The sequence below is a fragment of the Jaculus jaculus genome, chromosome 16 (assembly GCF_020740685.1).
Source record: "Jaculus jaculus isolate mJacJac1 chromosome 16, mJacJac1.mat.Y.cur, whole genome shotgun sequence".
Classification (NCBI taxonomy): Eukaryota; Metazoa; Chordata; class Mammalia; order Rodentia; family Dipodidae; genus Jaculus; species Jaculus jaculus.
The window spans coordinates 4,590,079-5,166,794 of record NC_059117.1 but is presented as its reverse complement, the minus strand read 5'-3'; the positions used below and the strand labels follow the sequence as shown (position 1 = coordinate 5,166,794).

Sequence of the window (576,716 nt, the reverse complement as noted above, 5' to 3'; positions counted from 1 at the left end):
TCATGAGTGGGTATTACCCCCCTAGGTCATTAGATGCAAAGTCCCAAGGTGGTATAGGCTACTGAGCAGGAAAGCTTTCTCACCCAGGCTTTCCTCAGTGGGCTTACATGTGGTCCCTCTTCACCATCCTGCTCTTTCCGCTGTTTGTGGTTATGAGTTGTTTGTTGTTTGGTTTAGTTGAAAATTTCCCTTTGTTTTATTCATACCACTATAATACCAAGAATTTGACACTGAAGATTTGGACCTGTATCACTTAGCACAGAGTAATTTAAATATAGATATTGACAAACTGACACTATCATTTTCAAACTTTTTACCCATTTGCTATAGAGAGTTTTTAGGCATTTAAAGAGATTACATTCAGCAAGGACTGGTGCCGCACACCTTTAATCCCAGCACTCAGGAGGCAGAGGTATGAGGACCACTGTGACTTCAAGGCAAGCCTGAGACTACATAGTGAGTTCCAGGTCAGCCTGGGCTACAGTCACATTCTACCTTAAATAGATAAATTAATTAATATGAGATCACATTATTGTACATCATTCATTACCTTGTCTTTTGTTCAAAAATTCCTAGCTGGGTTTTTTGGGAGCCTTACTGGTAAAGGTTAGTGGAACCCTGGGGTGCATTGTTATGGGTATCCTTGTCATTATTTAGAAAATCTTTTGAGGGGAAACCTCTATTTTTAGGTGTTCTGCGATATCCAAATAATAATTACAGCAACTTTCACACTGAAGAGCAGGATGATCAGCATGCATTAACACTATGATTTATAATCTCAACCATTATCAAATTAAGTTTAATTGTAACCATGGTAAATCATATTTTCAGGTATTTTAGAATGCAAGGAATTTCAGAACTCCAAGGGGAAAAGCAGAAACAAGACATAAAATTTGACAAGGCTTTTTTTCTTATAAATCTCCAAAAGAGTAATTGGAAAATAAAGCTAAAAGCTCAAAGCTTTTACTCATGTTCATTGGCTTGACCCCCAGAGCGATGACATTTACAAATTGTTGAAAGCCTCCCTATATGAATGACTTCTTCTAGATTTCCAGCAAAAAAAAAAAAAAGTTTTATGCATAACTCCACAATAGCAGCTATCAGGAACTGTTGTGACAGGTAGATTCTCTTGACTTTTGAATCTACAACAGAGCAGTGTCCAGTCCATCTATCTACCCTAGGGCACATCACAGGAGGACAGGGGAAGGCTGGCTGCTTGGTGCGGCCAGCAGCGGGCAGAGTGTACTGAAGGGTCCTTGTCTGTGAAGAAAATGAAGTACATTGGTCTATATTCTTAGATGCTGCAAGTCCTCTCGCCTTGGCACTAAAGGCATAATTATGCAAATACGATTGCATTACTAAATATGCACTTATGTTATATATGTATCGTGTTTTACTTATATTACATATGGAGAAATTAAAGAATCTGAATAATGAATATAGCATCCTTACTTCCAACTCAGCCCCTGCTGCTGATGCTTTGTCCTACAGAATTACCACAAGCCACACCCAACGTTAAATGTGACTTCAGGTTACTGAGAAGCTCGCCCAGTCCTAGCCCTGAGGGAACTCAACTCTTATCAGCCATAAGAATCCTTCAAGAGAAGCCACCAAACTGGGGTGGGGAAGGAAAGCAAATAACTCAAAGAAGGAAGCTAATGGATTAGAGAGTTCAGGGAAAAGAGGCAAGCACAGTCACAGCGTTCTCAGGAGTCCCTGGAAGACCTCATCATAGCTCTGCCCTAAGAGGAGGAAACGTCCAAAGCATCTGAAGTGTCTGAAAGGTGTGCAGTTTTAGCTGCAGTGCAGAACAAAGCAGAGATGTCCAAACTTGGCAGCATTACTACATTCTGGAGGAAAAGTAACTAGAACTTGGCATTCACGTGTCTTATTTTGTTTCAGTTGCTGGGTTTTCAGGACCCATGAACAAAGGAAAAGAAACTGCTAGAGCTGGAGGGATGGCTTAGCGGTGAAGGCATTTGCCTGCAAAGCCAAAGGACCCAGGTTCGACTCCCCAGGACCCACACAAGCCAGATGCACAAGGGGGCTGGAGTTTGTTTGCAGTGGCTGGAGGCCCTGGTGCACCCATTCTCCATCTCTTTCTCTGCCTGCCTATTTCTGTATCTTTCTCTCAAATAAATAAATAATTTTTTAAAAATTTAAAAACCTGGTAATGTTTTGTATCACTGATTCTCAAACTATGGAAGTTTTCACGGAACCCAGTCATAAATTATTTTCATTAAAAAAGTAATACGGCCTTTTAAAAAACTTTTTGTTTGGTTTTGTTGCAGTGTTAGAGATTAAGCTCAGAGCCTCACTCATGAGAGATAAATGCTCTGCCTTTTGTGTATTGTTTAATTAGCTTTGCTCTGAGAATGGAAAAGCAATGAGTAAGGCTGCTGCTAGGCCAGAGGGAGCTCACACCTCGCCTCACTAGCTCACAGAAAACATGTATCCATTCCACATAAGAATGTCCTTGATGGGACAGACTCACTTCAATCATCGCAGGCGCTTGGACCTGGTCAGTCCAGCTCCATCAAGAAATGCTCAGGAGGGAGGAGCGCACAAGAAGATCTCTGATGACTACAGTGGCAGGAAACAGTCCTTCAGGAAAAGTTCATTCCGATTGCTGTGGTTATGTGCTGAGCTAGTCATTTCCTATATTTCAAAGAACTCAAAAGCTGTAATTACTCAGACTTTGGCATTTGTCAGACATTTTCTTGAAAATGAATGAGTTTTTTTAGCTGAAGAAAAAGAATATTTGTGAAAGATTACATTAATTTTTTGCAAAAAAATTTTAATTGGGAAAAATTATATGCATTGCACTAATCTTAGAGACATCTTAACAATTTAAGACTTTTCATACTTAAGCAATTGGTTTTAAACAAATATCCTCCTGTTAGTATATAATGAACTATGTCAATACTTGAAATATCTGCAAAGCTCAGAGAATCACTATTGTCCAAATGACGAATATATGACTGATAAAAGTGCACATGGTTATATCTTTTGATCTAACAGAAGAATAAGATAAGCCAGATAGATTTTGTTAATTTGTTTTCATTTCTAAGGCAAGTTCACACTCTAGCAAAGACTTACCTGGAACTCACTATGTGGCCCAGGCTGGTCTTGAACTCAGAGATTCTCCTACCTCAGCTTCCCAAATGCTAGGATCATAGACATGAGCCACTATACCTGGTTCATCCAAATGGATTTCGGTGTAAATGAGTACAACAACAAAAGCAATCATTGATAAAAGTATATGTTTTACATTACCTTTAATAAAAATACTCATTAAGTTTTGGTATTATAGCAAAGAAAATGTCCATTTATATGAAAACACTGAAATACTCCCTTTATCAATTTCATCTCTGTGTGGCTTGAGTTTTTTCCAATATTTGAACTAAAACAATGTATCATGAAATCTGATTATTAAATCCATGTGCATCTATATGATGCTCAGCTATCATTTGCCTGACCAGATATCAAAATGTTAGGAAAAATGCCAAATAGTATCTCATTCTTACAAGTTTTTTGCACTATGTTAGAAATATAGCTTTTTCATCAAATGATGTTTATATTGTTTATATAGGATTGATGCTACATTTAAATGGATTTATAAACAAATGTAAAAACTTAAATTTTTCATTTCTAATATAAGTATTAATAGATATAACCAACATTAAGGAGTTCTTTGATTTGCCTGGCTTCTGCTGTGCATGTTTTACTGAGTCCTGTGCATGTTTTTACTGAGTCCTGTGCATGTTTTACTGAGTCACCCTGACTCTCTCTGTTCCACTGGGTTGCTTCTGGATGGCCTTCAGCAAGCTTATATATCAGCTTTTCTCCCCCACTCTCTCTGTTCCCCAAAGCTACCACCAAGCAGCCTCCAATAAGTTCAGGTAACAGCTCCCTCTGCCTGCCCCCACACATGCCTACCTCGCACACTGTGTTACCCCTGGACTGCCACCTAGGTCTCATCATTGAATTTAGAAACCGGTTTGTCTCCTGCACCCTCTTTGTTCCCCAGGGCTGGCATCAAGCAGCCATTTGTACCAGCTTCATGTACCAGCTTCTCCTCTGCACCCAGTTGCCCCAGGCCACAAGCAAATGAACTGTGGGGAAGTTTAGGTGCAAGATTCCCCCCCAATTTGGGAACATTCCAGGTCCCCCAAGATGCCACTGAATGACCACTAGAGAGTTCAGCCTAAGTATCTCCAAGTCTGAAGTCCAGTTAGTACAAAGAAGAGCAAAGAAAGATGAAGTCACAAAAACCACCAAGCAAGACTTATCCGGTGAAACTAGTACATGGGTCAGGTCTTCTTGGCACACCTGTGTTAAGGGAGTATTTGGCCCCACAAAGCCCCATAGAAAGCTAAGCCAAATGCATGGAACAGGGAGAACACAGAGCTTCTGCCTTGAAGACAAGGGGAAGGAATTGGATCAAAAGCCAGAAACATTCAAAAAAAAGTGAAATAAACATGAGAGATATTTGCACCACTCTGGGAAGACCCAGAGTTCAAACAGTAGGCATAGTCAGAGAATGATGGAGGGCAATGGCATAGAAAATACTTTTAATGAAATCATGGAAGAAAACTTTCCAAATATGTGGAAAGAGAGGCCCATCCAGGTACAAGAGGCATACAGAGCACCAAATAGACAGGACAGGAAAGAAACTCCCTACATCATATTATAGTGAAAATACTGATTTTTCAGGACAAAGGAAGGGCCCAGAAATCTGCAAGAGAAAAGTACCCAGACGTGTCTGAAGGCAGGCTGATCAGAACAGCAGCGTTTCCCCATGGAATCTCTAAAAGTGAGAAGGGTTAGAAAAGATGTATTTCTAGTGCTGAAAGACCACAGCAACGAACCTGAACTACTCTGCCCAGCAACTTTGTCTCTCATAGTAAAACGTCAAAGAAAAACCTTCCAAGATAAAATTAGGATGAAGGAATTTATGAACACTAAGTCAGCTCTAGAGAGGATAGCAGAAAAAAAAAGAAAGAAAAATTCACACAGAGGATACAGATAAACCCACTCAAGAGGCCACAGGAGGGACAAATTATAAGTAAGGCTGGAACAACTGTCAAACCAATGAAGACTAAGACAACATCAAACCCCAATACCACAAAAGCATCAACATGACAGACACTAACTTACACTCTGGATATCAAATGATCTCAGCCTCCCAATCCCAGCACTCGAGAGTCAGAGGTGGAAGGATCATGGTGAGTTTGAGGCCAATCTGAGGCTACACAGTGAATTCCAGGTCAGACTGTGCAAGAACGAGACCCTAACTAAAAAAATAAAAATAAATAAATAAGGACACAAACTAACAAGATGGATCAGAAAACAGGATGTATTCTTTTTCAGCCTTTAAGAAATTTATGTCACAATCAAAGAAAGATATCACCTTAGGGTTAAGAGATGGGAAAAGAACATGGAGCCAGAAAACAAGGAGGTGTTGCAATTCTAATATGTCACAAAATAGTCTTCAAACCAAAATTAATCAGAAAAGATAAATGTTACTTCACACTGAATAAGAGACCATTTCACCAAGAGGCCATTATGATTCTAAATATATGTGCAGTGAATTTTATTACAGTGAAAGATAAATCCCAACACTGTAACAGTAGATGAATTCAACACCCTATTCTCACCAATAAGTCATCAGACAACATTGTGGAGAAACATTGTAGTTACATGACGCTATAGATTAAAAAGACCTTGCAAACCATGTGACCCAAACACTACAGGATACACTTTTTTCTCTGAAGCCCATGGAAGTTTCTTTAAATATAACATAAAGCAAGGCTCAACAAATTTAGGAAAATTGAAAAACCTTTTCATATTTTATCTAACCACAATATAGTAAAACTAGAAGTTAACAACATAATAAAACAACAGAATATATAGGTATGATTTCTATGTATATTTATAAACCATATATTTTGAAAGTAATTAGATATATATTCATATATATTTATATGTATGAATATATGTATATAAATATATTCCTGGATATTAAACAACAGACTCTTGAATAATGAATGGATCATTAAAGAAACCAAGAAGAAAATCACAAAGTTCCTAGAACTGAATGAAAATGAAAACAAATATGCTAAAACAAATAAATCACAATGAAGGTAGCTCTAATGGAGAAGTTTATAACTCTAAGTGCCTTTATTACAAAAATAGTGAAAACAAAAATAAATAGCTTCATGATGCATCTAAAGTCCTTCAAAAAAAGAACAAAACAAACCCAAAAGTATTAGGCAAAAAGAAATAATTAAGAATAGGGCAGAAATCAAAGACACCAAAATAAAAAAAAATAAAGAAAAGAATCAATGAAACAGAGATGTTTAGCTTTGAAAAGATTCAAAATCAGCATACTTTTAGCCAAATTAACCAAAAGAAAGAGAAGACCCTAAACAATATGATTAGAGATGAGAATGGAGACACTGCAACAGATGCCAAAGAAATTGAGAGAATTATAAGGGCATATTTCAAAAACCCACATCTTACCAATTTGGAGAATCTAAAAGAAATGGATGATTTTCTAGATGTATATCATCTGCCAAAGTAAAGCCAAATTTAAAAAAAAATTAAAATAGGCTTGTAAAAAGCAACAATATTGAAGCTGTACTCAAAAAATTTCTGCCGACCAAAAAGAACCAAAGTCCAGACAGGTTCATGGGGGAATTCTATCAAAGCTTTGAAGAAGAAAACCACAGCTTCTCAAATTATTCCATAAAGTAGAAAATAAGAGTACATTACCTAACTCCTACAAAGCCAGAATTATAGTAATACCAAAACCAAGAAACACAACAAAAGAGAAAGCTATCGACCAACATCTTTGTTGAAGACAGAAAAATTCTCAACAAAATACTTAAAACTGGATTCAAGAACATGTCTAAATCATTATATACCTGATCTTTGGCTTTATTCCAGAGAGGCAAGGATGGTTCTGTATATGAACAACAATAAATGTAATTTATCACATAGATAGAATTGAGGACCTAAATCACATAAATCAATCGCATATCTCAATAGGTAGGAAAAGGCCTTTGAAAAGCATTCAATAACTGGTGGTTTGAATCAGATGTTCCCGATAAACACATGTGTTCTATAAGCTTGGTCCCCAGCTGGTAGCAACTTGGGAGGTGGCTTCTTGCTGGAGGAGGTGTGTTGCTGGGGATGGACTTAGGGGTGTTATAGACATCTCTCCTTTGTCAGTACCCACTTCACTCTCTTATTGCTGTTTTTCCATCTGCTGTAGCAGAAGTGATGCCCAGCCTCCACGCATGCCATGCTTCTCCTGCCATCACGAAGCTGCTTTCCCTCGAGTCTATCAACTAAACAAAAACCTCCCTCCACCAGCCAGCGTAGGTGGGTGTTTTGTTTCAACAATGAGAGGGCAACTACAGCAACACTCTTTCATGATAAAAGGACAATGGAGAGACCACTGGTGGAGGGAACATATCTCACCATAATAAAGGCTATATACAACACATCTTTAGCCAAAATCATGCTAAATGGATAAAAACTTGAAGTGTTCCCACTAAGATCTGGACCAAGACAAAGGTGTCTGCTCTTTCCATGGCTATTTAATATAGTGCTTGAATCCTTAGCTAGAGAAATGACACAAGAGAAACAAATAAAAAGAATACAGGGCTGGAGGGATGGCTTAGAAGCTAAGGCATTTGCCTACAAAGCCAAAGGACCCACGTTCAATTCCCCAGGACCCACATTAGCCAGATGCACAAGGGGGTGCACACATCTGGAGTTTGTTTGCAGTGGCTGGAGGCCCTGGCATGCCCATTCTCTCTCTTCTCTCTCTCTGTCTCCCTCTTTCTCTGTCAAATAAATAAGAATACAAATGGAAAGGGAAGAAGTCAAACTATCTTTATTTTCAGATTATATGATTCTATATATGAGAGAACCTAAATACTCCTCCAGAAAACTCCTATAGCTGGTAAACACTTTTGGCGAAATGGCAAGATGCAAAGTTAACATTCACGACACAGAAAGCAGTGGAGTGGGTAGCATGCTGGTCATGTGCACCATTCGCATCTTAGATGGAAACATTCTGCCTCTTTAAAAAATATTTTATTTATTTGAGAGAGAGAGAAAACTGGTCCTCCAGGGCCTCTAGACACTGCAGACACATAATCCTTCTTGTGCATCTGGCTTATGGTGCTGGGGAACTGAACCTGAATCTTTGGGCTATGCAGGCAAACACCTTAACCACTGAACAATTTCACCAGTCCAAGTTCTATCTTTTAATTTAAAGGCAACCAACTAGCCAGTCAAGAAGCGCCCACTGATATGAGATGCAAAAGTGGCATGACTGGCATATGGGTAAGCAACTGCTTTCTGATTGTATTTGAAAACCAACTGCTCCACGAGAAGAGACTACACTGCTGGTACTGAAAACCTCATCAAAGCCTTGTGTTTGGTAATGTCATAGACACTAGAGGGGAAGCCACTACTTTTGATTGATTAAATATATATGGGGTGCCCATCAAATAGCTTCTACATATTTATATCTTGTTTCTCACCATAGATTAGTGCTGATCACAACTTTGGTCAGAATAGCATTGTTGTAGATGGTAGTGGCTACCAGGGAGACTCAAAACTTTTCAAAAGTACCGAGAATAAAATGAGGCTGGGTGCACGGTGCTAAATGAGACACTTTTGAGTGAGACATTGCAGAAGAGAGGGTAGAATGGATGCAAGAGTCACAGAAAGTCAAATGCCATTCGTTCTCTCTCCCACGTGGATCCTAGCTTCAAGTGTGTACACTTGTAAGTTGGAATAAGTCAGTAGTAGAGACCAGGAAACTAGGAAGGGGCCATGAAGGAGGGAGGAGAGAGGAGAGATTAAGAGGGGTTATAGTAGAAATACAAACGGAGAGGCCAAATACTGGGAGTAAAGTGATCTAAGCAAGGTCAGAGGAGGGGCTGGAGCAGAGGAGGGTAGGAACAGGATTAATGAAACTTAAAGACATTATGAATGAAACCTGCTTTTTCACTAGCTAAACCACATATATGTAACAAAAGAGATGTAGGGGTGGATAATGTTATACTCAGAAGTCATAGATTGTTACAGGAAAATTTCAGTGCCAGGGGTAGAATACCTTCTACCAAGGTGTTGGTCAGGAAATCCCTGTTACTGTCTTTAAAATTTTCCAATTTAATAAAATATGTGGTGTTTTTTTTTAAGGTTTATTCTAATGATTTCGTGAATTTTGTTGTTGTCCATCATAATGGCTCCCTTTTCAGCGCTAATTTTATTAATTTGGGTCTTTTCTTTTGTAGTAGTTTATTCGGTATTTTATTACTTTGTAGTTTGCGTTTGTAGCCACCAAGCTGGAGGCAGTGTCACTGGGCAGATCTTAAGGTGTGGTGATGGGTTGGGATTTCAATCTAAAGATCTGCAGTGTGCCTAGCTGGAGTTCCTGAAGTGTGCTGTGCTGTGTGGCTTTTGGCTTTTGGCTTGTGCTTCTCTCTGTCTGCTTGGGCCTGTGAAGGCAGGCCAGCTTCTTCTGCCATTATAGAACTTCCCTTGGATCTGTAAGCTTCAATAACTCTCTTCTTCCATGACTGTGTCTGGTCTGGAAGTCCATCTCAGTGACCTGAAGCTGTCTGCTGCAGCTTTCTTTTGGTTAGCTTGGCTACGGATTTGCTGTTGCCTTGATTATTCATGTTATTTTTGTTTGGGGGCATGGACTTACATACCTGGGGTTATGCTACTGTTGATTTCATTTCATTTCATTTATTTGTTTAAAAATCCCTCTTATTCCTTAATAAGGACTTTCTGTACTATGCAAGAGTTTTTATAGGGTTTCTGTCAACTAGACTTGTGGTCAGGATGCCAGGCATGATTCCCAGTAGTCCCACTGCTATTAGAATTTGTCTCTAATCACTGTGGAAGAGCAAACTCAGGCTGGAGAGATGGCTTAGTGGTTAAGGCACTTGTCTGCAAAGCCTAGGAACCCAGCCTAGATTCCACAGGACTCAAGTAAGCCAGATACACAAAGTGGCACATGCTTGTGGAGTATGTTTACAGAGGCTAGAGGCTCTGGCACACCCATTCTGTCTCTCTCTCTCTCTTTCATCTATCTGCCTCTTTCTCTTTCTTAAATAAATAGTAAACTCAAAATGAAAATGCAACAGTAGACAAATAAAAATTAAACACCACTTAGGTGCCAATCATTTGAGAAAGTAAAATGTTAGTGATAGTTACGTGTGTTAATATATTAGTTGTTTTGGGTGTTTGTGGAAAGGCAAAATGAAACAATATCATCAACAACAAAACAATACAAAACTTAAACAAACAAACAAATAAACCCTGCAAGATATGAGTAGCAATTAGTTCTGGGTTTATGAAGGAAAACTTCGAGGAGAGAAATGTATATAGTAGAGGCAAAGTAAAGGTAAAGGAGTGGGAGGTGAGGTCAGCTACCTGAAGGCTGACTGAAAATTAAAGAGGTGAAAATATAGTCAAATGACTTCAGTCATTCCCAGATCATGGGAGGCTGAGATTCAGGTATCTGGAAAACCTCCCCAGCATATGTCCTTTGGGAAAGGGAAATGGAAAACAAATAGGCGGGCAGGAAAGAGAGCTAGGATGGGGTGGCAGAGTTTGAGAAAGGTGCAGTCTGTTTGTTCCATTTGCTGGATTCTGCTGCAAGTGGCATGGTTCTCTTGTTTCTGATTCAGTATGTAGCCCAATGTTACTTGCTCAGTTTCCAACTCAGAGATTCCCAGAAGCCACAAAGCCAACTCAGCGGGGACCCTTTTGAAAAAGCACCCAGCTTCTTCTGCTCCAGTGGCCGCCCGTGTGGCTCTGCCGGAATCACGCGGTCTCTCTCAGACACCCCCGGGCTCTCAGACCCTCCGCTTCACTCTCGGGTCTCCTGGCTGCCATGTGCATTGCCCTGCTGATTCCCCAAGCCCCTAGGTCTCTGGGCTGCCAAGCATTGCCAGATTTCCTCATTTCCACATCTCTGAGCCACCATGTGGCCCCAATATATGATTTGTTTAAATTAATGAAAATACTAACATGTAAAAGAAAATAGAAAACTACAAATAAGGTAGGATTCTTCAGTAAACCTCCTATATCCATGCTGATAAAGAAACCAGAGATATAATATCAATTGAAATAGTATCAAAAATAAAATACTTTAGATTGTATCTAGCCAAGGAAGTGAAAGCCATCTACAATGAAAATTTCAAAACGCTAAAGAAAGAACGTGAAGCCACTAGAAGAGGCTACGTCCTCCCGGGCTCTTGGATCAGAATTTGTACTGTGAAAGTAGCTACACTGCCGAAAGCAACTGATAGGTTCTATGCAATTCCATCAAAATTCCCATTTAATTCTTCACAGATATAGAAACAAAAGATAATCTACAATTTCATATGGAGGTACAGAAGGCTACAGATAGCTAAAACAATTATGAGAAAAAGAATATTGATAGCAGTGTTGCCATACCTGATTTCAAGTTATGGAACTTTCTATATATTATAGAGCCATTAATATTAATAACAATAATAAAGCATGGAATTGACCCCAAAACAGATACATACATCACTGGAAGCATAAACTCACACAACTAGAACCACCTGACTTCTGACAGCAATGTCGAAAACATACATTGGAGGGCTGGAGAGATGGCTTAGTGGTAAAGTGCTTGCCTATGAAGCCTAAGGACTCTGGTTCAAGGCTTCATTCCCCAGGAACCACGTTAGGCAGATGCACAAGGGGGTGCATGTGTCTGGAGTTCCTTTGCAGTGGATGGAGGCCCTGGTGTACCCATTCTCTCTCTCCCTATCTGCCTCTTTCTCACTCTGTCTGTTGCTCTCAAATAAATAAATAAAAATAAACATATATATATATGTATGTATATAAAATCTTTGGTTGGTACACATCTGACACCTGGGAAACTAAATAATATGAACCCAATTGGATTAATGAATGTTTTTCATCACTATCCATGACAGAAATAAAAATTAAAATTATATTAAGATTACATCACACCCAAGTCAGAATGTCAGTTCTTAAGAAAACAAGAAACAAGCCAAGCATGGTAGAACAGGCCTTCAATCCTAGTATCAGGTGGTATTGTTAGGAGGATTGCTGTGAGTTCCGGGTCAGCCTAGGATTACCAATTATGTTCCGGGTCAGGGGTCAGACTGGGCTATAGCAAGACGCTATCTCAAAAACAAAACAGCAAACAAAAAGAAGTGAAGGTGAAAACAATAAATAGGTGCTGGTGAGGGAGTGGAGGAAAAGAGCTTCAATACACTGCTATGAGACTGTAACTAGTCTAGCCACTGTGGAAATCAGTATTTTACCTATCTGGGCAGAGGGAAAATATTTTAAAGAGAGATCGTTGTGCCCTTTCCTTTAGCTACCTGACTATTAAAACAAGGAATTGCTGTTTCCCCAGAACTCTCACGCTGGGAGAAGGCTGAAGCCTGGTGCCAGTCAGAGGAGAAACTTCCCTCCCAGGAAGAGTCTGTCAACAGAGGAATAGATAATGAAAAAGTGGTGTATATATACATGATGGGATTTTATTCTGACATAATAATGAAATTATGTTTTTCTTGGAGGGGAAATAAATGCAACTGGAGATTGTTATATTAAGTGAAGTAAGTCCATCTCAGAAAAACAAATATATTTTCACTCATGGGTACATCTTAATCTTGTATAAGTACATACATTCATGTGTGTATAAGACATGAGGTAGGCGAATCAAGGGGGTCAACAGAAAAGGGTGAGGTGAAAACGCATGATGCGTGGTATAGGGGAGAATATGATCAAACCCCGTTGAGCACTTTATGAAATACAAATACCATGTACAAAGGCAATATGTGAAGGAAAAAACATGAAATTTGAGAGGAGGGTACCGAGTAAATGTCTTTATTATGTGGCAAATGGCATGACTTTATATAGATCTGCCTATCTATATAGGAAGGTTAAGAGTGTATTACACACAAAACTATTATAGTTGAATTGGCTTTTTTTAACTTTTCTGGTTATGGGCAGCAAACCACACATCAGTAACATTTTTATAGTTCAGAAATCATCAGTAAAAATGTAGACAATTTAACTATCCTATTCATAATAGGATACAAAATTCAAAACATAGCTAGGAAAAATTTTAATTGTATTCAAGAACTGAGTGGGGGTATTCTAAAATATTAATGAAAGACAGAAATGAACAGTCATAGGTGGAGTGAATCATGGCTGCATGATGTTAATACCCTCAAGTTACTCTGAATTTATATAGTTCCAATCAAGATTCCAGAAATATAGCATTAGATATTCAGAAAACATTCTAAAATTAATGTTGAAGAGGAAAGGACAAAGTCACTCCAAACCAGGTGCTCCTTTAAGCCTCTTTGCCATTTTCCCTTCTCCTCTCAAGCTCTCCACAGCCCCACAAACTTTGCTATTCTATGCTCAGGTTAGGCCAATCTGCCTTTGTCACTAATGGTGTGTTTCATTGTCTGGTATGTTTTATAAAATGAATCACAATCCATGAATATGTATATATACATATATATATATATATATATATATATATATATGTATATATACATATATATATATATCACACACACACACATATATATATATTTATATAGTAGTTATGGCTATAGATGTGCATGCTATTTTGATTTGATGTGCATATGCTAAAATTTATTAAATATACACTTCAAATATGTGACGCTCATAAATCAATAGAGCCAAACATAAGCAAAGAATTAGACCAGTTCATTATGTGGAGAAAAACGTCCCACGGTCAATAAACCTAGGTAACGCCTCATGAAATCAAGGAAAAACACAGTAAAACACTAATCTACTATCTCACACACTTTAATGAGCAAATACTAAGCTTTGGGCATGATTCAGAAAATAAGTAGCATTCATTACTTGTGTGCAACACCGCTCTTCGTTAGGAGAAGGATTTAGCATTATGCACTGATGAAAGGGTTATACCTTGTTCTCAATATTGCATACTTACAGCTAAATGCTATAGAATCTTTTCATAAAATTACTCAAGAGGAGAAATACAATGGTGTATAGCACTTCATAGTGGTAAAAATGATTAATGATCTAAAGGCAATGGATACATGTATCATTTTCATAGACTGATCTTTATACAGAAGTTAACACTAATGAACGAAAACTACATATATTTACTACCACTACATATCGCCCCTTATTTTTATCTAAATTTAGAATATTAAGATGGCTCCATTGAAATGACAAGCAGCTATTTAAACAATTAACCTTTTGTTTGTGTTTCTGGTCACCAAAATGAAAAAATATATATATATAACTAACCACCACACACAAAAACAAATTACAAATGGACTTTTAGGCTAAATACATAAGATTTTGTATGCATCAATAAAGTCATTTTATGGCATCATTTGTTACATGGAATTAAAATATAAGTGCCCAAAAAATATGTATACACACAATTTATGCCAATTGAATTTTTATCTTTAGTGTATAAAAGACATACATGCAAATGTGGAAGACAAAATATAAAATCAGTCCATTCTGGGCTTTGTTTGTTTGTTTTAATGTTTTACTTATTTTTAAGCATAGAGAGATGGAGAGTAGAGAGAGGGGGAGAAAGAGAGAGAGTGGCCATGCCAGGACCTCCACCCACTGCAAATGAACTCCAAATGCAAAGACCACTGTGCAGCTGGCTTTACACGGGTACCGGGGAATTGAACCCCGGATGTTATGTTTTCAGGCAAGCATCTTCACTGCTGAGCCATCTCTCCAGCTCCTGCTGATTTGTTTGTTTTAGAAATTTTTAGTATTTATTTTGATTTTTTTTTATTTGCAAGGAGAAAGAAAGCATATATGGGCATGCCACTGCAGAGGCACTCCAGATGTATGTGCTGCATTGTGCATCTAGCTTTACATCAGTACTAAGGAATAAACCCAGGCCATCAGGCTTTCCAAGCAAGCCCTTTAACTTCTGAGCCATCTCTTCAGGCCTCATTTGGTTTTCATGGAAAACATATGAATAAAAGCTAAAAAGATGAAATGGAAATGATCAACAAAGTTATGAAAATATATATAGTCAAGCTTACCACAAATGAAAACATATCACTTGTCGCAGTATGACAAATATTTAAACCTGGGCACTATTCCATGGGGAGAAGATAAGGGGAATGATGAAGGTGCCCTGTTATCTGCTCTACTTGAGAAAACTGGACAAACTGTAGAAGATAGTTTAGCAGTATCTCTCAAAATTTGAAGTTTTAATTCCTTTTGCCATGTTAAAAATACAATGATTTTTTAAAATTTGATTATAAAAATGCTACAGAAGTTCCTGTGCCACGCTGAATCCACACCAAGCACACGGATTCCAGTGAGTGTGTGTCGTGTCAGGGTATACGCATAGGCATGCAGGTCCTTTGGGTTCGCTTTGAGGTTAATAACATGCTTCAAGTGAGGCTGGACAGTAAGAAATTGTTTCAGGACTGATGTTTTCATTCTGTTAAAACAAATGTTATTTTTCTGCTTGTTCACCATTGTCCACAAACGAAGCTCAGGTATGTTCTCAAGCAGCTGGAAACTCAGCCAGATAAGACAAAAGTAAGACTGAGGGCAAAAGGAAAAAGGGGTGACATATGAAATGGAAGCAGGAATTCATTCACTGAAAAACAAAATGTATCATATTTATTATTTTATATTATGTTGATTTTATATCCTTGAAAAAGTCAACACCTATGGCTTCGAGCCAAGATTCTAAACACCTGGGAAGAAGTGGAATTGCTCCATCCCTGTACTGCGCCCAGCAGTGCAGATCTTTGCCGTCACTGCCAGGACTCGGAAAGGAGCGGCGAAGGGAAGGATGCTCCCGCGGGGCCCCGCAGGGGACACTGCCTTATCTTGGTGAGGTGCTGCTGTGACTTAAGAATCAGGCATGACCCTATGAAAACCATTAAAATGTAACCAAGTTCCCTTTTGTTGAAATTCTTATTTATGTATGTGGATGGGCTGTGTGTGTGTGTAGGTCAGAGGACAACTCTGAGGTGTCCGGGTTCCACCTTCTTTGAGAGGGGGTCTCTCTTGCTGCTGCAAACAAACTGCCAAACTGCAAGTGAGAGTTGGACTAACGAACCTCTGAGTGTTGGATTCTCCTGACTCTGCTCCCATCCTCGCAGGGCAGTGGGGTCAAAGACGCTTGCATCTGGCTTTACGTGGGTGCTGGAGAGTAGAACCCAGCCCAGAAAGTATGTCACACAAGTGGCATTGAGTGCTGAGCTGTCCCCCCAGGCCCAAGTGAGCAAACAAGAAACAAGTGCCGGGTACACGGAAAGTGAGGCTGCCCGTGCTCTGCTCTGGCTGGAAAAGAGAGGAATTTCCAAACATCGCAAACGGGCTGTTCAAAGGTTGCATTTTGGCCACGCTCTATGCCCTGTGTTTTGTAAGGATATAAAAATGGGTTTTCTTTAGCAATAATATCTCCCCCTCCGAGCGGGCAGCTGTACAGGACCGCACAGACAATGCTGGGGCTCGCCTGGCCGCAGGGAGTTGGCGCTGAGTTGTAGCTGTTCTTCCTGAGCACAAGGCAATGGTGCGTGTTCCAGTCGTTATTGCTCACTTAACTCATTCACGCTGCCTACTAGAAACGTCTTGAGCACTTTAGCTTGTGATCAATTTTTAGACTATTTTGTAGTCATTCTCAACATTGGCCCTGCAATGAAGAATCCATGGAGACTTTTAGCAACACAGATATCCAGGTCCTATTCTAGACCTGTAGGATTAGACTCTCAATGAAAATCTTAACAGAAAATACATCTAAAAGACCAGGGGACTGTATGTTTACTAATCACCTGGTGACCCAATACCTGATCACTGTAGAGGACCAAAAGTCTAGAGAAATGTTTTCCTATGGCTGCCTTCCCCACACAGTTTCTTTCAAGCATAAATATCATATCCAAATGAGGCCTGGTTGACATCTGTTACAATACCAGAGAGAAGTGTTCCAAGGGGGAAGGATTTGTTTATTCAGAGTTTAAAAGGATCAGCACTTAGTTGTTTGGCTCTAAGCTCTTGGACAGGGCACGATGGAGGCAGGAGCATGAAAGAAGTAGTTCTTCACTGTGTAGCAGAATGGAAGCAATGATGGGGACACAAGCAGAGGCCTGGGTATTTCACAGCCTCAAGGGCACTCCCACCAGTGACCCACTTTCTTTAGCCAGACCCATCCTCTTCCCTTTTTCCACCTCCAAAAAAATTCCACAATGTTATGAATCCATCAAGGGATAAACTCACTCATTAGGTCAGAGTTCTCAGTTCTAATCACCTCTGGAAACTCCTTCAGAAACATACCTAGAAGTGTGCTTTCCTAATTTCTAAGTGTTTCTTAATTCAATCAAGTTTGATGATCAAAAGTAATCATGAAAAATCTACTGTCACCTCTGTAAAAATACCAGGTGTGATGATTGTATCATTCCAACTGCAAAGTGAGATGAATCATTAAAAATAAAATGGGGCGGATGTTAGAGAATTCATCCTAAATGTGTACCTTTTTAAGGTACTCAGAAGAACAGACCAGTCTTATAAGCAGGTGAGTCAGCCTTATTGCAAGCACCAACAAACTCGAGCTACCTTAAAGACAGGAAGTTCATTGGAAGCATATTTGATATTAATAGAATTGGCACAAGGCTGAGGAGCCATGCTTGGAAAATGCATCTGTCTAGAGGCACAATATACCATCATCCTTTTGAGAAAAGGAGGGAATAATACAGGACTCTATCAGATGTGGAAAATAAGAAGGCTTTATCAGATCCAAGGCCAGGTAATGACACAGGAGAAAATTCAGAAGGGATTTTCCTACACCTTAACCGGCTAATGATTTCATTTGTTCTTTAGTGAGAGATTCTACATTAACACTGACTGCACTGAGTTCATTCCATAGAAAAGTTAAATTTTCCTAACCCCTTTCTTTCTGATGTTTAGAGCAATCCAACTTAATATGTGTCCTTTGGGAATTATTTTTTTAAATGTACTACTTCATATTAAATATTACATGATAATAGCTATTTTATAACCAGTTGTATCAGACTTATCAAGAATAGAGAGATAATGGGAAAATTGGGGTTCTGGGGTGTTTCCTGGAACCCCAAGCCCTGAGAGTTCATATCTGTAAACTAACCAAAGAATTGGCAATTTCAGATTCAAGAGAATGATTTTTAAAATACCACATTTTATTCAGATTGTACAAAGGAGTGTGGAAAGGGGAAGGCTGGGAGGTAAGGGGAGATAAAGTGGAGAGAAGAGAGGTACACGTGGAGCCTAAAAGCCCATGTGGGCCACATGTAGCTCAGGAGTCCATGTGACCAGATGTGGTTCTGGGGTATATAAAAAAAAGCATGGAATGACAGCCAGGCATGGTGGCGCACGCCTGTAATCCCAGCACTCAGGATGTGGAGGTAGGAGGATCACCGTGAGTTTGAGGCCACCTTGAGACTACATAGTGAATTCCAGGTCAGCCTGAGCTAGAGTAAGACCCGGTCTTGAAAAACAAAACAAAACAAAAAGCATGGAAAGAAAAGAGAAAAGAAATTTCAAGGAGCTCTTGTCATGTGCAGAGCTGGAGAGGATAAACAGCCCACACGAAGAGTAAAGGCTAGGAGGCTCTCTGGGCTGGACCTGGGCTAGGGCCTAGGCCAAGCCCCTCCCAGCTGGGCCTGGGCTAAGCCAAGGCCCAGCCAAGGGAAAACCTCACCCACAGCTGGAAGTTCCCAAGTGAGCAGAGAGCAAGAGAGTGCCCTCCCCTTGCGAAGGTATTTATAACCTTAGGTTGGTTGGCTCTTTTGGCCCAGGTGAACCAAAGGGCCAGCTGGCTGATTAGGGCTGGGGGGCTGTCTCAGAAAAAGATTAGCTCTGGCAATGAGTTCTGGGGCTGAACTTGACCAACCACAATGTTTAAATCCTATGAAAGACCTCCCTCCTAGGAGGGGTCCTGACTGTGGGAAAATGGGTCTGGGGCACTAGGCAAGAGGTAAGAAGCCATATCATCTTTGATTTCTAACAAGTACACTTTCCTGTCCTTTTTACCTTCAGGGGTCCAGTCACCCTAACTCTGCCCGTCCCTCTCAGAGAGGCTGAGAGGGCAAAGCTCAGTAGACAATGTGTGATGAGCATGATCAAATCCTGGGTTCAGTCCCCAGCACCAAAATAAAACACATCAGATAGATACAATGAGTGACGTGTGCGTGCGTGTGTGTGTGTGTGTGTGTGTGTGTGTGTGTGTGTGTGTGTGTAATGAAAGCCTTTCTTTTTTGTTGTTTTTGCTTTTGGGTTTTTTGTTGTTGTTTTTGTCTTTCAAGGTAGGGTCTCACTCTAGCTCAGGCTGACCTGGAATTCACTATGGAGTCTCAGGGTGGCCTCCAGCTCACAGTGATCTTCCTACCTCTGCCTCCCAAGTGCTGGGATTAAAGGTGTTCACCTGGCTGAAAGCCTTTCTTTTACTGTGCAGTTTGGTCTTGCCATTGTCTTAGATGATAGCTGTAACAAAAAGGAATGTTTTTCTATTGACGACCATTCGTAGGAAAACAATGACAGCACAGGTATGAATTGTAAGTCTCAATTTGGCACCAAATGACTTCAGTTTTAGGTTTCATTGTTACAACAGTTCAGTTCTTAACACTCAGCCTGCTTCAATGTCAAATGTTCACCAGCCAAGCAAAAGCCCAAAGCAGTAAGCGAGACACAGAAGCTGACCAGAGTGCGCGCAGGTGGAGAGGACTTTGTAGACAAGCCTGGCATCTGCAAGGGGACCTGGCTCAGGAGCCATTCCAGACCTTTCACGGCAGAATGAAGACAGGGTTGGAGACCACAAGGAGAGCCCCCCTACAGATTTCTGATGTGACCCTCCTCAGCATATCAGAAGGTTCTTCTGCTCAGACCTGCTTCCAGGACTTGAGATCTCTGGCGGCGCCGCCTCTGAGAAGCTGTCCTGAAAGGTGAATGTTGTTTTCTGGAGCAGACGCTGTAGCTCCCAGCACCTTTCACGTTCATTTCTGTGGCTCTTGGTCCTACAGCAAACGGTTCACGTCCCTCTCCTACATTGCTTTGTCTCGAAGACCCTTTTGTGAGCAGAAGATGTACTAACTGGCCAAGGGGACATTTCCTGACGTTCTTGGAACATGATCCTACACCGGCTTTACGGTCTGCAGCTCTGCATGGAAACTTTCCTCATAAGCCTTTCCATAATGCATCTGTAAGTCCTCCTGGATAGAAATATTAACCCTTAAAATCATCTCCCAGCTTGGACAGCTTTGTGGACAAGCTTTGGCCATGTTTCTTTCACTGTGTGCGAAGGTTCCTTCTGGCTTTGAAACACAGTTACCTGACAGAGGCTCTCCAGTCACTGTGAATCCTAATCCCAATGTCATTCACTTCCCCAGGGGTCATCAGGCAAGTGAAGACACACTGTCAATCAGTTCGCAGCATGCTGAATCCCTTTGTAGCAAACATTGCCCTATCTAGGTACACTTAGCCAAATTGGGTCTCTTGTTGAATGTAAATTGGAAAGAAACAAGAAGTAACTTTAGTGTAGGTGAACTGCAAATGTTGACCCACGTCATAGTTACCTGGGAATCCTGTGTTTTACCTCTCAGCACATTCACAGCACGATGAACACTATGATTAAGCTTGTGCATTAGTATTTAAGATCTGTCTTCTTCCCACAGCTTCTGCTCCATCTCTCTTGGTCTGAATCATAATTATTTTCTTGGCTTTGATTACAAGGTAGTCCCATGATAAAAGTTCTCAGGGAATCTGTGGAGTAAACGTCCATTATGAAATGCATGGCCATTTCACAACATTGCAAGCCTGCTTTAGAAGCTTGGCTAGTGATGGCTAAATTTATTACCTGAAAATTCAAGCCGAGTCACAGATTGTTTTGCCAAAACCCACCATTGCCCACCTAGGTCATTATTATGCTGTTGCTGCCTTCAGATAAAAGCAAAGGGTGTGTGTCTTTCTACCCTCGCCCGCAGTACACCACGGAAGAGCCGGCGGTAGTTGGTGGCACTGGGACTCACAGGACAAGCACACGTAACGTACAACGTGTGACTGGTGCTAATAAGCAGTGAAGCCAAGAGGTATCACCCACTTGCTGAGGTAGTCATGAGCCATGTGATGGGACCCCACCCAGCTTATAGGAAAGTCAGCTTTTGTTTGTCACAAGCAAGCACCGGGTGAAATTCAGCTTCCTGCCATTCCCCTAAGAGAAGCCCTGGTCTGTCCTGAGCATGGGCACTGGAGAAGAGCCAATTCATTAAAAATCTGATTTTTGGATGTTAATGTTGTATCTTGACTCTTGGCCGATAATGTTTATCTGTTCTAGGAGGGTTTTTATTGCCAGTCTTTAAGATCTGGTGTGTATAGAATCTTATCACTGCCAAATAAGGATATTTCAACTTCTTCCTTTCCTACCTGTATCCCTTGAATTTGCTACTCTTGCCTTATTGCTCGAGCTAAATCACCCAGTACTGTATTAAATATGGCTGCAGAAAGTGGACACCCTAGTCTTTTGTTCCTGATTTTCATGAAAATGCTTTGATTTTGTCCCTTTTATATAACGTTGGGTATAGGCTTCTTGTATATGGCTTTTATTCCCAGTTTCATCAAGACTTATAAAGAAGAGATGTTGGATTTTGTCAAAAGTCCTCTCTGCATGAATTGAGGTGATCACGTTACTTCTATCCTTGAGTCTATTTATGTAATATATTATACTTTTTGATTTGTGTATGCTAAAGCATCCCTGCCTCTCTGGAATAAATCTGACTTGATCGTGATGGATGATATTTTTTATGCATTTTTGCATTCTATTTGCTAGTATTTTGTTGAGAATTTTTGAATCATCAGTGAGACGTCTATAATATTCTTTCTTGTTGAGTCTTTATCCAGTGGTGGTATCAGGATAGCACTGGCTTCATAAAAGAAGTCTGGCATTGTTCCTTCCTTTCCCATTTCACACAATGCTATTGGGTCTTTTTTGAAGATGTGGGAGATCTCACCAATGAGTCCATTCAAGCTTGGGTATTTCTAGTCAGGAGGTCATTTGTTAGTGCTTCAGCCTCACCAAAACCCACCATTGCCCACCTATGTCATTATTATGCTATTTCTGCCTTCAGATAAAAGCAAAGAGTGTGTGTCTTTCTACCCTCACCTGCAGCACGCCACGGGAGCAGGAATAGCCTGCGGTAGTTGGTTAAGGGTCTGTTGAACTAATTCATTTATTCTTGGTTTAATTTGAAGAGGTCATAGGTATCTACAAATTGCTCCACTTCTTTCAGATATGTTAAGGCATATCTAATAATTTTCTGAATTACATTAGTATCTGTCATAAAACTCTCCTTTTCAGTTCCAGTGTTATTAATTTTGGTATTATGCCTTTCTTTTGGTTAGCTTAGCTAAGTATTTGTCAATTTTTTGTACTCTCAAAGAACCAACTCTTCATTTTATTGATTCGTTCTTTTTTCTTAATTTCCATTTTATTAATTTCTGCCCTGATCTTGTTCCCTTTCACTTATGGATTTTGAATTTGTCGTACTTTTGTTTTCTAAGGCCCTAAGGTGGGTCATTAAGTTATTCATTTGTGATAACTAATATTTCTTAATGTAGGTGTTTAGGGCTTTATGAACTTCCCTTAGAACTGTCTTCATTGACTAAGATGGTTTATAGGAATTCATTGATTTCCTCTTTGATGTCTTGAATGAGTTGTTCAGCATTCAGTTGTGTGTTGTTAAACTCCCCAACAGGAACTTCTTGTCTCCTCCTCAGATCAGCACATCTACACTGTCTGGCCTCTCCTGAGTCAGTCCCTTTAGCCCACGAGTTAATCAGGTATCTCCTTACACACCTGAGTCTGATAACAAGGCTCGCCCTCATTGGATGTTTCAAATAAAGGTGTCTAACCACGTGTGTGAGCTCACTCTTCCTTCTGTAGTTTTGCCTAAACACTGGTGAGTAAGCCTGTCTCTCCCCTTCTGGCTTTCACAGCCTTCCACCCTGGTTGGCAAAGGTGGGGGAGTACTTCTTTCAGCCTGGGTATTTTCCTACCTGCCTTCCACATGTGTCTTGCTTTGGGGTGCTTTCTCACTTTGCTACATGTATGATTTTTCTTTGATCTCTGAATCCTTCACTCTTTCTTAATACTCGCTGGTCTTTTATGTGACAGGGATCTTTTGGTTCTTATGCTTTGCCCTCATGTGTGGGTGTATGTACCTCCTCCAGAGCCCTTTTACCCCTGAGATTTCTCTGTGATGGAGATTCATTCCAACTCTCCTTTCCCTTTCCAGCCAGGCAAGGAAGAGAATTCCCTTCTGACTTGAGTCTTTTCCTGGATATTATTTCCCCCTAAACAAACCTCATAGTTCATAATTTTAACATAGTGTGTTGTTTTATCGCTATGATCTTTCATGTGCTGCATAGTTTCTCTTGGGGTTATGTCATAGTTTTCTCATGTTATTTCAGTTTTCCTATACTGATTGAGACATGCTTTGTGTCCTAATACATGTGATCTATTTTATAGGAATTTCCATGAGCTGCTGAGAAGAATGTGCATTCGCAGTGTTGAATGGAACGTTCTGTAGATGTCTGTTAAGTCCAGCAGATCTAGGATAACATTCAATTAAGATGTTTCTCTGTCGACTTTTTGCCTAGATTATCTTTCAATTAGTGAGGGGGGGGTGACATTGAAGTCACTCACGTTTATTGTGATAAAGTGAATCTGTAACTTTACCTGGGATAGTATTTCATTTATACAATTGGGTTACCCATGTTTGCTATGCATATGTTTAGAATGATAATGTCCTTTTGATGGACTATAGCCTTAAGCACTAGAAAGCGATTGTCCTTATCTTTGCTGACTAGTTTTGGTATAAAGTTGACTTTGTCAAATATTAGAATAGCAACACTAGCCTGCTTCCTAATCCCATTTGCTTAAAAGATGTTTTCAATCCTTTCACCCAAAGGAAGCATCTGCCTTTTGTGGCGAGGTGGGTTTTGGGAGACAACAGACAGTGGGTCTTACTTTTAAGCCAATCACAAGTCTGTACATTATGAATGGGGATTTAGGACATTGCTATTCAGGATTATGATTGAGAGATGCTTCCTGGCATGTTGATTTCACAGGGTTTGGGATTTTCCTCTTCCTCTCTTACTCAGCTATCCAACTGTGGTTTGTTTCTCCCTGTGGGCTCGTGGTATGTCTGTCTTTCTCTTTAGTCTGGAGAATTCTTTTGAGTGTCCTCGGTGCAGCTGTTCTATGGTCATGAATTCCTTGAGGCTTGTATTTTTCAGCCATGGAAAATTTTCCTTTCTCCTTCAATTATAACATAGCTTTTCTAGATATAGAAGTCTGGGTTGGTAGTTGTTGTCCCTCAGAACTCGAAATATATCGTTCCAAGACCTCCTGGCTTTTAAAATTTCTTTTGAGGAATTACCCTTTTTGATGGATTTGATTTTGTACATGCTTTAATGTTTATGCTGCTTTCAAAGTAGTTTCTTTCTTCTGCATATTCCCTGGCCTAACTATGGCAAGTGGAAACCCTTTTCTCCCCTGTTTGGTTTCTAAATGCCTCCTGGGTCTGGATTGGCATCTCTTTGCCTAATCCAGGGAAGTTTTCGTTATGATTTTGTTGAAAATTTTTTCTATACCTTTAGAAAGTAGCTCTTCTTCTTTTATAGCCCCAATTCTTAAGTTTGGTCATTTCATAGTGCTCCTAATATCTGGAAAGTCCTGCTCTTTCTTATCAGTTCAGCTCTGCTCACACTGGCATGTTTCAGTTCTTCTACTTTCTCTTTTACTTCAGACAGCCTATTATCCCCTTGATCCATTCTATTGGTAAGGCTGTCCATTGAGCTTGATATTTGATGTATTATATTTTTCATTTCCACTATTTCAGTATGGCTTTTCTTCAATATTTCTATATTTTTATAGATTGCCTCTTTCATCTTTTATCTTATTCCCCATTTTAATCTGCTTTTTAATCTGCTTACAGGGCTCACTAGGGGTTTGTTGTCTTCTTTGATTTCTTTTCACTACTTATAATCAGTATTCTGAATTGTTTCTCTAGCATTTCCTCAACCTCATCATTAATGGAGACCGTTAACTTTTGGAGAAGTTACATGACCTTGCTTCCTCATGTTACTTTGTTCTTGTTTTGTGGCTTACATATCTGGAGCTGGGATGTTGGTTGAATTTATTTCTTTAAAATTTATTTAGGTATTACTTTAACTCACACTTACTACTTCAGAGTGAAGGCTTGCAGTTATTGGGAGACACTACACTGTCGTAAGGTCAGAGTCGTTTCTTTCTGCTGCCTTACTGTTCATGACATCACAGTTCACTCCCGCTATCTTTCATGTTTACTTTAATCAGCCCCACGAACAGGCCAAAGGCTGTCAGGGACACCGGCTCCCAAGGATGCAGGGTGTCCTGAAGGCTCTTTGGTGAGCCCAGAAATGAAGGGCAGGCTGAAGGCTCTTGGGTGTGCAGAGTCCCCTGGAGATGGCAGACAGGCCAAAGTTTCCCCAGTGTACTCAGCTCCCCAGCAAAAGAGAAAGAGCTGAGGGCGCTCGGATGAGCAGCTTTCCCCAGAAATGAGGATTGTACCAAAGGTCCTCCCATGCATCTTCCCAGAGATGAAGGGCAGGCTAAAGGCCTTTTTTACTTTTTTAGACCTACAGGGACTAACCCAATTTCATGGTTCAGCACCAAGGGTCCCTATCACAGCCCAAGAAGGTGCTCTTATTGGACCAAACTTCAAAATAGTGGTAGGAAGCCATTTAAAGCCCACACATTGTCTCTTGAATATGAATTTGTTCACAGTTCTGCCAAGGAATATTACGTGGCAAAGATGTGTCTCTTTATACATGGTTCCTTTCTATCTGCAGAGAAACAAAACATTTTAACAAACTGCTCCTAAGGACAGATGAGACCTGCAGGTTCTCAGATGTGTGGATGTGTGCTGGCCTCCATTAGTTATAAAGGGAGGAAGATACACAGAGAGGAACCAAAAACGCCTCAAAAGATAAGCACTCCAAATAAAATTTTACATTTGTCCGTATAAAACGTACATTGACTTTTATATTGATCTGCTCTCCACGGAACTTACCGAAGCTGGCAACATGAGTGGAACGAGAAATTTCCATGGCTTGTACTTAGAAGCCACGGCCAGAACACAATGAATCGTTTCATAACGCTCGCACTCCATCAGGTCTTAGGCTGCCCATAGAATAATTACAGCTTGAGAACAAACTGATTTATAACATTCACACAATGAGTCGTTTCAGGCACACAAGAAATTGGGAAATGTGTCCTTGATCTAGGACAAAATAGCCTTGACCTCAAAGATCACAAACTGTGACCTGGCTCCATCAGAGAGCAATGGTGACACAGGCTTACACAAGCACAGTGCTATGCCAGGAAGCATCACTTCATAGTTACATTTTTAGAAAGCAGGCGAATAATTGTATCCTCTGTGTGTAAGGACAGCCCGTGGCAAAGAGCCTGAAGGGCCTAAAGAATGTCACGGAATCTTTGTGTGGCAGTTTGACTGTGTGTCCCCTAGACACAGGTGTTTCAGCAAAGCTCGTAACTTGGTCCTCCAGCCAGGTGGAGTCATGAAGGGCATATTCTGAAGTCCAGCGATAAGGTGCCACTGGGGGCAGACCTACATTCCAGCAAACAGGTGTAACAGAGCTCTGGTGGGGGTCACTGCTACTTGCTGCATGCTTATGCTTATTGTTTTTGGTTTCCATGAGCTCTTTGGTTGCTTCTCTCTCTTGTATGTATGCAAGAAGCTTCTTCCACCATTGATGAGCCCCCCCACCCCACCCCCAAGCTGTAAGCTTGAAGTAGACCCTCTCTCTCATAAACTGTGTCTGGTTTGGATATCCAACCCATCAACATAGACCTGTCTACAACACTTTGGAATAACAAAATTGTGACATTCTGGTAACTTAGCTTTTAATTATCATTTCCATAACCCCTCTCCTGCACAACTCAACTAACTGTTGTATGAAAAAGAAAGGAATGAAAATTTTTATAGAAAAAAAATCACAATAGCAATGCCCAGATAGGGTTTTGAATCACTCAGAAATATCTGAATTACTGAATAAAGTCCTCCAATTTGTATCACATATTATCATTTTTTGTTATTTAAATCCAATAAAACACTTTTAGAGATGAATTTATATGATCACTCAATCATGTATTTTAAAGACTGAATGAACTAAATTCTTCTAATAGTCCTACCAATGCTGATATTGTAGATACAGTTTTGATTTTAAAGTCATTAATGGATTCACATTACTTCATCACATTTATTTAAAAGGACATGCACCATATAAGAATCAATAAGACATCCAACTTCCTAAGAAAACTGTCATGTCAAAAGGCATGGAAAACATAGAAGTTACCATGGATTCTATGATTAAGCAAACGGAAAACATCCCTGTACCTGAAAGGTCTACATCACCAAAACTCTGGGAAGTAGAGGGAAAATAGGAAGTCTACAAGCCTATGTGTACATAGAGAAGTAGTTAGGTATGGACCTTATCTGAACAGGATTCAGGGAAGGGAAGAATGGGCACATGCCTGGGGCAGTCAGGCTGGCGGGCATGCATAGAGGCCACTGACAACTCCTGGGTTTAGAGGAGTGATGGTCCATCCACCGAAGGTGCAGGAAGTAAAGGCTCCACCATTGGAAAAGTACCCTTCCCGGGCTAATAGTCGTTTTTGATGACAGGTCAGAGAAACCAAGCAGTGTTTATTTCCATCTTTAACCTTTTGTCCTTTTTCTTCCTTATTTTACACTAAGCATGCATTATTTGGATAATAAATTCAATACCTCCATTTTAATTTTGAAGAATAATAGTCTCTGTAGTGGGTGGGTAGGAAAAGACCCATAGGCCTATGGGGGATGTGCTGACCCACAGACATCTAAAATAAGGAGAAAAAATTAAATGTATCACCAGGCATGGGGATAAAAGGCTTTGATCCCAACACTTGGAAGGTGGAGGCAGGAGGATAATGAGTTCAAGGTCATCCTCAGGTGAACAATGAGTTTGAGGCCAACCTGAACTACATGAAACCAACCTCAAACTAAGCAACTAAGCTAACGTAAAATAAAATAAAAAGTAAAACAATACTGCCTTAAATTTCAAGGTTTCTGAGATTTCAAGAAAAATTAGATTCATATTATTTCTAACTTGTATGAGATCTTCCAATTGGCATTTTCTTTGTCTTCTCTGTTATCTTTGAAATCTTTTGAACATTTTTCTCTTTTAAAATATTTGATTTATTTATTCATTTGAGAGAGAAAGAGAGAAAATTGGCATGCCAGGACTGCTAGCCACTGAAACTCAACTCCAGACACATGCACCACCTTGTACATCTGGCTTATGTGCGTACTAGGGAACCGAACCTGGGTCCTTAGGCTTCTCAGGCAAGCACCTTAACTACTAAGCCATCTCTCTAGCCAATGGATATTTTTCGTAAAATAGCCTTTGTATTTCCATTGAAAACAGATTAATAAGTCTCTTCCCATACACTGTCAGCAACAAGAGGTTTTTATTTTTGTTCTCCTTATTGGCTGTAAATTGCAAGAGCCTCTCCTTTCTTGCTTTGTAATATACAATTGCAATATGAACAATCATCTACTTCATATATCACAAAGAACAGAGATTTAGAATGAACTGCAAGTCTTCAGTTTTGATCCCTCTCTACAAGTATGTCAGCTGAGCTTTGGTCTCTTCAGATATGAAAGTTAATGTGGGTACTGAGGATATCAAAAGTATTGTGGGCAAAAACTCTGTGGACAAAAGTTAATCTCCACTCTGGTGAAGATTGTCAGCTGCAAGTACCAAAAGTCAACTCAAATGGACTGAGAAAAACAAAGGAGCTCTGTGTGGTAGTATACAACTTTAATCTCAGCAATTGGGAGGCAGATGTAGGAAGATCGCTGTGAGTTCCAGGCCAGGCTGAGACTACATAGTGAATTCCAGGTCATCCTGGGCTACAGCAAGGCCCTGCCTTGAAAGCCAAAAAACAAACATAAAATAAAATAAAAAGATGTGTATTAGAAAATGATGGCTTAGAAACTGGAAGTGCCTCATTGAAAATTACTCTATTTTTCCAATTTTTAGCAGTTTCATGTCATGGTAGTCCATGGTATTTTCAAATTTAGATATCACGACCATAGTGAATCCACCTTTCAAAAAGCTCCATGAACGAAGTTCTATCTTTGGCTCTTGTTGGCCTGGATAGAGTCGTGTAAGAGTTACTTTCGCTTTTATTTTCCCTCATTTCATTTTTTTTTAATTAAGTTGAAACTTTGTATGGATACCTCAGGCATTGGTACCATCTTTTCCATCCTTCCTGGCCCCTCTCCACTGAGGGCCCCACTTAGTGGGATTCCAGGTACTCACCATGGAGTTGGGGGCTATGAGTGCTGACAGCAGCAGTCAGTCACTGTGGGGCAGGGCAATGCCTCTGGATAGTCCCTCCCATCCTGTGACTCCCTGCCCCCTCTTCCACCAAACTCCCCGAGCCTTGGTGGGTATGCTTTACGTCTAGGTCAGTGTTGAGCTCTCAGTAGCCTCTGGATCTCGGCTTTGGTGCGTTCTGAGTGTCCTCAGTGTCTCCATCGCCCTGGCACAGGTTGTCAGGCTTGCTGCGGCAGCAGTGCTCATGTTCAGCTCACCAAGCCCTGGAGTTCTCACCTGGGCCCTGGCTGCTATGCGAGGGCCATTCATCTGCTGACATGGAGTCAGCTATCTGCTCTGGCATTGTTCACAGATTTTCACTGTCCTCAATTATCACTGCTTTCTGAAGAAGAAAAACAGATTCTCCAGTGGAAAGTGAGGTCAGGATAGGATAAAGGGGATAAGCATTATTCACTTAGATTTTGATGGGAGTAGCTTCACTTTTGGCCAAAGTCTAATGGGAGCTTCTCACTGGAGTGTATAATCTTGGTTTCCAGTGGATTCTGACCTGGTTCCCAGTTCCAGCTATGGGTTCCTTTCCACTGAGAGGATCTAGTAGCGAATCAGAAAGCCACTGGCTACCTACCTAGGGTGGGTGTCACTCGTGCATGGGTGTGTGCATCTTGTCAGGATGGTTGCTTGCATATAGCAGAGTGCCCTGCTTGCTCACAGCGTTGTTGGCCATTTTATCCCATCATCCCATGTCACAATTTTCAGCACTAACCGTCTGGGAGCTGACTTCTTTTCAGACTCAGCCAGATGTCTAGATATTCTGTGTCGACAGCATGTGTTGTCTGCAGCAATAGGGTCTTACCTTTCCCCAGGTAATAAGTGTTTTGACAGAAGTCTGTCTTGTTTTGGGGACCTCATAGGTCTGTCTGATCAGCAGATCAATGTGGGTTGTAACACATTTCTGGTACTGGGATTTACCAGCCAGGGCCAAATATTTTAAGGTAAGGCTTCATCCCACCCTCTCCAGGGCCTTTCTTACCAGATGATCCCTCCATGCTCCTATTGAGGGTTATATCTTTTAGTCTGCTATCCAGGAGGTAGCTTTCTATGGCACCAATTCATTGTGGGTTTGGTTTTGTATATATCTCCCCCTCCCAATCCTCCCTTTCTCCTCCCCTCAAACCTTTCCATCCTTATCTGGCCCTTGAATTGCTTGTCATGTATGAGAACAATTCAAGCTGTTTCAGTTTAGGAAGCACAGATGAGAAAGACCATGCAGATTTGGCCTTGTTGTATAAATTCACTTAGTATGATCTGTTCCAAGTTCATGCATTTTCCTACAAATTTCATTATATCATTTTTCTTTACTGACGAGTAGAATTCCACTGTATTTATGTACCATATCTTCATTGTCCATTCATCCAATGATGGGCACCTGGGCTGATTCCAGCTCTTAGTGATTGTGAAAGGAGAAGCTATAAACATGGTTGAGCAAATATGACTGTAGTGAAGAGTAGAGCCTTAATGGTAGATGCCCAGCACAGGAATAGCTGGTTCAGTTGGTAGCTCTGTGTCTCCATATTGATTTCCATAGTGGTTGTATAAGTTTGTAATGCCACCAGCAGTGAACGAGTGTTCCTCTTTCCCTGCAGCCTCACCAGCATTTACTATCGTTGAATTTTTTTTTTTTTATGATTGTCATCCTTTCTGGAGTAAGGTGAAATATCATGATTCTTTTGATTTGCATTTCCCTGGTGGTTAAGGATGTTTTACATTTTCTTAGTGACTTTCTTGCTGCTAGGACAAACCACCTGACCAGAAGTAGTTTATGGGAGGAAAGAGTTTATTTCAGCTTACAATTTCTTTCTTAAAATATTATTTATTTATTATTATTTGATGTGAGTGGGGGGTATAGTCATACCAGGGTCTCTATGTCCACATTTATGTGAGTGCTAGGGATTAGAAACCAGGCTGACAGGACTTGCAAGCAAGTTTCTTTACGCACTGAACCATCTCCCCAGCCCTAGCGTACAGTTTCAATGGCAAAGCGCCAGCTTGGCAGGCAAAGCAAGGCAGCACATGCAGTGGGTGCACACCTGCACACATCATCACAGGGAGGAGGCAGCAAGAAGGAACCAGCTCTGAGCACCCACAGACACGAGTGAACCCCAAGCTCTGCCTGAAGAGACAAGACTGCTAGAGCAAGGACAGACCTCACAGAAGCCACGCCGCCTTCCTTCCCTGTCACCACCTGAGGACCTAGTATTTTAAAAACATGAGGCTGCAGGGGACGTTTCTCATTCAAACTATGACAGGTTATGTACCCATCCTGATGCCTGGAGGTGTGAAGGGATATGATGCTGAAATTACCCAGCCTGGGTATGTGCCATCAATGTGTCGGGGGTGGTTAACATGTCTGCGGGTGTGGGGATGCTCAAGAGAAAAATCACGTATTATATTAGGGAAAAAATTAATGTCAGGGCTGGAGGGATGGCTTAGTGCTTAAGACACTTACCTGGAAAGCCAAAGGACCCGGGTTCAAATCCCCAGGATCCACATAAGCCAGATGCACAAGATGGTGCATGCATGTGGAGTTTCTTTGCAGAGGCTTGATGCCCTGGCCCCCCACTCATTCTCTCTCTCCCTCCCTCTTTCTCTCTCTCAAATAAATAAAAAAAAAATTTAAATCAATGTTAGCCAGATCAGGGAACCAAATGCGCTTCAGTTACATAGTAATTACACAATAAGCACTGCTTTGTTTTGTCATTATTGAATTAGCTTAACAGAGTTGATAAAAGCTTTTAAATCCCCAATACATATTGTGGTGAGATGTGCAAGATTATGAAATATAGTATTTTACCTTTGAGAAACTCAGTAACCAAGTATTATACCTGGAAAGAGGCTGGAATAAAGCAAAGGCTGGCAACCTTTTCTACAGGGGCCTGGTAGTAAATGCTGTTGGCTTCATGGGTGAAATGGTTTCTTAGACAGCTAATCAGCCTTGCTGCACAATGCTTAGCTCACAAGCAGCCACGTGCCATGAATAGTCACTGGGTTGGGCTGAAAATTTCTCTTATAGACACTGACATTGATTCTCAGAGTTTTTAGATGCCACAAAAGATCGTTACCTTTTATTCTAATAATTTTAAAATGTAAAAAATAAAAACTATTTTGCACCCAGACCATGCGAAAATGGGCAGCAAGCCAGTGGGCTCCCCGCTGCTGATGGTGGGTTTTGGAGTTTGCACAGGAGTCAGAAGCAGCACAACCTCTGCCTGTTTCGTGAAAGCCAGAGAAGCAGAACGGCTGGAGTCTAGGGTAAGATACCCCGAAAGACAGACTTCCGTGCCAGGCAACATAGGAAAGAGGAGTTCACTTGGTTCTTATCAGCACTGGTCGGGAACCAAAGAGGGACTTGACTGAGAGTTGCCACCTGTAATCCCTTAGCAACAGGAGTAGATGGACACACTCATGACATCCCAGTGACTGAGCCCTTGAATCCTGCCTCTGCAGGATGGCTACGTCTGATGGCGAGCTCATTCCAGAATTATTTTAAGCATGCAGTCCTAGGATGCTCAAAGGAAGCTCAATTGTCCATAGAAGACTAAAAACTGAAACCAGGCCTTGGGCAGAGCCGGTAAGCGTGTGTTGCTCCTGAACACCAAGTCTCCCTTCCCGCGCCACCTCGTTAACACGGGCGCTCACGTGTGCCAGGGACAGCGGTAGTTTTCACATATTCTGAGAAAACAGACTGGATGTGTGAGTCTACTTCTCAGAAGAGGTATCGAAGAGTCAACTCTGAAACTATTTTCTTTCTTTTAAAAATTGATCTATTTCTCAGATGACCATTTCATAATCTCTTTTAAAAGCTACATTGCTTATCCAGCCACTTTCAGCCATTTGAACAATATTCAGTTTTGGAACTCTGTATTCTGTCCCCTTCTTTTAATCAAGGCTGAGGCAAAGGTAAGGGTAGCGGCAGGACCAGACTATGAGAAGCAGACAATGGAGAGAGTTAAGGGCAGATGATCCTAACGTGCTCTGTAAGAGGCAAGCAGCAACCCTGACAGGCCTCGGTGGCGGAGGCATCATTCCTACACGCGAGTTACCCCGGAGCCTGAACTGGACTCACGTACACCCCTGGAAAATCCCTTGGAAACCCAAACTTCTCCTATCTACTGCTGCTCATTTTAGTAGGATCCACCTCCTAGAACCCAACAAAACTAGGTTTGTTCTGGCTTTTCCTGCAGCTAGAAGTCCATCAAAATGATATCTATCTCTCCTTAGTTTTTTGAAGTATATATTTAGTTCTATTGTTTTGTTATGTTTTAGATATTGTGCTAAATAATGTGCTTCATTATGCTATATATATCATTTGATATATATATATATTTATAATTTGCCCATGCTTACCCCACCACCCATTCTTCCCTTCACCCTCCGGACTCCCTCATACTAATTGCTTTCTTCTCCTCAAATACAAGGCCTTCTGTTCCTCTCTGTCTACTTCCCTCCCTCCTGCTCATAAATTCTAATAACCACATGACAGGAGACATGATTTCTTCCTTCTCTGCCTCTCTTTTCCCCTTTCCACCTCCTTGAGATCCCCTTTCCTCCCACATAGTCCTCCTTCTAATTTCAAGTAATATATAAAGAGGGGTTTGTATATAATTATAGATTCCACACGCCACACATGTAATATTTGCTTTTCCGTGTCTGGCTTATATTGATTCCCGTGATCTCCAGTTCCATCCATTTTTCTACAAATGGCATAATTCCATTCTTTTTTTTTTTTAGTGGCTGAGTCAAAGTCAGTTGTGCATGCGTGCCACATTGTTTTACCTGGCATGTCTGTGCATGAGCACTTGGCTGCTGCGAGGAAGGCGGTGATATCGTGGATGCTGACCCGTGCTCTGCTGGCTGCGCACCGGGAGCACTGTGGCTGGGTCCCGCAGCAGCCCTGCCCGCAGTTCTGTGCTGATGCCTCTCTGGTCTCCACGTGGCTGCATGGTGGACACTCGTCTCCCCCGCCCCTCGCCAGCCTCTGCCCTTCGTGTCCTTGATGACAGCCTTTCTGACCCGGGTGACATGGCATCTCAATGTAGTTTTAACTTAGATTTTCCTCATGCCCAAAGATGCTAAACAACTTTTTCTCACATTTATTGGCCATTTGTATTTCTTCTTTAGACAATAGTCTGTTCAATTCCATGTCTATTTGGGATGTTGTGACTGAGTTTTTAACTTTATTGTTAGTTGGTACCTACAGATTTAGGAATCACTCATCCTCTTATCTCTTCCCCTCCTAATTCCTCTCTTCCCTATTTCACAAGTATCCTGTTTGTCCTTCCCTCCCACATCTCTAAATTCACTTTGGTCATAGTTCTACCTTTATATGCTTCATTCACATTTGCCCCAAATATATACATAATTACAGCTATTAGAAGCTAAGACCATCATATCAGAGAACAAGTGATTTTGTTTTGGGTGACATTGAGTCTTTTCACTTAATCCACTTTCCTGCAAATTTCAAATTTCATTTCTCTGCACTGCTAAATAAAATTTCATTGTGTATATGTTCCATATTTTAATCATCCATCGGTCTGTTAATGAGCATCTGAGCTAACTTCAGTTCTTAGTTGTTGTAAATAGAGTTGCAATATTCACAAATGTACAAGTATTTCTGTTTAAGAATGTGGAGTCCTTGAGTATGCCCAAGAATTATATAGCTGTGTCACATACGGTCAGCCTCCATCTAACTTTTTAAAATATATCCATACTGGTTTCCGTATTGGCTTACTAGTTCATGCTCCCACCAACAGTGAATGAAAGTTCCTCTTGTCACTACATCCTCACCAGCATTTATTGTCTGTTTTACTAAAGTTAGCCTTTATGAGTGGGTTAAGATGGCATCTCACCATTGTTTGGTTTTATATTTCTCTGATGGGTAGGGATGCTGAACATTTTTTTACAAGTACATACTGACCATTTGTGTTTCTTCCTTTGTGAATGTTCTGTTCATTTCATTAGTGCATTTTAGTAGTTGGCAGGTGTGTGTGTGTGTGTGTGTGACTTTTTTCAGTTGTTTATATACTTTGATTATTAGCCCCCTGTCTGAAGTATTGGTGGCAAAGATTTTCTCTCATTTTGTAGGCTGTCTTTGGGGTTTAATAATGGTTTCTTTTGCTATTCAGTAACTTTTTTTTTTTTAATTTGAGAGAGTGAGAAAGAGGCAGACAGAGAGTGGGTGTGACATAGCCTCCAAACACTGCAAATGAACTCCAGATGCATGCACCACCTTGTGCATCTGGCTTATGAGGGCATGGGGGATTGAACCTAGATCATTAGGCTTTGCAGGCAAGAGCCCTAAACAGTAAGCCATCTCTCCAGGCCTGCTGTTCAGAAACTTTTGATTTCATGTACTTTCTTTTTGGTTCTTGTTGTTTCTTGGAGTTATTTCCTGTGTTACTGGGGTCCTGCTCAGAAAGTTCGTGACTAAAAAGTTTTTGATTTTCAATTGATACTTGTACAAGCAGAGAAAGATGAATCTACTTTCATTCTTTAGCAGGTTTTTCCATAATCATATGTTGAATAGGCTTTTTTTTTCTTATAGAACTTTTTGGGTTTTTTGCTTATTTGTCAAAGATTCAATGGCAAAAAGCAGTGGGTTTAGTTCTGCGTCCTCTCTTCTGTTCCACTGGTCTGCATGTTTGTTGAGGTGTCGCTGCTGTGCTCTCTTTATCACTGATACCCTGTTGGGTTTAGAAATCCTGTGATACGTCCATCTGTGGTCCATTTAGGAGTTCTTTGGCTATTCGTGGTCATTTGTGATTCCATATGAATTCTGGGATTATTATTTTCTAGCTCTGTGAGGAGCATCATTGGAATTTAAATGTGAAGTTCAATGAATCTATAGATTATTTTTGGTAGGATGGTCATTTTCACAATGTTAATTCTGCCAATCCAACAGCATGGGAGGCCATTCCATTGTGTAGTGTCCTCTTCCATTTCTTTTACAAATGTCTTTTGAAGTTTTCATTGTAGATATCTTTTTACATTTTTGTTAGGTTTATTCCTAGGCATTTAATATTTTGGTAACTACTGTGAATAGGATGCTTTCTTTGATTTCTTTCTCTGTGAATTTATTATTGCTATATATGAATGTAACTGACTTTTGTGTGTTGATTTTGTATCTGAAACTTTATTGAAAGTATTTATTAACACGGGTTTTTTTTTTAATATAGATTCCACTGGGTCTTTGAAGTACAGAATCATATGATCTGCAAACAGGCACATCTGCCCTTATTTCTCTATTTCTATTCCTTTTATATCTTCTTGGCTCTTTGCTCTTGCTTTGACTTTGAGCACAATATTGAACAGAAGTGTCAAGAGTGGATACACTTTTCTTCTTCTGGTTTTGTTAGTTTGGCTATGGATTTATCACACCTTATTTATTTTCCCAAAGAACAAATTCTTCGTTTGATTAATTTTGTATTGTTGTTTCAGTGTCAGTTTCATTAGTTTCTATCTGATTTTTACTATGTCTGGCTCCCTGCTTGTTTAGGGGTTAGCTTTTGCTGTTTTCTATAACCTGAGGGTGGATCGTTAGATTGTTTATTTGAGATCTCTCTAATTTCTTTATTTTTCTTTTTTTAACATTTTATTTTTATTTATTTATTTGAGAGAGAGAGAAAGAGATACAGAAATAGGCAGGTAGAGAGGAAGAGAGAGAATAAGTATGGGTGTACCAGGGCCTCCAGCCACTGCAAGCAAACTACAGATGCATGCGCCCCCTTGTGCATCTGGCTTACGTGAGTCCTGGTGAATCAAACATGAATCCTTTGGCTTTGCAGGCAAGTGCTTTAACTGTTAAGCCATCCCTCCAGTCCCTGTCAGATACATTCTTGGTCAAGATTTTCTCCCATTCTATAGACTGCCTCTTTAATCTGCTGGCTTCCTTTGCTATGCAAAAGCTTTTCAACTTCTCACATTTGTCAATTACTACTACTATCCCTGAGCAGCTGGAGTCCTTCTAAGACAGTCTTTACCTAGGTCTGCATCCTGAAATGTTTTCATTTAGCAGCTTAGAGCTTCACGTTTTAAAGAACTCTGACTCATTAAAGACACTATCTTTTCTCCAATGCATGTGAGTAGCTAAATTGTATATATTGATTTTTTTTGCTCCTCTGTTCTATTTAATTACATTGATGTACATGTCTGCTTTTGTACTAATACCATGCTGTTTTCATTCCATGGCTCTGTAATATAATTGGGAGATCAATTGTTATTCTTAAAAATATTTTTATTTTTTTAATTTCAGGGAGACAGAGAGAATAGGTATGCCAGGGGCTCTAAGTGCTGCAAATGAGCCTCTGATGAAAATGCCACTTGTGCATCTGGCTTTACGTGAGGACTAGGGAATCAAACGAGGGCAGTTAGGTTTTACAAGTCAGCCCTTAACCACTGAGCCATGTCTCCAGCCTGGAAGTCAATTATTTTGATACCTTCAACATTGCCCTTATTGCATCAGATTGCTTTGGTCTTTCAGGGACTTTTATGCTTACATATGAATTTGAGGATTTTTTTTTTTTCAGGTTCTCTGAAAAAAGATCATTGAAAGCTTGATGAGGATTGCTTGGAATCTGTAGATAGCCTTCCTTAACGTAGCCAACCACCTGAATGTCTCTAGTGGAAGTGGCTTACCACACTACTGGTAATAACGATCTTTAGACTCTATGAGCTTAGTGCCATGGGGGCTTTACCAGCAATGCCAACCAGAAGGGAGATCCCATCTGACAATCCAGGTTTGTTGTTTGTTTGGTTTGGGTTGGGTTAAGATGGGATGGGTTGCTTTTGTTGTTGCTGTTACAGTTTTATTTGCTTTATGAAATCACAGTGTATAGAAATCAAACTAAAATGAAACTGAAGGTCTCCTGCAACACCTGAAAAGTCCACCTCTATATGGAGTCCATTTTGGCAACTTCTCTAGCTGTATCTGTCTGCTGCGCTTCAGGAGGACCAGGAACCACAATGTCATATTCGTGTAGCTCAAGGCCATCTTTCAAGGTTTTTATTTTTTTATTTCATGATCAACCTCAAGGTAGTTGAACCTAGGAAGATAGAGCTCTCATTTTCCTATCCAGCTTCCTTGAATTTCTGTACCATCTATCTACTTCAGAAACTGGACCTTGCAAGAAGGCTGGGACACCCACTTAGGGGATCACTCTCATTTGTAGACAATTCGCCAAAGTATGGATGACACACACATCTGTGTGCATGGATGTATGCATACATGAGTTCCCTGTGCATGTTCCTACCCTTACACATTCCTGCGTGTAGTAAGCTTGAGGAGGAAAAGAGCTTTCAGTGAATCCTTAACACTTGCAGGACAATAGCAAGGAAATGACCAGTCTCCATACATCATGCTAGAGGCTAGCTTTCTCAGAAGCAATCAGTAGATTCAAACACTCAAGACTGAACTGCCTTGAGAATGCAGATAGGTTTCACAAGCGCTTAGATACAAGGTGGATCTAGCCACGTATTAGCAGGGAGCTCTGAGATCTCCCTGTGGCTTGTTATAAATCATCAAAGTCAAACCACAGAACTTCTACGTCATCAGTCTGACTAAAAAGAGACACCATCCTTTTCATATTACATCTCCTCATGGGCCTTTGTTTCTTGTGAAAGAAATGTTGTGTCTATGTTGAACGTTTTTGAAAAATTATTACATCATCTTCTTGTTTGCAAGATTTTTTTCGGTGGGGGGAAGTTTGAGGTAGGGTCTCACTCTGGCCCAGGCTGGCCTGGAATTCACTATGTAGTCTCAGGGTGGCCTCGAACTCATGGTGATCCTCCTACCTCTGCCTTCCGAGTGCTGGGATTAAAGGCGTGCACCACCACGCCCAGCTTGTTTTCTATTTTTAAGAAAGCAAAACTCCACTTGATTCTGTCAAAACCCCACTACAGGCAGAAAACACAATGGCATGAGAGTTGTCTGAGGATAGGCTTTTGCCAACAGCTCTTGAGGCCTCTCCCAAGAGTTCTCTGCTTTCTTGCCTGATGCCTGCCTCAGAAAATTCTAGTTGAGCGGGGAGATCTAAGAAGCTGAGACCAACCCAGTAAAGCAGGCAGGGGGCATGTTAATAAGTCACATACATCCCCTGCTCTTTTGTTTCTGGCACCATACAGACTTGCTTCAACCCCTGGAGAGAAGGCTGCTGCTCTTGTCCTGTAACTGTGGGGATCTTATGCCTATTAGAGGTTTCATTTATACACAAGCATGGAAGGGCTATGTGTGCAATGTTTTGGCACTCTAGAGTTTGAATACAGTGAGTTTGGTGTAGCTATAATAAGATACCTGATGTAAGTCACTATAAAGACAAATACTTGAGCTGTGGAGCCTCTGGTCCAAGATCAAGTGGCTCCATTTCTCTGGGCTTCTGACAAGGCTGCCCATCATGGCCAGAGTGCATGCAGGGCAAATGGCTGAGACAAGAGGAAGAGCCTGGATTCCTCGATCCCCTCCAAGCATAGTATCCTATAACCTATGTTCTCCCACAAGGATGTACCTCTGAATGTTCCATTATTTCCCAACAACACCACCTGGCACCAATCTTGTAATGCACAGTGGGCCTTTAGGAAACATTCAAGATCTATACCAAACACATGGCTAGCTATACCGTTACTGACGTATAACTGCAGTTACACTTAAGTTTAAGCAAGGTATCAGTTGTCTTGGCAAAGACTTTGTTTGGGTCCCACCAAGCACCTCCACTGTCTTTATTTGAAGCAACTAAAAGAAGGATGTTTCAGTTTGCAGTTTCCCAGAGAAGTTTCCTGGTGGAAAAAAAGTATGGAATTAAAGGACAAACAGGAAGACAGGCTAAGCTATAAAACTTAAGGCCTTCCCCTGGTCTTCCCATCCCTCCAAGACTCCAGCTCTTAAAGGTCCAGTAACCTTCCCAAAGAGGACACCTCTCAGCTGTGGGCTGAGAATTCATATAGGGGAGTTTTACATTTAAACCACAACATGCTTATAGTTTGATTTTCTTGGATGACTTGTTTCTTTGGTTAAGAAAAAGATTTTTCTTTTCATTATCTCATTCCAGTCTCCTCATTAAGTCTTGACCTTGCAAATAAAAGAAAAACTGACATGACAGTGTCTGAAAACACTATTTGGGCATTTGAGGTACTTACAGGACGCCTTAATGAGCCCAGAGAAATCCTGAATAGCAATTGTTAGTACATTCATTGCTACCTCATCAGAAGATCCAAACTATACAAGCCAAGTTTTCCAATTATTACTCAATGGTTTCAGTTGATTGTTTTTCCAAATATCTAATATCAGTCTTCAAAAGAATGATATCAAGTCGGGAGCAGTGGTGCACGCCTTTTATCCCAGCACTCGGGAGGCAGAGGTAGGAGGATCACCATGAGTTCGAGGCCACTGCGAGACTACACAGTGAATTCAAGGTCAGCCTGGGCTAGCGTGAGACCTGCCTCGAAAAACCAAAAACAAAGAAAAAGAATGATGTCACTGCTTGCTTAGAAGAAACCTGAAGCTAACCATAGCCGTTGTCAGAAAAAATGATTTAAGATGTTACGAAAACCCATGCTGCCCCTTTCTGTGTTGACTTGGAATTCTGAAATTAATCTTGTTGCAGTGCTTCCTTGAATAAGTTATGGAAATTCAGAGAAGGGGTGCCAGCAACCAGAAGGAAAGTTAGAAAACCTCTGACCAAACTTCCCAGTTGACACTTAAAAAGTGACATTCGCAGATAAGAGTAACTTGTTCAAAGACTGGGACAAAATTTCATCAAAGCCTTGGTCTAAGTCTCTTTGAATGATAGTATCCAGTTCTATGTTTTAATAAAATCAAATTAAGTGTAAAGAAAAATCTCACACGTTTGAATATATTCAGAATTTATGCTCAATAGTCACTACAGTGTAGAATTTCCAGAGATGAGCGTGAAGATTCTGAAATTCACAGAGCCAAAGCACGATTTCTACACCGTCACCCACCTCACGGGCCCTGTGTGGCTGCTGTGTTCAAACCATGTAGGATTACGCAGGAGCACATGCATCGTGCGCTAGGGACTGGCACACAGCGGCTGCTCAGGCAACTTCGAACCCCATGTGCCCAGCATAGGCAGAATGCCCTGTCAAGTCCATAGCATGAGCAAAACCTACCTTTGTGGTTTAAGCCATGGGTTTGGGGGATTACTGAAAACATGCTCTCATCTTTTACTGTGTTGTGCTCTTTATACATAGTTTAATGTACCATTTTCAGTTCTAATGTCATCAAAATATTCTCCTATTCTTTCGAGAGTTTTGTTTTGCTTAATATCAATTTAGTTTTGCTTATGGCATGAAGGAGTGCTTTACTCGACGTGGACAGGCCTGTCTCACTAGCTAGCCAGCTTTTTTCTCACTGATTTACGCTGCCTTTCCACATGTACTCCTTAAGAACGCAGCTGGGGTTTTTGACCTGCTTCTTGATTTCTTTCCCCTTGCTTATAAATCTAACCTAGAACTGATACTGCATTGTTTCAATTACCTTTGCTTTCTAAATCTTCAGATCTAGTATCATCTATCCCTCTTTACTGACTATACTAGTGTAATTTATATAAATTTCAAAAACTATACAAGTGTAATTTATCTAAATTTCAGCATCAACTTGTGAAACGAAAACTCATGCTTGGGTATTATTTGTAATTACATTGAATTTGCAAATAAATCATCATTTTCTTCTTTGAAAAGTAAAACATGATATAGGTTTGTACCTATTCAGGTTTTCTTTTATTCTTCTTAAAGTTTTTTTTTTTTAACTTATTCCTTTACTATGATTGATTCTATGGTAAATTGTATTATTTTATTTTTTATTATAGCTTAGTAGACAGGTATATTTCATTTTTTTGCATACAGTTACTACATTTAGAGATCTTGTTGAATGAACTCCCTTAGGATTTAAAATAATTTGGGGTGAGAAAAAGTGACATTTGTTTCTTTCCTTTTCTTTGTTCCTACAGGGTCCTATTGTGCATCTCTGGACCCCGAATTCAGAGGAGGAAAAGAAGCAGTGGAGCTGGGCATTTTGCCCTTTCTGGCTATTGAAAAAATTACCTCTATGCTTTCATCTCGATACACGTTTATGATAGATGTTTGCGTTGTGGCTCTTTTGGTGTGGGCATGCGCAACATGTGGGGTGTGTGGTGTGGATGTGTGTGCAGGGGCATGCCCCAAGCACATGCGTGGAGCAGCCAGAGGAGGGTCTGGGGCGTCCTCCTCTACCCTCTTCAACCTTGTTTCCTGGAGAGACGATTCCCTTCCCGAACTTCAGCTTGGCGTTTTGCATCTACACAGGCTGACCAGCCGAGCCTCAGCCACCGCCTGTCCCAACCCCTTGGTGCTGTAGGGACAGGCGGGTGCTGCCGTGCGGTGGGGGTGTCAGGGGTCAAATTCAGGTCCCTTTCCTTGCTCATCAAGCACTTTTGTCTACTGAGATATCTCCTCAGCCCCCACTTGTGGGTTGTTGATTTTTTAAAACCTATATCAGCTCAGAAAGTTTTCTTCTCATCATACTTCTTAGGAAAAGAGAGAAACTCTTTTGTAAACATCTGATTCATTTTAAGTTACCAAACCCCAGATTGCCGGAGGCTATTTTTATTTTTATTTATTTGCTTGAGAGAGAGAGAGAGAGGCAGAGAGAAGGAGAGAGGTAGATTGAGGAAGAGAGAAAGAGAGAGAATGGGCACTCCAGGGCATCCAGCTGCTGGTAACAAACTCCAGACACATGTACCACCTTGTGCATCTGCCGTATGTGGGTCCTGGGGGATCAAACATGGGTCCTTTGGCTTTGCAGGCAAATGTCTTCACTGTTAAGCCATCTCTCCAGTGCAGCCAGAGGCTGTTTTAAGCCTTGCAGACACTGAGCACTGAAGACCTTCATGTAAGCTTCTGGTGCCCATGGGGGGCACAGCCCTCCTCTATTCTCATGTGAAAGCTTTGGCTGTGGGCTTTCTCCCTGTGAGTGAGGGCCCAAAACTCAGGCATGGGCTCACATTTAGTCCTCATTACAATTTCCTTCTGTGTCCAATTCATGGCATGAATGGGTTTTCTTTTCATTCCCCCCAAACCTGCTAGAGGAGTTTCTTAGACCCTGTTCTTCAGAGCTGCAGGTTGTTTTATACAAAAATCCATACCCCAATACTCATATATGGAGGAACGGGAAACAAAGTCTCTATAAAGGCATTAGAACAGAGACCTGCATCCCTTTCTGGGTCACTAGCTCCCTAGGACTGTTTCTCTCCAGGGCAAGGCTTCGCTGCCCGGTGATCAGCACTTCTCTGCTTCAGGCTCATTTTAAGACAGCAATCCTCAAGGTTTTAATTTCGAGAACCCTTCAAATGTAGGACATTTGCTGAAGATACCAAATAACTTTTATCTTGGTATGTCCACTAATAGTTATTGTATCCAAAATTCAAATTCAAATTGACTTATTTGATTATTCATTTTAAAATACCAGCTTGGGGCTGGAGAGATGGCACAGCACTTAAAGGCACTTGATTGCGGAGCCTGACGGGCTGGGTTTCATGCTCCCATGCGCACATGAAGCAAGATGCCTAAAGTGGTGCATGCATCTGGAGTTTGTCTGCAGTGGCAAGAGGCCCTGGCATGCCCATTGGCTATCTTTCTCTCTCATGCACTCTCTCTCTCTTTCTAATTGCAAATATATATATATATAAATCCCAGTAAAGGGGCCTCTTCCTGCATCCTGGTAAGAATTATCTCCAGGGCCAATATTGTGGTTGCCTGCACTTACAAAGCCACGGCTTTTGTCCAGGACTCGTGCAACTGTCCTAACGACTGCTTAAAAACGGTATTCAGAAGCCAAAGCCAGTTGGAGACAACACAGCTGAAAGGCCACCAGTATTTTGGTCCCCGCTTTCTCAGCTCACGTTGGCTCGGGAGATGATGGGACACTTCTAGGAGGATCTTCATCTCTGGTAGTCACCTATCTTCTTGATCAGGGAAGACAAAGAGACCCAGAAATTGGACAGATGAAGATCAGAACAGAGGGGAGGATCCTCAATGCATCCAAGGGAAGCTCCACGCTCAGCACAGCCCTGAATCATGTGCTGAGCCACATAGCTCCTCCCAGCTCCCTGAGTCTCTCCCAAAGGGTGCAACTGACCTTAATAATGCAACATCTGCAGAGCTAAATCCTGGCTACCTGTTTGGTCCTAGCCCTCAGAAAAAAAGTGTTGCCAGGGTGTTAAGTCGTTATTCAGAGTGACATCTGTACCATTACCAAGGTCATGCATTATTGAAAATTCCAAAGCCGGGTGTGGTGGCGCATGCCTTTAATCCCAGCACTCGGGAGGCAGAGGTAGGAGGATTTCTGTGAGTTCAAGGCCAGCCTAAGACTACAGAGTGAATTCCAGGTCAGCCTGGGCTAGAGTGAGACCCTACCTTGAAAAATAAAAACAAAAACAAAACAAAAAACGAAAATTCCAATAATATCTCATCTGCTTTACAAGATCTACAAGAACAGGTATAGATCATGCCAGACACCACCATGACATTTGGTGACCAATTTTAGAGATGGATTTCTGGATCTTCATGGTAAAGGAGAATTATGCCTATCTTTTCTGGTTAATAGCAACTGCTAACTTTTAGATCTTGTGTACTCAGCTGCTGTTATAACTTTATATCCTCTTGATTATAGTCAGTTGAAACCCAGATGGTCCTGCAGAAATCTTAAGTCCATCTACCTGTGTTACCCCGATAACCTCCAAGGCCTGAGAGTCTACAAGAATGGAAGCCTTGAAGAGCCTCAATGGACTCAATGCCCACTTGCCCCTACTGCCAGCTTTCATTTTTACCCCCGTGTTTTCTCCAGGACTCTCATCCCACACTCCACCATGTCTTCTTTGGAGTCTCTTACACAGACCCACTAGAGGAGTTTCCCAACTGCCACACCCGAGGAACCCACTCAGCTCAAAGCCAGATTGGTCATCACCCCAATTTCCAATTGCCGTTTAAGGTTGCTTCTTCAGAGGGGGAATGGTTGCGGGTTAGGTGACTGAGATGAACACATTTGTAGTGTGGTGATCAGTAGAGGTTGGCAAGGGTGGTGGGGAGAAGGGATAAATTGAGGTTGTCAAATGGATATCCACATATAGGCAGATAAAATTAATAAGTATTAAGCCATACTTCACAATAACTTAAATATTTTATAAACAGCAAAGAGAAACTAATATTCCAACAAAGGAAAAGAGATGAAAATGTTGCAGTGATTTGACCACTGTAAATTGTATACAAGTATTGAAATGCCAAGCTCTACAAAATATGTCCAATGTTACTCAAAAAAATAAAATTCAGGGTGTCAGAAACATTACTCTGATTTGATCGTTACACATACATGGAGTTATCACACTATTACATAAATAATATAATTAATATATTCTGAAAAACACATTTCAGAGTCTCACACGTAGAATGCCAGTTGACACCCACGTGGAATAGGAACCACCCAGTGCTGGTATGACTGGCACCCAGCCCACACCCATGGGGAGACTGTCCATACACACGATCCTGACCACGTTGGAGAAGGCCTCTCGGATCCCAGGTAAGCACTTCCCCTGTGCCCTAGTCAGACCTGCCTGTGGACTTTCAGCCTCTGCCAGCCAGAATGGGGTCTAAACCCACTCGGTGGTGGTCCAGTTCCTCTGCTGTTCGCTCTACACGGGGCAGCCATACCTAGTCAATGTTGGCAGTGGTCCCGCTTACAAGTGAATCTGCTCCAGTCCAGTGGCAGACCAGAGGTCTTGCCTGGAGCGAGACAGGGTGGACCACTCCAGTTCAAGGCGGCACTTCCCCTGTGCCCAATCAGTCCTGCGGTCAGACTAGCGGTGGCATCGCACTGAGCAGGATCTAGGCCCACTTGGTGCCGTCCCAGCACCTCCACCTGGGTGCGCCTGCCCACTGTAGGGACCACTAGGGCCACTGGGAGCTTGTCATTCCCTTGGTGTGCCAGCCCTGACTTGCAGATAGACACCAGTGCTAGCCCACCCACAGCAAGATGGACAAGGCCCTTCAACACGGTCCCCATCGGAGCTGCTGTTGCTGAACTCCCAGCAAGACAACAGGATTATCTACAGCTGAACAACTCCCAAAGCAAAACAAATAACACAAGCCTAGGCAAGATATCCTCAACAAGAATGCTTAGTCCTGTAGTTGAAGACCCCAGTGGAAGCTACTTAGAGGAAGCTCAAGACAAAGAACTCCAAAACACAATTATGCTAAGAATATTCAACACACATAATGGAGCTCTAAACAAATAAATGGCTGAATTAAGTGGAAGAGAATCAATAACAAAAAAATACAATAAACAGCTGAATAAACTCAAAGAGGACTTAATGAGACTCCTAAGTGGATACCAATGGGGCACAGACAGTAACACAGACAGTCAGCTAAATGCCACGAGAAAGTCAATCCAAGAAAAAAAGAAAAAGGAACACAATAAAAAGATAGAGATTCTGAAGCAAAGCTATAACAAAAGAACAGGTCACGTGGAAGAGAGAAAGAGTGTCAGGAGGACTTAATGCCAAGGCAGAGGAAATAGATGAAGAGGCCAAATTCAATGATAACTTGAAAAACAAACCAGCATGAAAGAAATTTGGGCTCCTTTAAAAAGACCCAACATTTGAATCATGGAAATGAAAGAATCACAGGCCAAAGACATAGATAACAAAATCATAGAGGAAACATTTCCAGATTTTAGAAAAGAGAGGCCCATCCAGGTACAGGAGGCACATATAACACCAAGCAGACAAGGCCAGAGAAAGAAATTGCCCGTGTCACATTGTCCTTAGAACACTGAACATGAAAAGAAAGAAAGAGTGATACAATCTGCAAGAGAGCAACAGTCCTGCACTTACAAAGTTAAGCCCATCAGAATAAAATCCATGCTTTTCAATGTAAGCTCTAAAATCCAGAAAGGCTTGGAATGGAATTTTCCAATATTGAAAGATCATGGCTTCCAGTCCAAAATACTTTACCCAGCAATGCAGTTCCTGGGAAGGAGAAAGCAAACCTTACCGTGATAGAAGCCGGCTACACGAATCTGTGCACACTAAGGACACTGGACGGAGTTCTTCACCGTGAAGAGGTGGATAAAGGTGCCCCAGGAGCTATGGGAGGGAAAACATGCTAGTCAAAGTTGCTATAGCAAATGGAGGTCAAGGAAACACCAAATTCCACAAAATCTTCAATATAACAGGAATTAACTGACAACCTTTAATTATAGCTGTGAATATCAATGGACTCAAATCCCCAATTAAAAGACACAGTTTCATTGGTTGGATCACAAAATTGGACCCTTTTGCTGAATTCAAGAAACTAGCCTTACCATTAAAGACAGACATAGCTTAGGGTGTAAAGATGGGAAAAGACAATCTATGCAAATGGGAATAGGAAGCAAGCAGGTGAAGCTATACTAATATCTGACAAAATAGACTAAACCCATAGTAATCAAACAAGATAAAGAAGACCACTATGCCCATCAAGGAATAATTCAACATGAGGGGATTACACCACCAAACATACATGTGTCAAACACAGGTGCACCAAATTTTACAAAGCAAAATTTTCTTGATTGTAAATCAGACATAAATCCCAACACAATAATAGAGGTTTAATACCCCATTGTCATCATATAAACAGAAAATAAATAAATAATGGAGGTAAATAACACCATATACAAAATGAAGTTTTCCAGGACTGTGAGTAGCCTAGCTGGAGAGGGTAATTGAAACACCAGAGACTTGTTGCTGGTTGGAATTGCCAGACTTGGAGATTTGTCACTTACTAGAGTTGTTGGACTTGGAGCTAGAGAGTTTGATATTTGCCCTGTTTAAACCTTGTATTGGTTGAATATTTCTTTGCTATGCCTGATTCCATCTTTTGCAGTGTGGGTGTTTATTCTGTGGCATTATGGAGTTTTGGTTTATTTTTGGCATTATGGCTCAGTTAAAAGACTTTCGACTGTGGGGATGTTTGAACATCACTGGGAGTGTTAAAACCTATAGGGACTCTTAAAGTTGGACTGAATGCATTGAATTTTACATCATGTATGGTTATCAGTTTATGGGGGCAAGGGGGGGAACTTAGGTATTCTGAATGCTAGGTTCCCAGCTGATGGGCATGTGGGAAATAACACCTCCTAGAGGCAGTGTATTGTTGGGGGTGGGTTTATGGGTGTTATACAGGCAGTTTCTCCTTGCCAGTATTTGGCACCCTCTTCTGTTGCTGTTGTCCATTTTATATTGGCCAGGGGGTGATGTCCACCCTCTGCTCAGGCCATCCTTTTTCCCTGCCATCACGGAGCTTCCCCTCAAGTCTGTCAGCCCAACAAACTCCTTTTCCCACAAGCTGCTCTTGGTCAGGTGATTGTTGCCAGCAGTGCGAGCCTGACTGCAACACAGCAGCAGCAGCCTTGGGGCGCCCGTTCATAGTCTCCCCCCTCTCCCCTTCTCTCCCTCCCTCCCTCACTCTCTCTCTCTCACTCTCATAAATAAACAAAAAATAAAAATGGATTACTTTTCAAAAAGAGAGTTTGAAGTCAGAAATTGCAGTTCATGTCTTGAATCTCTACTCAGGTAGCTGACACAGAAAGATCATCATGAGCCTGATGCTAGCCTGGGCCACAGAGCAAGTTCCAGGTCAGCCTGGTCTACAGTGGGATCCTGCTTTAAAACCTAAAAATTAAAAAGATTGAACACAGATGCCTGTATCAATGGGTAATGCTGTTTCCATAGCCATATAGGCTGTCAAACAAAAGTCTTAGTAGAAATAATACTGAGTTGTTGCTCGGAGAGGCCACGGTTGCCTCCAAAGCAATACAGCCTATTACCACTGCTCTTGGTTGCCTACCAGAATTACATAGTAGGACATTATTGCTAAAGACATCACATTCTTTAGTTGCATGGCACAGAGACATCAAGCCGGAAATGAGCTGGAATTTTCCTTCCAGCCAGTTAGCTTTCACTGTGATCAAAGGTGCTATGCAGTTGGTTTGGGGGAGAAAAACCACCAGTCACTTTACCCAGTGGTGGACTCTGTTACCACACAACTAACTTCCCAGAAAAGAGTACCCACTGGCGTAACAGGGACATAATTGCTAGTAGGGGTAACCAACCACTTCCTGACAGGATTTGAGGCAGCACCACAAATGGGAATTCATGCCTGGAATTACGCAGCTGCTCAAAAGCCTATGGCTGTGGAAGACATAGAGCCTGGGCCAGGGATGGAGGCTACTAGTATCGTTTTATGAAACAGACATGCTGTCCCCATCACAGAATTTTGTAAGTATTTGGTTTGTACAAAAAGATTACTCTGCTGTCAGCTGTGGTCAGAGAAACTTCTTCTTGCACTAGGAGGCAGTTAAGATAGACATTCTTGGTCAAAGTGCTAAGAATAAGCGACTGTTGGGTGCTGAGCCTGAAAGGGCAAGCTCTGTCTCCCCCACCCCAAACACGCATGAGGAACTTCATGAAGAGGAGACAGAATATAAGAACCGGATGATCAGGTGGGAGGAGCAAATTGGAATGTCGCTTGTTAGACTTGACTCATAAAGTCGCAGGAGCTGTAACTAAAAGACGTGTCCACGACTGGGCCAACTAACCCTACCCCCAAACCTAACCCTAACCCTGACCCTGACCATAACCCCTAACCTCTAACCCTAACCCTAACCCTAACCCTAACCCTAACCCTAACCCTAACCCAACCCAACCCTACCCGTACCCCTAACCCTGACCCTGGGGTTACTGGCCTTAGTGGTTGCTGAGGGAAGGGGAGACGTGATTTAGCCAACTGGCGAATTGCCTGGGTTCTAGAAAGGCCCCCACCCCCATGCCCATGCAAACACCCCTAGCTAAGCTCACTGGTCCCCACAAATGAAAATAAATTAAAGTAGGAAGGTACAGAAGGGGTTCAGCAGAAGTGGGAGGTAGATAAGAGAGGGTAATGGAGCAGCAAATGTAAACAAAACAAGTACAAATTTGTCAAAAAGTAACTAATCTAAAAACACGCGTTCCGAAGCGCTGCAGGTTATAGGACAGACAGCCGCACAGGACGGCATGCCCCTCGCTGCAGGCCCCACCCTGGGCCACTTCCCCCAGCGGCTGCGGCCTCCCGCCCTGACTCTCCGCAGGTCACAGAGCCAGCGGGGTCCCTCTGGATCCCGAGCCCCGCTTGCAGCTGCTGGCTGTCGGGCTCTGCTGATGTGATTTCCAGAAATGGAAAATTTCAGTCACGAGGCCGCCGCGGTGAACAGAGAGCTACTTTCATTACTGTTGGAGTCAGTCCGAATTCCATACTAACTTCACCCTTGAGCCGGTTACAAGGATGGGGCTGAGGTCTGCGTGGAGAGCACAGACCCAAACTCAGTGTCTCAGACACGCATTGTGCCCAGAAATCCAAATCAGAGAAAGGACGCGTAAAGCATGTCCCCAGCAGAAGGGAAGTTAAACAAGATGCATTACCATAATGAACGCTTAGGTCTGCTTACTCACTGTCTTATCAACTTAGTAAGCACTTTATTTTGGAGATTTTGAAACACACTCAAAAGCTAATGTGTCATGCACTTTTTAGAAGTAGCAGAATTTTATCTTCTAATTTAAAAAAAGACTCAAGTTTAAAAACTGATTGTTTTGAATTATGACTTGAAGAAAAAGCTAGAATTTGATTCATTACACATAATTTTTTTAAAAAGTGGCTTTGTTTCTTAAAAAAAAAAAAAAAAAGCAGAGAGGGGCTGGATGGATGGCTTAGCTGTCAGGCACTTGCCTACAAAGCCAAAGGACCCAGGTTCGATCCCCGGGACCCGCATTAGCCAGATGCACAAGGGGGCGCACACGTCTGGAGTTTGTTTGCAGTGGCTGGAGGCCCTGGTGTGCCCATTTTCTCTCTCTTTCTCTCTGTCTCTGTCTGCTTCTTTCCCTCTGTAGCTCTCTCAAATAAATAAAATTATTTTTTGAAAAAAGGGGAATATGAAAGTAAACCCTAATCAACTAGTTTATGCTATTCAAATTCTGACAGTGCTGTCCTATATTTTGCCCACACATTTTTTAGGAGATAACAAGAATATTTCAAATAATACCACATTTCATATCATTTCACCCATAAATACTTTGTATCATTCTTCAGTGGAAGCAATCTCATTTAACAAAATGAAGCATTCCTTACCATCTGACATTCTGTTTATATATTTCTTTCTCGTGATTGTGCCAAAAACATTTGAAGTTTAGTTTATTTAGATCGGATCTAAATAACTTCCATATAATGTATTTAGCTGATATATCTTTAAGGTTTCTTTTAGTCCTATCAGCCTTTCCTCACTCGTCTTCTTTTAAGACATGTCTCCAATTTTATTGCTTAAAATAACTTGGTAATTTATGCTATTGCATTTTCTGCATTCCAGATTTTGTTGGTCATATCCTTGGTCATTTAATATAGTCTTTACTTCCCATATTTCCTCTAAACTGATGACTAGAGGAAATGTGATTAGATGCTGCATTATTATTATTTTTTTGCCAAGAATATAGAATAGCTATTTCCTTCTCTGTGACGCTAGATGTGGGGACTGAGTTGTAGATTGCAGCATAGTTATCCTGGCTCAGTTGTTACAAAGTTCCCCACAGACATGCACTTAATAGCAGGCAATTAATGGTCATTTAAATACAGTTTCTCATGGAGACTACAAAATGATTGTCTAAGTCTGCCATTCCTTCTGCAATTATTAGCTGTAATTCTTTAACACATGACACTTCAAAATATACTGTGTATCCTGCACAAGAGGACTAACTTTATTTATCAGTTTTTCAAAATAGTGACTCAATACCCAATACATTTCCAAAAGTCACCAACTGTGGTGTCATTTGAGATCACATATGTTTATATAATTAAGATGTTTCAAGCTATTCTAGTCATTGTTTTGTTTTGTTTTGCTTTTCTTTTTTTTATTAGTTTTCTATTCTGCAAGTACAGGCAGTTTGGTACCATTATTAGGCTCATCCGTGACCTACCCCCTCCCCATTGACCCCTCCTTGTTGAGGTATATGGGTCGTGCATTGTGGAGTTAGCCCACAGTTATTAGTACGATAAATGTCTCTGCATATCCTGACCCAACATGTGGCTCTGACATTCTTTCCACCCCCCTCTTCCACAAGATTTCCCTGAGCCATGTTGGGTTCATATTTGGTCTGCTTCAGTGATGAGCTGTTGGGGGCCTCTGAGGCTCTGGCTCTCTGATTTGGTAGGAGTTGATTTTTCTCTATGTTGGTCTCCTTGCCCCTTGTGCTGGTATCCGGTTCATCAGGAAAACAGCACTCTTGCTTGTTTCGCCAATTTTCCTTAGTTTCAGCCAGGGCCCTTTTGAGGTATGATGGTGTGGCTCTCTCCTTAGGATCTACATCTATCTGAAAAAGAGAAGCAGATTCTCCAATGGAGAGTAAATTAGCACCAGGACAAATGAGATAACCCTTACTTTTTTATAGAGTTTAATAGGTGTAGGCCCTCTTGTAGCCCGTGATTGATGGTAGCTTGATATTGGAGAGTGGGCTTATGTTTGGATATGGTTCTGACTTGTTTCCCAGCTCCAGCTATGGGTCTCATACTACTGAGGGGATCAGTTAGCCGAATCAAGAGCAATTGGTTCCCCACCATGGCTGTGTTCCACTATTGCACTTGTGTGGGCATCACAACAGGTTATTTGCTGCTAAGTAGGTTGGACCATGAGTTGCTTGGACACATATTGGTCGTTTCCCCCAGTCGCTGATGTAGCACCTTCTGGCACTAGACACGCTGACTGTCTGGGAACTGACTCTCTCCTGGCTTCCAGCCATGCTGTTCCATTTTATGTGTCAGCTGCATATGGTGTCTTCAGCAATAGGGACTTACCACTAACCTTTGGTGGGTCATCAAGTACTCTGACAGAAATCTGTCATTCTTTTAGGAAACCTTGTAGGTTTCTCTGATCAAAAGCTCATTGTGGGTGATAGCCCCATGCTGGAAAATGAGGAAAAAGATAACTAATATACAAGAGTTAGAGAAGAGAGAGAGAGAGGGAGAGGGAGGAAGGGAAGATGTAGGAGATTTAAGTTAGACTTGATTCTACCCTCTCTCTTGTCTTGTGGCTCAGGTGTTTCCTGTAAGGGCCTGGTGAAGGTTCAGCCATTTGGTCTGCCTTTTAGGAAGTAGAATTTTATGGTACCATTGCCTTTTGGGTCTAGATTAGTGTTTTCCACCCCTTCGATGCCCTCCCCCCTCCCCATCCCTTCTAGTGTCTAGTCCATGAGATGCTTGCTGGGTATGTAAAGCATCTTGGGTAGATTCAGGTTAGGTACTGTAAATGAGTGAGACTATGTGGCGAGTTTTTTTTCTGTGATTGGATAATTTCACTGAGAATGATCTGTTCCAGGTTCAACCATTTTTCCTCAAATTTCTTTGTGTCATTTTTTCTTACTGCTGTATAGAATTCCATTGTGTAGATATACCATATCTTAGTTATCCATTCTTCTAGTGATGGACATCTGGGTTGATTCAGCTCTTAGCTATTATGAATTAAGCCACTACAAACATGGTTAAGCAAATCTCTCTGGCCTGTGGTTTGAAGGTTTTAGGGTACATGCCCAGTAAGGGAATAACTGGGTCTGTTGGTATCTCTATAGTCAGCTTTTTCAGTAGTCTCCATAATGCTTTCCAAAGTGGTTGTACAATCCTACATTCCCAGCAACAGTGGATGAGTGTTCCTGCTTCTCCACATCCTCGCCAGCATTTATTTTTGTTTGATTTTTTGATGTTTGCTATCCTTATTGGGGTAAGGTGGAATCTCATAGTTGTTTTAATTTGCATTTCTCTGATGATTAGGGATGATGAACATTTTCTTAAGTGTGTGTTTGTCATTTGTATTTCTTCCTCTGCAAACTGCCTGTTCATCTCTTTGCCCCATTTTGTGAGTAGGGTGTTTGACTTGTTACTATTTAGATTTTTGAGTTCTTTGTAGATTCTAGACATTAGGCCTCTATCAGTTGGATAACCCACAAATATTTTCTCCCATTCTGCGGGTAATCTATTGGCTTTGCTTATTGTATGCTTGTTGGTAAAGAAACTCTTCAGCTTCATGTGATCCCATTGGTTGAGTGACTGTTTAAGATTGTGAGCTACTGGGATTTTGTTCAGGAAGTCTTTTTCCATTCCTATATCATGGAAAGTACTTCCTAAATTTTATTCCAGTAGTATTCGAGTTTCTGGTCTTATATTGAGGTCTTTGATCCATTTGTATTTGAGTGTAGTGTATGGTGAAATGTGTGGATCAAGTTTCAGTTTCCTGCATGTGGTTATCCAGTTTGTCCAGCACCATTTGTTGAAGATGCTGTCGTTTTTCCAGTCTATATTGTTCAGGCCTTTGTCGAATATCAAGTAGCTATAGTTGCTTGACCCAAAGTCCAGGTCCTCAAGTCTATTCCATTGGTCTATACTCCTGTTTTTATGCCAGTACCAGGCTGTTTTTATTACTATGGCTTTGTAATATAGCTTTAGATCAGGTATGGGATGCCACCGGAGGTATTTCTTTTGCTGAAGATATGTTTGGATATGTGAAGCCTTCTGCCTTTCCATATGAAATTTGAGATCATTTTCTCTATCTCTTTGAAGAACACTGTAGGGATTTTAATTGGAATTGCATTAAATCTATATATTGCCTTTGGTAGGATTGCCATCTTCACAATGTTAATTCTGCCTATCCAGGAGCATGGGAGGTCTTTCCATTTCTCAAGTCCTCCTCAATTTCTTTTTTGAGTGTTTTTATGTTTTTGTTGTATAGATCTTTCACTTCCTTGGTTAACATTATTCCAAGGTTTTTTTTGTTGTTGTTGTTGCTATTGAAAATGGGACTATGTCCCTTATTTCTTTCTCTGTATCTTTGTCATTTGCATATAGAAATGCTACTGATTTTTGTGCATTGATTTTATACCCTGCTACATTGCTATAGGAGTTAATCACCTTCGGGAGTTTTGGGATGGAGTCTCTCGGGTCTCTTACATATATAATAATGTCATCAGCAAATAGAGCTAACTTAACTTCTTCCTTTCCAAATTGTATCCCTTTTATTTCCTTCTCCTGTCTTATTGCTTGAGCTAGGACTTCCAGTACTATATTGAAAAGCAGAGGTGAGAGAGGACAGCCCCATCTTGTTCCTGATCTTAATGGTAATTCCTCCAGTCTCTCTCCATTAAGTATTATTTGGGCCTTCGGAGCTTTGTATATTGCCTTTATTATGTTAAGATATGTACCAACTATGCCAATTCCCTCCAATGTTTTGATCATGAAGTGATGTTGTATCTTGTCAAAGACATTTTCTGCATCTATTGAAATGATCATGTGGTTTTTACGTTTAACCTTGTTTATGTGGTGTATTACATTGACAGAGTTCCATTTGTTGAGCCAGCCTTGTGTTCCTGGGATGAATCCCACTTGGTCAAGGTGGATGATGCTTTTGATGTGTTGTTGGATTTGGTTTGCGAGGATTTTGTTCAAGATCTTTGCAACTAAGTTCATTAGGGAAATAGGCTGGTAGTTTTCTTTTCTTGTGGCATCTCTGCCAGGTTGTGGAATTAGGATGATACTAGCTTCATAAAAGGAGTTAGGTAGCTTTCCCTGTTCTTCAATTGTGTGGCACAGTTTAAGGAAGATTAGTTTGAGTTCTTCCATGAAGGTTTGATAGAATTCAGTTGAGAAGCCATCTGGTCCTGGACTCTTCTTCTGGGGGAGGTTTTTTATTACTTTTTCAATCTCCATGAGTATGATGGGTTCATTGAGGTGATTAATCTGCTCTGAGTTTAACTTTGATAGATGGTATGTGTCCAGGAATTTATCCATCCCCTCCACATTATCCAGTTTTGTGGAGTAGAGGTTTTTGAAATAAGTCCTGATGATTCTCCCAATTTCACTTATGTCTGTTGTGATCTCTCCTTTTTCATTTTGAATTATGTTAATTTGAAGCCTGTCCTTTTTTGCTTGATCAAATTGGCCAGGGGTTTGTCAATCTTGTTTATTTTTTTAAAAAAACAGTTCTTTGTTTTGTCAATTGCCTTAATTATTTCCTTGGTTTCCAATTCATTAATTTCTTCTCTGATTTTAATTATTTCCTTCCTTCTGGAGCTCTTTGGGTTGGATTTTTCTTGTTTTACCAGTGTCTTTAGGTGGATGGTTAGGTTATTTAATTGGGATCTTTCTGTCTTTTTTATGAAGGCATTGAGTGCTATGAATTTTCCCCTGAGGACCACCTTCATTGTGTCCCATAAGTTTTGGTATGATGTGTTCTCATTGTCATTCAATTCCAGGTATTTTGCAATTTCATTTTTTATTTCATCCACTATCCATTTATTATTTAAGAGTATGCTGTATATGGTCTATTTTAGAGAATGTTCCATGGGCTGCTGAGAAGAATGTGTACTCTGTGGATTTGGGGTGGAAAGTTCTATAGATGTCTGTGAGGTCTAAGTGATCTATGGTTTTGTTGAGCTCTCTTACTTCCCTGTTGAGTTTCTGTTTGGATGATCTCTCTATTACTGATAATGGTGTATTGAAGTCTCCAGCTATGATGGTGTTGGTGGTTATTTCTGTTTTATTGTCAAGTAGGCTTTGTTTTATGAACTGTGGTGCCCCTGTGTTTGGTGCATACATATTTATGATTGTAATATCCTCTTGATAGACCATCCCCTTGATAAGTAGGAAGTGGCCTTCTTTGTCTTTTTTGATTATTTTTGGTTTGAAGTCTACTTTATATGATATTAATATAGCTACACCTGCTTGTTTCTTATTCCCATTTGCTTGGAATATTGTTTTCTACCCTTTCACCCTGAGGAGGTGTGTGTCTTTAGTGGTGAGGTGGGTTTCTTGAAGGCAACAGATTATGGGATCTAATTTTTTGATCCATCCTGTTAGCTTGTGTCTCTTGATGGGTGAATTAAGGCCATTAATATTTAGGGTAATGACTGAGATTTGATTTGATCCCTGCCATATTGTGATGGTAGATTTGTGTTGGTGTTTTCATGGGCTTTGATGTTTTTTGTGCCTACTCTGAGTTTGGTTATTGTGATCTGCTTCTTGTAGGCATATGAGTTTGGTTATTTGTTTCTTCTCTGTGGAGAATTTCCTGAAATACTCTCTGTAGGTTTGGTTTTGTGTTCATATAATTGTAAAACTGAGTTTTGTCATGAAAAGTTTTTCTTTCACCATCTATTATGAGGGATACTTTTGCTGGGTAGAGTAGTTTGGGTTGGAAGCCATAGGTTCTTAGACTTTGGAGTGTTTCATTCCAGGCCCTTCTAGCTTTCAGGGTTTCCATTGAGAAGTCTGAAGTAATTCTGATGGGCTTACCTTTGAAAGTGGTGTGCTGTTTTTCCCTAGCTGCTTTTAGGATTTTCTCTTTGGTGTCAATGTTTAGAGTCTTAATGATAATATGTCTTGGGGAGTTCTCCTTTGGTCCAATCTGTTTGGAGTTCTGTTGGCTTCTTGTATTTTGATGGGCCTTTCTTTTAAGAGACTGGGGAAGTTTTCTTCAATTATTTTGTTAAATAAGTTCTCCATGACTTTGGTCTGAAATTCTTCTCCTTCTGGTATTCCAATGATTCTGATATTAGGACACTTAAGTGTATCCCACAATTCCCTCATGTTCTGTTCACAGAAACTTTTGAACTTACTGAAGTCTTTGAACTCTCAAACTGTTTCTTCCATCTTGTCTTCCAGATCAGTTTCTATCCTCCACTTCGCTGACTCTATTCTTGAGAGCCTCTAGAGAGTTTTGGACTTGTTCAGTTAAGTTTGCATTTTCTGCTACTTTTCTATGTATCATTTCCATTGCTCTGTCAATCTCCCTTTTTACATCATTTTCTGATTTTCTTGATGATTCTTGGAATTCATCCTTGCATTTCTTTATGTCTTCATTTAGTATGGCCAGCTGATTTTTAAGGTCCTTTTTTTTTTCACTCTCCCTCAAACTATTAACTCTCTTTGCACTCCTTCAAATATCTTATCAATTTATTCTAGCTTAGTGATGGTAGCATCCACATGATTATTGGTCCTTTGTTGCTTTTCTGCAAGTTCTACCAGTAGGTTAGTCAGGGTTGCATTGCTCATAGCTTCAATTTGATGTTCTGATCCTAACCACTCTTCTATGTTTTGGTTAGATGTATTTTTCATTGTAGGACTGGGTGATCTAACTGGATTCTCTTGCATTTGATTTTTCATGCTATTTCTTTTGAGCTGTGGTCTGCCCATGACAGTGTATGGGCATGTAGGTGTAGATGGGTGGATCAGCCTGGGCCTGAATTCTCAAGCGGTAATGCACCAAAGCTGTCTGCATTTGAGCTTGGAGGGGAACTGAGGTACCAAGCCCTGAAGCAGCCCAAACTCTGGCTGGGAACACTGGGTCCCAGAAACAGTCTCGGGGATGGCACTGCGACAGGGCACAGGACAGGTCCCAGCCGCGACGGGGTGCAGGACAGGTGTGGCACAGGGTGTGGCAGTGGGGCGCCCAGCTATTGGTGGAATTGGTGTTCTACCCACCCAGGAGGGGATTCATGATTCCCTGTTTTCCCCCCTTCTGAGCCCTCTCACTGACAAGAAGACCCAGAAAAAACCTTAATGTCTTGCCTATCATTCAGGGATTTGCAGCACAGCTAGTTGGTCACCATCTTTGCTGGAAGTGCCTCTAGTCATTGGTTTTGATGCTGCAATGGTTCCTCTCTCAGCTCAGAAACTCTGTGCACATCCCATGAGTGCTTTTGACAGCACTTCCAGGTGATCCAGGTTTATGTTGGGCATTTCTAGATGTAGAATTCCAAGCAATGAGAGAGACAGTCTCTCCAGAAGTGCATAGTTCTGTTAGATGTGATCCGGGACTTAGTGAAAGACACTTAGGCAGACCCTAATAGTAATGGCTTTACAAACTTAACAGGGAGATGGGGATGTGCCTAGGAGTTATGCACCAGAGCTAGACATCATTCCAGGGTAGCTGCCTATGAGGAGACAAGCAGGCAAAAGGCCAGCTGTAAGCAGAGCTGCTAGAGAAAACGGAGGAGAGCCATGATCCATCAATTAGACAAGAAGTTATCCAACTGCACACTACGAGATGTGCCACCTCTACCACATCTGCCAAGGCCTGGGAGAAATTACACACTAAGCAGCGACATGAGTACTGCTCTTACTATCAGCCTGGCAACCAGCTCCAGGGTGATGGGGACAGACACAGTGATCAATCAAATCCTTTTGAAGCAGAAACCCAGATGCTACAAAGAATTCAATACTAAATCAGACTGCCGGCAGATCTACCATGACTCAAGGGACATTGCAGAAGAGGGGAAGGAAGAGTGTAAGAACCACAAAGTGGATAGGAATATTCTGAAGCACAGTTCCCACGCTATCCGATAAGGGTTGACTGATGCCTTCCTGACCCCACAGGGCATATTATAACCACATTGAGGAGGGCCCCCAGGGTAATAGGCGATTGGGTGAGGGGATAGAAAAGTATAATCTGTTATAATATATAGCAATGATAATAATAAAGCAAGATAAAAAAGCAGAAAGTATTTTCTGAATTGAGAACCTTTCTTAGTCAGCTGCTAGCTATTTTTCCACTATGAATCTCTATGGGCTCTAGTTTCATGAGGAATAAAATTGTTTTAACACCTCTTTAGAAATACCTCACCTTGTCCACTTTAAATATATATAATTTTCATATTAAAAAGGAAAATATTCTATAATGAATAGGGAAGGGACTTATGAGGCTCCATCCCTCCCTGATTGTTATTGGCTGTCAGTACTGGCTGGAGGTGGAGGAGTCATTTTTTTTTTTCAGTTGCATTGCCATTGATAAGTTCCCCATACTCCAGTAAATACCTGCACATCCCTGATTGTCCAAGAACTCCTAATTAAACTCACTGGATCACTCACGCACAATAAAAAGACATAAGAAGTAAGAGCAGTGAGTAGAAGTGGGGCTAGTTGGAAAGAAGTAAGGAGTTTAATCAGAGGGAGAGGAAAGAGGGAAATGGGTATGAATATGATCAAAATTCATTGTATGAATGTATGAAATTGTCAAAATAAATTTATAAATAAAATAAACAAAAGAAAACCTTAACAGGTTCTTTGACTAAACTGTGTTGGGAAATTGTCCTAACCTAACCTGAGATGTTAAAAGCAAATAAATATGTAGATAGAAATGGCTGTGGGGGGCCGACTGAATCTTGACTCTTTTGTGACATTGCTTTCAGTACGTGGGAGAGTGTTTTGAATGTTTGACAAAAGAAAACAGAAAAAAGTACATAGCTATTTTATAGAATGTGAAATAGCTGACTTATTATAGAAACTGATCAAACTGAGTATTAAACACAAGTGATCAAACTAGGGGATGTGCTTGAGACTTGGGAGCCATATCTGCAATGTACACACATACGAACCCCACCATCACTGGACCCAGGCTCCAGGACTAGGTCTTGTTTGTTTCTCCATCATTTACCAAATCGGCCATGTGCTGAATACTGTATGATTGACTAAATGTAAAGACTAAGCTAGAGTTTCATCTCTTTTATGTTGTTGTTGGCCAAGTAACTAGATATGCTTAAAGGAAATATATAATTATCTCATATTAATGTCTAAACTTTTTCAATTTTGTATAGTTAAAATTTGTCTAGTTCAAGAAATATTTTCATGGGTGACTTAGAAAAGCCAAAAAGCAGAATACATAGCATAAATTCAGATCATATTCAGCTGTCACATTAAATATTAAAATTATTTAAGAGATAAATTACTTGAAACAATGATTGCTCCTCAGGAAATTCATCACAAATAAAAAGGAACAGTAGGGAAAGCACTTTTAATATATTATCTTCCTTTCTTCTTTAATTCTCCAAGTCTTTGTTCTGAAGGCAGTACACTCTGTTTCACTTCCCTGAAGCCACTGATAAAACCATGCAAGAACATCAGAGAAAAAAACGAATCCAAGATAGGTACCAACCCCAAGGGAATGGAGCACTCCTTTGTTTTAAACTTCCGTTGGAAATCTGGAGGTTTTGCATGCAAACATCTTATTTCATGGCACTGCTTCTCAAATTGAGAGATTAAATCTAACTCCACATAGGGGCTTTTTCAATAAGGTAGGTTGCACAGTCTCCTGCTTATGGAAAATTGATGCATCATCTGATATGCTTTCAATTGCTAACTTTTGTTTCACAAAGCTGGAAGGAATTTCAACCAGCCATTATCTAATCAAGAAAATATTTCCTACCTATCTTGTCTTCAACATAACTTGCTGCCAAATGTAGTTTTGACTATAGTAAATCACTATGCATTTTAACAAGCAAAACAGACTTTCTAGTTGTGTTCAAAAAAAAAGAGTAAAATTTGTAGAACTATCCATCAGTACGAGCAGAAAGCCCCAGCATCAAGAGAGCTGCAGAATGGATTCTATGTGACACAACTTAATATGTCCTCAGATTAAAGTGGTTATTATAAGAATTTCACTAAGTCTTTCTATGTTTATACCCAACTCTCACTACATGGTAAAGCATGTAATTTAGGTATTTAGCTAACTGTGAAGTTTATAATGACTTGTAGCTTCAATACTCCATCCAAGTTACACACAATATAAAGTGCAGGAAGAAACAGACCAAAGAGGTGTTTCGTGTGGATTTCAAACGAAAAGAGTTACCTCCATTTATCCAACAACCATTTCCTATGGGCACAGGCATGCTTCAGAAGGCCTGCCTTAGCCTGTAGGGTGGCTTCATGTCCAACATTGTACAGCCAGTCTCCTTGGGCTCAGTTCAAGAGAGCAGAGGCATATGCTCATGAAATAGGGCCTGTTCTGAGTAACTTTCAGAAATACATTCTCAACCTCGAAGAGCCAAGAAGGTATCTCAGCACTAGGGCTCTGGAGCTGCCTGTCAGGGTTCACATCCTGCTTCAGTCACCTGGAGGGTCATGTAGAGTGAGATGCTTGATCTTTTGCCTGACTCGCTTGGGAAAGGGGATTTTTTTTTTAAGTCAGGAGTTTAATGGTTGGGACAGGCAAAGCCTGGCAATGAAAAGCATCACATACATGATAGCAAGTATGTGCCACTGGAACCATAAACTCCCGTTTACACCATTCGTTCAATAACCCCCACTTTTTTTGGTGCAGGTGTGTAACAGGACATCTTAACTTCGATGACAGCGACTCAGTGTGGAGAGCACAGCCCAGTGGTTCGCTCCCCGAGCAGCTGCTGCGAAGAACTGACTGGAAAGCCAGAAAGTGACGATGCCTGCCATTCCTGTAAGTCCCTGAAGGCTTGGAAACTTGGTCATAGGCTATGGTGACCACCGTCTAAGCAAAACCAAGGGAACGCCTCTGCCAACACTGGAGAAAATTCAGGCCCTGTGGAAAGGAGGCGGCATGTGCGCACACACTGGGCCTTCCTAGGGAGCTGCAAACACCCTATTATCTTGTTCCTGCACCTGTGACTCTATCCTCACCCCCTTGCCCTGGGACTCAACCGCTAGTACAGTGATTCCCGTATGTTGTGTGGCAGATGGTGGAGGTATGCTTGTCACCCACACACAACTATCCTCAGGAGCGGATCATCTAGCATTGATGTCCCCAACGTGACATGGAAAAAAAAACTACACAGGAGGAAGGTTGGTCCCAGTGGCGCATGCCTTTGATCCCAGAACTTGGGAGGCTGACATAGGATGATTGCCATCAATTCTCGACCAGCCTGGGACCTCAAAGTGACTTCCAGGTCAGCCTGGACTATAGTCTGCCTCAAAAAGAGATCAAAAATATTTTTTAAGAATATGGATTACCAAGACTGTCTACTAAATGCCTGGGTCCTGTCCTGTGAGTCTCTGACTCAGTAGTTCTGAGGCGTAGCTGGGCAGACTGGTGCTCACCAGCACCTCCAGCATTGTGCACGCCCCAGTACACTGCTGGTCTGACGAAGGGAGGGTGCTGAGCGCAAGAGGTGGCACACAGGGAAGGAGATCGGGATGTGTCACAGAGCCCGCCAGCCAGAGCAGAACCAGGACCAGTGAGAGAGCTGACGCAGAAGGGGGAGCCAGGTCTTGGCACGGGGTAGCAGTGACAGCGGAGCCCCACCTCGGGCACCAGCAAACCTCGCCAAAGGCGGCTCCTCAGCTCCCACATCTTGCCGGCAGTGCATGTTTTCATTCCTTTGCTCCGTGAACCAAAGCCCATCAAACGTTGAGGCAGATGTTGGATGACTGGCTGACCCCTGCCATGTATTCACAGCTGTGGAGGAGCCTGTCATGCAGGGGACAGGGCAGAGCTGGCAGGGTAGCGTGTCCTCATCAGGCCAAAGAGGCCCTGACTTGGAGCCCCTCGTCCTCATGGCTGCAATGGAAGCATGAGCGCCTGGAGGCCAGCCATGGGCCCGTGACACTGGAGTCCAGCCGTGTGTGTAGACAGAGCACAGGCTGATGCCAACCAAGGCTGCCAGGTGATCAGCAGCTCTGGGTGAGGCCTGAAGTCCACAGCCCTTGTGCAGCTCCTACAGACATAGGCACCAGACGACAGCAAAATAGGCTGAGTTGGGTACAGGGCACAAACCCAGGAGCCCGAGGACCTGAGAGGGTGGGGATCTCCCTTCCCAGGAATCCCATCTTCCACAGGAGAGAAGGACCCAGAAGAAGGAACGCTTTTCCTCCCAGTGAGTACATTCACCTCAAGAGCATGTTTAAGTTGTATGAGATCCCAGTCCAGTAGCGTCAGCATCACCTGAGAACTTGCCCGAAATGCAGTCTCCTGAGCCCTACCCCAGACCTCCTTTACTAGAAAATCCGGGTATTGGAGCCTGAAGCTCTCAGGGGGATTAGAATGAAGCCAAGCTTTGAGAAGCCAAGTCACACTAGACAGTCTCAAAGTAGGGCACACACTGCGGTCGCCTGCACCTGGATCTGTGAGCCATCTTCGGGGGCTCTGCTCTCATCAGCCACATGTGTGGCGTAGGCTCTGCAGGGTTTTAGGGTCTCAGACACAAGTGTTCAGACACGTGGAAGCAACAAGCCAGGGGGAGCTGAGCTTTATCTTGTCTTGGCAGAACATGTCTCGAGGGTTCCAGAGCCCAGAGCCTCTGTGCCTGCATCCCAAGGGACTGAGTGGCTGTCACCTCCTGCTTCTTCCAGTCCCCTGTCTGGGTTGTCTTTGGGTATTTCTTCAGCCCAGTCCGTACTTCTTGGGCTGCAGTATGTTCTGGGGAGCTGTCCTATGAGCAGAGTGTGAGTGGAGCCCTGGATTCTCCCCAGGCTGCCATTGATCTTCAGTCTTCTAGGGCCCTTCAGCTCCAGACACAAAGCTGAGAGCTGATTTCATCAAGATGGCACATACCCCCACCTCTCCTCACTCTGTCCACCCCATTTCCTCAGGAAGACGTAAAGGGCTGGATGATTTGCAGAGTTGTATCGGCATGGTGGTCTGGAGAATCCATCACCTTGTGTTCCGCCACCTCTGCTGGCCCTGGCAGCACAGAGGAGACGTTGAGACGGATGGGGTCTCGCACAATGGATGGCCGTCTATAGATAACAGAGTGTCACATGCAAAAACGAATCACCGATGACCTAATGGTCACCCTCAGTAACTACTATGTTCTGGGAACAGAGAAGCACGTAAGAACTGGCTCTGGCCCGTAACAAGCCTTGGGTTCTGGCAAATGAGATAGCACAGATAACTGTAATCCATTCAGCTACAAATCTCTCTCGCTCACTCGCTCTCTCCGGCTCTTCTCTCTCTCTCTCTTTCTCATGTGTGTGTGGGAGGGGGTTATGCATGCTCACAATTGAAATCTTGGATCAAGTTACTATGAAGCTATAATCCTATTCAGGGATAGGAGGCTGTTCTGTGGCATAAAGTGAAATTTATTTTGTATATAAAACTAACCTTCAGGGCTAAAAAGATTGTAAGAGCCACATGTTGAGACATCATACCCAAAGGCGTTCGAACACCACACCAATAACTGACTACTACTCTCATGAAGCGTGACCCACAACCCCGGGGGGAACACTCGCAGCCCCACAGAGGAGGGCCCTCAGTGGGATGGGGCCAGGGAGGAGGGAAAAGATGGCACCAACACATGATGCGTCCACACAAAGTATGTTCTTAATTAAAAAATTAATTAATTAATTAATTAATTTTTAACAATAACCTCCAGGAGCTCTTTCTTACATATTATAGGACCTTGACTTTGGGATACTAAGCAGTTGTTCGTGGAGCTCCAGAGTTGAGACCCGGAGAGCACAGAAAATGCCCTTCTTGTTCTAGAGTGACTAAAGATGTCTTTTCGTCTTCCCCCACATTCATTGCTACTGACCATTGAAAGGCCTAATATAGAGCTCGATTATCTACCCAAGGCTTAGGATAAAACTCTGCCTGAGTGTGCAATAGCTTGGGCACCCCCTACCCGGTCAGTGGATTAGACTTTCCTTCCAACAGTCATCCTGGAATGAAGAGACCCCTGGTTTGGGAACTCCAGGACGGGACAAGGTACATTCTTTCTCCAGGGCTGGCATTTCCTGCCCCGCAGAAGTGGTCACTGTGCTCTTCCAGGCCTGCCCACCCCTCCATCTCTCTGGATCTTACAGGTGAGGCACCAGCCAGAGCTCTCACCTTGAGGAAGTGACCTCCGTTCTGTACTCAGTGCTAGGAACTCGCTCGCTGCAGACAGAAGCCATAGCTAAAAATTGTTGCCATTCATTTTGTGATACCATCTGTAATCATAAAGTTTTGTTTCTTTGAGACAAATTTTTACTGTGCAATTCATGCTAACCTTAACTACCAATCCTCCTGCCTTTGTCTCCTAAATGCCGAGAATACAAGAATGTACCACCACATCTGGCTTAGCCAGGAAATTCATTGATTTTTCATGTAAAATTAGAGTTTTCCTATCAAGCTGGGGAGAGGATAAAGGATGTAGCTCTAGGTACAATAGGGCTGAAATATGAACATGAGGCAAATAAGTGGTCTTGACTGTGGAAGGAGATGTGTCAGAGAATCATCGCTGTCCAAGAACCATAGAATTGTGTGGAAACCCCAGTCACTGGCTGAGGTCAGCCACTAGAAGTTTCCAGAAATACTGGCAAGAAGACCCTAAGAGTGGACTGAAATTTCTGCAGTGGAAGGAATCATGAGAATTTGAGCCAGGGCTATATTATATGAGCATGAAAAGAAAGGATCCTCTTAGCTTTTATTCATATGCTGGTGAAATCATGTTATTTATAAGATAAATTTTATTCATAATCACATTTACTTTTTTACAATTTACATGTTCCCACAGTTTCAGATTATATAGTCTATCAATTGGCTTTCTGTTGCATATCCATGTTGCTAACTTAAAAGAACGTTGTGTTTTGGTCCACGCTCTCAGACATCTCCATCCATGGTCACCTAGTCTGTGACTCTCAGCACCGCACTGTGAGGAGCATGTGGTGGAGAACATTTATTTCATGGTTGCTGAGAAGCAAGAGAGTGACAGGAAAGCCCTGGTTTTCCAATATCCCCTTCAAGAGCACGCCCCCAGTGATCTAACTTCCTTCCTTCCTTCCTTCCTTCCTTCCATTTCTTAGAAATTCTAGCTCCTTTCAAGAGCATCACATGCTGGGGAGCGAGCGTTTAACGCATTTAACACACAGGTCTTTGGAGAGACATTTAAGATCCACCCTGTAGCATAGAATAAATTAATCTCTTGGTTATTATTTATTCACCTCTATCACGATTCAAATGGTCATGTATTTTTTGTGTGCGATTACTGTATACACTGAGAGACCTATCACATGAAAAGCATTACCCTCCCTCTGTTGCAGATTGTATTGTAATCACTTTGAGCTGAGGAACTGGAGTCTGGTGAGGTTAAGAAATTGGCCCAAGGTGAATAGAATCCATGCAGTCTATGGAGCAAGTGTTCTTAACTTCTCAGTGATATAGTCTACCTAGTCGATGTGTCTTAACTTGACATTCTGAGAAGAATAATCAATAGGATTTGCTTTATCTTTATTAGGATAAAGTGATTAACTGTACATGAGTGTCTGAGCTGAGGTACATGTCTGTGCCGTTTCTTCATAATTTTCTAATTTTACTAAACAACAAGTGTTATTGCATTGAAAAGGAAAATAAGCTCACAATTATTTTTTGGTTAGGTGTTCCACAAATTTGAGAGCAGCTATTTTCAGTTATGAAATAAGAGACAACACAGAACAGAGATCATGACCAGCTAAAGAACCCAAGGCAGCATCCTGTCCTGCCCATGCAGATGCAGCCTAAAACTTGACACTGACATACTGATATAAAATGTGCCATTTCTCTTAGGCTTAAATTAGCATCCTTAACTGAAAAAATATTGTAGAATTGTTTGGACAGCAATTTGTAGTTTTCTGTTTCAAAGCCAAAATATGAATTTCAGTATTACTTACTTAAACCAAAAATCCAATAAAATACTTACATCCCCTTCCTAGTGGCTTATTTTCTTTCATTCATTTTTGTTATGTGATGGTGATATAAGCACCTGAACTGTGTCCCCAGTTACAGACTAATGTGGTTCATTGATTCAATGGCAACGTTACTAAATTCTCAGTAATTCTTATTTCTTTTCAGTGAGTTTTTGGGGATAATACAGGTATACAGCTTGATAGCTTTTCACATAAACGTTTAATAATATTGAAATATATTGGTGGTGAATGCCCTGACATTTTTGGTATAGTGTTATGCAGTGAAATGCAGACATCTCAAATGAACAATTTATTGAGTTGGCTAAATACGTGTACCCCGCAAAACACATGCCAATCAACAAAGAGAGTATTATGAGGAATGATTTAGATTCTGCCCCTGACTCTTGGGGTTGAATGGAAAGTTGCGGTAGGATGTACTGGCACTGGTCACTCTACATTCAAGGGAAAATAGCAGAGCTTTATGAAAGTCTCGCAGATCCGAGGAAATCTGGTGTAACAACCAACGGTTTTGACAGGCACCATGCTATACCCTTTGCCCCCCAGTACTGGAGCTGGTGAGGTATCTCTTTTAATGAGTTCTTCGATGACTTCCTGGCCTGAGTAGCAGGTACAGTGGAACAATAAGGTGAAGTCCATCTGAACCCCATGGATTTACCTTCTAATCTCCCCTAAACTAACCAGTAAGATAGGAAGTAGAATGGGAAATTTGGTCCTTCTCCAATGCACATTGCAGGACAAGGTGGCTGATGTTCTTAATGTCTTAGAAGCTTAATGTTCCTAGCTGATGAAATTCTGTCATGGGCAAAAAGAAAATTAAATCACTTAAAAAACAAATGAAAAAACACATATTTGGTGAAGGGAGAATTATTAGATCACTCAGCAATGACTGTAATATCGGCATAATAATTTCTCTAAGTCACAAAGGGGCAAATTACTAATATGAAGCATAAAGAAGTCATAAAAGAACAAAATAAAATATATAAAATATAGACATTGAGTAACAAACATAATTTAATGTAACATCAATTGAATTTTAGTGAGGGGTTTTATATAGAAATTGTTAATTTTTTTCTAAAAGTTTATTGAAGAATAAAGACATACAACCAGCTGTGGCAATTTTGAATTTCAAAGACCACTTTGAGAGAGACCTGACATTGCTGTGGGGTTGAGAACCTGGACTCTGGATGGGCTTAGAACTCCCCAAGCCCAAATCTCACAAAGAACTCCCCAACACAGTGGCTTTCAAGTTCTTGTCTAGGATTTGCAAAGAAATGTAGACACAGAGAATGGTAAATTATGAAAGATTTATTTTAAAAGAGAGTAAAAGCGAGAGAAGAAAAGCAGAATAGTTCCCAAGGCAAGAGGGGTACACCCCTTCAGGATTAGAGAGGCTTCATGAGGGAAAAACCCATTTAAACTCCTGTGGCAACTTGGATCGGATCTGTTTATAAACCAGGCAACCACTAGGGATGAGCTTTATTGCCAAATTCAAGTGTACATGAAGGACTTTGGTTGGTGGGACAGGAGGAAAACACAGACTGGTAAAGGACCTCCACATGGTGGTGGAAAGACCACGAAGAGTTAAGGAGGAGAACAAGCCACTGCTCCTTGGATCAGACGTGAGTTCAAGTGTCACCAGGGCAGAATGATGTCCATGTTCCTGTGGGCCTGTGTCCCTAGCTGACTGCCTTCAAAAGAAAGCGACCTTAGTCCTGTCCTCTATTGATAGTAAGACGCACAGAGAGTCCCAGAACACCCTCAGTATCAGGATGACATGTAGACAAAGTGGAATTAGAGACTCATAGACAAGTTCATGTAGAAATGGAATCCAGTTGATTATAATGGAGAAAATTCAGGGAACAAAGAAGAAAATGACCACTACGCTGAAAAATAAAACGAGATTGATCCTAATTTAAGATCATATACAAATGTAGCCTCCAGATGGTAAGACCCAACTGCTGAAGATACCACGGAATATGGTCACAGGACGTTGAGAAATCAAGCTGGAGTTCTGATGGAAGCCACCTCCCTGCTGGCTGGCATTTGTTGGGTTGGAAAGAGCTCTGCAAACTTCTGGAGGCAAAGACGTCATCAACAGTGTAAACAATCAGCCAGGCAAGATGCACTCAAGGGCGCAATAGTGGCACCCTTCTTTTGGGGTAACCAACTGCTCTCTGATTAGCTATGAGGTCTACTTAGTGGGAGAGAATTTATGCCTGGTTACTGAGAACCAAGTCAAAAGCCTATGGCTTGGAAGGTCATAGATGCTAGTGGGGAGCTTCCACTGCTCTTTGACTAAGTGATGACATTATGCCCATTGAAAACTCTAAACATATATGTTTGTTCCCTTTGATTAATGATGCTCTCACTTTTGGTTAAAAAACCTGCTTTTTTATTATTTAATTATTTGACAGAGAAAGAGAGAGAGAGAATGGGCACACCAGGGCCTCCAGCCACTACAAACAAACTCTAAACACTTGTGCCCCCTTGTGCTTCTGGATAACGTGGGTCCTGGAGAATTGAACCTGGGTCCTCTGGCTTTGCAGGCAAACACCTTAACCACAAAGCCATCCCTCCAGGCCAGAAAACCTGCTTTTTATAGATGTTGGTGGATACTAGGGAGACCCAAGACTCACCAAAATGATAAGAGAAAGCCAAGTGCTCATCAGTGGATGAGTCATGTCTCTAACACCCACCAGAGCCCCAAGAATCCTGCAGAGAAAGTGACTAAATGAACGCAAGTGTTGCTCTCACTGCTAGCTGCTCTGTGGACATGGCGGAAGACACTGAGGAGACTCAAAATCATGGTGCAGAAAAGAATGGCTGCTGAGAGCTCAACACTAGTGGAAATTTTCAACAGACCCTCTAAGGCACAGGGAGTACTGTGGAAGACAGGAAAGAAAGAGTGCAAGAGACACAGAGTGGAAAGGGTACTCTGGGGCATTGTCCTCTGACACGAACCAACTGATGCATTCACGACCCCACAGTGACTACCCGTACCCCATAAGTCCTGCGCTGTTCTGAGCCCATAAACGTTTGACATAGAGGATGGAGGAAGACAAAAAGGAATGTGACAGCAAATCAGAGGAAAAACTGTCTTGAAGGAGCAGGGAGATTGGGTATGATGATGGGAGTCACACGCAAAGTACAGTGTGTTCACATGCTAAATTCCAATAAAAGTTTTTAATTGTAGCACAAAAAGAATGGAAGAGAATGGATAAAGAAGTAAATGTGTGAAACAAGACGGGCTCACTTGGACGGCCACGTGAGCACGCCATGACGCAGCCCTCAGCACCTGCTTTCCAGTGACACACAAAGGACAGCTTCTGGGGACCATAGAAAGGTGACCATATAAGGTGGGGTGGCAGTAACAGATTGTGGGGTAGATGCTGCACCATGTGGCACTCGAGCATTAGGAATGAATGGTTGCTGGTGGTTTGGTTAAGTACGTACATTAGCAAAGGTAAGAGAGACTGGGAAAGAAGCAGTGGAGTAGACAGCTTGCTGGTCACATGCATCATCATCATCTTAGCATGAACAAAATCCCAGCTTCTAAAATATTTTTATTTATTAATTTTTGAGAGAGAGAGAATTGACTTTCCAGGGCCTCTAGCCACTGCAAATCAACTCTAGCATACAAGCCACTTTATACATGTGGCTTTATGTGGGAACTGCAGGATTGAACCTGGGTCCTTTAGCTTTGCAGACAGGTGCCTTAGCCACTAATCCATCTATCTCTCCAGCCCCCACTTTTTAAATGGTTTATTTATTTATTTTAGAGAAAGAGAGGTAATGGAAATGCAAACAAACTTCAGATGCATGCACTACCATGTGCATCTGGTTTACGTGAGTACTGAGGAATTGAACCTAGGTCCTCAGTCGTCACAGGCAAGTGCCTTAATTGCTAAGCCATCTCTCTAGCCCTTACTTTTTAATTTTAAGGCAGGGAAAGTCGTAAATCCTTGCCTCTCAGTACGCGTATTGGTTAGGACACACAACAGCTCCTGTTTTCTTAGACCCCTCCTGCTTGTCAAGAAAAGCCCAGGTATCAACAAGCTAGGCTGTTCTGTCTTGTGTCATCTGACATGAAATTGCTGTCAATTTCCCTCAGAATCTAACATTAGGTCAGCTGCCTGTCTTCGCTTGTGCTTTTGTTTTATGTTTTCAACCTTTCCCGTGTCCTCATAGATATTTTAGAGAAACATCAAGGGAGAATACACTGGGGACGCTAGCCAGTTGCCCTATTCAAACAGATGTCTTATCAGAATCATTTATGACAATTTCAAAGGATAATCACTTTTGGAATTCTCCCTAACCCTTCTGTGTCTCATTTTCTCTTGTAGCCTCATAATATACAATCACTCATACCTTTTTCTTTAAAATTTTTCTTAAATTTGAAGTTTATTGAAATATACTTTAAAGAGTAAAGAGATATGATTTATAATGACAACCTGAATAAAATATGTAAGAGTAGCTCTAATAAGAAATATAAAGAAAAAAATGAATAAAAATAAATGAGGCCTGAATACAGAATAGTCTAATTACATTATCCTTGTTCCCAAAGGCTAAATATTTCTAACTGTGTCTAAATTAGTGTGCATTCTATGAATAATGCTATTCTAATCAAAATCCTAGTGAAGTTTGAAATGTTATTCTAAAATTATCTGAAATAGCACAGTAGAATTTCTCATACTTTTACAAAAGATGATATAAGAGCAAAGAGGAAGTATCTATCTTACCAAACTTAAAATATTAAAAATTTATAGTGCTAGTTTTCTTACTAAATCATAGTAAGCTGCTATAATAATTAATGAAAAAGGAAAAGATGATTGAGTAAATACTATTCAGGAATTTCTGGATGTTTTCAGAATAAGTAGAGCAACTTTTCACCTCACATCTTATATAAGAAAAATGAGTTCTAAATGAGTAAATAAACAAAGGCTAAAATATATATGTTTATACATACTATCAGGGAAGTACATGTTTTAATGAAATGCAAATCAGAATTTAAATTTTAATAGAAATTATATGATAATAGTAATCATAAATTAATGTGAAATAGTAAAGTTAAAAGTTAATCTCCTTATTATGAAAGGAATTCGTATAATAATAATGAATAGAATTTAAGTTAAAAATTGATATTTTGGTGGCAGAATGCTTGTGTACAATGCATAAACCCTTGAGCTCAAATCCCATCACCACAGGAACAAAACAGGAAAGACATATGAACAGAAACTCCATAGACTATATTCAAATAAAGCAAGCAATCCAAATATAAATCCAGTACAGATGAAGATACTGTCCATCTCCCTCCCAATAAAAGGCATCAGAGTAAAACTCGGTAACCTAAAATAATCATATTGGGATAAGTGTGCGCATGTGTGTCAACTGTGTGGAGGAAAGCACGTTCACTCATTGTGTTGGAAGTGCACATTGCAAACAGAAAAGGGCCGTGGCCTTTGACTTAGCATTTGTCCCCTGGGGGTCTATTCAGGAAACATATGCATGGATACAGAGAACACCACAGGGCAGAGACACTGCAGAGATGCCTGTAATGATAAAGCCTCAGAAAGAGGGTACGATAAAGTTTGGAGTGTCAGAAAAATGGAATCTTGTGCAACCAATAAAAATAACAAAGGAGCCCTTTTTCAGTTAAGTTCCAGGTAAGGCGCAGGAAGGGGTTCCAATGGGAGTGGCTGAAGTTAGAGGACTCTCAGCATGGGAAAACACTAGGAAGTTGCAAATGGAAAAAGGGCAGCCCAAGGAAGAGTCGTATTTCTTCCATTCATCAAGCCTTGAGCCTGGGTGAGGCTGTAAGACAAGCGGGAAAGACCATCGGGGGAGGGGGAGGTGAGTTCAATCTCCAGTACATTTATTAAGCTTAACTCAGAACGGGCTGCGTGGAGGAACTGCAGCTGGAAGGGATGGCCGAAGCGGATTGTGTGGCTTAAACCGTTCCATCCTGTGTGTGGGATCAGGGCTGGCTGCTGCTGGGGAGGCTGGCCCCCGAGAGGGTTGGGGAGAGCACTGGATAGCAGACGTCTTCAGACGCAGGTATGCTTTACTTGGAGTCGTAGGGTACAATATTGCACACACTCCGCACCCATATTCCTGCCTCGCTAGGAAGGCTGGCGATGGACGTGCGGAGCGGTCACCCAGTCCACCCCACTCCTTGTCCTCCCTGCTGCAGCCACGACGTGACTGGGCGTGACTCTACCACGCGCGTGAGGAAGAGCTCCGTTGTTTCAACCGGGTTTGGGCAATTGTTTTTTTCTACAAAGCAATGAGAGGTGAGGAGCTCTGGACTAATGTCGCCATGCCAGTGGAATCATCTGGAATACAAGGTTAACACTAACGCGCTGCTTTAAAGGTAAAAGGAAAGCAGTTCCCTAAAATCGTGTTGTAAATGCAGTGAGTATAGGTTGTATTTAAGTATCAATCTTGCAAGAAATACGTCAACTGAGAGGGGAAAATCATAGAATGGATCAAACTTTGAATTGTTAAGATTATCATGAGTATTGAAGACTTCCAGCTGAACCGATTCATTAAGCATATTTTAGATACATAACCATCCTTTATTTTTGAATGAGAACATGGGACTGAGAAAGCATTGCGCAACATGTATATTATATTTGTAGAAATGGAAATATATTTAGTAAGTCCATAGGATAGATAGCCTGTATCAAAGGAGGGTAGCTGCATCCTACATTCACCAAGGAAGAGGAGCAATATAAGCATAAACTGGAAAGTAGGCAGACCAGGACTAATGATTCTGAACTTAAAACTCTCCGGATGTTTATGAAAGTTTCAGGTTCAAAGCTTCAGAGTACTACAGCACAGAGAATGGTAAAGGCACCGTGATTTCTGCCCTTCTCGTAAGAGGGCTGCTTCCTTAACCTCAATCCTTGTGAGAAAACAGTGAGGAGAGGGAGAGGCACCATCCCATGAGCTGTGGTCAGAGAGATGCTCCCAAAACAATACAGGCAATTGTCAAAGTGCTTGGTTACTTAGAAGAACAAAATGGGAAAAGCTGACTACTGTGATCACCAGACATGGAGAAATCAAGCTGGAACTGATGTGTGTGTGTGTGTGTGTGTGTGTGTGTGTGTGTGTGTGTGTGTGTTTTATGCTTGCATGGATGATATCATGTGTGTGGTCTGTGTGCGCACTCCTACAGAGGCCAGGGAAGACACCGAGTGTCCCCTCCATCGCTCCTCTGCCTAATTCACCTGAGACGGGGTCTCTTACTGGAGCAGAGCCTCCTGTGCGTGACTTTCCAACCTCCTCAGTGCTGGGGTTACAGGTATGTGCTGCCATGCAAGGGTGTGTACACAGGTGCTGGGGATCAACCTCGGGTCCCCAAGCTTCACCTGCTAAGCCCATCATCTCCAGTCCCCAGAAAAGCTTCTTTTAGAGAAGAAAAAAGTGATTGGTGATGGACTATAGTGTGTGAGAAAGAGCGGCCCGAGGACATCCCAAGTGGTCCCAAAATGGAGTGTTCATACATTTCAACACTGGAGTGAGAACTAAGACAGTCAAGGCGACACTTAGCAATTTCATGGGACAACAGACATACTTCAGTATTATTGTCTATAAGCATGGGCACAAACCCCTCTTCTGAAGACATGAGAGAAAGCGGTAGCCTGTGTGCTTTAAAACACACACATGATAAGATGGCTAACTTTCAAATGACTGGCCATGCCAAGTATTGATAAGGGCTTATAGCAATTAAAGTTTGTCCGCTACTGGAGAGAGAGTGGACTGTATAACTACTGTGGCATGAAAATTAAAATAAGATTTGGAAGGTAAACAGAAATTGATGCCTTAGACCCTGAACCCTTGGTACTTTTAGAGCAACCCTGAGTTCCATGGTGAATGAGTTCATGTAGGCTGCTGAGAGAGAAAAATAAACATTTGTACTTTCGGCCAATGTGATCATGATAAGGCAATGTCTCCTCTGACTGGGACCTCAACAGAGATTTCTTTCTCTACTAAAGTAGGCTCCGTGTGAGTCAAACTGATGAAAATCCAGGCATTGGCAATTCTCATGAACAATCTATAAGAGACCCTAACTCACTGTGGATAATGACATGATGTGGCAGATAATGACCAATGATAAGACACATGGGCAGTGGCATGCCGTATCTATTTAGCCAGACATCAGTAGTCATTACTGCCCTAGGGCTTATGCCCTCCCCAACCACAGGCTTTTGACTAGGTTTGCAGTTCCAAGCATGCATCCCCTCCTGTACAGTAAACCTCCAGTCCAACGAGGTAGCAGTTAGTTTCCCCCATAATGCATATGCCGCTACTGTACTCCTTGGCACATTAGACCTGGCTGGCTAGCTGTAAGGCTTGCAGTGTCCAGTGCTGGTTAACAGTGTTGGTAATTTCTCTCTCCCCAAAGACTATATGCTGCACAGCTCTTTCCAGCATTCTGACAGCTAGTCAACAGGGAAGAGGTTTCAAGTTCAGCTCCACATTGATTGCTTGGTGAGCTGCAGCCCAAGTTATGTGGTATCTTCAGCAATAGGGTCTACTTGTAGACCAATATTTTTATGCTATTGTACCTGGCAGAAGATATCAGTAGGCCATAGAGGCCATAGACTCCATCTGAAGTCAGATAACTTGCCAATTTTAATTCTACAATTGACAATTGGAATTTGTCTTTACAAGGCCAAAAGTCAGTCTGTTCTTCTGATCTATGAAGTATTTCCCATTCTACAGACGGCTTCCTCCAGGGGGAATGACAGACTTCCATCCTCGCCACAGTACCTACGCAGGTCTCTCGCCCAGAAGTGTGCTTCCTAAGTACAGCTGGCTTTCCTACTCAGCCTGTCCCCCATGTGTTCAATGAGTGCAATGAATGCTGATGCACCCATTCATTCTCCCCTCTCTCTCTTTCTCTCTCATAAATAAATAAGCATTTTAAAAACATGTAAAGGTAGTTTATATGATATCTAAATGACTAGCAGAGGTAGGAACTAGAGTCAATATCATTCTTATCAACGATATCCAGATGAATGGCCAGTGACGGAGCACTACAGACCTACCAGGGAAGCTAAAATTAAGATTTTAATGGTTGATTTCTAAAGACTGAAAACACCAACTGCTGGCAAACATGGTAGTGAATAGCTGGAATTAGCTCACATGGTTTTTGGGATGATGTGGCAATTACAACCACCTCGGGGGTGGGGTCGGGGAAGGGACAGACGCTACCAAGCAGACACCTAGGCGGTAATAGCAATTCCTATGCATCAATTGAATGAAGTCAAATTCCAAATGACTCAAGAGCATATATCCACAAATCATTTTCTGATTATGAGTTAGTTTTCTGTCACTATAACAAACATCAAAGCTAATCAGATTTTAAAAGTGGGAATTTAATAACTCACAGTTCTGTAGACTTCACTCCATATTGACAACAATTCAGGGTCTCTAAAGAGGCAACACATCCTGGCAGAGTGCATGCTGGTACAAAACCACACACCTCCTGACCAGGAAGTAAAAAAGCAAGAGAAAAGAGCAGAGTCACTCCATCATGGTCTAGGACATGCATTCAGTTGCCTAAGAACCTCCCACAAGACCCCAGCTCCTAAAGTTTCCATCTCATCACAGTAGCACATGCTGGGGAGCAAAGATTTCTCTCAACAACCTCCTTGGGATACCTATTATCTTAAGTACAGCACTGACTTTTTATGGGGTTATATGTAAAATAGCAAATAACTGGTTGTTTTGTTCTTAAGTGATTCAGTAAAAGAGGGAACAAATTAATTATAATCTCCCTGCTGCCAAGCACTGCAGAGGTATACACTTGACTATGAGAAAATATTCTTACATATTAGTCTGTAAAGTCAGATTTATTGAGGAACAAGTTGAATGCAGTGAATGTTTTGCTCTTGTTCAGTCCCATGACTTGACAAATGAAGACACTACACATTTTCATCACCTCAAAATTTGTCCTCCTGGTTCTGAGAGGTCCGTCTACTTCTGCATCCACTGATTTATTTCTGTTCTTACCACTTTCTCTTTTCCAGAATGTCATATAAGCAGAATCACACTTTCTGTCGACTTTTGTGCCTGGCCTCATTTACTTGTTATCATGTTTTTCAGATTCCTTCACAGTGCACATATCACATCTATGTCATGTTCTTCTCATTGCCGTGTGATACACCTTTGAGTATGTTTGGCTCACTGTGCGTATCTACTCACCCTGTGAAGAGTCGTGGAGCTGTGTCCAAGCTGAGAGAACTATGAATAAAGCTGCTATGAACACTTATGTACAAATATTTTTGTGGACATATGTTTTTATTCTGCTTGTATAAATTCTTAGGTATAAAACAGATGGGTTGGAAGTTACAAGGGATGTTTGCCTTTATAAGAATTTGAGGAATCATTTTCCGAAGTGGCAGAGCAGCATTTTCACAGCCAGCAGCTCTGTCTGGGTCCTCTTGATCCTCGCCTAGTCTTTGGTCTATTACTGCCTATTTAATCTTACTGGGTGTAAGAGATGTGCAGTAACTTTGTGATTTTAATTTGCTTTAACCTAAAATTAATACCCCATTTTATGTGTTATCTGCAAGGGTTTTTGGTTAAGCAGCTTCAAATTCTTTGCCTGTTATTCATTAGGCAGTTTGATTTCTAACAAGCAGTAAGTGGATATTCTTAAATATTCCATAAATAAGCACTTACATTTTCTCATAGAAGTGATCAACTATTAGGTCCATAGCATTTGTCATTTGCCACCTTCATCCTCTGTCTGCTCTATGAGAAGATCTGTATCCTTTACCTGTTTTTCCCTTGCCTGTAACCACCAAAGCCTTGTCAGCAACAACAGCAGTCAGATACCGCAGCAGGGAAGGGTTTGCTCCCGGGTCATGGCGAGCTTGCTCCACTGTCTCTCCGCTTGGAAGCTCTTTCGCCACCGGCTGCTCAGGCGCTCATCACACAGAGCCTCCAGTAGCCAGCAGCACCTCCTGGCACCCTCCCGTATGCAACTACCTAGGACGTGGCCACCACAAATTCCCAGGACAGATTTCCAACATGTCCCCCATCAGTACTGCAGTCACTTCCTGTCCCCTCAGGAGCCCATGCGTGTTCTGTGTAACCGCCTGAGGCCTTGCCCTGGGACCTGGGTTTGTGCACACTGCTTCAGCCTTGAGGACTCTAGTAGTTGTGATATCTCTTTGTATAGTTTATTGCTTACAAGCCAACCCACTGTCACTTTTCTTCACTGATATCAATAATTATTTATGTTGCATTTACTCCATACATCAGGCAGGGTTTTCTATAGGCACGGAACCAATAGCATGCATACAGACAGGAACACACATACACTCTGTGTGTGTGTGTGTGTGTGTGTGTGTGTGTGTGTGTGTGTGTGTATACATGGATTCACTAGATGGGCTTACATGATAGGAACTGGCTAAGACAACAATGGTTATTTGCACACTGGAGAGGCTAAGAACCCAGTCACAATTCAGTGCACAAGGCTGGCTGCCTCTATGGTACCAAGGCCTGGAGGATTCCTGGGCAGCTGCTTGGAAGGCTGAAGAAGCTGGGGAAAAGGAGGTGGCTCAGGTGGCCACGTGCTTGTCTAGCAAGCACGAGGAGCTGAGCTTGATCTCCAGTGCCTACATGATATGTCGGGTGTGGTGGCGCCCACCAGCCCTCAGTGCTGGGGAGGCAAAAATACACAAGTCTAGAGAGGTCACTGCACAGCCAGCCTAACCTAACCAATGAGCTCCAGACAGAAGAGAGAGCCTGTCCCAAAAAAAGTGAAAGGTATAATTGAGGATTATACCTCAGATTGTTCTCTGGCTTCCATGCATGTGTGTACACACACACACACACACACACACACACACACTGCACTCATACATGCCCACCACACACAGGCAGAAGGTAATCTTAGACCTACTAGTTTATACTTATATAACCTCCAAAGCTTCATTTTTTAAAAACATTTTCTGTTCATTTTTTATTTATTTATTTGAGAGCGACAGACACAGAGAGAAAGACAGATAGAGGGAGAGAGAGAGAATGGGCACGCCAGAGCTTCCAGCCACTGCAAATGAACTCCAGACGCGTGCGCCCCCTTGTGCATCTGGCTAACGTGGGTCCTGGGGAACCAAGCCTTGAACCAGGGTCCTTACACTTCACAGGCAAGCACTTAACCGCTAAGCCATCTCTGCAGCCCAAAGCCTCATTTTTAAACATATATTATTTATTTATTTATTTGAGAGAGAGAGAAAGGCAGATAAAGAGAGAAAGAGAGAGAGAATGGGCACACCAGGATCTCAGATACATGTGCCACCTTGTGCAGCTGACTTACGTGAGTCCTGGGGAATCGAACCTGGGTCCTTTGGCTTTGTAGACAAGTGCCTTAACCATCAAGCAATCTCTCCACACAAAGCCTCATTGTGAAGCCATAATTCAGAAGCTATTATTGCATTTGCATTGGCCTACATGTCCACCGGTTCTGTCCCTTGCTTCTTTAGAGTCTCCTCTCTGATCGAGGCTTTCCCTCACCACTCAGAACATTGCGGCCTTCCTGTCACCCCTTTGTCTTCTGTGCTTGTTGCTCAGTTTTTCTCTACAACATTTGGATGCAGTATGAATTTCTTTTTAATGTTTTTCAAATTTTATTTACAAGCAATGCAAGAGAGTGAGAGAGAAAATGGGTGCACCATGGCCTCTTGCCACTGCCAATGAACTCCAGATGTATGCACCACTTTGTGCATTTGGCTTTACGTGGCTACTGAGGAATTGAGTCCAGGCTATCAGGCTTGGCAAGCAAGTGCCTTTAATCACTGAGCCATCTCTCCAGCCGCAGAGTCCACTTTCCGATCTCTGCCAATTCCATTGTGAGTGTTTGATTTACAGAGTTTCAGCTTTGAAGCTGTGAAAGCATTACATATTCAGGAGAAAGTGTACTCAGAATTTCAACCTTTGACTTTTCTTGGGACAGCATGTGACCCGATCTTTTCTTCGACAGTAGCCACACCACAATCCCAGTACAGAGTTGAGCAGCGAGCATTCTACAGAGCAGTGTTGCTAAGATGTAAGGAGGTTAGATATATGAAACACACGGCTGACGGAGGAGATTCTGGGCTTCAGATAGCTCTACGAGTGACACCAAGGTAAGTTGAGAAATGTTCTGTAAGCTAAGCTCCATGAGTTCAAAGCCATCTTCTGCCTTGAACACTAGGTTTTCAAGGCCTAGAAATACACCTGATAGTAAAGTCAACCCAAGTGTATGTTCAGTGAAAAAAGTAAAAGAGTAAGATTGAACATGTAAAGCACGGAGACATTGTGTGGCCCAAGGTACATGTGCACCCCAAAACATCCATTCACATGAATACTGACTCTCCATGATGCTTTCCCATGCATGTTCTCACCAGGAAACCACAGCTTCCCCTATAGCATGTCAGAAAGTGCTTGACAGATTCTTTACAAAAGTTGACTTGGCTTTTGGAAGGGCAGGGGAGACATTAAAGACAGATGACGCCCTGGGATTAGTCACGTTGCAGAGGTTTTGTCCTTGCTGCTTCTAAGAGGTAAGAAGGAACCTAGGCAGTAAAGAGAGAGCAGCCGTGGCCAGGAGCCCAGTGCTGCTCACAGCTTCGGTGGAGGAACACGACCACAGGGGAACGAAACACCACCGTGCCACTGCACGCTGGGCCCAGAGCCGGAGTACAGAAGGCCCTGGTGATGCATCCCACTGAGTCAGCTTCTCTCAGCTAGAGCAGACAAGAAGGTGTGGAAAAGTGCACAATGGAACTATAGCTCAGTACAGCTGAGCCTCTCTTTCACATTGTTTCTCTCATACTGAATTCTGCCTCTCCCACTGCTTCCACAGTGCAGTGTGTCTGAGTCGCTCTCTCCCACTGCTTCCACAGTGCAGCATGTCTGAGTCGCTGTCTCCCACTGCTTCCACAGTGCGGCGTGTCTGAGTCGCTGTCTCCCACTGCTTCCACAGTGCAGTGTGTCTGAGTCGCTCTCTCCACTGCTTCCACAGTGCAGTGTGTCTGAGTCGCTCTCTCCCATTGCTTCCACAGTGCAGCGTGTCTGAGTCGCTGTCTCCCACTGCTTCCACAGTGCAGTGTGTCTGAGTCGCCGTCTCCCACTGCTTCCACAGTGCAGTGTGTCTGAGTCGCCGTCTCCCACTGCTTCCACAGTGCAGTGTGTCTGAGTCGCCGTCTCCCACTGCTTCCACAGTGCGGCGTGTCTGAGTCGCTCTCTCCCACTGCTTCCACAGTGCAGTGTGTCTGAGTCGCCGTCTCCCACTGCTTCCACAGTGCAGTGTGTCTGAGTCGCCGTCTCCCACTGCTTCCACAGTGCAGCGTGTCTGAGTCGCTCTCTCCCACTGCTTCCACAGTGCAGCGTGTCTGAGTCGCCCTCTCCCACTGCTTCCACAGTGCAGCGTGTCTGAGTCGCTCTCTCCCACTGCTTCCACAGTGCAGCGTGTCTGAGTCGCTCTCTCCACTGCTTCCACAGGGCGGCGTGTCTGAGTCGCTCTCTCCACTGCTTCCACAGTGCGGCGTGTCTGAGCCGCTCTCTCCCACTGCTTCCACAGTGCGGCGTGTCTGAGTCGCTCTCTCCACTGCTTCCACAGAGCGGCGTGTCTGAGTCGCTCTCTCCCACTGCTTCCACAGAGCGGCGTGTCTGAGCCGCTCTCTCCACTGCTTCCACAGAGCGGCGTGTCTGAGTCGCTCTCTCCCACTGCTTCCACAGTGCGGCGTGTCTGAGTCGCTCTCTCCCACTGCTTCCACAGTGCGGCGTGTCTGAGTCGCTCTCTCCCACTGCTTCCACAGTGCGGCGTGTCTGAGTCGCTCTCTCCCACTGCTTCCACAGTGCGGCGTGTCTGAGTCGCTCTCTCCCACTGCTTCCACAGTGCGGCGTGTCTGAGTCGCTCTCTCCCACTGCTTCCACAGTGCGGCGTGTCTGAGTCGCTCTCTCCACTGCTTCCACAGTGCGGCGTGTCTGAGTCGCTCTCTCCACTGCTTCCACAGTGCAGCGTGTCTGAGCCGCTCTCTCCCACTGCTTCCACAGGGCAGTGTGTCTGAGTCGCTCTCTCCCACTGCTTCCACAGTGCGGCGTGTCTGAGTCGCTCTCTCCACTGCTTCCACAGTGCGGCGTGTCTGAGTCGCTCTCTCCACTGCTTCCACAGTGCAGCGTGTCTGAGCCGCTCTCTCCCACTGCTTCCACAGGGCAGTGTGTCTGAGTCGCTCTCTCCCACTGCTTCCACAGTGCGGCGTGTCTGAGTCGCTCTCTCCCACTGCTTCCACAGTGCGGCGTGTCTGAGTCGCTCTCTCCCACTGCTTCCACAGGGCAGTGTGTCTGAGCCGCTCTCTCCCACTGCTTCCACAGTGCGGCGTGTCTGAGTCGCTCTCTCCCACTGCTTCCACAGTGCAGCGTGTCTGAGTCGCTCTCTCCCACTGCTTCCACAGTGCAGTGTGTCTGAGTCGCTCTCTCCCACTGCTTCCACAGTGCAGCGTGTCTGAGTCGCCGTCTCCCACTGCTTCCACAGGGCAGCGTGTCTGAGCCGCTCTCTCCCACTGCTTCCACAGTGCAGTGTGTCTGAGTCGCTCTCTCCCACTGCTTCCACAGTGCAGCGTGTCTGAGTCGCTCTCTCCCACTGCTTCCACAGGGCAGCGTGTCTGAGCCGCTCTCTCCCACTGCTTCCACAGTGCAGTGTGTCTGAGTCGCTCTCTCCACTGCTTCCACAGTGCAGTGTGTCTGAGTCACCGTCTCCCACTGCTTCCACAGTGCAGCGTGTCTGAGCCGCTCTCTCCCACTGCTTCCACAGTGCGGCGTGTCTGAGCCGCTCTCTCCCACTGCTTCCACAGTGCGGCGTGTCTGAGTCGCTCTCTCCCACTGCTTCCACAGTGCGGCGTGTCTGAGCCGCTCTCTCCCACTGCTTCCACAGTGCGGCGTGTCTGAGTCGCTCTCTCCCACTGCTTCCACAGGGCAGCGTGTCTGAGCCGCTCTCTCCCACTGCTTCCACAGGGCAGCGTGTCTGAGCCGCTCTCTCCCACTGCTTCCACAGGGCAGTGTGTCTGAGTCGCTCTCTCCCACTGCTTCCACAGTGCGGCGTGTCTGAGTCGCTCTCTCCACTGCTTCCACAGTGCGGCGTGTCTGAGTCGCTCTCTCCACTGCTTCCACAGTGCAGCGTGTCTGAGCCGCTCTCTCCCACTGCTTCCACAGGGCAGTGTGTCTGAGCCGCTCTCTCCCACTGCTTCCACAGTGCGGCGTGTCTGAGTCGCTCTCTCCCACTGCTTCCACAGTGCAGCGTGTCTGAGTCGCTCTCTCCACTGCTTCCACAGTGCAGTGTGTCTGAGTCGCTCTCTCCCACTGCTTCCACAGTGCAGCGTGTCTGAGTCGCCGTCTCCCACTGCTTCCACAGGGCAGCGTGTCTGAGCCGCTCTCTCCCACTGCTTCCACAGTGCAGTGTGTCTGAGTCGCTCTCTCCACTGCTTCCACAGTGCAGCGTGTCTGAGTCGCTCTCTCCCACTGCTTCCACAGGGCAGCGTGTCTGAGCCGCTCTCTCCCACTGCTTCCACAGTGCAGTGTGTCTGAGTCGCTCTCTCCACTGCTTCCACAGTGCAGTGTGTCTGAGTCACCGTCTCCCACTGCTTCCACAGTGCAGCGTGTCTGAGCCGCTCTCTCCCACTGCTTCCACAGTGCGGCGTGTCTGAGCCGCTCTCTCCCACTGCTTCCACAGTGCGGCGTGTCTGAGTCGCTCTCTCCCACTGCTTCCACAGTGCGGCGTGTCTGAGCCGCTCTCTCCCACTGCTTCCACAGTGCGGCGTGTCTGAGTCGCTCTCTCCCACTGCTTCCACAGGGCAGCGTGTCTGAGCCGCTCTCTCCCACTGCTTCCACAGTGCAGTGTGTCTGAGTCACCGTCTCCCACTGCTTCCACAGTGCAGCGTGTCTGAGCCGCTCTCTCCCACTGCTTCCACAGTGCGGCGTGTCTGAGCCGCTCTCTCCCACTGCTTCCACAGTGCGGCGTGTCTGAGTCGCTCTCTCCCACTGCTTCCACAGTGCGGCGTGTCTGAGCCGCTCTCTCCCACTGCTTCCACAGTGCGGCGTGTCTGAGTCGCTCTCTCCACTGCTTCCACAGTGCGGCGTGTCTGAGTCGCTCTCTCCACTGCTTCCACAGTGCAGCGTGTCTGAGCCGCTCTCTCCCACTGCTTCCACAGGGCAGTGTGTCTGAGCCGCTCTCTCCCACTGCTTCCACAGTGCGGCGTGTCTGAGTCGCTCTCTCCCACTGCTTCCACAGTGCAGCGTGTCTGAGTCGCTCTCTCCACTGCTTCCACAGTGCAGTGTGTCTGAGTCGCTCTCTCCCACTGCTTCCACAGTGCAGCGTGTCTGAGTCGCCGTCTCCCACTGCTTCCACAGGGCAGCGTGTCTGAGCCGCTCTCTCCCACTGCTTCCACAGTGCAGTGTGTCTGAGTCGCTCTCTCCACTGCTTCCACAGTGCAGCGTGTCTGAGTCGCTCTCTCCCACTGCTTCCACAGGGCAGCGTGTCTGAGCCGCTCTCTCCCACTGCTTCCACAGTGCAGTGTGTCTGAGTCGCTCTCTCCACTGCTTCCACAGTGCAGTGTGTCTGAGTCACCGTCTCCCACTGCTTCCACAGTGCAGCGTGTCTGAGCCGCTCTCTCCCACTGCTTCCACAGTGCGGCGTGTCTGAGCCGCTCTCTCCCACTGCTTCCACAGTGCGGCGTGTCTGAGTCGCTCTCTCCCACTGCTTCCACAGTGCGGCGTGTCTGAGCCGCTCTCTCCCACTGCTTCCACAGTGCGGCGTGTCTGAGTCGCTCTCTCCCACTGCTTCCACAGGGCAGCGTGTCTGAGCCGCTCTCTCCCACTGCTTCCACAGGGCAGCGTGTCTGAGTCGCTCTCTCCCACTGCTTCCACAGTGCAGTGTGTCTGAGTCGCTCTCTCCCACTGCTTCCACAGGGCAGCGTGTCTGAGTCGCTCTCTCCCACTGCTTCCACAGGGCAGCGTGTCTGAGTCGCTCTCTCCCACTGCTTCCACAGGGCAGCGTGTCTGAGTCGCTCTCTCCCACTGCTTCCACAGTGTGTAGTGTGTCTGAGTCGCTCTCTCCCACTGCTTCCACAGTGTGTAGTGTGTCTGAGTCACTCTCTCCCACTGCTTCCACAGTGTGGCGTGTCTGAGCCGCTCTCTCCCACTGCTTCCACAGTGCAGTGTGTCTGAGTCGCTCTCTCCCACTGCTTCCACAGTGCAGTGTGTCTGAGTCGCTCTCTCCCACTGCTTCCACAGTGCAGCGTGTCTGAGTCGCTCTCTCCCACTGCTTCCACAGTGCAGCGTGTCTGAGTCGCTCTCTCCCACTGCTTCCACAGTAATAGTGTGCCTCAGTCTCGGGCTTGCACTGATCGTACAGCACAGTATTTATTGGCACCATTAAGCAGCTGCTATATTTTCCCCAGAGATTGCCACATTTCAGTACTCAATGATGTAATGAGGATATTTAGCTCAACTTAAGCTTGTAAAAGTGCTTTGGGAATCCTTGCAATGAAAAGAATTGTACATATGCAAAAATTTTGTTATTAATTACACAACGTATGCCCACAGGTGGAAAGAGGGGCTATTTGGTTGTCTTTCACCTAATTAAGAATACCTTCTTCTTTGCATGGACAAGATTAATCTAAGAACTGAAACATGTCCAAACACACTTGATGACGAGTGGAGAAATGTTTTAGACTATTTCCACACCTATATGTAGCTATGGATTACTTCAGCATTAAGACTGGAGGAGGGAAAAAAAGGTTTCAAAAAAATTAAAAGGAAAAAGAAAGCCCACAAAGGGCATAATGGCAGTGACATGATTGAATTCATTGATGCATTCTTTCGAGGAGTCAGAGAGCCTCCTGGAATGGCGCTTAGAGCTTTAAAGAGGCCTGGAAGTCCAAGGCTGGGCATGAAACCATCTCCTGCAAACTGAGTGCAACTTCCCAGTCTCTCTGGTTTCTCTCCTGGAACAAAGCCAGGCATGATTCAGTTAACTGAGGAGACTGAGGAGCTTGAAGACAATGGGATAAGGGAAGGACCTTAACACCAGTCGGTCCCCATCCAGAGGAACAGGTGGTAGGCAGCTTGGCCCAGCTGCTGATGCTTAGACAAAATCCAGCTCAGCCGTCAAAGTTTAGCACTTAAGAGTGATGTGAGATGGGGTCAACTGCTGGTTTCAGCGCATCTGACGAGAAGTGTCCTCATGGAGTCGTACAGTTACAGTACAGGCATTAACATCTAGGCTAGCAATAGCTGACATGTGTATCCTTCCGCATGGACCAGAGCTACCAACATGGGACTGAAGGTCCTATGTAAAAAATATGTATTTATTTGAGAGAGAACCAGAGACAGAGATAGACAGAGAGAATCAGTACCCCAGGGCCTGCTGCCTCACATGCACTACTTTGTGCATCTGGCTTTACATGGGTGCTGAGGACTCAAACTCAGGCCATCAGGCTTTGCAGACAAGCACCTTTAACTGCTGAGCCATCTCTCTAGTCCTATTTTTCATCTGTGGAAGACTAACAATTATGTGGCCTTAACTAAAAGGCAGAAGTCCACCTAAGCTCAGGGAGCAAACAAGCAGTGATTCTGAAGTGTCTGTATAAACTTTATTTGGAAAGTCACCGTGGTTGAAACGTGCTCACACAGAACTTTATATAATATAGAATATAATAGTCTCTAATATTTTAAAAAGGCAAAACAGTCATAAAAGAAAGGACTAGGCTCTTTCTCTCACACATGCTATCTTCATGCAAGCTACCTATCCAAATTAAGATGAACAAGCAGGCAGCGAGACGGTCCCATGCTGTCCACATATCAGGACAGTGGGCTCAACTAAGCACCAGGAGGCCTTACTAACAGACCACCTAGTTCATTCCTGAGTGGGAGCCTGTGGGTGACCTTCCCTCTTGGAGACTTCTCATCTTAGCAGCATTCTGGGAGACACGGAATCATGCATTCTATAACACATAGCACATGCATACTGTAAATAATCAATAAATGTCTAAATTTCCATTTGAGAGTGAGCCACTGAAGACTGCCCACACCCTCCACAGCTCGCCGCCATTCTCCCTCTCTCTCTCTCCCGATGCCAGGAATACCGTTTGGGCCTGAGGCTGTCTCCTGAATCTTACTGAGTTTAAGGCTGACCTACTTTTTTGAAGGGGGTTTTTATTTTTAATTCTTATTTTGTTGTTGTTGTTTCTATACACCTAAGCAAACATGTTTTGCCTCTGTTTTATCCCAGGGTAGTTAGATTTCCTGGATAAGCATTTTGAGTAAGAATTGCAACATTGCGTCTGAAGAAAGTTAGAAAACACGAGCTCCACCTTAGACTTTGGCAGTTGCAGAGTTATCTTCAAGAGAATCTGCCTGGGCTCTCGCTCCCCGATGCTCCTGGGGACTGAGCCGCCTGAGCCGCAGGGAAGATGGGATTCTGCGAGTTTGGGCAGGCAGCTGGGTGCTGGAAGCGATTCTTGTAAACTAGAAGCCCAGGTGCTGGCTTACTCTGGGTGATGACCATTAGAAAAGAAAACAGTTTCAGGAAGGTCAGTGAAATATACTTTCCCCACGAAACAGTGAAATTTCAAATCCAGAGGCAGCGCGTCTCTCACTACATCACATTGCACTTCAAATCTGTGCAGTGCTCCAGTCCTCACATGTTCTCCGGGCTTTTCCCATTGTTCTCGAAAACTCAGCGTTGGGGTGTGAGTAACTCCCTCGGGCAGCTTCTAGTGCTCCCGCTGCACTGGGTAAGGCGCCCTGAACGAGGCGCTCTGGCCCCGTGGTGGCCGCATTTCAGGGACCTAACCTGAGTGTCAGCTAAATTAATCTTGACCTCCAAACAGATGTTTCCACTTAATTTCTCAGAGCCATAGATGGTAATCAACTTAAAGCAAATCTTCGTCCCAACTACAGCCACCTGACTTTCCAGAACAAAACCAACACCATTTCAGCAAATCTCTGGGCAGAAAAACTTTAAGAAAGCAGAGAAATTGTAAATGCCAGTCACTGTAGGTGTTCAGAAAGGAAAATTGATTTAGATCAGAAAGATTGTAAGAAACATTCTGTAATCAAGGACTTTAAAGGCCAGACAGGATTTGTGCATCAGGATCCCTCAGGAGATAAAGCGCAGACTCCGAGCAAGGGCTCATCAGACGTCAGTGGGCAGGAGCGAGCTGCAGTCTGGCTCTGTGCAGGGCCCTGAGACGGCATGGCTGCTGGAGTCCAGAGCAGAGCTCGCGGAGCGGGCACAAAGGCAGGGCAGCAAGTTGCTGAGCTGCCCAGGCATCTGAGCTGAGGCTTCACAGGTGAACTGTCCGCTCTGGAGGGTCACTGCCCCAGAGGCCACAGGGGCTGACATTAAGGCTGAGGAAAACATGACTGTCATCAGGTCATTCAGGGGACACTGACCTCTTTTTCCATGGTTCACTGTTGTAACTAACTGATGGAGGTACTGGGTGATTTCAGATGTGGAATATAAAGTGTTTGTTTCTTAAGAAAGGTTTCATTCATTCTCTCAGTTTATGGGTTCAGGAGAGAATTTTGAACTCAATGATCACTGTCATAATTTTTTTTCTTTGTTTTTCACTTTAAAAAAATATTTGTCTATTTATTTGCAAGAAGAGAGAGAATGGAGCCAGGCGTGATGGCTTATGCCTTTAATCCCAGCACTTGGGAGGCAGAGGTAAGAGGGTCGCTGTGAGTTCAAGGCCAGCCTGTGACTACATCATGAATTCCAGGTCAGCCTGAGCTAGAGTGAGACCCTACCTCAAAAAACCAAAAAAAAAAAAAAAAAAAGAAGAAGAAGAGAGAAAATGGGTACACCAGGGCCTCTTGCTACTACATACAAATTCCAGATGCATGCTCCACTTTTGTATCTGGCTTTACATGGGTACTGGGGAATCGAACCCAGGCTGTTGGGCTTTACAAACAAGTGCCTTTAACCACTGAGCCATCTCTCCAGCACACTGTCACGCTTTTCCTATTGAAATAAATCACTGGGTCTTGGTAGAAACTGAGTTACCATTGAGTCATGCTCAGTCCTCTGATGGCTTCGACAAAGGATGTGTGCTCTGACTCTAGTTATTCTAGATAGATAGGATAGGATAGATAGGATTTAGAATCACCATGAAAGCAAATCTCTGGGCGTGGCTGAGAGAGAGTTATTGAAATGAGGTTACCTGAGGTGGGAAGACCCATCTCAAATGTGGGTGACTTCATTCAACAGGTTGGGGTCCCAAGCTGAATAAAAAGAGAAAGCAAGCTGAGCACCACTCTCTGCTTCCTGACTGAGGGTGCAATGGGACCAGTGGCCTCACACATTTCTGCTCCCAGACCTTCCCCACCATAAGGGAATTTTACCTCAAACTCTGAGCCAAAATAAACCCTTCTTCCATAAGTTTCTTCTTTTCAGGTATTAAGAGGAAAGTAAATAATACAGAATTCATTAGAAGCAGAAGCTAGTAGAATTACCAATTGGCATGACTAATATTTAATCCATATTTTTAAGACTTTCCATGCCATCCTAATAAGCATTAGAAAAAAGAATTAAAGAATTCTATAACTGTCCTAAATAATATCACATACAGCTAAAACTATTCACATAGTAAGGAAATTCTGTCATTCGACTATTTCTTTGTGTTAATCCTTTTAAAAGGGAACAAAAAGTCACGGCCAAATTACTGTGAGTCTTACTTTCAATGTCACACTTGTTCATGCACTTCTTCCAGAGTATTTTCCCTGTGGTCTTACAGCAAAATGATAAAACCATTACTGAGTACCACAAACAAACCCTAGATAGTTAAACTAGCAAGCATCTTCCTGGTACTAAGAGTTTCCAGGCATTCCTTTCCAACCAACATAAATAAAACATACTGTTTAAAAAAAAAAAACAAAACTCTATTTGTTGGCTTAATGGTTAAGGCATTTGCCTGCAAAGCCAAAGGATCCAGGTTCAATTCCCCAGGACCCACGTAAGCCAGATGCACAAGGGGCACATGCATCTGGAGTTCATTTGCAGTGGCTGGAGGCCCTGGTGTGCCCATTCTCTTTCTGTCTCTCTTCTCTTCTCTTCTCTTCTCTTCTCTTCTCTTCTCTTCTCTTCTCTTCTCTTCTCTTCTCTTCTTCTCTCTCTCTCTCTCTCTCTCTCTCTCTCTGCTTGCAAATAAATAAATTTTTTAAAGTTTTTTAATTCTATTTGTTTATGTTGAACATATAGGCTTGCACATTCAGACAAAAGATGTAGACCCTTGCTGTTCAATATTTGTCTACATATAAGTTATTAAAATTAAATTATATTAACAGATTATTTCTTCAACACATAGGCAATAGTCCAAGTGTTCAGTAGCTATGAATGGCTAGTAGGTGTCGTATGTTAGACTGCACAGCTCCATCGCAGTTCCATCAGCACAGAATATTCTACTGGACAGCAGTCCAAAAGGACACATACCAGGGTAATAATAGTTATTTCTAGAAATTGTGTTGGAGGGAAATAAAAAAGGCATTACTATCTTTTTAAAATTTTTTTTGTTTATTTTTATTTATTTATTCGAGAGCATCAGAGAGAGATAGATAAAGAGAGAGAATGGGTGTGCCAGGGCTTCCAGCCACTGAAAACAAACTCCAGATGCATGAGCCCCCTTGTGTATCTGGTTTACGTGGGTCCTGGGGAATTGAGCCTCGAACCAGAGCCCTTCGGCTTCACAGGCAAGTGCTTAACCACTAAGTCAACTCTCCAGCCCTACTATCTTTTTAATTTATGTTTCTTAATTTGTTTTCAGAGTATGATGTATTTTCTTAAAGACAAAAATTTTTGAAAATTTGAAATGTTGACTGAATATCTCACTTTTACTTAAATATATTTTAGGGCCATAATCATATAATGGGCTCCCTTTCTTGACATAAATTTAAGAACAAAGCCCAGAAGTAAATATGAAGTATTTTGCATAAACAAAGAAAAATTATTCTCAAATTCTCCATTTCTGTATTTTTATAGAAAAGGGGACAAAAGAATGTGACCTTTGAAACGGTGTCTCTCACAGCTGAGTCATGCTAACCTTCATTCACAGGCTCTTCTGAGCTTCCTTGGCAGCAGGGCTTATGTTAGGAACGTAGTGGATGAATACGGCCCCCAGGGGCCTGGAGTAGCAAGATGATGATGGCTCTGCAAGAAGATGACCCCAAGTCCTAGGCGATGGAGAGAGGTGCATTCTGAGACTATTTCAAGATGATGATGGCTCTGCAGGAAGATGACTCCAAGTCCAAGGCGATGGAGAGAGGTGCATTCTGAGAATATTTCAAGATGATGATGGCTCTGCAAGAAGATTACCCCAAGTCCGAGGTGATGGAGAGAGGTGCATTCTGAGACTATTTCAAGATGATGATGGCTCTGCAAGAAGATTACCCCAAGTCCGAGGCGATGGAGAGAGGTGCATTCTGAGACTATTTCAAGATGATGATGGCTCTGCAAGAAGATTACCCCAAGTCCGAGGCGATGGAGAGAGGTGCATTCTGAGACTATTTCAAGATGATGATGGCTCTGCAAGAAGATTACCCCAAGTCCGAGGCGATGGAGAGAGGTGCATTCTGAGACTATTTCAAGATGATGATGGCTCTGCAAGAAGATTACCCCAAGTCCGAGGCAATGGAGAGAGGTTCATTCTGACAAGATGATGATGGCTCTGCAGGAAGATGACTCCAAGTCCAAGGCGATGGAGAGAGGTGCATTTTGAGACTATTTCAAGATGATGATGGCTCTGCAAGAAGATTACCCCAAGTCCGAGGCGATGGAGAGAGGTGCATTCTGAGACTATTTCAAGATGATGATGGCTCTGCAGGAAGATGACTCCAAGTCCAAGGCGATGGAGAGAGGTGCATTTTGAGACTATTTCAAGATGATGATGGCTCTGCAAGAAGTTTACTCCAAGTCCGAGGCAATGGAGAGAGGTTCATTCTGAGACTATTTCAAGATGATGATGGCTCTGCAAGAAGATTATTACCCAAGTCCGAGGCGATGGAGAGAGGTGCATTCTGAGACTATTTCAAGATGATGATGGCTCTGCAAGAAGATGACTCCAAGTCCGAGGCGATGGAGAGAGGTGCATTCTGAGACTATTTCAAGATGATGATGGCTCTGCAAGAAGATTACCCCAAGTCCGAGGCGATGGAGAGAGGTGCATTCTGAGACTATTTCAAGATGATGATGGCTCTGCAAGAAGATTACCCCAAGTCCGAGGTGATGGAGAGAGGTGCATTCTGAGAATATTTCCAGAAGGTCAGTTCCAGTCGCAACCCACAACGTAAACAAGTGCTACTTCAATTTCTTAGCTTTTTTCACTAAAAGATAGGTTTGGGGTGCCTGTCCCTAGTTTACTTAGATTAATCCTCAGAAAACACAGGAAAAAGCTAGGTGTAGTGGTGACATTGGTAATCCCAGAGCTGGGGGGCTGAGACAAGGGGCTCCTTGGCCAGCAGTCCAGCATCGTTGACAAACTTCAGGCCAATGAAACACTCTGTCTCAAAAACATGCGATGGCATTCCTAAGAAACTACACCGGAGGTTTCCTTTGGCCTCCCACACACACACTCTCTCACACACACAGAGCACTTATGTACATATTTGCCACTTGAACACTCACACATGAAAAAGATAATTATAAATCCAGTTATAAACCAGGCATGAGGTTGTATTTCTGTAATCTGAGCATTTGTAAGGTGAAGGCAGGAGGATTTCGAGTTTGAAACTAGCCCAGATAGCATCATAGACTATCAGGAGACAAAGGGAGGGAGGGAGAAAGGAGAGAAAGATAAAAAGAAAAGAAAAGGCTTGAGAAATCGCTCAACAGTTAAAGGTACTTGCTTGCAAAGGCTGCAAGTCTGGATCTGATTCAATAGTACCTGGTAAATCCAAACACATAAAGTGATGCAGGCATCTGGAATTTGTTTGCAGCAGCAAGAGGCCCCAGTGTGGCCGTTATTACTTCATTCTCTATTTCTCTCTCTCCAAATAAATAAATCAAAAAATTTTAATATTATTTTTTTAGAGAGAGAACTGGCACACCAGGGCCTTAGCCACTGAAATTGGACTCCAGATGCTTGCGCCACCTAGTGCACATGGGTAACCTTGTGCTGTGTCATCTTTGTGTGGGTGGCTTACGTGGGATCTGGAAGAGATCAAACCTGGGTCCTTAGGCTTCACAGGCAAGTGCCTTAACTGCTAAGCCATCTCTCCAGGCCTAAAAATATTATTTTTTAAAAAGGGGGGAGAAGAGGACAGGAAAGGGGAAGGAGAGAGGAAGAGGGGGGAAAGCATGAAAACTTATCTGTCAGGTAAATAAGAAATTTGGTGTGAGGGAACATGCTTGAAAAATAGCTTGTACAATGTGCGGCAAGGACTCCAGCTAGAAGGAAGTTTGTGTAGTCCTGTGTGCCCTTCCCTCCAGGGCCACCCACTGGCTGAAGGGTGTGTACTTCATGTGCCTTCAGAGGGGAATGCTGGCGACACTCTCTTGGAAGCAGCATGGACTGTTGAAGTTCTTGGATCTGAGTCTTTGTTTCCCAGCTACTTGTATACGTGAGAGTCCCATCTCAACTACACCTACTTTTTCCCTTCACAGAACACCCAGTGGTATATACCCATGGTGGACGAAATGTAAAAGCTATCCCCCATAAGTGCTGGACACCCGCCCCCAGCTAGTGGTGCAATTTGGGAAAGTTGTGGAGGTAAAGCCTTGCTGGGGAGTAGGTCACTAGGGGCAGACCTTTAGGTTTTATAGCCCAGCACTACATCCTGTAATCTCCTCTCTCTCTCACTCTCTCTCTCTCTCTCTCTCTCTCTCTCTCTCTCTCTCTCTCTCTCCTTCCTGGTTGAGTACGCAGGGCATCCAGCTCTGCTCACACTCTGCCACCATGCCACCATGCCTTGCCCACGATGACACGTCACATGGCCTCCAAACTGTAGGCCTGAATAAGCCCTTTCCTTCCTGCACAGGCTTCTGGAAGTGGTTTGTGGAAGGAAGGTAGACAAGTCTGGAGCTACAAGCAGAGCTGCGTGTCACTCCGGTGGGGGCTTGGAAGGCCAGGTCCTGAGTGACACGCAGACTGGAGGCTTGCAGCAGGAGGATTCCAAGGCCACTCCTGGGAACTGGCCTAGAGGCAGTTCCTGTTATTTTCTGGCAAAGAATCTAGCTGCATGGCACCCATGTCCTGAGAACCTGAGGAAAGGTAGTGAAGGACGCTGGTGAAGGAGAGTTCAGGATAGCCCAGCAGCCCAGGTGTGGCGTGGCTTCTGAAGATTGCTTTACTCCCACCTACAGTGAAAGAGAGCAGCACGGAGAGCCAGAAGATGGAAAACTGGGAAGTCTGCCAAGGAAGAAACGTCAGCAAGTTTAAAGTTCTGGACAAGTGGACAGAGGGACACTCTGTTGTTAGGAGCTCTGAGTATGAAGGAGATCAGAGCCATTAAGGAAAAGCCCACTGCTGTGCACTGGGACAATAGTAAAGATGTCCTGAGGGCAAGACTCCACACACTGACAGCCAGAGCTTAGGAGGATGCAAATTCTTTTGAAGGGACAAGACTTGTAAGGAAAATGCCAAGAAAATAGTTCTTTTCCCACATCAGCATTCTGGGTCTTGCTACAACTGTCTTCCGATGCCAGGCCTCATCCTGAGCTGGAAGCCCGACTTGGCAGTGTAGTCCATATAGTGCTTGTTTGATAGGCATGAAAAATGCAAAATCGAGGGAGTCATGGGATATTGCATCACAGTTTCAGATAACCAATGAAGAAAGGCAATGTTTTAGGTTAGCCCCAAGTTGCAATGGAGAACCAAGGATATTCAATGACAGGACGGTGCAACGTCTACTGGGAAGATTTCCCGGCTCTGAATGGGTTGGCCTGAGAGAGACTGTGAGAGCCGGGGGCAGCGGAGCTCAGGGCAAGCGCTGCCCGAGCTTGCGGAGCCCACATGAGTCCATCAAGGGTCCTACGTAGCAGATGTGGAGCTGCAGGGTCTGGTGCTCGCCCTCCGGGTTTGGGCCTTGCTTTGGTTCAGTCTTGCTATGTCTCCAATCCTCCCTTTGGAACGGCAACGTTTACCCTTTGCCAGCATGTTATGTCATTTGTTGACTTTACAGAGGTAACAGTTGAGACACTGGACTTTGGGTTGTTGAAGTGTTGGGGCCATGAAAGACTGTGGGACTTAAGAAGTTGGACTCAATGCATATTATGTTACAAAACTGGCCTAAGCCAGAATGGAGAGGCAGAATGCTGTGGTTTGAATGCAAAATGCCTTTCTGAGGATGGAGTGTGACTGTGTGGTTCCCAGCTGGCAACCCTTTCAGGAAAAGCTGTGGAACCTTTGGGAGGTGGACTCTTGCTGGAGGAGAGACCCCTGCAGTCAAGCCTTGAGGTTTTCCAGCCCAGCCCTGCTCCCCACTTCCCCACTTCTCTCTCTCTCTCTCTCTCTCTCTCTCTCTCTCTCTCTCTCTCTCTCTCTCCCTCTCCTGATGACAAACACAGGTGTTCAGCTAAGCTCCTGCCACCACGCCTTCTTTCCCACCATGAAATTGTGCCTTGAAACCATCAGTGGAATTAAAATTCTTCCTTAAGTAGCTTTTGGTCAGGAGTTTTTTCATAGCAAAAAGAAGATAACCAACACAGTACCCAGCTAGCAGGAGTGTGCGGGATCAAGCGAGGGGAGGGGAGGTGCCTGAAGAGCCAGCACCACAGGCTCTGATGCCTTCCGAGGCTCTGCCATTCACCATCTCAAAGGGGAAGAGGGAGTTTATTCTGGAGCCAAGGGTGAGTGACCATGGCCTGGGCACACAGACTTGGGTTACCCTAAATTCCATGTTCCAATGTGTTAACAATTTCATGAAGGTTTTATAGTTACAGAACAACAGAAAGTCATAAATCAAGAAACTTTTCAAATACATTGGCTGGCCATCAGGTAGGTGGGTTATAGCCAAGGGGGGGGGGGGCGGGGCGGATCTCTACCATAGGCCTCAGATGCTGTCTGATGACATTCTTAGCCCTTGGGTTTGTGGAAGCCTGGGTCTGTTCTTGCATTTCGAAAAGGATTATACCTGATCCACTGATAGTCACATAGATGTTAGTTAAGGCACAGAGGTGGGCAATAATTGGCTATTAAGGAGTTAAAGGTAGCCCAAGGTAATTTGGTGCTGACTTGCAACATTCCATCTCTCTGTGATCAGTCCATGCAGCCTTGCTGGAAGTGGGTACAACAGACAGAGCTGTTTGCTGGGAACTTTAGTTCACAGTTCCCTCTGTTGGCCAAGCATCACATTTTGTGCATGCAGAGGCCAAATAAAATACTGAATATGTCCCACGAAGCTCGAAGCTCAGAAGGCTCATTGCAAGGCCTAGTACAGATGAGGCTGAGTAAAAGGCAGGGAAACCATCTTCAGGAGAGAGGAGTCGCTGCTAAAGCCATTAAGGAACAAACACCTGGGTCATGTTAAATCTAGTAGCCATCATGATCCAGGTGTATTTAGCTTTTGGTCCTCTGCATCTGATATAACATGTACATGTGAAATATAATACAATGTTATATTTAAAGTTAAATATAATAAAGAATAAGTCTGACCTAACAAACTTTAGGCAGCAGATGAGGGAAGTAGACATTTTAAACTAACTAGACATGATATATTTAAAAGTAGATTGATCATATTCCTGCAGTGTTTATAGTTATTTGTATTTTGTGAGATACTTTTTGATTTGAAGTTTATCATGCTTAAAATAATGTATTATCTTTTAATTCTAATTTTTTTGGCCAGCTTGTTTTTATATCTATGAATTTTTGTGAAGTATCTATATCTAATTTTAGGAGAAATTAGTTTTTAACATACAAATTATTACAATTCTTATTTGTAGATAATAACTTAATCTGTTCTATTATCTTAGTATTGTACTAGGTCCCCATATGGGGAATCAAATGGACAATCAAGCCACAGAAGAATTCAGATAATAATACAGTATCTTACAACAATTTATTTTGGATCAAATATTTTAGTGACGGGAATAGAAATGAAAACTCAGATCTGTTACAAATTAGGATTTGTAGGTTTTGTGGACATAGCTAGATCTTATTTATTATTTTAGAGCCAGAAAAGGATATGGAACTCTAATAGGAGTTACTGTTGATCTCAATTAACTGTATTATAGGACACCTTAAATATTGACTTAACAAATATCAGTTCAAGTTATAAAACACCATTAATGTTATTATTCATGATTGATGTCTTTTGTAAAATTTGGATATGAAGAGTTAACCCAAATCTCTGGGTATCTCTAATAGTAAAAAGAAATTTAAATTACATTAACATTGTCAGAGTTTGAATATATCATAGGGCCCCTGACAGTCTTTAATTAGTTTTTTTGTTTGTTTGTTTGTTTGTTTTTGTTTTTTTGTTGTTGTTTTTTGTTTTTCACGATAGGGTCTCACTCTAGTCCAGGCTGATCTGGAACTCACTATGTAGTCTCAGGGTGGCCTTGAACTTATGGCAATCCACCCACCTCTGCCTCCCAAGTGCTGGGATTAAAAACGTGCGCCACCATGCCTGGCTTAGTTATTACTTAACATTTGTAAACATAGTAATCTAATTGGCTAGATCATATATATATATGCATATATATACCTACATACATATATCTAGATATACATATACATATATATGTTCTAAGAACTTGGACTGAAAAAAGAGTTGTACCCCAGAATGGGGTTCTTTTAGAAGATTAAAGTAAAACTTTGTTAATTTAAAAGTAGGAGCTTGTTTTGTATCCAAATTATACTGAATAATGATACTAACTTGAAACCCTTTAAACATAAAATCTTGGTTAAGTAAGGTAGCAGTCTGGATAAGCAAATATTCATAACAAAAGCAATGAATGAAAGAACATAATGACATCCTCATTTGTACCTGTACAAAAAACAACATTGCTTTATCTTCTTCACTTAAAATATACCAGAGGACTAGATAAATGGCTTAGTGGTTTAGGCACTTGTCTACAAAGCCAAATGGCCCAGGTTCAATTCCCCAGGACCCATGTAAGCCAGATGTACAAGAGGGCACATGCATCTGGAGTTCGTTTGCAGTGGTTGGAGGGTCTGGAGGGCCATTTTCTTTCTCTCTTGCTCTTTATCTTTCTCAAATAAATAAAGAAAACATTTTTAAAAACATATATACCAAAGAAAAATTTAAATATCTTAGACATTTTTTAAATGTTTAAATGTAAAGGAAAATGTAATATATATATAAAAGAGTTAGAGAAGTTTATTACTTGGAGTACTTAATTGTTGATGCAATTAAAGATCAGTGTCACCCAGTGTTTCTGAAGTCCATGTGGATGTTTAGATGCTTGAAGAGGGAAATATAAATCTGAGAGTCCATTTCTTGAAATTTTGTAGCACAGGAGTTAGTTAGAAGTACTTGATAGAGTCCTGATGCTATAAGCAGAAGTCTTTGATGTCATCTACATTTCCCAATAGCTCATTGTGGAAAACCAGTAATTCTCAATTATTACCTATTACTTTAAAATTGCTTTAAAACTATTTCTTATAGATGACATATACATAGAAAATATATTCATGCATATATATACTTAATGGTTATAGGGCATTTAGTACTTTAGAAAGCCAAATATTTTGCTAAGTTTGACAAGCTATCAACATCTCTTAAAAAAAAAAAGTACTCTACAGGATGATTTTTTTAAGCATAATAAGCCGTGCGTAGTGTTATGCACCTTTACTCCCAGCACTTGAGAAGCATAAGGAGGAGGATTGCCATGAGTTCTAGACCACCCTGAGACTACATATTGAATTCCAGGTCACCCTGGGCAAGAGCAAAACCCTACCTCAAAAAAAATTTTTAAAAAAAGCATAATACAGTTAATAATAGTTCAAATTTCATAAACAAATTTACATTTATATTTATTAAAATAAGTTTGTAATCTCATAAATGAAGGCTTTTCTAAGTGGGAAAGCATATAAACTTAGAATTTAGATGTAATTTAACTATAAGTTATTAGAGCCTTTGTTAGTAAAAGAATGAAACATCAAATCCATGTAAGCTACGTTTATAAACACTGGTAAATAAATAAATAAGTAAACCAGAATATTTAAGAAACCTTGTTGTAAGTATACAAGTAGATATTATTTAGAAAAGAAAATAAAAGCTTACTCTACTGGAAAACATAAATTTAAAACTTTTGTTTATAAACCATTTAGTGTGCATTAGTAAAAGCATGGTAATACCTAAGAAATTTGTTGTTGCAAACAGAATTAGACATAAACATTACTAAGAGCAAAATAATTTCAACAAAATTTGAAGTTTGGATTTCCCAATTTAATAACCTTTGTTTCTTTAAACATATCATAAGGAACTTAATAACTTTTGATCTCAACACTGTATTTAACATCTTAAATCTAGAAATATATTTATCATTTCCTTTCTTTCTCTAAGACCAGCTCTCTGGATATGAGGGAGTGGCTTTTTCCTTTCCAGTTTTACTATATAAACAGCTTTGGCATCTGTTTTAAAATCTTTGTTATTTAATTCATTTATTTGCTAGCAGAGAGACAGAGAGAGAAGAGAGACAGACAGATGCTGTCCAAATGAACTCACCACCCTGCACTTAAGGAGACAACATCAGATTATTGGGCAATGGGCCCACACCCATACCTGGCTGTGTCTGGACGCATCCTGAGTGGAAGTGGCTTGTCCTTGGGGCCCCATATTGGGCGCCAAAACTGTCAATGGCTCTCACCTCAAAGGGGATAAGAGAGTTTAGTCTGGAGCCAAATATGAGTGATCACAGCCTGGGAACACAGACTTGGGTTACCCCAAATTCCATGTTCCGTGTTAACAATTTCATGAAGGTTTTATAGCTACAGAACAAAAGAAAGTCATAAATCAAGGTATTTTTCAAATCCATTGGCTGACCCTAAGGTAGACAGGCTACAGTGAAGCATGGAAATCTCCACCATAGGCCTCAGATGCTGTCTGATGACATCTTAGCCCTTGGGTTGGAGGAAGCCAGGGCCTGTTCTTGCATTTTGAAAAGGATCATACCTGATCAACTGACAGTCACCAGGATGTTAATTCAGATGTGGGCAATAATTGGCTATTAAGTGGCTAAAGGTAGCCCAAGGTAATTTGGCACTGACTTGCAACATGCCATCTCTGTGATCATGGGAGCTCATCAGTCCATGCAGCCTTGCTGGAAGCAGGTGCAGCAGGTAGAGCTGTTTTCTGGGAACTTCAGTCCACAACCGCTGCACTAAGTCGGTTAAAGTGTCAGCACTGACATCATCAACCACTGCGCCACTCCCACGCAGCCTACGCCTCGCTCACCGACCTGTCAGGGACGAGCGCTGGGCGCTTTCCACCGACCTAAGGATGGTTGTTGCGCTCTCTCTACCACACTGCTAACCACCAGAATAAGCGCTGTCAGTGCGTCTTGTGGAAGAGAAGGCATCTTTCCTAAGACCCCACAGCCCTCCTCCCCCGGGCAAGGTGCACACCTGCAGCGCTTCTGGTAACCTGTCCCGGGGCCACCCCACCCTGTGTCCTTATGCTGTGGCTGCCAATCCACTTTGCAGAGAGTTTTAAGGAATGACTTGAATAAAGAATTAGCTTTCCCAAGTTTGGTCTCGTGAAAGGGGAGGCAGGACTTTGCTTTGACAGAGCATAAAATTTCTCTTCATAGCATGCCTGCAAGGCTTGGCTTCCTTCTTCCCTGACTCCAGAAGGGTAGCCTGCCTGCAGCAGGGCCCTGGCTGCAATGCTCTTGCAAGCCTGGTTAGGCCTCTGCTCACCCCTTCCAGCCCCCAGGGGCTCCCTGGCACTGTAAAGTGACTCCAGTATATGGGCTACAGGCTCAAGACTCCAGCTACTCACCTTCTGAAGTAATTTAAATAATAGTCATTTGAGTGGCAGCCATAAGCAAGCTCTCCATCCGACAGTAGGGCATCTTCTTACCCCGCCCTACCTCTGAGCCATGCAATGCACACATGCCGCCTGCCCCACGCCAGTGCCTCCGGGATCCTTCCGCCTCTGACCAGTGGCTTATTTAGAGAGAGAACAGAAGGAACCCCAAACTGGGAAAGACATTTTTAATCAGTTACCAGACTCCTTTGAACTTCAACATGACTTCCCTGAAGGTGTGCTTCAAATTTAGAGGGGAAGTTGTGGGGAGGACGGGAGGTAATGCAAACCAGAGCAGAAGCGGCCGAGTGGCGTGCGCGGGTCAGCGGAGCCCACAGCCGGCCTGGCTGCTGCAGACACCGTGCACAGCCAGGCCTGCCTGCACTTCGGGTTGGCCCTGTGACCTGGCTAGTGTGCAGCCCAGGAACATGACGGACACCCCAAGACCTATGAGTGTCTCATCTGCAAGCATGGAATTCTGATTATCTGCCTTCGTATTGCATTCTGTGCTAAAAACTACTTGGAACCCCCAAACACTTTACCAATACTAGCACCCTAAATCTATACACACACACACACACACACACACATACACACACACACACACGTACATGCATACAACTTGTAAGGAAGGTACAAGTTGAGCATTCCCAGTCCAAAATCCTCGTCCCTGAAATTCTCCAAAATCAAAACCTTTTGAGTGTCAGCATGATGTCACATGTGAAAAATTCACACCTGACCTCACGTGTCAGGTCACAGTCAAACACGCACAAACCACAGGTGCATGAAAATTAGATGCAGACTGTGCATAAGGTGCATAGAAAAAAAATGAGTTTTCAAGATAAAGTTGGGGACTATTCCCAAGATATCTCATCATATACTTGCAAATGTTCAAAAAAAATTTTTAATCATTAACTCCAAAACACATGTGGTCATTTTGAATTAGGGGTACTCAATCTGCCACTGTGAAAATTAGGGAACAGAGACTTGGGGTAGTGAAGTTGCTAGAACACCACAGTGCGAGGTGGGCTAGAGAGAACAGGGTTACAGTCCAGAAACCTGCATTCAGAGTAGAGGATGTTAATTGCCTTCAAGGCCTCTGGGCAATTACCCCCTCCTGTTGAACTGTTGTTAATTTCCTCTGGGCCACAAATCTCCTTCAGGAAAATGGGACTCAAGACTGTGCCCAATAAAGACCACCTCCCTAATTGACTCATCTATACCCTGTGGCTGCAAGGTGGGACCCTTAAATCTATGTGCTCCAGATTTTAAAGGATACGGAACACTAGACATGCAGGCTGTGTGGGTGTGCATGCAGAGGAGTTAAAATGGACCACTTATTTACCGAGTGCTCACCAGCTCAGGTAGAGCTTGGGACACTCTAGAAATCAAAATTAAATGAGAGGGGAGCTACAGAAAACACATCTCTTTAGAAAAAGAAGAAAACACAGTGAGGCCTTTGTCAGATAATGATCACAGATTTTTATCTCAGTCTGCCAAGGAGAAGGGAAAGGCGGTAACTGATTTAAGCACAGTCCTCGGCATGCCCGGCCACGTGTGCTTCTAACGAAGCCGGCACTTTCTGCTAACCACGCGCTCTATCACCTTCGCTAATTGAAAAGTAATAAAAAACATCACAAGCAGTGTCAAGTAGGCAGGGAAGGCCTCTTTCCTCCTTTTAAGACAGAGTGGTCTGGAAAAGCCTCTGACCTGTCTTCCCCCAACCCAAACCTGTTACGTTTCTTTCAAAAGCCAGAGAAAGAATCCCTGATTACCCCAGTGTCAGACCACTGAGGATCTGCTAGAATCTCCAACATAGATTGGGCCCAGACATAAAAGCACAGAATGGGAAAAAGTCAAAATAACTGCAAAAGAAAAAAAAAAAAAGTGTTGGCTAATTATGGTCTGAAAGTCAGGAAAGCCCATCTGATGGCAGATTTAGGGGCTCATGGTTAATTGTGGTCTGAAAGTCAGTAAAGCCCATCTGATGGCAGATTTGGGGGCTCATTAGAAGGTGTGATTCAGTTGCAAGACTGCACGCTGCCACAGCTCCAAGGCCAGCCATTGTCGTTAGGGTGTTCAAGTGGATGAGGGAAATCTCTCGGGCATTGCCCCCTACAGCCTCCCCACAACGGATGGGAGGATCATACCGAAAAAGCTGCAGCTCTAATGGGTCAAGAAAAGAATGCACAGGTAACCTCTACATACCAACTTTTCTTTCCGTTTCTCAGAAAGAAATCACAGAAACACCACTAACTCACCTTTCGTAATGCCAGCTAAGCTTAGGGGCCATGGCCTCCCACTGGAGGTGGCTCCGGCAGCGTCAGGATTTTCCGGGCCCCGGTCGGCAGGGAATGAACGCGTTGCCTGAGTGTGACAGGAAGGTGTGTGTGCTGATGGCAAAGCCAGAGTGCCCGGCTGCTCTAGGAGACCGAAATGCTTTGTGGACTCATCTGCTCAGGTACAGAATTAGCTCGACAGGTCCTGGAACTTCAGGCTTCTGAAGCAGTTATAAAACAGGTGATGTTGGCCTTTACTTTCTGGCTGCCAGGATACCCTCTCTGGGGAACCCCTTAGCTTCTTGCTCTTTGGTTCTCATAGTTCAGGGCTAGGTTCCTCAGCATAAGACACTTCCCCAAAAAGCTTACACCTCAAGTCTCCACCTGTGACACTTTGCTAGGCCTGTGCAGGTAAAATCTGTCTGCCTGCCTACCTACCTTCCTTCCTTCCTTTCTCTCTCATAAATAAATAAAAATTAATTTAAAAAATTAAAAAGGGGATGGAGAGATGGACTAGTGATTGAAGCACTTGCCTGCAAAGCCAAAGGACCAAGGTTCGATTCCCCAGGACCCACGTAAGCCAGATGCACAAGTATCAGTACATGTGTCTGGAATTCGTTTGCAGTGGCTAGAGGCCCTGTTACCTCATTCTTTGCCTAGCTACACCTCCCTCCCTCCCTCTGTCTCTCTATTGCACACACACACACACACACACACACACACACACACACAAATAAATAAAATATATTTTTTAATTAAAAGAACAACTTGTTAGATAAATAAGAACTGAATAGATTAAGAGCATCATCTAAGCCAGGTGTGGTGGTGCACACTTTTAATCCCAGCATTCGGGAGGCAGAGGTAGGAGGATCACCAAGAGTTCGAGGCCACTTTGAGACTAAATAGTGAATTCCAGGTCAGCCTGGACTAGAGTGAGACCCTACCTCAAAAAACAAAAAAAAAACAAACAAACAAAAAATGAGCATCATCTACTCCTGCTTAGCTTTTGCGTAAAGATGTCCTGTTTCTCCTTTTACTATCAAGGTGATCTGCTTCAAAGGCTGGAGAGATGGTTCAGCAGTTATGATGCTTTAGATGCTTTTTACAAAGACTAAGGACCTGGCTTCAATTCGCCAGTACCCACATAAGGGCAGATGCACGTGGTAGCACAAATATCTGGAGTTTGTTTGCAGTGGCTAGAGACCCTGGCAAACCCATTCTCTCTCTCTCTCTCTCTCTCTCTCTCTCTCAAATGAATAAATAACATTTTTAAATTTAAGCCAGGCATGGTGGTGCACACCTTTAATCCTAGCACTTGGGAGCAGAGGTCAGAGAACCATTGTGTGATCGAGGCCAGCCTGAGAATACATAGCAACTTCCAGGCCAGCCTAGGCTACAGTGAGACCCTACCTTGAATCACAGAATTTGGACACCACATATACACTCAGCTTGTCAAAAATCACAACAGTTAACAATAATAACAAAAATAATTAAAAATAATAACAAAAGGCTAAACACAAAACTTCATGAAACTGAACCATCTTCTAAAGCAATCAGATCAAGAGATTCAAAGGGAAGGGAGCCATCACAATGGGGACTTTGCATCTGGGCCTCAGCTCCTGCAGGAGAGCTGTTTCCGCACTTGAAACCAGGCTGTCTCTGCCTCAAACAAGGAAGAAAAGAAAGAGAATTACATCCACAATAGTTGCCTTCCCTCATCAGAAATAGAACAAGTCAAACAAAAATATGCCTTCGCCCCCCCTTAGGCAAAGGTAATTGAGTAAATGCCCAGGACATATTAAAGAAGAAATAAATTCAATTGATGAACACACAGTTCTGAATACTATTTTCCATCTATTGCTAATCTTCAACACTGGGTACGTAAAATGAGCAGTTCACTAAGGTGGTATAAACTGCTTAAATCTTCATGAAACATGTTTTTTTAATCTAGTAATCATAAAATGCCTATTGCTTTGAGCTTGATAATTCTTCCAAGGGAAGAAATGATAGAAAATAAACTGAGATTCATCTGAAATTGAGCCCCCAAAATATACATTACTGCATCCTAAACACAGACACACAGACACACATACTCACTATCCCTGTCCTTCCTGGGATGGCTGCCCCACTCTGGCTAGACAGTGGGTGAACCCCCATGTTTTAAATTTGCTACCTGCGCTCTAGTAGCACATTTTTCAACCACCCTGTAGGAATCCCGAAGTCCTCCTGACCACCTGGATCTGACCTCATGCCCAGCCCTTGCTCCTTTATCTTAAGGGCTCCTAGCTGGTTTCTGGATGTGTTTCTGTCACTCAGTGTTCCTGTGCGCATTTCCTCTCCCACTCCAGGTTAGTTTCTTTCAATCCTTTCTCATCCAACAGAAATTCTTGGAGATTTCAGCCTTCCCAAGAGTCAGCACTGATACGATTTTTTTTCCCTCTTATTTTTATGTCTATCGGTCACTTTAACAGGATCTGGAAGGAGAGAAACTAGACACTTGTGCTGACATCACATTCTTACCCAGGCGTCCCGGGTATTTTTTTCTAAAAAGAAGAGGAAATCAGAAGCAGGGAGAGGCAAGGAGAAAGAAGGGAGGGAGAATGGGGGCTCAGTGGGGAGCTCCATCGGCATAGCCCTTTATGCGTGCAAGGTGCTCACAGTGCATATTGTTTTAAACACGCTGCCCTGAGTCCAGATGCTAATGAACAAGGACAGAAGCAAGAGCAGAAAGCAAAATAACTGTGAAATTGCACAATTCTGGGAGAGAGACCGATTAGGTGTCATAGGTGGGATGTGTTTGCACTTCAAGAGGTCTAGAACCTGGAATCAAGATTGCTAGCATTCAAAAAAAAAAAAAAAAGCCAGGGCATGGTGGTGCACATCTTTAATCCCAGCACTCAGGAGGCAGAAGTAAGAGGACCTCCATGAGTTCGAGGCCACCTGAGACTACATAGTGAATTCCAGGTCAGCCTGGACCAGAGAGAGACCCTACCTTGAAAAACCAAAATAATAATAATAATAAATTGCAGGCATGCAAAATAGCCATAAAGGGAGGGAAATGAGGAAAGCACACCCAAGGTAGAAAAACGCGATGGAGGTGTACTCCAAGGTAGAAAGAGGTGAGGTAGGTCTGCCTCAGGGAACAACGGGACAAGTAGAGCTGTTGCAGTCAGCTTCGCAATGCGACACAAAGCATCCAACCGAAAGCAGCTTATGTGGAGAAAGGAAGGGCTTATTTGGGCTCACAGACCCGAAGAGGAAGTCCATGAAGACAGGAGAGGACAGCATGAGGAGCAACTGGACCTCACTTCCTAGTCAATATGAGGTGGACAACTGCAGGAGGAGGGTGCCAGACCACCGGGAAAGGAAGCTAGATTCAAGACCCATAAGCCCACCCCGCCAGCACACCTCCCCCAGGCTCCTATCTGAAACTGTCACCCATCATCTAACTTGGTCTTCCTTGCACAGCTGCCTCCAGTGTGGAGCAGCAGTAGCCCCATTTGCAATCCCTCATACGACTGTCCCCTAGATGCACAGCAGTGGAACCTTGAGCTCCATGAACACCATTTTCTCCTAAGGGGAATTTTATAATTAATTTTCATTTTATATTAACTATAACAAGTTACTTTTATTTTCTTTTATCCACTCACCCCAGCTTCCATTACCCTGGAGACACTCCTTGATGGGTTATGGTATTCAGTGTGGGGTCTTGCAGGCCTCAGTCACTCCCTGTGGGGTAGCTGGGGACTGTGCGTATGGATAGTCCTACCCACTCCATGGCTCTTACAATCTTTCCACCCACTCTTCCACAATGTTCCCTGAAGAATGGTAATAGTCTTGGCAGTCTAATTTAGTGTTGAATTCTCTGTAGCCTCTGGATTTCTGTTGTAATAGGTTGTGATTGATTACCATGTTTGTCACCATCAACCTGGGGCTGGTTGTCAGCTGAGTAGTAAGAGCAGTGCTCATATCATCACTTCCCCTGTGATTTCTCCTGGGCCGTGGCAGATGTGGTAGAGGTGGCACATCTCATGGTGGGCAGTCATCTAACTTCTTGTCTAATCAATGGATCTTGGTTCTCCTCCTCCTTTATCTCTGCCATCTGGAAAATAAAGTAGATTCTCCAAATGAGAGTAAGAGAAGCTTGAGTTAATGGGGTGTATGAAAATTTGAGAGGTTATTTTTTTGTTTGCTTGTTTGGTTTTTTTTGGGGTTTTTTTTTTTTTTTTTTTTTTTTGGTTTGCAAGTCCACTTTTCTTCTCCAGAGAACAGAGGGGGCTTCTCTCTGAAGTCTATGAGCTTCCTGACAACAGGATTCTGACTTGGTTTCAAGCACCAGATGTAAATCCTCTCCCACTGAGCAGGTCTCATGTCAAATCAAACAACAGCTGGTTCCCTGCAGAGGCTGTGTGCCTCTGTTGTGCAAGGGTGCACTTCTTGACTGGCTGGCTGATTTCATAGTCGGGTCTCCAGCTTATTCATGCTGCTGGTGACCATCTTCCTCTAATGGATCCCACAGCGCTTTCCAACACCATGAGGGACAGCAAGGTGGGGAGCGAGTTTCCCTTTCAATTCTAGCGTAGTATTCCAGTGTTCTGTGACTGCAGCCAGTGATGTCTTCAGCAACAGGATCTTCCTTTGAGAATTTTCTACCCCATTTTTTGGTTGGATTGTTTAAATTTTTATTATTTAATTCTTTGAGTTCTTTAGAGATTCTAGATGTTAGACCTTTGTTGGAGGTATAGCTGGCAAAAATTTTCTCCCATTCTGTGAGATGTATGTATATTGACTCTGTTGATGGTTTGCTTGTCTGTACAATAGCTTTTGAGTTTCATGAGGTTCCAGTGATTGGAGTGTTATTCAGGAAGTCTTTCCCTATGTCTATATCATGGAGTGTTCTCCTTGCTTTTTCTTGTAGTTGTTTTAGAGTTTCAGGTCTTATATTGAGGTCATCAACCCTTTTAGAGTTGACTTTTGTGCAGGGTGAAAGACGTAGGTCTACTTCATTCTACATGTGGCTGTCTAATTCATCCAGCACCATTTGTTGAAAATGCTGTCGTTTCCTGGAAGGCATATTTGACAGAGCAAAAGCACTCAGCACACACAAGCACAAACACACACACAGAGCTAGAGAGAGAACCTGAAGATCTCTGGGACATCTTACTCTTTGAATGATGTTCAGCAAGACACACCATGAAGGCACGGACAATCCAGTGTTCATTTGCTATTTTCAATTCATTAACAATGCTCATAAAACTTCTGTTTAGTTCCAGAAAATTTATTGTCCTAACGTTGATGACATATATATATATATGTGTGTGTGTATGTGTGTGTGTGTGTGTATAAAATACTTTTAAACAGGGCTGATTATAACTGGAAAATGTTTGAGACAAAAAAAAGTTGATCAAGGAAATTTTGGTGATGTTTAACAGCTGTTTCATGGGTATGTATCTGTTATACTTTTCAGACCACAATTAAATGTGATTTTAATAATCATTTGGTATTTAAATAATACACTGATTGTCATATGGAATTTTAATTAAATGCACACGTTCTTCTAAAATATGAAGCGTTACCACTGTGAAAAGACCTTTTTTCTCCTAGGAACAATTTCTAAAAGTAACACTCCCCGTGATTCAGTAAAGAAACATTCCTCTACAATATTCTTTACCCTTCTACATTCCTCTAACATTTGATGAGTCTTGAGGGAATGAAAGACAAGAATTTTTAACTAAATAAGTGTTCTCATAATTGCTAATGAGGATAATGAAAACAGCACACAGAGCGATAGGTCTCAGATAAATACAAGCTTGAAGTAAACAGCTTGTAGGGGCAGACGTTTTCAGTTCTGCTCATGTCAGGGTACTTCCTGCATGCCATGCCTGTCCAGCAGGCACATGCCATCCTCTGCCTTTGTTCTGGGTTTCTTTAGGAAGCCTTATATCTTGTGTTTCCCGATTCCCTTCCCCCAGCTCTCAAAGGCTGAGATCTTAGATCTTAGTTAACTGCTCAACTTACCGCACAGGCTCCAAGGCATTTCAAAGTGTTGTTTTGCTGGTGTTTCTCCTTTTATAGATTCTGCTGCCTATCCACTTCTCTTCACACCTCTGCCCTCAAAGCATCTACTTTATGTGGACAATGTTCCAGAATCTAAGGATTAATGAGTCTACATCAAAAATATCAGAAATTAAATGGTTTTTTTGTCTTAAAATTTTTAATTAGCATATGCAGTATTGGGTTTCATTATGGCCATTTCAAACAATTTTGTTTTTGTTGATTCTTCTCCCGCCCCCATTTTCTGAACCCCCTTGTATGTTTCCTCTCCCCAAAGCCTTTCACCTTCAGGCACATAGGCGCCTCTAGAACCCCGCCCCTGCTCGACATCTCTTATTCCCTCTCATGGTCGGTCTCCTTTCTAGTCTCACAGTCACCCACTCACCCACACAGACGCACACAACGGCATAAGCTAAGACCCGTATATGAGGAGAAACATATCAGCGGTTTCAAGTCCGGGTTACTTCAATATCATACTTTCTAGCTCCTTCTGCTTTTATACAAAGTTTATGATTTAATTTATCTTCACAACTGAATAAAACTTCGCTGTGAGGCCTGGGGAGATTTCTCAGTGGTTAAGGCACTTGTCTACAAAGCCAAGCAACCTGGGCTCAATTCCCTAGTACCTGTACAAAGCCAGATGCACAAAGTGCTACATGCATCTCGATTTATCTGCAGTGGTTAGAAGCCCTGGTGCCCTCATATTTATTCTCTCTCTGTTTCTTTCTCTCTCTGCTAATATTTCACTGTGAATCTACCATTGCCATGTTGCTGAGCAGATGCTCTGTCAAACTGTCTCCTGAACACTTACCTTTATGACCACAGATCAACTCTGAGGTCAGGCCTGGTCAGAAAAGCTTTTTCTTTTCCAGTAGTGGGAGGCGGTTAGTTCAGAGAATCATAACTGGTCAAGTGCTGAAAATGAGTGGCTGATGAGCTCTCAGTCTTACATAGGACATATACATCACCCCTCCATAGCTTTGGGAACATCACAAAAGATGGGTAGATTTAATCTAAGAGCCGGATCTGTGAGGAGAAGCACTGCACAGCTGTCTCCTGGACGCTGCAAGACCACTGCATTCACCAACGCACTGCGACTGTGCTGTCTACACAAGACCTGCAGTTGATGGGCCAGACTGCATTGTGGAAGGGATCTAGGAGGGCAGGAGGGACCACGCCCCTCCTTGATAAACTGACAGAGATGAAAAGAAGGAGGAGAGGGCTGGAGAGATGGCTTAGCGGTTAAACACTTGCCTGTGAAGCCTGAAGTCTTAAGGATCTCGGTTCGAGGTTTGATTCTCCAGGACCCACATAAGCCAGATGCACAAGGTGGCACATGTATCTGGAATTCATTTTCAGTGGCTGGAGGCCTTGGTGTGTCCATTTTCTCTATCTCTCTGCCTCTTTCTCTCTCTGTCTGTCTGCCTCTTTCTCTCTGTCTGTCACTCTCAAATAAATAAATAAATAAATTATATTTTTAAAAATAATAGAGAAAATGGAAAAGAAGGAAATTTAAAACAAACTAACCAAGACTAAAAGAATGTCTACAGCTACTGAACACACAAGATAGAGATTAAAAAGAAGAAAAGAAGGAGTAGAGCAGGACTGGGGAGATAGATGGAGAGGGTAAAGTGACGTTCATATGGTCAAGTTACAATACATATGCTACAGTTGTCTTCTTGTTGCTGGGACAAAGCCTGTGACCAAAAGCATCTTATGGGAGGGAAGGGTTTATTTGGCTTGCAGTCTCAAGGGGAAGCTCCGGGAAAGTGTGGCGTGAGCAGAAGCTGGACATTACCTATGTCACAGCAGGGGACAAACGGCAGCAGGAGAAAGAGCCGAGTTGTAGCCAGGACATGGCTCTGAAACTGATCAGCCTGCGCCTCAGCACACACCTCCTCCAATGAGGCACCGCCTCCCCAACTGCCATCAGCAGGGAGCCAAGTGCGCATGACACATGAGCTTGTGGACACCTAATTCAAACCATCACAATATATGTCTGAAAAATTGTGATATAATTTTTTTAATTCTTTCCTCAGGCAAATTCCTCTGGCTGGCACCAAGCTTCAGGCTTTTTCTCTTCCTAACATAAGATGCCTGGGGAAATTCTAATTCCTTGTGGGTCCATTGTTTCAATAATCTGAATAATATAAGTGTCTCTAAAGAACATGGTTTTGGGGCTGGAGAGATGGCTTAGTGGTTAAGGTGCTTGCCTGCAAAGCCAAAAGACCCAGGTTCAACTCCCCAGGACTCACATAAGCCAGATGCACAAGGGGGCACTCGCATCTGGACTTTGTTTGCAGCAGCTAGAGGCCCTGGTGCACCCATTCTCTCTCTCTCTCCCTGCCTATTTCTGTATGCGTTTTTTTTTAAAAGAAAAGAATGTTTTCTTCTGATGTGAGAGGAAGAGGATGGGGAATATGCCTGTATCTTCTGGATATGCCGTGCCTGTTACACTTATGAACTCACAACAGCTATGGTTATCTTACAAGATTGAGCCTGTCAATTCTTCACCATGGATGATGGAAGAGCTCACAGGACTCAAAGCAATACTTACTGAGGGGACAAGTGGAGAGTCCTGTTCGTCACTGTTTAAGTTGCCCATTCTGCAGTAAATAACCTCCCATCTGGGCTCATCTAACTTGGGATGGGGTGAAACAAAAAATATTTAAAAATCATGAAAGTAGGATGAGGATTATTCGGGAAGAAGAAAGGTTGTAGTGGAAGCAGGAAGGGAATAAGAGAATGTAATTATCAAAATACATTACATGCATATATAAAAGTGTCAAAAATTAAAATAAAATGAATATTATTTTTTCCTGCCAGGATGGTTAAAAGATCATGCTGCCCTGCGTCAGTTGGCATCCTACATGACACCCTCTAAGAGTGTCAGTCATGAGCTCCAGAGCACAGGCCCAGGAGCAGACATGGAGGACAGGGTCAATGACACAGCAGATAACACCTAGAGGTGGGTCAAGGCAGTGGTTCTGATGTCTAGGGAGAACACAGGACCATATGTGGGCATGAGCAACTGGAACATAAAGCTGAGGATAGAGGAAAACCTGACCCTTATTTCTATGTGCTCTCTATTGCTTAGGTGGGGGAAAAACACTTACAAAGAACAAAACATTCAGAATAAAATCTACCATGCTTTCTGTGGCAGCTTGAATGTAAAGTGTTCCCCATAGCATCTAGGGTTTGGGATTAAGCTTCCTTTACCCCCATCTCCTAGAGTCTTTGGGAGGTGGAGCCTTGCTGGAGGAGATGTATCACTGAGGGTGGGTCGTGAGGTTTGTAAGCCCAGCCCCACAGGGTATAGGTAGTTTACTCTTGTGCGTATTCCCAGCTGATGTGACAAGATGTGATGACTTGGCTGTCTGCTCTGCCAGGCCTCCCCTGTCAAAGCTGAAGTAAACTGATTTCTTCCCTAAGCTGTTTCTGGCTGGGTGTTTTGTCCCAGCAAGGACATGGTAACTTCTACATCTTCCCTTTAGAGTTTTTATTAAGTATGTATTTGTTGTAAAAAAAAATAATAATAATAATGTTTCATAATGTTTAAAATATATCATATACTTTGACACTATTTAGTCACCATTATCTATTCTTGATGCCCCCACTAGTCTTTTCCTCTTCCCAAATTAGTCCATTTTATTCTTTCACACACGCATCAAAATTACCAAGAGACTGAAGTGTTCTCCACAAAACAAAACTTCCACCTTCCTTTCAGCACAGCCCCCTGAGCTTCTAAGCATGCAAAGAGCCGGCCTCCCAGCGGAAGAGGCTTCCGTCTCTCCTGAGACGCGCAGGAGAAAGAGCCCTGCTGTGTTAACAACCTCCAGCAGGACCAAGGTTGCATTTGTGGGAACCCTGTGAGCTGGCTGTTAAAGACAGCCATTATTAAGAGTTCCATTCCGTAAACTTATAGGTAAGTAAATTATATTAAAAGCAAATAAGTCCTCCAAATTCATTTGATCCTAACGGGCTGACTGCTGCTTGCGCTCCTGGCGCTGCTGCTTCTTCCGTGTGTGCGCAGCTGCCATGCCATACTCTTGGAGCTCTCTCCTTACCATGTTCCGGGACAGCACCGGAACTCTAAACTTGATTGGGATATAAAAGTTGTGAAACAGCCAAGCACTATAAATAAGGACTCTTGCCCCAGGAAAAGTAGTTACTGACCATATTTTCTAGCATGAACTGAAGACAACAGATCTTGGAGGTGAGGAAAACGGCAGTGAAAGCCACACATGTGAAGCGGTGACACGCAGTCAGGAGAGTCCTGTGAGACCTGAGGTGGGGTCGGCGCGTGAGCGCACAGCGCGCTCCGGGGGAGGGTCAGCAATGCTCACACGGCCAGTGACAGGTAAATGGCTCTTGCTTTTAAAACGGCATTCATCTTCCCAGATGAAAATGTGCATGTGAAATGATGGAGTTTGCTGTAAAGTGTCATGGAGAACTCTTTAGGCAATTCTCACAGGAGAAATGATGATCATACAGGAAGCCAGCAAAGGAATGAATGGAAAGTTACATAAATCAACACGAAGGAACTTCACAGGAAAAAAGTAGACTGGAGATAGGATCAGCAGTGTAAGAAAATGGATATGTGGAAGAATTCAAAAATAAGTATTTTAGACTCAATATTAGTGCAAGTGGGAAAATTCAACATATGACATTGCTCTTTTACTTTTAATGCTATTACTGTAAACCAGTGGGTTTCAATACCGTTCCCTAAATGACTTAGATTCTGGGTCAGAAACAAGACGGCGATGAAGTGCACACAAGACCACGTCTCACCAGACCCCTCCTCTTTCAAATTCCTGTTGAAATCTGATTCTCAACGTGCTGGTCATTTCAGTGGTTGAGAGGTTATGGTGGCTTTTTAGAGGTAAAGGAGTTTTCTGTTTTCATATCGAATTTCCAAAAAGATTTCATTTGAAAAAAAAAGGATTTTATTTGCTTTGAAAAAATGAGAAAGAAATGAAAGAAAAAGACTAGATTTTATCTTTGAAGTTGAAACATGAACTTGCAATCAAGGATTATAATGAGAATATTATATAACATTACCATTGAAAATGTCACTGAAAATCTATTTTAAACACAAGCCCTCTACCTATTCAGAAATCCCAAACAGTGTTGTTTCACACATATTTTGTATCATTACAACATGCAATCTGATTGATGAATGCTTTGCAATTTGCTTCAAAACATGTGTTGATGTGTTTTTAAGTAGAAATAAGGCTAAATGAGCAAAACATGGTGAGAAGATATAGGTCTTACACATATTGCAGACTCAGGTGAGGGTGAAAGGACTGAAGTAGCAGTTTGCAATGCATCTGGCTTCAACACTGGAAGCTGTCTGAAGGATGAAGCATGGGTCTGGGGACATTCAACTACTTCGATGGCTCAGTTTTACCAGGGTCATGATGCAGGCCTACAGTAGAGCAGATAAAAACAACCCCGTGCTGAGGCTTGAGGTGGTTTTTCCTCTCCTGCAGACTCAGGGTAAGGTGATGAATGAGGCCTCTCAGAAACTATTTGATTGGTGAAGGGGCCTGGGTTAGTTCTCCTTGAATGAACGGGTGCTCTCACTTCAAGACTAAAGCCCAGACAGTGGATTGTTAGGAAGCAAGCATGCCCTTCTGTTTTGTCCACGTGCACACTCCCACTTGCCTTTCTATTCCCTGCCCTCACCCGACACCTGTCAGAAAGATGCCGGTATCATACTCTTGGAGTTCCAAGCCTCCATAACCAACCATGGCCCCAAAATGCATCTCTGTTCTCTATGTATTACACAATATCATGTATTCTGCATGGCAACAAAAATTTCATAAACAGCCACAAAATGTAATGGGAAAGCTGTAGTTAAAAAGAGGGCAGTTTGGGACTAGAAAATGGTTCATCAGGGATAAGCACTTCCCATGCCTGATAGAGCCTAGATTCTCAGAATCTCCAGCACCCATGGAAAAAGCTGGCCTGCAAGCCAACAGTGACAGCTGGTGCAATAGTGGCATGTCTGTTGTGGGGGGAAAACCAACTGCGCTCTGAATATCTGAGGCCATTCCACAGGAGGGAATTCATGCCTAGCACTGAAAACCTAATCAAAAGCCTATGGCTGGGGAGATCACAGCCCTGTAGGGAGACTACTACTGTTGTCTAGCTAAGTGGTATCTCCTGCTCACTGCACTGCCCTCTGAATTCTCACTTATATGCTTACATACTTATGTCACTCTCACATTTGGTTGGAGAAGCTTCTCTTTTCAGATGGTGGAGACCACTGGGGAGACTCAAAACTCATAGAGTGCGGAGAAGAAGAGACAGTGGAGTGTTCAGTGCTGGAATATCTCCATCACACCCTTCAAGACCCAGGGACCACTGGCACAAGAGGTGGTAGGAAGAATGCAGGAGCCAAAGGAAGGGTTGGAGTGCTCTGCAATACTGTCTTTCAGTAACAAAGTGGCCATGACCCCCGTGATCTCCCAGGGGCTGATGCTACCTACACAAGACCTGCATAAGAGGAGGGAAAAAATAATGACATCAAAATAGAGACTAGTTGCAAAAAATAAGGGATTCAGTGGACAGGAATTTGGGGAGGGGGGAAAGGAGGTGGTGGGATTATGGTATATTGTGTATATCTAAGGAGGTGGTTAACTAAAAAATTAGATTAAAAAGCTGGGCATGGCCACACACACTGTAACCTCAGTCCTGCTGGAGACACAGGGATTGCTGGGGCTCACTGATCAGCCTATCTGAGTGTATAAACCAAACACCAGCTCCACGTTCCGCGACAGGCTGTGTCAAGGAAATGAAAAGGAAGTGAAGTGGAGGTGGGTACCACATTGTCTCCCCTGGTCCCCTCGGTTCTGCACACAGGACATGCACAACCCATGCACACACCATACCAAACACGTGCCACACACATGCCAAAGTAAACAGAGAGGGAAGTATGAAGAATGGCTCCAGTTTCTGCACTAAGCCAATGATTAGTACAAGTGAGACAGACGGTCCTAAAGAGAAAAAGGGTGGGGGCAGGAGACTCTACTTTGAATATGCTGTCCTTGAGACACCTTTGAGGTACTTGGGAAATTCCAGGTGGATAACTGAATAGTATGCCTCTGATACTCATAGAAAGAACTTTCATATCAAATTTATATTCACATATAATAATTTATCCATTTAAGATATACATTCACTATTATCATTTATTTTATAATTCTTTCATTCCCCACAGAAAAATAAGTTTTACCTACTGAAAGCCAATTTTTCCTTCACCTAAACCATAGGCAGTCAGTATTCTAATATCTCTTTGGTTTTCAAGTGTTGAACATTAAACTTAAATGGAATACAAAAAAAAAAAAAATGTGGATTTTTAGCCTTTTTTCAAGATTCTTTCCAACATTCATTCCTGTTTAGTCCCTCATTGTTTTCTTATAGCCACAGGACTGATCCCAGTAATTCACACTCTAGAGGTTATCCAACCCTTTCACACATGACCTTAGAGGGCATCTTTCCAGACAACACACTATTGGGTGAATAGCTGCAATGCTCTGAGCTCACAGAACTCAACCCTTCTCTGACCCCTCCACTGGCTTCTTTGCTCTGATTTTATCATGTTCCTATGTTCTTAAAAGTGAATTTTGGTAAATTTTAACAATGTTCTCAATGCTTCAGTGGAAAAGAAAATTTTGAGAGTTTCTCATTCTAATATATTTTAATAGATACTCAGGGTCATTTTTCATAAAAGATTTTTAAATGTGTGTGAGTGCAGGCATGTCAGGGCCATTGTGCCCTCTGTTTCCATTGTGTTTGAGGCAGGGTCTCGCCTTAGTAATGATAAATTCATAAAAATTCACAAATTCAAAAAATAATGAACTTCTAGGTACGAAGACAGAGTAGAAGTCCTATCGATGCAAGTTGGTGAAAGAAATATGTTGTAGTTTGAATGCATGTGTCCCATAGAATCAGGTGTTTCATGAAAGCTAGTACCTTGAATCTCTAGCAGCCAGGCTAGAAAAAGTGTCAATGGCGCAGCCTGGGGTCCCGGCCTAAGCTGTGTTTGGCGGAGGATCTGTTTTCCAGATGAAAGGCATAAGACATCAGTATGAGTTCTGGGGTCTGCTGGATGCCTGTTTGTGGTTGCTGCTTTTGGTATTTGCTGGCTGTTTGGTTGCCTCCCTCTGCTCCAGAAGCAGCTTATTCTGTCACTGATTGACCTTCCCCTGGATCTGTGAGCTTGAAATAAATCCCATCCTCCCCTAAACTCTGTTTGGAAGTTCACATCAGTGGCATGAAGCTGTCTACAGCAGATACTTGGTGCCGAGAAATGGGGTGGTACTACCGCAGTGGGTCTGACCACATGGATTTTGGTCCTTGGAACTTGTGTGCTGGAAGAGGAATATGTATGGACTCGGCACTTTAGACTGCAGACGCAAAATTTATGGGCTATTTTGGTGGCAGTTTGAAAATGCTCAGTGAAAAGAGTATTGTATTTGGAGGCTTTGCTTATGAATTTTTAAAGGGGAAAGAAAGGAAGAAGAAAGAAAGAAAACTTTGTTGCAACTGGGATCCTAGAATAAGGGCTCGCTATGTTCTTTTGCCTAAGCCCTAAGAATTTGATCAAGGTTGAATTTGAAAGTAATGGACTGATGAGATTTGTAGAAGATCTAAAACTGAGAGATATAAGAATTAAAATTGTTAAAATTTAAGGAACTTTAAGGTTACTGGCATGAAAACTAGTTGCTAAAGCTGCAATTTTTAAGGCAATTATCTCTTACATTGAAATAATGGAAATAAGCCTGAGGTCAATCCCCCCATGAATGAATGTGAATGCAAACTCTTCTTTTTTTGTTTGTTTGTTTCTTTGTTTTTTAGGGTAGGGTCTCACTCTAGCCCAGACTGACCTGGAATTCACTATGTAGTCTCAGCAGAGAGACAAAACAAACAGCCAGTAACACTCTGACCCTGCCCCCTATACGCACGATCATTTCATAAGGCATATTGCATTCAGTCCAACTTTATCAACTTTAACACTATTCAAAAGTCCCAAGTCTCATCTGAGGTTTAAGACTACCTCTTAGCTGTGAATCCTACAAAATCAAAATAAGTTACATATTTCTAACATACAATGGCACAGAATAAACATTTCCATTATAGGAAGAGACTGGGCTAATTCAAAATCAATAACCAGTAGATAAACATCACAGACCTGCAGTTCAAGCCCAATATCCATAACTAGTGACAAAAGTATGGGTTTTCAATTCTGTCCCTGCATCGGGACAGAGCAGCTAAGGGAGGACTCCATCCTGGGCCAGCAGAACTCCACAGCAGCTTTTCCATAGTCCTAGTACATCAAAATTATCTTTGGGTCTTCACTGCAAACCACAGTTTATCTTCATTGCTTCATACAATGGCCTTACTTTTCTTTCATATGGGCATCTCAGCCCTATTTCTTATTGCCATATCTCTGTCACTCCCGTAACAGTTCATCTTCAAACAGTGGCCTTGTTGGGTCTCCACACAGGGATTCCAAACCTGCTTTGCTTGGCCACTGTGTAGTAGCTTCCTGAACCATATGCACTTCATAATTCATTTCCCGATATTTTTTACGATTCTAAAACCTGTGTCAGGTAACTGGCATACCCACATTTGCAGATCCAGAAGGGAATAAACCTTTACCTTATAGAGTAGGTTACTTCCTTAGAATTCTTCCTTTAAGCCTCCTCCTTGCTAAAGAGTTAGTAGTCTTACTCATTTGATCATTCCTCAGTAGGGAGTTTAGCCTCTGGCATGTTTTCCATTGTCTCAATGCAAAGCAGTTGGCCCATACTTAATGGTGGTCATTAACATAACAGTCACAGTTTCAGTAATCAATCTCTCTGCCTTCAATATCAAACTTGCTTGAATTTTTTTCATTGATAAGCCACATATCTTTCATGTATTTCTGTTCTACACCTTCTATCAGTCACACCAGTCCAATACTTTTAAATTCAACCTGGCTCAAATTTTTTGGACATTGGCAGAAAAATGCAGCCAGCCTTCCTGGCAGTAGCTCAGTTCCAATAAAGTCCTCTCTTTCCACTTTACAAGTTCATAAGCCAAGTCTTCACAGTCCACAGTTCTCTCTGTCTTGAGGATTTTTAAACTTTCACCAGAATAGCCATCAAACTCAGCTTCAACACTGCAAGTCTACACCAGTTCAAAGCCCCAGATCCTTCCACATTCCCCTCATAAACAAGCTCCAATAGGCAAAACTCACACAGTCAGATTCAGCACAGCTACAATCCCATTCTCAGCACAAATTTTCTCTGTTGAGGTTACTTTTATGTTGCTGGATAAACATCTGACCAGAAGCAGTTTATGGGAGCAAAGGGTTTATTTTAGGCTTACAGAATCCGGGGTGACACCATCCATGGTGGAAAAATCTGGCTCACTCCCATAGATCATAGCAGAGAGATAACAACCTACAGCCAGCAAGAATGAATAGCCAGAGCCAACAAGGGCTCTCTTCACACTTTAGTAGAGCTTGACTGCAGGTGCAGCCCCCAGTGATGTACCATTTACCCACCAGGGCTCTGCCCACTGGAGACATAAGTTGCAAGATCCATCTTAATCAAAAATCTATGAAACTATAAGGGCAATGTATTTACATTCAAAACATCCCTGTGACTATTAAGACGTTTGCATCAGAAGTTCTTACTGGTTTTTGCACGTAATATTCTACTATTATAGTAATATTATTAGAGTAAGGATAGCACCTAGAGACTTGAGCATGTATGTAGAGGATTTAGGCACCATAATTCTAGTATACCCTCATCCAAATAGAACACTGCAAGTACTTAAGCTGAAAGTATATAGATAACTTAAAAAATCTAATCAATGATATAGCCTCAGATGTATACATCTCAACAGAGAAATATCATAAATATAAAAAACCAATGCAGGGCTGGAGAGATGGCTTAGCGGTTAAGCGCTTGCCTGTGAAGCCTAAGGACCCCGGTTCGAGGCTCGGTTCCCCAGGTCCCACGTTAGCCAGATGCACAAGGGGACGTACGTGTCTGGAGTTCGTTTGCAGAGGTTGGAAGCCCTGGCGCGCCCATTCTCTCTCTCCCTCTATCTGTCTTTCTCTCTGTGTCTGTCGCTCTCAAATAAATAAATTTAAAAAAATATTCTTTAAAAAAAAAAACCAATGCAGTAGGATCTATTCAAAAACTACCAATTTCACAATAATGAATTCCAATGAACATTAACTGGACAAAGTTTCAGATAAGAAAATTTTTTAAATAATAAAATTCTTCAACAAAATCAGAAGGATACAAATAACTCCTAATTGAATTCAAAGAAAATACAAAGAAAGAGCCAACTGAAATAAGAAATTCAATGCCGGATATGAAAGATAACTTCAACAAAGGGAAACAAACAAAAAACCTCTAATTGAAATTTTAGAAATTAGAAGATAAATATAAGTCAATTACACTCAGAAGAAAGCATCAGCATTACGGTAGGTCAAGCGGCAAGTGCACTCCTGTACTGCATGCTGAAGATCAGGAATGTAAGACAGGACGGATGAGCTGAGCATTCCAACATGAATGATGAAGACAAAGAAAGCACACAGTGTATGAGATGGGACATGATTAAAAGACATGCAAATCATCGGCATAGAAGGAGGAGAACTTCAGACAGAGGCCCAAGTAATATACTCAGTGAAATCACAGCCAAATCTAGGCAAAGCAGTGGCCATCCCAATTCAGGAGGCATTTAGATCACTGAAGATGAAAGGCCAGAGAGCAGTCTCCTGGTGTTACATTATAGTTAAAACATTAAACTTAAAAAGAAAAGTGTCATTAAAGGATGGATAGTAGAGCACATGAGATATGAAAGTAGATGTACGGAATACTGGGAATGGAAAGGTCAAAGTGGGGTGGAAGTGGGGCCCTGGGGGATAGAAATGGGTAGTGGAGGTTAAAAATACTAAGAAGGCATGAAAAATTCATATGGAATCCGAATACTTTATAATGTAAATATATACTTAAAAGATTTTGAATGAAAATAACCTGTGTGCCTGGATAGTATTGCTCCCAGAAGCCACGGGTTATTAAAATCCTAGTGCAGGATTGGGATTCTTGTAGTTGCTTCACAGCGGTGAGCCAAAACACCCAACCAAAACAAGGTAATGGGAGCAAAGGGTTTATCATGGCTTAGCCTCAAAGGGAAGCTTCGTGATGGCAAGGAAAGGATGTCACAGAAGAGGCTGGACATCCCCTCTGCCAGAGCAGGGCTAAACAGCAGTAAGAGAGTGACCTAGGCTCCAGAACCTCGACTTCCTGCCAAGTATCCCTCCCTGCCTACCTGGCTTTCTCTCTATCTTTATTCTAGCACCATGTCCATACTGAGGCTACTGATTACGACATGCAGTTAATGGAAGCCAATCCAGGTTAGAGCCACAGAGGGCAGAGGACATGCAGCATTTGTTTTTCTCAGCCTGGGTGACCTCGCTTAGCATATTTTTTGAGTCCAGATTGGGAATGAGATGCCAATGCAGATACAGAAAGCTTTTAGAACACCAAGCAGACAAAACCTGGAAAGAACCTCTCCTTGTCTACTTATAATTAAACTACTAAACTCACAGACAAAAGAAAATACATTCAAAGCAGTTAGAGAGAAAAAGAAAATCACTTATAAAGGCAAGTCCATCAGGATAACAGCAGATTACTCAACACAAACTTTAAAAGCCAGAAGGGCTTGGAATGATGTATTCCAAGTCCTGAAAGATAACAACTGTCAACCAAGATTACTTTATTCAGGAAAGCTGAATAGGATCGAGATTGATAGTAAAATAAGGACATTCTACAACAAAAATAGGCTAAAGGAATATATGACCACTAAGCCAGCTCGACAAAAAATACTTGAAGGAGTCCTCCATGCTGAAGAGAAAGAAAAGCACACACATGATGAAATAAGAAGAAATAAACTCAGATAACAGTTAAAACAAGAGAGCAAAGGGAAATCAGGAAGTAGTACAAAACAAGAAGAGTGGTAAGAATAAATGCATACCCTTCAATAGTAACTCTTAATATCAATGGCCTCAATGCCCCAACCAAAACACACAGGCTCGCAGAACGCATGAATGCATTAAAAGGCAGTATCCTTCTAGGTGCTGCCTCCAAGAAACTCATCTGTCCATGAAAGACAGAAACTACCTTAGGGTGAAAGGATGGGAAATTGTATTTCAAGCAAATGGACCAAGAAAACAAGCAGGAGTTGCTATCCTAATATCTGACAGGATAGACTTCAAACCAACATTAGAGAGGACCAATAAAGAAGGTCACTTTATATTGATTAAGGAAGCGACATTTCAACAGGAAGACATTACAATTCTAAACATACATGCACCTAACATGGATGCTCCTAATTTCATCCAAAAAACACTGAGATTTAAGGTCACAGATAGCACCAAACACAATTGTGGTGGGTGACTTCAATAGCCCAATCATGTCAAGTGACAGGTCATCCTGGCAAAAAATAAACAGAGAGACATCTGGGTTAAATGATGTCATAGAACAAATGGACCTAACGGATATCTACAGAACATTCCATCCAAATGCTACAGAATACATATTCTTCTCAGCAGCATATGGAACATTCTGTGAAATAGCCCATATATTAGGATACAAAGGAAATCTTAACAAATACAGGAAAATTGAAATAATCCCTTGTACTCGCATGTTCTCTCTTATATGTGAATCGTAGCTACAAGTATTTATACTTGTATGTGAGGTGGAGTAAAAATCAGAGCAGAAGGCAGTAATCTGGAAAAGGGCTGTAAAGGAGGGAGGACAGGGAAAGACACAAGGGATGGTACTGTATGTATGAAAGCAGATGAACCAATTGCTGCAGATGGAATGGCCTAAGTGAGTTCATGTGAAGAGACTGAGTAAAAGAAAGATAGGGGAGAGTTCACCAAAATTCAAGATGTTGTGAACAAGCCATTTGGAAACCTACTTTTTTGGATAATGGCATAACCAGAAGCCATATGCCATTACTAGAAAAATGTTACTGCCAGGGATGGGATACCTTCCAGTGAGTTGTTGGCCAGGGAGGTCCCTGATACCCCCAAAACATCACAGGTCATTGCCAATGCTCTTGGTTTCTCACCACAAATTGATGGTAAGACCCTATTGCTGAAAAGTCCACATGCCTGGGCTACAAAGTCATTGAGAAATCAAGCTAGACCTGAGTTGAAAACTTCTTCCCTGTAGACCAGGTGATGAAAAACTGGAAAACCTTGCACTGCATATAGCCCTATGGGAGAGAAGTCATCAGCAGTGAAACAGTGGACACTGCAAGCATTAAGTTTGGCCAGCCATGCCAAATGACCAAACAGGTACAATAGTGGCATGCATGTTATGAGGTAAACAAACTACTCTCTACTTGGACTGGAGGCCTGCTACATGGAAGGAATGAATGTCTGGTACTGAAAACCTAATCAGAATCCTTTGGCAGGGGAAGTCATAGCCCTAAGAGTGTAACACCAGCTCTTGTGTGGCTAAATGCAAATATTATGCTCACAAAACAGCTCTGTAAGCCCTTTACTTAATGTTCATACCCATACATTATCACTACTCTCATTTTTGGTTAGAGAAGCTTCTCTTTACAGTTGGCGGTGACCTCTGGGATGACCCAAAAGGCACCATAGTGCTGAGAAAAAGTGACAGAGGAGTGTTCATCACTGAAACATCTCTATCATGTCTTGTTAGACTCAAGGTCCATTGCAGAAGAGGTGGCAGAAAGAATGTAAAAGCCGAAGAAAGGGTAGGTCTGCTTACAATGCAATCATTCAGACAGAAATTGGCCTCAATATTGATGACTCACAGTGCCTAGTACTATCTTCATAAGACCCTCATAGTAGGAGGAAAAGATAGTGACAACAAAATAAAAGAGAGACTGCTGCAGAGAGGGAGGGGATACAACAGAGAGTGGATTTGTGAAGGGGGGTGTGGGGGAGGGGAGGGAGTTATCATGGTTTAATGTCTGTAATTATGGAAGTTGTCGATAAAAAAAGTTTTAAAAAATTCATCAAAGCTGAAAATAAGAAGGCATTGAGAGCCTAACACCAAAGGTGACTTCTACCATGCAATCCAAAGCTCAGACCTAAGGCCCATCAAGACCCTATTGCTGAAGGCTCCACATACTTGGGCTGCAAGGCCACTGAGAAATCCTGCTGGAACTGAGCTGATAACCTCCTCCATGTAGACCAGCTGACAGAAAGCTGGAAGAAGCCATTCTACATGTAGTTCAATGGGAGAAAGAGATATCACCAGTGAAGATACTCAACAGTGGACACTGCAAGCCTTATAATTGGCCAGCCAGGCCAAATGAGCCAACAGGTGCAATAGTAGCACGTCTGTCATGGTGGAAACCAACTGCCCTCCAACTGGACTGGAGGCCCCCTCCATGTGGGGGAATACATCCCTGATACTGAAAACTTAAAACAGGGGTAGTCATGAGCCCTAGGGGTGTACTGTCTGCTGATGTCTGCAAAATGTATATACTATACTTATCAAACTGCCCAGTAAGCACTTCTCTTAATATTTATACCCTCATATTAACGCTACTCTCATTTTGGGTAGAGAATCTTCTCTTTTTAGAGGGCAGTGACCTTAGGATGACTCAAAAGGTATCATAGTGCTGGAAAGAAGTGACTGGAGTACTGAGTAACATCTCGATCACACCTTCCAAGGCTCAAGGTCTAATGTGGAAGAGGTGGCAGAAAGAATGTAAGAACCAAAGGAAGGGTAGGACTCCTTACAACATGCTCCTCCAGACACAAAATGGCCTGGATATCCATGACCTCACAGTGCCTGACACTACCTACACAAGACCATCATAAGAGGAGCAAAAGACCTTGACATCAAAATAAAAGACAGAGTGATTGAGATGGGGAGGGGATATGATGGAGAATGGAATTTCAAAGGGTAAGTGTGGGGAGGAGGGAGGGTATTACCATGGGATATTTATTTATAATCATGAAAAATGTTAATAAAAATTGAGAAAAAAAATTTTAAAAAAGAGAAATCTGAAAGCCTAGAATGCGACGGGGCACAGGAAACATTGCACAGTTACATAACATCACTGCTGGCCTGAGAACCTTCTTCCCCAGGGAGATGGCTGTAGACAACTGAGGAGACGCAAAACCCATAAAAGCAGCAGCCCAGAGGCTTCTGGGAGCTCGTCACTAAAGGAGACTTACACCACGTCCTCCAAGACTCAGGAACATTAAGGCAGAGGGAGTGCAAGGAATGTAGGAGCCGCAGGGTGACTGGGCCACTGTCCTGCCGGCAGGAGTCCACTGGTGCATTCGTGACTTCGCAGTGGTCACCCAAACCCCCCCAAGACCTTCTCCTTTCTGAGTTCATCAGCATTTTGACATGGAGGAGGTTGAGGGCAAAAGGAAGAAGACAACAAATCTGAAACAGGGCTGCTTGGAAAGAGGAGGGAGCTGGGAGCGGATGAGAGTGGGGGTGGAGTTACGCAGAGGATGTGACAGCGCGTATCTGTAAGGGCAGAGGGAGGAGGGTCACCGTGAGTCTGAGGCCACGCTGACACTGCACAGTAAATTCCAGGTCAGCCTGGGCCAGAGTGAATCACTACCTCAAAAAAAGGGGGCGGGTAATGAGACAGGAATATGGTCACATTCTAGTATGCTCATGTACTAAAGGCCTCAATAAAAATGTCAAAAATTATTGAAAGTAAATTTTTTTTTTTTACTGAACCAGCTACTAAATGATCAACAGATAGGTGTTATATGTAGATAGCATGGTTCTGTTGAATAAAGGAATGAGTTCTTTCCCCAGTGGGCTATAGCAAGACTGTGTGAAATTGAACTGGGCTCATGGAAATGATGTGCAACTTAAAATCGTTGAGTTGTTTGATTCTGAAACATGCTGGGCAGTAGTTTTGCACAGTGTTGACTGAAGCATTTGGACAGGTAACTAAAACTGTGAAGGCAATGCCGTAGGTGAGTGGGGAACCACTGTGTGCTATAATGTAATGACGCAGCAGGGCCTCATGAGGTTGATGTTGAACAAATCAATCATACACAAAGTAATACACACTGTAAGATTCTAACAGCAGAAAAAGCTGGCCAGCTTTCACAGGTCCAAGCCGAGAGAAATAGCCACAAGTCAAAACCCAGAAGCCACACCTCACAGCACACGTAGGAATTCCAGACAAAGCTCAGACACTTTGCATATCTTAGAATGGAATTCCACACCCAGCCCCCAAACCTCAGGGCTGGACCCCAAGATCCACCCAGTGACACCTCCTCCAGCCAAGTGGCTAGAGATCTAAACTACAAACTTTAATAAAATCCTGAATATATTCAGGGCCATCTATTTAAAGCATCACAGTAATTAATGCCTGTCACATAAACGGTGATCAATATCTATTTACTGAGGGGCATGAATGAAGGTAGGAGAAACTGGTACTAACACAGACGTCACACTTTTACGTCTGCCTTCCTAGGTACAAGGTGGCTAGGCTGAGTCCTCAAAGACTTTTCTTTTTTGTTTGGTTTTGCTTTGATTGTTTGTTTGTTGATTGTGGAAATGAACACTGAAAGAATCAGACTCTTGCTTTGGTGGGAAGTGAGGGAAGGACAGGCAGGGTATTGCAGTGCCCACAGCATAAAGCCCATAGCATAGTGCCCACAGCATAGTGCCCATGGCATGGTGCCCACAGCATAAAGCCCATAGCACAGTGACCACAACAATAAGCCAGGAAGAGAGCCTGCAAAACCCTAGGAAGCAACACAGAGAGCAGAGCCTCCAAAAATCCTCTCTTCTGCTAGTCCTAAATTCAACTGATATATCACAATAATCTGCTCTACTTTCATGATCTCAAAAGATGAAAGATTCCAGCAGAGATGGGCGGAGAACGGCAGAAGTACACCACACAATACGTGAATCAAGTGAATATTATTTTCCTGGCACTGAAAAACTAAAATGTAAATGATAGGGCATGGTAGTTTACAGAGCTCGTCACTGATGGGCAGTTCTTTAAATGGTACAGACAGAAACAAGGAGCATTTCTGAAGGTTTAAATCCATGTGTCTAAAACCAGTGCTCTGTTGTGTGAGCGGAACCTTCTCAGATGTGTTAATGAGGGGCTCAGAGTCAATGCAGAAGGGCACTGCCGCAAACATTTCTGTAATGACCCTTTGCCTTCCTCCAACCTCCCTCCTGCTCTTCAGCTCCTACATGGAGAATGCTCAAGCACATTCTCCTCACTTCTTGTGAGAGCAACCTGGAGGACAGGGTCAGGCTTTCAAACAACTGGCTTGGGAAAGCAGTGAGTAAGTAAAACGACTGAGCAAGATAGCAAATACAGGGCTCAAAGGAGGAGCAAGCAACAGAGGATCAAGACAAGGCCTCCAAAGCTGGCCCCAGGTACCTCTGGGAAACAACCCAGGCTTACAGGTTTCCCATCTCCTGTGGTCATCCAAGCCAGTGACAGTAGCTATGAAATGATGCCTGTTCACACAAAGTCCCCTCTGGAACTAAAACATGAAATTATCTTCAGTTTACCATATCTAATTTGTGCTCCCATGTCCCCCTCCAAGAACCTTCTGTTCCCCAAACTGAAATGTTTTTGTCTCCCCTACCTTGTGTCTTTGTAGATGTTTCCACCTCTGCTCTGGCCTTAGCACACCTGCTCATGCACGCCTGACCCAGTACTCTCTTCTCGCTGGACAGGCCTGTCGGAAGTTATCGATCTCCAAGGACACATGTGGAGCATTCTCCATCCCACTGGTATAACCCCTTCAGACCACTTTTATTCAATTTTATTATGACTGCACAAACACAATCCTATCTACTCTTGTGTTGGCTCTTCTAGGAACTTATGATAACTTTGTGTGATTTGAGAACTCAAGGCTCTATCATTCCAAGCCACATGTCTCAGAATAATGGACAAAGAACTCATGTTTAGTAACATAGTGCTGGTACTTTGAACTGTGAGCTCAGGCTACAGAATGCTCCTCACAGGCACAGGACTGGAATCCGAGCATCAGGGGAGATGAAAACTGGGGAAAACACGCAGACAACTTTACAGACACTCTCATACACAGGAAAAGACAGCAGACATTTGAAGATGACCAAGTACAACAGAAAGATAACCAGATGCTATAATTGATTCTGGGAGAAATGCATATTTACTGCCAAAAAAAAGAATCAAACATTTTGTAAAATATAATTAATAGGATCAGAAATATTAAAAGATGATGAACCTGTAGATCCAAAGATTTCATTTTTAAAAGTAATCATGAAGGTATATACAAGGCTATGGTTCCCTCAAAAAAATAAAAATAAAAAAATAAACACCTTACATCTTAGCTGAGGCTCTAAAAATTGAAGCTAAAGTAAGTATCCTGAGTCCAGAATAGAAATATTACAAACAGGCTGGGTGTGCTGAGACATGGGACATACCTTTAAGCCCAGTACTCCGGAGGCAGAGGTAGGAGGGTCACTGTGAGTTTAAGGCCAGCCTAAGAATTCATAGTGATTTCCAGGTCAGCCTGGGCTACAGCAAAATCCTACCTCAAAAGCCCGTGTGTGTGTGTGTGTGTGTGTGTGTGTGTGTGTGTGTGTGTGTGTGTAATAGTAAGCATAAAGAATAGTGAAGAAATTTTTAAAAACCAAAGTTTCAATATCTGTCCAATGGGATGTCCAGAATAGGAAAAACAGAACAGAGGGACTATAAAGAAGGCGAAGTGTGGGTAGGAAGAAGAGGAAAAGGAGAATTCCCAAAGCTCAAGGAAAGCCGACGTGGGGACGCATCAGCACAGTGATGGAAACGAGGTCCATCCCACCACTAAAACATCACACGTTTGTGATGTCTATCCACTCCAGGTAGACCTTGTTATCAGACCCAGGTGTGTGTGAAGAGAGACCTAACTGGGTCAGGTATGACTGGTTTGTGGAGGAGGCTCCTGCTGGGTGCATCAGTGGCAGCCATCTTGGAGAGACAGAATCAGACACAAGTTTCAGTGTTGCCAAGATGGACAGAATGGCATTTCCTTGTTCCATCTCCGGGCTTCTGACCCTTACTACCTGGGGAAAAAGAATACCCATCTTACTACTGTTTCTCTTTCACTGCTCTGTCAGGGTATAAGGGCAGTCTTGCCACCACATGGGAACTTGTGATACCAAAGAGCATCGTGGCCCCTGGGCACCCATAGGAACAGGCACAGTGGCCTTGGAACTGAATTTGTTCCTGTGTTCCCTGCAGTGGAACTTGACTCCAGCCCCACTGTACACAAATGACAAAAATAGTGGTGGTGGTGACTGGGGCAAGGGGAGGGAGACGCAAACACCACCACAGAAGGTGGATTTAACAAAACTCCAGTTAGCAGATCCTAAGAGAATGCATATCCATGAGCTGCTTGAAAAATTCAAAGGGGAAGGGGAGAGTGGGGAAAGGAACACAAAACTAAACCCAAAATGAACTGGTCCCATAGAAACGAAGCCTTTGTCCTTGAAGATAGACTAAAAGACTGAAATATGGGGGATTGCCTGAAAAAAAGGGTCCTTGAGAGGGTGGGGTGAAGCCTAATCTTAATTTTTTTTTTGGCTCTGGCATGTAACTCCCAGTGGTTGCTACCCACAATGAGCTGCTGACTGGAGAGATCTATGAGGTTCCCCCAAAACAAAACAGGCTTCTGTCAAAGCACTTGATTGCCCACCTGAGGTAAAAGGTAAGTCCCTATAGCTGAAGACATCATATGCTGCCAGCACAGAACACGGAGGGCCACACCCTGACAGACAGGCCATCTAGTGCTGGAAGGCACTACATGAGTCTCTGGGGGAAAGAGGCCAAGAACGGTCAAGCAACCAGGGGTCTAAGCTACGCGCAAGCAAACACCCTGACAAGATGTACACACAGGTGCAACAGTGGCACACAGCCTCGGTGCATAACCAATGGCTTGCTGATTGGCTAAGAGACCTGCTCAGTGGAAAAGGACTCGTATCTGGAATTGGGAACCAGGTCAGAATCCTACGGAGACAAAGATTCTGTTCTCCAGTGTCAAGCTCCCGTAGTCTTGGGCTCGAAGGGGCTACCGCCATCAACTTGTCCCTAAATTAATAACACTATCCCATTTCACCTCTACTGTCACCACTCTCCATTGCAGAGTCTGTTCTTCATCTTCAGAAGGCAGTGAGGCTGGAAGAGATAAACCACCCCTGGCCCTTCAGCCAAGCCACAGCTGAAACCACAGAGGAATGGGGAGACGAGGAAGAGAGCTGCTTCCATGCGGAACCTGCCAATCAGTGCCAGCGTGAAGGAGACAGAATGAGGATTCAGCACCTACCAAAGCAGAGATCCAGACACTCCTAAGCACTCATCCCCAAAGTAGACTTAAGACTCGCCCACCACAGTGCAGGGAATTTTGCCGAAGAGGGGGCAGAAAGATGATAAGAACCACAGGTTGGGACGTGAAACCCAGAAGCATTGCCTCCCCGCAACAACTGACTACTGCGCCCACAAGGTATAACTCACAACACCATGGGGAATACCTGGAACCCCACTGAGGGGGGTCCCCAATGGAATGGGGGCAGGGGCGAGGGAAAGGATGGTACTAACACATCACGTATCCATACTAAGTGTGTCCGTAATTGTTTTTAAAAAGTTAAAAAAAAAGAAAGAGACCAGTCTTCAAACTATAATAAAATCCCATTCTTTGAGCTTCTTAGACTTGAAAGAAAAATGATAACATACCTTAAACACATAAATTCTTGTTAACTTTATACAATTAAGACAATCCCACTCAAAACACCAACAAACTAATTTTGTGGATATCAACAAGCTGACTATAAAGTCGATGTGAAGAAGTAAAAGACCCAGAAAACCCAACGCATAGTGAAGTACAGAGCCGGGGCGATGCTGATTTCAAGACACCATCAAGTCAGAGGAGTCAGACAATGGAGAAGACATGAAAGGTAGGCAAATAAATAATGGAATAAACATGGTTCATAAGTATACTCACATAGGTATGCTCAATGCTCTTTAACAGAAGCGTAAAGGTGATATTTTCAACAAATAATGCAGAAGCAACTTGACAACATACATAAAAAAGAAGTCTAAGGCTGAAGAGATGGCTTAGCGGTTAAGGCGTTTGCCTGTGAAGCCTAAGGATCCATGTTCTTCTACTCTCCAGATCCCCTGTAAGCAAGACACATAAAGGTGAGGAAGCTCAAGGTTGCACAAGCCCCACTAAGTGGTGCAAACATCTGGAGTTTGAGGCCCTGGGGCGCCAACTGTCTCTTGCCCCTCTCTCTCTCTCTCTCTCTCTCTCTCAAATAAAAAATATATGTATTTTAAAAAACCTTTTTAAAATGGCCACAATATGGAAGCAGCCCAGTAACCCTACCTCAAAAAAAAAAAAAAAAAAAATTCCAGTGTCCTCATCAGTCTGTTATAAATCTTATACTGTTTTACACTGTGTTACATTACTTTATAGTTAGCATACATTACATACATATATCAAAATACGTACCATAAACACATATGTCATATTTATTTGTCATTTTATATAAATAAAGTGAATCCCGGCACAGCCCTTACACCTTTTACACACACACACACACACAAAAAAAAAAAAAAAAAAAAAAAAAACTAATTCGAAATGCATCACAAGGAATAAATCTAAATCAAAAAAAAAAAAACCACAAAACTCCTAGAAGGTAACAGAACAGTCTACATGACCTTGGGTTTGGCAGTCACTTTCTAGATATGATGCCTAAAGCACCATCCATAAAAGAATTCGCAGGCTCTGTTAAAATTAAATGTTCTTCCCTGTAAAAGACTACCAAAAACTAAAAAGACAAGTCAAAGGCTGGCAGAAAACACTTGCAAGGGCCTGACAGCTCTGAAAGTCCCGGCAAGCAGTCTTGCAGCACAATGAGCCCTGCCGCGCGTGCGGAACAAAGGCCACACGTCCACGGCCTGCACTCCGCACACAGCCAAAACAAAACTCCCACGAACACATGCCAAAGAAAAATGTTATGTGGCTGGAAAAAAAATCAGCTGGTAAGAGATTTTGTAAGAAATCATCACACTGTGATTTCATTAAGGGTGGAAGATGGTGAGCACTCGTCTGTTCATGAAGATTTAAGTAGCTCGGTTGACGGAGTCCCCGCACAGAGCGTCTCATGTGTTCCGCGCAGCTGGAAGTCAAAGCGCTCACAAAGGAGAAGAAATGAGCAAGCCCAGAGCTGCTAAGCTGAGACCGAGGAGTAGCAATGAAAGCAGTCTGGATTTCCTTCCCCTCTTTTCCACATAAAGATACCATGGGCTTAATAAGCAGTGCATTCCTTGCATTTAAGTAAACTTAATTTTTAAGCAGCAGAAGAGGGAAATTAAACCAAATCAAACATAAAACAAAACCAGAGATCACTAAGAAAGGAACTTCAAACCAAATTCTTATTTTAATTAAGACAACACCAGGCAGCAGAAATCTGAGGAGAATGTTGATGCATCCAAAAAAAAAAAAAAACTTTTTTTTTGTGCTCTCTAACCTAACCTACCCCCTCAGTGTATGAGGTGAGCACCCAACTGCTGCACAGAGGCAAAGGCTTCCGCATGGGATGATGGGACCTGGGAATGATGCTTAGGAGGTGAGCTGTTTTCTTACACAAAGTCCAAAAACAACGTGCGCTTCCTGCCGAACTCTTAACTAGAACCAGGGAGGTTAAAACAAACAAACATTCCTCCAAGTCCAAATAAGCTCCTTTGAAGTGTCTCCTGTTCCAAGAAATGCGCAGAGGTCACAGGGTGACTGGAAGACGCATGGAGACACTTGGCCTTTGTTGAGAACCCGGCTGTCTGGAGGGATGTGCATTTATCTGAACAAAGCCTGCCCTGCCGCCGAGCTCTGCCCGGCGTGCCCTCCTTACCTGTGAGCCTTTGTGCCCTCCATACTTGTGGCCTTAACACTTCCTGGAGCAGGAGAGGCCAAAACTCATGGGAACAGTACTAGCACAGCATGCCTCTCCTGCATTACACAGAGCTCTCAGAAGCTGGACGCCATGAACAATTAGGAAACGTGACCGCCTTCAAGCTGGAGGCTGATGGGCTTCCAAGGAGAGGCCAAGATTTTCCTGATGGCCCCAGCCACCACGGCAATGGCACACTACAGGGGAAGACGTGCTCGCCCAGGAAAAGCCACTCTGATCTCTGTCTGACTTGTGGCTTCAGAACTGCCTAGACTTCCAGGGAAGCTGGCAGAGACCAGATGCAGCTTCCGGGCATCCTGGATGGGGAGAAGAATCAAAATATGAGAAAGAAGCGGGGCTGGGGAGAGGGCTCAGCTGTGAAAGGTGCTTGCTTGCAAAGCGGGATGGGCTGGGTTCGATTCCCCAGTACCCACATAAAGCCAGATGCACAAAGGAGCACGTGGGTCTAGCGTTTGTGGCGAGAGGCCCTGGCGTGCCCAGTCTCAGTCTCCCTCTCTTCTTACAAGTACTTAAATTTAAAAATAATAACAATAATAATAATAATTGATTCCAAAGAAAGAAAGAAAAGAGGAACTTCAGAAATGTAGAAAGGCAGTGATAGGATTGCAAAAACACCGTGGGCCTGGCCTGGGAGAAGGGAGGGGTAGCACACTGGAGGTGAAGTGAGCAGAGCCCAAAACAGTGCCAGCTGCAAAAGACAACAGTGAGGATATCAGCAGAGAATCAGAATTACGAGAACATTCTATAGGCAATAATAATAATAATAAATCAAAAACTCAGCTTCCTTCCTTTGAACATTTGATATAGTAAATATAAAAATACTAAAATAGGTGAGAAGGAAAAACACAAAAGAGGCAAAAGAGGAGGGGAGTAGAAATACGCAAACAAGAAATACAGAGAGCAGACGAAATTACATGTAACTTGAGCTCCAAAAGAGGAACTGAGAGAAGGTGGCTTGTTATTAACATTTATATTTTAATGGCTATGATACATTTCAAAACAGATTGAAGGCATTAAGCCCTCAATCAACAAGCACCAAAAGCAAGATGAAATTGCGGGACCATCATAACAAAACCGAACAATACGTAAATGAGGAAGCTTAGATGGGAAAGGGAGAGTCTCATTGTCCATAGAGAGACACTGGTATTAAACTTCTAAGCAGAAACAGTAAGATCTGAAACCAATGGAAATATCTCCCTGAAGGGGCTGAGGAGAAGGCCTCGTGGTTAAAGGTGCTTTCTGGCGGGCCCATTGACCCAGGTTCGATTCTTCAGCACCCACTCAAGCCAACACACAAAGCAGCAGGTGCATTTGGAGCTTGTCTGCAGTGGTTAGAGGCCCTGGTGTGCTTACACGCTCGCTCTTTCTCTCTCCAAATCAATAAATAATATAAAAAATGAATAGTGTGCATTGTGACGTAACTATGGTATGTCAGGCTTGAATCACAAGCGTTCCTCTCAGAAGTTTTAACTGGGATTTTTTTTTTTTTTTCCTACGGTAGGGTCTTACCCTAGTCCAGGCTGACCCGGAATTTACTACGTAGTTTCAAGGTGGCCTCAAACTTCCAGCAACCCTCCTATCTCTGCCTCTCAAAGTGCTGGGTTAAAAGATGTGTGCCAACATGCCTGAATTAGTTGAGAATTTTAAAAAACAGAACTCAGGAAACATATAAAACACAACTATGTGAAATGAGAATTTACAGGATTCAGAAACGCTTTTTAATTCTCTGAAATATAATATGATTAGAAGATATAAAAACTTCAATTAAAAATATGATGAACTTGATAGAAATGAAAATAACCAAGCAAAAAGTAATAAAAATAATCTCAGATATAAATAGGATCATGGTGAAAGAATATAAAAAGCTGATAGATACGATGGAGCATATATACCATTTGAGTCCCTAGGTTGAATACAGACAAAGAACAAAATAAATCTTTGAATCTACCAAAATATTTTAGTAACAGAATCATATGATTGAAAGAACTGGGCTGGAGAGATGGCTCAACAATTAAGGCACTTGCCTGCAAAGCCTAAGGACCCAAGTTTGATTCCTCAGATCCCACGTAAGACAGATGCATAAGGTGGCACATGCATCTGGAGTTTGTTTGCAGTGGTTAGAGGTCCTGGCATGCCCATTATCTCTCCCAATCAGTCTCTCTAACAAATAAATAATAATAAAATGTTTTTTAAAAAAGAAAGAAAGAAAGAAAGAAAGAAAGAAAGAAAGAAAGAAAGAAGGAAGGAAGCAACCACATCTTTGGAAAATTTTATTTGGAATAGTTATCTTCAAAATCTAGCAGAATTGTAGTATTAAGTTTAAAGGAAAAGGTGGCTCTGCACCTGTAGACCAAAGACCCAGGGACTTGCAAAGGGGAGATGTCCGGGTCTCTGTCCGCTGATGGGCAAGCAAGGCTGCCAGCAGGGCTCGGTGACTCTCGGGAAGGAGGCACGGACGAGCGAGGGAAGAAGTGTGTGCCAGCCACCCTGTCCTGACAGGGCTAATGCCGTTCCACATGTGCGCAGTCTCAGAAATGTGCTACTCACAGATCATTTCAAAAGAAGCTACTAGAGCCAGGCGTGGTGGCGCATGCCTTTAGTCCCAGCACTCGGGAGGCAGAGGTAGAGGATCACCGTGAGTTCGAGGCCACCCTGGGAATACAGAGTGAATTCCAGGTCAGCCTGGACCAGAAACCCTACCTTGAGAAACCAAAAATAAATAAATAAATAAAATCAAATAAAGAAACTACTAGAGAATCAGAATCAGTTTTATGTAAGTTTATGTAACAGCTAGATAAAACAACAAAGGATTGTGAGAAACAAGTAAACATATATATCCTCAAACCTAAAAACAGAATAAAAGAAAAAATATGAAAGTCTTATATTATAAAGATGATTAGAGAAAAATTAATAGCCCTAACTCATAGTCTAAAAATTAAAGAATAAAATTTTAAAAGAATAAAATCACAAATTTTACAAAGCTGGAAAAGATTTTAAAGCATACATGGATGTTAATGGAAATGACATAGAGTAAAAATAAAAAGAATGATAATGAGTGACAAATGAATAGAAAAATAATATACAAGTAAAAGAATAATAAAAATGTGATGCTGGGCGTGGTGGCGCACTCCTTTAATCCCAGAACTCGGGAGGCAGAGGTAGGAGGATCGCCATGAGTTCAAGGCCACCCTGAGAATACAGAGTTAAGTCCAGGTCAGCCTGGTCCAGAGTGAGACCCTGCCTCGAAAAACCAAAAATAAATAAATAAATAATAAAAATGTGGAAAAGAAGAAATAATAACAATGAATATACAAAAATTAATTAAGATGAGGGAAGGTCAATAGAGAAACTACTGGGATATTTATTTCAGAAAAGAGGGGTAGATATACAAAATAATAATTTTTAAAATGTTTATTTTTTTATTTATTTGACAGAAAAAGAGGAAGAAGAGCTGGAGAGATGGCTTAGAGGTTAAGGCATTTGCCTGCGAAGCCAAAGGACCCAGGTTCAATTCCCCAGGACCCACGTAATCCAGATGCACAAGGGGCGCATGTGTCTGGAGTTTGTTTGCAGTGCCTGGAGGTCCTGGAGTGCACATTCTTTCTCTATCTATCTCCCTTCTCTCTATCTCTCTCTATGTACTTGCAAACAAATGAATAAAAATTTTAAAAAAAAGAAAAGAAAAAGAGGAAGAGAGAATGGGCACACCAGGGCCTTCAGCCACTGCAAACAAACTCCAGACACATGCACCCCCTTGTGCATCTGGCTAACATGGGTCCTGGGGAATTGAACCTGGCTCCTTTGGCTTTGCAGGCAAATGTCTTAATCTCTAATCCATTCCTCCATCCCCAAAATAATAATTAAAATCAGATAAAATTATCAAAATAATGGTCAATACTTTGTACATTTCTATGTAAATGAATTTGAGAACCAAGACAGATGATTAGCAACTTTCTAGGAGGATACAATTATAAACATTTACCCCACAGATGTACAAAGTGTGAACCAGCCAATTTCCACAGAAGATACTGAGATGTTATGAAATAACTGTCACATAAAAACATCCCAAGACAGATATTTTTGCAGAATTCTACCAAAAATCTAAAGACCAAATCCTTAAAATGGGCACATTTTATTCTAGAAAATAGGGGGGGCCAAAAATAAAAACCTCAATAACTTTGATAGAGCTACAATAAAATTATACATAAAAATGAGAAAGAGAGCATAAACAAAGAGTCCACATACTTATTTTAGGAATACTGGTGAGATTCTCAATCAACTGGGAATGGTGGGTTAGACCTGTAACTTGGCCAAATGAGGCAGGTGATTCAGAAACTCAAGGCCAACCTTGGCTGAAGTTCATGTATAAAGTCAGCATAGGCAACATGAGACTCTCTCAAAAAAAAAAAAAAAAGAAAAAGAAAAAAGAAAAAAATTCTAAATGAAATATTAGTAAATAATACACAATTTTTAAAAAATGGAAATAAGAATGTAAGATTATAAGTATGGCTCAATATAAGGGAATTTATTCACGTAATGTATTTATATTGAAAACTTATGATGGAGCTGAGGAAACTGCTCAGTGGATAAAACATTTGCTTCACAAGTATAAGGACCAGAGTTTAGACCACAGCGGCCATGTAAGTGTCAGGCAGGCATCATGGCCTGGCCGTGCATTGAGCCCAGTATTCAGTTTTTGAAACCCCAAAACCAGTTACTCCAATGCTACTCATCTTTTGCCTTTATTCATTACAACTGGACTTCATGGTATTAAAAATCGTGTGTGTGTGTGGCCAGGCGTGGTGGCGCACGCCTTTAATCCCAGAACTCGGGAGGCAAAGGTAGGAGAATCGCCATGAGTTCGAGGCCACCCTGAGAATACATAGTGAATTCCAGGTCAGCCTAGGCCAGAGTGAGACCCTACCTCAAAAAAAAAAAAAAAATTGTGTGTGTATGTGTGTTCTATGTGCACACGTGTGTGCTGATGAATGTGCCCCATGTCCACGTGCAGGGCCAGAGGAGAATGCGGGAAATCTTCCACTATTGCTCCTGTCTCTGTTTCTTTAAGACAGAGCTTCTCACTGAACCAAGATCTGCAGCTATTAACTGTATAAATCCTAGCAAGAGGGAGAGGCCCCTCCCACAGCCACTGTTAGCTATCTATGAATCTTTGCCGAGGGGCAGGGCCGCATGCACCCCACCACACACACACAGGACTGAAAGCTAATGCGCTCAATCGTGTGCAGGTTCCCCATGAATAATCACAGCCAAAGACAGTCCAAGCGTTACAGGGTCCAGAGAATAACATTCTATAATATTATTTCTTCCTACTCAAAAGAAAATAATACATTTTTACAGCTTATTTATTTTCAGTTTTTATTCACATTCTTACTTATATTTCTCTTGTTGTTTTCCTAATTCTTACATTACTGGGAAATCTTTGTTTTATCTTTTTACTTTTTTTCCCCTTAATCTCTTCATCCTTTCTCTTTTCCCCATAATAATTCTTTCCTCTTCTTTTTCCTGTCTTTTATATGAACCCATTTCTTTTCGATTTTTCCCATTTCCCTTTACACTTCCTTTATCTCATTCATTTACTAATTAGTGTTTGCCCTAAATAACTTTCATCTATATAGCATGTGCTACATTAATTTTAGCCTTCTCTGCTTTATGGCGATTGATGAGCTTTAACTGATGTTAAGTGTATTTCTGTATCTTATGGTGTGGTATTGTTACTAATACAGTTTGTTTTCTCCTTTCCTAAAGTGGTACTGAAGATTGATCTCTCAAGAACAGTAGAAGGTTGGGGAGATGGTCCAGAGGTCAAAGACAGTTGCTTGCAAAGCCTGCCAGCCCAGGTTTAATTCCCCCAGCACTCATGTAAAAGTCAGTGCAAAATGTGGAACCAGTATGTGGCAGCAAGAGACATTAGCATGCCCATGTACACACACACACACACACACACACACACACACACACACACACACGGACACACACTTGTAAAGAAATGAAGTAATAATAATAGTTTTGTAAAAAGACTGGGCTACTAATAAAGCTTCCCTTTGCAGTGGATGATGACTCCTGAGAAAGCTCAAAACTCATCTAAGTGCTGTAAAATAAATAAATAAATAAAGTGACTGAAAGCCACGTGTGGGGGCTCAAGCCTTTAATCCCAGCCCTCAGGAGGCAGAGGTAGGAGGTTCGCAGGGAGTTGGAGGCCACCCTGAGACTCCATAGTAAATTCCAGGTCAGCCTGGGCTAGAGTGAGACCCTACCTCGAAAAAAAAAAAAAAGTGACTGAGTTTTCAGCACTAGATGGTACACTCCCTCACCTGGACCCAGGACAGCTCAGGAAACACTGAGGAAGAGGGAGCAGAATGAATGGAAGGCCAGAGGACAGGGAGGAGTGACGTTACACACATGATACGGCTGTTGCATGTCTGAGAACACGGAGCTGTCATTGCCTGTGCAAAACCCGCTGGTCGGCCGGTGAGTGTTCCGTCACGGATGGTGGAGGACTTAACTCTTGAGTCTGCCCCCACTCCCTGGGGCAGGGAAGGGGGACTGAGTGAGGGGCAGGCATTTTCTTCACGGTGCAGCTCATACAAGCAACTCTAACTGAACTCAGTGAGTCACAAGAAAAGACACCAAAGCAGACATGGAAGAAGAAGGGGTTCAGTGTGAGGCGAAGGCAGCAAGGAAAGGTGATGGGAGGGAGTGTGACCAAAATATATTACTTACATGCATAAAGTTGTCAGTAATCAAAGTCTTTCCTTAAAAAAAAGAGCAGGGCTGCTAGCTGGGAAGATACCCAGCTAAACCTGGGAAAGATCCAGCATCTGCACAGATCCCAGCAGAGAAGGAAGATAACATGATGCTTCCAATGGACCACAACTCCTTAAGTGGGCTGGATCTTGGAGAAGGCTCCATGGTCGGCTGAGAAGAATTTAAGTTCTGTGTCTCTTGTTGAATGGAATATTCTGTATATATTTGTTAAATCGTTGATGCATTATAGAAACCAGGGAGAGAATTAAAATATTTCTAGAATCCAAAAAATATGAAAACACAACTTAGTAGACCATTTGGGATATAGCAAAGGCAGTTCCAAGATAAATGTTTATAACTATGAATGCCTGGAAAAGTCAGAAAGATCTCAACAAATAACTCAATGGTATACCTCAAGGTCTTAGAAAAATAAGAACAATCCAAACCCAAAAGCACAAAACAGCAAGGAAGAAAAGGATCAAGGCTGAAATTAATAAAATGGAAACAAATAGAACCATGTACAGAATCAAAGAGATTGACTTTTTTAAAAAAATAAACAATGTTGACAAACCACAACCCAATCTAATCAAGAGACAAAGAAGATTCAAATCAATAAAATTACAGGTGAAAATTGGCTTGTGACTCGGAATCCCAATGAAATACAGAAGATAATAATAGAATACTTTGAAAGTTTACATTGAAAAAGTGACTGAAAATCTAGAGAAAAATAAATTTCTAGTCCTCTATGACCTACCAAAATTAAATCACGAGGATAAAAACATGAAAGAAGCCAAAACATACCAAGGAGTCAACAGTAATAAAAAGTCTCCCAACAAAGAAAAGGCCGAGAAAGTCTTTAAAGATGACTCCTCTTAACCAGTGTGATGCTCAAAGTCACAGCAAGACTAATAAGACAAGAGAAAAAAATAAAGGGTATAAATGAGAAAGGAGGTAGTTAAATTACACCAATTTGCAGTGGTGTGATCCTGTACTGAAAATCCTCCACCAGCAAACTCTTAGGTTGGATACTTTCATCAAAGTAGGAAGACAGAAAATGACAAACAAAAGTCCGTTGCTTTTGTGTATACCAGTAACAAACTTGCTGAGGAATTAGAAAAATTGTGAAATTCACAATAGCATCAAAGAAATAAACATAAAACACCTAAGTATAAACTGAATCACAGAAGTTAAAGACTTCTACAAGGAAAACTTTAAGACACTGGAGACACCAGTGACGGAAAGACCTTCCACGCTAAAGGGAAGGGTTAGAAGAGTCAATATGATGAAGATGGGTGCATTACCAAACAGCAATTTGTAGAGTTACATAATCCAGTCACATTATTCATACAACCAGATAAAGTAATCCTAAACGCCAAAGGGCCCAAGCAGTCCAAGCAACCCTTAACAGAAAGAGCACCACTGAAAGTGGAGCTGGCAAACAGGGGGAAGCAGCTTAGTAACCCACCCGGACCACCACTTGGCTTGGTCCGTGCAATGGCTTGAATGTGAAAATGCTGCCCCCCAGGCCCGGATCTGCAGGACCGTAGTGCTGTGGGGAAAGGTTATGACACGTTAGGAGGAAGTGGATCGTGGGGTGGGGCGTGTTGAGGTTTTGTAGCCTATTTCCTGTTCTTTCTCTGCTTCCTGATTGCTGTCACAGTGTGATCGCCTCTGCTCCCAACTCCTGCTGCTGAACCTCCTCTGCCACAAAACTCCCTTTTGAAACTACAAGCTGAAAATAAGCTCTTCCCTTCCACAGGTCGCTGCTGGTCAGGTCTGTAGCCATGGAAACAAGAAATGAAGTGAATACTAGTACACATACCCCATTCCTAATGCTGTGCGTACAACTTGTTACCAACCAGGGATCTCCACCTACGGTAAGTTGCTTGTTTACCCACTTGAAACACGTGAAACAAGTTATTCCTTCAAGTATGTTCCAGGATATACCTAGGGTCAGGAGACAGAGGACGGGACTGATTTGGGGTGTACAAGCAGTAAGGCAAACTGTGTCTTCTGAGTGACTCCAAGCTTCCCTCCATCTCCTGTTTACTTACTGCTCCCAATAATGATGGGCATTGCTAGAAGGGATGCAGGCAGTAGAGAAAAGTTTATTTATTCCAAACCCATCAATCAAAGAAGAGAATTGTCTAAACAATGCCTCCTTGTAACCAGCTTCTCTTTCTCCTATACTCCATAAAAAGAAGCCTCAGGCAATCACACAGAGCCCTTGAGTATGCTTGCTCTCTCTCTCTCTCTCTCTCTCTTATGGTTCACTGCCTCTCTTGACAGTGTATTCAAAACTTGTACTTTCACTTTACCCTCTAACAAAAATCAATGCCACTTTGCTGTCTGTGCATGACTTTTTCAATCCTTTGAGTGAGAACCTAGAAACAGCCAGACAGAGATCACCAGTAAAAGAGGTATCACCACACCACAATAACAAAAACATCAGGGTACTTGTACAAAACAGACATGTGTACCAATGGAATGGAATAGAAAACTCAGACATAAACCCACACAGCTATTGCCACATCTCTTTGACAATTGTGTCAAAAACATACCCTGAGCCTCCAAAACATTAGAGGCTTTTGCCAAGGCCCTTGGTTTCCCAGAAATAACAGATGGTAAGACTATTGCTGAAGACTTCACATGCATGGGCAACAAGATCACTGAAAAATCAAGCTGGTGCTGAGATGAAAACCTTCTCCCTGCAGACCAGCCAACTGTAAGCTGGAAACAGCTGCACTGCAGGCAGCCCCATGGGAGACAGAAGTCATTAGCAGAGGAAACAGTGGACACTGGAAGCCTTAAGTTTGGCCAGACAGGCCAAATGACCAAACAGGTGCAATAATGGCATGTCTGCTCTGGGAGAAACCAACTGCTCTCTAATTGGACTGGAGGCCCTCTCTATGGGAGAGAATACATGCCTGGCACTGAAAACCTAATTAAAAGCCTATGGCAGGGGAGGACATGAGCCTTAGGGGTACAAAGCCTGCTCTTGTCTGGCTAAATACTATAATATTCTCACCAAACTGCCCTGAAAGCAATTCTCTTAATGTTCATATCTATATATTAATGCTACTCTCACTTTTGGTTAGAGAAGCTTCTCTTTTCAGATGGCAGTGACCACTGGGATGACCCAAAAGGCAATATAGTGCTGAGAAGAAGAGACAGAGGAGTGCTCGGTACTGTAACATCACTATCACACCCTCCAAGGCTCAGGGACCATTGCAGAGGAGGTGTCAGAAAAAATGTTAAGAGCCAAAGGAAGGACACCGCTTCTTACAATGCAACTGCCCAGACATAAATTGGCCTCTATATCCATGACCTTGCAGTGCCTAGCAATACCTTCACAAGACCCTCATAATAGGAGAAAAGGATGATGACATCAAAATAAAAGAGAGACTAACAGAGAGAGGGAGAAGATATGATGAAGAGTGGGGTTGTGATGGGGAAAATGGAGGAGGGGGGAAATAACATGGGTTATTGTCTGTAAGTGTAGAAGTTGTCAATATGTTTTTGAAAAAAAAACTACTTCAATAATATTTCCCATGCATAAAATAATGAAATTTGATCCATATCACTCACCATGTACAAAAATCAATTTTAAATGGATCTTATTATAAGGTCTTAAACTTCAAACCTGCTAGAGGAAAATTAGACAAAACATTTCAAGAGACAGGCATAGGGAAAGACTTTCTGAAAAGGATTTCAGTTGTGTAGTAAATAATTCCAAACATTGCCAAATGGAATTAAAAAGTTTCTTAATAACAAAGGGAGCAGCAGAATGAAGAGACAGCATAACAGCAGGAGAGGATCTCTGCCAGTCACACAGGGAATTGCTATCCAGACTCCACAAAGAACTTCAAACATTGGGGCTGGAGTGATGACTTAGGGGACATTTACAAGACAAGTGGCCTGGGCCTTTCTGCAGCGTTGGTGTCATTGATCAGGAAAGCGGCTTTGAGTGAAGAGATGGGTGAGCACACAGCATATGCTGCCTGAGACTAGACGTGGACTAGACCTCAGAACACACATAAGCACAGCAGTGAATATCTCTGAGAAAACTGAGAAATACAGAATACTAGACCACATTAATGAATAATAGTAAAATGTGGGGAATGCTAATGCCATTATGTTTTATGCAGGAAAAGGCATTTTTTCTTAGAAAAATGTTGATGTAAGAGCACGTATGGATATGTGTTATACTGCTCTTGATACAGGCTTAAAATTCCTCAAACTGTAAGGTTGAGGCTAATTTACACATTAGAGGTTTTTGCCTTGTATCCGGAATCTTTAAGAATAAATGTGGGCTGGAGGGATGGCTTCACAGTTAAGGCATTTTACTGCAAAGCCAATAGACCCAGGTTCAATTCCCTAGGACCCACAGTAGCCAGATACACAAGGGGGCACATGGGTCTGGAGTTCATTTGCAGTAGCTGGAGGCCCTGGCATGCCCATTCTCTCTCTCTCTCCCTCATTCTCTGCCAAATAAATAAATTAAAATAAGAAATAAATATTTTTAAAAAGAAAAAATGCCACATTTAGACATAAGTCATGAGAACTTTTAAGTTGGAAGAATTGATGCTCAAGTAAATACTAAACTGCTGTTTAGAAAGAAAATAAGCCCAAATGGAAAGTTGCATGTGACAGAATAAAGCTGAAAATATGAAATAGGTAGAAACATCTAAATAATTACTGTATAAAATGATATCTTACTTGATTTAAACATAGTTTAAACTCACACATACCAAATAAGTAATTATGATACATGTGAATGCACTAAACATTGTAATCTTGATAAAGACTATAGTGTTGGCTGGGTTTGAAGATGCATATGTATATTCCCATCACTTAAAAGGCTGACGGAGAATGATCATAAGTGGGAGGCCTACATAGAGAGACCCTGCCTCAAAAAAAAAAAAAATATATATATATATGTATATATATATATATTATCTCCATATATATATATGGAGAGAGAAAGAGAGAGAGAGAGAGAGAGCTGCTGTTTTCCAGAAATCTAAAACACTGAGGACACAAGAGTGATTGAAGGTAAAAATGTGGCATGTTAGTATGACACTATTGCTATATCATTCATAGAGCTATTCAGCGTTATGAAGCAAGTTACAACCAATTCCAAGAGATGCAAAAGCAAAGGGTTTGTTTTCTGGCTGCATTGCGTTAAGCAAGAAAGTGTTTTGTTTTTTTTTTTTTAAAAAAAAAAAAAAGAAAGAAAGAAAAGCCACCATATGTTTCCACATGCAGCACACTTTAGAAATGGCAAAAGCGTCTGAGAATCATGCTGAGTAAGAAACTGAATTTACGTAGCAGAAATTAAAACACAGCAGAGCTTCCAGAGCACAGCTGTGCTCAAAGGAGTACTAATGGCCTGAAATGAACAACTTGAAATAAGATAAATATTTGTAATCAACAGAGTAGAAAACTGAAAAATATATCAAATTAATTGAAAATGAAGTAGAGTGACGTCAATAATCAACAAAAGAACAGAATTCAATAATGGAAAACCAGCAAACATGACATCTAAAGGATCAGCAAGGCACTGGAGAGTCTAATCAAATGTCTAGCAAGGTTGTCCAAGAGAAAGAGCAGGAAACTAAAAACCCATGTCAGTGATAAAATATGACGGGGCAAGAAAACAGCCCCAAAATTCTTGAAAATATTGATGGAAACTTTCAAAGCAATGCCTAGGCATATCAAAACATCATGTTGTGGGCTGCAGAAATTACTCAGTGGTTAAGGCATTTAACCACTGCCAAACCTAATGACCTGGGTTTCATTCCTCAGTATCCACATAAAGCCAGATGCACACAGTAGTGCATGTATTTGGAGTTCGTTTGCACTGGCAAGAGACCCAGTGTGCCCATTCCCTCACTCTCTCCATTCTTTCTCTGCACGCCAATAAATAAACAAATAAATATTTTTTTAAATCTTGTTGTATATCTTAAGCATATATATTTAATCAATCAACATAAATATATAGGCTGATTGATTGCCAGTTGTATTTCAATAAAACAGAGGAGGAAGCTAATAAAAACATATCATGACCAACATTTTACTGATAAATTTGAAACTTTACTTAAACAAATTCCTAGAAAGTACTGCCAATTAATACTGACACAAGAATATAAATTAATCTAGCTTTGCTAAAACTAGTGAAGAAGTTAAGTTTTAAATAAAAATTGAAAATCTTTTTATACAACAAAACTTATGGTCTTAATGGCATCGTTGATGAATTCTTTCAAACATTTCAGGGAGAAATAACCTCATTTTTAAAAATATTCATCTAGAATCTAGAAAAAGAGGGAACATTTCACATTTATTTTATTTATTGATACCAAAACTTGACACATAAAAGAACATTACAGACCAATTTCACTTGTCAGTGTAATGCAAAAATTCTGAACAAAATGTCTCCATATGAAATTCAGCAGTATATAAAGAAGACAACAGTTTACAACTTACTTCAGTTAAACCAAGAAAAGCACACTTAATTTAATTTTTGCATTAGTAAGCTTTCCCTTACTATAACAAAGAATACATGTGATAAATCAGCTTAAAAAGATGGAAGGTGTCTTTCGGCTTGGGGTTTGACTTGGGCCTGTGGCAGCAAAGCACATAGACAGCAGCTTGTTTGGAAAGAGTGTTTCACCTCATGCTGGCCAGAAAGCAAAGAGAAGGCCAGGAAGTGCTGCCTGCGCCTGCTGCCCTCGGCTCCAAACTCCCTCCAACTAGGTCCCCTCCTGAAGATGTCTCTGTGTTCGGACTTCTGACCAATATTTTAACACATGTTCCTTTGGGGAGCACTGACTCAGACAGTGGCAAGGTCGAAAATCAATTCATGTAATTCACTACTCATAAAAGAAAGAAAAAAATTATGCTGATTTCTACATATGAAGAAAAAATTGGATGGAAATACCACTTATCTTGACATTTTTTAAATAATATAAAAGTTTTTAAGTACATTCACAGAACTGTGCAACTATAATCACAATTCTGAATATTTTATTATTTACTTATTTATTTTAAAGAGAGAGAGAATGGTATGCCAGGGCCTCCTGCCACTGCAAACAAATTTCAGGTGCATGTACCGCCTTATGGATCTGGTCTACATGGGTCCTAGGGAATTGAACCTGAGTCATTTGGGTTTGCAGGCAAGCGCCTTAACAGCTAAGCCACCTCTCCAGCCCTATCTTGACTTTTTTTGTTTTTTTTGAAGTTTTAAATTATTTATTTATTTATTTATTTGAGAGCGACAGACACAGAGAGAAAGACAGATAGAGGGAGAGAGAGGGAATGGGCGTGCCAGGGCTTCCAGCCTCTGCAAATGAACTACAGATGCGTGCGCCCCCTTATGCATCTGGCTAACGTGGGACCTGGGGAACCGAGCCTCGAACCAGGGTCCTTAGGCTTCACAGGCAAGCGCTTACCCGCTAAGCCATCTCTCCAGCCCCTATCTTGATTTTTTAAGCAAACTTGTAAACAAGGAGAGTCCCTTAATTTTATAATTAAAATAATTTAATAATTAAATTATTAAACTAATTGAATTATTATGATGTCTTAATTTAAAAGTATCATCAGCATAACTGCCACACATCCATTTTGCTACATGAGTTTGCTGCATAAATAACGACCCCAAAACCCCACAATCAAAACAAAACAGTTTTATCTGCTGCAGATCCTGTGGTTCAAATGCTTGTGTTTGGGGTCACTGCCTTCTTTCTTTTGCTGGAGACTTGCTCAGATTCAGCTCAGATTATACAGAGCTTTACCTGGTGTCTCATCAAGGTAGCCTGGTCACACACAACCTCATATCCAAGCCTTGCTGTACATGATGTGTGTATCTCCCATGGTACAGAATTAAAGACCAGACCGACAAAGGTACCCACCAGCACTCTCTTAAATGTTATACATGAGATCCTAAACGTCTTTTGCACAGGGTAAGTTTTGAAAAGAAAAGTAATGTTTGTAAAGGAAAAATTATCTTTTACATAGAACATGCATAAAATAACCTGAAGCATTTATAAACAAATTATGGAAAATAATCCTTTAGTTGAACTTATAAAATATAATATTTCTATGTGTCAGCAACAAACAGTAATCAAACTTATAGCCTCATTTGTGACATCGTTTGAAATATTTTATAAAACCACCACTTGTGGTGATATCAAAATGATAAAGGCACTGAGAATATACCTAACAAAATAGCCACAAACTTCTTGGCAAAATAGAAAGCTAAAAAATTATTGAGAATTTAGGAAATAAAAGACATTCCAAAGTTGTTAAGAGAAATATTTGCCAAACACTTATCAGACATGTATATGAAGAATATGAAGAGTTCAAACTCAATAAGAAAACAAGCAACCAAACAGAACAACGGGCAAAAGATCTGGAAAGAGGGCACCACAGAAGGCGTGCCAGTGGCAATGGGGCAAAGAGGAGGCAGAAGAGCATTACCTGGCACTGGCTTGCAGACTGCAGTTAGATATTACCACATGCTATTAAGAACTGTGGGGAGCCTGGAAACAAAAGAAAACAATGAAATGAACGCAGAGCAAGGAGCTCCCCTTGATTGCTGGTTTAGGGCAAAATGGTGTGACCAGTTTGGAAGATCATTTTTCAAAGAAGCACCCTTTAACCTCTGAGCCATCTCTGTAAACTATAGAGTTCTTATGTTTAGTTTGTACAAAGGCATAGTTTTAGCATATGATGCAGTTATTATACTCTTAATTGAGTTGAACTTTTACGTTAACCTACAAACGTGCATGGGCTGTTTGTTGCATTGTTCATCACCACAGTCTGGAGGCAAATAAGATCTATTTGAATAGGTGCATAAGCAAGCTTAGGTTGATACTCAGCAACTGAAAAAACAAGGTCGGCCTGGAGAAATGACTCAGAGTTTAAGGCACTTGCCTGCAAAACCTAACTACCTGGGTTCAATTCTCCAGTTCCCATGTGAAGCCAGATGCACAAAATGGTGTGTGCATCTGGAGTTTGTTTGCAGTGGCTAGAGGCCCTGGTGCAGCCATTTCCTCTCTCTTTCTCTCCCTCCCCCTTTCTTTGCAAATAAAAAATTAATTAATTAAAAAATAACTGATATTTAAAAAAACAAGCTATGAAGCCAAAAAATGGAAAATCTTTAAATGCATATTTCTGAATAAAAGAAACCAGTCTCATACAGCTACTTTATGATTTCAAAGGGGTGGCATCTGGAAAACACAAAATCATCAAGGAGGCAAACTCTCAGTGTTGCCTGGATACAGGGTGAAGGGAGGGGCAGGGGTGAAACGCCTAGATGAGACGCTTAGAGCAATGATCCTCTCTCTGTGACAGTGAGTGGTGGACATGAGCCCACAGAAGAGGGCAACACCAAAGGCGAGGGTATGGAAACTCTGGACTTTGGCTAATAATAATGTATTAATGGTGGCCAATTTATTATAAAAAGCAGTCAATGCACCATACAGCTCCAACCTGGCAATGACAGGAACATGTGACTTTGCATGCTGGGGAGATGGTGTAGCCATTTTCTACTACCAGTTCAATTCTTGTTAGTCTAAAACTGTTGCACAAATGAGATCTGTGGTTTTAAAAATTATTAATGAAATATTAAGGTGAGCTAAGTATTTATGAATTTAGAATGAATTACAGAGCCGGGCATGGTGGTGCATGCCTTTAATCCCAGCCCTTGGGAGGCAGAGGTAAGAAGATCACCCTGTGTTCAAGGCCACCCAGAGACTACGTAGTGAATTCCAGGTCAACCTGGGCTAGAGTGAGACCCTACCTCAGAGGAAAAAAAGCGAATGAATTACAGAATTGCTTCAATGCTAATAAAACCCAGCAGTTGTTATTGTTTTAGGGAGAGTGTGGTGTTGTGGTTTAATCTGATCTAGTGTCAACACTTTACAACTCTAGATTGTGAGTAGAAATGCAAATGGTCAAAAGCAGTTAAGACTACCTTCATGTATGAGGACAGATTAGATTTGTTCTACCAGATATCAATCTGACATCTGTCATAATGAAGACAGTAGGAATTTTTGCTTAGACAAGTACATCAATGGAATAAAAGAGTCCCTCAACAGATCTACATATATGTGCCCAGGACAGAAGCCAGGGTAGCGCTGTGGAGTGTTAGAACACAGGGTTCCTGTTAGCCAGTGTTAGAAAAAGTCATCGAAAGATGTGTGCAGTCACATGAAACTTAGCCCTACCTTCACAGCGAAGGAAACACAGGCTCCAAATGGAGTTTGCAACCATGTAACTGCCTCACTGACAAGCAAGAGATCGTAGGAAAAGTGTATAGCTTAATGCCTATAGACCCACACAGAATTAATATCCAGATTTCAGAAAGATCATAAATTTGTTAAGACAAAACTGTCAATTTTTTTGCTAACTCTTAACCTAAACTCATTATCTCTTCCCATTGTAAATGTGGGCAAGCCACTGGTAGTATTGCCAATGCGTGTCAGTTGGTATGAACAACAACCACAATATTTCCACAGCATGTTACAGACACTGCAGGTCTCTTTATCACTTATGCTCATCCTCACTCAAAATCAATACTTATTTAAATGCTTTGCAATTACTAAAGTTGAATACATTTTTGCATAATGAAGACATTTGACTCTATATTAAGATTCAACAGAAATATTGCTCCAAGACACATGTACCAAAATGTGTATAGCAGTATTATTTATAGTGGCCCCAAACTTTTAGCTCAATGGTAGATAGGTAAAATATAATATATTCATAGGCTGTCATTCTGTACGGCAATGAAAAGAACCAAAGTACATGGTTCACTGTACACTGATGAATTTCACACATGTAATGCGGAGGAACCAAAGCTGTACACAGGAGCCTAAGTCTACTAGTCCCTTTACGGAGAGCCCTAACGGCGTGCACAGGAACCAAGCTATGGTGCTTCCCCGGGAAGGAATGGCAGCCAGTGACTCTCCCAGCCAAGTCGACCCTGGTACGGCAGGAAGGACGAAGGGTAGTGAGTGCTTAGGTGTTCAGAGGGGCTTCCAAAGCGCAGGCAGGGTTCTGTCCTCTCCCCACAGTGATTAACTGCACTACTTCTCAGTGTGGGATGATCATTGGCCTTTATTTGTTTTGTGCAAGTTAGACTTGGAAAAGAAAACAGTAGATGGGGCTGGAAAGATAGCTTAGTGGTTAAGCACTTGCCTGTGAAGCCTAAGAACCCAAAATCAAGGCTTGAGTCCCCATTACCACTTAAGCCAGATGCATAAGGTGGTGCATGCATCTGGAGTTTGTTTGCAGTGGCTGCAGGCCCTGATGTACCCAGCCCATTCTCTCTCTCTCTCTCTCCCCCTCTTACTCTGTCTGTCATTCTCAAATTAATAAAAATAAACAAAAAAATTAAAAAAACAGTAGATGGACAGAATAATTTATTTTACAATAAAAATATGGTAATAAAAAGCCACATAACTTTTTAGTAAGATAAAGTTTACTAGTGTATGTATATATGTAAAGTATAGTGAAAACAAAAATATCTGTCATGCCAGGCATGGTGGCTCACACCTTTAATCCCAGCACTCGGGAGGCACAGGAAGGAGGATCGCCGTGAGTTAGAGGCCAACCTGAGAATAGAGTGAATTCCAGGTCAGCCTGGGTAGAGTGAGACCCTACCTTAAAAAAAACAAAAAAATTATATATATATCTGTATGTATGTATGTATATGTGTGTGTGTATGTATGTATGTATATATATCTGTCATTACAAACAACCACTTGGAATATTTTTTGATTATCTTTCCAAAGTTTTCCTAAGCATGATCAGATAGAGTGATATATGCACAATAACAGATAATGATGATCATTGACAAACATAGGACATGTGATTGATAAATAGATAATAGATTAGATAGATAGATTAGATAAGTGATGATAAATAATAGAAAGATAGATGACAGGTAGATAGATGATAGATTAGATAGATAAATGATAGATTAGATAGATAGATGATAGATTAGATACATAGATGATAGATTAGATAGATAGATGATAGATTAGATAGATAGATGATAGATTAGATGGATAGATGATAGGTAGATGGATAGATGATTGACAGATGGAGGCATGAATGGAGGGAGGAAGGGAAAAAGGGAAGGAAAGGAGGATGGAAGGAGGGAAGATTCTAAAGGAGAAACATACAGAAATAAACTTGCTATTCATAGTACTCTGCATTAAACCTTTTGCAATGGATTAAATATCACAGACAAATTCCATGCAAGCTGAGCACATGTGAAGAGCACATTCTTGTTAAAGACGGTGTTGAGGCTGAGTACCCACACCATGATTTTTCGTCACTGGTGAGGATTAGTTGCGCGCAGTCGCTGGTCACCATGAGTAGTTCTGCAGTAAACATATTGTGTGATTGGCACTTCCATGAAAGCAGTCACAGGGGAGGCTCCAGAGAGATGCTGGGTCATCACGCTTGTTGGGGCTTCTGCTCGCTAAGAAGTGGCATTTATTCACACACTGCTAATAGTATTTGAAAGAATTTCCTTCCCAACTTTCATATTCATACTCCATATTATGTCATATTTGATCTTTGTAAATTAAATATATACAAAAAAATCTCCCTATAACGTACTTTTACCTCCTGTTAGAAGTGAATTTTGCATCTTTTCATACGTTTATAAACATTACAATTTTTTCTGTGAATTGTTCATTTTAGTTTTTCCCCTTTATATTTAGAATATATGCTTCGTTTTCTGGGCTCAGAAGTCAAAAGTTCCAAATGGTAAAATCTGACATTTCTCTGCCCCCACTGCCAGGACCCCTCACTCATAAGCACCCCGATTCCACTGTGTCTGAATACATCTTCCCAAAGGGTCTGTGCGACAGCGTGGTTCCTGTCGTTTCCTTCCAGCTCATGACGTACTGCATCCTTCGCTTCTTAAGTCCAGTATTTCCAAAGACTTTTGAAGCTTTCCCCAAACCCTCCTGACAGGACAGAAGCGAGTGGCTGGCACGACAGTTCCTGCGAGCAGATGCAGCCGGGAAGGCTCCGGGGTGGAGGGCAGAAAAAACGGGAGAGAGAGGGCTGCTCCCAAGACAAGCTTTCCGTAGACTCTGCCCTCAAGCGATTGCTTCCCACCAGCAGCCGCAGGACCGATGACCAGCCCTTCCCAGAGGGCCGAGGACAGCGAACAGCAGATGCCGTGCCCGGTCCTGAACACGCAGGGCCACAGCGCAGACGGCAGGGCCCAAGCAGAGTCCAGCTGGGGCCACGCAGGGGAGGCCTAGCCAGGGGGGCTGCAAAGCACCAGCATTCTGACTGCTAGCCTTCTGCCCAGGTGCCAGGCGACAAAGTGCCAATCACACCGAGGCCAGAGAAGCAGGGAACACCTCTGGGAGAGAGGCAAGGCCTTCCACTGAACAATGAGGGCAGGGCTGAGTCCCACCAGGATCCCAATGCAGATGTCGCCTCTGGGCACTGTGATTAACCAGGAGGGATTAGCTATTAAACAAGATCTTACCTGCACTCTGCATATTGTAATTAGCCATGTGCATGCTTAATTAGAGGCAGATTTGTATGCATCACGCCCGTAGGATTATTTGATTCTGCTCAACTTAACTCCCTATTTTTCAATATCTCCAATCCAAAACCTTACACCTTATTGGAGAATGGAAACTTCTGGATGGTTCAACTGGACAGCTGTGGCCATGAATGTGGCCTGGGGGTGGGGGAAGGGACTAGCTTTACTTGACTTCCTTCCCTGGCCTGGATCAGCATTAAGCTCCTACTGTGTTTTGTGTAGAGAGGTCAGAGTGGGAAGGCCTGACACATGATAGGGACACAGCAGATGTGTAAAATCCAATACAAAAAAATAAATAAATAAACAAAAAGGAATAACTGAGTGCCTTAGAAGTTCAGAAGGAGGAGGGAGCCCCCTGACGCGAGTGAAGTGGTCAGGGAAAGACTCACTATTCAGGGCACGGAAGGTGTTGTCTGGGTGAAAAGGTGAAGGGGAGGCACGGATGGCATGTGTAGATGCAAAGCCAAGAGGAAGCACAGCAACTCCAGGGCAGACTGGCACTGAGGCAAAACGTTTGGTGGGAAGAGACAGCAAGAGAAAAGAGATGACCAAGGCTCAAACTGCTAAAGCATTTAGGAGGCCTAGAACACTCAGCCCTGAGAGGCGATACCAATGACCAGGTGTCCATCCAGGAAGGTAATACATTCAACTGAGGAGAACATGGGGACCGCTAGTAATAGAAACACATGAAGTGTACAATCCACGGAGACTTAAGTGAAACAGGATTTCGCACGTCATCCAATTTACACATCACAGTGCCAACAAGGAATTTCCTTTGCCATCCTTACCATACTTTAGTTGAAAGCTTCTTTTTTCTCTTTTTCTTTATCTTTTTTTAGTTTTTTTCAAGGTATGGTCTCACTAGCTCAGGCTGACCTGGAATTCACTATGTAGTTTCAGGGTGGCCTCAAACTCAACCTCTGCCTCCCGAGTGCTGGGATTAAAGGTGTGTTCCACCACGCCCTGCTGAAAGCTTCTTTTAAACAAGGCAGGGGAGGGCAAAGTTATCCTAGTAGAAGGACGCCATAGGCACCTAGGAGGCAGAGGCCAGGGAAGCTGACAAACATCCTCCCATGTCCAAGAAAGTATCCCAACAGTTACCCAGTGTGATGCAATGGCACCAAGATTAGGAAGTCCTAACCAGCCCGGCAAGGTGTAGACACCTATACTATCGTGGCATGGGCTAGGGGGTAATCAACTGCTCTCTGATCGGTCGTTTGGCTCACTCAGAGGAAGGGAATTCTACTGAGAACTTATTCAGAAACCCATGGATAAGTCATAGACCATAGAGGGAACCTCCCACTATTCTTTGGCCAAAAATGAGAAGTCATGCCTGTCAAAAATTCTCCTGAAAGCTGGGCATGTTGGCACATGCCTTTAATCTCAGCACTCAGGAGGCAGAGGTAGGAGGATCACTGGGAGGAGGAGGTCACCCTGAGACTATGAGACTACATAGTGAATTCCAGGTCAGCCTCAGCCAGAGTGAGAAACTAAAAAAAAAAAAAAAATCTCCCGAACGTATATACTTATCCCCTTTGACCACTGCTGCTCTCACTCTTGGATAGAGAGTTTGTTTTTGCAGAAGGCAGTGAATACTGGGGAGTCCCAAGATCCATCAGTACAGAAAGCCGACTGACTGCCTAGCACAAGGGATGTCATCTCTATCACATTTTCCAGGACCCAGGAGACATTACAGAGGAAGTGGAAGATTAAATATGAACACTGTTCTTATGGTTCGTCTGAGAACCTCCTCCAGGGGGATGGCCATAGACACTGAGGAGACTCAAATATCATCAAGGCAGAAAATTAGAGGCTGCAGAAAGCTCAACACTGAAGGAGACTTATAACACATCCTCCAATGCTCAGTGGAAGAGGGGGTAAAAAGCTGTAATACTAGAGGGTGGGAAGGAGTATCCTGAGGCCTTGCCCCTTCCACAGAGGCTGATTGATGCATTCATGACCCCACAGTGAGCACCAATAATGTCACTGAGTAAATAGGGCCTCAGGGGAATGAGGGTGGATCTCAAACTGCAAGCACTACTACGCAATGATTACATCCCTCTTAAGACCCAGTCTCCTTCCCTCCTCCTGTCTTTCAGGTGCTTCTCCACCCCCTTTAACTTCCTGAACTCTCATTTCCCACCTACTTATTTCCACAACACAAAAGCCTCTCTTAAGCTCTGGGCTTCGTGTCCCTTAGCTTCTATTATGTCCGGTGTTTGAGCTCTTCATGGCCTTACTGCATTTGTAATCTTAGTTTCATAGCAATGCTGTGAAGTAAATAAATTAACCACACTTTATATGCTCAGAACAGGTCCAGCAAGAGCTGCATTCAAGTCCACCATGTGCACTGACCTGGAATCAGTGTCCCGCTTCCATCTGGGTCCTGACATTATGGCATGTTGCCTCAAACTTGTAAAAGCTCAAAGTCTCATTACTGTGTAAGCATTTTCATACTTAAAATACTTACTTAGGGCTGGAGAGATGGCTTAGCATTTAAGGTGCTTGCCTGCAAAGCCAAAGGACCCAGGTTCAACTCTCCAGTACCCACGTAAGCCAGACACACGATGGGCAGATGAGTCTGGAGTTTGTTTGCAGTAGCTGGAGGCGCTGGCACACCCATTCTCTCTTTGTCTGTCTCTCTTCTCTCTCTCTTTGCTTGCAAATAAATAAAATAAAATACTTATGTAATTAGGATAGTTGTCTTCAATAATCAGCTTGATTGGTTTAATAAACATCTAAGACACTAACAAGGCATAGCATTGGTGTATCTGTGATGGCTTTTCCAGAAAGCATACTGAGCAGGCAAGACCTGTCCTGGGGAGGAGTAGCATCATCGCATGAACTGAGATCTTGGACTGAATATAAAGGGGAAAGTTGGGAGCCACCTGGGCAGAGAATTCAACCCTTCTCCATGTCCTGATCTCCTGAGATGTGAGCAAACAGCCGTTACCCACCACCATGGAGCCGCCTTCTGCCTCACCTCCCTTGCCACGAAGGACTACGTTTTCTTACACGGTGAGCCAAAGGAGATGCTTACTCCCTTAAGTTGCTTTTGTCAGGTATTTAGTCCTGTTGCAGTCTGGGTTCGATTGCTGGTAGAAATCACCCAACCAAGAGCAGCTTCTGGGAAAAAGAGTTTTATTTTGGCTTACAGGCTCAAGGGGGAAGCTCCATGATGGCAGGGGAAAACGATGACATGAGCAGAGGGTGGACATCACCCCCTGGCCAACATAAGGTAGACAATAGCAACAGGAGAGTGTGCCAAACACTGGCATGGGGAAACTGGCTTTAATACCCCTAAGCCCGCCGCCAACAATACACTCCCTCCAGGAGGCATTAATTTCCAAATATCCATCAGCTGGGAACCTAGCATTCAGAACACCTAAGTTTATGGGGGACACCTGAATCAAACCATCACAGGTCCCAACCATGAGAAAAATAACTCTTACAGTATTTGGTTTTGCTTTTAGATAGTCTCACTACGTAGCAATCTGTCCTCTAACTCATATTCCCCTCTGCCTCAGCCCCCAGAGTCCTGGGATTGCAGACATGCCACAGCATCTGTGATGACCATTGGTGCATTGGTTGTGTGTTGTGCATTTGCAGACACTATTGCGGGTGAAAATGACCTTGACCTCCACTGTTCTCTTGCTTTATGTTACTACAGCACTCTGCAGGGACCACAGCCATGCCTACCATGCCTAAGGAGTATCTCTCCAGACGCAGGGAGCTCTTGGTACCCAAGCCTGATTCTCTGCTATGGCTAAGGAGTCCAGGGCCATACACCTGAGCCAAATTAGACAATCAAAATTCCTTCCCTGAAATTTTAATATTGAGTTTGCCTAGGATTTGGCCTCTTTCCAAGTTGCTGGCTGTAAGGACAAAAACTTGAGAGTCACTGTTTTCATGTATTTCTAACATGTGGACAAATATTAGTAAAACTAGCTTGCAGAAGTAGGAAAATGATACAGATAAACAAAATTAAAAGAAATGGATATTAACATACAAATGAATGAACTTATATCCCTCCCTTACTCCTTATACAAAATTTAACTCAAAGTGAATCACAGAGATAGGTATAAATGCTATTTTTTTTTTTTTGTAATTCTTAGAGAGACGGGCATAAATTTCTGAACCTTGGGGCAGGCCGCTCCAGCCACAGAAGAAAAACAGGTCAAATGTGCTTCATCAAACTTCAAGACCCTGCACTGAAGAGCATAAGGCTAAGAGGCAAACCCACGTAATGCAATAAACTATGTGTAGATGCTGCACCTCACAAGTGAACTGCTTCCAGAATGTACCACCTCTCAGATGGAAGCATTCTTCACTTACTGCGGAAATCAATTATCAACATTAAGAGGTGTAGGAATTGGGGCCAAAGATATGCATTCGACCAATGAGGTCAGAAAATATGCTCAACACTGTTGGTTGTTAGTTGAAACCACAAAGAATATTATTCCATACCCACAAAGATGGCTATAACCAAAAAAAGCGAAAACTGATAAGCAAGAATGTGAAGAAATGGAACACTTGTGCATTTTTGGTGGCAATGTAGAATGATTCAGCCACTGTGTAAAATGGCTTGGAAATTCCTCAAAATGTTAAATGTGGTATTGCCATATGACTCAGCAATTCAACTCCTCTCACAGAGCCATGAGAAAATGAAAGTATACGTCAATCCCAAACATGCACACAGAACATATCGCAGCATTATCTACACCAGCCAAAAGTAAAACCTAAACATCCATCAACTAATGAGCGAGTGTGAAAGGGGCATATCCATGCAACAGAGTACTGTTTTTCCCTAAAGTGGAAAAGTGGCAATAGACACCACTGCGTGAATGAACCTGGAAAGCATTACGGTAGGTGGAAGGAGACCAATGTGAGTTATGTAGTTTTGTTTGTATGAAATGTCCAGAAGAGGCAAATTCATCGACAGAAGCAAGTGAAGGGATGGCTGTGAGCTGAGGACATGGCGATGGACGCTTTCTGACACGGGGAGCTTCTTACAGGGACCGCGAGAAATTGATATTCATGATGGTTAAACAGTGCTATGGATCTAAGGACTACAGTGAATTGCAATCGTTAACTGGATGGATATTATCAGCCCATTCCTGAGGCTCAGACATGTGCCAGCGTTGGGAGTTGTGAGTCACAGCTGCAGGCCAAGAATCAAGGCACCTTTTGGGCATAAAATGGCTCAAGTAAATCTGCACTATTTACTACCAAAAGTAGGTGCTGAACTTGGGCCCCAGGCTGAGCATGGATATATATGTATGTGCTAGACTTGGACCCCATGCTGAACATGGATACACATGTATGTGCTAGACTGAACGCCATGCTTAGTAAGGATGTTTCTCACTGCACAGGCACACAGTAAATATCACCCCTTGTTTGGCACTGCAGCAGACACCAATACAGCCTTTTCCCCATCTTCAACCACAGGGAGTTGTGGAGTGTGTGAGGGATTAGATAAAGAAGCTTTTCTTTTTGTGTAAACTGAGAGAAATGCAAATGTCTGATACCATCAAGTTCCTGGGCCTCTTACCTTGAAAACTGATCCCCTCCCATCAATTTGTTATAGGAGGCAAAGAATGCTTTCATTTTACAAGCCAGATGCACTCTCCTATAAGTTGGTATTTATTTTATGAAAGTTATATTTCAGAAACTGAGAGTTTACTAACCTTAGACTCACAAAACGTCACATCAGAAGCCTAGGTTGGGGCTCACTAGAGACCCCACACCAGCCTGAGACAGGCTCTGGGCAGGACCTTCGGAATCAGCAGTCACTGATTCTCAGCGCTGCTCTGAGGGGACAACATAGCCCTGTCCCTCTCTCATCTGAAGGTCTTCAGCCCTTTGTTGTTTCTTCACGGTAAGTGTAGCAAGCAAACTCTGTGACAGGACGCACCAAAGCTCTCCACAGCAGCTTTGGCTCCCGTCGCATCACAGGGTCTCGGCTCATTCACACCCCATTTCCAAATGAGTAGTGCTCCTGGTCCCGTAATACACGCATGGATCCTCTTTCATCCCCTCGCTGGCCTAGGGCATCCTTTCTTCCACATTCTCATCAGACTTCACACAAGTCTCCACTGGAATGTATGCAATAATTTATTTCAGTTGTCTGAAAAATGCCAAACATCCTAAATGGTGACACGCTTTTTCACACCTCCTTCACCAGGGCCTGCAGAGGCTGGTAGGGGTCTTAACCAAGTGGACAGAGGACAAGAAACAGTGATTTTCTAAAGTGCTTCTAACATTTTGTGTTTCTACCAACAATGAAAGAGTTCTAGGGGCTGGAGAGAAGGCATTTGCCTGCAAAGCCAAAGGACCTAGGTTCAATTCCCCAGAACCCATGGAAGCCGAATGTACAAGGGGGAGCATGCATCTTGAGTTTGTCTGCAGTGGCTGGAGGCCCTTCTCTCTCCCTCTATCTGACTCTGTCTCTCTCAAATAAATAAATAAAGGTAAAATATTTTGAAAAAGAGAGTTCTAGTTGATTCTGATTTTCTCCAACACTCCACACTGTTACTGTGTTTCTTTTGTTTGTGAGTTTGAGTTGGTTGTCCTCAGCTATGCACACGTTGTACGATAGCATCCCCTGTGGTTTGATTTGCATTTCCTTCATGTTAATGGTACTGAACATCTTTTGACATAGTAACAGGTTATTCATATATTTTATGTTTTAATTTCGTTTGTAAGCAGAGAGAGAGGAGACAGACAGAGAGCAAATGGGTATGCCAGGGCCTCCAGCCACTGCAAACGAACTCCAGATGCTTGCGTCCCTTATGCATCTGGCTTACATGGGACCAGGGTCCTTTGGCTTTGCTGGCAAACACCTTAACTGCTAAGCCATCTCTCCAGCCCTTTATTTATTTATTTTTATTTTATTTATTTGCAAACAGAGAAAGAGAGAGATAGTTAGTCATATATTTTGAGTGAAGTGTTGATTTAAATCTCTTTTCAAGTTTTTAAACTAGATTTACTTTTCTCATTACTAAGTTTTCAGAATTTTCTCTATATTCTGGATACAAGAATTATGCCAGATATGTTCTTTGCAAATAGGGCAATACATTGCTTAACAATGGAGATGCTAATTACATGATTTCATGCTTGTATGGGCATCTTGGGGTGTGCTTACACAGACTTGGGTGGCCACTGAAAGCCACTGGACATGGCTTTTAATGCAATCTGGAGGTATTGTGGGTATCATGCAGCAAGCTATTTTATAGGTAACTTTCTTTTGTAAGTAGAAGGAGTATCCATTAAAACAACAATAAAAAGTCAAATACAGTAAATGCATCATCTAGTATCCATTAACTATTATCATTATTAAGCATCACGACCTACGTGATTACACGCTGGACAGCATTGTGGCTTGTTCACAACATCCCCACAGCCATGGGAGCAACACGTCACACTGCGGCGCTTCTATGGCAATAAAACATGTTCAACCACGTTATAATTTTAAAAGACCTCTGTCATACTAAAGCCTCTTGTTGCCCAAAATGTCAACGTGCATACATGACCACATTCTCTTCCTATGATGTTTTTCAATCTCTTAGCAGTGCCTTCTAGAGAACTGACTTGTTTCACATAGACAGGCTTCCACTGACCACCTTTTCTTTCATGGATTACCATCTTGACTTTATCTAAGAAATTGTGGCCTAATACAAGTCATGAAGACTATGTCCTATACCTTGTATGAGGTTGTTTTAGTTTTAGGTTTCACATTTATGTTCATCCCCCATTTGAGATTTTGTTGTTGTTGTTGTTTTATTTTTATTTTTGTTTTGTTTGTGGTGCCTGATAGAAAGTTTTAACTACAGCCTTGAATATGGAAGTTTAATTTTTATGCCCCGTGCTTTTCCTGCACACTCAAGAAGGAATTCCTTTCCCCCAAACTTCCTGTAGCAGACCCTTCTGAAAAAGATAACTTGTGGGCAGAACCTAGATAACCTTCAGGAATACTTAAAAAGAATTACAAAACAGCCTTTAATCCCAGCAGAGGTAGGAGGATTGCTGTTAGTTCAAGGCCACCCTGAGTCTACATAGTGAATTCCAGCTCAGCCTGAGCTAGAGTGAAACCCTACCTTGAAAAACCAAAAAGGAAGGAATTACAAAACAGTAGTTACTGGTTGTCCTAAATACTTCATTGTCTATCTAGAATGAATAATCAGTGAATCTAGCTTTATCATTATGGCTTGTTTTTATGACTTCTATACCAAAAAAAGAAACCCTAAGATGACTCTTGAGTTTCTGGTTTTTAAAATGTTTTTTTTGTTGTTGTTGTTTATTTGTGTATATGTGGGGGGGGGGGCAAGTAACATCTCTTGCTGCTGCAAATGTGTGCATATCCAGCTTGATGTGGGCAGCTGGGGAATTGAACCCAGGCCCAGAAGATTTGCAAGTAAATGTCTTTAACTGCTAAGCCATCTTCCCAGCCCCAATTTCTGTTCTTTTTTTTTTTTAACCTCCAGTTTTAGACTCTAAGGGCAAGTTTATCTTTTGAATGTCCTATACCATTCCCTGGCAAATTACTGTGATGAAATCAAAGGCCTGACATTCCTCTTAAAAATGTAGTGTGTTTTTTTCTTTGGACCTCAACTTCTTAACCCTCATAATGCAGTAATGCAGAGCACTGCTCGTTTACCAACCAAAGTGTTTTGTGTTTTGATGAATAATTCTCACCATTAAGCCAGAAAACAGAGAAGATAGCAGCAATGGGCTTGTGCACATTGGGCCATAATAACATTTGAGATGTGTGTGAGATTGTTTTGTGTTTTGTTTTTTCTTTCTTATCCTCTTTCCTTTGTTCTTTTTAGCCTACCTTCATTCCTTTTACAGGATGGGAATCAATGCTTCCAACTAAATGAAGTAACATTTGAACCTTAGACCCAATAGGTAGGTTTTCTATTTCGACTCATTTTGGTAGCTGAGGACTCTATCTAAGCATATGCCTGAATTTATTGGTCTGCACATTGCACAGGTTTTTAATTAGCACTGTGATTAGCAGTACTAGACTCAGGGCAACAGGTAGCTAGTGCAGAGATCCCATTGTGCAGAGCTCTTCTCATGGAGAAAGCTGTAGGAGATTGAAGAAACTTTAAAAGTCCATTTCAAGGGTACACTCAACTAAGCTCCCCAGAGAAAGAAAAAGATGTAGTGGTGACAGCTGTAAACTCTCCAAGACTTAAGTTTTGCACCTCAGACAATTTTATCATTTTTCTTTGGAGAGGCATGCACATGAAACCCTTGGTGTTCCAGCAGTCCCCACAGCCAAGAACGTCTCTGAGTGTTGGGGGAAGAGATGTCTTTTGGATTTTGTTTTGATTTCATTTGATTTGAATAGGTTTTGGGTTTTGGTTTGGAGGTCTCATTTTGTATCCCAGGTTGGCCTGGAACTCTATGTAGCTGAGGTTGGCCTCAAACTTGCATCAATCCTCTTACCTCAGCCTCCCAAGCACTGAGATTACAGGTGTAAAACACCATGTCTGATTCAAGCACTATATCTTAAAATATCATATTCAGCCCCTCCGATGTAGTATCCTGCCTGAAGATTCACATGTCTCTGGGTTTGTCCTGACCTTGAAGTGGTGAAAGATATGGTTAGCACCTTATTTCAGGCAGGTCAAGGACTTTGGGAGAGGTGTGGTCAAGATACTTAGAAAGTCATTTCCACTCAGAGCTCATGCAGAGCCAGTCCTTGGAGCTGCAGCCTTTCAAAGCATTGCTCTGGAGGAGGAATGCGCTGGAAGTTGAAGGGCGCAGTGGAGTGGATAGGTTTGGAGGATTCTCTTGCAGCTGAAGAGCAGGAGAAAGGTTCTTTTCCCAACTACTCCAAAGTGGTTATCTTTAAGAGAAAGCTGTCAGTACCCTAGAGAGTTTTATCAGAGTCTAATCTGACAGATTAGTGGAATTCAGGAGGAATTCCTTGTATTCTCCTGTAGATCATGACTACTCCCCTCCACAAGCTCTAGGACAATAAGGAAAGTGGCATTGTCTCTGCTTATAAGATGAGAAAACCATAGAGCTGGGCATTTGAGGACATTGCTTAAAGATCCCTGCCAAATCTCAGTGTCACTCAACATGACTCTTTTTTTTTTTTTTTTTTTCAGCAGAAGGTTGAGTGGCTCCATTGTTTTGGCTCACAGGAGCCAGGATGTCATGGCAGAAACTCAAAGCAGAGAAGACTGTTCACCTCATGAGAGGGAATGGCAAGAAGAAGAAGGCACTGGAACCTGTTATCCCCAAGGGCATGCTTCTAATAACCAGGAGACCTCCCAGTAACCCAACATTCTGCACTTTCTACCACTTGGAATAGCACCAGCCAGGGGACTGAGCCTTAACCCACAAGTCTTTGGGCACATTCCCAGTCCTAGCTATAATAATGACAAAAAAGGAAGTTGAGGGGTCTGATGATAAATATGTATAACAATTTTAAGAATGAATATGACCTAAGCATTTGGTGAGCATAAACATTTTTAGAAACAAAAGTCAGCTTGTACTTGTGGACTCTATTTCTTCGATTCTGCAAGGCAATATAAACCACGTACACACAGATGACTGAAGTGAAACATTCCCATGACAAGAATCTGAAAGTCTTGCTGACCACTGGTCATGTAGCCATCATGGACGTCCAGACAGAACACGCTCTGGCAACCCTTCAGTTGGGCTTCAGCTGCAATTGTGCCATACTACCCTACACCTGAGCATGCATGCACACACACATACACGCACACATGCATGCACACACACACACACATAAGCACACACACACACACACACACATGGGACTCAGGGGATAAAAAACACATTGAAATCATTGAACATAAAAGGTATAAAAGAGCATAAAGGGGATTTAGTGAGCCATCTCCCACTCTGCAAACTCAGTTCCAGAACCAAGCACCATTATTTTAAATACTATTGTCCTGGACAGAAGCCAGGGCACCCAACTCTTTCTCTATAGCACCATTAAATGCATGAGAATCAAAGGAAGGTAATTTCCCAGCTATAATCAGCCCTTCAGTTACAACCAGCTCTGGGGGTAATTAGCCTCTTCCTCAGAATTGTTTCCTTTCCTTACATCACCTCTACCTTACATCTTTGTTATGAATTAACCTCCAGGGAGTACGCAACTCCTAACCTCACCCCTTCATCATGACGGTCCTCTACATTTCTAAACATACTTACTGGCATAACAGCTATGACATATGTCTGTCTTTTCCCACAGTCCTCCAAGTGCCAGTTGTCAAAGGTTAGCATGCTGCTTCTAACACACATATGAATGGATGTAAACCTGGAAATAGATTTCGGAAATGATTAGGAAAGAAGAGGTATGTAACCTGTTTCAGTGGTGATGAAGTAGATGATGGAAAGGCTTGGTAGGAAAGCCATCCATCCAGCTGCTCAGGATAGCCTCCTGGGACACCCCCATGCTAATGGGGTCCACATGTTTCAAGAAGCAAACCTCAGAAGACGAGAAATGGAAAGTAGGTTTCTGGGGGCTGGGTAGATGGCTTAGCCAGTAAGGCGCTTGCCTGCAAAGCCTAGAGACCAAGCATTAGTGCTCAAGTGCCCGTACAAAGCCAGAGGCACAAAGCTGCACATACATCTGGAGTTCATTTGCAGCAGCTAGTGAAGCTTGTTCTCTCTCTCTCTCTCTCTCTCTCTCTCTCTCTCTCTCTCTCTGTAGGGTTTTGAGGATGGAGAGATAGCCTCATTGGTAAGGTGTTTGCTGCATAAGCATGGGGTCCTGAGTTCATAACCCATGTAAAAATCAGGTGTGCTGGCATGTGCTTGCAATCCCAGCACTGGCTAGCTAGTCTAGTTACACCAGTGAGCTCAAGCTTTAGTGAGAGATTCCTCTCAAAGAGCAAGGGGAACACAGGCTGCAGTCCCAGGTCACTGAGCAATCAAGCTCAAACTGAGATAGAAGCCTTCTTCCTGCTGGCCGGCCACCACAGTACTGGAAAAGCTGGGGGAGCAGCATGGGAGATAAAGAGTCATTAACAGTGTGAACAAACAGTGGATGCTGCAAACTACAAAATGAACCAGCCAATCAAGATGTACCCACTGGTACAATGGTGGCACATAGGTTGTGAGGGTAATCAGCTGCTCTCTGGTTGGATAGGAAGTGCTCAGGGAATTCATACCAGGTACTGAGAACCACATCAGAAGCCTATGGCTTGAAAAGTTATAGACCCTAGAGGGAAACAACTACTTCTAATGTACAGGTTATAATCATAAAACAAGAAACCTTCTAATGGGTTAGAGAGATGGCTCAGTGATTAAGGCACTTACGTGCAACGCCCAACAACCCAGGTTTGATTCCCCAGTACCCACATAGAGCCAGATGCACAAAGTGGTGAATGCATCTAAAGACCCTGGTACGACCATTCTCTCCCTCTCCCTATCACTCTCTCCTTACAAATAAATAAATGAAATATTTTTTAAAACCTTCTAGGGTTGGAAAGATTGCTTAATGGTTAAGGCCCTTGCCTGCAAAATCAAAGTACCCAGGTTCAATTCTCCCATGTAAACCAGATGCACAAAGTGGCACATGCAACTGGAGATCCTGGCATATCCATTCTCTCTATATATGCCTCTTTCCCTCTCTCAAGTAAATAAATTTTTTTAAAACCTAAATATATATGTTTGTTCCCTTTGATCAATGTTATCCTCATACTTAGTTAGAGAATCTGCATTTTACAGATGGCAGTGGGTACCCTGAGAGCCCCAAGACCCATCAGTATGGCAAGAGGAGAAAGCGGAGAGCCTAGCACTGAATGAGTCATCTCTATCACACCTGCCAGCACCCACAAAATGTCACAGAGGAAGTGGTCAATTAAATATGAGGGCTGCTCTCACTGCCAGAGAAGCTTCTCTATGGAGGTGGCAGTAGACAGTAAGGAGACTCAAAACCATCAAATGCCAGGTGTGGTAGAGGCAGAGGTAGGAGGATTGCCGTTAGTTTGAGGCCAGCCTGAGACGACCTAGTGAATTCCAGGTCAGCCTGGGATGGAGTGAGGCCCTACCTGAAAAAAAAAAAAAAAACTCATCAAAGCAGAAAATAAGAGGCTTCTGAGAGCTCAACACTTAATAATATTTCTAACATAACTGTTAAGGATCAGAAAACGTGGAAGTGTGGGGAGGTAAAAAGAATATAAGAGCCAAATGGTGGAAAGGTTTACTATGAGGCATTGCCCTGTCCCCACGGGAACTGAGTGGAGTCATGAGGACCCTACGGTGAATGCTGACACTCCTGCTGAGGAGGCCCTCACTGGAGTGGGGGCAGGAGAGGGGAGGGGGAACAAAAGAGAATAATCTGATGGGAATTGGACCAATTTGCAGTATGTTTACATATAAGTTCTCATTATTAGAAACCAATAATGAAATGATAATATTAATAATAATGTAAAGTGGTTTAGAAAGACATCCAACATTGACCTCTGGCCTCCATTCCCACATGAACACATGTGAACCTACATTCTCAGACATACATGCACACCCATGTACCTCACACACATACACACACACAGTTGGATTTGACAGTTTCCCACAGTGTATGAAACTCAAGGAAAATAACTCATGCTAATGAAACACACCCACATTAAAATGGTTGTGAAACTCAAAATTCCTGCTCACTGTTTTTTTTGATGGTGTTAAAAAGGAACATTGGAGTAGACCCATGTTTCTATCAGAGGTCACAAGCCATATTCAGTTGTCCAAAGGATTTTGTGTCTGGCACACATGTGAAATGTACAGTGGAGTCAAACTACTCACCCCACAGCTATGTTGTGAAAGATGGTGGGTGTTTCCACACTGGGGAGGGAGATCCCACAGCCCCCTTCAAAGACACGGCTCCAGTGAGTTTTCCACCACCTGTCAAAAATGCCCAACTCAGGACGAAGATCTAACACATGGGCCTTTGGAGATATTTGTAAACCTATACATGGCAGAAGTCAGGTAGCAAAGGAAGAGAAGGTAGTTATAGTAAATTATAATTGACAGATACTCAAATACCCCATGACAGAGAACTGGTTAAGTCATTCCTATTGAAATTAGCAAGTATATTTTTGTTTTGATTTTTCTAATTAAAATATCTTATTTTTATTTATTTATCCATTTGAGAGTGAGAGAGAGCCAATATATATAGAGAGAACGGGTGTTTCAGGGCCTCTAGCTGCTACAAACAAGCTCCAGACATATGCACCGCCTTGTGCATCTGGCTTTACATGAGTACTGGGGAATCAAGCCTGGATCCTTTGGCTTTGCAGGCAAGTGCCTTAACAGCTAAGCCATCTCTCCAGTCCTGTTTTAATTTTTTTAAGGTACAAATTCTTCTATCTGTTATAATCTAACTTGGAATGTTTCCCGTATGCTCATGTAGTTTAACAGTTGGTCACCTTCGTTAGGAGGCGGTGGAACCTTTGGGACATGGGGTCTTGCTTTATGACCGAGGCTGTGTTCTTTGCTTCCTGGTTGGCCACGATGTGAGAAGCTGGGGCCACATGCTCCCTCGTGTATGGGAGGAGCTGCGCCTATCAACACTCCTTCAAATCTTTTCTCCCTTAAGTTACTTCTATCAAGTATTTTGGTCACAGCCACAATAAAAGTTACTAACACACTGTCTTCCAACAAAATATTAAGCTGCTAAGTGAAAATTTCACTGGCTAAACTAAAGCTGGAGGTCCTAAGCTCTTGCAACCATCTCTCACTGTGCCCTCGGCAGGGACCCTGGTCAGCCTGAGGTAAGATGAGAATGTGCAAACACCTGTGGAAAAAGAATAAGACCCTGTGGGGAAATCTCCACATATGTCCAAGTGAAAGGAGCCTATCACCACCTGAGAAGCCTCTTTCAAGGTCATCTTCCAAGGTTATCCCTTCCGGCCCCTAAGCCCAGTGAGCGGGCAGTGCCCGGGAACCTCAAACACCAAGGTTTACGCCCAGCCTTGGCTCTTCTTGTTTCTGGCTGAGCAATAGTCTATGGTTCGGATGTACCGCGGTGTAAGAGTATTCTTTTTAAAAGACATTCAACTATCTCTGGTTAGAGACTTTTTAAATATTTTATTTTTTTATTTCTTAGAGACAGAGAAGGAATGGGCACGCCAGGGCCTCTAGCCACTGCAAACGCACTCCAGATACATGTGCCACTGGTTTATGTGGGACCTGGAGAATCAAACCTGGATCCTTAGGCTTCGCAGGCAAGTGCCTCAGTCACTAAGCCATCTCTCCAGCCCCAGTTATGGCCTTTTTTTTTTTTTTTTTTTTTTTTTTGGTTTTTTGAGGTAGGGTCTCACTCTGGCCCAGACTGACCTGGAATTCACTATGGAGTCTCAGGGTGGCCTTGAACTCATGGCGATCCTCCTACCTCTGCCTCCCGAGTGCTGGGATTAAAGGCGTGCGCCACCACACCCGGCCAGTTACGGCCTTTTAATGACCACACTTTACTATGAATGTCCTCATGCAGGTCTTGTGTGAAGCAAGTTTCATCCTCTGGGATAAATTCCAGAACTATAATTTCTTGGTCATATAGCAAACTGTTTTTCAGACCATGCCATCTTACTCAGATACTTGTAAAAAGAAAAAAAAAAAATGCTTCAAATTTTCTGGGCGCTTACTCGGTTCTCAAAAACATGTCTTTTGTTGCCATAACACATATGACAACTTGGCCAGGAAAGAGCACTTGTGTCGGGGCAGTTTTTCCTGGAATTCCGTGCCATTTCTCCCAGTGTCTTCTGGTCGACTACCTTTGAGACAAATTTGTTCTGGTCTAACGTGTGTTCCTTTGCAGCCAGACAATCTACCCTGTTCTGATGCTTTCTATAAAACCTTGTTTTGCTTACATAAAAATATCACAGGGCATATTGTTGAAAAGTCTATCTTCAGCAATGTTTTATGCAAAGTTTTAGGCTTTTGTTTTTGCTCAGAAAAATATCGCTTGGTTATGTTTTTTTTTTTGTTTGTTTTTTTGATGATTTAGCCTGTTGTGCTGATCATTGTATTTGTATCTTATCTTGTATTTTGTGTGTCTGTCTGCATTCTTAATGTCCACTTGGTCTTTTGCCTGAGTGACTCACTGGTCCACATGTTGCTGGCCACATCATCAGTTCCGTTTTGACCACCTACAGCCATTATATAATTATATTATATATAATTATAATTATAATTCAAGGGTTTTTTTTGTTTTTTTTTTTTTTGAGGTAGGGTCTCACTCTAGCCCAGGCTGACCTCCAGGTCACTATGTAGTCTCAGGGTGGCCTCAAACTCTCAGCATCCTCCTACCTCTGCCTCCCAAATGCTGGGATTAAAGGCGTGTGCCACCATTCCCAGCCCTATTTCAAGCTTTCCAGTTCTCATATAAGTTCAACTTCACATCATTGTGTTTTCATAAACACAGAAAATATTCTCATTGCCTCTCTCTGTACCTGCCTCAAAGATCACAATCTTTTATACTCACAAAGTTATTGAAAAGATTTGCTTTGTAAACTAGTCCTTTTAAGACCTCATTTTCAAAAGCATTGTTCCTCCTTAATTTTAAAGTTACATTTTTTTTTCTGGTTTTCTGAGGTAGAGTCTCATGCTAGCCCAGGCTGACCTGGAATTCACCATGTAGTCTCAGAGTGACCTTGAACTCATGGTGATCCTCCTACCTCTACCTCCCGAGTGCTGGGATTAAAGGTGTGTACCACCATGCCCAGCTCAAAGTGACATTTCTTTCTCTTGTTCTACATGAATTTTAAAATTGGTTTAGTTGAGAGAAAACTCACATACTATAAAACTCACCAAATTTTCCTCTTGGAGGTACACCATTCAATAGCTTGTAGTGGGTGCCTGATGTTGCTTAATTACCATAGGCTCTGCCTACCACCAGATCAGTTTCACCACCAAGAAAAATCCCTGTGCCAACGAAGCACCTACTTTTCATTGGTTTTCATTCATGGGTTTGCCTGTTGTGGGTATCTGACATAGATGCCATCATGCAATAAGTACCCTTTTGTGTTTGACTTCTTTCCCTTAGCACAGTGTTTTGTAATGGAATTGATTTTTAGTGCACTTTTAGACTCACGGCAAACAGGAGCAGGAGGTGCCAAGACTTCTCATGTGTAGGAGGCCTTTCTTCCCTGTGAGAGAGAAGTTCCGAAGCTCCCGTGAACGCCGGGAACCACGCACTGAAGCAGATTCTTCCTATACTCCCCTGTCTTCCTCGGCGCACGTAACACCTACGACAAACTTCCGCCTTGTCACTTAGAAGAAGTAACGTACAGCTTCTCTGGCACGCCTAAGTTGTCCATCACTATTCTCAGGATGTGGGGCTGCTATTAAGCTAAATAAGAGTCATCTGCACACAAGACTTACAGTAACATGATGGTTGACTGGATAAGCAAGGTGACTCCAGAACACTAACAGGAGGGTAGTGCACACAGCATGGCTTCGTTGACAAGAGGGTGAGTCACCTGCCAGGCAAGAGAGAGCAGAGGGACACACTTACAGCCACCTACAGCAGGCGGAATGCGGGTTTTAAGTGCTGAGCCCACGCTGACACATCACTTGACCCAGGGCCCCCAGTGTTTGCATCTGAGCATGTTTGGCATAGCATAAACCCTTCCATTCAGCCTTACACAGAGAAGTCTCACTCTCCCAAAGGTCTTCCATGCCTGCCTGGTGGGGTCGTTCTGCGGTGTGATGACTTGGGTTGATCATTATTCTCACCCACACAGATATTCTGGTCCCTGTTGTTGTCACGAGATGGCAGAGCTGTGTTGCCTCCTTGGTATTTTCTTGGCAGTTGGCAAAGCACCTTCTCCATTCTTTGGACAGAACACAGAGGACCCCAAGTCTGTCAGATCCAGGAGCCTGTGCCTTCCATCGGGTGCAATTCTGCGGACTCTCACCTCACAAACCATATTCTCTAAGTCAAAAGCCTGGCTTATGTTCGGATGGGGGGGGGGGCAGGTGGAGTGTTTTGTTTAACCAGTTTAAGTAAATGTTTTATAATAATCATTTTAGAGCCAGATGTAGTGCCACATGCCTTTAATCCTAGCACTCGGGGACTACATAGTGAATTCCAGGTCAGCCTGGGCTACAGCGAGACCCTACCTCAAAAAAAAAACCCAAATAATAATAATAGCAATAATCATTTTTAAAGGGGGTTTGTCTAAAACACATAGCAAAAAAGAATTCTATGGTCCCATTCTTTTATGTAACTGGAAGGCAGAGTAGAATAGCATAGTGCTTAAAAACAAAAGATCAGGAGCCTGTGGCTGGAGTTAAATTCTGCTCTGTCACTTACAGAAACAAAGAAGCGAGTTCTGTAACGGCTGTGTACATTAATAGAGGAAAGTCGTAGTGCCGCACGGTGCCACTTTAACAGCCAAAGAAAGTGATACCAGCACCTAGGACTAGTGTTAGCCAGCACTTGGAACTACCAAGGTGGCTGAGCATAGCTCAGTGATTGAGCATTTGCCTAGCATGCATGAAGTCCAAGGTTCCATCCCTAGTGCTGGGGAGAGATACTGGCCCATCACAAGAAAGGATGAAAACTGTTAAATGCAAGCATGCATTTTCTTTTTAAATTTTTTAAAAATTTATTTGAGAGAGAGAGAAAGAGGCAGAGAAAGAAGGAGAGAAAATGGGCACACTAGGGCCTTTAGTCGCTGCAAAGGAACTCCAGATGTGTGCGCCCCCTTGTGCACATGTGTGACATTCACAGCTTGTGTCACTGTGTGTCTGGCTTACGTGGGTCCTGGCGATTTGAACATCATTTCTTAGGCTTTTCAGGCAAGCACCTTAACTGTTAGACATCTCTCCAGCCATGTGTATATATATATATATATATATATATATATATATATATATATATATATATATATATATATATATATATATCTTGTTGTTGTTTATTTGAGAGAGAGAGAGGAACTCCAGGGGCTTCTGCCACTGCAAATGAACTTGAGCTACATACACCACTTTGTGTATCTGGACTTATGTGGGTACTGGGGAATTGAACCTAGGCCATCAGACTTTGCAAGCAAGTGCCTTTAACTGCTGTGCCCTATCCCCTGCCCTAAGAATATGTTGTTAATAAAATTAATATGTCCTTATATTTTCTGGCAATCCAGGGAGACTGCATGTTTTTAGATTTCTTTGGCTTTCAGTACTCCAAGTGTGAAAGAAGAGAGAAGTGACCTTGTTCTAAACATGAAGCCTAGTGCCCATCTTTCTTCCTCTGCTCTCAAAAAGCACCCTTGCCCAAGAATATTGGGGCTTTCTACCACTTTCTCCATGCTCCATGTAGCTAAGTAGAAAATATGCTGTGAGTCAGGACTCCGGTCTTCCTGATCCATACCTGCGCGCCTGTTCAGAGTCAGGGAAAAGCAATTAAGATGGCCCTCTGGAGTGTCCAGACTGCCAAGCTCCCAGGTGATTCCACCAGAGTAAGAACTGCACTTCTAAATGATCGACACCCGAAGACCTTGCCAACTTTACTAGTAGGTGAATTAATTTTATTTTATTCTTCATGTCCTTTTACCCAGAGTACTTGGCATATGTCATTAAAGAAAGGACCATATTGGAGGCACTTAATTTATTCCCGAATGGTAACGTGGGCACTTTGGGCAAGAACTCACAAATGTTCCTTTTTAAAAAAAATAGTTTTCCAGGAGAAAAGTTGACAGTACTTGAAAAATCTAAGAACTTCTAAAAGTATCTATTTCTACGAGAATCCCAGAGGGCAGACAGCCACATGTTGGAGAATATGCAATGAAAAGTCATGCAGACCTTTGGGATTTGCTCATTAGGAAGGGGGCACCCACCCAATTCAAGATATAGAAAGCTTCAAAATGGGAAGGGATGATGTTTCTGCCTATCTGTAGTTTCCAAAGAAAAATAGTAAAGAGGTTATGAAATTGCATATGTAATAAACAAGTCCTGTGAAGTCCGATTTGGGCCCAGCAGCATACCTCATGGCAGCCCGGTAGACTGTCTGGCTGTCTGATCTCTGGTTTTATAATTGATCAACACTCTGAGCTTAGTTGCTGCTTATATGGAAATGTTGTTTCACAAAGTTAATGTAGAAAGTGAAATAATCACGCTATACCTCATCTGAACTATGTCACGATACATCACATTACAAAGACGCACTACTAAACCAGGAGCTCAAGAATTAACTCCAGCACTCCTGTTTCTGACATTTGCCTTTTCTGTGCTAAGTAACTGCTCAAAGTCCTGGTTTCCTCATGCTTGACATGGGCCATTGACAGTATAAATGAATAAATGAAATCTGACTGTGAGTTCTGCCTACGTAAGAGGAATTTGGTAAGGATTATCTTAAAGAAGATGGATCAAGCCAGGTGTGGTGGTGCACACCTTTAGCCCCAGCGCTTGGGAGGCAGAGGTAGGAGGATCACTGTGAGTTTGAGACAAGCCTGGGACTCCAGAGTGAGTTCCAGGTCAGCCTGGGCTGAATGAGACCCTTCCCTGAAAAAGAAAACATTTTAAAAAAAGATTATAATAAAAAAGATGAATCAAAATATCTGCAAGCTTAAAAATATTGAACATATAAAGTATTATTATTAAAACCAATAATAATATAAAACTGATTTTATAAATAAAAAAGCCTTTCCTGTATAACAAAAATGGTGTCTCAAAATCTATGTAATAATTTCCTGTATGCCATTTATAAAAAAGATATAATTTCACAACTTTTTACCTACAAAAATCCATATATACATAGACCCTGTTTTAAAACATGACAGTTAATTGCAAGATAGCATTTTTCCTTATTCCGATTAGAAGCATTAATTAGAAAGCTGGACCACTGCACTGAGAAGTGAGGTGGCAACTGAAGAGACTGGGGAGCACCAGAGTGTGGGTCTGCAGAACCCACATAAACAGCAGGCTTGGCCACACACGTCTGTCAAGCTCAGCTCATAGAAGAGACTGGAGAACGTCTCTGGGCACTTGGGCACTTTGGGCAAGAACTCATGTGATCCTTCTGAGAAAAATTATTTCCCAGAAGAAAAGTTGACAATACTTGAAAATCTAAGCCCCTCTAAAAATACCTGTTTCTGTGAGAATCCCAGAAGCTTGTAAAAAAAAAAAAAAAAAAAAAAACCACTTGGATCAATAAGAGACTTTGGCTCAAACAATAGGTGAAAGAGGCTGACACAGGCAAGTGCATCCCAAGCAAGTGAGCACAAGGAAGGCATGCACCACCCACCCCACCACAGCCACACACACAAAGTTAGGATCCAGGGCGCAGATTAGAATTATGCAATTTAGCTACAAGAATTCCACTCTCACAAAACCATTTCATCAGAATATTTTATAACAACTACTATTAGTAGCTATGATGAAGACCACTTAATAGGTGTGAGTATAATCTATCTGGCTAAAAGGCAAAGACATTTCAGCACAGTTTTTATTAAAAATGCATCTTTAGATGTGGTCCACTGACACGTAATGCTCAAGTCACTGCAGAAGAGTGTTACACAATTCTTTATCTCATTCTCCAGGGCTCAGTTTTCTCAAACTTAAGGGTTGGTAAGAAATGAGCCACTGATTCCAACAAGATCTTTCTCTTCCCTCCTGAACTAAGAACATTCTATCTCAATTATTCTAGTAACATAGTCCGTATGATTTTGCTAAAATACCTCAAAGTCCATTTATGAATTTCTGTGAGCAGCTGATCCATAATTCCACATGACCTTACTCCTCACTACTCGCTCATAGCTTCCTGACAGGTAGTAAGTATGACCAGGACTTGATGTTCACAGACTAAAGTTAGCATCCTCTCCGACTGCACTGAGGATTCCAAGTATTCTTCTCAAAGTAGGACAAACACCCAAGGTCCTCACTCTATAAAGCTCCAGTGTACATGCACACACAGATTGTAAAATTTTCAATCAGAAGGGAAGGGGTACATTATTAGTTTGTCATTTTTGATGCCTTGAATCACTTGTAACTTTTAATTGCTGCTATTTTTACTTTTATAAATATGAATTACTCTTTAACCTATTATTAATGCTTTGTGTTGGGGTTGACTCATCCATTCTTCATCATGGTGACACATATGTACATCAACAATATTTCTGATATAAAACTTACCAATTACTAGGCTAAAACACATGCACTATATTTTGACAATGACTCATCCTTTATTAGTGATACGTACGGAAATGAGCCCATATTTTGTTTTTACAATGCCCATACATTTGCATTCTTTAGACTTTCAAGTTAATTATGAAGAATTATTAGACTATTTTTAAGTTTATTGAATACAATGTAATTATATAAAACCTCGAATAGAAGCTAATAATTTTAATCTACACTATAAATTGTAAGAAATTTATGTATGTTCTACCAAGTTTTTTTGACATATTTTATCTTCCTCTGATTCTTTGCTCTCCCAAAGTTATTTTCTATCAAAAACTGGCAGTGGGAGTTAAGAATTTATTTTTCCTCACCTCATATTTCTGAGGTTGAGATATAGGAGTCAAGAGACTTTTAAAAAAGGGATGGGAGTCATAAATGGGTAGTCCTCTAATTGCCAGAATCACATTGTTCTCCCAAATGATTCATCCTGTGTGGAGGTCAGACAGCTAAAGCAGTGGTGTACACGGAGATCCATCCAAACCATTTTTGCCCAAGAGCTTCATAAACAAGCTGTCAACAAACATGTGGAGCTCTGTTTTCCCTGCAAGGGAATCTCCTCACGCCTCTGACTGGTCATCTGACTGCAGAGAATTTCCCTGTGGATGATTATAAACAGACCAAGCTTCAGTGTTGGCCAAACAAGTGTAGGAATTTTCATTCCGCAGAAGGAGCTGTTCTGCCCTCAAGCACAGGATGCGCTGAGCAGCCAGCTCCCCACTCCAGGCTGAGTCACGCCCGTCTTCTCAAGCACTCTTGTCCTCGCCCGCCGTCTCCCGCCGCCGCCCGCTGCCCGCTGCCTCGGTGTGCCGTCAGCCTTCCCTCTTATCTTGGGTGTTCTAAGTGAAATAGAACACTATACTCTGCGATTTATAACCTTCCCTTAAGCGAGCATGCTACCTGGAGAATTTTCCTTGCATAGTCCATTTAATGATTTTATCCATTTCCACGTCTTTAGTTAAAGGTGTGTCTCGTGGACTAAGGTCTGTCTATTTGTAAGAAGCACTGTTTGCAGTTCAGCTCTGATTCTCAGCTGAAGAAGAGTTACCCAGTCTGCAGCTGATCCTTTGGTAATAGGAATCATGGTCAAACGCAAACATCCTTCTGCTGAGGCTTGGCTGTGGCTTGACTGTATCCCCAAAGGCTTCCTGCTGGATGCTTGGGCCTCACTGTGCTGGTTTGGGGAAGTAAACAGACTCTAAGAGGTAGAGACGAGTGCAAGGTCATTAAGTCATTGGAGCACTGCTCTTGGAAGGGATTAACATAGTTCTCATAGGACCCACGTTAATTCTCACAATATCAGATGGTTATAAAAAAGAGAGCAAATGTAACCCTGGAGTCTCTCTGACTGACTTTCTGCTTTCCCATGTAATCTCTTCTACATATGCCGCAGTGAGACTACCTGCATGAAGCCCGTACCTGCAGCCGAACAGGTAAGGAGAACTAATCTTGAACTTTCATCAGAATTGTAAGATGAATAAGTCTCTTTTCTTTACAAAGTTCTCAGCCTATGGCATTTTGTCATAACCACAGAAAGCAGCCATATACTGTTGTTTTCAGTATCACATTGGAGCCAAGGTTCCTACTGCTGGTCCGCATCTTCTCCTGGCAAATGTCAGGAAACAATGTAGCAAGGACCCAAATAGTGAGCAGATGGCCATCAAATTGTCCTGTTAAGGCAAATCTTGGCTCTAATCAGGAGTCACAGTATGGACAAAAGGGGAAGATGTGGAACATTTCACATCTTTATTCTATCAATTTTTTTTTTAAGTAGGAATGCTGTCTCTTAGCAGATGGATAGATGGGTAAGCTACCAATTTTCATTAAGTCTATCTCTAGTAATCTTTAAGTTTATGAAAATTCTTCATAGATTTTGTGAGCTATTTTTTGAGAAATAGTGGCATATTTCTGCAGTCCTTTAAAAAATTTAATGATTAGTTATAAATGGCCAGATGCCTTTTTCTTTTAGGTATTTATTTATTTATAGGTAGGATGTCATTCTAGCCCAGGCTAACCTGGAATTCACTGTGGAGTCTCAGGATGGCCTCCTACTCATGACGATCCTCCTACCTCTGCCTCCTGAGTGCTGGGATTAAAGGAATGCATCACCATTCCTGGCTTATTTTTTAGAGTATATTTACCAAGGCATTTAAATTGAAAACAGGGACCTGCAGTTTTAAGTGTTTCATGATAACCAGAAAAGAAAAAAAAAAAATTCCCTAAAATCAAAACATCACAGGCAACCTTTTAGAAAGTTCTTAGAGGCATTCCTAACAATTACTCACAAGCATATTTAACTGAAACTCAACTGAGAAGTAAGGCAGGTGGTTACATGCTTACTTACCCTTTGCAATATCAGTTCACCTTCTACAAATGATAAGGAAAAGGTACGAACTTCTTCTACCACCTACTCCAGGCTGAGCTGTGCCTGGGTGAGAACTAGTGGAAAAGAAAGAAAAACAACCTCCATCTGGCAGTGATTCAGGAGATACACACTGTGCTTTCTAAGCACGTTCTCCTTCTGCTCCTGTCCAAAGGCTCTATCGCAACGGAGTACCCTCCAGGGACCCTGTCTGTAGCTCGGTTCTGGTGCTCACTGAAGAGCACCTCAAGTTGTGGCAGATGCTCTGTAGTAGGGATCACAGGCATCTATAAAAGCCTAGTTGGGGAATTGGCAAGACCACCACCACTGAAAGGCATCTGCTTACACAGCTGGCACACCTGGGTCCGATGCCCATGACGCACATAGAGCCAGACTCATCAAGTGGCATGTGTCTGGGGTTCATCTGCAGCGGCAAGAGGCCCTAGTACACCCCATATCAACTCTTTCTCCTTCTCTCTCTCTCTCTCAAAACTAACTAACTAAATAAATACTAAATAAAAATATTTGAACCAAATTAGTGATACTCTTCCCACTGGTGTTCTGGGCCTGTGTAATAAACATCAGGAAGGTTTGTCCCTTCATGTAAACTACTACTAAAGGGACCAAAATGACAAAAGCTCTGAAAGAACTACCTTGGTCTGAGAGCTGTACCTGTGTATCTCTTGGTGATAGCCTCTCTCTATATAAATATATGTGTTTATCTAATTCTGAGAAAATGGCAGAGAACAGATGAATATCCCAGTTGAATCCAGAAGAGTCAAGGTCAATACATGCTTGTCAGAAAGGGAACTGACGGGGCACCAGTTTCCTTACCTGCTTTCCACCTGAGAGGAACCTGCAGGTGAGTGAGGACTAGGGGAGCCTCACTGGATTAAGTGATAACTAGAGAGAAGTGACCAGGATGGTGGGGTGGAGTACTAGAGGGAAGTAAAGCCCATAAGAGAAGAGTGGTAACTAGACATGTTAAGAGTCACGCAGGTCACCTCTGGGAATTATCTTAGGCAAGGAGCATTTCAAAGTGCTATTCAGTTTTCTCAGTGAGACACAGGGCTTTCAATTTTCTAGGAAAGGAAGGATAAGCTTGCATTAAAAGGTCAAAGATAAAGAAGGGATGCAGAACCAGCAGCAGCTCAGGAAGCAGACTGACAGGTAAATTGAAAATAAAGCAAGGCTAATTTATTTCTATATGTAATATGTACTTATACACATATATTACATATAATGTATACAAAAGAAGGAAGCAATGTAAGTTGAATTTCTAATGGTGGTATTAAAGATGATTTTATCCTTCACAATCATTTATATTATCTATGTTTTCTAAGCTGCCATAACTAGAAAAATAAAAGTAATGAATAATGCTACTCTTTTATTTAGAAAAGCAATACAGGGCTGGGAAGATGGCTCAGAGGTTAAAGGCATTTGCTTGCAAAATCTGATGGACCAGTTGATTCCCCAGTATGTACATAAAGCCAGGTGTCCAAAGTGATGCATGCATCTAGAATTCATCTACAGCAGCAAGAGGTCCTGGCGCATGCTCGCCCTCCCTCCCTCCCTCCCTCCTTATCTCTCTATCTATCTATCTATCTATCTCCTCACAAACAGTTTTTTAAGCATTATAATGTAATAGAAAAACTTAATGATAAGATATGACTCAACAACTGAACTACATTTAGCAAACTCACCTCTCAGATTGACATTTTACATGTTTTATAATGCTGCATATAAATTTTCGTTCATATTTTTCAATGTGTTATTTAGGAATCTCTGTTGAACTTATTTTACTGCATAATCTTTATGAGTGTTCCCATAATGGCTGTGAACATGTCACTGGAAATCATTCAATAATACATTTAATGATTCTTTCATTGATGTACGGTTCACTTTCAAGTTTTTTTTTAACTTGTGAATGATGATAAAATAAACAACTTTGCATAAACAATCTTTTAGTCCTTTCATTATCTACTTAACTTAGATCCTCTATAATGGTAATTATTCCTGCTTAATCTCAACAATAACTCTTTTACACTAGGATTGAAGTTATTTTCCTTTTATAGAAAAGGAAATTCACTCTTACAGAGACACAAAGCCTGCCTCAAGGTCTACCACGGATGGATGGGAGAATCAGGTCCATGCAAAGCAGCCTCCCGGTTCTGTTCACACTGCCACTCGACGTTCACTGATTAGCAGGCCAATGGTTATGCCTGATATTTCTCACTTCATGAAACCCTTACTAGAAGCTGAGTATTTAAGTTCTACTTTGCATGATTTAACAGATAAGGAGGGGAAAGATACCAAATCTTTGCTGAGTTTCACACGCTGTGCAAGGGCATTATTTTCCTTTCTGTCCACGTCTCTATGAGGATTGTCTAAATGTAAAGTGATTTCTTTCCAGTGATGCTACCTAGACTCCTTCCTCCTCATCATTTGTGTGTTCATGTATGAAGCAAAATGGGGCAATCAGACTAAAATCTTGCAAGATTTAAAATAATCTATTAAATTTAATTTAGGTGCCATTTGGGTACAATCTCTAGATATAACACATTGTGCTAAAAATCCTTTGCAAAAGATCCCAGGAAAGAAATCCAGTAGATTCATTGATATGAGTTTTAGCATGAAGGCATCATTTGAAACTGCAGGTTTCCACATAGCAATAATTGGAGTAGCTATTCAGCCACTGAGATTGCTTTATGGAGAGCATCCTTGCTCCCAAGGGAAAGAGAGAGAGAGATAATGTACAAGCAATTGCCAGAATGAATTCAGTGCGAGTAAGAAAATACTACATAGCGTTCAGATTGCAAGGTACCCATTTCATCCTGAGTGGTCAGTGTTTGATGGGTAAACACCCATGGCCAAGTGCCTTCATTTGCCAAAAAGGACAGACTTACATTTTTGCTTAGGAACAGCTTTGGAAAAACAGGTCCTCCTCACCCCCACTCAGAGTTCCTTCCTAACCCATCAAAATCCTCCATGGACCTCAGTGGGGGCACAGCATGGGCAGAAATGCTGAACTCAGCAGCCCTGTCTGCCTTCCCAGCAAGCACAGACCAAGAAGAAAGTTCACCAACCTCACCATTGCATGCCAGGGTCCAGGTGGGCCACGACTCCCACATCCCCTTCCTGCTGCCAGTTCCACACCATTGGCATTTGCTTGGTTTCCAGGTGCTTTGTTGAACTTGGTGCTTCAGGCCCTCTCAGTCCCAGGACGACTGTGTCCCTCTTCCCTGAACAGCAGCCCTATATCCTAATCACGCTCACCACACACCCGCGGTCCCGGGCTCAGAGAACCAATGCTGAGCCTGAGACAAACCTTTAGTTTCTTGCTCTCTTGTCACAGAAGATCTGAAAAGGGAGGCCCTGTGGGTTATAATCATAGTAAGTATAAATGTGATCAAGGGCTTAGAAATGCCCAGAATTCTAGATGCCATGATGAGGTCAAAAGATTTAAGAATTCTCTCTCTGAATTTACTGAACATCTATATTTTTTCAAGCACTTATCTTGAAAGGAGCACAAAAAGATTTTACAAAAATGCATACGGAAAGAGGCCTTTTCATACTTTGGTGTGAAAATAGAATTCAAGAATTATAATCCCAGGTTTGTGAGAGAACAAAAAAAAATGGGGGAGAAAGGGGATTTTGCTGATTTGTTTAAATGTGATCACTAACAACATTGAAAGGGATAAATCTGTAGGGAATGTGGTGGTTTTATTCCAGAACTAATGGGTTCCAGTGGGTACATTAGTACAGATTTCATCAGGGTCCTTGGGAAGAACTAAAGAGAGTCAGGGTTCCCCAGACATTGGGTGTCTACAAATAAGAAAGATTATCCCTGTAGAGTACGTGACTGGGGAAGGCAGAACTCACCCCCGACGAGCAGAAATCAGTAACCATGAGACCTACCCTGGCAAATGCTGCTAACTAAAATACCGTAGAATGGCCAAAAGCATGCTGGTGCTGTGTGCTGTGTGGACAGCCTGCCAGGGTCGTTGTCCGTACCATTGCCATGTCATGAGGAGAAGGTGTCTCAGACACAAGTGTGTGTCCCTTTCTCCACCTCCTTCCCCCCAAACCTGAAAGGAACAAGGGCAGTTGGAAAACACGAGGGAGAAAGAGTCCCTGTTCATTTCCCAAACCAGCTCTTCATCCCAGAGCAGGAACACTACGTTCACAGCCAAAGTTTTTGAAATGCGAGGGGAAGGCTGCTCAGAGAAGAGGTTATTAGGAATGAGAAAAAGGAGGTCTGGGAGGAAGGAGGGCAGAGCGCCTGTGCCAGAGGAGAGACTGAAAAGAAGATGGAAGATGACCAGACTCCCACGCTCCCCCCAAACAAACAGAGCAGATGAAATTCAGCCAGGCTTAAGCCTGGAATATTCTACCAAACTGTTGAAGGAGGCCTGGGAAGATGACCAGCGGGAGAAGCTGAGCCAAGGCCTGAGGACTATGGTCATGCTGCCCACAGTGCATGGGGAAAGTGTGAGAGCCTTCCACTGAGAGCTGCCCACTCTCAGGAGGGGCCAGAAGAGGTGAGGCCCCAGTGGTGCGGACAGCACCCACTCCGTTCTACCTGCCTGCTTGGAACCATCCTTTCCTCAGTGGGTGCTGGAGAGGGCAGTAAGAGTGCCTTCACCAAGTCATCAGTGTGTGACTTTCAGTAGGTCATGCAACCTAGGGAGGAAGCAGAAGTGCTCAGAATAAAGTGCTTATTTTCTTTTTAATATAGGAAGAAGCAAGATAAGATAGACTGGAGATGGACAAATGTAGAGCCTGGATAAACCCCATCTCTCACTTTTAGTGTTTTTGTTTATTGTTTGTATCTATTTATTTGCAAGGTAAGACGAAGAGAGAGAGCAAATGGGTGTCAGGGCCTCTCACCACTGTAAAAGATCTCCAGACTCATGTGTTACTTTGTACATCTAGCTTTACATGGATACTGGGGAATCGAACCCTGGTTATTAAATGTTACAAGCAAGCACCTTAACCTCTGAGCCATCTCTCCAACCTTCCACAACCAAATCTACCTTATTGACACTGCAGAAATTCAGAGATTAAAATGCAAATTTTATGACATTTCTCTTATAAAAATAAATAAAAACAGTGCTTATGAGTAGAACAACAGATTTCTTACAAGCAACAACCAAGGCCTAAAGTGTAGGAAGTATTATCTTTACAGTGCTGAGAAGAAAAAGAGAAATCCACTGACCTGGAACTTTGTACTTCATCAAATTATTATTCTGGATTGAGAAAAAAATAAAGGTTTTTTTCAGTTCAAAAACTCAAAGAGATCCTGAACCCTGGCTGAAAGAAGCATAGGGAGTGAAAGAAAGCAGGAAGGAAAATCAATCAGGGGAAAGACCAGGACGCAAGCAGTAATGACAGGGAAAGCTAAGAGTAAAGTGCAGGATAAACTTAATTACTTATTCACCAGAAATATAGCAGCAACATGAGACCTGTATTTTTTTAATTAAACAGGTAGACCAAAAACTCAGAGTAATAATATTAATGACCAGAGAAAAGAAAGCAATATGTAATTATAGGAGTAAAGGATTTGGTTTTTCTCAGGGGACCAAAACAGAGACTAAATTAATTTACATATTATTTAATGTATGTATATTCAACACTTAAATTCTTGTGGTACAATTAAAAGATAGCTCTTAAAAACAGAAGACAAACAATAATTCTGAAATTAACAAGATAGAAAATTGAAACGATTATATTAATTATAAAAAGTAGGAAAAGAAAGAGAGTAGATTAAAAAATACACAGAAGATGGTAGGGAAAGTCTGTGTACATCAGTAATCATAGTGACTACAAATGAGTTCACCCTCCAAAGACTCACAATTCTGTTGAACTATAAAACATAAAAGAGATCTAGATGCATATTTCTTACATAAAGTACACTAAAAAACAAATATAATCTCACACGTAATAGGATGAAAATTAGTTTTTAGGCTAGGTATGGTGGAATATAACTGTAATCCCAAGAATTAGGAGGTAGGAATACAAGGATTGGTAGTTCAAGACCAACCTCAGGTACCTGGTGAGTTCAAGGCCAACCTAGGTTTTATTAGATGTTGTCTCAAAAAACAATGGCATTCAGATTTTCTCTCCCAGACGTGCTGAAGAAATGTATGCCAAAGAAAGAGCAATTTAAAAATGTTTGTACTGGTTTTGAAAACAGAATTCAAATTAGAAGTACTGAAACCACTACAAATGATAAACAGTTTTCCAAGCAGAATCAGTAACTGTGAATTGGAATGCTCTAAAAACAGACTTCCAAAGAATTATAAAAGAATAAATAAGTACACAGATAAAGGAGGCATTTTTATTCACAGCTTCCACACTTACAGACAATAAACCATGATAGTTCCCTTTCCTCCCCCACTTTCCCCTTCATGACTCCGCTCTCCATCATATCCCCTCCCTCTCTCCATTAGCCTCTCTTTTATTTTGATGTCATCATTTTCCTCCTTTTATGAGGGTCTTGTGAAGGTACTGCTAGGCACTGCGGGGTCATGGATATCGAGGCCAATTTCTGTCTGGACAGTTGCATTGTAAACAGTCCTACCCTTCCCTTGGCTGTTACATTCTTTCTGCCACCTCCTTCACACTGGACCCTGAGCCCTGGAAGATGCGATAGAGATGTGTGAGTGCTGAACATTCCTCCACCTCATCTTCTCAGCGCTACGATCGATGCCTTTTGGGACATCCCAGGGTTCACTGCCATCTGAAAAGAGAAGCTTCTCTAACCAAAAGTGAGAGTAGCATTAATATATAGGTATGAACATGAAGTAAAGTGCTTCCATGGCAGTTTGGTGAGCATAATACATGCATTTAACTAGACGAGAGCAGGCATTACACTCCTAATGCTCATGACCTCCCCCGCCACAAGCTTTTGATTAGGTTTCAGTACCAGGCATATATTCCCTTCCACAGAGCAGGTCTCCAGTCCATTATAGACCAGTTGGTTTCCTCCATAACAGACATGCCACTATTGTACCCATTGGCTCTTTTGGCCTGGTTGGCCAAACTTGAGGATTGCAGTATCCACTGTTTTCACTACTAATGGCTTCTGTCTCCTATAGGGATTTATGCAGTACAGTTTTTTCCAGATTTCTTTACAGAGAGGGGGTTTTCATCTCAGCCCCAGTTTGATTGCTTGGTGACCTTGTAGCCTAGGCATGTGGATTCTTTGGCAACAGGGTTTTTCAACTATTCCTGGTGGGAAACCAAGAGCTTTGGCAATTTGGGGGCATTAGGGAACTCCCAAGCCAACAACTCACTGGAAGGCATCCCATCCTTGGCACTGACATTTTTCTAGTAACAGTGTGTGGCTTCTGGGTGTGCCATTATCCAAAAAAGCAGGTTATCATATGGCTTCTTCACACTGTCCTGGATTTTGGTTAACCCTCCCTTATACTTCTTTACTCAATCACTTCCCCTGACCTTGCTTAGGCCATTGCACCCACAATAATCTGTTTGTCTATTTACATATATACAATATCAACCCCTTAAGCCCTTTCCTCTCCTCCCTCCCTGTAGTCCTTTTCTAGTTTACTGGCCTCTGCTACCGACTATAACTCCAACTCACACACAAGTCTGAACATTTGTAACTAGGATCCACATGTGAGAGACAACATGTGATGCTTGGCTTTCTGGGCCTGGGTTACCTCACTTACTATAATCATTTCCAGCTCCACCCATTTCCCTGCAAATTTCATATATCATTTTTCATTACTGCTGAACATAAATCTGTTGTATAAATATACCACATCTTCATTATCCATTCATTAGTTGAGCGATAGCTAGGCTGGCTCCATTTCCTAGCTACTGTGAATAGAGTGCCAATAAACATGGATGGTGCAAATATCTCTAAGATAGTGAGAAGAGTCCTTAGGGTATATGCTTAGGAGTGCTATAGCTGAGTCATATGGTAAATTGGTAAATCTATTTTTAGCTATCTCAGGAACCTCACACTGATTTCCACAATGGCTATACCAGATTACATTCCCACCCAACAGTGTAGAAGGGTTTCTCTTTTTCTGCATCCTCACCAGCATTTATTGTCATTTGTTTTCTTGATGATAGCCGTTCCGATAGGAGTGAGATGGAATCTTGATGCAGTTTTAATTTGTATTTCCCTGGATAAGGATGTAGAACTTTTTTAGATGTTTATATGCAATCTGTATGTTTTCTTTTGAGAACTCTATTTAGTTCCATAGCCCATTTTTAATTGGGTTATTTGATTTCTCTTTTATTTCTTGATTTTTCAAGGTAGGGTCTCACTCGGGCCCAGGCTGACCTGAAATTAACTATGTAGTCTCAGGGTGGCCTGGAACTCCCAGCAATCCTCCTACCTCTGCCTTCCGAGTACTGGGATTAAAGGCGTGAACCACCACGCCTGGCTTGATTTCTCACTATTTAATTTTTTGAGTTCTTTGTATATCCGGGTTACTGATTCTCCGTCAGATGTGTAGCTGTCAAAGATTTTTCTCGCATTCTCTAGGCTGCCTCTTTGCTCTATTTATAGTGTCCTTTGCCATACAAAAACTTTGTAATTTCATGAGGTCCCAGTGGTTGATTACTGGTTTTATGTCCTGAGCAACTGGGGTTGTATTCAGAAAATCATTGCTTATGCCATTATGTCAAAGGGTTTTGCCTACTTTTTCCTCCAGCAGTTTCAGAGTTTCAGTTCTGATATTAAGGTCTTGGATCCATTTAGACTTGATTCTTGTGCATGGAGAAAGCTGCTTGGATCTCCATTCTTGTTATATGTCTATTTGAATGAGTTATCTCATTTTGATTTAATTTTGGTAGGTCATATGAATCAAGGAAGTCATCCATTTGTTTTGGAATGTAAAACTTAGGTGTATATATTCTTAAAGTATGCCCTTATGATTTTCTGAATGTCTTTGGTATCTGTTGTAATGGTGCCTTTTTCATCTCTAATTTTATTAATTTTTGTCTCTTCTCTCTTCCTTCTGGTCAGATTTGCTAACCGGTTATCAATCTTGTTTATCCTTTCAAAGAAACAACTCTTTATTTCATTGATTCTTTGGATTTTTTGTTTGTTTGTTGGTTTCTATTTCATTAATTTTTTCCCCTAATCTTTACTATTTCTTCCCATCTACTGGTTTTTGGTTTGCCTCGTTCTTCTTTTTCCAAGACCTTAAAGTGAAGCATTAAATAATTTACTTGTGAACTTTCTAATTTCTTAATATAGGCACTTAAAGCTGTAAATTTCCAGGCTAAAGGGATGACTTAGCAGTTAAGGCACTTGCCTGCAAAGCCTAAGGACCCAGGTTCAATTCCCTAGTACCAATGTAAGCCAGATGCACAAGGTGGTACAAGGGTCTGGTATTCGTTTGCAGGGCCCCGGCGCACACATTCTCTTTCTATCTCACTCTTTCTCTTATAAATAAATAATTAAATAGATAAATAAAAAGCTATAAATTCCCCTCTTTAAGACTGCCTTCATTGTGTCCCAAATGTTTTGGGATATTGTGTTCTAAATATCACTTGATTCTATGAATTTATTGATTTCTTTAATGACCAATTCATCATTCAATAGTGTACTATTTAAGCTCCATGAATTTGAGTATGCTCTGTAGTTTTTTTGTTTGTTTGTTTTTGGGTTGTTTTTTTTTAAGGTCAATGATCATTTAATGCTTTAACAGTTTCACTTATGAACATCCACTTTGCACATACAGGGTTAGGACCTGGGGACTTGGGAGACTTGATCTAGAGATCCCTCATCCAGCCAGGACCACACCTTGTTTCTCTTCCCAACCCGGTCACGGTAGAGAAGCGAAAACATTCACTGCTGGGTCTCCAGACACTTGAAGTTCTGAAAAACCCTTAGTCCTGCTTTGCTGATCTGTACTGTATTTCCCACAGTATAAAATGCGTATTTCACATATTTGTATTGCTGTTCTTTCATGTTGTAAAGTCCTGGCTCCAGTTTTCCACCTGGCATTTTCACGAAGGCAGCGCACGCGGTGAAGGCTGTGCCCTCAGCTCGGCGAGGTCCTGTTTCCCCGCTGCGCTCCCGGAGGCGCACGTTCCGTTGTGATGGTGCCTGGCGGGACCCGCGCGCTCTCGTGCTGCGCGAGGGCTCTCTCTCAGTCTGCCCAAGGCTTTGGATAAGTCACCGTTGAGATGGGTGCCAGGTGGATTTAGTGATGCCCACAGTCTGTCTAGCCACTCCTTGGGGCCTGATGGGCGTGGCAGTGGCTATTTCCCATGGCAGGCGAGTACTTCTCAGTCATCCTCGTGGGTAGGAAGGAGGTGTGACAACATGGCACTGATGGCTTAAAGAGTTGCTTTAATCACTGTGACGTTTTCATGTCCTATGTCAGTAGAATGACTTTTGCCCAGCTTGTAATCATTCTTAAAGCTGTGTGGTTTACTTACAACATATTAAAAATCAGTTCTCAATGTTGCACTGGGTGTGAATCTTGATTTTAGTTACTGAGTAACTGGGATTCTGGGAACCACTGAGTTTTGACCAGAGCCCCTGGAGTACCGTTGAAGGAAAAGACCTCCCCGTGTCTCACGTTGGCCCTGCCCAGTCCCTGACCCCCATGTGACCATAGTTGAGCCTGGACAGTTCTTGTCACTAGTGACTTGGTTCTGGAACGACGTGTGTGAAAATGGGCTCAGGTATTTCGTTTCTCCAGCCCACCCTTTTGATGCTCCGGCCATGTCCCTTCGTGGTTGGAGGTGCTTGGCCTGGGAGTCGCTGCTCGTTGGAGCTTGCGTGAACATCTCCCTTACCGACTGATTGCTCTGCTCTTTCAGCTCTTTAACTTCAGAGCCTTGGCCATGAAGACAAGGGGGAGCCCGTGGTTGAGTCTCAGATGGCTTGTCACGCAGGCCAGGCCTTGCCTACCGCAGGCCGTCTGTGACCTCAGGTAGCCTCCTCACCATGAGACACTCCTGCCACTGAGACAGGATGATCCAGGTATATCCTGTGTAATCTTACTTTATGCTTTTTAGTATATGTAGACAAAAGGTATATAATAGTCATTTTTCTCCCAGTTCAATTATTTTTGTGATTGCTATAGCATCTTTAATATTCTGTTGTGCCTACAGAGCCTGTTTTTTTTTTTTTTTTTCCTGTATGTGCTCTGCAGTTTTTCTTGTTGCTGATTTGTAGTTTACTCCCATTGTGATCAAATAGAGTACAGGGAATTATTTCAATTTTCCTGTATTTGTTAATATTGGCTTTGTGTCCTAATATATGTCCTATTTTAGACAACATTCTTGTGCTGCTAAGAAAAATGTCTATTCTGCAGCATGTGGATGGAATGTTCTGTAGATATCTGTTAGGTACACTTGATCCATGACATCATTTAATTCAGATGCCTCTCTGTTTGTTTCGTGCTGGGATGACCTGTCAATTGATGAGAGTGAGGTATTGAAGTCACCCACTACAATTGTGTTTGTTGTTATCTGTGACCTTAAGTCAGATAGTGTTTATTTGATGAAATTGGGAGCCCCCATGGTAGGTGCATAAATGTTTAGGATTCTAATGCCTTCTTGTTGAAGTGTTCCTTTAATCAGTATAAAGTGACATTCTTTATCTTTCCTCATTAATGTTGGTTTGAAGTCTATCTTGTCAGATATTAGGATAGCAACCTTGCTTGTTTCCCAGGCCCATCTGCTTGAAATACTGTTTTCCATCCGTTCACTCTAAGATAGTGTCTGTATTTTATTGAGAGATGAGTTTCCTGGAGGCAATAAACAGTTAGATCCTCCCTTTTAATCCATCTGCAAGCCTTTGTCTTTTAGTTGGGGCATCAAAGCCATTGCTATTGAGAATTATTTTTGAAAGACATGTACTTTTTTTTGCCTTCTTGTTTTGTAGTGCTTCCTGTTTTCCTTTTACTCTCTTGTTTTAACTGTTATTTGAGGATTTTATTTTTCCTGTTTCCTCATGTGTGTGCACTGCTTTCTCTTCAGCATGAAGGATTCCTTCATGTATTTTCTGTAGAGCTGGTTTAGTTGTCATAAATTCCTTTAGCCTGTTTTTGTTGTGGAATGTCCTTATTTCTCCATCAATTTGGATAGATTCCTTTTCAGGATAAGGTAATCTTGGTTGACAGTTTTTATCTATCAGAACTTAGAATATATCATTCCTAGCCCTTCTGCCTTTTAAATTTTGTGTTGAGTAATCTGTTGTGATCCTGATGGGTTTGCCTTCATAATTGACTTGCTTTTTTACCTGTAACTGCTTTCCATATATTTTCTTTGGTTTGAGTGTTTAGTAGTTTAGTTATAACATGGTTTTGTCTGTTTAGTGTTCTAAAATCTTCCTGTATCTGCATTGACATTTCTTTCCCAATTTGGGGAAACTTTCTTCTATGATTTTGTTGAAAATGCCTACTATGCCTTTGGAGTGCAATTCTTCTCCTTCTGCTGTACCCTGAGTTCTATGTTTGGTCTTTTCATAGTGTCCTGAATATCTTGAAATTCCCATTCATGCCTTCCTATTAGTTTCGTTTTCTTTGTTGGACTATATTAAATCTGCCACCTGGTCTTTTAGTTTAGATGTTCTGTTCTCTCCATCCATTTTACTGATGAGACTTTCCAGAATTTTTTTTATTTGACTTACTGTGGTTTTCATTGCTAAGATTTCTGCCTGGTTTTTCTTCAGCATTTCTATCTCCTTACTCATGTCTTGTATTGACCTCACTATTTCATTAAGTTGGCTTCCTGTGTGCTCCTTCAAGAGTTTTGTTTACTTATTTGATTCCTTTGATTTCTCCAAGTACAGATTAAAATAAAATTTTGAAATCTTTGTCAGGCATTTTATCTAATACAGTATCATTGTGAGTCATTTCTGATGGATTTATAATTTTGGTGGGATTGCATTGTCTTGATTTTTTTGTGTTCCTTGTATTATAATGTAGACATTTTTGCATCCTGAGTTAATTTGATGCTTGGGTTTTCTAATTTTCTGCAGTGTTCTTACCTGTGCAAATCCAACTTTACATATATTCAGGTTAAGAACTTAAGGGTCCAAGTTAATAGCTCTTGTACTCCAAGACAATAGCAGAAGTAATCATAGGTGTTGAGTTTGCCTGCTGTTTAAATAGTCTAGTGAGCAGGGTAGAGCAATTTAATGGCAAATTCCAAAATTCAACTTGGCAACATACACATTCATTAAAAACAGCACAGAGTATTTATGTAAGGTTGGGGATTGATACAAACAGATAACCTTGTAAAGCCAAAGTCCCTAAGGGTGTGCGTTGCTCTACACCCTTTATGCTGTCAGCTGGGAGGTTGAGATTTTTGCTTTGAAATGGGTTCCAGGTCAGCCTGGGTCTGAATCAGACCCCACTCCCAATAATGACAGAATAAAAAGACAAAGGCCTTATGATTCTGAAAGCATCAAGGCAATAATAGTCAACCCCCAAATAAAGCTTAAAAATAGTAAAGCCAACCAATAATAGTAACCCATAATGTGCCCTGACCCTAACATGAAACAAGAGCTTAGCACTTCCAAGAAAAATAAATAGTCAATAATTTAAAAAACAATAAAACACACTTTAAACTAAAAACTCGTCTCTGGTGGCCCAGACGGGCCTTGAACTCACTATATAACTGAGACTTGCCTTGAACTACTGATCCTCCTGCCTTCACCTCCCAAGTCCTGGTATTACAAGTGCGTACCACCATGCCTGGCCTAGAAACTCACTTTAAAATAAACCATGAGTTCAAGAGAAAAGCTATAACCCAGGTGTGCAAAGACAATGTTGAATCATACTCTAAAGCAATTGAGAAGAATGTTCTGTCCTTATATACATGGATCTGTGAGGGAAAAGAATGAAGACACTTGAGTGACATGTACAGTTTAGGAATCTAGGAAAAGACAAGAGTAAGCCCAAAGAAGATAAAAAGCAGCAAATGAAAAGAAAAGTGTATGAAATGGAAAAAAATGTACAAGTAACTGAACAAACTGAAAGTTCATTCACAGAGATGAACAATGTGTGAGATAATAATGGAATCATTATTTAGAACCACTCACCAAGACAAAAATAGAGAAACTACAGAAGTAGGAAGGAACAAGAGAAAAATCTCTGATGCCAGAGAGATGGGTCAGCAGATAATAGCTCTTGATACCCAAGCATGAGAACCCAAGTTCCTGAGCCAGATGCTCTGCACCGACTTAAAAAGCTGGGCATAGCCACGTGCCTGTTACCTCAGCCAGCAGGGTCACTGGGGCTCCCTGGTCAAACGAAGATCTCTAGGTCAGCAAGAGACTCTGTCTCAAGGAGATTGGGTGGAAGAGCTACAAACGAAGTTACCTGCGTCCTCCTCGGTCCTCCACTCGTGAGCATGACTTCTGGTGCAGGCATCCACGCGCACGAGCGCACACCACAGTACATGCCACCCAACACACACACAAAAGAATATGATCATTCTTTTTTAAAAATCACCAAAGCAAAATCTTCCTACACCCCCCTGAAAAAGCACTGGCCCATGATGTTCTGGACCTGTTGTTTCAACAAACCTTCCTGGAAGACACAGCATTTCACGCTGTCTACCCTGTCATATACATTCTTAGAAACATTGAAGAATAAGTAACATTTGTTGTCAGATGTTGTTTTAGCCAGAACACTCAAATGTGACAAGGAAAATGCAGAAAAGAAAACTTAGTTGAGTTTATAGTCTAAAAAGCAGACACTCACACATTTAACTGCTCCCCCCAACCCTCCTGCCCCCTAAAAATAAAAATTTTAAACATTTAACTCACAAGAATAAAGGACTCCACAAAGACCCAGCAATCAAAATAGGCTATAAAGTTCTTGGGGCATTAGCTTGGCATCCAACTAGCTATGAGATTTGAAAGCCTGTGGCACTGAGGCCCTGTAAAAACAAGGCACCTGGAAAATGCTGGGTGACTCAGATCCTCAAGCTGCCGCACTCCAGGCACAGCAGATCACCCTTCCCCGCAGGAAACCAAATGTATTTCTGGCATCATGGAAACTGAGAGGATCCGAACTGCCTTGGCATGGGCAGCTAAAACCAAATGCTACAGGCTTAAAGAGTACATGTGTATTTCTCTCAGTCCTGGGGGCTTATATCCAAGATCAAGGTGGTGGTCAGCTCCGTTCCTAGCAGGGGCCCACTTGCTGACCACTGGGTAGGGGAAGCTTCTTGCTGTGTCTTCTTCACACGGCTCATCAAGGACCCTGATCCACGCAAGGAGCCTCACTCTCATGACCTCCTCTTCAGATGTCAACACACTGGGAATTAGTTTCAACATTTGAATTTGGGGGGGACACCAAAATACTTTATTCATAGAATGAAACCCCAGAAAGAAAGGATGAGAAGATGCAACACTCACCTTACACTGATTTTACTTAAGTCCAGAAGTCCTCAAATCCAAACTGGTTGAGAACCATGATCCTTTTAGGTCTGAGGTGAAGCTAACCTGGATTCCTCTTCTCCCCACCTTCCTTGCTCTTTGTCCTTCTCTTTAGCTGATGAACCGTCAAACGCTTCTGCATTGTGTCATGCCTGGGAGTCCAGTGGAAGGGAGAGCTCGGAGCAGTGAGCTAGAATACGGGCGGCATTCTGGAGGCTGCGGGGCTACTTCCACCCAACTACATTAAGCTTCGAAAAGAAAAAAAAAATGAGTGATAGGGGAAATAGTGGACATCTTGGCACCCTGGGGAAGAAGTGATCTAGAATGTGAGCACATGATATTTCAAGGAAATGGACACTAATAAGTACTGGGATTGACTCTGGACCAAACAGCCAGCATGTAGGGTCATCTGTACAGTGCTTCTCACCCTGTGAAAAGAGCCCTCTCTCTGGTCATATCATTCTCCCTGGGTGAGCCAGGTCTCGTCCACTCTTTCATCAGCTCCTTTACATTCTAATCAGTGTGACAGGTGCTGCAGTCTGATCTCGAAGTGCGCCTCTTCCACTGGCAATGAGAATCTGTTAGCCAGCAGTTTGTCAAGGGGAGCAAGAAGATGTAGGTCATCTTAGGGGCTGTGGTGATGTTCAAACATACAGTGATGGGCAAGCAGATGTAGATTTTAGGGTCTGTGGCAATGGTGTAAACATGAGCTACTAGACTCAGTTTGACTTTCTACCTTGTTGGAGATGTTGTGGGGGGCAGACTTATAGGTGGTATAGCCAGCTTCCCCTTTCCGTGGTCTAGCATACTCTCCTTTCTGCTATTGCCCACCCGATGTGACCCAGGAGGTGATATCCCTCCCCCACCCCCACCCCACCCCCAGCTCATGCTTTCGTTTCCCTGCCATCCTGGAGCTTCCCTTCAAGTCAGCAAGCCAAAATAAACCCACAAGCTGCTCTTGGTCAGGTGCTTTCTGCCAGCAATGTGAACCTGACTGCAGCTGTAAAATTGGTACCACAGGATGGGTCACTGCTACTAGATATCTGGCTGTATGACTTTTGGAACTGCTTACAGGAGGAATATAGTAGGATTTGAAATTTGATCTAAGAGACCCCTTGTAGTACTTTAAGTACAGCTTGATGGATTCTTTGGTCAGAGTTGAGAGATCTGAATACAGTAACAACCTTGGGCTGTGAGGTTTGGCTTATGACGGTGAGGAAGAACTTTGTAGGGACCAATCTAGAAGCAGTGTGTGTGAGAGGCTTTTGCATTCTGCCTGCCTGTGTCCTGAGAACTTGTGCAGAGTTTCATTGGTTAGAAATGGACTGCTATTAGCAAAGGGATATGGCACAGAAAGAAATGAAATCTTTTGGGCTGAAACTTCTGCCCATTCAGGTGCAATTGTTTAAGAGATTACAACCACTGAGATTGAAGCAGCTGATCTGCATTGGTTTAGCGGGAAGAATGGGTATGATTTTGAGGTAAGAGGCCTGAATGCTGAAGGAATTTGCTGTTCTTCAAACTCTGATTTAATCCCTCCCCACGGATTAATAAATTGGTAGCTCACCTAGTACTTTGGAATATAACAAGTGCAGGAAAGAGATGGTTATTGTATTCTCTCTCTAACTACCTCTCTCTCTCTCTCAAAATGAAATTAACAAATAATTTTTTAGAAAATAGGGGGGTGCTGGAGAGATGGCTTATTGGTCAAGGTACTGAGGCCTGTGAAGCCTAAGGACCCAGGTTTGATTCCCCAGTATCCATGCAAGCCAGATGCACAGCATGGCACATGTGTCTGGAGTTTGTTTGCAGGGGCTAGTGCCCATCCCTTTCTCTATCTTCCTTTTTATCTCTCCCTCTCAAAATGAAATAATTAAATAAAATATTTTGAAAAAGAGAGGATCATTGAATTTTCAACTTGGTTTTTTTTGTTTTGTTTTGTTTTTTTTGTTTGTTTGTTTTGTTTGTTTGTTTTTTTGTTTGTTTTTTTTTCCTGTTAAATGGGTATGGGCAATGTGAGGCAGGGCTGTTAGATTACCTGTGTGGAGACTTGATGGAGCCATGAGGATGAACCAAGGATTGCAGTAAAGACCCAGTAGAGAGGCCAGGATTGTGGGAAGGCTGCCAAGGACAGCTGCTAGCAGCAGATGGAGTTTACTTCAGACTTTGAGCAGATGAGCTGAAGGGGCAGAATTGGAACTCCAGAGACTGGTTTAAAGATGTCAGACTTGGACCTATAGAATGTCATGTTTGCCCTGTTTGTTTTAAAATCTTGTATTGGATCAATCTTCCCTTCATATGCCCAGTGCCATCTTATGCAGTGTGAATGTTTATTCTGTGGCATTATGGTGGGTTTATTTTATTTTGTTGTTTTGGTATTACGGCTCAATTAAAAGACCTTGGACTAAGGGGATGTTTGAACAGCACTGGGACTTTTGGTTGGCTGCTTTCTTCCAGAAATGCGAACGTGACTACAACAAGTGGTGTAGACTTGGGATGAGTTTAAAACACCCTGAAAGACAAAATAGCAGAGCTGCTCGCCATAGGGCAGCCAGAAAGTAGTTTTTAGGGTCTGAGTATATGGTACCCCCTCAAAGACATGCGTCAGTGATCTGCTTCCTGCAGCCAGTCCACTTTCAAGATTCCTCTCAATGAACAATCATGTGGAGATTCAATCAATGTGTTAATCTACTGATGAGTTCAAAGCCCTAATCGCTTCCCCAAAGTTCCACCTCTGGCCATTTCATTCAGGACAAAGCTTTCAGCACATGACTGTTCAGGGGATAATTCATAGCCAAATCACAACTGAACTAGACTTTGTGGGCTTTGGTTGGAAATAAGGAAGGGAGTCAGTGATGTGGTGATTTGAAGGTAAAATTCCCCCCTGTAGCCTCAAGTTTCTGTGATTAAGCCCCATACTTAGCTCTCAGCTGGTGGAGCCTTTGGAAGATAGAGCCTTGCTAGGTGAGGTGTGCCACTGAAGTCTGGCGTGGAGTCCAGTGTACTGGGTGTTCAGAGAAGCTCATTCAGGCTGCTTCCTTCCTGCCGATATGAAGATGTGATGCCCCAGCTGCCTGCTCTGCCGTGCTTTCCTTGCCACAATGACATGTCTTGAAACTATGAACTGAAATAAACCCTTTCCTCCCCTAAGCTGCTTCTGGTCAGGTGTTTTGACCCAACATTGAGTAGGCGATTCCTAAGAAGCCTCAGACAAAAAAGAAGACAGCAAAAACTATGATAATTTGGGCAATGAAAGGAAAGAATATAGACTAGTATCTAGAAAAGAAAACGTATTCACCTGAAGCACCTTTTGGCTTTCTCCCTCTGCACCATGCTGCCTGGCCATCCTCTGGCTCTTTCCCAGTGACTACATTCATTGATGCCTTCGGAGGCCAAGTGCATGCACATGCAACGCTAACCGGCTTGCAGCATCCCTCAGTTGATGTGCCTGTACTTCCAGAATGCTCTTTTTTAATTCTTAGTTCTTAGCTGACTTCTAAAGCCAGGATTTTCTTCTGCTTCTTCTGCCACTTTTCACCTGCATTCAGCCTACTCCAGCATCCCCACTTGGAATACAGACCTTAGATTCTTCTCCTGGTGATCCTGCCTATCAAATAGGCTAATGTTTCCCCTTTATCATAAAGGGCATGCAGTCCACTACTTCAGAGACATCTACATGTAACTGTCATACAAACACCTCAACGCATTTTCAAAATTAAATTATTTCTCCTCTTAAATCCCAGTAAAATAGAACCAATATTTACCTACTTGCTCAAGAGAATCACAATCCTATCCTCCTCCTCCTCCACCTTGCTTCCATTTTTTAACCAGATCCTACTGAAATGTATCATTTTCACAAAGTATCATTACCACTGTCTTGCTTTTAAACCCTTGTGCATCTCACCTGAGGTTGCTGCAAGTAGTACCTCTGGATTCTCAGCTTCCTCTGCCTCCAGTCCATTCTGTACATGCCATTCTACTCAAAACGCCACAAAACCTAAAGTTAAAAAAGAAATTTCTGGGCTGGAGAGATGGTTTAATGGTTAAGGCACTTGCCTGTGAAGCCTAAGGACCCATGTTCAATTCTCCAGCTAACATGTAAGCCAGATTCACAAAATGGCTCATGCATCTGGCATTCATTTGCAGTTGCTAGAGGCCCTGGCACACTGATTCCCTCAACACCTCTCTCTCTCTCTCTCTCTCTCTCTCTTTCTCTCTGACTCAAATAAAAATAAAAATTTACAAAAGAAGTTCCTGGGCTGGAGAGATTGTTCAGTGGTTAAGGTACTTGCTTGCAAAGCCTACTGATGAGAGTTTGATTTCCCAGGACCCATGTAAAGCCACATGCACAAGGTCGTACATGCATCTGGAGTTAGTTTGCAGTGGCTAGAGGCCTTGGCATGCCCATTCTCTCTCTGCCTATTTCTCTTCTCTCTGCCTCTCTTTGCTTGCAAATAAATAAATAATAATAATAATAATAATACAACACAAAATTCCAAGTGCTGAGAAACGGCTAAAGGGACTTCCTTGCACAACCTGATGACCCGAGTTTGATTCCTCAAAATTCACAGAAAGCCAGATGCACAAAATGGCACATGCATGTCTGCAGTGACAGGTGGTTCTGGCACACTCATCCTCATTCTCTGTCTGTCTCTCAAATAAATATTGTATTAAAAAAATGAAATCCCCCCAGATGGTCCATCTGAGTCTTGTAAGACCTCCCATTGCTTATTTCTCCAGCCCTAGATGAAGCAGTCCTGTCCATTCACATGCTAAGAACGTGCAGTCCACCATCTGTGTCTCAGAGGCGCTGTCCACCTGGGGCTTCACGTGCGATGCTATTAGTCTTGAATTGACCCCTAGCTGCTGCCCACACCCTTGACAACTGTGACCCCATCTGCATACCTCAGCTAAATCGTCCTTGCTCAAATTACAACTCCCTGCCCTCTTTCCAATAGAGTCAAGTCAGTGCTTGCCCCTGTTGAATGCTCACTTGGTGGTGTGCATTTTCTTCCCAGTTCTTCCCACTAGCCTCTGAGCGTATGCTTCTCTGTCTGGCGCCCTTTGTGCCTCCTAGAATGTAAGTGCCACAAGTAAAAGAGCTCAGGGCTTGCACGACATACCTGCCACGTTAAATAAATGCTTGTAAGTAAGTGAACGTATGGTTGAAGTGAATAAATGGAGGTGGAAGTGACTTTGAGCTTAAAAACCTCAACGATAAATTCCACCTCTAAATTTGGTGGCTAGTGGGAGAAGCTGAGTGAATGAGCTTCCACGCTGATAAGCTTGGCTCCCATGTGCTGGGCAACGAGGACAGACTGGAAGCCCCTCTTGCATGGCACGCATGGCACACCCAGGAGAAAGCTGGGCAGTGGAGAGTGAATCTGCATACACTAAAGATGCAGTGCGAGCCCAGGAGGAGCTGGGTTCAAGCCTGGGTTGTCTGGCTGTGGAGCCTCCAAGCTTCAGCACAACTTACTGGAAACTTCCTACTTGGCAAGCCATGAGTGAATCACAGATGCACCACCAGAAGTTGATTTGTTTGGCCCTGGGGCAGCCAGACTGGTAGCCTCAGGCTATGATCAGCCTTTTCCATGGCTCTCAGGAGGGAACACGGCAGGTCTGATAGTGTACCCCTTTCTTTCCCACAAATAGAAGTGGGGAGCCCTGACTGACCCTTGCCTCTGCTCTGCTGTGTCAAGAACCCTAAACGTGGGTGTCGACCTTAGCGGCAGCAGCATGGACCAGGTGGTCTGGAGCTGCTGGAGAAGTCTCCTGGCCATGTGCACCCCAGGCACAGAGAGCAGCCCTAGGCTCATATTCTTTTTCTTCTTTTTTTTTTTCTTTCATTTTTGTTTTTGTTTTTTCAAGGTAGGGTCTTACTCTAGCCTAGCCTGACCTGGAATTCATATGTAGTCTCAGGGTGGTCTTGAACTCACAGCAATCCTACCTGGGCCTCCAGAGCACTAGGATTAAAAGTGTGCACCACCATGCCTGGCTAGGCGCAGGTTCTACCGAGCAGGGCAGTCGGGGCTGCCTGGCAGGAATGCTGTCTTCACGCATGGGCACCCCTGCCAGCTGCAGCGCACACGTCCTCTTAAGTGTAAGTGAGCTGAATGTCTTCCCTGAGACCGCTCTTGGACTCAGCTACTGTGAACTCCGTCATTGTCTTGAAATGCTTCCCTTTTAGAACCTGGCGTTCCTTTGGAAATCCCTCTTCATGTCCACCTTCTTAAGTGAGAGATGAGAAAGAGCTATATGTGAACAAAGTTTCTCATTCATGGTGACTGTAATGACTTGAAAGAAATAAGTATTAAAATGTCTTAATTGGAAGCTCTGTGTAGCCATTTAAAGTAGAAAACCTGTTATATATAAAGTTTAGCTCATGCAAGCAGGCTTGAGTTTTTCTACCCTACTCACTCTCCGTTTTATCAAATCCCCTTTGGCTTTTTGTGCCAAGGAAAATGATACCTGCCCTTTCCATTCAAATGTATCCATCTGCCCTTTAGTCATCCCATGTCCATTTGAGGATTGCAGGTGGTTTCAGAGGAAGGCTTGGGGCACTTTGCTGTTGGCCACATGGCAAGAGAGAACTTCTCAAAGCTCTACAGTGCGTGGAGGCTGACGTGTGTCCCAAGGGAAGCACTCTGGCTGTTTGGGGGTCGTCTGACTTGGCTCCTATATCAAGCTTGAGAAAGTGCAGCAAATGTCGAACGATGCATCTCAGCAGGCAATGACTCCCAGTGAGAGCTGTAGAAGACCCTGAGCTGTGATTCAGTCAACAAGCTGAAGTCTACCCACCTAGAAGGAACAAGAATTCACTGATGTTTGCTCTTTCTGGCCTGAACTCATCATCCAAGTCCACACGGGGGCTGCCTCCGATAGCTGTGGCTTGTCAAGCCTGAGAAAGGCTACTCTTGATCTTGTGTTTTCTCATCAGAAATCAAGATAGAAAAGGAAAAAGTAGTCTATATTACGGAGAACACTGACTTTCCTACCATCATAACCCAAGTCCTAGGTAAAGTCTTCAGAAAAGTTGGAGTTTTAAAAGTTCTTGGGGGAAAAAGGGAAGAAAAACATAGGATTAAAAGAAGATTTTATTTTTTTTAAAGTTATGTGTGAATATGTGGTACAGGGGTTAGAGATAGGAGAAAGCAGAGCAGATAATCCATATTACAGATGTGCTGTCCATAGGGTCTCCTGGGCCTCCTGTGGTTGTCAACGTACACAGTGCCCTTAAGGACCTGACAGAGCAGTGTTAGCATACTTATAGATGGACCAAGTATGGCAGAGAAGAGTTAAGTTACAACTCCAAACATAAACAAATTTTGAAACTAGGTATTTCTAACTTCAACTTCTCTCTGTTTTAGTCTCATTAAGAACGGGAAACAAAGTCACAGGCCAAATTTGACCCTGCACCTGATTTTGTGAATGGTTTTTATAGTTTAAGAGTTACGGAAAATTAGACAAGGTATAACATTTTGTGACACAAGAAAATTATGAAAATGATACTGAATTTAAATTGCAGTCTCCATAATAGTGGTTTACTGGAACACAACCCCACTCGTCCCTTACATATCATGCCTGAATGCCCTTTCTCTGTAAGGGACAGTGGGGCAGCTGTACAGAGACTGGATGACCTGTCAAGTCTAAAATATATCCTATAGGTTGAGCATCCCCAGTCCAAACAGCTGCAAAACCAAAACCTCTACAAGAGTTGGCATATTCCAAGTGGAATGTTCTGTCCCCTGAGTATTTGCTTCATGCCCAGTGGAAAAGTGCCTTTGGGCAACATGGATAATGTAGATGTGAAACATAAATAAATTTTATGCTCAAAGTTGCTTCTCATCTTCATTATTTCAATTTGAAATAATTCAAAATTGGAAACATTTCTGTCACTAGCATTTGAGTCTATATCTGAAATCTTACAGGAATTACTTGTTGGCCCTGTGCTGAGATAATAGTTTACCTAGGGAAGTTTATTAAGAGGGAGAAAAAGAATCATTTTTTTTCTTTGAAATAGTCCCTTAAATTCTAAGAAGGATAAGAGAATCACTAAATAATATCAAATATCTCATGCTTTGTGAATTTTCTCTTTTAAAATATTTTATTTTATTTTTATTTTTATTTATTTAAGAGAGAGAGAGAGAATGAATAACAGAATGGGCACACCAGGGCCTCCAGCGACTGCAAACAAACTCTAGACACATGCACCACCTTATGCATTTGGCTTTGTGGATCCTGGAGAACCAAACCTAGGTCCTTTGGCTTTATAGGCAAGCTCATAACTGCTAAGTCCTTTCTCCAGCGCTTTTCTGACTCTTATGTGCGTAGCATTACTCCTTTCTTCTCAACAGGTGCCTGTTATCTGCAGGGCATCACCAAAGGAGGCTCAGCACAGGACAGGCGTGGAGGTATTCCTTTCCTGCCTTTGTTTCGAACTAAATTAAGCAACTTGCTTGATTTTCCCTCATTTAAATTCCCTTATCCCCAAACTGTGAGTTGGACAAGATAATGCGTATGACCCTTGCAATAGTATAATTATATGCCTCTGTGACATAAACTATAATTTAAGGATGTTATGTGATCCCGGAAGATTAGAGCAAGCCATGGCTTTGCATTTGGGATTCTCAGTGGACTTACTCATGAGCTTATTTATTTATTTCTTCTTACTCCACGTTCTTAGAATTTCAGCTCCCCGTTGTGCCACCATTCCTACAGGAAGACACGAGCAACGCCGCGGTGAGTCCTCTCCCGGCAGTTCTAAGGATACGGTGAGGGAAAAACAGTACAAACTTTAAAGTTTCCCGCTTCATCACCAATTAGAGATTCTCCCCCACCCTTAGGAAATGACTGCGGTTTGTGGGTTCGAGTTTGATATGGGCACTTTGTTTCTAGTCAAATAATATACTTCTAGTAATTGGCAATAAAAATGTTGAGTTCATTTTCCAGAATTTTCCATTCATTGGCCTAAAGGTATAACCACTATCACAAACACGAATTTGTCTCTTTGAAGTGCATATTTTGATCAGAAATCCTGGTATTTTCAGACTAGGGAATCCCTGTTGGAAGGCTGAAAGGGAGAGCTGACTTTTGACTATGTGAACTTTTTCCCTTCAGCCAGAGTTTATGTGACCAAAAAGTAAACTGCAAAGAGACTCCTCCCTTGTACAGTCTGCCAGAACCAGGGCCACTGACCTAATTCCTTCCTAATACTTCGGTTTTCGTTGGAGTTAAGTACTGGACCCTGCACCATAAACATTCTACATGGAAGTTAAACATGGCACAAAAACCTGGGGGAGAGCTGTGGTAGTTTTAATGGATGGCCCCCAATATATTCAGGATTTTATTAAAGTGAGTAACGTAGATCTGCAGCCACCTGGAAGGAGGAGGTGTTACTCGATGAATCTTAGGGTCCAGGTGTGGTGGTGGAGCTGGAATTCCAGTCTAAAGATGTGCAAAGTGCCTGAGTTCTGCCTGGTGTCCCTGAAATGTGCTTGTTTGTGGTGCTGCTGTGGCTTTTGGCTTTTATCTCTCTGCTTGGTCCCATGAAAGGGGGCCAACTTCTGCCATTTCGAAACTTCTCCTGCATCTATAAGCGTCAATAAATATTCTTTCCTCCATAACTGTGCCTGGATTGGTAGTTCATCTCAACTGCCTGAAGCTGTCTACCACAGAATTGGTATCAGCAGTGGGGTGAGGTAAATATGACCATGTGGATTTTGGTCTTTTTGAACTTTTGTTTTGGAGGAATGGGCATGGACTTGGTACTTGCAACTAAAGATGCCTTCTGGAGTGTTAAGCCAAGTATTATAGACTCTTATGATGAGAGTTTGAAAATGCTAAGTGCATAGAGAACTGAACTTTGAGGCTTGGCTTATGAACTTTCTAAGACAAAGGAAGGATGACAGAAAACCTTATTGGAACTGGTATACTGGCATAAAGGATAGCTGCATTTTGCTACCCAGGGCCAGAGAGTTCAACAAAGGTTAAATTTGTAATAGACTGATGTATTTGGTAAGGGTACAGGACTGAGGACTGGACACTCACACCTGTAAGTCTGCCTGGCCAACCTTGTGGAAACATAAGCCACTCCGAGATTCATGCCACTAGGGCTCAAGAAAATACATCAGCACTTAGAGAGAAAGATTATTCGCCCTTTCCCTTTCTTCCAGTCATCTCAAAAGACCTTGGCCACGTAGCAAAAAAATAAAATAAAAAGTTAATCATATCTGGGAGTGATGGCACATGCCTTTAATCCCAAGCACTCAGGAGGCAGAGGTAGGATGATTGCTGTAAGTTCAAGGCCACCCTGAGAGTACATAGTGAATTCCAGATCAGCCTGGGCTAGAGTGAAACCCTACCTCAAAAAACAACAACAACAAAAATCAAACATTGCATGTATTCACAAATTTGGAAAAAAACAGACATTCATGAGACCCACCTGTACATAGCAAGTTTAATAAAATCAGTCAAAATTTATGGTGCAAATAATTTTAGACTAAATTAGCTAAATATTAACATATAAGCCACTGGTCCAAGAAACCCATATTCTAGACTCCTAAGTGATCTTCCTTGTTAATATCCTAAGCCCCAACTTTTCTTTGTATTTATTTTTCTTAACTTTCTTTTATTTTAAATAGAAACTTTTTACTGACACATCATGTCTTGGTACCATCATTTCCCTCCTCTCTGCTGCACTCCACTGAGTGCACTCCTTAGTAGGATTGCTGCTATGCACCAGGAGTTGTGGGTTCTGAGTTGGGAGAGCAACAGTCACTACCAGGGGTGGGGGGCAGCTGGATATTCTCTCACATCCTGTGGCTCTTGCATTCTTTCTTCCCCCTCTTCCACAAAATTTCCTGAGCCTTGGTGGGTGTGCTTTAAGCCTACATTAGTGTTGAGCTATTAGCAGCTTACGAACTTCTGCTTTGGTGCATTTGGAGTGTCCTCAGTGTCTGTCTCCATCACCCTGGCGCAGGTTGTCAGGCTCGCCGTGGGAGCAGCGCTCTTGCTCATCTCGCCAGTTCCTCCGTGCTTCCACCCGGGCCCTAGCTGCTGTGTGAGGGCTGGTTCATCTCCCACCAGGGCGCTGGCTATCTTTTCTTGTCTTGTTGATAGATTTTGGTTGTTCTTGTTGTTCACTGCTTTCTTAAAAGTTCTCCCACAGAGAGTGAGATCAGGAGAAGTTAAAGGGGTTAAGCATTGTTAACGTGGAGACTTTGGCCAAAGACTGGTGGGAGCTTCTCACTGGAACCCATAATCTTGTATCCATAGGATTCTGTCATGGGCCCTAATTCCAGCTATGGGTTTCTTCCCACTGAGCCGATCTCTTAGCCAGTCAGAGAGCCACCTAGGCTGTGCGCCAGTACTGCACTGGTGTGCACATCTTGTCAGGCGGGGTGCTTTCATATTGCAGGGTCCCCTGCTTCCTCACAACTTTGTTGGCTTTGTTTTCCTCCAGCAACTCATGTAGCGCTTTTTAGCATTATATGGGCTAACCATCTGGGAATTGGCTTCCTTCCAGATTCAGCCAGATCTCTCATTATTCTGTGTCAGCAGCATGTGGTGTCTTCAGCAACAGGGTCTTACCTTTTACCTCAGGTGGGTAATCAAGTGCTTTCACAGAAGCCTTTTTGGTTTTGGGTACCATGCAGGTCTCTCCGGTCGACATGGGTTGTAACCAATTTCTGGTCTGGGAGTTACAGGACAGAGCCAAATGTTTTAGGGTTAGTCTTCATCCCATTCTTTCTAGGACCCTTTTTACTAACCAATCCGTCCATGCTCCTATTGAAGGTTGTATCCTTTTTTTTAAAAAATAACTCTTTTTAAAAGGATTTTTATTTTTATTTATTTATTTGCTTATGTATTTGACAGAGAGCGAGGAGAGAGAAAGAGGCACATAGAGAATGGGCACACAGGGCCTCCAGTCACTGCAAATGACTCCAGATGTACGTGCCTCCTTGTGCATATGGCTTACATGGGTCTTGGGGAGTTGAATCTGGGTCCTTTGGCTTTGCAGGCAAATGCATTAAGGGCTAAGCCATCTCTCCAGCCCAAGGGTTGTATCTTTTAATTTGTTTCCTAGGAAGGTTTCTACGGTACCCATTCATTTTGGATTTGGTTTTGTGTCTATCTCCTCCCCCTGCCTGGTCTCCTCCCCCAAACCCTTCCAACCCTTTTGTCTGTCCCTTGAGTTGCTTGTCAATTATGCCTGACACTCAAGCTGTTGCAGTTTAGGAACCAAAGAGCAGAGAGAACATGGGGCATTTGTCTCTCTGTGCATGTTTAAGTTCACTTAGTATGATGTGTTTCAAGTCTGCTATCTTCCTACAAATTATATCATTTCATTATGTCATTTTTCCTTACTGCTGAACAGAATTCCACTGTGTATATGGACCACATCTTCATTATCCATTTATCAAGCAATGGGCATCTGGATTGATTCCAACTCTTAGCTATTGTGAATTGAGCATCTATAGACGTGGTTGAGCAAATATCTCTGCAGTGAAGGGAAAGGCTTTAGGGTAGATGCCCAACAGAGGAATGGCTAGGTAAGATGGAAGCTCTATTGTTGTCTTTTTCAGGAATCTCCATATTGATTTCCCTGTTGCTTGTTCAAGTTTGCACTCCCACCAGCAGTGAATGACAGCTCCTCTTTCCCCACATCCTTGCCAACACATGTTGTTATTTGACTTTTTAATGATTGCCATCCTTTTTGGAGTAAGGTAGGTTTTTGCCTTTATTTTTGTCAACTTTATTTAAAATAATCCTTTCCTCGTTGTGGTGGCTTGATTCAGTGTCCCCCAACAAAGTTTTCCAGGACTATGAGTAGCCTACCTGGAGAGGCAGAGAGACTTGTCAGTGGTTAAGAATTATCAGACTTGGAGACTTCTCATTGATTAGAGTTGTTGGACTTGGAGCTATAGAATTTGATGTTTGTCCTGTTTAAATCTTCTATTGGTTGAGTATTTCTTTGCTATGCCCAATGCTATCTTTTATAGTGTGAATGTTTATTTTGTGCCATTATGGGTTTTGGGTAGATTTTTTTGATATTATGGCTCAGCTAAAAGACCTTGGATTATGGGGATTTTTGAACATTATTAGGATTGATGAAAACAATGGGCACTTTTAAAGTTGGATGAATGCATTGTACTTTATGTCCTGTATGGTTATCAGTTTATGGGGGCCAGGGGCAAAATGTGGTGGTTTGACTCAGGTGTCCCCATAAACTTAGGTGTTATGAATGCTAGGTTCCCAGCTGATGGTGATTTGGGAATTAATGGCTTCTGGAGGCAGTGTATTGTTGGTGGTGGGCTTATGGGTGTTACAGCCAGTTTTCCCTTGTCAGTGTTTGTCACACTCTCCTGTTGCTACTGTCCACCTGATGTTGACCATGGGTTGATGTCCACCCTCTGCTTATACTATTATTTTCCCTGCCATCATGGAGCTTCCCCTCAAATCTATAAGACAAAATTAAACCTTTTTTCCCAAAAGCTGCTCTTAGTTGGGTGATTTCTGCCCGCAATGTGAACCTGACTGTGATGCTCCTTGTTGTCTATGCCTTAAACCAATGTTTGTTCTTTCAGAGCAGCTGTCACCACCTGACGTGGCAGTGTGTGCTTCTTTTATCTAGTCCACTGTGTCTGAGCAAAGACATGGCATTGCTCACTACCGTACTCCCTGGGCCTGGAATAGCATGTGCCTTGTGGTAGAGATCATTAAATACTATTTAAATGCCTAGATAAGTAAACACGCGGGGCTGGAGACATAGCTTAGTGGTTAAGCGTTTGCCTGTGAAGCCTAAGAACCCTGGTTCGAGGCTTGGTTCCCCCGGACCCACATTAGCCAGATGCACAAGGGGGTGCATGTGTCTGGAGTTCGTTTGCAATGGCTGGAGGGCCTGGTGCGCCCAGTCTCTCTCTCTCTCTCTCTTTCTCTCTGACTCTTTCTCTCTCTGTCTGTCACTCTCAAATAAAAAAAAATAAACAAACAAGAAAATAAGTAAACATATGGCCCTTTTAAAGATTCTTATGTTTGATGCATTGTTGCATTCACACTTTCCTTCCCAGGGCTTCATCTCAATTTCTGGTCTTAAAGGCACTGTTTTCCTCATGCATGACATTAATCTTGTCAACTTTAGAATTGTCATGGAATATATATATATATGTGTGTGTGTGTGTGTGTGTGCGTATTTTATTTGAAAGAAGGAGAGAGAGACAGATAGAGACTGGGTGAATGGACACACCAGAACCTCTACCCACTGCAAATGAATTCCAGATGCATGCACCACTTTGTGCATCTGTTTTACATGGGTACTTGGGAATTGAACCTGGGTCCTTAGGCTTTTTAGGCTAGTGCCTTAACCCCTCAGTCATCTCTTCAGCCCCAGTTTTGTTATTTTCGAGGTTGTATCTCACTCCAGTCCAGGCTAACCTGGAACTCGCTCTGTAGTCCCAGGCTGGGCTCAAACTCATGGTGATCTTCCTGAGAAACACAATGGAGGGGCTGAAGGGAAGGCTTAAGATGGGCAAAATATGGGCTAAACATGGGCAGTACCATTCCATGGACTTTGGTCCAGGACTGGGCAAAAAGGAGAAAGTAAGCTGAGCATCAACATTCATAGAGCTCTTTGCCTCCTGTCTGGGGTTAGTGTGTCTAGCTGCTTCATGGTTCTGCCACCATGCCACGATGGCCTGTACCCCTAGTTATAGCCCAGATAAAGCACTTCTTACTTAACCCGTCTTTGAGGCAATGTGGCAGCAATGGGAGAAGCAACTAAGATGCTGTGTCTACTGCTTCAATCTTATACTCCTGTGAGGCCACCTCACAGTCACCGTGTCTCTGGGAGACAAAGTTGATGCTTCTGGTGATCTGTTGCGTCACCTCGTCACATCGCCTAGCCCTGTGTGCTGAAAGTTGCACCTGTATGTCAAAAGGAAAAGAAGCCACACTGAGTGGCTACGTGTTGAGCATGGAATAGATATTATGTTATTTGACTGTCTAAATCATTTTACAAAGTTCAGAATGTTTGAGTAGCAGCTCAAACACATTTGGCCAAGAAGAGAAGAAGAAAACAAAAACATTTGTTGTAATTCTTTGAACCCAGACTTTGTCACCATGAGCAAGCTGAGTCTTGGGGAGATGGCAGCAAGTGGATAACTAAGTACTTTACGTCCACAGTGTCTGTCACTGCAGTCTCCTGAGAAGGAGGGTGGGGTGCAAAAGCCATGTCTCGCACACACCAAGCCCTCCTAGAAGTTAGCTTGCAGATGGGTTTCATTCTGTGCTTAGTCCCCCTACAGAAAATGATAAAATCGGCCAAATATTCCTAAATCCCTGAAAACCCTAAAACCTTGTCCCTAATTATTAAACTTACTTCATCTGAGGAGCACATCTTCTCCCTGTGTTTGGGAGACATGCAGGAATTTAATTATGTATGGCAGGGAGATTTGGATAAGCTTGAGCGGTTTTTCATGGGAAGCCTCCTCTGGGGGACATCAACCGTGACAAGTCTCTCCTATACCAGTTCAATCAATGTTGCAGTTACTTACCATTTTTAAAGGTGTTTTATTCTGACATTCTGATGTAACCGTCTGGTAAGATCAAAATCTGAATAAACTGGGCTAACTCACCACTTGTTGACTCAAGCACCTGCCTCAGTTCTGATGAGTACACGAAGCCTGGCCATGGTTACTGAGCACTATGAATTCAAACTAATCAGCAGCCAAGACGAGGATAAATTCGTATCTCAGGTTCAACTTTGATTTGACTTAACATGTTCACTTCTGTGTGCATGTGTGTGCCTTTCTGTGACACCCTCTACAGAGAGACACCACTTATGACTTTGTATATTTAAACTCTATACATAGCTACCAGTGGTAGGTTTGAACAAGCATGATGGCTTTGTTTTGTACTTGAATGGTACATAAGTGGAACATATGATTTCCTCGATGGTGATATGGAAAAGGAAGCCATATGTAGACTCAGTGCTTTGACAATGGAAAGAAAAGTGTGATATATGGCTCTTAATTTTCATATAAGAGTGAAATCAGGGACTAAATATGTCTATGTATAAATACTTACAATATAACAACATGAATCTTAAAACACAGATAGCATTACCCAAGGCAATGAGATTCATTCATGTATCAGTTAAAACAAGAGAAGCCAGGGCTGGAGGAATAACTTGGTGGTTAAGGTATTTGCCTACAAAGCCAAAGGACCCAGGTTTGATTCTCCAGGACCCACATTAGCCAGATGTACAAGGGGCGCATGCATCTGGAGTTTGTTTGCATGGCTGGAGGCCCTGGTGTGCCCATTCTCTTTGTCTCTCTCCCCTTTATCTGTCAAATAAATAACTAAATAAAAATGAAATATTAAAAAAAAAGCAAAGCCAGCATAATGAAACAAGCTCTGCCTGCCCCAGAGCAGCTAGCTGTGCTTGGAATTTTCCTCCATGCTGCTAACTTCATCACTACCCTTCATCCTGGGAGCTCGCCATGACTTACCTCCTCCTGCCATAGTAGATATAGGCCAATCATGTGTAGCGATGACCTTTCCTATTTAGTATCTGTTACAATATGTGTGGAAGATGTTCAAGTATGTCTGTCCAGGGTTGCCACAGACTCTAAGCTCTTTAAAAGTAGATCTGTCAGTTTACCACCATATACCCAGTGACATCTAGTGCAATCACACATGTATCTTTGCTGATCATTTATTGAATGAATATATGACTGATTGGAGGATTGATCTAATGATTTTCAGGTTATAGTTAGAAGTAGGAAGGAGAATCCATCATGCCACCATGTTTTGCTTATCTTTTTATTTTATACATACACATATATATACACACACACAGTTATATTCTTTTATCCCCTTGTCCCTGCTCCTGTCACTCGGGGCACTCCTCAGTGAAGAGACCATGCCTCAGGATACCCTTACCCACTCTGTGGCTCTTTCAATCTGCCCCACCCCCTCCTTCAATGTTCCCTGAGGCATGGCTGGCCTGTTGGCAGTCTGGTTTAGTGTTGAGCTCTCTGTAGCCTGTGGATTTCTGCTTTGATAGGTTTTGGTTGATCACCGTGTCTGTCACCATCACCCTGGAACTGGTTGTCAGCTAGCAGTAAGGAGTATTCATGTCACCACTTTTTCTGCAATTTCTTCTGGGTCCTGGTTTGTGTGGTAGAGGTGACACATCTCATCATATCACCACGTTTTGCTTGTACATTGTTATCCTATGAGAAACCCATGCTGATTGGCAAAGACAACCCTAGGGTTAGATGTTCTTTATTGTATATGCGAACGGTGTCACCGTAAGTTATGTCCAAAATTCTTTTGGGCATGGAAGAATAGCAACTTATCCAGAATTAGCAAATTGTTTCTTCCAGAGAAATTGTACTCTAGAAGTTCATTGACTAGTACGCTCTTGAAATAGTTCGTACAATTCCAAACAAGTGACCTTTCATAGAGGAAGTAGAACACAGACTTAACTCTCTAGTTTTCAAGTGTATTCTTTACTGTATGTAAAAAATCTGCAATCGTGACAAGGAGCTCAGTTGGCGTAACAACCAAGGGAAGAGGCAATTTGCTTTGCTTGGCACCTCCTAATCCCAGCAGTGGCGTGCCATCTTCATCTATACCACCCCATTTCCTTCTCACCGCCACTGTGGCATGGAACTATCGCTTCCATTCATTGGTGGCAAACTGAGCAGATTGATTTGGCAAAGGTGATAAGGGTGGAGGAAGGATTTTAATCTAGGGCTACCCTGTCCTGTATGCTTCCGAGTCATGTTAAGTAAGCGAGACAATCTGCCACTAGAAGAGAAAGTAGTGCCCTATGCTACACATTGTGCATCGACAAAGATGACGCAGCTGGCCAGGTAGGGGGACAATTGAGAAGGTGGTAGGACTTTCCCGCGTAACTGGTTCTTCCTTCCTCAGTTGTGCTGCAGCATGAACATGCGTCACAATACCGACGGTTAAAAACCACCACTGGAGGGGCTGGAGAGATGGCTTAGTGGTTGAGCGCTTGCCTGTGAATCCTAAGGACCCCAGTTTGAGGCTCGGTTCCCCAGGACTCACGTTAGCCAGATGCACAAGGGGGCTCATGCGTCTGGAGTTCGTTTGCAATGGCTGGAGGCCCTGGCGCACCCATTCTCTCTCTCTCTCTCTCTGTCTGTTGCTCTCAAATAAATAAATAAAATGAATTTAAAGAAAAGCCACCACTGGCCCTGTGATCACGTGTTACAGCACTACTGCTAGGGTTGTCTGGGGCCCCCCATTTTTTTTTGTATTTTTTTATTAAGTAGAAACTTTTGGGTACATAGAAACTCATGGACACATCATGTGTTTGTACCATCACTTCCCTTCTCCTTGCCCCCATTCCGCAGAGGGTCCTCCGCAGTGGGATTGCTGGTATCCCCCCTGGTGTTGTGGGTTACGAGATGTGAGAGAAGCAGTCGGTCGTGGTAAGGGGCCGGGGCAATGCCTCTGTATATTCCCTCCCGCCCTGTGACCTTTACAACCTTTCTACGCAACTCTTCTGCAAAATCTCCCAAGCTGAGGTGGGTGTGTTTTAGGTCTACTTTAGTGCTGAGCTCTCAGCAGCTTCTGGATTTCTGCTCTGGTGCAGTTTGAGTGTCCTCTGTGTCTGCCTCCATTACAGGCTATAAACATTTTTTATTGAAAGACCTAAGATATGAGTAAATGTAAGTGGCTTCTATTCTCATCCTATTAACTTCCTTTGTCCCCACCTCTACCTTTATTTCCCAAAGCCCCCCCCCCCCCAACAGTGCAGGCTATTTCCGGTGCTCTTGGATAGCCAGCAGAATTCCAAAGTGAGATGCTGGTGCTGAAAGCACCGGATGCTATGGCGGCCCACTGGCTCCGGAGTCTGGAGCTGAGCAGGAAGTCTCCTCGCTGCCGGCTAGCTGCCGTAGTGCCGCAGAGCACTGTGCAGGCCACGGGGGAGAGAAGTCATCCACTGTCCTAATAAGCAATAGATCCTTCGAGGCACACAAGCAACCAGCAGGCAAGATGTGCCCATGGGGCACTAGTGGCACATAGCGATGGGGGTAACCAACGGCTCTGTGACTGGATTTACGGCCCATTTTGTGGGAAGGAAATCATGTCTGGTACGAAAAACTGAATTGAGCACATAAAGCTCGGAAAAACTTAGCTCCTAGAACTACGGTCTTTAGCCAAGTAGATACATTACGACTAACCACTCACTGGCATCGGCCCCACATTCTCTTTGGCATGCACTACACTTCACTTACTGCCACTGCAAACGCTGCTCTTTGCACCAGACCCCTTGGCACTGGCTGGCTTTGTGGCTGTTTATATGGTCTGGCTGTTTTCTCCTAGTCGTTCCTGTGGCCCTGTTACTCTGATCTGGGAACTCCTCTGAGCCCCCAGCTCTTAAGGTGCATGTATGCGAGAAAGAACCTTTCCCCACAAGCAGTTCACTTCCCAAGCACAGGACCACTACTTGCCTTACAAGTCTTAGAGCCTTGAAATATCCCAACGCTTCATTATACTCGCAGCTGGGAAGACGTAGAGGAAGGAGTTCCAGTGGAAGATGTTGGAGCTGTTTTCTCTGACATCCTTTGTAGCCTGGTGTTGAAAAACAAAAGAAAAGAAAAGAAAAGAAAAAGAAAATCCCAGTAACACCTACAATTGGAGCAAGTGGAGTAGATTATTTAGGACAAAGATGAGAAATGCAGAAAAGTCTCTAAGAGTAAGTCTGGTTGTATGGATGAGTGATGTTCCACAGAAGGCAGTGGGAAGTGGCCCAGATTGTGGCCAAGGGAAGAGCCCGGACTGCAGCTGGAGACATGCGGAATTTAGGCTCAGCCGCAGAATGACATTGCAAGTGCAGACTTCCTAGTGCCCCGGCCTGGGGAATCTAGAAGAGACGTACAGCATGGCTGCCAGGTGGGTGGGGATGGTCACCATGATTATTTACAACTGGTGTTTGGCTATGAGGAGAGATGTCTACTGAGTGAAGCACACATAATGTCCCAGCTAGGAGGGAGAGAGAGACCTCAACAAAACAATGTCACTCACCAAAGTGCTGTACTTGAGACCCAGAGCAAACCTCCTTTCTTTGTGCAGGAGAGGTGGAGAAGTTCATCCCCTGGATGCCCACACCATCAGCTGGATCTCCCAAGCTGCCCCATGCTCCTGCTGTATAAGAGAAGAGCTCAGTGGGGGGCATGGATCCATGTTGTGTGGCATCCACTGAAATTTGCAGAAATTCAAAGATAGGGTTTTAGTTCTTCCAAACTTGTGGGGTTGGCTGAGGTCCAAGCCTATCATAGCTACATCTCCAAGGTGAAGAAGGACACAGCGGACATCTGGGTTCCATCTATAACCCTGGTGTTCCAGGAAGGTGGAAGAAGGAGTTGCGTGGGTGCTGAGTGACAGAGTCTCGGAACGGCCCATGCACAGTGCCCTTAAAAGCATTCTTCTCTCTGGCAGCTGGCCAGTGACATGCTGCATTGCCTGTAAGAGTGTTTCTGTCCCCAAGGTGCTCTCAAGGGGGTCCCAGGTATGCATATGGATTCACCTGTACACATTCAGGTGCTAAAAACAACTGATTCCCTCCATGTACTGAGCTCTTAACCCTTAAACATTGCTCTTGGTGATTACATTTACAAAGCATGTAACCTGCTTTCTAGAAGTCAGACCTGGAGAGAGCAGACCTTCTTGCCCTCAGCTGACCTGCTGGCACATCCTTCTGCCCGTGTCCCATTGGGAACAGGAAGAAGCCAGACCAGCAGATATGGAGAAAAGGTGAAGAGAGGGAAGAAGGGGGAAAGACTTGTGATAAGTGTAACTTCAAGGAGGAAGGACCCATGTGCACACACGAATGTGGGTGGACTACTGTGACTTCGGTGGGCAGGGACCACTGAGAAGATAAAAGACCCCTCACTTTCTAGTCAGGAAATCCTTGATGCAGTCTCACACTGACTGTCTTACATAGTAGAAGGTGAACAGCCCAGAAGAGGAAGAAAATGATGGCCTTTAGAGAAGACATGCGATGTAGACGGCCCGTGTTGTCAGAGAGGACATGAGATGTAGACTGCCCGTGTTGTCAGAGAGGACATGAGATGTAGATGGCCCATGTTGTCAGAGAGGACATGGGATGTAGACGGCCCGTGTTGTCAGAGGGGACATGGGATGTGGACGGCCCGTGTTGTTAGAGAGGACATGGGATATAGACGGCCCGTGTTGTTAGAGAGGACGTGGGATGTAGAAGGCCCGTGTTGTTAGAAGGGACATGTGATGTGGAAGGCCCGTGTTGTTAGAATGGACATGCAGTGCAGAAGGCGTGTTGTTTGCTTATATGTAGCTATCCAGCCTAGAAGAGTATGGCACACTCTTGTAAAAGTCAGTTGTTGGGGAGGAAATGTTGGCTGATCATGTAAAGGTCGCTGTATCCTGAAGCCCTCTTCGGGTGTCTGAAGAGGCTGTGTGGCTGTGGAGACGCTCAGCCGTTAGAGGCTTGGTTGTAGTGACTGCCGGCCTGAGTCTCACTCCCCAGCTCGCACCTAGAGCCAGACACAGAGATACTGGAAGTGGCGCATGTGTCTGGAGCTCATTTGCAGTAGCAAGAATCCCTGGGGCACCCATACTCACTCTACCTTTGTCTGTCTGTCTGTCTCTCACACACACACGTAAAAAAATAAACAAATACACGAATATTAGAAAAAAAGGAGGTTGTATGATGTGGAGATAAAGTGGAACCTAAAGATGGAAACAGAACCCAGCTAGCTTACAATACATCCCCTGGCTTCTGCCTGGCCTATAGTGTACATGCCCATTCCTGAACGTTTTAGTCAATAAAACACTACCCTGACTCTTTTAACTTGTCAATTTGAGTGGAATCTCATCATTGGCAACTGGGAGCTTATCAGTTCACCCGAAACTGGGGGATTTCTTCAACTTGCTCACTACTACTACACACACACACACACACACACACACACACACACACACAGAGAGAGAGAGAGAGAGAGAGAGAGAGAGAGAGAGAGAGCTGCTTTGATGAGTGCAAGAAGAATATTTATGACAGCACACATAACAGCAAAAACCCAGAGGAACTTGTGAGGTTTGTTTCCAGCCGCATCCTTTGTTTCTTTGTTGCAGATCTTTTATTCTACTCTCCTTGTCTCTAGTAGTTTTTCATTGATAAAACAAATTACCTGAGGGTAAGCACTTTATAAACCAAAGAGGATTACTCAGCTGAGGTTTAGAAGCTGGAAAGTCCATGACTGAGCGCTCTCATCAGTCTGGGCTCTGGGAAGGGCTTCATGACATATGACATCATGGTGAGAACCCATGTGAGAGCAATCACATGGCAAGACAGGAGCCCGGAGATTAGACAGGGTCATATTTGCTCCTTTATCCCAACTGGTTTTCTTGAGCACAATCGGGGACACAGAAGAACTGCTCTATTTTTTTTTTTTGTCCCCAAGCCCTCTCCTCTCTGTATCAAAACCCTGTCATGCTAGGCTCCATCACTTAATGATTTCAATCATCTCAACCGCGTCACACTGAGGACAGAAAAGCCACCAAACACAAGAGCCCTTGGGGATGGTGTTGTTATGATGAGCTGAGTTGTGTCCTTTCCAAAGGAAATATTCATGTTCTAGCTGTGCATGGTGGCGCAAGCCTTTAATCCCAGCACTCACGAGTCACAGGTAGGATCGCCATGAGTTTGAGGCCACCCTGAGACTACATAGTGAATTCCAGGTCAGCCTGGACTGAAGTGAGACCCTACTTCAAAAAACAAAAAAAAATCATGTTTTAATCCAAGGAGCCTCAAAGTGTGATCTTACCTAGGAAACAGGTTAGGGATGTAATTAGTTGTCGAGGTTATTCTGGAGTGCCAGAGGAGGACCCAGGCAGAGAACCCAGGTGAGGACGCCACAGGAGTGGGCCACCCTCTCAGGAGCCGGGAAGGGGCTACACAGAGGAAGTGCGAGGTACTGGCCTGGCTTGGTACTGCACAGGGAACTCAGCACTTCCTACCCTGAGTAAGAAATGTAAGAGCAGGTTTCTGTTGTCCAGGCCATCCTCTGTATGATACTTTCTTAGGAAGCTAGTGAGAAAATTCTCAAGTCTCCTACTTCAATTTGGAAAAAAAAAAAAAAACCCACAAAAAACCACCTTAAAAGCTTAAATATTCTGAAGAAATGTCCTAAAACATTTATTTGCATTTGAAATGAGCACTGTGGAGAAAAGGGAAGTGAATCTATAAGGATGGAATTTCAGACATTTAGGAGGAGCTGTTTTTATGCCCATCCTATACATCTGAACCTCGCTGCTTGCTTACCATGACAACACAAGTTTCTATGCTGAGGTTCAGGGGGCCTTTGGCTTTTTGGGGAGGGGGAGTATGACTTGGGAGCTATGTCAGAAAAGAGGGTTGATGAGAGAGAAAGGCTTAAGGTCTTGATTCTGAGATCCGCTCTCACTTCAACCACAGTAATGCCTCTCTTACACTTTGGGATTTTAATACCAGAGTTCTGAAGTTAACATGGATTGAAAACCCACTGCATGATGGCATCATTTAACTCATAGTAAGGGAATTTTCCCCCCACCATTTCTGTGAAAAAGGGTCTACTTACATATATGTCAGCAAATCAGCCACGTGTGCATCTGCACCAAGAATCCGAGGTGAGAGAAGTGAAAGCCAGGGACCCCCCCAGACAGCAATCCTCCTCGTGGGCCTGGCGTTCTTCGGATGGGAATGGGGCAAGAGGGGGTAGAGGGTCGGTTTACGGCTTCTTATTTGTCCTAGTCTTTGTAGAACTGAAAATCAAGATCCTCATGTCTCAAAATATGCTAGGAGATTGTCTGAAGTAAAAGTCCAAATATCTGGTTTATTTTACTTGTTGATTTATGGGCTGTCCTTTCTTTATGTATCTGTTGCCATTGGGACTATCAGTAGGTATTTGCATTCGGCGATGGAGGCAGCAGTGGTCTTGGATTTTTTTTTTTTTTTTAAGGCGTGACTGATGCTGAGGGAGCGCGGAGGAGAGTAGCTCTCATTTCTCTGCAAGGGCAGCTTAGAGCGCCCTTACAGACCCATCTCTTCAGACGCGCTCAGATAGGGTCTCCCTGGAAACCCAGAGCCATCCTGGGACCCTAGAACACAGAGGGGTGCAGCACTAGGGAGGCTCCGGGAACCCTTCCTCCCATGCCTGAGTCCGTGTACTGAGGGGGCACCCCTTGTTTTTGAGACTCCCGCTCTCAGTGAAGCAGTGGCCTCGGGGAAACACCGTGAACTAACCAGGCCTGAGCCCTGTTTTCCTCCCGCTGCTTCTCCCCTAAGAGCCACTCTCAGCTCTCCCTCGGTGATGCGCAACACGTTGCAGGGAAAAAAAAACGAAATCGTGAATACCACCATCAGTTCCGTTAAAAATTTCTTCAGTTACGCATGCAAATCTCAAAATGCTGTTGAAATCCTAATAGCTATTCATCCACCCACTCTCCTCCTTGAAGACTTTCAGAGACGCCACACTAGAGCGCCCTGAGCTCCAAGGCACTTTTGGCTGGGTAAGTGGGTAGAGTCTCCGCTTACCCCAGGGTTCTGGACCACGCCGGGGCTTTCTGTTCTTCCCGCCCCTCTCAGGTGCCCCTTTTAAAGACACAGGTCGGGTTGAATACCTGGAAAGGGAGCAGGAGTGTGGACTGGCCTGACGAATTCCTTCTAACGTGGGTGTCTGAAAATAAGTCGAGGGCATTTTGTCTGGAGCGACAGTACCCTTTAGTCCAGGGTCTCTGCGTGTCCTTTGTACAGGGGCCCATGGGATCAGCAGCTGAGTGGGGAGACTTTCCACTTCCCAAGGGTTAAGGTAAGGGAGAGAAGAGGGAAGCCCTCAACGTCCACACCCACCACCGCTCCAGAGGGGAGTTTCACGTTTGTCCTGGGGAAAGGTGCCCCACGAGGGGAGCCCAGCAGTGTGTTGGGGGGGGGGTACGGGGATCAGCAGTGCCGAGAGTCTTTAAGAGAGGCGGGGGGGGGGGGTTCCACCCCAGACAGCAGGAGAACGGGGACGAGGACTGAAGGCTGGGAGGAGATGCCACGCCGGAGCGTGGCGCGCGCGGTGGCCGGGCGTCCCGGCGGCGCAGCGCGCGCGGGTGCAGAGGGCGCGGGCCCCCTGGCTCCGGCCGGGTGGTTGGGTGGGGCCTGGACGCGCCGAGGGGGCGCGGGGTCAGCGAGCGGGAAATGGAGGAGGGGGGGGAGGAGCGGGCTTGAACGTGTCCGAGCGAGGACCGCCGAGGAGCCGGGCGAGCGGGGCAGCGCGCGCGTGGCTCCCCCGCCCCCACCGCCCGAGCTGCCCTCGCCAAGCCCCGGGCCCAGCCGGCCACGCGCGGCCTTCTGCACCCGCCGGGGCGAGCGGCGGCCGGGGCTCCGCCGGGCGGGAGGAGCGCGGGCCGGGCGCGGCCTGCGTGGAGCCCGGGAGCGCGAGCGAGCGAGCAAGGCGGAGCGCTTCCAAGTTTTCCCAACTTCGCCCCCTGCGGCGGCGGCGGCGGGAGTCCTGCGGCTCGGCGCGTCCCCTCCGAGCCCCGGAGTGGCGGAAATAAAAGGGACGGGGCGGGGACGGGGGGCGGAGGAAGAAGGCGCGCAGGGAAGAGCGGGGAGTCGGGCCACATCTGTGAAAACTTGGGGGAGGAGGAGGAGGAGGAGGAGAGCGGGCCGGAGGAGGGCTGCAGGGAGCGCGCGGGAGGGGAGCGCAGAGCCCAGGGACAACTTTTGCACCCCGTGAGTAGCGCAGGCAGCTCGGGGCCAGGGGCGAGGGGTGGGAGGAGGGGGCGCCTGCAGCCTGCACCGGGGGGTCCTCGTCCGGGATGGGACCTTTGTGCAGAAAATAGATCGGATGCCCAGAGGGCCCGACGGAGGGGAGAGAGAGGGAGAGAGCGAGCGAGCAGGCGCGCGGGGGAGAGTTTCTTTCTTTCTCTTTCTCCTCCCTCCTTCCCTCCCTCCCTCCCTCCCTCCCTCCCGCGGTTGAACCAAATCAGAACTGTCACTCAGGGCCTGTGAGTCAGAAGGGATCGGATTACAAGGATCCCTGAAACTGATGCCCGAGCTGCCCGGGCGGGAGGAGCGGACCGGGCAGCGCGGCCGGCGCTCGCACCCTCGCCTGGCGCCCCGCCGCCCGCCCGCGCGCCCCGCGCCCCGCCGCCCGCGCCGCGGCATGCCCGCCGCCCGCGCCCCGCGCTAGTCCCCGCCGCCGGGAGCCCGCGCCGCCCACACGCGGGTCTATGGGAAGTTCGGGGACTTGACAGCCGCCGCCCGCCGCCACCGCAGGTACGTCCCGCCCGAAGTTCTTTGTTTTGAGGGCTCGGCTGCCCACCGTCTCCCGCCGGGTCCGGAGAGGGGTTCCATCCCCCTCCCACCGCACCCCACCCCCCATCCCCCCTTCTCCGCCAGCCGTGGTGAGGGTGGCTGTCAGGGGGTGCCCGCCGTCCGAGCGACTTCTTCCTCCCCTCCCGCCCGCCGCCGCCTCCTCCGAGGTCCCCCTCCGTGCAGTCCGAGCCTCGGCCGTCCGGGGACCCACCCGAGTTGGCCGGGCGGCGGCGGCGCCCGGTCCCCCGAAGGGTTAAAGGAACCACGCCGAGTCGCCACCCCCCATCCTCCCCCGGTGGGTCCTGGCTCGATCGGCGGGCGCCGGTGCGCCCCGGGCTCGGGACGGGCGGAAGGAGGTGGGCGGCGCGGGGACCCCGGACGCCGGGCAGGCTCGGGCCGGCGGGGGTGTGGGGAGAGCCCCGGCGGAGGGAGAGGCGCGCCCGGGATGGAGGAAAAGTGAAAGTTGTGCCATTTGCAGAGAGTTTGAGATGCTGTTTCTTTTCCTTCTCGGTTGGCCCCGGGGGCTGGGGTGGGGGGAGGGAAGGAGGGAGGAGAAAAGTGGCCGTGGCCCTTGCGGTCATCGTTTACACGAACCGAGTTGGGTGTGAATCATCGTGCAGGGGACAGTTACTTTCTCCACTTGCAAGGGGAGCCCGGGCGGGAGGAGGCTGGAGAGAGATTGCTCCCGAAGTTGGAGAGTTGGTGAAGAGACTTTTAAGCCGCCTTCCGGATGCCCGCGCTGCCCTCCACACCCGGCCTGACCTCGCGTTATCCTTCGGTGAACTTTGTGCTTCTGTCTCCAGTGCACCTTTTGCTGGATGCTTTGGAGGTGCAGGACCCCAGGCCTCCTGGCCGGCTGTGTGTGGAAAGGCCACTCAGGAGGCTCCTTGCACCATGCGCCCTGGGTCGACCTGCCCCCCCCCAATCCTCACCTCCCTGCTGTAGACCTGGGATACATTCTGGCCTTGGGTACAGTGCCCATGGCTCTCTGCCAGTTTATATGTACATATATTTATGTAAAACATTTTTCTCCCAGCTCTTTGCCAGCTGTTCCACATTTTCCAGCTGCCACTTCAGTTTGAAATGATGAACTGTCCGCGTCTCCGAGTAAAAGAGCCCTTTAGTCAAGAGGTATTGGAGGGCCGGCCCCTGTGCAAACACTGGGGCACTATCATTAGACCCGCTGGTATTATTAGCTCCAAAAAACACCTCCTGCTTTCCTTTTTCTCACCTCCTCAACCTTTTTCAGAGTCCAATATCTATACTTTGCTGAAAATTCCAGTGACTAGGCCTTTTCCTCTTGAGTGACTTGTGCAGAATTTGGATGAATATATATAACCCAGAAACGTGTCTGGTGGGAGTGAATTAACTTCTAGAGAAGGAGTCGTGGCGGTAGTGCATTGGGCCGGGCTGGTTGGGTGCGGGCTGGGGGGGGGGGGGGCGGAAGGAGGAGTGGGGAGCTGTGCCATGGCCATCTGAAATGGTCTCATCTCAGTCTATTTAAGGACCAACTATTCTTTACCCTCATGACCCCCCCCCCCCTTTGGCACTGTTTGATGTCTTCGTGTGTTACCGACTGAAATCTTTAAGAACTGGCCTAAAGTATTAATTTTGGGTATTTATGTAATTGCTCTGTAATTTGAATAGGTGCCTTATTGATTGATTCCTGTAATTATTTCATTTAGGTTTTAAATTAAAAATTAATAATAGTCTGACAGTTTCTTAATTACACGTGTCAAGGTTATTTTGAAGAAGGAAAATGCTGTGTTTTAAAATAGCGAAAAACCTCAAAATCGCTCCATTTCTCTAAGGCGGAGCAGTATTTCGGTTGAGGGGCTTGCATTAAAGCAACAGTGACTGGTCTTAACAATGTAAACCGTGCAGAGTATCTGAAGGATTTGTTTATGTTAGGAAATATCGCTTTTAACAGCCCGGGCCACAAGCTCTGTGACCAGCCAGATTATAGCTGAACCTAAAACAAACATGAAATAACATTTAAATTAGTTGGAATAGCATATTTGTACAGAGCAGAGAGTTTATTTTACACTAAAAGCTATTTAATTAGAAACTCTCTGCCTAAGGGGAGACCCTTTCAGGGTCTGTAATTCTTAACGTCAGCCCAGGGACGCTCTGCTTTAAGATGCGTGAAGGAGCCCAACGTGAGGGGTATCTGGTGGAATTTCACACAGGCAGCAACACTTTAGAAGGTATAGATTGCATTATTGTTAATAGGCCAGAGGCTTTAGCTCAGATGCCTAGCAATTCCCCCTACTTTTTACATGCTTATATTCCTTGATTGAACGCTGATATACCCACGTTTTTATTTTACGTCTAATTTGTAAAGGACCACGGACAGAAATGAGAGAACGCTGAGCACTGAAGGAAAGGGCTCTGCTGAGTTATTTCATGACTTATTTAATTCAAGAGTTGCTAATTTATCAATTTGGTGCCAAAGCCTGAAAAGTTGGACTTTCCTTTGTTTCGTGGCCAGTGAAGTTTCCTTAATTACCTGCATGCCGTCAGGGCTTCAGACTTCCCCCTGCTTCCTCACCAGAGGCCCTGCCTTCAGGGTAAGGCATCCTGCCTACTGCGACCCCTCCCCCTCCCTGCTTTTCTGAGGCAGGAGTTTGGGAACTCGGGAAAGGAAGCAATTTAATGATCAGTGTATGCCCTCACTTATGTGGAGACAGTAATGTATGAAGAAAAACCAGTCTTGAAGGAGAAGTGAACCAGTGAGTCATGAACTGCTCAAGAAAACCTTAGTAATGGAATGTTAATGCTTTTAGACTATAGTAGATTATCTTAAAAGTCAGACTTTTCTCCTTTCTGCAGTTGTAAATCCCCAGCTAAAGAATTCTTTGAAGGAGGTTTTAGTTCTCCTGGCATTCGTAGTTTGAGGCTGGTCTGATTTGTTTTGGAAGATTCAAGAAATTTTCTGCCAACTTATATCATGAGAGGCAATTAACATTCTGAAATGGCTACAGAAGAAGCAAGCACCCATATATGTTTGTTAAACAAAAGATTCTTCTCTAATAACGAGTCCAGATTGTCTTCTCGTTAAAGCCTGGGAGCCGCTTCTGCCCTTCACTTCATTGTCGTCATTTTTCTAGATGAAAATTGATCTGTTCTCCTTTCAAAGCAAATAAAGGGAGACAAAATAAACAACAACTGGGCAGGAGTGCTGCTGCAAACTTTTTCAAGTACTTTCGGTGCATTTTTCATCTTTACTTTTGTTTGATGGGCCTGTGAAATAGAGCTGTAGACTGGCAAAGACTTTAAATGAAATTTCACACTTTGATGATTTTTTTTTAAACTTTGATATATTGACAGCAAAAGGAGCTGCAAAGCTTTTATATAACTTGAGCAGTAACGGCGAGCAGCAGTCAAATGTCTCCATGCATTTGTGTTTAACTGCAGAAGAAAAACATGTCCATGGGCAGCAGAGGTTCTTATCAGCCCCCTAATCCCAGATCCCAGCAAACCTTGAGGGCATGCCTCAGATCTTGTTGAAATCACTGTGGACTCTCACAGTTTGCAGATTAAATATGCTATGTGTTCCTGGCTCCAGCAACAGTGTCAGGAGCTCACTAAGCTTACTGCTTTAAGAGCCTTTTCTTAAATTTTAGGATCTGCTAAAGGCAATGTCTGGAATAAGTTATATTTGTTAATTTAGACTGTAGATATTTAATTTTTCTTTAGAAAATTGCCAAATTTATCGTTTGTTTTTTTTTTTTTACTGAGAAGCTAATTACACTGGAAAGAGTTGGAAAGGAATTGGATGTTAAATGTGTTTGTACATGTGTCTGATTACAGACTTTATGTGGTGTATTCGTTGCTTCATAGCACTTTAACTGTGCTTAGACTCTGAAAAGTAGACCTTTTCCATTTGTAACTGTAAACACACCACATTTTAGTACCAAATTTCTTAACTGCTCATTACCATGGTGAGGTACGTTTGTGTTTAATTTTCACGTGACTGGATGTGTTTTATGCTGGGTGTGTATATTTCACCCCAACAGCATGTCTCAGAAAATCCATGGCTTTCTAAAGAAGCTTCGTGGAAAAGCGATTCCATACTTAATAAGGCGGCACTGGGACGTTTTGGCCCCTCCTGAAGGCGGTATTGTGTGGAGTTCCACATCTGCCTCTGAAGCATCTATAGCTGCGTCCTCTTATGCGGGGCACTCTATTTTGTGTAAGAGTCATAATTAAAAAAGCAAATAATTACATCATTGTCGAGCAACATGTCATATCATTCCCAAGAGAACCCAAGCCAATTTTGTGCTTAAAGGTTATTCAATGAATGAAATCGTGAAAGCCCATTTTTCAAAGTACTGCATGGTTTCTGTTAGTTTTCAAGCCCCAAATTCATTGTCTGCCCAGCACAGCCATTAGTCACCAGCGAATTAGTGCTGCCTTCAGGCCATGCTGCCCGGCACTCTTCACACCATTACAGCGTTGGAAGCTTTGGAAGTGTACTCTGTCGGCTTGTAGAATTACTGCTCTGATTTCCGCTTGGCTGGCTTTGAGGTAAGTCCCCTCCCTACCTTCTAGCTGACTGTAATCCTTGCTTTCTTTCAAAGCTCCTTTCGAGTTTGAGGGGGAAAGTTTCCTAAAGCCCCTGTTGGCATCATACGGTGGTTTTGTTGCAGCTTGAACTACAGTGTGCATGGAAGTCACTCCTTCATAAATTGGATTGATTGCTGGCCTGAAGAGCTCCAGGGCTTTTCTTTACCTTTTTTTGGGGGGGGAGGAGGGGAAGAGTGGAACAGGAATAATATACTCCACACAATATATTTGCAAATTTGTGTCAGTTTTATGTGCTAGCATTGACTTAATTCAGTAATAGTAGATAAGTGTAAATGCTATGTTTTTTTTTAAAAGTCCCCATTGAAATAACTCCAAAGTGTATGACATTATATTTGCTTATTTTCATGGTGAAACTTTTAGCTTCAGGTGCTTTTCTCTGAGGATTGCACAGAACACCTAAAAACTCTCCAGGGTGCTTTCTTTACATTTATATACTGTTGATTTTTATAAAACAAGACTGAAAACTCACCATTTAGATGGAAGATAAGTTTCAAATTAATGAAGGAATGAGGCAGTTAAGTCAACTATTATTTCATTTTGTGATTTTTTTTTTTTAAAGAACAATTCATGCCAAAGAAAGTTATCAAGGAGTAGAAAAACCCCTTCCCACAGCTCAGAGATGAAGCCTTAATGACGGATGAGTATGGAAACCAGGAACCCACCTGCCAGACATGTGGTCTGGCCACACCGCCCACCCCCAGCTTCAGGACAAGGCCTGCTGTTTAAACTGTGGGTGTTCAAATGCAATTCTGCCCCAAGTCTCCTTGGGAGCCTGTGGAGTAGTTTGGTGCTGGATTGACAGCTTTGTATATGCAAATGGCAGTGAGTCAGTTGTGTTAAATAAGCAAAGTTTATAGGACAAGTGGGCCATGGTAACTTTTGCAAAATATGCTTAATTTAAAAGTCCTTAAATTTTTGGGGCTGGAGAGATGGCTCAGAGGTTAAAGCACTTGCCTATGAAGCCAAAGGACCCAGGTTTGATTCCCCAGGACCCATGTAAGCCAGATGCACAATGTGGCACATGCATCTGGGGTTTGTTTGTTTGCAGTGACTGAAGGCCCTGGTGTGCCTATTCTCTCTTTCTGCACCTTTTCCTCCCTCCCTCTCTCACTCTGTCTCTCTAATAAATACATAAAAATAAGTGTATATATATATATATATATGTATATATATTTTGAAAAAAATTAAAAATCGCAGTGAAGATTTGAGATTCAAAAGTTTAAAGTCTGAATTTCAATTCACAAATAGTATGCTAAGCGCTTTCAGATTATCTGCAGTGGATTGTAACGCCTAAGGGGTGTTGGTGCTTTGACGGTTCATCAGCATGGTGGTTCATACCTGTAATCTTAGCGTTCAGGAGGCTGAGGCAGGAGGATTACAAATTTGAGGTTAGCCTGAGCTACTCAGTGAGCTCCACCAGTGTAGATGAAATGTGAGGCCCTATCTCAAATTGAGCCAAGTCCGTGATTATTCATGGAGGACGTGCTCCGTCCCTGTAGACTTTACTGTAAAGGGGAGCAGGATTCTAGGAACCCAAAGTTATGTCCATCCTGTAAGAGTGACCTCTGTGAAGCTGGGCGTGGTGGCACAAGACATTAATCCCAGCACTGTGTGTGTGTGTGGGGAGCTGGAGGCAGAGGTAGGGGGATTGTGTGTTCGAGGTCACCCTGAGACTACATATTGAATTCCAGGTCAGCCTGAGCTAGAGTGAGACCTTACCTCTAAAAACCAGAAAAAAAAAAAAAAAAAAAAGGTAACCTTTAGGAAACAGTCACAGTGTTGTGGCTAGGATATACTAGGCGTACAGTTTTCATGAGCTTACTTGGTCTATAGACTGATGACTGACTTTCAGATCGAGGTTTCTACCTCAGGACTGTCTGGATCCAGCTCACACCCAGAAAGTGCCCGGGTCAGTGTGTACTCATTATTGCTCATTTGTTAATGACATCTACTCCTCCTGCATGGCCCGGATGAAAGCACAGGGGCATATGTTTTATAGAGGGCACTCTGGCAGCTGAGAAAGCAGCTTGTAATCTTTTACCTATACAAGGCAGAAAATTAAGACTACTGTGCAATATGCCACTTGGTGACATTTCCTGTATGAGCAATGGTTACTCTCATGTTGACTATGTTCTTCAGAGATTACAGTTAAATATATAGATTTCACTCAAAATTAGATCTGGTTAACTGATGAAAACCAAATTCACTTAATCCATAGCCAGGCAATTACCTCCTTTTAGAGTAATTCTATTTTGGGGGTGCCTGCAGGCAGCAGTATCATGAATGGAGGTAATTGAAAACATTAGGCAGCAGATTTGGGGAACCCTTGTGCTACTAAGGGAGAGATTTCAAATTTCTTATTTGAAGTTGACGCTTTCCACTTACCTGATCATGGGAGAAGTAATCTTATAAAGGTGGAAGAATTGTACGTTAAAAATACTGCCATTAAGAATTCATGAAGATTTCATTAAGAACGTATGAAGCTGGGCTTTTCCTTAGGAGAGGAAGGGGGTGCACGTGCAAACTGTAGGGACGGTTTAGGAGCCTTGAGGACTGCTGATGTGTGTCCCACAGGTTATGCATCACTAATTGGTTTCAACTTCACAGAGATATTCTGAACACAAGAAATCTTCACCCTTCTTACACACCTCTAGGATTTTCTCCACTACACGACTCCAGGAGGCGTCTCAGTCACCTGCGTTTTGCTCATGAAACCTCAGGGCTACTTCTCATGGCCAGAACTGATCTCCAAGTTGAAGACAGTATTATTAGCTTGAGCTTCTTGATTAAAAACAAACAAACAAACAAACAAACATCCTGAAGGAATCATTTTCTTTAGGAAATGAGTTATTAGCTAGCTACAGGAAAGCATCCTATTCCAGGGGGATTTTCCTAAAGCAGCGCTCAGGAGAGCATCACTGAGGGGAGCAGCTGTTGAAAGAAGTAGGAGAGGAGTGCCAGCCTTGGTGAGGGCGAGGAGGAAGGCTGCCCAGACATCCTCTCTCTGCCTGGGTCACCCGGGTCTTTAAAAGACATGAGCACGTGAGGGAGGGATACCATTCATTCATGAACATACCAGCAGGTGTGAGTGAATCCACGAGATGTCTCTAGGGAAAGCCTTGTTCCCCCAGAGCAGTTTTTCCCCGAACTACACAGTGATTTTTCACTTCCGCCTAGTCAGCATTGCATTGCTGTCCAGGAGTCTTTTCTCTCAGTTCTCTTAGGGCCAATAGCTGTTCCAACCTATGAGTCAGGTTTTTAGCTTTGTTTTAAATCTTTAAGTACATTAAGGAAAAAAAAAAATCAAAGAGTCATTGCCCAGGTTCAGGCATCTTAAAAAATTAAATGGATTAGGGAAATAAATGCTCTCAGCGCACTCTCCAGCAAGGGTGCTGTGGGTTTGCAAGTTCCTTTTGCCTTAGGTTAGAGTTATTTCATTTGTTTCAAACACCACTTTAAAAGCTGGTTTTGAGCCAGGTGTGGTAGTGCATCCCTTTAATCCCAGCTTTTGGGAGGCAGAGGTAAGTGGATCACCATGAGTTCGAGGCCACCCTGAGACTACATAGTAAATTCTAGGTCAGCCTGGGCTACAGTGAGACCCTACGTTGGAAAACAAACAAACAAACAAACAAACAAACAAACAAAAAGGCTGGCTTTCGCACTGGCGGTTTCTTTGAGAGAATTAATGTTGGAGCTAGAAAGGGATCCTGTTTGCCCATGGGGCTGGAGGCATCACTGCAGAGACCTTGCAAGGGGGCAAGGCTGATGTTCACAGCTTCCCAGAATTGCAATTTTGTTTCTAATCCTCTCCTTGCTGCTGCGTGAAATGTCTGTGGTGATTAAGGTTGATCTGAGGGGGCTCTGCGGAGGGCTTCCAGAGAGACTGCGAGGCCCTGTGCCTCTGTTCACCGGCCATCGCAGCACCTGCGTCTACTTAGGGCAGCTAAGGAGGAAAAACACTTTCAGGGGCCAGGTTGATAGGCAGTGAAGTTTTATGCACACGCACGTGCACACACACGCACGTGTTGCGCCTCCCTGAAGCCAGCTGGCTCACTGCGGAAAGGAGGCACCCCACCCCCGCAAGCCCGCGGGACGGGGTTCTGGGCCCGCGGCCGGCGGCCGGGCCATTGTCTCCCGCAGGCGGCTTCCCGGCGTGTGCCTGCAGCCGGCGCTGAGCGCGTCCTCCGGAGACGGCGGCGGAGGCTGCGCGGCCCGCGGCGAGGTGCCGCCCGGTGCCAGGTGCCCACTCTGCCCGCGCCCCGGGCAGCGCGTCCCAGCGAGAGCCCAGCCTGCCCCGCTCCGCCCGCCCCGGGTAATTGCTGTAGTGACTGGTCACTCGCCTTCCTAAAGACGACTGTTCGTCTGAGACCGTCCCTCCCCCTCCACCCCCGCCATGGCATCTTTTAAGTTGGAAGCTCTTCCTTAAAAAGGATGCCTTTAAGGTGTTTTGTGCCAAAGTGCTTGGCTAAAAATGTAGGTTCTCCTGGAGAATTTCCCAATTTTGTAACTGTTACTCTTCTTAGCCCCCCCCCCCGCCGCCAGCCCCCTCCACTTTCTTTTTTATTTATTTATTTTTTTATTAACAACTTCCATGATTATAAAAAATATCCCATGGTAATACCCTCCTTCCCCCCCCCCTCCACTTTCAAATGCAAACCTGCATGACAGCCATTATTTCTCTCAGTGGATCCTGGAAGCTTTATGCCGCCCTTTCTGAAGGGGAGGTCGAGGCAGTTTCAGATGCATAGTTTAGAAAGAAAAGACGCCCCTGCAGGCAGTTGCTGCTGGTGGGAGAGGAATTAGATTTAAAATGAAAGCCACAATTAGTTGTGCCCTGGGTTTTGGCCTCTCGGAAATTAAAAGAAGAAAAAAAAAAAAAAAATCCAGGGATAGTTGAGTAGGGAAAGCCTTGAGTTTGTTCTCAGAAAGGAACTTGCATCCTTTTACCTGGGAAACGTCAGGCCTTAAGAGGTTATCTAGTGGCTTTGCCGATCTGCAGGCCTCCCCTTTCCATTCAGACATCAGCCACAAGCTTTACTTCCCCCATCCTCCCTAAACAGGAAAAGTCAAAAGGGCATGCCAGCCAATCTTGCTTGCAGAGTTTGTTTTACTTCTTGAAAGGCATGGAGTTGTAAACAAGGAAACTGTGTGGAGGGGGCGCTCATTCATATCTGAACACCCGTGCCCTGTGGCCTGCAGGGGGCAAGTCTTTGAACTGAAGCAGAATTTCAGTTTTTTTTCCCCCTGGGTTCTTAAGTTCTGAATGTAAGAAAGTAGGCTTTAAGGATGGCTGTGCCTGCCATGTTGTAGCATTCCATTATGTTTTTTTTTTTTATTCTGGTCACTTCCGTCCCATGCTTTACGGAATGAACTCAGTCAGGCCTGAGTTTCTGAGGCCCTTATTCTACTGTGAAAGGCACCCCTGGGCGAAGCCTTTCTTGCTGATCCTCTCCTGCACAAGTAAATTGGATGTGGGCAACCGTGCCATTAAACTTTGTAATAGAGAAGGATAAAATGGTGCTTTTGGTTATCAGTTAAAAAAAACTGATATAATTTATAGGACTATAGAGGAAGCGGATGTCTGCCTTGGAAAGTTGCCATTTTCTAGCCCTGTGCCAAGCATCAACTACACTTTTAAATAATTAGTTACTAACTAATGAGATCCAAAAATAAGTTGTCAAAATAGAAGAAGAGGGTAGAGTCTTGAATGACCAAAGGCCTAGTTTTTTTTTTTTTTTTAATCCATTTCAAACAGGGGTAGGAATTAGTATCCTCTAAGGCCATTAATTAGTGGATTTCAGCATTTCAGTAGCGCCCCAAGCCTGCCTCTTAGTAGCACAGGAATCTCTCTCTGAGAAGTTCTTGGATGGTTTTATGGCTTTGTTAAAATGGAGGGGTTATTTTTGCCTTGGGGGAAAACACAACAAGTCCACAAAAAAACACCTTTATCAAGGACGTTTGGTGGTTTGTCTCCTTACTACCCTTAATTAAATCTACTAAGGAGAGCACTGAGTTCTTACTAGGGATTTCTGGTTCCTTTGCATGTTTCTGTGTGCTGTATCAAGTTACTAGACTACCCAAATTCCCCTAATAATTATTGTATCTGAAGTGATTAAAGAATGGGGTGTTTTGATAAGAAGTCCTAGTAAAATGTCTAGTTTTCATATCCCTTGCCAGTGTTCAGTGAAGTGCTCAGTATAAATGAACATGAGTGTAACTAGCCCAGTGGTGAAGAACTGGAAGCAGTTCATTCAGACCCTGAAGAAGCCACAGGGTCACCATTGTGATTGGTTATTTACTCAGTGAACCTTTCCATGTGCGCGCTGGGCCATGGAATCCTCGTCCTCATGAGGCCTGCCATGTGGTGGGTCTTCAGCCAAGACTTGTGGACAGCTCAGGTCACCCAGAGCTGAGATCGGTTTGTGTAGGTGGTGGATCCAGTACCGGGGATACGCTTCCTTCTGTACAGTCAGGAAAAACCAGTGAACAAACGTCCCTGAGGCCCTCTTGCGTGTGGATGGAGCGGTCAGGAGAGGCACATGTGTAGAGCAGTCATTCGGAAGCTTTCTATGTTGCAGGCTCCGGTTGCCCACCCTCCAAGACAGTTGCGTTCCCCAGAGACCATGCCCAGGACTCGGGACGAGGGCATGGCAGCAGCTTGGCAGCCAGGGACTCCCAGGTTGGACTGTTCTTCCCACATCCTTGAAGATGGTACTTAATGCGGGGTGTGGTCGCCTAAGCCTGGAATCCTAGCGCTGGGGAGGACGAGGCAGGACCGTTGGGACTTTGAAGCAAGCATGGGCTAAAACAAAAACAACTCTACTGTGGGAGAGAATTAAAAACAAAAACAAAAACGACTCTGAGGTTTCTAGACCTAGAAGCTACTGTCAAAGATTTCTCTTCAGTGTTATTTTATTTTATTTTTTAAATCCAGATTTGTGGAAATGGTTTGGAAGGCCTGTGGTCCCTTGGCAATTAAGTGTACACTTTTGTTTAAAGGGTATTTTCTGGGGAGAAAAATCTTTTGACATGTGGCTCCCCTTCCCCAAGGAAAAGTATTAAATGTTAGTATTGGATTCTGTCACCTGAGGCCGAGGCGGCCCTGAGAGAGGCCATTGGCAACCCCCGGACAGCTGGGCGGTTGTGCTCTTGGATGGACGTTTCTGAATTTGGTGTATATCTTACAATTGATACATATGTTTGACTGTTTCCTTTTTCTTTTTATTCCACAAGATCTTATCTCAAGTAACTTGTGTATTTTACAGTGAATGACACCGGAAATTCTTGACAAGGTTACTGAAAGTTAGTGCACCACCTTGTACCAAAGTGCCATGTAGCTCTGGGTTCTGAGTCTGTCTAGTTGCCTGAATTCCGGGTCACTGGGAGTTTCAATGTACATATAGAATTTATAGCTTCCTTGCAAATATGAGTTAAAGGTGGCTAAACACACTTGCTCTGGCCTTTCAACTTTTTCAGCCAGTTAAACAGTTGCTTATTTTATTTCAGTAATCACTGTTTTGGTTGAACATTGTGGCGTCTGCTACATGTAGAAAAATAAGCAGATGACTAGACGGTTGAAATGGGCGTTGCAATCTAGCTAGTTTGAAGGGAAAACGCCTGAGAGGGCGTGTTTCATCTTTTCTGGCGTTCTTGGTAGGTGCAGAACATGACTGCAGAAACCGTACTAAATGGAGTGAAAGTTGATGGGCGATGCATTGGGGCCATTATCATGTGACTGAAGCTGGGAAAGCCGCTGGTCTGTGGCTGAGTGGTCATACTTCTTCATTGAGCCCTGCCTGGCCATCATGAGCTCTTGACTTGGACTTGTGGGATGGAAAGCATGATGTCTTTACTACTTGTGCTTAGAAAAGGGAAACTGAATGGCCTGACATATTCTGTTTTTAAGACAGCGTAAAGAATACAGTTTGCATGGACAGTTTTGGACTAGGAAGCAATTTTCAATTCAGATGTCTTAGTGAAAAAAAGCAAAATTCCCGTGCTGCATGGCTGGAATTCTCCTCAGATTGAAAGCTTGGAGTAGACTTGGTGGAGACCCTCTGACACTTCTAATTAATAATTAGAAACCTTCTTTTGCTTTGGAAGTTGTGTTAATGGTCCTTTCTATGAGGTTGGCCATCTGAAGAGACATGTGTAGACACGGTCTTGGAGTCATGTGACATGGGTTTCACATTGTAGACACAGTTGAAAATGGGCGTATTTAGGCCATTTGATAACAAAAACATTCAGGAGCTTGGAAATTACCACATTATGGGTAATGCTGTCTGTTCTTTTGCACATGTGGACTGGTTTGTTGATAAAATTTTGAGGTACTTTTGCAAAAAAGAACAAGAAAGAAACCCCTCCCCGTGGAGAAGTCACTCAGATTGAACGTTTGCGGGGGCTTTTCGGTGAGCGCTCTTCCGCAGTTCTGGAAGCTGACGGCCTGTGCTGTTTGTCCTGTAGGTGTCCCTCCTGGAAGGGAGCTGAAGGAATGAGAAGCCGGCATGGAGGCCCAGTCCCACAGCTCCGCCACCACTGAGAAGAGGAAAGCTGAAAATTCTACTGTGAAATGCGCCGCCCGAGCAGAGGTCAGCGAGAAAGCCGTGGCCTCCAGCACGACTTCGAATGGTGAGTCGCCGCCGGGACCAGCAGCCAAGCCCAGGGCCGCTGCTCTGTCCCCCGTGTCCTCGTGAATTGACCGTTTGCACCTGGACCAGTGCTTGTCCCCCGAGGGGTTGAAGTGAGCGAGGGGGGACCTGGAGTGGGCGGGGCTAGCCGTCTCCATGTCAACAGTGCACCAGCCCGCTGGATTCGGGGTGTCTAACCTGAGACTCACGCGTGGCAGGTTATCTGTTGTAGGAGGTTCCTGCTTGGGCCTTTGGGAACTCCTCTAGTTTGCATGGCAGGAGTTCCGCATGCTTTGCGTTTTACACGGAAAGTCTGTGCTCGTCAGAATAATTTGTTTTTACAAATGATAAAAGTTTTCAAACTTTATGGCAGGGCCCTAACCCTCCCCCCACCCATGAGTTTAAATTTTAGCAGGTGAGCCTTTAGGCAGCCTTGGTCTCTGAGATGGTCTCTCTAGTTGACTTCTTCAGATGTAACTTACTCGATTGTTCTCGGAGATAACAGTTACTGTTACATCTGCCTTATCTTTGCATTTTAAACAAAACATCGGGAGGGAGGCATTTCAGTTCAAGCACGTTGTCCTGGCCATGAATCCCGGAGCACCCTTGGGAAGGTCAGCCTGGATCCAAGAGCGCGGGCCTTTGCTTCCGCAGATCCCACAGCCATTCCCAGGCTCCCCAAGGGCACGCCGGGATTCCCTGTGCTCCCCCTTCTCCCTCCTGGGTGTGGTGCACCTGGGCTCTCTGATTCGCTTTTCTGAGCCAACTTATTATCTCCCTCCCTGTAGTTTTATAGTGAATTTATTCAAGCAAGATTTCATTGGATTGATTCACCATTGTTGTAAATACACAACTGGAAAGTCAGAATCTGCTTTGGAATGTAACCGGAGCCTGGAGCCCTCACCTGAGGGTGTGCGTTCCGGAGGAGTAGGCCCCTGCTCTGTGTCTCCTCCCCTCTCCACACTGCTACCCCACTCTCTGCAGCCTTCCCACCCTGCTTAGCCCATGGCCTCCAAGCCCACGTCCCTACTAAGCAAGTTTAAGTCCTACCCCGTTTGGGGGCAAATGCTCATTAGCTGTATCTGCAGGGCACAGGCCTGGATAAGAGCTGTCTTAGAAAACCTCAGGCCTGGACTACTTTCTCAGTGATCCTGTTTCTTCTAAGCACTTGGCTGCTTTTCATTTTGGGATGAGAGAAAGCTCTAACCAAAGGAGAAAGATGGAAATATTTTTAAAGATTGTGTGTGTGTGTGTGTGTGTTGGCCGTGGTGGCGCACGCCTTTAATCCCAGCACTCTGGAGGCAGAGGTAGGAGGATCGCATTGAGTTCAAGGCCACCCTGAGACTGCATAGTCAGCCTGGCCTAGAGTGAAACCCTACCTTGAAAAGCCGAAAAAAAAAAAAGACTTTAAAAAAAATTGATTAATTTACTTATTTGAGAGCAACAGAGAAAGAGTGAGAGGGAGAGAGAGAGTGAGCGAGAGAATGGCGCGCCAGGGCCTCCAGCCTCTGCAAAGGAACTCCAGATGCGTGTGTCACCTTGTGCATCTGGCTTACGCGGGTTCTGGGGAATCGAGCTTCATACTGGGGTGCTTAGGCTTCACAGGCAAGCTCTTAGTAGCTAAGCCATCTCTCCAGCCCCTGGAAATATTTTTAAAACACAAATTTCCACCTGATTAGAGTGCAGAAAAATAAGCAAACTTGTTTAAAGGCAACACGAAATAAAAGAAAGGAAAACAGAACCAGGCATAGTCAGTCTCGCCCATGATCTCAACACTTGAGAGCCTGAGGCAGAATTGTGAGGCTGAGAGATTGGCCTGTGGCAAAGTGACATTTTGTCTAAAGCAAAACAAAACAAAACATAAAGAACTCATTTTCTTTGAATCTCCTTACAGTCTAGGACTGTGGTGAGGTGGCCGGAAGGGCAGTCTCCTTGTGCTGCATGTGCCCTCCCTGGTCACAGGCTGCCCTTCGAGCTGGGCCCTTCTCATGTAGCCGGTGTTTGGGCTTCGGTCCTGTGCCCTATGTGGGCTTGGCGCCTTTGCCAGGCCGGCTGCCCAAGGTTGGTGTACCGTGCTTGTGCTGAACTGTGGCTATCATCACCATGGTCATTGTCCATCCACTCATCCGTCTGTCTGTCCTCATCTGTTGTCCATCCACTCATCTGTCTGTCTGTCCTCATCTGTTGCCTCTCTACAAACTTCTCAGAAATGCTTGGATGTCTAACTGCGCTGAGGTCGTCACAGCCACAGTGGTAGCCCTGATCACGCCTCTCTTCAGGATCTTTATGCTGTCTTTCTTTTTTTTGTTTCTACAATACTCTGACATTCAATTTATGACCAGACAGATAAACAGTTTGTTTTGAATCAAGAACCAAATGAATGTCATATGCCACCATTTTATGACTGAAGTCAAATAAAATAAAAAAAAATAGTTTTGTTGTTGGTTAAGTTGACTTAATTAACTTTTCCAGCCATTATGTGGTGAAATTTGTTCTCGATTGTGAGCCTCCAAGCCAAGCCGTGCACATTCCACTGCGTGTCCTGACAGGTCTGTTCTCTTGCTTTTCTCAGTTGAGTGTCTGCTAGAGTTTTGCTAAAATATACACTGACACAGTCAAAAACTCTGAAGAGCATTATACGTAAGCATTTGCTACATAAAATTTAAGTTTGAAATAACATGAGTACAAAACCGTGTTTAGACCTTGTATGGGAAAAAAGTACAAGCCAAACCCGATTTTTGTATCATTTCAGGATCCATATGTGCATAAGTCTAAGTCTGTAATAACCTAAACCGTATGTAAAATGCCTTCATGGTTATTTGGTCCCTACATGTTGTGTTTTCTGAATAAGGAGAATTTTAGATTGCTGGTGTTTCACGGTTATTAGCCTATAAAACTTCTATCCATGACTTGAAAATATTGAGTATTCAGTGTGAGGTGTTTTTCTTCACTTGTAGTCCATATTTTTTTCTTTCTCTCTCTCTGTCTTTCTTTTCATTGTTTTGAGACACACACACACACACACACACACACACACACACACACACACAGACACACACACCAGGGCTGGAAATGAACTCCAAATGCATGTGTCACTTGGTACATCTGGCTTGACATGGTTACAGGAGAATTGAACCTGGGCTCACAGTCTTTGCAAGCAAACACCCTTAATCACTGATCCATCTCCCCAGCCTCCCATGGTTTTTTTTTTTTTTTTTAATGTAGTCATTTGATAGTTCTTATTACTCTGCTACTCAGCCTTAAAAGAAGAAACAGGGAAAATGATAAAGGCTGTGGTCTGAAGGATCTTATGGGCTGTGATAATTGTTGGGACATACCTTAAAATGATGGAAAACAGGCGTTTTTATGGTATTATGGTAATACCAGGTGAGATAACTAGAAGAGTGGTAATTCCCTTTCATTTTGTTTCTTCACAAAGAAGAGCTTGGCTTTTCTGCTGAAAACTTCTTTGTGATTTGTGAGGTAAAAGTGGCATGGTCTGATGTATAAATACCAACTTTTTTTCTTTTACTTTTTCTTCCTGGCCTAGAAATGTGCTTCCAAACTGCCTTTTATGTAGACATTAACATATGTGATATCCTCTGGTCTTCGGACTGGAAGGAAGAAGGCATCCAGTTCTGTGGAAACTTGATATAAACTGTCATCTCCTTGTCTGTTTTTATAATGTGGACTCTCTGCCTACTTCTCTCAGACCTTACATTTTGAGTTTTAGCTTTCTGTTCCTTTAGATATCCAACTCTTTTTTTTAATTCTTCTTGCCATATCCCACTTTTCGGCATATAGCAGGTGGACAGGACCTCCAGAAACGGGTTTTACATTGTAGGGCTTTGTCTGTGAGCCCACAGACGCTGGACCTGAAAACTGGGGTTGAGCTGAGGCAGTGCCTGGAACCCGCTGTGTGACTGAGGGCGCGTCGCTCCCGTGTCTCAGTTTCTTCATCTTTGAACAAGGACATATTAACACCCATTTCTCTGGACTTGTCTGTAGAGGCTTAAATGAGACAATTGTTCACGGTTTTCCATAAGCTTATGATAGTAACAGCTCTGTGAAGGTCATCCATTGCTCTTAGGTCAAAGCATTCCAGAGAGTTCAATATGCATCCAAAGCAAGGATTGTGTTTTCTTCAAAATGCACATAGGTTTTCAAATTGAATGACAAATGTTTGGGAAAAGTAATGAGTTTTCTGGACTCAGGTGTCTTAAGATTAGTTCAGTGTGTTTTATTAATTACAAATATGACCAAAGAAGGATAAATTAAAAAAAGTTTCTTGCTGCACACCTTTAATCCCAGTGGGAGGCAGAGGTCAAAGAATCTGAGAGTTAGAGGCCAGCCTGAGACTACATAGTGAATCCCAGGTAAGCCTGGGCCAGAGTGAGACCCTACCTTGACAAACAAAACAAAAAATTTACTCTCCTTTCTGAAAGCCTCCTTAAATCAGAAAATAACGAAGATAATTTTAAGAAAATTTATGTAGTGATTTCTAAGCTTGGAAATAACATTGTGTTGATTATGTATTTTCCAGAAGTACCATATGTATATTCTACATTTTTATTACTTTCTGGGGTGAACTATTTTCTTTCCAGATGTGATACCTGTCTGCAAAATAATTTGTGCTGTCTTTACAGTTAGATTTTATTTATTCTTTTTAAGGAACCTTTATGCTTTTAAACCAACCAGCTGGTGATGAGCAGTCTGTCATTAAAAACTCTGCCTGGGGCTCCAAACTCACACATGCCCGAACTACCCTGTTTTCTTATTTTGGTTGAGTATGTCACCTCTCCTGCAGTTACCCAGCCTTGAAGCCTCACTGTCACCTTTGACCCGCCCCCTCATCCTTTTATGTCCCATTTGATTCCCTCCATAGTTACTCACTCATGGGTTCCTGCAGGCCAGCTGCCTACATTCCGCTCTGTACACCTCGCTACCTCCTGCCTAGGCAGTTTACCTGGCTTCCCTCTCCTGTAGTCCCTGGGCTCTTCTCACGCTATGCATTGCATATACTCCTGCCAAACTAACATTGCTACTGTTCTGTGTATGCCATGTCCCTGTTCTGGAATCTTCCGTGACTCCCAGCTCCCTATAGAGTGAAGCTGAGAGCCATTAGCTTACTGTCTAGATGCCTCCTAAAATGCCACTACAGCCTGACATTCTAGTGTGGTGCGCTGCTGCCCTCCATCCCTGCCCAGCCTGCACGTGCCGCCTCTCCTCGGGCACCCTGCCACAGAGGCTGCTTGGCTGGTACTGGCGGCTGTTTGTCGTCCGTTCTTCCCAGTACACACCTCCCATTTCTCTCTAGTGCCTGCATCCTTTTGGGAGCTACCTAATGACAGTTAGAGTAAAAATTGCATTTCATTTTTTTTACTGATAAGTTAATACGTTTTGTGTTTTAGAGCAGTTTTAGTTTATAGAATGCTTGCAGCAAGCATCTCCCCCCTTAGTCATATTTTGCATTCGTGCGATGTTTGTTAGAAATCGTGCATTAGCTGAGGTTTGGAGTTTGCAGTGGAGTGTGCTCAGTTGCTCAGTTTTGTGGGTTTGGGCAACTGTGCAGTGCTGCCTCTTGTACAGCACTGGACTAGGCATCCCCGGCCCGGCGCCCGGGCTCCTCCTGCACTCCTTCTTCCTGTCACAGCACTTCATCTCACCTGTGTTTATAGCTAGCTTAGCTGCCTTCATACCTCGCCCCAATGCACTGCTCTGGGCACAGAAGACCTCGGCAGAGGGAGAACGAGCCCGGGAAGTCCTGTACACAGGCCTGCCAGACCTTCGGCCCTTCAAGATGTGCATGTGTAACACATTAATATTCATATGTTGCTAAAACCCAGTGCTTGAGCCCTAGCCTTGCCGAGGAATGCTGCGTGATCTCGGGCTACATATTGAACCTTTCAGGCTCTGGCACAGTGGGGACCCAAACATATTAGCTGCTGGTGGTAGTAACTTGCTTCTGGATAGAACTTGGCAGTCTTTAATTCATTGATACATCTCATTCTCCTCCTTGTAGCATGACGTTGGCTGAAATGTCATTTTCTCTGGAGATGGTTACTCAAGGACAGAGTCCCCTGCCTTAAATGCCATTATTAGATTTCAGAAAGAACCTCTAGGTGCTGGGATTAGTTGAATGAATGACACTCTCATCTTGCCGGGTTTTGGAAGCTGGGGAGTGAAAAGAAACCACAGCATGTGTTTTGCTTGTGTCAAGTTTCTTTGATTGCTTGGGATCAAGGTGTGGGGTTATTTCATGTTTTGGAAACACGCTGGTCAGAGTCAGAAATAACCACCAGATAGTGCAGGTTCAAGGGACCAGAGGATGGTTGTGGGAGGTGGCTGTCAGCCTCCTCCTTCCATCACTCTGACCCCTCCCCCTAGGGGGGGTCCATTTTCCAAGCAGCTTACAGGAGGTAGGGTTATGGTCAAAGAAATAATAATAATAAAAAAATCCTGCTGTTGTCGCACATGGATACATACTGTTTGAGTTTGCACTTACATTTTACATCTGCAATAAAAGTTGCTGCATGTGGTGGTAAGTCCTTTGAGTTTAGGCAGCCCAGGGGGTCATGCAGCCACTATGACAGTCAAGCCCCAGCGCATTAGAACAGGTGCCTGTGCTTTACCCAGCCTTGCGGTGGGCACTGCCAAGCTGCCCACAGTGCTGGCACCATTGGGACTCGCCAGCTGCTTGATGTTGTGCTTCATTCAGAAGTTTTAAAAAATATTTTATTTTTATTTACTTAGAGAGAGAGAGAGAGAGGGAAGGAGGGAGAGAGAATGGGCACACCAGGCCTTTAGCCACTGCAAATGAACTCCAGATGTATGTGCCACCTTGTGCATCTGGCTTATGTGGGGTCTGGAGGTCAAACCTGGGTCCTTAGGTAAGCGCTTTAATCGCTAAGCCATCTCTCCAGCCCTCATTCAGAATTACTTATTTATTTATTTTTAGGTAGGGTCTCACTCTAGCCCAGGCTGACCTGGAATTGACTATGTAGTCTCAGGGTGGCCCCGAACTCATGGCGATCCTCCTTCCTCTGCCTCCTGAGTGCTGGCATTAAGGGCATGTGCCACCACACCTGGCCATTCACTCAGGATTTTTAAAGTCTGTATTTTTGCTCCTATGAGCAATATTTATTATTGGTTTTTTATTCTGCTCTATTTAATCTCCTATTTAATTTTCATCAGAAGTTAAAAAAAAAAAAAGACTACAAAGTGCTCAGAAACATCAGCCCCGGTGTCTGTAGCTCGACTGTTTTTTTTCGGTGTCCAGAGAGTATAGCTTTTAGGCCAGTTTTAAGAACTACAAGGCCACCATATTAATAAGAGCTTTTTGTTGTTATTTTGTGACTTTGAGCGACTTGCATGAGAAAATTAGAATCTGAATATCTAATGCATCTAGAACCTAGAGGAAAATTTGAAAGCCCTTGCTAAACCAGTCAATCTCTCTATCTCCCCTTTTCTCCTTCCTACCCCCGTTTTCACTTGCCCCATCCCCCCAAGCCCCTTCACCCTCATTTGCGTTTGCAGACAGAATTTCATCCTAGGTAGGGAAATTTTGATATAAAAGTCATTTCTAGAGCTGCTCTGCTATCTTTTCCCATCTTGCTCCCTCCCTGCCCTCTCTTTGGCTTTTTCCTCCTGTTGGTCTCTGTCTTCCTTCCTTATTCGTTTTCTCCCCTCGGCTGTGCAAAGTTGAGTTCCATCCCAATTATGAACTCTTTGGAGACCATTCCCACATGGTTCTGTAAATGGTAGCCCGTCCCTGCCCTTTCATCTCCCTCCCTGCTCTCCGGCTTGACAGCTGAAAAGGTCTGACTGTGCCACACAATGGTTTGATTGGTTTCTCTGGGGGAGACTTTTCCCGGCCTCATCATTCGCAGGCAGGTGGACCAGAAAGTCTCTTGATTCTTTTGTTGCCTCTCAAAGTCCGAGGTCTTTGACTGAATAAATCCGCCGTCATGGGATAATTTGCTAAAAGGAGACTGAAAGATGTGAGAGAAAAGCCTCCCGACTTGGGTGCTGCATTAATGAAATCACGGGGCTTTCGAGTTTACAATTGAAAAATCACCAGGAATGCAATGGGTGGAGACGGGGCTTCTTTTATTTCCCATAATGAACGTGGCGTTCCGTGGTGGAGAGCGTGCCTAGCCTGTGCAGGCCTTGGTGTGCCATGTGTGAGGGGACAGCCCTGCCCGGGTGAAAGTCGTTGGGTGCTGTGTGTAGTTAGTCATTAGATTATTACTAGCGGATGGAAAGAATTCCATATGACAGAACTAAGGTTGAGTTAACACAGGATGAAAAGTAATTTACAGATAGGCTGTCCCCAGCCATCTTTGTAGCCTCTGATAAGGTTTCATTTCAGAATGGATAGGCGACATTTCCACTTACGGGCCATTCTGCGACATCTGTGATAACAGCTTCTGGATCCTAATTGAAATTGGTTTCAAAATGGATTTTCACTTTTCTCTGTCGGTGGAAAATATTGAATGGACTCAGAGCTGCCACAGAGAACCCTGGACCTTGGAAAATGGAGCAGGTAGCTAGGATCATCTTTCATAAGAGTGTCGGTGATATGACAGTTTTGTTATCTGTCTTATTAATGAAATCATTGATCACCTGATGAGGGAGATAATAAACCACATTCCACCAGTGCTCCTGAAGCTCAATTAGATTGCTCTTACCAGTAAGGAGGGGATGAGAGCAAACCAACGTGGGCCACAGTTGTAAGGATCAATTAAAACTTCTATTTCCACACTGAGCATTTCAGATTCTGTGTAAGTGCAACCCAGGGATTCTGGAATTAGTGCAAATCAACATGAAATTCAAGGGTGGCTTTCTTTTTGATTTGTATAGAGTCACTAACAGTTTCATTAAGTAAAGCTTTTAAAAAACAATAAGATTTATTTTGAAAATATACATGTCTCATGAAGTGAAGCCCAGAAGTAGGAGGTGCAGTTCTGCATTGGGTTCCAGCTTTGAACGGGAGCATGGAGCAACTAGTCCTGCACAGGCGTGGTGGATAAGAAGACCAGGCTGTAGGCCCATCCTCGAAGCTCTTTGAAAGGAAAGTAGCTTATCATCCCCTGCCTCTCCTAAGGCAATCTGGGAGTCCCAGTCAGCCGGGAATTAGGTTTGGACTTAATGAGGTGGCTCTATTGTTCGGGGCTGGAGGCCCTGGAATGTGCTGTCTGTCAAGATGTCTTGAAGACGCACATGGTGGAGGGTGACTTCTCTGGTTTCTCAGTGGACCGGACTCCTAGGTGTCTGTCCATTCTCTGCGCCAGCCAGGATCAATGCAGCCACATCCCAGCTTGAAAGAGGATCTGAGATCAAAGGCATCAATGATGTCACTGATCACCGGTGATTGATGAAGAACAGTTGTGGAGAGTTCGACTTTCCCTTATAATTTCAAGTTCACTGGTGCCTACTATTACGGTGGCTAGCTAAGTCACTGAACTATACCATTGAGCTGCGTCCCTGGCTCTGAAACTGTTTCTAAGCGTCTTAAAACCATGGTCACATTTTATTAGCAACTTTCCCCCTTAAGTATAGCCTCAAGGACATAATATGTCTGGGCTGGAGCGAGGGCTTAGTGGTTAAGGCATATGCCTTCCTGGGCTGGAGAGAGGGCTTAGTGGTTAAGGCATATGCCTGCGGAGCCTATGGACTCAGTTTCAATTCTCTAGGTCCCATGTAAGCCAGATAGATGCACAAGGTGACACATGTGTCTGGAGTTCATTTGCAGTAGCTGGAGGCCCTGGCATACCCATTCTCACTCTCTCCCTCTTTCTATCTCAACTAAATAAATAAAATATTAAAAAAAAGAACTAACATGTTTGTACATTGGGTTAAGGATTTTGAAATTCTTTATTTTTATTTATTTATTTGGGAGAGAGAGAGAGGTGGGAGGGGGGAATGGGCGGGCCAGGGCCTCCAGCCACTGCAAAAAGAACTGTAGATTCATGAGCCCCTTGTGCATCTGGTTTACATGGGGCCTGGGGAGTCGAACTGGGGTCCTTTGACTTTACAGGCAAATGCCTTACTGCTAAGCCATCTCTCTAGCCCGATTTTGAAATTCTACATGTTCATTAGGGCAGATATTTGGGAGTGAAGACATTCACTTGTTTCTGAAGCAGTTTAATCATATGCAGATCATACTGGTCTTGTGTAGTGACCAGTACATCTACGTAAAGGTGTTATCAATTTGGAAGTGTCTCATTCTCAGAAATTGGAATCCTTTTAGTCATTTTTATGGACTTAGCATTTCCTCTTCCTACTTTTCTGAGTGTGAATTTATCTTATAAACACATTCATTTCTGGGCAAGAAGTCACCGATCTTACAGTGGGGAAGACGCAGTCTGAAAGGAAAGAACGAGAAACAAGCAGGAGAGACTGAGAAGTCTCTGTGTGGAACTGTTCACGAGTGTGAGCCACTGGCTTGGAGCCGCCTACAGTGGCATTGACTGCAAAAGCATAGGAAGAAGTTCTGATTTGGCTGGCACTGTGACCTAAGAAAGAAGAGCTGAATGGAAAAATGAAGAATGTTCATTTTTTTTATTAAGGGTACTGCTGCCTTCCATGATTTGCTGGAGGTTGTCAAGGACTCTTGCTTATAGCAGATTCCTTTAACAGAAAACTTGTTAGGGCTACTCTCTAAATCGGACTAAAGAGTGTATTTGCAGTCGAGGACGGTACTCTGGGGAGAGCAGAGGGTGCAGAGCGCTTGAGCGGAGCCATCATGGCAGCCGTGAGTGTGCAGCCGTAATGGATGCTGAAGTCTCCTCTTTGTTCTAGTAGCAGCGATAAGAAAATTGATCTGAGGACCTTGCCTATAACCAGGTGAATTTCTAGAAAGAAAAGTTATGGCCTGAAGTAGTGGAACTCCAACAATATATTTCCTGTTAAATATTACTCTAATCTTTGAAGATCTCTTCCGAGCATTTAGAAAGCAGAAAACATATAGTGTATCATTTCATTTTAAGTTTTTTTTTTTTTTTTTAATTTCAGTTTTACTTGTTTATTGAGAGAAAGAGAGAGAGGGAGAATATGGACATTCCAGAGTCTCCAGCCACTGGCAATGAACACCAGATGTATAGTATGCTGCCGTGTGCATCTGGCTTACATGGGTTCTGGGGGGTTGAACTTGGGTCCTTCGGCTTCGTAGGCAAGAACCTTAACCACCAAGCCAACTCACAAACCCTTATGTCTATTCTTTTAACTTTTTTTTGGGGGGGTGGGGATGGTCTCGCGGTAAGATCTCACTGTAGCCCAGGATGACCTGGAATTCACTATGTAGTCTAGGCTGCCCTTGGATTCACAGTGATCCTCCTGCCACTGTCCCGAGTGCTGAGATTAAGGTCATGCGCCATCCCGCCTGGCTGGCTTATGTGTGTATTTTTAATGTCTATGACTGTGTGTGTGTGTGTGTGTGTGTGTGTATGTGTGCGCAGGGTGAACTTGTGGGTACCAGTACACATGTGTATGTGTGGAGGCCAAAGGACAACCTTGGATATCTTTCCTTCGGGACATTATCCACCGTTTTATGTGACAGAGTCTCTCACTGGCCTGAGGTCATCACTTAGGCTAAACTGCCTGCATGGTGAACCCCAAGATCCTCCTGCCTCTGCCTCCCCAGGGCTGGGATTCCAAGTGGGTGTACACCACCAAGTCTTCCATTTTCACCTGGGCTCTGGCCTGACCGAACTCAGTCCCTTATGCTCGGCACGCAAGCATTTTACTCAATGAGCTATCTTCCCAGCTTCCTCACAGTAAGTTGAAATCAAACCTGCCTTTTAAAGAAACTAATGTTTTTAGACCTGTTTTCAAATGCTGGCAAGTTTCAGGGCAGTAGAAAAGTTCTTTCCTATAAATGTTGACAGCAGTTCCTGTATAGGCTAACAGTGTTTTATAAATAGAGTTTACTTAGCAAAAACCATATGCATGTCCAGTGAAATAATCTTACATTTATTTACGTTTTGATTTATAGAAAACATGTGCCCCTTAACAAAGCCTTGGGCTCTTTTCCACAATTAAAAGAATCAAGTTTGGAAAACTTTTCACATAAATTCAAAGCACTTTCTTTGATTTGCTTTACTCAAAATCAGAATGCCTGTGAGATTGGTTGACGCATAAAGTAGAATGAATTAGGAAAAGAAAAGATGGGCACCGGTCTGTCTGTCTACCTGATCTTTCATTTCTAAGTATTCATATATCCATACACTTCAACATATATATTGGCTGGAATTCAAAGATCACAAGAGCTTTGCATGGCCATGCACAGTGTTAGAGCAGAAAAAACTGCCTAAAACCATGTCTGTGTGATTTGTTCTTGCTTGTGGCTAGTGATGGTTTAGCATGATGTGCTACTCCTGCTTTTGTTTGTTTGTTGGTTTTCTTCCAAATGAGACTGAAGGAGAAGATCATATTCCTATCCAGACCTTTTGCTAAGCCTTCATTGCTTATCTGCAGGATATCTATGCCTTCATTCTCCCCACCAATAATAGATTCTAAGAAAGGAAGGTGAAGATAGTTTGCGGATGTCTTAACACATTTTTAAAAAAATTATTCATTTTTTATTTATTTATTTGAGAGTGACAGAGAGAGAAAGAGGCAAGATAGAAAGAGAGAATCAGCATGCCAGGGCTTCCAGCCACTGCAAACGAACTACAGATGTGTGCACCCCCTTGTGCATCTGGCTAACGTGGGTCCTGGGGAATTTAGCCTCGAACCAGGGTCCTTAGGCTTCACAGGCAAGCACTTAACCGCTAAGCCATCTCTCCAGCCCATCTTAACCCATCATTTATTGTGAAGAAAAATACTGCATAATTTTATTTAAAAAATTTTTTTTTTGTTGTTTAAGTTCAGAGTTGGGAGTGAGTTGTTGAGGGTAAAACCTTTTTTGAAAGTCTTAATTAGGGCTGAAGAGATGGCTTAGCGGTTAAGGTGCTAGCCTGAGAAGCCTGAGGATCCATTTCGACTCTCCAGGTCCCATGCATGCCAGGCACATGAGGTGATGCAAGTGTGCAGGGTTGCGTATGCGCACAGGTGGTGCACGTGTCTGGTGTTCTGTTAGTGGCTGGATGCCCTGGTGTGCCAGTTCTCTTCTCTCCCTGTGTCTCTTTCTCTTGCTCTTACTCGCGCTGCCTCTTCTAAAAAAAAAAGGAGGGGCAATCTGTTGGGCTTGCCTCAAAAAAAAAAAAAAGTCTTAAATAAGGGCTGGAGAGATGGCTCAGTGGTTAAGGTGCTTATCTGAAAAGTCTAATGACTGTGGTTCAATTCCCCAGCACCCATGTAAAGCCAGATGCACAAAGGCGTGTGCATAGAGTTTCTTTGCAGTGGCTACTGGTGCTGTCTCTCTCTGTTCATGAAGATTAAAAACAAATCTTAATTAAGCTGGGTGTGGTGGTGCATTCCTTTAATCCTGGCAGAGGTAAGAGAATTGCCATAACTTTGAAGCCAGCCTGAGTCTACAGAGTGAGTTTGAGGTCAGCCTGGGCTACAGTGATCCCCTGCCTTGAAAACCAACCCCCCCACAAAGAACAAAGGAAAGAAAAAAGTCTTAATAAAGAAGTAGATATAGGGCTGGAGAGATGGGTCAGTGGTTAAAGTGCTTGGCTATAAACCCGAACAACCTAAGTTCAGTTCCCCAGTACCCACGTACAGCCGTATGCACAGAGTGACGTGCGTGTGTGTCTGGAGTTTGCTTCTAGCGACAATAGGCCTGGCACACCCATTCTTTCTCTCTTATTTCTGTCTCTCTCTGCTTGCAAATAAAATAAAATGAAAAAAGAAAGAAGTAGATATATATTAACTGGGGTCACAGTATGTCATACCACTTAGTTAATTAATATTGTAGCCTAGGTCCATGGTATTCATGCTACTGGGGGCAGGGCGTGGTTGGGGACTGCGAGAAAATCAGTTTTTATTAAATATGGAAACTTCATGATATTTGGGTATATTAGTCATGCAAATATCATTTTTTTAATGTTTTTTTTTAATTTATTTGAGAGCAACAGACAGAGCGAGAAAGAGGTAGATAGAGAGAGAATGGGCGCGCTAGGGCTTCTAGCCACTGCAAATGAACTCCAGATGTGCGTGCCCCCTTGTGCATCTGGCTAATGTGGGTCCTGGGAAATCGAGCCTCGAACCGGGGTCCTTAGGCTTCACAGGCAAGCGCCTAACCACTAAGCCATCTCTCCAGCCCAAATATCATTTTTTGACTCTAAGACTTTATTGTAATGAGTAAGGAGAGAAGAGGGAAAGAGAAGAGGGGCGAGGGAGAGAAAAGGGGTGCATGCACAGATGAGAGAGAGTGGGAAGGAGATGGAGAAGAGAGAATTGGGGTTTTGATCTTATATATAATTAAATGTTACTGTAGTTTTATTTCAACTCGGAGAACTACCATTTTTTAATGGAAGTGAGAGATTCTGTGTCTTTATAAACTAGAGACTGGTTGCACCCTTTTACAGAAGCTCTGTCTCATGAGGACGGGCGAGTTCATGACTGTTGCGTCGAGTTCCCCTGCTGTCATGGGTGAGGACTATTGGCTGGGCAGCAGCTACCTCAGAACGGCTATGGTATCTGCAAGAAGTGAGCCATTTTCTATGGCACCGATGCTTCATTCATGATCCTTGAGCCTGGAAGGTTCATAGGCACATTAAGAAGTTAGGTGAACAGTTTAGGTGATGCTGCATGGGCCTCCACCCTTCCCTTTGCCCCTGGAGTAGTAAGGTCTTGTGACCTGCCTTTTGCCAAAGGCACTGGTGTACAGGTAGATCCAAGAGCTCTAATCTTTACCAGGAAAATACTGGCTGAATGATTAGAACTGGTCTTTGGAGGAATGATCTCCTGTCCGAACCTCTCAGCTATTAGGGAACACAGAGTTGAATCTTTGTTCTGTGCAGTGTGATGCGTTTACAAGAGATTTTTGCATGGACATTACTTTTTCCGAATATGAGGGCCCTAGGTGTCATATAGTTGAATTCTCCAACTTTCTGTTTTTATGATATTTGCTTTAAATTCCGTAGGAACTTAGACAAATGTAAAAATAACAAGATAGACACATATAATATTGTAGCTGGGCATGGTGATGCATGCCTTTAATCCCAGCACTTGGGAGGCAGAGGTAGGAGGACTGCCATGAGTTAGAGGCCACCCTGAGGCTGAATACCAGGTCAGCCTGAGTTAGAATGAGACCTACCTTGAAAAGCCAAAAACAAAACAAAAACAAAACAAAAAAAACCACATAAATATTTTTCTTGTAAAAATCTGAAATAACAGTGGGAGTATGATAAGTGAAAACATTCACAAAAAATTAATATAATCTCAGTTTAGAAAGGAATTATAACATTGTCTTTAAATTAAACATTTGAAATTTCATGTATATAGTCTGAGCCTGGGTTGAAAAAGCACTCAAGATTTTGTTTAGGACAAACAAACCATGGCATTGTTCAATCAAAAACAGTTCCAGGCTGGAGAGATGGCTTAGCGGTTAAAGTGCTTGCCTGTGAAGCCTAAGGACTCATGTTCTATTCTTCAGGTCCCACGTAAGCCACACGCACAGTGACACAAGCGTGCAAGGTTGCACATATACACAAGGGGGTGCATGCGTCTGGAGTTATTTATTTGACAGAGAAAGAGGGAGAGAGAGAGAGAGAGAGAGAGAGAGAGAGAGAGAGAGAGAGAGAATGGGCACACCAGGGCCTCTAGTCAATGCAAATGAATTCCAGATGCATGCACCCCTTTATGCATCTGGCTTATGTGGGTCCTGGGGAATCAAACCTGGGTCCTTTGGCTTTGTAGGCAAATGCCTTAGCTGCAAAGCTATCCCTCCAGCCCAAGTGACTGGTGTTTAATTGCAATGGCTGGATGTCCTGGAGTGCCAATTCTTTCCTTCCCCTCAAGATCTCACTTTCTCAGATAGAAAAAAAGAAAAGGCCAGTCTGTTGGTAGTGCCTCTAAAAGACAAACAAACACAGTTCCCAGGTGTTTTGGAAGGCAGGCTGTTGATGTCGGTTTTCAGTGTAAGCCTGTTATGTTCTCCAGTTTGTACTACTGCGGTGCTGGTCAACGTAGCAGTTGGGTCAGGACTGGCACACTGCCACTGTGTCTCCTCTGTCTAGCCCTGGTCTCTTACCTCACTGACCCCGTATCTGGTACTCATCTTCCTGGTGACTGCTTAGGGGCTTAGAAGAAGTGTCATGACTTTGTGTGACTAACATCTCCCAGACCTTGGCCCTCCTTTAAACTTCTGAACATCTTCGGAGAACATTTCTATTTGGCATCTGGTTTTATGTAATTATATTTCATCATGGCTGCACTAGAACTTTTGCAAATTTCTTTGATGCTAATTTAGTTGCCTTGAACTTTTTGGAGTGGAACAAAGAAACAAAACTTACAGGATAATAACCTTTGATTACCAGACCTATAAACAATGACCCTCCCAAGTAACCCGTGTTTGTAATTGGCTCCTGGAGCATGGGGTTCCTCATCTGGGGCTGGGTAGCGTGGTAACTGAACAGCGAAGCAGCAGAGGGAGACCTCCAGATTGCCTCTTTTCCTGGGGAAAAGATGCTTCATCTGCAGATGAGATAGGTCATGATTATTGAATCAGCAGTTGTTAAAATAAAGACTCTTAGAGTTTTAATGAAAAAAATGGAATCTACAAGGATCTGAGAGATACAGAGCAACTCTTGCTTTACCATAGCCCTAGACCTGAGCTAGCCATTCCATTGCCTGCTTTCCTCTTTTTTTGTTAAAAAAAAAAAAAATTACTGGGCTATAGGGATGGCTTAGTGGTTAAGTCATTTGCTTGTGAAGCCAAAGGACCCAGGTTCAATTCCCCAGGACCCATGTAAGGCAGATGCACAAGGTGGCGCATGTCTCTGTAATTTGTTTGCAGTGGCTGGAGGCCCTGGTGTGCCCATTCTCCCTGCCCCCCCCACCTCTATCTCTCAAATAAATAAATTAATTAGCTGGCTGTGGTGGCACACGCCTTTAAGCCCAGCACTTGGGAGGTTGAGGTAGGAGGATTGCCGTGAGTCCGAGGCCACCCTGAGACTCCATAGTGAATTCCAGATCAGCTTGGACTAGAGTGAGACCCTACCTCAAAAAGCCAAAAAAAATTAATTAATTAAAAATAAAAAATTACTTATTTATGAAAGATGCTGAAAGAGGCAAAGGGAGTGTGGGTATGCCAAGGCCTTCTGCCACTGCGAACAAACTCCAGATGCATGCACCACTTGTGCATCTGGCTTTATATGGGTATTGGGAACTTGAGTCCTGGACTGTCTGTGTTTGCAAGCAAGCACCTTTAACTGTGGAGTAGTTGTATTTATTTGTTTATTGAGCACTCTGTTTAGTTCATCAGCTCATTTTTAAATTGGTTTGTTTGTTTTGGTGTTGTATACATTTAAAAATATTTTGTATATTCTTAATAGTAAAACATTACTTCTTGTATAACTGGAAATGATTTTCTCCCATCCTGTAGGCTGTTATCCACTTAATTAAATGTTTTCTTGGCTATACAGAACCCTAATTTCATGGGGTCCCAGTTGTCAATTTTTGGTCTTATTTTCTGAGCCACTCAGCTATTCAGAAAATCCTAACCCGTGCCTGTGTCTAGCAGTGTTTTTCCAACTTCTTCCCCTAGCAGTTTCAGAGTGTCAGGTTTTAAGGACTTTTACCCATTTGGAGTGAATTTTAAGATTTTTTTTCTATTTCTGTGAAAAATGGTATAATTTTGATTGAAGGCTGGGTGTGGTGGTGCATGTCTTTTTTCCCCAACACTTGGGAGGCAGAGGTAGTAGGATTGGTAAGAGTTCGAGGTCACAGAGTGGTTTAGTGCTCATAGATTTATTTAGCTCATAGATTTTATTTATTTATCTGTTTATTTATTTATTCATTCATTCATTCTTGTCTTTATCATGAAACTTTTTTTTCTCCATCAATCTTGACAGATGGTTTTGCTGTTTATAGCAGTCTGGGTTGGGAGCTGTGATCTTTCAGAACTGTAAACACATCATTCCAAGCCATTTTGGCTTTTTAAAATTTAAAGAAATCAGTTATTATTCTTTTATATGTGATTTGGTGTTTCTCTTTTGCAGTTTTCAACACACTTTCTTTATCTTATTTATGCCCTTGGTGTGTTGACTGTGATGTGAAGTGGCTTGCTTCTTTTTTGATCTTGACTATTTGGTATTCTCATTCTCTCTTTTGTTTTTGGATGGCCTCTCCCCCTAGCCCTGGGAAATTTTCTACTGTAATTATGATGAAACTATTTTGTATGCGTTTGGTAGGGAATTCTTTTTCTTCACTGCTCATAATTCCTAGGTTTGTGTTTCTTTAATATACTCCAAAATTTTACATGGCATTCATGCATTAGAAAAACAGAGCTGTATTTAACTGAATGTACCAAAACTTCCACTTTTCTTGACTGCCCCCCGCCATAGTCTGTCCTTTCTGCGATCCATTCTATTGGTATGGCTTTTCACTGAGTTTTTATTTGTCTTACCGAAGTTTTCATCTCCACATCCGTTATTTCAGTTTGGACTTTCTTCAGTATTTCTCTTTATTCACTTCCATTTTCATATCCTGTATGATGTTCCTTTTTATTTGTGTCATCTTAGATTTTCTTGAACATATTTTGAGTTCATTATACTGAGGGTTTTTTCCTCTGTTTTTGGAGGCAGGGTCTCATTGTTGCTCAGGGTGACCTGGAACTCACTCAGTAGCCAATGAATTTATGGTGATCCTCTTACCTCAGCCTCCTTATTGCTGGGATTGAAGGCCTGTGCACCACGCATGGCTTGTTTTGAATTCATTTATCTGGAATTTTGTTGATGTCACTTCATTATAGGCCATTTTTCTGGGATTTTTAATTTTTGGAGGTGACTGGTGGCCTTGCTTTTGTCACTTGTGTTTATGTGTTAAGCCGTGTGTATCAGGAGGTATATTGTGAGTTAATTTGTTTTTCTGTCACCCTTCTTTCAGTAGGAGTGTGTGGTGGTTTGAGTGAAAATATATGTCCCAGAAAGCCTCAAGGAGTTTTGATTGAGATTAAACTTTCGTAGCCTGATGGAAGAGGTGTCACTGAGTGGGGGTCTTTTAGTCCAGCCCTAAGATGTAGAAAGAGCCAGTTTGAGCTCTGGCTGTTGGTGCTTGCTACTGCTGGCAGCTCTTTCTCTTTGCTGTAGATGCTGAGGTGAGGCAGCTTCCTCCACCATTGACGGTGCTTCCTCAGGAATCTGTGAGCCTGAAATAAACCCCTTCCTCTAATAAGCTGCTGCTGGTCAGATGTTTGCCCAGCAGTGAAAAGGTAATTGCAAGAGTGCTTGCAGCTTTCTGGAGGCAGTTGGTTATACCAGGGTTGAGTTGTAAATTTCCTATGATGGACTTGTGTTCAGGTCATCAAAACATATCCTCCATCCTCCTCAGAGTAGAATGCCACCTGCAGCAATAGTCACTACCCAGGGGAAGGCCCTGTGACGGCTGGATTCTGTTGGCCTCTCTCATGTTCCTTTTCCAGTTTCCTAGAAACCTGCCATTTGCTCGCGCTTCTCTGTAATGGGAAGTCTTATTTCTGTCTTCCCTATCTGTGTAGACTGTTCTGGACTAGGATGTGGGTCCGGCTCTGACCCTGGATCCCATGCTGCACTGAATTTTATTCTGACCTGAGTGTGTGTCTGGCTGTGGCCCTGAATTCAACTCTTGACTGGGTTTTGTTCTGCCTCTGTCTCTGGTCATTGCTCTGCCTGGAATGGCTCTGAAAATAGATTCATTCTTTTGGAGTTAGCGTCTAGTGCACCTGCACTGAGTATATATTTGCACTGATGTTTTGATGTGCCTTCATCTCAGCTGGCCTTGGCTCAACTAGATCCTAAGTGGAGTTCAATTTTTTTTTTTCTAATATATTTTGTTCATTTTTTATTTATTTATTTGAGAGCGACAGAGAGAAAGACAGATATAGGGAGAGAGAGAGAATGGGCGCGTCAGGGCTTCCAGCCACTGCAAACGAACTCCAGACGCGTGTGCCCCCTTGTGCATCTGGCTAACGTGAGACCTGGGGAACCTAGCCTCGAACTGGGGTCCTTAGGCTTCACAGGCAAGTGCTTAACCGCTAAGCCATCTCTCCAGCCCGGAGTTCAGTTTTGAAGACCATCAGTGCTTATTCATGGCTGGAGTAAGTGAGGTGGTTCCAGTTATGCTGAAAGTCAGGGGGTCAGGAGGCTGGCGGACAGGGAGTGCTGGCCTGTGCATGCTGTTTGACCTCACGGCTTCAGTGGATGCTGACATCATAGGTCTGGTAGGAGGAGGCAAGTGGATGTTTTAGGGTGACCGAGGACCCAAGAGGCACAGTCACTGCCCCCCAATTTCAGTGAGCAGGCTTGGTCAGGAAGGAGGGTGACTGTGGGGCCCTAGCCCATGGTGTCTGCTCTCAGAGGATCCATTCAGCCAACAGGATCTTTTGCTAGTACCACACTTTCCGATTTTGTTTGCGGAAGGCAGCATTTTTGATAGAGTGTGTTAGTTTCCCTTCTCAAGTGGCTCCGGCTCTTACTCAGTTGGACTTCAGGGGCGTCTTTACAGACTCACGTTTATGAGTTTGCATAAAAACATGTGCCGGGCGCCATCAGTGCCAAAATTGCTGTGTCTGGAGAGAGCAGAGGGGCATTGATATAGGGAGGGTTCTATCAGATCTGCACCTTTATTTTTATTTATTTATGTTTTGAGGTAGGGTCTCAATCTAGCTCAGGCTTACCTGGAATTCACTATGTAGTCTCGAGGTGGCCTTAAACTCATGGCAATCCTACCACTGCCTCCCATGTTCTGGGATTAAAGGTGTGTGCCACTACCTACGCCTGGCCTCAAGAATATGTTTTTAAGCAAAGCTGACAAAATATTAACAAGTAGGAAGTCTGAAGTGTGTGTGTCTGGATGTTGGTTTTGTTAGTCTCTGAAACATATCATGATAGATTCAAAGATATCTCTGTGAGATTTTGTTTGGAAGTATGCTAAGCCAGTGTACTTAGGCTTTATTGTAATATATTGGTCACAAGATTAAACACTTTTTCCTTTATGCCACATTCTCATAAGGTTTCTCTGTTCCCAGCCATACTTCAAAGCCACACAAATTTAACTCACCCTGGTGTCCACATTCTGCCTTCATATTTAAAAAAATATATTTTTATGTATTTATTTGCAAACAGAAAAATAAACAGAGAGGAGGGTCGCAGGGAAAGGGACAGAATGGGCACGTCAAGGCCTTTAGCCACTGCAGGCAAACTTCAGATGCATGAACCACTTTGTACATCTGCCTTTCTGTGGGTACTGGGGAATCAAACCTGGGTTGTTAGGTTTTGCAGGCAAGTGCCTTAACCTCTGAGCCCTCTCTCCAGCTCTGCTTTCGTCTTCATAAGAGCTATTTTTTTTTAAAAATCTGTGACTTATAAAAAATAAATGGGAAATAATAGTTGGCAAGGCATATATATATATATATATATATATATATATATATATATATATATATCTTTTATATTTGAACATGTCTGGAGATAGTTTGGGATTGTTTACTCTTGTTTCGTCTGCTTGAATTGAAAGGTTCAGGCACATTAATAAGCACTGGGGCTGGTTCTTCCAAGAAACAGTGATTCTCCAGCTTCTTCGTTGCGCCATGCTGTCGTTTAATCAAGTCACAGCAGCTGCCCTGTGCTGCTTGGTGACTTTTTTCTCCTGAAATCTTTCAAGAACTTGGGATATGTTGAGGCTGTATAACTACAGGAGTTACTTTGCCAGCAATCAATATAACCACAAGGCGATTTGAGCTCTTACTTTTGAATTTAAAGCCACCTTGACTTTGGGGTGATCTTAATATAGTAGTAACTTGGAGAGGCTACACTAGATTACACAGGCCATGGCCAAATGAAGAAAGAGGTGTGTAAACAGGACAGGCAGGTTCAGTTCTCCGTGTGATGTGTTGCTATAATGTAGAACTCTTATGGGAAATACCCTTGCAGGTGAGGTGCTGAGCAGGGGGGTACGTGTCCCTTAGCATAGAATTCCCCGACTTTCTTCGTGCTTCAGCTTCTGACCCTTGAAAGGTTTCTCAGAAACCATTCCTAAAACTTTTGAAAGTAATTGAGAGATATGGCTCTTGTTTATTCTCCAAATTCCAGATCATTCAACGTTTAGTTGACCTTTTGTCTGAGGAGATACAAATTCACCACGCTATACCAGTAAGTACAGATTTGGTAGCCCACAGTGAAATTTGAACTTCCATCTTTCCCCACAGGAGTGTCTTGGGGAAATTGTTCACACAATAGAACTTTTCAAGTCTGGACCCTGCCCTGGGGAGTTTTGTCTAATAAGAACCCTTTCTTTCCCCTTTGCTTATTCAACTGGAACAAAGCTCAGGAAGAGGTTATGAGCAGAATGCAGGGAAAGATACAGCAAACTCCCGTAGTCCTCAATTATTGTTCCTGATGAGCCACCGTAGTTAGCAAACACCGTTGAGGTGCTGCTAAATACCACACATTGTATTTGGTTGTGTAGCTTAGTAAAATGGGGAGTTTGCGCTCCTAATTGGATGCATCGAAAGCCAAATTACCACACAGTTGTTAAATGGAATGTAAACGTTCCCTATCAAGTGCCAAGGAGAGTTTCTCAGAGGACGCGCTGTGCCTCCCCATGCCAGTACTGAAGGCAGGGGCAGACAGGAGTGGGCATGGGTAGCTAGGGAATTGGATAAAGGAAGGTGTTTGACATAGAGGGGATGGCATAAGAAAAACTTGGAAGTGGGGATGCCTTTGGAAATTTGGGGGAACTACCAGTCCACTGTATGTTGATGATTAGCTTGGCGTGGTTTGGAGATAGGGAGAATTGCAATTGTAAATGTGAATAGAAAGATGGATTGAAGTCAGATGCTGGTCCTTCTCAAAATAGTGCTAAAGAGGGCTGGAGTGATGGCTTGGTGGTTAAGGAGCATGCCTGCAAAGTCTAATAACCCATGTTCGGTTCCCAGGTAAAATCAGGGGCACAAAGTGGCATAGTAGTCTGGAGTTCACCTGCAGCAGCTGGAGACCCTGGCGGGCCCATTCTTTCAGTCTGTCCCTCTATCTCTCTCTGCTTGCAAATAAATAAAAATATATTTTGAAAACCTCTAAAAATAAGAAAAATCATGCTAAAGAGTTTGAGTTCTGTCTTTTTAATTTTTAATATTTTGTTTTTTCACGGTAGGGTCTGACTCTAACCAAGGCTGACCTGAAATTCACTATGTAGTCTCAGGCTAGCCTCGAACTGACAGCGGTCCTCCTACCTGTGCTGGGATTAAAGGTGTGCACCCGCATGCCTGGCTCGGGTTCTCTCCTTTAAGTGAGTGGGAAGGGAAGTGTAATTGGAGGTCATCTGCTTCAAAACCCCTCTAGGTCCCAGGAGGAAGGGCAGTGCAGCCGGGAGAGGGCAGTCAGGAGACTACAGGGCCCGGTGGGGGAGTGGAGGACAGAAGCACAAGACACCTGCACCCCCTTGTTCAGTGCGCTGCCTTCCGCAGCTGCCAGGAATGGCACCTACCTGCAGTGGTTTGAAAATGAAATGGTCTTCACAGGCTCCTGTGTTCAACCGCTGGGTTTCCAGCTGGTCATGCTGTTGGGCAATCTTCAGAAGGAGTATTTGTGCTGGACAAAATGTGTCCTCGAGTGGCTCACCCCCACCTCCGCGTGTCCCCTGCTGTCCGAGTCTAGAGAGCTGTGACCAGCTCCTCTCCTGCTCCGGCGTGCCAGGCTCTCCTCCACGGCGCCCGCGCCCGCCGGAACCGCGGGCCGGAGGAAGCCCTCTCCCTCCTGAGGCTGCGTCAGGTGAGCTGTTTGTTCACAGCAGGGAGGGGAATCCATGCACAGGCCGGTGTCCACCAGACGATGAGTGCGTGAAAGTGGTGTGGACACTTAGGCAATATTACTCCAACATAAAATTGAAGGCAATCTAGATTTTTCTAGCAACGTAAACGACCATCTTATCTAGCACAGTGAGCTGACTGCAGGAAGATCAACGTCACACAACCTCATGGATCTAAAACTGTTCATTTCATACAAGTAGAAGTAAAATGGCATTTAACAGTGGCTGGGGCAGGTTGGGGGGAGGTAGGGGAGATTTTGGCCAAGCTTAAAAATGATGGGTAAATAAGAAGTCTAATGTCAAGAGGTCGCTTGTACATCCTGGTGATTATAGTTACTGAACAATACTGTGTTCTTTTTTGATTGTTTTGTGTGCGCCCGTGTAAGGACACACCATGGAAGTCAGGACAACCTCAGGGTGTGTTTCCTCTTGGAGAGAGGCTGCTTTTTGCTTTGCTGCTATTGCTCAGGAGCCTCTCGTGGTCCCACCTCCACTGCTGTCGGGCGTTTAAATTCCAGGAGCATGTACCCCCTTGTCCCAGGCTGTATGTGGGCGCTGAGGACGATCAAACTTGGGTCAGCCGGCTTGCAAGCAGGTGCCTTTCACTGTTGGCTCATTTTCTAGCCCTCAGATACTTTTGGAAGAAAAATGCTGGGCTGGAGAGATGGCTCAGTGGTCAAAGAGTTTGCCTACAAAGCCTAATGATCAGGGTTTGTTTCTCTAGTGCCCACGTGAAGCCAGATGCACAAAGTGGTGCATGTCTTTGAAGTTTGTTTGCAGTAGGTGGAGGCCCTGATGTATCCATTCTTTCTTTCTGTCTGTCTCCTCTGCTTGCAAGTAAAGACATATTTGTTTGGAAAAGAGAAAAATGGTGAAAGTGGGGCTGGAGAGATGGCTTAGCGGTTAAGTGCTTGCCTATGAAGCCTAAGGACTCCAGTTCAAGGCTCGATTCCCCAGGACCCACGTTAGCCAGATGCACAAGGGGGCGCACGCGTCTGGAGTTCGTTTGCAGTGGCTGGAGGCCTTGCCATGCCCATTCTCTCTCTCTCTCTCTCTCTCTCTCTCTGCCTTTCTCTCTCTGTCTGTCACTCTCAAATAAATAAATAAAAATGAACAAAAATTTAAAAAAAATGGTGAGAGTGAATGTTAAGTGTTCTTTCCACAAGACTGAAACATTCAAGACAGTGCACGTGTTACAGTTAGCCTGCCCCACGGTATGTCTCCTTCAGGGCACCGTGTCAGGCACGGAACGTTACCTGTCAACTTAGATCCGTGAAACATTAAGTAAATGAGTAAATACTGGTAAGCTGGAAAAAGAAGAGATCAGAGTTCTAGAGGAGGAGGGTCTACTGAAAACAGGACCTGTCAGGTGGCCTGCCCGGCTGCGCCCGCCCCTGTGCCTCAGGTCCAGGGCGTGACGTGCTGCCTCCTGCCGCTCCAGGGAACCACACATAGGATATTCTACTCAGATCTCTGTCAAAAGTTCTTTTAATTATGACTTTTCAAATTCCTCAAAAAGAGAATCACACTGGAGGAGGCTAAAGGGAAAACGAAACTGCGGGCCCAGAAGAAACGTGGCTCCTGATGAGGGCGTTGCTTGTGGGGGTCACTAGGAAGAGTCAAGGCTCAGGTGGGAGGGCGACGTGCGGCTCTCAGCGCGGTGTCAAAGTGCCTGGCAGAGAGCTGGACAGGGTGGAACGTGGGCCCCGGGCTGGAACTGTACACCGCGTCACGGCAAGGGCTTGCAGCCGAAGCGACGTGAGCCTGGGGTCGGCGGGAGGCGGAGGCGGAAGGGAGATCTGGGTGTGAGGGCGGCGGTGGCGAGGCCGCTTCACGGGAGCCATGCTTGCCAACCCTGACTGAGTAGCCACGCCCTAAGGCGCTGGGATCCGAAAAACTCACCGTGGGGCAAACGTAGCTCTGGACAGTGCTATGTACCTGCGCTCCCTGTTTCATGGGAGGCTGAGTTGGAGTTGGGAGGTCACTTGGTCTAGGAGTTCAAGGCCAGCTAGCTTGGTCCGCACAGCACAGTGGGAATCTCCCAGGCAGCCAGTGTGAGGGTTGTGAATCTGCTGAGGGGAGGCGCGCCCAGAACTTACTCGTAGATGGGGACAGGGAGACTCACTGGAAGAAGGAGAGCAGCTGGAAGATGCGGTGAGCCTGTGAGTTACGTCCCAGGGAAGCGATGGAAAGTCCAGCGCTTGGGCTGGGGCTAGCTCGGCGACAGCGCCTGCTGAGCTTCCAGGGCTACACACCAAAACCAGCCCTTGGTACAGAGATCCACTCTTCTCTTCCCTCTGCAAGTAACTGAGGAGTGGGTTGAGCAGTGGCGAATATGTTGCTATGTTAACATACTTCTGTGAGGAATGGGAGAGGCTGAGATCACGTGCTAACAATAGGGCCTGCCGAGGGTCAGGCCCCCGCTTTTGTGATTGTGGCAGTGGAACCCTGGTGCGGGCAGCTGGGGTCTGGAGGGCACTAGTAGAGAGAACGGGTGGCGGGCCTGGCAGGAAGGGCAACGGTTGTGCCTGTGCCTTAATACCTCTGGAAACCTACTGGTCAAAAACCTGGAAAGTCTGCTGTAGCTCCTCCTCAAAGACAAGCGCTTGGTGAAGACTCCCACTCCATTTTCAGACATTCTGACTCCCAGAGCACGCTTGCTTGTGTGGGGCAGGCACCCACGTCTCCGTAACGTCAACACTCTCTGCTCCTCCATGCCCCGTTTTCTTTACAAGCTCTTAAAAGTGGTCGATACTCAGGGCCTCGAGAGCTGCCTCAGTAGTTAAGGTGCTTTCCTGCAAAGCCTAATGACCAAGGTTTGATTCCCCGGTACCCACATGAAGTCAGATGCACAGTGGCGCACGCTCTGGAGTTTGTTTGCAGCAGCTAGAGGTCCTGGCATATCCATTTTCTTTCTCTCTCTCTCTCTCTCTCTCTCTCTCTTTCTCTCTCTCTCTGTCTGCTTGCAAATACATAAATAAGCTACTTTTTAAAAAAGTTAGTAGATCCAGAAGTGACTAGGTAATTCTCTGGCCTTTTGAATCCATCCAAGCGCAAGCTCCTTGTCTATGGGTATTTATTGGTATTTGAAGAATGGATCCCCATGGTCTCTTCCCCCCTTTGTTTTCTTCTTCTCCGGTTGGCTTGGAGTCATTGCTGTTTGCTTGGGCCTGGACACGTTGCTGTGAAAGGTTGCCTTTGGAAAGGTTGCCTTTGGAACGACGCAGCAAGTATGTTGTGTACACAGTAGCCCAGACCACTTCCATTAATGCACGTGACTGAACAAGGGTTCAGGACAGGTGCTCTGAAACCACCCCTCGGGGTTCTTTTCCTGTCTGCTGCCAAGTAATCTTTCTGCTACTCGGTACTCAAAAAGACTTCACTGGTCATGTTTTGGTCCTAATTATAGGTTTTTTTTTTTTTGTATTTATTAAATTTCTTCTTTCTTGTTTCAGCTTATAATCTCAAGAAAAAAGCTGGTATGACATGACATTTACTCTCAAAGCGGTCATGGTCTAGTCCCAATGCTAGGGGAGAGGGAACACACACACACACACACACACACACACACACACACACACGCACACACACACACACACAGGCACACACACAAGTTTTTTTTTAAATCCTTAGTCTACCTTTGCATGACAGGTACCACCTATGAAAACTCAGTTAAAAATAAACAAACGCAGTTCTGATTGAAAACATGACCACAGTTGGATGCGTGAGGTGGACTCCTCCGCCGGGAGTTGGTGCAGGGATTTAGATGGTCACTTGCAGCGCGGAGAGGGCCATCGGAGCTCTCCTCATGAGCTGCCTGCGCGGACGTCAGTCAGCGAGTGCGCTGCTGGGGTTTCGCTGGGCTTTCTTTTCTGTAAGCTTTTGAGAAGGAGACATCCTGCCTGGTGCTTGTTTACCTTGCATACTAACGGCTGTATATATCAACAATGGAAATTTTTCATATGGTCCCAAGTAGGGTACAGGCCTGAGAACCGTTTTCAGAAATTTTAGAAATGTTAGTAACCCAGCTTTGTGGTGAGGAGCTGAAACCACATCTAACATTTGGACCAAACTTGGTCTGCTTTCAAAGCACTGCCTCTTGCCTGTCTAACTGGCCTGGTGGAGCTCTGTTCCAGAGTTCCCTGCATGTCCTCTTTTGTGTCTGGTTGTTGACCAACTGCTTTATGGATGCCACTTGTTTTCTGTCGTCACAGTCCACTTGGAACCGGAACGTGTTGGCAGCGAGTGTCCCCAGGCTCATCCTTAAAGACTTTCTGAAAGTTTGGGAACTTACACATTTTTGATGCCATGGTTTGTGTCTCATGCTGATACTTTCTGAACTTTTTTCTGGAGGATAATTAATGCATCTGGTTGTGTGTGTGTGTGTGTGTGTGTGTGTGTACACATGTGTGTGTCTCAAGGTAATATCAAAGTTATAGCACAGGGATGGTCTGTTGTTTAGGGATTTAGAAATTAAATCAAGCCTGGTCTTCAACTGCCAGTGAGCTGAGGCTCCAAGACGGCCCTGTGGGACAGTCACAGCCACTGCCAAGAGAGGGCGAGTCCGATGACCACAGACTGCATTTGACCCTTCCTGTAAGTGCCAGGCCTTCAGACACACCCACCTCCTGCACACTGAGGCGCGGGTCCCCAGGGTGGCTGCGCGGAAAGACTGACTGCGTGACGGTCGTGCGGCGCAGCCTCACCGTGACGGCAGAGCGGGGCGCAGACAAGGCCCTCAGGCGCCCTCCCCCACTCCCAACACGTAGGATGCCTTTCCTAACCCAGGAGTGCGTCTGGGACTGTGAAGTTTGAGCAACAGAATGTGGATGGAAGCCACCTAAAAGCCTTGACCATGAAAATTATGAGAATTAAAGAAAGAAATTAAAGCAGTCCCTCCTACATGTTGATATCTTTAAGAAGCCTGCAGCCATTTGTCTACAAGGCCTTCATTCCAGGTTTTGCCAGACTGTTCTGAGATGAGGTGGAGGATCTTTGGAATACAAGCCACCCGGCCCAGCCTGCGAATGTAGTAATGCGCTTCCCACACCTCTGGCTGAGCATGCTCAGGACAAGCTCTGAGCAGAGGGCTGGGGGCAGCTCCTCATGCAGGCTGGGGCAGATCACACCACAGTTCTCTCAGCTGAGGCCTCAGGCAGCTCCTCACGCAGGCTGGGGCCGATCACACCACAGTTTTCTCAGCTGAGGCCTCAGGCAGCTCCTCACGCAGGCTGGGGCCGATCACACCACAGTTTTATCAGCTGAGGCCTCAGGCAGCTCCTCACGCAGGCTGGGCAGATCACACCAGAGTTCTCTCAGCTGAGGCCTCAGGCAGCTCCTCATGCAGGCTGGGCAGATCACACCAGAGTTCTCTCAGCTGAGGACTCAGGCAGCTCCTCACGCAGGCTGGGGCAGATCACACCACAGTTCTTCTCTCAGTTGAGGCCTCAGGACATCTCCTCATGCAGGCTGGGGCAGATCACACCACAGTTCTCCTCTCAGCTGAGGGCTCAGGACATCTCCTCATGCAGGCTTGTGCAGATCACACCACAGTTCTCCTCTCAGCTGAGGGCTCAGGACATCTCCTCATGCAGGCTGGGGCAGATCACACCACAGTTCTCTCAGCTGAGGGCTTGAGGCAACTCTTCATGTAGGCTGGGGCAGTATTGTAATAGATGATTTCTTTTTTCCTGTTCTTCTCTCCCACACAACCCTTACTTAGAAAGGACCATCTAACATCTTCTTACATGCGACACAGTCTCCATCAAGGGCCGTGTCTTACCAAGTTTACCAACAGAGAATCTTCATAGAGTAAACAGTGTAGTCTTTCAGGTGCATAGTTCTGGGTTGAGCTGAAGGTGCACTGCTGACTTGGAGTCACAATAATGTTGATCTAAAATTTGTATAGATCACATTTCAGTGCCTGAAACTATGAATGCTGGAGGAGGATGCTTCTTGTAATATGTGTTTTATTGTTCAATTTAAGGATTTTTTTCCCCTAAGGTAGGATCTTACTCTAGCTCAGGCTGACCTGGAATTCACTATGTAGTCTCAGGGTTACCTCAAACTCACAATGATCCTCCCACCTCTGTCTCTGAAGTGCTGGGATTACAGGCGTGTGCCACCATGCCTGGCCAATTTAAATGTAGGTGTTTTTTAAGAGGTCTGTTTTGGAAGGTACATCTGCAAAGGAATATTACCGGGGCTCACTGTTCAAAGACGAGACGTCTGGTTTCACGCAGGCTTCCCGGTTCGCCCATCCTGGTGGCATGCCGCACTTACGCTCTGTGGGTGAAGATTCTTGTTTAAAATGTAAGAGCAGATTGACCTGTTCCATCCTAGAAACTCCCAGGTTTTCTCACCACTTTAAAGAAATATTTTAGTTATTATTCATTTGCAGAGGGGGGACACAGAGAATGGCAACACTGGGTCCTCTTGCCACTCTGTGCGTCTGACTTTACATGGGTACTGGGGAGTCAAACCTGGGCCATCAGGCTCTGCAAGCAAGCACTGTCAACCGCTGAGCCACCTCTCCAGCCCCCTCCTCCTCATCACTTTGTGAGAGTTAGTCACAGTGCGTCTGCATGGACGTGTAGGTTCTGTAAGCATTTCTCATACTTCTGGAACCGTGGAAACATCTTCCTGTGTGAGCGAAGCAGCGGAGTCCGCACAGCTTTGTGGAGCATCCTGGGCCTGACTCCACTTTTGTCCAGCAGGGGACTGAGTGAGGTTTTGTAAGAGGCGCTGGCTTTGTTTTGCCGACCCCTTTGTCTTTATGCTTGTGTTTGTTGGGCTTACTCAAGACACTCTACCTAGGCAAACTGACAACAAGGTCACATGTGAGAAATGATGGAGAAGGAAGTGCTTTCAGTTGTAGCATTTGACTGAGAGCCTTGTTACGCCGAAGCTGATGTGCTGTGTCTGTTCAAGTGGGCTGTCTTGGGGCAGGGGAGACAACCACCCCTGTTTATTGAATACACACTAGTACATCCATCTGGCTCTTATCCACCCATCATTAATTTATTGCTTAAGTAAATATCCTTCAAAAATGCCCATGTGCCAAAGTACTTTGCTAAGTACTGGGTGGAATGAAGTAAACCCCCACCTTGCCCTGAGGCTTCGGGGGTGCTGGGCTCAGGTAGGTGTACTCTTAACCGTGGAGCGGGCCTGGCCACCCCATGCCAGGAATCAGAGTTTTAAAAAGCAAGAAACATTAAGTCCCCACTCCTTTTCGAGGGTGTGCCCACAGTGACCGAAAACCAGTCGTTGGTCCCTTAAAGGCTTACACTACTTCACTGCCAAGCTGAAGACCAAACCTTTAGCAGACGGGTCACTGGGCACATTACTGATCAAAAACTACAGCAAGTGGATGTGGTGCTGATCACAGAGCCGGGAAAGGCTGACCTGGAGGCAGTAATGACCTCGTTGGCAAGCTTAGTCCGATGTTGTCCAGGTAGCTGCATAGAAATCTCAGAAAGTTAGAAATAAAGACCTGTGTTGGAAATGTTCACGGTAACTGGAAAAACATGAACCTTTAGGAGGTCAGCAAGAAAGCCTGAGCCCCCGGAGACAGCCAGCTGCCAGACGAAAATGAAGAGCTCCTTCCAAAGGACGTGGTGGTGATGCTAGCGTAGGGCGGGTCTTCCTAGCCTGAAGTTCGCAAGTAAGTTTGGGCCTGTCTTGATGTGAATGTAAAATGCAGGCTCGTGTGTTTGAATACTTGGTCCTGGACTAATGGTGCAGTTTGGGAATCTTTAGGAGGTGGAGCCTTGCTGGAGGAGGTGGGTCACTGGGGAGGGCCACTGGAGGTGTGCGCACCGCAACGTGAAGAGCCTGCGGGCGTGCCTCCCCCCATGAAGCTCCGGAGCCCGAGCAATGTAGCGAAGTAACCTCCTTGTTCCTGGGCACGTATTTGTTCACAGCAGCAAGACGGTAGCCAGTACAGGGCCCATCTCTCATTACAGTAAACTTTGAGCCTCTTTTGTGTAGTTAATTCTTCCCAGAGTTAGTTTTTTAAGAATGCAGCAACGATGAGGTTGCTCAGTATCGAGACACAGCGGTAGAGTGTGTGCTCAGCATGTGTAAGGCACTAGGTTTGGCCCTCAGCTCGCTCTCTCTCACACACACACACAGATATGTATGCATACACGCATACTGTCTAGGGACAGGTGCACATGCAGACATACAGGGTGTGAGCTGGAAGATTCTGCTGTGCATCCGTTGCATTGCGTTGACACGGGCAGGAACGAGGCAAGACCCTGAGTGTGCTGCACGCGTTTTCTGTGTGTGAAGAGTTGTGTGGTGTGGTGAATGTGGTGTGTGCACATGTGCGTGCACTCTCCTGTACTCGAGTGGAGTTGTGTGGTGTGGTGAATGTGGTGTGTGCACATGTGCGTGCACTTCTCCTGTACTCCAGTGGAGTTCAGAGGACAATGTAGAGTGTCGCGTGCCCTCCTGTGAGCTCGTGTGGCTGGTGTGACGGGGCGGGGTGGAACTCTGGTGGTCTCAGGGCTCGTAGGCCCTCATGCGTCCATGAGCAGCCGGGGATCTCCCTTGCTGAGCCGTCTCCCCAGCCCTGGGTGTTCGGTTTTCAAAAGCAAAGCTTTACGCTGTTGTCATAAGCAAAAGGAAAAGAAAATCCACAGGAAATAAACCAAGTTAAGTTCCTTTTTTTATTGAAAAGTATTTCCATTCATTTGGAAGGAGAGAGAAAGGAAGAATGGGCTTGCCAGGGCCTCTAGCTGCTGCAAACAGACTCCTGATGCATGTGCCACTTTGTGCATCGTTTTTACGTGGGTACTGGGGAATTGAACCCAAGTCCTTAGGTTTTTCAGGCAAGTACCTTAACCGCTGAGCCATCTCTCTGGTCCACGTTTCTTTCTTAAAAAAAACCGAAACAAAACTATTTTCCTTTATTTATTTGCACGCCGGGCTGTGGGGGTGGGGTGGTGGAGGTGCGCCGTGCCAGGGCTCCCTGCCGCTGCCGATGAACCCCAGGTGCACGCACACGGCTTCATGTGGGCTCTGCGGAATCGAACCCGAGCTGTGTTCATCCACCAAGCCATCTCTCCAGTCGCAAGTTTCTTTCTTTGTCCTCTCCCTCCCTCCCTCCCTCCTTCCATAACTCTGTCTTTCTAAATTTTTGGAACAGGAGAGGTGAAAGCAATTAGCCATTTCATTTTCCCAGGCGTCTCTGTGGGCAGCCAGGCCCCGCCCGGAAGTCTGGGCCGAGGTGGTCCAGACGAATACTGAGCGAGCCTTAGCGCTCCCAACGAGAGTAGCCGAGATGGTACTTGTGCCGCCCGCGAGCCGCGCGGGGTATGGTGACAGCTCTAGGTGGTCGTACCTGTGAGGGCGTGTGTTCAGAAACCTGGCATCCAGCGGACGCAGATGTGCGACTTGCCCTCTGTAAGAGTTCCAGAAACCTCCAGCGTCCCTGTGCTCCCTGCTTTGTGCTGGGGAAGGGCACCTGAGAGCAGGCCGGGCTTTGTGAGCCTTTGACTCCCTTTCACCTCTTGCTACCAATAGCATTCCTGAGTAATTTGAGTCAGGATTTTCCTCCCCCTCACAACTACTGATCAAAGGTTTTCCCTTCCAAATGCAGTCAGGAGAAAAGGGTGAGGGACACTTTGGGTTGAGGAGATAGAAGCTTCCTCCAGAGTTGTTTTTAAACCCCCTTTGAATGGACTCATTGTTTATAAGAACAGCGCCTTAATGGAAAAACAAAAAGGCAGGAGGGTCTGTAATGTGCGCTCTGCTTTCCTTTGCTGGCCTCTTTGTTTATTTGAGTTCTCAAGTCTGGAGTAGTTGCACTGCCCAGCGGCCTTCCTCTGGTTGTCTCTCTGGAAGATCCATTTACTTTATTTAGAAACTTAATATTTAAAAAAGCTGGAGCTGAATTTTAAAAAAAAAAATCACCTTTTTGATGTGGCCCTTCTCCCCGGTTTTTGAACACTTAAACTTGCAGAGGCCTTAAACGCTGAGCTGGAATCTCCTGCTCAGTGGCTCTTTTTAGGTACTGGGTTGAGGCCTTGGGCTCCTTTTAAGTCCTGCAAACCTCAGGTCCTGCTCTTGTCTTCCAGGCTTGTTTCCAAGTAATTTAGAGGACAGGGTGTCCGGTGACTTTGGTACTAAGTGGTAGAGATGGATGCTAGCTCAAATGGTGGTGGAGCTTTGGAAAACTCCACATTGGACTGGCCCTGAGGGAGGACTGTGTGTGAAGAAATGACAAGTGACAAGGCCTTCAGGCTGTCAGCTCTTCGCATGTCTTCCTACTCCAATGCAGCTGTCCAGTTTTTGAACCTTGCTCTGCCCAGTTAAGTGTTTCCAGTGTATGGTTTTATTTAGACTTTTTGTAAGGAGTCCTCATTCTAAAGTTTGAAAACAAAAACAGAGATTGTATGCCAAACATTCTTTGATTCCTGTAACCTGTGAACTCTAATTAATTTTATCCTCTTTTTCCCCCTAAACTGCCACTTATCTTTTATTAGGTTTTTTTTTTTTTTTTTGTACTTTCTTATTTCTTATCATCAAGAAATCACCAAAGGTGAACCCTGGATTCTATTAGGGAACTGATCATGGGGCCTGGGAACAGCCTACATAGACCCCCAAACATGGAGAATACAGTGAGTAGCTTTTAAAAGGACATTTAAATCCCCACAATTAAAATTCCATGGCTTGGGCTGGAGAGATGGTTTAGCGGTTAAGGCACTTGCCTGCAAAGCCAAAGGACCCAGGTTTGATTCCCCAGGACCCACATAAACCAGATGCACAAGGTCGCGCATGTGTCCAGAGCTTGTTTGCAGTGGCTGGACGCCCTGGCACGCCCATATCTACGGTAACAGAGATTTGAGAACGCAGATTCATGAGAAGGGCAAGTTCTGAAATTGATTTTAGGGAGAATTAGCATTAAGAATGAAAACAAAGCAGGAAAGTTCAAGCCAAAAGAAAATCTCCCCTTTCCCAACTTTTCCTAGGAATTAGGAAAGGGGGCAGAAAAGATCCCCTCACACAAGGAGGGTTAGAGGCTCAAACCAGGTTTCAGACCCACTCATGTGAACAGAACGTTCTAGTGTATAAAGGAAGGGACTGATTGGTTGTAGGGTCCAAGAGGAGACCTCACTCAGGAAGGGTCCACCCCCATGGGCCAAGCCTTCCAAACTGAGGGAGAAACTCAATGTTGCTTAGGGAGTGGTGAAGAGATTGTTGCTGGCAGCCACCTTGGATGAGATGGAGTGAAATGTGAGTTCTAGTCCTGTCAGAGCGGGCAAGGTGGCATCCATGCTTCCTAGCTAACCACCCACCAGAAAAAAGGCCACCTTGCTCCTAATCTGCGTCGGCATGTTTCTATCTCAGTGGGCTGTTTTTATGATAGTTGGTCCTGTTTTCATTTTTACTTTTATTTATTTACTTGGTTTTTTGAGGTAGGCTCTCACTCTAGCTGAGGCTGACCTGGAATTTACTATGTAGTCTCAGGGTGGCCTCGAACTCACGGTGGTCCTCCTGCCTCTGCCTCCCGAGTGCTGGGATTGAAGTTGTGCCCCGCCACGCCCTCCTGTTTTTATTGTTAATGTTTCTGTATGGATTAAGCCCCACATCTTCCTTGTTATGTTTGTTACTGTTTTATTCCCATTTTGGCTTGTGTGTCGCAGAGGTGGACGAGTGGTGTGGATGTGGGTGTGGGGTGTTTCTCAGAAGGACGCTGCATTCCGACTGCTATTGCTCCTGCTTGTGCTGTGCGCCTCCAGTGAGAGTTTTGACCCATCTAAGCCTTGCCTCTCTTACCTATGAAAGGTGTGTTCTAGTGGTTTCTACTTCATAGGGTTGTTGTGAAAACTAAAGGAGTTTATGTGCTAAGGACTTAACACCTCTGCCAGTATGTGTTTCAAAACACATTTTTGTTTCCTAAATCAGCAATTGCTGGTAAGTAGAAAAGCTATTGATTTCTGGGTATTTATTTTCAAATTTATGGCTCTACTCAATATTTTATTTGTTCTAATAATTTCAGCTATACCTTTGGTGCTTTCTAGGTTACAGTACAATATTGTCTGCCAGTAATATTTTTCTTTCCCTTCAGTTGCTGTACACTGGATTTCTGTTTCATGTAACACTGAGCTTCCTTCAGTTTCTTGGATAACACTGGCTAGCAGTGATGAGAAACCTCCCAGCTGGGGTGTTAATACACCTATATACTTTTTAGAAATATATTATTTATTTATGAGAAAGAGGGAGGGAGAGAGAGAGAGAGAGAGGGAGAGCAAGAGAGAGAGAATGAGCACACCAGAGCCTCCAGCCACTGCAAACGAACTCCAGACACACACACTACCTTGTGCATCTGGCTTACATGGAATCGAACTTGGGTCCTTAAGCTTCGCAGGCAAAACCTTAACTGCTAAGCCATCTCTCCAGCCCTAATGTACTTATTTTTAAAGACAGGTGAAAGAAGGGCCTTTCTGGTTTGGAATGAGTATTGAGTCTCTTAAGCAATTACCCATTGTCTTTTGTTGCTTTGATACTGGATTTTTCTCTTTCAAATTGTTAATCTTTGCATGCTTTCTCACAGTGTTTCTAGTTATGCTTCCTGGAATGAAATCCTTTTGATTCTAGACTTTTGGGTCTGGCATGATTTGTGGTTGTGGCGTCGAGGAGCTGGGTGCCCAGCTGTGATTCTGAAGTTGGTACTTCCTGTCTTGTCTGCACTGTTAGACTCCGGCATCAGGATTGGACTCCAGTTTTAAATCAATTCGATTCCCAGCCCCAGATATCTTAGTCTGGAAAGACTTTTGTGGGATGGGCCTCTGTCTTTGAAGTTTGGATTATCTTCCCAGAAACAGCTAGTACCTCATGCTCCAGCCTTCACCGCAGATAAGGTTAGGAGCCTTTGCAGATACTTCCAGTGTTGCTGAATCTTTCACATTTTATTTTTCTTCTGAAGTCAATTTTGGTCCTTTATATTTAAATTTGACTTGCAGAATTTTACTATCTTCATTAGAATGAAACTCAGTACAGCAAACAACTGTCCCTAAATTATATTTCTATCTCCTTCTCAATTTGTGTTTGCGTCTTCTGCCCTTTCAGTCTTACCTAGATTTGTAAGAAGCCTTTTAGCTTATGGTGGCCCCCAGTTTATTGATCTCCAGGACGCCAGCTTTGGAAGACATTTGTCAGTTCTGGTAGCTTTTCATTTTTCATTTGATTTGTAATTTGTTCTTGGCATTGTCATTATTTTCACTTCTTCATGGTTTTTGCCTTTCAGCTTCTAAAAAAGTAATGCATCAATCTGTATATTGCATTTTTATGAAAATGCCATGGTAGCCATGCCACTTGGCTTGTTATTGCATCAAATAACCATTGGAAACACACCATACCCTGTAGATTTGGCAGACTTGAAGGTCTGCATGTGTATACTTGTGTGTGTGTGTGTGTGTGTGTGTGTGTGTGTGTGTGTGTGTGTGTGTGTTGTGCATGTGGGTGTCGCTGGGGCATGGGTGTTCTTGCGCTGTTGGTAAGTGCTTGAATCTGTCGGGATCTAAGATACTGTCATGTGGGAGCTTTTGAAAAGATCCCTGTGAGTTGATTCTGGCTTGCTTCTTAGCTTCTTCTAATCCAATAACGCAGCCGTTCCCTCTGTTGTTAATAACCCTGAAGGAAGAGGAGGTCGCTCCTGTCACCATTGCGAATTTGCTCTTTCTCACTCCTCTGTCACCAGGTCTGACTTGTTAACCTTTGTAGCCTCTTTCTTCTTTCTTCTCCAAAGCCATGTGAGTGCAAGGTGGGCATGCTTAGCACATGCTTGAAAAAACAAAACAAAACAAAACAAAAAAAAAACGTTAAGAGTATCTGAACCTTACATATTTTATTTCATTCTCCCAATCATTTATTTTGGGTTTGGATGATGGTGGCTTCCCTTGATCAGGTTTTTATAAAGGAGACCAAAAGCCCCTTTGCTTTCTTCAGGGTCTCATGAGGGCTCAGTACAGAGCTCTGGAATTCTGACTGTGCATTGGCTCATTCGCCTTACCGAGGGCCTGTGCGTTTCCACTTTGTTCTTACGGAGCCGACTTTCCACGCCACCTGTGCCGCGTGGGCTCCGTGGATCCTCTGTGCGCCGCAGGTTCTCTTGGCTGAGGGTCCCTCCAAGTTTCTCGGTTCTTTCACCATCGCATTAGCTGGCTGGGCCAAACTTTACTTTGTCAGTCTTGACAAAGTGTCGTGTCTTACTCAGGGAGTTAGGGTCTCCTTTTCTGTAGAGCTTTAGTTTTCCCGGCAGTATAGGTTCATAGCAAAACTGAGTGGAAGGTACAGAGATTGTGAAGGCGCCTCTGGCCTCGCACGCGTACACCCACCCGCCTCCCCAGCGCACACAGGGGGAGCCTTTGCTTTATCCAGCGGACCTGCGGCCTTGTGTCATTACGACCCCAGGTCTGCCTTTTGTCTCAGGGCCCACTCTTGGTCTTAGGCATTGGACAAGTATGCATGGCATGCGCCTACCGCTGCCGTGTCGCACAGGGCAGTGACGCTGTCCCGCGTGCTTGCCCAGCCCTCCAGCATCCGGGGACCGCTGATCTCCATGGTTGCACATCTCTGCTTGGCCTCCTTTATAGTTTTGTGTGCACACAGGCATGGTGTGTGTGTGTGTTCATCTCCATGTGAGGGCACGTGCTTGTGTGCGTGATCCCCTGAGTGCATACTTGGGGAAGTGAGAGGACAGTGGCAGATGTCTTCCCCAGTTACTGTCTACCTTTGAGCCAGTCTCTTGCTGAACCTACAGCTCACCAGTTTGGCCGGCCTCACCAGCCAGTGAGCCCCTTCTCCACGTCCCTATGCTGGGATTCCAGGCTTGTGCCACCACACCTGGCGTTTTGACATGGTGCTGCCAATCCAAGCCCAGGTCTTCACGCTTACGTGGCCAATGATTCATCCTCTACGCCACTTCCCCGGCACTCAGTTTTGCTTTATCTAGAAAGTTGATCTGTTGGAATCACTCAGTAGACCAGCCTTTCTGCTTTGGCATCTGTCACTTAGTAATATGCATTTGTAATTTCCCCAGGTCTTTTTGTAGGCTTGATAGCTTGTTGTCTTAAACACTGAGAAGTGTTCCATTGCTTAGACGTCCCACAGTTCATGTATAAACGTATCTAGCGAAGAGCGCTGTGGTCACTTCTAAGTCCGGGCAGCTGTGCACATAGTCTCTGCAAGTATCTGTGAGTGCACTCAGTTCTCACTGATTTTTTGCCAATATAAACAGTGTGGTGATTGTACTAGAAGCTAATTCTTTTGTTTCTGTCTCTGTTTATTTATATAAATTCCTTAAAGCAGATTTTTCAATCAAGGCTGGAGAGAGAGCCTGGTGGTTAAGGCACGTGCCTACAAAGCCAAAGGAGCAGGGTTCAGTTCCCAAGTACCCACATAAAGCCAGATGTATAAAGTGGTACATGCATTAGGAGTTGTTTGCAGTGGCTGGAGGCCTGGGAGCACCCATTCTTTCTCTCTCTTCCTGCTTGCAAATAAATAAATGAAAATATTTAAAGATATATTTTCAGAGCTGGGTGTGGTGACACACGCCTGTAATCCCAGAACTTGGAAGGCTGGCGTAGGAGGATCACCAGGAGTTTGAGGACAGCCTGGGCTACAGAGTGAGTTTCAGGTCAGCCTGGGCTAGAGTGAGAACGTACTACAAAAATAAAAAAATAAAGATAAAAAATAAGTGAAATATATTTTCAGGTTTTGGCATGTATCCAGCTAAACCAAGCTCTTTTTTTTTTTTTACCAGCAATATATGTATATGTATATATTTGTTAGGATTCTTTTATATACAGTAGATGAAGATCTTCTGACCTAGGTAATATACCCATACTCTTATAGAAAATTACCACAAACTGTGTGTCTTAAAATAGCAGAAATTTATAATTTCACAGTTGTAGAATCCAAAAGTCTGAAACCAAACTTTGGCAGGGCCAGGGTCCTTTTCCAGACTCTCCTCCCGAGGGAGCGCTCCGCGGCCTGAGGTGCGCCTCCCCGTCTCTCCCTCGCCTCCTGCGAGGTGTCTGTGGTGTTTGGGCACACTGCCCTCCCATGATTTGAGCCGTTTGAAACAGAGTCCAACTCTCTATCCCCGGCTTGTCTTCAGCTCACTATTTAGGCCAGGCTGGCCTCTTCCTTATAGAGACCTTCCTGCTTCAGCTTCCCCAGTTGGGGTGAAACAGGTCTGTGTCTGTATGCTTAGATGCCATTTTAACTAATCACAGCTACAGAGACCCTCTCTCCCAAACAGGTCACATCTTGAATTTTTAAGTAGATAGGAAGTATTGCAGGCAAACATTCAATTCAGAATTATTGCCTTGATTTTGATTCTTTAGTTTTTCAGTTCAAAGAATGTAATTAAACTATTAGCGAGGTGTGGTTGGGCATATCTGTAATCAGAAGACTGAGGAAGGAGGATTGTAGCTTGAAGTCAGGCTAAGCTCTACCACAAGACCCTGTGTTGTGAAAACAAACAAACAGAATGACAAACAGGAGCAAGAATAATCAAGCAGTATTGAAAATAGGAGTGGTGGTCAGTGGACCCTGTCAGTTATTTTCTCGTGGTTGGGACAGAATACTTACGCAGAAGGAGCATGAGGAAGGACAGTTGTCCCACGTGGCGGCACAGGATGGCGGGAGCGGAGGGCAGCTCCCAGCCTCGCATGGGAGGAAGAAGAGCGCCAGGCACGCTGGGGGCTCCGCTAGCTACGAACACCGTGCAGGAGCTCACCCGTGAGATGCTCCCGCCCACGGATAGGATGGGTCCTCCCAGCCCACCAACGCAACCTAGAAAGTCCCTCGCAGACATGACCAAGGTTTGTTCCCGTGGCGACTCTCACTCCTGTCAAGTTGAAGACCAGAGATCAGCCATCACGGCCCTTTACGTAGCTATCATCTTTGGTGCTGAGCTTGATAGGCTTGCTATGAGTTTCTTTGCAATTAGTTCATACATTAAATACCCACATCCAACTTAATTCTAGCGCTTTAGAAAGGGGCGCGTTTTACGGATTTACTTAGAAGAGTGTTTTTCTTTGTTTCATTGTATGCTGTTAATAAGATTTTGTGCTGCTTGTTCATTTCTGTGCTAGATAACTTAGGAATACTTGAACTTTCATGTTAATTATTTAATCCCAAAAGGAGATATGGTCGTTCTCAAACGCTGACCTGGTGTGGGACTACTTCGGACCGCCCAGAGGTTTAGCTCTAGGTATTTTCAAGAAGGTATTAGTCCAGGCTTGTTAGGTACAGTGGAATTGTTTGCTGTAAATGCTGGGCCTGTCTAGTGGCTGAGAATAAGGAAAGGCTTTGGTTTCTCCTTGTGTAATGACATTAAGGGCCTGCGGCATTGTCCCCGAGGAGGGCCATTGTCCTTTCTCTGCTGTTTCCTTCAGATGACCATGTGGTTTTCCAGGTTTCTCTTTTCTTTGCCCACTTGTTGGCAAATAATGTTGCCTGGAGAGTGTCAGAAGGTACTTAAAGAAGTTGGCCCAGCCCCCAGCCATGCCTCCAGCAGGGTCAGTGGCTTCGTCATCTTTTCTGAGCACTTGCCTGCCGTCAGGCACTGTGCTGGTCACAGGGGAGGAGACCGAGTTTCAAGGGACTCAGACTTGGTGAGCAAAACAGAACGATTCAGTCATGACACCATGCATGGGACACGGTGGGTGCTTAGGGAAAACAGAAGAGGAAAGATCAGGTTTTCCATGCAGTTGCTTGTCAGGGACGGGTGTTCGGAGGCGCTGGGAGCGGGCTGGGGTTTGTTTCAGATGCTGTCCTGAAGCCCAAGCCTGTGGTTCCGATGGCCTGCACCATGGCTCGAGGCTGAATTTCTCACCTCTGGCTTGTTGGGTCATTTGCTCACTGTGAGGTGTCAGGGTGGCTGAGTCCTTGCTGCTGGTCCAGTTAGGCCTGGGAGGCACCGGCGCTGACGTGGCTGCTGTCCTGCAGGTGGGCAGTTGCGCAGCACTCGTGACTGAGGGAGACTGAATGGACAGGGTAAACTCTTTAAGTTTCAAGAAGCTGGATGTAGCAGACAGCTTCAGGTTCACTGAGATGAACTTCCAGACCAGGCACAGTTATGGAGGAAGGGATTGATTGAAGCTTACAGATCCAGGGGAAGTTCCTTAATGACAGAAGAAGCTGGCCTGCCTTCGCAGGTCCAAACTGAAAGAGAGAAGCACAAGCCTAAAAGCCAAAAGCCACAGCACACTTCCGGAACTCCAGCTAGGCACACTTTGCATATCTTTAGATTGAAATCTGAAACCCACCACCACACCTTAAGATCCGCCCAGTGACAAGGCCTCCAGCCAGGTGGCTGCAGATGCAAACTACAAACAAGTAAAAAACCGAATATATTGGGGGCCATCTGTTCAAACCACCACACTGGAGTTTGTCGAGATGGCAGCCCAGAAGCAGCGCTGAACACTGCTGCTAGCTTTTGTATTTTTTGAAAAATTTAAGTGAATTAATATTTTAAAACAGTCCTTCAGCTTTGGAACGGAACTAGCAGCACCGAAGTGGGGTGGGCCGTGAACTTGCGCCCTGCACAGTACCTCTGTGAGGCCTGAGGGTTGTGCGAGGGAAGCCGGAAGACGTCCAGGCAGCTCTAGAGTGTCACAAGTAAACGTTTGTGCTTCTGGAGAGCAGCTGCGGGGCGGCAGTGAGAGCTCATCGGTGCGATCTGAGAGTCACACAGAAAGGCTATGAGCATCCCACCACGCTGCTGGAAGGGTAATCCCTTTAGAGAGGGCTTTTCTGCATAAGCTCTGCAGGATGCTGGAGAACATGAATGAACTCCAGGGACCAAGAAAACAGCTAGGCTGTGGGTAGTGGTTGGTGATGATAGAATCTTTAAGGTGGCCTAAGACCCCTGCCCAAAGGTCAGGGGAAGGGAAGGTAAATACCGAGAGATACTAACACTCCAACTGCCATTCTGAATATATGTGAATTTTGATGGACTAATGAAACACAGCTGAAACCCAGACAGAAGGGTTTAGTGCAAATCCTGGCTGCCAATTTAGAAGAGAGGACACCAGGGAACAGGGCAGGAAGGTGGCAGGTGAGCTGACCTGCCTGGTCTGCCTTCTGTGTGCCCAGGTGTGCTGACCTGCCTGGCCTGCCTCCTGTGTGTCCAGGTGAACTGACCTGCTAGGATTGCCTTCTGTGTGTCCAGGTGTGCTGACCTGCCTGGTCTGCCTCCTGTGTGTCCAGGTGTGTAACCTGCCAGGATTGCCTCCTGTGTGTTCAGGTGAGCTGACCTGCCTGGTCTGCCTTCTGTGTGCCCAGGTGTGCTGACCTGCCTGGCCTGCTTCTTGTGTGTCCAGGTGAGCTGACCTGCCTGGTCTGCTTCCTGTGTGCCTAGGTTGGGTCAGAGTCAGTTTTACTTCGAACAGGCTTCCTGAGTATTGCAACGTGCACTTTCCCTGCACTTGTCTCTGGGGTCGAGGCCAATGCTCAGGAGGTTCTTTAGCAGGACCTAGGTTATCTGTGCCTGGAGAAAGGAAGGAGGATTTGAGAAATCCCATAGTGATCTCATGTTCAAAGGGAGACTCCAGACCCTCATGCTGAGCCCACAGGGAGCTCCATAGCTTGAGTCATTCCGTGATGGATTGATAGCTCGCTCTTCCCACCCCTGCACAGATAAGTTACTAGTTTCCTGCTTTCCTTTTTATGTGCATGACCTTGAGCAAGGCAGCTCAGCTAACCCCACATGAGCTGATTGCTTAAGGGTGTCTGTTTTTAGCAGCTGGGGTGACTGGGTGTCACTGATGGCAATATGGCCTGGGCAGTGCTCAGTTATATGTCGCATGGCATATCTGTCCAGCTGTCCATGGAAACAGTACGTCGCAGCGCTCACTGCACATTTGCCCAAGCCAGACTCTGCTCTCAGTCTTGGAGGTGGTACGTCGAGAGGAAAGTCCATGGTCCCTGTCTTCTTCCTGGAGGGACCTAATGACCAGGGCAGTGACCTTAGCGGAACTATGATGGTGACAAGAGACTTGGAGAGAGGATGACGGGGGGCTGGCAGACTGCAGAAGACATAGCCAGGAGTGGAGGAGCTGTGGGCCGAGGGCATGGCAGGGCAGAGCCCGGGGAGCACAAACGGAGCCTGATCTCCGTCGTCGTCACAGTGCTGAGAGCAAGGAAGGGCAGAAGAAGACGAGGCCAAGACGCTGTACTTTTCTGAGGAGGATGGAGGCTGTAGGACGTGACTACAGGCCAGTCTTCTGTTGGGAGAGGACACTTCCTAGACAGGGACGGCTGTCCTGTTTGCAGTATTTCGTGTATGAGGGTTGTAAGGCTTGACTACAGGCCAGTCTTCTCTTGAGTGAAGACTGTTCCTAGACAGGGACGGCTTGTCCTGTTTGCAGTATTTCATGTATGAGGGTTGTAGGGCTTGGTCTGGTGCCAGTTTGTTAATCCAGGGGTGAATAAAGCAGACTTTGAAGAACAGGACACTCCTTGAGCACCCAGGCCCTTTCAAAAGAGTCTACATTCTTCCTGTTGCCCCAGTGCAGGTCAGCTGGCCCCATCTCAAAGGCTGTAATCTCTCAATTTCAGCTGAATGGGCAGCAGTTCACCCAAAGATGTCATTTTTTTCTGTGCCATATACTTCTGCTCACATCAGTTCATACATGAAATACTGTAAACAGGACGAGTTGTCCCCATCTGGGAAGAGTCCTCTCTCAACAGAAGTCTGGTCTGTAGTCAAGTCCTGCAACACTCCTACATGAAATACTGCAAACAGGACGAGCTATCCCTGTCTAGGAAGTGTCCCCTCTCAGCAGAAGACTGGCTTGTCGTCAAGCCATACATATGCACACATGATGTAAAACACTATGCATTCAGTCCAACCTTAAAAGTCCCTATCATTTTTAATCACTTCTGATGATGTTCAAACATTTCCATAATCCAAGGTCTTTTAACCGATCCATAGTACCAAAAAGTCCCTCCCCAAACCCATAATGGCACAGAATAAATAATGACATTGCAGAAGATGCCATTGGGCATAGCAAAGAAATACTCAAGCAATAGAAGATTTAAATATGACAAACATCAAACTCTGTAGTTACAAATGCAACACTGTAGTCAGTGACAAGTCTTGTGATATTTCTAACCAGCAGCAAGTCTCTGGAGTTCCAATCCCACCCCTCCAGTGAGGCTACTCAATCCTGGAGAACTTCATCAGGGCCGGCAGTTCTCCTTAGCAGCCATCTCGTGGTCCCGGCATCTCCACTGGGTCTCCACGGCAATCCATGGTCCATCCTCACAGCTCCATCCAGTCTACATGCAGGCATCCAGAAAACCTGCTTCACACTGCCCATGCCGTTTCCAAAACACAAGGCCATGTTGCAAATTCAATGACCCTCTCTTTCCTGCATTTCTTATTCTCCACAATATCAGGTGGGGTGCCAATTTGTTCATCCAGTGGTGATAAAGAAGACTTTGAAGAACAGTACATTCCTTGAGTAGTTAGGCCCCTTCAAAAGAGTCTACATTCTTCCTGTTGCCCCAGTGCAGGTCAGTTGGCCAATATCAAAGCCTGTAATCTCTCACACAATTGAAGCTGAGTGTGCAGCAGTTTCAACCAAAAGATTTTATTTCTGTGCCGTATCCCTCTGCTCCCACCAGTCTGTTTCTGTGCAAAGCAACACTACAAAACTTCTCAGGACACGGGCATCATAGCAAGCTTCTCACACTGCTTCTAACCCAGTCTAGACAAAGCTGTTTCTTACCCTCACAAGCCAAACTTCACAGTCCATAGTTCCTAGTGCATTCAGGTCTTGCCTAGTCCACCAAGCTGTACTTACAGCACTGGAAGGCATCTCTCAGGCCAAGGTTTCAAATCCTTTCACATTCCTCTTGAAAATCAGCTCCAAAAGGCCAAGCCACACAGCCAGGTGTCTAGCAGCAACCCCGTTCTTGGTACCAACATTACTGTTGCAGCCAGGCTCACATTGCTGGCATAAATCACCCAACCAAGAGCAGCTTGTGGGGATAAAAGGGTTTATTTTGGCTTACAGACTCAAGGGGAAGCTCCAACAATGGCAGGGAAAAGATGGCATGAGCAGAGGGTGTGCATTATCTCCTGGCCAACATCAGCTGGGCAACAGGAACACGAGAGTGTGCCAAGCACTGGCATGGGGACACTGGCTATAACACCCAGAAGCCGACCCCAACTGTACACCGCCTCCAGGAGGCATTAATTTCCAATTGCCATAGCTGGGGAGGCTACATTGAGATTGCCTATGGTTATGGGGGACACCTGAATCAAACCTCCACAAGTTCTTACAGAGTTCTTACAGATGGACTTAAACATGAGAAAACATCACTCCATCACAAGGGACCCCCTGTTTAGTCCTGTGGCCTGTAGGTGGGAGACTTCTTTTTCTGCTGCCCACCCCCATTAAAGTTAGAAATTCACCAGTTCCTGGGGTGTTGGGTATGTGAATTTTTCTAGCTGGTTAGTGCTTACAGACTTGTTTTTTTTTATTAAGACGTACGGGACCTTTTTCCTTTCTCTTAAGTACTTTAACCTGTGTCATTCTCTACGCTTCTCTGTTTCAAATTGGTGTAGTCATCTCAGAGCAATGCAGTGTAGGGTAATGGAATGTTTTTATTATGCCTTGAAATCATGATGCTACCAAGACTTTGCAAGCTTTGCATCAACTTGGTATTAAAATCACATCACGCAGTAGGATCTGTATGACATTAGAGTCTTTCTGCTCTTAGTAGAAGTTAGGATAGTCTAATGTAATCCTTAGAGGATGTCTTTTCTAGGTTACAGACGTCAACCAACTATATATATATATATATATATATATATATATATATATATATATATATATATACACACATACACACTCATCTATCATAACCTATGGTGGCTTTAGCTCTTCTGTTGCTGAATTGTAGAGTTGTAATAAAATGGCCTGAAAAAGTGAAAATATTTATATTCTTACCCATGACAGGAAAAGTTTGCCAGGCCCTGTTCCAGATTCTGGGTGAATGATTGTCCCTTTCCAGTTAGGAAAGATCTATGTAAGCTCTTGTTTGCAAAAGTTGTTACAGTAGGCCTGTGGCTTCTCCATGCTTCTAAATTTTTAGGCTTCTAATTTTTATTAAACAATAGGAAAGGTATTTATAAATTGCTCATTTTGGGACCCCAGAGATAGAATGTCACTTTCTGGAAGTCTGCTTTCCTTTCCCATTGTGCCTAGAAGAAGACTTTCGTATCTTTTAACATATATTGTTTTACAAGTTTATTTACTTATTTGTAAGCAGAGAAAGAAGGCGGGGGGGGGGGGCGATGGTGCGCGAGGACCCCTCGCCACTGTAACTGAACTCCAGACACGTCTCACCTGTGCTCTGTGTGGGTCTCAGGGACTTGAACCCCTGCTGGCAGGCTCTGTCACTGCCACGTCAACTGCTTTGCCCTCCTCTGATGTGTCCTGAGGCTCCACTCACCTCCTCATTTCTCAACAGATAGCCATACTTTGGCTTTTACTAAATAAAGTGGTCTGACAGGAGAGAAGTCTCCCACCTCCCACAACACAACCGCCTCTTCTCCAGGTACTGACAGGTCCAAGCACAGAAGGCGCTTCCTCAGTCAGGCCTACCAGACGTGTCTGGGCCCCACCCTCCTGCTGGCCGCAGGCTGTCATTCCAGCCACCCTTGCCTCTCTTTAGTGTCCTTCACTGATGTTTCTTTCCCAACAGTCAGCCAGTATACAACAGCAATTTTCTGAAAAGAAACCGACAGTCCTTGACCTACTGACTCCACCGCTTGCCCCCATCCTTTTAGCAGGATGTCAGGTCATTGTGCCGAATACTTGGAAAAGGAGGACTTCCCAGAGTCATTGTATCTATTCCTGCAGCAGGAGGCCTATATAGAGTCACTGCACCCCATCTGTGCAGCTGGACATCGTCACAGAGTCACTGCACCCCATCATTGCAGCAGGACGCCCTCACAGACTCACTGCACCCATCCCTGCAGCAGGACGCCTTCACAGACTCACTGCACCCCATTCCTGCAGCAGGATGCCTTCACAGACTCACTGCACCCATCCTTGCATCAGGACGCCTTCACAGACTCACTGCACCCCATCCCTGCAGTAGGATGCCTTCACAGACTCAATGCACCCATCCCTGCATCAGGACGCCTTCCCAGACTCACTGCACCCCATCACTGCAGCAGGACGCCTTCACAGACTCACTGCACCCATCCCTGCAGCAGGACGCCTTCACAGACTCACTGCACCCATCCCTGCATCAGGACGCCTTCACAGACTCACTGCACCCATCCCTGCGGCAGGATGCCTTCACAGACTCACTGCACCCCATCCCTGCAGCAGGATTCCTTCACAGAGTCACTGCACCCATCCCTGCAGCAGGATGCCTTCACAGATTCACTGCACCCCATCCCTGCAGCAGGACGCCTTCACAGACTCACTGCACCCCATCCCTGCAGCAGGACGCCTTCACAGACTCACTGCACCCATCCCTGCAGCAGGACGCCTTCACAGAGTCACTGCACCCATCCCTGCAGCAGGATCCTTCACAGAGTCACTGCACCCATCCCTGCAGCAGGATGCCTTCACAGAGTCACTGCACCCATCCCTGCAGCAGGACGCCCTCACAGACTCACTGCACCCATCCCTGCGGCAGGATGCCTTCACAGACTCACTGCACCCCATCCCTGCAGCAGGATTCCTTCACAGAGTCACTGCACCCATCCCTGCAGCAGGATGCCTTCACAGATTCACTGCACCCCATCCCTGCAGCAGGATGCCTTCACAGACTCACTGCACCCCATCCCTGCAGCAGGACGCCTTCACAGACTCACTGCACCCATCCCTGCAGCAGGACGCCTTCACAGAGTCACTGCACCCATCCCTGCAGCAGGATCCTTCACAGAGTCACTGCACCCATCCCTGCAGCAGGATGCCTTCACAGAGTCACTGCACCCATCCCTGCATCAGGATTCCTTCACAGAGTCACTGCACCCATCCCTGCAGCAGGATGCCTTCACAGACTCACTGCACCCATCCCTGCATCAGGACGCCTTCACAGACTCACTGCACCCATCCCTGCAGCAGGACGCCTTCACAGACTCACTGCACCCCATTCCTGCAGCAGGATGCCTTCACAGACTCACTGCACCCATCCTTGCATCAGGACGCCTTCACAGACTCACTGCACCCATCCCTGCAGTAGGATGCCTTCACAGACTCAATGCACCCATCCCTGCATCAGGACGCCTTCCCAGACTCACTGCACCCCATCACTGCAGCAGGACGCCTTCACAGACTCACTGCACCCATCCCTGCAGCAGGACGCCTTCACAGACTCACTGCACCCATCCCTGCATCAGGACGCCTTCACAGACTCACTGCACCCATCCCTGCGGCAGGATGCCTTCACAGACTCACTGCACCCCATCCCTGCAGCAGGATTCCTTCACAGAGTCACTGCACCCATCCCTGCAGCAGGATGCCTTCACAGATTCACTGCACCCCATCCCTGCAGCAGGATGCCTTCACAGACTCACTGCACCCCATCCCTGCAGCAGGACGCCTTCACAGACTCACTGCACCCATCCCTGCAGCAGGACGCCTTCACAGAGTCACTGCACCCATCCCTGCAGCAGGATCCTTCACAGAGTCACTGCACCCATCCCTGCAGCAGGATGCCTTCACAGAGTCACTGCACCCATCCCTGCAGCAGGATGCCTTCACAGACTCACTGCACCCATCCCTGCAGCAGGACGCCTTCACAGACTCACTGCACCCATCCCTGCAGCAGGATGCCTTCACAGACTCACTGCACCCATCCCTGCAGCAGGATGCCTTCACAGAGTCACTGCACCCATCCCTGCATCAGGATTCCTTCACAGAGTCACTGCACCCATCCCTGCAGCAGGATGCCTTCACAGACTCACTGCACCCATCCCTGCATCAGGACGCCTTCACAGACTCACTGCACCCATCCCTGCAGCAGGACGCCTTCACAGAGTCACTGCACCCATCCCTGCAGCAGGATGCCTTCACAGATTCACTGCACCCCAACCCTGCAGCAGGATTCCTTCACAGACTCACTGCACCCATCCCTGCATCAGAATGCCTTCACAGACTCACTGCACCCCATCCCTGCAGCAGGACGCCTTCACAGACTCACTGCACCCCATCCCTGCAGCAGGATGCCTTCACAGACTCACTGCACCCCATCCCTGCAGCAGGACGCCTTCACAGACTCACTGCACCCCATCCCTGCAGCAGGACGCCTTCACAGACTCACTGCACCCATCCCTGCATCAGAATGCCTTCACAGACTCACTGCACCCCATCCCTGCAGCAGGACGCCTTCACAGACTCACTGCACCCCATCCCTGCAGCAGGACGCCTTCACAGACTCACTGCACCCATCCCTGCAGCAGGACGCCTTCACAGACTCACTGCACCCATCCCTGCAGCAGGACGCCTTCACAGACTCACTGCACCCCATCCCTGCAGCAGGATGCCTTCACAGACTCACTGCACCCGTCCCTGCAGCAGGATGCCTTCACAGAGTCACTGCACCCATCCCTGCAGCAGGACGCCTTCACAGACTCACTGCACCCATCCCTGCAGCAGGACGCCTTCACAGAGTCACTGTACCCTATCCCTGCAGCAGGACGCCTTCACAGACTCACTGCACCCATCCCTGCAGCAGGACGCCTTCACAGACTCACTGCACCCATCCCTGCAGCAGGACGCCTTCACAGACTCACTGCACCCCATCCCTGCAGCAGGATGCCTTCACAGACTCACTGCACCCGTCCCTGCAGCAGGATGCCTTCACAGAGTCACTGCACCCATCCCTGCAGCAGGACGCCTTCACAGACTCACTGCACCCATCCCTGCAGCAGGATGCCTTCACAGAGTCACTGCACCCATCCCTGCATCAGGATTCCTTCACAGAGTCACTGCACCCATCCCTGCAGCAGGATGCCTTCACAGACTCACTGCACCCATCCCTGCAGCAGGACGCCTTCACAGACTCACTGCACCCATCCCTGCAGCAGGATGCGTTCACAGAGTCACTGCACCCATCCCTGCAGCAGGATGCGTTCACAGAGTCACTGCACCCATCCCTGCATCAGGATTCCTTCACAGACTCACTGCACCCATCCCTGCAGCAGGATGCCTTCACAGAGTCACTGCACCCATCCCTGCAGCAGGACGCCTTCACAGACTCACTGCACCCCATCCCTGCAGCAGGACGCCTTCACAGACTCACTGCACCCCATCCCTGCATCAGGATGCCTTCACAGAGTCACTGCACTCATCCCTGCAGCAGGATGCCTTCACAGACTCACTGCACCCATCCCTGCAGCAGGACGCCTTCACAGACTCACTGCACCCATCCCTGCAGCAGGACGCCTTCACAGAGTCACTGCACCCATCCCTGCAGCAGGACGCCCTCACAGATTTTTGGATGCTGGGTGCTGGCCTCTTTTCAGTTGATCTCCACCCTTCCCTCCTGCTGTCTCACTGTCGCTTTTGCTCTGATCCCTTCCTCTGAGGAGACCTCGTTGTTAAGTCCTCACGTGGTGCTCATCTGCTCAGGCCGAGGGCTGGCACTCGGTCTTCAGACAGCCTCTCGGGAGCCCTGGACGCGGGGCTGCGACCCTTGGTCTTCTCTCAGCGGCCGGTGGCCCCAATGTTACTCCTTCTGCCTGGGTGTGCTTGTCAGCCTCCTCAGCTGGCAAGTCCTGTTTGCAAGCGTGAACGACTTCTGAGTGCTGGGGGTCCATGCCTGCTCCTCTTCCTCCTCCTGCAGCCTCATGCATCCCACAGTGCTGCTGTGTCCACAGGGCACGCTTCATTCTTCCATCCCAGAATTCCTCCCGCTGCATGTGCCATGTGTGCAGCCATGGTCATCTGGGCACTTGTTTCTGACGTCTTCTCCGGTGGACATCTTCTGTCTTTGTTGTTTTGACATGGGGTCTCAGTCTGTTCCCAGGCTGGCCTGGGGAAGCAGTCATCCCGCCTTGGTCTCCAGAGTGGCTGAACGTCCAGTGCACACCATCAGGACTCTTCTCATTGACACCTGCAGCATGGCATTGTCACACTGATCTGATCTGAGACTTTTCTACTTCTTCCAACCCAGCTGTTCAGCCCCTAAATGTTGGAACCGTATTATCTCCTTATCACTCTCCTGCTTCTGGACACTCAGCAGGCAAGTCCACACCAAGCACACATGCGCTCACTCCAGGTCTGGCTTATCAGGAGATTTTATCCTGAAGCGAAAGTTTTGTTCCTGTCTCTGATTGCGTGTGAGATAGTCTTTTCTTATTAGATCAAAATGACTCCCCATTCTCTTGATAGCAGCCTTCTTTTCATCTGATACAGCATTTTAAATACTGGTGTGTTTCGGCCCTTGGAATGCGGAGCTAGTGCTCAGAGTTCAGGGGTCAAAGGTTCTGGATCAGCCATCCAGGTTCCAGTCCTGCTACTGGGTTTCCTGGGAGTGCTTTTTGTTTTGTTTTGTTTTATTTATTGTTAAAGGCGCTGTCTCACTGTAGCGTAGGCTGACCTGGAGTTCACTCTGTAGCCAAGGCTGGTCTTGAACTCAGAGAGGTCCCTTACCTCAGCCTTGCTCTCACAGAGGTCCATTCACTCTTGGAACCTTCCAGCTTCGCTTTCTTTGGCAGCCCAGTGGCCACCATGTTTCACTGTTTCTGTCCATTTGCAATCCAGGGACTCTGTTTTTGATGGCCGCCTCCTGCCACTAATCTTTTGCTTGCCCTGATGTCCCTGTGGTCGCTGTTCCCACTCTTCAGGGCTCTGTGAGACCGGATCTGCTGAAGTCTCCATCCACAGACACCTCTCTTGACCTCCAGGCCCCACCCACAACTCCTGGGAAGGCGGCTTCTCCGGGGTCTGACAGCTCTGTGGTCCTCACACCTCCACCAGCACCTGTGCACCCAAAGGGATGCCCTGGAGGCAGGCACACTCACAGGGACACTGACCAAAGCCCTCCTCAGTCCCAGTCCCCATTCACATCGGGCATGTAGGATTTCCTCCCGGTCACACAGCCAGGCTCTGGAAGCAGATGATTAGCTTCCTGCCATCAACTGGGCTCCCTCATGGAAGACTCAGGAAGATGCCCCTTTCAGGAAACAGTCACCGAATGAAGTGTTAGACCTTGGCTCTTCTCAGTGGACTAGGGTTGAAGGAGCAGATTATCTTAAGTGCCTGAAAGGTGGGCAAATTGCCCCATTGAGCACAGGCTAAGGTAAGAGCCTGCTGTTCTACCTGTGGAGGAGATAGGGTCATTTCTCTGTGGGTACCAGCTGGCATGCATTCAAGATAGGCAAATGGGGAGGAAAAGAGGGAGGGAGGGTGACTCCATGAAGGGTTTTGTGTGAAGGGTTTGTCAGGACCTGTGGACTAAGTGGACCACACAGCACTGTAGACTACATCTGCTTGCATTGCCACTGTTTCTTGCATCTTCTTTTTAAATTGCTCACTCTTTCTTTCCTTCTCTCTTTCTCTCTTTCTCTCTCTCTCCCCTTCCTTCCTTCCTTCCTTCCTTCCTTCCTTCCTTCCTTCCTTCCTTCCTTCCTTCCTCCCTCCCTCCCTCCCTCCCTCCCTCCTTCCTTCCTTCCTTCCTCTCTTTCTTTCTCTCTCTCTATCCCAGGCTGACCTGGAATTCACTATGGAGTCTCAGGGTGGCCTCGAACTCATGGCAATCCTCCTACCTCTGCCTCCCAAGTGCTGGGATTAAAGGTGTGCACCACCACGCCCAGCTTTAAATTTGTTTTCAATTTAATTTATTTGCAAGGGAAGAAAGAAGAGACAGTGAAAGAGAAGAGAAAGAGAACATACTAGGGTCTCTTGGCACTGCAAACAAGTTCCAGAAGCACGTGCCACTTTGGCTTTTACATGGGTTACTGGGGAATTAAATCTCAGCTGTCAGGTTTGCAAGCAAGTGCCTTTAGCTGCTGAACCATCTTCCCCCGCTCACTCGCTCTTTGTGCAGATTTTTATAAGGGACATTGCTATTGCTTTTGTACTTGTAGGGGTACTGTTTTGTTGCTTGGCACCTGGGGGACTGGGCCCTCATGTTTCTGTCACATGGCATGTCAGGCGCATACCAAGAATCACAGAGGTGGTGTGATTTTGATCAGTTCCTCTCCAGGTCTCTCTGGTAATGTAATGGAGTCAGGGTGCTGCTCTGAGGAACAGCTGAATTGACACAGATCATGTGGGCCTGTGACCCTACCTCACAGGCAGACCTCACACTAGCCTGGGCCGGAGGTCCCGCTGGTCGTGGATCTCTCCAGAACGCAGCCTCACTTAAACCCTCCCATGAACCCACTGTGGCTCCCTGGCTTGGGCTGCGGAGGTCAGCGACTGGCAGGTGCGGTGATCAGGCCCTGACCCCTTGCAGCCAGACGGGGTCCTCTGCGTGGCGCCATTGACGAGCAGTCAGTCAAAGCGAACTGTAACCGTGGGGATGGGAGCCATTGACGAGCACAGTCAGTCAGAGCGAACTGTAACCGTGGGGATGGGAGCCATTGATGAGCACAGTCAGTCAAAGCGAACTGTAACCGTGGGGATGGGAGCCATTGACGAGCACAGTCAGTCAAAGCGAACTGTAACCGTGGGGGTGGGAGCCATTGACGAGCAGTCAGTCAGAGCGAACTGTAACCGTGGGGATGGGAGCGGAGGGTGGTGGCTTCGGCTGACTTCTGTGGGTCGTGTCCGGGAAGAGCCACCCCGAGCCCCGGCTCCCCTGCCACAGGCTGGATTCCCTCAGATCTTGTAGCCGGTTCACAACACCCAGCCTTGAACACTTGCAGGGCCAGGAATGAATAAACAGGCATTTGGGATAAAGCCAGCAAAGTCTGTGAGACTGGTACAAAGGTGAAATAATTCAGCTGAAAAGGTTTGGACATGTAGTTCACACATCTCTTGACCCCCCAAAAATGAGAATCAGGAAATCAGAATTTGCAGATCCCCATTTCATATAAAAAAAAAAAGTACTGTTAAAACAAGTTTTATTTTGGGGAGGTGTTACCTGGCTTAGGTAGAATACGTCAGATAGAAAATAAGAACGAGTTGCTCAGGTATAAACAGATAAGCGCCAAATTATAAAACTTGATTAAATTCTCACATGAAACGTTTGAACAATTAGGGTGGTTACCTTTCATATTGTATTACAACTCTTACTGCTGTGCAAATATTGTGAGTATTCTTGCCCTATACACGAAACCATGCTGCATTTAGTTTAATAAAAGTCACACATCAGCAGGGGTCTGCTTTTTACAGCTGTTTTGGTCCTTTCGAGAAATGTAAACTTCGTATATTTTTGTAAAATTAGCAGGGTGGGTCAAGATTTTTTCAATCCTCCAGCAAATTCTCAGGAACAAAAGCCATATGGCAGAAGTTGGGTGTGTGGCCACCATATAATGACTAGAGAGAGAGTTAGAGAGACGGGAATGGACCAGCTCTGGCCTTGTTCTCTGGTTCTGAAAACTGTACTTTTCTTTCTCATCACCCATGTTACTGGCCCTGTGGTGGTCACAGGAAACGCTCTGGCGGGCCAGCGGCTGCATTGCTGAGGCGTCCCCCACAATGTCATGGGCTTTGAACATTTAGTCCCCCGCTGGTGGCAGTTTGGGAAAGTCGCACAGCCTTTGGGCGGAGGAGCCCATGTGAAAGACGGATATTTCTAGGGCCTGGCTTTGGGGTGATAGAGCCCAGCTCCAAGACCAGTACTTGAACTGCTGCCTCCAGTAGGATGAGACACGCTGCTGTCTTGTGTGTGCCGCGATGAAACCTCTCGAAATGATAACCGGAAGAAAGCCGTCCCCTTCCGCAGGCTGCCTCTGCTCGGCTGTCTCATGCAGCCGGTGGCGGGAACGGCTACGGGGCTACGGCTCCTGACAGTGCTCCCCACGAGTCCTCAGCAGGTTTTGCTTTGGGGGAGTACGTGATTCAGGGAACCTGCTGTAAAAGTGGCTGACATTGGGAAGGAGCAAATATTAGAGAATATTTACTTCTAAGTCAGAGTAAATGGGAATCTTTCCATAGACAATCCAAGCAGACTGTGTCGGCATCACTGAGCTGTGTGTCACAAGGTTCAGAGATTGGAAAAGTAACATTAAGGCAACTTTAGAAATTCCTTTACTGAAAATTAGGGCCTAACTTTGGCATAGTAGAGAATCTACAAAGTGGCTGCACATGGGAGGAGAGAATATTTTGTGTGTGTGTGTTTCTGTGTGTGTGCGCACATGTGCGTCTTTGTGGTTGATTGGTTTAGCATAGTTCTTACCCACATATCCCACCTGGTGCTCACAGGCTCTGTCCATCCCTCTAAGCGGGCCAGGCATTAGGTCTGTGTTGCAGTCAGGTTCGCATTTCTGGCAGAAAATACCCAACCAAGAGCAGCTTAGGAGGGGGGAGTTTTATTTTGGCTTATAGGCCTGAGGGGGAAGATCTATGATGGCAGGGAAAACGATGGCATGAGCAGAGGGTGGACGTCACCCCCTGGCTAACATAAGGTAAAGAAGAGGAACAGGAGAGTGTGCCAAACACTGGCCAGGGGACACTGGCTGTAACACACGGAAGCCCGCCCCCAACAACACACTCCCCCAGGAGGGGTGAGTTCCCAACTCTCCATCAGCTGGCAACCTCACATTCAGAACACCTAAAATTATGGGAGACTCAGGAATCAAACCACCACGTTTCGGCCCTGGCCCTTGTAAACTGATAACCATCCATGATGTAAAATGCAGTGCATTCATCCAACTTTAAAAGTCCCCATATATTTTATCAATCCCAATGATGTACATATATCCTTATAATCTAAGGTCTTTTAACTGAGCCATAATACCAAAATATCCCCCCCGCCCAAAACCCATAATGGCACAGAATAAACAGTCACACTGCAAAAGATGGCACTGGGCATAGCAAAGAAATACATACTCAATACTCAATACTCAAGCAATACATGATTTAAGCGGAGCAAACAACAAACTCAGTAGCTCCAAGTCCAACAACTCTAGCCAGTGACAAGTCTCCAAGTCTGATAAGGCTACCCAGCAATAACTCTCTGGAGTTCCAATTCCACCCCTCCAGCTAGGCTACTCATAGTCCTGGAAAACTTCTTTCGGGGTCAGCAGCTCTCCTTAGCAGCCATCTCGTGGTCCCATCTGCTCCTCTGGGTCTCCATTGCAATCCACGGTTCCTCCTCAAGGCCCCATGGGGTCACCATGCAGGCGTCTAGCAAACCTGCTTCACACTGCCCATGGCCATTTCCAACACACAAGACTGTTATAAATTCAATGACCCTCTCTTTTCTGCATTTCTTATACTCCACAATACCAGGTAAGGTGGCAGTTTGTTAATCCAGGGGGAATAAAGCAGACTTTGAAGAACAGGACACTCCTTGAGCACTCAGGCCCCTTGAAAAGAGTCTATATTCTTCCTGTTGCCCCAGTGCAGGTCAGCTGGCCCAGTCTCAGTGGATGTAATCTCTCCATTTCAGCTGAATGGGCAGCAGATCACCCGAAGATTTCATTTTTTCTGTGCCATCTCTCTCTGCTCACACCAGTTCATTTCTATGCAAAGCAACCATGCACAACCTCTCAGGACACGGGCATAACAGCAAGCTTCTCACACAAACTGCTAGCCCAGTCCAAGCAAAGCTCTTTCTCACCCTCATAAGCCAAACTTCACAGTCCATAGTTCTTACTGCATTCAGGTCTTGCAGCTCAGACCAGAATAGTCCACCAAGCTGTACTTAGAGCACTGCAAGTCATCTCTTAGGCCAAGGTTTTGGAAATCAGCTCCAAAAGGCCAAAGCCCCATAGTCAGGTGTTTATCAGCAGTCCCACTCCTTGGTACCACTTTACTGTTGCAGTCAGGTTTGCATTGCTGGTAGAAATCACCCAACCAAGAGCAGCTTGTGGAAATAAAGAGGGGTTTATTTTGGCTTACGGGCTTGAGGGGGAAGCTCCATAATGGCAGAGAAATTGATGGCCTGAGCAAAGGGTGGACATCATCATCTGGTCAAAATTATGTGGACAATAGCAACAGGAGAGTGTGCCAAACACTGACAAGAGGACACTGGCTATAACACCCGTAAACCTGTCCTCAAAAATACACTGCCTCCAGGAGGTGTTAATTCCCAAATCTCCCTCAGCTGGGAACCTAGCATTCAGAACACCTGAGTTTATGGGGAACACCTGGATCAAACTTCCACAGTCTGTCATGGGCACCTGTCTTGCATCTATCACTGAGAGGAGGCCTAACGAGAAAGAACATAAGAGTTCTTCATGACTTTGACTTTCAGGGAAGATGGAGGGTTCAGGCAGGCTGGCAGCCACTCCTGCTACCACCGTAGGGTGAGGTTCTTCTCGGCAAGACTGCTGCTCTCCCCGTCCTGACTGCTTGTTCCTCTCCTGGTGGCTGCTCCCTCCAGGAGGGGGGTTAGGTGGAGCCTCATTCTCCACAGTGATAAATGGTACTGTGACCTCCAGAGTTCACCAGTCTGCTATAGAGGTGACATCAGGTAGAAGGGAGGCAAGGTTCCCCCACAGCTGTGTTAACCCTCTGGAAAGAAACCCTCAGGTCTGCTGTTGAGTCCCCTCCCCCGCTGCAGGCAGCTGCTAGAGGCCAAGGTCAGAGAGTGGGTTAGGAGGCCGGAGAGGTCCAGCTTGCCTATTCCACGGCTGCACCAACTGCCCAGCAGAGGAGCCTTGAGGATGTGCGCATGCAGTGATTCTCTTGCCTAGGTGTTTGTTTTAATCCCATTTATATATATATATATATTTTGTCTCATTCGCTGTCCAGGCTGACCTGGAACTCACTATGTAGTCTCAGGGTGGCCTTGAACTCACGGTGATCCTCCTCCCTCTGCCTCCCAAGTGCTGGCATTAAAGGCGTGCGCCACCACACCCGTAATAATCCCTTATAATTTTAAAGCTTCTTACAAACTAAGTCTGCTGTCCCACAGATACACCTTTGCCCACACTCTCCACTTCTGGAGAGCTGTACCACGTGCATGGTGACTGTCTGTGGAGAGCTGTGTGCCGCGTGCATGGTGACCGTCTGTGGAGGGCTGTGTGTCCCGTACATGGTGACCGTCTGTGGAGGGCTGTGTGCCCCGTGCATGGTGACCGTCTCTGGAGCGCTGTGTGCCCCATGCATGGTGACCGTCTGTGGAGCGCTGTGTGCCCCGTGCATGGTGACCTTCTGTGGAGCGCTGTGTGCCCCGTGCATGGTGACCTTCTGTGTCGCCTCTACCATAGGCTGGGCAAGGTGCTATTGGGACACATGAGACCCCCTTTTCTGTTCAAATCCGCTGTGGGGCTGTACTAAAAGAAAGGAGTTCAACTTGAGCAGCATGTACGTACATCCTACAGCACCCCCTCCCTGCTTTGAGGCTGTTACCCTTGCTTTCTGCTTGAAAAGGTGTTGTAAGGGCTGGGGAGATGGCTTGCCGGTTAAAGCACTTGCCTGCAAAGCCAAAGGACCTAGGTTCCATTCCCCAGGACCCACGTAAGCCAGATGCACAAGGTGGCACATACATCTGGAATTTGTTTGCACTGGCTGGAATGGCTTGCCCATTCTCTGTCAAATAAATAAATAAATATTTTAAATAAAAACAAAAGTGTTGTAAGGTCATTCTGTTCAGTTTTTAAATTTTTATTTTATACAAGGTTAAACTTTAGGTTTCCTCTCTCCCTACACCCCCACTTCCCTTTCCCAGTGGGCCCTCCTCCATGGGGCTGTTGGTATTCACCGTGGGGTCATGAAGGCCTCATAGTATGTGGGGTAGTGTGCATAGAACATTCCTACTCACTCTTACAGTCTTTCTGCCCCTGCTTCTGCAATGTTCTCTGAGCCATGGTGGACCTGTGAGCAGTCTGGTATAGTGTTGAGGAGATAAAATGACACACCTTACTTCAAAATGTATACGGAAGATCAATAAAAACGAATGGCATCTTTGTTCCTCCCTCACCCCACTTAAAAAAAAATTGTTCATTTTTATTTATTTATTTGAGAGTGACAGACAGAGAGAGAAAGAGGCAGATAGAGAGAGAGAAAGGGCACGCCAGGGCCTCCAGGCACTGCAAACAAACTCCGGACCCGTGTGCCCCCTTGTGCATCTGGTTAACGTGGGTCCTGGGGAACTGAGCCTCGAACCAGGGTCCTTAGTCTTCACAGGCAAGTGCTTCACCACTAAGCCATCTCTCCAGCCCCCTCACCTCACTTTTAACTGCCATTGTGGATAATGAATGGCAAGGCCTTCTGCAGTGATGAGGGACGCTCAGAGGCCATCGGTGCCTTTGCTTTCATGTATCTTTGGAAGGAAGCGTTGGCAACTGGTGAGTATAAACTTGAGTGTGTTAGGAGAAACCTCATGTCCCCGTCCCAGGGGCTTCGGAGCCCAGATGTCTGCCTTCCCCTCTGCCTTCCCTGGGTCCTGGCACAGAAACTTCGTCTCATAGAAGGCAGCGTGTCCAGTTAGGGGAGCCTGTGACACAGCTCTTCATATCATAGAGAGGGCTCTCAAAGCATCTCATCCAGACTTCGGGACAACCTTGGGAAGTTCACAGCCAAGCGAGAAGCTTTGGTGAGCAGGGCACAGTGAGAGCTGATAACAGTTCCTGGAGCTCCCTGTCTCCGGAAGGACTGGGCGTGGCGTGTGTGTGCAGCGGGGCCTGTGCAGCTGGGAGGCGCCGCCTCGTTGCACGCCGCGAGTCATAAGTGGCTGGGTGCCGAGTCACTTGGGTTGCTGCTATAGGGAGAAGCCGCGGCAGGATCCTCCCAGGTTATCCTGTCTGGGTAACTGGGTTAAGCTGGGTCTGAGCTCACTGACTGGCCAATTCCTATCCCTGCCACCCCCACAGGGGAATAAGGGAAGAAAATAAACGCTGAAGCAAGGGCTTGCAGGTGGCAGTTCGTTGTGGCAACAGGGTGCACCTCCTGTTTCCCCTGGCTGGTATTTCAGAAAGGCCAGAGCTACCTGAAACAGTCAGCAGGTTCTTTACAGGAGCTCTGATGCTCAAGCTCGAGACAGCTCTGAAAAAAAAACCATTCATTTGTAAAGTTGAACATTGCGTTTTTCATTTTTAGAGATCTCTCAGAAAATGCAGCAGATATACCAACAATTGACTTCCTTGAGATTACCATTGCTAACCCTTTGGCATTCTCTTCTCTCTCTCTCTCTCTCTCTCTCTCTCTCTCTCTCTGTCTCTCTCTCATTTTCCCTCCTCTCTCTCTCTCTCTCTCTCTCTTTCTCTCTCTCCCTCCGCTTCCCTTCCCTCTCCCTGCTCTTCAACAAGGCCTCATAGAGCCCAGGTTGGCCTCCACCTTGCTGTGTAGGGTTAAGGATGACCTTGGACTTCTGATCATCCTGTCTTTTCCCACTCCCTTCCCCACCCAGAGTGCCGAATTACAGGCTCCATCCATCATGTCTGGTTTGTGTGGTTATGGGGATCGAACCCAGGGCTTTGTGTGCGCTAGGCAAGAATTCTGCCATCTGACTTATGTCTCCAGCCCCTTTTCTCTGTTTTGTGGATCTTAAAATCACCTGCCATTTGCTGCTTAGGAATTGGACTGATTATTCTAAATATCACTCAGTGAACATCTATGTAGGTAAGCCTTGGTCTGGATCTCGAAGCATTCCTTTGGATTAGCGCCAGTGAGGGGCGGTACCCGCTCTCAGTGCTTGTGAGCTTCACCAGTGAGCGTGCAAGCCTCCCAGTGACACCCTGCCAATAGAGGGTGCGTCTCTCCATAAGCTGAGTCCTTCCTCATTTGGTACCAGGGCAAGCACTACTACCTTGCTTCAGTTCTACTCTTTTATCATACGAAGTAAAATGTCCTTTCATTCTCTTACTGTACATTTGAATTTTTGGTTCTTTTAATCGGCAGTGCCTGGCCCACAACACTGGCGGGACTGTGTTATGGAGTAAAAGCTTCGTTACATACTGCAAGTGGTTAAATATATCTGTAGTGAGCTATCTAATGGACAAAACAAAACAAAATAGACCTAAAATGAACCCAACATGGTTCAGGGAAATGTGTGGAAGAGAGGTCAGAAGAATGTCAGAGCCACACGCTGGGTCATGACCCAAGAGACATTTCCTCTTACCCATAACTGAGGGCTAACCCCACAATGCAGGACCCATATACCTCAGCAAGGAGGGCCAAGGGGAGGGGCGCCGGCAGGGAAGAGGCTCACAATGGTACCAACTTGACTGTATTCACTGACTACAAAACTAATTAATAAAAAATAAGTAAATAGAAAACCCAGAGCTGTATCTCAGCCTGGTGGAACAGGCCTGTAATTCTGGTTACTTGAGAGACTGAGGCAGGAGGATTATGAGTTCAAAGCCAAACTGGGCAGCCGAGTGATGGTCTCAAAACAGAACGTAGAAGGAATGCTGGGGATTTAGTTCATTGGAAGCATGTTTGTCTGGCATGCAGGAAGCCTTAGATTGATTAATCTCTAATAACACATACGCGATAAATAAATAAGATACACAGTTGTGATTTCATATTTAAGGAACATAGTAGCACTTGTGAAGATAAGAGAGACATCTGAACTTCTGGAAATTTGATACTTGACATTTGCCCCCACTTATCCCTGAAGAAAATATGCCTGTAAAGCAGCGTGGGTCTTTCACAAAGGAATCATGTTTGTGAAGCGAAGCAGAGCTCAGTAAGGCAATGCTAGCATCGTGGAGCGCCCTGGTTCCTGACCTCTGACAGCACGCATCCATTGTGACGGTTCGTGTTCATTCTGCATATGTTATTTCTGTTTCTTGGCATTTTTTGACTATTTACCGAATTCATCTCCTTGGTGTGTAATTGTGGATGCCCATTTTCCTTGCTATATGATACTCCTCTGTGTGACTCTCACGCCAGACTCAGAATTCGTTCTGTTGCTGCTCATGGCATTTGTTGGTTTCTATTTCCAGTTAGTGACGAAGAATGCTGTTGTGCATGTTCTCATAGGTGGCTTTCCTGGGCCACACCTTCCTTTGTTCTCTCCACCTAAGTTTTTGAGCAGAGCAAAGTACAGCTTAGACTTACAATGAATGGTGTTTTTGTTTTCTTTCCTTGGCATTATTTACAATGGATGAGAGTAATGAAGTTCTCTTATTAGCAAGGTGCCGGTTTGGTTTCTGATTTAAATTGTAGATAATGTCTGTTGGCTTCAGCTGAGCTCATTTCTTGGTGAAGAATAACTGTTTATACGTCATTATTTTCATCATTAGTTTCTCCTGATCCCTCTTCCTCCCCCAAGTACACTGAGGCCTAAGTTGTTTTAGGAGGAAGAGGTTAGTGAACTTACTGGCCTTACAAACAAACTTCTTAGGTTCCTAGTTTAATGAAAGTCACATTTTAGGGGTAAAAACTTGGATTTAGGCCGGGCGTGGTGGCTCACGCCTTTAATCCCAGCACTCAGGAGGCAGAGGTAGAAGGATCGTCATGAGTTTAAGGCCAGCCTGAGATGACATAGTGAATTCCAGGTCAGCCTAAGCAAGAGTGAGACCCTACCTTGAAAAAAAAATTGGATTTAGGCCACGTGCATGCATGAGTAGAAACTGAGAGATTTTCCAAAGCCGGGCTGTGCTGCTGTGTGGATCGTTTGGCAGAATTAAATAAAAGGCAGTTAAAAAAATTTATAGCTGCTGTTTACCAGGCCTGTGTCTCATTCCCTCCCAAGCCTGCCTCTGGATTCTTGGATTGCCATGAGTTTTGAAGTTCCGGCACATTTACTCATCAGCCTGTGGCAAATGTAGTCCCCACTAGAGTTAAGACGAAAGGCTGATAGTTAGAGCGCGAGCGAGAAAGCCCTCCATGCGCTACATTAAAATGCTCTCCCTTTTGTGGAAATTGCCAGGGTTACCTTTCTTGCTCTTCCTCGTGCCTTCCTCCTGTTTGTATGAACGATGTGTTTATGCGTCTCTCTAAAAGTTACCAAATATCCAGGTGCATCCAAATTGACAAGTTGAGGAGGGCCAAATGTTAGCTGGTGCATTTCCAATTTTATGAGTATCTCTTCAAACTATGAATCATGCATGTAAGTCCAAAGAATAATTTCCATAGCAACTCCCATGACTATTGAGAAGCTAAAAAAAAAAAAAAAAGATACTGGGAGAGAGGAGGTCTGTAGTATAGCACTTGTCCATTTTTCTTGTCCCTTTTCTGTTTCTTTTCATTCTCATTGTTTTGATGGACTTTAACATTGTATCTGCCTCTTAAAGCACAGTAGCCTTAAGTTGGAATAGCAATCGAAAGTTCTGGGAGGAGAAACTGGCAACAGTTAGACAAGGTCACACAAAGCGGAAGCCATTGCTGCCGGCGTGGCTCAGGCCCAGAGTGCTCGCCTCGCGGCCCAAGTCTCTGGCTGTCCTCATCACTGCAAAGCAGAACCAGACCAGACCCAACCCTGGACTCATGCTCCCAGGGAGTCTTCTGTCCTCTCTTCTCATTTGTTGCCCTCCCATTTGGAGTTTTTCATTTTGGTGTCTTATTTCTCAGAGTCTGTCTGTCAACTGAGGACAGTCCAGCGTCCTTTCCTTGTGGCCCAAACCCACAGTTGTCAGGGTCCCCAAGGACAGTCCAGCATCCAGGCCGAGCCCCTCTCTCCACAGAGCTTAGGTGCTACCTGTGAAGATTTGCAGCTGAGTAGAAACTTGATTTCCTGGGGCAGGTCATGGATAAGGGCCAGGAACGCTCAAAGTCTGGGCCACAATGTGGTCCTGAATGTGGCTCCTCCCTCTCCGAGCCCTGACGCTTGCGAAGCAACTTGGAGTTGATCTTGGGCAGCAAGGAAGGGATGCTGGACTGTCCTGGTGAACCTTGACAACTGCAGGCTTGGGCCACATGTTGATCTTGATCCCAGGATGCTCATGAAATGAGAAATGACTTTTAAGTGTGGAGTGTGGAGACCACCAGCGTCCGTTAGCCATTGCTTCAGGCTTAGCTACTCCATGAAAAGTTTGCTTTACACTTGAGGTTAATACCAAGTGTATGTAATTTTTGGATTCTCCCAACATCTAGGTGGTAGTGTTCTGGATTTTCTTCTGCTATTTGAACTCTCTTTGAAAGACTAGGTTTCACTTTCTTTGCTGGAATTTTCTATAATATTAGTATGCTCAGCTCACAGAGTCAATAATGCTCATATGTAAGGGGCTTTTTAGGCTCTTCTGTAAACAACAAAACAAGACAAAAAAGTGGGTCCCAAAAGGGTATCACTAGCAACTAGCTCTGAGACAGCACGTGCAAGCGGCGATGAGTCTCCCAAGGCAGCGGCATTCTACTGTGATTTGAACACCGTAAACTGTCCATTTGTGTCTTCATGACCTGAGCGGTAAAATCAAGCTAATCCAGGACTTCTGTTTTCTAATTTTTTAAGTTTCCATGTGGAGAATTGGCTCCACACTTGAGTTTTAGGAATATGTATTTCTGAGGAAGAAAATTTTAAAAGTAATTTTGTCAGAATCCTGCCAGCCCACGTGGAAACTCTAATTCATTTACTTATTATTTTAACTCTCGGTACCTTCAAATAGAAACAGTTCACAGGGGCGAAGGAGGTGTTTTATCAATTGTCTTCCATGGTTCTTATGGTAGGGGTACTGGGAAGCCAAGGATTTTCAACAGATTTAGGGAGTGCAATGTGACTTAAACATCTCATCCTGTCATCCTTTCATTTCTTCTTTCTCCTGCAACCATAAGAATATTCCGAGACTGTTGCCCAAAAGTAAAACTTCTATTTAGATGACTGAAATGGGTGGGACTAAACAAGCTTTCAAAATAAACTTATTTGCATAGGGTCAGGGTAGATCCATGATGTCTTAATGCCCATGTTTCTGCATGTCAGTTAAATTAGAACTTACAGTTTTGCAAACACTGTTCCTCTATCCATTCTTTCCTAGTTGACAGTAAGTTTTAGGTCTATCCAGATAGGGCCCTTTAAAGGATTAAAGAATTTCACAAAAATCTGGAAGTGAGTATTTTGAAGCCATTTAAATTTAACTGATAGGAAAAGACAGGAAAGGCAAAAACGACTGGAGCAGAGTTGGGGGAGACTAAGGCATCTGCCAGTGTAGGACAGGCAAGCAAGAACCCCGGGACCAGGGGAAAGACCGTGGCCCAAGCACAGGCTGCACAGTGTCCAGGAAAGCCCTTGGGTCACGGTCTGTGGGTGCACAGGGGACTGATGCATCGAGGAGAGAGGTGGTGCCGCGACTGGACACGGTGCCACGGTCGCTGCATTCCGCTTAGAGTAAACATACAGAGACCAACCGGGAAAGGCTCATCAGACACAGGTCGTCACCACACACAGGCGAGTGGTTGATGAACGTCTCTGTTTCCCGTTCCTTGACAGCCTTGGGAGGGCGGGCCACCGTGCACTGTGCAGCCAAGGAAGGGCAGGTAGAAAGACATAGACGGCTGCCGTGGTCTTCTCCGTTACTTATGACACCCGAACAGGGAGGCTGTGGCTTGACTATCACTGAACATGGTCGCCATGGCCAAGAATGAGTGTTTGGGTAGGAAATGTGTAATTTGTGAATGTAGCTGTTACTTGACCAGCAAATGCAGCTTTGTGGCGTAAGCGAGGGCAGTGATGCTCAGACAGGCCTTCCTCAATGCTCCCTGAGGTGGGGGGACCAGGGAGGACAGCTGCTGTGGACCCCAGGGGACGCAGCTTCCCTCTGCTGGATGGCTTCAAGAAAGGTGCTGTCATTCATCAGGAGGGGCTGTGACTTGCTGTCCTGGTGTTTGTACTGCACATCACACAGAAGATTAGGGGTGCCCAGGAGAATTTACAACATTATCAGGCACGGTAACACTGTGAGGATTATGTATTTTAGTCTTTGGCAACTTCTTTTGAGCACTTTAGTAGAATTAGAGCAGATGTGAGATTAGGGTGGAAGCATTCTTATTTAACTTGGCGGCAATGTATATGAAATCTATCTATTAATTATTTCCCTAAACTTAAAACTCTTCTTCCAAGAAATGCAAGTTTCTATTTGTAGCAACAAAGCGTGAACTAAAGGTTAAAGACACGTGAAAAACAAAGCCCATAGATCTTCTCAACTTAAACCAAAGCTGCAGTATGTTGGAGCGTTAGAGAAATTACAATACTGTACTGTTCAGTTGAAAGTTTCCAGGGCTAGCATGAGGATTAAATTGGCATATTCATTGAGAATTTGATCTTGAGACTCCGAAATCGAGTTGACCAAGCCTCCTCTAAGAAGGTCCTTTTAGTCTACCCCCGCACATTAAATACTGAACAAGACCAGGCTTAGTCTCTTTTTTCCATCTCTTCTCCGACAGTGACCTTACTGCCTTTCTGTGGCCTCTAACCTTCTATGTCTGCACACATCGATCATGTGGGCCTGGGGGCTGCAGCCCTTCTGGTTTCACTCCTTGTAGAAGGTGAAGTTTCACACCTTTAATCCCAGTACTTGGGTGACAGAGGTAGGAGGATCGCCATGAGTTCAAGGCCACGCGGAGACTACTTAGTGAATTCCAGGTCAGCCTGGGTTAGAACGAGACTCTACCTCAAAACAAACAAACAAACAAATAAAACAAGAAGAAGAAGAAGAAGGTGAGGTTTTATGATTCTGGGGTTTCACTGAGTCCTTGGCGTGGACGTGTTGGTAGGAGCTGCAGAGAAGCGCTTGCTGGGCCAGATGGTCGTGAGGGACTCAGGCCTTGCCTGGAAGGCTGCCTGGCTTGTGCGTCTGACTGGGATCAGAAAGCCTCGGACTTTCATCTCATGTGCCTCCCATCCCCTGCTAATGAAGGTCACTGCCAGGCTCGCTCATATAATTGCCATTTGATTTAATCCTTGGTGTCATCACTGTGACTGGGGAAGCCTACATCTGAGTGGTGCTTTCGTCTGTAAGGTGGCATAACATTATCACACACCTCAAATTTTATTTTCCAGTTTGGAAACAATATTGTGAAGTACTTTAGAAGTAATAGCTGCTTTATTTTTTACAACGTCTATTCGTTTACTTTCTTGTATGCAGAGAGAGGAGGGGGATGAGCACACCAGGCCGCCTGCCACTGCCCCAAACTCCACTTTGTGCATCTGGCTTTATGTGGGTGCTGGAGATTTGAACCTGGCTTATCAGGCTTTGCAACCACAGAGCTCTCTCTCTACCTGCTTTATTTATTTATTTTTGAGTTTGTATTTCCCACATAGGTTTCATAGGTTTATGAATTTTAACATGTCTTGAGATAAATATGTAGAGAACAGCATACTTTTTCTGCAAAAGGCCAGCGCAGTGGCTTAGATCATAAATGGAACCTGAAGGCTTGGGCCCCAGGGTGATGGTGTTGGGAGATGGTGGTACGTTGAAGGAGTGAAACATACTGGGAAGTCTTTGGGTCCGTCCATCCCAATGAGGATGGTGGAATTCCAGTTCTACCTTTATCCTTCTTTGCTTCCTGGCTAAAGAGTAAGTAGTTTTGTTCTACGTGATCCTGGCATGATGTGTTGTTTTGCTATAAACACAAATGAATAAGATCAACTTTTCACAGTCTAGGACCTGAAACTCCTGTCCCCCTTGGGAGGCGGAGCAGCCGTTTGCAGTCTAGGACCTGAAACTCCTGTCCCCCTTGGGAGTCGGAGCATCTGTTCACAGTCTAGGGCCTGAAACTCCTGTCCCCCTTGGGAGTCGGAGCAGCCGTTCTCAGTCTAGGACCTCTTAAACTTGGTCACAGTAATCCTGTTCTTATGAGTCAGATGTTTCAGGTATTTCATTACAGTCACAGAAAGCCAAATACCACATCCAGCTCGGGTCTGCATAGGCCGTTGGTCTTTCTCCCACTGCTTGCTGTTTCAGTTGTGGGCCGGGGAGGTATTGCCGTGGGTATAGAGCTCACTGTGCAAGTGTGCAGACCTGAGTTTGGACCCCAGAACCCACATAAAGCCTGATGCTACAGGACAAGCATCTGGAATCCCAGCAAGAAGAGAGGAGGAGACAGGAGAAATTCCCAGAACCTGAAGGCCAGCTAGCCTTCTTATACAGCAGTGAGCTATGAAAGACCCCCAACTCAAGGGGGAAGTCTAGGACTGACATCCAAAGTTGTCCTCTGACCTCCACATACATGCATACACATTCACATGAACCTACACACCAGAAAAAGCAACAGTTGACAGTCTGCAAATGAATACACATGACCATTATGCTCCATTAAGATGTTGTGAACACTTAAATGTGAATTAACCTTAGTTTTATACTTTATGAAGTATTTTATTTATCAGCCATTAAAAATGTAAAATTTATTAGCAAATCAACAGCAGGCAGTTTTTGTAGGTCTTTAGCCACTGTGTTCTGAGAATTTGCTTGGTTATTTTTAGTAATATTGGTTGTGGAGAAATACAAAATGGATTTCTCAGGAAAATTTAAATGTATCAAGAGTAATCCAAGTAGAGAAGAGATTGATGTTTTCAACAGGATTGGGAAGAATTAGGCACAATGGCCATTGCTCATTTTTGAGCCTGACCCAAGCTAAGGTCATAGACGTGAGTAGGTTGGATCTTTTCATTGGTCGTGAAACAAGAAGGTGTGTCTCTCCCTCGTGCCCGGGTGCTCCTTGGTCTGACCCTCACTGGCAAAGCGGGAGAAGATGGACAGGCTGGCTTGGTGGCAGCAGTGGGGTGTCAGTAGCTGAGAGAAGCTTGTGTCACCCGCCTCTTTGACAGTGAAGCCATCAGGCCTGGAGATCCATCGCTACCGCATGTGCCCTGGGCCAGGCCACTTCCATTTTGGCCCCTTGCTTTCTGTTGCTACCTCAGGAGATGGCCTGCCATCCACAAACAATGCGGTTGGTAAAGGCTCCTTTCATCTGCCATCACAGTTTACACTCAGAAAATTTTCTGAAGTGAGAGCGGCCTTTTCTAAAGGAGGCAGCAGGTAGTCTGTTTTCAGGTAGTCTGGGTCATGTACCAGTGGAGGGCTAGAGCCACGGAGCCAGGTTTTCTAATTCTTTTTATTATGCCATGTTGCTCTGGCCTTCTACATGGCAGTTGATGTCATTAATACTCAGGCACTTAAACTTACTGCCACAGTTTCAGCCCTTGGCAGTGAGTTTTAAGTGGAAGCTCGTGTTATGAGAACTTTTCTTTCAAAATGCTGCTGCACGTGCCTCCCGTAAAAGCCTGCGTGAGATGAATTTATTTTGGTAAGTGGCCCTTATATGTTTATTGTTTATTTATTTTGATCCCTTTGCTTCAACTCCGTTGCCTAAATGAAGCACTGCTGTACTTTATTGGACATGCCGTCATGAAAGGAAATTGAAAAGACGCTTGTTAGGTTTGTTACTGCATGGATGGAAATGGACGCGGCACTTTCAGGGACAGCTTCCATCCTAATAGCGCATTTTTAAGACCTCGTCTGGTCTTTTAAGAAATTCAAAAAAACCTTTTTAAATTGTCTTGAATTGGGCTGGAGAGATGGCTTAGCTATTAAGTGCTTGCCTGTGAAGCCTAAGGACCACGGTTCGAGGCTCGATTCCCCAGGACCCATGTTAGCCTCGTTAGCATCTGCACAAGGGGGCGCATGCGTCTGGAGTTTGTTTGCAGTGGCTGGAAGCCCTGGTGTGCCCATTCTCTCTCTCTCTGCCTCTTTCTCTCCCTGTTTCTTGCTCTCAAATCAATAAATAAAAATACCTCTCCCCCCAAAATAAATTGTCCTGAATGGATGATCATGGTTCACCAGGGAGGTGACTGGCTTGGCAGCGGGAGGGGGGCCGGCTGTGGTGTCCTAGGCTCTTCCAGCCTGTGGGGAGGATCCTGTTCTCGGGCCGCATGAAGGACTTTCATTTGTTGGCAAATAATCCAGGCAAAGCTTTCCCAGCCGCTCATCTTCCCTTTCCCGGTAAGGCCTCTGCTTCTTCAACGACCAGACATATGCTCCTCTCAGAAAACCGCGTTAGCTTAGCTGGTAGAACGCAGACCGAACACTCAAACCCCTTCTTGCCTGCAAGCTGGCATAGCGTCTCCCAGAAGACCATGCTTCCTGTTCCTTGGCAGAAATGTCATTCACAACCTGGAAACACTGCAGAAGCGTGACAGGTGGCAGTAGCGAAAGGCATGGGGAGTGCCCAAGGGAAGTATGAGGTGAGGGAATAATTCAGCTTGAGTGTGGAGTATTGTTTGTACCACAACTTGCTAAACCCATCCAAGACCCAAACTTGGCAATGGCAACCCCAGCAGAAAAAGAAGACTTCCAGAGAAATGTCTGCACCATGTGTCATGACTATTTTCCAAATCTGTTCCTTTGGTTAAAGTCTGAAATGCCCTTTCCTGTTAGCCTACCAGGAGGGGTAGATTGACTTTAATAATCTTCACATACAGACAGATCAGCAAGCAAATCAGTGTGCTAATTATATAGTTACAAAAGTGGAAACATGTCTGGGAAATGAGAATCCAAGCCACATCTAGATTCCATCGCAACCAGAATGGTTGTCTTAACAAAATTAATAAACGCGAGAGGAAGGACGTTTTACACATTGCTTGGGAGTGTAAGCTTGTCTAGCCACTACAGAGTGAGTATGGTGGTTCCTCAACAAATTAAAACTAGAACTACTGTATGAGCCAGCTATCCGTGCCGGAGGCTGCAGCATGTACACTAGACATCCCTGCACATCGATGGCTATTACAGCGCTATCCACCGTGGCCGCGGTATTGAGTCAGCCCCAGTGGCCATCAATGATGTGGCTCATCAAGAAAACGTGCTGTATACACACAATAGGGTTTTTTTTTCCAGCTCTGAAGAGTGACATTATGTCAGCTATAGGGAAACAGATGGAACTGGAAGTGATCATATTAAGAAAAACAAAACAGACTCAGAAAGACAAATGTCACATTTTTTTCTTTCTTGTATGAAATAGATAACATATAGTAAATGGCAGTAGAATGGAGACTATTTCAGAGAAGAGATGAGTTTTCAGGGAAGAGAGAGGACAAGAGAAGGTAATGGGGGCGGGGCAGGGATAAAGAGACAACCCCCCCCCCCACACACACCTGAGATATAATTGTCCAAGAAAATGCAAGTAAAAAGTCACAGTTCGGACTGGAATCTGGAGTCTGCTTACCCATTCGCTGTACTGCTGTGTCTCTAGATTTTCAGAGTTTCTGTATATCAGACACAAACCGTGCACGGACTGCCGCGGTGAACGGCTACTTGTAACGCTGAAGAAAGCCAAGGCTAGCTGATCACTTACCTGAAGAGTAATGTCTTAGTCTGTGTTTGGTTGCTATAACAGAAATCCCGAGACTGAGTAATTTGTAAAGCACAGAGGTTTATTTGGATCAGAGTTTTGGAGACAGGAAGCCCAAAACTTGTCTTTTACCAAATCATCCCTGAGACTACATCACTACATGGGCGTTACAGAGTGAGGCATAACTAGGTAGTCAGAGACAACTTGCTTTTTATGACCCAGCTGCTCTCACAAGAACCCATTCATCACTGGCACAGCTCTCAAAAATCGTTCCCTTCCCAAATGCTGGGGGTCTGCACCACGGCTTTGAGAGCCCGGTTTCCACGTTATGAATTACTGGGGTATGTTCACACCACAGTCAGTGTCTCTAAGGAGGTGCTCAGAACTCGTTACGTCTTAGAACTTTTATCTGACTAGCTGGAGTCATGCACACTGAGAAGAGTGGGTGGGGCTAGGCAGCAGCGCTGGATGCTGGTCTCGAACTCCCTCCGTGCTCAGTAAATGCGGTGGCTTTGAAGGCAGAGACCAGTGTTGGTAATGTATTTACATTTTATTCATGTCAGGGGTGGCTTGGTAAAAGACAAGTTAACTTTCTGCCAGAAGAAACAATACCACATTCTTTTTTTGGGGGGGGGGTATTTGGAAAGCATCTGTATAGATATGAAATAATCAAACTGATCATATAATTTTAAATAGCTAATTTATTGAAATCTCCACAAAACCTTATGACGGTGACAGCTGTTATCTTTGGGTAATTATGTCCCCGATTTTGTATCTGTACTATTAGGGTTGTTAACCTCTTGATGGCACTGGGTTGTCTTGCAAGGTGCTTGCAACCATATCACAGTAAATAAAATTTTACATAGGAGCATTTCTCATTTCTGACTTCAATGAGGAAAGCACTTCATTTAATGTCATAGAAGTCCATCGTGTCATAAGGCAGTTAACATGTATTTTAACTTATTTCCCTTTTTATAAATAACACTGCTGTGAACATCCTTAAGTGCATTGTCTTTGGCATTTTTTTCCCCTTCAGATTCCTCCTAGAAGCGTAGTCACATGACATGCCTTGCCAGCTCTGGAAATACTTTTACTTGTCTGTAATGGTGTGTGAAAGTTGTCACTTCCTCATACGCTTCCCCAACACTTAATACCTTGGCTTTTCAATCTTACTGTTAATGTTTCTAACTGTTTCTGGGTGCAAGATTTCTGATTCAAGGGTGTATGTTCCTTGAGTGAGGGCTGGCAAACTGCACTTGACCTCCTGCTGGACCAAGCCCAGCCTGCTACCCATTATAGTTGCAGTTAAAAAGCGGGTGACTTATGGATACCTACTGGTTATTGATGTGCATTCGTGTTATCATGTATACCTACTGGTTATTGATGTGTATTCGTGTTATTATGCATACCTGCTGGTTATTGATGTGTATTCGTGTTATCATGTATACCTACTGGTTATTGATGTGTATTCGTGTTATCATGTATACCTACTGGTTATTGATGTGTATTCGTCTAGTCTCTCCTTGCCGTGCCTTATTGCAGTAGAAATATTTACTCTGTGCCATTAAAAATGCATGTTATTGTGTATATTTAAGATATGCAACATGACGCTAAGTTGTTTCTGCGGTGAGAACAAGTGTAAGCTACTGTTTTGCCCGAATCCCAGCGCGTTATGGCGTCGCAGCCTGCGGGCTGCTGGCAGAGCGGGGCGTCCGGTCTCCCCACTGGCTTACTCACCCAGCTTACCGGCCTCTGTCTGCTACTGCTGTCATCAGCCGGTGAGCTAAGGGTGGTTCTTACGCTTTTAAATGTGGCATGTGAAAGTGATATGACGGTCTAAGTTCATTGCCCATGAAATTCAGTGCCGCACAGCCATGCTTATTGACTTGGCCCTGTCTGTGGTTACTCCCCACACCAGCAGAGCTGAGTGGCGGTGAGGTGGCAGACCTGGGCGTGGGACCCAAGTTGAAGTCAGGTTTTGCATGCACACCAGCTGTGTGATCTGGGTACTGACTTGCCTTTCGGGTGCTGTCGTTTTCTCATCTGCTTAATGAGGACAGTGACATGACTTGCCTGTAAAAAGCCACATCGAAGACTGATAAGAAGATAGGTGAGCACTTCCTACCTCCATGAGGAAAATGTCAGTTGTCATTCGCTGGCATGTTGCTATTAGATTTCACTTGGTACGGTAGGTTTTTGTAAGTGACTGATGGGAACAATGAGTGGGCTAACATTATTTGTCTTTTAGAAGGGTGGATGAATTATGTGAGTTTTGTTTGTTTCCCCAATTACTCTTACTGCTCATTATTTTAAAATAATACATTCCTGGGCTGGAGAGATGGCTTAGTGGTTAATTGCTTGCCTGTGAAGCCTAAAGAGACTGGTTCGAGGCTGGATTCCCCAGGACCCACGTTAGCGAGATGCACAAGGGGGCGCACGCGTCTGGAGTTCGTTTGCAGTGGCTGGAGGCCCTGGTGGGTCCATTCTCTCTATCTGCCTCTTTCTGTCTCTTGTCTGTCACTTTCAAATAAATAAAAGTACCCCTCAATTTTTTTAAATAATACATTCCCATTAGGTTCAACATATTCAGTTCTTCTGGAAGTTTCTAGAACTCTGGGACAAAACTATGAAGAATGTCTGACTTGAGTTCCAGTGCCCTGCCCAGCTGTCCTGGGTTTTGCGTAGGGCAGGGCGGCTTCTGGGGTGGTTCCAGCGTCACGTCTTGACCATGAACCAGCTGCGCCTAGAGAGCGGTTAGGTGTCATTGCCTCTCTCTCTCTTTTTCTTAGCCAATGGGGAGTTGGTTTTAGGTTGTGACTTCTGTGGCTGATCAATGGCTGGCTACCCAGGTGAAACCACACAACCAGAATGGGATTTCTGCATTTGCATTGGCCAACACTTATTTCATGGCTGAAGTCACGGAGGGAGCTGTAGCTAAAGGGGGTTTCTGCCACAGAAATCTGAGCCGGGCTACCTGGCCCCACCCCAGAGGCCTAGGTGAGGCTGGCTCACAGTCCCACAGGGTGCCCTCATGACCCCTAGTTTATGGGGATACTCTGATGGTATTTATAGTATCCTGGATTCTCTGGGAGGATATGTTTTCTGCATCGTGGTCTACATCAATTTATTGAAAATATAATACCGCCACATGCGTAAGCTTTTTCATTACATGTCTGTCTGAAGACAAGAACATGCAGCATAAACGTGCCAGATGAAACAGATTAAGCTTGTGTTCATCTCTTCACATAAAACATGGCTGAAAGGTACAGAAATGGGACTCTTGCTGGAGCACCTCAGGGGAGCGCGCAGCAGGAGGGGCCGTGGCCCACGCCGAGCCTGCCCACTGCCGGGGGCGGGGATTGGAGAGGAGCCTTCCTCGCAGATGATGTAGCCAGACAGCGGCAGGCTGGGCCCCTGGCCGGAGAGCAGGCATCTCACTGCTTCGGTTAGACCGTTACCTGTGCAACTCATCGTGGAATCCCAGCTCTGCTGCGCAGTAAGAAAGAGACCCTGCAGTTCTCTGCTTTGAAAGACAATGTCTCAAAGAAATCCCTAACACCTGTATGTTCAGGAGACCATTCCTCACAGATGGACATAAGTGCACTCACTATAAGCGACAGAACATTTTTTTTTTTTTTTTGACTCTCCAGGGCATTTATTTTACTGCTTTTGATGTCACTCATCAACTCACACCATGAAAGCAGTAGCTAACAGCAGAAGGGCCTCTGTGATGTTCTAGAATTCTGAATTCAAGGAAGGGTCTTTCGTGAAAATCAGGACGATCTCTCCTTTCCCAAGGGGAGCCGAGGGGCACTTGAGGGCATGGTCTTCCTTTCCCGGGGACCTGGAGGCCATGGCCTGAGCTGCCTTTCCAAAACTTTTGAGAGTTGCTTAGTACCGTGCGATTTGCACCTGGACCTAAATGCGTATTGAAGGGTGCTACTGGCTAGGTTACAGGGCTCCTGCCCTCAACCTTCAGGCACATGCCCCAGAGGGCGAGGCTAGAGTTCTTCCCCTGGAGAGCTCCACAGCGTGGGGAGAGGAAGGAAGTTTGCTGGCAGCAGGGCTTGCTGCTTGGTGAGACCTCATTGTCATCCTCACCTGTCCCGAAACCGCTCCAGGGTTTGCGCTTTTTCTTCATCTCTGCTCTTCTTGTCTTGCCCTCCCGGCTCACCTCCTCCTATTCCAAAGACGTGCTTCAACGGTGGACGGAGCCGTGAGCTAAGCAGATGGAGACTGGGGTGAGAGTTCGTCCCTGGGCTGAGCATGAACCTCCTTGTTAGTGGTCAGTGGCTCCAGTGCAGGGTCAGCACGGCACGGGTCGGTGCCGGCTGTGTTTTGTTCTTCGGCAAAGTGCACATTAGAAATGCTCAAGCAACAGAGGTACTCCTATCTCTCTCGTGGAAGACGTTTTCTTCTTCCTCTCCATTTGCTTTGGGACCTCTTGGTTGATAGAATGGGGAAGCGGGGGGAGCTCTACCCTATCACTTTGGATAGGGCAGTTGTCACTTGGATTTCTCCAAAACTTCCCATCCTTCTGCTGCAGTCCTGTCCAGCTGCAGGCCTGGCACTGTGGCTTAAGGGCTGCAGACAAAGCAGGTGCTCCTCTTGATCCTGCCGGGCCCTCGCTCAGCCATCCGTCATTGTCAGTGGGAGATGTATGTGTAGCCGCACAAGGGCAGTGTCTGACCCCGAGAGGACAGGCAGTGTGCTTCGAGGAGGCATTGTTTGCTCGGCCGCTTTGGAAGCAGAGCTCTAGGTATTCCAGAGAGCAGCTCTGGCTCAGGCATGACTGCTGTCTAGGTGGAAAGAGCGGCTTTTCTGTTATTAAAAATTACAGGAAATGTATTCCCCCTACCTAGCACAAGCCTGCTCTTCTTATGAATACACGCAACCTCCTCTCCTTTTCATTTCTGACATCTCTTTGGTCGAGGCCATAGGGAGGATTCTGAAAAGGGGAGGCGAGGACTTGGGTTCCACTGGCTTTTATTCAAAGAGCATCAAAATGTAAATAAGCAAAGAAATAAAAGCCGATAAGATATAACAAATGCATAATAGGAAAAAAATGAAATCAGGCTCTTTCTGAGCACAGAGAGGCAGTTGCTTATGAAGGAAGGAGCAGAGTGCTGTGTCCCATGTAGAGGAGGGCAGGCCCAGCAAGCTCCTGGCCCGAGCCGCTTGCTCTCACCGGGAGTGAGAGGACTGTGCTCCTGGCGAGGGCCGGACAGGTCCAGTGTCTCACCATAAATTTGTCATTTGAGCCTGGCTTAGCAGTTTCCAGGAATGGATTTATATTGTAGAAGATCTTCACGAGAGAGTGTCTGAGCTCTGTGCTTTGCCCCTTCATTTTCCGAGGGTAGCAGTTGTGGGGCGGGGTGTATTTTCAGGTAGTGTTTTGGGAACCTACCAGGAAGTGGCCCTGTCATGTGGGACGCTTTGGTCCCTCCCTTGGGGACATAGGGCTTCCATCTGGAAACTGTGTCTCAACACCATGCTGGGGCAGAGTGGCTCTGAGGATCAGATGAAGTGGCATGAAATGATAGCAGCGAGGGTTGGGCTCTCCAGGAGGAGAGGTGACTGCTGGCCAGGCATTGCCGCTAGTCACTTCCACACTCACTGCGCTGTGTTTGCGCTCATTCACAGATAACTGTATCATTCAGTGTCAGAAGTACCAGGCTTCAGAAACCCAGACCCTGAACACGGGAATACTCTTTGCTGGTTAAAATCCCATTTGGCCAGGGATCTGAGCATCCTGTCTTTCCCTCCTTCCCCTTAGTGTCTTGCTGTCCGCCCCCCCCCCCCCCCCCCCCCCCCCCCCCGCCTGCCCTTCTCTTTGGCAACCTGAGGCCACTTTCTGGGAAAGCCTGATATTCTGACTTGAGTTTTGTAATTTAATGATGGAGAGTTTCCTTAGTAAACCAAATTTAGAGTCCTAGAATGCTTATCTTATATCCAGACCTTGAACATAAAAGGCATTTTATACCCACAATTGTTCATTTAATGAGCAATTGCGGAGTGCAGCCCGGTTAAGGGATTGAGCTATATGCACTATTATTGCAAGAAGTATTCCGAAATACCAGAAATAGGACGTAAGCTCTGATCAGGGAGACTGCGAGCACAATTACCTTCTTTTCAAATCCTTCTGTGACACCGCAGGAGGAAAAAGGACTTTGAAACTTGAAAGGAAAGAGCTTGCTTTCAACCTCAAAAGCTAGGAGGAAAGGGCTCTGAAATTTGCTCAGAATTCCCAATTCACCATTAGCCTGTTTCTTCCTTTAGCCTCAAGGCATTCTCCGCTTTTTGAAAAGATGTTAAGAAATTCAGTCACAATAGAGAGCCTAGTTTTGAACATGTTTCACTCGGTCCATTGAGGTCTGGGCTCCAGCCTTTGTGTGGGGTGAATTGAGCTGAGCGGCTAGCTGGTTGGAGAGAGGTGAATGAGGAGTCGCTGTGCACTCGTGAATTCTGGCAAAGAAAAAAAAAAAAGCTCAGCCCTTCCTTTATTTTATAATATGCATTCCTGTACAGCCCTGCCAGTGGTGAAATGTGGAGCCCAGCCTGTCCCTAAGTCAATACGGAGTACTTAGTTTATAGTATCTCTTGTTAAGTTTGTCTTGTAATTGAAGCTGTGTTGACCTTGCTTGGGGACCATTTGTAAAACCGTTTATTTAGCATAAACTGAAATAATAAACCCTCCTTCTCTGAGGCCGATTGTGATAGGGTGACATTAGTTTGATTTAATGATTACCCGCCTGACCCTTCTGCTGGAGAGAGCGGCTTGAATGGGGAGTTCACTTCGAAGCACTGGCAAGGAATACTAATGAGCTTGTTAAATTTAGCATGGCTCCAACCTCTTTTAATTCCTCTAATGGGAGCTGCCCTGGCTGCAGGAGGAAGAGGGGAGAGGAGAGATACTGAGAATGCTCTAGAGGGTGGGCGCTGCCACAGACAGCTCACCCAGAGAAGCTCGCCGAAGTAGCTAGCCAGAGCTCGCCTTGTAAGTATTACCCGCATTCTTAGCCTCCCTCCCGCCCTCTCCCTTAGGTAACAGGAGCTTTCCCACTTAGTGATGCCTGGCAGAATTTGCTTTTACATGGAAAGAACTGTTTGAGACTTTTCTCTCACATGCTAGGCAAGAAAAAACAAAACAAAACAAAAAAGTCCCCCCAAACCCAGCAACTTGCCCCCCAGTGTTCCCGGGCTTTGGGAGCGCGTGTTCAAGTCCTGCTTCACGCAGCAGAGCTTCCTGGTGACCTTGGTGATAAAAGTCCCAGCCTGCCACCGTCTGTAGGGAGGCCACTTCTGTTCTCCTGGAGTTTCTGGCACCAAAAGTCTCTGACTCCATGTTGGTTGTTTTTGGAGGATTTTGGCAAATCTGGGACAGATTCGAAGACTTTGGGTAGCTTTGTGTTTGGGGGCAGGAATTGGTTCATGGCCACTTGAGCACAGATAGACAGAAAGAAGGAGGCTCAAAGTGGGATTAGGATGAAGTATTTAAGGTAATTTTTTTCCTGAAAGTTTTGAGTGAATTGCAGCTTGAGCTTGCAGCTGTTAGCATCCAGAAGGAAGCTGGAACAATTGCCCTGTGTCTGGCTGTTAAAGTCCATTGGCAGATGCTCTGGAAGCAGTGGGCTGTTTGCTTACATTTTTGCAGCAGACTTCTGCTTGTTGCCATGGTGGACAGTATGTTTCTGTCAATAATTTGGCCTGGCGTAGCCTGTCTGCACTGACTCTCAGACTTCATTGAACAGCTCTGCTCAACTCAACAAGATTAGACAGCTTTCGTCTTTTGGCTTGCTGAAGTGCTTGCTAAAATTATAAGAGCAGGCAGGAATATCGCTTGGAGAGTTACTCTTTCACTGCGCACACAGGGCTTTCCGGCCCTCGCTGTTTGTGGGGGGAGCGTGTCAAGTTTTCATCTGCGATCCGCCTCAGCAGCAGCTCCACGCGCAGTGAACCCCGGGAAACGGGCGTCTGCTGGCAGCTTGGGGAGGTGGGCTGTTGCGTAGAAATGATGGAGCACAAACTGCTGTAAAAGTGAAGTCTCCTGATGAAATTCTCTACATTAAAAACATTCTTGCCTGCATTTAACTTTATGAAGGAAATGCCTTCTTTTTTTTCTGTATTAACTATTTGAACTATGGTCATTTCTTTTTATAACTTTAATATTCGCACGTTGGGATAGCTCTTATTAAGAAAACCATTAAGCTAACAGGCACCCTCACAAGCTAACAGGCACCCTCATTTATGTGTTCCCCTCCTCCCTGCTTCTTTCTCCCGGGAAGCTGGGGGGGGGGAGCTTTTGATCACACCACACCAGCTCCTCACTTCTTGGTGACTTGTGCTCATATGCTCATCCTAGGGAGACAACCTATCACAGAGATGTATTTTTAGGGGAGAAAAGTTAATTTCTCCTAGGCATATGAAGGCAAGGAAGTCTGTTGAACCTGATGAGCAGAGCTTGGCTTTTCATTTTTCTAGAGAATGCTGTTTACATGCCACAGCCCCCCTGTGGGTGGGTTTACTGGACTCCAAATGAAGGTCCCACTTTAGAGAATTCCTGCCTCACCACTCTAAGTTAACTTCAGCTTCAAATTTGAAATAAGGGTTTTATACAGAGTACAAATGAGTGGAAAATATGACTTGGGCCATTTGCAGATTGTAGGAATTTTTATAAAACTGACGTAGTTTTAGTGTTTTTGACACCCATTTACTTTTATATAGTTCTGACCTACAGCCACCTTGCTGCTAATGAAACAGAAGTGCAGTTTAGCGCCTGCAACTATCAGAAGACAGAATAAAAATGAAGGCATTTAGCTACTTACTTGTGCTACTTTGTTTTAAAATCACCAGCAGTCTGATTTGAATTACTTTTGGAAAGATCAATATAAAAATCTGGAATTGTGCCAGTTTTAGTGTTTTTTAGTTACTTGATTGATTAAAATTGTAATTTACCCCTTAATTATGAAGTTTGGGGTTAGGATCTGCACAAAACAATACTAAAATAATATTTCACAGTTACCTTGTGGAGTCAGCAGTTCACTGGGCAGACCCACACTTACTCCTCTCCTGCTTTGCTTGCCAAGTCCTCAGTGGGCTAAAGCAATTCATGCATTCAAGTTTTATATCTAAGCAGAAAGCCTAAAGTTACACTCGCAGTGGGTAAAGTCCTTAGTCAACACAAAATAGTTGTTATGTTGGTTTATACTAATATACAGCGTGTATATAGCTCTACTTTCTTCAGACTTTGAACAAAGACCTAGAAAAGTATCAAAGCTTAGTTTTTCTGGTTTGGGTTCACTTAGGTAATAATATCTACGTTATGTATTAATTGGAAAAGAAGTTTGTATATTGGAGTAAGATGATATTCAAAATCTACAGTTTCAATGTTTTCTAGTATAGGGACTATGAATTTTTGTCTTGTTTTGATTTGGGGGTTATTTTTGAGGCAGGATATCGCTCTAGCCCAAGGTGACTGACCTGGAACTCACTGTGTAGCCCAGGCTGGCCTCAAATGCATTGTGATCCTCCTACCTCAGTCTCCCAAGTGCTGGGACTATAGATAGGAACCACCACAGCCTGATGCTTTAAAGTTTTTTAATAAGATGCTGAAGTGGAACCCAGGCAGCTTGATTTCCATCAACATTTATCTTCCAGAGCAACATCTGTTGGTTAAACACAGAACTAGCTTGAGGTTCATGTGCATGTGATTCTAAGAGGTCCACTTATTGTGTCGGATAGCCAGTTTGATTTGATTTGATGCTTTGGTTTGTGTATCTTTTACTAGTGAAAAGCCATCCAATCATATTTGCAGAGGGGTATGGCGGGCGGATGGAAAATACCAAAGGGAGCGCATGTGTTCGGGTCCTGGAATTTCCAGATCTGTGGGTTGATTTCAAGTCGCTGTTTCTGAGGTGTTTGCAGAGACGCGGCCTCCGTCGGAGCCCAGACAGAGCCACGTCACCGCCACATCTCCTTGCGCACGCAGCCGTCGTGCTTCTGGACTTCCAGGCTCAGCTTTCCTCCTGGTTTCCAGCTTGTACGAGCTGACACAAGAGGTGTAGTCCTAAGAGTCTCTTCGGTTTTCATGATTGTCACATTTGCCCCTGTCAGGAATGAGGTTTTCAGTTTAGTTTCTGGGCCCATGAAATCTTTGGGTGGGCTACAACGCCGACTTAGCAACACAGAACCACAGACTCTTGGCTGGCTGATAGGTCTGCCGTGCCATGAAGCTACCCAGAGGCCAACCGGGCAGCTGGGCTTCCCAGGACCCTGGAGGTCATTTCCTCTGATAGACAGAGGGAAGCTGGACATTCACAGTGTGAGACATGTTGGGTCTTGGCACTTCCACGAGGGAAACCTCAGGTGCAGATTGGGCCCTGAGCTGAGGTGATAGTTGGCACCTCAGTTTAATGGGCTCACTTCCTGCTTCATCTTCCCAAGAGCAGTTTGGACTGTCATTCATAGGCAGTTTTGTTTTGCAAATAGCTATCCCACCACCAGTGTGTAACTTACAAAGTAGCCATGAAGGAAAAAGAGAAGGAGAGATAGGGAGGAAGGATGAATTGACTTTATTATTATTATTATTATTATTACTTCTTAAAGTAGCTTCTAAAGTCTTTTATTCCTTCTTTCTTTAGAGGATGAAAGTCCTAGCCAGGTCTATCACCGTGAGAGACGAAACGCAATCACCACGCAGCCTCAGAGCGGGCAGGGGCTTAACAAGATCAGTGAGGAGCCCTCCACGTCCAGCGATGAGAGGGCCTCGCTGATCAAGAAGGAGATCCATGGGTCCCTACCACACCTGGCGGAACCCTCAGTCCCTTACCGCGGCACCGTGTTCGCTATGGACCCCAGAAATGGCTACATGGAGCCTCACTACCGTAAGTGCTTCCTGCTTGGTGCTTGTTAGAGAACCTGTGAGGGTGGCTGTGTGTGCGTGTGTGTCTGTGTTTAAATTATTGGCCTTGCATGTTATAATATCGTTTATTTTTTTCCATCATACTTCTAGTTCCTATTTATTGGTCTTAGGGAGTGACATTTTCTTACATGCTTAAGACATTTTGGGCACTTTGGGGATGGCCTTCAGGAAGGTCTTGTGGTGAATCCACATGGACTTTTGCTGCATGCAAGGAGACTCTGTTGGAGAAAAGTTGGTTGAAGGTGAGGAACTACTAAAGCTGGTTGCATTAGAAGCTTTTAATGGGGAGCTGTTCTTATTTTTAATGACTTCGTGATTAAAGATTTTGGCTATTCTTATGCTGATAGTTTGCAAACAAACTTGTTTTAACAATTCGGTACAAAACTTGTTACTCTGGAAGGCTTTCCAGAGCTCTGCTGTCCCCTCTCCCCACTCTACCAAAGAAGGCTTAGGAAGTTGAGTAGAACTGTGAGCAACATGTCTACGATAGCTGTTTTTGGAGGCAGAATATAAAGAAAAAATATAGACAAGCTGAGTTCGCTTTGGGTCTGTTTCTAGTTAGAGAATACAATTTGGCTGTGGAGTAATGAAGTTCATGTCGAGGTGCCAGAGAGTGCGGCTCCTGATTACAGATTTATCACCTGCCGGGGTCCGCACTTGCCATGTAGCCCTCCACCTCCACTCCAGATGATCCACTGAGCTCCCGAGCAGGGTGCTGGTTTATGTTTCCCTTTAACCACATCATTCAGAAATTGTAGTGTTTTAAGGCAAAAGGTCATTAGCCAGATGACTGATTAGTAAGGACAGCTGATTAGTGCGTGTTTTTTTTTTTTCTCTCTCTCTCAAGAAAGTGCCCGGGATAAAAGCTAATTTCATCCCTTCATTAGTTGGCTCACAGCAAAGGGGACGCTAACTCACCAGATCAAAGGGCTTCGCAGCAACCTTAAGTCCCAGTAACTGCTTCCCTCACTAGAATATATATTGTTGGAAAAGATGGGAGGTGCACTCTTTTTAAGATGGAAAGGATTTTTAAAGAAGTGGTCAGAAGCATGGAAGAACGGTTGTTAAGGTTCTTGTAAGCTTTCTTACAAGGTGCTGCCTCTCTCTCGAGAAAGCGCTAATCTGTCCTCACGCAGTCCCGGAAGGGAAGACAGAGGCAGACTGGACAGATGCCTCTCCGGCTCCTTCTAAGGATTATTTCATTTCATTTTGTTGGTTTTTTTTTTTTTATTTTTAGGAATGAAGATTTAAATGTAACTCTTTTAAGGATTTTTCTCTGAGCACATTCTGAAGTATTCGCCATAGTATTCTCACTTGGAATATTCTCTTTTCAATGTCTCCAGTGGATACATCAGGATTTCTGTATTTTTCCCACCTGTATATCTATGCAGACCTACTTTTTGAGAAAGCCAAGCCTAAGTGCTCATGCGCTCCTTGCCGCGTTTTGTCCTTATGTGCGAGCGCAGGCCTTTCCCATGACACAGTGGCGTTTGTTTTGTTTTCCAGATGCCCGCTCATTAGTGAGGCGTTCCGTTAGTCAGGATGGCGACGCTCCTTGTAGCTGACGGCAGCGGACAGGGAGCCGTTGGTGCTCATGGTGCCATTCGGGGTCCCGCTTCTGCCTTTGTTTCACAGTTGTCCTCCTATTCAGTCGTCTCCCCTTTGTTTGCAGGCTGGGTCTTTTCCCACCTGGGACCCCCTCTCTCTCCTGGTGGCTTGTGTGTGACCCATCTCCAGGCTCTGCAACGCGTCACGCTAACACTGCAATGCCGAGGGCAGACTGGGATAGGTCACTTAACTCCCCCTCTGTTTCAAGACCACAGCCCCTTAGGTTGGCTGTCCCCATTTCCCCACTGCGCTCCTCAGAGCGTTAAAATTACATGACAACCTACGAGCTAGATGAGCCACGGTAGCCTAATGGGCAGTGCCGCTGTGATGCCCCATTGCGTGTTCTTGAGGCCTCAGTCGTGTGGAAAGGGAATCACGGGGTGCATGGCGCAAGCGCGGAACCCTGCAACACGCGCACGTTTGCCAGGACTCGGGGGCTCAGTTGCTGCCTTTGAGGTTAGAAGCTGTGTGCCTGTGACTGGTCCTCGATGCTCAGATAAGGGTAACAGATCCGACTGCCAGGGTCTTGGCGTTCTTGTGCCATTGAGATAATGAAGTGAGTCTTTAGTAAAATCTCTGGCACATAAATAAGTGCTCAGAATTCTAAAGGTAGTTCTTTTTCCTTTCTTCCTTCTACTTCCTCCTTTTATTTCTTTTCTTTCCCCACCATCATTATGGCCATTGCCAGCTACTTCCTTCACGCCTTAAGCCGAGCCATTTCGAGGAATACTGGGGTGTGTTTTTACAGTAAAGACAGGCCTTCTTTTCTCCAAGACTCGCTCACCCGCCCTGTAAACACCGATAATGAGTTGGTCGTAACTGAAGAGAGTTGGCGTGGCAGGAACTGTGCTCTGCTCCTCTTCCGAGCACCGTCCTTTCGGATGCAGCCTCTGTGGACGTTGACTTTGGTTTGCTTTGTAAGTGAAGATAGTGCAAAGCCTTTCTGTTTGAGAGATCTTAACTTTTTTTGTTTTGCTTTGTTTTATTTTGCTTTTTGAGGCAGGGTCTCACTCTAGCCCAGGCTGACCTGAAATCCACTATGCAGTCTCAGGCTGGCCTTCAACTCACAGTGATCCTCCTGCCTCTGCCTCCCAAGTGTTGGGAAGGCGCGAGCCACCATGCCCGGTGACATTTTAAATTTTTGGCAAAGTATTTCATGTAACCAGTGAAGAATACATACAGACAAAACAATTAAAAAGGTGCTGTAAGTTCAGTCAGACATTACATGACTTCATTTCCATAGAATCCTGCTGGGCTGTTTAAACCTGTTACTAGTATCCCAGGTAGCTTTGGGGTGTTCATAGTAAAGTGTAGACCTCACATGGATTTCATTATCCAGGCAAAGCTAATGACTAATTTGAGCTGAAGCTGGAAGATTTTCTAAGAATTTTAAAATATGTTGAAAAGTACCTTATGAAAAGAGACATGAAACTTTGATTACAGTTGTGTTCCTTGTGAGTGAAACTTATCTACCACCAGCAGTGCTGTCCAGAGGCCCCGTGCACTGCAGACCCTGAGAAACTCAGGCCCAGGAAGGTCTGTGTAGGCCATTCCCCTGTTCCTGTGTGTTCCAGCTCTTTGAGGCAGTTGGGCAAGAAACAACCGGCCCAGTCCAGTGTGGCCGGCTCGGACACTCCAGTCACTCCTCCTTCTCTCTGTGGTTGGAAAATGTGGACTCTTCACGATGCCTAATATGTGCTTCTATATATACTAACTTTGTGTTTCTAAAGTGTGGGTAGGCTTCCTGTAAGACCGGAAGAGGGAAGGAAAAAAAATCTCTTTCTTTTTTTCCCTTTAGAAGGACATCTGTAAAATTTTTATTGCACAAGATGTCATTATACTTGTATGCAATGTTGCATTGTCACAAGCTGTGGCTAAGCAGAATTGAAAGTATCTTAGGTTTTGTGGGTTGGACTTTAAAAGAGAAAAGAAAAGAAAAAAGGAAACTCGAAGATAGTGGGCACTTCAAACATTCCTAACATGTGTTTGGAATAAAACCCATGCGGGGGTGTCGGGTGCCCTCTCATGAGGCTAGCTGTGGATAGACTGTATATCAAGGCAGACGTGCAAGCTGCAAGGCTCAGACGTGGGGTGTTGCTGACAGCCTCTCGATCGTAGCATCCCTCCTCCTTTCATATGTGGGGTACCATGGGAGGGGCTGGGTTTGGGGGTCTGTCTGCTTGTAGTGGAGTCAGGTTAGAGCCTACTTCTCCTGCCCAGAGATTTCTCAGCAAGGGTTTCCCCCCCTCCTTCTGTAGCCAATATTTTAAGCCACCATCACCCCCTGCTTTCATTTACTGCTATACATTTATTGGTATATAAACTTGCAAAGGCAGGTGACATAATAGTTCAAGCATTCCTTGTACCTTGACTGACACTTAACTTTTATGCTCTTTCCTTTTACAGAAAACATGTGTTCCTCTGTCTTCCCTGTTACTGTGACGGGCCCAGTTTTCTTGCTGTCTCTGTAGGGTTCTGTGTGTGAAGTTTGCTGGATTCGCGGGGCATGTTGTAAGAAGGCCTCGGTTTGGTTAAAGGGGGCAGAAAGACTCCTTCCTGTCTAAAAGTTCAGGCATCCAGTTTTATAGCTGTATAGAGACTGTTTCTCCTTTGCCCCCAACTGCTCCCAAGCAGTAACTCCTCATGGAAAATATGATTCATCCCCCCCATGCAAATGCTTTGATTGAAAACACACCACTGGTGTCCCTCCTCATGTCCCCAGCTCAAATGACAGAACTGTTAGTTGCTAATTAGCAAAACCCGAGGAATTAGCTTAAAGAAAAGAAACAGAATTTTTAATTGGCTTGCATTTTTATTTATTGTTTTTGGTGGAAAGCTGTTATGCTAAGCCCACTTGTATTCTTGTGTGGTTAAAAAAATGCACATGATTGTTATTTTTTTTCTATCTGTCTTTATATCAGGTGACTTTTCCACACCCCTTGGATATGTATCTTCTGAGTGAAAGAAGACGTGTATTTACATATTTAACAGGCGCACCTGCTCATGTTTCCCCTACGTTCCAAGTGTCATCCTGAGACTGCGAGAGACAAAAATGCCTACAAGGCACAAAGGAGCAGTTTGCTGTGGACCAAACTGCAAAGACAGTGACAGCCCCCAAGCACACAGCTCCGTTCTCATCCAGATTGCCTGCTCCTCTCTGGAGAGCAGACGCTGATCCCATCAGGCTTTCCCCTCTCACATGTTAGATTGTTTAACTTAGAAAGACTGATGCTGGGTCACATGCTGGAGGCTGTGCTGACTTCTTGCCGCCCCAGCTGTTAGTCTTGAGTTGCAGGGGGAGGCGTGTGGAATGAGGAGATCCAAGCTGAGTCTCCCACTCTGTAGAACCACTGTTTATGAGCTTAAGATACACTCTTTTCCTTCTCTTTGTTTTTGGAATCCAGCATACGACCTAGCTTCTTGACAGTGTCCCAGAACTCATGTTTGAGGAGTGGAAACAAACCATGTCTGTTGGCTTTTAAAGCTGCACTCTGGGCTTCCTAGCTACCTTTCCAGGGGACTGACTGAAGCAGAAGAAAGTATGGGCAGTTCTGAGGATTCCAGATTATTTAAAAAATAGATTTATTTTACTTGAGAGAGAAAGAGGGAGGGAACAGGGTAAGACAGAGGGAGAGAGAATGGGCATGCCAGGGCTTTTAGTCACTTCAAAGGAACTCCAGACACATGTGCCACCGTGTGCATCTGGCTTACATGGGTTCTGAAAAATTGAACCTGGGTCCTTAGTCTTCGCAGGCAAGTGCCTTACCGCTAAGCCATCTCTCCAGCCCCAGATTATTTTTAATGTTTGAGATTTTTTTTTCTCTTAGGGTGGGGGTGGTGTATGTCTGTGAAAGAGGGACAGAGCATGCATTGGCAAGTGTGTAGAGGTCAGAAGACAAGGTATGGATGTTGGTTCTCATGTCCACTGCATTGCAGGCAGAGCCTCTGCCTCAGGTGAGCTGGCCCAGGAGCTTCTGGGAAATTCTCCTGTCTCCATCTCCTGTCTTGCTCCAGGTGTGTTGGGATAATACAAGTCTAACAGTTTCCTGCAGCCTTTCCTTCTGCCTGCCTCTCCCATCCTCACGCTCCTTTCTCTTTCTTGCTCTTCTTCCCCTCTTCCCCTCCCATTTCCTCTCTTTCTTTCTTTTTTATTTTTATTTTTGAGAAGGGTTCATTTCAGCTGATAGTTCCAGGTTACTGTCCCCTGTAGCAGCAGAAGGAGCTCAAGGTAGCTGGTCACACTCAGTCCACAGCAGCCTCCAGATTCCAGGGACCCGGGGACGTGACATCCGGCACTTGTGCTTGCAAGGCAAGGCTTTGGTCCACTGTCCCACGTATCTGGCCCCAGGATTCCAGATCTGAATTCTTCCCAATTAAGGTTGACTGGTGTTGGGCCTGACTTGACCGAAATTCTATATATTTCCATCTTGGTCAATCGTGAATGAAAACTGGGAACCACTCACTGAAAAAAGAATTGTCACATTTGGAGAAAGCAGTTAATGATTCTGTTTTCAGATTTGAAGGGTAGATTCATGAAAGAAGAACAAAAGAAACTTGAAGACCACCTGCATAAGGCTAAAAAAGACAGGAAAACACATTTTCTTGGGAAAATCACTTAGATTGTGTCAAGGTGGCCAGCCTTCTTCCCTACCTGCAGAGCTGTCCTCTCACCAACACATCTGATGTCCTTTGGCCCCAGCCCCAAGTTCTTGCCAACCCCTTCTCCGCGCCTCATTCTGCTCATCTGGGTGCTTGTTCTGGACTAGCTCCTAGTTCTCCAGTTGTCTTTAAGGTCAAGGCCTTTCTAAAGATGTGGCTTTTGCTTGGCTATCATCTTGTAAGATGTTTCTCCCCTGAATACCAAGAGTCATACAGTTCTTCCCCAATAAACATGTCATGACTGCTTTTTTCTGTTCTCCCTACACAGCAGCCATTTCTCTCACGGGACATTCTCATCTTTTGTGTCAACCAGAATTGCGAGTACTGGCCTCGGGGTGGGGGGGCGTGCTTCCATGAGGAAGGAGGCAGGAAAGGAGCCCTTAGGTTGCTTGCTCTTGGCCACACGGGAGGTTCAGTTTCAGACAACTTGTTCCTGCTGCCTCCTAACGCCAGGCCTCTCGGGAAGGAGGAAGGCAGCGTGTGATCGATTCATTCATCCATGTCTAGGTGGTACATTCTAGATCCAGTCCAAGCACTTGCATCCTATCAAAGGTGGTGCGTTGGCACTTGTTAGGAGTCTCATGATGGCTGAATTGCAGCGGTTTATTCATGGGACTGGGTGTGGACCCTTCTTTGAAATGTGGAGAGACATGCACCGGAGAGCTGGCTCTTAGCTGACATGGCATGTGTTTTGTTGGCTCCTTCCCAATTGCAGTGACTGCCTTATCCTCATCCATTCCTAATTTTGGTAGTCAGTCGTTAGTGTCCTGTGTTAGCAAGATCCCCATCTATAACTCAACTCAGGGTGAGAAGATGGCTGCCTAAGGATTTTACACAATTCTTTCCCCTTTCCCATTTGACACCAACGCAAACTACACTTTCTTTAGATCTGCCTTTGGTTTCTGCCCTTCCCTCCGTGCCCACCTCCCCCTTCCCATTCTTTGCTTCCACTGCCAGTTCTTAACACATGGCAACAGTAACGCCTGCCGTTTCCTCGACATCTGCTAACAGCCCTCCTTCCCGCTTCCTAATAGAAGCAACATTATCCCTGGCCCTCCTCCTCTTTCTTGTATAATTAAAGAATGTTACCTTTGATGTTTCTTGAAAGCCGCGTCTCCCATCTTGATTTAGCTTTCTTGATCTCACGTCTGTAGATGTGAGCTGTGTCCTCATACTTCTTAGTGCCTTTCCCAGTTTGGATTAACTCAGAGGAACTGATCTGGCCTTTTATGACAGTCTGCATGCCTCCAGTGTAGTTTGGAGTCTTACAGTGATCTGTGGTAAATACCCTGCATCCTCTGAGGTTTCAGTTTGCACATGTGGTCCTCTGCTTCTGTCTGTCCACAAGTGAATTGTTCTCGTTTTCCCAATGCTTTCCCTTCTTTTGGGCTTCCCGTTGACCTCCACGTCCAATGAGTTTCTTCTGTGTAGACCAAAATAAAGAAAGATTCCCGTTGGTTCACATGACTGCTCAGGTTTATAAACTAAGCTTGTGCTATGGAGTGGCTCACGTGCCAAAATTCATTTGACTACTCAGGTTTATTAATTGCATTTGTGCTATGGAGTGACTCAGATGCCAAAAAAGAGTTGTCAGGAGAAGGCAGGGTCCTTTGGGAGCAGATGGAAGAAGACATGCTCAATCCAGGCTGTGCATTCCAGGGAGCTTTCTGAAGGAGGTGGCCACGAATGAAGCTCTGAGGTGAAGTCGGGAGGGAAGAATTCTCTAGATAGAGGCACATTTGCTGGCCAGGAGCCAGAGAAAGGCCTGGCACGTTGGGAGGACGCTCTGCAGCTGGAGGGTGAAATGACCATGGCCGGGAGGCGGATGGACAGATGTTGGCTTGCTAGTGGGTGTCCACAGGATCTATCTGTTGCTCCGTGATTTCCAAGACTTTTCCCAGGCTGTTGGGATGGATTTGACAGAGCTCTGGTTAACTTTTCCCATCACGAACGCAGCATCCCCTTGCTGCAGAGGGTTGACGTGTCCCCGCCTTCGGCTCTATGCAGCGTGCTCTGCCTGCCGCGGCTTCTCTCCCGGCAGGCCGCTGGACACCACTTTGTGTAGCATGTGGACTTTTTCACTGGAAGATAGCAACCTGCAGTTCTGTGAGAGAGCTTCGTGGCTTCCTCTTGTCCTGCAGCTGTTGCTCTCACCTTTGTTAGGTCACCCCAGTGTCCACTGTGTCTTGATCCCAAACACGGGAAGTACATGTGGCTTCATTTCTAAAGAGTTAAGAATTTCATCCGAAGACACCTTCACTTCAGACATGTTCACAAAGAAAACTTGCAAACCCTTGAGTTTGATGTCCTACAAAGCTCTGAAAAGCCCCTCCAGAGAGTCAAGCTAGAGAAATTGTGGGAGGGACTCTTGGTCACAGATTCACCTGGGCCATCCAGGAGCTGAATCTTCCAGGGGGACAGGAGAACAAAGACTCGCATTAGTGGAACTAGCCTGCAATCCACCAGGTCTGAGAGAGTCTGAGGGAAGATGCTGGGACCTGGAGGGGGAGGCACTGGCTTTTCCCTGGGGGTCTAGAGGCCTAATCAGAGGGCATTGTGCTGGTCAGAGGGAGTGCACTCCAGGAATCAGGGTGTTTACCTTGTCTGCTGGGCACCCACATCTGCCTGCTGATTGCACTTCTGACTGGGAAGTCGATGCAGAGGAGGAGCCTGCCCCCTGGGGAACTCACCTAGGAGCAGAAAGAGCCCACAACGCTGAGAAGTGAATGGCCTGGTGGCCCTGTCGTCCTATCGGAACAGGCCAGTTCTGAAGCTGGGCAAGCTTTCAAGGTTCCTGACCTCGTGTCTGTTTCCCTCCTTTATAAGCAATCGCTGTCCCCATCTTTCAGTTCTCAGGGGGTCGAAAGAGCTGGCCCCGTGGTGGTTTTCCTGCGGCCTTGCTCCCTGCCAGCTGTGGTCCTGTGACCCAGCTTGTGCGCCTTCCCATCTTCTCTCTTACAGCAGCTGCTCCTGGGACCCCAGCTTGGACGCATTCCCCCTGCCCCACCTGTACTGACATCCCTTCAGCCACAAAGTGCCCCCCACCCCGCGCTGGGCCTTCCTTTGGCCTTTGCAAATGCTCATCCGTGGGGTGGCCTTGCCTCCCCTCTCGGCCGCAGGACTGTATTCCGCAATCGCCGCCTTCTTCAGGCGGCCTTTGGGAATGACCCAGAACATGGACCCTTTTGATCTAATCCACAGTTGGCTTTTTTTTTTATGTACTATTTATTTATTTGGTAGTGACAGACAGAGAGAGGAAGAGGCAGATAGAGAGAGAGAATGGGTGCGCCAGGGCCTCCAGCCACTGCAAACGAACTCCAGACGCGTGCGCCCCCTTGCACATCTGGCTAACGTGGGACCTGGGGAACCGAGCCTCGAACCGGGGTTCTTAGGCCTCACAGGCAAGTGCTTAACCGCTAAGCCATCTCTCCAGCCCCACAGCTGACTTTTATGTCTAATATGTATGTCTAGAGGTTGGATTTGTCTAGTCTTTCCATCACTGCTGCCATCTTGCATGTCGTGTTTGTCCGCATTATCATCCATGATGACTTGGAGTCTGGTGAGAAGTTGGAGTCACCTTGTCATCTGTCTACAACCTTTTTGTTGACCTCCCTGTGATGACCTGCTGAGGTTCATGCGGCCTGTTGTTTATTCTCACTTCAAAAACTAGATGCATTTTCAGAGGGGCCACTGAGACATTGTTCTAGGTCGCAAGGGACCAGTGACCTTCTGTGGCTCACAGGGGCTCTCATGCTTAGGAGTGGTTTGCAGCCAAGAAGAAGGTTGCCATGGAGAGAGCGGTAGGAAGAGCTGGTCCCGGGGGAGAACGTGCGGCTCTCCCTTGCAGTGTGGGATAGTTTGGGGAAGGAAGGGCTGGGGCTTCCTGGGGTACAATGACAAGTTAGCATGACTTGATTTTTGCTTTCGGACTGTCACTCTGGCTGGGGCGATGTGACTCAAGTAAGTAGACCTATAGAGCAGGAGAGGACTCACCAGTGTGATGCTGCTACATGCCTTGGAAATGACCTCTCCTCCTGAGGAATGGTGGCCACCCCACGTGGAACCTTCCTCAGCACCACATTTTATGCCATAGGCTTTGCCCTTGGACATTTAAACTCCCACGGTAGTGTCTCCGGAGACAGTTGGGGTCCTCCTCTTTGATATGCAAGGAGACCAAGGACCTGACAGCCTGAAGAAGAAGCCGCCCACTCGGACAGGACGAGCAGTGGCCGAGCCAAGGCTGGCACCCAGACAGGTTCCTCTGAGGTGCAGCCCTTGACTTGACTTCGAAACTGTCAAACTCCCAGTGGCAGTCCAGACCTGCGCCAGGGCCGGGCCAAGCAGTGGGTTCTGGCTTAAGAGCTGCGGGACGGGATGCGCAGACCCTCCGCTGTGGGCTTGGGAGTGGGCGATGCCATTTCTGAGGTCTGAGGCTTGAGGCCAGGCTGACTCCCACTCCTGGCTCTGGCCGTTGTTTAGTCCTGTCCCCGTGTCCTGGTGGCTGGTCATTGCTATCTTTGTGTTCAAGTGTCAACTGTGGATGAGGGTGAAACATTTTTGGTTAATTGACATTTTCCCAAGTAATTGGAGTTACATATAATTTAATTATGAGGAGGGCCAACAGTAGCGATGGCTTCAGGTCCCTGTGTGGTGCACTCTGGGGAGGGCTGGGCTGAGGACCTCAAGACATTACTTCCTTTATTTATTTATTTGATAGACAGAGAAGGAGGGAAGGAGAGAGAATGGGTGAGCCATGGTCTCCAGCCACTGCAACCGAACTCCAGATGCATGTGCCACCTAGTGCGTCTGGCTTACATGGGACGTGGGGAATCGAGCCTAGGTCCGTTGGCTTTGCAGGCAAGTGATACCATCTCTTCAGCCCAAGACATTACCTTCTCCACGTTTCATCCCACCTGTTCTTCCCCCGAGCCAGCTGAGGCTGATAGATCCTGTGGCCTGCTTGCTTGCTCATGGTGCCCACAGGAGCCTGGAGAGAGGGCAGGAGGCCCCAGGTGCAGATCTTCTCTACCTAGCTTGTAACATATCATCTTCCTCATCCTGTGCCTGCTGCTCCCCCACCCCCACCCCGCCCAAGTCTCTCTTGCTGGGCCTGCAGTGGAATTTGGACTCTGTTTAGATCAAAGATCTCATTCGTTATGTGAACTCCTACTTCCAGAGAGCAGCCGGGCTAAGTACTTCATCAACAGTGCCCGGCACTCGCTGTGCCTGGTCCACAGCTGGCACCCCAGCCATGCAGAGGTCACGACAAGATCCAGGTCTGTCCCTACAGGTGGCTCTACCCATGGCAGTAACTTCTGGCAGCAAAGGGAAGGAAGTGGCAGATAGCACACTGACTTTAATTACAAATGCATGAGCTGTTTATGTGGGGAAGGGCACAAAGTCATCTCAGTGTCCAGCAGCCCCGCTTAGATGAACCCCTCAGTGTCTCAGGGACTCTAAAGCGTGACTGACCAAGGGAACGGCTTACGAGGAAAGATGAAAAAGATGAGCATGGATGGCGAGGCCAAGTGTAAGCTAAAGCCTGACATGGCAACCCTCAACCAGCCATTGAAGAAGCAAGTACTAAGGGAGGTGTGAGATTGACATCAAGAGCCCCCGTGGATGATTTGTGGAACCAGTTGAGACCAGTGGGACCCCTTCCTGATAGCGGGGCGGGGCGGGGCGTGGAGTGCGGGCTGCACATCGGCCCAAGCCTGAGGCCTCAGCCTCCTGTCTGTGTAGTGATGGTTCAGGAGATTTGATTTGCCCCGGGATAGAACTGGGTTTGCATAATACAGATGCGTGTTGTAACAATGCACTCTCTGTATGGGGAAAATAAGTTAATGTCGAGACTTTTAAGAGTGACTCTGGTCCCCTGAGAAACCTTTAACTAGAATAATCTAAAAATTATGGAAAATTGTTGCAGGGCTTTTAGAGACGGCAGAGGCTTGACTTCTTAGATTTTTTTTTTTTTTTTTTGGTTTACCCAACATTAATTGATCTCCTCTCCACACACAATAAAATAAAAGGTCTGATCCTAGCTCTTGATTTTATATTTTGGGGAGAGAAAGCTTAAAACAGCATCTGAAAACAATTAAGTCACATATCGACAAACACAAACGAGCAAGATGAAAGGCCAGGTCCGCTAAGGGTGATTTCTGACTCCAAGGGGGTTTCACAATAGAGCTTTGACTCCGTGGCAAACTTAAATCCAGTATGAAATTTCTCCTAATTAACATTTCCCTTCTTTCTTCCAAATATCAAATTTATGGACTCTGAGAAATTCACGTAACACATCTGCCGACGCTGCGTTCTCTTTCCGCTTGATCCGTTCCAGCTGTGATGAACTTTAATGTCTGACTTTCCTTAATTTATGAAGAGTTCTGAATGCACTCTGAAATGCTCCTCTGAAACCTAGACGTTCAGGGGGCCGATTTCACAGAAGTGTACCTTGACCCCTGCTAGGAGTTCAGCCGAGCACGCCGGCTTATGGCTCCTCAGTCCGCTCTGGACGTTCATTCTCAGAGGCAGTTTGCCACAATCGTCCATCACCGCTGGCTTCTTCTTCCTGCCCCGGACCCGATCAGTCGGGTCTGCGCATCTTCAGCAGGTCTAGCTGGGCCCGTGGAGCTTCCCCGGAAGCTCGTGAGTAATGGGTTTTCTGGGTTCTTACATGCATGCCCTCTCACTTCCACCAGTTACACGTTTCATTTGTCATTCTTTTTTTTTCTTTTTCCTTTACACTTCGAAAGACAAGGCTTTCCTGTCCCTCTTTGGATGGCTCATAGTAGTGAGGAGCTGATTACTGGACATGGTACGTTCAGATTTGGGTCACTAATACTTGATTTTCCTTGGTATGCTTGTCTACTTGAAGTTAAGATCCCTGTAGGTGACTCTGTAGGACAGCGTAGCCACCGTGTGTGGGGCTGCAGTTGTTCCGTCAGGACCGAGAGCAATGGTTTTCCCTGCTGCCAACCCCATCCCACCAGAAGATAAACTCCAACACTTCCTTCATGGAATTCTACTCCAATAGGATCATCTTTCTTTTTAAAACATTTTTTCTGACAACTTCCATAATGACAGACAAACTATGGCAATTCCCTCCTCTCCTCCACTTTCCCCTTCACAGATAGAAGAGTCTGTCTCCTAATGAACCACCAGGTATCCATGACTAAGACAGAAACTCTTCTGTGCTGCCTTTGTGTCCGACGTTAAGGCTCCAGCCAGGAGCTGAGGTAGCAGAACTTGATGTTACAGCAGGGAGTGGCCCCTTTCAGAAGACTCGAGCTTCTCCAGGGTCAGCAAGCAGGGTCTGAGAGAGCCTGAGCCAAGTCCCTCACCCAAGTCTGGAGGGGACCCAGTGTGAGCAAGAGAGAGGACGCAGCGATGACAAGCGCGGAAAGTCGGTGAACCTGGCAGCAGAAGTGATGCTAGCTTGTTGGGGCCCCGGCTAGCCACACCCCCACTCGTCCTCAGCAGGAAGCCACATTGGAAACCAAGGTAGAACGTAACGTGTTTCAGAGATCTTTGTTTTGTTTGCACGCCGTCTTCCTTCTGCCCAGAGCCAAGGTAGAAAGAGAAGCATTGCAAGAACTCAGTTTTCCTTTTTTCCCCCTAAAATAGAATGATGGCACAGAGAGTGTGATCTTGTGTTTTACTTCCATTTAAAACAACCTTTCTTTATACATTCCTGCAGAAGAGTGTTTCTTTTGGAAATTAAAATTGGAGGCAGCCTTTTATTGGCGTGCCGTTGTGGGAGGGGCTTTGGTCACGGGGGTGCTGGGTGTTAGTGATGGCAGCATATGCAGGTATGCAGAGAGCCAGAGAAATGACTTTGGGTAGGTGGCCAGTGAAAATTACCTGAGTTGTTTGGATCAGATGCGTTTTCCTGTTCAGATCATTGTCTTTTCTTTTTTACAAAAAGATATTTTTGTTATATTTGTCAGCAGAGAGAGAAGAGAGACACAGAGAGAAAATTGTGCCAGGGCTTCTCTCCACATGAACTCCAGATGCATGTGTTACTTTATGCATCTGGCTTTATGTGGGTATTAGAGAATTGAACTTTGGTCGTCAGTCTTTGCAGGCAAGTGCCTTAACCACTAAGCAATCTCTCCAGCCTCAGATGCAGGTCGTTTATTTCTTTCCTGACCTAGTACCATGAGATGGTGCTCTGCTCAGTCTGTCCACACGCTCCACCCTGCTCTTATTGAATCCTCTCTTCCCAGTTGTCAGAGCTAGCTGAACAACAAAACTGGTCCTCTTGAGAGTCCTGGAGTGGATGGACACTCGGGAGGCTGTTGCCTCTGGTCCACTTACGAGCTGTCAGCTTGTTGTTAGAATTCTGCCCAGAGTGATATTCCAGAACAGGGAGATGGGGAATCTGTACCATGTAAAAGGAAAGGTCTCAACTTGAGCAGATTTGAAGAAGCTGAGTGTGTGTGTGTGTAAATGTGTATGTGTGTATGCATGTATATGTGTATGTGTATGTATGTATGTATGTATGTGTGTGTGCACATGCATGCTTCATAAGTTGACATTTTCTTTTAAAATAGTATATAAATAATAAGATATTTCATTATACTTCTGTTAAAAATCACACTCTATAAGTAACATAGATTGCTGAAGACCTTCGGGTAGGAAGCTGCAGTGGCCCCTGTCCGTCCCCTTCACCCTCAACCTCAGGGACACGCGCACTCTTCTTGCTTGTGACTTTTTGTTTGGCAGAGAACTATGGTAACCCCTGATAACTATTTCCTGACATATCAACCAGGTATTTCTTACCCGATATAATTTATGACTGTCAAATATGAAAAATCACTATTAATATTACCTTCTGTTCCTTTTAGTATTCAAATTGTTTGTTTAATGACAACTTTCATAACTTGGTAACTACTGTAGCTTTTTTTTTTTTTGTTTTGAGAAAAGCCCAATAGATTGTTTTTTTGTGTGTGTGTGTGAGAGAGAGAATTGGCACACCAGGGCCTCCAGCCACTGTAATTGAACTCCAGATGTGTGAACCACCTTGTGTGCATGTGCAACCTTGTACACTTGTGCCACCTTGTGTGTCTGGCTTACGTGGGACCCTGGGAGTCGAACATAGGTACTTAGGCTTTGCAGGCAAATGCCTTAACCACTAAGCCATCTCTCCATCCCCTACTGTACCTTTTCATAGCAACTTTTGATTTTCTGGTTTAAAAGCAGAGACGATTAGTCCTTCTTCCTCCATTCACACCCTGGGTTCTGGAGACTGGCTCTTTGGTAATAGTGTCAAGGTTGGTAATACCTTGGAGGTCTTTTATATTTCTGACAAACGCCTTCACTGCTTTTTATGTGTAGATTGTCTAAATTAAAGAAAGCTAAGGAGATATATTGAGAATGCTGTGAAAAATGGCCCCACCTCCAAAGAAACAGAAGGGAGGAAAGAAAAGATCACTCTTTTTGACTTAAACTCTGCAAAGCAGGCAGGCATGCAGTGCAGATTGGTGAGCAGCTGACTGTTGACTGACTGTAAACGTTGCGTCAAGAAAGTCCCCAGAAAAAAAAAAAAGAAAGAAAGAAAGAAAGAAAGAAAGAAAGTCCCCAGAACACGTGGTGGTAGGAAAGATTGTTCATGTTTAGGTCATTGTCACCGTCCCGGGGCCAGTGTCCTGGATCCCTGATCTCCCTGCAAACATGTGCCAGGCCATAAGAACAAGGCTTGTCTGTTCTGATTTTTTAAATTTCTCACATACCTGCTCTGTTTGTTGCTGGTAGTTCGAACTTTTCCTTTACCTTGTGTCTCTGTAACATCTTTACCCCCACCATGCCACACAGCCCCCAGTCATATCTTGTGTGCAGTTTTGATTTCAGCAGTCCTATTTTCAACTTCTAAGAGCTTCAAGCATTATTTTATTAGGCTGCTTTTTTTTTTTCTTGGTACCTTGCTCTATTTTCAAAAATCTCTCCCAAGTTTCATTCAGGGCTTGCTTTTGGACATTTGGTCGCCACTTATGTCTTTTCCCCACCCATGGGCCTGGCTGCTGGCCGTGTTGAAGCTGTGGGTAAAGATTGCCCCCCCCCCCCGCCCCCCCGCTCTTCGGCTCAGCGGTGGGAGCTTCCTTGCTCTACGGCAAACAGCCGCTCACTCCTGCCCTGGTCGCGATTTCCTTTAGGGAACTAAGCAGGGCCAGAATGAGGGGCTCTTGATTCTCGAGGCCGCGAAGCTCCCACGGCTTAGGTGCCAGCCGCAGGTCACACCAGGTGCCGGGGTTCAGAGCAGAAGAGCTGGCACGGCTTTCTTGACCAGCACATTCCGATCCTGGTCTTGAGAGGAGAGGCGCTGAAATCCCGCTGCTGTCTTCACATGTCCAGGACGGCTCTTTCCGCATTTCGAATATTTAGAAATACCATTAAGGAAAATTCCAGCTCTCCATGCCACTGCACCATGGGACCGGAGAAAAAACACAGGACTGGCACATTCCACAGAAAGGCTTTCTGCCCAAGGCTTCTTGGCTCAGCTGTCTGCCTCTTCTTTCTTTGGCCCTTAAAGAATATTCTAGATTGATGCTTCACTGCATGCATTACACTTACAATTCTAGTCTTATTCACTTTGAAACGTGTGGCAATGTAACTAACTTTTAAAAAATATTTTATGTATTTATTTGATGCACAGAGAGAGAGAGAGACAGAGAATGAGAATAGGCATTCCAGGGCCTCCAGCTACTGCAGATGAACTCCAGACACATGCGCCCCTTTGTGCATCTGGCTAACGTGGATTCTGGGGAATTGAACCTGGGTCCTTTGGCTTTGTAGGCAAATGTCTTAACTGCTAAGCCATCCCTCCAGCCCTGTAACTAAATTTTTATGTTGCTTTTCTTTCTTTTTTTTCTTCATTGAATGAGTTAGAAGTCTGGGCTCTAGTGTAAGTATTTTGGACTTAGGTCTTGGTTCTGTCTCTGCTGACTGTGTGGCCATGAGTCTGTTATTCTTTCCGAGCCTCTGTTTGCCCATCTGCACAAAGGTGCATACCCCACAAGTACATTTTGAGGGTTGACCCACTTAACATAAGTAAAGCTCTGAGAAATGTCCTCTGCAAAGTAAATGCTCATTATTTTTTAGTATTATTTTGATCATTCTTATAATACCTGCCTTCATCTTTTTATTCCAAACAGATTTTCAGAGGGTCAGGTAAGAAATAGAAATGATAGAATAAATAGGCTACATTTTTGTCGGGTATACACGTTTCGAGTCAGATAGACTTAGGATCCACTCCCAGGTCTACCTCTTCTTTCTGGCACTGACCTTGACTAAGTGCTTAAGTACTGGTTAGTATTTTGTGTTGCTATAACAAAATATCTGATGCCTGGTACTTATGGAGAAGAGGCGGATCTACCAACATGCCATCATGGATGATGGGGGTGGTGGGACTCGTTGGAAAGATAAAGGGATATGGTGAAAGGTAGATGGGGAGACAAATGAAGGTAATAAGAGGGGATTGTGATTATGTGTTGTGTGTGTGTCAATAAGATACTTTCAAAACTGGAAGAAAAGAGACTTAATTAGTTCACAGTACTGCAGGATCAAGGTCATAAAATCGCCATGCTGACTTAAGGACAGGGTGGCTTAATGGGAAGGGAAGAGCCAGGCATGTGGATGGCTTTGCTTTAGGGTCTCTTGTTAACCTGGAGTTCACACTGCCGTTGTTAGACTGGCTGGCTGACCTGTGAGCCCCAGTGATTCTCCACCTCCCTCGGGGCTGGGGATACGGGCACGAGTGGCCTTGCCCAACGGTTAACATGAGTGCTGAGGTTTTCACTCACGACCTCACATTTTCACAGCAAGTGCTCTTACCTGTTGAGAGAGCTCCCTCGTCCTCTGAATTTGAATTTTTTTTTGGGGGGGGGGTGGAGGGTAGTGTTTCGCTCTAGCCCAGGCAGACCTAAAATTCACCATATAGTCTCAGGGTGGCCTCAAACTCACAATGATCTTGAGCCTCCTACCTCTGCCTCCCCAGTGCTGGGATTAAAGGCGTGTGCCACCATGCCCAGCTTTTGAATTTTTTATTAGCATATATTTATCATATAAAGAGATGGATTTCAATAGGACATTTTTTATTCAAGTATAATCAGATAATTACACTTTATTCACCCCTCCTGTCCTTCTTCTCCTCCCACTAGTTCCCTTTCTCTTCCAAATTTCCCTCCATCTACGTTCACACCTTCCCTCCTTCTACGTTCACACCGTGTGTGTGTGTGTGTGTGTGTGTGTGTGTGTGTGCGTGCGCACGTGTGTACATTGTAGGTTCCACATGAGAGACAACTTACTGTATTTGTCTGAATTTGGTTTATTCATGTAATAAGATGCTCTCCAGTTCCATTCATTTTCCTGAAATGATATTATTTTCTGACTTATTCTTCTTTATGGTTGAACAAAATTCCCCTATCCCTACGTACCACATTTTCTTTGTCCATTCATCTGATAAAGGACTTCCCTACTGATTCTACAACCTTGGCTATTGTGAGTGGTGCTATAGTCATTACCAAGGTGCATATGCATGGGTATGAGAACATGCTGTGAGTATATTCTGTGGGGCATATTCAGGAGCATGTAGGATACATGCACATCACACCCAAACCATGACAGTGTGCAGCAGGCTCTGGTTTTGGTTTTTTGAGGAACCTCCATACTGGTGTCAATAACTGTAAGAGCTCCCCTCCTGCTTCTTAATGACAACCGTTGTGACTGAGGTGGGCACTGTGGTTTCTATCTGCATTCTGCCTGAGAACTGAGGGTGCTAAACATTTTCCATAGACTTGCTGGCCAGTTGTCACCTTTCACCTTTTAAGAACTACCTACTCATTTCACTGGCCCATTTATTGATTGAAGTATTTGTACATTAAAAAAATTGATACAGTCTAGATACTAATTCCTTGTCAGATGTATTGGTGACAAAGATTTTTATCTCATTTTTGTAGAATCTTCACTCTGCTAATAGTTTCCTTTCCATTGCTCTGCAGAAACTATTTACTTTCATACAAATCCCATATGTCAATTTCTGCTAAGATTTTTGAACTGTTGGAACCTTTTCCAAAAGGCTTTACCTCTGTTTATATATGGAAGTACATTCCTGATGTTTTCCTCTGTTGGTTTCAGTTTCAGGCTTTAGGGTGTTTGATCCATTTTGAGTTAAATTTAGTATGGGGTGAGTGATAGGGGTAAACTTTCGTTATGTGTTTCAGTGTATGTTTCTGACACCTTTGTTAAAAAGTCAGGCCACTATAGCAGCATTGGCTTATTTCTGGGTATTCTATTCCATTGATCTATATGTCTATTTTTGTGCATACCATGTTGTTTTTGGTAGTATGGCTCTGTAATACACTTCAGTTATTGTGAAACCTCTAGTACTGTTCCTTTTGTTCAGGAATGCTATTCTAGTGTTTTTTGCACATGTGAATTTTAGGATGAACTACCCACTCTTGTGAGAAATAATTCACTCCTGGAGACCAGCATTAAGCCCATTCAAGGGCACAGTGCTCCTGTGACCTAATTGTCTTCCATAAGGCCTAAGTATTACAGGGGCCTCGTCTTGATACCATCACACTTGAGACCAAACTTGCAGTACACGGACTTCTAGAAAACACACACAAATCATATCAGACTCACAGGCAGCATCATAGGGTGGTAAAAGGAAGTTCACGAGGTGACAGGGTGCAACATGGAGCCATGACTTCCCTTCACGCTCTCTTCTCTGATGCCGCAGTTCTCTGTAATGGAGACCGTGACACACGGAGAGTGGTCATGACCTCAGGCTGGCCGCCTTTCTTCCTCACATTTGATGCTGCTGAGTCCTTTACACTTTCCCTTGATGGTGGGCTTTTTGAGTGGATTTTGAGCCCTTGGAGCCAGACGTTATGTTCTCTGTGATATTTACAAATTTGCAAACACTGAAAATGATGGATTTTAACTTTCCCAATCTAGGAGAAAAAAAAACAACAACAACTTGGCACAGTATTTGTGTTGTATTTGATGGCATAATGCATGAAGATTAAGTTGTACAACTTCGCAAAAGTATTTACCTTCCCAGCCAAAGTCTTCAAAAAAATAAATAAATAAAATCGTACTTATTTTTGGAAGGGTAAAACTTTTATTTCCTAAGCAAGGTTCCCTAGCTTATTTATTCACCGAGGTATACTTAAGGTAAAAACAATATCCCACTGACAGTGTTCAATAGGAATGTTTGGTAGTTCAGTAGAAATGTAAATCAAATGTACTAACTCTGGCTAGCGACCACACAGGAAAAACACTGAGGTTCCCTGATTGCCTTACCTTCAGACCCCATTGACTACAGACTTGCCCCGTAGGAAAGTTTTCTCCTAGCATCTGGGTATGTTTTCCTACTTAACTTTTCTGTTTTCTTTGATTTTATCATATTCAGTATAGTTTAAGAGACTTGATAATGTGTTGTTTTAAATACTAAATCATTTATAAAAGGCCATGAACTTGGAGAAATCAATAATACCATGCAAAATATAAAGCTTACTTTGTTTTTAACTGGAAAGGTTAATTTCAGCCTCTTCCGAATATTATTAGTGTTTACAGATTTTAAGCAGGTGCCATGGCCCTGTGGAAACGGGCACTGTGTAAGCGATGGGTGGAGTGGAGTGAAGCCGGGCAGGCCTGCATATGGCCGCCGGTCTGCAAGCAGTTTCCAAGTCAGATCTCATTAGGAGAGGGAGGTGGGCAGTAGGTGAGTGTTAAATGCACCCTGTCCCCTTCAAACGGAGGGAGTGTCTGTGAGTTCAGCTCTTAAATCATGTGCCCCTGGGAATGTTAATGTTCATGTAGTACAAGTGAAAACATCCTCACCAGCGTACAAAGAAGAGCCGTGAGCAGTCTGTCTGCTGCCGGCTTAGCAGCGTGCTGCATCCCACCCAGGTGAAGAGGCTGAAAGGCTTGCCTGCGGCCATGAGCCGTGTCAGAGGTGGGAGACGCACGTCTCTCTGTGGACCAAACCTGGTGGCTGGAAACTAGTGAACATGCAGGTAAAAAAGAATCCCAACTGAAACAGCCGGGGAAGGCTGAGAGTTGGTAAGGCCACATGACGCGGGGGGGGGGCGGGGGGGCAGAGGGGGAAGGGTGTTAAGTTGGCATTGGTGGTTCAAGGACTGTTTCTAGAGCAGTCTGTGTCGCTGGAATTTTCTGTAGGGTTTTCACTCTGTTGGACTGGAAGAACCCTGATAGCTAGAACCAAATAAACCTCAGTTTCCTACCCTTGCAGCTGGTCGTTGTCTTGAGGGGTCTCTGGACCTCGGTCCTCAAGAAGAAGGTTATGATGGCAGCTACAGAATTGTTGGCTCATTTTTTTCAGGCAGAAGTTTCAAAATATTGCATATGTAGAAAGAATAAGACCAGGATGCAGAGAAGGTAGTTCCTGTCACTTCCTGTAGGACATACCATCGAGTTGGCTGACTTTATTTCCTCTTCTTGGCTACCAGGAGACACAGATGGAAATTTGCTACTCAGAGACTTGGAGGCATTAGACATGCGGCCTGTCTGCTTTCTACACTGTCCGAGTCTTGACCCTTTCCATTCTCTTCTCTGACCCGGGCAGTTAGTTAGCACTTAGGCCTTCTCGAGTTGAAATGGACACGGGGTGTTAAGGGTACACCGCTCTGTCAGTTAGAGAGGGTGCTGAGGTGCCAGCCGCGGTCCCCCGGCTCATGCCGGCCTAAGGAACAGTGCTTATCTAGATGTCCTTTGCTGGCTGTGGTCATCACCGACTGCAGCAGTCTTCCTCCTCCTCGCCGGTAGACCCTGCGACAGAACTCTACAGTGTCCCCCGCCAGTATGCTTTGGGGGCGCAGAGTGGTGTACCTCTGGCTTCTGTGGGAGACCCCAGGTGAAGTGCTTTACATGTGGAGGTGTAAAGCCTCCTCACCGGTTCTATCGGTGTTGGAGTTGAGTCTATTGTAGAGACATGTGCTTGTTGTCACCCTTTCCCCAGGTTCCCCCTGTGCGGTGACTTGGTAAGGCTGTTCTCGTGTTTTCAGTATTTGTATTGCTCTTGCTAAGAACCCGGTTCTTAATTGAGTTCCCCACGATCTCCCCTTGTGTTTTCAAGTTATCTCAGACATGCAGCTTTCGGATCTGGGCTCCCAGCTGCCTCAAACCCCATTGTAAAGCGCCGCCTCGCCAGCACCGGCTCGTTATTCTCTGCAAAATAAGAGGCTTGTCTCCCGAGCCCAGCTCCGCGTTACCGGTGCAGTGTAATCCCGAACACTGTTTCCCTTTGCTCTCAAACGGCTGGGGACAGTGAGCCAGAAGTGAGACCTCCCTTTGTTTCATGTCGTGTGCGTGGCGGGGGAAGAGTGTCGCAGGGCGGAAAATGAAGGAAGACATGAAAGGCTCCCAGCTCGAGGAGGCCAGGCCCGTCAGAGGCTTAGCGTTGCCTTCAAAGATGCCTGGGACAGGTGGCAGTTCAGGACAGCCCCGAGTGGCCGGCGTCCGCGGGAGCCGAGATAAGGGACTGAGGCGGAAGCCTGCTAGCTGATGCTGCTTTGATGTGACTCTGTGAGCAGGACTTGGGGGGCAGGCGGCTGCCTCCTGTGCGGCCGCTGTTGCTCAGGCCTTGCAAGGTCTCCTGACAGAGCTCCTGAGCTCCAGGCCTCTGTCGGGTCACACGGGACGGTCGTGTCCAGGGCCCAGTCGTCACGTTGCCGCACTCCCTGCGCAAAGTGCCACAAACCCTCACTCTTGCCCTGATCCCCTCCAGGCTGTCACCTTTGAACAGCGTCGTCAGAAAGAGCGTGCCAGGCTGTGGCATTCTTCCTTCGAATTCTGGGCACCGCAGCAGTCCTCCGAGTTCTGCTCGGTTCTTTGGAGGCTGCCCTGTCCCGTGAACGGTACCCCACCGTGCGACACGCCAGCTTCCACTCCACGTGCCCGGCAGCTCTTCACGTTCACTTTCACTGTACCCCGTGTCGCGTTCACCTCTGTTCACAGAAATCTTGATGCTGCTGGGCTCCAGAATGGCTTGTTGAGTCCTGTGAACCATTGTGTGTGTGCACTTACTGTATGTTAGACAGAGTCCATAGGAAAATCAGTGACAATATGTATTTGCTCTTGTTGCATCTATTGGGGACACTTTGTTCTGTCTGTCTTTTTGAATTTTTATTGACTTCCTCCATGCATGCACACACTGTACCATGATCATTATCCCTTCCTTTTCCCTCCCATATTCTCCTTCCGCTGATCCTGCTCCCTGGTTGACTTTGATGGCATCACTTTCCCCCTCCTATTATGCAGGTTCTTGTGTAGGTAGCATCGGCCACTGTGAGGTCATGGGTGTCGTGGCCACTTTGTGTGTGGAAGACAATGTTGCAAGGTGCTTCTCCCTTCCTTTGGCTCTTACATTCTTTTCGCCACCTGTTCCCCAGTGGTCCCCAAGCCTTGGAGTGTGTGACAGAGATGTCTCTCATAGTGCTGAACAATCCACTATTGCTTCTTCTCACCACTCTGACCAGCTTGAGTCACCCCAGTGGTCACCACCATCTGAAAAGAGAAGCTTCTCTAACCAAAAGTGAGAGTAGCATTAATCTGTGGGCATAAACGTAAGTATTTAGAGGGCAGTTTGGTGGGCACAATGCACCCATTTAGCCAAATAACAGTAGTAGTTTCCCCTCTAGAGCTTAGGACCTCCCCAGTCACAGACTTTTGATTAGGTTTTCAGCACCAAGCATGAATTCCCTCCTGTGGAATGGGCCTCCAGTCCAATCAGAGAGCAGTTAATTTCCCCCATAACAGACATGCCACTATTGCACCAGTTGGCACGTTTGGTATGGAGGGCCAGCCATCAAGCTTGCAGGGCCCACTGATGGTGAACCCTGTTACGACTTTTCTCCCACAGCAGGCTGCACAGCTCTTCCCAGCATCCTGACAGCTCAACAGAGAGGAGGCTTCCAGCTCAGCTCTAACTTGATTTCTCACTGTCTTGCAGCCACAACATGTGGAGTCTTCAGCATTAGGGTCTTTATCATCTAATTTTGATGCGTAATCAAGAGCCTTGGGAAAAGCGTGTAATGTTTGGGGAGCATCTGGGGCTTCCCCAGCTCACTGGAAGGTACTCCATCCCTGACACTGAATTTTTATGTAACAATGTATGGATTCTGGGCACAGTAATATCCACTCCCCCATGGAACACTTAATTTAAAAGTCAGTTTTTGAAATGCCAAGGAAGGGTACTGGACTGTGAACACGTGTGGTCACACATGGTGTCTGGTGCAGGGGCATGACCACTGGGCTACCCTTGCAGCCCTGTCCTGCTGTCTGGAAAAGCTGCTGGGCAAGGAAAGGCTGCGGAGGGCACACAGGCAGCAGGAGCATCAGGAACACCTGGAACCAAACCCTCTCCCAGATTCCAGAAACAAATGCTCCCCTGCACCCTTTGAACCTGGCGTGAATAAAGCATTGCCCTGTTGTTTCAAAGCCCTCAGTGGCGGGGCCCTTGAGTCTTGCATTTGAGTTTGACCCCATGATGTCACGCTGCGCACGCTGGTCTTGGGGATGAGATAGTTCAGGGTATCACTGACGGGGTCTCTAGCTCTTCCTCCCTTATTCAGTGACCCTTGTGGCTTTTTGTTATTAGTTACCAGAACATAACTGACAGTCTACTCCTTGAAGGAACTCTTGCAACTCAAACAGGTTATTATTTAAATATTAAATTACTAAAATATATATTATAAACAGGAACTTATTATCAGTTCCAGAATCGCTGCTGGCCACATGTTCATTTATGTAGTCAAACTCTGTCCAAATTTAAAATAACACAGATGCAATCTCGGCTTTGGCTGCCAGTCTAGTGTAGGAAAAATATCTCACCTGGGTGCCCGGCACCCTAGAGATAAAGCACGCGGGGTCTCGCTGTGCGTCCCGTTGGCCAGGGCGGTGGTGTTTTGGGGGAGGCGGCCTCCTACTCCACCAGCGATGCTGGGAAGGCCAGACCTGGGGAGGGGCGGCTGGGGAGGGGCGGGCTGCGCACAGTCCCGCTGCCTCTGTGGGAGTGGAGGTCCCTGTCTCTGAGGTTGACAGTTGGAACCATGATACCACAGTCAACTTTGGGGTCATGTCATGTGCGACCACGTAGAATTCAAGACCATTGCAGACCTCCTGCTCGCATCAGAAATTCTAGAAACTAGATCTGGGATTTTGTGTTTTTAACAAGTTTTTATACAATAGAGTGTGAGAACCACTGTCTTAAAGATTATACCAATCTGAATTCCCCCATATTACTAAGTGACAAGGACTTAGATTTTGTCTTGAAAAGATGATCTTATAAATTTACTCACCTGCATGTCCAAATTTGAGTTACACTTCTGAATTACTTTTGGTTTTGAATACATATTATGAAATAAGTTTTACTTTTCCTAGTTGGTAAAGAAAATTTAATGTGTTTTTTTTTAAAAAAGACAAAACTTAATGTTAAGAATTTTAGAATTATTTTAAAAATTATTTTATGTTCTGGAGAGCTATTACTTAGGTGCTAAGTATCATGCTTAGGCTACCAGTGGGCAGTAGGGCAATTTGTATGGTTATATTTTCATCTGTTTAGGAAACAGAAATACAGTAGCTCTCTCAGATGGAGGAGTGTCCCAAGACTCTCAGAGGATGCTGAAGCCACAGAGTAACAGGCTCAGTCCCTTCTCTTTTTTATTGTCATTTCATTTTCTTAAATGAGGATTTAAAAAAAAAATGGTTCATTTTTATTTATTTATTTGAGAGTGACAGAGAGAGAAGAAAGAGGCAGAGAGAGAGAGAGAATGGGCCCACCAGGGCCTCCAGCCACTGCAAATGAACTTCAGACGCGTGCGCCCCCTTGTGCATCTGGCTAACGTTGGTGCTGGGGAATCGAACCTTGAACTGTGGTCCCTAGGCTTCACAGGCAAGCACTTAACCACTAAGCCATCTCTCCAGCCCGAGGATTTTAATATGCAAACATACTGTAATTTTATCCTAATCCCTTCCCGATACTCTCGTCTCCCCTCCCCCACTCCCACTCCACAGCGTCCTCCTCCTTCCAGCCAGTCCTTCTGTTTTGAGGTGTCATTTTTTTTTTTTTTGTCGCCCTCCATCTTCTATGACAAAATGTTGATGGGCTCAGTATGGCTCAGGTCTTCCTGCATTGATGGCACTCACTGTGAGGTCTCAAGTGCTAATTCACATCTGGAGTACAGTGCCCCAAAGCTCTTTTCCCTCCCATGACTTCCACATTCTTTCTACCCATTCCCCCACGGTGTTCTCGGAGCCTGGGTGGACACCCGAGGGATATCGCTGCTAGCTCGGGCTTGTTTTCAGCACCGCGATAACTGCTGTGTCTCCTCGGTATCCAGTGTCCACTGTAGTCTCCAGAGAGAAGCTTCTCTGGCCAGCCCTGAGAACTACAGTGATCTCTTCCTGCCACCTCCTCTTCCCTGTCCCCTGAGCCCTCATGGGTACCATAGACATCCTTACTCAGCCCTGAGCACCCAGCTGTCCCTTCTTGTCATCACCTCGTGAGTCTTGGGTCTCATTAGTCCCCACCATCTGCAGAAGGATGCTTCTTTAATCACAAGCTTTTTTGAGGACAATTTGATGGGCACAGCTTATCCATGTAGGCAAAGATCTGTGGTAGCTTCTCCCTTATCACCTTCCGAGCCACAGGCTTTGACTTACTTTCCAGTACTAGGTATGGGTTTCCTCTCGTGGAGCTGGCCTCAAATCAAGTTAAAGAGCAGCTGGCTACTCCGTACCTGACATGCTACTATTGCACCAGTAGGCACATCATTTGTGTAGCTTGCAAGACCCACTGCTGGTTAAGACTGTTAATGACTTTTCTCCCCAAGAAGCCTGTACAAGTTTTAGCGCTATTACAGTGGGCCAGCCAGGAAGAGGCTTCCAGCTCAGCTCCATCTTGATGTTTCAGTTTCCTACAGTCAAGTAATGTGTTGCCATCAGCAATACTGTCATATTATCATCTAGTTCTGGTGGGCAGTGAAGAGCCTTGATAATAACTTGTGTTGTTTTGGGGAGCCTATGGCTTCACTGACCAAAAATGCACCGTGGGATGCCTCAGCCCTGGTACTGGGATTTTCCTGTAACAACCTAGGGCTTCTGGGCATAGAATTCTCTAGCTCAGCAGGGTATTGTTCCCCATATTCCTTCTCTCCATTTTAATTGTATTTTTTAATTAGCTAAAGAAGAAGGTGGTTTCCTATGGCTTATTCATAACATCTTTTTTTCTTTTTTTAATGTATAATTTTATTATTGACAACTTCTATCCTTACAGACAGTAAACCATGATAATTCCCCCCCTCCCCCACTTTCCCGCCACAACTCCACTCTCCGTCAATCTCACCCCTCCCTTTTATTTTGATATCATCATCTTCTTCTCCTATTATAAGGGTCTAGTGAAGGTATTGATAGGCACTGTGAGGTCATGGATATTGAGGCCATTTTCTATCTGGACAGTTGCATTGTAAGGAGTCCTAGCCTTCCTTTGGCTCTTACATTCTTTCCTCCACCTCTTCCACAATGGACTCTGAGCCTTGGAAGGTGTGATAGAGATGTTTCAGTGCTGGACACTCCTCCATTCCTTCTTCTATGTTGCCTTTTGGGTCATCCCAGTGGTCATCACCATCTGAAAAGAGAACCTTCTCTAGCCAAATTTGAGAGTAAAGTTAATATATGAATATGAACATTAAGTGTAGTGCTTAATGGGCAATTTGATGAACATAATATGTGCATTTAACCAGACAAGAGCAGGCTTGATACCCCAAAGGCTCATGACCTCCCTTGCCATAGGCTTTTGATTAGGTTTTCAGTAATCAGGCATGTATTCCCTCCCATAGAGCAGGCCTCCATTCCAGTTGGTTTCCCCTAGAGCAGACATGCCACTATTGTACCTGTTCATCATTTGGCCTGTCTGGCCAAACCTGAGGCTTCCAGTGTCCACTGTTTTCACTGCTGATGACTTTTGTCTCCCATAGGGCTGCACACAGTGCAGCTTTTTCCAGCTTTCAGTTGGCTGTTCTACAGGGCGAAGGTTTCAGCTCAGCCCCAGCTTGATTTCTTAGAGATCTTGCCACCCAGACAGGTGATGTCTTAAGCAATACGGTCTTACCATCTGTTTCTTGTGGGAAAACAAGGGCCTTGGCAATAGTCCGTACTGTTTTGGAGGCAACAAGGACCTCCCTGGCCAACAACTCACTGGAAGGTATCCCATCCCTGGCACTGAAAATTTTCTAGTACAATCTATGGCTTCTGGATGTGCCATTATCCAAAAAAGTAGGTTTTCATATGTCTTATTCAGAATATTTTGAATTTTGATTGACCCCCCCCCACACACACACCCCCTTCTTTTACTCAATCTCTTTCCCTGGCCTCTCTTAGGCCATTCCACTCCCTGTAATCTGTTCTTCTACTTACATATATAAATACCATCCACTAAGTCCTTCCCTCTCCTCCCTCCCTTATAGCCTTTTTCTAGCTTACTGGCCTCTGCTACCGATTTTTGGTTCCAGCTCTCACACAAGTCTATACATTTATATCTAGGGTCCACATATGAGAGAGAACGTGTGACATTTGACTTTCTGGGCCTGGGTTACCTCATGTAGTATAATCCTTTCCAGATCCATCAATTTCCATAAAAATTTCATAATTTCATTTTACTTTACCACTGAATAGAACTCCATTGTGTAAATGTACCACATCTTTATTATCCATTCATCTCTTGAGGGACATCTACGCTGGTTCCACTTCCTAGCTATTGTGAATAGAGCAGCAGTAAACGTGGTTGTGCAAGTATCTCTAAGGTAGAGAGAAGAGCCATTAACATATGTATGCCTAGGAGTGCTGTAGCTAATCTCCTTTAAGCTGTCTCAAGAACCTCCACATTGATTTCCACAATGGCTGTACCAGACTACATTCCCACCAACAGTGTAAAAGGTTCCCCTTTTTCCACATCCTCACTGACATTTATCGTCATTTGATGGCCATTCTGACAGGAGTGAGATGGAATCTCAAAGTAGTTTCAATTTGCATTTCTCTGACAGCTAAGGATGTAGAACTTTTTTAGGATGCTTATATTCAATCTGTATGTTTTCTTTTTAGAACTCTCTATTTAGTTCCATAACCCATTTTTTAATTGGGTTATTTGATTTCTTATTATTTGGTTTTTTGAGTTCTTTGCATATCCTGGATACTAATCCTCTGTCAGACGTGTAGCTGGCAAAGATTTTCTCCTATTCTGTAGGTTGTCAGAAAATCCCAGATTTTCAGATCTGATATTATGGTCCCTGGTCCATTTGGATTTGATTGTTGTCCATGGAGAAAGACAAGGATTTATTTTCATTATTCTACATTTACATATCTAGTTTTCCCAGCACCACTTGTTGAAGAGATGTTCTTTTCTCCAGTATTTTTGGCATTTTTGTCAAAAATACGATGGCTATAGATGCCTGGGTTAATATCTGGGCCCTCTGTTCTGTTCCATTGATCTACATGTCTGTCTCTGTGCCAGTGCCATGCTGTTTTTGTTATTATGGCTTTGTAGTATAGCTTAAAACTGGCTATGGTGATACCTACCAGCAGCCTTATTTTTGTTGCTCAAAATTGTTTTGGCTATTTGAGGTGTTTTGTGCTTCCAAATGAATTTTAGGATTGTTTCTTTCTATTTGGTGACATTGGAATTTTAATGGGGATTGCCTAAAATGTGTAGACTGTTTTTGGTAAGATTGACATTTTCACAATATGGATTCCTTCAATCCAAGAACACGGGATCTCTTTCCATTTCCTAGTGTCTTCTGCAATTTCTCGCTTGAGTGTTTTAAAGTTCTCTCTATAGAGATCCTGCAGTTGCTTGGTTGGGTTTATTCCAAGGTACCTTTTTTTTTTTTTTTTTTGAGGCAATTGTGAATGAGAGAGATTCCCTGATTTTATCCTCTGCATATTTGTTGTTAGTACATGGGAAAGCTACTGATTTCTATGTCTTTATTTATTTTCTGCTACATTGCTAAAAGTGTCTATCAACCCTAACAGTTTGCTGGTAGCATCTTTAGGGTCCTTTATGTATAGAATCATATCATATGCATTGCTTATTTGTAGTTTAATTCCATTTTGTTCAGATAAAGTACGAGGGATTTTTTCAATTTTCCTGTACTTATTAAGATTTGCTTTGTGTCCTATTCTATGCCCTATTTTGGAGTATGTTTCATGTGCTGCTGAGAAAAAATGTAAATTCTGCAGCATTTGGATGGAATGTTCTGTAGATATCTGTTAGGTCCATTTGTTCCATGACATCATTTAATCCAGATGTCTCTCTGTTTATTTTTTGCTAGGATGACCTGTCAATTGATGAGAGTAGGGTATTGAAGTCACTCACTACAATTGTGTTTGGTGTTATCTGTGACCTTAAGTCTAATAATGTTTGATGAAATTGGGAGCCCCCATGTGAGGTGCATATATGCTTAGGATTGTAATGTCCTCCTGTTGGAGTGTTCCTTTAATCTTCTTTATCTTTGCTCATTAATATTGATTTGAAGTCTGTCCTGTTAGATGTTAGGATAGCAACCTCTGCTTGTTTCCTAGCCCCATTTGTTAAAATACAGTTTTCCATCCTTTCACGCTAAGACAGTGTCTATCTTTTATTGAAAGATGAGTTTCCTGGAGGCAACAAACAGCAGGATTCTGCCTTCTAATCCAGCCTGCAAACCTGTGTCTTTTGGTTGAGCATTGAGGCATTGATATTAAGATATTGATATTAAGAGTTATTATTAAGAAGTATGTGTTTATTCTCACCATCCTTCTTGTTTTGTAGTGCTTCCAGTTTCCTTTTTCTCATTTTAATTGTTATTTGAGGGTGGCTTTTTTTCCCCCTATTTCCTCATGTGTGCTTTGCTTTCTCTTCAGCATGAAGGATTCCTTCAAGTATTTTCTGTAGAGTTGGCTTAGTTGTCATACATTCCTTTAGCTTGTTTTTGTTATGGAATATCCTTATTTCTCCTTCAATTTGGATAGATAACTTTACAGGATAATAATCTTGGTTGACATTTATTATCTTTCAGAATTTGGATTACATCATTCCAAGCCCTTCTGTCTTTTAAAGTTTGTGTTGAGTAATCTGCTGTGATCTTGATGGGCTTGCCTTTATAGGTGACTTGCTTTTTCTCTCTATCTACTTTCAATATATTTTCTTTGGTTTGTGTGTTTAGTAGTTTCATTATAACATGGGAAGGAGAGATTCTTTCCAGGTCTTATCTGATTGGTATTCTAAAAGCTTCCTGTATCTGCACTGGTATTTCTTTCCCAATTTGGGGAAATTTTTCTTCTTTGATTTTGTTGAAAATGTCTACTTTGCCTTTGGAGTGAAATTCTTCGCCTTCTACTATGCCCTGAATGCTTACATTTGATCTTTTCATAGTGTCCCAAATATCTTGAAATTCCCATTCATACCTTCCTATTAGCTTATCTTTCTCATTGTTGGACTATCTTAGATCTGCCACCTGTTCTTCTAGTTTAGATATTCTTTTCTCTCCTTCATCCATTCTACTGGTGAGACTTTCCACAGAGTTCATTTGACTGTGTTTTTTTATTTAGAGTTTATTTAGCTGTGTTTTTCATTGCTAGAATTTCTGCCTGGTCTTTCTTCAGTATTTCTATTTTCTTACTGATGTTTTGTAATGACCTCCTTATTTCATTAAGCTGGTTTCCTGTGTTCTCTTGGAATTCCTTCAGGAGTTTGTTTTCCTTTTTAATTCCTTTTTTTCTTCTTTTATTCCATTGATTTCTTTGAGTATAGATAAAATATTTTTTTTGAAATATTTGTCAGGCATTTCATTTAACATAGTCTCATTGGGGGGTCATTTCTGATGGATTTGTAATTTTTGGTGGGTTTGTATTGTCTTGATTCTTTGTGTCTCTTGTATTATAATGTAGCAATTTTTGCATGTTGATTTGATGTTTGGGTTTTCTAATTATCTGTGGTGCTCTTAAACTTGGAGATCCAACTTTATGTACCTTCAGAGTTGGAGTTTAAGGTGCCAAGTGTAGCTCTGTACTCCAATCCCACCAAGAAGTAACCCTAAATGCTGTGTTTGCCTACTGTTCAAGTATTCTAGTGGGCTGGGTGGAGCAAGTTACTGGCAAATTCTAAAACTCAACTGAGCAATATACACGTTCAAGAAAAGCCAGCACAGAGTGTGCAAGTGTGGGGTTTGAAACAAACAGATGCCCTATAAAGTCGAAATCCTGAGGGTGCGCGTTGCTCCACACCCTTAATCCTGTCTGCTGGGAGGTTGAGATTTCTGTTCTGAAATAGGTTTCAGGTCAGCCTGGTTCTGATTCAGAACCTGCTCCCAATAATGACAGAAGAAAAAGACAAAGGCCCTATGCATCTGAAAGCATCAAAGACAACAATAGTCAATCCCCAAATACAGCTTAATTGGAAATGGTAAAGGCAACCACAAACATGAAACCCATAACCTGCCATGACATGGAGAGAGATTATCACTTCCAGTGCAGGCCTGTGTTCCTGCTCTTTTGTGGGTTGGCCTCGTTACCTTTTGGGGTGGCTTCAAATCTCACCAATGCTGAGTGCCCACCTCCATCCCTCCATGTTGTGGAGTGGAGCTGGTGCTCTGATCAGCTGTGCTGGATGCCCTGCTGCCGGGGCTGAGCGCGTTCTCTGGAGGTTCAAAGTTCTGGCAGCTGGGAAATGGGGGAGTAAAGGAAGCCTGGAGTTGCACTGGAACTGCTCAGGTGGCCCCACCTGTATCCCTTTCAGCATTTCCTCAGCTGATCTCCCTTGGCCCCCTTCAGGTTTGATGAGGTTGGAAGAACCCCTTGTTTGGCCTCTCCTCCTACAGCTGGGCAATGGGCAGGGCGGGCACGCGGATCCACGAGGGTCTCAGAGCCCCCAGGGGATTCCTCCTTTCGGGAATATCTTGGTCTCCTGCTTCGCTGATGTGGCTGATACATACACCTTCATTTTGTGGAAGAAAAGTATATTTTTCTGTGGTTTTTATTAAATCTCTCCCTAGGCTGGTTTGGTGTGACTCCTATGCCCATAATACCTTTAGTTTTGTGTGTTCCTTCCCCAGTATTTCCTGTCCTACCTCCCTGCCCCCAACCCCATTAAACCATTCGTGCTCCCTGTCTGGACTTGCACGTAGGCTGTCCCTCCCCTAATCACTCTCCACTTTATCCCGAGCTTCCTAACCTCTGTGACCGACTCTGATTCTACCCTACGTAAGGATCTAAAAATCCCAGGACAAGGATCCCCATGAGAGAGAGAACATTTATCTTGTGTGCCTGCTGCCTCACTTAGTGTAATCTTGTCCCGATTTCCCGTGAATTATATATATATATATATATATATATATATATATATATATATATATGGATAAAACTCCATTGTATACATGTGCCCCATCTTCATTATCCATCCTTTAGGTGATGGGCATCTGGGTTGATTCCATTTCCTACCTATTATCAACAGTAACAAGCATGGCTGAACAAATATCATGACAGTAAAGTGAAGCTTCTCTGGGGATTATGCCCTGGGTCGTATGGTGGGTATAGTTTTAGGTTTGTGAGAAAACCCCATACTGATTTCCACAGTGGCTGCACCAGTTTGCACTCCACCAACAGTGGAGAAGGGCATCTCTTTCCCCACACCCTCGCTAGCATTGGTTGTCATTTGATTTTCTTTCAATGATAGCCATTCTGACCAGGGCGAGATGGGATCTTAACCGAGTTTTAATGTGAGTCTCCCGAGTTGCTAAAGCTGTTGAACACCTAAATGGTTTATTTCTGTGAGCTCATTATGTATTTTAGATATGAATCCTCTGTGAGATATATGGGTGCGAAAGAGCGTTCTCTCGCTCTTGTTTGTCTCTTGATTCAGCTGACAGATCTCTTAGAGGAACAATAGCTTCTTAGCTTCATGTGATCCAGTGTATTGATTGTTTTCCTTATTGCCTGGGCTCCTGGAGTCCTGTTCAGAAACTCTTTCCCCACACCAATGTTTTGTGTGTTCTCCCTGTATTTTCCTCTAGTCATTTTAGGGGTTCAAGTCATACATTGAGATCCCTGGTCTTCTTGGAGTTGATGTTTGTGTAGAGTCGGGAGATACTGGTCTAAATTGTTATCCAGTTTTCCCAGCACCATTTGTTGCAAATGCTATCTTCTTTCTTTTCCAGTGTACGTTTTGGTGTCTTTGTCAAAAATCATGTGGCTATGCTAGAGAGATGCCTTAATGGTTGAGCGCTTGCCTGTGATGCCTAAGAACCCCGGTTTGAGGCTCCATTCCCCAGGACCCACGTTAGCCAGATGCACAAGGGGGCGCACGCGTCTGGAGTTCGTTTGCAGTGGCTGGAGGCCCTGTCATGCCCATTCTCTCCCTCTCTGCCCCCCCTCTCTCTGTCACACTCAAATAAATACGAATAAACAACAACAACAAAAATAAAAAAAAAATCATGTGGCTGTAGTTACGTGGATTTACCCTTGGATCTTCTATTCTAGTGAGCGGTGTGTCTGTGCGTGTACCCTACCGTGCTGTTTATCTTACTATGCTCTGTCATAGCTGAAAGTCAGGTGGGATGGATGCCTTGAGAAGTATTCTTTTTGTTGAGGATAATTTTGGATACTTAAAGCCTTTTGTATAGAATTAAAAATTTTTAAAAATATTTCTGTGAAAAATGGTGCTGGAATTTTAATTGGAACTGCATTGAGTCCGTATATTGTTTCTGGTGCAATAGCCATTTACATGACATTAATTCCAATCCATGAGCATGGGAGATTTTTCCGTGTTCTGATGTCTTCCTAAATTTCTTCTTTCAATGTTTTGAAGTTTTCATTGTAAAGGCCTTTTACTTCCAAGATACTGATTTTGTGTTTGTGTATGTGTGTGTGTTTGTGTGTGTGTGTGCGTGTTTGTGTCTATTGTCAATGGGACTATTTCCATTATCTGTATATTTGTCATTGGTACTTAAGCAGGCTACTGATTTTTGAGAGTTAATTTTATATCTTGCCATTTTGCTGAATGTTCTTACCAGCTTTAGGGGTTTTATGGTGATGTCGTTGTGGACTTTGGTGTGTAGAATTGTACCAACTGCAAATGAGGTTAGTTTAAAATGCTTCTTTTTCTGTTTGTATCCATTTTATATCATTCTGTTGTCTTATCAATTTAGGGCTTCAAGCATTACACTAAGTAGCAGTGGAAAGAATAGTCAAGCTTGTCATCTTCCAGGCCTTGGTGGAAATGCTTCACCTGTTCTGTGTAGTGTGGCATTGGCTTCAGTTTCATTACAGGCATCCTTTATTAGGTTGAACTGTGTTCATTCCACACCAGGAAGCTGATTTTGAGACAGGGCTTCCCTCTGCAACTCTGACCAGGTAGAGTTCACTATGTAGACAAGAGCACTCTGTCTTAAGTACTGGGATCAATGGTGTGTGTGATCCTGCCTGGCTCTCTCATTCTGTTTTGTCTGCATATACACCTATGATAAAGTTTAGTTTGTAATTGGCAGAGTAAGAGCTTAACATTAATAACAAGCAATGATGTGACAGTGCTATGTTTTAATAAAATATAAGTATGTATTTGTGATCTCTTTTCTCTCAGCATATAGCAATATATTTTGAGTAATGTGTGGTAATACTTTCATCTTTTCAATCAAAGGTAGTACTTTATGGGTTCTCTTGGCCTGCCTGAATCACCACACTCATCTGCTTTGGAACTACCAGTAAGGAAAATAAGCGTTACTTGAGGACAGTCATGACAGTGTTTGGACTCTTGGTCTAGATGGCTGAGAGCAGTACTGAGAAGAGTGTGTCACATGCACAGCTTGCATATGCTGAATAAAGGGATGGTTTTCATCTCTGGACTGTGCATGATTTCATCATACTGCCTAGTATATAATATAATCTAAAATCTACAAATTGTAGATTTGTAATATTTTTATTTATTAATTTGAGAAAGAAAGAGAGAGAGAATGGGCACATTAGGGCCTCCAGCCACTGCAGACGAACCCCAGACTCATGTGCTACTTTGTGCATCTGCCTTACATGGGTCCTGAGGAATCAAGCCTGGGTCCTTAGGCTTCACATGCAAGCGCCTTAACCCCTTACACCATCTCTCTAGCCCTTGTAGTATTTTTAGACTATAACTGAATGTGTAATTGAAACTTGAGAAAGTCAAACTTTGGCAAGGGTGCACCGTTCACACCATTGTTTGCATTGAGTCCTCCCTAAACATGTCAAAGCTGTCATTTATTAGAATGAGATCACCATGTTTATTAACTATTTTCTGTTACTGTTTCGGTCATGATCTTATGTGTGTTTTAACAGTAGACCTTCATGCTAAGATTAGCACATCTACTGTGTAGAAATGTCAGCTAACATGTAGACATGTTGCAGACATGACATTTCAGTTTTGTCCTAGTCTGTTTAATGGCCCCAGTGAAATAAACACTGTCAACAAGATGAGCGACACATACTTCTATTAATATGTGTATTTAAAACAAGTCAGTTACTAATAGTTCATTAGCATTTGCAATGATCACAACAAATCCATAGCAGTGTGAAATAACTTTAAATTCTGAAGCTGTATAAAATCTGTACATCACAGGTAAACCCAACTTTTTGTTCATTTGGTTTGTAAAATCTAAAAGGTACTCTTGTATGTGCCAGTAAAAGTGTCGTACGTCAATCATTTTTCATCCTCCTAAAGTTCTAGGAAAATCTGATCATCAAATACGGGGTGGTTTTTCTGACTCATCATTTGGTTTGTTGAGGATTGGTAAGGTTGGGTTTCCTCTGTCAATGTTAACAGCTGATTATCTTTTAAAAACACACTTGGTTTGTGCAGTCTTCTTCCAACAATGACAAGGTGCATGTGGATGATTGGTTGCTTTGAGAAAATCCCATTTGACTTTGGAATCGGAAAGGTCAGGAGTGTCCACGAACGCAGTAGCTGGCCGCTGCACGCCGTGAAGTTACTCCACAGCCTAGGTTCTGACTCACGCCGCACACCTGCCTCCAAGGCTCATAGGGAGGCCATTGCAGGTCTGTGAAGCACCTGGCACTGTCACTGGCATGTGGGGGGCATTTGGTCACTGGAATTGTTGTCAGTGTGAAGCATTTCCCTCTCAAGCAGTTGACAATAGAATATTCGAGGCTCAGAGAGCAGCCTGTTTTCCTGCTTGAATAGTTTCACTTTTGGCCAATTTATGATCATTTGTATAGACTTCATGTTTCTTTAACAGAGTCATAGAAATCTGATTTTACCTGAGTAAGAGGTAATGGATTGACAATTATAAAAACCTATGCAAAACCCAGGACTTTTTTTTTTTTTTTAAACATATCAACTTAAACAAAAAAATGAGGGTGCTATCTGACTTTTATTTTGGCCTGGCTTATTTTTATCTAGTGGCATTTTTCATTTCAATATTCGTGTTGCTTGCTAATTCATTTGTCTTCATGTCACAGACATTGGGAGATAAGTCTCTGTTTAAAGATCCAGGTCCTGATGTCAGAGAAGGATGGACCCAGCCAAAGGAAGGGAGTTAGCCTCTGCTGCTGGACCCAAATTCTTCCACTTTATGTCGTGGCTTGGGCCCATTTTTATTTTCATTTCTGGGACTTCATTGAAAATTTTAAAATTAAGCTAATTACAGTTGCCACTACTATTATGTGCCCTGCTTTTGCTGCAACGAGGATCATTTAAAAAGAATTGTAGGTAGAACCCAGTGAGGACATCTAGCTTCTGAACATGGTGCCGGAGCCCTGTGCATAACCCTGACACCCACCGGCTGCGGGCCCTGTGGGTGGAGAAACAGGACGTGGCGCTGTGAGCGCTGAGGTCGTAAGAGGAGCAGTGAGCAAATTGGACCCTCTCCTACCTCGGCTGCGCCCTGTCCTCCGTGCCATTAGTGCACCCCAGGCAGAAGGAAAACTGCCCCAAGACCAGTGTGGAAGGCGTGGAAGGACCAGAGAGCCCTGTGAAGAAGTAGTGTGATCAGTCACATACTCACCGGGGTGGGGTCTGATAGAAGTTGCCTAAAATAACACACCCTGGCGTTTCATTTCTGTGTGAAGAGGTGAAAATGTCGCCTGGTTGTCATTAACTGCAATGCTTTCCTCTTTATTTTTTGACACCATCTTTTTTTTTTCCCTCTTTTCTTTTTTGTGTGTGAGCAATGTGCATGGTGGGTACACATGTTTTGTGCTGAGACAGAGACCTGGTAACCTGTGTACTAGCCTGTGGCGCCCAGAGAACATAGGGTGTCTCCTCCATCACGCATCCCCCGGGGTTTTTCCTTGCAATAACTGAGTTACTCATTGACTGTGGAGCTCACCCTTTGCGATCCCGACGATCGCCAGTATGCTCTCCACTGGTCACCCAACTGTGCACAGGGACCTGGCGGCTCCCACTTGGGCGGTCTCAGGCACCTTCAGGCCCTCTTGTTTGGGCAGAAAGTGCACTAACTCGGAGCCATTTCTCTAGTCCTATTTTTGACACTTTTCTACATGTAACTAATATGCTTTGACCTTATTTCCCCAAATTTCTCTCCCTCACTCTCCTCCCCCACACTAAAACCGTTCTGCTTGCCGTCTTTCTTTTTGTGCTGAGAACGTCAGCACGTGAACATTCAGTGTTTGGTCGTGTTCCTGTCCCCTTTTCCCCCCATCTCCTGAGGACCCTTCTCTCTTCAGGTAGTCCTCTGCTTTCTTGCTCTTTTTGTCCTCCATGTCGAAACATTCCCTGTCTTTTATACATTGTTTGGTTCCCTCCCTTTCCTTCCCTTCCCCCCCTCTTCCCCTCTTCCTCCTGCTCCTTCTTCCTCCCTCCCACCCCAACCCTCTTCCCCACTGAATTATGTTAGAGCTGCTTGCATGGGCATGAACAGGGATGGGAAGCTTAGCTGGGGTCACTGAAGAGCACGGGGACCCCACTCTGCCGTTAGCTACTGTGAGAGCAGAGGAACGGGGTCCTGCGGGTGTTTCCCGACTGCGGTGAGGCAGGAGCGCCGTCAGTCTTGGGCCAGCAGCCACGCCTGCTCCACGTTCTCACTAGCAGAGCGGCCACGTCACTTGCAGAAGACATCCTGCTGTAGGCCTCCTACCGTCCTGCTTCTGTAGGCTTCTGGGCCCCAATGGGCAAGCTTCCCTGAGCCTTGGGAGGGGGTGCTTCAGATGTCATGTTTAGAGTGACTCCTGAGATGCTTTTCTTGGCAATGTTGCCAGCTTTGCATCTCTGTATTAACCTCTTCCCATTGTGGGGGGAGGGCACCTTCCACAATCAAGGCTGCAAAGTAGTCCTGATCTTTGGGAACAGATACAAAGAAGGCAGTTTGACATGCTTTCTATTTAGCATAAGCACAGTAATAGTTCCCAACGCCAGGGCCCGTGGCCCCACACAGTGACTTTTAGCCAGGCTTGGCGTTCTGGACACAAATTCTCTGCAGTGTAAGGGATTCAAATTCAGTCTGAAAGCAGTAATTACTCCTATAACATTCATGCCACTGTTGCCCTGGGATGCAGTTGAGTAGGACATTGATTGTTATTTTAAAAATACATCTTTTGCACAACAAAAGGATAAAATGAAAGATATTCATTTTAAAAAAGAAACCATGCTTTTGGGGCCTCTCACTTTCACTGCATCTATCACGTGGCCACTAGACCAGCAATCAGCAGATGGGCTCCCCGTACCTGCAGTGCCTCCACCCCTGAGAACGTGCTAGAAACGCAGAGCATGGCGCCTCCACACTGCCACTGGACCTGAGAACGGAACCTGGCAAGGGCTGTGGGCGCCCTGCGGCTCACGAGGCCGGGGAAGGTGAAGTTGGAGAACTGTTGTGTTCATTTTCTGTACCGTCTTTAGGGTGTATCATTAAAACTAACACACTGGGCGAAATCTGTCATCCAAGTTAGCAAGGAGAGAGGGCCGCCCGCCAGGTTCTTCCGCAGTCCTCTCTCTCCCGCCCACTTCTAAACCCAGAACAAGTGAAGACCCGAGGATTCAGACACGGGGGCCAGGGAATGTACTAGCTCCCCTTCTTGTCACTTGCTCGGGTCCTTTCTTCATTAATCTGTGGCATTCTGAGCCTGTCATTGTTGTCCTCCGAGCCCGGGTCCCTGCCGCACTCGGGTTTGCCCGCTGCAGGGCGAGAACTGGAACAGACAGTTCGTAGGAGAAATGGTAACTGTCAATCGCCAAATAATGGATTCATGGAAGCTTATGAATATTTTAAAAAGTTAAGCTTTGTAAGATTAAATCAGGACAATGATCTAGAGCCTTGTTTGCGATTCAATTCCAAGTTAAGAGCGGGGTGTGTGTCCGATTCCTGCTACTTCCTTACGCTCTTTGGAGTATTGGGTTTTGGCCCCTTAATTTACTGAAATGAAAAGAGCCATGCACTTTATTTCCCTCTGCACGGTGTCAAGGAGAGGGGAATAAACAGTGCCTTGCTGATAAATTTTAATAAATACTGCTTTACTGCATCCCAGAATGGGAAGCAAATACAGGCAATTATTTACAAATTTCTTCGCTGTTTGTACTTATAAATCTCTGCCTAAACCTTCCCAGGTGGGGGTACTGTTTACTTTGTTCTCACATCTAGCCTCAGCACCGTCTGGAATAATTTAGAAATGTATCAGAGAGCCTGGGCTCCCAGAGGCATAAGGAAATAACCTTCACTCTTGGCCTTAGGGAAATCAGCTCATTCAGAGTTGGGGCTTATTTCTCCATTAAACAAAGAACTAACTGTGCACAAATTTCACCTTAACAATTTGTAAGGAGTGCACCTTAGAAATGTCTTGCAGATGGAAAGCTGGTAGTTTTTTGTTTTTTTTTTTTTTAATCAAGGCAACAGGGCTGCTTAAGTCAAAATGCCACCATTTCCCATCGCTCTGCAATTAGCATCTCCCCAAATCAAGTTTAAGGTGCGTTCATAGGTTGTCTATGCCTTTGAGACCCACAGCGATAGGTTGTCAGATGCATGTAAAAGCAACTTTCCCTGACTGCGTGAGGGTGCAGAGTGTGTGCATGTGTATGAGTCAGTGACGCCTGTGTCCTGAGTATGTGGGTGCATGACTCAGTTCATCTGGAATGCATCCTGGGGAGCTTTAAGCTGTCAAGTTTTATTTCAGCAAATTTCACTTTAGGAACCAAAAAAGGAGCAGAAAGTGATTGGTCTTACTGCTGTTGTGACTTTACTTAGCCCCGGCTGGGCCTTTCACTTGAGATGTCAAAGTCAGTCCCTGTCACTGCAGTGTGTTTGTAGAGTGGACTTTTTGGAGAGGAGTTCAGTAGATTTCTGATGGCTGCAAAAGGTGCTTGTGCGAAACTGTGGCCCACATGACACTGGTAATGACATGACTATTTTTTGTTGGGAAATCTGGGGGTGCTAGAATAGTGTTGTTCCTTTTCTATCTGCTTGTAGCAGTTTTGTGTTGTAGTGTGTGGAAGGAAACCTGCTGACAAGTAACAGGGAGCTGAGCAAGGCTGCCAGTCCAAGCATGGCTCCCCAGCACCCCGGTACAGCCACATGCAAAGTGGCACATGCATTCTTGATCCCGGCACTCAGCAGGGGCGAGCAGAGCCTGAAGAAGCCAGGAGCTGTTGTGCCAGCCAGTCTAGAGCACTTGCTGGGCAAAACTTCCACAGGGAGCCTGTCTCACAAAGGTGGAAGGGGAGGGTGGACATTCTGAGCTTGTCCTCTGACCTCTACATGTGTCATACAGAGTCACACGTGTGTACACACACAAAACAATGAAAAATACATTAAAAACACTAACAGGTGCCCCCAAACTTCCAGCCCATTGAGGACCCAAGCTGAGTTTAAGAAGAGAATGAACATTGCCCTAGGACGGCTGGCCTCACTTTGGCCTGGAATTGACAGCCTCACGTCGTAAGTGCAGCAGAGCAGTGACAGGTTATAGGAAGTTTGGGGTGGTGGAACTCAGAGTTTTGGGGTCATGTTGTCCCGGTGTATGAACCACATTGAGAAAAGACCAAGTGTGGTTCCTTTGTGATTTGTAAGTTGCTCTTCTCAAATATTACTTTAGCGTTATTGTTGCTTGTTTTTAAATTTTTAAAAAAATTTTTTTTGTTTATTCTTATTTATTTGAGAGCGACAGACAGAGAGAGAAACAGGCAGAGAGAAAGAGAGAATGGACGCGCCAGGGCTTCCAGCCATTGCATAGGAACTCCAGACGCGTGCACCTTCTTGTGCATCTGGCTAACATGGGTCCTGGGGAATCAAGCCTTGAACCAGGGTGTTTAGGCTTCACAGGCAAGAACTTAACCACTAAGCCATCTCTCTAGCCCTGTGGCTTGTTTTTAACATTAGAAATGCAGGCCATGTCGATTTGCAAGGCCCCTTTTTTTTACTGAAACTACAAGAGAATGAATACCCCATGTAAGTCCAAAGACCACACCCAGAGCTAAGGATGCACCTCTGGTGGGACACTTGGCTGGTATGTGCAAGGTCCTGGGTTCAAACACCTTCAGCACTGGAACAAAAATTACAAAGGCGAAGGCCAAACCGATTCTCCGCTTTCCTGGTCCATGCTCTGAGCGTCACGTCCTGTGGCTGAGCCCTTCTCACTTGCTCAAGGGGGTAGTTCAGATCAGCCCAGGAAGCAGACAAGGCCACAGGAATGTGTCTATGGGAGGCTTGGATGGAGAAACCCTTGTTCCTTTGTGAAAGGGCTGTGGGAGTTGTGTTTTCTTGTACAGTCGTGGGTTGCCTTGAAAAGGCTTTTGCTGGGGCTGGGGAGGTGGTTAAGTCTAATGCAAAGCCTAAGGACCCACATTTGATTCCCTGGAACCCACAGAAAGCCAGAGGCACAAAGTGGCGCATGCATCTGTTGCCCGTTTGCAGAGGCTGCAGACCCTGGAGTGTCCATTCTCTGTCTCTCTTCTCTCGTCTCTGTCTCTCCTTGCAAATTAATTAATTAATTAAAATAGTAAAAAAGAAAGAAAAGGCTTTTGCCTTGGACTTGTATCCATCCCACGACTTTAGGGACTCTTCAGACAGTGTTGATATCCGCTGCTGTTAGCTTCTACGTCCGATGATCAAGATGGGCTGTTGGGAACTTCACTGGGAGAATGGGCACGCTGCTGGCTCCCCTGCGACCGCTGAGGTGGTTGAATGTGAGGGCTCAGCGGTAGCACGGCCAGGGTGTGCCAGTCACGACTTGGTGAACTTACAAGGTCTGAGTTATAACTCTGCCGCTTCCTAGCTTTGTAGCCTGAGACAATTGCTTCACTTACTTATTTCCTGTAAAATCAATTTGTTACCTGGAAGTTGGAGACAAACCCGCTGTCTTCCGAGTAAAGAGTGGTGTGAGATAGGAAATATAGAAGTCGTTCAGCCCATGTTTATATCTATGAGGTTAATTCTAGGGTCAATCAGAACTATTAAAAATGTTTAATGGCGAAAAACATCTTGAATGTATCTTCTTAAGGTTGTTAAGTTTAATGGGGCATGAGAATATTTGGTATTGTGAACTCCTTTTTTTTTGGTTTTTCAAGGTAGGGTCTCACTCCAGCCCAGGCTGACCTAGAATTCACTAGGTAGTCTCTGGGTGGCCTCAAACTCTTGGCCATCCTCCTACCTCTGCCTCACGAGTGCTGGGATTAAAGGTGTGCACCATCATGCCTAGCTGTTTTTTTTTTTTTTTTTTTTTTTTTTTTTTTTTTTTTTTTAAATCAGCATTAAAGGCAAACGTTTTCTGTCTTTCTTCCCTTATCTATTTATAGGGCCTTCCAGTAGTTCTGGTCACCGTGTGTTTTCTGATCCTTGCACTTGCAGCGTGAGATGACAAACGTTACCGTTACGGTGACTGGCTCGTTAACTGCCGCTGGTCCAGCGCAGCCCCTCCCAGACCGTGCAGTCGGCGGGAGCACGGAGGACCTGCAAGCCCTAACTTGGTTTTCTTTGAAAATGGAATTTAAATGTCTACCAGATCCAGCACTGTAATCTAAACTCTACTGTAAATTAACATGTATGATCGCTGAGATCACACCCCCTTACCAGAAGAATTTGAACATAACTTGGCAGCTTCAACCACAAACATCATTTGCTCCGTTGGCCAGAAAAGCCAACGAAAAACAAGTCAGAACTGTTTTCAGTAATAAGTCCTGGACTTCTTTAAAGCTGGCGTTTCCCCTGTCTCTTGAACCCATTTCATGGAGTCAGGATTGCAGCCATCAGAGGGGAATTTCCCCATTGGAAGTGCTCAGCTGTTGGCTGTTTTTGTTAGAACTTACTTGTGGTGATTAGTGTCTACAAGACTTGTCATTCTTTAAACTTACTGAAGGGTTTGTTACTTGGCACTGGATCATATAAAAGTACCTGTCACGGAGCTGGCAGAGTTATAAATAAAGGACTGAGCCATATACGGCTGCGCCCAGGTTATAGGCGTGAGAGAGCATTGCTTTAAAAAAGGCATCCATCCAGGGGCTGGGGAGCTGGCTCAGTGGCTGGAGGACTTACCTGCTGCACAAGCATGGGGACCTGAGTTCGGGTCCTCACACCCTCATGGCGGCAGGGTAACCACGTGCGCCTGTCATCCCTACGCTCGGGAGGTGGAGACGGGAGGAGCCCCTGGGCAAACTGGCTGGCGAGACCACTTGGGTGGGTGAGCGCCGTGTTGAGCGAGACCCGTCTCTATAAATAAGGTGGAGGGTGGTTGAAAAAGCCACTTGACATCAACTTCTGGTCTCCACATCCATGCGGACACGTGTTCGTACGCACCCACATACCCATGCTGTCTTTTCTCCTTTATTCTCTCTCGTGCCTCTGACCAGTCTATCGAGGGGAAACGCAGCAGCGTGTATTTTTTCATGGGAGCTTTTGAATGCTGACACTCAGACTTAGCATTAGGTGAGGAACCTGCCCCCCCCCCCAAAGCAGGAAGTCAGTCCAGGCACTTTCCCACCACTTCAAGTGTGTGCTGCTACCTCGGACCTTTGAAGTCACAGAGGAAGGACAGCTTGGCTTTAATGTGATTTCTGTGGGTGTGAATGTTGGGAAAAGTGACCACTCGGATAAATCTGTGGACTGCTGAGAGGTGCTGTGCACTACTGATTCAAAATGACACACGAGGTATAATGAGGCCACAGATTTCACTTCCGTTTCGGATGTTGAAAGTGACTATGTTTTATCCAGTCATGGTTTTGCATTTTGTGAATGTTTTGATAAATTTTGTACCAATATTCCTGGAAACTTATGGAAAGATGACTTCCATAATGGAGATTTGAAACTTATTTTGGTTTGAAGATTGTTTAAGAAGTCTGCTAACAAAGTCCCAGCCTTATCCTCACAGGGTGGTCTACCTGACACTTCTTAAATTGGCCACATAATAAAAATAAATGGGAGAACTATACAAATGAACTAACTAGAAAGTCTCATCTTTAGAAAGAGGATAAATAGCTTCAATTCAATTAAACTTTTCTGCACATGTAAAACTTAGACATGACTATATATTAATGAAGATTTTCAGCTTATTTGGTTTCAAAGGCAGGAGTGTGCTAACACAGGCGTAGTTTGCAGGTTCCTCTGGTTTTCTTGGCTTCCCTGTGAGTTATAAATGACATAGTAGGTGACTCCGCACGGCTCAGGCTCAGGCCCAGGCTCAGGCTCAGGCTTAGGCTCAGGCCCAGGCCCAGGCCCAGGCCCAGGCTCAGGCTCAGGCCCAGGCCCAGGCCCAGGCCCAGGCCCAGGCTCAGGCTCAGGCCCAGGCTCAGGCTCAGGCTCAGGCTCAGGCTCAGGCTCAGGCTCAGGCCCAGGCCCAGGTTTGCGATTTAGAAGCTGAGCTTGAGCACGTGCATAGAATTTGAGTTGAACTTTTCAGGGCAGACCCATACTTGAAGGTAGGTCACAGAAAAATGGCTTTTCTCCTCACCCACATTTGCACTTGCACGAATGTGTGGCATGCTTAGATCTGGTTTTTGCTAAGGCAGCTTTTGAACAATTCTATGTTCCATGGATATTTTAATGTTTTCACCTTTTTGCTTTGGGGAGAATTCTGGGCTGTGGTTCAGGTACCTACGGCTTCTTGTCAGCTGAAGATGGCCCTCCATGTCAAGATTTTTTTTTTTTTAAGGGGAAACTTGGCAGCCCACAACAATCTCTGTTTCAGTGGTAGTTTTAATGTAGTCGTGGGTAAGTGGGACAGTTGTGAGCAGTTGCCACCAACCCAAAATTATGTAATATGCAATGAAAATGCAAGTCAGTGCCGGCTCCTTCCCACTCTCAAGCAGGATGAGAATCATTCAGGGCTTAAATTTTATTATGCCTACCTGTGACCACCATCAAACGACTTCAGTCAGAGAAGATAGTCTGTTTCTCTTTCCTGAGCAACGCACGGCTCCGGCCTCTGGCTGCTGCGTGTGACTTCGGCTCCTCCAGAAGCATGTCACCTACGGCAAGATGAGACCTGCCCTTGACCACAGTGTGCCCGATGCATGGCAGGTCTGAGAGATTTAGCAGAACCTCCACATCCCCTGAGCTGTCAGGTGCCTGTTGGAAAAGGAGAAATGAGAATGGAAAACGTAAAGGCAGGGTGCACTTCTCATATCTCTCCTCCCCCGCCCCCTTCATCTCTTCTGCTTCCTCAGTACTGGAAGTGCGGTCCTGTTACAGCTTCGTGGTGCGTCTTCCCAGCCTCCGCACACCACCTCACGCTGGTGGACCTCCCAAGGAGGCAGTGCAGGTGTGTTCAGGCAAGCCCTCCTGGCCAACACCCCGCAGTAGGATTCTTGGCCTTCGCAGTTGAGTCTGGATGGTTACTTAGCGATGGCTAGCTGAAGGACGCCTTTCTTTCCACTCAGCTCGCTCAGTCCTTCCCGCGTGCTGGAAGTCAGTCCTTGCGTACTTGTAACTGACCGCCCTCAGGGCCTGCGGGTGGGCCTGCTCGCTCGCTCCCTAACTGGCCGGTCCTCCTCCTGTGGTCGCCTATGGCTCTGTAGCATTTGCGTATTTATTGCCCTTAGACATTGTTAGACAATGGGGATTGGAAGTTTTTCCTAGGGTCACAGAATCCAATAAATCTAAATCGAGATCTAGGGAATTGAGCTCCACTCTTGTCTCTCCACAAGAAAGCTTCTCTTCCCTCCCATGACCATAGCTTCCCCAGTCGGTCACCGGTGGGTGTCTGGAGGCCCCCTGTGAAGATTAGCTACTTGGGGGACAGACTCTTGCCTTCCAGCAGAGGTTCATAATGCCTGTCAATGCAGGTCCCCCAACCTGTGTTTGGAGCGCCTTTGGCGTCGGGGACAGTCTTTCTTCTCACTGGACCCCGTGTCACGTGTGGTGGCTCCATGCCCGTGTCGCCCCTCAGGCTCTTCTCCGCATCTCCTGGGCAGAGCGGCTGGGGCGCGGCAGTTTCTCCCTGAGTTGTTCACCCGCTGCAGCGCCCGCAGTGGGCCGCCAGGCCGCCAGCTTTCCATGGCGGTCAGACGCTCAACCTGGGAGAAGGAACGACCTCGGGGCTACAGTCCCTTCACTCCACCGCATTGGGGCCTGTGGTGAGGCGAGCGCCGCTTAGCAAGAGCACTTGACAGAGCTGTTCGCCTCCCATGCCCAGTCCCCTTGGAGGGCATGTCGCCAGGACCTGCAGGAGACCTTCCAGTAGACACACGCCTTAAGGAGTCGGCCACCTCACGAGAGTGCTCATGCCGGGGCCCTGGGAGACGTTCTCTATCCGAACTGCAGCACGCGTCCAGGTGCCCTCTCCCCAGATGCCCGGCTGGCCCACAGTGTTCATGATTATACCACGTACGGGTCACAATGAAAGCCGCCATCCCCTGCTTTCTGTTCGTTTTCCTGGACCAGAGCGTGCATGCTAAGGGAAGAGCAGAGCTGGGTGAAGCGGTCTGATGAAAATGGCATCTAGCGGCACGGCTCCGTGGTGCTCTGGGACTGCGTGCGACCTTGGCCCTCCCTTACGTTCTCCGTCTCCATGCTTCCTTGCCCGCCCGCCGCCCATAGCACATGGTAGCTGGGTGAAGTTACCGCCTCTGCCCCACTCCGGGTGGTCTGCTCAGGAGCCCTAGGAGCAGCTGCAGCTTTCTGTTTCCGCCATTTTCTGCCCCGCTGACCGCGAGGCATCCCGGGAGTGCCCTCCTGCTCCCGCCCCCGGTGGTGGCTCCCGCGCCTGTGCTCGGCCCTGCAGCCAACCCGCTGCTCTGCTCCTGTCAGAGCCTTCTTTCTTCAGGTTGTTCTTCTGTTTTTTTTAAATTATTTTATTTTCATTTACTGATTTGCAAGAGAGAGAAAGACAAGAGAGAGATTATGAATGACAGAGAGGAAATGGCTGCACCAGGGCTCCCTGCCACTGCAGACAAACGCCAGATGCATGCGCCACTTTGTACATCTGGCTTTCCATGGGTACTGGGGATTTGAACCCAGGCTGTTAGGCTTTGCAGGCAAGCGCCTTTACCCACGGAGTCATCTCTCTGCCTGATTTTGCTTCTCTCTCTCTTTAAATATTTTGTTTGTTTGGAAGGCAGATAGAGAACGGAAGCGTCTAGGACTCTAGCTGCTGCAAGGAACAAACTCCAGACAGACACATGCTCACCTTGTGCATCTGGCTTTGTATGGGTACCGGAGAATAGAACCTGGGTTCTTAGGCTTTGCAGGCAAGCAAGCACCTTAACCACTAAACAACCTCTCTAGCTCCTGGTTTTGCTTCTCTTAGTAGATATGTTCCTTTTAGTCAGGTCACTTGTCCAGTGTTCTGCAAACAACCAGGGAAAAGGCAATGTTCAGCTGCAATCCAGATGCATGCTCTGATTCACCACCCACATTGGAGTGCCTGCTGCTGTTAACACTGTGTCATGGTCACCCCTGCATTGGGCCTCAGCAGTCCACACATCCCGGGGGCCACTGCTACAAAACCTGGTTTGGATGATAGGTACTTCCTCATTGTTTATTTCTGCCAGCACTTGTAGTGACCCTCCATAATTTTTAATAGATTTTTTTCCCCTTTGACTACTGATAATAATTGTAGAAAAATGTGATTTGGATAAGATGAATAGCTTTCCAGCACTTGATAATTCCTGGTATAATTGAGCTGCAACCCAAGTCTTTGATTCCCAAAGCTTATGCATGCTACACTCTCCTGTCTTTTCACGTGCCCACACTGGGTCACTTTGTCTTGGTTGTCCACTGTCCAAGTCAGCAAGCACTGGATAAAGTGACCCTAATTTTTAGAAACATTCATTAGGAGAAACAAATCCTGTCTACGTAATGATTTGATCTGTCTCTGTCCTCACCTATCACTGGCTTGCTTTAATTTAAAATAGCTCCATTTTGATGGTAGTGTTAAAGTGATAGTTGGCAGCGTTCTGGTATTTATAAAGCCAAGTATTGGCAGAACCACGCTGCGCAATGCAAGCTTTTCAGATTGCGTTTGTTCTGAATTGTCCGGATCATTCTGCTGTTCCCTTCATGCCTTGGGCTTCCCCCCTCCCCTTAGATTTTTAATCAGGTAGCTGTTTGGGGTTATGGAACGTCTGTTTCCCACATTCTGCTGCCAACTCCAGTGGACTGGGGCCACCCCTGGCTGCCGGTGCTGTCCCTCCCTCTCTGAGTGTCTGTCCTGTGGTAGGCAGTCAATCAACGCTTGTTCAAATCAGGATGGACGAATGTTTACATGAGTAGTCACGAATTGACTTAGTTACCTTGAGCTGGATTTGTGAAAAAGTTGGTGATAAAGGGGTGTGGGCACATGTGCGTGCGTGTGTGTGTGTGGTGTGTGTGTGTGTGTGTGTGAAACCAGAATTTACTCATGCGGGGAAACTCTGAACTTTGGAAACACCTGGAGGCCATATATCCAAGGATAGTTATGTGGCAGTAGCTGTGGCCGCCTGCAGGTGTCAGACAGTATTCTTGCTGTTATCAATAAGTCCTTAGCTATGCTGGCTGTGCATATTCCTCACATTTCATTCTGAAAACCAGTAAAGAACATTGGGTTTCTCATAATAAAGTATCCCAAATGGGAAGAGCTGACATCCTGCAGTGAAGCTGTTATTCGCAGTGTCTGTTAACTTCGGGACATTCTCTCTTCATTCCTCCCGTTGTTCCGGGTGTGTGCGGAGCTCCTGCCTTGTCAGGGCGCCTGTCTGCTGACCCTGCGTGGTTCTGAAACCTTGTCCAGCACTGCCACCCTGCTCGTGGGGTGCAGCCTTGTCCGGATCAGGCCCACCTCCACTCAGAAAAAAAGTTTTCTCTTTTTACTTTGACTATTGGCTCAGGTGCTCGGCAGGAAACTGCCTCAGTCCTGCAGGACTTTCCAGCCACTTCAGCTTCTAACATGCAGTGTTAGAAGGCTTCAGTGCGGGCGTTGCAGCCCACTTTCCTCTGTGGTTCTCTGCTCCGTAACCCCCCAGACTCCAGCACCACCTCGTTACGGCCACGCGCGGTCTGTGTCACCATCCCTTACGGCCACGCGCGGTCTGTGTGCTCCAGTGCTGTTCCGAGGTGTAGACTTCTGGGGACTTCATTTTCCACAATGTGGGACTGCCTCCTGGCCCAGGGGGCTTCGTCTCGGGCTCCAGGCGGCTCGAAGCACACAGTGGGATCACAGATGCATTCCCGGCCATGGTCAGCAGTGTGGCAGGGGGATTTAAACAAGGCGCTTGAGTTGGTTTGAATCCGATGCCCGCCACAGACGCAAGTGTTTTGAATGCTTGATCCCCAGCTGGTGGCAGTGAGGGAGGTGGAGCCTTGCGGCAGGACGCGTGTCACTGGGGGTGGACCTTGAGGTGTGTCCGCCCCCAGCTCGCTAGTGCTGGCCCAGCTCACTCTCTCCTTGCATTCTGTCAGCTCTTGTGGCGGGAAGTGCAGTCCAGCCTCTGCTCTGCCACTTTCCTAACACGGTGGGACTTCCTGTCAAGGCTGTAAGCGGAAATCAACCCTGCCTCCCATTGGCTGCTTTTGTTGTTGTTGCTCTTTATCAAGGTGGGGGTCTCGCTCTAGCCCAGGCTGACCTGGAATTCACTATGTACTCTCAGGGTGGCCTCGAACTCCCAGTTTCCCTCATACCACCACGCCTGGCCAACATTACCTGCTTTTGATCAAGCGTTTAAAAGTCCCAGCAACATGAAGGTAACTAAAGAACAGTGCTTTCATGTGGTTTTGAACTGTCAAGGTTGGAGGGTACCGAGGGGGCAGCTCCACGCTTCTACCTACAGCATGAGGGTCCTTTAGTCCTTTGGGGACTCCATTCAGGTAAAGCCGAATTCTTGATCTCACCACAGCAAAGAATTTCAGGACAAGCCAGTGTGAAGCCTTGTTGGAGCTGACTGAGAAGAAAGGTCAACTAGATTCCAATGCCAGGGGGTGCATGAGAAAACGGGCTGGCTGTCCCCGGGGCCTGATGAGATACACCCCAGAGCTCAGATGTTGGCTCCTCGAAGAGTGGCACTGCCCTCGCTTTCGGTAGCCATTTGTACCGCGCATCGTGATTGCTGAAGGGTGTGCGGGAGCCTCAGTGAGACCGTGGGGTTGTTCCCCGTACAGGATGAGAGGGTAGACTCGAAGGTAAGACTACAGGCCACAGGGCTGCAGGATATGTCATGTTGCTTTTACTATACATGAAGGTTTAGTCTTGTTTCTGAGACTCCCAAAAGGTAAGCAGAGAAAGAAATAAGACCAATACATTGAGGGCAGGTAAACTTGGGCCGTAAGCATGGCTCTTTGCTTTTTGAGCATAAAATGCCACTATATAAAAAGAATGCTACCTCTTTGCCGGCTTCCTTTACGACATATGTAAATTTTGCTAGAATTCTTGATTCTCAGGTATCAAAAAGCTTCAAGTAGAGGACTTTCCCCTTTCCCATGTTCCCTTAATTTTTCATGTCTTTTCTATTTTTCTTTACTTTTCTATTCTTTTCTTTTTCTTTCTAGATCTCACTCTAGCCCAGGCTGACCTGTATTTCACTATGTAGTCTCAGGCTGGCCTGGAACTCGCAGCCATCCTCCTACTCTTGCCTCCCAGGTGCTGGGATTAAGGCGTGTATCCCCACGCTCCCCCCCCACCCACTTTCCATATATCTCTGTATACCGCCTCAGAGTGAGAATGCCTGCGGGATCGCAGTCAGGTGTCTTTAACAGCCTAGACCCTCTGTGTGGAAAGCAGTCACACCGAAGGTAGGCAGCTTCATGGTAGAGCTCGGGCAGACTGAAGTGCCGACGTCAGAGGGAGGCAGGCATGGCAGAGGGGAGGAGTCGGCCGCTTTGTTACCCTCAAAGTGGGCAAGGAGTCCAGGACTTCTTCAGCTCAAGTTCTCAGGCATGGGCTATGAGTGTTTCAGTTTAGGGAAGGTGACTTGTTGGGGCAGAGCTGGGGGTGAATTTGCAAGGGATTCTTGAATAACAGAGTTGCAGTGAATATGCAAATCACTTGTAAGATGACTTCCAGCTCTGGAAAACCATGGTTAAGCCACACTGGGGAAGCTTCTTTTCCCCGCCTTTCTTTTCTTTTTTGTGAAGCAGCCCAGTCGCTGGAGATCTCACCTGCGCCATTTCCTGTCCTTTTAGACATGCACATACTTTTAGTCGCATTGTATTTGGAACAGCCAGGGCCCCCGAGGGCAGTTGCAGAGGCTGCTGCTACAATGAGGAAAAGACGCTGCCGCAAGCCAGTGCCCGCCATCTGAAATGCTCCTTGCTCCTTACTTCAGAAGGACCTCATTCCGATTAAGCCAGTCACTGCAGAAAAGAAATGCAGGCTGAGACAGTATGAGGTGCAATGGGAATGTCTCGAAAGAGGTTTTAGCACGAGTTCATAGAAAGAGGCGCTTGGGAAGAAAGGAAGATCCATGCCAGAGAGCAAGCACAGTGTAAGCCTCTCAAAGATATAGTCTGCAGTACTATTACTTTTTTTTTGTTTTTAATCAGTAACCATATATACTGTTTTTGGTAGTTTCTGGTTTGACAAAGAACCTAAAAGTGATCACAGGGTGGATATGATCACGGCTGAACAGGTAATCCCCTAGATCTCAGAGCTTGCAGGAACAGCTCTAGTCTCATTGTGAGATTCCCAGAGAAAATCTGGGAAAAAAATAAGACCATGTAAACTCGGGCCATAAGTACGGCTCATTGCTCTTTTAACGTGCATGAGGATCTGGGGCGGTCGCCCAGTGGTTAAAGGCCCTGCTAAGAAAGCCTGCCAACACAGGTCTGGTTCCTGTGTGCAAAGTGGCACATGCATCTGGAATTTGTTTGCAGGTGAAAAAGGCCCTGGCACACCAATTCATATTCATCCCCCGCCTCCCTTTGCAAACATATAAATAAAAATATTTTTTGATGAACAGAAAATATCTTATATGCATTAAATATTGTCTCTGTTGGTAGCCATCATAGCAATTTGGCAACTTGTGCTGGAATCCATTTTTCAGCTGGCAAGAGGCTCTACCAGATTCCGTAGAGAGGCGCTCCCTCTCTTTCCCATGCCCCACAGCTCCCCCTGTTGTTCTCGCTGACCCAGTGGAAAGACTGAACCTAAGCAGCCATTCCTTCTGACCAGCCCATGAGTCTAACCAAAGGCAAGCCCACCTTAGCACCTCTCAGCGAGCATTTTATTCTCATCAAGCTCAGTGCCAAAGACGTTGTGGGGAGGGGTACAGATTTCTTAGACCAGGTGCTGATCTACGTACTGTTTTATTCTGTGGCTCCTCAGGCTTGAGGAAAGGTAATGCGAGGTAAACACAGAGCCAGCCAGTTCCACCAATACTATAATTTCCATTAAGCGTGCAGAGGCCTTCCTTGGCTCACCAACCAGTCAAGTCCTTGAAATCATGGGAGGACTTGGTGATTTTTTTTTAAAAAAAATTTTTCTTTAAAAATAACTTATTTGTACAAATTAGAACCTGTAGCCAAAAATGAAAAGGGGGAAAAAAAATGAAAGAGAAAAAAAAGCAAAAGAATGGCTTCTGATCGCATAGCCCTTGGCAGTGTTTTTCCCTGCAGTGCCAGCAGTGCCCGTCCCCCATTATCACAGCCACAGAGTAGGCAAGGCGCCAGGCAGGCAGCATCTTCCCCTCCCCTCCCCTCCCCTCCCCTCCCCTCCCCTCCCCTCCCCTCCCCTCCCCTCCCACCACCACTTGGGCAGCTCATGTCTTTCAAATGCTGGAGCCCAAGCAACAGACCTTTACCACTTTTCTTTTTAAATTTTATTTATTTGCAAACACAGAGAGAGAGAGAGAAAGGAGAGAGACAGCCACAGGGAGAATGGGCGTGCCAGGGCCTCTATCCACTGCAAACGAACTCCAGATGCATGTGTCCCTTGTGCGTCTGGCTTATGTGGGTCCTGGGGAATCGAACCTGGGTCCTTTGTCTTTGCAGGCAAACACCTTAACTGCTAAGCCATTTCTCCAGTCCCCATGAGCTCCTTTTCTAAAAGCAGCTAAGTCTGCGCAGGTCAGAGCTGTCTCCAGTGATCTCCTCCTGGCAAGGGCACTGATTAAGTCCCCACATCCCTAGGCAGTGAGGCCGGGCATGCAAGGGGCACATGGTGTTCCTGGGCTCCTCCAGCAGTATGTGGGCAGAAGGGCCTCCACTTCCTGTGACTGTAGCATGCCAGCTCCACCGCCTCCGGTGGAGGGTCCAGGCCTTGGGCTTCTCCAGGCAGGTGTCACTGCCTGGTACTTCCAGGCGCCTTCATGGCCCACACCCTCCAGAGAGGCAGACTCCCAAGGAGGATTTGCAGCACGGGCTTGAGGGCAGCAGGGACCACCCTCCGCTCTTTCTCGTCACAGGGTCAGAGTTAGATCTCTTCTGACACTTGGAGACTTTGCCCGCAGCCTGCTCTTGCTCGGTCTTGGGAGGGGTGGGGGAGAGCCTTGCACTGTACCAGGAAGGGGTAGAGGCCATGGGACGAGGAGTTGGCCTTCATCTGCTTTCAGAGGAAGGCTAGAAATGGGCACAATGTTGATGGCCTCACAAGCACAGCACCATCTTCTAGCCCAGCAGTAGCTGCTGGCCATGATGGCGTCCAGGTGCCCAGCTGATGGCCTTAGCCATGCAGCCCTGGGACCTACCCCTCCATCATCCCCTGCCACCACCTGGGCAGCCTACTAAACTTTTATCTATTTATTTTTTGAAAGTATTTTATTTTTACTTATTTACTTATTTATTTGATAGAGAAAGAGGGAGAGAGAGAATGGGCACACCAGGGCCTCCAGCCACTGAAAACGAACACCAGACGCATGTGCCCCCTTGTGCATCTGGCTAACATGGGTCCTGGGGAATCGAACCAGGGTCCTTTTAGCTTTGCAGGCAAACACTTTAACCACTAAGCCATCCCTAGAGCCCATGCTGATTTTTATTCTATTTTTGTCACCTGCATGCTTGGCACTGTGTGATCATTGCCTGTGGTGTGCATTCCCTTTACGCCAGAAATCCCTGTGGACCCTTCCATCTTCAGCCATTTGGAGGATTTTTGAATGCAAGGCCCATGAAGCCTCTCACAGCCCTCAGACTTAGGGAGTGTGAGCCTGCCTGGGAGGAGGAAGATCTCCACAGGAAAGCTCCATTGTTTCTTAAAGTGACAATGGTAAATGGTAAACGCAATACAAACAAAATTGCTCCCCCCTCTGGCTCCCCCCCACACTAATTCTGAGCAGCTGTTCTTTGGGCAGGTGTGCAGAAGGGGCCCAGATTGGAGCGTCTTCACAGTGTCCCCACAGAAGGTTCCTTAAACCTTTCTCCACCCTTGGGCAGTGCCAGGTTCCTCCCTCCCTTGGAATGTGGGGGAAAACACCCCACACCCTCTCATTCACAAAAGCCCTGGACCTGAGCCACCTTCCCTCCACTCTCCTGAGGGCCAGCTGCAGTGCTGTCGGCTAGGGCCCCGTCACCGTGCCATTCCCAAGCAGCCGCAAGCCAGCCGACCCTTGCCGTCAGCCCATCTCCACTGCTCTGTGGTAAGCATCTCGAGTTGGCTCGGGAATCACTAGACTTGCTGGTTAAGGTCTCCTGGAGAGCACAGTGCATGTGTCACTTCTCTGCCGAGCTCTTCCCTGTCCACAGTACAACAAATGGCAGCACCTAGAGTTTTGACAACGAGATTAGAAAATGTGTGTCTTCATGGAGGTAAATATACGGATTCCAGAGAGGGTTTGTTTTTTTTTTTAAATCCAAATAAGCACATGAGGTCTAGGGTGCATTTGTATCCTGGGAAACAGAAAGTGAGCCACAAACATCATTTTTTTTTGTGACCACATTTAAATACAGAAAGATGCTTTCACGCCAAATGGTAGCCAGGAGCATACTTGGATAAAGCCCGTATGTGTGCATGTAGGTAAGGTATGTATTTTGTGACAAGGTCTCATGTAGTCCAGGCTGGCCTCAAACTCACTGTGTAGCCAAAGATCACCTTGAACTCTTGATCTTTCTGCCTCTACTACCAGTGCCCTGAGATTACAGGCATGTACCACTGTACCAGGCTGAAGACTTAGCTTACAAGACCCACCAGGAAGTAGCCTGGGAAGATGGTCCGGTGGGCAGAGCACTTGTTGCTCAGGCAGGGTGGACCTGAGCAGGGCTCCGTAACAGCCATGTCAAGACCAGGCATGGGGGCCTGCGCCTGAACCCCAGCCATGGGGGAGAGGGACAGGAGGATCCTGTGGCTTGTTCACCAGCTAGTCTGGCAGAATCAGTGAGTCCCGGGGTCAGTGTGAGAGCCTGTCGTGCAAAAAAAAGGCAGAGAGCAGTTGAAGAAGACACTCGATCTTGGGGGTCCCCATGCTCTTAAGCCCACCTGCACCCACACGTGTGCCTTCACTCTTGGATGAGCACGCACACACCCTGAGAAAGAATAAAAGACCCTCATGGGGTCCCTGCACATGAGGCCAGGAAACTGACTGGGGGATTTTGGTGGCCTCTGAGGCAACATCCCAAGAGACATCGAGAAGTTTAGGGGTGCCATCAAGGTGCGGTTTTGCGAAAGCTGTTGGTCTAAGGATTAGACCCCAAGGCCCTGGGCCAGAGAGTCACCGCGCTGCCCTGCCACGGTACTGCAGATATCGGACGTGCGGCTGTCGGACTGGAGCGCGGCTCCCCTCGCAGACCAGGGCCGTGCTGCGGACTCGGTGGCTTCACCCCGGCGGCCGCGCTGCTGGGCCTCATTCCACGGTTACGCCTTCCAGCCTGTTCCTCTGTAGACAAGCTTGAGGGTCGAGAGAAGGCTCCACACTGACGTCTGTGCTGAGAAGTTGACTCCCATGACCTTGCTCATTAAAATTGGCTCCTCGTGGCTACAGGCTCCTGCATGCTCAGATGTGGTGAGGCCAGGCTGCCTCTGCAGGGAACACACGTGTGCTGAGAGCTGGTTACTCCTTAGCCTGGTACACTTGTGCACACACACACGCTCATAGGAGTCACACCTGCTCCTTCTATTTGTTTGTTGAAGCAAAACTGAAGAATGCTATTTTTTAATTGAGACGTACATTTCCAAAGACCTTTTCTGTAGCTCTTATTTTTCTCTAATTTCCTTAAGTGCATCCAGTCTTCTTGTTCCGTCTTTTCTGTGAGTTTCTTCCTCCTTTTATGCTGCACTCTCATAGAGTTTCTACCTTTCAGTTTTCCCCTGCTCCTTTTTGCTTCTCAGTTTTCTCCTTGCCAGTTTTTCTTTTCTGATTTTCATGGAGTTGTGCTTTTCTCTAAAGAAGTACACTAAATTTATGCTTTCCTAAAAAAGGATTCTTCCTAAAAAAATAGTTTTAGAGGCAAAAATGTGATCCAATTCTTTAAATAGTTATAAAATAGCAATGAAAGAAAGTGAGACAACTATTTAGAACCCCATGAACAGTCCAAAGTAAGATAAAGGAAGTATGTGCTCATGTAACCTCGTGGCACGTGGGGGCGGGGCAGTGCACCCGACTCGAGTTACAAACGTAGAGCTTCAAGTCTGAACCCGAAAGAGCGAGGCCGGCTGTTTATCTCAACGAAACCTCAGTTTTCTAATCTATAAAATAAAAATGGAATTTCATGTTGTTTCTTTGGAAAAATTTAGATTGCATTTATTAAAGTGTCTGGTAATACTTAGGCTGCTGTACCAAAATACCCGAGACTGAGTGGCTTATAAATATTTGGAATTTATTTCTCACAGTTCTGGAGGCTGAGACGTTCAAGCTCAGGGTACTGGCAGACTGGGTGTCTGTTGAGGTTCCACTGACTGCCTTGTGTCTTCTTACGTGTGGAGAGGGACAAGAACCTCCGAAATCTTCTATGAGACGTGGTTTGTGAGGACCCGCTCTTCCTCAGAGCCTGCTTGGGATACTGTCATGTTGGGAGACTGTCAACATGAAAATCTGAGGGGACACAAATTTTCTCTAACTTTTTTGTAACTTTAAATGTTACCTTGAAGTCAGGAATTTTGAACCTCACAGCTATGTGTTCATGAAATGATGGTTTCATAATCTCACATCTGTTGCCCATGGTGCCCAATCTAATCTAAAACTGGAAAGTGTGGGGAGATGAGATTTCAAGGCAAACCTAAGAAGTGAGGTAGGAGACATCTTGGTTGCATATGGAAGTCAGGTAGTGGGTATGTCCAGGTAGTGTAAGTGACACATGGTTAGCTTTTCCAATATAGATATAATTCTCTAATACTGGCCACAAGAGAAGCCAAGATTAAGCTTTTACTGAGCATGATACTGCTTTTTAAGAGAGGAAAGATTTATTTTGGTTTAGGATTACAGAGATGACAGGAAAGGCATGTCTGTAGGGCTTGGAGGTGGCTGGTCACATTGTATCTATAGCCAAGATGGAGAGAGGGAGGGAGGGAGGGAGGGAAAGAACAGAACAGGAATGGGGTTGGGCTATAAACCTCGAGATCCACTCACCGTGTCCTAATTCCTGCAGCCTTCCTACACACACCTTAGGCTGAGGACTAGGTGTTCAACAGGAGCCTGTAAGGACATTTTACATTCCTGGGCACCTGGTGTCTATAGACCCTGGCCACATCGTGCCGTAAAATCCACTCATTCCAACTTCAAACGCCCCCACGGTCTTCATCAGTCCAACACAGCTCAAAAGTCCAAAATCTTTTCTGAGACTCAAGACAGTTTAACTTTCACCTACAAACACCTACCTACAAAAGTAATGAACATGCATAGCTCCAACGTATAGAGTAAAGCTTCCCATTCCAAAAGAGAGGAACTGAGGCATAGCCAGGAAGAACCTGGTCAAATCCAGCCCAAAACCCAGCAGGGCAAACACCACACCTCCCAGGCCCAGCGTCTTGAGTTTGTGATGGAATCAGCTCAGCTTCATAGGGCTTGGGTAGCCCCACCCTCCAGCTCGGCTGCCAGCCCAGGTTCTGTGTTGGGCCAGCTCTGTCCTGTGCACCAGCGCTCCTCAGCTGTCAAGCCGTGGTTCTAGCCTCTCCTGCATCCTCTGGTCGCCGTGGTAACTTGGGTTTCATTTTCTCAGCTTTGTACTGTGGTCTATCTAGGCTTCCCGGCGGGAACTCAATAGCTCTCTGGAACCATGGGGAAAGACTTGGTGCGCCCTGAGTCTAGCACCCTTTATGCATGTGAATGCTAGAAAGCCAAACACTTGCGTTAGCATCGACATCTCTCTGGCTGTCTCTTTTTTTTTATATTATCCCCGCTGTTAATGTATGGTTCAGGGTAATTGTCAAATGGTAGTGTTTTTATTCCTGCCTTTTAATTGCCTTTGATTGGTAGATTTAGAATCCTACGCTGGCCCCTGGGTGATCTTGGATCAAGTGTTTAATCTCTTTGAGCACCAGTGTCCACAACTGAAAAATGAAGATTCAATTCTCTATGTCATTAGGATGTGAAAACACCAAGTGAGATCACGCATGTAGAGCAGAGCGCTTGGGCAGAGTGTAATTGCTGAGAAAATGGACCTACGGAGAAGTCCCCCAATTATTTTGCAGAACCAATTATCTTGGTTCCCCAGTTACCATATTGAGCTGCCATCGGAACTTGGATCAAAGCCACCATCTTTTGGCTCATAGCATTGCTTCCATTTTAATAGGATACATTTGATCTTAGAATCATTTCACTGGATAAATTGGAAATTAGATAAGAAGTTCACTTATTTATGGCACCGTGGGAGGGTTTGTGATCATGCCCACACATTTCTAATGCTCCAGTCTTTCAAGGTAGGACTTAATAGCCTTTTCCTTAAGTATGGGTTGGACTTAACCTAGCAGGTAGGATACTGTAGAAATGATGATGTCACTTCAGCAGCTAGATTCTAAAAGGAATGTGGCTTGTGTCTTGGGTGGCTCACTTGCCCTCCTCTAAATCACTCTTGGGGCAGATGGTGGTCTGCTCATCGGTAGAAGCTTGAGCATTAGGAACTGAGCTTGCAGAACTCCTTTTCCAGCCAGTCATGGAGAATGCTGGACTCGTGTGTGAGACTGTGGCCTAGAACCTCTTTGCTAAGCTTCTCCAAGATAACTGCAATGCCCAGAATGCTTTCTCTTTGAAGCTGCTACACTGGAGATAGTTTGTGACTCCCACAGTGCGTCCGGCAGAGGGGAGTTCGAAGCCTTTTGACTTCCGAGATGGATAGACGTGTGTCCTAACCTCATGGCCAGGTGGGTGTCCCTGTGCCCGCGTGGCTGGGGAGCTGAGTCGGCACTGCCGATGTGCACAATGCAGTGCGTTTGAAGCGTGGGAGCTGGAAAGGACTCTGGCTAACTCCGGAGCAGGCACAGGAGGACTGCAGGATCCGCGCAGCTCAGTTCAGCAGAAACAGAACCACCGCCTGTGAATCCCAGGCAGAGGGAGAGCACTGGCCTCGTTTTCCTGACGCGTCCCCGCAATCCAGGAGGTGAAGTGACTCACCCCAGGTGCCCAGCGGAGCTGCTGCCGTTCTGATTACAAGCAGCAGAAGCGGGAACCGACCCTTTACCACTGGGAGCTACTGAGATGATACTGGGGACTGGGATTGTCCAAAAGACAAGGCAGTCGGTGTCTGCGGAGTCCCAAAGCAGGAGAGATACTCTGCCTGGGGCTGAGCTGCAGCTCTTTCTTCTGTCCTGCCATGTCCAGATGCAGGCTTTTAGGTGGAGGTACTGGCTTCAGAGCTGGGTGCTGTGGCCACCCTCCAGGGTGGGGGAGACCTGGGTGTTTGAGCCCTCTTGAGCCTCCTGCAGTGGTGGTGAAGGAAGTTACAAGGGATTGGAATGCTGTAGGAAGACAGAGTAGATAAGCACAGAATAAAAATGAGTGGGGGGAGGGCGGGGGGGGGTGGAGGCTGGAGAGATGTCTCAACAGTTGAGGTGCTTGCTTGTGAAGCCTAAGGACCCAGGTTCAATTCTCCAGGTCCCTCATAAGCCAGATGCACAAGGTGGTGCTTTATCATCTGGAGTTTGTTTGCAGTGGCTGGAGGCCCTGGTATGCCCATTCGTGCCCTCTCTTTCTCTCAAATAAATAAAATATAAAAAATTGTTCATTTACAAAAAGTGGAGAGGGTGTACTCCACATGTCTTCTCAGATTTTCATATAATTTTTACATTCTTTCTTTCCTCTGAATATTTATCACTGCTTCTGCCCATAGGAGAAGACAATGTGGCTTTCATAAAACAGGCTGTAGTGGAGCTGGAGAGATGGCTCAGCAGCCAAAGGTGTTTGCTTGTCAAGTCTGACAGCCTGGGGTCCAGCTTCCCAGTACCCACGTGCAGCCAGAGGTACCAAGAGGCTCATGCTTCTGGAGCTCATTCACAGTGACAAAGAGGACCAGGCACCATATTCTCTCTCTCTCTTTCTCTACTTTCAACTAAATAAATAAAGAAAAATATATTAATTAATAAAATAAGACGGACTGTGGGGAAGCCCAGGCATCATATCCTGGGGCTGCCATAACAAAATGCCTCAAACCAAGTTGGTTGGAACTACAGAGAAATCAGCCACATGTGGTGGCCGACACATTTAATCCCAGCACTTGGGAGGATCACTGTGAACTCAAGGCCAGCCTGGGACTACAGAAGGAGTTCCAGGTCAGCCGAGGCTCAAGTGAGACCATACCTTGAAAAAAATGCAAAAATAAACAAAAAGCCAAACAACAGCAACAACAAAAAGAATGATAGACCATCATGATCTCAGTTCTGTAACATACAAATGCACAGCCAGGTCGTTAGCAGGGTCACTTTCCCCTTGACTAAGGGCAGACCTTTGCTTCCTACAGCTTCTGGAGGCCTCAGGGGGTGTCGGCGGCCTTCCCCCCTTCCTGCGGGCCTCTGTGCCCGTACCTGTCTCTGCTGATGGAGAGTCTAACCATGCTAACTTGAGACCTTTCTCAGTAACCTGCCTGACCCAGTGACTTCCGCAAGGACCCTGTTTCTAAATAGGCTTTTGTATAAGTACTGCATGCCCACTGATTGGGCCACTGGAAGTCCTAAATGTGATTTCAGTCACATGCGCCAGAGGTTGGAGGAGACGCGTTCTCCCTGAACACACTCAGCTGCTCCGTGATGGCAGCGCGCCCCTCCTCCCACCCTGCCACGCGGAAGGCGAGCTCGCGCCCTGGGTTTTCAGTCACCCAGTTCCTGTGCTGGTTCTTTGATTCAACTGGGCGATTCTCACGTTTATTGGTGACGTTTTGTTGCTGTGACAAAATACCTGACAGATAACATTAAGGAGGATGTATTTTGCTCATGGTTTCAGAGGGTTTGTTGCGCCCTTGTCTGCCTCACAGATTTTATTAGAGCATCGTGGTGATGGGACCTTCGCCATATCTTCAAAGACAAAACAGGGCAAGGGGCACTTTCCAGGACCTGCTCTTGTGGCCAGGTACCACGTCCCTAACTCTAGGCTTTTCATCTCCAACCCTGAACCGTAACACTTCAGCTCTGTGTCAGTTGTGAGAGAAAATAGCTAGTTGTGCTGAGGGCGCTGCTCACTCGCTGCACAAAGTGGCCGGTGTGCCTTAAACACAGGTGAAATGAGTGCTTCACGACAGAGACACTTCGGCGCCAGGCAGGCAGGTAGAAAGCGGATTAGCACGAAAGTGTGTGCCAGGTTCATGGAGGAAAGAGACTCTACTGTGAGCAGGCTTTTGTGGAAACTCTAAAGTATCAGACTAGGGCTGGAGGAATGGCTTAGTGGTTAAGACGTTTGCCTGCAGAGCCAAAGGGTCGAGGTTCGATTCCCTAAGACCCATGTTAGCCAGAGGCACAAGGGGGTGCATGTGTCTGGGGTTTGTTTGCAGTGGCTGGAGGCCTCTGGCACTCTGTCTCTTTCTCTCTCACTCTCTGCCTCTTGCTCTCTCAAATAAATAAATAAATAATTTAAAAAATTAAAGTATCAGAAGCCAGGCATGGTGGCACATGCCTTGAATCCCAGCACTCGGAGGCTGAGGTGGGAGGATTGCCGTGAGTTCAAGGCCACCGTGAGACTACATAGTTAACTCCAGGTCAGTCTGGGCCAGAGTGAGACCCTACCTCAGAAAAGCAAAAAGAAAAAAAGTGTCGGACTATTTTGAAAATGTGTCTTGTTTTTAATTTTAAAATATATAATCTCTCCATGAAAAGTTGCAGAGGCAGACAAGTTAAGGAAGCTATAGATCTGGCTGCAATTCACTTAGAAAGAAAATTCAGCTATGCTCTGTTTTATATGTGTATCGATTGAGTCACTGATCTTTTTTTTTTTTTTTCATTGATTCTTATGAAGACAGTATGGAAGAATTGTATTGAATTCAAAGGAAGCAATCACTTGAAGTTTGCATTACGGGACAGTGTTAAGTCTTGGTTTATGCTTACATTTCCGAACCCCATCCTTGTTCCTAAACAATCCAAGCATGTAGGGTTGCTTTTAGTACAGCAACCGAGTCCCCTGAGAGCAGTACAGCCCAGGGATTCCCATGGGCACGATTTGGAAGTAGGCTGTCTCATCTCCTCCCTCTGCAAGTCTCCTGGCCTATGAAGGGGAGGCGCATTACCCAGTACTGCTATGGTTACGAGATCTGAAGTACTCAGGAAACAGTTTTTGCTCCCTTGCATGTCTGGTACAGAACCTACAACGTCTGCCCACTATAGAATTTGGTAAGAACAGAACGGAGGTCACTTGCTGCAAGGGTGTCGTGAGAGCACGCAAGGTGGAGAAGATGCATCAGTTTAAAAAGGCTAATGTTTCTTCCTTCAAACCTGCCTGGAGCCTTAAGAGAGAGATGTTTTGGAAATTATTTCCAAGAGCTGGGTGGCGACAGATCCTTCATCGGTATGAGGGGAGGGCCTTGTGGAGCTCCCGAGCTCTCGGCCCAGCAGGGGGTAGTGGTGGGCTCCAGGCATCGCCTCGCCACCTTCCAGCACCCTCGTGTTAGCTTGGGGCTGGGGCCTGAGCCCACCCTGTCTGGCTTCAGTGTCACGCGGCTCCCCCTGGGCTCTCCATCTTCCATGGGAGCAACTGTTTCTCATAGGGTGGCTGTGACAGATGCTGTGGGAATTCTGAGTTTGGGATAATGAGCTGTCATATGTCATTTCACTTAAACATAATAATACAAATATTTTGATCAAACATTTTCTCCGGCAGCTGAGTGCGAGCAGCAAGAGCAGCAGGCGCCCCGGTGAATTCGGGCTTCACCCTGTCAGTGCTGTTGCCCTGCTGACTAACTCTTTCTGCCTCTGCCTGCGTCTCGTCCTGATCTTTCTCCTGGCCCCTCTGATTTTTCACAGCATGCTTAATCCGGGCCTGTAAATACTAAAATCAAACTCAGGGTGAAACTGAGCACAGCTTTTGTTCGATGCCCCTGTCCCTGGGGCTGGCTTCAGAACAGCTGCTTCAGCCTCATAAAACCCAGCTCTGCCCTCGCCGCCAGCTCGCAGCCCCACATCAGGGTCTGCCTCCCAGCCGCCCGCTGCGGCCATGGTCATCTCCATCTTTTAGGCGGCAGGTCTTGCTTGAGCCAACTGGGTTTTGCTGCTGGTGGTGGTGGTGGTGCTGGTGGTGGTTCCTGATCCTCGGACCTGATCGTTGGTTTCCACTGTGGGTTCTCAGAACCCTTACTGCTTGCTTTTCTGGCCCTGGCCTGGCGCCTGGAGTGCTCTTTCTTACTTCTTGCTAGGCAGAGGTGGGTGCAGTCTTTAGCGTACATCCCAGAGGTCAAGGCAGACACAGTTGTGTCTTCGTTCTGCTTGTAGTGGGAGCCCAGGGTGACATCTGATCATACTTCAGGACAACACTCTGAGAAGGAGAAGTGCACTCCCTTCCATCCCGCCCTCCTTATCCTTTTCTTTTTTTTTTTTTTAATATTACTTTATATATTATTTGCAGAGAGAGAGACAGAGAGAAGAGAGATAGAGAAAATGGGTGTTCCAGGGCCTATAGCCACTGCAGCTAATTCCAATGCAAGAGCCACTTTCTGCATCTGACTTTATGTGGGTACTGGGGAGTAGAACCCAGGTCATTAGGCTTTGTAGTCAGGTACCCCAACCACTGAGCCATCTCTCCAGGCCCCTTGCTATCCTTTTTTTTAAAAAAACTTCAGGGCTGGAGAGATGGCTTAGTGGTTAAGGTGCTTGCCTATGAAGCCTGAGAACCCGTGTTCGACTCTCCAGGTCCCATGTAAGCCAGATGCACAAGGTGACGCAAGCGCACAAGGTCACACGTGTGCACAAGGTGGCTCACATGTCTGCAGTTTGACTGTAGTAGCTGGACACCCTGGCATGCCAATTGCTTCTCCTTCTCTATCTCTGTCTCTCAGTTTTTTTAAAGGCCAGTCTGTTGGGCTTGCCTCTAACCCAAAGAAAACCACTCCAGCATCCAGTTTGCAAGAGCATTCCCTAACTCAGCTCTGCCACTGGCTCACTGGCCTTGACCTCTTTAGCTGCCACTCAGGTAGGAGATCAGATGTTTATACATCCTTTAAAGCTAGCTGCTTCCCTTTCTCTTCCTTTGTCCTTTCTTCTTGCTTGTACTGAGGAAGTGACTTCTTTCCAGCTATCAGACATCCTGCTCTAGAGTGGAAGTTCCAGGGGTCCTGACCTCACTCAGTCTTCTCATTCAGTCTTTGGCTCCCCCATTGTAATTGGTGTGAAAACCTCCTCTTCCCCTGCCTTGCACAGAAACCAGGAGCCTGCACCATCTTCCCCTGGTCATGCATCTCCTCTGCCCTCTGCTCCTAACCTGATCTCCTCGGACCTGTCGGAGTGCTAACCTCCTCTTACAGATGCCTTGTCCTTAATTCCCAGGGCACCCTGCCCTTGGCCTCTTTGCATTTTGCTTGAAACCACAGCCTTGTTTTGGCTCCTTGGGCACTGCTGACCGTTGCAGTGCCTCTGCTGTTTGCGCTCACACTCTTACCTGTGGACCTCCCTAAAAGCGTCATCTTGTGACTTTTGCGTACTGCCTGGGCAGCTCACATGTTGGCCGCACTGCCTGTGTAAGGGCACACCTCCACCCTGCCCCAGTCTCCAGGACAGATTTGTCTCTGGAATTCCAGGCCTGAATCTGCCTCTGTGGAGATGTCCTCTTCGTGTGTGAGGGGCAGACTCCCCTTAAGTTCTCTATATCCTGGATGCATCTCACTCTTTCCTGTGCCCCTTCCTAACTCCCTGACCTACAGGATAGCAGTGACACTCACCTAGACCACAGCGTTTTTCACGCCACCCCTATCTTGGGTCCTTTTTTTCCTCACCCGCTTGCTTCCTTTCTGCCTGGTTTCTGAGCCCTTACTCCTTTGGCCCTCCCCTTCAGTGTCACCCTATTCTGTTTCTGCCACCTTCCCACCAAAGCAGTGCTCCCTCAATGCATGCCTGATCATCTAGGTTCCCTCCAAGCCCCACCCAGCTGCCTGGCGCAGCCTACAGGACCTTGTGGGGCCGAACCTCGTGGTCTTCCATGGTGCTTTTCAGAAGCAAGTCTCCAGGTGTGCTGTCCATATGGAATCACTGGCTCAGGTACTAAGCAGAAATGCAGACGCTTTGGTCCTATGCCACATCTCCCGAGTCTGAAGCCCCAGAATGGCGCTTGGCTATTTGCACTTTTATTTTTGCAGTGCTAAGGATCCAACCTGGCATCTAGAGACTGCTAGGCAAGTGCTGTACTGCTGAGCTGCACCCAGTCCACAGTCCGCACATTGACCATCTGTCCAGGTGGTGGGGAGGGGTGGGAACGTCCTGATCTGCGGGCGGGTCACTGAACAGCCTTCTGTGCTGAGCGGGCTCCTGACCATGTCCATGTTCAGCAGCTCTTCCACGGGGGACAGCGGGTCTCCCTGGCCCGTTGTTCTCCCCCTCTTTCTGCCCACTGCCTCCTCATGCGCCCTCCTTTCTACCAGGACTGTGAGCTGCAGTGTCTGTTGGTGGCTTGTGATGCAAAGTTGCCATGCTCCCCTTTCCTCTGGGGGCGCCTGGGAACACGCTGCCCCTTCGGCCCGCGGGGCACACGCAGTGCTGGGAACTGGGGGTGTTGGTGAGGTCCATGGAATTGGTTTGTGCTTCCTCGGGAATTTCATGACAACTTACTGAGTTCTGAGATGTTAGTACTGAAGCTGTTTAGGAAACCATCCCTGGCTCTGAGTCTCTTGTCTGTAGCTCAAGATTCGGAGCCGCTGACCGGCCAAGAGCAACCATTGACTAGCACTCAGAAGAAGACCCCGTCGTTGTGAGCATTTCTGTGACTTTTTCCATGAAGCCCCATGTTCCCCTTGACTTCCAACCTCTCCTTGTCTGTCTCTTGAATGTGACTTCTCCATCATCCTTCTCACTTTTCCTTTACACGTAAAGCAGGGCTCTCAGTTTCTTGTTTTCCATAGTTTATTTTTTACTCACAGTCTGAATGCATTAGGAAATACGGCCTTTTCTTGGTTCTTATCTCCTGAGGACCTGGCTTTGGAGAGGAAGAAGGTCTTTCCTCTTGGGGAACACAGGCTCCCACGAGGGGTATTTCCCTATTTCTAACATTACCCACTACTGGGTGCGTTTCTGCCTTTTGTAGGTTTATCACATTAGCATTTAATTACTCTACGCAACAGCATTAAATTTCAGGAGTGATGTATAGTTTTAATAGAGTCTTGTATGATTTATTATACTTGGCATTTGAGGCTTACCAAATTCTGAGAGGTGTGAGTACTAAAATTTCTTTACCTGACCCTATCCAGAGCAGCCACAGCATGGGTGACTCAAACTTAGAGTGGTGGGGAGATCTGTGCCACCACTCCAGTCCTGTTTGACGCCCGCATCTGCCGTTCTGATGGGTGGGACAGAGGCAGTAGGTGTATGTGGGTTCTTAGTAAGACTGAGTGACTAGAACTCGTCTGGCTTCTAAAGAGATGAGCCCCCAGATGGTCTCCTGTGTCTTGGGGCAGCAAAGTGGGACGAGCCATCTCCATCTCTTGGTCACTTTGGGAGTCTGCCCTACTGGGTCCCCGGTGTTCCCGAGATGCCGAGGTGTGGTAGAAGGTAGTCATGAGCAAGGGCCTCCGTATTCCTCGGCACAGGGTCTCCGAGGCCAGGGCCAGGCGCTGAGCCTGCGCCTGAACAAGACGGCAAGGGTTGCCTGCTGCCCAGCGCCTGGCCCCAGGCCTGGTGAGCTGCCGCCCCGGCTGAGCTGCAGGGTCTCTTGCAAAGGAGCTGAGTCCAGCCAGCTTGGCTCATGATTTGCCCCCCAGTGGCACCGTTCCCCCCGCACCAGGGTTGCCTCCTCCCTGACTTGGGTCTGGGCACCTGCAGTCTCGGGTCTCCGGAAGTCTCTCTCTGCTTCCCCGGGGCTCTGGACTGCCTTCCCAAGCACACTGCCCCGTTCTGGGTCCAGTGAGTAGCTGTTTCTGTGAGCCTTTGCTGTATTATTCTCAGTGAGATGAGAGGGTTGCTTCTCACTTCCCCGCGTTCTCAGATTACTTTATCAACTTGCACTGGGAGGGAAAAAAGGTGTGCTATTAGGGCCTGCCTTTTGCCTCTCTGGTGGTGAGGATAATCCCCGAGAGCCCTTGGCCTTGGGGCAGATAATCTCTTCAGGGTTATCTGTTAATTACCAGTGAATGTGTGAAGTATTTGTGAAAAGGCTTTTGAAGAGAGCCCCACGCGCTGCTGGCTGCTGCGGGCGCGACCCCAGCACCAAGGCTTCCCTGGACGGGTCCCACCCGCCTCCCCTCAAGTACTGCGGATGCTGCTTCTGAATTGTTTGCCTTTCTAATGAAGTGAACTGCTTGTTTGACTCTGTGGTAGGAGGTATTTAACTGGGTCCTAAAGTAAACCTTGGAGACATTCAAATAAGCCATGCATATCTGCTTTGTGAAAGGAAGGAAAATAGATTGGCCTCTCTTACCTCCGGGAAGAGCAGTTAAGGAACTGTTTAAATAATAAACGGAGCCCAGCAAGCGGATATTGTGGCCGCCTAGTCTGGGGCTTTTGTGCTCGCCTGCCCGGCCTGGGGATTCCTCGGCGGCCATGGCCACGAGGGGAGGCGAGAGCTGTGTAGCGCTTGCAGTTAGTAATTGTGATTTATTTATGTGTGGAGGGAGTCCTGTTTCATTCAGTCTCGATTAAAACAAGCTCCGTTAGCCCTCGGCGCGGCAAGCAAGTGGTGGAGCCACACTGCCAGCCATAGTCAAGGCCCTGTTTGCTGCACAAATGGCACCCTGGAGTCCAGACTGTGTCCTCCCGGCCCAGTAGGCCCAGTAGGGGCTGCGTGACATGCGGTCCTGGCTGCACCCGGGAGCCCGAGAAGGTGAGGCCCTGCGCAGTCTGCACGGAGGCCGGGGCGCCCTGCCTGTTCGGAGCAGGAGCCGTGGAGCCAGGCCGGCTGGTAAACACAGCCGAGGCCTCTGCGCAAAACCGAGCTGTCGGCTGTTGTAAACAGGCACCGAACCGACCGGGCTGGGAGCGGGAGCAATCCTACGGGGAGGACGGCTATCCTCAGGACGCAGACGTCCTGCTACACGTAAAGGAGTTTGAGATTTTGATGGCAAAAGGAAACATGGAGTCCTTGTTCAAAAATTATTAAGAGTGTCAAGATGGATACCAGAGAACATTAAAGCAAGTCTGGGCCCCTCTGGGCCCAGGAGAGTCTGCACCAAGCGCTTGAAGGGCTGGCTTTGTGAAGAGCGGCATTTATTCCTCATCTGGGCCCATAGCAGAACCAAAAGCAGGCTGGAAGGCTATCTTTGCGCCTTTTTGTGCGTCCTCCTGTATCTTTTATTTCTGTGGAAGGCACAGAAACAAGTCATTGTCCTTAACTCTTCTACTCTAGTCCCCCGTGGGTTCCCGTGCCCGCTCTGCACGAACCCTCTGAAATGAGGGCAGGACTGTGTCAGGCGCCCAGGTCGCCATGTGTCTTCAGGCAGCGCCACACCGTGTCCAGGGCTGTTTTACTACACATGCCTCTTGTTCCCAGCTTCCCCCTAAACCTAAGCTCATGTGGTATCTGGAAGACTTGGGGTCACTTTGTCTGTCACTCTCACACTGTGGCCACAGTGAGTGAATCTCCGCTTCTCACCCTCATCTCTGCCATCCTGTTGGCAGGGGGCCCAGCCTGGTCGACAGGGCTGCTGCAGCCACAGCTTTGGCCTTACAACCACTCCGGCCATAGGTCCCGGGCTGTACAGTAATCCCGCCTGCCAAGCCAGCTGCTCCAGCCAAGCTCGGCCACTTCCTGCTTGAGCAGCGTGCTCTTTCATCTTCTCCAATCACTTGTCTGCCATGTGAAGTGCGGATGTGGACACTTCATCGAGCTGTCGTATGTCATCAAGAACTCATCTGAAATTGCCTGGTGTGATTTTAGCACATGTGGGTGTTCGGCTGAACGTCTCTGGCTGCAGACGTTTTCTTCTCCAAATGGTGGAGCCTCAAGGTGTGGCCATTTGGAAGCTCAGGAGCCAGAGTTAGATCCTGGTCGCGCAGTGTACTTAGGGTGGTTCCATGTGGGCTGGACCAGGAACGGCAGGCCTGGACCATCTGGTTAGCTGTGATGCTGCCCATGTCCATGCGAAGGTGCTGTCTGTCATGAGCTGGGGTACCGGTGTTCAAGAAGGACATAAACAGAACAGTGAACCCTAAACCCCTTTGCCATGTATCACTTGGTGTCTTAAACAACTTCGAGGAGTGATTCAGATGGGATCTTATTGGCTTGATTTTATGGATAAAAAAATATCAATCTGTCTTATGACTGTAGTTTGTTATTGTAATTTGTTTATAAGGAGAGCCATAAAATCTGGTTTCCAAAGGGAGTGTTTCCAGCAGCTGTGGGTGCAATGGAGAGCAGGTGGATTGCCCCGGGAAGGGAGGGTCCCAACAGGGAGCATAGCATTGTGCGGACTCTGGAATAAAGGAAACTGCACAGAGAGGATGGGTGTTCTCAGAGAATGGTGCAGTTTATACAAATATGCATTGGTACCGAGATGACGAATGGGTCCACCATGTCTGTGGTCTCGTATCAGGCAAGAAAGGGATGCTCTGCTTGTGCTGCCTTGTTGTAGTTACCTGCTCGTTGCTGGGACAAAATACCTGACCAGAGCAGCTGATAGGAGGAGGAAGGTTTTATTTGGGCTTAGGATCCCAAGGGGAAGCTTCATGATGGCAGGGAAAGCCCATCATGAGCTGGCTACCACTTCTGCCAACGCAGATGGAAAGCAGCAACAGGAGAGCAAGCTGAGCTAGCACTGGCAAGAGTGAGGCCGGGCGTTGTGGCACATGCCTTTAATCCCGGCACTCGGGAGGCAGAGGTGGGAGGATCACCGTGAGTTCAAGACCAGCCTGAGACTACAGAGTGAATTCCAGGTCAGCCTGGGCTAGAGCAAGACTCTAGCTCGGAAAAACAGAAAAAAAAGAAGAAAGAGGAAGTCACGAGCTTCAAGAACTGCTCCCCGTCACACACCTCCTCCCACAGGGCTCCACCTGCACATGGCCACCAGCTGGGGACCATGCAGTCAGAACCCGTGAGTTTAAGTGAATCACCTGACTCAAACCATGGCGTACATCAAGGATCTCATTTTCTCACGCCTTTCATTTTTGGTAACAAACAGCAAAGGAATGTAGGAAGCATTCTTGCTATCTAGGAATATATATCGGCCCTGCTCCTTGGCCAATGATAGCTCACCGAGGAAACGCAGGGCAAGTCCTCTTTGTGAGGGTGCATTTCCTGTTGCTAGGACAGAGAAACCATTCTTTGTTGAGGCTGTAGTCCCTAGGGCCATCGCTGTGCACCCCAGTGAATTAGGCAGGGTAAAGAGTGCAGAAGTAGAGGAAGTTTCTCTGTCCTCAGTGTCCTTGGGAGCAAAGGGATGTCACTGAATTTAGGTATCTATGAACTATAGGCTGAGTTCATGACATTTGCCTAGGAAGCAGAGGTCACGTTGGGGAAAGTGAGCAAAGGACTCCGATGAAGGTCACCAGAGGCCCTGTAGAGCCTTTCCTGTTTATATGAGGAACCAGCTCCGGGAGCCGATGGAGGGTTGAGAGGATCAAGCCAAGAAGGTCGCACACTGAGGCACAGCAGAGGGTGGTTGGAGAGACAAGGAATTGAGGCCTCAAAAGAGTACAGGCTGTGCATACCTCACAAGCCCCAGAGCAGCCGGGGAGCCCTGCGCCTCCCGGGAAGGAGAGCCTCAGTACCGTCCAGCTGCAGAGATGAGCAGCTTGTTCACACCTGGTTGTTTTCGCTGCTTCCAGTCCTGTAGCAGAGTATGAGCCCTTTGAATTCCTCTTGGACCTTCTGAACTATTGAATGCAGGGAGGGAGAGAATATGAAATGAGGGGCACCTGTCCTCAGTGAGAAGTGCAGGTTTGGGGACTCAAGCCAGGTGTCTCTTAGGTATCCCAAAGGAGTCAGCATGGGAGCAGGTGTACTCTGACGTGACAGGCCAGAGATCATGTTAAATGTATTCAACATTCTGGATGGAATTAAGGCAAGACCCCAGACGCAGCGCTACATAGCCCTGGAGAGGAGAAATCACGGACGTGAACTTCAGGGGGTGCGGCTTGGAGTAGTTCTGAGCCAACAGGCAGCCCCTGTGGGCGTGGTAGGTTAACATTCAAGAATTTGTATACAACCGACCGAGCAGCTTGTTCTCGCTGGTGCAGTAGTGGCAGAACTGTTATGACACGACCAAATTCTCTCATTGGATTTGAGGCCCACACCATGGGGAGAAATTCATGCTTGGTCAGAGGCCTGTGACTGGGATGTCCTAGGGGCTAGGCGGGAAGCTGCTGCTGTGGTGTGGCTAAGTGGATATGTTGTGCCCATCAAATAGCCCTCTAAACCTTGATGTTTATTCCCCTAGACTGCTGCTCTCACCTTTAGTTAGAGGCTTCGTTTTGTGTTTTTTTTCAATATTTTATTGTTTAAGAATATTTTATTTTTTTAATTTATTTGAGAGAGAGTGTGAGGCAGGGAGAGACGGGGGGATGGCCACACCAGCACCTCCAGCCACTACAGATGAGCTGCTGACACATGTACCACCCTGTGCATTCTATTTATTGTGGGCACTGGGGAATCGAACCTGGGTCCTCTGGTCTTGCAGGAAAGTGCCTTAACTGCTAAGCCTTTTCTCCAGCCCCTTATTTTTTTATTTATATATATGAGAGAGAGAGAGAGAGGAGAGGATGGGTACACCAGGGCCTCTAACCACTGCAAACAAATTTCAGACATGTGTGGATTCTGGGGAATCAAACCTGAGTCCTTAGGCTTCTCGGGCAAGTACCTTAACCACTAAGCCTTCTCTCCAGCCCCAAGAGGCTTCTTTTCACAGTTGCCAGTAACTGTTGGGGAGACTCAACTCATCAAAGTGCTCAAAGTGCTGAGAATAAGTGACTCTGGAGTGCTCGGTGAGAAAGGAGACAGCTTTGCCACCCCTCCACAGCTCGGGGGACATTCAGGGAAGCAGACAGAGAGTAAACGTTAGAAAATGGGGATGGGTGCTGTGGAACCTGTGTTCTGGTCACTGCAAGCAACCCCAATTGAGCTCTCCTCTCTCTCTCTCTCCACACATACAGAGAAGGACACCAAAGTGCAGGAGAAGGCTAACTGAGAAGAAGGGGTTAATGAGGGAGGTAGAGGGAAAGGTAACAGAAGGTGATCATGGTCAAAGTTCATTATATTCCCATATAAAATTAATTAGTCAGTCATGTTAAAAGACGAGAATATGTAGGAGCAGCTCTAGAGTATATGTGTCCCTAGGGAGAGAAGTTCCCCTAAGCAGAGTCCCTTGGATGGCTCCTTTGGATATAGGCCCACCAGTGTTTTTTTTAAAAAATATTTATTTTATTTTTACTTATTTATTTGAGAGAAAGAGAGAGAGGGGCAGATACAGAGAGAATGGTTGCACCAGGGCCTCCAGCTACTGCAAAGGAACTCCAGACACATGTGTTGCCTTGTGCATCTGGCTTATGTGGGTCCTGGGGAACTGAACCTACGACCTTTGGCCTTGGCGGGCAAGCGCCTTAACTGCTGAGTCATCTCTCCAGCCCCACTGCCAGTGTCTCTGATGATGCATGGAACGTGCACGACTCAGGCTCACTCAGGATTTCCAGGAAGGGAACCAGAAGGAGCCTTGGCATGGAGTTGAAGCTACACTGACAGAGTGGAGAGCTTCTCTCCCTCGGCAGGCACCTCCCTTGCTTCTCCCTCCACGGAGCCTCTGCCACACTTCGCTGTTTTACAGTCATGCTGAAAGAAGCTCTTAAACGTCTGCTGCGAAGCTCTGTGCTCCTGCTGGACAGTGAGCGGTCCGGCTTACAGGACAAGGGGCCGGGGCCTTTTAACGCCCCCAGCTGCTCCATCCATGCTGGAATTTCAGTGGATTCCAAAGGCAGAACAGTAATAGCATTTACAACAGGCCTTTGATGTTATTGGTGGAAAAAAGGAGAAGGTAAGAGCAGAGGGGGCTCCGTCATTTCCGTCATTTCTGTCAGGAGCTTTTAAACCTTTGACCCCCAACCTTTTCGGTGAAAGACCTTCTTCCATGTGGGGTTAGCAGCTTGCTCAAGCACCCAGAATTCGCTGGTGTGCCAACGTTTTCTTGCTGGGAAAGTACTGTTGGAGTCTTTGGGACGATCTAGTGTCCCATGTGGGGGTTATTGATGAGTGACCACCAATGTCTGTCCTGGCTGGGGCAGGGCTGGGCGGTGAGGCTCCCGCGTGATGTCACACAGCCCAGCAGGTACAGGTGAGGTTCAGAGCCTGAGGATCTGGCTCGGGTTTACACACGTCAGCTGGCGGTTGGCCCTGCACATGCTCTGAACTCCCGGGGTGCTGGCGGGCACACCTTCGAGGGATCCCAGAAGGGGCCGGCTCTGTTGGTGGGAGTCTCCTGGGCGGACGGAAGTGACCCGCAGTGCCTCGGAGGGAGAGCCGCCGGGGCCTCGGCCGACACGGCGTGGCCTCAGTCTGCCTGCTTGTTCCTGCTGTCTTTTGGTTGTCGCACAGGGAACATTTTTGTGCTCTGACTGAGTGAACCAGGGCAAGGGAGCCTCCTCCGTTCGTTCTCACAGCCCAGGTGTCCAGGACCGGGAGCAGACAGGGGACCTAAGTGTGTGCGTCAGGCAGCATGCTTGAGCACTGTGTGTGTCGCACGGTGAGGCCCAGTCTGGGTACCCAGTCTGCTGGGTAACGGGCTGCGTGTGGTAGGGAAGGCTGGTGAGCGGACAAGCTCGCTGCACACAGGTCCACAGGGCTCGGCAGTGGTCCCAGCCTACCTGAACTGCGGAGGAAGGCACATGACCTAGTGGCTAAACTGGACAGGGTATCATAAGCACTGCAGGTTTGGAGAGAAGAAGATAGGTGGTACAGTCTGGCTTATAGGTATGTGAGTCTTGGGACCATGACAGTCCCCTTCTCCATGGACAATGAAGTCCAAAACTACAAGTGGCAGCTAGTGATCAAGCTTACTTTGTAAGTCCCACACAATAAGAGATTAACAATATTGCTAACAATAAAACAGAACAATCATAAACACATACTGTAATAGTTTCAGGAAGGTAATCTGTCCTAATGTATCTGACTGTATAACCTGCACCTTGTTTTCAGAAAGGAGCTCACCTTACATAGTTAAATCTGTGTATAAAAGCCGAACCCTATTGTTGCAGTCCAGTTCGCATTGCTGGTAGAAATCACCCAACCAAGAGCAGCTTCTGGGAAAAAAGAGATTTATTTTGGCTTACAGGTTCGAGGGGAAGCTCCACGATGGCAGGGGAAAATGATGGCATGAGCAGAGGGTGGACATCACCCCCTGGCCAACATAAAGTGGACCACAGTAACAGGAGGGTGTGCCAAACACTGGCATAGGGAACCTGGCTATAAAGCCCTTAAGCCTGCCCCCAACAATACACTCCCTCCAGGAGGCATTAATTCCCAAATATCCATCAGCTGGGGAGCTAGCATTCAGAACACCTAAGTTTATAGGGGACACCTGAATCAAACCACCACACCTATATAGCTAAGACATAGTAAGGAAGCCCAAACTCTGATAGTGCTAAGAAGTAGGTTGTATAAGCGCACTGGCTTTCAAGTCAAAACACTACCCAACTCCTCTACTCTTTCCCCATTTGGCACTGGTTAAACTCCTTAACCAGTTTCCTCATCCATTTGAAGCCTACCGGCCTCCCAGGATCAGGTGCTGGGAAGAAATGAGCAGCACAAGGAGCCCGAAAGGTGTTCGCAGTGCTTGAAAATATTATGGCATTCTGTAAACTGTACTTCTCCCTGTGCTTGTTTTCATTATTATTTTCTATTCATGAGGAACTTTGGAGTGCTTTTAGTTGTTGACTGATAGGAATGATAAATGGGATGATGGTGGCGATTAAGTGGGCAGGAAAGTCCGTCCGTCACTCGCTTTTCAAGTGCTTCTTGTCTGATTTTCCACAGGCGAATGTATGCATCTGGGGGATGTGGCTACCGAGTAGTCAGGCAGCATGCTGGCATTGCTGGTGGCTCTCCTTTGACCCCAGAGGCTTCTGGGAAGTCTTCTTTGAGGGGTGGCTCCTGCTAAAGCACCGTTCTCTTTGGCAGAGCCGTGCAGGGGAAGGGCGGCTGACGCTCCAGGCCCCGTCCCAGCCCTCTCCGTAGGACGAGTCTCATCTTGCCCTCCTCGAGGACTCCCCAGGCTTCCTCCTCCAGATGCAGGCTTGGGAGAGAAGTTGGAGCCCTGTGACTGTGTCTGGATTTCTGTCCCTCATGGGGAACGTGTTTGCACTGTGCTCTGGTGTCGGAGTACAAGAGTATTCAACTTGGCGTCTCTAATGAGACTTGGGGTGGATCATGTAGTTCGTCTGAGCAGATACTAGAATTCCCCCCCACCTCTTGATATTAGGAACTAAAGAGACATGAGATATAAGGAAATCATTGTAACGCTCTGGAAATTAAGTTTACTATGGTTCTGTTCTTGTTTTCAAATTCCATTACTTGCCTCTGCTATATTTGGAACACTAAAATAAGGCTTGAAATCCTGTCTTGTTGATTATTTTGGATATAACACAACTTCCAAACCTTACTTTTGCTGATCTTTGGTTTAAAAACTAGATGGGGCAAAGTCTGTGTACACTCACTCTGCGTCCTCAGTGCTTGGAGCTGAGGTACCAGGTGCACTTCACGCAGACCTCTCCTCTTCTTGCACTGCATAAGCATTAGGAATCCAAACATGGGCTGGAGAGACAGCTTCGCAGTTAAGCGCTTGCCTGTGAAGCCTGAGGACCCCGGTTCGAGGCTTGATTCCCCAGGACCCATGTTAGCCAGATGCACAAGGGGGCACACGCATCTGGAGTTCGTTTGCAGTGGCTGGAGGCCCTGGTGCACCCATTCTCTCTATCTGCCTCTTTCTCTCTCTGTCTGTCATTCTCAAATAAATAAAAGTAAACAAAAATATTTAAAAAAAAGAATCCAAACATATTTGGGGGGCTACTAACTAGACATTTGAATTATTCTATAAAAATATTGCGATTGATAAAGACTGTGTCACTGGTAAACATTTTATCCTTTAATTTCCATGCTTACTTGTCAACGAAAATGTACCATTAGCAGATTTCAAAGTAAGTGGCCTTTTCTCTTTAAAGTGTAATGATTCTTCACATGTCTCCATGTGACTTCCCTGGGGACGTGCGGCTGTGAACCCTCTCATAACTCTCCTTGCTGCTTTCCTGTCTGGTTATTTGTTCTCTCTTGTCTTGGCACAGATACTGGGAACATTAGAAATATGTGGGATCATGCTTGTGTGTGGGAGCAGAGCCATGAACACATGTGGGGTGGCCCATGGGGAGGGATGGTTCTGTTAATGCTTTGGGGCATCCAGTAGGTGGGGCCTTTAGAGGAGAAGCCTGCAGATTTGCTGATGTGTGGGGTAGTAAAGACAGATAACACTTACAGAGAACTATTTATTACTTTGTTAATGAAAAGCAGTACTTAACGTTTGTTAAGGAGCATAGCTGGATTTTATTGCTATACGATGGATGAACTGCACTGTCACCAGAATGCAGTGCAAGTAGCATTTAGGTCTAAAGTCATTGGCAGGTGTGTCCATCCTGTGGCGGCATGCATTCCAGTACAGCTGTGGATGTGCCCAACACATGTGTAGAAGATAATGCCATATCACCATGTCAAAAGTTTGGGCATTCGTGGCCCTAAATTATTAATGAAATTAGCCTCATATGCCTATATGCTTGCAATGAAGAAATGGTGAAATTTCTACTGCTATTTGCATAGTGAGGTATGTTCATAGACATGTGCACACAAGCAGTCAGGAGTTTGAGTAGTTCCCAACAGTAAAATGTACTAGGTTTTGGAAATAACAGTTTTTTGTTGTTGATTAGCTTTCATTGTAAATCTGTATGTATTTTCATTGAGAGATAAGATTTTCTAGGGTTAGGGCCAATTTCATCCATTCACTATTCATTATCTTTCTTATCTTAACATTTATCTCCTCCTTATAGATTCTGCTAGCTATTAGTATGAGTGCTTACCATAAAGATATTCTTAAGTCACTCCAGTTGACATTGAATGTATTTTTTTATATATAGTACTATCACTTCAAAAATATATATCCATGCAGGAAAAAATAATGGTGTGTTGTTTTCTGACATGTGAATATTTCTAAACACGACTTCATGGTTGTATCTGCTGTATCTAGTGACTCCAGCCACTGCAAATCAGTTTCATGTGTCACATTGAGCATCTGGCATGCACAGGTACTAGGGAATCAAACCTATGTCCTTTGGCTTTTCAGGAAGTGTCTTAACCACTAACCCAGTTCTCTAGCCCTTTAAAAAGTTTATTTTTATTTTTATTTATTTATTTGAAAGAGAGAGAGAGAGAGAAAGAGGCAGATAAAGAGAGAGAATGGGTGTGTCAGGGCCTCCAACCACTGCAGATGAACTCCAGATGCATGTACCACCTTGTGCATCTGGTTTACATGAGTCCTTGGGAATGGAACTTTTGTCCTTTGGCTTTGCAGGGAAGGGCTTTAACCACTAAGCCATCTCTCTGGCCCTGTATTTCCTTTCCCTTCCTCTTTAACCCTCTTTTTTCATTTCTTCCAGGCCCACCACATGGGCTCTCAGACCATGTTGCTGTATGTATTTATTTCCTTTCTCTTGATTTTGTACTTCCCTAAATAAATATAATAATATAATAATTATCCTTCTCCATCTTGTTTTATCCAATTCTTTGGGGTTCAAGGACTTTCCTTACACTCCCTGTAAACCCCGTATCAGGTACACTCACCTAGCAAACCAAATCAGCCTACTGAACTCTGGTGATTCATGGCATGACAGATGTCACAGCCAGAGTGCCGTCACGCCCCAAAGTGACTTTTCTGTAGTGCAGTACATCAGTGAAATGTCTAGGGTACACTAGAACAGTTTCCTAAAACTTCCTTTGCATTTTGCCATGAATCCCATGGTGCATGTCACAATGGGTGACATTGGATCATGTCGACACTCCATCGCACATGCAGGTGAGGTCGCCATGGGATGATTTCATCAAGGCCGCTGCTGTGACTGTGGGGAAGGGCTCTTCATATCCCGCTAACAGCGGCCCAAGGAGACCTTGTTGAAAGCTTGTTCTAGACTCTCCTGGTCAAGGATGTGGGGTGTGCCCGTAGGGGACTGACTGACCCCCCTCTCTGGTGGTGCCGTGTTGGCCATATGTGAGTGAGTCGGGAGTCTCTCGGCGTCCGCCTGGGATGATGTCTTCCTTCAGTCCTTGGGCCGTGGTCATCCTGTAGGGATCAGGAAGACGCCTCGAGTTCCGGAGAGGCTGCAGCGAGGCTCGTGCTATCACGGCAGTCGCTCGTGGGCGTGGGTTTCTTGGCATTGTATTTTTTCCCTGTGTCATTCTGCCTTGGGACCTCATTTTATATGAGATGAATGGTTATATTGACTCTAGCATAGTCTAGTGGGCATTACATGCAGGAACCCACGCATCTTAATATCTGCACTGCTAGTAGGTGCTGAGGAGGCCTGAGGGACCAGCCACTCCCTCCGGATGGGACTCCGACAGCAAAATCATCTCTAGCTCTGCTGGTCATGAATCAGTCCCCCAACCTGCGTGTAGACCACGTGGGTATCTCAGTCAACCAAGACTTCTGCACCTGGTTCCTCCAGCGCGACTCATGTGTTCCCCTTGCTCATGCCGCTCCCAAGGGTCCCCTTGCCACGTTTATTCCTGTGGATGCCCTTGTGCTCTTGGCTGGGCACTGCCAGCCCACTCACACATTGTTTGGCAAATTACTCCTTCAGGGCACTGACTGAGCAGATTTTGATTTCTCCTCTTTTTTTTTTAATAGGTTTTTTTTTTGTTCATTATTTATTTATTTATTTGAGAGTGACAGAGAGAGAGAGAGAGAGAGAGAGAGAATGGGCATGCCAGGGCCTCCAGCCACTGCAAACGAAATCCAGATGCATGCTCCCCCTTGTGCATCTGGCTAACATGGGTCCTGGGGAATCAAGCCTCGAACCGGGGTCCTTAGGCTTCACAAGCAAGCACTTAACCACTAAGCCATCTCTCCAGCCCAGTTTCTCCTCTTTTAATGTACAATTTTGTATACAAACTTCAAACCTTTAAAGGTGGACTGCATCCATCTTATAGCCCCAGGGAGACCAAAACAGTTTCTTGAGAAGAGAATACGGCTGAGGGTAAATTTCTGAATATCCCTCCTGGTTACGCTCAGGCTATAGGTTTTATGAGCAGCCCAGGCTGTTGTGAGGAGATGTAAAACTCAGTGCCTTTCATGCCTAATGAGACCCTTAACGCGTAGCATGGCGACAGCCAATGTGAAAGTGAATACGGACGGCTCTACCTGGCACAAACATTTTTACTATGCATTTCGATTTAAACGTGTCAAGCCAATCACAGATTTATAAGGTTGAAAGGCTGTTCCACTCAGGGCTGTGATAGGACACAGTCTTCCAATCTCCGCTTAGTGTAAGAGGACTCTGGGTCTACAGACAGCCCCCTCGCCAGTGGGCAATAAATCATGGCGCAGCTGTTCGCGTGCACAGTCGATCGCTCGCCCGCCACCGTCCACGGCCCCCGCCCCACCTGGTGGAATTTTAATTCCCTCCGCAGGATTGATTCTAACCAGTCCCGTGCGTTACTCTCCCCGTCTTCCATTTAGCGTGTTCGTCTGCTGACAGTAGAGTACACAGCACTTAGCAGCTGCTTTGTGGAACCATCCGTCAGGAAATCCTATGATAAATAGGGGGCAGCCAGCTTCAGTGGCACTTCCTTCTGCTTCAGCAGTTTTTACCTGGCTTTGGAGAAGTCATCAGGGGCTGTTTTGTCAAGGGCCAGCGCCGGCGCTGGCTGTGCTGGCGTGACGCACTGCGTGGACCCCTGAGCCGGCGTGCCCAGCTGCGCTGCCCGTGTGCAAATTACGCACCGCGGGGGGCGGAGTGGTTGTGGCTGTTGGCGACGGAGGCCTGCCCGTGTCAGACGGCTGTTCTCAGGCAACGACGGCGTGAGGACGTGGGGCTGGGCCACGGGGACGACAGGGCAGGCCCGTCCTGCTTGGGTCGGCCCAGGCCGCACACGCAGGCCTGCAGCCGGAAGAGGGGCTCCCCAAGCCGCTCCACGAAAAAGGGCTGAGGAGGTGTGAGTTCCACCAACAGCCAACACAGGCTGCAGTTGGTCACTAGACTCCAGCGGACCAGGAGGAGTGCCCTTGACTACAACCAGATGTCTGCTAGTCACAGCCCATCCACTAATTCTCTGTTCTTTATTTAAAGTTAACTTCAGAATGAGGAATTCATGCATTTTCTTGGGACATAAACACACAGTTGGTGTAAGCAGTAGTACAATGTACATGAGCACTAATTTTCTTAATCTTAATGAACTTTTCTGACTAGTAAATTATATTATCACCTCTAAATTCCCTGGTGATTCTACTTTGTGTTTTCTTTTAAAATATTGTTTTGTTTTGTTTTGTTTTTTTCTTTTTTCATTCTGAAAAGGAGACAGTAAAACTGAGTAACTCTAAATATGGAAAGAATAATGTCTCAGAATTGGAAAATGGCAGTCTCTTCAATGTTAGTGACAGCGTTGTAGGTCTTTTCTGGGGAAGACATTTTATACTGCTCAGGTACACCCTTAATTTTATAGATTTACCTTGTCCATCTCCTTCGTGTGCATGGAACCACACTCCTTCATTGTAGATACTAGTGTAAAACATGATGACTGTTATTTTTAGATATAAGAGACGTGTATTAAGTATAGAATAAACTCACACATATGTCCCTGTGTGTTTGAAATATGAAATTGTACTTTGCCATAATTCATAGTTGCACTGGCATGGAGAAAACCACATCCTTTTATCTGGTAGATCGGATATTAAGAGTGTAGCCTCAACCAAAAAGTGAAGATGGAAACACCCGATCTTCCACCACTGGCATGGTCGTCACAAAGTCCCATGAGGCACGTGAGAATCCTTTCTGGAGTGAATCATAACTTACAAGTGTAGTAGTAAGTTGGCTTCTCGTTATTGCCACGGGCAGAAGATGGGTCTTGGGTAAAAAGTCTACAGCAGCGCGTATGTTTGCCTTGGCGGTTACAGAGAAAGGCATGGAAAGGAAAGGAGAGAGACCTCCTGTTGCAGTCTCCCACCTCACCCTGCCTGGATTCCCATTCACGAGGGTTCCTTTCAGAACTTCAGAGTCGTTTCCTGAGTGTGTGCCAGACTTTCACACTCAGCGCTAAGACCGTTTTACTCAGCTTATGTTGTTTGAAGGAGGATGAAGACCTTCCATCAAAAGTGGTTGAGTAAGGGGAGGGGGACATGGCCCAGTGGCTTAAGGTGCCTGATTGCAGAGGCTGCTGGCTGCAGTTCAATTTTCTAGCCCCTCCCCCCCCAAAGCCAGGCAGGCGTTTGTTTGCAGCAGCAAGAGACCCTGGCACGTGCATGCGTGCGCAGACATGAAAATAAGTAAACAAAAACTTTTTAAATGGTCAAATAAACAAGACCATCTTGGCTTTCAAGGGGTTGGATTTTAATCCTCAAGATTTCTGAGTTCCAGGTGCTAAAGAACTTGACAACATGTCTCAATAAAATTTCACTTCAAACTTTCCAACCAATTATCAATATATGCATTACAAAAGAACTGATTCTCACTTGCTTAAGTCCTCAGTGGTAAACTTAAAACATAATTGATTTGGGGTTGGGGAGATGGCTCACTAGTTAGCAGTCATTGCTTGTGAAGCCTACCAATCTGGGTTTGATTCCCTAGTACCAACGTAAAGCTAGATGCATAAAGTGGTGCATGCATCTGGAATTCATTTGCAGTGAGCGGCATGAGGCCCTGGCATGTGTGTTCATATTTTCTCTCTCTCAAAAAATTATTAAATATAACTGATTTCTTTGAATACATTTGTAACTTGTGTAAGGTGTGACAAGGGTCCGGTAGGTAGCGCGACCCCTTCCTGTGGAATTTGTAACAGTGTGTGTGTCATAGCAGCGGCGGTTTGCTAATACCGGAGTGCTTCCTGCCCTGCTTCTGTCCCACACGCTTCCTCCTTACCCAGCCTTACAGTAAGCACCCAGCTCATGCAGAGCGAGCGGCATTGTTCAGTAGTGCAGACGCCTGCACAGTTTTCCAGGTTCTGGGTGTGGAGGAATGCTAGTAAAGTCCCAGCTTGGGCTCCTCCCTGGCAGACCGCAGGCCTTCTGTCAAAGCCAAGAACATCATTTTGTTATATTTTCACTCTTGGGCTGGAGAAATTCCTTAGCGGTTAAGGTGTTTGCTTGCAAAGCCAAAGAACCCAGGTTTGACCCTCCATGACCAACATAAGCCAGATGCACAAGGTGGAGATTGTGCCTGGAGTTCATTTGCAGTGGCTGGAGGCCCTGGCGCACCCATCCTTTCTCTCTCTCTCTCTCTCTCTCTCTCTCTCTCTCTCTCTCTGCCTCTTTCTCTTTGTCTGTCTCTTTCTCTCTCTCTCAAATAAATAAATAAGTAAATAAAATATTTTTAAAAATTAAAAAAATTTCACTCTTACTTTTTCTGTTTAAGCATAGTGAGTGTTGAACCACTGAAGGAAAACAGTAAGGGCAATGCTCAAAACAAGAAGTTATGCTTACCATTCTCTTCTAAAAGCTACTTACTGAGTGAAATTGTAAAGTCACAGAATTATACAGGGGAGGAGGTCACATCCATTTGAATCAACAGACACATGCAGTGATTAGCCTTGTCCATCTCACGCTGACGTGCATGGTTGTCAACCTCAGGAGGTGCAGTCCACACCCTGGCCAGATACTCAGCAAAGACTCCCCTCCCCCTTCGGGCCTGGTTCTGTGCCCTCCAGTGGCTGCCCAGTGGCTGTGCAATGCGCCTCCTTGGGACTCGTCTTTGAGCTAGCTAGCCTGAACACTAGGCACAACCTCCAGACTTCTACAAATTACTGGGAACCAGTGTAAGGATTGTTGGGTTTGCATACCAGTTCCCAGCAGTGCTCATGATGTGGGGCTCCTGGAGCATCAGAGCAGGTGAGGATCCTGTTTAAAGAACATGGTCTATTTTTTTTTTAAAGATTTATTTATTTATTTGATTATTTGAGAGTGACAGAGAGAGAAAGAGGCAGATAGAGAGTGAGAGAGAGAATGGGCGCGCCAGGGCTTCCAGCCACTGCAAACAAACTCCAGACACGAGCGCCCCCTTGTGCATCTGGCTAACGTGGGACCTGGGGAACCGAGCCTCGAACCGGGGTCCATAGGCTTCACAGGCAAGCGCTTAACCACTATGCCAATCTCTCCAGCCCCAAGAAGAACATGGTCTATTTGCTATGCTGCCACGGAGTGCTAGAGTTAGACCCTCAGGTTCAGGCCTTTATTTCCTGAAGTTCACAGGGAAAAAAGTCAGCCATGCTTCCAGTTATAAAAATCTAGTAAGGGCTGGAGGGGATGGCTTAGTGGTTAAGGTGCTTGCCTGCTAAGCCAAAGGGCCCAAGTTCAATTCCCCAGTACCCACATAAGCCAGATGTACAAGGGGGTGCATGCATCTGGAGTTCGTTTGCAGTGGTTGGAGTCCCTAGCATACCCATTTTGCCTCTGTCTCTCTTCTCCCTCTCTCTCTGTGCTTGCAAATAAATAAATTAAAATTAAAAATCTATTAAGACTCACCACTACTTTTTGAATAAAATTTCATATTCAGATTTGTGAGAATAACGGGTGCACATTATTGCAAGTGAATGTGGACAGAAGTTATTTAAAGGAGGAGTGTGTACACAGAGCATGATGCCAGAGGAGGCACAGGAAGGGAGATTCTGAGTCCTGCTGAGGGCCAGGGCCCCGTTTCCCGCACTATGAGTTTGATGGGATCTGCTCACCTCTCTAAGCTTCGGCCCGTCCATCTTCCTCTGGCCGACATGAAGACAGGCTGCTCTGGCGCTGGGATTATGGAGGTCTACCCCAGTCTTATGTTAAAAAGTGTGTGTGTGTGTGTGTGTGTGTGTGTGTGTGTGTGTGGACATAGGCACATACATAATAGCAGAGACTGGATAGGGCACCCTGAGAAACATCAAGGGCATAAGAGACTATTTTACCATGCTTTTGTATAAAACTCCTTTGACTACAGCTTTCCCTCTGGTGTTGTGGTTCACAGCCTTCCCTGTGCACACAGTGGGGAGGGGCTTGTATTTCTGTCCCCCCTTTTGCTTTCCTGGTTGGCTTTTAGCTGCATTCATAGACATTACTTGCTCTGGAGCAGGTATACATTACCGACCAGATCGCTGCAGGACATCATGGAGCTTTGCCCTTAATGGTCAAGAATTATTCTAGAAATTCTTAACGGAGATTCAGCATGTTGATGTCGCCTTGAGGTGGGATGTTGCTTCAAAGCATTCATTTGATGTAGGGTGTGATTTCTTTCTTTTGCAGACCCTCCTCATCTCTTCCCTGCCTTCCATCCTCCTGTACCAATTGATGCCAGACATCATGAGGGCCGCTACCATTATGATCCTTCTCCTATTCCTCCATTGCATGTGTAAGTATGAAAACCTCATCTGGTGATGAGATGGAACTAAATGTCAGCGTTTCCAGCCTCAGGACGATTTGTTAGTGTCATTCCTTCTGCGCTTTGAAGATGGGTTGAAAGTGTAATATTCATTTTTGAGATACAGCAAGGCTGCCTGCTTCTAGATTCACTGAGGCTGATCCCTGCACTTGCTAAAGAATGTCTGTGTCATGAGTTAGGTGCCAAATAATTCCTATTTATTTTGTTAGCCTGTGTTCTGTGAGCTGTCAACACAGAATTCAAGAGTTAAAACTTAGTGCAAAGTTGCCACTTAGACTATGTAGTTAGGGGCTGGCAAGATAACTTAGTGGATAAAAGTGTTCATCTCACAAGTGTGGAGACCAGAGTTCATATCCCAGTACCCTGTACATGCCAAGCATGGGTGGCACCTGCCTGTAATCCCAGCACTTGGGAGATGGACAGAGAACCCACAGCGCAAGGCAAATTGGTAAGCTGTGGGTTCAAGGGAGAGAGCCTGTCTTCATAAATAAAGTGGGCAGCCTCCAAGGAAGATCTCAACCTCAACCTCTGGCCTCTGCACACACATAGACATGTGTACCTCCACACACATGCCCACACCCATGTGAACATGCCTATGTATGCAGAAAGAAAAGACTGTGTGTTGGGATGAGACTAGGTTTGACGATTTTTATGTTAACATTTTCCCATGAAAGCTCTGATCTGGGAGTCACCATAGATTGTAATGAAATCTCTATGGTACATGTTCAGAGGTCCCGTGGTGTGTCTACCAACAGTCACTTTATTGATGGAGAATGTCACCCAAACAAAATGGCCAATGTGATTGAGCACATGGTTTACATAAAGATAAAAGGAAAAAGTGCAGTGATAATATGTATTAGAAAAGGAAAATGAAATCTCATGGAAAGAAAGATCATCTCGTCTGGTTTGGAGAGGAAAAGTAAGAAGAGTGGATTTACAAACTAACACAGCATTACTTTTGAATGACCGTCCAGAAAAGTGCCAGATACTATAATTGGAGGCAGCTTCTGAGAGAAGTTCTCCCTTGCTAATGGCCTTGATATACGCATTTAGTCATATGTAATAATCACCTTTCATTCCGAGACAGTGAAGTTAGAACAGCACAAATAATGCCGTGAAGAATAACGCTGGTTATCCAGGTGGCAGATTGTGTCGCCATGGCTATTAGTTACAGCTGTGTAATTACAGAGTGTGCTAGAGAAAAATGAAGTTGTTTTAAAACAAGTCCTCCTCTGTGAACAGAATTAATTAATATTAACAGTTCTAACTGCAGGCCCAAGTACACATATAATATTTTACCAGCTGATTTTTTGGATCCATCTCCTATTACTGAATTGTAATTCAGCTCAGATTTGCCTGGAGGTAAGTAATAAATCTGTGATCCAGACTTCCATAAGTATTAAAGGAGAAGTGGGTATTTATAGAGGGAGAAGACAGAAACTCGTGACTTTTTCTTTGACTTTTCACTGTAACACAAGTAAGTATTTACAGGGTTGTGAAGCTAAAAATACTCACACATAAAACCAAGGGACCAATTTAAGAATCTCCTATACAAAGGGAAGGAAATTCCAAATTCAGTCTGCAACATGACATGTCATTCACCCAGTTAATCAGAGCTTTTATGGTACAGATGGGACCATGAGGATCTCACATGAGGACCTGCCGCATGTACTGAGCATGCAAGGCCCTGGAGACAGTGATGGCTAATTCCTCCCAGCCCTGAATCTTCACGATGAACCAATTTTAGTCAGTTTTCCTCTAGCATTGGGGAGTTGCTCTTAAAATTCATGTTCTAGATAAGTTTTTAAAACTGAGTTTAAATAATAAGCTGAACTTTTTTCTCTATAGCTTGCCTTATAATTAGATTCCAATGCGCATCCATCAACAAAAGTCCCATGCCTTTGTTCTTTGGTGGAAGAGAGTGATAGCAAGTTTCCAGTCCTGTATGTTCTGGGCCCTGCCTGGGTTCAAAAGCCCCCCCCCCCGACAGGCCGGCCTGGAGATGGCTGGTGGTGGAGCGGGGAGTTAGGATTCGGACTCGGAATGGAATTGGAAAGGCGCTTGCGTCGCCGTCTCGCTTTGCCCTTCACCTGTGCTCTGGTCACCGGCCACTTATGCTCCTTGTGCTCTTTTCACTCCACGGAAACGAGCCGGGTGACTTGCAGGAAGAGTTTGCTGACACAGGCTCGGCTGCAAGCTCCAAACAGTGGCTGAGGGTTAGTGTGTGAGGGACCATGTCGCTTCCCTGTGACTCCTCTGACCACTTGTAGAAGAGTCATGCTGGCAAATATGGCTCAATGTACCCAAATCTTTTATAAATAAATAAATATATATGTAATGTATAAATTAGTTAATTTACTTCTTTAGTTGAAAGAGAGAGGAGAAAGAGCCAGAGAGAGAGAAAGAAAGAGAGGATGGGCACTCCAGGGCCTCCAGCCACGGCAAACAAACTCCAGATGCATGTGCTACATTGTGCATCTGGCTTTATGTGGGTACTGGGGAATCAAACCTGGATCCTTAGGTTTCACAGGCAAACGCCTTAACCACTAACTAAGCTATCTCTCCAACCAGTGCCCAAATCTTCAAAACACATCTTTGCTGTGAGTAAAACAGTAACTAGGGAAAATGAAAAGATTTCACCCCGATCTGAATTACCAAAGTATTTGCTGTATAATTGTCTTCAAGAAAATGAGATCAAATGAGTCCACTAAAACTTGAGAATGAATCTTTTTAATTAGAAAAAGACAAAATTTGGATATATTTTCATTATTTTGTATATACAGTTGCTCTTGTGGTGCCAACTTTAGAAAATAAATTACAAGTCTCTGGAAAACAAGGATCTATGCTAATGAAAATGCTGACAGGTCTCTGTTTAGAAGGCTGGCAGTCTCTGCAGTAATTAAGCTATCATATCCCATCATTAAAGCTTCTATTGAAAACGGGTTATAAATTGCCCCTCTTTTTAGATAAACCACCCTATATTAGGGCATCGATGATATGGTGTAGAATTAAATTAAAATCTCATAAAATGAAATATGTTCTGTATTAGCTGTTTGACACTTAATTTGCTTCTGAATGAGTATAGGAAATCACAAATTAACCTGCTTTTGTTTTTCCAACCATGGCTTATTAGGTGTTAGAACAACTGTAATTACAGCCTAATAATAACCAAGAAGCCTTATAAATATGTACGGAAACATGTCAGCTTGTGTTTGAAAACCTAGTTTGTTATCTGGAATGCCTTTAACTTACCCTACTTGCTCACAGTATTGTCACAGTTCACAGCCAGGGAGTACAACTTGGGTAGAGAAACTGAAGCGGATTCAAATGTCATACCGCAGTGTTAGGATTTGTTCATGTTAACTCAAAATCATGAACTTAAATTTAAAAGGCCTTTGTAGGCCAAGGTGTGTTGTATCTCGTCCTGACCTGTCAGCGTAAATGTTCCTTCTGATTTGGGGGACCTCTGGATTGTGTTCATGCAGTCCGGGTTGCTTCTTCAACACCGCTGTGAGAACTGGTCAGTGTTAGACTTCGATGAATTTACTAGGGCTCGTTCCTAGACAGGTGGGGTGTCCCTTGTTCTCCAAATCATTTGTTATGATCACAAATTCTGTATTATAATAAGACACAGTGTATTATTTTAAAAAAGAGGTGACAAAGACTATTATATAACATACTAGATGCCGAAGTCTACTATATAATAGACTGGAGCACAAAGTCTAGTCTATTGCTGAGAGGTTTGTAGCATTGACAGAACCTGCTCCTATATGCATAGAATTGAGGCAGTAACATTTTTGTGCATATGTTGCTTGATTTTCATATTTCCTGACTTGATTGATTAACTTGATTACATTACTATCTGTTTTCAAAGTTTCCTCTGAAAAAATGTGGACAATTATATCCTCATATTTCCAAGTGTGTATTTTCCATGGTCATGGCAAACATAACTTTTCTTTTTGCATTATGAGTATGTGTGTATTTAAGTATTAAAACTCATTAAGCATGCTTTTTTATTTAAAAAAGTAATTATTATTCATTTTGAGAGGTCCAAATTATGAAGTACTTTTCAATCCCAGTTTGATTTCATTTTTCTGGATCTTCTCAGTGGGAGTGGATTGGGAGGTCTATTCTGAACACATAATGTCTTTGAGCAAAGGTTTTCTTACTCATGGACCAATATGAATTGATTTTGGATCATCCCCTTGCTTCATTTCCCAAAGCATGACCCTTAGTTACTAATCCATTGCAATAATTCGAGTCCCGCTGCTCTGATCCCCTTGCTGGTGGCTGAGAGCTGCAAACAGCCCTGCAACCATGCCGCAGCCTGAGCCGCACACCAGCGTTGGCGTGCTCAGCGTGCACTCTACTGAGTCCTTTTAGAAAAGTGGCCTCATCTGTGCTCAGCTCTTTTCATTGAGTCAAGGTGGCTTTTTCTGGGGCTGCCTGGCTCACCACAGACACTGCACCTCAGTAAGGAGAAGTGGCCCACTTCGCAGTGACTGTGGGACTCGGCCCAGGGAAGATGTTCATATTAGCTGTGAAATAGAGTGCCCTCGACAAAGGAAGGTTTTGCCCCTGTGATTACACTGCCTCTTAGGGATGAGAGCAATCGGTAACCCTCAGGTTTGAAGAGTGAACGCATTCATTACTTCCCAGAGAGAGAAAGCTCTGAGAAAAGACACACCATGGCAGGAGATGCTTGGGACACGAAGCAGGACGCCAATGGCCAGCGCTGTGCTCAGTCCCTCCCTCCTGCCCGGACCTCAGGAGCTCCCTCGTACCATTTCTGTGCTCATCAGGAGCTCATATGATATTTGTTCAAGAAGGCTTCTGTCCAGCCTCTTACTGAAAACCTTATTTCGGACCCACCGTCATAATAGTGATTTCATTCTCAGGGAACCTCCAGTAAAACAGGGAGATTTAGCAAGATGGTGCAGCTGTGTTCGGTCCATATCTAGTTTGGAATATGTAGAGGTGAGAAAGGAACGTCCTCCAGGCTTTATGCTCTCTCACAGTCATTACTGACACTGATAAAGAATAATGGCATATCAGATTATATCAAGTATTATCACATGTCCATCCAGGCAAAGACTGTATGTCTCTTTACCTGTACCAGGTTAAGTCTGTGCCATTCCTATTGCAGATCCCATATGAGGATCGTTTGGATGATGACAAGGGACCATCGCTTGTTAGGCGACTGTCATCGTTTTTCTTGTCATTTGTTTACTTTGTTGATATGCCTCACACCAACAAAGCTAAAACCCTCAGGATTTACTGCTAAAAGTCTATTAAAAGTCCCTGTGGCAAGTGCTCCCCGCAGCCTCACTGGTCCTTTGATAAGAGCTCACTTCCCACTGTAGAGATGTGGGTCACCTAGAGGTAGGCACTAGCTGCACATTCTGTAGCAGGCACATCAAAAAGCAATTCACAATCTTAAATATACTCTTTAAGAATGCCAAACTTTCATGGATAAGTGACCAAAGAAATGAGTAGACAATCCACATGAAAAATATATGTATAATAACCACAGCTCACGTTGACAGCTTTCTATGGTCCAGGCCTGGTTTTCAAGGCTTCCTGTGATTATCAGCCCCTTTACTGAAGGTTTGTACATAGCCTAAGTTCAAGACTCTGGACATCCTGGCTGCAGAACACATGCAGCTTAGGAGTGGCCATAGCCGTGTTTTGACTTGGGCACCAGGCTACGCAGCCCTTCCCCTGGCATTCCAGCTCTGCAAGTGATACCCAGCTGCCCACCTGCAGCTGCTGAAGTTCGCAGTCCCTGGACAAGCCTCGCTGATTCTAACAGCGCCAGCAGGTGCGCGTCGCGCTGCCGGCCCGCAGTGTCTTCTGCAAGCTGCCGAGATGGACGCGTGAGGAAGAGCCGCAAAACCCGCACACCCAGGCTTCAGAACCGAGATGCCTCTCAGTAGCCAGAAAACAGGTAGCCACCCCTGCACGTGGCTGTAGAGTCTGCGGGGCTCAGTGGGACGGTGTCCGTATCCAGCCACAGCGTGGGGTGCTGTCTGCTGACTCACCTACTCCACAGAGTGCGCGTCACCATGTAATTGCATTCGAGAAGAGCACCACCTAACGATCAGCGCTCACCACGGGGTACTCAATGTAAATCAAACCCTGTTGGATCAAGTTCTGGAACCTTCATCCTTCAGATATTGGTGGGTATCAGACATCTGGATACCAGAGCACCAGTGTCAGCAACCACCTGAGCTAGGCTGGGCTCCCTGCTGCTCTCTGTACTAACCAGTGCTTGACCACAGCTTTACTAATAGGGGCGTAGTTGACGAAGTGTGACAGTGAAAATGTCAACTGCGAAACCTTAAAGACAAAACTTTCCCAATGCCTTGTCTATTTGCCAGCGCCATCCTCCAACCTTGCTTTTCGCCCTATTCCCTGCTTTATTATTTTTCTTTCTGTAACCAGTGCCGTGCATCCTATTTCCTATTTTCAACCCTTTCAATTGCTGTTCCCATGATTTGTCATTGCAATGTCATCTCAGTCCAAAAATAAGTAAGTCAAATTGGTTATCATTTCTCAGAATTAACAGAAAAACCCGAAAGCCTTCAAGAATGCCCTGCCATCTGCACTGGCAGCGCCCCTTCGCTGGGCTAGCTCAACGAGTGCACCCCACCTCTTACTTTCAAACTTCCCGTGGGCTGGCAGCGTACTTTCAGATCAGCTCACACACATTTGACCGTGCAGCAAGAAAGGCGCACCAAACAAACTGCGCTTAAACGGAGCGCTTCTCTGTTTGCAGTATTTCTAATGATTGAAATATTGAATTCGGTCCCTCGGTTGAAGAGAAAGCGGGTCCTCATTACAGCACACATCCAGGGGGTCGGGGTGGCAGCGTCTTGGATAAAATTCCTATGTTCTTTGTGCCGTGCTCAGCAGCAAGGTCCGGGGGCAGATATTGACTGAGCCATTCACGTCCACTGAACCGGAAGCTGTGGACTCTATAGAGGCGGCTGTCAAACCTGTTGCGGGGGCCTGGGAGGTACTGGACTGTAACCAACATTTTTCTTTGAGTACAATGCTTCCACTCATGTTAAGCCTGGCTTCAAAGAAAACAGAAATTTACTGCCATCATTTTATTTATTTTTCAAAATATGGGTTGGAGAAAATTGAGCTTTAACAGACTTTGTCCCAACACCTGGGGTGGGGGGGTATATCATAAATACTACCTCCCAAACCGAAGCTGGGGCACTGCTTCCTGTGAGGAGAGCTCTCCCTCCCTTAGGCACAAAGCTTACTTTGCATCAACCAGAGACAGGCTGTTTTCCCCAGCAGCCCTGCAAGCTAAGTTCATGTCCCTCCTTTTCCCCAGGGAACCAAAGGCCCAGGACACAGGGCTACCCCTGCCACTCACTTTTTGTGACTGCTGCTTCCCCATTCCTGCTCCAGGGAAACTCATCCACCAGAAAAGTAAAACACTGGCAGATAGGTTTCCCGGAGTGGCCTGTGAACTTTTTGAATATTAGCTACCAAATTCGTTAGAATTTTGTCTCTTAGATGATCTAGGCTCACTGCAAGCAAATAGCAGGAGAAAGATGGATTTTGAACCCATCCATTGAATGTCCAGTAGTAGAGGCTGATTTTATGAAATTTGATTAAAAACAATTTTGCCCGTTTTTAAGTTTTGATGTGATCTATGGAAAAGGCATTCCAGAACAGTCGTGGTGCCATTACATTGCTGTTTGGTAAAAATTAGCCTCAGATGGCTCCTTGGTCCCATTTACTGCCTGGCTGAGCGACATTGTGGGGATTGCTTAGAATGGGAGCTGGACTCAGTCAGGCACAGTGCGGGAACTGGCCACTTTCTTCTCTTGGGCTGCATGTCCAGCCAGGAGAATGAATGCCAGGCAGGGATTGCCTTGGGACATGAAAGTGTATGTCAAGTAAAGAAAAGAAGGGAAGTCTGTAACCTGAAGCCATAGAATGCTAAAACCCCTTCACCTAATACTCTGCCTCACACAGCTTCTCAAATGTTTGAAACTCACAGATGATGAAAGCTTTTTTTTTTAATGGACTACAGACAGGGAGCTGGTAGAGACCCTTACATGAAGTTCTCTGATGGGACTGTTACAGAGCAGGAGTTTAATCTAAAATAGAGCAAATACTAGAGTTGATTATCTGTATCATTACAGAGCAAGGCATTGCCTTATTTTACTTCACTCACTATCCCTTTTATTTTTCCTAAAAGATTGTTTTGGGTGATATACTGTAACGCATGTGGCACTGAACTACTGGCCCGGGCGCCCTTTCAGAAGTGAGCCCAGTGCTTAATCGCAGGCCTTCCCACAGGTCCTTATCGCCAAAAGCTGCTCAAACCCTAGAGGCAGAGTACCATATTCTACACGCCACTGAATACTCACTTAAGCTTATCAGTAGATTTTCAGAATATACCTCTCTTCTGGACAGGAGGAACGTTTCATCAGAAAAAGAAAAAGAAAAAAAAAAGCAGACGAAACAACCTTGCAAATGTTTTGTGTTTCATCCGGCAGTCTCCCTCCTGCTCAGCAGGCCCAAGCCCACTTCTGCTAAAGAACATCCCCACAGTAGCCTGTGGGGAGGAGTGTTCCAGGACGTGGGAGAGTCTCAGAGAAATGGAGCCTCAGTTCTTCTTAGTGATGGCCAGAGTGGCCTTGGTTCCTTGTACTGGATGAAATTTGCTTACTCCCTGGTACTTCATTCTGGTGGTCTCAGCTACAGGCTGTACCTGGGCTGAGTGGGCGGCAGCTCTGCAAACCTCTGGGACCCCCAGCCTTCGGCCTCATCCTTTCCTTCCAGGCCAAGGGAGTCAGTCTACTCTTTCTGCCTCGGTTGAGCTTCTGCATCTGATCGCTCACCTCCCGAGGTCCAGCTTGGGCCTTATTCTTGGGCGGGCTTCCTAAGGTCTCCTCTGGCCACAGAGCACCTGCTTGGGATTTTCTACCTTGGCTCCCTGGAGACTGTCGCCTTCCCTGCCCGTGGGGAGCACTCTGCTGGTGCCTTAGTGCCTGTGAGTTGCTCTGAGCAGGGAAAAGGTGCAGGTGCCTCCCAGCACCTAATGTAGAGCTGCCTGCCTCTTCTCTTTTAAGACTCTGTCTTACAGGTTTCCCCATGAAAGTCCCTCGCCACCAGGCAGCCCCTGTATGTGGTTTCTGAGGTGCCTGGTGCCCATCAAGGTCTGAACCTCATCAGTTAGCAAACCTGAACCTGCAGGAATTATGTCACCTTGTCACCGTAAATAATCTCCCAGGATTGTCAAGGTTAACATGCTTCTCTCACTTCCTGGAATCCAGCTATTCCAGACATGTCCAGCCTGCAGTCTATAGGCCATATGTGTGTCCCAGAATAGCTATAAATACATCCAACTCATTTGTAGATGACATGTTGCAGGGTCAAAAGGTTGGATACCCCTGATGGACCCGAGAGCCAAATAGGTGCTTGGAAATGCATTCAAATTGGGGTCTAACTTCTGCCAAGTTCGTAAGTGCATCTTATGTGACAGTATGTGGGGAATAAAAAGCATCAGTTAAATAAATGATTCACCTCATTCACAAAACAAATAGCCAGCCAATCCGTATTACTGGACTAATGTGTGCGTTTAGGATAGCTTCTGAAGGAAGTATTCCTACCTTGCTGTAACCAAGTCTTGCCTCTAAAACTAACTCTGCCTTCAGGGAACAAAATTCCCACCATATCAGCCTGTGTTATTTTCAGTATATACTGCACACATCTGTGAAAACTTTCAGAAATAAGTGTAATTGTAAGTCATAACAAAGGCAGTCAGGCCTCTAATGGGCACTCTGTTTTTTTCTCATATCTTATTGGCTGGCTATAACAGACTAAATTAGAATTAGGTTAGTTTATAGTCATGTAACATATGTTTAGTACAAGTACTTTGCTACTTTATATATCTTAATTATGCTACTGCATGCACACATACAAACACATGCCCACTTTTGTCTGTTTTCCTTGCAACCAGCCCTGGCGATGAGGTGGTCCAGGCCTCTGTGGTGTTCCATTCTAATGGAAGAAAGGTCAGTTTAAAGTATTTTTAATCTTTCTGGTTTTTCGAGGTAGGATCTCAGTCTAGCCCGGGCTGACCTGGAATTCACTAGGTAATCGCAGGGTGGCCTCGAACTCATGGCAATCATACTACCTCTGCCTCCCAAGTGCTGGGATTGAAGGTGTGCGCCACCATGCCCGGCTTTAATCTTTTTTTTTTTTTTTTTTTTTTTAATGATCACACCCTGGCCTTGGGTTTTTGGTTTTCAGGTCTGCAGTGGTACATGTAGTGTACACCACCCACAATGAGCAATCACCCAAGTCAGGGCTCTCAGGAAATAGGGTCATTATGGCATTGGGCTGGAAAAAAAAAAAAGCTGTCCTGAATCCTGGTGACAAGGGTCTGTCCTATGGGATGGTGTTGCTGTTGTGGGTTCCCCACCTGCTTTGCGTGAGAGGCCCTGACCTGTCCACGAGTGGCTCTTCGTGGCTGGAAGGTGGGCGGCAGGTTACGGGGATCTGACTAGGCTGGGTTTGCTTGCAGAGGCCTCTGTGAGCTGAGGAACAAGTGGACATTGCCCGGTAATGAACTCGCGTCACCCTCTGCACCTTTCCCCATCTTTTCACCATGTCAGACGCAGACTTCTGAGTCGGAGAGGTCGTTGTTCCTGAGCACTGGGATGAGCGCGCTGGCCTGGGGCTGCTGCCTGTGGGGGCGTTGAATGGGGAGGACTGCAAAGCAGGGCGGCCCCTCCCCGGGCGTGCAGAGGAGCCGCCTTGGCTGTTTGCTTTGCGAGGCGGTCTTTGATGCAGTGTTCATTGTTGCCGCGCACTGGGGTCTCAGTGTCCTCAAGCCTTAGAAAAGGCCATTGGCTGGTCTTTGTTTTCTTTGTTGAACTGTTTATTTTGCTTTCTTCTCACGAGGTTCCTTGGCCTGCTCTGACAACGCTTTTCTGCATGAATTGCATTCCTCCTAGCCACAAGTCCCCTAATTCTTCCAGTCCATTTGACACTGGCCTGTGTGATTAGTCTATAGCTTGCATCTGCCCAGGGTCTTTGCCAGGCAGAGTGCTCGCTGAGTGCCCCGAACACGGGGACCTAAAGACAGTTTTTAACCTCATTAGTGAGGAGAGTTGCACTTCATTCCACTGTAGGACTGAGGCCACTCTGCAGCCATTACTAGATTTAAACCCAATGGAGGAGGCTACTCAGCCACTTGCTTCCTTTTGAATGTGAATGAGGCAGTTGAAGGAGAGTAGTTCTGATTACTATACTCCTCAAATGTTCTGTGTAGGGTTGGAAGAGCATCCATTCACTCCATTTAAGTTAAAAATCACATTTCTAGAATCAACGTTCATATTCTGAATTTCAGAAATTTCTGTCTATGAATTACAATTTTATCATCTACACAAAGCACATTGCCCTCTCTTTAGAAAGAATGAATATAAAAAAATAAAAATTGTTCAGATATTTTAACCATATACATTTCTTTTTATCCTGTATATATGTTGTTTTTGAAGTATGGTTTACAGTGGGGCAGAGGAAAATAAGTGACAGACTGCAAAATTATATCTTTAGGAGCTGAGAAGATGGCTCAGCGGTTAAGGGTACTTGCTTGCAAAGCTGACAGCCTAGGTTAGATTCTCTGGAACCCACATAAAGCCAGGTGCAAAAACAGGTGCAAAGCCTTTGGCATTCATTTACACTGGCAATAGAGCCTTGTGCTTATGGACACACGCACGCACACACGTGCGTGCAAAACTAAATAAATATTTTTAGGTTATGTCTTTAAATCCCTATTAATAAAGAACAAATAACTTTTGTTTTGTTTATTTCTATTATTTATTTGAGAGCAACTGGCAGACAGAAAGAAAGAGGCAGAGAGAAGATGGGTGTATCAAGGCCTCCAGGCACTGCAAATGAACTCCAGACACATGCACCCCCCCTTGTGCATCTGGCTAACATGGGTCCTGGTGAATCGAGCCTTGAACTGGGGTCCTTAGGCTTTGCAGGCAGGCGCTTAACTGCTAAGCCATCTCTACAGCCCAAGAACAAATAATTTTTAATGCTTTATACCCTTGTTACAGGTATTGGCAGAACAGTATCATAGAACTACATGATATCTAGCTACCTTAAGAACCTTAAGAGCAAAATTCTTTTTTCTTTTCTTTTTCTTTTTGGTTTTTCAAGGTAGGGTCTCAATCTGGTCCAGGCTGACCTGGAATTAACTATGTAGTTTCAGGGTGACCTCAAACTCACAGCGATCCTCCTACCTCTGCCTCCCAAGTGCTGGGATTAAAGGCATGCGCCACCACGCCCGGCTAAGAGCAAAGTTCTTTAAGATTCAGCTGTGTCCGCCCCCCTGCACCCTGTGTTTTTAGAATTTCTTTGTTCTTGATTGTGTGTGCATGAGAATCTTGACTTTACCCAAGCAAGAAAGGAATGCTATGCCTCCCTGGGAGCCTACAATGATTGGTAGCTTGTCTAGAAATATTTTTTTTTGGTCGGGGGGGATTTCCAAAAAGAAGACTGAAGTGTTTGTCGAGGAAGAGGGAACATAGCCGGTGATGGAGGTCATGTAGTTATGAGGGCCTGTCTGTTATATTTGCTCACCTTGAGGTGGGGTGGGGCCAAGCAGCCTATCAGGGGACAGCTTTGGTTTCTTCAGAGTCGTTTCTTGTAGGCAGATTTGACCTGGACAGACATCCCCAACATGGCTCCGTGACCTCAGGGTACCGACTTTGTCTCTCTCCACCACTGTTCCTTTTGGATATAACAATTCTTCACAAGGTGTAGGTTTGTTAGAAAGAGGGGAGTTCGTTTGTTTTTGAATTTCTGAGGCCTGCCTGCTTCCCATGGGCTCTGAAAGTACCCAGATGACCACAACTACAGTTGTCGTAATACCTCCTCTGTCGCATAGCTACATGACCTCGTGGGTGGGCCTTCCGGAACTTGCCTCTGAGCACGGACCCTGCCTACAAAATGGCGTTGGGTTACAGTAGTACCTGATAACGCCGTTTCCTTGAGATTTGAGGTAAAACCTCCGAAAACTCAACTCAGTGCTATTGGCACATGGTTCTGAGGAACCGCGTGGCGCTGTCAGCCAGGAGTCGTCATGCGACCTTGGACCTCAGCCTGGCTTCACTCTCAGCCTGCCATGAGGCAGTGAGTCCTCGCGAGGCTTCCCTGGCCTTGTTCACAGCTGCAGGTAGATATGTGTAGACCTGCTCACTGCTGTTCCTGGTGCTGGCCCACTCTCACAGGGGTTTTGAACACATGGCAGCATTAGCCCAAACCTGTTCAATGCCTTCTTTTAATATTTTATTTTTATCTTTTGAGAGAGAGATACACAAATAGGCAGGTGTAGAAAGAGAGAGAATGGGTGTGGCAGGGCCTCCAGCCACTGCAAATGAACTCCAGAAGTATGTGCCCCCTTGTGCATCTGGCTTACGTGGGTCCTGGGCAGTCAACCCTGGGTCTTTTGGCTTTGTAAGGCAAGTGCCTTAACTACTAAGTCATCTCTCCAGCTCTCAAGTGCCTTCTTTTAAAAGTGTTTTTTTTTTTTTTTTTTGCATGGGAACCATAAAGTATCCTATTACCCCCTTCCTTACATGTAGACCGGGCAAGTGTGGCCCAGGTGCGGTCATGCCGCCCTCATTCTTTCTCATACCGCTTAACGGACACTTAGCAGCTCCCTCAGCCACCTGGAGCCACCTTGGCACCTCTCTTGTAACCTGAGTGTCAACTCAAAGGGTGTGTCAGGTTTTAGTTGTTTACATCTCCCCTCCCAATACTGGAGAGAAACCACTTGAAGGAAGGCAGACTCATGCTGGCTCATTGTTTCAGGGGGATAGTCCATGGTGGCCAGGCAGAAACAGGATGGTAGGCGGGCATGGCAGTGCCAATCCCATCACCTCGTGGCAGCCAGGAAGCGGAAGAGTAATGAGAAAGGTCTAGAGCAAAGGCACAGGCACTTCCCCAGCTGCCCGCCGCCTGCCGCCGTGCGCCTCACTCAGCATTTCCGCTACCTCCCACTTAGTGCGTGAGAGCGCCCGCCGACTCCTGGTGAAGTGCAAGGCGTCAAGATCCGGTCTCGCTGTCCCCGCACACGCGCAGGGGAAGAGGGCTTCACTGGTCTCTCAAGACAGCTCTCAGTCTCACCAAGTGAACCATCAGAGCATGGTCTGGTGTCATAGGCTTGTAACCCCAGGTACTGTGAAGGCTGAGGCAAAGGGACTCACTTTGCACAGTGCCTAACATGCATGGTTATTTTACAAACGGCAGAATTATTTAATACACACCTCATCCCGTAGTTCTCAAAGTTTAACATACAGATTTTGAGTGTTATATCTTTCAACTTTTAAGTCTCTGAAACTGGAATGCATTTTTTTTTTTTTTGAGAGAGAATGAGCAAGATTGAGAGAGAAAAAAAAAAAAGAAATTGATGCACCAGGGCCTCTAGCCACTGCAATTCAACTCCAAATGCATGTGCCACCTTGTGTGCATGTGTGGCATTGTACAACTGGCTTACATGGGTTCTGAGGAGTTGAACCTGGGTCTTTAGGCTTTGGGGACAAGCACCTTAATCACTAAGCCACCTCTCCAGCCCAGGGAATATATTTTATAATAGTGTCAATTGGAAACTGGGAGTAAGTTTCAGATATTGTTTATTTGTTTGGTTTTTGTTTTGCTTTGCTTTGTATTTTGTTTTTCGGGGTAGAGTTTCACTCTAGTCCAGGCTGACCTGGAACTCACTATGGAGTCTCAGGATGGCCTTGAACTCACAGTGATCCTCCTACCTCTGCTTCTCGAGTGCTGGGATTATAGGCGTGTGCCACCATGCCTGGCTCATGTATCTTTAAATAAAATTAACTTTTATATTGTTTTTCTGATTTTGCCCTCCCCTTGTATTTTGTATTGTTTTCTTTCTAGTATGTACTGTAGTGATAAAGGATTAAACAAACTATACCTGAATAAGTCTGCCAGAGCTGTTTTAATAACTAAGGTAACAATTGAGAGCAAGAAGGAAATAATGTCCTTGTAATCTAATCATAGAGCATCTTAAGGTCAATGTCATTTTATAGTTAATAAAGTACAGTACAGATCATATATACATGTTGTGTGTGTATATGCTTGTTTTTAGAGGAAAAAACTAAATTGTCAAGTGTTTTTTCCCTACAATCGCAGCCACCTTTCCTTAAATATTGCTGTAATGGACATGTAGAACTGCAAAGTTGAAATGTAAAAGGAGCGTTTGCACAATGCTGTTGCTGCCTAGCTCTTAGAAAACGAAAGGCGAATACCTCTTCTGCGTGGCAGCGTCGCGCGGAGGAGAGCCCGCGCTGCAAGCTGGCGGTGCGGGTGTGTTTGTGCAGATGCTCAGCACGGGCTCTGAGAGGGTGAGGCTTCATGATTAATGGTGTTTATTCTTGACAGAGGCCTCCTTTATTTATCTGCAATACAGTTTAGTGATTTTATCAGGCACCTGAATGAAAAATATTCAGTCATACCAATATTGCAGTGTAAATTGAGTAGAGTCACTTTTTATTATATCTTTCTGCCTTATCATCTGCACAGTAATTTTCTAGCAGAGGTTTGATATGGAAAGGCTGGATTTAGCCATACTTGACACAAAGCCTCTTCAATTTCCCCCTAAAAGTTCAGGCTGCTCTTCGAAATGTGTGCGTGTGTGGAGGAAAGGGGTAGTGACTGGATGTGTGTGTATGTGTCTGTGTGTGTATAAAATATATAAGCTCTCTCTTATCCAGGCAATTTTAGGATTTGAAAGAATAAAGATAAAATACACAAACTTGGATGGGAGAGAAGTTGTTAATATAGAAATACCTAATAGCTGTGAGCCTCCTGGTCAAAGCTGCTTTAGCGTCAGAGCTTGTGGCTCAGTACGCAGCCTTTTGCGAGGTGGCAGGGCCCCACTTTTTTCTAATCAGTTACCATCCGAGCCCAATCAGCGTGAAGCTCAGTCCTGCCGTTTCTCCAGGGAGTCACATCAGACCTGAGAGGCAGAGTGTACCCGGAGAGCACCGCACGGTCTACAGTGATGGCAGTGCTGTCCCAGAGTAATGGAGAGAGAAAGCGATCTCACTGTGCAGTGCTCAGATACGTCACTAAGTTTTAAATAAGAATTGATTCTCACTAAGTACTTAATATCATCAGTTATCAAAGTTGAACAATGGCAGAGGAGACACCTGGCTGGAAGCATAGAAGTCACTGGGTCTTAGTACCAATGGCTTCTTGAAACCTGGAAGGTGAAATAGATATCTAGTCCAAATCTCACTTGTACAGTTTAAAAAGAAAAAAAAGTAAAGCTCCAAAAGCTATTTCCAATAATCTCACAGTGTTTCGGGTTTTCCCAGTGTGACATGCACAAAGAAACCCCACAGTCACATCTCTCCTCTAGGATCTCAAGGCTGGCTTTCCTTGCGAAGGTTAAAGGGAACAGCAGCCGACTTGGTGGACCCCAAGGGCTCAGGCGCTCTCGGTCTTCCGTCCTGCTGTCCCTGAGGTCTCGCGCAAAGCTCTGGGGCCCTGATGAGGAAGCCCTTCGGAGTTGTCGCCGGTGGGGTTCCTGCTGCAGCTCTGTTGAGTGGAACTTTGCCAGTGCAGCAGATCGACTTCTTGTCCATGTTTAATTCATTTCTAGAAGGTCAGCGCCTGGAAGGGGACAAGGTTCTGCAATACTGAGAAGAACGTCTGGGAGGAAGAGCGGCAGTCCTTCGGTAGGAGAGTCGTGCAGTGAGGAGTATGCCTCGGAAGTGGGATCACCTTCACCACCACAGTTAGGCTGCAGTCCCTAGGAGGCTCTGAGGTTTCATTCTAGAGAATTATTGGGTCCAATAACGTTGGATCCCTAGTGGGATAGCGCATACCAGCTGCTAGAAGAGGCGTGTAAGGCGAGCGAACCAGCTCCTGGTGATGGAGGCCTTATTGTCTGAGTCTCCACGCAGCCTCACTCTGCTTGGCCCAGATCCATTCACACCTTGTCTTTTTATAAACACCCTTCATATAAGCTGGAAGTGGACTCAAATGAGGCAGGGATTAATGTGTGGAAATACAACTTTCCGTTTCCCATTAATCTTTTCCCACTATAGTTGAAGTCTTATGACTTACTTCTCTTGTGAGGTTTTTGTTGTTGTTGTTTTGGGTTGGTTTGTTTGTTTGTGTTCTAGAGGGCTAATTTCCTCTAACATGTGGTATGTGACATGGGCAGAACTTAAATTTATGAAAGGAAGTCATGAATGCAGTACAAATGTCACACTTCCCAGGAGTTTTCTCCTTAGAGCTGGTTCCTCCACGAAGGGTCTTGGTCTGGTGAGGGGCTCCTTCCCCTGCCTGTCTCTCAGCATCTTCTGTTGTGAAGTGTTGTCTTCTTTACCTACTTGAGTGTGGTTTTTGATGTGGCATTGGGAATTTGACTTTCAGAAACAAGGATCTAGAGAGAATAAATGGAAATTTCCAGGAAAACCACAGAAATCAAAGTTACTTGATTTTTTTTTTTTTTTTGCCTTTTCTGTCTCTAAAAATAAAATAAAAAAAATACTTATCTTGAATGAACATGAAGTTCTTCTAAAACTTCAGAAGAACAAGTCCTAGAATTTACCTTGAGTGATGGGAGAACCAGCTTTACTAAGATCTAATCAGAGTGCTTATCTACTTGTCCTGCTAGAAGAAGAGGCGAAAAGCAGGTGCCAGGAATACCACCCATGCCTACCAGCTGGACATAGCCTGTGGGTTCCAGGGGAACAGGTTGCAGGAGCAGTGACCGTGAGACAATTTTCCTCTTTCCTCTCAGAGCAAAAGTAATAACAGCAGCATCAAACATATGGTCCCTAGGAGCTGACAGTTACTGAGCACTCGCCCTGTGAGAGGGACCAGCCAAACCTCTGTATTCAGAATCTCCCTTATGTGGCTTCAGTTTCTATGATTAAAAACAGTTAGTAGAGCCGGGCGTGGTGGCGAATGCCTTTTATCCCAGCCCTCGGGAGGCAGAGGTAGGAGGATCGCTGTGAGTTCAAGGCCACCCTGAGACTACAGAGTTAATTCCAGGTCAGCCTGGACCAGAGTGAGACCCTACCTCGAAAAACCAAAAAATAAAATAAAATGTTTAGTAGAAATTCTCAGCTGAAAATAGTTTATGAGTGAATAACTTCTATTGCAGTGTAATTATTTGATTGTTAGTTGCTATTAATCCCCCATTGTGCCTTTTTTTAAAGAAATGAATCCAGTTTTATCTTAGATGTGTATGTATAGGAGAATCAAATACAAAAAGAAAAGCAGGACAAAAAGAAGAAGAAAAGCGTGCGTGTAGGATTCCATACTGTCTGTGATTCCAAACTTCTGTGGAGGGTCTTAGAATGGAGTCCCAGCAGACAGGCGATGGCATGTACTCTCCTAGGAAGAATTAAGTAAGGTGGGGCTACCTCCTTTCCACAGAGGTCCTCTTCCACATACATGCGCCTTGGCACACACGCCAGAAACATCCGTCAACGCTCTTAAGTCCCAAACTGCCAATGCATGGCTAGGGCTGCTGAGTAATGAGTAATGCCAGGGACAGAGAAAGGGAGCAATATTGTGAGGCAGAGGGCAAGGGCTCAGTGCAGTGGGATGTTTTCTTGGAGATTGGATTCACCCACTGGAGCAAGGCAAGAATCCAAAGGGAAAAGGTGGCTGATTTGAGGGAGCGACTTAGCATTGCAGCGAGATAGGGAGGAAGAAGACATCACCTGCGTGCTTGGAAATCCCCCTCAAAAGCAGCCCCGAGGAGGTGCCGCGGCTCTACATGCAGGAGAGCAGCCCGCAGCTCTCTGCACGAGCCCGCGGAGGAGGTCGAGGTCGCCAGTAACACCAGACTTCTTCCTACTCAACTGCAGCTGCTGGTGAACCAAAGTGCATCTCTACGGGCTTATACAAAGAACAGAAGCAATTGGTCATTTATATTGTATGCTTGAGCCCTCATGATTAGCCGATTTTCTTTTCACTTTTATACAGATATTAATTAGGAGAAGAAAATTTGTCTTTCATTGACACACATTAAAAAATCAGGGATACCTTTCTTTAGAATATTTTCACTCCACTTATGTGACATAAAGAGCTATGAAAAGTGTAATTTTAGATATGATCCATGGTGATGGGACTGTTGAAAACTGATATTACTGAAAAATGATTTTGTCACCTAATTTTTTGTTGTTGTTGGTGGTGGTTTTTTGTTTGTTCTTTTGAGGTAAGGGTCTTTTTTTGTTTGTTTTTAACTTTAACTCAGGCTGACTTGGAATTCACTACGTAGTCTCAGGGTGGCCCCGAACTCACAGTGATTCTCCTACCTTTGCCTCCTGAGTGCTGGCATTAAAAGTGTGCGCCACCACGTCCACCTTGTCACCTAACTTTTGAATGATGTCCTTTCTTTCCTACTACTTTTCCCTCTTCTGCCCTAGTTTCTAAAGAGACAAATATTGAGCACTTTTTGTAAAAGAATTAGGGCAGAAAGAACAATACTATGAGAGGTGGTCCCTTACTTTCAATAGTTATATTTATTTATTTATAATCGTTATGTTTATTGAGAGCTATTTTTATAAGCATGCATTACGCATTATAGTTGATTGAATGGACTTTCTTTTAATTCTAAGTCTTTGACATTTTAATCTATTTTTGCATGTCTGTGTACATGGGAGTGGGTGTATGTGTATACAGTTATATGTATATGCATGTGGAGACCAGAAGACAACCTTGGGTGTCTCCCATCTTTCTTGGGACACAGTCTCAAGAGATACTCTTGTCTCTGCCTCCCTAGCACTGGGTTTACAGATGTGTGCTACCACACCTGCACATGAGTTAGATAAGGGTATCAAATTAGGCCTTTATGCTAGAACTTTAAATCTTTTTTGTTTGTTTGTTTGAGGTAGCGTTTCACTCTAGCTCAGGCTGACCTGGAATTCACTCTGTAGTCTCAGGGTGGCCTCGAACTCATGGCAATCCTCCTACCTCTGCCTCCCCAGTGCCGGGATTAAAGGCATGTGCCACCACACCAGGCTTCAATCTCGTAATAGAGGTAATTATAGTACACATTCTTGGCAAATTACTCTTAGCAGTCTTCTGTAGGCAGAATGAAATCCATTTTAGCTATACCCAATTGTATGCTCTTATGATGAACTTATATAACAGTTTTCAGTTGTCAGGAGGGCATTGACTAAGATGTTTCTTAGTTTCTCCAGCATAGGAAGGCCTTTACACTAACCACAGCAACAGCTTCTCCCACTGCCAAAGTTTTTAGAGAGAAACGTGCCTTCCACAGTCTACTTGGGAATTAGGCGATTTCTGCTAAACTATATTTGTTTCATATTGCTAGTGCATACTAGGATGTGTTTGTGGCCTTTTTAAAATCATCAATACTTTGTAAACTTTGAAAAGCATCATGTACCTATTCTGTTTCATAGGAATGATTGGAGCCATGGAGAAATTGCAATGTTTGGCACATGTAAAATGTGGGTGTCCTTCAAAATTATATATGCAGAGAAGAGCACATATGTGCACATGTAGGTCAGGGAATGATAGCACAGGTTCACAGATGAAAAACATCTGGTGAGTTAACAAGTCTGGAGACAGAACATTAGTGTGCTGTACACTCCCCACCAGACACAGGCGAAGATTGTCCCCATACCAAAGTTGACTTTTCCTCTCTTCCTTTAATTAAACTTAACTTTTATTGCCACTAACCTCTGTAGAAATGGGACCTTAAATATATGCATCATATATATATATATATATACATACACACAAACACACACACACACACACACACACACATATATATATCCATGCTTCTTCCTGTCAGCATTATGCTTTTGAAATATTCCCTTTGTTGTAAATCTACATTTCTACAGTGTTTCATTTTATGAATTATTTGTTCATGCAGCTGTTCATGGATATCTGCCCCAAATTTGGAAGTGGGTAAAGAATCCTGCTGTGAGTATTGTAGTACATATGATATGTGTGCACACATTATTTCTTGGTTTACATCCAGGAAAGAGCCTTCAGGGACATCGGGTGTGTGCATTCATACAAGCAGCTAGGGCTTCATGTGCCTCCTGGACTCACGTCACAGAGGTCCTGTCTGCAAATGTCTATGTCAGTTTCACTTACTAGACACAGAGAGAAAGAGAGAGAGAGAATGGGCATGTCAGGGCTTCTAGGTGCTGCAAATGAACACCAGACACATTCACCACCTTTTGCATCTAGCTGGGTACTGGGGAATTGAACCTGGGTCCATTGGCTTTGCAGGCAAGTGTCTTAACTGCTAAACCATGTCTCCAGCCCAATACTATTGATTTTAATTTGTGTTGTCTTATACGTGATCTTCATGGACAGTTTGTTAAAAGATACTAGACCAGCTAAATATGTTAAATGAAAAGCTAAATTTAAAAACTTATTTAATTTTAGTATGTGTGTTTGTGTTCCTGTGAGTAGGTACAGGTACCCATGTCATGGCGTGCTTGTGGAGGTCAGACGACTTCTGTGAGTGTAGACACGCGTGTCATGGCGTGCTGGCGGAGGTCAGAGGACGACTTCTGTGAGTGTAGACACGCGTGTCATGGCATGCTTGTGGAGGTCAGAGGAAGACTTCTGTGAGTGTAGACATGCGTGTCATGGTGTGCTGGCGGAGGTCAGAGGAAGACTTCTGTGAGTGTAGACACGCGTGTCATGGCGTGCTTGTGGAGGTCAGAGGAAGACTTCTGTGAGTGTAGACATGCGTGTCATGGTGTGCTGGCGGAGGTCAGAGGAAGACTTCTGTGAGTGTAGACACGCATGTCATGGCGTGCTGGCGGAGGTCAGAGGACAACGTCTGTGGGTTTAGATGTGTGTGTCATGGCATGCTTTGACAGTCAGAGGAAGACTTCAGATGTCCTTACCTTCCACATTGTTTGAGGTGGTTTCTTATCACCACTGCATTCACTAGGATGCTGGTCCATGGGCTTTCAGGAAATCAAGTGTCTTTTGCTTCTATCCTGGCACAGGTGCACATGGATTGCAGATGCTTGCCATACTCTGTGGCTTTATGTGGGTTTAGTGTTTTGAACTCAGGTACTCACATTTTTTGGCAAGTTCTTTTCTATTGAGCCATCCCTATACCCAAATTTATTCTTTTTATCTTAAATATGTAGTAAGTATGCTGAAAGTATTTTAAAATGTTAACATTAACTATGCCTAATTTGGGGGTTGGGAATTATAATCTTTATAAAAAAGCCTGTTAAATTCTCCATTCCTGGATATGTACTCTTTTTATCCAGAGACCTAAATGCAAAGTAAAAATAAGTCATCCTCAAAAATATCTTGAAATTATACTTCACTTGTAAAACAAACATTTGCTCTTTTAAAAAGAAATCAGGGTGCTGGAGAGATGGCTTAACAGTTAAGGCTCCTGCTTGCAAAGCCTAAGCACCCAAGTTCGGCTCCCCAGAACCCACATTAACCAGATGCTCAAGGTCATGCATGCACACAAGGTGGCACATGTGTCTGGAGTTCAAGTGCAGTGCTTAGAGGCCCTCATGTGCCCATTTTCTCTCTCCTTATCTCTTTCATAAAAATAAACGAAATAAAAAGAAATCAGTTATCCTAACGTTAAATCCTGTCTTTAAGACAACAATACGCTATTCTAGGCTTTGGTGGCCACTGCTTTTCTGATTCTGTCTCCCTGTAGTCCCGTTAGTGATCCACATATCTCAGTGTAAGTCTGGAAGTTTCCTGTCCGTTGTTGTGCTCTGCCATGCATTAGAGTACCCTTGCCCTGACTCCTTATGTGTGTGACCTTCTAGCCCTTGGACACTAAACCAGGAACAGGGGACCACAGAATTGGAACTGTGTTTCTTGAGATCTCTCCATGTGCTAAAACTAAGTAAATGGTTTTCTAATAACCTATATCCAGTAGAAGCATTGAAACACGCACCTGTGTTTTATACATGCCATTAGAAAATGACATCTAAAATAATAAATTTGCAAAATGCATGTTAGTTTAATAGTCTTTAGTTGCAAGGACAGAGAACGTGGGAATGGGGCCATGCCATTAGTTAGGGCCCCGACAGCTCGGTGGAATGAATATCAAGCAGCAAGAAGGTTCTTGCTCAGCAACAACCCAGGACTAAGAGGGTCCAGAGGGGCAGTGACTCAGGCCGCTGCAGTAACACAGCAGGATTGTCCTCCAGGAGCTGCGGCCTTGGGAGAGTAATGTGTACTCAGTCCAGACCCAGCACAGAAAAGGAGAAATCATATCTTCCCGCCCCTTCCCTGATGCTGAGTTCTCCTAGCACCTTCCATTTCTGCAGACCCAAGAGGGACGACCCAGCTGCTCAGACCTTTAGGCCAGCCTTCCTGCGCAAGCCCTGGCTGTTGGGGGCAGGAGGGGCAAGTGCGAGCTTGTCCCGACAAACTCTTGGTACTGCTGGGCCAGAGGTAATGCAGAAGCTTACCTGGAACAGAGGAAAGGAAAAAGTGTCCCATAGAAACTTCTAGCCATTTCTAGCATATGAATCATGTCTATTTTTGCTATTTTTTTCTCTGCTATTTGGCAAGCCAATGTTTAGTATAAGTTTGACTTATTAACAATTTTCATTGAATGATTAATTAATTAGAGTAAGGATAACTCCACTTGGTCTCCATTAGACCAATGTGTATATAAATGAAGAACAGTATCTGCTTGTGTATAAGGAACAGAGTGAAAGACCACCATTCTGTCACACACAGAAGCCAGGCCCGTGGGTACACGGCAGGCACCCCAGCAATGGGAGCAACTCTAATGAGCTGCTGTATAAACCTTGCTTAATATTCTCATAATGGGCAATGCAAGTGATTAAATACCACGGTTTTAATCACGGCATCTTCGTAACCCAATAAGATAGATGAAAAGTCAGTAACTAATTAGATTATACAATGATATTTCATTCTATGAAGTCCAGCTATTCTTTGCAATATATTTAAGTTTATCATAGTATACTGTTAGAAATGCTACACAGAGTCCTCTGTTCTTTTTTATTGTAATCTATTTGTCATGACCTTGTAAAAATTAATCTGAAAAAAACACGGCCACAAACCATAATGTTTTTATTATAGCTTGATTGTCTTTTGGTAGATTTATCAGAATAACTCTTATCTTTCTCATGTAAAGTTGTCCTTCTTGCACAGTTGTCCAATTCCATTGAGTAGCTGGAAACAAAATGGCAGAACTAATTAGGTTTACAAGGACTTAAACAGAAAAATGGGTAGAAGCTCTAGAGATGTTCTTCTGAGTTGGGACACTGGGATGTTGAACACAAGCCAAGAGCGGAGGAGATGTAAGGTGGTAACAAACTGAATTAGACTGTAGATTGCAGCCCGGTGCAGGAAGCCCACCTGGCACTCCACAGGTGAGGCGCATCGAGCTCTCTGAGGTTGGTACATTTTTTTATGGAGGGCGATGCCTGTATTTCTGTAATCATGCGCTACAGCATAAATAGCGTGGAATGTCTATTTTTAAACCAGTTCAAAACTCCACTGTTTTTCCCCAGAATGTCTGTTTTCCTCTCCCCGGTTTTGATGACGGGGTTCACCCAGTTGCAGAGCAGAGGTGGAGAAACCCCTTGACGAGCCGTCACGGAGGCCGCACGCTCTGCTGCCATCCTCAAGGGTGTCTCCTGAACACCCAGGCCAACCGAGACTCCTGCCACGTTTCTCTTTGCGATAGTTTAATTCTCAAAGATTTCTTTAAAAAGCTTGATGAGTATCTCCCAGGTCAAGTTGATGATAATTCATAAATGTGTCATTCGTGTGGGAAGTTTTGTAGCTGCCCTCTCGACTCCCTTGGAGAAAATTCAATGTTCCTCTAATGGCACCTCCAAATAGCGTTGAACACACATCTGCCTGCTAGATTTCCGGAGCTGCCAAGAATTTGAATATGGATTCATTCATCAATGTTTGCAGCAAGTGTACTGGAAGACATTTCCAGAGTTGAGGCCCGTGGCCCATGGCTTTTCCAGCCACCATGGTCAAGGATGGATGCGTGCTTGGCATCAGTCATTACCTCGCCCTCATTTTCATCAGCACTACAGGAACACCACGCAAGCCCAGCTCACAGAGTTTGATGTGGAAACTCAGTCCATGTTACCAACTTTCAGTGAGAGGTGGAAAAGTGTGCAAAGTGAAACCCAGCTTCTAGGACGCCACATCACAATGTGGACATTATTTGTTAACTCCCGCACCAGGAGGAAAGAAGTTTTGTTGGCTAGCTTCAAAATGTCATTGACACTGAATTGCTGTCTTTGCCCATGTGGCTGTCAGGGCTTCCAGCAGCAGAGATGGGGCTTCTTGGGGCCCAGTGCACCCACATAACAGCTGAGAGAAGCAGCACCCGAGGGGAGCGAGAGACGGAGCTCACTTGCATTCCAGCTTTCTCTAGGGCCTCGCTTTCCATCATGAGCTCTTGGTCTTAGCCGCCTCCTGTGGCCCTGTGGCTGTCCTAATGAGTGTCTTGAGATATCAAAGGCTGGGCGTCCAAGGTGCTCTCAGAGACAGCATCAGAGCAGACTCCGACTCACAGCTACTTGGAGAGAGCCTGGGGACGATTGCTTCTGGCAGCTCACATCGTAACTGCAGAACATGGACGTGACAGTCGGTATGAGCAGGCACGTGAACTCTGCTTCCTCCTGTCGGCGGAGCGTTAGTGCTGAAAAGAAATGAGTCCTCAAAGACGGAATTATGTCATTCACAGCAAATAGATGGAACTGGAGATCATGTTACAAGAAATAAGCCAGAATCAGGCAAACGGTGTATGTGCTTTCTCACTTGTGGAATCTGGACTTTTATTAAAAGGCATGAAAGGAGAAGGGAACTGTTTGGGAAGAATGGGGCGAGAGAGAGTGACAAAGGCTGAGGATTAGCAAAGTTCATTGTGTTCATGTATGAAGATGTCATAGTGAAACACATTATTTTTTTACAATGAATATACAGTAAGAAGAGAGAGAGGGAAGGTAAGGAGGAAAGAAGGAAGAAGGAAGGGAGGAGGAAGGAAAGAAGGAGGTTGGAAGGGAGGGAGAGAAGGATGGAAGAAAGAAGGAAGGAAGGGCAGGAGGGAGGGAGGGAGGGAGGGAGGATGGACCTGTGAGATGGCCTGGAGGAAATGAACGACTATCACAGGAAGTAGCCAGGCCACAGGCATCACATTGTGTGATTTCAGCTGTATGTTGTGGGAAAGCAAAACTGTGGGGACAGTAAAATAATAGAACCACTCTGGTAACAGCATCAGGATGGGTATGTGAGCATTTGTTCTCAGGGTTTGGGGGACTAGAACCACTCTGGTAACAGCATCAGGATGGGTATGTGTGCATTTGTTCTCAGGGTTTGGGAGACTAGAACCACTCTGGTAACAGCATCAGGATGGGTATGTGTGCATTTGTTCTCAGGGTTTGGGGGACTAGAACCACTCTGGTAACAGCATCAGGATGGGTATGTGTGCATTTGTTCTCAGGGTTTGGGGGACTAGAACCACTCTGGTAACAGCATTAGGATGGGTATGTGTGCATTTGTTCTGACTCGTAGACTGGACACAAAATATCAACTGTAACATAAAGCATAGTCTTTGAGTAATCATGGTGGGTCAACAGAGGTTTAGCAGTTGTTAAGAAGATGTACCACTCTGGTTTAGGACATCGATATAACAGCAAGAATCCACAGATTTGGCTGTTTCAGGGACTGGCTTTACTGTGGACCACAGTGTGTCCCAGACGCTCGTGTCAAGGACTAGCTGCAGTGGCTGTGGCTGTGGACCACAGCGTGTCCCTGAATGCTCGTGTCGAGGGCTAGCTGCAGTGGCTGCTCTTCTGTGTCTGCGGTTCCTGTCTGTTGTAAGAATCTCACTGGTTGTTCTTGCTGGTAGAAAGAAAAGGAATTAATGTGTGCCTTCCCTAAGGGAGTGAACTCATCCGATTGGAGGTTGTGAATTAACCAATGACAAATAAGTATAACTGGAAGTTGGAGAATGTCTTGAGTGACATAAACCCAACTTATTTTGTAGTAGAAAATTAAAATAGAGGAGTAGCTTGTGTCAGCTGTTTATTTATTTACCAGTGAGTGGAACAGAGGCTTTTTATTTTACCATTTAAAGATTATTTTATTTATTTATATATTAAATAGCAAGTGGAACAAAGGATCCTTTTTTTCTTTGATTTTTTGAGGTAGGGTCTCACTCTAGCTAGGGCTGACATGGAATTCACTATGTAGTTTCAGGGTGGCCTTGAACTCACGGTGATCCTCCTACCTCTGCCTCCCGAGTGCTGGGATTAAAGGTGTGTGCCACCAGACCCAGTAGAAGGATTTTTTAAATTTTTTATTTTATCATTTTAAATTTAAAATACATACATATATATATATATATAATACATAAATATATATATATAAAATACATAAATATATATATATGTACATATATATATATATACACACACACACACACACACACACACACACACATTATACATTATATATATTATTGACAAGTTCTTTACTTACAGACAATAAACCATGGCATTTCCCTCCCCTCCCCCATTTTCCCCTTCATAACTCTGCTCTCCATCATATCCCCTCCCTCTTTCCATTAGTCTCATTTAATTTGATATCATCTTTTTCTCTTAAAGGGTCTTTCGTGGATATTGCTAGACACTGTGAGGTCTTGGATATCGAGACCAATTTCTGTCTAGAGAGTTTTATGTAGGGAGTGGTACCCTTCCTTTGGCTCTTATATTCTTTCAGCCTCTTCTTCTGCAGTGGACCCTGAGCCTTGGAAGGTGTGTGATGTTTCAGTGCTGGACACTCCTCCGTCCCTTCTTCTCAGCACTATGTTGCCTTTTGGGTCATCCCAGTGGTCATCACCATCTGAAAAGAGAAGCTTCTCTAACCAGAAGTGAGAGTAGCATTAATATGAGTCTGAACATTAAGTGTAGCGATTTCAGGGCAATTTGGTGAGAGTAATATATGCATTTATCCAAACAAGACCAGGCTTTATACCCATAAGACTCATGACCACCCCTGCCATAGGCTTTTGATTAGGTTTTCAGTACCTGGCATGTATTCCCTCCCATAGAATGGGCCTTCAGTCAAATTAGAGAGCAGTTGGTTTACCCCAGAGCAGACATGCCGCTATTGGACTCGTTCAGTCATTTGGCCTGTCTGGCCAAACCTGAGACTTCCAGTGTCCACTGTTTTCACCGCTGATGACTTCTGTCTCCCATAAGACTGCATACAGTGCAGCTTTTTCCAGCTTTCAGTTGGCTGGGCTACAGGGAGAATGTTTTCTGCTTAGCACTAGCTTGACTTTTCAGTGACTTTGCCACTCAGGCATGTGAAGTCTTCAGCAATAGGGTCTTACCATCTCTTTCTCATGGGAAACCAAGGGCCTTGGCACTAGCCTATAATGTTTTGGAGGCAACAGGAAACTCCCTGTCCAACAACTCACTGGAAGGTATCCTATCCCTGGCACTGAAAATTTTCTATTAACAACCTATGGCCTCTGGATGTGCCGTTATTCAAGAAAGTAGATTTTTGTATGTCTTATTCAGAATGTCTTGAATTTTGATTGACCCTCCCCCAACCCTTCTTTTATACAATCTCTTCCCCTGACCTAGTTTCGGTCTTTCCCCTCCCTGTACTCTGTCCTTTTGCTAACATATATATAATACTGTTCCCTAAAGTCCTTTCCTCTCCTCCCTCCCTTATAGCTTTTTTCTAGCGTAAGGGCCTCTGCTACTGATTTTTGGTTCTAGTTCTCACACAAGTCTATACATCTGTAGCTAGGATCCACATATGACAGAGAACATCCAACATTTGGCTTTCTGGGCCTGGGTTACCTCACGCCAAACACTCATTTATTTTATTTATTTATGAGAGAGAAAAAGAGAGAATGGGTACACCAGGACCTCTAGCCACTGCCCTGGAACTCTAGATGCATGAATCATATTGTGGATCTGGCTTTTGTGGGTACTGGTTAATTGAACTTGGGTCCGTAGGGTCTGCAGACAAGCACCTTAACCACTAAGCAATCTCTCCAGTGCACTTTGATTTTTTAAAACTGATATAACAATTGTATGTGCCATGTGATATGTACACGTATGTTGTCTGTCGTGTTCAGTCTATTTAGGCATGTGTAATGTTTCTAATTTCTGTTAACGAAGAACCCTTCATTTTGTTTTGGACGTACTTCCTGTTGATGATCTATTGTTCCACATGTCAACTTAGAGGACCGCGGTGTATTTGATGTCACCAGAAACAGCATCTGAGTGATGAACAGTGGGCAAGACGGTGCTTCTCCCCCTTTGTCAGCTTCTCCGAGCCTCCTGCTTTCTAGGAGAGCAGAGCCCTTGCCTGGCCTTGCTTGCGTGCGTTGCGCATCCCCGTGCCCTCAGCATACTGCTCTCTTCCCACTCCTGTTCTGACGGGCGCTGGGACCTGGGCCTCTCTCTTCCCTCGTACGTTCTTTCACGTCCCTCTTGCAGACAGTGCTTGAGAGGAACGCATGGCCTTAATTGTCCGTCTTTCTGTTTACGACCATGTCCTTCTCAAATGAGACAAACAGCGAGAGCCCAGGCTTTGACCTGTCCTCACCAGGTCACACAGCTTTCCATGCAAGATGTCATCCCAGAGGGAATGCACCGGGCTCTGCAGAACGGCCCTTCAGGACATGGTCACCCCCAAGGGCCATCAGGGGTGCTCTGTGTCGGGCAGGGTGGGGCTGAAGTGTCACAGTCGATCTCCCAAGAGCAGACCAGGATGTCGACAGAGCAAGGCAGGATTTAGACATTATCTGCATTTCGAGGAGGCATACATTCTGCCGTTGCGTATTGTAGCCCAGGCCTGAGCTTGATCAGCCTCTGCTCATTGTCATTTCCGAGCCCAGGAATGTTAGTTTTCAGTTGCTTGCTAACCGTGACTTACCAGGATACCATGTGAAGAACGGGCACAAGCTGGAAGCTGATCTAGGTGCTGGCAGAGAAGGGACCGTCCAGACAGTGAAGGTTGGTTTTCTTCACCTCCGCCAGCCTCTTACGAGTGTGTGCATGGGCGGAGAGGGGCTAGTTCCACATTTCTTTTTTTTTTTTTTAATATTTTTTGTTCATTTTTAAGTTATTTATTTGAGAGCGACAGACACAGGGAGAAAGACAGATAGAGGGAGAGAGAATGGGCGCACCAGGGCTTCCAGCCACTGCAAACGAACTCCAGACGCGTGCGCCCCCTTGTGCATCTGGCTAACGTGGGATCTGGGGGACCGAGCCTTGAACCAGGGTCCTTAGACTTCACAGGCAAGCGCTTAACCGCTAAGCCATCTCTCCAGCCCTAGTTCCACATTTCTTACAGGCTTGCAGCTACCCTGAATATTCATGAGCAGGTCTGCCATAGGCATATCTAGGGGTTCAGGCTAGAAAGATTTCATTTGTTTTGTTTTCTAATGTGGCACGTTTTAATTGGTCGTAATCACAATTTGGCCAAATTAAAAATCTAATCACAGGGGCTGAGGAGATGGCTCAGTGGAAAAAAACATTCACCACTTAAGCTGTAATGCCCAAGTTCATTCCCCAGGCCCCACATAAATCCCCGAAGGCTTCTGTTATCCCAACACTCTGACAGCAAGGTGGGAGGCGGAGCCAGGGAGATTTCCTGGGGGCTCATTCTGAGCACTGCAAAGAACAGTCGAGCAAGAAACCCTGGACAGGCAACGCCCACCTCCTCATGTGCACCACAGCATGCGCACAGGTGCACACATGCACACACACACACACACACACACACTAGAAGCATAGCAACAACTTTAATTTAGTTAGTTTTCTTTTATTTAGAATTGGTTCTCAGGAGGGAGGCCACAGTCTGACATCTTCTACGGTGGGGCTGGTTTTCGACCCTCGGACCTTGTGCGCAGCAGATGCTCCTCCGCTGAGCCACAGCCCCACCCGCTTCTTGGTTCTGAGACAAGGTCGTGTAGGCTGGCCTTCAGCTCCCTGTGTAGCAGAGGACGGCCTTGCCCTCCTGCTCCTTGTGCCTCCGCCTCGTGAGTGTTACAGAACCCGTGCCCCCACACCTGGGTTGTCTTCTGCTTTTGAGACAATCTCTTTAAAGGAAAGTTACCCAGGCTGACCTCAACCTTGCGATCCTCCTGCCCCTACCCCCAAAACTGCTCAGATTACAGGCATGCACCAACCTAAAATGGTTAAGGTTGACCTTTTATTTTCACAAAAGTCATTTTTCTTTGCTCAGATAATCCCCGTGGTGGTAATCTATTTGCATTATATTGTCTTGATTTTAAGTAAGTGAGCTAAACATGTTTATGCCCGATTCTGTTCCTCAAACCACCTTGAGTTCATGTAAAATTTTGTGTTCTTTTGCAGGCAGCCTCTGCCTGTGGCGATGTTGGTCTCACACATCTATCCTGTCTCTTTTTTTCTGTTCTCAGGCCTTCTGCCTTATCTAGTAGCCCGACGTATTCAGACTTGCCTTTCATCAGGATCTCTCCACACCGCAACCCTGCTGCAACTTCGGAGTCCCCCTTCAGTCCCCCGCACCCCTACATCAATCCATACATGGATTACATCCGCTCCTTGCACAGCAGCCCGTCCTTGTCCATGATCTCAGCAGCCCGAGGCCTGAGCCCTACAGATGGTGAGTCTGAAACAGTTCACACACCCCTCACCTCCTGCCCAGCCTTACCGCCATGGGACATGGTGTAAAGCAGATGTAGCATTGGTGAGGGTTTCCCTTGTGACAGACACTGGACCAAGTTCTTTAAAGTCATGCTTCCGTTTCAGCTTCAGGGTCCTGCTGTGTGTGTGTGGGGGGGGCTGTTGAGCACACTTTCAGGTAAGGCCTGCAGTGTGCAGAGGTAACCGGGCACTTAGAGCCAGATCTCGTTGACCTCCCCGTCTTTGGTTGTTGCCACCATTCTCTTTTGCCGCTCCACATGGCAGAAGAGCCCTGCTGGTTTTTCCATGCATACGTGGGTGCCCACAGTGCCCTACCCATGTTAGGATGAAGGCTGCTGTGTTCTGCATGTTGGAGAGACACATCTGTCCAGATGTGTTTATGAGAGCACCCTACTGTGCACACGAATCACCCGAGGATCCTGATAAAATAAATTGGCTCTGTGTTGGTCTTGAGACTTTGCCCTCACAGAACCTTCCAGAGGATTTTCTCCATGGTGGACCACACTCTGAGGAGCAAGGTCTTAGAAAATGCGATGGTCCAGATGTCATGTGCTTTCAATCTTTGCTTGCACCAAATAAAACCTAGCACATTGGGAAAACAACAACAAAAATTAAATTCCTTCTGTAATGAATGATGGTCAATTCAGTCTCTAAAATGGTGGTTTTATTTGCTCCTAATTACTTCTCACAGGAATCTTGTAAACAGGAGCTGGGTGTTCAAGCTCGATGTCAAGTTATAACCTATTCTTTTAACTCAGGAAGAGCAAGGCCCGTCACTCGCTCACATACACGTACAGATTCGCTTGCCCACAATTGCTGCACTCGCCATTAGGACAAAGAGTCCCAAAGCTTTATTAATTGCAGGGAGCGGGTTTTCAGTTCTGCTTCCTCGGAACACAAGTCACTGCGGAGTGTTTCAGGGTAGCGAGGAGCACGTCACACAAAACGTCATCTTACTAAACTGTCTGATATGGCTCTTGGCATTCTCCATTCTGCTGTGACCTGCTTCCTGAGGGTGACCGTGCTGTCGGGAGCTGTGAAGCGTTCTGAAGAAGCCTCGCTCTGTTGGATCTCCAGGAGTTGCATTTTCTAGAAACGGTCATTGGCTGTGTGTTCTTAAGAACTCAGTGCAGCGCATATACTTGTATGGTACTCACAGAATCACTGTTGCCATTTGAACACGATTTCACATTTTAAAAGGGAGCCGTCTGGGAGCAAGTCATGTGATTCAGTTCCTCGGCTCAGGAAAGGGTGTGATGTGAGGGAGAGATACAGAGGGGACTTGGAGCGGTCCCTGGCGTGTAGACGGTTAGCTGGGCCCGGGGGCAGCAGGGTACCTGGATTACTGCATGAGCAGCATGCTCGCCATTTACATTTGAGGAGGATGAAGACGTAGTTTGATTGGTCGATGTGTCCTGCTAAGACGCCCCTTAACACCTAATGCTTTCACTGTCATTGCCTTTTTATGGTCTTAATTTTAAAATACCACGTGGCATGAATGAGAATATGACCCCAACTATGAAACACCCTCAGACCTGCCAGCAGATCATCGCTCCCTGCAGGCAGTCCCTGTAAGAGCTGTCCTGGCCAAACACCACACTGGGCACTACTGTGCGTGGCTTCACTGTTGGCGCCCAGCAACCTTGAGGCGGCTCTCTGAGCCCCTGTCCCCACGAGTGGGCGGCCACCCTCAGGAGCGCGGCAGGGCCTCGCTGCTTTCGCACATGAACTGGCGGGTGGAAGCCAGTGATCACCCCACTCGTGCGGGGCCGACTCTTGCCAGTAAATTGCTCCAGATTGATAGGTACATTTTCTTTTTGATTTTGTAATGAAGAGAGAGAGACCGAGAGAGAGAGAGCTTTTAAATTATGGAGCCTGAAATTGCAGCTTACTGTTCAGTGTGTGTCATTAGGCTTCGCTGCCGGTTCCTTCCTGGAAGCCCGACTCCCCGTGTGAGCGAGCGTCACTCAGACACTCCTGTCAAGAGCCGAAGGAGGTATTTTAAGTATGTCTGGGATGACATCGCAGGAGTCTGAGTTGTCTACTATTGCAAGAAATAGGAGCATACAGTGAACAGAGCGCCAGTGTAAGAAACTGTTCTCCTTGTGTGCCAGACACAGCTGTGTGCTTGTAGCCATGAGCTCAGTGCATTGGGTGTGCTTGTGTGCAGTGGACTCTCTGAACCTGGCCTGGCTGTCACCGCTGCTCTCTCAGCTGTATAAGCCTGCTGTCTGATCCCTCGACGGCAGAGCTGCCTGATGGCCTATTTCTCAGAGTGTGTCCCTGCCTTAAGGAATGCACGTCTATACATTTGAAGTATTCTGAATCACATTAATTGCTTTAGATCAGGACATAAACCTTTGTCATGGATTTTACTTTTTCTATTCCTCTGGTTTTCTTTTCCAATAAAGGTCTCAGGGGAAGAGGAGTAGAAATTAAAGCAGCTATGATCCACTGAAGGAAAGGTGATCGAGGATGTGCGAGACTTGGGCTTGGAATGCCTCCAGGAGAGCGTGTGGTGGGCCTTTTTCCAACTGTCCCCATTTTTCTCTGTCTCCTCCGCCATCTAGCCCCGCACTCTGGAGTCAGCCCCGCCGAGTACTATCACCAGATGGCCTTGCTGACAGGCCAGCGCAGCCCCTATGCAGACATCCTCCCCTCGGCTGCCACCGCGGGCGCAGGCGCGATCCACATGGAGTATCTTCATGCTATGGACAGTAAGTGATGAGGCTGGGGCCAGAGTCCTGGGTAGCAGGGTGAGGGGCGGGCTGTGATGAACTCTAACTCGGGGAATGGCGAGAAGGACACCAGGCCGGGAGACTGGCTGGCTTAGTCATGAGCAGGGTGACGGCGAAGCCACGTGCTTGTTTCTCTGCACGTCCTGCCTTCTGAGGCCGCTTCCACAGCCTGGGGTCCTCACTGGCTCCCGGTGAACTGAAATACGCAAAGAGGTTGTAGTTTGGTAGCTGCAATTGAAATGTAAACAATCAACAAGTTGTCCTGCTTTACTTCTCGTTTAAAAATTATTTTTTTATTGGGCCCAGAGAGATGGTTCAGTGGTTAAGGCATTTGCCTGCAAGGCCTAATGACCAGGGTTTGATTCCCCAGTACTCACCTACAGACGGATGCATGGTGACACATATATCTGGCGTTCGTCTGCAGCGGCTGGAGGCCCTGCACACCTATTCTCCCCCTCTCTCTCATCTCTCTCATATTTCTCTCTGTTTGCAAGTAAATAAAAATTTTAAAAACTACGTTTATTTAGTTATTTAAGAGAAAGAGAAACAAAGAGGCAGTCAGAGAGCCAGGGCCTCCTGCCGCTGCAAACAAACTCGAGATGCATACACCACTTTGTGCATTCTGGCTTCCTGTGGGCACTGGGGAATCGAACCAGAGATATCAGGCTTTGCAAGCAAGAACCTTTAGATGTTGAGCCATCTCTCCAGCCACACCCCCTGCTTTACTTCCTTTGATGTGAAAATAAGAGAATAGATTTGACCCTGGGAACTCTTTGGTTTCGTGGAGTTCATGCTTTAGAAATTAAGTGGAGAAAAAAGCCTGGCTATATTTGATTTTTCTAAGAAATGATTCATTTCGCTATATAGATCTTCTTTACATTAAGAAAAAATGTTGCATTTCATGAAGACCTTTTACAGATTCTGAGAGCATAGGCGCGTCAGAGTAATTAAATATGGTGTGCCAGAGGGGTCAGTGCCCAGCCTCAGCACGCAGCGGTGAGCTGTGTCTGCCATCAGACCCATTATGACGACTCCTTTGGGTCACAAATGAGCCTCTGGTGCACAGCATCTTCAGAAAGTACCCGTTTAGGACACATCTTTTTACAGGGTGTCAAAGAATGCAGCTGACGTGTCGTCCGTTCCCCAAGTCAGTCAGAACACTTGCCTATGACTGACAGGACCCCGTGACTTGGGGGGGACAGACACAGGACCATTTGTTTCCCCAGCAGCAGTGTTTAGCTTGCATATTATCAAATGGGATCTTATTTGTCTTCTCACATCTCAGGTTTGGGAAAGAAAGAAGGTAGTTTGCCCACACAGGTAAAACCCACAGCCGGAGTCTCCTAAGCACCCAGGGCCACCTGGCACCCCGGGCAGGAGCGTCTGCCCGTGTGGGTGTCCACTGGCCACGAAAACAGGCCGCCTCAGTGCTGCGGCGAGGCTGTGGGAGTGGAGAGCCTGCGTCCTGACTCGTCCTCACCACAGTCCAGGCAGCCATCGCTGGGAAAGGAGTTCTCCGTTATTATGCAAATTAGTTATTTAAAAATCTGCAAATAAAGAATTAAAATAAGAGGGACTCCTTGGAAGGTCAGCCTACATTACTTTTCCTGCTTGATGAGAATGTGTTTAGTCAGGCTGTGGCAGTTTTTATCTAAATAAAGGATGAAGCTACCCTTTTACTTTGTAAAAACTAATTAAAGGAATTTTAATTTGCTAGAGTATATGGTAAATTGATAGTCATTAAGCAGGAATTTAGATGTCCTATCATTCATCACATAAAGAGAAACCTCCTTTTTCTTTGTCAGAATTTTTTATTAGAAGAGAGAAACAAAACAATTACTGGAGCCAGATTGGATCTATCTGCTTTAGAACAATGCGAAGGCAGGCGTGATGGCGGGCTGGTGGCTCAGCTAGCCCGCTCACACGAAGAAGGCCTAGGCTTGATCCCCAACTCTGAGTGAATGAAGAGAGAGGGGAGGCAGGGGGGAGGGAAAAGTAAAGTACTGAAGGCTCTGGCTTCCTTTACAGAAGCACGTGGCTAGTGAGGGGCGATGTCTTCACCACCATGATGATATTCTTTCTGCTCTAGCCACTCCTTGCTGCTGAAATCTCAAAAGTACTGTCCCCTGATGTTCTGTTCTATTGCGGGCTCACCAGGGTTTGGAAGGAATATATTCCGAAGGGTTGGAAAAGCTTACACTGAGACGCACACCCAGGGATGAGCACTTAGGAATTTAAGTCAACAACTTGCTCAACAGAAAACTGAGACATTAATCTTAACTTCTTATATGACCGGCAATGGCATCTCAAATGAAAACCTAGCTGTCCATTGTGATCCGTTGCTACACTTGGTCAGGAATTTTCCTTGGCACACACAAAAATAAACTGATGAGAGCCTTATGCTTAAATGTCCATCGCAGGCTGGAGAGATGCCTCGGCATTTAAGGCACTTGCCTGCAAAGCCTAAGGACCCTGGTTCAATTCCCCAGGACCCATGTAAGCCAGATGCACAAGGTGGTACATGCATCTGGAGTCAGTTTGCAGTGGCTAAAGACCCTGGTGTGCCCATTCTCTATCTGTCTCTCAAATAAATAAATAAATACCATTAAATGTCCCATAGCCAGCAGAATTAAGAATATACATATGTAACATGTCAGAATAAACAGGTATGAATACAGCTGTAAGAACCTTGCAGGTTACGGGCACCTGATAGACGCAAGAATGTGTAATCCCTATGAGGAGTCCCGGGAGGCGAGGCAGGGTGAGAGCTGCCGAATCGATGCTTAATAACCGGCAGAAACTGACCAAAATGAGAGCCAGTCTTGCCGAGAGAAACAGGCTTTTTGTGACCTGCGGTGGTCTGTGGTAGGGAGGAAGAGGCCTTGCTACATTCCCAGATCTTCGTTAAGGCCTCTGGTGTCTCGCTGGACGTGGTCTCCTCCTCGTGCGCTGTCTCACAGGACCCAGTCACCTCAGAGTCGTGCCTCTCAGGAAGCAGTGGCCGCCATGTTTCTTGTATCACTCTGGTTAATGTTTCAGTCACGATGAGTGCCGCATCCGCCGCTCAGTCCCGAGAGCACGGCCGTCGTTGACAAGGCTGGGCCGTCTCTACTCCTGCAGGGGTGCGCTCCGTCCCACTGAGAAGAGCTCTGTATTGTCAGGGAGTACAAGGAGACTGGCTATACCTCTGGCCCGTCCTTGGGACTGTTTGGAAGTAGCAAGTAGCTATTTTTCCATTGAAACTTCTGTGTTGAAATGAGCCTTTGGCAGCGAGGAAGGGTGAATCATTATGTCCACGTCAGATGCAACAATTAGAGATGCTGATTGAAATACTAGCGGCTGTGTACAGAGCTGGGCTGGGTTTTGTACTGCCGTGCCAGTCAGGTTGGCAATAGGGCCGTTCTTAACGAATGAACTCACCCTAAATATGCCTGAGAGAAAAAACTGGAGTAGGTACTGTGTTTGTCATGTGTGGTTGCTTTATACATGGGAGGTACTAACGTAGTTCCAGTTTATTTCTGGTTACAGTGTTAACTGTAAAGCCTCTCATATTCACCTATTCTGTTTCAGTAAATTGTCTCAAAGTATGCTGGATTATTATCCTGCATTGAGATGGGCCTGGCATAGTGGTGCTAACCTTTAATCCAAGCATCTCTTTGTTGAAGAAAATATTTCCAGTGAATTTTGTGGACATTGAATGCCTGGTGCATCCTCTCTCTCTCTCTCTCTCTGTCTCTCTCTCTCTTTCGTGCGCGCACACACGCGTGCTTGGTCTCTAAAGGTTTACCTGCTATTTCAGCTTTCTGAGTAAGGCAAAGTGAGTCTGTCCCCATAAGCAGATATACACAGGCTATGAAATATGATACTCCTTATTTATATTCAAAACTATTTATGTTTGATTTGCCTCCTAGCTTGTGCGATTATGTTCTCATTCTCTCCTCAAACTTTAGCTTGGTGACGTACATGTCACTGTAACCTTCATCAAGGCAGGGAGCACCACCGAGCCACATCCTCTCCAATGCCTGGGAGTCAGATCTTAAGGTCTACCCAGTTTAAAAGCAAATGGCACTTAATTTCTAAAACCTCAGTTATAAGCCATTGAATTAAATTGCATGTGTTTAGATTGAGTTACTAACCTCCGGATTAGGAGATTAGTGGAATCTTCTTGAAGTTTAAAGCCTTAGTCCCGAATGGAGAGGCATGGTCTAAGGAAGCATGAAGACACCTGTAGGCACAGAGAGCCACATCGCCACACTGGCAGGAGCTTCTTTCCCCCACCTTGGAAGATTAATAACAGCAAACACCCAGGATCCACATATGTGTCTCAGGATGTACGTTCGTGTGAGGGCCTTTGAGGACAGCAGTCTTCAGTCTTGCCACGCCAGAGCTATAATGTGGGGCTGACCTGTTCACAGTAGGAAGCTTGACAGCACCCCAGCATCTCCCCACTAGGTGCCTATGGCACCCCCTGAGTTATTGTCAGGTGTTTCCTAGGGTACAACATCACTCCCAACTGAGAACCACTAATTTAGAGTAATGTATTGAGAAGTTGTTTCAGTGATGCTTGAAGTACACCCTGGAGAGGACGACTGTGGAAGTCACGAGGGGAGGGAGGGCATAACTGCTGATTTTTACTTTTAGGGTGCTTTACTCCATTGCTTGGCAATGGTCTGTGTTGGGTTGGAGGGTGGTGCGTTGCCACTGTGAGAACCACTGTGTTTGTTGCTTGCAGTGGGATTAATGATGGGGGTATCTACGCAGCCGTCAGATTCATAAATCACTAGAAATGAGAGGGATAACACATAAAAGCCTCTTCCTTTTGTTTAGCAATCTATCATTTTGCCTGCACATTCATAAACAGAGCTTCTCCGAGGTAAGCCCCTGGGAGATAAATATTTCTTCCTAATTTCCTCAGTTGTAACCAGTAGATCACGGGGGGGGGGGGCAAACTTGTCATCACAAGTTGCGAGCTTCTTGTCCCTCTCATCTCTGCGCAGGAAGGCAGCCGTCAGTGACGAGTATGCAGCCTGACTGCGGGTGATCAGGTTCTGTTTTGTCTGTCCAACAGGCACCAGGTTCCCCAGCCCCAGGCTCTCAGCCAGGCCGAGCAGAAAACGCACCCTGTCCATCTCGCCTCTGTCTGATCATAGCTTTGACCTTCAGACTATGATAAGGACATCTCCCAACTCCTTGGTCACGATTCTCAATAATTCTCGTAGCAGCTCTTCAGCAAGTGGCTCCTATGGTCACTTATCTGCAAGTGCAATCAGGTATGTATTTTCCTGAATCCATGTGTTTTTACAATGAAACGCCAGTGTTCAAGGGTGCCAGCGGTGGTGTATGACGGTGCCATTGGCGCAGGAGCAGGAATAAGGCAGCCACTCACCATGCTGTGCCCAGATGCGGCAGAAAATCACAGTGAATTTCGACGGGTTATGGGGCCAAAAATAATCATTTTGCATGTGGTAGCCAGTGCTGGGTGTCGCAGTTACGCCGCCGTGATGCGGTCGGCTCCTCCGGGAATCCGGCGGTGCTCCTCCAGCTCTCCTGCTGCTGGCAGGCGTCGGGCTCGAGCCTGGCTCTGTGTGGTTGTAGCACGCGTACAGAAGAGAAGCCGCGAGGCCCTGTCTTGTCCCACAACTTGTAAAAGAGGAGGAGTTCGCTGGCAGGGAGGAAGAAAACGTTGACAGCGGGGTTTTAGGCTAGTAAAAAACAACTGCAGGTGACTTGGGAGAACATGGCGGGGGTGTCGCTGGCCAGTGATCAGAGGAAATGTGATCGACTATGCCATAGCTTCGTGTCACGTGTTTACGCTTCATGTGCAAGCTCTCCCTTGACTACACCTTCTCTGTGTGATGGAGTCATTTTGACACTTCCCTTACAAGAAAGTAAGGAACATAAACGTAATTGATACAAACATACTTCTTACAGCGAGTTATTAAAGTTTTGTCAATAAGCAGGGAATAAAAAGAAGACACACGGAGCGCAGAGATGGCTTACTGTTAAGGTACTTGCCTGCAAAGCCTGAGGACCCAGGTTTGATTCCTATGTAAGCCAGTTGCACAAGGTGGCTCATGCATCTGGAGTTCATTTGCAGTGGCTGTAGGCCCTGGCGTGCACATTTACTGTCTCACCTTCCTCTGACTCTCTCAAATAAATAAATTAAAATAATAAAAAGTTAAAAAAAATTAAAGACACACTAGGAATTATAGGTAAACTAAAACTGCTCTTGTAAATATAATCAATTTTTAAGGACTATTTTTATTTATTATTTTAGTGAAAGACAGAGACAATGCAAACATGGGCATCCCAAGGCCTCCTGCCCCTGGGAATGAACTCCAGATGAATGCATCACTCTGTGCATTGGGCTCTTTAAAAAAATATATTTTTATTTATGTATTTGAGAGAGAGAGGGAGAAAGGCAGGCTCAGCTAATCATTTGTTTTGTTTGAACTGTGCTAGCTTATAGACCATGGAGACAGAATTGAATAGTATTCGTATTCATTAATTAAGTAATTCTGTTATTGTAAAGTTTAGCTCTCCACAGTTTCCACCGCGAATCCATTTACTAGCAGTCACTTCTCAGTATGTCTGCAATCAGGGCAGCTCCTTGCTGGAGGAGTGCAGACTGCAACGAGGAGAAGCGATGTTGAGGGAGGGTGAGGACAGCCGGACGAAAGCGGCAGCCCAGGGGAAAGGAGGCTTTGGCGAGTGGGCAGAGACACAGGCCGGCTAGGGGAGAAGAGAAGGGGAGGCAACTCAACAAAAAGAAACAAATTTTGTGTGAAAATTGTCGATAAAAAAAGCTTTTAAAAAAGGGATGGAGAGATAGCTTGCTGCTAAGCCACTTGTGTACAAGGACCCACGTTAAGCTCTCCAGATCCAACAAAAACCAGACGCACAAAGGTGAGGCAAGCGCAAGGTCACACGTGCCCACTAGGTGGTACAAGCATCTGGAGTTTAATTTCAGTGGCTGAGGCCCTGACGTTCCAATTCTCTCTCTCTCTAAAATGATAATAAGAATATTATTTTTTAAAAAATGAAAATGCCTTAGTGAAACCCTTATATTTTTATGCTAATTATAAGTTGTTAAGAGTTGTTTTTTTAAGTGAGCAAACACTAATTAAAGCAGACATGGTGGCACATACATGTCCATATTGCTGGCACATGGGAGATGGAGGTAAGAGGATCAGGAGTTTTAGGGCAGCTGCTTCTGAGATGACCTTGCGCTGTAATCACGTGGCATCGTTAATCTGACAAGCAGGTCGGCAGTGACCAGTGCATGGCAGGATCAGTGGTGCAGACTAAGGAATAAGGCATGATGACCCCCGAATAGACAGCTGCCTTTCTTGGGTATGAAAGAGAGGTACAGCTAAAAAGATTTTGAGAAATAATAATAGATAATGGCTTTTTAAAAAAAAATAGATTATGCTTATATTAATATGATTCTTTCTAACCATATCTCCTGGTCAGTTTCATGCCTGAATGTTGTGGCCAAATCTTATTAGAGAGTGCATCATTAATGTTCATGGCCACTTAATTGCAAGTAGCTGTTCAGTTTTTTTAGGACACTTTCTTTTTCTTTTTTTTGGTAACATAAAGCATAACGTATTTTTCTCTGAAGCTACTCAAAACGTGTGTGTGCTCTTTACTTCTGAGACTAAGTTGAGCTCCTCAATAAATTTACCCAGGAAATTTTCATAGGTGGGCTTAGAGGCGTTTAATTTGCTTTTTGCTTTTTTTAATTTGAGAGAATTGGCATGCCAGGACCTCAGTCACGACAATTGAACCACAGACTCTTGCGTTCCCTAGTGGGCATGTGCAGCCTTGCGCTTGCCTAACCTTTGTGTGTCTGGTGTACGTGGGTTCTGGAGAGTTGAGCATGGGTCCTTAGACTCCTCAGGCAAGCGCCTTAACCACTGAGCCATCTCTCCAGCCCTAATTTGCTTTTTATCTAATACACATGGGTGCACGTTTGTGTGCCTGTACCAACACATTCAGAAATAATCCTAGCTACCTGACTGTTCTTGTGCAGCAGAAACACATGTTCTTTGAATGGTAGTCGTTGGGTAAAAAGTTCCATAGCTGTATCCAGAAACGATGCCAAAAATGGCCAGGAAGCTAGATTTCAATGAGAATGTCTCCCTTCTTAAAGTTGGTTTTACAGCAGTAACACCCTCACAATACCTTAGTGTTGTCCGACATTACCTCCAATATGAGTTTCCTGAGCAAAGGAATTCGAAGCATAATCCAGAAAGAAGCAGTTAACACTCTTCAGCCTAAATTCGTCTGAGTCTACCATGAAGTTTCCTCACTCCTGTTCCCTGACCTAAAAGTATTATGCCCTACTGTGGTCGCATGAGTTTCTTTTAATGATGTTTTGAAAATTCAAAAGTGAACAAGATTTGGACTAGAGAGGTGACTCAGTGGTAAAGGCGCGCTTGCCTGCAAAACCTAAACGACCCCAGTTTGATTCCTCAGTGCCCACATAAAGCCAGATGCACAGAGTGGTGCATGCATCTATCTAGAGCTCGTTTGCAGTAGTTGGAGGCTCCGGTGCACCCATCCTCTCTGTCTGTCTCTATTCTCTCTATCTCTTTCTACTTGCAAATAAATAATAATTTTTTAAAAGTTCTCTTTAAAAAAAGTGAACAAAACTTAACAACAGTGTTCATTTAGAGAAGGTGTGTTTATAGGTAGCCAGTAGGTAGGGTTGAGTTCCTGAGAATCCAGAAGTGCCCCGTCCTTTACTCATTCCGATACACTGAGACAACACTTTGTGACTCACGCTGTCCCCGTACCGCCCCTCCAGGACTCCTCAGTAACCACACTCTCGCATTATAGTCATCCTCTCTCCCAGCCTGTTCTCTCCACTCTAGATTGTCGGGAGATTCCAGAGGTGAACTTCAGGGGTGAGCCTTCCCGCTGAAGGGAACGCAGATCACATGCTTGGAGCGCTGACCACTCGCTTACGCACGCCCCTTGTGTGTTGCACCGTGGTGCATGCGTGCGCACACACACACACACACACACACACACACACATACACACACACGGAAACACTAGCATTGCCATTATGTAAAAGTAGGATATTGTATGGTTCATCTCAGGAAAAACAGTTATTTTAGGAGACGGTTAAAATGTCTGGTGCGTGGAAATCATTAGACAATGAAATAGGTTTTACCTTTTACTAAACTTTTTAACACTGGCATACAAAATAAGTTTCATTTGCACATTTCCATATGCATCATTGCTACTGTGCTGTAGCGCTTCCCTGGAGTGAGCAGTAGCTAGGCAATATGCTCTCTTCTCGTTGCCTCACTGTTGGCGTTTAATGTGAGAACAGGAGCTGCTCCTGCCCTGCCGGTGCCGTGCGCCGCAGCACGCCAGCCCTTGCTGCTCATGGTTGGGTTTATGCTTCTGGCCCGCTCCGCACAGCGCCCCTAAACTGTTTCTCATTGTGGACTTTCCTCATAGGCTATTTTAATTGGGCTTTCAAGTGACCTGACTATTAATGACCTAAGGTGTCCCTATAGTTGCTTAAGTACTTAATGAAGCATTTTTTCAACAGCGTGAACTTTTAATGTTCAAAAGGTGGAGGTTACAGGGCAGGAGAGCAGGGGGCACCGTGAGCCCCAGGGCTGGCTCTTGGGAGCCCCGGACCTGTGCACTCCTTTGCTTGCATCCAGGAGGAAGAGGACTGGGGTTGTTAGGCGTGGTCTTTCTGCTTTGATTGACAGGCTTAGGTTATATACGCTTTTCTCCACTATGCATGTCCTTTCCTGTGATGCATCTGATTTTAGTCCCCTGCCTGCCCCATCATGCATGGGCACGTGATGCTGAATAGAGAACCATCCCGTAAATTTCACTCAGGGACCCAGGTTGTTTGCACCCAGAACTTGTTTGCGGAAGATGATCCCAGGATATGTTGGAATGGAAGCTGACCACCATGGGGAGGTCACTGAGGTTTGGTAGGAAGGAAAGAGACCCCACTGTTGGGGGAGGGGATTGCAGTGGCAGCTTCATGCAAGTGACAATCTTAGGTTGCTAGGTACATTGTTAAAGAAAAGAACGTGTCACAAGGATTCCTGTACCTATGTTGACTCATTTAGTTTCTTTTTTTCTTCTGAGGTAGGGCCTCACTCTAGCACAGGCTGACCTAGAATTCACTCGGTAGTGGACATAATTATGTCTTTGAGGTTTTATATACTTTCTGGCAACAAGAACTTTTATGCTTCAGCAGTATAAACAGGACATGCAGAAAGCACTGATCAAATTGTTACATAGCCAGATGCAGATGTGTAGAATTTATGACATATCTTTTACTTTGTATCTAAAGTATTAGTCTTCATTGTGGCATTTTCAAACAGGTTTATTTATTTATTTACTTATTGCTGTTGATGATTCTCTTCTCCCTTCATTTCCCTCATCCTGTTGCTTCCCTCTCTACCCCCCCACCACAGCATCTTTTCCACTTTCATATTACATATATTCATTCTCTTACCCTTCCCCCTCCTTCCTTAACACCTCTCTTTCCTTCTCAAAGTCTCCTTTCAAGTTTTAAGGCCTACATCCACCCTCACACCCACCTTATATTCATATATATTTACATTTAAAGCTAGGATCTGTGTATGAGAGACAACACAGGATTTTGTCTTTTTGAGACCGATAGTTATCTCACTTCACATAATACTTCCTAGATCCATCTATTTTCCTGCAGATTCGACTATTTTTTTTACAGCTGAATAAAACCCTATTGTTTATGTGCACCACATTTTCATTATCCATTCATGAGTTGATGGCCATCTAGGCTGGTTCTATTCCCCAGCCACTGTGAACAGAGCAGCAGTGAGCGTGGATGTGCAGGTGTCTGTGATAGGACTGTGACGCCTTCGGCTATGCGCTCAGGAGTGGAATAGCTGGGTCATGTGGAGATTCTGTTTGCAGCCCTTTGAGAAACCTATACACCGACTTCCATGGCGGCTGTTCAAGTTTATACTCTCACCAGCAGCGAATAAGGGAACATACAAGTGTCACGTTGTAGAGTGGTCACCCCATGCCAAGAGCCCATGCCTTCACAGGGTGCAGGAGTCCTCCTGCTGTGACCTTGCTTATTCAGGTTTGGAGTTTAGGATTCACCTCCCCAGCCACCTGACGTGCTCAGGAAGTTCTCTTCATATGGTTTTCACCAAGAAGGTTAAGGGGACACATGGAGCTACCATTTGATAGAAAGGGCATTTTGCCTGCTCTCCACAGCCAACCTGCAATGCCCAGTTGCAACCCACCCTCTGCTTCTGCCTTTAAATAGTCCAAGAACTCCATAAGCATCATGCTGAGAACAGAGGAGCCTTAACTCATAAATGGGCTAATGAGCCCTGTGAGCAGAACCTAGAACCTTCTAGTTCTCCCATTACATTCTAAACTGCCTTTTTACCTGCACTTGAGCAGCCCTGTGTGCAAGCCCTTCATGGGAATTGAGGTAGCATCAGTGATGGACCAGCTCTTTGCTCAGGCAAGGCATCCTGGTACTTCACTGGGCCAGGTTCTTGGCATGCGAAGCAGAAAGTACATCTCTTGCTGGCTCCTTAGGAAAGCACCGTGAAGGGGGAGAAACCGCAGGTCCAGTCTGTGTTGAAATATTTATTTCAGTCACCCTGTTTCACCAGCAAAATATCAATCCTAAAAGAAGACACTAGCAAAGTGTGTTGCAAGTCTTCCTAAAGTCAGGGATTGGGAGATGGCTCAGTAGTTAAAGTGCTTGCTTACAAAACCTGCTGGCCAGGTCTGCTTCCTCAGTACCCATGTTAAGACAGGTGTACAAAGTTTGCTGGCAGTAGCAAGAGGCCTTGGTATAGCCACACTCACTGTCTCTCTCTCACACAGCTTGCTCTCTCTGTGTCTAAAATAAATAAAATGTTTTTTTTTTTTTAAGAAAAAAAGTGGGATGGAAAGATTTATCAGTGCTTAAAGCACTTGCTTTCAAAGACTGATGGCCCAAGTTCAGTTCCCCAGCACCATCGTAAAGCCAGGTGTGCAAAGTGCTGAATGCACCTGGAGTCCATTTGCAGTGTCAAAAAAGTGGTACATGCATCTGGAGTTCATTTGCAGTATGGCAAGCAGCCCTGGTACACCCATATTCAATGTTGCTCCATCCCCCTCTGTCCTCTCTTTCCTTGCAAATAAATAAATAAGTTACTTTAAAAAGGGGCTTCTGGAGATATGGCTTAGCAGTTAAGGCGCATGCTTGCAAAGCCTAAGGACCCAGGTTTGATTCTCCAGGAAAATCTTCCTAAAGTCTCCCTGTATGCTTTAGGGACAAGGAGGACGGCGGCCCTAAGGAACTTTCGTGAGAATGCTAAGTCATGATTCACTTTGGCTCCAGTATCTTAGAAAAACCATCCCTATTCCATTCAGCATTTGACATCTGTGAATTGCTTATGTATAAAACCAAAGATGTTTTCTGCCCTGTGAAGCGTTTTCTTTAATGATCTGATCCCTAAGCAGGTGCTCGCTTTCCGTGCTCCACATCTATTTCTTCCACAATTAGAAATGACCATGACCTATACCCTCCCTCCTAAGCCTGCCGGATAGTTCAGAGACACTGAAAAGGCATACGCAGGTTCACCCAGAGAGTGCATGATACAAGTATACATGAAGTAAGGGGTCTTTTGATTTTTGTTTTTGTCTTATTTTAATTAGTGAAAATGGTAGTTGTACTTAGTAATGTCCATTTACTCAAAGGAGGGGAGTTGTTAAATCATGGAGTTTTTTTTTGATAAATGGCTTGTACACTGAAAAATAAATTGGACGAACTGGCATAGAGCTCAGTGAACATGAAACCAGCTATTAGAAGAAAGCTTGTGAACAAATTCTGAGGCAGATATGCATCTTTTGATTAATGCCCTATCAATCATCCACACGGCTACCGTAGGTAAGTCGTGCCGTAATCACTCATGGCTGCTTTCAGAATGGCTGGCAGAAACCATGGCACTGTAGAAACCGAGTATTATTGCTGATTTCTCCTGACTTGCTGCGGGTGATGACTGTTTTCACCATGTTTCCCCTTGTCCTCTTTGAAGAAATTACAATGCAGAACGAGAGAAGCGTTCCTTCAAGCCCAGTGGAATTCTCTTAGGGGATTCTTAATGCTATTCAGCCTTAAATGGGCGAGCTAGTGTAACAGAAGGCTCTCTAGGGATAATAGTAACATAATCCCATTGAAGCCACCTTTTGTGGGTTATAGTCAAATAGACAAAAATGGAGAGTCACATTAATGAACACAGTGTATCTCTGGAATGACTTAACATTGTTGAAATGGTTTGAGTTTTGTTACTGTAATTATTTTATTCTCAGTTAATGCGCTTAGCAGCAATAGTAATTAACCCACTAGATTGGATATTTCCAGAAGTTCTACTTTTAACTTTATGAAACCTCCTATCCTGTTACCCAATAGGGTAGGAATGTGTGTGTGTGTAAATTTATTTAACAGATTATTTTTTTAAAAAAAAGAATTTTCCATGAGTACAATTATTAGTTTTCCATGAATTTTAAGCCATTGGTAGAGTAATCAAGAGTCCTTGATTCTCTTAAGAGGATTTGACCCTTAACTACAGTAACACAAGGAACAATGCATCCACTGCCTACTGGTAGGCATATCTTGAGGTAACAGTAACACTTCCTGGGAACTGATTGTAGCCTGGGAAATACTGCCACATAATAAAGCGGTTGACAGGCATTAGCATGCATAATGGGCTCTAATAGACGTCTAATAGTGTTTAGCTGGGGATGGGAGCTGTGCTCTCCCGCTGGAATATTCCTCCATGGAAACCCATTGATCACCGATTTCAGTGGGGAGAGGTTAATCCATCAGCTTCTGTAACCAGACGGCCCTGATGGAAATTCTTTAGGTGGCATTCTGGATGAACCAAGCTCTCCATCTTTACAAACAAATGAGTGATATGACAAGCATGGTGTTCAAAACACATTTAACCAATTGATTTTCTTTCCTCTTGTAATAAGATCTGGAGACATATGAAAGTGCTCAGTGTGAGCTAAGATTAAAGGAGCTGCTTGGTGCGTGGGCCTGGGAATCAGGAGCCCATGAACCTGCTGTAGAGCGTGTGGCCACCACTCTCTTTCTTAAGTAAACTCTGTTATTGCAATAAAGAGTCACTATTGAGCTGGCACCCTTTGTTTCTGTTTTGCAGACTCTTACGTTCGGGCTGCTAGGTACATAACTTCTTTTAGTTGTCTGCTTGCTCTAGAAGGTTTGAGATATTTGGCAATAACCGTTTCTCCTGTAAACAGTTGGTGTGATTTGGGGGCAGTTATATTAGAGTTACAAAGCCGCAGCCGTTCTAAGTTTGTCGTATTATTATATATTACAAAGACTGTCCGGTCAGTGTAAGTAATGCTTGTCTGTCTTTGCCCGCCCCCCGCCAGCCCTGCTCTGGGCTTCACCTACCCCTCTGCGCCCGTCTCTCTCCATATGCATCAACAGATCCTAAGCCGGCAGCAAAGCTTAGGCTCCGCCTTTGGACACAGCCCTCCGCTCATCCACCCGGCCCCAACTTTTCCTACCCAGAGGCCTATTCCAGGGATCCCCGCGGTTCTGAACCCCGTCCAGGTCAGCTCGGGCCCCTCCGAGTCGTCACAGGTGAGAGGGGCAGCTCGCCGTGCTGCTCAGCGGCGGGAGTGCCTGAGAGTCGTGGCTCCATTCTCTCTCTTTCTCCACGGAAGTGCCGAGTCCTGAGTGTCTCCCCAGAACCATTTGCTCAGGGGTCAAAAGCAAGCTGCGGGATAAGGCCCCAGTCCACCCTGCTGCCACCTATGAACCACGTGCATTTTAGGTAGACAGTGTGAATTTATTTTTTTTTTTCCATCGCCCACCATTGCCTCCCTTCCCCACCACCAAGCACCATGGGATACTCCACAGTGAACACAAAACGGCCAGTCCCTCCATTTTTTCCCTACCTTCATACAGTTTGAAGAAGTGAGACTTGACAAATGATTTGTGATGCTCTCTCACATAAACTCTTAACTCCATTTTTAACACATGCTCATTAGAAAGCAGGGTCCTCACTTGGTGAGACTTTAGAAGGCACAGGCACTCTATATGCCTGCACTGGGCATGGAGGGCTGCCTGGTGAAGGTGGTCATCTGGCCATTCCTACCACACTGACCGACTTAGTCTGAGCCGTTGCATTGTGGCCAAATGAGCTTGTTTGTCTGTGGTTGTAGGTTTTACTTATGAGCCCAGTTTGTTGATCGAAATCTAACGTCTGTCTCTGGCCTTGCAATGTGACCAGCAGAACAAGCCCACGAGTGAGTCTGCAGTGAGCAGCACTGGGGACCCAATGCACAACAAGCGGTCCAAGATCAAGCCGGATGAAGACCTCCCGAGCCCAGGGGCTCGGGGCCAGCAGGTAGGGAGCCCGGGCTGCACACACACCCCCTGCCCTTCCCGACTGCTGTCTTTGAGCTGCTACCCTCCCTCCTTGGACTGACACTTTCTTATCCATTGCACTCTGGCCTTGGCCGCACTCCACGTCCTCGATGTAGGCTAATCAGGGAGGCGTGCTAACTGGGAAGCCGGAACACACAGAGACACGTGCCCTTCACAGCGGGGGCACTCCGAAGCTCAGGTCCTTGCTGCTCATGTGCTCACAGGTGGCTTCGTTCATCACAGACCACAGATGTGACCACGCTTCAGTCCGTATCCCTGACCTTGGGCCTGAGTTATTGAACCCAAATTTAGGCTGAGGCAGAATCTCTTTCATTGATCATTTCCTTTTTTTCCTGTTTTTTGGTTTTTTTTCCCTTATTTTGTTATTTTCCGCCTGACTAGATAGTCATAAGGAATCAAGCCATAGCTAACCTTTAGACGCTGGACTGTGCCTTGAGTCACTTAAGTCTGGTTCCAGTGAAGAACGTAATATGTCGGTTTTAACCCGATGGCCATCTCGTACATTCCCGGGTCAGACATGACAAGAAGCTCAGCGAATGTTACTTCCTCCAGATCAGAGCAAAAAGAGAGTCTGAATGTCCAGCGAATCTGAACCTTGCTGTCACCAGTCAGCTTGATCCCAAACCTTAGGCTGCCTGAGCCCAGATCTCCCAGGCAGTGGGAACGTTGGAGGCCGGAGGAGGTTGGTGGCTGGAGCGTGGGAAACCCTCCGTTCCCAGATTGCCAGACGGCAACTTCGCGATGAGACCATAGCGCAAGGTTTGTGTCGTCCAGCCCTAGATCAGGACTCAAATCGACACACCTAGCTATTTCCAGAACTTTCAAGGCATTCTGGACTGCACTTGCTGTACTTGTCCTAGAAGGCAAGAGAAGACTGTGCCCTAGAGAACCAGGTGCTGGGCTCATTTGCCTTAAACCACGGCCATCTCCTTGAAGACCAGAGGCTGGACCAAGAAAGCACAACCACTTAAAAAAGCGCTTCACAACACACCTTGCTCTGCCTCCAGCATCAGGGACAGAGCTCAACGACTCTTAAGCCATTTCCCCAAGCTATGAAATGGGCCCTTTAAACTGATTCACTGCAGAGAATAAGAGCAGCTAAACAGAATAGGATGCCTAGGCTTTGGGAAAAGAGTTGCTCCCCTATGGGTTTTATTTTGCATTTGTGGTTTTTTTAAGATATCTATTTATTTATTTATTTGACATAGAAAGATGGGGAAAGGGAGAGAGAGAGAGAATGGACACGCCAGGGCCTCCAGCCATTGCAAATGAACTCCAGACACGTGCGCCCCCTTGCGCATCTGGCTAATGTGGGTCCTGGGGAATTGAACCTGGGTCCTTTGGCTTTGCAGGCAAACACCTTAACTGCTAAGCCATCCCTCCAGCCCTGCTTTTTTTGTGTGTGTGTGTGTGTCTTGGTTATATGTTTGTTTGTTTGTTTTTTTCAAGATGTCAGTTTGGTTTTAACAACGTCAGGACAGCAAGTTGAGCTTCAACTTGGCCTTTGTTTTGATTTGGCTTGCTTTCTTGCATCACAAGTTAAAACCGCCTCATAAGGTGTATTTGGGAAATCCGAAAAAATACAGATTATTCCAAACATTGCACTTCCTCAGTGCACGGTGCCCAGCGGGTAGAGCCGGGCTCTCCTCAGCTTGTCTGAGAAATTTGCGTTTGGAGGAAGACACATGTATCAGGTTTCTTCTTTCTTCTTTCCCACTGTCTGATTTTCCCCATTTGCCCCCAACACCCTGCAGGAACAGCCGGAAGGAACAACCCTGGTCAAGGAGGAAGGGGACAAAGACGAAAGCAAGCAGGAGCCTGAAGTCATCTATGAGACAAACTGCCGCTGGGAAGGCTGCACGAGAGAGTTCGACACCCAGGATCAGCTTGTGCACGTGAGTGACCTGCACTCCCAACCAGGCCTCCCAACTATGTGACCTCTGCAGGAGGTCAGCTGCTTTGACCTGCATCGAGTCAGGTTTCTTAGCTGGCAGCGCTGTAAACTGGAGAGGGCTGTATGACTTTGTGAGAATAAAGAAAACTCTGAGACATGGTGCATGACCTGTTCAGTCAGCTAAAGCTTCGTGTAAAATTCAATAAAATCTTCAATAGAGAGTGTAATGACTCTGATCCGGTAAGGCAGAAAACACTATTTTGGGTTAGCGACTTTGATGGTTATTGAGTAATAGTAAGCTGGACATGAATTATTATTAACCTTTTAACCAAGTTTGATTCCCCTCCCCAGACCCAGTAACAGTAGAAAGAATGGTAGAAATGTAGGTGGGGGCTGTGTCATGTTCTCCTTTTGCAGACCTCAAAGCCTAAATGGCCTTCCTGTTATTGTATTCAGTAATTAGTACTTTCTGTGGCAGTTAACACAATTTTTGACTTGAGGCCAGTCATTGCAGGGGTAACAGTTTCATGGAAAAACTTTATGTGTTTAATGATGCATGTTTTTGAAAACCACAAGGTGGTCAGATTGAAAGTTACACCTTCTGTTACTTAATCAGGTCCAGATGTCTTCTCCTCGGTGCCCTGTGTGATTTCAGATAATGCTGGGTGCCCACAGCCTCCCATGTCTGCCTGGCCAGGGCATCATGGTGCTTGGCATAGCCTCTAAGGCCAGTGGAATGTCCCCAGTGAGCGGTACCAAGAACAAATGACGGGGAGGGCATTTAGAGTTCTTTGAACATGGGGGATACAAAGACCCAGGCGCAGACGACTTCTCGACAGAAACACAGGGTCCTGTGAAAGCATTAGACAATTCCACCGAGTATCACCATTTCTTATGCCCTTAATATGATGCAAACTGACAGAGCAGAGTTTGTTGTGATTGCTTCTCGCTTTTATGTGTGCATGCATGCAAGAGACGCTGATGCTCATCCATTCTTTCCTAGTAACTATGTTTTGTAACCCTCTTCCATTTTGATTAAACACTAAGATCATAAAATGCACGAATTTGGTATTTCCACTTTAGGTGGGGTTGCAAGTGACATAAACCTGTGTTTTTATGTTGCTCCCAATTCTAACTTGCCTTTCAGTTATCTTGCTTACTAACGGAATTGAGCTCTGACTGAAATTAGTATTTTCCCCCCTAGGCTGTATGAGCTCTTGATATTTAAGGCTTAGCCCGCTCTGTGTCCACAGCACAGTTGCAGTGCAGTGTTAAATAATACATACCAAGTTATGCAACAGGGCCCCACCCCCATTGCTTTCTTAATCACTTCTTTGTAACTGTATAGGAGGAATTACAGATTCCTGCACAGAGCATTAAACTAAGTGAAGTGTTTGTAATTAGAGTATATTTCCAGATTTTTCCATGAACACAATTTAATGTTTTTCTCTTTAATTTGATTCAATTATTATTTTTAAACCAAGTCTGACTTAACAACCCTTTACTCTTTCTAAATGTTTTAATGGGAACCACAAACAAATTGTAATGCAAAGAGGGGAGAAAATTGGGATTTTTTTTTTAAATATGAGGAAATATTCTCAAAGAGAAGCTTGTGCCTTTTGTGGAGGATTAATCATTATATTTTCCCAGGAAAGCAGGAATGTGCCAGCATTATCAAACGAGTAATGAAATGGGAGATTACTCTTCATTTACACTGAAAATGAGCTGGGCTCCTAATGAGAGGTCCAGTTTGCACTAACAACTTAACTTTTCACTGCCTCAGTGATATTGAAGGCTTTAAAGTCAGCGAACATCACAGGAATTTATATTGAATTGTATTTAGTCTCAGTGGCAGAAGGTCCTCAGAGTCCTTTTTCTGGAAAGGAAGGGCTGGCTAAACTGCTACCTCAGTCACTATTATATTTAGTGCTTTAAGAGAAATATCTTTAAAATTAGGAATGTCCACCTATGCACTGGATTTTTTAAAATTTGAAATGAGAGCAAAGTGGATCCAGTTGGGATGAGAACAGAAACAGTGCCTTACCTTCATGATACTAATTTTAGTCAGCACTCAATCCTACCAGTAAACAGACTTAGTGAATTACAAGTTAGAATTTGCAGCAAAATAAAAACGCAGGTTCATGCCACTCATATCCCATCTGAAGTGAAAATGCCAAACTTTCGCATTTAAATTGATTTTTACATTGCTCAACACAAATATACCTTGCTGCTCATGAGCGTAGCTGGTAGCGTTAGTGGTGGCCTGGTGCCGAATAGGTGCTTTATATTTTCTTGATTGAAGAAATAGCTTCTTCAAGTCTACCTAATTACTTTGGTGGCAGATGGAATAAATACTACTTAGAAGGCCCACATTTTTAGGGACCAGAGGAAGCGTTAACCATCTCAGTTCCTGTGGCTTTCTGGGAAGGAATTGGTTGGATTTTCCTGCCACGTACGACAAGCAGCAAGGTGTTAAGCCATTGCGATGCTCTGCCTTATTTATAGCCATGACCCGTCCCCCCACCCCCTTACAGTTAATGGAAAGATTCATGATTCTTCATGGTTGTCTATCTAGTGTCTGACAGTCGCGACTGCCTGCTAAAGCAAGTCACTATCTATAATTGATATCCTTCTGTGGAATAGGGTGCTGGCTGCAATTGAAGGGCTTTGCTGAAAGCTCTTAAATCCTGACAAGTTCTCCCTTGTTCTGGTTCAGTCGCTGAGCTGCACGGTTGGAATTCCAGAGTTCCTTGAACTTGGTGCAAAAGGGAGACATGTGTTTCACATTAGCAAATCACAAAGTTGAGGGAGAAAATTAGGGCCCGCGCTCTGCCTGCCAGGCAGTCTCATTTCCAGCATAACGTACTCCATTTTCTCCTGAGAAGAGACTTCGCCAGCTCTGTCTGAGCGAGGAGCCTAGGCTTGCCATACGCTCCCTTTCCCCCCCCCCCCCCCCCCCCCCCCCCCCCCGTGCCGCCAGCCCCGTCCCCTCGCAGAGGCTGGCTCTGGGTCTGCTGCGTGGGGCTCTCGCTCGAGGACGCTGAAGTGTCTTTCTCTCCAGCAAGAGCATCATGACTGGGCCTAGTTGCTCTGTATCAAATTGGCCATAGATTTACTTCTATGACCAGAGCTAGAGAAATACTTTGGCATCTTGGATAACCAGGCTTTTGTTAGACTTTGCTCCTTTCTTGGATTTATGTAAAATAGAAGGCAACAAAAATGCAAAAGGAGGGCTGGAGAGATGGCTTAGCGGTTAAGTGCTTGCCTGTGAATCGAAGGACCCCAGTTCGAGGCTCGATTCCCCAGGACCCACGTTAGCCAGATGCACAAGGGGGCACACGCGTCTGGAGTTAGTTTGCAGTGGCTGGAAGCCCTGGCGCGCCCATTCTCTCTCTCTCTCTCTCTCTCTCTCTCTCTCTCTCTCTCTCTCCCTACCCCCGTCTTTCTCTCTGTGTCTGTCGCTCTCAAATAAATAAACAAACAAAAAAAAATTAAAAATGCAAAAGGAGGGCTGTGGCGGTGGCCCAGCGTCTAAAGGCACCTGCAGCCCGAGCTCAGTTTCTCAGTACCCGCCCAAAGCCAGGCATACAAAGTGGCACTCGTCTGCAGTGCAAGAGGGCCTTGCCCATTCTCTCTCTTTCATAAATAAAGTACTTAAAAAAAGTATTACATAGTAGAAAGTTCATTGCAAGTACATTTTATTAAGATTTCATCTCATTTTAAATAAATTTTTGACAATTTCACACATGCATAAAATACATTTTGATCATATTTACCTACTGTGTATGATCTTCTCTTGTCCCCTTCCCTTCCTGCTGAACACTTTCTTTTTTTAATTAAAAATATATTTATTTATTGGTAAGCAGAAAGAGAATGGACACACCAGGGCCTCCAGACACTGCAAATGAACTGCATCTTTTCCTTTTAATTTTGGCCCCCAGGGAGATGAATTAGGATTGTTTGAATGAGCATGGGCGGGGTGTTGCTTTCAGAAAATGGCTACACCACTGAAGACAGTATCTCCCCATTTCCCAGCAAGCGTCACTGCTGGTAGCTCTTCAGGGAAGACCGGGGCCTCTCCTCACCATGAGCAGATACTGAAGGGCCCAGTCATAGGCAGGTAGCCACAGCTGCTGTGAGTTCACAAGCACAGTGACCGTGTTATGTCCAATACGCCTCGACGCTCCTCCGCATCCGCCAGCTTTTAGATTTTTGTGTGCCTTCTCCCAAGCTCCCTGCGTCCTGGAGGGGTGACACGGATGTCTCGTTTGGGGATGAGCACTCAACAGTCACTTACTGTCAGCACTTTGACCAGTTACAAGTCTCTGCACTCACCATGGCCCTCTACAAAAAGATTCTTCTCTATCCAAAGCTGAGAGTAACACTAATCTATGGCATACACATATTGAGAGGGCAGTTTGCTGGGCAAAACATGCCCATTTAGCCAAAGAAAATACTAAGTTTCCCCCTAGAGCCCATGACCTCCCTCGCCCATGGGTGTATGGACAGGTTAAAAATGGAGGACCATACTGCAAGCATACCTCTCCCTTCTTTAGACTCTAATTTTATAGCAGCTATACCAGGTTTACATTCCCACTATCAGTGTCTCCTTTCTCCACACTTGCCAGCATTTGTTTATATTTGCTGTCTTAATAGTGGCCATTCCCCCTGATACAAGATGGAATCTTGAAGTAGTTTTAATTTGCCTTTTCCTGATTGATAAGAATAGAAAATATTTCAAATATTTTTTGTCATATGTATTTATTCATTTAAGAATCTCTGTTAATAATAAAAATTTGAAATAAAAAACTCTGTTAAATTCTATAGGCCATTTTTTAAAATTTGGTTTATTTTCTTGAGTTCAGGTTTTTGAGTTATTTGTATATTCTAAATAATAATCCTCTGCCAGATAGATAGGTGGCAAAGATTTTTCTCTCCTTCTACAGGCCGCCATTTTGCTAGGTTAGTGGTTTTCCTGTGCTGTACGGAAGCTCTTTAATTTCATGAGGTCCCGTTTGCCAAATGATGGCCTGATTTCCTGAGCAACCACAGTCCTAGGCAGAAAGGGACGTCTTTCCGTAAACCAGGTCTCCAGTTTTTCTCTTGACTGTCTTTACATTTTCACTGCAGAAGTCTTTCACTTCCTTGGTTAGGTTTACTACAAGGTTTCCTATCTTTTTGGTGCAATTGGGAATGACGTTTCCTTAATCCTGTGTCTGTATGTTTGCCATTGGTATGTAAGAAAGCTATTAATTTTTAAAAATTATTATTTTTTATTTATTTGAGAGCAGCAGACAGAGAGAGAGAAAGAGGCAGATAGATAGAGAATTGGCACACCGGGGCCTCCACCCGCTGCAGAGGAACTCCAGACACATGCACCCCTTATGCATCTGGTTTACTGGGTCCTGGGGAATTGAGCCTCGAACCAGGGTCCTTAGGCTTCACAGGCAAGCGCTTAACCACCAAGCCATCTCTCCAGCCCCAGAAAGCTATGAATTTTTGTTTGTTAATGTTGTGTCCTGCCACTTTGCTGGAGCGTTCAGCTCTAAAAGTCATCGGGTAGTGTTCAGTGTCTCTTAAGTATGGAATCGCATCATCTGTAAATAGGACCCGTTGACTTCTTTCTTTCCGGTTTATGTTACTTTATTTGCTCCTCTTGCCGTATTTCTCTAAGACTTTTAGTGCTGTATTGAGTAGGAGTGGAGAAAGGGAACACTCTTGTCTTGTTCTGATTTTAGCAGAAGTGCCTTGAGTTTTTCTCTGTCTATGATGTCAACTATACACCTGCATTTAACCTTTGCTATGTTGAGATACAGTTTCCCTTGCCAGTTTCTTCAGGTCCTTTATCATGAAAAAACGTTGGATTTTGTCACAAACCTCTTCAGCATCTATTGAGATGATCACATGATTTTGTCCTCGAGTCCATTTATGCAGTATATTATATGTACTGATTTGCCTATATTGAACCTTCCCTGTATTTCTGAAATAAAATCCACTTGGTCATGCTGAATGGACATTTTTATGTGGCCCTATATTTGTTTTGCAAGTAATTTGTTGAAAATGTTTGCATCTATGCTCATCAGCAGAACTGGTCTGTAATGTTTGTTAATATTACTGCTTGGGTCTTATAGACGCTGCAGTGATTTGTCTCATCTTGATTAATTTTGTTGGGTTACCATCTAGAAATTTACCCGTTTCTTTTAAATTTTGCAATGTAGACAAGTGAGTGCTTTGAGGTCAACTTAGTGATTCCCAGACATGTATTGTCTATCTTGCTCACATTTTTTTTTTTAAAAAAGAGCTTTCTATAGCCGGGCATGGTGGCACACACCTTTAATCCCAGCACTTGTGAGGCAGAGGTAGGAGGATCACTGAGAGTTCGAGGCCACCCTGAGACTACATAGTTAATTTCAGGTCAGCCTGTACCAGAGCAAGACCCTTCCTCAAAAAAAAAAAAAAAAAAAAGGAGCTTATTAATTATTTATCTATTTGAAAGAGATAGAGAGAGATAAAGAGGCAGGTATGTAGAGGGAATGGGCGTGCCAGGTCTTCCAGCCACTACAAACGAACTCCAGACTCAGGCGCCACCTTGTGCATCTGGCTTATGCGGGTCCTAGGGAATTGAACCTAGGTCCTTTGGCTTTGCAGGCAAGCACCCTAGCTGCTAAGCCATCTCTCCAGCCCTATTGCTCACTTTTGACCTCTAGTGTCATTTATTTGAGTCTTCTTTGTCCTTGTTTCAGTGAGCTTTGCCCAGGGTTTATTGATCTTGCTTATTCTCTCAAAAAATCCAGCCCTTTGTTTTATTGATTCTTGGTATTGATTTCTTTTCTTTCTACCCCAATCTTAATTATTTCTTTCCATCTGCTAATTTTAGCTTGTTCTTGTTTCTCCAAAGTGTATCATTAAGTTATTTATATCTTTCTGATAATGTAAGCACTGAGAACTATAAATTTCCCTCTTAAGACTGTTCTAATTATTTTCCATATGCTTTGGTTTGTTGTGTTTTCATTATCATTTGGTTCCTTGAATTTTTTAGTATTTATTTTGAGAGAGAGAGAGAGAATGGGCATGCCAGGGCTTCCAGCCTCTGTGAACAGATTCCAGACACACAGACACAAGCACCCCTTTATGTGCATTTGTGACATTGCACACTCACGTCACTGTGTATCTGGCTACCTGGGACATGGAGATTTGAACATGAGTTCTTAGGCTTCACAGGCAAATGCTTTAACCACTAAGCCATCTCTCCAGCCCTGACATCTTGAATTTTTAAATTTTCTTCTTCATTTATTCAAAGACCTGTTTATAATTTAGTAGTTGTTTAATCCCCGTGAGGTTTTTCTTGCTATTGATTTATAGTTTTACTCTATTGTGCTCAGATAGAATAGAAGGAATTATTTTAATTTTCCTACACTTTTTGAGATTTGTTTTATGTCCTAACACATGATGTATTTTAGAGAACGTTCCATAGGCATCAAAACAATATGTATTCTGTAGTATTTGGATGAAATGTCTGTTAAGTCAATTTGATCAATGATATCATATAATCCGGGTGTTTGTTTCTTTTTGTTTTTTTGCTGGGATGACCTGTCAGTTGGTGAAGGTAGAGTGTTGAAGTCACCAACTACAATTATGCTGATGTTAAACCATGACTTTATATCTAGTGGTGCTTGTTTTATGAAGACATTGGGTGTACCCATGTTTGGTGTGCCAGTGTTCAGGATTGTAATAGAGGAACTTTCCTTATCTCATCCATCTGCTTCTTAGTTTTATCTTGTTTCTTTGCTCCATTCACTTTATGCCACAAATTTCATGCCTTTTCCTTTCACCTAAGCTAGTATGTCTGTTTTTTATGATCAGATGGCGTGTTTCCTGGAGGCAACAAATACAAAGGTCCTGTCTTTTAATTCATTCAGTTTATATGTCTTTTCACTGAGGAATTGTGACCATTTATGTTCAGAGATATTCCTGAAAGGCTGTGAATTCCTGCCATTTGTTGATTGTATAGCGTTACATGTTTTCTCCTTTCTTTCTTTCTTTTTTTTTTTTTTTTGTTTTGTTTTGTTTTTCAAGGCAGGATCTGGCTCTAGCCCAGGCTGACCTGGAATCCACTATGTAAACTCAGGGTGGCTTCAAACTCACAGAAATCCTCCTACCTTTGCCTCCCCACTGCTGGGATTAAAGATGTGCACCAGCACGCCCAGCTGGCTTTTCATATTTTTAATACATTGAAGTTTATGGATCGGATTACTTCATTGCTTGAACTTTTTGTTTTTCTTTTTACCAACTCTATTCTTTTTTAAAAATATTTTTTAAATTTTTATTTATTTATTTGAGAGGGTGAGAGAGAGAGAATGGGCACACAGGGCCTCCAGTAACTGCAAACAAACTCCAGATGCATCTGGCTTATTGGGTCTTGGGAAATTGAACCAGGATCCTTTGGCTGTGCAGGCAAATGCCTTAACTGGTAAGGCGTCTCTCCAGCCCTATCAACTCTATTTTTTTTTAATTTTTAATTTAGTTAAGAGTAACAGACAGAGAGAAAGAGAGAGGGAGAGAGAGAGAATGGCCGCTCTAGGGCCTCCAGCCACTGCAAACGAACTCCAGACGCGTGCGCCCCCTTGTGCATCTGGCTAACGTGGGACCTGGGGAATTGAGCCTTGAACCGGGGTCCTCAGGCTTCACAGGCAAGTGCTTAACCGCTAAGCCATCTCTCCAGCCCTCAGCTCTATACTTTAGTGCTTAGGTCAGAAGTTTCATCAGAGTCTAGGAGAACATGTTGCCTGGGTCTGCCTCTGTTTACTATTCCCAGAATATTCTATTAACTGCGAGAGTGACCTGTGCTACCAAACATGCCCACTGTGCAAACGTCATACCAGCCACTTAACTTTTGGAGTGGAATTCTGTCTCACCTCCCCTGTGGAGAAGTCTGTGCCATCCTCTGGGCTTCCTGCGCTTGACCCAGTCGTGCTGGGGTAGGACAGGGAAGTTGGTGAGCTGTTGCCCGCCATGGACCTCAGCTGCTTCTGGTTCTGCAAGGCCAGTGCGTGTGGGCTGCAGCTCTCCCCGGCTTTGCCCGTTTTCCCTGGCTTAGCCGTGGGGACAAGGAGCTCTCCCGGGGCCAGCAGCTGGGCGTGCCACTGTGCCCTGGTTCACACGGTGTCTCCCACCTGCTTGCCACAGACATCTCGCCTGGGTTCACTGGTTTGTTTACAGGTCCCCCCTCTTGCAGGAAAAGAGCCTCTTGGTATTGCCTTGAGTGTTTTCTTCCTGAGTTTCATTGCTGAAGCTTCATTCAGTCTATAGCTTACCTTGCCCCCTCCAAACTTGCTTTCCTTATTGACCTGTCACGATCCGCCTTTTCTCTTTTCCTGACTTATGAGGGACACAGATCTGAACATTTCCCCGCAAGCTGAAGGTCCGTATGTGCTTCAACTCAAGGTTGGTCTGGCTCTTGCTCCGTGCATCCTAGTACACAGGACTCAAATCCTAAATGTGGAAAGCACGCGGCATCAGTGTTTGCTGTGCTCTTCCGTATGTGACTCGGCTTGACTCGTGCCAATGCAAAAGGGCAGCCCTGTGTTCTGAGCGCGCTGAAGCCCGTTTCCCTCCCACTCGGACTTTGTCCCAGAAGAAAGGTCCGTTTCTGAGTCTCTGGAGACTGAGGACCACGCAGTCGGCCCAGCATGAGGCACGTGGGTCATCACATGTTCTCCCAACCCTGTGTGTTTACGGCTGAATGTCATCATGTCTCCACCAAAGTATTGGAGGCTTTATCAAAAGAAAGAAGGAAATAGATGCTGAGAAGGTGAGAGTGTCTCCGAGCAGCCGCGGCGGGGTGGCTGCTGTGCTTGGAAACAGCACGGCTGAGAGCAAGGGAGGGAAAACAGGGCGTCGCTTGTTTCTGTATCCCCGCAGTTTGTACCCATTAGCTCTGCACTCTCTGAGCAGTGCATAACACATAAGCATTCTTCCCCAGCCGTCCTCAGAAATTCGTCATTCTTTACCACTGTTACTCTTCAGCCCTGTGCCCAGTGGCGTGACTCAGGACCATGGTGCCTTGGGTGACTCAGGACCATGGTTCCTTGGCTGCTGCAGGGGGGTTCAGTGCTTTCTTCCTGTAGTGCTAAGCAGTGGGGAATGTGCCGTGCATTTCCACTCAATTGCAGCTGGGTGGCATTTAGGCTGATGTAACCCTCCATTTGTATCTTTTAAGCATGGTGTCAAAAATTCCCCTTTGGTGGAGTGATTAACCACGTATGTGGAGTTTAAATCCTTTCATATGCTGCACATTCTGATCTCTGAAAGCATACTGAAGTTCTCTTGATCCAAACAATACTGTTAAAATCACCTTTGCAGCCATTTGGAAATTCCATGCATTGGGAGCATAAAAAAAGAGGGGCTTCCTTTGTGATATCATAGAGATTTAGATGTAAAGAAAGCATGGCTGATTTGGGAGCAATCGCTATATCTATACAAACACAAGGTAGAGTTTGAATATGAAAAAAAAATGTTACCGTCATCCTAAATTTTCGTGTTAAATGTTTTTTGAACTTAATTTTGATCCCTTTGCTAATGTAATGTACATCTTTATAGAAGACAATTGGGTTTAAGAGGTGTTAGGTGCCCTGTGTATTTGCAGAATGATGTATTCAAAACCCTCAGATGAATGGAGATTTTAACCATTGCCTTTCAACATGGGCTTGCTAATTAGTTTAGTTACAATTATTTGGAAGCTTGTCATGTGAACTACAGATCAAGAACCACAAGTTTCAAAGCCTCTGCAGGCTTTTTTTTTTTTTTTTTTTGTGAGGTTACTGGGTGAAGTGCGCCTGTGGAAATCGTGCCCCTGCAATTGTACCCAAGCCTGGGCCCGAGGGCTGACAGTGCGGCCCACCACTCAAGTATCCCCTAGGCCCAGCTGGATTTCTGAGTGGCAACCCCATCTCCGCCCTGACTGTTGGGATGACCTCCTGGGACCTAGTTGACCCTTTTGTACGTAATTTTCTCACTTCTCATATTGTGAAACAGCCATGAAAATAGGTGCTGTCCCTGATGTCCGAGGCCAAGCAGAGACCACGCGCAGCAGCCTAAGAAACGGACAGGAGGTCTCCAGGGTCGCCCCGACTCGCATTTCACTCGCTGGTTTTCGCAAGGTTGAGTGTGGCAGGGAGTGGCCAGTGGAGCTGGTGGTCTTTGTGGCTGCTGCGCTCGCTGCAAGGCTGGGGTGCTGGAGGTCTTTGTGGCTGCTGCGCTCGCTGCAAGGCTGGGGTGCTGGAGGTCTTTGTGGCTGCTGCGCTCGCTGCAAGGCTGGGGTGCTGGAGGTCTTTGTGGCTGCTGCGCTCGCTGCAAGGCTGGGGTGCTGGAGGTCTTTGTGGCTGCTGCGCTCGCTGCAAGGCTGGGGTGCTGGTGGTCTTTGTGGCTGCTGCGCTCGCTGCAAGGCTGGGGTGCTGGAGGTCTTTGTGGCTGCTGCGCTCGCTGCAAGGCTGGGTGCGTTGCAGGAGGAGGAGCCGCAGCAGCACAGGGCTGGGATTACTGTGGCCTTAGCTAACCCGAGCACGGCGCCCAGTAGATGTCAGTGAGTCACTCTGCCAAGGGGAGCAATGTGAGCCTGTCTGGAGGCTGCTGTGCGTGGGTGCGCGGTGCCACCGGGTACCCCGGCATGGTTGGGGTTTCTGCGGCAGCGGCGGCGGCCTCAGGAAATGAAAGCTGGTTAACACTTTGAGAATGAGGTCGTGGGGGCCAGTGTCTGGGTCCCTTGGTTACTCTTGCTTGTGCTGTGTGGAGATTGGGAGCCTTGTGCTCTCTTTATTCCGGTGTCTTGACACGCTTCTGGTAAACCTCCTCACTGAGGTCCCTGAAGACCCCCGGCCCTCAGCCCGTGGGCTGGCCATCCTCTGTTGTGACACTGTCCTGCTTGTTAAGTATGTTGAATAAATACACCAAGCCTCCGCTACTTGAGGCTGGCAGCACTCTTACACAACCAAAACTGTCTCCTCACATTGTTAATTGCCCCCCAGGGGATAAATTCTTCACCTGCCCCCTGGGGGAGGAGGGATAAAATCTCCCCCCCCCCAGTCCTTTTACAGGGCTGATTTTGTAAAAAAGAAACTTTTATTTAAAAATTTACCCCATTCTGCTGAATCCCCTGCCTCTTTTCTGCTATCCCTTCTTCTAGTTGAATGTTATGTTTTCTTTAGTTTGCTCTTCCAGTACACATGACAACCTGCTGATTGTCCCAGCATTGTGCAGGTCTTGCCCACGTAAGACAGTTATTATGCGGTCACGCCTACAATGACACTTTGTGTGAGGAAGACCGCAGTCCACGCAGCCCTCCTCATCCTTTGGATCTTAACTTCTTTCCATCACGTCTCCCACTGTAATCCCTGAGCCATTGAGATGCCTCATTTTAGTGATGCACACTGACTCTCAGCACTGTGACAAGTTTTGAGTCTCTCCAGCAGTAAATGCCTTCTGAAGAGAGAAACTTTGCTAACCACATGTGAGAACAGCACGAATATATAGGTATAGACACAAGTATTTAGAGGGTAGTTTGATGGGCACAAATATTTCCATGCAGCCGAGTAATCCCCTCGGGCATATGACCTTCCCAGCTTTAGCTTTGGGTTTTCAGTATCAGACGTAAGTTCCTTTCCATATGGACCGTGCAGTCTGGGTGCTATTCATTACCTCTGTAACAGAGATGCCACTGTTGCACTTGTGGGCACCTTTTGCCTAGCTGGTCATTGCGTGGCCTGCAGGACCCAGCTCTGGGTTTACAGCGCTTACAGCTTTTCACCCTCAGCAGGCTGCGTGCGCGGCGCTTGCAAGCCCCGTGACTGCAAGTGCTGGGAAGCCAGCCAGCCCAGCGCAGCGAGGGTTTTAGAAATCCCCGGCAAATACACGTTAGAATGTTCAGATTACAAAGAAGGGATGGTGGGCTGGGAAGGTGGCCCATTGGTTAGAGGGGCTTGCTGACAAAGCCTGCTGGCCTGACTTCATTTTCCAGGTGTCCACGTAAAGCCAGATGCACAAAGTGGCACGTGCACCTGCAGTTTGTTTGCAATGGCAAGAAACCCTGGAGTGCCCGTCCTCTCACCTCAGAGATAAATAAATAAATAAACATCTTAGAAATAAAATTAAAGGAAAATATGTCCTGACTAGACCCAGAGGTCTCTGGCAAAAGAGTGCTTCAATCTGTGCATATGGGGGGGTAAGGTGAGCCTGTGTGTCAATATGCAGGTGGGTGAGCCCCTGTGTAGATGTGGGGTGATATGAGCCTGTGTGTAAATATGGGGTGTGGTATACCTGTGTGTGTATTTGTAGAGCTGAGTTTTTTTTTCAATATCTTATTTATTTAAAAATATTTTATTTTTTTCAGTTTTTATTTATTTATTTTTTAAATTTTTTTATTAATTAGTTGTGTATTCAGCAAATACAGTCAGTTTGGTACCATTATTAGGCTCATTTGTGACCCCTCCTCTCCCCTTGGCTCCTCCTTGTTGAGGTATATGGGTCATGCATTGTGGAATTAGCCCTCAGTTATGGGTAGGATAAATGTCTCTGTATATCATGACCCAACATGTGGCTCTGACATTCTTTCTGCCCCCTCTTCCGCAGAATTTCCCTGAGCCATGTTGGGTTCATTTTTGGTCTGCTTCAGTGATGAGGTGTTGGGGGCCTCTGGGGCTCTGGCTCTCTGATTTGGTAGGAGTTGATTTTTCTCTGTGTTGATCTCCTTCCCCCATGTGTTGGTATCCGGTTCATCAGGAAAACAGCACTCTGGCTTGTTTCGCCAATTTTTCTTAGTTTCAGCCGGGGTGTAGAGCTGAGTTTTGTAACTCATCTTGCTAAGGGAAGTCACTCAGTATGATTCAGCGAGACCCACAGCCAGCCAGGTAAGTCGCTTCTCTGGGTGGAAAACCTGGAACTTTTGTTTTGTTTTGTTTTGTTTTGTTTTTTGTCAGACCCAGCAAAGTCATTCCGACTTCAGCTTTTCAGATTATGGTAAAAGGAGCTGAAGACCATATTCCTGCTTTCGATATGAAACAGAGTTCCAGGAACAGAAAGTGATTTTCTTTTCCTTAAGTTTATTTCTAGTCAGCACACAGATATTTAGGTATCATTCATTCTGCCATTTTCAAGAACAGTTTGTTTATTTTTCCTTTTGATTCCCACTTGCCCCTCATATGTCCTCTCCTCCCCTCCCTCACCAGTTCAGATCCTCAAACCCCAAGTACCAGTCAGAAGCTATGGTGGGCCTCTAGTATCAGTACGGAGGACACGGGAGAATTTTCCAGAAGGTTGCACACAATAGTAAACAATGAGATACTCTTCATCAAAAATGAGGTAGAGGAGGAGGACAAGAACTGAACCAAAACCTTGTCCTCTCGCCGCCACATGATCACACGCACCCACCAGGGTCAGTAAGTTATGGATGTTTGAACGACAAGCAGTTTCTCCCTGAGCCATCTCCCAGCCTGCTATTATTATAGTTTTAATTAGCTTACACAGGAGTAGGTTTCCCAATGACTTTTCATGAGTCCTTATTTTGTTTGACCCTCTCTTTACATTGAACTCTCTCTGTACACCATCCCATCCCTGGTTAAACCTTCACCTCCATTATCTCCCTTCGACTTTCTTTTTGTTATTATTATTAGTTATTTATTTGAGAGTGACAGACAGACAGAAAGAGGCAGAGAGAGAGAATGGGTGCATCAGGGCCTCCAGCCACTGCAAACGAACTCCAGATGCATGTGCCCCCTTGTGCATCTGTCTTACGTGGGTCCTGGGGAATCAAGCCTTAGGCTTCACACGCAAACGCTTAACCACTAAGCCATCTCTCCAGCCCCTCTCCCTTCTACTTTCATAACACATGGCTTGCTTTGCCAGCTTTAACCACTGAGCCATCTTCCCAGCCCAACATCCCTTCTTTTTAATCTGAACATTCTGAACTGTCATGTGTTCTTTTAAAAATTTTTATTTATTTATTTATTTATTTGAGAGTGACAGACACAGAGAGAAAGACAGATAGAGGGAGAGATAGAGAATGGGCGCGCCAGGGCTTCCAGCCTCTGCAAATTGTGCATCTGGCTAATGTGGGACCTGGGGAACCGAGCCTCGAACCGGGGTCCTTAGGCTTCACAGACAAGCGCTTAACCGCTAAGCCATCTCTCCAGCCCTGTTTTTTTTTTTTCTTTTTTTTTGAGGCAAGCCCAATAGACTGACATTTTTATGAGCAAGAGCAAGGGAGGGGGAAATTGTCATGCCAGGGTCTCCAGCCCCTTCAATTGAACTGCAGACGCATGTGCCACCTCGTGAGCATGTGCGACCTTGCACTCTTGCATCACTGTGGGTCTGGCTTACACAGGACCTGGAGAGTCTAACATGGGTCCTTAGGCTTCGCAGGCAAGTGCTTTAATCACTAAGTTATCTCTCCAGCCCTATCATGTTGTTTTTTTATTGACTTTGTGAGAGTAAAACAATATAGTATAACTGAAATTCTATATAGAAAATATTACTCAAACATAAGAAAAACTGAACCTGTGGGAAAATGAGCTAATTAACTGAAGTAAATTGAATGGAAAAAAAATGACATTTAAAGCTTGTTTTATTAAACAAGTCGTGAATACTTGCTGTGTAGGCTGCTGGCCCTCCCTGCTGCAGTACACTACCACCACCTTGTGGCTACTGCCTAAATTGCAGGCATAGAGTCAGATCTAGGGAGTTGATGTGAGCATTCAAGAGAAAAACCTGAGACACCTGTCTGATATCTATGCTTTGAGCAAGAGGAATTCTCAGGGCAAGCTGTTTAAAGTAGTGTAGATGTATAATCAGGGAAATGGGGAAATAAGATATATGGGTAGAGGAAGAGATACAAAAAAAAGTCTTGTAGAGGGTGGATGTTTAAAATAGGGAGGCTGTTGTAGCAAGGTATTGGGTAATCTATGTTGAGAAGATAACAAAAAGGAGTTAATAGTGCCAAAGAATTTTATTTGTGAATATGGCTAGTGTAATCAAAAGTTGGATACTTTGACACTCCCTTGGGGTAGAACGATTTATTTTATACATTTGGTTGAATACTAAAAAGTATTTTCTTTAAAAAAAAAAATTTATTCACTTGCAAGGATAGGGAGCATGCCAGGGCCTCTTGGCAGCACATATGAACTCCACATGCATGTGTTCCTTTGTGTGTCTGGCTTTATGTGGTACTGGGGCACTGAACCCGGGCCCACATGCTTTGAAAGCAAGCACCTTTAACTGCTGGGCCATCTCTACAGCCCTAGATAAAACATCTTGATGGAAGGAAAAGGACAGCAGGAAGTGAGACTGAGAAGGTGGAAGGGGATTGCTGGGCTGGGAGCCTGACTTCTGTTCTAGATGGAGTAAGGAGTATTGAAGGTTTGGGATGATAAAATGGCCTTGAGCTGAGCTTTACAAAGTCCTGGAAGCTGGGCATACTACACATGGAAAATGGCAGGGATGTGGTAGGGAGGACCATACGTGAAAGCTGAAGTGGGAATTATTTAACATGACTTTTAAGGACCTGGGAGACTGTTGGGAGGTGATTTACTGTTACATGCAGCTGCTACGGTTGTTGCAGATATATAGACGGGGTGAGGAGCTTCCTGGGCGGCCGGCTGAACACCTAGCAGTTGGTTTTTTCCATGGATTGAACTCGTCTCTCACTTGTGCAAACTTGGGCTCATTATTTAAGGACCCGAAGATTCTACTGTCTTTCTTAAAAAGTGGTTACTCAGGGTTTAGAGGAGAGAATAATTTTTGGAAAATGGCAGTGTGCTATACAATGCTAGCCACGTATTTTAGGGCCAACAAGGGTTCGTGGGATTATTGTTGTCCATTTTTAATTTTTTTTTCCCTGATTGGTTTGCCATGTTTCCTTTTTATGAGCTCTGAGAATGTCTTTTGTAGCATCCGCAGGACTCCAGTGTGTAGAGCCCTAAGACACTCCCTGCCTGTTCCCTCGCTCCGGCGTTAACGGACTTGGTCTTCCTTCGGCGCAGCCTTGTGCTCTTGTGTTCTCGGGAGTGATCCAGAGCGGGCAGGGCTGTGCCCTGGCTCGTGAGCGGGTCTTCCTGGTGACTTCGCGGGGTTCTCCAGCTTTTCTTGGCACAGTTTCCACAGTAAGCACGGCGGGAGCCACAAAGGAAACATGGCCTCACTGGGTCCCTGCTTGTGTTTGGGGGAGATAAACTTCAGTGAAGTCTCAGGCCCGAGCCATTTGGCTTCTGGCAGCAGCTTTAATTGGTAAAATGCAGATTTTATTTTTTTCTTGATCAAGAAGGGATTATTCTTGTTATCAGCCCAGAGCATCTTATTTCAAGATGAAAAGCTTTATGGAATTACAGATGCCAGTGCTTGTACAAAGGTTTTTTTTTTGGCGATTGACAACTCAAAGAGAAAGTATGATTTATTAGCCTGCAATGGCTAACCCTGAGCAATGGTCTAGTTCCTCTCTGATTGTGAAATTGCTTGTGTGAACTGCCTTTTTATGCCACTGAAGCCCCAGGTTATGCAAATAACTGTGGAGGGTACATTACATATAACGGTATGGGAGAGAGGAAGAACAGAAGGCGGGGGTGGAAGAGAGTGGCTTCTGAAATCCATCTTGGTGGCTCCTTCTACAGTAGTTTGGCTGATAAGCCCGCCGAGGAAAGATTAATAACCAGGCTTGTCGCTATCAGTACCTGTTTGTCGATTCCCTGTAACTGGGCTGTCTGTTCAGCATGGAAATTATTGATTAAATAAAAATTGCTATTAGATTGTGATGTGATCCATAATCTCAGACAATGGCGGGCATCCCTCTCCCAGATCCCCGGCCATGCATCAAGCTGCTGCTGGTTTCCCCCTTGCTGCGATTTATATTGTGCTGACACTTGGGCTCATTAAGTTTATCCTTTCTGCTTGAGGCATGAGCCGTGTGACCACGAGAGGACGGGCGGGAGGGCGGCAGAAGGCGGCGAGGACCGGCCTGGGCCGGGGTCTGTCTCGTCAGGCCTGGCGCCTAGAGACTAGGACTGCTGCAACTTTCTCACTCGTCACCTCTTTTGCCCAAGGAAATTTTATGCAACCCAATTTACATATGTGTAAAACAAGTAAACAAATTGAACATATGCTGACAGGAAATGACAAAGAAATTTTATTTTAAAACAATTCTTTGATGTGCATATAATTTTACCACTTATTAAAGATGGAAGTAAATTTGCTTGCTAATGAGATGCTTGTTTTCTTACATAAAGAGTTAAATTTTGGCTGAATATTTGATGCTGAGGGACATAGAACATCTTCAGTGTTTTCTAGAGTTGATTAATATTTTGGTTTTACAACCATCAGTATGGAGAATGTCGCTTTGCATATATCTGTGGTAGCAGAAGATATGCTAAGGACCATTTTATAAATTGTTGACCATTCTGTCCTGGTCTCAAAGCATAATTACATAGAGATCTGGATGAAACTTAAACAACAGTTTTTTTTTAATATTTTATTTTTATTTATAACACAGAGAAAGGGAGAGAAAATGGGCATGCCAGGGCCTCCAGCCACTGCAAATAAACTTCAGACACATGTGCCCCCTTGTGCATCTGGCTAACATGGGTTCTGGGGAATCGAACGTGGGTCCAAACACCTTAACTGCTAAGCCATCCCTCCAGCCCTCAAACAAGTTTAAAAAAAAATCAAACATTTTACACAATTCAAAGATAAACCAGATTTGACACATTCTGAAGAATGCTGCTAAGAAAATACTTAAAATGTCCATTTTCTGTAATAAAACCGTTCTTTCTGGAAGAACAAAAAACTTTCTGTAGGCACAGTAAGGGCCTGCAGTCTATCCTGGGCAGCAGTCTTGACCGGAGCTGCGGCGGTTCTGGGTGTGAGGACCCGCTCGGTACGCAGTGCGGGCGTTGGCGCCCACAGGGAGACTGCGCTGAACTCCGGAGCATCACCGGCAAAGTGCTGCCCACACACCTTGGCTTCTTCACACCTTTGCTCATTTGTATTTTTGTGACCTTCACATCCAGTTAAGAAGTCCACTTGAGGGACTGGAGACATGGTTTAGTGGTTAAGGTGCTTGCCTGTGAAGCCCAAGGGCCCAGATTTGATTCCCCAGAACCCACGTAAGCCAGTTGCACGAAGTGACACATGTGTCTGGAGTTCATCTGAAGATGCTAGAGGCCTTGGAGTGCCCATTATCTCTCTGCCCCTCCCTCCCTCTCTCTCTCTCTCATAACTAATTAAATAAAATATTTTTTAAAAAAGAAAGCCAGTTTAAGAAGCTGTGGGCTAACGTAAAAACGAGGTGGCAAAACACATATACGTTGAAGGAACCATTGTGGCCATTTTAAAGTTTGCAATTCATTGGTGTAACTGTCAACACTGAGTTCCAAGACCTTGTCATCACACCACAAGGAAGCTTGCACCTCCTCACCTCCTCTTCTCCCTTTCCCCATCCCCTGAAGAACCCTGATCTGCTGCCTAGCTTATGACTATTCATACTGCGTATTTCATGAAAGTGGACTCATGTAACATGGTTCTGTCTTCTTTTTTAATGTGACATAAGGTTTCCGAAACTCGCCTGCACCATATCACATATCAGTACATTTTTCCTCTTTGCAGGCAAGTCAGAGTCCACTGTATGGCCCTGGTCACACTATGCTTATTCATGTACTTGGGTGAGATATTGTGTTGTTACGAATATTGTTGGACAAGTTTTGTTTCATAAGCACCTGTTTTCAGTTCTTTGGGAAATGCCCCTTGGAGTCAGATTGATGTTAGCTGTGGGGATTACGGAAGGAACTGAGTAACCCGTGGCAGGTTCTAACCTGTCCTGTACCCTCTCTGCCTTCTGGGGTGATGTCACTAGCCTCTAACTGCCTTCCCCGTTCTGCCTTCCTCTGCCCCACACGCCCTGGCAGGCGAGCATGCAGAGCTCATAGGAGCGCTGCCCTCTGCGGGTCCTCTGGTAGCAGTCAGCAAACATCTGGGCACATCCACCATCGCTGCTTTCCCTCAGTCGGCATTGGGCAGTTTGAACAATTGTGAGGATTCAGAGCGTGAGATCGGGTGGGCCGAGGCAAACACCACGGCCTGGTGAGACGGTTGACTTCTGCTCTTGAATGCGCCTTGTGACTAGGTGGGACCTAGTTCCTGCCTGGCCTTGATGCCGGCTCCCGGGAGGGCAGGCTCTGTTAGAGAAGGCCTGCAGGCAGAAGGAGGGACTGTGTGGAGCAGCAAACATAACTTAGTAGCAGCGAATCTGTGTACCCCCATCAGGGGACCCCGATGTGGTTCCCTTCTGACAGGAACGTGAGGTCCAGAAAGGCGCCTGACTGCTGCGTGAGTCGTTTGCTGCCTATTCTTTGGTCATTCGTACATTCGTCATGTGTTGTAATAGTTTGATATACCATTTAGTTAGTTAGTCATTAATATGAGCAATCGACTATGGGACACAGCAGATGTCTTTTGAAACCAGACAAAATATAGTATGCAATCCCAGAAGAAAGACAAGTAGGCCATTATTACAGGAAGTGTAACCTGAACCCTCACAGTAGCCCAGGATGTACACAGTAAAGGGAACCTTTAGAGGTTGTTTTCCTCCCCTGGGGTTTTAGCTTTAGAGCCAAGCGTCCCCCTGACTTCACCGCGTGTCTCCAGCCGGGGAGGAAGGAGCCCACTCCCCTCCTTGGCGGCCCTTCCTCCCGGCGCAGGCCTGTAATGGTGCCCGCCCTCGCCTGGAGCCAGCCACGGTCACACTTAGCACGAGGAGAAGGTTCGGACAGACAGAGACTGTGGGTCAGAGCTCTAAACACCCTGCTGGTGATTGGTGGTGTTTTGTGGATGGGCTTCCTGTGTTTTGCCGAGGGGTTCCTTCTCTTCTCAGGGTTGAGATGACACGGTTCCCAGGGGGAAAGGCGAGGCGGCAGCTAACTGTAACTGCTAGGACGCCGTCTATAGAACGTTCCGAGCTGGCAGCTGTCGCGTTTCCAACCTGTTTTAAAGGGCTGCTCAGTACGTATAATTAAGATGTTGCCTCTAGACTTTCTTTGCTATTAAATGTCTGCATTCTTCTATCTCCAATGCACGCGTATCACCCTTTCCCTAAACCAAGGCATGTGCATTTCACTTCAGGATGCCTCATTTGCAGTTTTTCCTGAACATTTATCACGAGGTGGATCTTGCTGAAAATAAAGATAACTCTTCATCACATATCTCAGAGTCCTTTATTGAAACACAGACAAATATTCGGCCTCTGGGAAGGGCAGAGCATGTGCACTCAGGCTAGATTGTGAATTTAAGAGCGCGCATCTGTCCTTTGCTTGTGAGAGGATGTGCTGTGCTGGTTATACCAAACTTAAGCCTGGATCAAGACTTACGGAAGGCAGAACTGTTAGAAACTCTCCTCAGCCCTACCTGCACCTCCCCTCCCCCGCTCCTCTGCTGCTCACTGGTTATACTTGAAGCTACTGTCTTCGATTAGAGTTGAGCCTTCTCCAAGGCCGGTAGCTCCGAGTATGCTGCTGGCCAACAAGAAGCCCAGGGGAAGGTTCTGTAAGGGATGGATGTTGTCCAAGAAAGGAACTCTCGGAATCACAGATTATCTAATAAAGCAAACACAAAGGGGAAATGTAAATCCCTGTGGCGGTCTTTCATAAGGAAACATTATATCAGAGCCAGGTGTGGTGGCGCACACCTTTAATCCCAGCACTCAGGAGGCAAAGGTAGGAGGGTCACTGTGAGTTCGAGGCTACCCTGAGACTCCATAGTAAATTCCAGGTCGGCCTGGGCTAGAGTGAGACCATATCTTGAAAAACCAAAAGAAAAACAGTATATTACATTATATGTACAAAAGATAGAAAGTACATGCATGGAAATTAGGAGGAGAAAGAGGCACACTCATCCAGCCCAGGTGCTCCCCTGAGGCTGCTGGGGCGTGCTGACGGCCACGAGGCTGCTGTGAGACCGGGAGGCGGGGAGACACAGCCCGTGGGACCGACGGGGGCAGCTCACCGCCTGCCTGGTCTTGTCTTTGGTGTTTGTCTCACTGGACATTCATTCTTCTTTCATATCTTCATTCATTTGGAACAAAAGCAGGCAAATCCTGAAAATTGCATGTCGATGTCAAGTAAATTTTAGAAGAAGCTGTATTTTTAGTGCTAAAATTTTACAGGACCTTCTGACTTAGCCGAGAACCGAGAACTCGGTCCACTGGATCCAGCTCACATCTTCTGTGATGACCCCATTAGACTGATTCTCAGGAAAATGCAACAGATATGGGATATTGGGAACTCAGAAAACCAGAGAAAGATGGCGTCACACAACAGCAATTAGGATACGTTACCAGTGGATGCTTGGAAAGGGCTTGGGTGTGGCCTGGTATCACCTAGGAGGCTGCTCCGTAGTGCCGACACTGCGGGGCGCCACCCTCAGCCTCCTCTTGCTTAACACTTGCTCCTCTCCAGGAGAAAGTCATGGAGTCATCAGAGTTGTCTGTGAATTTTCATATTCCATTGATGACTGAATTTTGGAGTCATTAAAGATCTTGAAGCTGGGCTTGGTGGCACACGCCTTTAATCTCAGCATTTGGAAGGCAGAGGTAGGGGGATTGCTATAAGTTTGAGGCCAGCCTGAGACAACATGGTGAATTCCAGGTCAGCCTGGGCTAGAGCAAGACCCTACCTCGAATCCCCCCCCCCACAAAAAAAAGATCTTGAAACATCAAAGCATTACCATACCTCCAAGGAGACTGAAAATTATAATAAGATGGGGCTGGTGAGATGGCTTAGCTGTTAAGGTGCTTGCCGGCAAAGCCTAAGGACCCAAGTTTAATTTCCCAATACCCATGTAAAGCCAGATGCACAAAGTGGCACATGAGTCTGGAGTTAGCTCGTTGCAGTCGCTAGAGACCCTGGTTCACCCATTCTCTTCCTCTCTCTCTCTCTCTAAAATAAATAAATACGTAAATAAATAAAATAGTTTAAGACTTATAGTAAGACAGAATGTTTACTAGGCAGTGAGATTTGCCACCAAAACTAGCTAATGTGATTATCAACTGCAGAAATAAACATATACTATTAAAGTTGAGCTCTAGTAATTTCTGGAAAAACACCATCAGCCTAGAACTCACAATCTAATGGTACACTGACTTCCAGTCATTGAATCAGGTGGGGAAATAGCCAAATAGATCTTGTTAGAAGGGTTTTGTAGAACTAGAGAATTCTGAATGGTTAAAGTGGCAGATTCAGGCGCATGCATGGCTAACTGCCTCCTGGAATTGGAGTGTGGTTGGCCTTCTTGCGCACCAGCTGCAGGTCCAGTGGCTGGAATCCATTGCATTCAGACGGATTTAGGCTTGTTGTGGGGAAAACGGAGCCCTCTGAATGAGCTGCAGGCTGCCCCAGGGCAAAAGTTGTTTCTGCCCTGGAATGTGAGGTACGTAACCAGGACACTGTAGACGCACAGTACTGTTCAGGAAATGTAGATCACCCAGAGGAGCCTGGGCTGGTGAGGTTGTGGTCCCAGGCCACTCCGGACTTGTGTAAAATTATTTTAACCTGAAATCTCTTGCAAGCCAGTTACATGTTTGTGTTCGAAGGAGGGACCATTTGGCATTTGTTCTCCAGAAAGAATCACAACCTGACAGCTCTTTTAAACATGCCAGCAGTTTTTCTTCTCCATTAGATCAAGACTGTTCTTTCCAATTTAAACCTTTTTTTATTATAAAGCACATTACCAGGAGTGAAAAGACCTGTTTGAAAGGGTGACCCTCCGAGTTCCACGTACAGATTGGGGTACTCTTGTGAGATCATTCCTCATCCCAGAGTAATTTTCATTCCAAATGCTTATAGGATGTTTTTCTAATTTTTGGGGGGTGTGACTTATAGTCAGATTTTATACATGAAATTTCCTCTTAGAATTACTTTTTTTAAAACCATGCTTATATGCTGAGAATCCTTGTATCCTATACATTTTATTCTGTTATGCTTTTGGATGGGAGGCCTAAGTCATGCAACTTGAAGGACATACTATGTCTGATAATTTTTTGAATAGTTTTTGTTTTTTATACTGCAGTCCTTATCTGGGTATGAATACATCATGTTTTATATATATTTTTTGAAACATATAAAGGATAATATAGTAAACTTCAACTTTGCTGAACTTATATGAATGAATATTTTGGGGCCCTTCTACTTTCTTTCCCTCCATCTACTTTTTTTGTTTGTTTTTGCTTTTTGGTTTTTCGAGGTAGGGTCTCACTCTAGCTGGCTGACCTGGAATTCACCATGTAATCTCAGGGTGCCCTCTTAACTCATGGCGGTCCTCCTACCTCTGCCTTCCAAATGCCGTTTTTAAAGGCGTGCGTCACCACGTCCGGCCCCTCTACTTTTTTTAAGGTTTATTTATTTATTTGAGTGAGAGAGAGAGAGAGAGAGAGACTGAGAGAGAATGGGTGTGCCAGGGCCTCTAGCCACTGCAAACAAACTCCAGACACATGCACTACCTTGTGCATCTGGCTTTCATAGGTCCTGGGGAATGGAACCTGGGTCCTTTGGCTTTGCAGGCAAACACCTTAATTGCTGAGCCATCCCTCCAGCCCCCTTTCTACTGCTTCTTACGCTTCCTGATTACCCTTATTATAGTAATCATGATAATTCCTTTTTCTTCATTACCCGTGTTCTAAAAGGTAGAGCTAAGGTGCCTCCAGAGGCATTAGTCAACTGCTCATAGCTAACAACTGCCCTGCATGGTCCCCTTTATCTTTTGAGTTTCACAATGAGAGTGGACAGATCGTTTGGAGGCACTCATGGTTGATCCAAGGACATTTGGCAGAGTCTCCCCTGTCCCCCTGAACGCTTCTGTGCTCCAAGGAAGGACTGGGCACTTTTGTTACCTCGACCTGCATGGTGCTATTTTTTTTTTTAAATTTTATTTGAGAGCAACAGACAGAGAAAGAAAGAAGCAGAGAGAGAGAGAATGGGCGCACAAGGGTCTCCAGCCACTGTAAATGAACTCCAGATCTGTGCGCCCCCTTGTGCATCTGGCTAATGTGGGTCCTAGGGAATCGAGCCTTGAACCGGAGTCCTCAGGCTTCACAGGCAAGCTCTTAACCACTAAGCAATCCCCAACCTTTTTTTTTTTTCTTAATTTTTATTTATTTATTTGAGAGCAACAGACAGAGAGAGAAAGAGGCAGCAAGAGAGAGAGAGAGAAAGCACTATGCTGTTTAATCAGAAGAGCGTTAAGGAATTTAGAACTTGAGACCTGAATACTGAGAGCACTGGGACTGAGCTGTCAGCGCTGCCTGGGCTGTCTCCTTGAGGGATCCTAGTGTTGGGTTCTTCCCAGAGGATCCAGGGCCCTGTGTCTGCTGTACTCAGTGTGATCCCTGCTTCCTTTGGACTGATGCATTTCCTGCTTGAGGCTCTAACCAGTAAAAAAGTAGTTTCAGCCCGTGCTGGGGACTTTTCTTCCTCTCCTCTCCTTTAAAATATCTATAAAAACACAAGTGGCAGCTCACCTATAGTCCGTCTCAACATTTAGAAATCACAAGCCGAGCCCACGGCCTCTTGAAGAAAACGCTTCATCCTTCGGCGTTGTGTCTCCGTGCTTGTGCTGTGCCTGCACGGCGCGGGGGAGGCTGCGGTGAAGACGGTGCCGATCGCCGAGTCCCGTGCTGCGCGCGGGGGCCAGTCACTTCCCTGTCTACCCCTTCTCTCTATGCTAGCCTCTGAAGAGCAGAGACACCAGCCGCTTCTCTGTGCGCAGTCCTTACTCCTCGGTCCCGAGCTAGTTCTGGGCCTTGGAGTGCGTCTGCTGGGGACCATGGCATGGTCTGTTCTCAGGGGACAGGCCTCAGGAAGAACCTTGTCTAAGAACCAGCCCCGCCAGGCTTGCTTGTTTGACTCAGGCATCACCAGGTCCCTGGAGTACCTGGGCGCTCCAGAAGCAGGTGCGTGTCCTCTGCGCCTTTGTGTCCGCATCCTGGGGCGATCCCCGGACGGAGGAGGCCGCGATGACCACAGAGCGCCCTCCACCATGCACCCGACAGCTTAAGCACCGTCATCGGGTGGCAGTGAAGTAAGAAGGTTGTACTGAATGAGAATCCACACACGGCTTCCTTCTTCAAGGAAGTGTAGATTAGAAACGCTGGGTCCCCTGAACTGAGCAAGTGTGGGTCCTGCTTCCTGTCCAGCACAGCTCCTCTTGTCAGGGAGGTCACTCAGAGCAGTGTCCCCCGAAGCACTGGGCTGAGGCAGTTGCCTTTCTTGGCCAGGGCTAAGGACACAGTGGCTCAGGTGGATCTTCCTTCCGCCGGTTCCCTCAAGTCTTTCCTCGGACAGCAGTCCTATGAGAGCCGGCATTCCCGTGCGGCTAGACACTCTGCCCAGCCCGGGCCCTGGTGGTCTCACCAGCTGTCAGTGATGGGGTGTCCGCTCACAGTGTGGCCTCAAAGGCTCCACTCGGGTTGCATCCCTCACACTGGTGGGTCACCATAGCAATGAAGAAACAGTAAACATCAGATAACTTTTTAAAAATACATAAATAATCCCTAGTTTATTCTAAATCAGTAAAGGCAACTTAGATGAAAAGTTTGATATTTATTACAACATGCCTACTTTCTCAGTCTATTTTTGTAAATTAAGACTAGCCTGGGCTGGCATGTGAGTTATTTAGTATGCCACTTTTTATCACCTGGATTAGCTATAATCACTTTTTGGGGGGAGGTGGAGGCAGGATTTCATGTATCTCAGGCTGGTTTCCAACTTGATACGTGACCTAAGAGGACGGTTTTGAGCTTCTGGTCTTCCTGCCTCCGCCTCTAGAATGCGGAAGTGGCAGGTGTGTGCCACCCTGCCCACAGTGGAGATCTAGCCCAGGGCTTTGCGCACGGGAGGCAGGCGCTCCGCCAGCGCAGCAGTGGCCCCGGCCACCTGTGCCACGGTTTTGTTGTTTGGAGATTCTCTCAATATTCTTCACCACTCGAAATACTGCACGTCTGTGTAAGGACACTTGTTCTTGTCTCAGTGCTGATCATTCCCTTTAGATATACTCTGCAAAGCAAAGAAATGTCATCAGACATATTAGTAGTGATATGGTTTTTATCTAGATTTAAGCAAATGTACCATTGGGATTTTGTCTAGAACTTTATTCACTTTAAATTGAAAAGAATCTACACTCTAAAAAAAATATATATATATAATATATATATATGTATTGTATTATATTATATATGTAATATATTATGTTATAATATATGTATATATATTATGTGAGAAAAATGAATTTTTTATGTATATATACATATATATATGTATGTATATATATACATATATATATATATATATATATATATAATTTTCTGAGTGTTCTACCATCCTCCTCCTCTTCCTCCTTTTCAGCTATGACGACTTTATATTTCTTTTCTTGCTAATTCCTACGCATGAGGTTTCTCTTTTTACCCTGTACGTCTTTCCCACACTGGTCATGGTGTTTCAACGCAGCATTCACAGGAAGGGCGGCACATTTGTTGCCGCCCATCCTGTATGCACATGTGTGCAGTGAGTGTGCTAAGCAATCTTGATGCTCCCACTGCTCCTCTGTTATTATTTTTGATTTTCTAATACGAATGCCCTATCATCTGTAAGTAGTAAACCATGTTATCTGCTTTTGAGCAGTGGTTTTTCTTACTGAACCAGCGGGGGTAATTATCTTAGTAGGATTGAGCCCCGTTTTGAATCTGTTTTAACGAGAATGCCATTGGTATTTAGCCTTATACGGTCTGTTCACTATGCATTTAAGATGGATATTATTGGGCCATGTAAGTGGAGCACCCTTCTTTCTGTTCTCTAGAAAATTCTATTCTAAGTATATATTTTATCCCAAACGATTCCAGTCACTTCCTTGCCCAGGCTCCATGGATCTCGAGTCACACCCTCACCGTGCCAGGCGACTTAGTCCTGTGTCATGATGCTAGGTTCAGCTTGTCCCGTTTGGCTTACCGTTTTCATGTCTTGGTGAATGATATTTGTGTGTGTGTGTGTGTGTGTGTGTGTGTGTTGCTCTTGCCTAGAGGGAAGATTTTTCTGATTAGTCTACATCATCCCATCATCACTTTCTCCATCTTTCTCTCATGTGAATGCATGTGGCAAAACTGTTTGCTTAAAAACATCCCTGTCCCTCTGATTCTCAGTTTTAATATCCCAGGCCACAGCCAGTTTTCTGTTCAAATACAAGCAGGTAAACATAAGTGATGTAGCAGCATTTTGATGATGAAAGCCTGTGTTTATGCTGCACGATGTCATGTTACAAGAATCAGAAAACTGTAACTGCCATGCGAGGAAAAGAGAAGATTACCCGGATGTTGACCTTTCATGGTACCAAGCTGTGGTTGTGTGGATGTTTTTTATAAATGCCTTCTGTATTTTTTCCTATATCATCTTTTTATCTTTCTTTTCTGTCATTTCCATAAATATAGCAGTAATATATTTTCTTACAAATGACTTTCAAAAATTAGTTACTAATCTGACTGTGTAAATTTCATTGTCTTAAAAAGCATTTCTCAAACATAGTTTATTTAGGGGGCCTTCTTGCTTTATACCTATCACCCATGAAATGTTGATATCCTTTCTTTTAAAAATTTAAATAATGTATGTATGTGCTTATAGACCTGTCCAGTCTCCACCTCTCACCCTGCCATCCATGTCCTGGCATGTCTGAAGCCCACCATGACTTCCAGCCTCACATGTGGGTTTTGAGGATGGAACTCGGATACTCCAGCCTGAGCTGTGAATACTTTAGCTTCTGAGCCATTTCCTCCATACTTTCTCTTTCTTTTAAAGTAATAAGCCCAGCTAAAACTGTTCACGTGCACGTTAACTCAGTTTGGTTGCTTGTAGTTCTTCGTTTTGATATTTGAAAGTAATCTGTAGTTGCAGTTGATACATTTATGGTTCTTTAGTAAAAAAAAAAAAAAAATCAGTTCTCCACCAACAAGGATTTCTTGAGCCTCTCATAAGCTGGGCTCCCTTGTAAGTTCTGAAGATACACAGAAGGACTTAACAGCAGGACTCCTGTCCTCCTCCCAGTGGCCACAGGGCCTCTTCCTGACTCCCAGCTAAACACTTGGTTTACTGCCATAAACGACATGCCAGGCTCTGAGCTGCGAGCAGGCGCTTACGGAGCTAATCCACTCAGCAGCCTGACGAGAGGGATGCTGTCTGTAGCCTCCTCTCCCAGCTGATCGGGCCACTTACTGATGGCTTGAGCATCTTGTTCCTTGTTCCACTGCCAGTTAGTGGCAGAGCCAGCTGGCTTTTCAAACTACGCCAGCAAGTGCAGTACCCTTTGTGACTGCCCTAAACGTGGTGTTTTGCTGGTAAATGTTTCCATGTGTGTTATGGTTCGTAGCTTCACCTTGTCAGTAGAGACTGAGGTGACTTTGAGGACATAACATATATTCACTCCTTTACATCTTCCATGGATGAGTGAAAATAGCCTATCAGGTGTAAAAGGTCTGTACCTATTCCACCTTCCTGCTCATTCTGTTCAGATTCTCTTTGTCTGTCTGTCCTGGTTTCTTTCTCTACCTGTTCTATCCTAAGCCAGACCTAGAGAATTAAACTAATGTGTGTACACTTCTGTGACGTTAATAGGTTTCGATAGATTTTGGCGTTCATTCCTTTGTTAAAGCAGATTATTGCTTTCTTTAAATGACTACACACCTACTCAGAGAATCATGTACTTCGCATGTTCCTCCATTGAAATCTATTTGTGCTGAAGCCGAAAGTTTGTGCCAAGTTTCACATCATTCATGTAGTACATGCCTACTCTCCTAAGGTGCACTCCACGCCTACTCTCCTAAGGTGCAGTCCACGTGTACTCTCCTAAGGTGCAGTCCATGCCTACTGTCCTAACGTGCAGTCCACGTCTACTCTCTAACGTGCAGTCCACGTCTACTCTCCTAACCTGCAGTCCACATCTACTCTCCTAATGTGCAGTCCACGTCTACTCTCCTGACGTGCAGTCCACGTCTACTCTCCTAACCTGCAGTCCACGTCTACTCTCTAACGTGCAGTCCACGTCTACTCTCCTAACCTGCAGTCCGTGTCTACTCTCCTGACGTGCAGTCCACGTCTACTCTCCTGACGTGCAGTCCACGTCTACTCTCCTAACCTGCAGTCCACGTCTACTCTCCTAACCTGCAGTCCACGTCTACTCTCCTGACGTGCCGTCCACGTCTACTCTCCTGACGTGCAGTCCACGTCTACTCTCCTAACGTGCCGTCCACGTCTACTCTCCTAACCTGCAGTCCACGTCTACTCTCCTAACCTGCCGTCCACGTCTACTCTCCTAACCTGCAGTCCACATCTACTCTCCTAATGTGCAGTCCACGTCTACTCTCCTGACGTGCAGTCCATGTCTACTCTCCTAACCTGCAGTCCACGTCTACTCTCCTGACGTGCCGTCCATGTCTACTCTCCTAACGTGCCGTCCACGTCTACTCTCCTAACCTGCCGTCCACGTCTACTCTCCTAACCTGCAGTCCACGTCTACTCTCCTAACCTGCAGTCCACGTCTACTCTCCTAACCTGCAGTCCACGTCTACTCTCCTGACGTGCAGTCCACGTCTACTCTCCTAACGTGCAGTCCACGTCTACTCTCCTAACCTGCAGTCCACGTCTACTCTCCTAACCTGCAGTCCACGTCTACTCTCCTGACGTGCAGTCCACGTCTACTCTCCTAACCTGCCGTCCACGTCTACTCTCCTAACCTGCAGTCCACGTCTACTCTCCTGACGTGCCGTCCATGTCTACTCTCCTAACGTGCCGTCCACGTCTACTCTCCTAACCTGCCGTCCACGTCTACTCTCCTAACCTGCAGTCCACGTCTACTCTCCTAACCTGCAGTCCACGTCTACTCTCCTAACCTGCAGTCCACGTCTACTCTCCTGACGTGCAGTCCACGTCTACTCTCCTAACGTGCAGTCCACGTCTACTCTCCTAACGTGCAGTCCACGTCTACTCTCCTAACCTGCAGTCCACGTCTACTCTCCTGACGTGCCGTCCACGTCTACTCTCCTGACGTGCAGTCCACGTCTACTCTCCTAACCTGCCGTCCACGTCTACTCTCCTAACCTGCCGTCCACGTCTACTCTCCTAACCTGCCGTCCACGTCTACTCTCCTAACCTGCAGTCCACGTCTACTCTCCTAACCTGCAGTCCACGTCTACTCTCCTAACCTGCAGTCCACGTCTACTCTCCTAACCTGCAGTCCACGTCTACTCTCCTAACCTGCAGTCCACGTCTACTCTCCTAACCTGCAGTCCACGTCTACTCTCCTGACGTGCAGTCCACGTCTACTCTCCTGACGTGCCGTCCACGCCTACTCTCCTAACCTGCAGTCCACGTCTACTCTCCTGACGTGCAGTCCATGTCTACTCTCCTAACGTGCCGTCCACGTCTACTCTCCTAACCTGCAGTCCACGTCTACTCTCCTAACGTGCCGTCCACGTCTACTCTCCTAACCTGCCGTCCACGTCTACTCTCCTAACCTGCAGTCCATGTCTACTCTCCTAACCTGCAGTCCACGTCTACTCTCCTGACGCGCAGTCCACGTCTACTCTCCTAACCTGCAGTCCACGTCTACTCTCCTAACGTGCAGTCCACGTCTACTCTCCTAACCTGCAGTCCACGTCTACTCTCCTGACGTGCAGTCCACGTCTACTCTCCTAACCTGCAGTCCACGTCTACTCTCCTGACGTGCCGTCCACGTCTACTCTCCTAACCTGCAGTCCACGTCTACTCTCCTAACCTGCCGTCCACGTCTACTCTCCTAACCTGCAGTCCACGTCTACTCTCCTGACGTGCCGTCCACGTCTACTCTCCTAACCTGCAGTCCACGCCTACTCTCCTAACCTGCAGTCCACGTCTACTCTCCTAACATGCAGTCCACGTCTACTCTCCTAACCTGCCGTCCACGTCTACTCTCCTAACCTGCAGTCCACGTCTACTCTCCTGACGTGCCGTCCACGTCTACTCTCCTAACATGCTCCGCGTCTACTCTCCTAACCTGCAGTCCACGTCTACTCTCCTAACCTGCAGTCCACGTCTACTCTCCTGACGTGCAGTCCACGTCTACTCTCCTAACCTGCAGTCCACGTCTACTCTCCTGACGCGCAGTCCACGTCTACTCTCCTAACCTGCAGTCCACGTCTACTCTCCTAACCTGCAGTCCACATCTACTCTCCTAACATGCAGTCCACGTCTACTCTCCTAAACTGCCGTCCACGTCTACTCTCCTAACCTGCAGTCCACATCTACTCTCCTAACATGCAGTCCACGTCTACTCTCCTAACCTGCAGTCCACGTCTACTCTCCTGACGTGCAGTCCACGTCTACTCTCCTGACGTGCAGTCCACGTCTACTCTCCTAACCTGCAGTCCACGTCTACTCTCCTGACGCGCAGTCCACGTCTACTCTCCTAACGTGCAGTCCACGTCTACTCTCCTAACCTGCAGTCCATGTCTACTGTCCTGACGCGCAGTCCACGTCTACTCTCCTAACGTGCAGTCCACGTCTACTCTCCTAACCTGCAGTCCACGTCTACTCTCCTGACGTGCAGTCCACGTCTACTCTCCTAACGTGCCGTCCACGTCTACTCTCCTAACCTGCAGTCCACGTCTACTCTCCTAACCTGCCGTCCACGTCTACTCTCCTAACCTGCAGTCCACGTCTACTCTCCTGACGTGCCGTCCATGTCTACTCTCCTAACGTGCCGTCCACGTCTACTCTCCTAACCTGCAGTCCACGTCTACTCTCCTAACCTGCAGTCCACGTCTACTCTCCTAACCTGCCGTCCACGTCTACTCTCCTAACCTGCAGTCCACGTCTACTCTCCAAACCTGCCGTCCACGTCTACTCTCCTAACCTGCCGTCCACGTCTACTCTCCTAACCTGCAGTCCACGTCTACTCTCCAAACCTGCCGTCCACGTCTACTCTCCTAACCTGCCGTCCACGTCTACTCTCCTAACCTGCAGTCCATGTCTACTCTCCTAACCTGCCGTCCACGTCTACTCTCCTAACCTGCAGTCCACGTCTACTCTCCTGACGTGCCGTCCATGTCTACTCTCCTAACGTGCCGTCCACGTCTACTCTCCTAACCTGCCGTCCACGTCTACTCTCCTAACCTGCAGTCCACGTCTACTCTCCTAACCTGCAGTCCACGTCTACTCTCCTAACCTGCAGTCCACGTCTACTCTCCTGACGTGCAGTCCACGTCTACTCTCCTAACGTGCAGTCCACGTCTACTCTCCTAACCTGCAGTCCACGTCTACTCTCCTAACCTGCAGTCCACGTCTACTCTCCTGACGTGCAGTCCACGTCTACTCTCCTAACCTGCCGTCCACGTCTACTCTCCTAACCTGCAGTCCACGTCTACTCTCCTGACGTGCCGTCCATGTCTACTCTCCTAACGTGCCGTCCACGTCTACTCTCCTAACCTGCCGTCCACGTCTACTCTCCTAACCTGCAGTCCACGTCTACTCTCCTAACCTGCAGTCCACGTCTACTCTCCTAACCTGCAGTCCACGTCTACTCTCCTGACGTGCAGTCCACGTCTACTCTCCTAACGTGCAGTCCACGTCTACTCTCCTAACGTGCAGTCCACGTCTACTCTCCTAACCTGCAGTCCACGTCTACTCTCCTGACGTGCCGTCCACGTCTACTCTCCTGACGTGCAGTCCACGTCTACTCTCCTAACCTGCCGTCCACGTCTACTCTCCTAACCTGCCGTCCACGTCTACTCTCCTAACCTGCCGTCCACGTCTACTCTCCTAACCTGCAGTCCACGTCTACTCTCCTAACCTGCAGTCCACGTCTACTCTCCTAACCTGCAGTCCACGTCTACTCTCCTAACATGCAGTCCACGTCTACTCTCCTAACCTGCAGTCCACGTCTACTCTCCTAACCTGCAGTCCACGTCTACTCTCCTGACGTGCAGTCCACGTCTACTCTCCTGACGTGCCGTCCACGCCTACTCTCCTAACCTGCAGTCCACGTCTACTCTCCTGACGTGCAGTCCATGTCTACTCTCCTAACGTGCCGTCCACGTCTACTCTCCTAACCTGCAGTCCACGTCTACTCTCCTAACGTGCCGTCCACGTCTACTCTCCTAACCTGCCGTCCACGTCTACTCTCCTAACCTGCAGTCCATGTCTACTCTCCTAACCTGCAGTCCACGTCTACTCTCCTGACGCGCAGTCCACGTCTACTCTCCTAACCTGCAGTCCACGTCTACTCTCCTAACGTGCAGTCCACGTCTACTCTCCTAACCTGCAGTCCACGTCTACTCTCCTGACGTGCAGTCCACGTCTACTCTCCTAACCTGCAGTCCACGTCTACTCTCCTGACGTGCCGTCCACGTCTACTCTCCTAACCTGCAGTCCACGTCTACTCTCCTAACCTGCCGTCCACGTCTACTCTCCTAACCTGCAGTCCACGTCTACTCTCCTGACGTGCCGTCCACCTCTACTCTCCTAACCTGCAGTCCACGCCTACTCTCCTAACCTGCAGTCCACGTCTACTCTCCTAACATGCAGTCCACGTCTACTCTCCTAACCTGCCGTCCACGTCTACTCTCCTAACCTGCAGTCCACGTCTACTCTCCTGACGTGCCGTCCACGTCTACTCTCCTAACATGCTCCGCGTCTACTCTCCTAACCTGCAGTCCACGTCTACTCTCCTAACCTGCAGTCCACGTCTACTCTCCTGACGTGCAGTCCACGTCTACTCTCCTAACGTGCAGTCCACGTCTACTCTCCTAACCTGCAGTCCACGTCTACTCTCCTAACCTGCAGTCCACGTCTACTCTCCTGACGTGCAGTCCACGTCTACTCTCCTAACCTGCCGTCCACGTCTACTCTCCTAACCTGCAGTCCACGTCTACTCTCCTGACGTGCCGTCCATGTCTACTCTCCTAACGTGCCGTCCACGTCTACTCTCCTAACCTGCCGTCCACGTCTACTCTCCTAACCTGCAGTCCACGTCTACTCTCCTAACCTGCAGTCCACGTCTACTCTCCTGACGTGCAGTCCACGTCTACTCTCCTAACGTGCAGTCCACGTCTACTCTCCTAACGTGCAGTCCACGTCTACTCTCCTAACCTGCAGTCCACGTCTACTCTCCTGACGTGCCGTCCACGTCTACTCTCCTGACGTGCAGTCCACGTCTACTCTCCTAACCTGCCGTCCACGTCTACTCTCCTAACCTGCCGTCCACGTCTACTCTCCTAACCTGCCGTCCACGTCTACTCTCCTAACCTGCAGTCCACGTCTACTCTCCTAACCTGCAGTCCACGTCTACTCTCCTAACATGCAGTCCACGTCTACTCTCCTAACCTGCAGTCCACGTCTACTCTCCTAACCTGCAGTCCACGTCTACTCTCCTGACGTGCAGTCCACGTCTACTCTCCTGACGTGCCGTCCACGCCTACTCTCCTAACCTGCAGTCCACGTCTACTCTCCTGACGTGCAGTCCATGTCTACTCTCCTAACGTGCCGTCCACGTCTACTCTCCTAACCTGCAGTCCACGTCTACTCTCCTAACGTGCCGTCCACGTCTACTCTCCTAACCTGCCGTCCACGTCTACTCTCCTAACCTGCAGTCCATGTCTACTCTCCTAACCTGCAGTCCACGTCTACTCTCCTGACGCGCAGTCCACGTCTACTCTCCTAACCTGCAGTCCACGTCTACTCTCCTGACGTGCAGTCCACGTCTACTCTCCTAACCTGCAGTCCACGTCTACTCTCCTGACGTGCCGTCCACGTCTACTCTCCTAACCTGCAGTCCACGTCTACTCTCCTGACGTGCAGTCCACGTCTACTCTCCTAACCTGCAGTCCACGTCTACTCTCCTAACCTGCCGTCCACGTCTACTCTCCTAACCTGCAGTCCACGTCTACTCTCCTGACGTGCCGTCCACGTCTACTCTCCTAACCTGCAGTCCACGCCTACTCTCCTAACCTGCAGTCCACGTCTACTCTCCTAACATGCAGTCCACGTCTACTCTCCTAACCTGCCGTCCACGTCTACTCTCCTAACCTGCAGTCCACGTCTACTCTCCTGACGTGCCGTCCACGTCTACTCTCCTAACATGCTCCGCGTCTACTCTCCTAACCTGCAGTCCACGTCTACTCTCCTAACCTGCAGTCCACGTCTACTCTCCTGACGTGCAGTCCACGTCTACTCTCCTAACCTGCAGTCCACGTCTACTCTCCTGACGCGCAGTCCACGTCTACTCTCCTAACCTGCAGTCCACGTCTACTCTCCTAACCTGCAGTCCACATCTACTCTCCTAACATGCAGTCCACGTCTACTCTCCTAAACTGCCGTCCACGTCTACTCTCCTAACCTGCAGTCCACATCTACTCTCCTGACGTGCAGTCCACATCTACTCTCCTAACATGCAGTCCATGTCTACTCTCCTGACGTGCAGTCCATGTCTACTCTCCAAACCTGCAGTCCACGTCTACTCTCCTGACGCGCAGTCCACGTCTACTCTCCTGACGTGCAGTCCACGTCTACTCTCCTAACCTGCAGTCCACGTCTACTCTCCTGACGCGCAGTCCACGTCTACTCTCCTAACCTGCAGTCCACGTCTACTCTCCTAACCTGCAGTCCACATCTACTCTCCTAACATGCAGTCCACGTCTACTCTCCTAAACTGCCGTCCACGTCTACTCTCCTAACCTGCAGTCCACATCTACTCTCCTGACGTGCAGTCCACATCTACTCTCCTAACATGCAGTCCATGTCTACTCTCCTGACGTGCAGTCCATGTCTACTCTCCAAACCTGCAGTCCACGTCTACTCTCCTGACGCGCAGTCCACGTCTACTCTCCTGACGTGCAGTCCACGTCTACTCTCCTAACATGCAGTCCACGTCTACTCTCCTAACCTGCAGTCCACGTCTACTCTCCTGACGTGCAGTCCACGTCTACTCTCCTGACGTGCAGTCCACGTCTACTCTCCTAACCTGCAGTCCACGTCTACTCTCCTGACGCGCAGTCCACGTCTACTCTCCTAACGTGCAGTCCACGTCTACTCTCCTAACCTGCAGTCCATGTCTACTGTCCTGACGCGCAGTCCACGTCTACTCTCCTAACGTGCAGTCCACGTCTACTCTCCTAACCTGCAGTCCACGTCTACTCTCCTAACCTGCAGTCCACGTCTACTCTCCTGACGTGCCGTCCACGTCTACTCTCCTGACGCGCAGTCCACGTCTACTCTCCTAACCTGCAGTCCACGTCTACTCTCCTAACGTGCAGTCCGCGTCTACTCTCCTAACCTGCAGTCCACGTCTACTCTCCTAACCTGCAGTCCACGTCTACTCTCCTGACGCGCAGTCCACGTCTACTCTCCTAACGTGCAGTCCACGTCTACTCTCCTGACCTGCAGTCTGCGTCTACTCTCCTAACCTGCAGTCCACGTCTACTCTCCTGACGCGCAGTCCACGTCTACTCTCCTAACGTGCAGTCCACGTCTACTCTCCTAACCTGCAGTCCACGTCTACTCTCCTAACATGCAGTCCACGTCTACTCTCCTGACGTGCAGTCCACGTCTACTCTCCTAACATGCAGTCCACGTCTACTCTCCTAACCTGCAGTCCACGTCTACTCTCCTAACCTGCAGTCCACGTCTACTCTCCTGACGTGCCGTCCACGTCTACTCTCCTAACCTGCCGTCCACGTCTACTCTCCTAACCTGCAGTCCACGTCTACTCTCCTAACGTGCAGTCCACGTCTACTCTCCTGACCTGCAGTCCGCGTCTACTCTCCTAACCTGCAGTCCACGTCTACTCTCCTGACGCGCAGTCCACGTCTACTCTCCTAACGTGCAGTCCACGTCTACTCTCCTAACCTGCAGTCCACGTCTACTCTCCTAACATGCAGTCCACGTCTACTCTCCTGACGTGCAGTCCACGTCTACTCTCCTAACCTGCAGTCCACGTCTACTCTCCTAACCTGCAGTCCACGTCTACTCTCCTAACGTGCAGTCCGCGTCTACTCTCCTAACCTGCAGTCCACGTCTACTCTCCTAACCTGCAGTCCACGTCTACTCTCCTGACGCGCAGTCCACGTCTACTCTCCTAACGTGCAGTCCACGTCTACTCTCCTAACCTGCAGTCCACGTCTACTCTCCTAACATGCAGTCCACGTCTACTCTCCTGACGTGCAGTCCACGTCTACTCTCCTAACCTGCAGTCCACGTCTACTCTCCTAACCTGCAGTCCACGTCTACTCTCCTAACCTGCCGTCCACGTCTACTCTCCAAACCTGCAGTCCGCGTCTACTCTCCTAACCTGCAGTCCACGTCTACTCTCCTAACCTGCAGTCCACGTCTACTCTCCTAACCTGCAGTCCACGTCTACTCTCCTGACGTGCCGTCCACGTCTACTCTCCTAACGTGCAGTCCATGTCTACTCTCCTGACGCGCAGTCCACGTCTACTCTCCTAACGTGCAGTCCATGTCTACTCTCCTGACGCGCAGTCCACGTCTACTCTCCTAACGTGCAGTCCACGTCTACTCTCCTGACGTGCCGTCCACGTCTACTCTCCTAACCTGCAGTCCACGTCTACTCTCCTAACCTGCAGTCCACGTCTACTCTCCTAACCTGCAGTCCACGTCTACTCTCCTAACATGCAGTCCATGTCTACTCTCCTAACCTGCAGTCCACGTCTACTCTCCTAACCTGCAGTCCACGTCTACTCTCCTAACATGCAGTCCATGTCTACTCTCCTGACGTGCAGTCCATGTCTACTCTCCAAACCTGCAGTCCACGTCTACTCTCCTAACATGCAGTCCACGTCTACTCTCCTGACGTGCAGTCCATGTCTACTCTCCAAACCTGCAGTCCACGTCTACTCTCCTAACGTGCAGTCCACGTCTACTCTCCTGACGTGCCGTCCACGTCTACTCTCCTAACGTGCAGTCCACGTCTACTCTCCTGACGTGCCGTCCACGTCTACTCTCCTAACCTGCAGTCCACGTCTACTCTCCTAACCTGCAGTCCACGTCTACTCTCCTGACGTGCCGTCCACGTCTACTCTCCTAACGTGCAGTCCATGTCTACTCTCCTGACGCGCAGTCCACGTCTACTCTCCTAACGTGCAGTCCATGTCTACTCTCCTGACGCGCAGTCCACGTCTACTCTCCTAACGTGCAGTCCACGTCTACTCTCCTAACATGCAGTCCATGTCTACTCTCCTAACCTGCAGTCCACGTCTACTCTCCTAACGTGCAGTCCATGTCTACTCTCCTGACGCGCAGTCCACGTCTACTCTCCTGACGTGCAGTCCACGTCTACTCTCCTAACCTGCAGTCCACGTCTACTCTCCTAACGTGCAGTCCACGTCTACTCTCCTAACCTGCAGTCCACGTCTACTCTCCTAACATGCAGTCCACGTCTACTCTCCTGACGTGCAGTCCACGTCTACTCTCCTAACGTGCCGTCCACGTCTACTCTCCTAACCTGCAGTCCACGTCTACTCTCCTAACCTGCAGTCCACGTCTACTCTCCTAACCTGCAGTCCACGTCTACTCTCCTAACATGCAGTCCATGTCTACTCTCCTGACGTGCAGTCCATGTCTACTCTCCAAACCTGCAGTCCACGTCTACTCTCCTAACGTGCAGTCCACGTCTACTCTCCTGACGTGCCGTCCACGTCTACTCTCCTAACCTGCAGTCCACGTCTACTCTCCTAACGTGCAGTCCACGTCTACTCTCCTAACATGCAGTCCACGTCTACTCTCCTGACGTGCAGTCCACGTCTACTCTCCTAACCTGCAGTCCACGTCTACTCTCCTAACCTGCAGTCCACGTCTACTCTCCTAACGTGCCGTCCACGTCTACTCTCCTAACGTGCAGTCCACGTCTACTCTCCTGACGCGCAGTCCACGTCTACTCTCCTAACGTGCAGTCCACGTCTACTCTCCTGACGCGCAGTCCACGTCTACTCTCCTAACGTGCAGTCCACGTCTACTCTCCTAACCTGCAGTCCACGTCTACTCTCCTAACCTGCAGTCCACGTCTACTCTCCTGACGTGCCGTCCACGTCTACTCTCCTAACGTGCAGTCCATGTCTACTCTCCTGACGCGCAGTCCACGTCTACTCTCCTAACGTGCAGTCCACGTCTACTCTCCTAACGTGCAGTCCACGTCTACTCTCCTAACCTGCAGTCCACGTCTACTCTCCTGACGTGCCGTCCACGTCTACTCTCCTAACGTGCAGTCCACGTCTACTCTCCTGACGCGCAGTCCACGTCTACTCTCCTAACCTGCAGTCCACGTCTACTCTCCTGACATGCAGTCCACGTCTACTCTCCTAACATGCAGTCCACGTCTACTCTCCTAACGTGCAGTCCACGTCTACTCTCCTGACGTGCAGTCCACGTCTACTCTCCTAACCTGCAGTCCACGTCTACTCTCCTGACGTGCCGTCCACGTCTACTCTCCTGACCTGCAGTCCACGTCTACTCTCCTGACGTGCAGTCCACGTCTACTCTCCTAACCTGCAGTCCACGTCTACTCTCCTGACGTGCCGTCCACGTCTACTCTCCTAACATGCAGTCCACGTCTACTCTCCTAACCTGCAGTCCACGACTACTCTCCTAACCTGCAGTCCACGTCTACTCTCCTAACCTGCAGTCCACGTCTACTCTCCTAAACTGCAGTCCACGTCTACTCTCCTAACCTGCAGTCCACGTCTACTCTCCTAACCTGCAGTCCACGTCTACTCTCCTAACCTGCAGTCCACGTCTACTCTCCTAACCTGCAGTCCACGTCTACTCTCCTAACCTGCAGTCCACGACTACTCTCCTAACCTGCCGTCCACGTCTACTCTCCTAACCTGCAGTCCACGTCTACTCTCCTAACCTGCAGTCCACGACTACTCTCCTAACCTGCCGTCCACGTCTACTCTCCTAACCTGCAGTCCACGTCTACTCTCCTAACCTGCCGTCCACGTCTACTCTCCTAACCTGCAGTCCACGTCTACTCTCCTGACGTGCCGTCCACGTCTACTCTCCTAACCTGCCGTCCACGTCTACTCTCCTAACCTGCAGTCCACGTCTACTCTCCTAACCTGCAGTCCACGTCTACTCTCCTAACCTGCAGTCCACGTCTACTCTCCAAACCTGCAGTCCGCGTCTACTCTCCTAACGTGCAGTCCACGTCTACTCTCCTAACCTGCAGTCCACGTCTACTCTCCTGACGTGCAGTCCACGTCTACTCTCCTGACGTGCAGTCCACGTCTACTCTCCAAACCTGCAGTCCGCGTCTACTCTCCTAACCTACAGTCCACATCTACTCTCCTAACGTGCAGTCCGCGTCTACTCTCCTGACGTGCCGTCCACGTCTACTGTCCTAATATGCAGTCCATGACTACTCTCCTAATGTGCAGTCCTAAAACATTTTCTATCTTTTGTTAACAGGAAAAACTGAAAAGTACTGCCTTCTTACACACTAGTAACAACTTGAGTCAAGATTTTTGTGGATAAAATTTTATTTTCTCATATCCATATAATTCTGCATTTTCCAAAATACATGCTGATTAGTTTGCTGGAAGCTATTTGGAAAGGAAAGCTAGAACTAGAAAAGTAAACACTTCTGCTGCAAGACTTCCAGACTTTCACACGTGTCTCACTGTTAAAGGGAACAGTGTGTTAAGCTAGGTCTCACGGCATCTTTTAAGCATTCCTATTTCTCATTAGCATATTGCAAAACCATATGAACTTGTGAGTTCCTATTTGAAAGGGCACCACTTTCTTTCTTTTTTGTTTTTTTTTTTTTCTCCTTGAAGTTTGTCACGATGTTGTGTCAGTGAGCTTTCCATCACTGGGACAGTGTCTGTGAGATAAGCTGCTGAAGGGAGGAAGGATTTATTTTGGCTCATGGTTTCAAGGCCTCAGTGCAAGGCCAACTGTCTCCCTGGTTAGGGCCCAAGGTAAGGTTAGCAGAGGACATGGCACAGGAAAGCTGTTTACCTCATAGCAGCTGCCAAGGTTCTGCTTCTTCCAAGTGAGGCCTGCCGCAGCTTCCACCACTGTCATCTGGCTGTGGGCCCATCAGAGACACCCATAGTGGGCCCATCAGAGACACCCATAGTAAGGCCACAGCTCTCATGATCCAGTCACTGTCTTAATGCTCCCCCCGGCATTGCATCAGTAGCTAAAATTTCAACATGTGACTTGTGTGTGTATGTGTGCGTGCACAATGAGTGTACATATGTGTGGAGACTGGAGGATGCCCTTGTGTGTCAGCATCAAGAATACCATCTGGCTCCTTTGAGACAAGGCCTCTTTTTGGCCTGGAGTTTGCCAGTTAGACAAGAGTAGCTGGGCAGTGACTCCCAGGGATCCTTCCGCCTCGTTCTTCTCAGCACTGGGGCTTCAGGCATGTACTGCCACACCCCGCATTTTGTATGGGTTCTTGGTATCAGACCGGGGTCCTCTGCTTCTCGGGTAAGCACCTCAGCGAATGAGCCCTCCTCACCCTCATTTACTGCGAGTGTTGGGTTTTGCTATGGCTTCACTGACCTGCGTGTTCTTCACGTTCCTTTCTTCTTTGGGGGCAGTGTGGTTTGTTCTGTGTAACTTGGCTTAATTTTCTTGACCTCAGTTTGTTTGGAAGCTGCATGTCTACATTGCTCTCCCTCAGCCTCTCGTCTTCCATCTGCTACTCCTCCACTAAAGACACAGAAAGAGAGAGAGAGAGCTTGATCAGTTGTGGCTTCACTTATTTGGCAACAATAAACAATGGTGTTTAAGTTGTTCTGACCCATCAGCTCTGCTGGCACAGGCCTGTAGTTCCAGCCACTCAGGCAGCTGAGGCAAGAGGGTTCCAGGTTCAAGGCCTGCTTTGGCTACAGAATAAGTTTGAGGCCAGCTCTGGTAACTTAGCAAGACCCTATCACAAAATTGAAAGTAACATGAGACTGGAGTTAATTAATAGATCTGTTGCCTACCATGCAGTAGGCCCTAGTTTCAATCTGTTATGCCAAAAAAGAAAAAAAATGTGTGTGATTGGTTTTGAAATTTTTTTGTTCATAGTCCACTTTCCCTGTCCTTGTCAATTAGTCCTTGCTTTGGACTGAGCCAGAGAGGAATCGCTATGGCCGCATGTGGTGGGATGTGGAGATATTTCTGTGGGTTCTTTGTTGTGTTTAGTCTTGTTTTTATTTTGGATGATTTTTCCAGTGGCTGAATGTCGCCCTCTGTGTGAAGACAGAGTTCCCAGCTAAATTCACACTGTATCTTTTCAAGATGTTATTATGGAGTTGTTTTTCTAAATATTTTCTTTTTACTTATTTATTTGGGGCTGGAGAGGCAGGGAGAGAGAGAATGGGTGCTCCAGGGTATCCAGCTACTTGCAAACAAACTCAAGACACATGAGCTACCTTGTGCATCTGGCTTACATGAGTCCTGGGGAATTGAACCTGGGTCCTTTGGCTTTGCAGACAAGAGCCTTAATCACTAAGCCATATCTCCAGCCCTGGAGTTATCTTACATTATTTCTAGAGTTTTGAATTGGAATATATTTGCCTGAACTGGGCTCTGTGGTTGGCAGACATATTGGGGGATGAGACAGCATCCTTGGATCATGTGCTGTCATGCCATGTCATGGCGATGTGCTCCTCTCAGATCCAGTGCTCCCCAAAGTGAGGCATGGGCCAGAAAGTACCGCGCACGATGGCAGAGTTGGAGTTCCCTTCCTGCTGGCTAAGGAAAGCTGTCGGGCTCAGTGCTCTGTGGAGACAGGACACAGTGCTGTCCTCAGCTCTGGGAGTACTGCTACCAATTTGTCATCTGTGTGTGTGCTCAGACCTTCCTCTCAGTGAGCAGGTGTGGGCTATCGGGTGTCCCAGCTGTGCTCTGGCTGAGGGTAGGAGGCCTGCATTCCATCCATGCGGAGCAGACAGGAGTCTGCAGAATGGTCCCTGACCAGAGTTTCATCACCACTTGTAACAGTTCCTTGGAAAACACAAAGAAAGGAATGTGGGAGGATGGAAGAATGAGCTGCATGGCTTTAAGACAGCTGTGGTCCAAGAGGGTGGGAGTGAGTTAAGAGAGACAGCGGCTGCTTCATCCCACGGCCACCACGGCCCCTGGAGCTGAGCGGATGGAGGCCGCCTTCATTATCATAGCCTCTTTCTGTTTGGTGTTTTGTGGGGGGGGGAAATTGCAAGCTGTGCTTCAGAAGCTGCCTCCAAAGGATCACATTATATAATTCAAGACGGTGCTTGTGGCTACGTTACTCTACAATGTGAAGTCATCCCACGTGTCCACATGCTAATACATCTGGCTCCTTTTTTCCTGGTAGCTTTTGCTCTTCACGCAGACGTCTGCTATGGTAGCTTCCTGTCATGCAACATGAATGGCATCGTTTTCTACCTTCTTTGCAGCAAGAAACCCTACACATTTGAATAATATCTTTTATGGGCATCTTAACACTAAATGTAGAAAACTTTGTGTTCCCTTGAATAAGATTTAACTCCACAAACCTATCCTTTATAGATGTGAAAAAAGATTATATACAACTAAGTAGACAAGAAAGTAGATTGGGGTGAAAAGTCACACTTTTAGTAGAAGAAAAACAAAATAATTGAAGTGGTTAGTTCCTATTTACTTCCTGCCTTTACAAAGAGCCATTTTCACTGTTGATGTCCAGCGTTGATGAATGATTTGGTGAGTAATGTAGAGATGAAAAGATCTATAGTGGAAGCAAAGTTGACTAAATGTGACCCCGATGTAGTGAGTATTGCATTAACGCTGTCCAGAGTCCATGCCAATATAATTAAGTACTCACTGAAATGTTGTGATTCATTATTTTCCTTTTATTCCTAAGAATAACACATTTTCTACATCCTGGTCTGATAAGAGCCATTTAAGTTCAAAGTGAAATTTATTTTTGAGGCACTAAAGAAGAGATAGTTATATAGTGGATGGGTTTGGAATAGGATCCAGTAATACTTCATTGGCAATGTGGTTGATCTAACCCTGGTGCTAACCCAATGACAAGTAGGTAGTCACAGGGAATCTTGGGCATCTTCTTAAAAAGTTTAATTAATTAATTAATTAATTTGAGAGAGAAGAGAAAGCTACAGAGAGAGAGGCCCAGCAAGGCTGGAGCCACAGCAAGGCCTCAAGCCACTACAAACTCTAGACACATGTGCCACCTTGTGCATCTGGCATACATGGATACTGGGAGATCAAACCTGGGTCCTTAGGCTTTGCAGGCAAGTGCCTTAACCACTAAGCCATCTCTCCAGCCCCCTTGTACATCTTTTGAATGAGTTTCACAAATTTTTCTAGACACTTCAGATAAGGAACAGTGAAAGCACTAGTTTTCAAAAATATATCTAAAGGCGCTGGAGAGATGGCTTAGCAGTTAAGGCACTTGCCTGCAAAGCCACAGGATCCAGGTTTGGTTCTCCGGTACCCACATAAGCCAGATGCATGAGATAGTGCATATGTCTGGAGTTCATTTGTATGGCTGGAGGCCCTGGCTTGACCATTAAAAACCAGAGAGAGAGAAAAAGTATGTCTAAGGAAAATACAGTGTTCTCTGTCATGTGCTTGTGATTTATGTCTTGGTGGGACTGCCGTAGAGGGGTGCCGTACAGTGAAGACCTCAACCACCTCGGGTCGCTTATTAATCAAATGAAGTCAGTGCTCGATGCTTCAAAGTCCCAAGTGGCTGTTTCTATCATTCGCCTCCTCCTTTGAGGCATTACCCTAGAATGGCCTGGCAAAGCCAGCTTACGAAGATGCTTGAGCAAAAAGATTCCTAATCCCTGCCCCACACAAAACAATTGCATGAAATTAAAGAAGAAAATAGCCAGGTAGACCTTTAGTCTCAGCACTCTGGAGACTGAGGTAGGGGCATGGCCATTATGAGTTTGAGGCCAGGTTGGGGCTACTGAATGAGTTCAAGGTCAGCCTACGCTCGAGTAAGAACCTGCCTCAAAAAAAAAAAAAAAAAAAAAAACAGTTCAGCAGATATATAAAGGTACTCCCTGCCCCGAGCTCAAGCTGCCCCTCTGAAGCCCAGCAAGAGAGTGCCAACACCCCTAAGGAGGGGAGTCAGGCTTTAGCATCCTGAATGCATGCCATCTTATCTGGTATTGGAAGCTGGACTGTGTCTGGACTGGTTAACACCTGGATGGGGGTCAGGCTAAGAGATGGCTCATGCTTCTGGTGGATAGACACCTGGCCCTGGCCAAGAGAAATGCAAAGAACTCCTTGCTGAGTCCCATTCTGCGTTCTTGTTGTGCGGAAATCACGGATCACAAGATAGTTGCACTCAGGAAGCCCGTTCAGGAGGCAAAGCCGTACCTCTCCAAACCCGAGCCCAGCACTGTGCGAAGCAGATGGCATCGTGGGAGGAACCTTAATGCTCAGAGTCAGGACCGTGTCCAGCTGGAATACCAATTTGTTCGTTCATTCTTATTAAATTTCCCTTTCATTGCACATGTTTTTCACCATTTGCTTGTCCAGTCACGTCAATGCAGGGAGCGGTGGTAGCTCCGTTATTCCGTGATCTGGAATGATCCTCTGCCTCTGCCAGAATTGCCAGTAGCATTCCCTTTAATAAAAAGTGAACGCTGAGACATTCCCAGGCCACAGGCAAACTCAGCGTAGGAAATTAGCCTGCAAAGTTGGCAAAGCCCAGTCACCATGTAAACCTTTTAAAAGGATGTTGTAAATTTCTTTTCATAACTAATGTTAAGGGGGAAACATAGCTGCACTACCCAGATGTCCAGTTTCTTACCAACCTTTGAACCTGTCAGCCACAGATACCATTCTTTTCTGAGAGATGGCACCTTGGGGATATTTGTGGAAATATCAGAGAAAGGGGGTCTTAGTAAAAATATATATAGCCATAAAAGGAAATTGGTGAACGTCCACTCTGCCCACAGCTGAGATTATAGGAGTGTCTCTCCAAGCAATTTTCCATATGAAGGAATAAAAATCTCAGTTTTTCTGCCCACTGTTTTATGGCCTCTTGGACTGCACAGGAAATCAGGGAAGAGCTGGAAATGCTGCCTCCAGAGAGCTGTGCTTCACTCCTCATTCTTCCATGGACAGACAGATGCTTCGCATCAAATCAAACAAGATGGGGTCTTACTCACAAAGCACCCTCATAATACCGCATCCGTCCCCTTGAACAATCCTGAAGCATGCATAAAATCCAGAAGACCTGAAGAATATGGAGGGAGAGTCTTCGCAGCCCTCAAGCAGGCTCCCCTTACCTTCCCTGAATCACATGTGCAGTTGTGTCCGTGATTAAAAGCATTGTCACTGGGCATTATGAACTTTTGGTGTTAGGATTAGGTAACTCTCCTCTACTCCCCCTGGGGATCCTTTCATGCCCGAAGGGCAAATCCTTTCTCTGAGGTCAGGAATGTGATAAGGTAAAATTCTTCTCCCTGGGGTACTGTGTCGGTCTTGCTGGGTTTGAATTGATGTAGGGAGCCTCTAGAGCGCTCTCTTTGTGTAGGAGCCCGCAGCTGTGTAGCTGGGAGACTCTTTGTGCTGAGGGCTGGCTTATGCTCAGCACAGACCAGAGAGGGATCAGTCATGGCCTTGAGAACAGAGGCCTGGTCCCTGCTGTGATCTTTAAGAAAGAAAAGAACTGGTCTAACCAACAACTTTTAAATGATGGAATGATTCAAAAAAGTTACTCAGTTCATTTTATAATAGTTCGATACTGAAATTCAGAGGAATTATAGTTTATGTAAGTAAAAGTACATAGACTTGAAAGACATTTAGATACCAAAAAAGATTTTCCTAAAACCAACAGTTTTTGGGTGGATGAAAATGAACCAGAGCCCTGGGATCCAAAAGCAGCAAATTCACTATTTAATTTTCTTAGGTTTATTATAGCCTTTCAGGCCAAAGGTTAGAGCCACTAGTAATCAAGGATAGCTGATTTGTTGGTTTTTAATGTAATTCAAGAGTCCAGGACCTTGGACTATATCCAGTACATCCAATACAAGTGTGTGTGGGTGGGGAGTAGTTCTATAATGAAACACCTGAGGCAGGCCACGTTTTAGAGAATAAAAGGTTTATTTGACTCATAGTTTTGGAATTTGGACATCCAACCTGCCATTCCTCATACTGTAGCAGAGGCCTTCGTTGACTGCATCGTATCACAGAAGGAGTGTGTGCATGCCGCTGTTCGTATGGTCTCTCTTTCTCTTTTTATAAAGCCACCAGAATTCAATAACAGGACAACCACCTTATTGACCTAGTCTAATGGATTTTCCATGCTCCACCTCTCGACACCATAGTCAAACTTAACTTTCTACCCCTTTAATACCAACGCCATGTGGTCTGAAAACTGAACGACAAGAGTTGATGGCACGCAAGTCACATGGAGGTCATAGTGGGCACATATGACACCTTTTTTCTGTGCCCATCACCATTTCCCTTTCTTACTGTCTTCTTAGATCAGTCCATAACTAAAAACAGAACTTGAGGCAAGTGTTTCTTCTGGGGCACCCTTAGGCTAGCAGACTCACCTGATCTTGAGTTTACATTTTTCCCTCAGCTTCATCTCCAAGTAGAGAGTTGAAGCCCTGCCTTCTAGATTCTGTTTCCTATTTATTGCACAAGCTCAAGCTGTTCCACCAAATGACTTTATGCACCTCTGAGTGTCAGAACAGCCTATGAGAGTAAGAAGCGAAGAGGAAACAGGTAGGGAAACGCATGGACAAGCAGGTCCAACCCCAGAATTGGTGTAATCCAAACCACAGTTTGGGGAGTGGAGAGATGACTCGGCAGTTACGAATGCTTCCTGTGAGGGCCAGAGGAGGCCTTAGAGCCTTCGTCCAGTCCCCAGAACACAGTGGAAGTAGCTGGGGATGGCCAGGCATGTCTGTAACCCCAGTTCCATAGGGGAGCAGAGGCCAGCGATTCGCCAGGGCTCATGAAGAAATGGCAAACTCCAGAATCAGAAATAGCCTCCAGCTCAAAGAAGAACGGGTGGAAGAGTCGTGGAGTAGGCCACCCAGCATGTTCTCCATCCCTGCGGGCGAGAACAGCCGCCGCAGGTGGGCAGACGAACGCCTCGGGGGCGTGTTCGCGCTCGCACAGGAAGAAGAAAACAAGCATCATCGTGTGTGCCGCTCACTGGCCGGCTCCAGGATGCCCGCGGTGCTCGCAGCGATCTTCCCTTGGCCTTTAAAGGAGATGGGTGTAATCACGGGCGAGAAGGGCCTCAGGAAGAACCCAGAAGCTCCATGGTGCCGTCACTGCCTCCATGTTTGTGTGGTGATCGTGCTGCCCTATTGATATAACACGCTAGGCCATTTAGCAACTAATGTAAATAAAAACAGCAATCCAACAATGTACTGTGAATGCCCAGGTAACAAAGTTTGGACCAAATGTTGAATTCTGGTTGGCCTGTGTCTAGTTTATTTTGTAAATGCCTTTGCTGATTTCCCTTAGAGAATATTGAAATTCATAAATGCCTAACCAATTGCTATGGTATTATGACCACACTGCATTAATATTCCATTCTGATGCAACACGGAGACTGTTATGAAAGCCATACATGTTTTGAAGAGATATGCTTGATGGGTTAAAGCACAAACTTAAAGTGAAACTTTAAAAAAAAATTGACTGTTTATGCAATATATGCTAGCCAAGTATTCCTAGGAAAAATGTGCTTATTAAAAAAGTTGTGTGGACTCAAATCTCAAATTAAAAACACATTTTTAGGAATCAGTAGGAATGGAATTCTCACTTTGGTGAGGAGGTTAAAGGCAAAACAAAACCCAAAACTCCAGAAATGGCCGAAAGTGAAGACAGGTCACGGGCTTTCACCCAAGAGGGCCTGGGAGGTGTGAAGATGACGGCTGTGGGCAGGGCTGGCCTTCTTGCACGTTCTCTTCTTGCGGGGGCAGTGCAGCCCTGCCTGTGTCGGTGGGCAGACACACAGCCCTACCTCGTTTTTGTGTTTTACTTGCCAAATTTCAACCTTGGCAGTTTGCAACATGTTACAGTATTTCTACATGAAGTGTTTTTCTCCTTCTTCTCTCCAATGGGAACTTTATGTGAGTGACCTTACTTCCTGCTTTCTGTGTCCTCAGACTTCAGTCATGGTAAGCGGCAAAGGTTCCCACTGCATTAATGAGATTTTCACAAGCAGATTAAAGAGGAAATCCGCCCTGCAGGCTTCCATAACTTAACATGGGGAAGAAATCTATACGGAAGCCATGGGCAAGAAGAGAGCCAGGGGCAGAAACGTCCCCCTCTAGCTCCATGGAAAGCAACTTCCACTCCCTCTCTGCTGCTCTCTCTCACTCGTGTCTCTCTCTCTTCATCTGAAGATTTATTGAATTACTTCAAAGGAAACTTACTGCAAAACTTACTGGAATATAGATTGTTTGCTGATTACAGTGAGCTGGGCATAATGCTGGAAGTACAGATTGCCACCTTAGTGCCAAAGTCCTTGCCCAAAAATCATGTCAATATTGTCATGGTGGCAAAAGCGAGAGGGAAGAACCGAGATAGCTGGATTGGTCGGTGAGCTCAGAGCTCCATTTCACAGGTGCACTGTGGAAGGAGGCTCCCGGGGCCAGCCTAAAGACACCTGCGCTCAGAGGTTCGTCAGCTTGTTAGGAGTGGAGCAGTCACAGGAAGTTGCTTTGTTTCCTGTGACTTCCGATTCCCCCAAGCACAGCTCTGAGGCAGGCATTGAAATCTGGGGCCACATCAGCTCCAAACTTGCTGTTTCTAGTAACACATTTCCAATAACACTTTATCCAAATGAGTAGTTATTGAGTTTCTACTATATGCTGGCCTGCTTCCAGACACTTAGGACACATCATTGAGCAAAACTGATAAAAATCTCTGACTTGATGAAATTTATGTGCCAGTAGGGACCATGGGGAGATACAATAAGTAATTATCATCTCTGAGTCAATTAAAATGTAACGAGCTAGAAGTCATAAGACCATGGGGGCAGGAAAGCAGCCTTGGCTGGGGGAGGGGCTGCAAATAATCATGAAGACCACCACAAGGTGTGACGAGCAGACAACACATTTTGAAGAAGGACCTGAAAGAGGTTGAATGATCCCAGCTTGGCGATCCCATCATAGATGTGACTCCTGTGTCCCAGGCATGGAGATCTAAAGGAGCATTTTCCTCTGAGGAAATGGCTTTGCCTTCCTCCTCTGTTCCCTGGGAAGTCCTGTGTGTCCTCCTTCTGGGCACTTGATTGCTCATTCATCCCTCTGTTCCAACCCTATAGACATCCTTGCTTCAAGGCATGGTTCAGAAGACCAGACAGATTTAAGACAGAGTGCGGGGCTGGAGAGATGGCTTAGCGGTTAAGCACTTTCTTGTGAAGTCTAAGGACCCCAGTTCAAGGTTTGATTCCCCAGGACCCATGTTAGCCAGATGCACAAGGGGGGCACATGTGTCTGGAGTTTGTTTGCGGTGGTTGGAGCCCTAGTGTGTCCATTTCTCTCTCTCTCCCTCTCTCTTTCTCTCAAATAAATAAGTAAAAAAAAAAAAATTAATAGAGTTCAGTGGAGTTTGATGTGCAGTTCTTTAATGCCTTCCAGAAAAAGGATTGCAAAGGAACCAATAACCCTTCTTCAATCCACACTACACCATGTTACTAAAACTACTAGAATCGGGAAGCTACCACTGCCAAGTTCTCATTACACAGCCCAGGCTGTCCTAAAACTCATAGGTACACCTAACTAACATTGAATTTGCAACAGTTCTGCCTCTGCTTCCCAAAGGCTGGGATTATAGACCTACCCTACCATGCCTGGTTTCATCTCCATTTCTTAATCTCTTCTGTTGATATTGGACCAAGGGTTCCTAATAGATCTTCTAGGGAGATATCCTATGCCTCCTGTTTTTCCACCTTTTTTTCTCCTCTATGTTTTTGTTTTGTTTCTGTGGTGGCACATTGTTTTCAGTTGCTACCCCATTTCATCCTCTGTATGATGTCCACAGATAAAAGGATTTTCAAATTGGGTTTTGTGAAATCTTTAAAATTATCTCGGAGTGCTTTGGAGGGATCAAAAGCAGCATAGGATATAAAGACAAGCTGAGGTCTTCCTTTGCTATAGTCCGTGTATGTTGCGTGGGGGGGGGGGTGTTGCTGGTGATCTTATGTGTGCTAGATAAGAGCTCTACCATTGGGCTATATCCCCACCCCAAATTGTTTATGTCCAAGGTTATTGTCTCCATAGAGAAATTCTAGAGTCCTTTTGTGATGTCCCAAACAGAAGCAGTTTTTCCATGAACTCTTGTGTTTTCATTGCTAAATCATCCCAGAATCCTGTATATTACTCTTTTCTATGTCCTCATCCACCAATTATTTCAAAGTGCATCTCACATGTATCCCCTGCTCTCCAGCTCCATGGGACTTCTTTGGGTCAAGGCCATTGGCTGCTTCTTGGTTGAGAGAGCAGCTCCCTAAAGTACTAGTTTATGGCCCCCATCTCATTTCAGTTCCTCCTTTTATAGGTGTCATTCTCATAACTGCTTTGATTAAAATCTTCTCTTGGTTTCCTGTGATCTGAGTGTCTTAGGATATTCACTGCCCCTTACAGTTTTTCCATCCTACTTTCCTAGCACACACCCTGCAGTGGATCCTGAGCATGTGTACACATGTGCGTGAACACACCACTTCTTCATCCTACATTTGGCATCATTTCCCAGCACTGTGTGCTCTTTATGGACTTTCAGCCTCTGTGTTCCTTTCCTTCTCTTCTATGACACACCTCTCTTCCCTCTGGATTCAGCTCAGTTCTCTTGATATAAAGCCTTCCTTTCTTCATTTTTATTGGTTTGTATTTTAATTAGTTGCTTCCTACTCATTTCAAGTGTTGTCTTCTCAAGCCTGTGCTTGACCCATGTTTGTTTCATTCATATTCACTTTGCACACTGTGCTCATAATTAGTCCATATAAGCTAATGTCTGGTCTTGTGTTTTTTCTGTAACTCAATGTCTTCCTCTAAGATGGTATAAAGAATTGTAATCTAATTATGGAAAAAAGCTAATACCACTATTGAAGGAATGCATTATTTTACATCTAGACCTTCTAGCAATAGACCAAACCTCTAGAAGGACTCGTGCACACCACAGTAGCTAGGTCAGTACTCCCACACAGTGAGAAGCTTGTGCCACCGCAAGGTGTCCAAGGTCTCCTTCCCATCTCCATGGCGTGAGATAAACCTAAACGGAACTGGGCAATGGGCCTGCTCGTTTTCCATGATGGCAGAGATCAGAGAAGGAAGAAACCGTGCAGGCATCCTCTCACGTGATTTACTGTTGAACTGCCAAGCAGAGGTGTGTAGGAGGCAAGGCTAATTTCCAGGCCACACTCCTTCCTGCGTCCCTGCAGCCACTCCCAGAGAAGGTCCAGTGGGTATGTCCTAATCTGTCTTCCCCTTGAGTCGTTAGCCGCGACGGTAACTATCATGCCCTAAATAAGCCTGGTGTTACTGGTGAGTCAGCTCAACAGGAACAGTGGGAGGTTTCCAAATGGAAAATGTTACCTGCTGGCCAACTGCCTCCTTCCTTGCTTCCTGCCGCTCATGAGACCTGCTCACTTGTCTCATCAGCACTCACTGCCAACCCCTTGCACACATGCGCACACACAAATGCTTGCTAATGCCCTGTGAACTACTGAAGGTTCATTCTCTCGGCCCTTACTTGTGCAGCATGATTGACAGAAAACCTTCAGGGAAAGTACTGGCGGGACGTGTGGAATTAGGCTGTGCTCGGTCCCAGGATAATTTGTCTGTGCTTTCTCTTCAAATTATTTCTTGACTTTTCTCCAAATATCAGAAATAGTTTATCCAAGTATATTTGAAATCCAAATACATTTAATTAGATCTGTTAAGATTGTAACACATGTTTTAGGGGGTCAAACTATGATGTCAAAATATGTGAAGCAGTCGTATGCAAGTCCAAGGACTGACTGCTGTCATGTTCAGAATCTGAAATTGTTAGAAGGAACTTGATTTCTATGAAGCAGAAGAGACTGCTTATTAAACGTCATATTGCATGTTCTCATTCACACTTGTTCTGTGTAGTCATATCACGTGTTCTCATTCGCACTGGCAGTGTGATCTCCTCATAGTCATGTTCTGTGTAGAGTCACATCACGAGTTCTCACTCACACTGGCAGTGTGATCTCCTCATAGTCGTGTTCTGTGTAGTCACATCATGTGTTCTCATCACACTGGCAGTGTGATCTCCTCATAGTCGTGTTCTGTGTAGAGTCACATCACGTGTTCTTATTTACACTGGCAGTATGATCTCCTCATAGTTGTGTTCTGTGTAGAGTCACATCATGTGTTCTCATCACACTGGCAGTGTGATCTCCTCATAGTCGTGTTCTGTGTAGAGTCACATCATGTGTTCTCATCACACTGGCAGTGTGATCTCCTCATAGTCGTGTTCTGTGTAGAGTCACATCACGTGTTCTTATTTACACTGGCAGTGTGATCTCCTCATAGTCGTGTTCTATGTAGAGTCAAATCACGTGTTCTTATTTACACTGGCAGTGTGATCTCCTCATAGTTGTGTTCTGTGTAGAGTCACATCACATGTTCTCATTCGCACTGGCAGTGTGATCTCCTCATAGTTGTGTTCTGTGTAGAGTCACATCACGTGTTCTTATTTACACTGGCAGTGTGATCTCCTCATAGTCGTGTTCTGTGTAGAGTCACATCACGTGTTCTTATTTACACTGGCAGTGTGATCTCCTCATAGTCGTGTTCTATGTAGAGTCAAATCACGTGTTCTTATTTACACTGGCAGTGTGATCTCCTCATAGTTGTGTTCTGTGTAGAGTCACATCACATGTTCTCATTCGCACTGGCAGTGTGATCTCCTCATAGTTGTGTTCTGTGTAGAGTCACATCACGTGTTCTCATTCGCACTGGCAGTGTGATCTCCTCATAGTTGTGTTCTGTGTAGAGTCACATCACATGTTCTTATTTACACTGGCAGTGTGATCTCCTCATAGTTGTGTTCTGTGTAGTCACATCACGTGTTCTCATTCGCACTGGCAGTGTGATCTCCTCATAGTCGTGTTCTGTGTAGTCGCATCATGTGTTCTCACTCACACTGGCAGTGTGATCTCCTCATACTCGTGTTCTGTGTAGTCACATCACGAGTTCTCATTCACACTGGCAGTGTGATCTCCCTAATAGTTGTGTTCTGTGTAGAGTCACGTCACATGTTCTTATTTACAATGGCAGTGTGATCTCCTCATAGTCGTGTTCTGTGTAGTCACATCATGTGTTCTCATTCACACTGGCAGTGCGATCTCCTCATAGTCGTGTTCTGTGTAGTCACCTCACGTGTTCTCATTCGCACTGGCAGTGTGATCTCCTCATAGTCGTGTTCTGTGTAGAGTCACATCACGTGTTCTCATTCGCACTGGCAGTGTGATCTCCTCATAGTCGTGTTCTGTGTAGAGTCACATCACGTGTTCTCATTCGCACTGGCAGTGTGATCTCCTCATAGTTGTGTTCTGTGTAGAGTCACATCACGTGTTCTCACTCACACTGGCAGTGTGATCTCCTCATAGTCGTGTTCTGTGTAGTCACATCATGTGTTCTCATTCACACTGGCAGTGCGATCTCCTCATAGTCGTGTTCTGTGTAGTCACCTCACGTGTTCTCATTCGCACTGGCAGTGTGATCTCCTCATAGTCGTGTTCTGTGTAGAGTCACATCACGTGTTCTCACTCACACTGGCAGTGTGATCTCCTCATAGTCGTGTTCTGTGTAGAGTCACATCACGTGTTCTCATTCGCACTGGCAGTGTGATCTCCTCATAGTCATGTTCTGTGTAGAGTCACATCACGTGTTCTCACTCACACTGGCAGTGTGATCTCCTCATACTCGTGTTCTGTGTAGTCACATCACGAGTTCTCATTCACACTGGCAGTGTGATCTCATAGTCATGTTCTGTGTAGAGTCACATCACGTGTTCTCATTCGCACTGGCAGTGTGATCTCCTCATAGTTGTGTTCTGTGTAGAGTCACATCACGTGTTCTCATTCGCACTGGCAGTGTGATCTCCTCATAGTCGTGTTCTGTGTAGTCGCATCACGTGTTCTCGTTCACACTGGCAGTATGATCTCCTCATAGTTGTGTTCTGTGTAGAGTCACGTCACGTGTTCTTATTTACACTGGCAGTGTGATCTCCTCATAGTCGTGTTCTGTGTAGTCACATCATGTGTTCTCATTCACACTGGCAGTGCGATCTCCTCATAGTCATGTTCTGTGTAGTCACATCATGTGTTCTCATCACACTGACAGTGTGATCTCCTCATAGTCGTGTTCTGTGTAGTCACATCATGTGTTCTCATCACACTGACAGTGTGATCTCCTCATAGTCATGTTCTGTGTAGTCACATCATGTGTTCTCATCACACTGACAGTGTGATCTCCTCATAGTCGTGTTCTGTGTAGTCACATCATGTGTTCTCATTCACACTGGCAGTGTGATCTCCTCATAGTCCTGTTCTGTGTGTCATATTCTGTGTTAGATGCTTGTTCAAAGAGCAATGCCTGTGTGCCTATGTTCATTTTGTTTTCCTGGGATCATAAAAATTAGGGTGTAAGGCCAGTATGTGCTATTATAACTGTTTTCATGCCTACCCAGCCACCTCTGGAAAATTTTTTTTTAATAAATAAAAATTATTTTGACAAGAGATTGAAAAGAGACAGATATACAGAAGCCAACCAAAAGAGGAATTCTCCATTAGCACTGCATCTGTTCTGGACAGAAATCTATTCAGGAAGGGAGGAATTCTAATGTTCTACTTCACCGTATCGTCTGAAATCTTTACTTTGGCATATTTGCTAGGGGGCGGCAATGCTTTCCAGAAGTGCTGGATTTGTAGGTGTGACATGTACAACTGGGTGACTGATTTATCCCATCCTTGGGAGAGACGACCATGTGTGTCTCACACTGGCCGTGGCTCTCAGCCTGAGGTCTGTTTCATCTTGTTTCTAGAAATTCTAGGAAAATCCACATATGCTCAACCCTTTGTACATTTCCTTTTCATAGCTAAGCCCCTGGTCAGTTTTCTTAAGATTTGTGTTTCTGTCGTCACCTGGCTGAAGTAAAGTGGAAGGATAAGATGACTAAAAAAACTCATCTTGGAGAGCTGAGGAGGTGGCTCAGTTCATAAATGCTTGCCATGTGTGCATGGGGACCTGAGTTTATGTCCCCATCACCCAGATGAGAGCTGGGTGCAATCTGAGTGCAGGGGCAATGGAGACAGAAGGATCCTGGGACTTGCTGGCTTGCTAGTGTAGCTGAATTGGTGAGTGCTGGGTTCAGTGAGAGACCCTCTCAAAACATAAAGGGTTAGCCAGTGAAGAGACACTCAGAGCCAAACTCTGGCCTCCATATGCCCGGTGACATGTGTGTGCACACATGGACATGTATACACACTGCCCCCACACACATAAATTAATTATGCCCAGTGCCTTGTGGAAGGCAAGCAGTCTGTGTAACATTTCAGTGGGATTTAAATAAATGCCAAGTAAAGAAATTGAAAGTTTACTTTAAAAAGTATTGCTATAATGTTTTCTGACAGGTTCTAACCATGAGGCCAGCTGGTCTTGAACTTGCCACAGCATCCTGAATGCTAGAATTACAAGTGTGTACCACCAGGCCTGGCTAACAAATTGAAAATTTATTTAAAAGCAGTCACACCTTATTAAACTGTAAGAGAACCTTCTTACAAGAGAAGAGTTACAAATACATTTGTTTTTGTAAAACAAATAGGAATTCAGATACCAAAATTACAAAAGGAAGCATTTTTTTTACACCTTCTGCAAGGAGTCAGAGGTCCTTACTATACTTTCCAGAGTGAATACGTTTTGTTTTTACTAAGCAAGCACTATTAGTAGTAGCTTTTGTTTTCTTTTGTTTTGATCTGTTTTCTTGGAGAGGAGAATGTTTTATTTTGCTTTACTTTAAAAAATTCTCAGTTGGCCAGGCGTGGTGGCGCACACCTTTAGTCCCAGCACTCGGAAGGCAATGATAAGAGGATTGCTGTGAGTTCAAGGCCACCCTGAGACACCATAGGGTCAGCCTGGGATAGAGTGAGACTCTACCTTGAAAAACAAAAATGTCTCCGCTTAGAGCGTGGCAGTACAAACCTGTAACCCTAGCTACTTGAGAAGCTGAGACAGTGGCCCAAGGCCAATCTAGACCATTTAGCAAGACCTTGTCTCCGGTTTTATTTATTTATTTATTTATTTTGGTTTTTCGAAATAGGGTCTCACTCTGGCCCAGGCTGACCTGGAATTCACTATGTAGTCTTAGCATGGCCTCAAACTCACGGTGATCCTCCTACCTCTGTCTCTCGAGTGCTGGGATTAAAGCTATGTGCCACCACTCCTCGCTCAGATTTTTTTAAAAAATAAAAAATGCTTGGGAAAATAGCTTAGTAATAAAATACCTACCTGAAGGCTGGAGATATTGCTCAGTGGTTAAGGCTGTTTCCTGCAAATCCTAACCACTAGAGTTCAGTTCCTCAGTATCCACGCAAAGTGAGGCGCGCAGAGTGGCACATGCATCTGGAGTTCGTGTGCAGCCGCTGGGGGTCCTGGTGTGAACATTCTCTCCATCTCTCTTCTATTTGCCTGGCTCGTGTGAGGCTGAGTTAGCCCCTCCCCCCCCAGCCCGCAGCGCTACAAATCTTCACCTTCACAACAGTAACCACATGAAAATGCTCAGAAACTACGATTTCCTTACAGACATGTGCAACCTTTGGAAATGTGCCACGGCGTCCTTACTGATAAAGCACTGGCCCCGGGACCACTCAGTCTCGTTACAGAGAAACAATCTCAGGATGTTTTGAGGGGTTTGTGTTGGGCACCTTACAATGGCCAGCGCCCTGTCACTCCACGAAAGAACCACGTGAGCCTGGGAGGCAGGTTCATGGTGAGTTCCGTCACAGTGACGCCTGTTACTCTCCCGGCTAGTTCTTCATCCAAGGTAAACAGGAAAAGGGACGGTAGTGATCCTGAGGCCACGGTCCTTGAAGTGAGCGTGAGTTGTTGAGTTCAGAATGGATCACGAAGTAGAATGTCTGTTTTTGCTGCTCCTGAGCTTCCTGAACGGGTGTGAGTGTCTGGGGCTCGGGGCCTCGCGCTGGTGACCTGTCCCTTCCGCCTTCCCGAGCCTCCCCACAACTTGAACGACGAGCCAGGGAAACCGAGGAGGCGCCGCTGCTGGGAGGCTCTCGGACTGTCCAGGGTGAGGTCTGCCAGGTTGTGCCCGCTTGCGCGGCGCAGGGGGCTGTGGTGGGAGAGGTGGTCAGGTCCAGCCCTGCTTCGCCCCCGGTCCGAGGGCAGGGAGCTGCCGCGCGCGCGCGGAAGGAAGGCACAGCTCCGTCCGCTCTGGGCGGCCTCTTTTCTGAGATGAAACTCGCCCCCCGCCGTGTGCAGCCGTCACCCAGTCCCGCAACGTCCCCCCCATCCCATACTTACCGCCCCCGGCTCTTCCTTCGTCGCCGCCACAACCGTTTTCCCCCCCGGCCGCGTGCGCGCGCCTGAATGGAAGCGGAGCGGCGCGGCCTCCCCGCGCGCGCCGTCCACACGCGCCGTGCGCTCCGAGAGCGGACCGGGCGGCCCGGGTGCGGACGCCCTTCCAGTGGGTGGGGAAGGGCGAGGGCCAGTCGGCAGCAGGGCCCAGGACAGCGTGACCGGTGCCTGACCGTGCCGGGCGGCGGTCGTGGTGGCGAAAGCTGTGCGCTTCCCGCCCGCGGGGTCGTCCGGTGGGCTCCGTGGGGCTGTGGCGTGCAGCGGTGCAGGGGCTTCGCCTTCCTGGGGTCAGGAGAGGGCAGGCAGAGGACAGGACGCCGGCCGTCCGCAGCGTGGGCGGCTGGGCGGGACCCTGCCCTCCTCGGAGCGCGGCCAGAGCCCCTCCTCCGAGGGAGTCGCGGAGACCCCCCCCCCCCAGCTGTGCTTTCTGAGAGGGAATCCTGCAAGCCGGGGGGAGGGGGGCGGAACAAAAGCGCAGCGCGCTTCCCAGCCGCGGGGGCTGTTTGAATAGCAGCTTTATTTAGAGCTCCGTGAGTGAGCGAGCGTGCACGGACCACATGCGTGCGTTTCATCTGAAGGGTTAGGGAAAGTGCCTGCTCCGAGCTCACAGTGCAGTAATGAAGCTGGAAGAAAGAGGCCCCTGATTAGCTCAGTGCAGTCCATTGTGGGCTTCCACTCCGCAGCTGCTGAAAGAAAAGCGGGCACTTTCGCGCCTGCCCTCGGGCCTTTCTTCTGCCCCTCTCCAAGCCCGCTCGGTTGACAATCAGGGCCGGGCTTCCCAAAGAGAATCCCTTGACAAAGGAGACACCTTTCACCTCCTTGATTGGCAAGCCAGTTAGTGATGTCTCTCTCCTGCCTTCCTCCGGGCTGCCAAGGCTCCTCCTGGGCCGGGCATGATCACAGGGGAAACATCACCCTAGGGGTTTGCCGTGGGTCTTCGGTGCTTCTTCAGGCCCAGTCTTCTGAGACGAGCAGCCACAACCGGGGACCCCATCAGGAAGCCCCAAGGTGGACTCGGTCATTGCAAGGCCCTCGGGCCCCTGTCCTACTTACTCAGCCATGCAAAGGGGCGCACAGCACTGTAATTTATACCATCTATCTCTTTCCGGCTCTTGAGCCTGTGGCAAATTACGTGTCATAGTATTGGATTAGTGCGGAATTTAATCATGCATTATTTTCCCTCTGACTAAATTATTTATGTGTTTGTTTAACGTTTTCACTGGTCTAAAGTCAAATTTTCAGCGGAACTTCAAGTGAGCTCCTGGTCGCTGAGGTTCTGGCCGGCCTCACGTGCAGTCGTCGGCCTGTCTTTGCGCTCACTTCCCTGCGGGCTGCTCTTCTTGCACACCCTCAGTGTCGGTGGGGAGAGAAAACGAGAGCGCTTTCCGCCCAAGTCAGAAGCACGGTGGAGTGGGGAGCATGGGTGGCCCGCCTCCCTTTCTTGGACTCTATGTTTTTGTGCTAAAATAACCCATCTTTATGCCTTTCTACAGCCTTGTCCTTTCTTTGGCACTAAAATGTGCCTCCTAATTTTACTTTCTCACGTTTGAGAGGTCGCCTGACACATGCTAGTGCAAGAAGGTAACCTGTGAAATCATCTCATTTGAGAGCAAGAAAATGATAGGGTCCACTGGCTAGACGCAGCCCACTTCTGGTTTTCACACGTCCCATGAACTGAGCCCAGCATCTAAGAATCAACTTGATGCTTTTAAGTAATTGAAAACAAAATGTTATAGACTATTTCATGACCTGAAAATTTTCTGTATCCACAAGTGAGCATCCATACTTGCTGTTCCTACAATCTATAGCTGATACAGGAGTGTTTTGACCACAATGCCTAAACATTTACTACGTAGTTTTATATGGAAAAGGTCTGCTCACACCTGATCTAGTTCATCACCATACTTTTATGAATGAGAAAACTGAGGCCTACAGAAGTCTCTTTCTGGATGCCAGGACAACATACCCACGCAGAAGCAGCTTGTGGAAGGAAGGAGTTACTTTCTGGCCTCCAGTTTCGAGGGGAAGTGTCATTATGACAAGAGCACGGCCAGTGTCGCCGCTTCACGTCAACAGCAAGAGGGCCGTGCGAGGCATCCCACAGAGCAGGACTAGAGCACCCTGAGGCCTGTTTTTGGCAACACATCTCCCCAGCAAGGCTTCAGTTCCTAAAGGCTCTACAGGCTTCCCAGGCAGCACCACCCACTGGGGATTCAGTCCCAAGTCTGTGAGGAACACTGTGCATTCAAAGCATCACAAGGCCAAAGAGGTGAGAGAGCCTGTCCAGCGTACACGGCCTGTTGCAGATTGATCTGTGACATACCGCCGAGGTCACCAATGTCTGTCGCTCAGGGTTCCCCAGTGAATTCTAGCTGCAGAGTCCAATACAGTTTGTTTTGAAGGAAAATAAGCATTTAGTACTTACATCTTCTAATCTTCTAAGCAGCATTTGTCCTCTGCCTTCCTAAGGCATTGAGTTTTCTTTGATTTTCTATAAAACTTATGGCCTCTAAGTAGGAATTTAAAAGGAGTTTCAGTAAATTGGAAGAATGTATTAGTCGAGAATCAGGTCTATTCTTTTTTTTTTTTTCAGACTGCAACTCTTAATGCCTGAATCAATGAATCATCAATCCCTGACCACATTATCATCATTACTATTATTTTAGACAGAGTTTCACTCTAGATGAGGCTGACCTAGAGCTCATTCTGTAGCCAAGGCAGGCCTTGAACTGATGGAAGTCCTCCTGCATCAGCCTTCAGGGTGCTGGGATCAAAGGTGTAAGTTATCACACCCAGTCAAAAATCTGTGAGAATGTTTTCATTTTTTTAAATTTTTTTTGTTTTGTTTTTATTTTTATTTTATTTGAAAGCATGGACAGAGAGAAAAAGAGGCAGATAGAGAGAGAGAATGGGCACTCCAGGGCCTCCTGGCCACTACAAACGAACTCCAGACATGTGTGCCCCCTTGTGCATCTGGCTAACGTGGGTCCTGGAGGATCAAGCCTCGAACCGGGGTCCTTAGGCTTCACAGGCAAGTGCTTAACCGCTAAGCCATCTCTCCAGGCCATATTTTCAGTTTTGTTGATGCTGGGTATTAAGCCTGGGGCGTGGTGCCAGCACTCTACTTCCTGGCTATATTCTAGCCCTTCCTCATTTTTTAAGACAGGGTCTCACACTGAACCTGGAGCTCACTGATTTGGCTCAACTAGCTAGCCAGACAAGCTCCAGGGATCCTCCTGTCTCAGTTCAGATCTACTCTTAAGGAGGCAAAGAGAAAAATCCTAAGAAACAAGCCTTGCTGAAAGTAAAGTTGTTTTAACTGTCCAGCACAAATCCCTCCTCTATGGAGACAACACTAGAGGCCTGCCCGCAGGTCAGCTCATAGCTCCTTCTGGTCAGACTTCCACAGAAGCCAGGGTAGATGGGGCTTAGCTTGTATATTTATGTGAATATAAAATATTTCTTCTTTGTAGTGACTGCCCACTTGGCATATTGCCAGTTGTCCCTTTCTGCTTTAAGGGAGATGCCACTCCTGGACATTCTGTACTTTCTGGTCTCTTTCAGATGCTAAAGTGTGTCTGTTTCAGACTTCCCAGCTCATGTCCAATTGAAAGCTTTCCCTCCCCACCACCAGAAAGGGGGGCAGAAAGAGGAGCTAGCAGGCTCTGTTCCTCTCCTTTATCTCCTCACCTAAAGGAGCCAGGGTCCAGGTGGTCCCACGAGATCGCTTTTCTGTCCCCGTAGAGTACCGCTTGTTTGCTGTAGCAGGAGGGGAGGATTAGTCACTTAGTGCACTGGCCACTTTTGCCATTTCCCACTACTGGCCATCAGCTCCCTAAGGACCTTAGGTCACTCCCCACTCATGTCCTCCTCCCTGGGGTTCTGTCCACGAGTATCCCTTCACATCCACATTGCTAGAGGCCTGGCCCAACAAGCTGCATTTGCAGGAAGCCCTGGCTAGCTAGCTAATGTCTGCCTGCCTGCTTAGGTTGTTTATAGCAGCATCATCCACTTGACTGTGGAAAGCTCATACTTTGACCATACCAGACTGTCACAGTGCCTACTTCTGTGTCCAGCAGACTGGCACCCCTTTGCTGGATGTGGGCATCACCCTGATCCCTGTGAAATGGAGGAAGGAGGGAGGGAGGGAGGAAGGTACCTTGGCAACTGCCTTTGCCAGCCTGACAGCACTGCTTGTGGGCGCCATCGTTCAAGTCCTGCTTTTAGGGAAGTTCTGTTTGAGAATCTGAACCTGGTTCGTGATGTCCTACACTGAGCTAGGGCCCTGTGCAAGTCTTTGTAAAACCCATGACCTCCTTTCACACTTTCTCACAACAATGATTCTGTAGTGCTTTAAGTCCTCATCTTCTTTACCCCGGCGGGCTCTGATTTCCTTGGCCGGACTTGCGTCTGACTTACTCCTCAGCTCTGGGCTGGCTGCACACAGTACCTAGTGGTGTGAAGACAGAGAAAGGCGGCCACCCAGTGCATTCTTTTCCTTTCCCCCAGGAAAGAGGTCATTTCTGGATACTTTTCAGATCCTTTTGAATCTTTGAGAGTATTTTATTTCCAAGTAATAAAATACCATATATTAGATTTTTATTCCTTCGACAGCAGGTAAAAAGAGGTCTCATAAAAGGAAACAGAAGTTGTGTGTGTTTTACTTATAATGTTTCTTTTGCTGCATGGGTCATATCAGGTCAACAAATATTTACTGTGTACTTGCCAAAAACTGGGATGTGGTCTGCAGCTGGGAATGCGAAACTTCAACTCAGGATCAGTTCAACACTAATCTAATCCTGCCTTCCAATTTCGGTTTTTCTTTCTTTACTCCTTTGTCTTTCTTCCTTCCTTCCTCCCTCCATCCTTTCTTCCTTCCATATATATTAATCGAATGACCCAAATTCTTTAATTACAATCACTTGGAAACCTAAAACATAAGCAATTTGGTACAGTGTTTTTATGTCTTTGTGTTTCCCCCTAGAAAGTGTAATTCATGGAGCCTTGTGCTGTGTGGCCTTTCTTTCAAAGGTTATACTGAGGGTCAGTCCTGCACAGTGTGCGGGGGAGGGGGGAGAGCTACATACATGTGCGCAGAGCATGTTGAGGCACTCGTTGTGTGTTCTTCCTGTTCTGCAATGGACCTGATGTGCCATCCTGGCTCTCAGAAACACTGACTAATGGGACAGTTGGCGTTGGCCAAGAAGCCCGTGTGGATGGTGCTCCTGGCATCCCCGTGTCACGTCCCGCGGTGCGTGGCTGCCTGCTGCGCGTGTGCCGTGACATGCTGCGGGCTGTCTCCATGCCTCAAGCATTGTCGTTGTTGATCACTGTCGATCGGGGACAGGAGATCTGCCCTTATTTAGCTTTAAGCTCCAGAAACAGCACAACAGAACTTTGTTGCAGGCAGAACGTTTTTCCTGAAGCACTCGGCCATCTAGTGGAGGAAAACCATCTCCAGGGCAGAGTTTTCCCGAGGCCCCTGCAGCGTCACGACCATGGCACACGGAACAGGGAGCTTTCAGCTTCTGGATGAATTTGAAAGGTTGCATAATATTTTCTGTTTGCAAAGGTGCTCCTAATAGCCTTAAATTAAGGCAAATGACATGTGTAACTATAGAGTTATAACAAGACACGGAGCACCTGGGCACTCTAGAACTAAACCTATGGACATTGACCTTAATTAATTCATTTATAATACGGGTGTCTTTAAGACAAGGTCTCACTAAGTAGCTAAGTCTGGCCTTAAATTTATCATCCTCCCCCCTCAGCCATCTAGGTACTGAGGTTTCAGACATGTGCTACTGTGCAGCCTTAATTTTATCCAAATGGAGAACTTCACTCCTCCACCTAGAGAGCTCTGAGTCACTCATGTCTCCTAGTGGAGGACACTTGATATGTTCCCACAACAAATCGGGTACAAAATGGTTCTTAGACTTTGGCTTGATGACAGATTCAGAGAGCTTTACCCCCAACTGGAGCTGGAAGAATATTAAGGCCCCAGCAGACTACGTCATCTGCTGGTTCTCACACGTTCTCCTCCTCTTGGGCATTCCATTCTTCTCCGTGAGTCGTGTGCAGACTATGTACAAGATCCGTGAACCAAAATTAGCTTTTCTGCTCCTAGTTAAGGAATCCTGGGTGCCCCTGTTTCCGGGCATGCACAGGCAGGCTCCCCCTTCTTCCTCCTGGTGTACGCGTGCAGGCTTCCCTAGCGTCGCCCTGATGCCCCTGGCAGACAAAACATAACGGAGATCAGGGAAGTCAAGAGTGCTTCCCTCCCCCAACAACGAGCTGGTCACAGCATTCAGACCTGACCTCTGTTCCTCAGCTTGCAGGCCTACATCCATTGGCTGCATGCCAGCCTTCTTCCTACAGGAGGCCGTGCAGTGTGCAAGAGTAAATGTACCTCAGAAAATGACCAGAACTTTGAAATATCTGTGACTTGGCAAAGGTATTCACGTGCTCTTCAGGAATTAACGCTGGAGCGCGCGTTCATTTCCTGATGTCGCTTTAAGAGGTGGGTGACCCACTTGCTGTTTTCTCTTCTCCAACCGCAGCATATCAATAATGACCACATCCACGGAGAGAAGAAGGAGTTTGTGTGCCGATGGCTGGACTGCTCACGGGAGCAGAAACCGTTCAAAGCCCAGTACATGCTGGTGGTGCACATGCGAAGACACACTGGCGAGAAGCCTCATAAATGCACCGTGAGTACACACGTGGGCGGCCTCGTGGGCGGGGGTGACATGCCCCGGGCCATTTCCCACTCTTGCGCTGACAACTCCACGCAGGATGGGCCAGCGGCTGAGCTTGAGACTGGGCAGCTGTGCCAGGGGCAGGCAGGCAGGCAGAAGGTGACGGCGCTCAGGAAACGTTCCTTGCAGCCCCGCGCTCATCGCATAGGACTTAGGAAGAAAGGGAAGTGACAGTTTCCAGCTTAAACGTGAAGTTGACTTTCTCAAAAGCTGACTTCTACACAGCTTCAGCAGTCCTGTTTCAAAACAGAAATTCAAACTACTGGGCTGGAGGTATAGCTTCTTTGGCAGGTGCTGACCTAATACTTGGGTTCCATCCCCAGGTATCTTATAATGTGCATGCCAGTGTTCTGAAATAAAAATAATTTAAATTTATTTATTTAGTTAACAGATAAAGAGGGAGAGAGAGAGACTCTGGGCACACCAGGACCTCCAGCCATTGCAAACACATGCACCCCCTTGGGCATCTGGCTAATGTGGATCCTAGGGAATTGAACCTAGGTACTTTGGCTTTGCAGGCAAATGTCTTAACTGCTAAGCCCTCGCTCCAGCCCTGAAATAATAATTTTAAAAATCCAAGACCCTTCGGACCCCGAGTATCTTACATTAAAGGGATGCTCAGCTGTTGCCGGCTCCCGAGCTTCTCACATCCTCAGTCAGTCCCTTTAGCAAAGTGCTGGCCCCGGGGATGGCCGGACTGCAGTGCGGCCGCCTTTCCCTGAGGTGCCCAGGAGGTGCCCTAAGCACCCTGGTGCTCTACACTTTGAAGACCCTTTACAAGGGGACACAAAGACACTTTGATGAGCTACGTGCTGGATCTGCAGTGAGCGGGAATTGTCGATCAATGAGTGGATAATGAAACTCATTGTCCACATTGAGCCGTCTATATATATATATATATATATATATATATATATATATATATATGGAGAGAGAGAGAGAGAGAGAGAGAGAGAGAGAGAGAAAACAACTTCAGGACTTCACTGGCACTGACAATGAGCCGTCTTGCACTGCCCCAGCTATAGCAGAAGCCCAGTAAATACAGAGTTGAGTGAGGTGTTCGTTCCATGGTTTTGAAAGCTGCTGGCCCGGGCAAGGTCAGGCTTCCGTCGGTTGGGGGAGGGCTCAGCACGAGCTGGCTGCCGCTGTAAGGAAAGGTCTAGGTTCACGGTCGTCGTCCTCAGTTTGAAGGTTGCACGAAGGCGTACTCGAGGCTGGAAAACCTGAAGACGCACTTGAGGTCTCACACTGGCGAGAAGCCGTACGTCTGCGAACACGAAGGGTGCAACAAAGCTTTCTCCAACGCCTCCGACCGCGCCAAGCACCAAAACCGAACGCACTCCAATGAGGTAAGGTCCTCCCTGGCGCCAGGCGGCCGGGCAGGAGCAAAAGCCCACACGTGGGATGTACAGGACTTTTCCCAGCGTGAGAGGTCTCTCTGACACTGCAGGTGAATGCTTAGGGCCTCAAAGTGCTCCCTGTTGGGAGAGTCATTCACATGAAAAGGCACTCCTATAAAACCCCTGATGAACTTAGTTTCATGTTCACAACTGCGACCCACGGACCCGGCAGTAGGAACATTTACTAGGAATTCTGTCCATTTGCCCTGTCTACAGTAGCATGAATCCATGCCCAGAACGAGCCTGTAAGGTCCAAGGATGCAGTCAGAAGCTACACGTGGCAGGTGACAGCTTTTATTTGCTTTCTCAGAGGAAGCGGTATCTTGTTTCCACAAAGACTTCTACCGAGCAGCCAGCTAGGATCTTGGAAGATAAGACATTCACAGAAACCCCGCCACTTAAATCCATGGTTTAAGCTAATCTGTGGAGTAAAGTTCTATCACAGCAGGTGGCACACACCCCACTTTTACTCATTTTAGGTAGTTATCCTCCAAATTGCTAATCAATGTAAGAATGAAAATGGCTCCAAATTCGGCTTGCTTATGTTTTGATGCACAGCTCCCTCCGACTCCTGGTGTTCTTGTAGAAGTTTCACTCATGTGCTTGCCCCGCTGCAGACCTTCTCTTGATGACTCAACACATCAGTAATGAGGCTTCACCCATCAGAAGTAGAAATGAGGCAGATGACTAGAACCCTGTGACACAGCATACCCTTCAGCTTCAAGAAGTATGCCACCTTGCTTGAAATAGATTAGAGAAGGCTCTCACATGGAAAACCTGAGTGGCTTGTGACCTCCCCAGATGAAGGCCTGTCTCTACATAAGAAAGAGTAAATCATGGGCTGGCTGGAGAGGTGGCTTAGTGGTTAAGGCACTTGTCTGGGAAGCCTAAGGACCCAGGTTCGATTCTCCAGAGCCCATGTAAGCCAGATGCACAAGGTGGCACATGTATTTGGAGTTCATTTGTAGTGTCCAGAGGCCCTGGAGCACCAATTCTGTCTCATGAATAAGTAAATAATTTTAAAAAATTAAAGCAGTGCCCATTCTCTCTCCCTTTTTTCTCATAAATAAATAAATAATGAAATATTTTTTTAAAAAAGAAAGAGAATATCTAGTATAAAACAAGTGTCCGTTTTGCTCAGGGGCCATTTGGCTGTAAGAGGGAGGAGGTAGCCCTCACCTAGCTTTCTTCTGGCTCAGTTGAGAGACCAAAGCTGCCTTGACATATGAGCCACATGGTCCAAAGGGTCCCAGCCAACACGCCAAGCTACGTGTGAGCATCCGTAGAATTCATCTTTTTCTGTAAGTGGGACGGTGGAGTACGTCCCACTTTTTTGAATCTCCCCTTACCGCTCAGCTGTTGAGAGACTTTTCAGAGGAGCTGGAACCTTCAACTCCTCTATCAAAGACCCTTGGAGTGTTGCAAGGAATGCAGTTTCATCTGCTGCACATATGCTGCACCAACTTCTCAGGGGTTCTGGACCAGGGAACCCCAGAGAGACAGGAAGCGGATTGGCATTTGCTGGCAGCTGCAGGCTGAGGGAGGAGAGGTCACTGCTGATGCGTCTGAGGCTTCTGTGCCGAAAATGTCCCACAGTTAGATGGTGGTGCTGATGGCATGGTGTTAAGAAGGCATTTGGTGTGGCTGAATCGTGCAGCTTTGAAGGGATTTCTGTGAGTGATATCCCAGTTATGTGGTGGAATAACTTCCCTTTTAACTTACTCTGTGTAGCTATGTTTCATATATTTAAAAGCAAGAGGGGATCCATTCCCAAAGGTTGTCGACCAGCCTTCTCTGCTGTTGTGGAGAAGTTTGGGCAGTAGGTACACTGGGCAGGTAACTCCCAAGCATGACATTTACTGAGCTTTTTATGTGTTTTTTTAGGCTTAAAATATGTACATGTGTGTTTATAGTTATTTTTCTCATATATGAGGTAAGAATTATGAGGTTATATGTAGGTTAAATGTATTATGAGGCTAAAACATATCATGGTCAACATTTTCCACCCACACTGAACAACTTATCTAAATTCATAACCTTGATAACAGCACATAATTAACTTTTACTCGCTAGCATTTAAATCATCTTTCTTTAATCTATGTGCAAGGCCTTGGCCTGTGTATGATAGGCTGGACACGTTCAAATACACCAAAATTAAGTTTTGTTCCTGAGATGCGGGCCTGCATGACATTGGAAGACGTGATGTAGCCCTGCCTCCACTTGCAGCCATTTACTTTTTTATTTGTGTCTCTGTTGAGTCACCAGATATTGACGACCAGCTATGCACCAAGTCTTTTCACTTTTCTAGGTGTGGCAGAGCTCAGTGGGGCAGCTCAGGAAGGGTGTAGAAATTCCCGTTCCCAGCTCTGTTTCCATGAGGCTGCGTTGGCGCTTTGGGCTCTGACAGTGGCCTCCAGAGCATGGCGGAGCTCCTGCCGAGCGCCTGAGTGCGCCTCCCATGCTGCCTGCCTTGTTTCTTGGTTTACCTTCCCTGCACGTGGGTCAGTGTCCACGCTGTCCTTCTAGCCCAGAACTCTCACTGTTGTGACTGCAAGCCTTCCAGAAGCTTGTGCAGTGGCTTGCTATGACAACTGTCAACACGGCTGCTAGGTCTTTGCTCAGGGGAGTTCTTCTGAGCATCTACCTGTCCTCATTCTTATCCTCAGAATTTGATCCCCTCTCCAAACTACAGTACTTCCTCAAGAAAGATCTCCGACTATTGAGGGCTTGCTGTGTGCTGTGCACTCTGGAAAGCATCACAGAGCCTGGCAGCCAGGCGCTGATCCGATGCAGAAGATGAATGTCTGACACATCCCAGGACCATCACAGCTGAATGAGTCCTCACTTGACCACACCCTCAGCAGTCACACTCTATACTGTAGATGATGACAGTCTTATGTTCCCTACCAGAAAATAAGAGTTTTCTATACAAGATGCAAGGACTGTGGAAAGGACTTTGTAGTCCCTGAGATTAAATTCTGCTCACACAACTTGATGCTCTCAGAACCTTGCACATAAGAAGCTCTCAATATTAACTGAAGGAGTTGAGCTGGGTATGGTGTCTCACCCCAGCTGTCACAGCACCTGGCAGGCTGGCAGTGAGGTCTACAAGTTCGCTGCCAGCCTGGGAGCCGAGGCCCATCAAAACATAAAAGATAAATTCCACAAAATCGGGAGGAACCTTGTCAGCTGCTTTCTAACAGTACCTGTGAGTGTGCCGGGTCCAAACGGTAGTGACCACGTGAAAAGCTGAATGCCCAGGACATGAGAAGTGGGCAGCTCACTTGAATTTCATTGCAGTCGTTGGTCACAACAAAACTCCAAGGCCAAGCTACACAATTGGGTTGACGGTTTTGCTTTGAAGCACGCGATTCCTGCATTCTTGTGGATGTTTTGCAGGTGAACAGTGTATATGATCGCACACAAGGGTACATACTTCCCAGGGTGCCGTGATCTGAGGGCACTGGCTCAGATGAGCATACGCATGCTAGTTCCATGTCTCCAGACTCACTCATGCTATTCACATGCGTAGAGTTAGGAGTTGCCCTTCAGACATGTCAGGCAGCTCCTCCTTGTACTTGTCTTTGGCCCTCCCCATGCCCACACACTGCCCCCTCTGTGCCACAGGACAGCAGCCCGACACAGCCATGCTCTGAGTAGGCACAGAGCTGACACATGAACACTCTACAGTAATGGCACGAATCATCAGAGCCATTCTTCTGTCCTTAATGCGTGGAGCTTACCACACTCATTACGTGTGTGTGTGTGTCTGTGTGCGTGTGCGTCCTGCACATCACAGTGCTCCCAAGTGCGTATAATCCCCAGTTAATGGGAATCAGTTTTGCTCAAGGTGTCGCAGATGTGAAGGTGAAATCTCTCAGGGTCATTTTCAGAACCTCCGCTTCTTTGCATTAGGACATTTCAGCATTTTAGGTTTCACTCAGTCTGTTCTTTGGCTTTCAGCGGAAAAGCATCATCAGGCATATATTTTAGTAGCAGGGCGTCTTTTTTAATATGAGAGGTGCGTGACTCTAACCATGCTTCTTTGATGACTGCTAGCTTATCCTTTGGTACATGTAGAAGGAAATAAGTCACCATCTTGTGGCATTAGCACATTACTTCCAGGACCCCAAAGATACCTACCCAAGAAAGCTCACGTCCCTTAAATTACATACTATTTATATATAACCACTCATTGACTTTAATCATCTCTAGTTTATTTATGATTCCTAGTACAAAGTAGATGTGATATAAGCAGTTGTTATATAGTATATTACTTAGGAACTAATGACAAGGAAAATATCTATTTGTGCTTATTATTTAAAAATGCTAACTTTGGGGGCTGGAGAGATGGCTTAGTGGTAAGTACTTGCCTGTGAAGCCTAAGGACCCTGGTTTGAGGCTTGATCCCCCAGGACCCACATTAGCCAGATGCACAAGGGGGCACACACGTCTGGAGTTCATTTGCAGTGGCTGGAGGCCCTGGTACACCCATTCTTTCTCTATCTGCCTCTTTCTCTCCCTGTCTGCCTGTCACTCTCAGATAAATAAACAAAAAAATTTTCAAAAAAATTATAACTTTTGCCAAGAGTGATGATGCACACCTTTAATCCCAGTACTCAGGAGACAGAGATAGGAGGATCACAGTGAGTTGAGGCCACCCTGAGACTACATAGTGAATTCCAGGACAGCCTGCGCTACAGCAAGACCATACCTCAAAAAAAAATCTAACTTTTTAATGTTTGTAATGCGCAGTTAGCTAAATCTACGTGCACAGAGCACTTGGATATAATAGGCAACTTCACTCGTGCAAGCATCCATAGATTGAATATTTTGGAAGTGAGCTGAATAGAGTCTCAGCCCTGATGTCAGTAACTAATAAAGGCTGGCAGTTCTGTGATGGGAATAAATATTTAGCTGTAAGGTCAGTATGATAATTATAAGCATGTCAGGAGGCTGGGTTGCTGTGTTAGGTAGAAAATGAAGTCAGCACGAAAGAGCACCTAGGTGAGGACTCAGGGAGGCCAGCACATCCGGAGCCTGCATTCCCGGAGCACCCTCCACTGGTCCTGAGCACTCGTGTGCTTGAATGGAAAATGGCCCTGTGGCCTCGTATGTTTGCAGTCTAGCCTTCTACTTAATCCCAAACTGGCGGAGCCTTGCTGGAGAAGTGACGCCTGGGGGCGGCTGGAGCGTTACTGCTCCGCGCTGCCTGCCGCATTTTGCTCACTTTCTCTACTTCTCCCTGTGATGTAGAGAAGTGACTGCTGGCCGTCTTTTCTTACCACGCTTCCCCCACAGTGATCAGACTTCCCCTCGAAACTGAAAGCTACGATAAGCCATTCCTCCCATAAGCTACCTCCTGCCAGGTGTTCGTTTGGTCCCAGCAGTGAGAAGGTAACTGCTTCAGTAGTATACGGTAAGGTGTTGCAGACCATCTAGAACAAGGCTCACAGCTTTGGAAGTCAAGGGGCTTCTGGATATGTTAACCCCTGAACTCCACAAAGTTGTAATGCTACCCAAAGGAATGTGTTTTACTGACATATGACATAGGGTTGACAGTGTTATTATTATTATTATGCCTGTGTGTAAATAGCACCTTTGCAAAGCACAGGATGAAATTAGATCTCAGAACAAAGATAACCACCAAAAAAAGTTCTTCACATAACCTCTCCTGAAAAGTATACAATTCTCCTGATGAGCTGCTACCTGCTCTGTGTGTCCTTCTGTCCTCATAATTAATCTACTGAGCCCATCTCGGCCCTAAGCTAGTTCCTCCATTCATAGAATATAAAGGCAGTCTATACACTTTTACCTCTTACAGAGCTCTCTCTAAAATAGCTGTCTGCTAACCTAGATGCTCTGGGTGCTGACACTTCCCAAAGGCTTTACTCCGTCGTTCGATCCTCGGCATTTCTGAGTGGTGGAGAGGTGTTCTGCACGAACTGACTGAGGAGACACTGCAGGGGGCTGTGAGGCCAGGCGTTGTCGCTGCACTGCCGTAACCATCCATTGTCTCATTTTTGTGCCACTTGACAGAAACCGTATGTGTGCAAAATCCCAGGCTGCACCAAGCGTTATACAGACCCCAGCTCCCTCCGGAAACACGTGAAGACTGTGCATGGCCCCGAGGCTCACGTCACCAAGAAGCAGCGTGGGGATATGCACCCTCGGCCCCCACCCCCAAGAGATTCTGGCAGCCATTCACAGTCCAGGTCCCCCGGCCGGCCAACTCAGGGAGCCCTTGGGGAGCAGAAGGAGCTGAGCAACACTACCTCAAAGCGAGAAGAACGCCTCCAGGTGAAGCCGGTCAAGGCTGAGAAGCCCATGGTATGTCATTCATGCTCCTGATGCCGCCACCGCTGCCCGGGCTCATTAAGATGAGCCTAGCAGGGCACGTCAAGGAACAAGACCGCCCTCTGGTCACTGTATCCAGCCACTTTGATTTGAGGGTCATGAGTCCAGTGACCTGGATTGCTCACCCCTCGTTAATCTGCTTAGACTAACTCTGCTCAAAAAGAGTTTCCGAGTTTCCCAGCGACTTGTAAAATTGACCCAGAGCGGTAACACTTGTGGCAGGCAGGGACGCAGCTGCCGCTCCTCAGTGTGCTACAACATAAGAAGTCACTGGCTGAGTCTTTCTGTAAACATGTTTTCTGTCTTTCTGGCCCTGGTGATCCAAGACAAATAAGCTTAAAGTCCATACTCTGTAGGGGCTTAGCATCCAGCAGGAGAGGCAGATTGAAAAGCAAGTACCACTCAGGGCTTACACAGAAGACTGAGGAGCATTTGAGAGAGGGGCAACGGGCAGTGTGCTCCGAGGGCAGAGGCACGAGGCACGGAGAGCAGCTCTGGGCCGAGCAGGGGTCCTGAGGAAGCGAGCTGGGCATGTACAGAATGCACCAGAGGCCCTCCAGAGTCAGGCTAAGGTTGAGGAAACTGCAGACTACGTCTGCATCTGTGCCCGAAGCCGTGAGTTCTCCCATAAAATAGAGAATGGGTGAAAATAAAAACTCACAGCCGTCTGGCTCAGTGACTATTGCGATGCCTCAACATGTGAATATTTTATAAACTAATTTTAAGCCCTAAGAACTTAACACTGAAAGAGATCAAGGAGAGGGAGACGGCCCCATCTTTACAGGCAAGGAACCCGGAGCTCCTTGGGGTTAATAATGTAGTTCTGTCTCCGTGACAGAATGCGGGCGCATGTAAGCGCACCTGCATGTGACGAGATACCCTCAGACTCCCACCCGCGGGCACTCGGTTTACATTTCCAATATTCCTTCCTTAAAGATGTGTCTTTGGTTTGTTCACCATGCTATAAATTAAATTCTTTCTTCTTTTTTCTTATTAATGCTACACCTCTTCTGTCTAATGCTCCTAAATGTCTTGTTCTCACTTCCTAAGGACAGTGGGTAATAAGGTGAGGGAATTTTGGCTTCTCGATTCTTTCTGTTTTGTTTCCATTTTAACATCCAAGATGTTCCCATTTCATTTTTATGTGTGGCTTTGTGCTATCTTTGGTAGTGAACATGGCCTAGCTGTATTGCCCACACAGAAGCAATGTTAGCATGTAGAAAATGTGAAGGTAGATGGTGAAACCCATTGTATTTGTCTAGGTTTTCATGACAATCAAACTGGGCTGGCCAAGCAGATATCCCCAAATTCTGTTTAGTTACTGTCCTGCTATAAATTCGGTTGCGGAGCAAATCCAGTGCTTTCTCTGAGGAAGACCTGGACGAGTTGTCAGCAGGGGCGCCCCTGCTCAGCTGAGCACGTGTAAGCGATTTTCTAGTTGTGAGTGCCCACGCCTCTGGCACACGCCCTGGAAGTGTGTGTGTTCCTGTGCAGGGGCACTCACACACCCAGATTCACATTCACACAAATTCTGATTAGACAGTCGAACAGTGAAGGCGTCCGAAGACCTTGAAAGTCCCTGTGCCTCAGGAAAGAGCTGTTGATAACTTAAGGTTCTCCTGAGGCTTAGAAGTGGAACACAACGTCACATCTTCACCATCATATTTGCACAGCTTCCTTTGATCTGCTTGGCTGCCCAGGACTAAGTTATTGTGTCTCGTGGCACTTGCTACAAAAGTGTTCGTTTGCTTGCATGTACGTGCTGTGACGGCATAAAAAGCAAACAGGGTCCCCCAGAGACTTATCTCGACAGACACCTTAGCAGCACCGTGCACCCCACCGAGAGTGAGGGAGTGACTCAGTACGCTAGCACACGTCTCTCTCCCCAGGCAGGTCCTCCGCCCGCTGTGGCTCCAGTTCTTGTAGGCCACCTGGAAAGGGCGCTCCAGAACATGAATGTAGCTCCCTCAGCTGTCTAAACTTTGTGACTTTGAGCAATCAATGGCCTACATCAGTTTCCTTGGTCTTGCAAAGATGTGACTTAAGCCAGGCATGGTGACTCACATCTTCAATCACAGCACTTAGGAGGATGAGACAGGAGATCTCCATGAGTTTGAGGCCAGTCTGTGCTGTAGAGTGAGTTCTAGGTTAATTGGGGCTAGAGTGAGACTTTGCCTCACAAAAAAAAAAAAGTGATTTCATCAATGAAAGTACCACTGCAACTTCTAATTGGCCAGTTATTCAGTGCCCCGATGGCCCTGTGACACTGGGATGGCCAGGCTGCCACCCACTAGTCCAGGAGCCCTGCAGAGGAAGGCGGTGGTATGTTCCTTGATTGAGAACCCTTGGGCTGGGTTACTTCCTGCAGAGTCTACTCGGCTGGGGTTAGCAGAACCTTCCCTAGATTTCCTAGTGAAGGGCAAGCCATGCTCTAGGGGCTCTGTAAACCCTTGCTGAGGACAGCAATGAGGAGCAGCTTTCCTTCAGGCTGTGGTGGAAGCAGAGCGGCTTTGACCCTCACCTGGGCCGAGTCACTACAGTGACAGGAAACTGTGAGAGGAGGAAGGCAAGGTTACCAGAAGTTTGGGTCCTAGCCCCCCAGAATAACCTAGAGGGGCTCTTGTTGGAAAGGAGTAATGTACCTACACAACACCCTGTATGTGTGTTATAGCCCAGCAAGATGAACCCCTAAACCAAAGCCACTTGGCAGAGTCATTAATGGTGACTTGTGACCTGTTCTCCTGACCCAGCTCTCTGTGTACCTAAGCGCTCTGTGCACTTCACACTAATTCCCAGCAACAATCCCTAAGAATTATCCCCGTTTTATACACACAGAAACCAAGGTGGAGCATAGTTAAGTTATTGTCCCACAGAAGGAAGTCTGAAGGTGGGACTGGAGATGAGCAAATAGGCCTGCAGAGTTGGCATTTGGGACTGGAACCCACAGCTGGTACACTGGTCACACCACACTTCGCATCCTATGCCATCCATTGCCTCTCCATGCACACCCACCCCCTGAGCCATTGCCATTTTGGCCCAGAGACCACCTCCATCCCACCGGGACATGGAGTTGCTTCTCATTCAGGGAGCAGCGGTCCGAAGGTGCTGACCTGCATGGGCTGGCGTGGCGGGCTCCCTTCCTTTGCTTTTCCTGGCGTCATTGTTGTCTTTTGTTCTTGACCCCAGCAGACATCTCAGCCAAGCCCTGGTGGCCAGTCTTCATGCAGCAGCCAACAGTCCCCCATCAGCGACTATTCCAACAGTGCGCTCGAGCTTCCTATGACCGACGGAGGGAGTGTAGCAGACCTCAGCGCCATTGACGAGACCCCGATCATGGACTCGACCATTTCCACAGCCACCACAGCCCTTGCTTTGCAAGCCAGGAGGAACCCAGCAGGGACCAAATGGATGGAGCACATCAAACTAGAAAGGCTAAAACAAGTGAATGGAATGTTTCCACGACTGAACCCCATTCTACCCTCCAAAGCCCCTGCGGTCTCTCCTCTCATAGGAAATGGTACGTCCCACATCACATGTGTCTGTTTTCCCAGAGATTATTCTGTTCTTTTCAGTGTGACCAGAGCACTGTTGGAGGAGGTGGGGTGCTCAGTTGTGCATTTGCTCTTTCAAAGCCTAAGATCTGCCAGGCGTGATGGTGCACACCTTTAATCCTAGCAGAGGTAGGAGGATTGCTGTGAGTTCGAGAATACATAGTGAGGGCCAGGTCAGCCAGGGCTAGAGCAAGACCCTACCTCAAAAAACAAACAAACAACAACAAAAAAGCCTAAGATTATGCCATAGCCCACCCATGTTTATGTCAAATGTCAAACCATTTGAGTTGCTCTCCAGCAGGGTCCATATTTTCAAAAAGATGATAACAAAATAATACCAAAACAAAATAAATAAATAAAATTGTGAGTAACTAACATTCTGGCAGAGAAATCCTAAGTGTAGATCAAGATAAGACAACCAGGTGGGTGTGGTGGTGCACGCCTTTAATCCCAGCACTTGGGAGGCAGAGGTAGGAGGATTGCCTTGAGTTCAAGGCCACCCTGAGACTACATAGTTAATTCCAGGTCAGCCTGAGCTAGAGTGAGACCCTACCTGAAAAAACAAACAACGGAAATAAAAGATAAGACAACCTTAGCCATAGATGCCTTTGTACTTAGCAAGCTAATGGAGTTTTCCAACATCCCAAACCCAGAGACTCGACACAGGCCTGCCTGGCTCAGGCAAAGACAGGTGTCCTTTTCCAGCATCAGCCCCCAAGTCAGTCCGTGCTTCTGAGACACCTGTACCCTAAAGGTCGCTGTCTCCACTTCAGCCGCTCAGGTAGGCTAACTGAAATCACCAGGAAGCCCGGAACGTGGCTGCGGCACCTGGAACACCTCTAGCCCATGGTCTTGCATGAGCGTCGTGTATGTGTGGCCCAGAGTTTTTCCTTTTGCCGCTCTGCTGCCTGTGAAGGCTCTCCTGTAACTTCAGGTGGTAGTAGTTCCCGCTTTGTCTTAGTCAGCCTCAGGCCCAGGCAGGGCTGCCACCTGCGTGTGTGAAGGAAGCCCGATTCGTTTTTGCCCAGCTGCACCCACTTGCTCACTCACCGCTGTCTGTGTCCACTTGGGTGCCGGACTGCAGAAGTGAGCGGACTTGTGATGCCACAGTGGCCTTGGAAGCCAGAAATGGTTACTGGCGGCCCTCTCAGATACCTGTTTGGAGGCGTCCTCAAGCTCTTGTCCTTCGGCTCTCCCTGCAGGCACACAGTCCAGTAATGGCGGTGGTTCCGGTCCGGGCGGGCCCGGGACGCTGCTCCCGAGCCGCGGCGACCTGGCCGGGGCGGAGCTCACCGTGCTGAACGCGCTCGGCCGGCGGGACAGCAGCAGCAGCACCATCAGCTCGGCCTACCTGAGCAGCCGCCGCTCCTCCGGCATCTCGCCCTGCTTCTCCAGCCGCAGGTCCAGCGAGGCGTCCCAGGCCGAGGGCCGGCCGCAGAACGTGAGCGTGGCCGACTCCTACGACCCCATCTCCACGGACGCCTCGCGCAGGTCCAGCGAGGCCAGCCAGGGGGACGGTCTGCCCAGCCTGCTCAGCCTCACACCCGCGCAGCAGTACCGCCTCAAGGCCAAGTACGCCGCGGCCACCGGCGGCCCTCCGCCCACGCCCCTGCCCCACATGGAGAGGCTGAGCCTAAAGACGAGGATGGCCCTGCTTGGGGACGGCAGGGAGTCGGGGGTCACCCTGCCTCCTGTGCCCCCTCCTCGGAGATGCAGTGACGGGGGAGGCCACGGTTATGGCCGTCGCCACCTGCTGCCTCACGATGCACTGGGGAACAGTGTGCGGAGGGCCAGCGACCCCGTGAGGACAGCCTCAGAGACCCTGTCACTTCCCAGAGTTCAGCGGTTCAGCAGTCTCAACAGCTTCGGTCCCCCAGGTCCGCCTGCACCGGCCGAAAAGCGCAACTTAGTGCTACAGAATTTCACCCGTCTGGAAAGCAGCCAGCCACGGCCCTTCCACGCGTCCCCCTGTCCTCCCAGCATCGCAGAGAATGTCACCCTGGAGTCCCTGACCATGGACGCTGATGCCAACCTGAATGATGAGGACTTCTTGCCTGACGACGTGGTGCAGTATTTAAACTCCCAGAACCCAGCCGGTTATGGACAGCACCTGCAGGGTGTCATCGCCGAGGACGGCAAAGTCCCCCACGGACCTGGGGACCTGGACCTGGCCGGGCTGCCGGAGAGTCACGTGGACCAGCAGTTCCGGTCTCTGGAGCAGCCTTCCTCCGAAGGCAGCAAACCCGACCTGCCTATTCAGTGGAATGAAGTCAGCTCCGGGAGCTCCGACCCGTCGCCCTCCAAGCTGAAATGTGGCCAGCGGCCCAGCCTGCAGCCGGCTCGGGCCTTCGGGCTGTGCAACAGTGTGGCTGCACACCCGCAGCACCCTTGGAGGGCTGGGGCTGGCCCCGCTGGGACATATCAGGTCCTTGGGGAGGATGGCAGTGCCTACGGTGGCACCGAGCACTTGGCGGTCCACGGTGGGGGTGGATCTGGCCCGGGTAGAAACACCTTCCATGAGCAACCCTACCAGGCCCAGCAGTATGCAAATGGTGTCAGCAGACAGCCAGTGGACCAGAGCGCACTAGGAAGCGCCTGTGGTGCTGGGGTTCACGGCTCCAAGCTGAAAAGCACTGCTGTGCAAGGGAATGGGGGTCTGATGGAGTTTGGCCTGTCAGTGGCACCGAATGAGCTAGTTGGCAGCTCAGTGAGTGGCGTGCAGACCCAAGACCCAGGGGGGCAGGGGTACCTCGCTCACCAGCTACTCAGCGACAGCACACAGTACCCGGGGGCTGGCCGCCCAGGTCAGCAGATGCTAGGGCAGGTCAGCGCTACCTCACATACCAACACCTACCAAGGGACAGAGAGCTGTCTGCCAGGGATTCAGGGCACCGGCAACCAGCCCTGCGGCCTGGCAGCTCTCAGGGGCTACCAGGGCTGTGCCGGCTACGGGGTCAGTAGGCAGCAGGCCCTGCTGAGGGGCGGTCTTGCTGTCCAGCAAAGACAGCTCAGTGACATGAGTCAGTCGTGCAGGGTGAACGGCATTAAGATGGAGACGCCAGGGCAGCCTCAGCAGCTGTGCTCCGGCCTGCAGAATTACTCCTCCGGTCAGTTCTATGACCAAACCGCGGGTTTCACTCAGCAAGACATGAAAGCGAATTCGTTCTCCGTTTCAGATGCCAATTGCCTGCTCCAGGGGACTGGCGCCGAAAACTCCGAGTTACTTTCCCCAGGGGCTAACCAAGTGACGAGCACGGTTGACAGCCTTGACAGCCATGACCTAGAAGGTGTGCAGATTGACTTTGATGCCATCATAGACGACGGGGAACATGCCAGCCTGATGTCAGGGGCCTTGAGCCCAAGCCTCGTTCAGAACCTTTCCCACAGCTCCTCCCGCCTCACCACACCACGAGCGTCCCTCCCGCTCCCAGCCCTGTCCCTGACCGCCACCAACATGGCTATCGGGGACATGAGCTCCCTGCTGACCTCCCTCGCGGAAGAAAGCAAATTCCTGGCAGTCATGCAGTAGGTGTTAGGCAAGGACTGTAAACAGACACAAAACCTTAGGAATTGGAAGATTGAACTGACTGTTTTTGGTGTTTTGTCTTTTTTTTTTTTTTAAGTTCTGTATGTATTTTAGCAGTCTCATCTCACCTAACTGGGATGTGTTTCAACTATATTCCTTTTATAGAAAAGGACTCTGAAAAACCCTAAGGTATTCTAGGGAGAAACTGTCTTCCATTTCAGTTATGAATCAGTATTGTGACCCTCAAACCACCTCTTTTTTTAAACTGTAAGCCTGCCCCCTTTTTAGTAACCAGCGTGAATGTGTGATGTGCATGGTCTTTCTTTTAGAAGAGAGACCATCAAAATTAAGGAGTCTGACAGGCTGCTCTGTTACACTAAGGAAATGGGATCTGCTGTGCTTGTAACCAAGGGAGTTACAGGCCCAGGAGGTCGTTTTTTTTTTTTTGTTTGTTTTGTTTTGTTTTGTTTTGCTTTGCTTTACATAAGCTCAATGTTTTGTTTCTGTGTGTGTATGTGTTTTCATTCCCACATCGGGCACAAGAATCGGGATATAAACAGTGAGTTTGAGGCTCTTGTGTGGATGCCCTGTAGCATAGACAGCAGGCTTTTACTGTGCTCCCCACCCCTATTCAGTTCAGGGCATGCGTTCCACAGCTGCACAAAAGTGGAAACTTGAGAATCTACAAACAAAATAGTTTGCTCACAGCTTGGGTTTCAAATTCTTTCTTCCGTCAGTGTGCATCCACCGGGCATGTGTGCATGGTCGGTTCTCAGTTACCCCCCCCCCCCCCGCCTCCTCCCCGCCCTGGTGAGCGCCCCGTGGTGTGAAGTGCGGCACTGGGGCAGAGGATGGTTTTGGCGACGCCTGGGCGCATTGCTGTTTTTACCTGTTCTGGTACGAAGTTAGGTAGATTGTAGACTGAAGCAATTGAGTAGAATTAGTGTGGAAATATCCGTGGGTTTGCTGTATTTCTTGATTAGTCCCACTTTCCCCCACTATCATAGATAACTGAGGATTGATTATGTGTAGCTCTAAGTAGATAGGAATTTAGGCAACCCTACATCTGGCTATATCATTAACATGTATGCATTCCACTACAGCAAAGAAATAGTTCTATTGTAAGTGCCCTGTTTTAAGGAATTTGTAAAACTTAGGTACAAAAGACAAAGTCCACATATGTTGATCCTGGGAATAAAGTGCTTCAGGCATTTTGGTATTGAAGAGTCTGAGGAGGTACTGACAGTCCTTAACAGGAATGGTATCTGTACTTTTGTTTTGAAGACCTTTAAAGATCTAAAAGATGCAGCTATTGTTCGGGTGTGGTTTACACATGAAAGTCATAGTCATGTGCATGATGCATGCAGGGGTTCCCCAGCATACTGCTTTGAGAACTCTGTAAATCCACGTGCTGTATTCTGTCACCATGAGCCCTTGGGGTCGGACTGCTCCAGGGTGATTCATGATCCCGGTGCGGCTTTTCTTAGATACTGCTATTGAAATTCGTGGTGCAAAGACAGATCCAATGAGGTGTTCAGTAACAGGAAGAGTGTTAGGACCCGCCCGTGGTGCCCACTTGTTTCCCCTCATTTGGACCAAAAATTTCAGTGTGGAGATAAATTTGCCGTGTAGGACTTCGCGGCTCATGTTGTTGGACTTGCTTGCGACGCGCTGTCCCTGAGACTAGCAGAGCTCTGTGCCAGTCCCTCTCCATTCCACGCTGCCTCTCCCCAGGGAGCCCCTTCTTTTGCACCTCAGGATGCATCCAGATGAAACAGCCCACAGCACGAGGGAGCCACTGCTCTGAGCTCTTCTACTTCTCAGCGAGGTATTTTCTCAGTTCCACAAACAGCTCTCCCTTTCATCACGGTTAGTGTGACCCCGTCCCTTGCTTTTGCTCTCTGTGACTTTCCCGGTCCCCCTGGGGTGTGTCGTGCCTGGCACACCTTGTTGTCGGGCCCAATCTCGTTCTACTTTTGCTTTCAAAGCACAGGGCCCCAGCATTCTCCTGAGCAGGGAGCGGCGAGTCTGGCCACACCCAGACTCCTCGTGCAGCAGAGCTCTCTGCCGCAGCTCTCACATCCTGGCTCCTGCTCAGTTACCAAAGCTTCTGCTGTCAAGCCCACCCTTCCCTGAAGGGTGAGCCACCACTACTGTCATCTTACATTCTGCTTTTTCCTCCAGTTTCAGACAATTCTTTGGATCTCAGTTTCCCTTCCTTTAATTTTTCATTCCCATTCTTGTTTTCCTGGCTTCTCTCTTTAGACATCCAGGACAAACGTTTCTGCTCAATATTTGGCTTTTCTCAAGGTGGAAACTTCAGGATGAAAGAAGCCAGGGGTGGGGTTCATGTGAACGCTGGTTTTCCTAGGGTTTCCATGAGTATCCTGCATGACACAGAATCTCTGTAGACGCGCCACTTCATGTCCTTGGATTCAGCCTCTCAGTACGCAGCCTTCTTTGCATTTCTCTGACTTTCACATGTAGGGGAAAGTACTCCCAACTCACCAGTGAGCCCCCTTACCCTTTAATAAAACAAAGGCTCAGACACACGGTACTCTTGTTCAGCCTCGGTGTTGAACTTGTCTTCTTGTCATGCCGTTTTTTTTTTATTTTTCTAAAAGAACAAGCTACGTCACTCCCCTGGTCCTCACGCAGTGACTTGTCCTCTTGAGCCACGGAGTTTTGATTCTTGCAACGTAGGTGCCTTATCTTATGTTCTTGTTGATGAGTGGGCTGGTTGGAACCACCAGTCAGTGTTCTAAGGTTGTGTGCCTAGCAGCCATGAGCAAGTGAGCACAAGATTGTTGCAGAGTCTGAGCTGTCTTATAGCCTGGTTTCCTGTGTTGTTTGAAGCTGATAGAAGGATGTTCTTTTCTTATAAGTCACCCTTGTATATCCTGCAAATGTGTAAGATAAAATCCAAGTCCTTTTTCCCTATGTTTTTTAGATTTTTAAAGAATAAATGTGTAATCCTTTTTAAAAAGCAACACATGTAAATACATTTAAGTATTGTAGGCATAGTGTTGGGATGTGACAGCCCCGGGCCTCCCTTGGAAAAGCCTGCAGCCACTTGATGCTCGTGCCCACCTCAGGCCCCGAGGGCTGCAGCCTACCTGGACACACATGAACTCTGCCTTGCCTTCCAGAACCACTTAGTCCTTTTGTAACAAAGAAGAAAAAAACAACAAAAAAAAAAAACAATGTTTCTTACAATGTCAATAAAAGAAAAAAACTTTGTATTGAAGTGGTTTTGAAGTTGTTTACTCCATACATGACTAGAAAGAGGGCTGTGGAAAATCCCCAGCCCGAGTTTGCACATATAAACTCAGGGGACTTCTCTGAGACCCAAATGCCACATCCTCCTGGTGGAAAGGGAGATGTTGGCACAGACTGCTTGGTGGTGTGTCAGTTGTCACTGAATTCCTTTGATGAATGCTTTTTCCAACTCCATGATGAAAAGTAGTAACAAATAAATATCACTCTTTTACATACTGTCCTTTCAGAGATACCCTAACATACTGGTGGAAACCCTGGCATGTTAGAGGCTTCCTTTAATGTGACTTTTCATACTCACCTCAGTTAGAAAGGTAAGTTATTTGCCTCCTTGGCCCATTCATGCCCATATGCAATGTTCTCGGCATTGCCATCAGAGACTCTCAGAGGCTTCCTCTCCTCTTGCCGGTACTAGCATATCTTCTGAGGCCCCAGCCAAAGGGATGGTGATGCTGGGGGAGATGAAGGAGCCACGGGTGGGTGTCTGGAGGCCCCAGGTAGGAGCACCCCTTGTGATGCAGGCAGCTGTGTCCCACACCCTCCACATGGGGGGGTCCTGTGCTGCGCGAGGAACGCAGCATCTCCTTCCCCTAGCAGACTGCCTTCCATCCTGAAGGTGCTGCGTGTTTGCCTGAGACAACAGGGCGGACTTCTGTTGGTCCAAGGGGCTTTGCTTTCATAACTGGATGCCTCCTAAAAGGTAGCTAGATGGATTCAGGGTTCCAAACATGACCATGACCGTGAATCCTGCTATAAGTATAAATTATCAGTTCACAAAGATGCATGCCATTTTGCAAGAAAAATAAAGAAATAAAAAGAAATGAAATGTGGCGAATAAATGGAGAGGAAGGAGGAGTGAGCCCCAGCAACAGGCGTGTGGCATAGGCTCCTAACCCCTACGTGCTCTTGTTGGGGATGGTTCATGGGTTTGTTTTGAAAATGCCTTGCGGGAGAAAGATAAACAAACAAGTAATAATGGGGCTACAATTTATTTGGGATTGCTTTTACCTTTAGTAGTTACGGGAATTCAAAAATGTTACTCAAGGGCTGGAGAGATGGCTTAGCGGTTAAGCACTTGCCTGTGAAGCCTAAGGACCCCGGTTCGAGGCTCGGTTCCCCAGGTCCCACGTTAGCCAGATGCACAAGGGGGCGCACGCGTCTGGAGTTCGTTTGCAGAGGCTGGAAGCCCTGGCGCGCCCATTCTCTCTCTCTCCCTGTACCTGTCTTTCTCTCTGTGTCTGTCGCTCTCAAATAAATAAATTTTAAAAAAAATGTTACTCAGAAAAGCAATGAACAAATCCTACAACAAGATGAAATTTTCACCCTTTTTTCTGAGATTTTCTACTGATTTTCTTGCCAGCTCCCCCTTCTGTTTCTTTAAAAGTATCTTTACTATTCGAAGCGATCTGGATTCCTTTTCTCTTGATACCAGCTTCGATTTCTTTTAATCCCACTTCACCAACATGCACCATCGTTTAGGCCTTTGCTCAGTTATCAGCTTCTCAACAACTCTTAGGACTAACAGAACCTCATTTTGTAGCCCACACCCACTTCACGGAGGCAGGGAAGCTTCTAAGGAAAAGCAGGGCCTCCTGATTGTTGCTCATACTCACCTCAGTCAGTGCGAGTGGCATCCCTGCAAGGCTTGACAACCAAAACCGTCTTCACACTACCACACGTCTCATAGGAGGAAGTCATTTCACGTGTAGAATACAAAGTTACAGGATGAAAATTAACAGGCATTTTACCAGGGACCCGAGGAGAAAACCCAGGATACGCCGATATGAGGAAGCCTTTGATCTGCAGGGGTTTAACAAAGGGGTAAGTGTGCTATTGATGGACATAGGCCTAGCATGAAAAGAAGACAGGAATTGGGCTGGAGAGATGGCTTAGTGGTCAAGGCACTTGCCTGCAAAGCCAAAGGACGCAGGTTCGATTCCTCAGGGCCCCTGTATCCAGGTGCATAAGGGAGTTCTTTTGCAGTGGCTGGAGGCCCTGGTGCACCCATTCTGTATCCTTCTCTTTCTTGCCCTAGCTCTCTCTCAAATGAAAAAAAGAAAAAAAATTAAAGAAAAAGAAAGGAAGGATATGAGCATCAAGGATTACAATACCATCAAAATTAGCGTCAGGGGCTAGGGAGACACTTAAAGTCTGTCTGCCCTGGCTCCCTAGTTCCCAGGAAAAGCCAGATGTGCAAAGTGGCACGTGGTCCAGAATTCTTTTGCAGTTGAAAGAGGCTTTGGAGTGAGTGTCCATTGTCTTTCTCTACTTGCAAATAAATGAGTAAATAAAAGTTATGGGGCTGGAGAGACTGCTTAGCAGTTAAGGTGTTTGCCTGAGAAGCCTAAGGACCCAAATTTAATTCTCCAGGACTCACATAAGCCAGAGGCACAAAAAGACACACGTGTCTAGAGTTTGTTTGCTGTGGCTAGAGGCCCTGGTGTGTCCATTCTCTCTTATCTACCTTTCTCTTAAATAAATAATAACTAAATAAATAAGTACATAAGTAAATAAATATTTATAAAAACAGCATCCAGGTCAAGGAATCATGGACCAAATCATACTAGAGATCCTGGGCTGCTGTGGGGGAGCCTGTCGGGATGGTTGGAGAAAGAGAGTGGACCAGAGAATTAAGTGACACACAATCCAAAGCAAGGTTTAATGGCCTTTTTCAAGTAGCCTGGCACATTTCATCCCAGCCAGAGCCAAGGTGCCATCCATTGTGAAACATGTTACTCCATATTCTCAACGTAAAGAAAAAGCAATGCTAGTCAGGCTTGTGACATGACCACAGGAATGTCTCCAAAGTGAAGAAATGTGTGTCTCAGAGGCTGTGATATACAGCTTTTTCCTACAGTGGATTAGTGATACTGAGCTGGAGAGTAGGAGCATAAAAATCGCTTTGCCAGGGCGTGTTTCTGTTTCTCTTCCTCTTCCCTCTCTCTCCCCCTTCCCCTATCTTCCCTTTTTTCTTTCTCTGCAAAGGATTCCTATTGGATGTTGATTAGCCAATAGGAAAGAGGCAAGAGAGAGAGAGGGGGGTATCAGACTTCAAGGGTCTCTGAGGCTCAGCTGCTTAGCCCTTGCTCTGGGCTGGGTGCAGGTGAGCCGCTGGCAGCTTGCGCAGGTAACTTGAAATTGTGAAGACAGCCTCGAGAACGGCACTGAGTTTAGAATGAATGGGGGCGGGGGGGGGGGTCGGAAGGTTGGAGAAAAACAGTATGAAGCAGGGAGGTTGACTTGTAAGTTCCTGTGGGGTCTGGACAGATTGACTGGGGGAAAAACTCAAGCTATTTTGATCTCTTTAGGAAAATAAAATTTAAAAATACCTTCCAGCAATAACGGCGGGTGCCTGGTGATGGGGGCAGGGAAGGGTTGATGGGAAGATAGTGGGAATGGCCTGGACCCTCTGCAGCTGGGCTGCTGTCAGGTGATCAGCTCCACCCAATGGAAAGGAAACAGTTCGAAGTAGAAAACAGTCAAAACCAGAAAGGTGTGCAGGGGAGGACCCGCGGGGACATCCCAGTATGACCAGTCCTTCTCCAGGTCAGCTGGAAGCTACTGTGCAGTTCTTGATTCGGAGGGCCTGGAGGCTATTTTTCTGACATTACAATCAAGGAAGTGACAGGGCAGCTTCCTAGTGGATTGTTGACTCTCCCTTCCCCACCTGCGAGAGCTCTGTGGGTCTCAGCTCGCTTGTTCTTCGGCTCTGTTTCCTTCTCCCCCTTAAGAGGCTGGGCCGAGAGGAAAGAGCAGGGCCAGCCTGGGAAGCCAGGCCTCGCTTCCCATCCTGCCCATGGCTTGCCTTCTCATGGCCTCTCCAAAGGCAGCTAAAACCTGAGCTCGCCCTGCTTTGGGCTTGAAACGGGCCCCTCTGGTGCAGTGGCAAAGGTCGTCTCTGTAGCTATGTCCTCCCTGCTTCTCAACGCAAGAACCGTTTAAATAAAATCCCCACCGATGTATTTGGTCGTATTGACAGCCCAGGGCCGGACTTGCTAATGTCCTGCCAGCTGAAGAGCTTACACAACAGCAGGCTACACTCCTTGAGGTCTCAGGGAGGAGAGGCCAGGCCAGAGCCACTTCCTCTGCTGCCTCCCTGCCAGCCTCTCTCCCAAGCAGAGGCCGAACCCAGCCCCTGGGGCAGAGGGCCTGTCTCTGGGTGAGTGCTCTTCCCCACAGCCTTGACTCTCAGACATTGTAAGGCCCTAACATGATGCGTGCTTAGAAGCTGGGCTGCAGCTTGTCAGCGCCGGCAGACACCCACCTCCAACCCTTCAGGGCTTGCAAGAGCTAAGTGAGCTGCAGAGGTGTGATGCATGCGCTGGGTTCCCACAGGAAAGGGACACAACCAGCTGGCAGGGGTTCCTGAACAACCAAGCCCAAGAATCCCATGGTGGTTTGGATGGAGACAAGCAGCCAGCTACCTCCCTTCTCCTCCTTGCCGTCTAAGGTGTGGAAGTGGGGGAGACCCAGTGATGTGGGCAGCTGACAAAAAGGAGGGATGCTATTTCACTATGACCACAATCAGAAGTTTGTGGATGGTATCCCCAGTGAGTCATGACAAGAAATAAATGTCTTTGGGCTGGAGAGATGGCTTCGTGGTTAAGCACTTGCCTGTGAAGCCTAAGGACCCTGGTTCGATGCTCGATTCCCCAGGACCCATGTTAGCCAGATGCACAAGGGGGCGCACGTGTCTGGAGTTTGTTTGCAGTGGCTGGAAGCCCTGGCGTGCCCATTCTCTCTCTCTCTTTCTCTCTCTCTGTGTGTCACTCTCAAATACAAATAAATAAACAAATTTTTTTTAATTAAAAAAAAAAGAAAGAAATGTCTTGTCCTTTGAAGATGATTCTGGTACCCTAAATGTTTAATCCAATGTTAACTTGGATGCATTGCCCAGAGGTCAATTTTTTTTTTTTTTTTACAAGTATTGGGATTAAAAGTGTAAACCTGGCCGGGCGTGGTGGTGCACGCCTTTAATCCCAGCACTTGGGAGGCAGAGGTAGGAGGATCGCTGAGAGTCTGAGGCCATCCTGAAACCTCATAGTGAATTCCAGGTCAGCCTGAGCCAGAGTGAGACCCTACCTTGAAAAACCAAAAAAAAAAAAAAAAAAGTGTAAACCCTCCACCCAGCTGTTTCCTTATTATTTTTTTTTGACCTTTCTTTTTTTTATTTAATTTTTATTAACATTTTCCATGATTATAAAAAATTCCATGGTAATACCCTCCCTCCCCCCCAGAGGTCAATTTTTAATAAACTATAAATAATGGGCAAAAAAGTAATACTAATTTAAGCAGATAAGCAAACTTAGCAGTATGTCAGGGCTCAAGGATAGTCTATATACTTTCCTGAATACGTGATTTCTTCCCCCTGCCCCTTCAGTACTTTAAGGCCTCAGGGAATGATAAGTTACAAATTCACTGCTTAGCCATTCTTAACCCTGTTACTGAAGAAATCCACTAGTCCACGAACCCCGCTCCCCTAACAGCTCCTATTTTGACCCATGTCCTTTCAAAGATGAAGTCATGAAACATCATGATAAGATTTTTTTTCTCTGTAGTTTATCCAGAGAATAAAAGCCAAAGATTCCATCTGCATGTCCTCCCTCCAAGCTTTTGATTAAGGGAACAGTCGAAATCTTCCTCACCTGCCTTTGCCCCGCGTGCAGCTCCACAGCGCAGGGACAGAGAGAGAGAGGCCAAGAGACCGCCTTCCTAGGGCCGCCTCAACCTAAGCTTTAGCAGAAGGACAGAGAGAGACGGCCAAGAGACCGCCTCCTAGGGCTGCCTCAACTAGGCTTTCTTCTCTTGCTGCACAGTTTGAATGACTCCATATCTCTTCTCACTGCTCTGGCAGAACACCCAGTGGCTTCCAATACAGCAATGACTACAACTACTTGTGAAAAAAACATTCTGAGGATGTCCTAAACCAAGTGGCTTTAACTCACAGCGACAGAGAAGGATTTGAAAACAAGTTGAGTTCGATGCAGCCTTGCAGCCACGTGCACAGCCATTCTGACTTCATTCAGTTGCAGGTTTTCCTTATGAGGAAGATGAGACGCTAGAAGGGGTTGTGCTGATGTCAACATTAACCAGTGTTCTGCAGTTCAGTTCTAGTACGAATAGGAGTCCTGTGGATTAAGGTCTCAGTCCTCCAAAAGGCTGCCTTAAATTTGGATGTCAGTCACGAGTTTAGGGGATCCTTGGGGTATCCGTGCTTCCTAGCAACCTACAAATTCAGGGGTTCCAATGGTGCTCTCAGGCTAACAATTCTCTGAGGTTTTCACAGAACTAGATCACCCTCTTTATCATAAAGACTACAACTTTACAGTGGCCCCATGATGAGACGCACAGGGCAAGACGTGGGCGTCCCTGGCCGCAGGGCTTCCCTGCATTCTCACAGTGGAGTTAGGCTGCCACCTCACGGGCACGTCATTGTGTCCATTTATCACAGAGCTGCGCTGGGGTTTTCTGCAGAGGTTTTGTTGGGGTTTTATTATGCAGGCATACTTACCTAACTCACTGGCTGCATGCTTGAATGAACTCTCTCTGCAGAAGTCAAACCAGCTCAGTGGCCCAGCCCTCCAATCACGTTCTTGCTTCTTCTCATAACCCCCACCCTGAAGCTATTAGAAGTCCGCAGTGAGTCACCTCACTGGTTATGAACTTAGATGTGATCCCAGGGTCTTTGACTGGTAAGGATGCTTACCATTCCTCCTGCCACTGAGGAATCAATCGTAAGAGCCTTAGATTCTCTTTTCAAGAAGCCAGGGAGAAGCCAGTCCATTCTTCATTCTATGGCAGGTGGTTTCTTCTTGGAAACAACCTGGTCCAGACATGAGAAAGAATAAATAAGAATAAGATGCAGGGGCTGGACAGATGCCTTAGCAGTGAAAGGTGCTGCTCTGCTTGCTTGCAAAGCCTGCGGGCCAGGTTTCGATTCCCCAGGACCCACGTAAGGCCAGATGTAAAGTGACATATGCGTCTGGAATTTACACATACACACACACACACAAATAAATATTTTAAAAAGAGAGGACAGAGAGAGAGAGAGAATAAATGCACCTGGAACTGTGGGATCCCTGTTCCCTGGGGAAGCCCTGACCCGCGCTGGGGTTCTTGACCGTGTCAGTACCTTCTCCAATAGCTGGGCTTCCCTTGGGACGTCCACGTTCCAGGAGAGGACTTGAGGCAGTAAGTACACACTGCCTCGCATGTGCAACAACAAGGAGGCACTCCGGTGGGCAGTGTTTGATGTTTTCTTTTCCCCTTGTATGTATTTTTTAATTTATCAATTTGTTATTTTATTATCGTTTTAGACTTTGTCTATTTGTGTGCTTCGCTGATCTCCCTGCTCGGTCCTTCTCCTGCGGAAACCCTGCAGTCAGCTGACACTCCCCAGTTTCGAGGCTAGCTTTGTCCCTGTTTGAACTCTGATTGTTCCTTAAACCACATTTAAGTCTGCCAACCTGGCTTTTCTCTGTAGCACCTTTACCTCCACTCTTTGCAGTCAGTGACAAGATGGGCCCTTATTCCTCATCCTGGGAGCTTTGAGACCCTGAGAGGCAACTGCTTGAGCCTGAACAAGCTAATTTGAAGCAGTTCTAAGTAATTGGGTATTAATACAATTCTTGACTCTACCTACAGACACATTTGATGTTATCTTTAAACCCTGTTATAGAACTAAGCTCATATCTATCCTAAAAATCACATGCCAGGGCTGGAGAAATGGCTTAGTGGTTAAGACATTTGCCTGCAAAGCCAAAAGACCCAGGCTCAACTCCCCAGGACCCACGCAAGCTAGATGCAAAAGGTGGTGTATGCATCTGGAATTCATTTGCAGTGGCTGGAGGCCCTGGCATGCCCATTCTCTGTCTCTCTCTCTCTCCTACTTTCTGTCAAATAAATAAAAATAAATTATTTTGTTTATGTATTTATTTAAGAGAGAAGGACACAGAGAAAGAGAGTGAGAGTGGACGTACCAGGGCCTGTAGCCACTGCAAATGAACTCCTTAATGAGTTGCTGTTATTATATTTACTAGATTTTTCAGTGCATAAAAATTATAGGCCTAGCCTAAACAAAATGCATAAGAAAAAAAAAAAGAATTGCTCAACAGGTTGGCACATGCCTTTAATCCTAGCACTTGGGAGACAGAGGTAGGAGGATTGCTATGAGTTTCAGGCCAGCCTGGGACTACAGACTGAAGGTCAGCCTTGGCTAGAGTGAGACCCTACCTGGGAAAGAAATAAGCAAACAAAAAAGATTTGCTTCATAGTCATTGTTCTGTGTATCCCAAGCACAGCATAAAAGCAAATAAACCTGGGTTTGCACTTTTTAGGAGTGTTATTTATCTACGTATTTACTTACTAATTTTGAGATAGGGCCTTTCTGTCTAGCCCCGGCTGGCTTGCAACCTGCAATGTAGACAAAGATGGACTTGGACTTGAAGCTGTCCTCGTCCATCTGCTCCCTAAGTGCTTGGATTATGGACCACCACCCAGAACTGTTTTGTATTTTTGGATAGTTCCCTTATATGTATGTGTTATAAAAATAGCTAATAAGCAATACCTTGAGATGAAGAGGATTATATTTTTTTCAATATCTGATGGAAGTTTCATGAACAATCCAAGTGTAATTGTTAAAAATATAAACTTAGTTTATATAATTGACTACTAAAGTTGTGATTATGTTTTAATATGTCTGCTTAAAATAATTTCCAGAATCTATTAATGACTTATAACCTTAAAGTTATGCCAAGTCATGCATATTTATAGAATATCATAGATTATAGGTCAATTACAAGTCACAAACTATTAAAGTAGTCATTCATAAATAAGTTTAAGCTATTTTTCACTTTCATTTATTTATTTACTTACTTATGAGAGTTGTGGGGGGTACTCGGGTGCACGAGGGCCTCCTGCCACTGCAAATGAGCTCCAGACACATGCACCACTTTGTGCATCTGGCTTTACCTCGGTACTGGGGAACTGAACCTAGGCCATCAGGCTTTGGAAGTAAGTGCCATTAACTGCTGAGCCATGTCCCCAGTCATTTTTTAACTTTTTAAAAAAAGATTTATTTTTATTTATTTATTTATTGGACAGACAGAGAAAGAGAGAGGGAAAGAGAGAGAATGGACACACCAGGGCCTCCAGCCATCTGGCTTATGTGGGATCTGGGGAATTAAACCTATGTTCTTAGGCTTCGTAGGCAAGCACCTTAACCACTAAGCCATCCCTCCATCCCTTTTAAACTTTCTGTTTGTTTGTTTTTTCAAAGTAGGGACTCACTCTGGTCCGGGCTGACCTGGAATTAACTACGTAGTCTCAGGGTGGCCTCAAACTCACAGCGCTCCTCCTACCTCTGCCTCCTGAGTGCTGGGATTAAAGACATGTGTCACCATGCCTGGCTTTTTAAACTTTTTATAGTAACAAATTCAATAAATATAAACAATATATATACCATGATCATGATCCCTTCTCACTATCTTCCCCTTTCCACCTCATAAATCCCCCTCCACGGAATCCATTCTCCTTCCATTTTAATGACAGCAACTTTTCCCTCCTACTATGTGTGTCTTGTGTAGGTAAATAAATCACTGTTAGGTCATGGGTATTTAGGTTTCCTGGTGTGTGGAAGACAGTATTGTAATAACTCCTTCTCTTTGATTCTTGCCTTCTTTCTCTCATCTGTTTTGCAATGATCTCTGACTCTTAGAGGGCATGATAGAGATGTCTTATTTAGTGTTGAACAGTCCTCTGTCACTTCTCAGCACTTTAGTGAGTTAAAAAAAATTGTTTTTTTTTTTTTTTATTTGAGAGAGAGAGAGAGAGAGAGAGAGAGGGAATGGGTACACTAGGGCCTCAGCTACTGCAATGCAATTCTAGAAGCATGTGCCACCTAGTGGACACATCTGACCTTGCACCTGCCTCACCTTTGTGCATCTGGCTTACATGGGATATGGAACGTCAAACCTGGGTCCTCAGACTTCACCAGCAAGTGCTTTAACCACTTATCCATCTCTCCAGCCCCACTTTGGGGAGGTTTTAGTCATCCCAGCCACTAGCACTATCTGAAACAAGAAGCTTCTCTAGGGCTGGAGAGATGGCTTAGCAGTTAAGGCACTTGCCTACAAAGCCAAAGGACCCAGGTTTGATTCTTGATTCTCCAGGACCCACATAAACCAGATGCACAAGGTTGCACATGCATTTGGAGTTCATTTTCAGTGGCTTCAGGCCCTGGTGCACCCATTCTTTCTTTCTCAAATTAATAAATAAATGAAATTTAAAAAATAAGCTTCTCTAACCAGAAGTGAGAGTAGCATTAATATATGAGTATAGGGGCTGGAGAGGTGGTTTAGCAGTTAAGGCACTTGCCTGCAAAGCCAAAGGATATTGGTTCAATTCCCCAGGACCCATGTAAGCCAGATGCACAAGGTGGCACGTGCATCTGGTGTTTGCTTGCAGTGGCTGGAGGTCCTGGTGTGCCCATTTCCTCTCTCTCCCTCTGTGTGTGTCTGCCTTTTACCCTCCCTCACTTTCTCACATACATCCATAAATAAATTAATTAATTAATTAATTTAAAAAAAATTTAAAAATATGTAGGCATAAACATAAGCATTTTATATGGCGGTTTGGTGGGCATTATATACCCCTTAGCTAGACAGGAGTAGTAGTTTCCATACTGGAGTTTATGACCCCCTTAAGCTATAGGCTTTGGATTAGGTTTTCAGTACCAGACATGAATTCTGTCCTTTGGAGAGGTCCTCAAGTCCAGTCAGAGAGCAGTTGGTTTCCTTCATAACAGTCATGCCACCATTGCACGAATTTGGCCTGCTGGGCCAGCCATAAAGCTTGCAGGGTCCACTGATTGTTAAGACCACTGATACCTTTTCCCGCATCCTGACAGCTAGTCATCAGGGAGGAGGTTTCCAGCTCAGCTCCAGCTTGATTTATTTCTCAGTGACCTTCACCCCAAGAATGTGGTGTCTTCAGCAAATGTGCCTTACCATCTAGTCCTGGTGGGCACCCAAGAGCCTTGGCAATAACCTGCAATGTTTTGGGGGACATCAGAGGCCTCCCTGCCAACAACTTGCTGGAAAGGATGCCACCCCTGACACAATTTTTAAAAATAATAACCCATGGGTTCTGGGCACAACATAATTCACCTCCACAGGATACATCTTCCAAAACTATCTCTTTTCTAAACTATATATTATCAGCTAGCAAAGAAGTAGGTTTATAAATGCTTCTTCGTAGGTCTTAAATCTTGGTCAGTGGTCTTCACACACACTTCTGTCCCCCGTCTCATCCCTTCAGACCCTCTGTGCCCCAGTGTTCTCTCCTCTGCTTACTGGCCAGTTAGCTCAGTTGGTTAGAGCGTGGTGCTAATACAGTGTACTGTGGCCCCCTATTCCCTCCCTCATAGCCCCTTTCAAGTTTCCTGGGAAATGTAAATTCTCTTGGATTTCTTCTTTTGCAGAGACAAAGATACTTGGGTCTCCTAATAGGCTCTGTGGTCATATAGAAAACATAAAGAAGCATATGGGTATTGTGAATTCATAAACTTGACACTGTTATGGAATACTGGCGAATAACTGATAATTCAACTACTCATGTCCCAGTTTTCTACTTAAAAGTAGACCACCAGTGATAATAGTTAAATATATATATATATATATGTGTGTGTGTGTGTGTGTGTGTGTGTGTGTGTGTGTGTGTATACACATACACACACACACACACACACGAAGGAAAATACTAAGCCTGAAGGCAAATGGCATTCATATGGAAAATATGCAACTTCTGGGAACAGTATCCACAGCAACACCTCCATGTTCACTGCAGCACCGTTCACAGTGGCCAAGATGGGGAAGTGGACGAGCGCATTCACAGTGTGCACCCACGTGCTTTGTTACTGTGTTTCAGTCCAGCCAAGTTTCAACAACTCCGAACATTAATGGACCCAACTCCCCAGTCAAACAATGCAGACGAGCAGATTGGATTAGCAAACAGGACCCATATTCGAGCTGCCTCCAAGATGCCTAACAGTCAAACACAGACACTACCACGGGGTGAGAGGATAGAAGAATATATCCCAGGCAAGTGGACCTAAGAAACAAGCAGGTTTTGATATGCTAATATCTGACAAAACAGACTTAAAAAAAACCCAGAAGATTTTTTTTTAAATAAAAATCAAACTTTATTGAACATAGGCAAAGACGGATTTTCAAATTATTTTTCTTTCATAGCTGTTCTGTAAACCATCTGGTCCATGGCAGTTCCTCTCATATAAAGATGCTTATACATTTTTGTCAAGTTTGTATTTTGTCTCAATTTTATATTCACAAACATATATTTAATTCTAGATAGGAGCACTTGTGATTGGAGGACTAGAGCATGGTAATGCATGGTATATACACTGCTCAAGCTGGTGATAAAATATCACCTGCTCTGCAGTAACTTTCACATACATGTACAAATTGGAATTTTAGTGAATATTTTGGCTTTACTCTTATTTTTACATTAGCATAGCTGATGTAAGTTACAGGCAGTCAAATACTTTTGTTTCCTACCTTCCATCTGAACAGAAATACACAATGTATCGTTTTCGATGGGTTAGACACACTTTTTACATCTCAACAAGAATGCCATAACCCTTTTTTGAACAAAATTACCAGGGTACTAATGAAGCTATCTTTGGAGGAAGCTTAATAATCATATTTAAAATACATCCTCCATTGGCAAGCTCACTGTCTTCTCCTAGAAGGTGGCTATGTAAGTTCTTTTTAAAAAGGTAAAATTGCAATAAATTAAGAGGGCATTACAATTCCAAACATTTGTGCACTAAGAACAGATGAACTTTATTAAACAAACTCTAGTAGATATAGAATCAGAGATTAACTTCAGTGAGGTAAGAGTGGGTGACTTCAATATCCTACTCTCACTAATACCCAGGTCTTCTAGATAAAACCCAGAGAAACACTGGAGCTTAATAATCTAGAGTAAATGGACTTGACAGACATTTCTAGAAAGATCAACCCAAACACTACAGAATAAACAGTCTTCTAACAGAGCTCAGAACTTTCTTTAAAGCATATGTTTGACCACAGTGGGAAAAAAGCTAGAAATCAAGAGCAAGAGAAACTAAAAGCAAAAGCAGATAAGGAGAGAGAGAGAGAGAGAATTTTAGATCAATAATATCCTTGACAAACATAGATGCAAAAATTCTCAGTAAAACACTGGAGAATCAAACTGAGTCACACCCATGGGATGTTGGAATGGTTCCACATATGGACATCATTAAAGGTCATACATCACATAAAGACTTTAAGGATAGAAATTACACAGTTATCTTGATGGGAAGAATGTTGGAGAGACTAGGCATGGAGGGATCATTTCTCAACATGATAAAGGCTATACATGACAAAACTAAAGCTAATATTATAGCAAATGCAGAAAAACATCAAGCATTTCCATGAAGATCTAGAAAAAAGAAAGGGATGTTTACTCACCCTATTTCTATTTAACATAGGACTTGAAGGGATATAAATTGGAAAGCAATGAGTCAAACTAGCCTTCTTTGGAGGCTTTCTCTGTATTGAAGAGAAAGCCTAAATACTCTACCAGAAGCCTCCTAGAGCTGATAAACACTTTCAGCAAAATGGGAAGTTATGAAATTAAGACACAAAAATCAATAGCTTTTGTATATAACACAGACAAACACACTGAGGAAGAAATCAAGGAGATGTTCTCATTCACAATTGACACAAAACAATGAAGTATTTTAGACTATCCCAAAGCAAGGAAGTGAACTACCTCCATATGGAAAATGTCAAAATGCTTAAGGAAGGAACTACGGAGGACAGTAGAAGGTGGATAGATTGCTTATCGTGCATCGGGAGAATTAATATCGTGACCATGGTCATGCTACCAAAAGCAGTTTATAGATTCAGTGCAATTCCAACCAAAGTTGTAGTTGCATTCTTCAAAGAACGAATATTTTACACAATTTTAAAATTCATATGGAAGCACAAAGACCTCTGAGAGCCAAAATGTCCTCAGCAAAAAAAAAAAAAAAAGTACTGCCAGAGTTATCACCATACCTGATTTCCAGTTATACTGTAGAGCCATGGTAATAAAAAGAGCATGGTACTGGTACAAAAACAGACATATGAACCAATGGGATAGAATAGAAGTTCCACATGTAAGTTCATGTTTCTACAGCCACCTATTTTTTTTTTTTTACAAAGAAGAAGAAGAAAACACATTGGAGCCAAAACAGCATTTTCAACAATTATAAAGATTCTTCTTTCTCCTCATTCTCAGCAGCATTTGTTGTCTTTTAAATATTATTTTATTTTATTTTTTCTTTTCCTTTAAAATTAAGTTGAAACCTTGTGTGAACACATCATGTGTTGGTCCCATCATTCCCTTCCTCCCTGCCCCAGTCCACTGAGGCCCCCCTTAGTGGGACTGCAGGATTCCCCATGGGGTTGTGGGTTATGAGCTGTGAGCGCAGCAGACAGTCACTGTGGAGGGGGAAATACCTCTGGATATTCCCTCCCAAACTGTGGCTCTTAAATTCTTCCTGACCCCTCTTCCCCAAAACTTCCTGAGCCTTGGTGGGGAGCTTTAAGTCCACTTTAGCACTGATCTCTAAGCAGCAGAAGGGTACAAGGGCAAAAGGCCAGAGATGTGATCAAACTACACTGTGTTAATGCATTGAGTTCTCAACAAAATGTCTTAAAAACAATTAATACCAATACTCCTCAAATTATCCTGAATTTGAAAGGAGGGCATGCTTTTGATCTTTTACAGAGGTATTTTTATGCTGATGCTAAAACCACACCAAGAAACATGAAGGAAGACAAGATGTAATCTAATCTACCTGATGGCCACAGATGCAAAAGTTCTCAATGAAACACTTGCAAACCAAACTCAAGAATACCTCTAAAAGTCTATTCCCTATGGTCAAGTTGGGTACATTCCAGAGATGCAGGGGTGGCTTGACATACATAGACCAATAAATGCAATTGTTCATATAGGTGGGCTGAAGAAAAGAAACCATATGACCATCTCAAAAGATAAGAGTATACTTTTGATGAAATCCAATATTCCTTCATGAGACAATCTCTAGAGGTAATATAGTTCAACATAATAAAGACTACATACCACAAACCCGTAGAAAACATGCTAAGCATAGAAAAAGTCAACGCATTTCAAATAATGTCCGAAACAAGACCAAGATGTCCACTGGGAAGGATGCTCTGACTAGAACCAGAGCTACCCAAGAAATGAGGCACACACTAACAAACAGACGTCCTGAATCTGAAAGCTTCCGCACCGCACAGGAAGCCATCAACCAAGTGAGGAGACAGATACGGAATGGGAGAAAATCTTTGCAGCTCCATGCCTGACACAGGATTAGTATCTATAATACACAGAAAACTGAGAACTCAAACACCAAGGAAACGAACAACCAAAACATGGGCTGTGGAAATGAATAGAGTTCTAGAAAGAAGAAATATGAATGGTTAATAAATATATTAATAATGTTCAACATCCTTAGCCACTAGGAAAATGCACGTTAAAACTACTTTTGAAATTCCATCCAGCCAGAGTCAGACTGGCAATTGTGAAGAAAACAGAACGCGGCGAGGATGTGGGGAACAGGGAACCTGTTCTCACACTGGTGGGAGTGGAACCCTGACAACAGATGTGGAAATCAGTTTGCAAGCTCCGCAAGAAGCCAAAACCAGCACTAAAGTATGACGCAGCCCTGCCAATCCCGGGCGTGTACCTAAAGGATTCTGTTGCCTGCCGTAGAGATATTTGCATATTTGTGCTCCTCTGTGTTACTTCTCAATTCACAACAGCACAGCATACCTAGATGTCCATAAAGTTATGGACGATGCGGCATATATACATAATGCAGTTCGTTCAGCCATAAAGAAAGAGTGAAATGAAATTCACAGGGAATGTATAGGACTGGAAAATGTATTAAGTGATGTATTGTTTACTTTATTCACCACTGTGACCAAATGCCTCACAAGAAGCAGCTTAAGGAAGGGAATGGTTCATGCTGGCTTGTAGTTTGGAGGGAATACATTCGTTCATGCAAGATACGGTAGTTTCCATCAGATGTCCTCCATAAACTCCTGCGTTCTAAGGCTTGCTCCCCAGCTGGCGGCAGTTTGGGAGGCAGAACTTGCTGAGGGAGGCGTGTCGCTGGGGTGGACCTCGAGGTGTGTCAGCCCTAGTTTGCAGGGTTAGTTTGGCTCACAGCAGTTGTTACCACTGGCACAAGACCTACGTAACAAGAGAGGGCCTGTCAACAGCCTGTCCTGGGAAGGGGGGGCTATAAAGTGCTGCCCCTCCCTGAGATGATGGTAGTGAGGGGAAAGGGGCTCATGAAGCCCACCTTTCACCAAGTAGCTACAGGCAGTTAACAGTCTCTGTAGGAGGGGAAGACAATTTCCACAGTGGTGTAGCCACTAGTATGGAGGCCGTGTTCCTGTAAATAACCCCTCAATCAGGACCCTGTGGGCAATCCTAATGAGACATTTGATCAAAAAGACAAGAGTCTGGGCATGGGGCCCACGCCTTTGATTCCAGCACTCGGAAGGCAGAGGCTGGAGGATTGCCATGAGTTTGAGGCCACCCTGAGAACACAGAGTGAATTCCAGGGCATCTTGGGCTAGAGTGAGACCCTACTTCAAAACCAACAAACAAAACAAACAAGCAAAAAAAGTTAAGTAAAGGGCTGGAGGGATGGCTTCAAGGGTAAGGCGTGTGGAGGTTTGATTCAGGTGTCCCCTGTAAACTTAGGTGTTCTGGATGCTAGGTTCCCCAGCTGATGGCAAATGGACATTAAAGCCTCCTGGAGGCGATGTATTGTTGGGGTGGGCTTATGGGTGTTATAGCCAGTTTCCCCTTGCCAGTGTTTGGCACACTTTCCTGTTCCTGTTGTCCACCTGATGTGGGCCAGGGGTGATGTCCACCCTCTGCTCATGCCATCGTTTTCCCCTGCCATTGTGGAGCTTCCCCTTGACCCTGGAAGCCAAAATAAATCTCTTTTTCCCACAAGCTGCTCTTAGTTGGGTGATTTTTACCAGCAGTGCGAACCAGACTGCAACAAGGCATTTGCCTGCAAAGCCAAAGGACCCTGGTTAGATTTCCCAGGATCCACGTTAGCCAGATGCACGGGGGGGGGGGGGGGCACACACATCTGGAGTTCCTGTGCAGTGGCTGGAGGCCCTGGTGCACCCATTCTCCTTCCCTTCCTCTCTCTCTCTCTCTCCCTCTTTCTATGTCAAATAAATAAAAATAAAATATTTTTTAAAGACAAGAGAAGAACACGCAGGCAGAGAGTAACCACAATGGGGAAGAGGTTGAGGAGTAGCTGGGCAGGCGGCAGCAAGAGAGGGTGAATTTGATAAAACAGCATTGTATACATGCAACAAAAGGTCATGATGAAACCCAAGGCAGTTTATAATTGCCATAAGCCACCAAAAATTAAACTGAAAAAGGCAGTTATGTAGGTAAGGAATATAAGTGTCATTGTCAAATAAGAAGAGATGCGTAACGTTCCCTAGGTTACAGTTGCGTGGGTAAAATATTTTAATATTCTTATTTTCAGAGTTACACAAAATTCACAAAATTGTCAGGTTCCCCACTGTTTATGGTATGTTCTGAAATTATATTCACAGCCCGGTTGATATGTGAAATGTTAAATTAAAGAATCCTAGAGAGCACCTTATTTCTTTGTCTGTTGCATGGTTTTTTCATGAGCTTTCATCACATCTTTACCCATGGACACACAGTCCTTGCATTTACAAGCTGGATTTTACCCGGACGCCTTCCCGAGCCCTGCAGCTAGCTGCATCCAGAATCTTTGTCCCCAGCAGAGGCATGATCTCAGAGACTCATGAGAAGGACGGTGGTGGGAACTGTGCTGCATGGACTTCTGGGGGAGTTGCTCATGTCACTCGGACATATATGACAACACAGGGCTGAGCAACCATTTCCCGAATTCTCACGAGGAAGCTGGTGAGTTCGCAGCATCCACAGCCCAGCGTAAAGCAGAGCGAGGATGAGTAACAGTAACGTGGAGCCACATGAAGTGATGGAATTTGGTTACAATCTATGGCTTTGTTGAGAACATCGACAGCTCTTTATGATGTTCCGTGTGGGGGGCTTTAAAGAACCTTCCTTCTCTTATGTATAATTTATAACTGTTCAGTAGATTATTCCTTGTCAGCAAAGATGAGACATTTATTGTTCTTCTCTCCAAAGCTGAGAACTCTTACCGAGTACTCTTCCTTCTGTGGCAATTTAGTTATTTGCATAGAAGAATCTGTCCTCTTGTAATGGGATGGGATTGGAAATGATGGTTACATAATCGAGGCTTAGACTGTTATGCTGGAGAGTAAAATGTATGGAATTGGAGAGGACCAGACAGTAAGGAGCTTAGGACTGCTTTATGGAAAGTCGATACTTACAAGTTTTCTTGGAAAAACTGACTGAGTAACTGGAGCCGAGTCTCTCCTGTCATGTAAGTAAGGAAGGTCAAGTCCTGGCAGCCTGCAAGCTTTGGGATGCGGTGAGCGTGGGAGCTGGGGAATCTCAAGCAGAGAGATCTGTCTTGGCCTGTCGGTTCTGCAGGGGAAGCCCGGCAACAAGTAGCTGGCTTGGCTTTCTTGCTTTGCGTGGCTTTTTGAAGTCTATCCCGAGGCTCCTTATGACAAATGAAAGCAAAGCAAACTGGAAACAGCCTCTGCGGGGGCTGTAGAGATGGCTCAGTGGTTAAGGTACTTGCCTTCAAAACCTAATGACCTGGGTTTGATACCCCAGTACCAATATAAAGCCAAATGCAAAAGTGGTATATGTGTCTAGAGTATGTTTGCAGACGCTGGGGGCCCTAGGGCACCCATTCTCTCCCCGCTCCTCCCAACCCCCTCTCTGCTTGCAAATAAAATAAATATTTTTTTTTTTTAAAAAAAGGCCTGTGTGGCTAGTTATCATTCATCATGTGCTTAGCCAGGCTGTGTCTGATGAGAGTAGACTTGTCTTGTGAAGAATAATCTTTGTGGTGGTTTTATTCGGGTGTCCCCATAAACTTATGTGGTCTGAATGCTAGGTCCCCAGCTGGTGGCAATTTGGGAATTGGAATCTCCTGGAGGTGATGTATTGGATATATTGTTCAGGGAAGGCTTATGGGTGTTATAGCCAGTTCCCCCTTGCCAGTGTTTGGCACACTCTTCTGTTGCTATTGTCCACCTTATGTTGGATAGGAGATGTCCACTCTGCTCATATCATTATTTTCCCCTGCCATCATGGAGCTTCCCCTCGAGCCTGTAAGCCAAAATAAACCTTTTTACCCACAAGCTGCTCTTGGTTGAGTGATTCTGCCAGCAATGTGAATGTGAGTGCAACAGGGGGGTCTTTCAAAAAGACCAAAAAAGCCAATAATGAAGAGAGAGGGAGGGGAGAAAAGGAGTGTTATGCACTCAGCTGCTACAACCTTCCTTCCCCACAATGTGCTGAGTCTCCAGTCAAGGATGCAGCTGATTTCTGGCATTGGAATTATAATAGTTAAAAACAATGTTAAGAAGACTCAGCAGGTCCTCTGTCCAGTGAGGTCAACTCAACTGCTGCCATGTAAATCTCTATCTATGGCCAGTGTTGCAGTCCGGTTCGCATTGCTGGTAGAAATCACCCAACCAAGAGTAGCCTCTGGGAAAAAGAGATTTATTTTGGCTCACAGGCATGAGGGGAAGCTTCACGATGGCAGGGGAAAACGATGGCATGAGCAGAGGGTGGACATCACCCCCTGGCCAACAGAAGATGGACCACAACATCAGGAGGGTGTGCCAAACACTGGCATGGGGAAACTGGCTATAAAGCCCATAAGCCCGCCCCCAACAATACACTCCCTCCAGGAGGCATTAATTCCCAAATCTCCATCAGCTGGGAACCTAGCATTCAGAACACCTAAGTTTATGGGGGACACCTGAATCAAACCACCACATTCCACCCCTGGCCCCCATAAACTGATAATCATACATGATGTAAAATGTAATGCATTCAGTCTGACTTTAAAAGTCCCCATAGTTTTTAATCAATCTCAATGATGTTCATACATCCCCATAGTTCAAGATCTTTTAACTGAGCCATAATACCAAAATATAACCTCAAAAAACCCAGAATGGCACAGAATAAATATTCACACTGCAAAAGATGGCATTGGGCATAGCAAAGAAACATTCAACCAATACAAGATTTAAAACAACCAGGGCAAACATTAAACTCTGTAGCTTCAAGTCCAGCAATTCTAACCAGTGACAAATCTTCAAGTCCGATAATTCTAACCAGCAACAAGTCTCTGGCATTCCAATTCCGCCCCTCCAGCTAGGCTACTCACAGACCTGGGGAACTTCATCGGAGCCGGCAGCTCCTCGGCAGCCATCTCATGGTCCCGGCATCTCCACTGGGTCTCCACTGCAAGCCACGGTTCATCCTCATGGCCCCATGGGGTCTCTATGCAGGCAACCAGCAAACCCACTTCACACTGCCCATGGCCATTTCCAAAACACAAGACCATGTTGCAAACTCAGTGACCCTCTTTCCAGCATTTTATACTCCATGATACCAGGTAGGTGCCAATTTGTTAATCCAGGGGAGAATAAAGCAGACTTTGAAGAACAGGACACTCCTTGAGCACTCAGGCCCCTTCAAAAGAGTCTACATTCTTCTTGTTGCTCCAGCACAGGTCAGCTAGCCCAGTCGCAAAGGTTGTAATCTCTCAGTTGCAGCTGAACGGGCAAGAGTTCACCCAAAGATTTTTCTTTCTGTGCCATATCCCTCTGCTCACACCAGTTCATTTCTACGCAAAGCAACCCTGCACAACTTCTCAGGACACGGGCACAAGAGCAAGCTTCTCACACAAACTGCTAGCCCAGTCCAGGCACAGCTCTTTCTCACCCTCATAAGCCAAACCTCACAGTCCATAGTTCTTACTGCATTCAGGTCTTGGAGCTCAGACCAGAATAGACCATTAAGCTGTACTTACAGCACTGCAAAGCATCTCTTAGGCCAAGGTTTCAACTCCTTCCACATTCCTCTTGAAAATCAGCTCCAAAAGGCCGAAGCCACACAGTCAGGTGTCCAGCAGCAACCCCACTCCTCGGTACCACTTTACTGTTGCAGTCCGGTTCGCATTGCTGGTAGAAATCACCCAACCAAGAGCAGCTTCTGGGAAAAAGAGATTTATTTTGGCTCACAGGCTTGAGGGGAAGCTCCACGATGGCAGGGGAAAACGATGGCATGAGCAGAGGGTGGACATCACCCCCTGGCCAACAGAAGATGGACCACAGCAACAGGAGGGTGTGCCAAACACTGGCATGGGGAAACTGGCTATAAAGCCCATAAGCCCGCCCCCAACAATACACTCCCTCCAGGAGGCATTAATTCCCAAATCTCCATCAGCTGGGAACCTAGCATTCAGAACACCTAAGTTTATGGGGGACACCTGAATCAAACAAGAATGTGAATGTGAGTGCAACAGGGGGGTCTTTCAAAAAGACCAAAAAAGCCAATAATGAAGAGAGAGGGAGGGGAGAAAAGGAGTTTTATGCACTCAGCTGCTACAACCTTCCTTCCCCACAATGTGCTGAGTCTCCAGTCAAGGATGCAGCTGATTTCTGGCATTGGAATTATAATAGTTAAAAACAATGTTAAGAAGACTCAGCAGGTCCTCTGTCCAGTGAGGTCAACTCAACTGCTGCCATGTAAATCTCTATCTATGGCCAGTCAATGAATTACTCTCTGATTGTTCCTATATATGTGTGAACAAACTATTTCTTCATCTACTAAGCCGTTCATTGCCATTTAATTTGTAGGCCTTTAATCTTTCAAATACAAGATGGGCGATGACAAGTTTTTTTCCCTTTTCCAACACTTGAGATGGCATATCTGTAAAATTATAATAATTTTCGCATGCAGCCAAAAAGGTGCAGAAGTGGAGAAAGAAGGTGCCGAAGCTCACGGTGATGAAAAGAGCGCAGCAGCGCTGAAGAGAGACTGAGGACGGACGCAAGGAGCACAGCCCCGGAGCGAAGCCCAGGTCACGTGCTGCAGCTGGTTACTGGCCAGTCTCTGGGCTCTGCAGGAGACAGACGCGGATGTGTTCAGCTGGCACGTGACCTTTGCCCTGCAGGCTTGCTGCGAGGACAAGACGATCGCTCATCAGAGCGCCAGGGCGGGACCTGCAGCAAGGTGGATGCCAGCGGCTGCCGGTGTGCTCCTGCCTCGCAGCCCTGAGCAAGCTACTCCGTCTTTCTGAACGGTTCACTCCGGCCTGACACATGTGGAATGTGAAGCCATGGAGAGCACCATAGAAACGGAAGAGGCCACATGTTTGCTTCTGTTGGTCAGCAGAATGGCCTGGGTAAGCGCCATCTCCTTTAGATTGGAGCTCTGAGCCCCACTGCGGCAAATAAGGGCTTATGAGATGCCTGGCATGTGGAGTCATCTTGCACAAATATGGGAACAGGGCTGCTTCAGAACGGAAGGTCTTACTCTAGCCCAGGCAGATGTGGAATTTTTGCATGTGCTGTGTGTGTGACTGCGTGTGGTGTGAGTGTGTTTGTGCACACCATACACACAGATGAGCGTGGAACCTTGCATATTATGTCAGAAACACCATCTACCTCTTTTTGAGATAGGGTCTCTTTCATTGGCCTGGAACTCATTGCCAGTCTCTGCCTGCCCAGTGCTGGGCTTATGGGAATGCTGTCTCACCAGCATTTTTTTAAAAATATTTTTTTAATGTATTTATTTGAGAGCAACAGACACAGAGAGAAAGACAGATAGAGGGAGAGAGAGAGAATGGGCACGCCAGGGCTTCCAGCCTCTGCAAACGAACTCCAGACGCATGCGCCCCCTTGTGCATCTGGCTAACGTGGGACCTGGGGAACCGAGCCTTGAACCGGGTCCTTAGGCTTCACAGGCAAGCGCTTAACCGCTAAGCCATCTCTCCAGCCCCTCACCAGCATTTTACATGGGTCCTGTGGACTGATTTCAGGTCCTCATGCCTGTGTAGCAGATGCTACTTCCCCAGTCTTCAGAATGGAGATGTTTTAAGATGGCCTAAAACCACAGTTAAGCTTGAACCTAGGTGGGTGTTGTAGACATGACTGCCCACACTCTGTCTCTCAGCTCCTGCATCACTGGCTATTGCAGATAGGTTCTTCCTGGCTGGTGAAGTGGTGTCCCACAGTACCTAGGTTCTTAGTTCAGCATTACCTGAAGAGAATGATTCTTTCTCAGTCCCAATCCCACAGTTCCTGGGGACGGTCTTGAAATGGCTCAGCCAGGCTGTGATGTTATCATTGTCTCAGTCTGTGCTGTGGGGTTGAATGGTGATGTTTTGAATTAGCTACAGCCTACAAACTCATGTGTTTTGAACGCTCAGTTCCTAGCTCACCGCAATTTGGAAGTGTGTTGTTGGGGGCAGGTTTAGGTGTGTTATAGACCAGCTCCCCTTTGCTAGAGTTGAGCTCACTCTCCTGCTGCTGTTTTCTACCTGCTGTGCAGAGGTGATGTCCATCCTCTGCACATGCCATGACTCTCCCCTGACATCATGAAGCTTCCCCTTGAGACTGTAAGCCAAGAAAAAAATTCCTGTTAGACATGGTGGTGCACACCTTTAATTCCAGCACTCGGGAGGACAAGGTAGGATCGCTGTGAGTTTGAGGTCACAAATAATTCCACATCTGCCTGGGCTAGAGTAAGACCTTACCTTGAAAAAAAAAAAACTTACCTTACATCAGCTGCTTTTGATTATGTGCTTTATCCCAATGATGCAAAGATAACAGTAACAAAAAAATTGGTATCAAGAAATTGTGGTGTTGATGTGATGAATCTGACCATGTCTTTGGTGTTTTAGAATGTGTTTATTGGAGATGAATCTGGAAGGATTTGATACTTTGGATTGGAGATGCCTTGCAGTGTTGCAAGTCGAGTTTGATGGGCTATTATGATGAGAGTTTGAAAATGCTAAATGCAGAGAGAATTGTGTACCATGAAGGCTTGGCTTATGAAGTTCCATACAGGAAGAAAAGAGATTTGTTAGAACTGGGCTACTGGTGCAAGGCTGGCTGTATTCTGCTCATGTTCTGAGAATTTGAGCAAAGTTGAATTTAAAAGCACTGGATTGATGTACTTGGTGAAAGTATGAACAGAAAGATATGTAAGCAAGTTTAAAGTTAGAGTGGTTTTAGGTCACTTAAGCTATAGTTAAGGAGACTAAAGATGGGCCAACTGTTTTAAGTTGGGACAGTGGTAAGGATGCTTTGAGGGGAAAACTCAACCCATGGAAAGTTTAAGCTTCAAATAGCAGATTCCTCCAAATTGGAATATTCCCTCTTTAAGACAGGAAGGAGGCTTTGGGGATTCAGGAAGGACTTGGAACTTAAAGGTCACAAAGCCACACCCAAAGGTTATGTTAATTCCTTCTTAGGGAGTTTATTTATTTACTTTTTTCCTGGTGACTCGGGAAGTCAACAAGTCTGGGAAATGATTGCAAGACCCCCCCTCCCAAGGCTGTATAAGGGGAGAACAACTGCTTGGAGTTGAGACTGATGGAGCTGCCTTCAGGGATGTAGCTGCTGGAGGCGGCAGAGCAGCTGAGCTGTCTGCAGGCTCAAGAGCTGCAGCCTCCACGGGGCATCTCCATGCTGGTGTGGGCTTTTCTGTGCCTCCGCATGGAAGCAGCTACGGGGAGATGGTCATGCAGGATGGCACAAGATTTCTTGCTGGCACAGCTGCTTTGAGGTCTCCATGCCAAGTAGGACCCTAACCTGAGGCCGAGGGAAGACCATCCTGGGGGTAGTCCCAGCAATGGGAGCTGCACTACATGGCTGTGGGAGGCTGTCATTCAGGATAACAGAGACTTCTTGCTGTGGCTGTTTTGGGGTCTCCGTTGCTCCTGTATGGGGTCACATCTCCCTGCTCTGTTAATAAACCCAATAAACTCATTAGTTCACCTAAATCAGTTGTGGTGCCTTTTTCCTTTGGTTTGTCATCTGAGAGCAGCCCAGCTGGAGCAGGTCAGCATTGGGACCCCATAGACTTCGCTGCTGGTTACAGATGTCAGACTTGAAACCGCAGGTGTTTGCTGTCTGCGTGTGGCTTGTTGATCTTGCATTGGTCCACTTTCTCTTATTATGCCTTCTGATTGCAGTGGAAGTGTTACTCTGCACCACTTTGTGGAGGAAACAGATAACTGATGCTGTGGTTTGACAGGGCTCACAGTTAAGAGGCTGTTTTGAATCACAGAGGAGACTGAGCTTTTGAGCAGTTTTCAAATGGTAAAGACAATGGGGACTTTTGAACTTAAACTGTGATTAAAAAAGTTAAAAGTTAATTTGATTTATTGAGTTATTGTATGAATTAATTGTTGAGAAGTTAAATTTATTTTTGTTAGCAGATGGAAAAAATAAAAACGGCTGGAGGAATGGCTTAACAGTTAAGGCATTTACCTGTAAAGCCAAAGGACCCAGGTTTGATTCTCCAGGACCCATGTTAGCCAGATGCACAGGGTGTGCAGACATCTGGAGTTTGTTTGCAGTGGCTGGAAGCCCTTGTGCGCCCATTCTCATTCTCTCTCTCTCCCTCTTTCTCTGTCAAATAAATAAATTAAAATAAAATATTTTTTTTAAAAAAAAAACCTTTTAGAAAGCACCCAAAGGGACTATAAAAGAAAACGGTTTAGGTTAAAATAAATAGTTTATTGTTAGGGGGGTTTGACTATAGAAATGATTGATAATGTAAATTGTTATGTTTTGTTTGTTTATTTTCCTTTCTCCTCTGTTATTAAAAACTATAAAATAAAAAATAAAACTTTAGTTTGGGGCCAGAAATTTTCAGAGAGTTATCTTGAGGGTTTTCTTTTCGGCCCCCAGGTACATAACAAAACTGAGTGCCTTTTCCAGTGTGGGAGGGACTTGAGTCTGTGAGGCCAGGGGTGGAATGTGGTAGTTTGACTGTATAATGTCCCCAGAGCCTCCAGTTATTATGATTTGAGGTTTCCACTTAGTCCTCAGCTCAGAGCACTTATGAGATAGAGCTGTGCTGGAGGAAATGCGTCCCTGGAGGCGAGCTGGAGGTGGATTCCAGCCTCAGGCGTGTGCCGGTTGCTTGAGCTTGCTGGTGTGGGTTGCGTCCTGCCATAGACGTGATCAAGTCAGCCAGCTTCAGCCGCCACGATGCAGTCCCCCACCACGCGTGAGCCTGGAGGAAGCCCTTTCCATGCCTGCAGATAAGGTGCTGGCATGCCACCCAAGCGTAGGCTGAGAGCAGGGACATGCAGTTAGTCACTGTGACCGGCACACACTCTAAAATCCAATGGTGAGCTGTGTCCCACAGGTGGAGGAGATTCTCTGAAAACCAGAGGAGGCTCCTTGTGCCCCATCTTCTTCCATCTGGACCTGATGGGGTGGGCATACGCAAGGGTCAGGGCTATGGGATTTGCCTCTGCTGGGCTATTGTCCAACAGTGGGCTCGCTAATGTTCTAATGCAGGTTTCAGTCCTTTCCTTTCCCATGTCTTTGCTGCCCTCATTCACATGGCGGCTCTGGGGGTCAGTGTCAATATCGGGGTTTGGCTGTAACTCTTTCCCTTTACAGAATGATGTGGTGGTTTGATTCCTGTGTCCCCCATAAACTCAGGTGTTCTGAATGCTAGGTTCCCAGCTGGTGGAGATTTGGGACTGAACACCTCCTGGAGACGCTGTATTATTGGGGGCAGGCTTATGAGAATTATAGCCAGTTTCTCCTTGTCAGTGTTTGGCACACTCTCCTGTTCCTGTTGTCCACCTGAAGTTGGACAGGCAGTGATGTCCATTTTCTGTTCATGCCATTGTTTTCCCTTGCCATCATGGAGCTTCCCCTCAAGTCTGTAAGCCAAAATATAACATCCCCCCCCAAAGCTGCTCTTGGTCAGGTGATTTCTGCCAGCAATGCGAACCTGACCTCAACAGTCCTCTTGGTTACAGGGGATTGGGGAAAACAGAGTTATGTTCATGTCCTTTACAACGTCAGCTGCAGGTGGAACAGGTCCTATATTTTCTATCTAATCCCTAGTTTCAACTAAAGTCCTATTTTACCATCTCTCTTTTAAAAATGTGGGGGGAGATCTGTCTTTGGAACCACTCAGCGGGCACAGGCCAGAGCAAGGTTTCATCCTTCTTGGTGAATGAATACCTGGTAATAATTGGTCACAGGATAATGGCAGAAAAGTGGCCATCTGCGGCAAAGTCACCCTGTCAGTGCGAAGGCAGGGAAAGGATCGGTTACTGGAAGATGGTGATGGATGAACCTCTCATCTCACAGCATTAGTGAGGGTCAGCAGTGTCCTCTCGTGTCAAACAAATTTGACAAAACTGGTGGTCAGTGGTGCCGGTAGGTGCCCAATACCTGCTGACGAACCCTCAGGGCACCGAGGAGAGGCCCTGAGACCGTAGTCCAGGCGGGACTGTCAGGGGCCCTTTCAGAGCATGGGGGGGGGGGGAGGCCAGCGAGAGACCGGGAGCGCGCCCGCTAGGCGGGGCAGGGGGCGCTGCCTGGGGAGAAGGGCCGCGGAAGGCTCCGGCCCAGCGCCCACCGGCGTCTGCACTCTGCCCTAAGGCCAGCAGGAAGGGGCGGGAGCGTGTGAGCGGGGTCAGGGGCTCTGCGCGTGGGAGGAAGGGGAGAGGGCGGCGGCGGCCGGGACCGTGCTGGGGGAGGGCAAGGGAGTGAAGGGCGCCCAGCGCAGGCGATGACCTCTGTGACCCAGGCAGCCCCCCCGCACGCCAGGAGCAAGGGTTCTCGGACCTTGACCCTTTCACCGCCTCCACCGTGTCAGCGAGAGAAGGGAAGGCAAACGATGTCTCCGGAGCAGTCAGCCACCCTGGGCGGCAGCCTCCGCCCTGCGCGGCCTGGGGGCGCACCCGTGGGGGGTCTTCGCGGGCGGTCCTGCGCGACGCCGCTGCGCCCCCGCGCGGGGACCTGCGGAACTGCAGCGGGCGGCCGCGGCGCTCGGGCTCCCCCTAGGGGCGAACGCGCCGCACACCCCACGTTAAGTCCGTGCCGGGCCCGCTGCTGTGCATCGCTGCCAGGCGGGGTCCCCTGGCGGCTGCAAATCCCCACGGCCACGCGTGAGCGAACCCAGCGTGCCTTGGGGGGGGGGCTACTTCCTGTAATGGCTTTTATTTTTTAAAACTGCTTTTTAAAAAAAATGCACGAGCAGGCTGAGTCTTCCTTTGGCCCTGTTGGGAGACAGGACGTGAGGCCCACTCAGGATTTCAGGGGAACGCGAGTGACCCAGTCTTCTGTCAGCCGGGTTACCTCACACGCACAGAGGATGATCCCCCACGCACAGAGGATGATCCCCCCCCCACCAGGTCCCTGCACCGCACACTGCCCAGGGAGGTCGTCTTCGGCCTTCTTCCCCTCTGGCTGTTGCGATCCGTGGCCAGGCAGTCATGTCAAACACCAGCGCAGGTGAGCTCTGGGCAGCACGTCATCCGCCCTCTGCCAGGAGAAACAGGGCAGGTAGTGACCACCTGTCCCGCAGGCCTTGCCCATGTCCCAGAGGAAGATCACGGAGGAAACTGGACACCCACAAGGCAAGAAGGAAGAGAGGGCCAGGCCTGTGTCCACCGCCAACCTGGGCAGTGAAAGAGCCAGGCAGTGTGAAGTTGCTGAGGGTTGCACTCCCAGAGAAGAGCACGGGATAGCAAAGGCTAAAATGTGACTGGCTGTCCCGACAGAACCCCTCTAGGCATGACTTGTTCACAAATGGTGGAAGGTTTGCGCTGTGATTGTGTGTCCTGTGATCTGGGTGGATATTCTCCTGCCCTTGAGCACTGCTCTCGTGGCCACTGTGGCAGCCACTTCCACCACTGACTTCGGTGTCGCCTCTCCAGGGAAGTCCTGTGAAGGGGGCAACGGCTGTGACACACAACAAATGAAGAGGTCTGTTTTACAAAAACTGTTTTACCTCCCAGCTGTTCCAAGAGCTGAGTAGTAAAAGTGGTCACGCAGGGCCCCCTTGTGTCCATGCGGGCCTATTGCACCCTGGCTACTTCCTAAGGCCCTACTGGTGAAACTCAGGCTGAATCCTGCCATGCCTTCACTTCTTCAGGGATATTTTGGGTCTGGTAGGTATAGAAAAGTGAGGACAGTCGTGAAGATTTATTATGGTGAGACAACCGTTAAAAAATATTGACTGGGCTGGAGAGATGGCTTAGCGGTTAAGCGCTTGCCTGTGAAGCCTAAGGACCCCGGTTCGAGGCTCGGTTCCCCAGGTCCCACGTTAGCCAGATGCACAAGGGGGCGCACGCGTCTGGAGTTCGTTTGCAGAGGCTGGAAGCCCTGGCGCGCCCCTTCTCTCTCTCTCCCTCTGTCTTTCTCTCTGTGTCTGTCGCTCTCAAATAAATAAATAAATAAATTAAAAAAAATATTGACTGAACAGGGACTAGCTGAGTCTTTCAGGATCCCACAGTGAGTATCATGACCCCACTGAAGAGAGCCCTCAGGTTAATGGGAGCCAGACCAGTGACTTAACAGTTGCAAAATTATAAATTGTTAAGCTACTAAAATGTTAGAAAAACAGACAAATCAAAACAAACAAAAAAACTCATATGACCAATAGTCAAAAGTTACATACAAACCGACAACGCACCACCCTGCACTGGCCTGCACACACACGCCCACACTCACACACGCACACACATGCACTCACACACACTCACACACACACAATCACACTCACAAGGTTAGTAGCCTGCAGCAGATGGTCCAGGAGGTTCCCTCAGTGGGAGGCTATGACCTCTCTCTTCCCGGATCAGCATTTGCATGTGGGGCGCAGGCAGGAGAGATGAGGCCTGTGGGCTGTGTCGGAGGAGCAGGACTTCTGTGGACGGAGACTTTTCCAGCAGAGTTGCTGGCCCGGAGCCCCACTCGCCCCTCCCCTCAGCCATGCATAAACCAGCCCCTCGAAGGAAGGAAGTGAACTGTGCAGGGAGATCTGGAGGGATGTGGATGCGCCCAGCAGAGTGCCTCTGCCCGCTGTCTGTCTGAGCACAAGCCCGGCCGCACTGCTCAGCTGCCTGTAGCTCAGCCTGTAGCTCAGCCTGTAGCTCAGCCTGTAGCTCAGCCTGTAGCTCAGTGTGCCGATGGAGGCGGGGAAGGTGCTTCCTCTGGTGGCAGGTTTGCTGTCAGCTTCCCCACCTCCGTTTAGTAGCCGCACTCTTGGCCCTGCTCTGGCCCGTGCGTGTGTCTCCTTTCAGTCGCGGCCGAGGGGCTTCTCTCTGAGACTCCCTGGCTCTCACACAGGAGCACCTTCATGGCTGGCTGCAGAGCGCCCGTGGCCAGGCGCGGGAGTTGGGCCATTCAGGACAGTGTTTGTGTGACTTTATCAGCGAGGCATTCCTCTGCTTCCCTAACCTCCTCACCACTTAGCCATCCTACCTGGAAGTCATGTTTTGGGGCTTAAAAGTTCTCTTATTGGGCTGGGCAAGATGGATCAGTGGTTAAAGACACTTGTTTGCAGAGACAGCTGGCGGAGGTTCAACTTACTAGGCCCACATAAAGCCAAGTGCACAGAGTGTGAGCACATGCATATGGAGTTTGTGTGCAGCAGCAAGAGACCCTAACGTGCACACACTTTCTTAAATAAATGTTTAAAATATGGGGCTGCAGAGATTTCTCAGTGGTTAAGGCACTTGCCTGCAAAGCCTATCGAGCTGGCTTGATTCCCCAGTACCCACATAAAGGCAGAGGCACAAAGTGGTACATGCATCTAGAGTTGGCTTGCAGAGGCTAGAGGGTCTGGTGTGCCCATCTCCCCTCCTCTTACTCTGCTTGCAAATAAATAAATAGTAAACAAATAAATAAAAGTAGATTTAAAAAGTGCCAGTCTCACACACAGATCAGTGACCAGAACCAGTTTTGATGTTTACAAACCTCCTTGCACACTTGTTGGTCAAATAGACCCATGGAGGGAAAAACCATCACAGAAGAAAAGGGATGGGTTCTGCTTTCTCCCTGCATGATCGGCCCCTGGCATCCACTGCAGCTGACCAGGGAACTGGCCTGTGTAGTGGGTAAGACTGCACAGCTTTAGAATGCGCATCGTGTGTTATTATCAGATAGGGCAATCTCTGTACACAGCCACGTGGCCAGTGTGGACCGTCGGTGAGATCTCTGGCATGCTCAGCCGTTCCCACTCTACTGAATCTGGTGTGCTGCATCTGCAGCATGCCACACACTGACGGCAGCTCAGGCACCCAGTGTCCCACGCGGCTTGGGCTACCGTATTGAAAAGTGATGTTCTAAAGCGTACTATGGTGGGATGTGGGGGATCACGCCTGTAATCCCAGCACTTGGGAAGTTGAGGTAGGAGGATCATTGTGCGTTCAAGGCCAGCCTGAGTCAAATTCCAGGTCTGCCTGGGCTAGAGTGCGACCCTACCTTGAAAAAACAAACAATGGCAAAAGCACATGAGGTTTCAAAGGGCCCCCTTGTGTGGAAGCGGTACAAGCCTGTGCTTGGCCGGAGCGTCATGGTGCTGGGAGCTGCTGGCTCGGAAGACATTGAGCCCATGCGTATCAGAGGGCGTTCAGAGACCACCACCTGCCCTGTGTGTGACCAACACACACAGTAATTATGGAAATGGTGCAGAAACCACTGCTTCAGAACCAAGCTGCTCCTGTCATGTCCCATGCACAGGAGGCCATGAAGCTGCACTTTAAGTAGGTCCCTTAAGCAACATGCGCCATCCAGTCCCAGCCCTCCACCACCACCGTCCTCTGCAGTGTGGCTAGAGCATCACTGGCAGTACAAAACACAAGAGACCTCCTCTCCTCTCCCTTCAGAATGCATGTGGGAGCAGAGGCGAGCGAGGGCTGGTCAGGGAGAGGGCCGTGATGACCTTCCAGGTTGCACTCGGCTCTTTCCCCTGGAGGTTAGGTCTGGGGTGTAGCATACAGCAGTCTCCTCTCCCCTGCAGCATCTTGGTAAGCTGGTTTAGGTTGGGTGGTTTCAAGAATGAGGGCAACCCAAATGTCTGTCAGCTGCTGAATGGTTACAAAGGAAGCTTATGCAATCGATAATTGTTTTTCTATAATATATGCCTATATGGACACATGCTACAATGTGAATGAATCTGAAACTGAAAGATGAAAGCCAAGGCACAAAGGGTATATATTTGCAATGTTTCTTGAGTAGGAAATGTTCATGCTGGAGAAATATCACAGGACAGAAAGTCGGTAAGTGGCTGTTTAAGGCTGGGGGAATGGGATGGGGAATCCTTAGTCTCTTGGCATTACTGTGACAAAGTACCTGAGGAAGCTGCTCTTAGGAGGAAGGTTTTCGTTTCTCCCATGGTTTTAGAGGTTTCAATCCAAGGTCGTTTGGCTGCATTGCTGCTGGGCAGTGTAGAATGTCACATCAAGGAGCATGCTGGAGAGCCAAGCTGTCTGTCTCGTGGTTCCTAGGAAGAGAAAGGGATGGGAGGCAGGGAGAGGAAGGAGAAGCACGAGAGACCAGGCTAGAGACAAAAGTTGTGGCCCAAGTGACTCCTTTCCTCCAACTAGGAGCCCCATACACTTCCTCACAGCCCATTCAGCTATGAACTCATCAATGGTTTAATTTCTTAGCCGCATTAGTCCCTCAGGATCCAGTCCCTCCTCAGTAACACTGCCAGTTGGGAGCTATGCCTTCCACACAGTTCCTTTTGGAGGACACACCACATCCAAATTATAACAAGGGATAGACAAAGGGTGAAGAGTTTCTTATTTGATGTGATGAGATTCTAAAGTTATGTTTTGATGGTTATGCAATTGCTAATATACTAAAAACCATTGAACTGAATACTTTAACTATGCGAGTTGTATGGTAAGCAAATTACACCTCAGTGAAGCTGCTAGGGGAATAATTTAAAGAAAGTAGGGTCAGTTATAGAGGATCTAAATCAACCCTTCCGACAGAAGCAAAAGATGAGAGGAGGGCTGGAGAGATGGCTTAGCGGTTAAGCGCTTACTTGTGAAGCCTAAGGACCCCGGTTCGAGGCTCGGTTCCCCAGGTCCCACGTTAGCCAGATGCACAAGGGGGCACACGCGTCTGGAGTTCGTTTGCAGAGGCTGGAAGCCCTGGCGCGCCCATTCTCTCTCTCTCCCTCTATCTGTCTTTCTCTCTGTGTCTGTTGCTCTCAAAAAAAAAAAAAAAAAAAAAAAAGGTGAGAGGAAAGACAGCTGTGATGGATCAACAGACAATGAAAGAGGCCCTCATTTTCACTGAGGGGGACATGCAGTGTTTTGTTAGCTACAGCGTGTCCTTGACATAGTCAGTGCTTAGGACAGAATGGATTGGCTTAGTATTCCTGACTTTATCACAGTCTTGTCTAGGATGGTCAATGTCTCACAAGAGAATAACATGTCCCCATCATGCACTATTTGGGATACAAGTATGACTTTTACAGAAGAAAACACGTAGAATAGTCAAATGTAGTATGTCACTAGAAAGGGGTATGACTCACTGGCACAGTTTCAAAAGTGGACACGACTAAATATGAAACTCTGTCGCTCTGGAGAGGAAATAGAGGTGGTCTGGAAGGGAGACTTCATGGTAACTGGAGAGAAAGAAAGACGTAACGTCCTAAGCCTGTTGGTCTCCCTTGAAGATACTGGAAGAGTTTTTCAAGATAGGCCATGCCTGGGCCACATAAAAGCCAAAATTAAGTGGGCTGAGATAATTAAACGACCACGCCTTCAGGTTGAGCCATCACCATCACAGGAATTATCTCAGATGATATGTTCTGTAAGCAAGTTGGCATTCATTAGGATAGAGATGGACCTCAGTTGGTGTGTCTAGGAGGCACAAAACCATGGGTTTGATTCCAGCATCATTAAACCAGGCATGGTAGTGCAAACTGGTAACCCCGGCTCTCAGAAGGCGGAGGCAGAGGATTAGGAGCTCAAGGTCATCTATATGCCTGTTGCAGACCTCCTCGGCTACGCAAAACTTGTCTCATAAAGAGGAAGAAAAGAAAGTAGAGGATAAATATTCTGACTTTTCAAGTGGAAAACATAGTTTAGGTTTATTTTATTTTATTTTTTAATCAATTCCCATCTTTTTGCACTGTGAGATCCTCAGATAGTCAAAGGCAGAAGCTCCTAGGACAAAGGAAATCTCTTACTACTATTACCTTTTAAGGTGGTCTCTAACTAGAGATAAGGTCTTGCTCCAGGGTGGGTGTGCCTACAGTTATTAGTGCCAGAGGCTGAGAGAAAGCACAAGATCTGTTACATAGTTATCAAACTGAGTATCCTCTGGTCCTATTGTCGCACCCAGACTGGTAGCTTTTTTCTTCTGTTGGACCTGGGGTCAGAAGGAATTTGGTTACTTTGTCTCCATAGCACTTACCTCTGTCCTCTTAAAGGAACAGGATTTATGGCTTAACATTTACATTTGCTTGTTTATATAAAAGAAGGAAAAAATACAGCTTTATAGGACAGGCGTTAGAGGCAGATGGTGCCCAGGGATTTCTGGTCACTGGCTGCCCCGTTCTGAAATGAGACACCGCGCCCCGGCCCTCTCTCTTCCCCCCTGCCGGGTAGTCCGTGGTTGGCCCTCGTGTGAAACGCTCTCTCGCCAGGAGGATGTTGTGCGTGTGATGCGTTGAGTGTTGGGACGGCAGAGAGAAGAGAAGGGCCTATGGATATAGAGGTTAAGTTGGTAATTAGAGGGTTAGGACAAGTATGAAGTAGGGTATCTAGGGTTATCGTAACCATTTTCCCATGATTGATGCTTGCTGTCTGGTTTTTGAGGCATGATCAGCTCATCTTTTTGTTGCATTTCTAACCAGACTGGTATGTATAAAAGCAGTAATAAGAAGAGATGAAATCCCCCGGTAACCCACAGTCAGTTACGAAATCCAGTAAAACTCAGGAATTTTAACTGTTGGGACTCTGCCAAGAAGCGAATTGGGAGAGGTTTGCCTGAAGGAGTTCCTCTGGCCCGCAGTGCAGACACGGAGGGGGAGGGGTTGTTTGTTGTTTCCTGAACAGGAGATTGAAGTCTCCCAGGAGATCTCAGGTTGCTCCTTTGGGATAAAGTGAAGTCTTGAGATCATATCTGGATTAAGAGTGGGGACATAGTGTCTTTATAGTCCTTGAACTGGCTTGAACCTAGAACAAATAAACCCAGTAGAGATCTGACAGTTTAGTGTCAGTGGAAGTGATACCTATGACCAGAAATGGTCTTGACCATGGAATCTTGAGAGGTTTGGAGGTTAGAGCTCTTAAATGAACTCAGTCACCCCAGTTGGACTAGGAACAGTGGGGAATCTGGTGAAGGCTTTGGTAGACATTTATTAGCAATGTATCCTGTACAAAAGAAGCAGGAGCTGGAACGGTATCACCTTGCTGCTGGAAGAATAGGGACCCTGCCTAATAAAAAAGGCCTTGTGGTTGGAGGCAGGATGGTGTGATCAAAGAAAGTGCCTGGTGAGTTAAAAGAGGTCTCAGAGAACAAGATGTAAAGACATGCAGGGGAAGATAGAGTGCCAACTTGAAAAGTGCTGCCCCCGGCCTTCACGGACAGCTTTGTCTGTGAAGTAAACCATTGTTCTTATGTTGGATGCATACCATTGCCCAGAAGTCCCAGGGCATCACCCTGCCAGGTAGCAAGGTGAAGGGAGAATGGTTTAAAAGTGCTTAGTAGAGCTAGGGCAGATCAGAACTTTTAACATCTTTGAGGAGAGGGGAAAAAAACCCTCTGGCCGGAGCTTGGTGATCGAGCTGATGGGAGTCTCCTGAGGTCAACTGGTATAATGGGTTAATGAGAAGACCAAATCCAGAGTTGAAAAGTATTAGCCATGTCCAGGCAATGAAATAGTTCAATCTGCCGGGGTGTGGTGGCGCATGCCTTTAATGCCAGCACTCGGGAGGCAGAGGCAGGAGGATTGACCAGAGTTCGAGGCCACCCTGAGACTACAGAGTGAATTCTGGCTCAGCCTGGGCTAGAGTAAAACCATACCTCGAAAACAAACAAACAAAACAAACAAACAAAAATCCCACCTTCAATCTTAGCAAGGGGATAGGGTGTTTCCCTAATCAGTTGTCTTCACGTTTGAGTAAGAGCAGCGTGCACAGATGTTCTGTGAGGCCCCAGATATGCAACTTCAGTTTTAAAGAATTGCACCATTGAAGGTGAAATTCGTTATCCTTTTAATGACAGGAAATTGGGCAAATTGGCAGTATGAGAGCTGGAAAAAGACAGGGAGGGACTTCAGAAAAGGACACCATCCACAAACTTGAGGGGAGTTCAGGGTAAACACAGTCA

At 45.5% G+C, this 576,716-nt stretch overlaps 1 protein-coding gene across 3 annotated transcripts; it reads left to right on the top strand.

The window, feature by feature from the left end:
- The first annotated feature begins 220,884 nt into the window (after positions 1 to 220,884).
- Gli3 (GLI family zinc finger 3) lies at positions 220,885 to 537,138 on the top strand. 3 transcript variants are annotated; one of them, XM_004668858.2, is made up of 15 exons: positions 220,885 to 220,958; positions 234,051 to 234,215; positions 317,028 to 317,270; positions 403,867 to 403,972; positions 435,489 to 435,694; positions 438,306 to 438,452; positions 443,542 to 443,743; positions 452,916 to 453,129; positions 453,785 to 453,898; positions 455,694 to 455,834; positions 522,023 to 522,172; positions 523,405 to 523,569; positions 529,660 to 529,950; positions 533,167 to 533,494; positions 534,731 to 537,138. In XM_004668858.2, the coding sequence occupies exons 2-15, from the start codon at positions 234,092 to 234,094 to the stop codon at positions 537,055 to 537,057; spliced, it is 4,758 nt and encodes a 1,585-aa protein (XP_004668915.2). In that variant the 5' UTR covers positions 220,885 to 220,958; positions 234,051 to 234,091; the 3' UTR covers positions 537,058 to 537,138. The 3 variants fall into 3 exon arrangements, with proteins under 3 accessions (XP_004668915.2, XP_044991462.1, XP_044991463.1); XM_045135527.1 differs by having other exon boundaries at positions 453,782 to 453,898; positions 533,164 to 533,494; XM_045135528.1 differs by lacking the exons at positions 220,885 to 220,958; positions 234,051 to 234,215 and adding an exon at positions 313,365 to 313,384 and having other exon boundaries at positions 453,782 to 453,898; positions 533,164 to 533,494.
- Positions 537,139 to 576,716: the final 39,578 nt, after the last annotated feature.

Coding starts and splice junctions, on each gene's coding strand:
- Gli3 (XM_045135527.1), top strand. CDS start 234,092: ATGGAGGCCCAGTCCCACAGCTCCGCCACCACTGAGAAGAGGAAAGCT. Junction 453,130..453,781: donor GCCCCTCCGAGTCGTCACAG/GTGAGAGGGGCA, acceptor CAATGTGACCAG/CAGAACAAGCCCACGAGTGA. Junction 523,570..529,659: donor ACCGAACGCACTCCAATGAG/GTAAGGTCCTCC, acceptor GCCACTTGACAG/AAACCGTATGTGTGCAAAAT.